At 37.7% G+C, this 450311-nt stretch overlaps 16 protein-coding genes across 38 annotated transcripts in view; 5 read left to right on the top strand and 11 right to left on the bottom strand.

Moving 5' to 3' along the window:
• Msi (RNA-binding protein musashi) overlaps positions 1-24926 on the bottom strand; it is a 107536-nt gene extending 82610 nt beyond the window's left edge. Inside the window, exon 1 of one of the 2 annotated variants that reach the window (XM_070299311.1) lies at positions 24271-24926. The gene's annotated coding sequence lies outside the window, so the exon portion shown is untranslated. The remainder of the gene's footprint in view (positions 1-24270) is intronic. The other variant, XM_070299307.1, reaches the window with a different exon arrangement.
• Positions 24927-25884: 958 nt separating this feature from the next.
• Positions 25885-27341, bottom strand: Prosalpha2 (proteasome alpha2 subunit). The gene is made up of 3 exons (XM_070298816.1): positions 27231-27341; positions 26491-26823; positions 25885-26324 (listed from the first exon to the last, which is right to left on the bottom strand). Exons 1-3 carry the CDS (start codon positions 27269-27271, stop codon positions 25994-25996), a joined length of 705 nt encoding a protein of 234 aa, XP_070154917.1. The 5' UTR covers positions 27272-27341; the 3' UTR covers positions 25885-25993.
• Positions 27342-28822: 1481 nt separating this feature from the next.
• On the top strand, positions 28823-30203 carry LOC138934762 (sperm flagellar protein 1). Its single transcript, XM_070298817.1, has 4 exons — positions 28823-28934; positions 29037-29306; positions 29405-29623; positions 29702-30203. The coding sequence occupies exons 1-4, from the start codon at positions 28823-28825 to the stop codon at positions 30004-30006; spliced, it is 906 nt and encodes a 301-aa protein (XP_070154918.1). The 3' UTR covers positions 30007-30203.
• A 397-nt stretch (positions 30204-30600) lies between these two features.
• LOC138934759 (retinol dehydrogenase 14) lies at positions 30601-34736 on the top strand. Of its 4 annotated transcripts, XM_070298814.1 has the most exons (6): positions 31258-31398; positions 31901-32100; positions 32338-32607; positions 33385-33624; positions 34084-34466; positions 34536-34736. In XM_070298814.1, the coding sequence occupies exons 3-6, from the start codon at positions 32343-32345 to the stop codon at positions 34638-34640; spliced, it is 993 nt and encodes a 330-aa protein (XP_070154915.1). In that variant the 5' UTR covers positions 31258-31398; positions 31901-32100; positions 32338-32342; the 3' UTR covers positions 34641-34736. The 4 variants fall into 4 exon arrangements, with proteins under 4 accessions (XP_070154916.1, XP_070154914.1, XP_070154913.1 ...); XM_070298815.1 differs by lacking the exons at positions 31258-31398; positions 31901-32100 and adding an exon at positions 30601-30863; XM_070298813.1 differs by lacking the exons at positions 31258-31398; positions 31901-32100 and adding an exon at positions 30601-30867.
• Positions 34737-34822: 86 nt separating this feature from the next.
• LOC138934869 (esterase FE4) lies at positions 34823-37846 on the bottom strand. Its single transcript, XM_070299012.1, has 8 exons — positions 37549-37846; positions 37222-37347; positions 36979-37138; positions 36427-36800; positions 36045-36216; positions 35776-35969; positions 35434-35578; positions 34823-35299 (listed from the first exon to the last, which is right to left on the bottom strand). Exons 1-8 carry the CDS (start codon positions 37738-37740, stop codon positions 35004-35006), a joined length of 1659 nt encoding a protein of 552 aa, XP_070155113.1. The 5' UTR covers positions 37741-37846; the 3' UTR covers positions 34823-35003.
• A 714-nt stretch (positions 37847-38560) lies between these two features.
• On the bottom strand, positions 38561-39329 carry LOC138934649 (uncharacterized). Its single transcript, XM_070298619.1, has 3 exons — positions 39231-39329; positions 39022-39151; positions 38561-38844 (listed from the first exon to the last, which is right to left on the bottom strand). Exons 1-3 carry the CDS (start codon positions 39327-39329, stop codon positions 38561-38563), a joined length of 513 nt encoding a protein of 170 aa, XP_070154720.1.
• Positions 39330-39725: 396 nt separating this feature from the next.
• Positions 39726-43846, bottom strand: Tsf2 (transferrin 2). The gene is made up of 9 exons (XM_070298614.1): positions 43710-43846; positions 42946-43358; positions 42613-42730; positions 42357-42536; positions 41747-42273; positions 41507-41671; positions 41313-41401; positions 40891-41231; positions 39726-40761 (listed from the first exon to the last, which is right to left on the bottom strand). Exons 1-9 carry the CDS (start codon positions 43771-43773, stop codon positions 40124-40126), a joined length of 2535 nt encoding a protein of 844 aa, XP_070154715.1. The 5' UTR covers positions 43774-43846; the 3' UTR covers positions 39726-40123.
• A 418-nt stretch (positions 43847-44264) lies between these two features.
• Positions 44265-47532, bottom strand: LOC138934647 (man(5)GlcNAc(2)-PP-dolichol translocation protein RFT1). 3 transcript variants are annotated; one of them, XM_070298616.1, is made up of 9 exons: positions 47484-47532; positions 46717-46797; positions 46275-46477; positions 46003-46189; positions 45642-45926; positions 45443-45574; positions 45234-45365; positions 44665-45165; positions 44265-44570 (listed from the first exon to the last, which is right to left on the bottom strand). In XM_070298616.1, exons 2-9 carry the CDS (start codon positions 46774-46776, stop codon positions 44412-44414), a joined length of 1659 nt encoding a protein of 552 aa, XP_070154717.1. In that variant the 5' UTR covers positions 46777-46797; positions 47484-47532; the 3' UTR covers positions 44265-44411. The 3 variants fall into 3 exon arrangements, with proteins under 3 accessions (XP_070154717.1, XP_070154716.1, XP_070154718.1); XM_070298615.1 differs by lacking the exon at positions 47484-47532 and having other exon boundaries at positions 46717-47099; XM_070298617.1 differs by lacking the exons at positions 46717-46797; positions 47484-47532 and having other exon boundaries at positions 44266-44570; positions 46275-46317; positions 46397-46483.
• Positions 47061-48738, top strand: Pex11c (Peroxin 11c). Its single transcript, XM_070298618.1, has 4 exons — positions 47061-47622; positions 47803-47981; positions 48179-48247; positions 48327-48738. Exons 1-4 carry the CDS (start codon positions 47392-47394, stop codon positions 48532-48534), a joined length of 687 nt encoding a protein of 228 aa, XP_070154719.1. The 5' UTR covers positions 47061-47391; the 3' UTR covers positions 48535-48738.
• Positions 48739-51361: 2623 nt separating this feature from the next.
• On the bottom strand, positions 51362-60345 carry Orb (polyadenylation element binding protein orb). 4 transcript variants are annotated; one of them, XM_070298660.1, is made up of 12 exons: positions 59861-60345; positions 57568-57886; positions 57135-57283; positions 55174-55439; positions 54642-54759; positions 54218-54542; positions 53799-54028; positions 53630-53722; positions 53387-53552; positions 53120-53247; positions 52945-53025; positions 51362-52835 (listed from the first exon to the last, which is right to left on the bottom strand). In XM_070298660.1, the coding sequence occupies exons 1-12, from the start codon at positions 59879-59881 to the stop codon at positions 52695-52697; spliced, it is 2037 nt and encodes a 678-aa protein (XP_070154761.1). In that variant the 5' UTR covers positions 59882-60345; the 3' UTR covers positions 51362-52694. The 4 variants fall into 4 exon arrangements, with proteins under 4 accessions (XP_070154761.1, XP_070154760.1, XP_070154763.1 ...); XM_070298659.1 differs by having other exon boundaries at positions 54642-54771; positions 59861-60344; XM_070298662.1 differs by lacking the exon at positions 59861-60345 and adding an exon at positions 58468-58625 and having other exon boundaries at positions 54642-54771.
• A 383-nt stretch (positions 60346-60728) lies between these two features.
• On the bottom strand, positions 60729-64285 carry Cdc16 (cell division cycle protein 16). The gene is made up of 10 exons (XM_070298436.1): positions 63737-64285; positions 63512-63664; positions 63231-63395; positions 62936-63095; positions 62612-62864; positions 62456-62535; positions 62299-62388; positions 61832-62141; positions 61344-61699; positions 60729-61233 (listed from the first exon to the last, which is right to left on the bottom strand). Exons 1-10 carry the CDS (start codon positions 63839-63841, stop codon positions 60947-60949), a joined length of 1959 nt encoding a protein of 652 aa, XP_070154537.1. The 5' UTR covers positions 63842-64285; the 3' UTR covers positions 60729-60946.
• Positions 64286-64604: 319 nt separating this feature from the next.
• Ptpmeg2 (Protein tyrosine phosphatase Meg2) lies at positions 64605-80036 on the bottom strand. The gene is made up of 10 exons (XM_070298674.1): positions 79562-80036; positions 76191-76424; positions 76019-76108; positions 75742-75882; positions 71200-71463; positions 70694-71100; positions 70363-70602; positions 70053-70203; positions 69760-69967; positions 64605-69659 (listed from the first exon to the last, which is right to left on the bottom strand). The coding sequence occupies exons 1-10, from the start codon at positions 79592-79594 to the stop codon at positions 69430-69432; spliced, it is 1998 nt and encodes a 665-aa protein (XP_070154775.1). The 5' UTR covers positions 79595-80036; the 3' UTR covers positions 64605-69429.
• A 3510-nt stretch (positions 80037-83546) lies between these two features.
• Kdm3 (Lysine demethylase 3) lies at positions 83547-338339 on the bottom strand. Of its 3 annotated transcripts, none has more exons than XM_070298656.1 (18): positions 338096-338339; positions 294339-294590; positions 293236-293349; positions 285589-285783; positions 283370-283454; positions 282930-283015; positions 259012-259111; positions 180597-182907; positions 107146-107275; positions 93484-93888; positions 90972-93263; positions 88314-88536; positions 87413-87822; positions 87081-87285; positions 86527-86675; positions 84852-86301; positions 84470-84725; positions 83547-84333 (listed from the first exon to the last, which is right to left on the bottom strand). In XM_070298656.1, the coding sequence occupies exons 1-18, from the start codon at positions 338249-338251 to the stop codon at positions 84015-84017; spliced, it is 9138 nt and encodes a 3045-aa protein (XP_070154757.1). In that variant the 5' UTR covers positions 338252-338339; the 3' UTR covers positions 83547-84014. The 3 variants fall into 3 exon arrangements, with proteins under 3 accessions (XP_070154757.1, XP_070154758.1, XP_070154759.1); XM_070298657.1 differs by having other exon boundaries at positions 86527-86657; XM_070298658.1 differs by having other exon boundaries at positions 93484-93870.
• A 3139-nt stretch (positions 338340-341478) lies between these two features.
• LOC138935047 (uncharacterized) lies at positions 341479-373424 on the top strand. 6 transcript variants are annotated; one of them, XM_070299328.1, is made up of 10 exons: positions 357635-357775; positions 359315-359853; positions 361167-361632; positions 362381-362460; positions 363622-363856; positions 367764-367881; positions 368154-368307; positions 368393-368552; positions 368699-370339; positions 370782-373424. In XM_070299328.1, the coding sequence occupies exons 3-9, from the start codon at positions 361300-361302 to the stop codon at positions 370163-370165; spliced, it is 2547 nt and encodes an 848-aa protein (XP_070155429.1). In that variant the 5' UTR covers positions 357635-357775; positions 359315-359853; positions 361167-361299; the 3' UTR covers positions 370166-370339; positions 370782-373424. The 6 variants fall into 6 exon arrangements, with proteins under 6 accessions (XP_070155433.1, XP_070155430.1, XP_070155431.1 ...); XM_070299332.1 differs by lacking the exons at positions 357635-357775; positions 359315-359853 and adding an exon at positions 341479-341677 and having other exon boundaries at positions 361560-361632; XM_070299329.1 differs by lacking the exons at positions 357635-357775; positions 359315-359853 and adding an exon at positions 341696-342318.
• Positions 373425-373438: 14 nt separating this feature from the next.
• On the bottom strand, positions 373439-377985 carry Cog7 (conserved oligomeric Golgi complex subunit 7). The gene is made up of 11 exons (XM_070299333.1): positions 377417-377985; positions 377061-377150; positions 376251-376436; positions 376037-376168; positions 375716-375899; positions 375441-375634; positions 374871-375362; positions 374653-374773; positions 374416-374589; positions 373875-374333; positions 373439-373787 (listed from the first exon to the last, which is right to left on the bottom strand). The coding sequence occupies exons 1-11, from the start codon at positions 377417-377419 to the stop codon at positions 373615-373617; spliced, it is 2208 nt and encodes a 735-aa protein (XP_070155434.1). The 5' UTR covers positions 377420-377985; the 3' UTR covers positions 373439-373614.
• Positions 377986-380150: 2165 nt separating this feature from the next.
• The window catches only part of LOC138935055 (uncharacterized), a 96153-nt gene continuing 25992 nt past the window's right edge, over positions 380151-450311 (top strand). Inside the window, exons 1-2 of one of the 7 annotated variants that reach the window (XM_070299346.1) lie at positions 407377-409446; positions 411937-412090. The gene's annotated coding sequence lies outside the window, so the exon portion shown is untranslated. Of the gene's footprint in view, positions 380707-385391; positions 386339-404696; positions 406041-407376; positions 409447-411742; positions 412091-450311 lie in introns of those variants that run through there. The other 6 variants (XM_070299345.1, XM_070299344.1, XM_070299348.1 and 3 more) reach the window with 6 other exon arrangements.

Raw genomic sequence — 450311 nt, 5'->3', positions numbered from 1 at the left:
GCGGTGCTGTCGCGGTCGAATTTGCGATCCACGTTGTTTTGCCAAGTTACAAGCTATTACAAGCATAAGCTACGAGCTCTCGGCAGTCAATTTTCTAGCTCGAAAAATAGCGCGTTCTCAGGTCGGTTATACATCATATTATTATATATATAATTAACAATTCGCGTTAAACTGAAAGTGGAAAATTTCGAGGAATTTCTAGGATCTCCAGGATGCCAAAGTAACAAACAGCATATTGCCCTTTATTCAATTTCAGGCGAATTTCAGTAGAATTTTGGATTGAAAAACTATATATATGAGTATAATAATATATATATATATATATATATATATATATATATATATATATATATCATATTATATAATACATTTTTATTATATAATATATATCTATATTATATTTTCTTATTTATCTAATACATATTTTATACTCGTATAATAGATTTATATTTAAAAGACTCGAGAAAAAATTATTGAGGCAAAAGATTGAAGATTAGATGCAAGAGATATGAGAGGAAAGAATAAATTATTTCAGCTATCACACTTATTAGCGGGCAGTCCGTATATCGATATGTTGAGCGAGTATGACGTTACCACGTGGCGTGTACCGTATTAATAAATCAATGCGCGAGCATCGATTCGCTCGCTCCGTCTCCGTCTAGCTGCCAACGACGTGCAACACGACGTCGGTAGCCTCGCGCACAACGACTTATTCGTTACTCGCCGAGAGGAATGCGACTTGGATTCTCGCGTGCAGAGAGAAACGGATGAAACGGCCGCGAAGATAAGCGCAAACGTTTGACGCTGCCAACACGTGGAACGTTGAATAGTACGGGATACCGATTGGATTTGGCACGTCTCGTCGTCTACGTCATTGTGGTCGTATAAATAACAGGATTCATCAACACTTTGACTTATCGCGTACGGATGACGTTCATACGCATACGAATGACATGCTTCAGTGTGTGTGTGCTCGAATCTTGTAAAAAAAAATTCTCCCATTTTTTAGATATTTTTGTTCAAAATTTCAGGTAAAGAGAATATTTTAATGTCTGTTTTAGCGAAACTTTCTAAAATAAGTTCTTTTATCGAATACTTTTTACTTGCTCGACATTTAATTTTTTTTATCATCAAAAATTAAAATAATGGCAATATTGTATATTCAATATTTTGTTAAGAGATCGAATATATAAACAGAAATAATAATATATTTTAAACACACAATTCACACAATTTGGCTTAACAGAATGCCGATCGCTTATAAAAGTAAGTTTAAGTACAAAATTATGAAGAAGAGAGAATTTTTTAAAAAAATTCCCTAAATTCAAATAAAATTCCACGAGGATTCGCTTATTTTTCCAAATGTAAAAGAAATCCCTGAGAATTTCATATTTTTCCAGAGAGTAGACAGTTCTTGCGCCCGTTTATTTTTCCGAGAATCGCAACACCTCGACTATATTTTTTCCCTTAGTTTGCATTCGTCGTTTTTACGATAGACAACGCCAAGCAGAACCATTTGCAAATCCCAAGAAAACGCAGCTGCAATTTACACAGCAGATTGGAGCGTCGAGTAGAATTGTAGCCAATCATCGCCGGGAAATTTCATCCGTTCGTTTTCCTCCCCCGGTATGTCGCGTCGTTTCTCTCGACGCAACGTCGACCATACACGCCGATAACATCCCTATACCGTATTCCCGATTACGTCGTTATCGCGGGTGCATTTCGTCGTTGCGGCCCGATGTTGCGTCGAGAGATTGGGCTTCTCGCCGTCGTTATCGGTCTTCCACTCAATAACACCGCTCGCTGTCGCGCGAATCGCGCGCGTGCGTGCGATATTATATGAGCGCCGAGTCTCGTGAAGTGTTAAAAGGCTTATCTGTCCGGCGATGGATACACGCACTTAACGACCGCGGCAAAAAACGCGGCTCGGAAAAACGCGACGTAGGCGGGGATACGATCGATGAGCGAGAATAAAATCCCGCGAAAATATCTCACTATATTTTTTCGTTGAACTTTACTGTCGCTACTAGTCCGTTACGTCTTAATAATTTTCCAAAACGCGACACTCGGAAGTCAAATATATACGAGAGCAAAAAAAAACTCATGTTCTTTCCAATTTCGATACCGTATTAGGAGTGCGATCTTATTTCGTATCTTCAGATATATATAAATAAATTTTTCGTCATCCTATTTTCATCTCGAATAAAAAATACATAGCGTTAAAAGTAAATTTTAATCAATTGTTTAAATATTGAGAGAGAAAATTTGTTTAAACCTGCATGTGTGAGAAATGTTTTCAATTTTATCGCAAATATCTAGAAAAATAAAAGAGAGAGTGTGTACGCTTTGTTTCCGTATCATTAGATTAAATAATCAACATTTTCTCTTATTGTTAGTCGCGCCAATCTGTGCTGGAAATGTATCGTCGAAAGACACTCGATACACGCCGTAATTTTCTTCTTCTTCTTTTTTTTTGCGAGAGATTTTCTAGACGATCTTCCGAGCGCGCAACGGTGCAATAAAGTTGAATACTCTCTCTCTCTCTCTGACTTGACGACTGTGTAAAGTACCCTACGAGGCGTGTACATAAGTTGCCGCGTTGTTGCAACAGGTGCACTCAATTTGTAACCCTTCGCGCGACCTGCTTTTATATACGTATAACTTTTAATACGACGTACTCGCCGCGTTGAGAAAATTTCGAGACGCGTATTATTTTTGAAAAATCACGAAGACCGAATTTACTTTCTTTTCTTTTCTCGCCAGACGTGATACGTGAAACCGCATCTCGCGTTTTTATTCCGTGCAAGATCCGTCATTATAATAAAAGCGGGCTGGCTTTCGATATCACGCTTTTCGCTCCCGTATTATAAATGGCATTCCGGCCAGCGGCGTTAAAATTGTCGCAAAGATGCGAGAGCAAAACGTGCGCGCAAAGGGCGAGAATGGCGCGTATAAAAGCTGGAGGAGACAAGAGGGAGAGAGAAAGGGCGACCACCTGAATACCGCGTATATCACACATATTCTTACGTACGCAACGCGTGCCGGTAATTCCGTAATTCGGCGGGGCCTGCGATAGGAACCCGCCCGCTTTCGGGTATTGTTACCGCGTTAATTTACGAGCCAATTAATTAGCACCGCCGTCGTGCTGAGATATTTCGGAACGCGCGTTCTATACGCGCGCGAAAGCGGACGAGGCTGTATTTTCCTCTGAAACCGCCGTCCGCGATATATATATATATTTTAATACCAAAGGATAATATCGACGTGTTTCCGCCAGTAATTCTTGGAAAGTTTCTCGGCAGGGAGGGGAATATCGAAAAGAGTCGCACTTTGGCACCGTTAATATCGTTTGTGCGTAGAGTTAACACTTGGATTCGTCAATTTCCCTCTTCAGCTGTGAGACGAGAGAGAACTACAATCTGGAAGGAAAGGGCAAATGGCAAAATTCGAGCTTATTTCATCCAAGCATCTCGCTGTAATTATTCTTACACGAATGAGAGATAAAATAATTTTCGCGTCGAAAGAACATCGCGTAAAGTTCCTCCAGAGATAAAATTCTTTCATGGAAAGAGAATGCCGGGGTGCAAATGTCACTCGCGCTCGTTGCGGACGTTATGGATGACACTGTCAGCGGCAGAGGGTCGACATGGTGGACAGGATAACGTGGCATCAGTGTCCGAGGGTGCAGAGTGCAAGAGACAACGAATAATTCATCCCCTTCTCCCTGCACCCTCCAACCGCCTCTTCCCGCCCTCTACTCGTCTCTTTGTCTCTGAAAAATGTGCTGCACATGCCGTCGCGGTGATGTAGCACGCGTCGCGGCGTCTCCATCACGACACACGCACCGTATTAAAGTACAATCAGTCCGCGATTTTTTTTTCCACAACCGAGATTTTAATCGACCGCTCCATTTAAGATCCATTTCCTCGCGAGATTAGCCGCGTCACGTACCCTCTTCCGTCGGCGCTTTTTTTTTATTATTAATTTCGCTCGATCAAATGTCTTTCAATTCGATTTCTCGTTGATATCGACAAAAAATTATTCGCGAAAAATGGCGGGAAATCGAATCGCTAAATTTTGGCTATGTAACGGCAGAGGCGCGATTTGAATAAATTCTCGGTAATTCTTTCCCTGCCGCCAGGGCACCCTAACGGATTAATTTCCGACAATGGGGCGGTCGAGCGCGTCAGAGGTCGTAGCGCGAGCAGATAAGCGGAAGACAGCGATAACGGTCGCGCGCCGATAACGACGGTCAGCGTGCATGATTATTAATCATGTGCAGGTTGCGCGTGCAACTGTCAGCGCTACGTAGGGTGATCTGACTAATCGTTTCGCCATTACGAAATAATATACTCTCGCTCGCCGATGTGGTCCTTTTACTCTCGTCTCCCGCATTCGTTCTCTCGTATCGGATCTAATTGACGCACAGGCGACGTGCGTCATTTTGCACGTCGCTGCCCTCGAGAATCATTTTACCTCGTCCCGTGCAAAATTGCGTCGTCGCTCTCTCGCATATGTGACGAGTGTGTATTAAAAATGGAGGTAGAAAATTTGAGGCCAAAATTGGAAACGGTTTAAATTTTCTCGTGCGTAAACCGGGGCTATATATATATATATACATAACGAAGCGCTATATAAAGTGTAATTACATAAATATTTTAATATGCTTTGAAGCAGATTCTGAGAATTTTATCTCAGAGATCGTTTTTTTTTTTTCCCATATTTACTCGATAAACTTGCGCGTGGATAATTATTACTAGTTATGGACGCTGTAAATTTTGGGAGCGCGATTGAATTGCATTTCTTTAGAAACTATGATTTCTCCTAAAACTCCTTGTTCCGTAGATTTCTTATTCTTACTATTCAAAGTATGTCACGAATCAACAATAATGTATTTTAATAGCAACTTTTACTGGGAGAGAAAGAATTTTGTAGTTTTCATTTCTTGAAAACTACGCAAGTCTTTTTACATAATTGAATCGATATCGTATGAGTATAAGTACGTTTTGCCGAAATCTACCGACGGGGATGTTGGATAATATCCAGCTGCTCATTTCTATACAAATCGCAACATTATGTCGCGAAAGAGAGAAGGAAGAATAGACGGACTGCGAGAAAGGGAACGGAAGAAGTTCAAGCCTGGAGGGTCTCGGTCGTTTCCGGTAATGCGAAAACGCGAATGACGAGCAGATCCTCGAGACAAGAGATTTTCCGGAGAAAGAGAGAGAGAGAGAGTACAGAATCCTCCGGTAAACCACAACAGAATCCAACCCCGGCACCTTTGGTCGGGAAGTACGTATATATATGTTTGTGTATGTGTGTGTGTGTGTGTGTGTGTGTGTGTGTGGCAGCTTTAACTCCCTCGTACGCCTTTCTCCCTACTAATGCGGCAATAAACATGCATCTACATGAGGCACGGGGCCGTAAACTGCACGCCGGCATCACGACGATGGAAAGAGAAAACGACACGTGGTGCGAAGCAACCATGAGACTTTGCGCCGTATTCGTAAGCCCTCTCTAAACTCGCGCCCGCACCTATAATCGACGCTCGTCTGTCATTGAAAGAAAAGATGTTAAAAAGTGAGATTAATAAAAGAAAAATTTAATTAAAAGTTATGCGAGAGAGAGAGAGAGAGAGAGAGAGAGAGAGAGAGAGAGAGAGAAAGAGGGAAAGAAATCTCCGCTAAAAGCGACAAAATTATGAGTGAATTTACAGTTAAAGTCTCGTCATATGTAAGAGAAATAAAGGGGAATATCGTCAGCTTGATAGATAAGATTGCAAGGATTTTTGCTATGCAACGCATTTCTGCCGATAATGGCGGCAGCTTTAATATAAAAATTGCTTTCGCGTGGCGTCGAGCTGCCCGGAATCGGGCTCCGTTCCCTTCCGCCTGACGGACTTTGTCGACGGGGCTGCGTGCCGAGCATTTCAATCCGGACGCGACTTGCAAAACGCGACTTGTAGACAGCGATGGGCACGTCCCGTTCGCTCCTCTTGCAAATTACACGCGGACGCGCGGTTTATTTTAAAAGACTGTCTCCTCCAGACCCGACGTCTTTAATCTCGTGATGCGAGAGCGCCCGGTTCCAGCGTCTGTTCTTGCGCCAAGCCCTTCTTCTTCTCTCACATAAACGCGACGATCCACAAGGACGACATCCGTGTCCTTGTTTTCTTTCAGCGACAAACGTCATCTCGTATCTCGGAATTGCACATACATTCGAGCATTCACGTCAAAATTAAATTGTAGAGAATTAATTCTTTTACAGAGAGCTAAATCAAAAGTATCTAATTATATGTTTCAAGATCGTAAAAACATTCGATAATATGTTAATATACAATTATATTAGAAGAATTTTATGTGAACATATCTCGTTCTCTCTACTATTTCACTCTATTATTCGTTTCAAATAATTAATAGAATAAAACGCTTTCCTCTACACATATAAATATATATATCATCTAAAGATATTGTACTTGTGACACGATTTGAAATAAATAATCCATTTTTAAGACTGTCTATAATCGACACAAATTATTTCGAATTTACGCGAACGAATCAGTGTACGAGAAGAGTTTAACGACTCGTGAAAAGACTAATGGACATCAACCTGATACAGTTATCGGACAATATATTGTCGCGCCCGATTTCGTTAATTCCGCGTTAAGCGACAAACAGCCGTTACGTTTCTTCTTGCTTTCTTTTTACGGTTTGTCACGAGCGGTCCGGTTGCGAGTACCAAACGCGAGATCTCTCCATCGGCGTCGTGTGGCGAACCGTGGCACTGCGTCCGACAGGCGTGTAATTCACCTACCACGAAAAGTCATCACACCGTAAAAAAAAAAAAGAAAGAAAGAAAGAAAGAAAGAACGGCGAGAGTGGCCGCGAAACTGGCGAAAGAAGAGAGAAGAACAAACGAGTATTTTCGCCCGATTTCACGAACATTATTAGAGCGACGAGAAAATCGGTCTCTGTCGGATAAAGTCGTTTTTTCCTCTCAGGCATAATAACTATTGAAAATACGCTTCTCTCGATATTATATTAATTCTTACAAAAAAAAAAAAAAAAATCCTACAAAGGATAGACTCTATAAATTTTACAATCTTTTATCTATATATATATTTCAGGCTTTTAATCAGCTTTTTTTTTTCTTTTTTTGCAGTAAACGTTCCGTAATAAAATAACAAGTTAAGGGATTATTACAGCGTGATTTTTTTTTGTATAACGATATTTGCGAAATTTTTGAACACGTATCCGACGATTGATTGGGTTTCGACAATGTCTAGTGTCTTCGATTAATTTTATCGACTAATCATTTGGCATAACGCACGGTTTCCCTAATAGATAGATCGAGAGATTTATATCGGCCAGTTATATACCAAAATTAATCTAGCGAAAAGCTGAGACCTGTGGCAAAGGATCCCGCTTCCGGCGCGGTTAATATAAGTCGCGGCCTCCCGCGCCGCGGAAAAACGAGCACCTGCGGCTACGTCGAGAAATTCCGTCGAGATGGAATTGGATCTGGATGCGAGTGCTGCATATTCAGGCGTGTACATATAGCTACCTACCTGTTTACCTATCTCGATATATATTTAATTTCATGGTCACCAGCACCGAAAGTTGTGCAAAACGCATTACAGGAATATAATTTTGTATTTTTGTTTTGTTTTAAAAGACAATTTTAATACAAATATTTATTAATTTATTTCTCACCTTTTTGATAATTTTCGTAAATGCAACTTTTGCGTTTCACACATTGTTATTGTCTAAAGTTTACGATAACGCGCAATTTTTTAAAATTTAAATTAAACTATCTAAATGTACCTACAATATACAATGCAAAATTGATTAAAATAATTTTCTATTCTTTTATCAACGTGAATATTATTTTTAATTTGAAAATGAGACAGTGACTATTGTATCTAATTATCGGAATGACGTCTTCTCTCTGTAAAAAGAAATTACGAGCGCCGCTCTTATTCGAAGTTGCGGTCTCCTATATGACAGATTATTCCATTTAACGGCGCAGAATAATCTTCGTTTCCACCTCGATCATTGTGGACATTAAAATTCGTTTAAATTTCATCGATATCCCCCATAAAACGCGACATTCCGGGAAGAAATGATCGTCCTGGATGATATAATTTATTTGAATGTCAGAGTAATTTATCCGAATGATCTTTTGGCCGATGCTCTTCTAAGAGAAAATTCCCGTTCACATTTTTTAACAAATCGCAGGCAAAATAAAAGAAGCGCTCGCTTCGTACCATTATGTTTCGTTTTGTAAAAAAAATTAAACGCCCGGAGAATGCTAAAATGTAAAATGCAAAACCCCATGAACAAGAGATAAAATTTTGATCCGCTACTTATGCAATATTTGTCGAAGCAAGCCGAATCACCTCGAGGGAAAAATAGTAAAACTATTATTTCTATTCGAAAATATCCGCTGACCCGTATTCTCACCCGCGAAGTCAACCGCAAATTGGCTAGTGGCTTTTCGCGTTTTTCCGTCAGTCGATATTGGTTTCTCTCAATCTCTCTCGCTCTCCCCCCCCCCTCTCTCTCTCTCTCACTCTCTCTCTCTCTCTCCCCTTCTCTCACTTTTCTTGCGATATTTCATACCGCAACGCCCTAACGACCGTCTTTGACCATGTGTCCAATATCCGTGGACGGGTGGAATGACGGGTAACAAAGGAAAGAAAGGAAAGAAAAAGGAAGGCCTGAGCTTGACGGCTTCTCGCACGGTTGATTGAGCCGGATAGCTTGTACGATTTAACGGATGACACAAAAATTATCGTCGCTTTTCCCAACCGCGTGGCTCATTGTTACCAGAAGGCCGAATTTATCGGTCGGATCGAATCGGTCGCTCGATCGGGATAGCTGCATCAAGGTAAATAGATGGATGCATTCTCGTACTATAGTGAAGAGACTTCGATTTTCGATGCGCTTGACGCTCGTTAGCTCTCTCTCTCTCTCTCTCTCCTTTCTCCTACGAGGTAACAAATATTTTTCGATTCTGTCGTAATCTGCTTACGGTTAACGTCGTTTCGCTCGTCCGCTTCGAACAAAGCTTTGTAAAATAGAACGTTACACGCGTTTATTGCGAATGTAAATGTTTCCATTCGGAGCGCACGCGTTAATTATTAAATTCTTCGGCGAATAGAAATCATTGTGGAATTTCACGCGAAATTACGGAACGAAATTGCGTGGCTCACGACAGCGAGATGTTTCGGCCGCGTCACTTGTCACACGATTCAGGGACATGTTCATGTTCATGCGTGCTGGAAAAGCTAAGTATTTTTTTGATTTTTGTTTTTCTCGAAATGAAGGACTCTGTTAGGTCCAAGCGCACATACTATATAGATTGGAACTATGCCAGAAACAAATAACCCGGGTCCCGCGCGCAATAGCTTTGTAACGTGAGTGATTTTCGGTATTGGAGAACATTGTACATGCCTCTTTTGGCCGCCCGCGGCCCTCAGCGAACCCTACAAGTCCCTACGAGCTTCGCTATGGTACGCTACACGTACGTACGTTCCCTCCCAAAGTTGCGACAGCAGCATGCAAATTGCGTTCCCCGCCGTGGCAAACGTATGACAACGCGCGCACGAATTGTTCGCGAGTGGCTTTTATGAATAGCCCAATAATTGAAACAATGATTCATTACGGAATAAGAATCGATTAGTTATAATCGCGGATGAAACTGACGTGGGAAAATTTTCGATCGAGCCGATTTCGCAATATAATATACAGAAAAAAATATATTGCAACATTTATTATAAAGCTGGAATGAAACGACATCTAAATATTGAATAATTTTATAATACTCCTTTGCAAAAATAAAATATAATATTATTGAATAAAAATATCGTGACTTCTCTTGTATATTAGCATGTTGTATAATTACATAAATTATATTGTAATTTTCATCATTTTCTATTATATATTTGTATTTTTACCATACTTTCCCCGTGATATCGTTTCAATGTTTATGTTTTTGTAAGAAATATGAAAGACACTCGATAGCGTTAATTCGATCGCGTCAAAATTTTCCGCCACTATCCCATCCTATAATTGTTTCTATATACCAATGTAATAGAATGTTTCTTGAACACAAATGTGTATTTATACATATATAAAAAAGCAAAATATTTTTGACATTTTTAGTATTTTCTAAAATTGAATCAATCATATCTACAAATGTATTCTCTGCCAGAAACTATGCAATTTTGATGAAAAAACGAGAAATACGATATTTTTAGTGTATGAAAAACTATCACGGATATTCTCTAATAGAAAAGGAAACAGTAATAGATATAATTTCACAGTCTTTTGTAATTCGCCGTTTTATCCGACGCGGCCAATAAAGAATCACCAAAAATTCTACATTCGCCGAATGGATTCGAAAGTGCTGGGAGAGACTAGAAGAGGCGAAACCGTGCCTAATCTGCAAGCATGATAATGGCAAGCGTGTTAAAGGCGAGAGCCATTCCCGTGAAAACTCACGAAGTGCAAACAGAGATCAGTTACGTCGGTATCTAACTATTCTTTATGAACGATGAAGAGTGCAAAAAACAAGAAGAAGAAGAAGAAGAAGAAGATGTGGAGTATGAGAGGAAGAGGACGAGAAAAGGGGGAAAAGAGGAGAAAGGGCAAAGCTTTTCGTCGTCCGCCGAAAAGCTTGGTGAAATTGCTCGTAAAAATCGACTGTTTCGTCGCGTCAAAATTTATGTACACCTATGCGATACTCCTTTTACGAGCGTCAAATTTTACGGCATCTATGCGACGCGTTATAGAATGCGAACACGTATCTATAGAGACTGGATGGAAAATGTAATTCCTTGCAAGATACCTTGATTGAAAACTTGACTGAAAAGCTGACGAGCGGACTATCGCGCTAACGTGATGATGATTCATTCGAACGCGGCATTGCGTAACATATATATATATATATATAGCTGGCTCGAATACGATGTTCGGAAATTTTTTTCATCTGCGATAAAAATATTAGCACAGTCGTATTACAAGCATAATATTCGTTTGAGATATTTGTGCGCTCGAGAAAATATATCTGTGTGACATAAACAGTTATCAAAATGTCTGCTTAAATCTTATGAAAAAGTTTCCTGATCTTGCGGATATTTTTGTTCAAAATTCCAGATAAAGGAAAGATTTTAAAATTATTTCGCTGTAACTTTTCCGTTAGAGTACTATTTACAATATAAGAGCGAAATTATCACGAGAAAATTTTTTTAAAAATTTCCCTAGTCCCAATAAAATTCCATGAGAGTTTCCTGATTTTTCCAGGTACGAAATAAATTATTGAAAATTCCAGGCTTTCGATGATGTTTCCAAAGAATAGACATCCTGGTTACTCCGTGCAGAACTTGAAAAATAATTCGCGAGTGGAATGTTCCGAGTGGTGGGCCGTATTTCGGGTCAGGCATCTCAAAGAGATGCGAGGAACGCTGGTTTTGCGATTCCCCGAACGTAGCAATTTCTCGCGGCAATTCTGCGAAATTGCGCCACGTGACGTGTGTTCTCCCCCTTTTTCCTCTTCTTTAATGCATCGCGCGGTGAGATACGACGTAGTACCGGTCGAGGACCCCGGCCGGAAGGAAAAAAAGTACCGTGTAAAGAGTCTTTGTGGATGACGTAATAAAATCTTCCTGTCTCCTCGAGTATAATGAGGGTGACGTTCCGGGACTACGGGGTAAGAAAGGACGAGAGACGAGGATGACGCGACCGAGAATTAGATTTAGCCTCGCGCTTTCCCTCCTCCCTCTGAACTGGAGATAAAGGACCGACCCGGAGTGGGGAGGGGTTTTATCTCCTCGCGTGATTAAGCCGCGAGGTAGTATATCATCGATTATATTCTCGTTAGACTAAGTAGTCTAACGGGCGGGTTTAACCCCCGTCGCCTCCCCCGCGCGCAGATGCAGACGGAACCCGAGCGGAGATTCGCCTTTTCCCGCGCGTGTTCACGCGGAAAGATACGCGTCTCTTCTTCTTCGCGCTCGCACCCTTCGAACGGGCTGGCTGCATATCATATCTCCATTTACGGTAATACGGTGGGGATAATCGATAACCGAGAAACTCGAGACGGTATTTATTTACTCGTTTATTACGACGCGTCCCATTCCCATCCCCGAGGAAAAGACTATAACTCTTTTCTCGGTCCTCTATCAACGTTAAAAATTGATATTAAACAGTCTGCCCCGTAACATTTAAAATAATGTCCGCTGAAATGTAACTAAATTTTTTAAGCCCCGAAATAATGCCAGGTATTTAATAATTTTTTTAATAAATATATGTGAACGTGTGAAATTAGTTTTTTTTTTGTCAAGTTTTTCACCTAAAAATATATATATTTTTTTTTAACACGCGAGATCAAATTCATCCGTTGACAGTAACGTTGATGAAATTTTGCTCGTGTACGTGTCACGGAAGCCGATTGAATTTTACGCGAGTTAAGATTTGGCCGATGAGGACACGTCGCAGGAAATCAAAGAGAAAGAATCGCGGGAGATCCCCGGAGAACCCTTCGAGATTTAAGCACTTTGCTTCTCCCCCAATGCATACGGTACTTATGGAACCCATGGCTCAGCGTTTTCATCGCCAGCCATTACTTTTTCAAAACTGGAGAATCCTTCAACGCGGTGAATAACGAGTGATGCAGTTGACATATTAATGTCTCGACTGACTAAAATATTAATATCGTATTAGAATTTTAAGAATTTTTCGTAAAACCAATATAATAATTGTAAGTGGTTTTAATCGGCACGTCAATTATCCGCAAGTTTATTTCACATTTCTTATAATATTCGAGATCTAAAGCGAAGAAAGATTTCGCTTTCTACTTGCAACGGATACTTAATAATTTTTCACAGACAAGTCGAGGTGAAAAACAAGGGAAACTTTTCAATCTGTACGCAAAATATTTTTTATCGCTCGTGATACAACCGGCATCGTTTATCCGTCTTCGCAGAGAGACGAAGTCGCGTCGAGACAAGTTTCCCAACTGGATTAGCCGCGAGACGGATTAAGCGTGGCGAAGTCTATTGTATGACAAGATTTACCAAACTCCGCGAGAATGGCAGAACCATCCGCTAAGAACCGGAAAGAACCGTAGGAGGAGCAAAATTCATCGCGATATTCACACGCGACGATTAAAACTGCGCTTTGTCATTTATTATGTCTATCATGTATATAATAATGATAGAAAATATTAATCATCAATATTGATTTTTGAGTTTGAATAAAAAAATCGTCTTTTGGAAAAGATTTTTACTATTTTTCCCAGCAATATATAATTTTATGCTAATGAATTCTACTAAAAAAAAATACACATCTCCGTCGCAAAAGGATCATTTATATTCCTCTCGTATAAATTTGTTAGGCAAATTCTATCTTACATCAGTTTATTTAGAAAGACAATATCTCCTGCAAAATTCTGTTCCGTAAAGATACGACCTTTTCGATACATTCGTTAGAGACATTCTTGAATCATATTGAATCGTATAACGGAATGCGGAGGACGCCTTCAAGATAAATCGGGTGACGAGAACAGAGCGAGTACTCGATGAAAGAGACGACCGTGAAGGCAGAAGAGGGTTCGCGGTGCTTCGTATAAATTCTCCTTCTGTTGCTTTTTCTGTCATCGAGCGGACATCGAACGCGAAAGGGGCGGCGATAAACTTCACAAACAGATCGCACGCACGATCATTTGTGATATACACTCGTAGTAGCGGCGCCAATAAACGCGATACGACCGAAAATTGATGTCTACGATATTACGTATTGTAATTCTGCGCGCTTATCAAAGCGATCGGAGCGACAGCTCGTCAAGCGAAATTAATTATTTGTCAAATTCGTTAGATAACGCGATCACCGATCGCAATTTTGTATCCATATTACCAGCGTCATTACCATAAATCGGAGATAATGTCAATCGCTTGTCGCTATCACGATTGTAGCGATTTATCTGAAATTTTTACGAGTTCTATATATCGAGCGTGATGGCGCGTGATCGACACGTATCACGGATATGTTTACGACATGACAGTTTTGCGCTAAAAACATCTACGTTCGTAACTTTATTTCTACTCTTAACTCCACTGGCTCGAAAATTTTTCATCAAGTCGTAAGCTTTGACAGCTTGACTTTGCCTAATACGTTCCATCGGTTGATCGTAAAGAGAGACGATTATTTTTTTTCTTCCCGTGTATATGAGAACACGTAAACTTTATATCTCGAACACGGCCAACTGATACTTCGATACAACGATATTTAGAAATGCTCGGCTTAATAATGAAGGCATTCAGTAAATTTTCACCGTATTTATTACGAGATGCAGTATCATGTATGAATAGAAATTTAATGCAGTCTGGAATAACGGAATATATTCTCGCAATTAAATAGCTAATTAGCTCGAAATGGAAATTCTAATCGAGCTCGCTTATATTAAAACCCGAATGTATAAAGAGTAAAATTTAGGCAGATGCGACTTAACTCGGTGAAGCTGAAGCTGGGATATTTTTCAACAATCGAAGTCAGTTCGTGGACCGTTATATAATCGCGCGTGTAACCGCCGGGTACTTTTAATAACATTTTTCCCTAGATATGGAGCCCCTTCTCTCTCTCTCTCTCTCTCTCTCTCTCTCTCTCTCTCTCTCTCTCTCTCTCTCTCTCTCTTTCAACTCCTCCCTTCCGTTCCCTCACAACGCTTCCCACTTTTTACATATTTTCGCAACGGCTCTGGAATTTTTATGAAAGTAAGTCGAAGGGCTTTATATACGGCTTTTTTCGTACGATAAATTGTTATATTAATTACAAGGGTGTGTATATCGATCTCCACGCCCCGATTTGTTTTCCTCGCGAAAAGGAGAGAGCGAAATCGCCGGACGTTTCGCGTGATCGATGACTCGTTGCCTTTCGGAGCATTTTACAATTTTCATGGTACTTTCGCTCTTGCATAAATAAAACGCGACGATAAATGCCAATTAATTTACCGCTAATACGCTATCGCGAAGATATGGAAATTATAGGTAATATCATTTACCGCGACACGACAAGCTCAATCGACATCGGCGATGCCGACCGATGAACACTTTGCTGCCGCAAGTTTGCGCGTAAGCTGAATTTGCCAAGCTGATTACGCGCCGATTACGCTAATCTCGCACGCTAATCTCCTCCGCGCGAAATTGCACGTCGCGCGCGCATCGATCGCGAAAAAGCGAGTATACGATTATTTCCACCGCTATAATACGCGATTTCTCTCGACGATGATTCGTTGATACGCATCATCGAGACTGTTCGTTGCATCGACGAGGAAGGGATAGATAAATCGGGATGAGGGAGAAGGATATTGTGGGAGTGTATCCGACGCTAGAAAGGAAACTTGGTGATTCTCAATTTGCGAAGCTTATAGAGTTCTATCCGCGAGAGTAGCGGCCAAAGACACCTGGGTACTCGTCGGTAAACGGTGGAAACTTTGTCCAACTTCCGCTCTGTGTACTCAACAAGAACAATCGAGACGCATAATATCTACGTTAGCGAATACGCGGAGTGTATTTCTCAAAAATGCGCGGAAGACGGTAAACTCGGAAAATCGCGAGGAATTTATCGGCAAGAGTTGCCGCGTTGTGAGTTATTCGCCGCGAGCAACGCCGTAAATGCATCGAGGAAGAGAGAGAAGGAAATTCTCTACCAAATCCGCTATAGTATATCACGACGATGGAGCTCTCTGAACGTGTATTTTATCGATGTAACTCAATATATATATATACACGGTGTGTTACTCGCGTCGCTGCGTCAAAGTAAACTCTACCCGTCCAAGAAGTATGTACCAACTACGTACTTGACACGCTGTATATCCCGTGTTTTAACGTCAAACAAGCTTGTCTTGATTCTCGCGGCCTGAGTCCTCACCCGGCCAAAAGTGTTAAGAGACAGTAAACTCTCTTGTACGTTGTTGCAGTTTATATACAACATGATAAACTTACGACGAACCGTCTCTCTCGGATCCTTTTACGTCGGATCTCGCTGGATTTCATCCTCGTTCGCAGGTCCTTCCGCTTCTTCCTCTCCTCGATTTCTCCAGATCCTCCTACGCGATTCATTGTTTCCGTTCCACTCGACGCCTCTTCCCTTTTCGTTTCATCGTTACGTTTTATACCAACATTACGTCGCAGGCATAGCTTACGCGTATACACGACGAGCGAGTCACGCGCCGCTATTTTTCCCCGAAACGCGTATCTTTGCGGCTTCCTCGTTTGGCGCCATGAGCGAAACGCCTGGAAATAAGTCCATGTGGATACGTCCTGGGCGACGCCGTAACTCACGATTTCGCGAGGATTCGCGGATCGGTAAGCCCCGATAAGATCCGCCCCGGTAATACTCTGGAGGATCGAACGCGAGAAGGGAATATACGTGTAAAACCATATGTGGGACAAGTCGGAGTGCGCGCTATCGGAGGATTTGAACACTCCCACATACTCCTCGTACACTATATCGAGGTCTACCCTCTTCTTATTTTTCTTCTTTCTTTCTCTTTATATATATATATATCCCTCTCTCTCTCTCTCTCTTTCTCTCTCTTAGTAACGCGACAGCTCCTTTCGTTGGTTTCGTTCGCGCTGTTTCCAGATGCTACCGGCTTCCCACCTTCCGTAACAGACTGACGTTCGTCGCGAATAAGATGCAATCAAAACAAGAAATCGGGAAAATTCTATGATACCGAGAGGAAATATCGCGCGCGTTGCCTCGTCGTAAAAGATATATCTCCTGAATGCATAGTTATTTACGGCGCACTATACGTATCGACAAAACGCGATGTTAATAAGAAATTTTGACGTATTGACAAGAACACTGCTATCGAATTTTCTTCCTTCTTTTTACATGACATATCGCTACTATCGTATTCTTTCTGCTTTTTGCGTAGAAAAAAGTTTTCTCGAAAGTAGACCTTTTACATTAATTATTATTAAAATTAAAATTAAATTAAAATTATTTTTAATAAAATGAATGCGATAGTCGCAATAGATTAAAAAATATAAATCGGATTATAAAAAATGTGGGACGACGACGCAATTTGCCAAATTCATTCGGCAACGAGAGCGGGATATGGTGACTGATTAAGAATGCCCGCGAAGTGCCCGCCATAAAGACTGCTGAGGAAAATTAATCTCACACGCGCGCCACGATGGGGAAAGGAAACTCGACTCAATTACGAGGGTCAAGCCCCATAAGGGATGATCGGATGGTGTATATGTCACGATCGAGTCCGCCTGCAAATTGTTCCCCGCTAATTGAATCTTCTTTCTTATTCCCGGCGCAATTCGGCCGAAAAACTTTCGACTAACACCATGCGAGATATTTCGCGGCTAACTTGAAAAATGAAAAATCTTTATCATATCGAAAGCAAATTCATCGATCAACGCGACAATAAATTCTATTTCCATTCAAACGGAAGAACATTGATTATTTAAGTTTGATAAAATATATATATTTTTTTTTATACGATTTTAAACACGCGTTGATTCTATTTGAAATGTCAATATGATATTGCATGTGATCTCAGTCCATTTAATTTATTATTCTCTCGCGAAAAAAAAAACCAAATAAATAATGATACAATAATACGGTACGGTAATATTGTATTGTATCCAATTTAATCGTATCGTTTTCAATTTAATCTACACTCGTCTGTAGATATCGGCAAACTCGTTAACGAATATACGGAAATGCAAAAAAAGACAAGACGTAATTGGTGTGTTGGGTTGTTTTGCTACATTTATGGAAAGCGTCCGGGTTATCGTTAAGGAAGCAAGGTGCACGAGAGGCAGATGGTTTTAACGACAGCTCGAGTTACTAAAGGGTTTGAGTTTTAGCGTCGTCAACCTTTCGCCCTGTCGCATCATCGTGCGCGGGCTCTCTAAACGATAACGTATCCAACTAATCGCTCTTACGCGACTATATCGTATCTCGTGTGAAAAGCAGATAATGCACCGATGCCACGTAATGCAACGGCATGCAGAATTAACCGAATACAATGTCGTATCTTGCCTAATATATTCGAATTCTGTGCTTTTATCGGTGACAGAGATATTAATCTTTTGTATTATTATTAATAGGAAATCAAGAAATATGAGTAATTAATAATAGGAAATTTATTCAGTTCGAAGTAGGAATTTATTTTAGGACTTGATTTGACACGAAATTTTAGCAAAGAGATGACCTTAATTTTCAAATATATCGCTGTATGTATGCTAATTCTGGAGCACGTTCTATATAAAAATCCAAAATATATTTCTTGACTTACGCGTTTCATCGAAAATTTATTTTCATAATTGAAGATTAAATAGATGCATATGTGTAGAGGAAAAAAAAAAAGAAACATTCGCAATGTGCTATCCGAAATTATGCGTAAACGGCGTTTTACTCACGCTTTTAACACGATTGCTTTATTGTAAAAAAAAAAAAAAAAGAGAGAGAGAGAGAGAAAAAAAACAAGCATTCCTATATCTGGAAACTTTTGCAATAGCCTCGTACGGCGAAATTTACCGTATCATGGATTTCCATCCCTTCATATGTGAGCATCGAAAACGCATTCTCCGCAAGCGATGCTTGGTGCTCGGTTCGAACTTTTCCGACCCGAAATACTATAATTTAGAACCGCAGAGAACAGTTTACCGGCACGCGGACTCTTTCCGTCGCTATCGGCGGAATCGATTGTGCAGTCTGAGACAGTGCTCTTTCAATTCTGATAACTGATTTTACTGGAAATATAATCGTCTTTTAAAATAACGTTACACAAATAAATGAATAACGGATTAACGCACATACTTAAATCGTCTTGCGTTTCGATTTCGCTCCTCTTTTAATATACGATCGTACAGCGTACTCGTCGATAAGGCATTAAACTGAAGCCAAGAGTCGTAACAAGATTGAATAGTGACAGGTAAATCGTTTGACAAGAGCGACAGGAGCGAGGGAGCGAACGGAAGAGAGAACGGGTTAAGGAGGGAGAGAGAAAGTGGTAGCCATTAACGTTCCTTGTAATTTGACATTAGCTGTCTGCCATCAGCAACGCTAGCTTAATTACATTCCACAATGCTCTGGCCGCTTATTGTATTCTTGGACGGAGTTATGTTTCAAACCGACGTCGCCGGCATTACGACGCGACAATGACGCGTGCGGACCCGACATACATATAGATACAAACACGGCACCTAAAGAGGAAAATTCGAACAAAATCTATATATCTAACAGACATTGAATGACAAAGTTGAATAACTCATGTTGGTTAGAACTATTTAAATGGTCTTAAGGAACACTGATCTGTCATCTTCTATTAAGCTTGTAACTGTAAGAATAGCAAAAGCTAACGATTTCTCGTTAGATTATATTATGTAATAGACAAATTTTTGGCAGCAACGCTACGTAACTTTACTCTAAGAAGTACTGTTTATAAAATAAAATAGATTATATATAATAAACAAGAGCATATATTTTAACAGATAGTATGATTATTGGAAACGTATTGTTTCATTTTATCGATATAAATAAACATTAAAAAGAAAGGGCGGGCTAATAAGAGCCGCAGCGCTCTTTAATCGATGCATACAAATAAAAAGATATTTTCAAAACAAAAAATTGATATCAAACGAAACGGCTTTTTTGAATCGGTAGAAAGTTGAATCAACGACAGATACAGAATACTATAACTTAGCTTGGTAAGTTTGATTAGAAAAATGTCACGAAAGCTTTAACTCGTCAAGCGCGTCTCGCCAAATTGCCTGATAATGTAGGAAAAGAGAAAGATGGGGATCTAGAAAAAAAAATGACACGTAGAGGAGAGAAACGGATAGATCGGATCGGCAGCGCCGTCGATCTAATTTTATCCTTGTCACGGTGGACCGAACCCGAAGAGGGAGGATTCTCTCTCCATCTCTCTCCTACACCGTGAAAAGGGAAAATCGCGCTTTTGCGCGATCTGCCCACAACGGTCCGGGATGGAAAAAGCTGCTCATTCAAGCTTGCGACGACGACAGAAAACAGAAGCGATCGACGTCATCCAGAGGCTCGTTAGGCCTCTGGAAGGCTTTGATCGCTCGGCCATCTCTCACCGAAGAGAGACAAAGAGATGCTCCGCGTGTGTACGTAGCATCATATCATTCCGTGTATCGGCGCGAGGATGTGAAACGCGAAAGTTGAAATTCGGTCAAAATTCTTTGCAAATAATTCCCTGTATAAATCTCACCTCGTTACATTTAATACAATTTAATTTTTCATCAGGCGCATATAAAGAATCATAGAGGAACTATTAAATTAATTAATCTCGTGAAAAGTAAATGACCGATTGACGAATACTTTGTCCGCGATCAAAAAGTGAATCTATTATTCGAGTTCTTATCGACTTCCTGCCAAGCCGAACGATCTCGGACATTTAGAGACAAAGCAAAATATATAAGAGACGACTAATGACTAAAAGTACACGACGCGTCACGATAAATTGCACGTTCCGTTCATCCCTTCTTTTTGTCCACGAAATCGAGAACGGTAAAAGCGCCGGATCATTTTCCGTGATCGCGCGGATGCTTTTTGCGACGCTCAGGATGATTAGGACCAGAGATAGGAGGAGTTCGAGGATGGATACGATAAACGCAAAGACCTTTCTTTCGTGTAATTTAGAGAGAAAAAAAAAAATCTCTCGCGAATTACAAATAAAGAAAAAAATGCATAGCGCGTTGTTTCGCGGTCGCGACAGATTTCTGCGAAATTGTTAGCTGGCCTCTAACTACTATTCATTTACATATCCGATATACGCGACTCTCTGAATCAAAAAAATGCAGCAATTACCTGTTACTGTATTTACGCAAATTTATTATAGACATAGCTTGAAAGAATGAGAATTGCACGGGAAAATCTCGTTTCACGCGCCTTTCTGCGTAAATTGATGAAAATATTTCAAAATTTCCCAACTCTTTATTCTATGAAATTCTTTGTGGAAAAAAAGCGATATCGCGTCCTTTCCAAAATGATCGATTCAACTGATGATACACGAGGGTATGAGGAAATCTCGTAGATGCTTACAACGTATGAGTGTGTCGGTCGTCAAAACGATACGCTTCTTTAGCCTTTTAATCGTCGTCGACGCATTTCCGCGACTACGCGATTCGCATGACCAGCATGTAATTAGCCCGTCTGTAATTTCGCCTCACATAACGCGCATAAAGACCGTGGACGAAGGGCCAGATGGTGGCCCTAAAATAAAGAAAGAGAGAGAGAGAAAGAAGAAAAAAAAAAGAAAAAAAATGCAACGAAGAATGCCGGCGGGAAAAGGAGATAGGCGTGCTGTAATTAGACGCGAGCGTACAATGTTAGAACGACGCGATTCTTTCGGCATCGCAAACCGCTAGTAATTCTCGAGCGACGGTAAATACGTTTCATTTAACGTTCGTACTGCGAATTGAAACGGTGAAATGCAGAATACAACGCGTGTCAACAATCCGTCTTCCATGCTACTCGAGTACGAAGGATTTTTTTTTTTTTTTTTCCTTACCATGTCATTTTATTATCTCCGAATCTTACTAGAGTGTCGTCTCAGGGAGGCATCCGGGGAGGAATTTCAATCACGGATAAACGATAGAGAGCGCGTCTCTCTCTCTCTCTCTCTCACGCTTCTCAGAAAAGCGTGGATCATCGAGACGAGCTGTCATTGCTCGACGAGCTTGTGATCGCCTTTCAGAATTTTTAATAAGCGATATCGACGACGTTCGCGGATTGTCGTAATAGGGACATACGTAAATCCGATTGTTTGCTCGATTTAAACATAAGAAGAGCAGGGGACGAAAAAAATAGTCGCTCGCAATGTCGGCATTAAAATTGCAAAGCGCACGGGCAGAAGATATCCATCTTTCTCCCTCTTTTACTTCTCTCCCGACGTTGTTGGTCGTGATTATCCCCGGAGATCCGCTTCGACAAGTAGCACTAAATGAAAAACCTGCCGTCTGTCGTTAAAACGCGTTTGCGTTCGCGGATGCGTTATATTAAAATCTACCATTGTTCGACAATGGCACAGGATACGCGAGACGAAGATGGAAATCGGAGGAATATTCCTTTTATATTCTCTCGCGAAATCGTTTCTCTGAGACTCGCAGAGAGGACGCCGACTCGCGATACGGATAATGAAGATCGATAAGTCGATAAAATCGAAAAGGCTGATAAACCAAACGGCGTGGACGACAGAGTTATTCGGCGAAATAAAGTTTCACTTGGAAATTTTCTTAGGAATTGCTCGAGATATATATCTCTAACGCCAGTCTCTTGAAGTGAATTGATTATAATAGTTAGGAGGAATTGTGCGAGTGACTGACTACTCGACTTCCGGCAAAAGTTACGAATACAAGAAGAAAAATGGAAGGAGTCGCGCGGAATAGAGTAGAGTCCATAATTTGTGCGAAGTCTCTCTTTCAGGTATATCTTCATATTTAAAGTAAACTTCACCAATTTTCGAGTTGTTTCCAACTCGTCGGGTATAACTCGAAATTTATATCAATATTATATCTGTCGCGTGCTCGCATATTCACGTAATGTTGAATTAAAGATTGCCAAAGACGCGCGAAAATTGAAAAATTCGAATATCTTAATAAAGAAAAAAGAATCGCGTATATAAAAAAAAAAGACGTATAAATTAAAGAAGATAGTAAATTCTAAAAGATAAAAGGCACACAAAGAGCGTCATCAGAATCACTCGGGTCGTAAAGCCATCATAATCAGGTGAAAGTAGTCTTTATAAAACCGTTATCGCAAAGAACGAGTGATTGTTTCTATCGTTAATATCTTCCGGAAGGGCTTATCTGAAATAAGATACGAAAATAGCTGAAGAAGTTACTTTTTTATCGAATATAAAATTAAAATTAATTTTTGCGCGATATATTTTGTCTCATTTCTGTGATACCTCCAATAATCTCAGCTCTTTATGATCGCGAATTTTCCGAGCCTCTCTCTCTCTCTCTCTCTCTCTCTCTCTCTTTCTCGTCCCGCGATACTTGCACCGGTTAGCGTTGGGCTTGATGAAAGATCGATGAAATTTCGCGCACCGAGTTCCGACATACCGAATCTGGATCCGAAACGGATGAGCCGTTGCGTATTTCGGATAGTATCGGCAATCGAAATTTATGGCACGCTTAGAATTGGGGACCGCATCGATCGGCGATTCCCTACCTGTCATGACGCGAGATGAGATCGATAAACAAATCTGTTGACATTTCATTTCGATCGAGAAATGTCAATCTGCTCTGCGCGAATCAATTTATTATTCATCGTAAAACATTATTTTAATATACGCTTTTATTTATTATTTTTAATTTTTATTATTATTATTATTATTGTTATTAATATTCATGACTATATTATCTTACCCAAGAGATATATACCATATAACTAATTTATCATTAATTATCGTGAAATGAATAAATAATTGCAAATACTGGTAAACTAAATTATTAATATATTCGGTACCGGTGTGTTTATATATAATAATTAATCTGAAGTTAATTAATACGTCTTTTCTCTCTATGGTATAGATAGAATTAAAATATGAAAGGGTAGGTAACGCATACATACAAGTCGCTAATCTAGCGTTAATTAATTCGCATTATTGTCGGTACACCAAGGCGTTAATTACTTTCCTCGTTCGCCTAAATATATACAATATAAAGGTGGAACATCATATATTAATTAAATAAAAAAAAAATAAAATAAAAAAAAGAAACACATAACAAAAAGCGAATGACAAAGCGTGCGCGTGTATGCGTACTAATTGAAATTCCACGAAATTACATATTATTACGGAAGGTAGTAAAAGAGAAGAGAGAATACGCGGTAAAAGTCATTTGATATTTGGCGATCAGTTTTCCCGCAACATTAATCCCCAGGGGGCAGCTAAACGGTCAATAAAAACGAACTAAACTAGCAAAATTCAGGACTTGGTTGCGACGAGAGGCTCGTCATCGTGTATAATTGACGAGTCGATGACAATCGACTATCGAATATGTGCTCCGCGACACAAGAGGCGCGTGTAGATTTAAACCTGTCCATTTCAGTTACATTTTTCTGACACTTTGTCTATCCCATCTCTCTCTCTCTCTCTTTCTCTCTCTTCCTCTCGCTATCTATTTTTTACTTCATACGTAGAAACTGTAACACATACACGCGTCTCACGAAACTGAAGGATGATCGCGCATACATATATATGATATCTTACCTGCGTGGACATTCGTCCCCAGGAGGCGCGGATTCGAGGCGAGAGGAGATCGGCGGGCAAGCCGTGCGATCAGTACGAGGGAAGCGGCGACGGGTTCATAGTAGCAGCCTGTGATGACAGCGCGCGGGATGACGCGACGACGCTGGTGGACGACGCAGACGAGCCGGTAGGCCAGACAGCCGCGCACCAACTGCAACAGTCGTAGCAGAGGCAGCGACATCCTTTCGCGATATCCCTCTGGTCCTCCTCTAATCGTGTCACTCGCGACTCGCCGATACACGCTCGATCGATATAAACGCGCACTTCCGTGTGTTGCGGTCTCGGACGCGATCGATAACTGGCAGTCGTTCGCGCTTCATTACCGACGGCGAGATTGTTGTCCAAACCCAGATAAGCACAAGAGTGATTAATTATGTTAATTAATCAAATTGCTGTCATATTGATTAATATGATTAATCATATTATCGTCATGTTACCAATAATAATATAATTGTTGGCAATATAACAGCAACCTCACACAGCCACTTTGGCTATCTGGAGAGTCTCTGGAGAATGTAACGGAAGAATGCGGCAAGTATATTATATACCAACGCGTTCTCAATTGAAATTCGACATTACGATAGACACCAGGCACTTTTGACGAGACTTATTCGCACTTTCGGACAACAGCGAGAAATGCGATTCGGAGACGACTCGCACGCGACCGTGAGACGTGAGATCCAGATTTCAGCGGGTTTCAGTTACTGGGACGATTCGAACTGAGAGATTTTTGAAGCGCCAATAGAAACGCGCGCGGGTTATTTGAAATATGGAAATAAAATGAAACGTCTTAAGAATCATTATATTTTCTCCGATTAACAATATTATAACTTTCTGAATAGTTAAAATGCTTGTACATTTTTACGGATCTTTGTATGATTTGTAAATATACGATAATCAGGGTGTGTCTACTCATATCTTGTAATAAAATTTCTTGATGGTCCAAATTATTTTTGTTTAATATTCTAGCTAGATAAAGAGATTATTTTAAAGATTTTTTGATAAATATATTTTAGTAGATATATATTATAAAAATAATTAAAATATAGCGTGAAAATTAATTGCAATAATCTATTTAATAAAATTCCAAATATTGAAGATACTATTAAAATATTAAAACGTGCAATATATAAAATTCGAAATTTATTTATTATTTCGCATATGTACTTCAAAAATTTGAAATATTTGAAAAATCACGGTATAACACGAGGGCAAAATCAAAAATAAGAAATTTACATTTCCAATATACATACAAACGTGATCTTTCTCTCTTTTTCTGATCTTTATAATTATATTGTTAAACTTTGTGTAAATTACTTAACGTTCAAGTAAACTTGTAATAATTACTAATTACTAATTTTCAGAAAAAATATAAATATTGTAAACTCTAAGTACATATATGTCGCAAATCCTTTATAAATTCAGCCTTTTTATAAAAGGCTTAGACTATTTGTAAAAAGTTAAAGATTCAATGCTATATAAAAAGATTAATCTACAATGCTCTGCAACATATATGTTTGTATTATAGTGGATAATTATTACAAAGTTCAAAATGGTTTCTATATTATTATCGAAAAAACTTGATTCTTTTTATATTTGGTGAGAATTTATTATAAGAATCTGATTTGAATGCATTAACGTTTGCAAAGTTTTACTGCCATAATACATTAAAAAGAACTTAAATTTAAGGAATATTAGCAAGATAATCTTTAACATTGGAAGGATCCAACTTTCTGAATCCGTTTGCGTCGCAAATGCCAACTTCGATATTGTCTGCAGTCATTTGACCTTCGAAACCTTCTTTCAGCGTAAGAATGGCAGTGTGAACAGCATCGTCCAGTTCTAGATCTTCGCTGTATCTCTTTTCGAGAAACGTTTTGCCGTTGATGAAATTTTTACCCATTGCAGTTGCTTTCCATGCAAAATACGTGCCGGACGGATCGCATTGGAATAGATAGGGTCTATCATTGTCCCAACCACAAATCAGAAGAGATACTCCAAAGGGCCTGACACCTCTATAAATTTACGAGTTCAAATTATCTTTTTATCATTATTCAAATTTTCTATTTTTACTTATCTAGTTAGATCTTTAACAATTAAAAGCATATGATAATTGATTAGAAATTTCAATAAATTACAAACTCTCTCTATATAGCAATCAAAAACAAAGTGACAACTCACCCAGATTGTGTATATTCTTGCATGACCATCGCGACACGCTGGACGAGCTGCGCAGTCGGAATGGGTTCCCGATAAACCAAGAGATATTGTTGTGCCATTTTTCGCGCTTGCTTTACCAACAATCTATAGTCTGGGCCCATGCCACTATAGACCATGCCAATGTGCTTCGTGATCATTTCGACCTTACTGACACTGTGCTCGTCGTAGAGGATAGATTTGTGTTTATTCTCGGTGGCGAGAACGACTCCGTTCAACGCCTTGATACCCACGCTCGGGGCACCGGCGGCTACCGCAGCCAGGGCATATTCTATCTGCACTAGTTTACCCGATGGACTGAAAAAAGATGTTTTCCTTAATCGACACGTCCATAGAATTATGCAAATGTCCAAGTATATAAATTATTATAAATAATATATAGTATTTTTAGGCATTTTGACACTTGACACAAAATTTGACGAGTCATTCCGTCATACGCGTTATCCAACACCATGCGTTTTTCAGATGAAATACATGCATAATTATTTATGTACTTATTAATAATATTGGTTAATATTAACAAGATACTATCGATTGAAGTAAAAATTCACAATAATGGAAAAATGCCGAGCGTAAAGCTAGATACAGAGGTTAGGTTATTGTTACATTTATTTCCAGCAGTATCAGTTTTTTTATTACAAGCGCAAAATGTCATTTTAAATCCTACTAACTCACATATGCAATTGTTACGTTAATATATTTACCTAAAAGTGGTTAACGAAAAACTATATCGCTCCGAAGCCATGACAATTACTTTTGCAGCAATATAGGAGCAAACAAGAAATACATCGACAAATATCAAGAAGCTTGACGCAAGGAATCGACAACTTGTGAGAATCCAACGCGAAATTTTCCTAGATGCATTTCTAGGAATAAAGCAGGGTAATTACAGAGAGAAGCCTCAGAGGAGTCACGCCGCCATTTTTCATAAGACACTTTTTCTAGATGATACAATAGCGTCAACTAGATCCATTTTAAGACCGGCGGAACTACATGGCCAGATTCACTTTTTGCTGCCATGATAAAACGATAGAATGGTGCATGTCCGTGCTAGATCCATAATTGTGGATCAAAATTGCGGAGAAATATTATGGATTTATTAATGTTTTATTAGCTCTGATGTTTTGCCATTCTAGTGCATATTACACAGCGATAATAAGTTTTATTATTGAAGTATTTTATGTACATACGCATGTGATATAAAATAAATTTTATTATAAAAGCAGTGATAGAATGTGATTAGCATAAGGTAGTGATAGAAAACGCTTCGTATATTATTGAATTCTATTCTTAAATGCGATTGTGATTACTATCGAAACACATAATCATTTTAATTAAAATAATAAGTTAAATTTTAAGTTAAATTTATTATTATATTATTAATAAGTTAAAATTTTAAGTTAAATTAAACTTTAAATCTGCAAAGTTTAATAATTCTTTTACAAAATTTAGTTTTATTAATTAGGGGAGACTGAAAAATTAGAGGGGTTCCCATAAACTTTCTGGTTCCTCTTTTAACTTTATTGAAAACTTTTAATCCTCCTTTTAACTTTTCAGTTCCTTCTTTAACTTTTTAATATTTATATATATATGTACATTATAAGTCATTAAATAAAAAAAATATTAGAGATAAAATTATTCTGAAATATAAAAAAAGGTAATTTTTTCAAAATTAATAAAATTAAATTTTATAAAAAGATTTTTTTTTTATTTTTATAAAAGGTTTATTAAAAAATTTAGATTTATATATATATATATATATATATATATATATATATATATGCGAATTTTGACAGTTTGACAGTTTATGATAGAAAAAGTTAAAGTTATGGAAAGAAAACTTTAAAAAAATTAATGAATGTCCATGTAATATTCATATATATATATATATATATATATATATATATATGAATATTATTAATTTTTCGCATTATTTGACAATCGCAAATAATACGAGTGATGCAAATCGCAGCGCACGAACGAGATAACCAATCAGCATCGCGGAAATAATTATAATAATATTGTAATAATAACTTTAATAATTACATCTCAAAATTTGATTTTCTCGAGATTTTTTTTGCGCGCGACTGACGGTTGATTAACTTCAGTTCAAATTAAAAATAATGGAAAATTTTCGCATATCGATTATCGCAGATCTCGACGAGAGATTTCGTGTTACAAGAGAAATCGTATGACAACATGTTTCGACATTTCTTTATTCATCGTCCGCGTTGTGCAACGTGAGGATTAATTAATTAAGAATATGATTGATGGTCGTTGATAAAAGGAAAAGAAAATGATCGGTGACACATCGCAAAATCCAACGGACAAGGAGTTGTTTGCGTGGATCGACAGCATCCCTATCTCGAAACCCGCGAGAAATTTAACGAGAGACTTTTCGGACGCCGGTAATTATCGTTTACTCCTTGACAATGATCATTTCCCATATTACTTCTTCTTTCTCTTTTAATAAATAATTTAAATTTTATTATATCCGGGCAAATCATTAGTCCTCATGGCGGAGATTTTGAAAGTGTACTATCCTCGATACGTGGAACTTCACAATTACGTGCCGGCGAGTAATCTGAACATGAAGAAGGAGAATTGGAACACCCTGAATCGAAAGGTACTTACCAAGATCGATATGAAATTGAGCAGGGACACGATTCATCATTTGGCGAACGCGTCGCAAGGCACGATCGAGAAACTCCTACTGGAATTGAGAATGAAAATTCTGAGAGACGACGAAGAAATGCTAAAATCCAAATATAATACGGAAGGTACTCGATGTCGAGTAATCGTGTTTATCTAACGATAGAGATAAATGTGATTTTTTACTTTTAAACATATAGTATTTGTATACTTTATGCATACACAGAGGAGAAAATTGAAAATTCGTTGACGGACAACCAACTTAATTCGTCGGCGGAAAGTTCAAACAAAATCGAAGCCGATCAGAAAATTACTGAAATTAATCCGTCGAAATTTGCGCGGCTTAAAAGAGGGCTTCTCTTCGTTTTCAGTTGGATTATTTGCCCTTTTCGTATATGGAATTTATTTAGCTACTGCAAATTTCCTCGTTTGGGCAGATATAGGCGTGAGATATTTAAATGAGATAATTCGCGTGATGGATATTGCGCGTAAAATTGACGAGTTTTCAAATGCGTTTGTATAGCCAATGCACTTGTGGACGTCGAGACAGAGGGAATTAAGGACGTAAATGATGAAACCGTTCGTCGTGCGATCTATATGGAGTTGACGCAAGAATTGCGTGAAAAGGAGGAGATAATATGTACTTTGAACCACAAGATTACATATTTGGAGAGTTCAATGAAAGTCAAGGATCTACGCATCTCCAGCCTAACTGCGCAAATCCTGCAAAATGGTGTCGAGATGGATCAATCGACGATATCGAGCGGTGACGCTCGCGTTAAATTACGATCGCGATCGCACAATTTTCACGAAACCAAAACCAATTAGAAATTCATAGTACAAAAGCAATTGCATAGTAAAAAAGATTGCATATCTTGTTAGAAAACTAGAAATGAAAAATTGTGTATCATTTATTATATCGCATGGAGCACTCATTGCGTTATAATTGACTTAAAATCTTAAATTAAGTATGCGAAAATTAAGTATCAAAGTTCACTGAATTTAACTCGTACTTAAATTTGTCGAACTTTCCAAATAAATAAACGCTCATAACGAAACACATTTTCTGATTAATCGCGAAACTTCTCTCTTTTAATGAAACACAAGTTTATTGCAACGCGCATCTTTCGTCGCGTGACAAATCATCGTTCTATTCCGATTCTTTGAAATTTGATCAATTAAAAAATAATTAATTGATTTATCATTTTCTTCGATCGAGAGAAGATTTCATATAACGCAAGCGTATATTCTATAGTTTAAACGCTCTATACTATACATATTTTCTCTTTCTCTTTCTCTCTCTCTCTCTCTCTTTCTGTTACTTTATTATTACATTCTATACTAACGTACATTAATATTGTATTTTATTATTTTTTGTATCATATATGACTTAGCATGAGACATTACCGTGTCTCTTGATGGTTTCCTTCTCTTAATATTGAAAGACACGCTGTTAAGAGCATATATGAATATTTCAAGCTGTTCTAAATGCTATTTTCAAGTAGATAAAAAATCACCGAGATATCAAGGCCACCTTCTGCTCAACATCCTTCATCGCGAAAAGTGGGGCTTCAGGTATTGTCCACTCACATGAAAGAAGAACCAACATCAGTAGTGCTTCGGTATGTGAATCATAACGACGGCAATCATAACGAAAGCTGATAATAAAAAATTCTGCCAGGATTGTACGTGAGTAACAACTCTATGGATTCAATTAAAATGTATCCTTCTACAATTTATCTTTGCATCTATTACTAGATTTATAGAAATTTTTATTCTACAAAATGTAAGAAGATATAGATATAATTTCTTTAATGGATTAAATATATACATATACACATATATGTATATATATATTTTTTTTTTCTTTTTAATCATAAGAATAAAACAGTCATCGTTATTAAAATCGTATCTGCGATACGATTTTGATCGCAAAATTAAAAAAAAAAAAAAATATCAAAGGGACATTGGAAATCAAAATTGTGAATAATACATGCGTAGCAAAAGAATCTTCAATTTACACACTAACTAGAAATAGATTTTGGATCTGAAAGAGAAATATCGTATACGATTATTAAGTTAGGGATCAGAGTACAAAGTGGGAGAAGTTCGGCGAGAGAGGAGCTCGACTGGTCTAAAATCCAGAGACCGCTTCCAGTCTCAAGCTTAGCAAGGTCGTGTCAATTTTGCAGTTCTGTTGTGTAGTGTTCATACAATAAGGTTAATATATTCATAGTCAACTTTTTATTTCAAGTTTATCAGCGAATAGCCTTAACAGACAAAAAACACATGAATCGTATAATCAAGTAATTAAATGTTATTAGATATTATTACAAGTCATGCGACTTTTATTGTGTCGATTGGCACCCAATAAACTTTCTGCTTCAAGATTCCTTACACGTGTAAACGCATGATCATGCGACTTTTATTAATTTATTTATATTGTTCGCATCTCCATTCCTATCGTAATGTAATGTTTATCGTATCATAATCGTATCATCATTTATTACATATATAAATAATATTGCCTGAAATATTTTTATTTTATATTATGTAATTTCGCTCTATCTTAAAATTTATACATTATAAAAATTACGTAATAATGAATTGTTTTCGATAAAATCACATTTGTCACGAGGACTTGGTTTTAATATTATGCATATATATTTTTGTACGTTTCAAATACAATTGTTTCGACTTCTTTGCTTGGTTTTTAACAAAGCTTTCAAAGGAAACTTGCTAAGTAAAGAGCAAGTTCAATACCTTTAATAAACGGTATGTATGGTCAATGACCTTCGTGCACGCTTCAGTCGTCGGAGAATCCGGACATCGTACATACTTTCGAACTCTGCCGACTGGAAAAATATAAAAGCGTAAAGGTGCATTTTCTCGAAGAAAAAGAAATCTATACATTCAAGAAGCGTACGTCGTGATATTTTTTCTAAACAAATGAAGTTCATTGTATTATTATTTAATTGTTTTATTAATCAAGTCGTTTTAAAAAAGTGTATATTTTTCTTTGCTCTTATTTTTTTTTCTTTTTCTTTTATATTTAATATTATTGAAAATAATATATTCCTATAAGTAATATTATATGTGTTTTAGAAAATATAATAAACGTCGAATTTCAATATCGTGCATGTGTTTAATTTTGTTTAGATAATATGATAAGCATCGACTGCATGACGCTGCTTTATTGCGTTGTGGCAATTGTGCTCGGCGGTGCAATTTTGCTTTTGATTGGTCTTCGTGTCTACGTTGTCTACACTTTGAGCCTTTGTAAGAGCAAAAACAGAATGAACGGAAAAACAGTAATAATCACTGGATGCACTTCTGGTATCGGCAAGGAGACCGCAAGAGATATCGCCAAGAGGGGCGCGAGGCTTATTATGGCTTGCAGAAATATGGATACCGCTAATTGCCTGAAAGGTTTTGTCACTTTGATGGATTAGTTCTTGACATACAACTTAATTCTATTTTACTCAATTGCAACTTAATTTGATTACGTATGTATGTATGTACATACATACATTCCGTTGCGATTAAATCAATCGGAGATATGCACATTTATGCATGTTTTTATAACATATAATTATAAGTAAAGAAATCGCTTATAATTGCAAATGTTATAATGCGTCCAAATCAAATAAGATTATGATTATATAGGTTTATTGTGCATGCTGTTTCTAAACTTGTATGATTCTTTGAATCATACATTTTTGTCAATACATTTCATGATGCCTTGGGATATAATAATAGTCATATAAATCAAATGATTGACAATAAGTAATAATTAAATTTTTAATTAACTTAAAAAACACAAAGATATATATATATATATATATACATATATATTAAATTTGTTAATATTAAATTTACTTGAAACAAAAAATAACAATTTTGCAATTTATTTCTATTCCAAAGAATTCGTAAAGCATAATATCATTTTCGATTGTTCTTCAATTTGAATATTGAAAGCGTTTGATCAAAATAATATTTAACTTAATTTAAACTTTATATGTGTCCATGTATGTATATGTTTTTAGCAAATGAACGATATGTAGAAAATGATTATCGATGTTAACTACACAATATTATTGTTAAGTTTTTTCTATTATTACTTAAGGTTGATGTATCCCACGTTTTTCACAGACATATATTTTTGATTTTATTTTTCTCTAATATACAAATAATTTTCATATACAGATGAGATTGTGAAAGAATCGAACAACAACAATATCGTAGTCCGAAAATTGGATTTATCATCGTTGCAATCGATCAGAGAATTTGCGCGACAGATAAATCAAGAGGAAAACAGATTGGACGTATTGATTCATAATGCTGGGACTGCGGAAGTTATCACAAAGAAAGTCAATAAAGACGGAGTAGAATTGACTATGGCTACTAATCACTTTGGTCCCTTTTTGTTGACGCATCTTTTAATCGGTAAATAATTATAATATGCAAAACTATTACAGCATGCTAATTTATCTGCCACATGACACATAGTACAACAATAGATTATCTCATTTAATATGTTGCCATTGAGAGACTTTATGTAGATGAATGAATGTTCGAAATAGCACAATATTAAGTAAAGAGAATAAGAGAATTTTCAATCTAATTTCATGTATATATATGTATATATATATATATATATTTAAATCTCAAAATAATATTTAACTTAATTTAAACTTTATATGCGTTCATGTGTATGCTCTTAGCAAATAAATAACGTGTAAAAAAATGATTATCAATGCTAACTACACAACACTATCATTAATAAGTTTCTTTCTATTCTTACTCAAGATTATAACAAATAATAAAAAAGCATCATTATGATGTATGTATTTGTCATCTGAGTTATAATATAGGTAATGAGGAAAATCTCGTTTGCATTTACAGACTTATTAAAACGATCGAAACCAAGCCGTATCGTAGTAGTTGCGTCAGAGCTCTATCGATTAGCGAGTTTAAATCTCAACAATCTCAATCCTACGTCGACATGGCCGGCTTATGTTTATTATGTATCAAAGTACGCGAATATAGTTTTTACATTGGAGCTGGCGCGACGTTTGGAGGGCTCGGGAGTGACGGCAAATTGCTTGCATCCCGGAATGATCTACAGCGGAATCTGGCAAACCGTGCCCCCTGTGTTGTCCACGATTTTGTATCTAATAAGCAAGGTTTTCTTCAAAACGCCTGTGCAAGGCGCGCAAACGACTATTTATGTTACGGTTTCCGACGAGCTCAACGGAGTCTCGGGAAAATATTTCATGGATTGTGCTGTAAGAATTATTTTCAATCTTTTTAAAAACTTTTTTTCTTTTATTTTAATTATATTCCATATATTTTAGGAACACGGTCTATCGAATGCCGCGAAAGATCCTGCTAAGGGCAAAAAATTATGGGAGTTAAGCGAGCTAATGGTGAAATTGGAACCATCAGATCCGAAGATCTAAATACATGTTTATTATCTTTTATGAATTTTTCTAAAACTTTTGTTCTTTTGTAATATATGTGATGATGTTTTTTGCAATTAACATTTATTAAAATTTGTTATGACTTATCATTAATAGAGAGAAAGTATTATGAGTTTTTCGATCTCAATATCTTTTATATTGAAACAAAAATATTGTAAGTATTGCAATTTAAAGAAACATTTTTTTATTAGGGAAAAGATATTTTTTCATAAACATGATATAGGTAATTGTTTACATTTGCTGGAATAATAGATTCGATACGTGCATCTTTTACTGAATCGCTTGGCATGATTAACGTATCTTTTACAGCTTAGATATCGATTTTAGACATTAAACTGATTACTATTTCGAATTCAAAGGAAATAGGCCCTCCCACTTTTGCATTCTATCGGGATAAAGTCTTGTCTTCATCCTCGGTATCTCGGAAATTTCTAAGTAGTTGTCGGTTTTTAATAAATATGGTTCCCATGTGACGTTGTTCGCCAAAGTCGGTGGTACTGGCTGTCCAGTTTCAGCAAAGTTTGACCACATACTTGTCATAAGTTCCACTATAGGTATCTCCGGAGCGTCATTTTCGAAGAAGGGAAATATCTTCCTCATAAAGAATAGATATTGCAAATCATCGTGATGCACTACTCCTAAAATGATCAAGTAAACAACGGATTAGTCATAACTTTATTCGGATGAGGATCAGATCTCGCGATATGTGCTACGAAATAATATTTTTAATCAACCAAAAAATATATAAGTAATATAAAAATAAAAGTCATACCGTACGGTGTAGTTTTGTTCCACATGACAAAACTATATCGTCCTTGATAAGAAGATACGTAAAAGTAGATTGGTTGATCTGTGTTTTCTGCGAACAGTTTTACAGTGCGATACAATGGAAATATAATTAGACTATCGGCTTTAATCTGCAACAAAATTACAAAATTGTCATGTATTGTATAATCGCGCGATTAATTTTACTCGCGATACTGTATCAATACTTTGCAATATTTGCAATGAACATCACGCGCGTCTCGAATCCATTAATAATTAATAACTTATTTGTTGTAATATTTAATACGTATCTATGTATATAATACTTTTCAAAATAATGTTTACGAACATGTGCGAGACCGTCATACGTGTTCGGGCCGATCGATTGATTGCCAAAATAAAATTGACGTAGTTCGGTGCTTATGTATCTGGAACGAGATGTATTCCGTTCGTATATGAATGCGATTGGCGCAATTTTGTACCAGTCATTGTTTAAATCATCCAAGATCGAGTTGTTTCCAAGTTTATGTTGCTGTTCGACACCTAGAATCAAACGTAGAAATTCGTGCATTTATATTTCAACAATTATTTTTAATTAAATAGAATAGATTTTTTTACCAACGACCACACCACCGAACTCGTCCTTGGTGACCCCCGCCATCAGCGGAACCTTATGGAATTTTCCTTTTCTAATAAGATCAACGGGCTGTTCGGGCAAAAACCTCTCTACACCGTGAACCTCGGGTTCCACTACGGGTGACCATAACAATGTCGGATTATAATACCATTCCTAAAACGTGTCACGGTGTGTTTAATTATCTTAATTTTCTATTTTTTATCTAATCGCTTTTAAAAACAAAACAAATCTCAATTATATTATTTTTCAAAAGCTTCCGTTCAATTTCCTATCATATGATAGGGAAGTTATTTTCTACATATCTGTTTATTAATAGTTATTTTCTAATTATCAAATCTCGTCTATAATGTTTGCCATACTCACAAAGAACTTAGGTATAGTATCTGTGAAGTTCTCCACCGGTTTAGAACTCAAGCAGACCAGCATAGCGTCCGTAGTGTCAGACGGACAGTTCAATAACTCCGCTTGCTTCTTCGCCAGATGCAATTGTTCGGTCGGGTATGGTTCTGACGTCATCGAGCCGCTCATCATGATCGCGCGATGGAACAATCCCTTGGACATTGGCGAAACCATGTGCAGCATCACGCTAAATCCACCGATGCTGTAGCCAGATATCGTAACGCTATCAGGATCGCCGCCAAAGGCGGCTATGTTTCTCTGTACCCATCGAAGCGCCACAACTTGATCTTTCAAGCCCAAATTGCCTGGTGCCTTCGAGTCACCGGTGCTTATAAAACCTGATAAGCATATATATATATATTTTTTTTTAGAGAAACGTGTCGTTATATCTTTGAATTTAAAATATTTTAATATTAAGCTATGTTTGGTTTATATAATTTCCTTCAGCTTCAAGCGAAATTTATCGCTTATGATTTAAATTATCAGAAGAATAATTAAATGCCCTCGGGGATTCACCTAGAGTTGCGAGACGATTATTAACAGTGACGAGAACGATATCTTTGTCCAGCAAGTATTCAGGTCCAAAGTAGAAGCTTTGACCCGAGAATATATAAAAAGCACCAGGGTGGAAAAATACCAACACCGGCCTCTTTACGGAATCGTTCGCCGAAGGTAACTGCCACCGAGACAATAATTGTTCAATTAGTAAGTTTATTCCTTTCAATGAGAATACGTATCATGTAAGTTAGTGAAGCTTACTTTCGTCGTGTAGACATTTACACGAAGACAATCTTCCATTATATTCTCCCCGTTTATTGCTGGACAGGCAGGTCCTTCCTTGGTCGCATCAAAGACATCATTCCAATCCGCCGCTGGAATAGCGACCTACGAGAAATGGAATTGAATGAAAGAATGACATTTACATTGTGCTCGTCCTATAATAAATCTCGTTTTATTCTTCATACAAATATTTTATCATAAACTGAAATTATTATAAAATAATTTTTACGTTTCGTGAAGCGGATTTCAAAACGTACGTACGATAAAACTTTAGCTATAGCATTATTATCGTTCGTATAACTTTACCTGAAAACGTTGCTGCCCAGTTGGTGATTCGGCGTATCTCACACCGCGGAAAGAATAAATTTTTTTGCCGAGTCTGGAGGTCAAGATGGAACCGCGAATTCGTCCGATCGGTGCGGTCACTTCGCATTGTTCGCCAGCGAGATCGCCGCTGGCGAATACAAGGACGACGCTCAGAAGGAATAAATGTTTCATGACAAGAGGATAGCTCGTACTGCTACGTACTCGAGCTTAACACGAGAGCTAGTTTCCTATGTGAAACCAGTTAGACGCATACACACGCTTGCGTTGCACCAGCAAGTATTAAAAAAAAATCTCAAGGGTGATGGCCTTTATTTTATATCCAAGTTGCTAGGAGGAAGAACCGCATAATTGCCTCTCTGGGAAATCCAAGTATGTCATACATAAATTTATTTCTTAAACGAATAGATATACGTGTAAGATCACGCGCACAGTTTTGTAATTTAAATGTGCACGTGCGTGGGATTTTTTAACAAAAAGATGAGACAACGCGTGAACGTTTTATTATTTGACAGGAGGTACCTAACGTATATCTGAAACGCGAATCTGCGAAAATTATATTACTTCCAATGGTCACAGTTTATAAATTCTTGTTTTTCCCCTCGACACATTTTTCAAACATCATATAGTTAACGATACAAACTGATCACACCGAGTAGTGATGTAGGTCATGTTTTCCTCATTATGAGGAAAACATTACGAGACTTGCTATGCTTGCTATTATCAAGAATAATATCAAGAATGTATATAAAATCCAGTTTCTTTATTGCGGCAATATTTTTAATTTTATAGAAAGAGAAAAATTTTTATTTTTTATATTCTATAGAAAAGATTCAAATATTACAAAGAGTCGTTTATAAAATTCTATATTTTTCAGACATTGTTTAGATACATCTTTCTAAATATCTTTCTGGTTTTTTTTATATTCTTTAAAATCGTAATAATAACGCTGGAAAATTATTTAGAATATTTCTTGTTAATATAATAAACCAAGCTATTTCTTTTTCGATTCTTTTAAGCTGCGTCTGATTTCAGTCATGTAAGTTTTAGTTGCATGACCGTAGTTTAGATCAAAATTTGCCGAGTAGTCATTCTGATTGCTACGAGCTTGTCTCTTCGGTTTAGCAAATTCACGCATTCGTTTAGGACAACGTCTATTATTCGTAGCGGCAATACGGGCGTAACTATCGAGAAGAAATGTCTTTTTGTCAGATTGATGAAACGGTCCTGAGACTTGTTTGCTGTCTACTAATTTACGAATTTTTATCTGATTTTTATCTGAAAGTAAGACGCATGTTTACATAGTTGTGACGCTGGAAAGGGCATAAGTCGTAGAACGAAATCAATTTACAACTGATACAGATTAATACGCATGAATAAATCAATGACTGTAATGTATTATTATGATATATATTTGTTTAGACATATGAATTGAAATTATTTGCCAGATTTCACCTGAACTAATATTTTTAGATGAAGACGAGATATAAGACGTCGGCGCTAAACTAGATTTCGATTTCTGTTCAGTAGATTGATTCAGATTGTCGAGTATTACTCGGCGAGTATCAGATATCCCGCGAATCACCTGAGAAATATCATGCAGTCACGTGAACCTTAATTATTTTTCATATTCGTAATATCCCGTAGGATTATAATAGCACTACCTGCAGATCGTCGGTATTATTATACTTATAGATTTGTCCTTTTTTCAGATTTTCGTATTTAGACGTGTTATTTTTCACTGGTTGAATGTCACTATTCATATCGCAATTGCGCGGACTATATCTTTTCCTTTAATAATAAATTGTTTTTTCTAGTTAATAGAAATGTCTTAAAATTTCAATTAAAATTACATTATTCGATTAGATTAAAAGTATTGTTAACTTTAGAAATTTTGATTCAGATTTAAGATTTGACGTGAATTTTTGAAAGCCAAAGCAATGATCTTTTTTTCTCGTTATTCAATTGTAATTTCGATCTTTCCTGTTATCGTATGTACATATATGTAATGTACGTCGATCTATTTCCGGCGCTTTTCAAGTAAGAAAATTCCTGTTGCTGCGGCTTACTTATCGATTTTTTTTATCAAAATAATTTTTATTGCGCAAGACTTAGAATAATGGAAATGTACATCGAAAAATGTATAAAGATTTATTTCTATAAAAATGTTAATGTGTGCACAATATATAAAATATACATTATATCAAATTATATTAAATATACAATAATCCTTAAGATTAACAGATCGCTAAATTTCTCGTATTTGGACGGAAACATTTAGAGATAAGTCTCCGTTGGACGGATATAAAGGCAGCCATAAAATTTATTAATATATCTAACTCTATCTCTTTCAGCCATTTGTACTGTTAAATATATATACGTGTAAAATATTTATAAAACAATATGTAGAATAAATTTACGTCGTAGCGATAAAATATACATTGTTAATAATAAAATGTATTCTATCAGATTTGTCAGATCTCTATTTTTTCTTTTGTAATCTCACAACGAAAATTATTCATATAAAAGCAAGTAAATCGTATCGCTATAGCGATACTTATCTACCAAACACAAAAGTAAATACTACCATAACTATTGTACCAAATAACGAATAGCCTATGGCTGCCGCGCCAGCGTTGCAATCCACAATTCTTCTAGCTCTCATAAAATCTGGTCCGAGATATGTGCTATACTCTCGCTTTTCTGGCGGTATGACTATCAACTGTTGAGTGGCGTCCTGAAAAATGAGATCGCTGTAAGGAGACGGACTGTAATACATGCTGAAGCTGAACTCGTCCTGCTCTTTCCGGCCGTAAAACTGTTGCGCGTATATGAACAGATTTATATACGCGTTGATCTGTGTCTCATTGTAGCCATAACCGCCGCGCGCGACTATAGCGTTGGCGGCGACTTTGCCCAAGTTGCAGTTCTCGTAATCCATGGTCGGACGACGCGTACCGTCCGGACAAAGCAACTCGAAATCCTTGGTAAAAGTGTTGCGCGCCCAGAATTCCCTGCGCTTGCCGTCAGTGTTCTCCGCGACCGTTGTGTGTTTGACAAAAGACACATCTCCGCCGCCTTCTACCAGGCATCTGAAGGCGCCCGTGTACCCGAAATAATCCTCGGAAGCGTCTCTTCGGCAATACCTGTAGCTTACCCCGTGACATAAGTCGCACATGTTATCATAAGGCACCCCTGTAATCAGACGAAAAGAGTTTTGTGTAAATGTAATCGGTCTTATGGAAGATTATTCTATCTTTATTAGTTAATTTTAAAATCTCTAATTCAGAAAAATTATTAATTTTGTTATGTCTTTTGAGCTACCTATATTATATTCGGTACTAAGCGCGCCTGGTACACAGGATTTAGTGAAATATTCGGCGGCGGCACGAACGGAATCGCAACCGTAACCTCTGATCCAATTGTTAGAGATAAGATACGCCAATGGATAGATCCAGCCCGCGGCAGTATTAATCCCCGTGTGACAGGTATATTTGTTTTTCAGATATGTCAAATCTGTGTTGTCGTCTTCCTCCTTAGCGACGGCAACTACGTAATAATCCGGCGTGCCGAGATTATACACTTCGGATATAAACGGAATCAGATTGAAACGTAATCCAGCGGTATAAACATCACCGGCGTCCAATACAGCTACATCGGCAATTCTATCGTGAAAAAAACAGTATGCATGTAATTTCATCAAGAGACATATATGCATGTATATTTAAGCATATTTTTATACGTACCCGCTTTGTATCGATTGCATACAATTTATTTGGCTATGGCCTCTATGACAAAGCAATTCTGGTTTCAACAGCTGAGCCTTTAAAGCAATCTGCAATAAACGCATGAAAAATTTTCAAACTCAACGCATTTAAATAGATAATTTTTAAAATAGACATAGATAGTTTTTGCGCTAAATATATAGTATGAATGGTACCTTCATCTTTACACATTTTTCCATTTCCGGGTCGGATGTAACGCATAAAGTCATCCGATTTACGGGGCAATGGCGCACTCCTAATATGTGATCTATGGATCTTCCCAAGTATCCTGTGTATGTTTGATCTTTTTCAGGCAATTGCACGAAATCGTGAGCAGAATCCTGGAAGAGTGGGATGCGTTACATCAAGTATAAATATAATAATGGGAGAAATAAGCGAAAAAATATGTGTCTTACCGAAAATATTAAATTATGCTTCATTCCATATCTAGGCGCCGACTCGTACAAATCAAACACTTCTATCGATTGTATATTCGTAGGTTCGGTATGATCTCTATGGTAATAATCGAACGTATCATTGATCGCGGGTTTCTCCCACGAATTGAATCCGTTGCCGCCGCCACCAAAACTTCGATCATATCCATTGCGATCCCAATCCGTGCTATATTCGTTTGGAGTATTAACACCATCTCTATTAAAATCATTCTCGCCAAATCTATTGTTGTAACCCGAACGATTTTCATAATTCCTCTGATTATTATCGAAACGATTCAAATCCGTCGTATCATTTTTGTTTTTATGCAATATTCGAACCGCCTTCTCCAGAAATCTTTGGTACATTCGACGAATCTCGAAATTTGTCGCCGAAGACGTGACTATCGCACGCGATGGTACAGTACCCCAATTACAGATTCTGTACTCGTCCACGGATCTGCGAGTACCGTCCCTGCAAAGGAGTTCAAATTGCTCCTTCTTCACAGAACCTAATAGCAAAAATTAAATAGTGAATACTTTATCATCTTCTCTCTCTTACAGATTTAATTCATTAGGTGGTGACTCTGCGTACTAAAATCAAATGTCGTTGAAGTCATCTCTTGTACAGTCGTATGCACTAGAAAGGCAATTTCGCCCGCTTCGACCAAGCATCGAAAAGCCCCCTCATATCCTGAATAAGGATCTTGATACGTGCATTTGCCACCAGGTATTTTTCCAATGCACAAACTACACAATTGATCAGAATTATCACCTGCAATTGATTCGCGAGAGATTATAACACTTATAATATCAAAATATAACTGTATATTATATTATCATAAACTTACCAAGAGGATTATATTTGTCAATCAAAGAGTTTACTGCACAACTAGGACCAAAGTATTTAATTGTCGACTTTACATGATTGTTACAATCAATGACTTCCATTCCCCCATATCGCATAAGCTGAATAAGAGATATTATTTTATCATATATAAATATTTGTGTTAGATTATTATATATATGTTGTAATTATTAATAAAAGAATCTATACTGTAACATATTGTAATTATAATTATAAAAAATTACAAAAATTGTATATAAATGATTGTATAAATATTATAATTAGAAAAAATCCATACATTGTAATCATTTAAAAAAAAACTAGAAATTTTACTTACAGTGTTAATAGGAATAACCCAACCTGCTAATGTTCCAACACCAGCAAAGCAAGCCTTCTTTTGTCTAAGATCATATAAACTTTGTACATCGGGCAAAGAGGCTTTCTTAATCACTGCAACAGCATATTGATAATTCAAACCACTTTCATATATCTCTTGCATTATTGGTACAAGACTATGATATCTTCCAGCTATGAAGACTTCTCCGGCATCTAATGTTGTTATCTGGGCCTTTTCGTGATCCAGCATACTCATACATTCTTCCTTATTAAAAGCTTGTTTGCAATGAATCGAAAAGTAGCTAAAGCCAAAGGATCCTATCTCACGATCAACCGCCCTGGAAAAGGCGTTGCATTTATTTTGTTCACCATCGGAAACTGTACACCATGTGATTGTGTTGTTGAGATGCTGGCCTGTCAAAAATTAATTAATAATAATCATTTTGTAATATATTTATATGTATTGTTTGTCAATTGTATTTAACACGTTAAATCCTATAATATCTTCCATAGTGTAAATAAAATAACTGATGTAATAATGCAGTAAAATAAAAGTCTAAAAATCAAAATAATGAACAATATTAAATTATTTATAGTTGAAATTACACTGTAATTGAAATATGATTACTTTGGTATGATCATTTCAGAAATAATTAAAGTTTACTCTACGAAGCAAAAAAACTATTTGCTATTTAACGAGTGTTTTGATGCAAAATACAATTCTATAACTATTAATTTCACGCGAATAAAAATATGCATTCATACCACGAATAGGAGTTAATACAAAACTGCAAAGAGATACGAGTATCGCGAAATAATCGAGCCACATTTTCCCTTCAAATATCTCTTTACTGGCAATCAAGCTCTCCGGACAACACCCTTGACATGACTACTCCGAATTGTAACCGAACTACACCACGCGTGACGTAAGTCCATTCATTAAACGAAGATAGAATGAGCAATATCAGGCAATACGACGCTGCAGTTTGTTCGTTTTTGCTGCACTTTCTTACATTTTAGGTCTGTTCTTTATAACTGAACTGGCTACACTAGCTAGTGGCACTAGTTCAGAGTTTATCTTTTTCTCTCCACATTGGAAGGAGAAAGATAAACTCTGAGTCTCTGCACAGCCAATTTAGCTATAAAGATCTGTTCTACATACCGACTTAAAATAATGATTACACACACGTCTAAAACTCGTAATTATATCTGAAATAAGATATGCTTAGAAACATTTTATTTCATTATTAAAAACAAATTATTAATAAAGAATTTTAATACATGTAAATATGACTTTTATTACATATAGAGGAATTTATAATTAATTATATATAAAATAAATATTTTTATATTATAATTTTTTAACATTTACAAGCTCGTGAAATGCAATTAATCTATTGCATTACGAGTTTGTATAATTTACATATATAAATCATAAATAAAACAATATACAAGATTTAAGGACTTTCAGTCGCTCTTTTCTTGTTTGTTTCTTCTTTTGTACCACATGTTTGTAGCAAGCTTAAGCAATTCGTGATTTTCGTACATCCACGATGTAAGTACAATCATAAACATCGTTATTCCAATCAATAGATGCAATATTTTTTCAGCTGGGAAGAAGTAAGCCTATAAGAAATAGAGAAACGACTTTACATTAAATTTAGAATAATTATATAAATGTGTGCGTGTATATAGAAAAATTAAAAACGAGATAATTTACTTGTGATAAATTAGTAATGAATGCCGCAACGAGTAGAGATGCTGAGAACATGGGCTTCGGTACTAATCCACATAGAGGACGATATATTGTGTCCCGATGTCTTTTATTAATGAACATCGCCGAATGTATGATTCTTAGGCTCATATTTACGCAATTGCCGAAGATAAAACCGACTGGACCAAACCAAATGGCAAACAGATACGATGCGCCCAAGAACGCGATAGATTCGTAGACCATGATAACATTACTCTTATTTATGGTCGCGCTGTCAGCTGTCGCGTTAGTGTAACATTCTGTCACGCCGTTAATTCCTAACAATAATACAGCAAGACAGTGCGCTCTTAGCAGAAGAACAGGTAAGGGTAAGGTCAGTCTCGAGCCGCCGTATAGCCAGAGCAATGTGCTCGAATAGGACTGACCGAATACTAGAACAATTAGACCAATAGATGTAACAATCGAACACAAATGTGTCAACACATTCACGCTCTCTTGTATATCCGCCTGAAAATATCATAGTTTATATATACTTATTATAAACATGTTTTTATCTTATAAAAATCATTACTCACTGGATTTTGATTAGATATTGGTTTGTCTCTCTTTACTATTTGTGTGAAATAAAAATATCCGCTTTCTTCGATTGGACGGAAAATAAATCTAGCAGCTAACGAACCCAAATTATTCACAATCTCATAAGTACCCTTAAGGAATCAAAGTAAGAGTCAGTGTATCTCTGATAATGATATTACAATATTAATTTACAAATTTATCAAATTACCTGTTCTGTGAATGTCAATACTGGCATTATAGTCATAATCAACCTCTCGCCTTCCGTCAGAATTTGTTTCAATATTCCTTGCCTAAAGAAGCTCCATGTAAGAATAGTTAACTTTTTATCAAGATATGAATCCTACGAAATAACTATTGTATTGTTCTTAAAGAATAATGACAGCTCACGCGATTACATATTTACATACATTATTTTCCAGCTGCCCAGGTAAAAAGTCCTTCACAGTACGAAAGGGAAACTCTCTTACCATGTATTCATCACTACTATCTCTTAAAGACATTCTTCGTTTCTGCGAGCATTTGTTCAACTTTGAGATGTGATAGTGAAAGTATGCATAGTGACTAGTTGTATAAAATACTGCTGCAACAAGCTGAGCTGTACCGAATGCAAGTAATGCATTCTCTGGATGATATAATATTAATAGAACAAATGTCATAGTGCGAATAGCAATCATGATTGTGTCTAGAATTATCTGAAAGGATAAGCACCACATATGAAATGCTCTCACATTGTTTGAACAATTTCATTTCTTTTTTCTATTGTCTTACTTTAAGCCTAACAAATAGAAATGCGTTCGCGACTAATTGAACAATCAGGGAAGACAGTTCTATGATGCATGATAATCCGACTGCCCAAACTGCAAACGTATAGTACGATGGTAACACCTCTGTAGTAGAGAGCACGAATAACCAAATGTATCCAAATAGGAAAGACATCACAAAACATATGGGTACTCTAGAAAACATTAATTAATCTGTATAATTCTATTGATTGGGAATAATTAGGGTATATGTGATAAACAAGATAATGACAAACTAACGTCAGCCAGAGTAAATTCACAACTTGGGCCCAATTATGTTCTGCTGTATTAGTTAGACATGCTTTCATGAATGGTTCTCGTGATAAGAACAGTATCATAGATTCCAGTAACAATAATCTCACATTAATAACACCCAAAATAGCTTGACCTACATGTCGGACGACAAACGCGTTCAAGAGAAACGTGACACAGCGACAGAATATCTGAAACAAGAAAATTTCACTTAATCCATAATTTTATATAATAAAGTTTTTGCATATAATGTAGAAATAAATTAGCTCCAATAAATAATATCGAGAAAGTTATACACGTATTAAAATGAGAAGAGGGAGGAAAGAAGAAAAATTGCATAAATACAATAAAATCCTTGGAAAGGGTCTGAAGGCAAAATATGTAACTTAGTTATAATCACAGAAACTCTTTCACGTTTTTGTCGGTATACCTGAAATATAATGCTGAAAGAAGCATTCTCCAAGCTGCTTTTCAGAATACTCGGCCGCATTTTCAGGCTGATCTGAAAAAGCTGATGGAAAAAGCATGAATATTTCGAGATTCCCGCCTGAAGATGAAACGTCAACGCGAATATAGAAAGGTAACAATAAAATGATAAAATCTAAAACTATATTCGTCACTCATTTCTCTTCGATTTTATTTGTCGCTCAAGAATTAAACTGCGACTCCAAAGAAAAGGTAAAAGGCAACAAAATTATTACAGCTGTTGTGACAACATTTTGTGACGAACTCGAAATTGTGAGGCCTTTCTACAAAATATGGCGTTTTTGCGTTCGCACATCTTCGCTTATAGATCACGTGATTATCCAAATCAGCTGTACGTTTGCCATATGTTATGTACGGGCGTAGTAGTAGTAGTAGCAGCAACAATTTTTATTTAGTATCCACGAGTGGTTGCGCGACTTGTCATTCATAAATTGAGCACGCTCGCTCGTATAATTTTACGGTGGCAATAACTTCGTGTAAAATCGATATAACGGCTCGTAATGTAAACGAATCTCTAAGTTTCGCGATCGCGTATTCTCTCAAAAGCCAATGTTACAAATTGTTAAGTGCCTTAATTAATATTCTTCCACTTGCAAATAATATATAAGAAGCTAATGAAATGGATCTTATACTTATAAATGATTATTTGAAGACATATTCTGGCAGAGACAAAATATTAAGGACCCTTTCTTATTCGGCAAAGTTACTTACTGTGTGTACTTCATCTAAGAATACTGAAAAAAAACTTAAGACCTTTGGAAGTCAAATGAGTGAATGCAGAGTGATGTTGCGCTTATTAGATGATCTACCAATGCTTCACTACATTATGACATATGGATGGGGGAAAAAGGTAAACTCTTGTTTATTTATATGATAATGTCAATTGGAAATTATGTGCTCAGATGATTAAAAATTAAAATAAAATAATACCTTGTACAGCTGAAAGTTTTATTTATCCAAAGAATACTGTAGAATTATGTTAAGCTCTATTTTTAGAATCATTAAAATTTCATATATAATTTAATTATAGGAACCTGACTGGTTGATTAAATGGAGTCAAGTGATACAAAATGTAATAGACATAATTTATTCTCCTGTAGAGCACATTTCTTGGGCTGGTCAGCACAATATCATATCAATCAATGTTGACAAATGGGATGTCGCTACAACTTGGTTTTGGATAGTTTCTTTACACCTATCCTTACTTAGGTAAAATAAAATATTATTTTTAATATATTTGTGAAAAGTATTTCTGTATTGAAGAATATTTTTTATGTTGTGTTAAAAAGTAAAGTTTCATGCAACAATTAGAAGTATGCATGTGTTACAGATATATTCAATTTTAGTATAAATATTAAAACAGAAATGCAAAATATCTTTGTTTAATAAAATAATTATTATTTAAGATCACTGAGACTATTCAAAAACCTTCAGAAATATAAAACAGATTTGAAAAAAAGTAATCCTGATGCACAGTAAGTATTATATTCTTATGAATTTTTTAATATAACTCTATATTTACAATAATATTTATTTGTTTTATCAAATATATAGAAACACATTGAAAGAGATCAACGAGCAACGACAGAATGCATTATTGATATGCACACGTCTTGCTCTGGATATTACTTATGCAATTAGTTACTTACCACCGGGCATACTTTGGGGAGGCTGTTTAAAAACATGGCATGTTGGTGCACTTGGCACAATATCATCGTTAATCGGGCTTTATCAGGCTTTTAACCAACAACTAAAAAGTTGAAAAGTTGTTAGATAAGAAAGTTTTATCGTTACATTGATTATTAAAAATGATGTAGAGCTGTATATATTATGTATAATAACATCAAATTATTAATATTTATTTAGGCTTACACACATTATATACATTACTTTATATATTTCATCTACAAATGTAAATTTTGCTATAAAATTAAAAGAAATACATAAAGTGTTGTATGTATAATATATAAATAATATATAAATATGTATAATAAGGAAATTCACATGCTTTATTTTATTATAATTTCTTTATCGTACAAGTAATATCCTTTTTATTTTTAATAAATAAATGTGTTAAATAATTTATCAATGATACATTATTCTATATCTTCATTACAGCTATTTAAATAAAGACCACTTAATTAAAGGCTTTCTTATGTTGTATTTAATTTTTTAATGTTAAATAACATACAACAAGATTGAAGAAAACTCTATCAAATTTCTATTAAATCGATACCACTTGTAAAATCATCAAGAATTCTTTAATAACGATGTGGCAGATACATACGCTCCGTACATATATTGTAGAAAAAAGTGAAATGCCTTAATTAATGTGTGATTAATTGATTTTGAGTTTGATTTTTTCGATGTAAATATTTCGATATCGATACGATTGAAATATATCAAATGAATACATTTTTAGTCAAACATGAGCGATGAGTAAAGTTTAAATTGTACATTAACTGCATATTGGAAGTATCTTATATTTAAAAATCTGAAACTACGTTTTTTTATTTTGTTATATTAGATCTATCAGATTTACACAAATGGTAGAGAGTATCGTAAAACTTCTTATATTTTATACGTTAATATATCAACAAAAATCATTATATTATTTTGCGAATTAATTTTTAAACGTTATCGATAAAAGCTAAAGAGAATAGAAGAGGCACTTCTCTTACCTGAGCTTAAAATAAAAAATACTTTAAATCTATCCGCGATATAATCTACGAATCGATCTAGGTCTTAGTACGTCAATATATATTGGCCGACGCTATAAACTTAATATTTTAGTTTATATTAAAAAATAGTTTGTTTTAATTTGTTTTATTGATCTAATTTCTTTAAAAGCTAATAACATTTTTTTAAGCATTATATGACAACAGTCTTCTCAATCATTCTATATTAAATATTCAGAATAATTCTCGTATATAGAAGAGTAAATATGTATAATATTAGAAAATATTCTCCAATGATGAGCTTAACGCTCATTCCAGAATCAGTAAAAGTGATAATTAACTAATATTTGTTTAAATGTATGAAATCATTAGGTAATATAACAACTATCAATCATGTCGTTAAAAAATATATCGCGATATTGTATTTATTTTTTCGCACGATAATCGTGATTGATATTACATGACCTAGAATTATTTAGCGTGCCTGGTAATTTAATGTGCTCGTATAAGTTTTCAAAAAGAATTCCATATTTTATTAATTGAACAATTTATTCTGATAGGAATTCAAGCAAACGATATATCAATCGTTCTATCAGAATCAGTCATTTAATTACGTAAGTATATATATAAAACTTCGAAGGCTTATATTGGGCATAGAATACCCACGTAATTGGCACTTACCAAAGAGATTCGGGTGCTTACATAGTTAAAAAGATAATTTATATCTGCTGTGTAAAAAAATTTATATGAGGATTATGTTAAAAGGCACGACTTATTGAAACCTTTTCAAACAATATGCTATAGATTAATAAAATTTGTCCCGGATAAAATCTCTTCTATTGAAACAGATAATGCTGTCATTGCATAGACTAATTTATAGATTAATCGTAACTGATTAATCGTCATTGAAATATATCCAAAACGCTTTGATCAAGAAAGCATGTATGTATATATATAATATTTTTATCAGTTATATTTTAAAGCACTTTTTTAAAATAATTGCTTATATATGTAGTAACCACGTTATTGTTCCACATGTCTGTGAACCGTATACATGTGATATATTTAATGGAGTATATATATAATTATATATATATATATATATATATATATATATATATATATATATATATATATAATGTTTCTTAGAAGATATTAGCTTTATACTTAACTGCGGTAAAAATTCTTTGTTATCACCTAGATGGACAGTCTTAGACTTTTAGTGACAGATTTTCATACATTTGCATATTTGTTGTAAGGTAAATTGCGCGCGGCCGAATATATAGTATATCAATCTTATTTCTATCGAGATTTTACTTTCTTCTTAATAATCTAACGTTATCATTATTCACTGCTAAAATATAACAAGTGCATAATGTTAAAACTCAAACATAAAATAACTAAACATTGTTCTATAATATTTTTAACACAGAGATAAACGAATTAATGTGTAAAAACGTGAAATGTGTGTAAAAAATTGTCTAAACTGTTTCAGCCTTGCAATCAACATTTTCTTCTGTTTGATATAAAAAGATTAAAACAAAGAGTAAAATATTTTTACTTATGTTAATTTCTCTTTTAATTAATTAGCATAAGTTAGATTAAAATATATATAATTAATGCAATTATATTTTATTATAAAATACGATATCGATAAGAATATGCTAATCTAAGAAATTCTGTATCAATATACTCTCTCGATAATATTTACCACCGACAAGGCTGAAACAATGCTTGATAAGCTATTGATAATTTGTTATAAAATATGATTGATGAAAACATGTCCATTCTTGTAAATCTAAAAAGATGTTGCGTCAATACGTCTCAATGATATTCACCACTAACAAGGCTGAAACAATTATTGGCAATTATTATGGCAGAAGAGAAAAAAAAATAAAAACAGGCATCAGATATCTGCAAAAATATGGCTTTTAATTCAACAAAAATGTATCAAAACGGGAGAAACACGAATAAAGGTTGAACTGTATTCAAAGAAGAGAGCTGCAACATAATTATACATAATAAGAAAAAAATAAAAAAAAAATAAAAACGAATCAATTCCCTACAATCCGCGCCAGAATCGTAGACCATGTACTTCTCCATTTCGTCAACCGTTAAACAGTCCATATGAGCGAAATATCTGTAACAACCGCTCGCTCCGGCTAATACTACAAAAATTCAGTCGATTGCGTGTCAGTAATCGCAATACACGTTTACTATCGCAATCGAATATAGAGATACATTGTAATCTAACGTAAAATTAACAATGTTTAACGTCATTGACAAGTATCATAATGGAAAAATGATCAGCGAGTTATATAATATACATTTGAAAAGTCTCCCGTTACATCATATTAATATCGAATATATATCACGCGCGCAATGTAATAATGACAAATAATTACTGGATAATTACTTTCGCCACTTCAGAATAATCCTTCTAGCATTATTGTAACAGTTCGTATTGAATTAAGCGTAATACTTTAACATGATAAACGCATGATGACGATATTATTATAGATTTTCTGAGAATTCTACGTGTTTTATTGAGCCCAGCTCAAATTACCATAAAGAAGCTCTATCGTCTCGCGTAAAAAATTATTGTCACTGCGAAAGCCAGAATTCGACTCTCACAACTTTAACAAAAAATGTGTATACGCTATGTGTATGAGTATACAGGTATATATGTATATATATATATGCGTATTTCTAATGCATATGGCTATAATCTAGCACCTACTGTACTCGGCATGATAGTATTATTTCGCGGTAAAAAAATCGATAAGAGAACCTGTCTCTTTAAGTGAACATACTAAATAAAAGTACATCGTTTGCGCTCGAACGTAGTAAAAACTGCGTTCGCAATAGGAACTTTTCTTTACAAACACGATTTTTCAATATTTATCTTGTCCTTTCGCACGCACGGTAACGATAATAAACCAATCGTTGCGCGTCCGCAAGCTCAATCAGCGGTGTGAATCGGCACATGTCCCCGTATCATTGGACTAGTCCTAGCTGTCCGTGGCTCCGCGATAAAAACTAAGTCTGCACCCTATTACCCCAATGTTCTAGATCAGGCGGCGCAACGTCGGTTAACCGAAAAAGTCAAAAAGGAACAAAAAGGAGAGGAAGACGACGAACGCAAAGCGAACATAAAGCAAATGTACTGAACTGTGTCCGCGTGTGTACAAGATTTTGTCGCTTCCTTCAAATCATCGTCGTATTTGATATACGAGAGCATACGTTAGTTGTTCATTCCGAAATTTGGACTCAACCCTATTACTTGATTAGTCTTTGAGTTTCTCGTCAAGGGTGTATGATGTGACATCGAGTCTACAGAATGTTGCCACTGCCAGCAGCTGCGGCAAAAGTACCGGAAACATGCCTAAACATAAATGCAGGCAGAATTTAAATAAATGTATACCATATACATATACATGAAAGGATTTAAATTATAAGAAAATAATCAACAAAATTAAATTGTTTTCACATACCACATCGCGACAGAAGTAATGTCCCTGTTGTACAACGCATCCGGAGCATATCGATTCTTCGATGTACGGGTCCACTTGTACCTGTAAAAGAAATGCAAATATAAAAATATATAATCTTTTTACACATATATAATAAATATAGTCATATTACATGTAGTTTTAGAATCAGACGTACCTTTTTCGTAAATTTGTCAGTCTTAATTTCTATGAATGAAGCTGTGATCGCTTTAAAGTACGATTGTTTCGTACTGAATGTAACACGACCGGAGCCTATCGGATATTTGTGCTTGTCCGTATCGATACCTATGATAGTAAACCTTATTAATTTTTGACATAGTATTATTTAAAATAATTGCGTGCATAAATAAACGAAACATACACAAAGTGTGTATAAAATTTAAAAAGTAATATTTAATCAAGATAAATGATGACAATTACGCACCCGCATAAATGACTCCATGAAAAAGATCATCCATGACTTTCGCTAATCCTGCGGCCGTTAGCATTCCGTGCAGCGCACCAACAAATACCGTTTTATGCGCATCGAGTCTTTGCGATGAAGATTTGACATAGTTGCTATTCTCGAGGATCCATGGAATCACTTGTACCTAAAATGGAATATAGTGACAAGAATTTAGTGTAACAATATATCTTTGAAAAAAATGTATATATACAATTAACGTACATCTTTTGGCTTTGAACGTTTGGATATAATTTTATAATACCATCTTTTACCATTGGTAATATCGTGGGTGCAGCAGGACAACATTGCTCTGACCTGAAAGATATATATATATATATCATTTATACAATCTTTGTATTATCCGAGTAATCAAATGTTGATAGCCGCGTACCTGTTTCTCCGATTCAAATATAATATACGCATATCCTTTCGGCTGAGCGGACGGTGCCTTTGTCGGCCACTCGACGCGAACCGGTCCAAATTGTTTGAACGTCGAAATTAGAATGGCTTCCGTAACATCCCATGGTACACCTCCCAGAAATACTTTAGGCGAATAAGCGACTGGTTCCTCAGTACTTTGTGGCAAAAAGCCGCTCCAAGTGCACGTGGGATAACAATGTGCTGAGATATATAAATAAATTGATAAGTGTTTACAGAATCTCCCACTTAGGTAATTTAGTATTATTTAGGTAATTTTAGTAAATTTAGGTAATTTGTTATATCATACATTCATGTACAAATAATAATAACAAAATAATTCCAATAATTTCTTGTGTACAGCGTAAATAGATAAAAAGTATCACTACGTACCAGCAGCACTTCGATGGGATCTCGCTACTCGATCAAGCGACGCTGGTTGAACCAATCTACGCGCGGCGCTTCCAAGACCGGTACAACAATTTTTTTCGTGATTTAAGAGAGAATTGAGAAAATTGCTACGATTTTGCCCGATTCCATGATGATGCTGATAATAATGCGAGCTTGTTGGATTCTGTTGTAACGATGACAAATATTTTTTTACAGCCATACGCTCGAATGCCGTTCTATTATTGGGGCACGTGTTCGCCTTCGACATTATGGAGTCCAAGGCTGACGGGAAGCAAGAATTCGACGAGGAATTCAATGATAAACAATTCTACGAACAGAAATTTCGAATTAGCGATATTTTACGAAAATGATACAGAGATGCATCTTAGACAATAAAAGAATTTTTGTGGAAGGAATACTCTCTCACCATTATTATGTCGGATAAAGAACCATCCGCGCTACCGATACCGCTTGTCTCTGAATCTGCCGGTGAGTTGGAACGCGAGCCGTTACATCCCAGAAAATGAGAGAATTCTAATGTTGGGCTGCCGCAATCACTGGCGTCAATAAATTATCATTTGTGGAATATACGAAATATATAGGAATTCAATAATCATTCTCAGCAATATTTCGTATATGTACACATAGTCATAAAATATATATTGTTTATTTGATTAATATATAATTCATTAATTAATAGAATGGAATTAATATATATATATATATATATATATATATATATATACATGCACACACAATCATATGTGATTTAAAATTAGTAAATATCATTCATCAAAATTTAATGTTAATTTAAATAACTATGAAAAAAAAAATATTTCTTCTTGTATTTGAAATAAATTTGATCAATTATTTTATATTGCATGCATTTTATACTTTTGAAATATACACTCTTACAATGTTTCATTCTCACTATTTTCATCTTTTGATTTTTTTCTTACCTGTACGGAGTAGAGCAACCTCGTATAGGACGGCCAAAGCATGACGAATCAATGGGTGATGACGAAGAGCCGGGATATTGAAATGATGGTCGGCTAGTTGGTGAAGACGGCGTATTTGTACTATTACTGGCAGTGGACGAATAGCTGTAAAGATCCGATGCGAAGCTGCCGGGTGTGCTTGGGCTGCCGGGAGTGGCCACCGAATTCGGCGAGCTCGGAATATCCAGGCCAGAGGAATTCGAGCAAAAGCCATGATTGCGATGGCACTATAAGCATACGTAATTAATACAGTAATTACACATATTACCAAAAGCCGCCAAAATCTTTATTTATCCTGCGCGTACACACGTCTCTCTTCTATACCATAAAGTAAATAAATCGTTCCTCTCACAATCATTAACGTTATTACAAAATAAAATCATCGATAGTATATCTCGATGAGTTCAAAGATCTCGATACATATAAACGTGAAAATAATTTCAATTATATCTGTAGCATCGAAAATTAAACTTGGATATGATACGGTTTCGTACTCTAGTTAAGCAACACATCTCGAAATTTGCGAGATAGTAGAAAAAAGTGTGGAATTCGCTTTGCACACATACGTTTCAAAGTACTTGGAATATGTCCAAATTGAAAGGAAGTATTATGCGATATGTGAGAGGACACGGTGTCTTGAAATGGCAGCGACTTTGCGCCGACTCAATTTAAACAGAAAAAGGCGTTCCCTTTAATAGAGCCGTTTGGCTCGCGTGAACCAACGGATTCTCGGTCATCGAAGCTATCCCAGCGCGCGATATTCATTTTATATCGAAATCATTATATTTATATCTTGAGCAAAATTTATTGAAAATTCGTTATAAATTTTGTTTTGCGATATTTGAATATTCAAATATTTGTATATTTAAATATTTTATGTATATAATTAATAATCAAAGAAACACAAATGATATATAGAATTTTTATTAATAAAATATTGTGATTCGAAATTTGCCATGAAAAAGATATCGCTAGGAAAGCGCGATAATTCTAAGATGTAAAATATGTATGCATATATATATATATATATATATATATATATATATATATATATGCGTACATATATATGTATGTAAAATATATAATACGATATGATGAACATCGATAAAGTTAAATATTAGAATCGTAAAACACGAGTAAGAAAATAAGATAGTTGGAGTTATTCCAATGGGATAATCATTGTTCGAGTTATTGCACCGTCGAAGAAATTTCTGCAGTACAATATGCTTTATGTTACATTTATCATTTTTATTGCCATTCTGTACGTAAAATTTATAGTTTGCTGAAGTTATTATTGCAATCGCGTTTTTTTATCAAATCATCGTCGAGTAAAATGTGTTCTTATATTATAGTGAACAATGCCTCGCAAGTAATAGCAACATAGTATAATTTTTTTCGTAAAATATTAATAATAAATTCTCAAAAATATAAATAACAATGCAAAATATATAAAGTGTAAAATAATAAAATAAAAAAATAATATTTTTGAATTAAAAATAAACATATTATGATAAAATTTCTATTTGATTACACTTTGTAGTTTGTCGATATAATCAAATTGCGTTCTCTTATTTATCAATTAACAGATTATGTTATCTTGACGTAAAATGTGATTTCCATTTATATATAATATTTTGCATTTCGATGATAAATATAAGTTTTATCACGATGCACCAATCAAATACTGACTCCTACTAATCCACCTACTCTCTATTACTTCTATCCAGTTGTAACGAAAGCCGCATTAAATATCTTTCTCATAAATAATTTGCTATGCATTTATATATTATTCAAAGATATCCGTCACAATGAATAAAAACTTTATCATTCTTTTAATAAACTTTCTCTTCTCGACAATATTATTTAGAATCTTAAATTTTCATTGGAATAAATCTCTATAGACTATGGATAGATATGCGTACCTCGTGTTGTTGTTGTGAAGATCCCTGGGTTTGATCGCAATTGCCAAATTGATAATTACGATAACTCGGAGAGCCAACCGTCAATTGATTTCCCATCAGCGATCCTCGGGGCAAACCCAATCCGAACATATCCGAGATTGCACTGCCGCCTATGTGTTAAAAAAGGACAAAATTAATACACTCATTCACGGAGTAAAAATTTGGCGCAATAAATAATCTAATAAATATCCAGAAGAAACTTTAATCCTTTCGCAAACAAGGTAAAAAAGTTAAGTAATACCCATAGAATCAAAATCTTTAAGGCAATTCCCAGTTTTTAAAAGAATTTTAGAAGACAACTTTATCATCTCACCTTTCATTTAATTCAAATAATTTTTTACATAAGTAAACAATATGCAAAAGAGAGAGCGGGAAAAAAAATGTTTCGTCTCACCGTCAATGCTGACATTCTTGTCAGATTGGAAAGAGGAAGAAGCATCCTGCGAGTAACTCGGTAGATGCGTAGGCGATGGCGGCGTTGGTAGATCGATCAATAAATTGTTGATCGATTGCAACTGATGCAATCTCTCGCGCTCTTGATCGCGTTCCTGAACCAGACCACGCTCCCGCTCGCGGGTCTGGCTCAGCTTCCGCAGTAGCAGCTTACTACGCTCCCGGTTCTGTGTCGTCGCATCCTGATGATGCATCGATGATGGTTCTGGATCAAATTCGATGTCCGTTTCGTCGCTCTCGTCGCTCAGTGAAATGTCCGCCTGCAAAATCGACATTTACTTATCAGTCGCGGAAGCGAATCTAGTGTACGGATAATATTTTACAAGCGCAAAATTTTTCAAGCATCATTTCTCTAACATCGAGATATCAATCAATTTTTTCAATTTTTTCTATCCTGAAAAACATCTTGATTCGGATACCGACAATCGTTGAATTTTAAACGATCGAAAAATGAGATCGAAAGACATTGAACTACTTTTATTTAATTAGCAAAAGCTGTAAAGACGTTAAATATGCAAATGAAGAATTGACTTCGAGAGAAAGTGGTTTCTTCTCATAATCTGATTTGGTATATACAAATACGAATATATACATTATCTTCATAGAAGAAAAAAAAAAAAAAACACTCCTATATATCTCACGCGTAGTTCAATATAAATTTGTAATTAAAATCACAAATTTTCAAATCCTTTCGCTGATCTTTTTCGAGATCGTTTAAAACTCGCGAAAATTATTGTGTCCGACTCGATTCGAAATAAACTCGCGATACAAAATGTAATATATATATATATATATATATATATATATATATACAATATATATATTTTACGGTATTTCTCACCCGGCCGATATCGCTTATTCCTCACCTCGTGGTCGTGATAACGAGAGGGCGGCCCGTTCTACTCGAAGAAATGGAACAATTGGCGCGCGACGTGTCACGCTCTCGATACGAACGACGGCGATCGACTGCGCGGCGCGCTCGAGGAACGAAAACAGCGCGCCTCCCGAAGGACACCACGCTGCCGGTCGTGGCGCGTTTATGGAATTCGCAAAAAAAAAAGGGGGGAAAAACATTCTTTAAGAGAATGAAGGGAAGGGGGAATATCGAGAAACACACATTCCACGGCTTTTCCAGGAATTTTGGCTTTTGGCGAAACCCGTCGAATTACTTGTACACATGATAATTCTATCATTGTGTTTACTACGTCACCGATGACGTAGTATCGCTCCGAGTCCTTTTCGTCTGAAATGAGTCCTGAAATGATTTCTCCTGATTTCTATTCTTTTCCATCGAAATAATCGAGTATCTCTCGAGATTATCGTAATCAATCTGGTAACAAAATGATGGTCTGATTAATAAAAGCGATAATAAAAGGTCTTATTAATATTTTCAAACGGAAGATTATATATTTATGAGTTTTCTAAATAAAAAAATTGTAGAAATAGATCATTTAATTATAAAGGCGATGGTGAAAATAATCATAAATAATAATAATAGCAACGGATAAAATTGTATTGCTTAGAAATTTATTACAATAAACTCGGAAATACATCTTATCGGAATTTCGCGCGCGTTCAAGATATCATAAATCCAGAACACATGTCCGTTATCAAATTTCGCAATTGACTCACCCCTCGTACAAATCGATTGACCCAAGAATTTTTGGCAATCGCGCAGGAATGCATCGATCCCGTCTGCGTATCGCAAACGTATTCGAACGAAGATATCTCGAAGATATATTGATATATTCGCACCGAGGGAATAAAATTTTCTCGCGCCTACGTATATGTATTACAGCTCCGATAATATGTATGCCGCCGTGTTTATTTACATTCGCTCTCGGCGCAGGACATTCCTTTGCTATATATACCTATTTATATCGTCCATATAGAGCGTCAAATTAATAAACGAGCATTTCAAGCAGAAGAATGATAGAAAAGAAAGAAAAGATGGCAATCGCCAGGATCGTTGGAGATAAAATAAGTGGTAATTGTGAAATCACAGAATCGCGATCGGTTTGACTTCCAACATCCTTGAAATGTGACTTTGTTCAAATCTCCATTTATATATCAGCACTTGTAGAGCGATATAAAATATGCGGCATAATATCATAAGAAATATGATTAAAATTGTATATATTAGGCATCTCAATACGTTGAACGCGAATCCGAAGCCGACATTAATCCCGGATAATCGGGTCTTAATTTAAAAGCGGACGAATGACGAGACTTACCGATTGCATTAGCGTGGGCATGTCCGTAGAAAGAATTCGTCGACGGTCCTGTCGCGAGGAGGAAGCGATTTCCGGGGATGTAAGCGATGTAGATTCAGCTGACGATACACACGGCTCGCTCTCGCACGGCCTCCAGAGACACGAACACGTGAGCGAGTGAGAGCCGCCGACTCAACTCGACTGTCGTCCTGTCGTCCGCCACTAATAACAACGTGCGATAAGCTTCATGTGTTGCACGTCTCCCGAGAAGTTACGTGCGAATGACGATGATAAACAGCAGCGACCGGTGGCAAGGGCGAGGGGTTGATGATTCCTCGATATAAAGGATCCGTCCGGTCGCGGTGGGAGATTTTAACACGTCGCGCGAAACGCATTCGCCGCGCTGTCTTTTCCCGACCTTTCCTTGCGAAAATCGTCTCCTTTGCGATTTTATTGATGATGGTACAACGGTGAAACGCCCATTCTTCCGCATGCTATACCACCCCGAATGAATTAAAGATTTCTCTGCTCGCATTTTCTTTCTTTCTCTCCCACCCTCCCTCTCTTTTCCCTCACACGCACGCTCCATCAAAGACCGCGACGATCCGGAATCTTTGAACGTATCGTGAACATCTTTATTATATATATATAAAATAAGATAAAAATAAAATATACATATATATTTTATTATTATCTTTTTATTTTCTTATACTCTATCATGTAAAAACGTAAAATTAAAAAAAAAACAAGAGCTTAAAAAAATAAAACTTTTTCCAAAAGCTTAAATAAAGAACGTGGATCCTAAAGAAAAGAGATATTCAATTTTATTTTTCACGACAGATACCTCAAATCTGAAATTAGCTATTAGAATTGTCTTCGTATCCTTTATTCTTCAAGCTAACACATGTTTGATACAATATCAATGAAATAAAATATATCTTGCTACAAGAAAAATTCACATAATTTTATAAGATGTATCAAAACTAGAGTATATAAAAAATGTATATACACTATTTACATCATCGTTTTAATACGCCGAATATTACATGCTGCGGAGAATAAATATGAAAAATTAAGCGAAACTATTTGCTTTATACATTGACAGATTTAATTATATTCTATATGCGCGGTCGATGAATCTAACATTTCGACTTCGGAGCTATCACCGGTCGAATAATTAACGACGTCTCGCGTTTGCCGTTCCATTTTGCCGGACGTACTATCTTCCCGGATCTTTCCCGTTTTACCGGAATTTTCTCCCCAGCTATTAGAGAACAGAATCACCCTTAATTTATCGATATCTTGACTGCTTGAATTATTGCCTACATTACTGGAATTTTCCAGTCTGCTTTCGCTGTCTTCAGATTTGTATTTCGGTATTTCCGTAGGCGCATCTGAAAAATTTCGTTCGTAAACAAATTCCACGATTTTATTCCACGAATTTAAGAATGCGATGTAAAAATTGAATCGATTATTACAATAACGACTGAATTGTATTACATACCAGGATATGGTGGCGCCTCATCAATCAATTGTTCCATTACGTAACCCAACATAGTTGCGGTAAATGTGTCGTCCCTTCTGAGACCGAGCGCTCTGTGAAAAGCATCCACTGCTTCCTGGATGTTACCCATTAACGCGTGAATAAAACCGATCGATGAATAAGTCGATGGATTTAATGGATCCAAGACTAACGCCTGTTGATGATATTCTAATGCTTCGACGTATTTTTTCATTTTTCTACAAGTGTGCCCCAAGTTATTCAGTAATGCTTCCCATTTACTGGGCAAAATCACATTTTTTACATCGCCCTGAATGCTTTTCATGGCTTCCTTAAATAATCGTTCAGCATTTTTGTAACTATGTTTAACAAAAATAATGTTAGATAACTTACATGAATAAATCGAAAAGATACACTTAATATCTTAGTTTTTCAAATATAAATGATGACACAACGATATTGAATATCAAAATAACAAAAGTGATATTTACTCTAAATTGTAAAAGCATATAACGCCCATTTCATGTATCACAAATGGATCATTTGGTGCTATTCCTTGAGCTTGTAGAAAGAACTTGTCAGCCAGTTTTAGATTATTGGTCAAACCGCACTCTAATCCGATATACAAAAGGGGAAGATGACAACCTTTCATTAGTTGTGATGCTTTAAAATATGCAGCCATTGCTTGATCGTGTTCATTTTCTACTGCAAAGGAATGTCCATATGCCAACCAAGCAGGACCAAATAGTCTATCCAATGCTGTAGACTTTGCTAAATATCTTCTTGCTTGGTCGCTTTTACCTTAAATATAACAATGTTATTGAAAAATTTTTAATTTTTATTTTTTATTCGCAAATATTTATATCATTTAAAATTCTTAAAATTTTTTTATTTCAATACTTTTCATATTTAGTGATATTTAATTATATTTAAAAAATAACTATTAAATAGTAATTACCTATGGTATAATAATAACATCCGACTGCAAACCATGCTAAAGCCATTTCCGGATACAAATCAACTAATCTATGTGCCAAATAAAATAAAGCTAAAAAGAAAATATCTCATTAACAAATTTAAATGCTGACATGTTTTTTTATTATGACAAAACTTACCATTAGTTTTTTTAAGCTCAACTAAGCAAGCAATGTGTACCGGAAGACACGAGTTGTGGTACGGATCCTTTTTCAAAATCCTGAACATTAAAAGTATCAAGTTATGTTTTGTTATGGAATACAAAAATATTTCACAATAGGAATTGGATTACTTACTTCTCTGTAAGCGAGAAACATTGATGATAATCACAGTTATAGTATAATCTTTCAGCCTTTGCAACTTGCATATCTAAATTGTCTGCCAATCTGTCAGTGACGCAAATTCCCATTACATTGCATGTAATTAACGATTGCTTTGTATTTGGCTCTTGATATTTTTTTAATTTGCTATCATACAACAGTCGTAGAAGTTCCGCTTCACCTTTCATGCATTGTTCAGCAAATGGTAAGGATTCCAAGAGTTCTCGCTCTAAATTAGCATTCGTTACATTAAATTATTTAAAAATATGATATATTCAATATAGTCAATATAATATATACCTTCGGAGGCTGAAAGCATTTGATTTTGCACCAAAGCTTCAAACGCTTCGTACGAATAAACATCACATTGTAGAGCTTGTTTATAGCACTCTGTTGCTACTGCTCTGTTATCCATGGCTTCATAAACTCTTCCTTTTACATATAATATCGAGCTCTGAACCTACAAGAAAAAATTGTATGCATAATCATCTTAAATATTAATATATAGTGAACAACTATAAATAATATTATTATAATATTATTATACTATTATTTTGCAAATATATTATGTATATAGATGTATAAATCTACTTACATTTTTTGGGGCATCCTGAAAAATGTCCATACGATCCGCAAATGTAATACCTGTTTGTGTTATATTAGTACATATTTCGGATTCATTGATAACTTGAAGAGCATCATTATATTCCTTCGCTTCTAGTAAACATCTCACAGTTAAGTAGTGACACATTATATCAGTCTATAACGACAAAGATATCATTGTTTAATTTAATAAATTATAAAGATGTTTCTTGTTAAGGAAAATTGTAACTGTCATGTATATTCATCTAAAAAATTAACAATTATTAAAATTACCTTCTCTAATCCATATCTTTTTATGAGATGCGCAGCACGATGGTATTGTTTCATGAGATACATACATTGTGCCAGAGTGCATATATCTTTTGGGTTCTCATTACTCAGTGATACCACTTTGTCAGCCCAGAACAAGGCGGCACTGTACAGGTGCTGAAAGTAAACATGACAAGTTAGATATATACTTAATCGTAGAGATTTGCATTTTATTTTAATAAAGCTTACCAAATCGATGTACGATCTGACTAATTTTCTACAATTTTCCAGATCAATGCTCTTCTCCTCTAACAAGTTATGCATGCTATCGTTATCGTTATCACGGTGTGACATGTTTAATTAATTCTAAGTTTAGGTGTAAGTGAAGTGTTTTTTTATAGAGTGCTTTCAACTCAAAAAAGTTATATAGCATATACAAGAGAACCAGGTTAGAACAGCGTACACACTTGTCAGATAATTAGATAACTAGATTTCTAATAAGAGAAAAAGATTCACAGAAATCTTAGATTTCTTTTCAAATAGATTTTGTTCATTCTAATAGCACTTTCTCGCATTTGCTCTATTTAAAATGCGTACAATAATTTTTTCAAGAGTGATTAAAATGTAACTAAGAGAACAGCTGATTTATTCTGATAAGTTTTACAGTGACGGGCAAAAACTCTATCGTTTGAACTGCACTCTCTTCTACTTTCTCTATTTTTTTAAATAATATAAATTTCGAAGAAAGAAGAAGAATATAAAGTAGATAAAAAGCGCCAGCAAAACGAATATAGGTTGATTATTTTGAACAGCTGATTATCTCGATTACACGCATGCGCGTTGCAACTGCACTTATAATTTATTATCAATGATCGAGGATAGCATGAATGACATACCAAATAATTAAATAACTCCTCTTGATATACTTTATAATTGAAAATCGCGCAATTAATTAAATTATTTCATTATAGAATTTAATATTTTATATTATAAAAACAAAAAAATTAAGATCTTGGATCAACTTTTCTATCTAAAATAATTAAGTATAATAATATTTACACATCATTTAATATTTTTATTAAACTAGAAACATAATTCCAAATAAAACGCCAAAGTTTTGTACCATTTATATTTGCAATATATTAAATAATTATTAATTAGATACAATCATGTGCGATATATAGTAATTTAAAGTCATATCATTTCTATATACATTTTTTCTTTTGTTCTTTTTCTCTCTCTTTCTCTTTGCTTGACTTTTTCCATTTTCGTAATATTTTAACAATTTTTTCATCATTATGAGAGTCTTAATTATTATATTATGACACAGGTTTAAGATGCATCAAATATACACACAAAACATTAGTTATTTCTTCTATTGTAGCTTTTTTCGCTTTGTGCATCACTTGTCTCACACACAATCTCGCATTAATTATACAAAAATGGGTGACTATCGCGCGTACAACGCACAATATTCCATTCTATCCGTCGATATACCTTGATATAGAGATGTGTAACATCGGTGACGAAATCTTCAAAATCTACAAATATATAGCGAGTGCAAAATAATCGAAATTAATTGTACGGCATAACAACGATAACATAAATTCGCACGTAAAAGAGTTGCTCGCAATTTAAAAAACTTATTGAAAGAAAAAGAGTTTGCCAGTTACAACCTATTTTGTGTATCTTTTACATACGTGTAACATATACATGATCTCTGTTTTCTATAATATTCCTTTTCTCCGATCAATTTTAATTTAGATTTCATTATGTATTTATATTATCATAATGTCGATGCGTTTGTTCGAACATCATTTTCATTCATTATATATTCAAAAATTAAAAAAGGTAAATGCCCAAACTATCCGACAGTTGTAATTAGCTAAACCGATTTAACAAAAACAAAAATTTAAGTCTTATAATACTGTTGAGTCGGTAATTTTAAATTATCTATTCTCAGTTTCAAAGCTCATCACATATATAATGTGACACACTCGAATGTGTTTACCTATTATTCGGTACAATTATATACTCGTTAATATCTCCATAAATAATTATTCTCTCCACGAGTCTTACGGAAAACTTTGGTACCCGCTTCAATGACTTTTATTGACGGGTGCTTAATTCATTATTAAACATTATGTGTATGATGCAAAAAAGGCACACTATAGAAAGTAACTATAAAAAAAATCGCACTTTACATTCAAATTTAATCGAGACAATCTAAATCGCCAAATTAAATATTCATTTTTTCGCAGTACAAAAAAAGGGATCGCTAAATATAGAGTGCCACTGTTAAGAGCGATAGATTTTGTGATATACATCATATGGACCGATAAGCCAATCAATACAATAAATAACTACACAATAGAAAAGAAGATAATGCAATAGATAAAATACATAAACGTAATAACGCAGTAAACGATAATTAATATCGATAACATGCCCTTTATAGATAACCTAAGGGTAAGAGAAACATATATATATATATATGTGTGTGTGTGTGTGTGTGTGTGTGTTTTATATTTATTGCTCTAAATATGCATGCGTGAGTATAATACTTACATACATACATATTTTGTGTGCATGTATATGTATATATTAAGTTGAAATTTCGATAACTTATTTAAACGTGACTAAGCTTTTCTTTTTGTTGCGGTACAACAGCGCATACATCTCGTATAAAATTCGAAGACTTTTTTTAACAACTGGCTAGTTATCATTCTGCTAAAATAAAATACTCTGCAAAACAATCTTTTACAGAGTGTTGGAAAATCCATTTTTAACAAAACACTATAGCAAAAATTTTCATTCAATTCTTTCGCAATAATGTATTAAGATGGGAATTTGGACACCTTTGTGTATGTATGAAATGTACATCTTTTCCAGCAAAGAGTATTCCGCCATTACTTTATTACATACATCGTATCCTAATTCAATGTTAATAAATTATTATATATCAGTTAGTATATATATATATATGTAATGTGTGTGTGTGTGTGTGTGTACGCCTACGTATATGTGTATACACACACACACACACACACACACACACACACACACACACACACACACACACACACACACACACACACATACACGCGCGCGCGAGCGGCCGTATCGTGATTACACCGCAAAAAATTTAACTATTCAGCATGATTAAAAATAGAAATTAGCGTAATTGGCAATGGCAGTACTTGGAAGAATAGAAATACGAATTCTCAGATACTTCTATCGACTATCACAATGCTTCACGATACTAATACCATAATAACCCACAATAAAATTTGTAATCCACAAGACACCGAGTGACCAGTGTGTGCAGGAAACGATTCGTCTCATACATATCGCAGTTTCCTTGCATCAGGTTTCGTATACATTCAATGGATAAATGATTCGAGTACTTATTGGATACAAGACAGATCGGACACAGAGTGTTTTAACATATATCCACATAATACATAAGTTCTTAGCGGGTATAATAACAAAATCAAAAAGCGTAAGACAACAATCAAGAGATATCAAAAGCAGCATTATTCAAAATTCTCATTACATTTTACTGTTTATTTTACTAGAATAAATATCGTATAGAATCAAAGATACACATCTCGCAATATTTTGAAAATGAGACATCTTTACAATCTGAAGATATACATATTAATTGTTTCATAGTTACGTATAAAATCAATGATGTGTTTAAACATCGCGCAAGTTTCATCTACAATGTATAACGAGTTTACATTTTTTTCGTATTCAATTGCGTTCTTTCTCATCATTATATTATAGTATCTGTTGAAGATAAAATTTTTGTATAATCATTGCATGTTAATATTGAGATAATAATTTGTACCTAGATCTTAAAATATCATTAAATGTTTAATGCTCGCAATTATACGATCTTTGATCGTTATAATTTCATAATGAAACATATAATATATATTAGTTGTCAGATGAACAGGAAGTTTATCCGACTAACATAAAATCTTAACTTTTAAAACCTTGAATTCTTTAGGCTTCTTTTTTAGTCGCGTCGGAAACTGTTTAGTCTACAATATGATCCCTGATTAATAATCCCTGTAAAACGGAATTTTTCCGCGCGATTGTATATATATAACCAAAGTTCTTTCTACATACGTATTAAAATTTCGGTTTTCTACACTTGCAAAGAGTTATAGCAGATAATCTTTGGTTACCCAAAAACATCTATTAGTATGTTGTTTATTTTCTAGTGTATTCTATATTTCTGTAAGGCAGAGAAGCCGTATGTTATTATTAATAATACATCTAAATCTCGTAATTTTGAATAATAATGGTTATATTTTGACCACTGTTAAACCATATTTGTCATAATTTGTGAGTGAACTATATAATATATATATATATATATATAATCACATTTATATTTTTCATATATTTTTAAAATTCTATATCTCTTGGTTTCTTCACTTTTAGCAGGATCGAATTTAACTCTCTCAAATAAACTTATTCATAATCTCGCAAGAATATTCCTATGGCCTAATTTATACCATATACTTTTATGAACCGAAGTAGTATGCACCAAACATTTTAATTCAACTGTGTTTGTATCAATATGAGTAAAAGTATATAAATATGAATAAAGTATAAATAATGAGTATAAACTGGACCTATACAATTGTTGCAGGAACACAAAATAATGATTAATATTTGTGGTCAATATATACTTAGTTACAGGGAATCGATCATGTCATTTTACATGAAACTTTTCCCTTTTCGTTAAATATGCACACATAAAAAATAAAATATGCCACACCTAAAAAATAAATATGCAAAGGTCACACATTTCACTGATTTAATATTTCAACCATAAAATAACAGATTATTATAGCATACACAAACTTTATATCAAACTTCAATTTGTTATATCTTCTAAACCAATGTTGTTTACCACTTGATACTGGTGGGGAATTATTCAGAACACTCCTACAATATATCTAAGTGACGATTAAATCGGTGAAGTATTATGACCTTTTATTCATATTCATTTACTTTTCATTTTTTGTTCACCCAGATTTCACGAAATTTATTACGCGTACCGATTATGTAGCTTGGATGCGCAGAAAGTGAAATCATTAAATACGAATTCTAGGCTTTATAGGTAAGGGGGATTATTATTATTAGTACAGCATTGCATGCACGACAAACCTTTCTTCTGTTAATGCAATACTAACAAGAATGTATCACATTTATTCCAAAGTATATTTATTAATTCTATAGATTTCTGTCTTTCCACCATCAAGTTTTATGGCAAAAAAAGTTTCACATTTCCGTGGTTGGAAGAGCTACATGATCGAGCGAAATCATAGAATTCACGCGAAACTTTTCATTTTTTCACCCTAAGGGACAAGTATATAATCGACTCCCTGGTGTACTAAATTATAACACTGAAACTGCATAACACACATTACAATTATAGGTATTCTCTTTATTACGTGATTAAAAATTTAATTTAATATTGTAAGTCCGAATAAATTTTGAAAGATTAGTCATAACTTTATATTCTCATAATAATTTATATCTGAGAGAGTCAAAATACGATACACAGAATTGTTTACATATTTAAATTCTTATTTTACTAGTAAAATACTTATTTTTGTAATTAGTGCTTTTTGATGCACCTTTATATAGAATTATATAGTATTCATCAGAGCCCGACAAAAGGAACAGGAATGTGAAGTTTTCTGTTCGCTTACATTTGACTTTGAGAAAAAGAACCCATCCAATTTTGTAGGAGTGTGGGATGTAACAGCGAGAAGTTAAATCGTTACATCGATGGGAACAATAGCGAAAAATAACTTTCAGTCGTTTATAAGATAGAAATAGGCTATTTTAAGGATACCATATATATCCATACTTGGGAAGAACATCAATCCGATAATGATAGCAAAACTCTCATTTTCTTAATCGGAATCCTCTTCGATCGATGGAGAGAGCACAGAGACATTTTGTACGCTAAGCAGTCCTTTAGAACACGCATATTCCACTAGAGCAACATGGCAAAAAAAGTACTGATCTGGCATTTGAATACTGTAGGCCCTCTGTGATCTGATCTTTTCGACAGTTCCTCGTATGTCCACAGTTCCAGTGTCCTCAAGTCGCGATATGCAAATGTCCAAGGTGCAAAATGTACCTAGAAACGCGCCAGTATTGACGTTTTTTCTTTTTTTCAAAAAAAATACCATACTCATATTCTGAGTTATAATTCTGTTTTTAAAAAGTATTCTACCTACCTGTTCTTCCAATGCCAGCACTGCAATGTACAACTATAGGTGGTCCTCGAGGATGTCCGGCCCATGTATCTCCTCTGCTGGCGAGTAATTTGCTCTGTTGCTGTCTCACCAAAGACAAGAATTGCAATAAAGCTGAAGCCGACTTAGGAACACCATAATCTGGCCATGCCGTGTAAAGCATATGGCAAACCTCTCTCGTCTCATCAGTCTGATATGAAACAAACATATACGTATAAATATATACAACAAAATACATTAATCGAAAAAATAAAATTACATAGGTATATATGTACCTTTGTATTTGTAATAAGAAGCATGGATATTGTGTAATCACGATTTTTATCAACTTCGAGAGTGGTTATTGTAAAGCCACCCACTTGTACATCATAACCCGGTTCCGGATTCCAGTACTGTGTACATTTTGTACGCCCTCTTTCCACCACTCTGAAACAAGAGGAAAAGTGTGATACAATTATATAAAACTATAAAGTTATATAAAGTTTCTATAATGTGATGTACATCGTCAAAACTGTTAAAATTTCATATCAATGCAAGATGTCAAGTTCACTCTGATACTGAGAACGTACAAGTAAAACAATATACCTCGTAGTCATGACAATGACCAGTGTCTGTTGTTCCCAAACCATCCTCCAGAAATCACCGCAAGTTTTCGGAAGAGGACCCTGAGTACTGATAAACGCGTTCTTTTGCTTGTAACCATCGACGAAATTCGCGTTTATGTAATCGGATGTTGCATCTCCATCTACTTGCGAAAGGCAGACTCTGCTATGATCATAGCAAAGCACGTCGGTGTAACGATTCTTTGATTGATTAGATTTTAATCTAGAACAAACAATACCATAGTGTTAATTGAAAGAAAGAAGAGGAGAAGGCTAATGTTTTCGCGCAAACATAAAATATTACTGTTACACACTTTGCATTATTAAATGAACCATCCGGCGGTCTCTGCCTAATTTCTGTATATTCCTTTATGAGACCAGCACGTCCTCGCACTTTTAGATCTGCTACAAGTTGTTCCATAGTGAAAGTTTGAAGCCCGGAAGGCTCGCCGTGAAGGCTATCATCGTCACTAAAACCGGAACTAGCTGAGGACGGAGCCTGAACTGGGGATGGCGCCTCATCGATTTCCGGCCATGCTATCTCACTATTTGCAGTGGTGATTTCGATGTCAGTAATATTCGATATACCATTTTTCACCTGTTTGTTTTTATCGATTATAGGACTAGTCGGAGTACTGTGCGTTGCAGTTTTATTAAGATTTTGATGAACCGTGTCATCCTTCGCCGTGGGTGACGTGGGTGTATCTACTCTTGGGGCGACCTGAAAGCATATAATTTCAAAGTTATCTAGTTGAATAATTTATTTCAAATCGTCGTATACGTGATGTACGGTTAATTTAAAATTGTATCAAGTACTGACCTCACAAAGTTCACCCCCGCCTCGGTTAGTCATGGATTTAAGACAATGAAGTAGCCATGCTTCATGCTGTATCTCCAACGTGCCGCCTAAACGATGTGGTAATGATTCTCGTGGAATATGCAATGTCAATTGAGGAATGGATACTGTGAACACTCGGTCCCTCAATTTTTCACGAACGAATAATCGGAGGATCTTGAAGGGCGCTTTAAACCACAACGGAGCCGTTACAATCAAGACCTTTTTTAGTTTTGCTGGATAACCACCCTAAAATAATAATACAAGTATAATATAAATAAGGCAGTTTTTATGTAAAAAAAATTAAATGTTTTACATATTATTTTTATTTTATAATCAAGTTTATCTATTATAATCGTAATAACATTCATTTATAATTAAGAATTTGATTTATATTATCCATATATAACATAAAAAGTAATAAACAGATTATATCAATATTTACAACTAATTTAAAACATTAAACATGATTATTATTAATTAGAATATTTTTCCATTTTTAACGACGATAAAAATATTAGCAAATAATATTTTAAATTACAATTCTACAAACGTAGTTGTGCGCTTGACCTTTCAAAGACATTGCAATAATAAAACAGTATATATTATATATTATTAAATCGACTGGCAACTATAGATCAACTATATATATTTCCTCAAAGTCAAGGAAATATTTTACGTATGAAAAGTGCACGTAAAATCAGATGCTTTAATCGGATTGTCAGATTATTATTAGAAGAATTAAAGCGCTCCGAAATGAAAGAGATTGTATATCTTTACGTAATCTCTTTTTCCCGCCGTTTTTTTCTCTCATTAATCAGCAAATTGCCTATTAGCGATAAATGTAACGAAGATAACAAACGCGCGTTTTTTCGATTACTTTGTAATGCACACAAGATACAGGAAGAGCCGAATAATTTAACCCCCGCACAGAGGGCGGATGTACCGTAACGTGCCAACGACGTCAGTAGATTACTACCCCACCACCACTGTAGCACACGTAACAGTGGCTACGTATACAACAAACGTCATCGAAGTGCGAGAGCGTAACGAGGACAAGGCACATAACACTAACGCGATCTTGTTCCGGGAAGAAATTTCATCGTCAGTTCCGCAAGCGAAGCGCGTATAAATTTAGGATCGCGCGATCGCGCAAACGTCTCGAATTAGCCGAGACGTACGTTGCATATTCCGCGAGGTCGCTCCGGCCTTCTTTTAGTCGAGCTACGTGAAACATAATCAAACATAATCTGCCGAGTCAGATGTGCTGATTGGCCAATCGATCGATCGACTGACAGCCGAAATTTACCGTGAGCGATTGTCGTCGAAAGCGGGAGGAGAGATCGCAGGTCGCATATCAATAGCCGCGAGATCGCCGCGGCATCAAAAGATAGCAAATCGTCTTCAAGGATTGGCGTATCTTCTCTGGCAGGGACAGGTTCGCGAACGATGGGACGCACGCGACGATTACCCAGGTACCGAGGCTCGAAATCACTGCCGGCACTCGCGGTCAGTTAATCGATAGCGCGAGATTAGTATAACACCGCCGGGGCGCACACTTGACAATTCGCGTCGTCTTCGTTTCCTTGTCGATGAAGAGATGGAGAGAGTTTGCGACGACGTCGTCGTCGTCGTTATGGAAGAACGCTGGCCTCGCACGCGAACAAGGACGCGATCGAACGAACGAAAAGGGGAGGAGAATCAGGTCGTTCGTATCGTATCCGACGAAATGCCCGCAAGGGGGTCACGATGATTACTGACCGCCAGCGTCGCGACGGTTATCCCCAGCGAGGGGATACGACGCACGCGCCGTCGTCCGTTCTACACACGACCCCTTCTTTTCGCCACCGACATCCCTTATGCGAAATCCTTTTTTTTATCGCCAGCAGCGGAGGTGCAGCAACCAGTGACGTATTGCCTATCAGTGTCTCTCAACCGTGGTTTCCGGTCGACCGGAGCGTCACTTTGTATAATTGATCAGTTAACATCGATGCTGGCTATAAACATTTCTGCAGAAACTGAACCTTAAAATCACACAATTATTCGCTAATTAACATTAATGTGTATGACCGCTATTAAAAAAAATATCCAAATGACAAGAGTAACTTTTGATATGCAATTGATAAATTCACGAATAAAGAAGTTCTTCTTATTCTTTTTCCTTTATCTAATCTTTTAATAATTCCTTTTATCACGATACTATAGCACTTTTTTCTTGTTAAATATACTTTTCCATTTATGTTAATTTGCGGATTCGCGCGTTTCCATTTATATTATCGCACGCTATTAAATTGATCGTTATTTATTCGGCGTAGAAAATGCGTGAAGCAAATTATTGTGTGTATCGCGATGTACATACATGTAAATGTCACTGCGTATTGAAACCTTTATAAAAGTCGTCATTAAGCAAATCCCTTGAAGAAGTACGGTTCATTGCGCGATTAGAACTCGATTAAACTGCATGGTGCGTGAAGATCTCACAATTTTACACTCTTTCGATAACGAACGACGATAATAGCTTTTCTAGAGTGGGAAAAATCTAAGGGAGACTCGTCTCGCGTAACCGCCCTCACATTATTTAATATATTTAACGATGACGTTAATGTTATACATGCACGTTATTCGTATACTTTATGACGTCACTAGAGAAGGAAGTTCCTAGGAAACCTTTGAAAGTCGCTCTACATGCTATACTTTGATGTGCTTCGTTGCGTAATTGCAAATCCACTTTTCGCGAAGCATGAACACCCTTAAGCCTTGCTGTTCTTTGAGCTGCACATCCTTGTATGCTAAAAGCCGATTCAGATTTTGCGGCTTGTCAAGGAGGAATCTCAGAAAAACAACGCGATATATAACGAGTATATACCGTATATAGTTTTAAATAAGAAAAACAATTTTTTAAAAAAACTTTATACAGCGTAAAAAATAGGAGAAATCTCTTTTTTTTTATAGATAAAAACGATAAATTATTTAACATTGAAATAAAAATATATATATATCATCACGTAAAAATTGAAATAAGAAACAAATATCGCGCGTTTATCAAATAATGACGACATTAAAGTGACACTGCGTATTTGGAGAGATCAAGAGAATCAGATACATCACATATGACACCATTTTTTATGTAAGTAGGCTGACCGCATCAAAGCATTAACGCGCGAGACTATTTCGACCGACCGGCGATGACTAATTGGGTTAACTTCAGCGATGGTAATAACTATAATGCCGCTCAGAGCCGGACGAAATTGCATATAATGTTGAATGTTAATCGGACCACGCATTTTAGATCACGTTAAAGGCACTTCGTGCTCATGTAATTCGAATAATTATTACACTCCTCTATTCGGAGAAATTTGTCTAAGAACGCGTATTATCTCTTTTATTCATTATATTGTACTATTTATACTTGTGAAATTTAGATCGCGGACGGAACGATAGACACTTTGCAAATTTGTAATTATTATTAATATATATATGTAATGTACATATATCTCCACAATCGCAATACTTTGCGTACGCATTCGTGAGCAAATATTTTCTATTAATAATATAAATTACTTTCTATTAAAATACATAAAATTATATATATATATATATATATATATATATATATATATATATATATATATAACGATATGTACAGAATAAAGTTATTCAACGACGTTTACAAATTTGCAAAACGACGTACCTAAATCAATCTTCTATTATATATTTTGCATTTTACCGCTTAAAATTTAAACAAATAGTGCAGCAATTTTCATTCATCAGATATAATAATATCAGATGATATTATTATGCATGATCAAACATATTTGTCACGTTGGCAGGGATGAGAGAAATGAGACCGTATATCACTATGCATAATGAATATTCGTCGCAAGACGCTCTCCTCTTATTCTTCTCTGACTACAATTTTTTCTGGCTTTCTAACCCCGCTCCGCTTCGCTTGAACAAACGCTAGTCGTTACGCCGCTTAATCGTGTCGCATCGAAAAGTATTACGCATATTTCGAGAGAAAACAGTGTATAACTCGATGTGTAATATACGGAGAAAATATGATATTTTACAATTCCGATCATCCAATAAAATCTGACGCGTCTAAAAGGAAAATACGAGATTCTACATAACACTCTTGCGTAGCAATTTTGCAACAGGAAGCGCTTGAGAAATGTTTGCTGTTATATTATATCGTTGAGAGTAAGCGGAAATAAGCTTCGCGCTTCTTGATTATTTAGGTAAGTCACAAATAGTTGATTGTTCATATATACACATTCTCAGTACTTAAATTTCTATTCGCGCCTTTTCTCAAGCTTCACTTTAGAGATTGCTTTATACATTCGTAATATATTCATCTTTTTTGTCATATTTTTTTTATATGTTTTGTATATGTTGATTATAATTTTTATTATTTATAACAAATACGAAAGCTACAGAGTTAAGTCATTAAACTTTGAAGCCTTCGGACACACCGTACAAATATTATGATCCCTTATTATCTCGATATCAAAAATATATTCGACTTACCTTCAAAAGTGTCAAAATTTTCTGGGACAAGTCATAATCAAAATTCTGATATTTGCTGTCAGACATGTCATAAATAAAAATTAGACCATGCTTCTGCGTTTCTGCACTTTCTAGAGCAGCATCTAATTGATAGACAACACCCTAAAAAAAATAACAAAACTCGTTATTTCAATGTTTTAGATTTTATAAAATTACGTTATTGGAAAGAAATGGAAAATCATATATATATATATATATATATATATATATATATATATATATATATATACACACTTACTTGCAGAGTTGTTTGATGTGTAGTATTTTGTGGAAGATGTAAATGTGCGGTAAAAATAGCTATCGCTGCACCTGTTGCATCTCTAGATGGCTGAAATAATTCATACATTAACTCGCTATAAACCATATGATGACGATCAGAATATATGCATTAATTGACTTTCTTATCTTACCAGAACGGTAAATTTTTCTGTGCGTAGTTCACTGAGTAAAGGTTCCTGAGTAGGATGCAAGATCGCCAATCCCTCTCTTCTTCTAGTGGCTTCGTGCTGCTCATATAGAGCTAAAGCTCGTTGAACCTCGAACTTTCGCGCCGCTAAGAATTTTAACGCTGTGCTCCAGGATACCGGCCCAGCTCGTCTCCCAGCTCTACATTTATTCACAGCTTCTATAAATTCCTTTGTAGCCTGAGAAAAAATCATATTATATACACATATATTTTCATACTTGAGAGAAGAACGTCTTACATATGATTAATATGTATATAAACAAATTTCAATTTATATATAATAAAAGAAGAAAGAGAGATTTTATATAATACATATTTTTATATTATCATAGATCAAGTATTTTGTATATTTTTTGTTATTCTTCATAATTTTCATAAAAATTAGAATATTTATATAAACAATAAATATTAATATTAGTAATCAACGGAAAAAAAATTTCTCTATCAAAGATATATTAACACTCTTCCAGTATTTAAGAAGGCATTCTTCTGTTGTTTTTTATCTTTCATCTTTATTATATTCGCATTGTCGCAAAAATGGAGCAAATGTAATTATTCCATGAATAAATTATCACTTGTTGCTGAAACACCAGCGCTGGATAATGTAATGTGCATTGGGTAACAAAATCCCGGTCATAATCGTTCAGCATCTTACATACATCGTTGCACAATGTCAACCTTGAAAACGACGCTTTGCATTAGCGGCGCGCGCGAGCAGGAAACGGCGAATTATAATCTTTATCAGAGCGATCCGATCGAGATGTGAACGCAACACGCGTGCGTATCTCGATTATTCGTCGGCTCATCGATTCGTCATACATGATCTCATTGTATAGTAAGAGAGAGAGAGAGAGAGAAAGAGAAATTACTTGACTTATGAATTCCGAAACCGATATAATTTCGTCGACTTGAAATTTCGATGATGCCAAACATGCGGAAATAATCTTATCGCGATAACGGAAACGCAACGTAAACGCCTAATTCTAATTCTTCCATATCGGCAAATATCATCGAACTCGTACCGAAATTACACACAATATTTTTATACTCTCGCGATCGATTCTCAGTCGCACGAACTGTTGATAGGATGGTACGAGACGATGTAATTGTCGATACCATCGTAATATACGATGGCGACGTATCATTTTTACACTATTAAAACGTGCAATGACCGTGGACGACAATGAGTGTATATATACGCATGTACGGTATACTACCGATACAACTTCCGGTGTCCGGCTACCTCCCCACCGGTCATTTCCGTTATATACCAGCCGGCGGGGACCAGCCGGCAAAGTAAGTGGTATTGGTCGGTCTATGTGTTAGAGAAAGAGAAAGAGAGAGAGAGAGAAAGAGAGAAAGAGAGAGAGAGAGAAAAGCCGAGGAATTTAATACTGTAAACTCTCTCGATATACCTTTTTGCAGCTCGAATTTTTTATACGCGAATCACTTCGCATATTGAAGAACGAATCGACGCGAATAAACGATGTTTATTTCATTTATGACATAGATATTATTTCCTTTCCCTCGCACATTATAGGGATGAATATATCCAGATGTACAGTACGAACAGATTGATAATAAAATTCACCTTTCATTAAATTTGCAATTATATCGTAATTAAAAAATTGTATAAAAAAAAAAAAATTTTTTTTTTTAAATTTATAATTTGTTTAAATACATAATAAAAAAATTAATAGATCTGTTCCTTTCTCTCTCAACACATTTTCAGGGCGCGTTAAGAGAAATTCGCCGCATTTTAAAAAACTGATTACACAAAAATTAACGTTAAACGCGATTTAATGTAAATTTTCCGACAAAATGACTACGTTATAGCAACGAAGAAAGAGTCAAGGGATTCGTAATCGATGTTAATTGATCATGGCTGATCGTCGTAATCGATCCTTGACGTGAAACAGACGGAACTATCATTATTAAAAGGCGATTATTATTTATCTCCGTTAACGAGATGGTTCGTTCGCTCGATATATATGCAATTTAATGGCAGACCGAAATTTAATACGACGGATCGATACGCGGGAAAATCTCTTTCTCGGAGGAAATATCTCGTTGTATCCGCAAATCGAGTTTTACTGAGTTTGTTAAAGAGAATTTATCAGTGTATCGATGTGATGTCGCCGCCATCAGTTATATTGTTAAATAGACTCGATCGATTCCAATAGCAAAACTAATCAATTTAATGTAAGCTTCAACAGACGTACATTATTGATACGTATAGATTCTTTACTCTTGTCAACTCTTGTTGATGAATGTTCATTATTGATTTAAAACATCAGCTGGAACAATCTTATAAATTACAAACGAGAACATTCGTGATATGCCAAAGCAATTTTTATATCGTTTCTTAAGCAAACAGAGTTTCTCTAGTAATAATAAAAATCTTCTCAATTTTTCCGTGAGAAAAAAAATAATCATAGATTGAGTTCTTCATCGAATCGCAATATGTATCCCGTTTAACATCTTATTGTAAAATCATATGTATATAACGAGGTGATTTAACATTACTCGCATATTTCGACCGCACCCGTACGTAGAATTTAAAAGACTCACCGGGTATTACATCGATGTGAATTTTTTAAGCGGCGGAAGTAGTCGCGAATAAAGCACGTACCGTTGGCTATCATCGACTCGCGTCGCACCACGTTTAATAGCAGTTTAAAATAGTCGAAATTTCTCAATCGGGACGCGTGGACGTTCCCCCCCCCCCGCCCTCCCCCTTTCCTCTCGACTCCCAAAAAAACCAATTACCGAAAACACGAGCCATTATTAACACCGTGTTGCGTCGAGACGTTCAAATTTCCGGCGAGCGATCCGGTAAATAATCGTGCGTCGTGTTTACAATCGTTATCGCGCTCTTTTAAAACGTTCGCGAGATAACAACGGGGGTAAGTAATGTTTACATTCTTTTACACGAGCGCGCCGAATCGATTTCAATAATTGAACTCGGGGAACCGATAACCGTACGTGAAAATTGATGCGATCGGTAAAATACATAGAAGCGCGAGATCAGAGATTGATCTCCGACGCTGATACGAAAGGAAGGCGAGCGACGATCGCCGCCGTGGGTCCACGAAACGTCCATTGTCACGAACAAAAACATAGAGAGCAATTTCGCGTATCGCGAGAATCACGGGAATCCGAATTTCTCCGGGAAGCCGTCGCGCGATTCGCGACGTCCCGTCTCGAAGGGATCGGCTCTTCGAATTCCGGAGCCTCGGGAAATCGGGGGCGCAACAGGCCGCGATACGAAGCAGCGTTCCTTCGTTTGACGTACGTTTGACAGAAATTACTCACTTGCTCCTGCTCGACGGTTAACGTGGCTGCCATTTTGGCTCAATACACTGATATGTACGAGGTGGATCGCGGCACGGCGCAGCGCAGAGCGCGTACTTGTATCAATGCCAGTCCCAGCGTCGCGTACGTTCGTCCACGAAGGCGATCATCTTGTCGTTCATCAGTTGCGCGATGTACTAATCGTTACAGAGCACAGCCACCCTCGATGGCAACGACAACGATAGCGGGACGCGATAAACAATCCTGGCACGCGTCCATCATCCTATCGCTCGCACGCACTCACACGCACTCGAGATGCAATTGTGACAAGCTTCACTCGTTAGGCCTGAAGTCACCTCTCCTCCACCTCCCCTCTTCTCATCCTCGAGCACCGCCATCTTGAAAGCACGTGTACGCGCGCAGACGCAGACGAAGCGACGCGACACCGGCACGATGTCTTGGCTCATATCACATTCGTGAAAGTTTTATTAATTAATAATTAATGATAGTCCTCTATCTCTCTCTCTTTTTCTGTAGTAATTATAACGAGAAATTTTTTTCTGAGAAAATGGGATATTATGCAAAAAGTACTTTGCATGAAAAATCATTATGTTCGATAAAGAATAAAGAAATAACAAATAAATATTTAACAAATTTTTTCAAGATGAACTATACTAATCGTATATGATTTCATAACGAATACGTTACGTAATATTATAGACTAAATACATGCATTATAAAGTTATATTCAATGTCATCTGTTACACATGATAATTCATCAGTAGATATTAATGCCAATATTTTTCTCTGTATTGTAACACTAACATTAAATATGTCATTTATCATTCTTCATTCGATATATGAACTTAATTGATATGATCATGTAGCAAGATTTAATTTCATTGTTCAACAAGATACAACATAATTATCCATTATCACGCCACTTTATCGAATAAAGATATTTATAATTAAATCTGAATTTGATTGAAATCTATGATTTTATACTCTTTTTCGTGTATATATATATTTCTGTCTCTCTTTTTGCGCAAGGACGAAGATTAATTCTTCATTATATTTTACAATTATATTTTACAATCTCACCATTACAAAATTTGAAAATTTCATTTTTCGATAAAGATATAATTAGGCATATTTTTATTTTGATAGAGTAGGAAAATCTGGAAAAAAAAAATGACAATGTTGAAATAATAATAATCTTGTAGAACTGATCAAAATAATTTATAAGCAAGTTGAGCTTGAAAAATTTTCAATTATCAAAATTCATTATTTATCTAATGGATTTAATAGAATCTCGCAATAGCTCTCTTAATTCTCAACCAAGTTTAATTAATAGAATTGATATTTAAAAATTCGCTCAATTCAAATTCTCTCTTGCATTTTTACGGAAAAGGCATCACTTATGCACCTACTACAAGAAACACTGTAAAACTCACCCATCCATCTTACGGATGAACATTTATTCGAGGGTTGAGAGACGTAATGATCCAACGCCGGGCGTTTCGTAATATAAACATTTTTCTTATTCAAACGTATGTTCTTACATTTACACAGTACAAAAAATTATACTCAGACCTGCCGGCCCGCGGTTCATAACTGCTATGACTGGGGGCGACCGGTGATTGATAGGAGGGAGGTCAGGAAAAGTAGATAGGTAGGTGATAAGTAGTTAGGGTGGAACTTTTTCGGGGATGGATACATATCTCGTATAGGATTCGAAGGTCTGTACATTGTTATACTATCCATTCGACTCCGCCCCCAATGCACGGCCCCATGTTCTCCCAATCTGTCACATTTTCACTGGATTACCATACGCACACGCAACAACCTTTTCTTCTTTTTTCCCTCCCTCCCTCCCTCTCTCTCTCTCTCGCTCTCTCACTTATGCACATTCGTTCTGTCTCTTTTCCTCGTTCGTTTAAACATCGTTAACTCGTTCTGTTCTGATTTCTTTTTTTTCCTTTTTTTTTTGACCATTTACACTCGCGCGCTCGTGCTCGTACTCCTTTCGGCATATATTTAGCAACATTTAAATATCGTATTTTCCGTAATAATTAATCGTAATATGATAATATAATAATTATATAATAATGGCATAATAAACTATCTATCTACGCGTGTGTATAAGGTGTAATTTTTTCGTGTTTCGTAAAGATTGTGTGTATGTGTATTTCCTTATCATTACAAGTCCTACACTCTTCTTTCATCTTTTTCGTATTTATATCTGTATACATATACGGATGTGTGTGTATATATATATATATATATGTGTGTGTGTGTGTGTATATATATATATATAAATGTATGTACATACACGTAGCAAGAGAACAAACAATAGCGTCTCGTCTGCAGCAATAATACATGGACATATGTCTTTCTAGAACTTTATACATTGCCATTGTGAAGTTAGTACTTTTGTTGTTGTTTTGTTGTTTATAGTTTACACAATTCTTATATTCTCTTACTTATCGACACTAAGATATTTAAAAATTTATTCGTTAAATATTATTTAATCAAATCGTTGTATGCTAGACGAATGTTGAGATCAAAGAACTTGCGGATTTTAGGATGCCAGTGATATATTTTTATTCTTTTCTTTTTTTCTGTTCATTCTTTTTGTTTACACGCTCGTGTTAATTATATCAGCCATATAATAAATTAATGATCAATCGATGCGCGTAAATCGCGCATACTCGACAATATACATTATATTCGAATCGAGAATTGCTGTCTTATTATAATTGTCACGCGTCATAAATTATGAACGCAAGTATATCGAAAACATTCTCTCATCATAATTGATTCGCGCTATAAAACAAATTCCGCGAAAGGAAACGGAAACGACAGCAGTTTTCGAATCGTTAATGATAGTGCGAATAATCGGAAATACTTCGTGTCATTCGCATAAACTATTATTATTGAAATAATAGAAACTCGGCCTGTCATCTCTGTAAATTTTGTGTGACTAATTATTTTTCTTTTCTGTGTTACTTGTTTTTCTTTTTTCTACTTACGCATATACGCTTACACAAACGCGCGTACACTTAAATGTCCTACGTCGTTCAACATTGGCACTTCAAAAGTCGTTATCCTTTTTCTTTATTTTTTAATGTTACTGCAAATGTTTTCTTATTTGTTTAGCGTATCGTTACAATATAATTATGTTATCGCTGTCTTTTGTCGATTTGTATACGCTTTGACAAAAATAACATATTCATCTTATCAATATCCCCGTTTACATTACAGTCACTGGGTCACGACAGCAATAAAACGTACAATTCAACGATCTGTTTCACATATTCGCCATTATATCTTGAAAAGTTAATATCGAAGAAATTATTGTATTCTTTTTCTCGTTTTGATGTCTTCTAATCGAAGTGACACACAAAACTTGTAGCAATACCCCGCCGTTCACATAACCGATACATATGTCGCTATTGGAAAACAATATGCCTCTAAAGATCGAACGCGAACGATACGAATTAATTACTAAAAGTGCGAAAAGATTTACCTCTTATATTATCGTCGAACCGATTAGTTAGGCAGTGTTTTTATCCTTATGCCCTTGTCGCGTGGAACATAAGAAACTTAAACGCGAATACGTATCGGCTATCTCTGGCCGGGACTTTAATCAAATACCGAAAGCACCAGATCACCAGAGCACACGATTAAATGGATCCACAATTATAGCTCTGATCCAGCTATATAATAATATATGATCGGACATCTAATTGCACAAAAGTACTTCTAGACAACCCCTTTTTTTTCTTCCTCCCTTCTTCTCTCTGGTAGTTGCTAGTAAAATTCATACACAAAAATTCATACACAATATTTCACAATTATCTACATTTATATAATATAGACAGTGTGTGTATTGGATACAGGCACGATATAATTAATTACAAATAATGTATACGATTCAAAGTCCGTCTGGTATCACAAGTAATGGACGCGGCAACGTTTTATTTATGCGCAATCCGGCTCACGATTGTTTTTTTTGTTTTTGTTTTTTTTTTTCACTCACATAGGATAGCTCGTCGGACTTCATGTCCGCGAGCATCTCTTTCGAGGGGAAAAAGTGGGAGAACAAAAAAAAGGAAAAAAAAAATTGTGTATATAAGAAAATTCAAATGAAACAATGTACATATATAACTAATGTTCATTGGCTCAACCAATATCGTAACTCAAATAATTCTTCCAGATCAAAAAAAAATTTTTATTAACATTATTATATATTTGTATTTATATGTATGTATGTATGTATATATCACAACAAATCCTCGCTCTTTCTCAATGATCTTTCCGCGGCGAGGACGGATCCGCTTCTGCAAATTCTCCCGGTTTCTTCAGCTTTGCTGTGTTCGGGAGTGCCGGCTACGATTAATCTCGCTCGCACGACGAGACCCGATCAAGGGAATTGTCAAAAGGTCTTACGACCGCACCAAAGAACTTACGGCTAAGTTTCTTCTTTTATTTTTGTCTCATTGTTGGCCTTGGCGAGCTTGGCTATAGTTTCTTCTTTAACGTTGGCCAAGACAGTCAGAGAATCCTTTACGGCGTGATAAATGATGTTCTTTATCTGGAGTTTGTCTTCGTGGTTAGTATGCGTGTCCGATAATGCACGGAACTCTTGGGTCAAGTGGAAGCAATGCGAAACGTTTTCTGGCGAAACAAAATCCTCGGCCACCTTTATGCAATTGTGAAGATTACGAACTTGATGCGGTGCGCCAGCTGGGACGAATACTGCGTCGCCGAGACATTGAACGATGGCGTATCTGCAAATATTTAACATTTTAAGCATAACTTTTTAATTCATAAAATGGTTGGTCAAGTAACATCGCGATAAATTCTTTCGAGAATTATGTCATTTACTTTATTTAGATTATGGATTTTGTGAAAAACGACACTTACCCTTCGACACCATATTCTCGATATAATCGTTCGCGCAATGATCCATCCAAGTAACAACTCTGATCATGTATGGGATCATGGTGCGGCTCCAAGCGAGCTCCGCGTTCTAAGGCAACAGCATTCAAAAGATCTCGAATTTTGTCCGCATCGCGAGCGGCATAAATGTGCCATAGTGCACCAGGTGCCTCGTTAGGATCACGAGCACGTCGACGCGTTAGAACATCACAGCCTGCTTCGTCTATTGCTTTTAATGCTTCTGTAACAACAAACGTTACGTAATGATTAATTCGAAAGATCGATCATCGTTTCGACAATAATGACATTTGACGAACTCAAACCCAGATTAATCACGCGTAATTAAACTCAAAATTTATATACATACCTTTGATGTGTTCGTCGCTATCAGCATCCTTCGGAATTCCTACGTATACCATAACATTCACGGCATCCGAGATATCAAGATGAAGATTAGTCGTGCCTTTGCTGGGGTGAAGAGCGGAACCATAAGCATTATACATCTTCGGACCCAAATCCGGTCTCACAAAACAATTTGGCAGACGACTCGCTAAATTCAGTCTGCCATTTCTATGTGTATATTCGGATAATGGAAGAACCTTCATTAGATCTGTAAATCTCGACGGTAGTAATTCAGCGAAATCCTCGCCAGGCGGCCAGTCCTTCAGTTTCAACAGCATAGGATTTCCTCGTTCGTCTTTTAGCCGTTTAGAGAAATTCTCAAATCCCTCCCAAAATTTGCGCATTGGTTGATTGGGCACCAGATTGCCGGTCATACAGTTAATGAGATCATTCTTCTCATCGCCAAAGTCGCGGGCAAATGAATCCGGATGCCAGAGATTCATGTCCAACGCTTTGGAAACGTCCGATACGATCACCGGCTGTCCTCGCTTCCATTGATCCTGGAATATTCTGTAGTTGTTGGGATTATTCGAATCGTTCAACCTCAACAATTTGCCGTTGCATAGCCAGGAGTGTGGAACGTCCGGATAGAGGCTCTTACTCTCCGTCAGTGTCATAATTCTGATTGGTAACGGCTCTCGGCCGCGTTGCGTCCACTTGTAGCGTCGCACAAAGTACTTCAACACACGTGGTTTCTCGTCATCCAGACCGTTACCCCTTTCCTTCTTTACACTATGTTCGATCACACTGGATATTACCTCATCAAGCGTATCCATCTTTGATTTTTTGCCGGACTTGGCAACATTATTTTGCGGAGCGTTGTTGCCGGCCGCGCTGGTAGTGTTTACACTACCGCCCGAGTTGGTCGTTGGCGAATTCGATCTGGATCCGCCGCTACCATTTGATTTGTGCGATGGCCTGATGAGCAACTCACGCAATGTCGAGTAATTACCTTCGCGATCTTCGTCCGAGTCTGAACTCGAACCGCTGTCATTTTTATCCTGATTTTGTAGGGCTACATCCGCCAACCAATTCAGTGGCGAGTTTTTATCTTCGCCATTGGTCTTGCTTTCCGATCCACCATTAGATTCGTTTATCTTTTTTTCTTCCTTCATCTCCTGCTTTATATTTCCATTAAGAACAGGCACGGAATCACCCTTGATCAGATTTCGAAGGATCTCGTTGGGCTGTGTCGAGGTTACGAGAGAACAAACACAATGTTGAGGGATTCCCCATTCTGCACGACATTCATGTAGACGTTGGCCCAGTCGCAGAAGACTGTCCCCAGCAATAATTTGCGTAAGCATGAGCCGTTCCGGTTCGTGTGCTTGTCTATTTGTGCATAGAAGCCATGAGAATTCGTCCCTGTCTTTTCCACTCTCGCCCCAGATCTTGATCGTCCCATTTTTACGTCCCTAAAATATTAACATTTCTAATATATTTTCTCCTTAGAAAACAAAGATCAACGAAAATTTTTACATTAATATCAGTGTTAAAAAGCTCGATATATAAATATTATAATAATATCACAATAATATCAATTAAATTAATGCTGTCATCATTTAGTTCCTAATGTTTAATTGAAAAAAAATGTATATATATATATATAATTTATTTATTTATTTAACGTAATATTTTACCTTGTAACAATCGATGCACACGACGAAACCGCATTTGCCGCAGGCCCAATGATAGTTGAATAAAGTAGTCTCACATACATCGCACATCTCTCGAACACCCTGGATCACTCGTTTCCACGCTACTGTTCCGTCTACAACCCCCGAACTCGCTGTCAAAAGGTAATCATAATCGATGCGCAAAGCGTTAAAACATGCGAACAAAAGAAATTATGCAAGCAAACATGCAGCTTAACATTTAAATGATTTATAATTTTGCAAATAAAAAATGCAAAAATGAATATCAAATTAAAATTGCAAATTGTATTTTGCTCTTATTGCGTGATCATATATTTTACAAGAAATGTCAAAAATGGCAAAAATACAATGTATAAAAAATCAAATAAAAAAAAAACATTTAAATTTAAAATATTGATACCATTAATTTTAACAAATCGAGGTTTTATTATAAATACATGCAATTTATTTGTACGTATGATATTTGCGTTAATATATTAATATGATAAACATGAAGGAATTAATTCAAAAATGCGTTTTTTAAAACAGTAAAAATTTACCTTCAGCCATGTGTTCTTGGAGAGCATCTTTTTCTTGATGTAAAAGATCACAAAATTGATCGCCAACTTGTCGAAGCAGCCGATGAGCCGTTTCTAGATCTAGGTCTTCTCGGTCCCCTTTTTCCTTCTCGTTCTTCTCGGATTTGTCGTCCTTCCCTGTTGTTTCTTGATTGTCTTTTCCTGGTAACCATAATCGAAGATCTTCCTGTAACGTTGTAATAATAATTCTTGTGTGAGAAGCATGCATTTTGAATTGAAATTGTAAGATTGTTACAAATTAGTGCAATTACCATGACTAGTCACACATCAATTATTTTGCAAAGATAATTTACCTCGGATGCATCTTTGTGTGGATCGCTGAATCCTGCTATGGCCAATTGTCCATTTTTGGTATAACGCAGTCTGCGAAACGCATAAAATCTGCAGAAGATATTTTGAGGAAGGTTCTTGGAGCGCTGATGCGGCGTCCATCGACACTCGCGGCACTTGGCCAGCTTTGGAGCCACCTCAAAACAAGCGCCATCCTGCAACCAGCTCTCCCCAGTTTTCTTCAATTGCGATATCGGAGGTTTACGAAAGGGATCGCCTCGTCCGCCACTTCCACCCGGCCCATTGTTACCGCCGCTCGTACTGTCGTCTCTACGTTCCTTCTTCTGACGAGGCTGTTGATCTTCGCTTCCGACTTCATTGCCTTTCGTAGTCTTTGGTCTTCTACCACGTTTCCTAGGTTCCTTGTTATTTCCTGCGTAATAAATTATGTATTTGGCTTTATCAAAAAGTCTAAACCATCACTCTAAATCGTATGTTTAGTGCAATTCAGTGTTAAAAAGCTCATAATATTAGTGTATCACAATGTTATCAATTGTTTCATATTGTCATCATGTATACGTTATTTTAAAAAATACAAAAAGTATATACATATATTAGTGTAACGATGTAATTAGGGATCAGGGTAAGTGCGTGAGATCAAATTATAAAAATTTAAAAATGGTGAACTCAAAGAAAACGTAAAAGATCCAAGAGTTCTTTTTTTTTTTTTTTTTTTTGTGAAGATGGAATTTTTCACAAATCAAGCATAATTCAATCTGTCAATCACTCTTGATTCTCTTGAGTTCTCATACAGCTCTAGAGAAAGAAATAATTGTACGATCATGGAACACGCATCACTTACCCTGTAAGTGAATAGTTAGTTCACCTGATGGGAAGTCCATTTAAGAAGCTACATCAACTAACCGTTTCCCGAGGAATTGTTGGAGTTGGCCGTAGTATGTCGAACCCTCGAAGCAGGTTGAATGGTGCTCAACTGTTCACTGGTGTCACTGGCAGAGCCTGCCTCACTCTCGTTGCTAGATTCACTGCCTGCAGCAGCTCCGCCGCCTTGCTTGTCCTCTTTTCGCCTCCGCTGATCTTCCGCGGCCGTTTGTTGCCTTCGTGCGGCGCCCTTCTTTCGCTTTACCTACCACAGGGCATAGATTATTAAGTAGTCAGGAAGTTCATGCTCTTGCCGCATCTACCAGCCGAAGCTACTAATTGCTCACACTACTGCTCCGGCACTACCATTCGGCACATAAAATCTAAAAATCTATTCAAATCTAAGCAAAGTTAAAAATGCCACTACAGACAAAAACTTAAAACTTAAGACTTAAGCAGTTATCAAATGTCGTAACATCTATCCACAAAAACTATTTATTTATAATATTCATCTATTACAAAATTCCACAAGACACAAAGAAAATAAAAAAAGAATTCAATGTGTGCTGAAGAAAAACGAAAACTTGTTTCAAAAGATAGTTTCAATTTATAATTGCTATTGAATAATATTTGTCTTCGTAAATTTAAAAATAAAATTAACTTAATTTCAAATATTCATTTAAATTTATATAAACAAAGTTAAAAAATTGTATTCTACTACCACAACGCAAAATAATTTAAGCATCTATCGCATATACAACACTACATTAATATATATTAAATTCAGATAAATTTAATCATTCATAATCAATGTTAATTTTAACATCTTTAAATATTTATAGAGGCAAAGATTTTCTAGATATAAATTAAAACAAACTATTTTTCGATTTATATTTTTATCTTCGACACATGTTCTCTCTCTCTCTCTCTCTCTTATTTTCTTTGTCTCGCATAAAATTTCGCGTATAAAATACAGTAGAATTACTTTTTTCCGAAGCGTTTGTTTTTCTTATTTGATTCCAAATATTGTTACAATTTCATTCGATTGCAGTTCCATAGTAAAATGTTCGCTGAAATCAACACTACTGTGCGATTTTTTTAATCACTTTACACGAATCGAGGTTAGGTCGCGAGCGTCGATGGAAAAATAGTGAACAATGAAAATATATTTACCTCTTTATGATACTTTTCCATGGAGAAATTGTTCGTTGTTCGCGAATAATGTTGAAGTTTTAATCGCGCAACTGATAACTAATTCATTAATAATTGAAAGCGACAAGCGAGGTAACACTCGAGTAACCGCGCATTGTGTTCGTTACGTCCGTTACAAGTATGATTCATACAATACACGCCTCGCGTAGGAAAATGGCGCTTTCTACCCGCTCATTTAAACTTATCCGTTAGTTTATTGCGCCGTGCGTTAACCCGGAAATTACTGCTTGAAAAAGAAAATGGCGGTGACTTTTAAAAATTTTAAACTGTCTATAAGCTCTATTCGTATATCACAATATATAATTACAAAGTATAAATTGGCACAGTATGTAAAAAACACACACACACACACACACACACACACACACGCATACTAGAAATATGTATTTGTAAAAATAATATTTCGGAATTTTTCAAAAAATATGTCAAATTTTCTTCCTCCCGAATATTCTCTATTAAAATATTATTTTAAAAAAATTATTCGATACAATATAAAAGAAATGTTTGAGCAAATCTGAGTAAATATAACACGATATTTTAACTGCAAATTTGATCCGGTATTGATGATAAATGAAAACAAAATTTAGAGAAAATACATATGCTCGAATCATATTGGATTTGATCATATCAAATGAATCATATAACATTGTTTTCTTTTTTTTCTGTCATAACAAACGCGAATTAATTTTTTTTTTCTTTAATTGTAAAATGCAGAAATTTTCAACAATATATTTCAAGAATATCTTACGACAGTTGTAGGCTAAGAACTGCAGCATAGCAAATAAAGCTACTGTTTATTCATGCTTCTATGATTTCTATTGTCGAAATTTATTGCCTAGAGGCATGTTATTGATACAACTCATAAATACGAATTTTATCGATTCCAACATATTATTAAACAAATGATTAGCGTTAAATACTTTTCGGTAAATTTAATGTTCGTGATTATTCAAATAACCCTTTATAAATAATTATTTACTCGTAACAAAACAGTAATATGTAAAATATCAAAGCATTCTCTGGAATAAATTCCTCAAAAATATTACATTTCATATATTAAGACAATTATCGAAAAAATATATAAAATATAGTTAAATCAATATAAATAATATATTATATTAGAATTTTTGTCTCAACAATATATCGTTAAATAGGTTCAGATCCAAATTGCGCGTTTATAAAACGTACAGCAACAGATATTTCTTCAAAAAGCAACGATTTTTTAATCGATCAAAAATAAGATTTAATAATATCTTAAATTCAATAATAAATTTTCGTGCCTTATTCATTGCATATTTTATCATAAATTTACATGCATTGGATAAGAGAGTTTTGATGACAACAACAGTTTCTTAACAAACTAGGCAAGCGAGTACTATAGGCTAGCAGCACACAACATAATACGCAAAATACAAATTACAAAGAGTAATTTTCAGCGACAACTACAATGTACAACGACAACCGTAAACGATTTGTATAGATAGATACCTTGGGTGGCTTTCGTTTAGGCGGCGACTTCCTCTCCGGGTCGCTGCTGGACGAGTCTTCCTGCGGGGTCTTGCTAGTATCCGTAGCGTGACCGTTCAGCGACTCTTTGTTCGCCGGTTTCCGGCCGCTCTTGCCGGTGACCTTGCTCTTGTTGATACTGTTCACCGCCATGCTGCCAATATTGTGAATCGAATTGACCGCGCTGGGTAAGCAAGTGGTCGGTGCACTGCTGTTCGCAGTCACATTTGACGCGTTGCTGTTGTCGCGATCCTTGCTATTCGACGATGGGGTCTCTCGGGAAATATTCAATGGTAACGTAACGCTGCTGACCATATTGGTGGTATTCTCGGTGCCGTCCTCGCATCTCGAATGTCTCTGCAACCATGCCTTCTTCAATTTGTGCCCCGGGTAACTAGTACTGCTGGGCGGTCTCGGCGCCGGACTGTTGGACTTCTCGCTATCCGCGCCTGTGCTAGGATTTACTTTGGCGGGAGTACCGGGCGCGCTGGGCGCTGGGCTGGGTGCTGTGGATGGCGCCGGACTGGGTATGGGTGCTGGGCTCGGTGCCGCGCTCAATGGCGCGGGATTCAGTGAGCATACACTGCCGGTGCTGGCTGGTCGCGTGGAGCCGTCCCCGTTGGCGGTACCCGGCGCCGGACTCACCGCCGTCACCGTGCGTTGTTCTTGTATCGTCTGACTGTTCGACTGCGCCAACAATGCCGCGGTATTGACAACTGTGGTGATGGATGTGGCGGCCGAGGCGATAAGTGGACTAGGCTCGCTCACCCTAGATAGAACAGGCTGGCCGACGCACTGCAAAGACAATGGTTGCGGTTCCTCAGTTCTTCTCTTCTTACAGATTTCCAACGACACCGGTTGACCACTGGCATTGTCGCATAACAATGGCGTCGGCGCTTTTCTCTTGGGTGAGCTCGACCTCTCCACACCGAGGTCAAGTGGTTGCGTCTGGAAGGCCGTAGTGATCTGGGACTGCGCGTGCTGCAGCGTCTGACCAGATTGCTGGTGCGGACTAGCGCTGAGATGCGCGGGATGAGCGGGATGGGCGATCGGCCTCGAAAGCGGCGCTGAGGCAGCCGTTGGTGGCGAACCGTGCAACGGCGGCGGCGGCAGTTTCGCGCTCGCCAACGAGCTAACGAAGCGACTGTCGTAAACCCGGCTATGCGCGGGCGGTGGCAGCGGCGGCGGTGGCGCCCCGTGATGATGAGGCACTTGCTGGTAAGGCGAGCTGCCGGCCTTCGAGGTCAACGGTATCGGCGCGGCGACAGGCGGCTCGGAGGCACGGCAGACCGGCGTACCGGTCATGATGCCGGAATTAGGCTTGCCGTAAATATGTGGCGGCGCCGGGCTACTGACTTTCGGCTTGGAGCCGGCTGGCGGCGGCGTGGCGTAATGCGACGACGGTGTCGGCGAGGCCGTGGGCGGATGCGGATACGAATACGTAGATTTGGCCGCGCCGTATGGCAGACCGGTTGGTTCCGGCCTGTTCAGATAGCGCGGTTCAGGTGGCGAGGGATGTGGCGGCGGGGGTGGTTGATGCGGGTGCTGCGGTGGCGGGGCATGTGGAGACTGACGGGGATTATGTGGATGCAGACGCGGTTCAGGCGCCGGAGGCGGTGGTGCATGGCCATGCGGACTCGGCAATTGCTGCGTCGTCGTCGTTGTCGGTGCGCCGCTACTGCCTCGATGATGGCTCCCCGATGAAGCGATGCTCTTCGCCACCTGCAGACCGTCCAAGTGCGCAGGATGCAGATGATGCGGGCTCTGTGTCGGACTCCTGTACGCCTCGTACGCCGACGACTTGTGTTGCGGCGCCACCGATTGAAGGCTCAAGTAACCCCTCGAGCTGGACGAGTGCTGTTGCGGTGCCGATGCTTTCGCCAATTCCCTGCCCTCGTTCTTCACAATCACCGAGCTTTTGTGATCCGGCAACAGAGACGGAGGATTCTGCAGCACCTCTCTGCCGTGATGGTCCCTCTCGAGATCGCCGGCCATCCCGCTCTTCCCCGGCAGAGACTTTGGCGGCGGCTGCCGTAGCTCGTTCTGAATCTTGAGGTCATGCAGGTACGGTGGACAGGATGGCTGATACGTCGATGAATAATTAAATAGATTCACGTTTGGCTCGGCCTTCGGTAGCGAGCTGTGCGATGGGCCCACTACCGATGGTGGTTTCTCGTGAAGAGCACCGACTGGCAATGACGATTTCGACGTCCGCGTGTGCGCCGGCGGAGGCGGGTACTCGACTTTTCCGGGCACGCTCGAAGGTCGAGATACCTAAAATAAGACATATATCAATAAAAAAAATAAATACAATTCATCGTAAATTAATCGTTTATCAGAAAATAATTAGCGTTCCATTTCTAAAACAGATGAGTAATTTGAATGTTTATTTTATTACTATAATAGAGTTAAAGATGTCGACAAAAATTAGGAGAACATACGAGAAAAATATATATACAATATATATGTATATATACAATATATAAAAACGTACCTGTTGAGCCGGCGATGCCGTGGCCGCGTAGTAAGCGGCCCTTTGTTGCGCGACGATGTGATCCCTTGCTTCGGCCTGACGCTGGACCTGCCTTTCAGCTGCCAGATTCTCTCGTTCACGGATTTCTCTCATCTCTCGCGCGGACTTTTCGTATTCCTCGCGGTCCCGCTGTTGCTGCACCACGTTTACGGGATGCGTGGTAACGGCGGCGGCGGGGGCTCCGCCAGGTGTACCGCCGAGATGACCAGGATGACCGCGATGACTTGTAGCAGCGTGCGCTGTCAATCCCGGCGGCGCTCCGTGGCTCCTGCTTGAAGGGTGCGTCGGCGGCGGGACGACCGGCAAAAAATTACTCCATGCTGCTATCGAAGCCGACTGCATATTCCTCTGCGGGACATAAGATATCTACTTCAATCAATACTGCCAATCATTTTCGTCATTTATCGCTAATGATTCTTTCATCATACAGGAATATTCGTTACGATAAACTTTCTAATATTTTATATTATTTTCTATATTAAATTTCGAGGATGGAAATATGTATCTCTATAAATCGTATAATATATTACAAACTTTTGTTTCTCGGAGACCATACAATTGATAGGGACAATAATAATATCATCATTCTTTAATGTTTTGCAGTATCTTATTAATGTTTATTAGGTCATCTTTTTTAAGGAAAATGACGATAACTGGAGACACTTTTAACGCAAATAGTCTATCAAATTTACAAAACAAAAAAAAAATCTGAATGTAAATTTGCATTTATGCACTTTGCATTTCTCGCGTCCTCCACATAAGTTTCAAAGTCCAACGTTTATCGTTATATTCTATTGTTATGCAGATACGTAGTCGAGACGAGACGTCATTCAATTGTCGGGACAATAACAAACAAACACAGACAAACGTACGCGTGACACAGTAATATCACACGTATGCAATAATTATTATTCTTTTCATTCGCGAAACAGCAACGTACGCGGCGCGATAAAAAACATAATTAGATAATTATTTTTAGAGCATTATTCTAATGACGTATCGTCATTCCAATCGCGATTCGTAATGTATATGCATTTGCGAGAATATGTGCCTAACGGAAAGTTGCCCTTGCGTGATTTCCGAGATAACGCATTTCGTTCGCGTGTTTATTTCAAATATTTTTGCCACGTCTTATTAGCATACACGATAGATACACATACACGGTTTCTATCGCGATGCAGACCAAATACACCGTAACCGCCGGGATTTTCCAAGAGTGTCGATGACACTCGTGATGCTTATGTAATCTGACGCGTAAACGAGTAAATTCGTTCTTTTCTCGCTCGTCGTAACGTCGTATACAAAACAGAATTACAGTCGGGCAAACACGCATTTACGTTATAAAAAGGTATCACGTTTCCGGAAAGGGGAAAAAAAAAAGATATAAAAAAATTATTTTTTATTATCGAAAATATGCAGACACGTGACTTATATTGTGTAGACGGAGAAATAATTTATCTGCAAAGTTCGCGATTTTGCGTTACGTTGAAAGTTTGATGGAAAACGTAGAAGTCAAAGGTATAATAGTCGAGGAGAAACGAATTAAGACACGGTACTACCGTGATAAGGAGAGAGATACAAGATTTACACGATTAACGTTGCGCGAGATCGACTGACTTCATTAATGTCACGGTACCATAAAAGATCTCGAGAATACTCCTCTCTCAAAGCTAGCAAACGAACTTGAACGTTTAACTAAGTAACTTCTCCGGGAGAATCAAACAAACAACTTCCGCTCGCTGCTGACGCTCGTCGATTAAACTTGACAGAACTCGTTTCTAGAGAGACTGGGAAGCCTGTAAATTAATGTAATCAAGTAAAACCGAATCGTCGAAGCTGACGAGGAAAGACGGCAAATATTGTGTCGACGGTTTTCCTCTTTTCCTTGGGACTCGAAATTCCAATAAACACACCAGCTACTCTAAAGTTGCAATATACTTTACAAATTCGTAAAATTGCAGAGATTTCTTCAATTTGTAATTTATCAAACTATAATTAAAATTTATATATATTTTTTTTTATTAAATAAAGCATTTATTTCAACATGATATTAAACTCCTGAAAATGTATCCACTAGTCCTTAACAATTATTTGCAGGAAACTAAAGAAATTAGTAGCATAAAAAGAGATACGTCACTCGTGACTTTCAAGTTCTTTCCTTCATTTATAAGAGATTTCCATAATCTACAAATATTTTTTACAGATTTCGCGCTATTTTAATAAAAACGTTTAAACTTATTAGCTACCTTTCTAAGAAAATTTAATTCGTATCTTTTCTCTCGAGTAAGGATCATGTCAAGGCCGTTCCAACGCCTCTCGAGATGGAAAGAGTCGCGTCCTCGCAGGATGACAGGATTTGACGAGATCGAGAATAAGAGCTCGCAAGGAGCGAATCTAATTATAGGCTACCGAGAAGAAGGTTTACTATGCTAATCGAGACACGAGTAAATGTCAACCCACATTCTGTTTACCTCCTTGCTCGCGTCATCGCACGCTTTATGCGCGCACATGCTGCGTGTGTGTGTGTGTGTGTGTGTGCCCTTGTAAAAGAAAATGCAACGGGTGCGAAACACGGTACAAAAGCCCATAGTCTTCCAATAGTTTTAAAAAAGCTCGACAAATGTAACGTACACGTTGTACGATATATTTATCGTGTGAATCCAAACCGTCACGTTATAATCTCTTACCAAAGATACTTAACTAAAAAAAATATATACACAAGAGCTTCGCATATACGAACATAGTTATTTTTATCGCTCATTTTTTGTTAACATGTAAAAAGATTATTGCAACATTAATATAGCCCATTATATATTTTTGTAAAATAATATTTTATATATTCCTCTTCTCTTTTTTGTTTTTTACTCAATAATAAATTCGTATTCGTTGAAATCCGTAATTTTGTCCGATTAAATTTAACAAATGATACGAATTTACTTGAACTGACAGTTTTTTAGTTTGATCGGAATCTAATCTGCTTCTCAATCTATACTCGAATACGACATACGAGAGGGCTTTGTTAATACTGTATTTGAGCACGCTACTGGTTATGTGTCGTGAATGATATAAGACGACAGCGAGCGAAGTCGAGGATCGCCGCGGGGAGGAGAACGAGACGAGGGAGAGGAACGGAGACGGATTATGATCGATTGCACGTAATAAAAGCGATGTACCATTCAGAGTCAATCAAGTATCACTCGCTATTGGTTCGTTGACTTTCTCTCCTGATCAAGCCTGCGCCGATAAACTTATCACGCGGGGCGCGTGCTTTTTCACCGTCTCGTTCGTACGAAGAGTATATATATATATATATATATATATATATATATATATATATATGGGCCTTGCAATCTCATTATTTACAAAAGAGAGAGACTTTTCGCTATTTTTCATTAAAAGAGATACACAAGAGGGGAAGATATCGCAATAACGTAGAGGCGCGTGCGTGGGATATGGCAAATGCTCGAGTCAGGTGTACGGTGAATGGTAGAATGTGTAATCCAACATAGAAACTATCGCGGTAATTCACGTTACGTTCCATGAGACATTCGCCATTCGCAGAATATTCAGAATACAATACATATTGTAAACAACTTTCTAATTTTCATCCCGCGCATGAATTTATATCAGCATCCACTGATTTTGCAAAGACACTGTACTAAAATAGGTTTACATATCGGTGCAACAATAACGAGATTTATTTCGACAATATATCAATTTTCATTATTTCAGCCTTATTTGATGATATAATTAAGTCCAATCGTATAAATTATATATCATACGATCATCGCATCATATATTATAAAATCCCACCGTGTTAATATATTATACATCTATGTGTATATTATGTGTATATGCATGTATGATAATATATATTATAATACTCTGAAATAAAATCTTTATTGTAACCATATTTAGAAAATATTTCATTAATTGTTAATGTATCATTGATAATTAAAATCGTTATAACGATAATTCAATGATAATTCATTCATAGCCTCTTTGCAATTCTCACCAAACATCGCCATAAATTTCTCTTCGTACCTTCCTTCGTGCCATCGCTCCAATTATTTCGCTTATCGCGCGCGCGCGCGCGCCTTTATTGCGTGTATTATTACAGAGAGGAAATGATTTGCGCAGATAGCGCGAGCTGAGTCATACCCAAGGAAAGCTTAGATCGTCTCGTAATACGATCGACACAACGATAATTGCGTACATCACACTCGTGTAACGGATCGGTGTCGTATATATCGTATATAATGTGATCGAACTTCAAACATGTTCACGCAATAATTACCAAAGTCACCCGAAAATACGGTTTCTGCAATCAAGGATATTCATTAAACGGTATGGGTTTAACGATTATAACGGCAGTGTCTCGATTGATTATTCACTTTTACGAGCGTATCTGAAAGTAGCATCTGTCCTTGAAACAATCGCAAATATACGCCGATATTAATAGATTACGGATCGCGACTAAATTATTCGCGATTACGCGTAAGAAATGGACTGGACAAGAATAAAAGAGAAAAATTTCTGTCGCTCTTGCGATGCGAAATAAAATTTTTCAATGTTAAAATATACAGAGCTCGTAGTAATCTTTGTTTTGCACAAGCTTCTCTTTTTCATGTTTTCAGTTCTTACAACATCAAACAAGCAAGGAATAAATATTCAAGAAGAAAATAAGGTAATTAGACACGTTTTTGTACAGAACGAAGAAGCATTTGAAATATTCAGAAATATACAGATGCACAAAGACGACCCTCCTCTTCTTTCATCCTTTCGCCCTGGTACTTTTCTTTGGCACAACACCCTCTATCATGTAGCCCTTTATCATTTATTACTTTACTGTGAATCCCCATGAATAATCGCAATGTGACAATGCACTATCGACGTCTCATCGACATGAGAATGACTGACGTACAGACCTTTTCTGAAAACATTTCGACATGTATCGACTTTTCATTTTGACACTTTTGTGTATCGTAAATAGTTGAGTTTCTTTAAGGTTTAAATTTTAAGTCTTCTAATAATAAAATAAAACAAGAAAGAAAATGATATATATATAGAAGATATATATATATAATTCCACAAAAAAAAATTGAGAAAATAAACTAAATAAATTCTTAAGGTTCTTTCATAGTGTTATAAGTTTATTTTCTCAATTTTTTTTTATGAAATTTAGAATTAATGACTTTTAAATACGATTGCATCGTAAGTATGTAATCTTCGTAAAAAATGTCGGTAAGACAAATTTGACAATTTTTATCGCGATGCTTGATGCGATAAACACGTGGAAATTTAAGAACTCCGCGATTTATTTATATCAAAGCCGATAAAAATCGCATCTATCATTATTATATGATGAGAATAACTTTCGTCAGTCACTAATCAGTCATCGAACGACCGATGGTCGCGGACAACAATCGAAGGCAAGATAAACATTTATTGCGCGCCTCTTATCAATGACAACGGAACGCGCTATCTCGTATCATAAATTTATAATATTCTATTATCTGACTAGCAGATCGATAAATCATCGTGCACAAATATCAAATACATTCTCGTAAAAATCCGCGCGCTGTTACATACGTTGTACACTAATCGTGAATGCTCGCGGGGGTTCACGGCACAAGCGAAAACTTTATTAAATCGTTCATCGGCGATTTGTTATTTCCAGTTTGACTAACCTCTAACATTGAAAGGCGAGCCTGGACGATTTTGTAAGAGAGAAAAGCGAACGGAAGCGAGGATTTCATCACATCGAATAATTTATGTGATCAATAAACACAGTTCTCCTACTACGGGGCATTAAAAATTATCCGATTGACATGATGAAATGTATGCATATAAGATAATCCGGATAAATTAAGAGAATGCACGTCTGCGTGATGTGTGTACCGATGAATAATGTATAAATAATGCACGATTACAGCATACGTGTATATATAAGGCTTGAGAAAGACCCGATCGCGATCTCGCTTTCCTTGAGCGGTTTTTGCGGCGCTCCGTGTGTAGACAAAGAGAACAAGTTCCAGCGTAAATTATTCCAAATACCCTCGCGTCGCTATTTCCACGCAAATATACGGAGACAATGATAATAATAATACCAGTTTTTCACACGGCCGAATGCATACTCCGGTCAGGATTATCGCCGGAGACCCGGAGGGGTACCGAAACTTGACTGTCAAGAGTACACATTAGGCAGAAACTGAGACCGGTATATATAATTTCGAGACGGTATCAAATTATATTTTGCTGAACTGCGCAAAAATCGCGCGAGTACGTAAAAAAAGCTCGATGGCGAACGAAGTTGAAAACGCAGCCGGATTCGCGGAAATTTTCTGCGCGCGTTGCAAAAAGCGCGCACACAGAAAGACACACGTATTATCTTATCGTATTATAGACGGGAATATTACGCCGCGAGCAAACAGATAATGGCAAGATAACTTTCGATAAGAGAACCGGAGTTACATTTGGTTTATTTTTATGACTATGCGCAGACACTCATATGTCGAAGCGATAAGAAAAAAAAAGAAAGAAAAAAGAAAGAGCCACATACCGTGCATGTCTTTCATCTCAGTCATGTCTTACTCAGCCTTCAATCACGTTAGAGAGAATAAAGTTATGATTCGAATACCGATGAGATAGTTTTTGGGATTCAATCGTAATTATACGGCCGGTTTAACGATGCGACATTTGTTAAAAAAGCAAGATAAAGTCTTGAAAAATCTCGTTCAGTGACAAATATTTCATCGTTACAAATATTCTCAAGATATATATTTGCTTCAGATAAGAAAATATCTTCTAGATATATTATTAATAAAAGTAGTATACACACGCGTTAACCTTTCGTGCATATATTATCTCTATTTTTAAAATAAGGAATATAATTTGTTCAGAGTTTCTAGAACACCCAAGAATACATGACGTATATTTTTATCGTTTGAAACGTATAAAAGTGTACGAGTGAATATTAAATTTTTAATTAAACTTTTCGTTATCCTTAATTCTTAATATATTTTTACTCGATATATTTCTTCCTTTTATCTTTTCCATCAATATTCAAGAATAATTTCAACTCTATTTTTCACGTAGCGATTGAAAATAATATATATGTAAATTTATCAATTTCTCGATACACACGACACACATTTTTCACCGCGTTAAAACTTGAAAGGAGCTGTGCCAAGCGATTCGTAAGAAGCTAAATCTGCTGACGACACCGTCGAGGAAGCTCGAAGGCTTCCTATGTGCTTAATACGCAACACGAGGAACGCTGATTACACACTTCTACTGTTATATCGTCTTCGCGAACTCGGCTATCGTCCCCACAGACAGTGCTTTGTTGTATCAAAGTTCACAACGTATCCCGCGATAAATCTGTAGTCCACTTTGTTCAGCAAAAACTCCATTATCTCTGATAGTCTCTTCTGAATTAGGTATTCGATGCCCTCGTTTCGCGTCACGCGACAAAATTCCTCTCAACACGAATCTCACGAAATATATTTTATATATTCAGATCACAAACACGATCTAGATTGGGGACTTTTTATATAACATTACTGCCGCGACTTTATTCGCAAAAATGTGGGATACCAAGTGACCGATAAATAAAGGATAAATTAACACTTCGAGTCTTCGAAAAGTCGTGTATAATGTGTGCATTAAGTCGTGTATAATGCGCGGCACACACGCACAGCGCTACTTACTCATTTGCCGGATGCTTAACGGGATCTTTGAATTTCTATTGTGCGTCTCTCTATTCAGCGTCGGCACAATGGTACACAGCGCGATTATTGTATGACTTTTTACATGTAGTGGAAGATACGAGCGTAAAAGAGAATTCATCTTGCGCGTATCTGACCTCGCGATCTCGGGACGCTTAATTACGACACCAACTGCCGTATATCGCGAGTAATTAGCAAAGAAAGATAGCAATTTTGTAATGATAATGAATAAAACTTTAGTTTTCTCACCGCAATATGTATCATCGCGACCAACGAAACGTAAAGCCTTCTAATTCTTATATCTCTCTTACACATTTGCATTTAGAAGAAAAATTCTAGATTACGAAATTACATTATACACGTATGATTAAGCAAACACGTTCACATTTGCATTACGTAAAAAGATATTTATGCACTTCCGCAAAAGAGACAGAGACAGACAGACAGACAGACAGAGAGAGAGAGAGAGAAACGTGTGATATATTACAGGATGCTGGACGTGTACATTGATAAAGAGTGTGCATTTTGAGATACTGATCTATGACGAAGAACGAGACTTGTCAACCTGTTTCTACGATAACGTTCGGAATTTGGAGTCGTCTCGAAAATCTTGACTCACTCGCAAGAAAAAAAGAAAAAGATTCGCCGGAAAAGAGAGCCGGAGAGCTCCTTACGTAACGCGCGTAAAGGTAATCAAGATTTGATTCCTATTTTCTCCGATTATAGTAAGTATAAGGGGAACCTTTCACTCTTCCATCTAGACAAGTCGATTTCGATTATACTTTTGTCTTTCATCTCGCCGGGATTTCCGAGAAAATAATCGAGATCAATAATAATACGCGATGATAGATGCATGTATGCATATTATTACAGCAACACGTGCACGTTGACATAAATGTTCTATCGATGCAAGAACGTGATTAAAGATTGATTATAAACGTGATTATAAATTGATCTGCAGACACAGTGTAAGTTGGATATATCCATTATCTTATCCGTCTTTTTTTCATTAATTTCTCTATTTCTTTTTTCTCCTTTGTCTTTCATTTTCTCCGCTCATTCTTGTCTCCTTTTCTTATTCTCTTTTTTTTTTCTATATCTTTCTCGTTAGTGTCATTAAAAATTAATATCTCTTTATTTGTATCTAGCCTTTGTGTTTCAAATGTAACGTGTAAAATTATTCTCTTCGCATAGAGAAAATTCACATGATTATTATCATCATCTTATTCTATCCGCGCTATTATATCATCTCATGCACGCGTCTTTTCGCGTTTTCGTTTAATTGCTCGGAAAGAATTTATCGTGAAACAGAATAGATTTTTATAATAGACTCGGAATAAATACAGGTAGAACGAACTTGTTTCTTCTTTTATTGCTCATTTTATGTTATCCCGCGAGACGTATCCTTACTCGGGTTTGCGACATGGAATCGAGGTTTCCTCGCACGTATTTCGATGACGTATGCACGTGTGTTCGCAAACGACGATCAAAGTAGACGGATATATTTGGTATTGCAACAGCCTCCGCGCGATGCGCGACCTTGCGATCGCGTCGCATCGCGACAATGTCGCCGACCGGGAAAATGTCCCATGAACGGACGTATCTAACGGATCGCCCAATTTACATTCGACCTCGTCGTGCCGTGCACGAGAGAAGAACCCATCCCTCCTCCACCGACATTGTAACGCGCGATCAAACGAGATTAGAGACTGCACATTATGCGTGTATGTATGATGTTGGTGCATCCGTGACTCGGGCTAATCCGTCCAACACCGTCCTACAGATGTGTATGTTTGTCGCATCGGTATTATGCCGTATATATATATATTAAGTCGGGGAACACATGGTACCGTATATACAGTGTACATATGTCCGCGGATGGCGTGTGCGACCCCTGTGCACGAGAACACGCGCGACTTGCTTTCGCGTATATTACGGATAACTGTACTGCCGGATTGGTCGGCGTGTATACGTGTGCGGGATACACGCGCGAATCGCATTGCACGCACATGCGTGCGCGGTTAGTAATAAGGAGAAAGAGCGCGATATTTATGTGCGCGTCGCGGGAGGAAGACCGAGTAATTTTTATGTACGCGTACTAGATACACGGATATAGGTATACATGTACGTGGACGTTGCGGTAATTAACTTCGCATGGGATTAGAAGGCGTGGGTACATCGACGAGCAAATTCACGGCACACGAAGCGAGGGAACGTGTCGAAATTCCGAGCTCGGTTAGAGAACGTTCCTAGAGGAAAGGCAATTGCGGATGCATCGCGTTGCATAGTTTATAGTATCGTATCCTACACGTTGCACGATACAAGATTCTTCTCTTGCGCTGCTCTTTCCGAGCGTGTCAATCACTCTGCGTAGATGACAAATGCTCGGAATGCAATGAAAAGAGATCTAGAATAAAGATTTGAGACATCGAAATATTTTGATTTTTAAAAAAAGATATAAAGAAAATTTGAGATGATGATAATGATGCGACGATCTATCGATATAACGTAGTTATTCGTTCTGTGTCTAGACAATTATTTTTCTATTCCACTATTTAAATTCTTTACTATAACATATACTTTTATAACTTTTTTCTTATATTTTTGTAAAGCCTTGACCATAAATATTTTAAAAATTAATAATAAATTTCCTGAACATTCCTCTTATTCGTGACCATCTATCTATAAATAATCGGCCGCATTTTATAACGAAACACCAACATAATGTTGATTTTCTTATCAACAATATCTTATTTTTAATTTATTTTATCAAATTAAAAATATTATTTTGTTGTTGTTATCTATTTATCTGAAATATTAATAAATAATCATTAATTTGACTCTCAAATAATTATTCACGCATATCTAAAAGATATTCTAAAGACATCATAACGATATCATTTTTATTTTTTAAGACGTTTTAATCTTGCCTGAATTATTAATATTTCCTGCTATAAAACTTGTAAAGCAATGCAAAATGATGCGGCGTAACGCGAAATAATGCGCAAGTAATTTTAGAAAAAATGTACATGTATCGCGACAGCGAGACACCCCTCCCTTCAAACGTATTTTTTCTTTCTTCCGATATAAAGCGTGAAGAATTTTGCAGAGGATTAAGCCGTTTAAAAACAGAGTGAGATAAATATAGTACGGTACACGTGCACGATTACCGATCTCTTTTGCATTGCAAATGTCACTTGCGGAACATTCGCGCGCGCGCGCGTGCACGTGTGTTCGCGCAGAGAATGGAGAGAAAGGTGATGGGGGAAGACGGGACCGAGATGTTTTGTCGACGATAAACAGCGTGAAAGTTTTAGTATCGTCGACGCTAACGATCGACGGGATCGTAACGCGCATAACTCCCTCGGATATCACTATCGACGACCTCTTTTTTTCCCCACCCGATGTACGAACACCATGTTCGTCTGTCTATCCATTCGTCATCTTCGACGAAAGCGTATTTCCGCGCCGTATAATTAATTATCTTTGCTAGTATAATTACGTCATTTACCCACGACCTTCAAGTAATACCTTTCTTTTTAAACAGACGGTGTAGAATATCCACATGCAAGTATAATTTGAAAAATGATTCTTTGTAAGAATAAAATTAAGAGATATAAAAATTGAAAAAAAAAATTGTATAATTAACTATGTTGGCTCGCGTGTGCGCGTACTGTCAGAACTGTATAATAAATATACCTCGTGTTCATCAGGTTTATATAATTAATATATGTCGTTGCAATTATACAATGAAGCGTATATCCCGTTCTTTCTCGAGACAATTGCGGAATGAAAAATGCTACGAACGATCATAACTACAAAGATACTTTCTTATTCGTATCTCGTAAATTGTTTTAAAAAAAGTGCTAACAATAAAAGATAATTTCGAGTTGCGGAAAAATCTCGTTTTTGAATTATCGTTTTTGCCATTCTGTTCCGTTTTTCTCATACGTGTCTCTCTTCGTGAGGCCGTAATCTGTTTCGGATTCTTATAGTCACGCAGAACATATGTAAGTTCGAGCACGTATAATGTGAGCGAATCGCGGATTGAATTTTTGAAATATTTGTAGCAGATTTCTTCACATTTCCAATATGAGCAATCGCAAGAAAAAATTTTAAAAACACGCAAATTTTCTCGTTTCTCGAAGTTTTCTCATACGAGAAAACGTGCTCGCTTCTTTCCACGCGATCATGACACACGTGTTTTCTCGAATCGTTAGTCAATCACAAACGTGTTGCACGCACGTCACGCCCGTCCGCGATAGCTTGGCTGAATGCCAAGGTCGATCACAAAGACCACGAAATGAAACTGCTATTATATTTCGAAGCACGTTAATCGCATTCTTACCGAACAATAATATCGCGAATATATGGATTGTATTATTGGGGGGGAAAAAAAAAACATTTTAAAATTTTATCTTGTTCTACCAAGTAACAAGATATGTTTTAGAGTCAGCGTGTCGAAAATTATCTCACCATCTGACAAAGTAAACTCCTTGGATAACGCCGCGATTTCCACATTGGTTGCATTAATGAATTGTATTGACTGGAAGTAGATGAATATCCGAATCGTTGCCATGATAGAAACTTTTCTTCATATGCACAATATTCGATGAATAGTCTTCTCTGTTCTTGATATTGTTTGAGAAGAGACGTTTCGGTATATTTTTGGCACAATCCTTCTTTCACTTTATTATGCGTATCAGCAGATTGTTGCTGATTATTATTCTTGTCCATATTAAATAAACGGCAAATTTTGAACCAAATATTTGAAGAAAAAATATATAAAAATATCAGAAACCAATCGCACATTTAATCGTGTCACGCGAATACGACACATATTCATCTGATAGTTGCGTTATCGCAGTTATCAAAATGATTACGAACACGTGGAAAAGTTGCAGGAGCTTTTTTTAACGGACTAAAACGGCTAAACGTTAAGAGCTTGACCTACTAGAACTGCGACTACTCTTAGAAAGTCCCTCTTAAGGACTAAACACGAATGAGGCTGAGTATTTTGAGAATCCCAGTTTAAAGGAAGACTGCAAGAAGGTAGATACTTTCATTTTATCTGACTTTCTCTTCTCCTTTTGTTTGAATCTAAAAAGTTCTGACAAATAATCTTCAAAAGAGAGTAAAATTATAAACTGTTTATAATTATAATAGCGAGCACCACAGAAAATTTCAGAAGAAAATTATTATAACTAATCATTTGAATAGTCTCGTTTGAAGAAAATATTACGAAAATCTATGCTTTCCAAAATGATATAGTACAGATACATAAAAAGATATTTACAAGTTAAGAAATTAATAAGACTTTCTAAAAATACAAATTTGAATTTCGCGAACCAATTTGCATCATATTAATCCGCGAGATTCAAAAAAGATATTTATTTTTAAATACTAATTAAAATTTTTAATTAAAATAATAATTTTGAAAGAAATCGAAATCTTTTTATTTGAAAAATAATATAAAGTTTGACAAATTGATTATTTCAAATATTATTTCTACTACGATTTCAAGTATTGTTTCTTGCTATTTCACTATCCTCCTTATGTAATTTGACCAAAAAAAGCAGTTTCTTTGCTAGGAACTTAAAACAGACCAACCGAGGTCTTTTATTTTTTATATTATTTTGATTCATGACGAAAATAATTTGAAGCCTGTTGAAATCGATGAAGAATATTTCCATATTCTCTTGTGAATATGTAAACCATGGATTCATTATTTCTAATATCGTCAGTCGATTATTAAGTAAATTAATGATAATTAACTTTAGAAAGTTTTTAAATTTCCGCAGCAGATAAATCTGGCGTCATAAGTGTCTCCAGGGTGATAAGAAAAAACACGTCGTTATCATGAGCCGGAAACGAATAGTAAAGCGTGACTAACCTTTTGTTGTGCCAGCCTAAGGGACTCCTCGAAGTGCTTATGTACCGCCTGTTCAGCCCTCTGTTTCTCAAGCCTCTCCCGTTCCATCTTGGCCTTCTCCAATTCGCGCACTTCCGCTTCGCGGCGTTCCCTGTAACAAGCAAGCAACGAAAACTCAGTCTCGTCGTTACCACGCGATTATGCGAATCGGTGCGTATAAATAAGCCCACGAGCTTATCAAGTTATTGGCAATTAAGAACGGATTTGTAGGTGCTTGGCGAATGTACCATCAGCGAGTAAATTTCCCATTCTTAAATCTCGAAGCGCACACATACACGACCTTAGCCAATTAATAATAATAATAATAATAATAATATATATTATTATTATTATTATTATTATTATTATTATATTTCCTATTGATATAAAAAATCAAATTAATTTTATTTAATTATAAATTTTATGTCGATACTCTTTTACATAGATTGCTAATCATAATGCGAAATTATACCAATATTTTAATATTGAAATATAGTCTTTTAAATAGCGATAAAAAATAATGCCATCTCATGCTATGATCTTTGATCGCGAAGCGAGAATGTCTTTATTTACCACTCGTCGTTATACCTAACGATGCTTAAACGATATAGATGTAATTTATATGTCCGTAATTTATACGATCGTAAAGGGGGAAAGAAACTCGACTGTTCTCATACTCTTTCGCATTCGCGTCCCTTATCGATTTATCTCCGCCCTACGACCTCAGTTTGCTCAGTTCAGCGGAAATTCCAAATAACGTAACGCGAGGGAGAAAAGAGAAATGCAGTGGTTACATTCTCCATTTCCTCTAAAGGTAACGCGCGCCGTCAATTGTTCCCGTTATTCTGTCTATGATATTTAAAACAGATATTTTCCTTATAATAAATAATAAATTTCTTTCTAATTTTTTGAGAGAGAAATAAAATAGAAAAAGAATTTATAAAAGTAAATTTAAAATTGAGTTGCTACAAAAATCTGTAAAGAAAAAAATATATAGTTTTATGTTATCGTCACAAGATAATCATGCGAAAAAAGCGGCATTATCCGGATCTCTTCATTTATTTTCTCAAATTGTTCCATAAATTATTTCGCTCCATGCTTTTCGTTTACGATATTTATGCGCATCCGCAAAAAAAAAAAAAAAAAAAAAAATTGCCTTAGGCATTAATTATCATTCCTCGTTTCGAAGAAAATCGAGATGAGCGCATCGCGGGGCGAGTCAGCACGCGTGCGCAACGACCAAGATAATAAAACGCAACGTCTGGCTGGTATATCTATCTCGCGACTTTTTAATGGAAGGGAAGGGGGAGCAGGGGAAGAGAGATAAGTATTCATTAACGCTTGCGCAAGTTATTTATACTGTTACGTGCGCAACGCGCGTGTTTATCTGCACGCTCGGTCAGCGGATCTTACAATGCACGCGCGGGATCCGCAAGCGCGATAAATAATACATCCGTATCTTTTTTCCCCTCGCTATCCTCCTCTCTCCGTTTTTTGAATCGCTCTTCTCTCTTCGCTCCCTATACATCGCCCTAAAAGATCCATCAACGTGCACGCGGATATCTGTCGCGTCTCGCGACGTCTCTTAGTTATTTATAAAGAAAATTAAAAAATCTTTATAAAAGGTTCACAAAAATTTACAGTTACCATAAAGTTTTACAAAACTAAGTTAAAAATATAGGTTCACAAAATAGAGTATAATAGCACTTAAAATTAGATCCAGAGATACCTAGACAATTATTAAAAGTCAAGTCGTTATTTTTTTCTTCGATATTTACGCAGGTGTACTCCCAAATTTCTATAAATAATAAACTTTAGTTTAACAATAAACAACAAACCGAGTGTTTGGCCTACTCTCAACCTTTACACATCCTGACAACGTTTTTCGATAAACTATTACACAGAAAAAGATGTAGTTATTCACATTCTTATTATCAGACTGGTTATAAAGAATCTTGTCTTTCTAATCAGTCAAAGAGAAATTATTTTAACACATTGAAACTCATTTTTTCAAGGACAATATGAAAATAAAAGACTTCTTAACTTCTTCTCTTCGTGTTTCTTCAATAAAAGGATAATTACTGTGAATTAAAATGAATGTGCAAGCATTAAACTTCAAAAACATTGAGTCATCTATTATTTTCTTTAATAAAGATGTCTAATTATTAATCTTCTCGTTTATGATACGCTGTACATAATAAAAAAAGATAAAATTTTCAGTTCAAAAAATCTTTTCAGATTTTCAGTGTTAAGAACGCAACACGGGCAGCTCGTTCCGAGTTTGCGCTTCGACATTTACGACATCGATTGCTAAAATACATATCACTGCAGTTGTATAAATGTACAGGCTTATCTACTCGTTTTTCGCTGACTGCATCATTTGACATCGTGGCGCCGAAACGCAATTATGCGCGATAGCGTTATATTGCTTTTCGCTTGCTCGTGAAGTAACTTAACTTCGTTATCTAGCGTTGCGAGATTTTTTTGAAGTCGCGAGGACGCAAACAACTTTAGCATTAACTTCGTTAACTTGAAGCTGTTTAATCGAGTCAGATCGCCTCGATGTCCAATTATATATTCAGCGAATGATAAATGTATTATTCGGTCTCGTTAGAAAAGTATATAAATATATTTTTAATAGATTTCGTTCTGATTCGAAACTGATCTTTATAAATTTACAACACTGAAAGATCAAGTTCAGAAAGAAAGCTCTTATCATTACGAGCATAAAAATATATCATCGAGCGAAATACATGGCGTTTAAAAAGCGATGAATCAACTTTTAAGGATATATTTCTCGAGATCGAAATTATTATATAATTAAAGGAATCTCGTCGAATAATTTTGAATTGTAAAAACTCGAGACTCAAGATAAAAAATTAGCATATTAAAAATTAATATTAAGAACTTAATATTTATTAATATAGAAGATATTTTTTCAGCAAAGAACACATCCTTCGATACAAAAGTACATACAAATGAATACAAGTCTTACAAAATATCCACGAGTAAAAGATCTTTTCTCTCGTCTAGAGAAAAGGCAGATTCCCGTTGATTCGAGCGTACCCGTTCTTCGCGAGAATTGCACGGTGACGACATGCATTACTCGCACGATATAATGCAATTCAGCAGCACTATGGGCTGGCAAAGCAGAAAGAATCGAGACAAGACACTTCCAGGAGACTCGCATACCTAGAAGCGCATACATTCTTCGAAGATATAATATGTTATTAAAATGTTGTACAAATTCAAACCGTATATATAGGATATTTTGCAAAATTAGACATAATTTCTTAGATTTTGTTTCATGAAAATTTCATATGCCACAATTCCTTGCTAGCTTGAAATTCGTAATATTAATATAAGAGTTATTAATATAACTAAATAATAATACAAAAATGGTGAAATAATAGAAAATATTCAGCAAATAGCGCAAATTCGGTGAAGAATAAACGCTGAAGATTAAAATGCAAAAAGACATCAAATGTCAGATTTCTCCTGTTTAAATATTGATATACGAATGTACTACAATGTTCAAACAAATTTAAATATGTCATGGTATGGAAAGTTATTTCCAAGTTTTTGCAGTTTCTATAATCTCTCTAATTAACGTTTGAAAAGATCATACAGTAAGAAGAACATATCTCTCTAAGTTAGCTTCGCTTGATTAATGATTAAGATGGGTAATTAACAATTATAATATTAATTTACATATAAGAGGGAAAAGTATAGAAATATAGAATAAATTATTGCTAATCAAAAGTATCAAAAAATCGCGACCATCAATATCTCATCTTACCGAGCGAATAATATCGACTTCGTCGCTTTTCCGCTTTGCTCAGCCAAAACAAATCCGTTTTTGCGTGATGTTTACACGAAGGGGAATTATTCTTGGTATAACGTCTGTGAAAACAGAAATTTCGCCGAATCTCAACGTGAATAGCTCGCACGGAATATTCACTAAGCGTGACAAAAGCTCGAGCTATGTAGGTATTTACAAATATAGCGAGAAGACAACACTCTCTCATTGTTATCCGGTCGTCGTTGGAGAAATCCCAAGGACAAATGAAATCACCTCGACGCGTGACCATAATTTGAATAATGAATACATGTATACGATTGCGTAAATATCGTGCGACCTGTTGAGTAGCATTTTAACGCAACGGCATTTAATTAAGGCTCAATCGCAAAGTCGATAGGTACGAAAAAATATAATCACCGGCGTATCTCTCGTCGCTTATCGATCACGCGGCGCGATATTTCACTCTCTCGTCTCGAACATACAGTTCGATTATACTTCGTCCGATCGAATCGTTTCGCGAGTCTCATGAATTTTGTAGGGCACGTCCCGTGGATTTCTCGCGTGCCGCCTTCGACCTCTGAATGTTTGATCTATATTCTAATGCGGTCAAGAACTAAACATATAATAGAGGAGATTGTAAAGAATTACAAGTATCATTTTCTCTCTAATTGCGTAAAATAAAAGCGCAGTAAATTTCCAGTGATAAAATCGATGACACTGTCGCATTTTCACACAATGAGATTTTATAGTAATTTATATATTTTGCGTGTAAAAATATGAAAGATATAATTCTATTAATGCGATCTTAATTACATTACTTGATTTCATCACTTTCGCTGTTTGATCAATTTACTTTGATGACTAGTCGTATTCTAGATTCTCGCTTCTAGCATATAACGAGACACGTTTCATACGTAAAAATAAGAATATTTTCTTCGTTACTCATGACTTTGCCCCGCATGACATTTTATAACTTCGCATTTTGCAATTTTGCCATGAAACGCGATTCCGAAGAATGTTCGTCAGTTATCTCGGTATTCTTTCGACATAGCAGTCCTTGTTTCATCGCCTCTTTATTCCGCCGTGCGAGGTGAACGCATTCGAGAAGGAAGCCAGCGTTAATTTTCCCTCCTCGATCACGTAAATCGTTTCGCGTTACGTTTCGTAATACATTTCGAGCATGACGGATACGTACCAACTACGAACGTGATCTAGAATCTTAAAACGATAGCACGATATGTATATCTAATTCGCCGTTCATCGTAACAATGCTATTTCAGTAATATACAAAAATCGAAACATTTTTTTCATATATATTAAAATCGTAATTTTTTTTAAGTTTAAACAATATTTCAAATAATCTCTAAAAATAAAAACTAACCGTATTAACCGTATATACCTGAGATATTTCAATAAAAACCAGCACAAAAGTAATAAGAGAACGGCGCGTGTGTACGGAGACATAAACTTTTGCCTTGTGATGTAAATTTGAATAAGGAAACAAGTGACGTCTACGCGCAGAGTTGTATAAAGCACGAGACAATTTGCAAGGTAAATTCAACAGACGCGTAAATAGAGCCCCGGCGACCTTCGTCGAGGCAATTTTCAATCTTCGTAAGTCATTCCGAGTGCGCGACGGAGACACGCCGTGAATAAGGTAATAACGGATGTGGAAAAAATCACTGGCATACAAAAGAGAGACGCAAAGACTAACCAAGAATTTCGCATTACGCAACGCGACGATGATTGCGAATAAAAAACGATTTCGATCGCTATCATTATACATTAGCTTTTCTATTGCCGATGGCGATATAAATAATTTTTCGTTACAGGCCGAGGGATCGGTCATCGGCTTACCGGTCACGAATCCTGCGTAGAAAGATAATGGACGCGCGGTGATTAACATGAATCACGAACGCTCGATTAACCGCATTAACGACCCCGGCTCGGTAAAATTTCCTTCGCCCAAAGTCGTTCCTCCGAACGATTTCATGACCCACTTCGCGAGCTACTAACGCAGATGCGATAATAAACCCTCCCCCCCCCCCCATCTTCCAATAAAGCGTTGCTTGAATTTTGGGATGAGTCGTTAAGATGTTTATCGCTAGGAAAATAATAAAATTTTTGATTTAAAATCTTGCCGGGATAATAAAAATTCTCTAAGATATAATCTTCCTTGGGGTGAGGAGCTGCTGTTCGAAACTCTTGGTGTAAAACTCTTCCTTCTTTATAACTTTCGTTTAGTTTTATTTCGAAAAGATACACATGCTCGACTTTATATATTATACTATCTAGACTATCGATATTCCATATATTTGAAGGTTCGTCGAGACGCATTCAAGAATTAACGATGATACGCGCGAGAGATATGATTTCGTATGATACAGATACATTTTTTTTTTTTCCCGAGGGATCGACGTCTATTTCAGAGGCTTAAAAATTTCGCGCGCATGAAAAAACTCGTTTAGCTGATATATATTCCTCCTCCCTCGTCGCGACGAGGGGGTATTACTTTATGTATCGCACGGCAAATTAACGCTTGCATTCCTACGCTTTCTGCACCCGCCGCGCGCGATTACCGTGATTTCTACGTGACGTAATTCCACCGCAGACGAAAACCAACGGGCACGAATATAAAGAAGGCTTAAGAGAAGTGAAGAAAAAAAAAAGTTAAGAATATAAAAAGCGGGTGGGTGGAGGGAAAGAGGAGGCGGAGGTGCGATCAAGACGGAACGAGTTTTGCTCGTGCGTGCGCACTCACATTTATACACTTTCCTCACACGTATGCCTGTATACGTTCACAGACGCGCGTCTCGGCCAATGCATCATTTAGATAGTCTGGAGTTAGGTACGTCCGAGACGGACGGAGAAGATACGTCTTGGCGTATAACGGCCACGTCTATCGGGTGACGCAGAAATGGCCACGTAGACGCAAGCGTGTTATTCGCAGCTCGTGGGAACAATACGATGGCTCACGGTAATTTATCACGCATTTGCATCACGTCGACTCGAGAGGATCGTAAATCACGTCGGTCATACTGTAAAATAATACACGATGTTCGAGAGTTCCCGGGGAAAGCCCCGTGACTTTGTATAACGAAAAACAAATGTGTGGTCTCTTGATCATAAAGAGATGATCATACTCATTCCTACATCATTAGCCTTGGCTATGAGACAAATGGAGGAAGTGTATTAAACTAACGATGCTCGAAAATCGAATTTGATGAAAGTAACAATTCTTGCTAATTATGACTAATCTCTTTCTATATAGATTGCAATCAATATTATTCTATGCAAATGTATAAATAAGAGTATTACATTATATCTCTTAACATATACAAGTCTCTACATTTTATCTCGTAGAGAACGACCGATAAGTGTCCTCGTTTAGCTATACACACAAATGGAAAGAAAGATTTACATACCCACTTCGTTTTCTCGGTCTCGCCAAGTTTCGAGCAAAAGAGGTCGGTGTCCGAGATAAATACAAGCGGAGCGGGCAATAAAGCGCGACGACTCGAGTACGGTGCGCGCAACTTTCGTTTTCGTCGTCTTATTGGCACACGTGACCCAGAAATGAGCGATGACGCGCGCGCGCGAAAGGAAGTGCGACGATGTTGTACGATTGTAATTTCAATGAAGGCTACCCGCATAATGACGTCGCGTCATCGCCAAACGATCGAGAGAAGAGTGTATGTGTGTATGAGAGGATGATATATATATATAAAGCAACACTTTTCTTTCCCCGCCGGCTGTCACTTTGAATGAACCGTGTCACGCGCGTACACATTTACGACGACAAAACTAGTTCCGCGATGAACGACTCTAGCCACGATGGTCTATAGAAAACCCGCGGCGCGAGAAGAAAGCCTGCTCTCTCGGTAAATGTCACTAACCTTATAATGCTACTTCCCTTTAAATATCCCCACTTTGTCCGTCAACGCGCGAGCACCTGATGCTGCGTCGAAACTTGTGTTAGTGTCCGTCGCGCGCGAATGACGTTACGTCGTATTTGCACGTCGCGACTTCGATAAATGATTTTTATGTTTAACCGTCAATTGTGACCTGAGAGAAAAAGTGTGAAACGTGTTTTTTTCATCTTTTCTCAAACATATATTTCGCATTATCTTTAATTTCTAACTATTTTCCTGCTATTTCTCCCGGTTTTTTTTCTCTTGCTCTGTAATTATTCACGTGTATTTTATACGTTATTCCTCGAGTATTATTTCTTCAAAAACTGATGTGTCGCAAATAATTTAATTAAACATAATAAAACGTTTTTATTTAAATTTTAAACTTAGATAAGACACAGCCTTAGAAATTACATATCTCCAAACCTTTGGTCATTTGTGCAATATATTTCTGCGTTAATCACATGTCAGCTTCAATCAGCTGTTAATTGTCAAAAATAAACCTATCATAGATCGATGTCAAATATAATAATTTATAAACTCTTAAGATTCGACGCGAATATATATAAAAATGTAAGACGACGTGTCGGACGAATCGCCAAACTATAATAGAATTCGCACTCTGGCGCGAAACGCAGCCGGAATATACGCGGGCGAAATCGACGGTCAAGCTCCGACGCGCCCTCAACGTCTGCAAAATTGTTCGTGCGGAAAGCAAGGCGTGCCAAAACGCCGCCGCCTCTCTGCCCATCCGCGGTCGCCGCGCTCTATTTTTGACCGAACATTCGTACGAAAACGAGACTGCTCGGTGTAAATATTATAACGTGACACGTATATACACATATCACGAAACAATCGCGTATATCGCAAAATTTCGCGATAAAATTGCCATTTATTTTGGGATCGAATTTTTTTTAGGTAAAACATTTATTATCATTTATTAAAAATGTTTCTAATAAATATCCGAGTCGAAATTTTGATTATCTTTTCACACTTAGATATTGACTCGGGTAAAACAATTATTATTCTCATAGCGCCGTCAAATCAGAGAACATAATTTGGCTGAGTGTCTTACAAAAGTTCTTACAAAGGACGAAACAGGTAGCTCTTACCGTTTGTGGGCCTGGTGAGAATGGTGTGCGAAAGAATTACTACCGTGCGATGAAAAAGCCCTTTAAATTGCCTTAGCCGACTCGCTCGAAACTTATTTACATTTTATCAAAAATCGAGAGAAAAAAAGAGAGAGAAGAGACTCTCCGTCCATTCAAATCAAACTGAGAAAGTTTCACATCGACAAGAAGCATTTTACGATTGATCGAACGGTACGCGGAGGGAAATGAACGATAGCGTTTATATTAAGGACGAATCAAGGGTACGTGTGTCTCTGTGTATGTGTATGAGACACGCCGCATCACCGGTATCGCGAAGCAGAAAGCTAAGGGGACGATCGATAAATCCGTGAGGAAAACTCAGACGCGATAGGTCGAATGCTCGCGTGAGGGTGATTTCCCAGGATTGATACGATCGATCGATTCAAGGGTGCTTTTCGGGACACTCGGGATAATGGCTCGACAGCGAGGGGGAATTTAAATTGCATCGAATCGGTCGCATGCCTGCTGAAAAGAACTTCCGCGCTTCACGTCAGGAACATTATTTGTCACACAACGCGTTTTGATTATTTAAAAAAAAAAAAAAAAAAAAAAAAAAAAATGTGTACAATTTTTGATCTTCCGATCATTCGAGATACAAATCAAATTAATTTGTGGTGACAAAATCTTTGGTGATCAAAACTGTCACAACTGTCATACGGTATAAAATCTAATACAGGGATATTGATTAAAGTGAAAAAAAGTTGAGATGTGATTTTGATTTATCTCAAAAAAATATTACAAATTTGGCATAATTCACATATTAAATATGTTATAAGATTCGTCGTATCTTGCAGAATATCGTTGCTGAAAATGATATTCTGCTATTGAAATTTACTATTCTATCGGAAAAAGACTCGTATAGAGTTATCGGAGATAAAGGTATCTCTCGTCGTGTTTAATTTCTCGGCTGCCACGATTGTTTTGGAACGAAGTCAACGCGAGCTATGTCGTCTCGAGAGAGAAAGACAGTGAGATATATTCCCTCCCTTCTTCTCTCCCACCCACTCACGACACGCGTATTCTTTCCGTTGGTTGAAATATAATTAGCGGCGGGAAGGCAGAGAGGGGCGACGGTGGTGAGGCGGTAAATCACTCGCGGCGCGAGTAAAGATCAAGGGAGCGACAAACGGCCGGCCGGGTTACCGAACTCGTTCGGAAATTACATGACGGGAATTACAGGCGAGAGTCTCGCGTCACTCTGGCAATCTCCTCCTACGCTACCCGACGACGGACGCTCAACACGGAATAGGTTTCGAAAATAGTCGAATCGCGCTTCAAAGTCAGTGGACTTTGCGAAACCGCGCGGAACGAGCATAGTTTCCGGGAAGCCAACTCCTCCTCCGACGCTCTCCTCTTTAATGCCAGATCTTGGATAGAGCACACGATGGAAAAAGAGCACACCTCGTCGACGAAATCGTAACCAACCCTCCCGGAAAACGCCTTTGTATCAAGAAAAAAGTTCTAATAATTATAGAATTTGTGAATAATATATTTCTTCAAGGATTTTTGGAAATAGCTTATTAATTAATAAAGATAATATGTAATACATTTGTAAATAAAAGCGCTATTCGTAATATTTTTAATTATTTCAAAATGATATTATATAATTAAATTATTGTAATTAATAAAGAAATTATTATTAAAAAAACTAGAAAATTACGGCTATTTCTCCTCCCTTCCTTTAAATTGTCGAACGTTTCTACAGGAATAATTGTGCAAATGGTATAATGTATCATATTCGAATCATAAATTAAACTAACATTTGAAATTAAAGATAATTTCTCCTTGTTATACGAGGATGTTACATTCGTTAGTAAACTATCTTTCCCGCGATATGGATCGCCACAATATTTAAGGGTCAAAGGGCATCGCACTATCGAAATTGTGTCATCTTTCCCAGCGAAGCAGAGGATGTTGCAAGAAGATAATCCTAATACGAGTTAAATTTTCACTCATTATCGTCATCGAGTTTCTCTGTCATCATGCGAAACCCAACCATTGCACTTGTGACGTTAACCGACGAGCGATCGCGATTAATGAGCGATTCGCGCTGTCGAATGGTCGTCGCGCGAGAGTAATCGAGATTCCCACTTTCGCAAACGTTCCTTCCTCCAAACAACGTCTCTTCGACATGTCCGCTATGTCGCGTTTCCATAAACAAGTCGCCATTTATAACTCTTACGATCCGCAGATTCGCGATTCTCCTTTGTCACCCGAGCTCGAGATGCGTCCGCGAATAAACCAGTCTTTAACTCGCATCTCTTTATCGCCGCCCTTCCCTCCCTCTGCCCCCTGAAATTTCCGTAAACATGCACTTGGCATACGTCCAATCGCGAAATAAACGCGTTATTGCGAGAAATCGCAACTATTCGAGAATGGACGAGATATAATGTTCTTTCTCGCATCAACGTATAAAAAAATTAATTAAACAACTGCCTGATATCGAGCAATCGACAGACGCGATTCATTGTGTATATTCATTGTGTAAAAGTGACTTGAATGTTTATATACATATATCCTCGTCTGTTATTGTTTTGTCAATGCGTAGCGGAAGTTTACGAAAGCAAAGAAATTTACCGAAAACCTGTAACATATAAACGAAATTTAAAAAATCACACAGTATTAAAAAATGATGTCAGCGATACAGATGGAGAAGTGATTGCGTAAGTAGAACGCGCAATATATTATTCAATAATTTATCTCGCACGAATGAATTTGAGTGTTGGAATTGCTTATCGTATCGGGAAAAAAATTAATGTTACGATTGTGAAATAATCTACTACTGTAAACATAAGATATTCCTTGCGCAATTACTACAAAAAAATACTTTATAATTAAATCACTAACATAAACAAGCAAAACAAACATTTACATTTGTATTATTTTATGATTAGATAATAAGGTTATATTAAAAAATTTATATCGTTTGAAAAGCAAATAAGAAAAATGGATATATTTATATAAACTAAATTATCTTTAATACATGTATATGTATTTTATTAAACGATATAATGTTTTTGATAAACATTATAAACACGAAAACACAATGCAAGCGAGAATTTATAATAAAACTATTTGCGCGCAAACGTCAAGCGCACGTATTTACATTATTTATTTATTTCGATTCGCAAATCGTACAGAATTATCGTGCGCTATTTACAAAATGCCAAAAATAATGTCGCTTATGTATACAGATTTGACACGTTGGCAGCGATTCGCGGATTAAGATGTCCCAAACGAGAATAATGTGGTAAATTCTTTATTACTTTACGACTCGTTTGGCCACGCAAAGCACTTGCGTAAGAGAAGCCCGCACACATATACATTCGAAATAGTTGAAGTTTCCACGAAACAATCAAGAGGAAGGTCATCGGGTTGATTCTCTCGGAGTTGTCATTTTTGGAGTGACTTTGCAAAAATTTGAAAACACGTGCTCTATCAAAAATATATACCGAAAAGAAATTTGACATTTTTAATTGAGAAATTTCATTAAAACATGACAATTACATTCCGTCTACATATAAGTTGTTAATGACCGCATGACTGTATTGATATATCTCGCATTTCTCGAAATAGTGATTATCGCGCGTATGCTCCGAAATAAAGCGCGTACGAAGCAGAATTTAAAGTAAAAATCGACCGATAAGTTTCGAGGATAAAGCTGCATCTCGCTAACGAGTCATCTCTCGAGGGTAAACGCTCTTTCGCAAGATGAACTCGAGGTCGCCGATAAGCCGAGGTCCGGGCAGTTTCCTCTCGTCGTGAAAAATCGGCGCGGAATCTTCGCAGATTCTCTGACCCGAATATCAAAAGTCTGTCAAAAGTAATCTACGACGGAAATTCACAAATCGTTTCTTTTCAGCAGCTTAAATACGTAAATAAATAAATAGATAAATGTGCGCTGCAATTTGAAACACATTTTCTGCTCTTCAAACGACTATTAATATTACGAGCGAAAAGATTAATAAATGTTTACTTTATATTTATATTTATATATACGTACTATACACATTTTATATAACAAGTTTGTATAATTGAAAAATTATGGAAAATAATTATTAATGATCATTAAAGAAAAATGGAAAATATATTTTTCAGGTCATAAAAATCTGTTTATTCGAAATATTGTATACGGGATGTATCTCGATTGGAATCGCCGAATATATAGAAATGATTGAGAAAACACATTGCCAGAGGGAATAATAAAAGTCTCTTTCTCCCACGCTCTCGCGCGCGATACTCCGAATGCGAGATTGCTTCGTCCCCGTTTACACGTCCGGAGCCAACTGGGACCGGAGCCAACTTTGAGGGCGTACCCTCTTCCATCTTCTTCCACGAATTTCGCGCAATCCAACTCGTCGCCGTCGTCGCCGTCGTCGCCGTTTTCGCTGCGTTGTAAATCGCGCGCTTCCTTTGTCCGAGGTCAAAAAGACCACCAGCGGAATCGATAGCGAACAATGAACATAGGAAAGAATTAATTTTAATATTAATTTTGATACGACTATTTTACAAGCATTATTAATGTAATAATAATATAACAAAACTACGTATAAAGTTACTTTTCCCCGAATAGTATGAGATGAAATTATCTTACGATAAATCGTAAACGAAATGTATCGCTACGTTCAATAATATATATTGTACTTGTGTCATCATGCAGTTTATCTTGGAATAATCGTGAATAAAAATAAAGCGTATTGAAATACTCGACGTTTTTACGAATATAAAAATAACGAGAGATTTCTCACGTATCTTATCTCAGGTCAATTGGCAGAGACAAAGCAGAAAAAACTTATCGGTGACTCACATGATGTCACGCTACTGTTTCAGACATTTCAGATATTTATGCGCGCTTACGACGCATACAATTACACAGTCGACTTGTTCTTTATCGAACAGCAGAGTGATTGATCATCGCGAATGATTGCGTGCAACCTCGATGCACTTATTTAATCTCTTTTCTCGATATTTTCCTCGGGCATGTTTTTTTTTTATTTTATTTTCTCTTTTCGCTCACGATAGCGCAATCATACAATTGTGAAGATTCATTAATGACACACGGAAGAGTTTTTTCAATTTTTTCTAATTGAAAATTTCCAAACACTACCGTATATTGCGTATATGGACGCGAGAACTGATTTCTCGCAACTATTTCCGCAATTGCGGGCGTTCGCCGATAACAGCGAGCATGCAGATGCAACCAAAGGACGAAAAGGAGGGACGAAGCAGAGGGTGCGCGGAAAGGGGAGTGACAAACGCACGCGATAACGATACAATCGGACTGCTGCCGCCTCCTACCGCCGTTTCGATAACGCAGGCTGCGTGTAACACCGATAAGATAACGCGGCGAACAGCCTCTTCGACGTTATCGATTTTCGTGAGGAAGAGTAAACGCGGAATGTGCGAGCACACACAGTGCGAAAGATAAAGAAAGAGATATTTAAAGGATATATAGCACATCGCACTTCATTCGAGATATACTCGCCGCGATACATCGACCTTCGGACTTCAGTCACGCGCGCGATAACGAGAATGAATTTGTGCGCTGCGGAAGTAACGTGGATTATAATTATACTGGATCGTGGCGAGATTGTGAGAGAATTAAGAGTGCGATTAATCGCGCAATCGCGCGCCGTAACTCCGCTTCTTCACATGCCGTGTCTATAATTAAAGCGAGCAATTTTTCAAGTCGGTACATATTCTCTTTCATGCAAGAAAAACTTCTCGTAGTGATATTATTTACGCGATACAAACAACTAAGGAGAAGAGAATTCGAAATTTCCTCTACACGATACTTCTCATCCATGTAAAAAAGATGATGTTCTTTGGATATTTTTTTTTAGCAACAACTTCTAGAATCCACGCTGTATTGATAAAATCAATATGTTTGCGGTCGTTTTATCTACTGTAAACAATTCTCTCTCTCTCTCTCTCTCTCTGTCGTAACGCGTTTTTATATATCACGATGCAAATATCACTTATTTATACATTTGCATCAGTCCTCAATCGCGCGACCATAATTGCGTAACGCACTTTTTTTATAAAGGAATCGGTGCTCGTTATACCCTCGCGAAGCTCACGCACTTTGACCAATCGGAACTCAGCTATGGACTTATGTATTATCGAGCATGCATTGACACATCCTGATGATCTCAAATTAACACGAGCAATATTCATAATTTATGACACGTCATCGTAAAACAAAGCATTGAAAAAAGATTCTAAAAAAGTTTATGCGGATAATAATATATAAATGACTAATTGAAATTATCGTAATATCGAATGTTTCGTACATTAAAAAAAAAAAAAAAAAAAAAAGTATAAGTAGAAATTTATTTTATTCTTTAAAACAAATTTTTCGCATTTTGCATATTTAAGATGGTGATAATTTTGATCTGATCGAGCGTCTATCTTTTTTTGAACGCTGTTAAAATATATGTACCGTTATTTATTTCCGAATTATTTTAATTTGGAAATAATTGTGCATATTAATGAATGCTAATTATATTTGTATAATCTATATTTATATTAGTATCCAAACTATTTTTTTATAATTTATTTAGGCGATGTATAAGATCTGTTTAATTAGCCAACGTTAATAAGTCGTTGTTTCTCCATTTTTTCTCTTAATTGTAATAATATTTAGAACGTAAGAATTAAAATTATTTCCTTCGTAATAATAATTATTTACCTCATTTTTTGATTTAGAAAAATGTATAATAAAAGATTAATACACTTTCTCTTACAGAAAAATAAAAAGCGATATAACATTTTTGATTGACTGATAGTCGTTTTATTTCTCTTAATAATACCATGCGATGTCGGTTAAATATCACTTGCAATGATTTTACGAGTTGTTGGCTCTAAATTGTCTAATATAGAATACACGGACAGACCAGATGCAATTTTACAATCTGCAATTTCGATACAGAGCGCGTTGAATCGCAGCCGAGAGGAGAGAAACCCGAGCTCTCTATTGACCTAGATCGTGGCCTCGGCAAAGAGTACAGCATCTCGCCATCGTAAAATATATAGAGAGGAACTGAATCCTCTTCCACCAGAGCGCGGTCTCTCTTACTATTGCTCTCTTTTCTCAGCCAATCTTTCTCCGTCCATTTTCTTCGCCGCTCCCTACGAGCTTGCTCCAAGTGTGAGAGACCGACCGGTGGAGCCAGTTACCGGAGGAGGATATTTGCGGTTGTGATTCAGGGCTGACTCTCAAGAGAAACGAGAGGAGAGAAAGGAAGAGGGAGACTCGAAGAAGGGGAACCACAAATCGAAAAGGAAAACGACCGCAACGACCGACCAGTAGGGTGTCCAATTTTAACAAACGACGGATTCTTTCAAAGTTCTCTCGGGATTCTAGTAATTTAAATCGATATTCTTTCAAGAATATTTGTAATTTTTAATATTGAATATTTTGTATCAGAGATTCTGCCCCGTTAGAAATACAATCATTTGGAATTCCGAGACATTCTTTGTGCAAGCGGTCATTTCCATCAGCTCTCAAATGGCATTGTGAGATCATTTGCCTCAATCGATGCATTGTATTGAAAGACAATCGTAACCGCGCTATTTTGTCTTCGACCGCAGGAATTTGTAACTAACTAATGAGAAACTAAACTCATCTAAAATAACTTTCTTCGCAACAATAACGTACGGATTATAAAGATTGACCTGCAAAATTTCAATGTACTTTTAAGAACACGTTATCGGTTTTCAAAGCAAATTTTCCCTTTCACATTTTTCATGTTTCCGAATCCCAGATCTGCACCACGCACGCACGCACCAATCAGTGTGTTGTGACAGCCGCCGAAAATGTTTGTGTTCGGCGAAAGCTTGTGAAAATTAATGCAGCGAGAAAACGAGATCGGAATGTTTTTGCTCGCGCGCGGTTTCTGCGAGCGAACGAAAATAAACCTCATGTTTTTTTTAAGAACGCAGAACGTGCAGTGTGTCGAGAGTATCGACACGACGTGCGATATCGTATCACGAGCACCGACCTTCGGATATCGGAGATATGATTAATAAGATAGCATGTTTTGCGAAGCAACGTAATCGTCCTTATCGATTTCATTATTTTTTCTTCGTCCGATAACAAAAAGGAAAAGAGAAAGAGAACGAATAAAATTATATATTTTGATTTCGCAAGGCTCGACAGCTACGATTAGAAGGATAATAAAGATAATAGAATTATTATTGCTAATATAACAAGATTTCATACGTGTATTTATTCGCGTCTGACTTACTCGACGTATGGTCGGATCGTGTAAAGTTTAAAGTACGAAACAGCTAAATTGAAACTATGGACTTGCATTCAAACGATACAACTCGTCATTCTTCGGTCAACATTTTTGAGACACTTTGTTCGAATTTCCGTATCTTTTTAACAAGGACATGGCCAGATTTAGGAACGCTTTTATTTTATTAGAATTATAAATTACACAGGGATCTGCAAATTTTAAAACCTTTCCCACACATCAATCTTTTAGAATACTTTAAAAGATTAACCTACATCTGTACTCATTTCAATATAATCAAGTAAATTTTTGTAATTTATCTCTTCAGATAAAAAAGATGCTAAAAAGCATCTCGTCCTCCATGACATTCAGAAAAAATCTTTTTTCTTTATCTTGTCTCTCTGGGCAAAGAAACATCTGCCAAGAATGACCCACCGATCCTTCGCGGCGAATGCTTTTGGAAGGCACATTCAAGAGGTTGGTTCTTTGTAACTGAACTGCTTGCACTAGGATACTCTAAAAATGAAATATATATATATATATACACACACACACCATATATATATATATATTGTAGAAGCTGAAGAGAAAGAGAAGAAAAATAAAAAGTGCAAGAAACTCAGCTACAAAGAATATCTAACTTAAGATTATTTAAAGTTGAGAGATTTTCTTTTAAAATTGGTTGAAAATTCCTCAGGGGGCACCCAGGAAACTGCATTAAATTTTCAGATTTAAAGAAAAAGAAAACTATTTTTCAGAGATCCTACGATTTATCCTGCATTAACTACAGTTCATTATATCATTTCGTTGCACTTTATGACGTCGTTAAGCCTTAAAACAACAAAGTTATTCGTCCGCTTTGTTTAATGGAAATGCTAAGAAATTAGAATTTATTTTCAGGAAGTTCGGAATTATTCCAACAATCTTCCAAGAAGTTGTTGATAAACGAATTCTGCTTTTTCATTCTGAAAAGATAAAATTAAAAAAAGAAATAGCTCTTAATCTATTTCTATAAGCGACAGATTTTCAAACATGTATTAGTTAAGCATCAAGTACTAAAATCAGTTGAAAATAAAGTTTTCGCAACAAGAAACTAAAATAACTTCTAAGAAATTTATATAGCGCAATAAAATTTAAAATCTGGATAATTTACCTTAATAAAAACAAAACAAAACAAAAAAAATCCAGAGCTGAAAATGTTTTACTGATTGTGAGTCACTTTATATAATTGCTTCAAACGTTTCTCTTTCCATATTTATTCGCGAGAACGAAATTTGACCTCGACCAGAAAAAATTTAAAGGGCCATAAAAATTCTCTCTACAAATAAAGCTACCCCCAAATCGTCAGTTCGTGTTTGCTTAACCAGTTGTATACTTATTCGCGAGAATAATATTTTTAAGACGGTGTATCTTTAAGAAGACCATGCGAAAGAATCATCGGCTCGAAAAGGAAAGGTAATTAATTAATCGTGCCTCCTAGTTTCACTCGACTGCTCGCCCATCAAACGTTTTCTCCGGTTCAGGGTCGTCGAGTATCGTTCCAATCGATTACCGGCCGAGATCCGTTCCATGTGAAGGCGGAGGGGGAGGAGAAATTACGATCGCGACGGACTTATCTATCTTCTGATCGGCAGCTCTTCTTTTGAGAGTTCTGTTACGCCATGCTCGAGCAGGTAGTAGTCAATATCTCGCAACGCGAATACGTCGCACGCTCAATCTCCCTTCTTCTCGATCAGAGATCGTTAGTTCCTGCCATTTTATCTGACTCATTTTTATTACATGATCCTTTCGAGTCTTCGTTTTCGATTAGAGCCATGTGTGTACCGGATATATTTTCTGAATAACAAAATGCATGAATCATATACGTATAAAAAAAAAAGAGAGTAAATCCATGATTTCGTGATGTTTAAAATCCACTTTATATCACTATATCATTATTAAAGTGCCCGAACATTACGTAACAATCTCTTACGAAATTACGAACTCGTGACTATTCTTGATCCAGACGCTTCACGCGTATGTATTTTTCTATATTTCTTATCGCGCATTTTAATTTAAATTATACCGATACGGAAATATTTCTGTTTAAAATATCAAGAATAAATGATTAATCTGAAAGAGCTAGAAATTAGTATAACTTTTCACGTCGAAGACATTTATCGGCACGGCGAAACAATTGCGAATACATTACGAAGAAAGTTGCCGGCATGTTATCGCCAAAGAGAATGCCGTTTATCGAGTGAATACGTGAATACGGAATACCTGTTTGCGGTAAAAGGTAATGCAAATTACATGCGCAGCAGCCGCGAACGAAACGAGCGTACGAACCATGGGAATTCCCGAGGAGAAAGAGAAGGAGGGAGGAGAGAATCCGCTTCATTCCGGGTCGTGTGTCCGTCCATCTCGAAATATTTGTCGCCTTGCAGCGGATCCCGCTTTAATCGCACGCAATGACGTGTACGTACAGTCGAATATGGCGTAGATTGTCGCGCGCGAACATTACGCAACCATCTCGACGACATTGCGAACCGAACCTGTTTGCAAACATCTCGTTTTTTTCTCTCTCTCTCTCTCTCTCTTGCATTGCGTGTAACTTATCGGCGATTAAATTATTGGACCCTGAATCGCGACTAATCGCTTGTCTATTAATGCGTTCTGTCTATTCTGTATTGTGTATCGTGTATGAATGGCGAGATCACAATTTACAGGGTTTTTTTCGGTATAAGATCGCATTTTTAAAGTGACCTTGTAACACTATGATTTATATGTAACAAGCATATTCACGTGTTTTGAAGAAAAATTTATCTGCTTATTAATGGTGTATAATATTTTCTATAAAAAGATGTTTTATACAATAAATAAAAGATTAAAATATTTCAGGAAAAAGGCAGAGATAGAAAAATATAAAGCGATATTTTAACTCAATTTTTTGCAACGATATCTTATATCGCATTGAGATATTCTCGAATACGAAGACCGCGACTTATAACTGTCTGGAAATTTTATTAACTGTCACAAGGTCGGAACGCGATCTCTGAGGAATCATTCGGGAATCGACCTTGAGCTCTTTTTCAAAGATTTCTGTCTCCTCAATTTCATCGACAAACGTAAAAGTTTTTTCGATTGACACTTCGCGTATATATATTTTTGCAACAATATATATTTCCTTTCGCTCTTTCACTCAAATTCCAAAATAATCTCGATTCTTCCCGCATGTGTGATCGAGTTGCTTAAAGTAAATAATCCTCTAAAGAGAACTCCCCGAGGGAAATGCCGTAAAGTGAATCACGATACATCAGTGTCCAGAAAATCGATACTTGTCACGACTCTGACATTTTTATTACGAAGCTGTAAACATCTATTTTTAAGAGAAAATTTATAACAATGGGACAAGTTGATACCATTACCGGTATCTACGCCAATGTTAAACTTGAATGAGGTAAAGCAGAGCGAGCGCGCATTCTTTACTTTCACTAGTGTCGGTATTAATTAATAAAGAAGATTATCACGTAGAAATCTCTCCATCTCTAAACATACTACCTGCTCCGGTCATTTACCTCGACGAGAGATATGACGTGGGAGTATCGATGGAACTCAGAGATCGCGCCAAATCGTTTAAAGTTGAAATGGATGTCGACAAGCTCCTTTTGTCTTCCGTAATGTTTCCAGCTGATCGCCCGCGATCTCCACCCAGGGTATCAGGGTATCTATTCACAACTTGATTGAATCGCTACAACTTGGATTGATGACTACCGCTTGTAGTATAAGAGCGAAATTATCAAGGAATTGTTTACAACATTTTCTACGTCCCAATAAAAGTTCCATTCTCTGATTTCTCAAAGTATTAAATAAGACTTTCCTGAAAATTCTAGGGTGTGGACACTCTGATGGTACTTACGTCACGATTATACATACATATATATTGTTTATCTCCTATACGCCGTTCCAATGCCGCGCATCTCCGCTCGACGCGAGTCGACTCGCCGCCGCAAGCGAAACGCGCGAGTGCTCCATTTTCACCGACATGACAGATCGGCTGCCTCGCCGCCGCCGGTCGAACACCTGCAGCCGCGATGCACGCGCACATGTCACACGTGCGTATGCGCGATCTGCGATCGACGTTCTCCATCGCTATAATCGCGACCCGCGTGTGCAATTCGCGCGCGATGAATCCCCGTTGCTTCGTAAATCATCATCGAAAGAGGGAAAGAGAGAGAAAAGGATTGGCGAGAGCCAAGACGTTCCCGCAATTTCCCACAATCGGCCTATTTCCGTGCAGCGATCCGTAAAGCTCGCTCGATCCTCCGAGGGATCTCCCCGAACTTTAATACGCAAAAAGAGAATTCGCGGAAATAAGGGAACCGTTATGTTTCAAAAAACAGATGTATTATAACAACAACAACAACAAAAATGTCAATGTTGGGATAATATAATATAACGTAGCCTTAATTTTATTTAAGCATAATAAAAATATTTAATAATAATTGCTAATCTGGCTCTGATTAACAACTTCGAGGAGAAAGAATTTCGATATTCGTCGGAGTATTTCAAATATTTAAAAGTTCGAATAGCTTCGAATGCACATTTTCATACCGATATTCGAATCGGCGCAAAGTTTATCCGCGTGAAATATCTCGGCAACTCCCATTTAAACTTGCAACGACTTTCGTCTCGCATCACGGGGTGGGGAGAGGGGTGGGGGGGGCATTTCCAGCGCCACTTGGGCGAGAACTTTGATTTGCGTTTCTCACGCTGACGCCGCCTTTGGAAGAACTCGCCCAAGAGGAATATGTTCGCCTTCGTGGAATACCGAGTGGTACGTATATTCCGCGCGCGGAAATCCAGTCAACCTTGACGGCCGCGATTGCACCTGCACAGCATCTCACTTTCTCCTTCTCTCTCTCCCCCCCCCCCCTCTCGTTCATTATCGTTATCATCGCTAATCTTATTAGACACTCCACGGCAAAATAAATAAAATCTTCGTCTCCTTCTCCTAAATAAAGAGAGAGGGAGACAGAAGAGAAATTTAACGTCGCACACACTTACAGAACTAACGCGGTGGCCGCGTTTCCTACGTCGGCGGCTATATAGTTGCTCTGCTGAGCGACAGCCTGATGATGATGGTGATGATGATGCGGTTGAGGCGGCGGAAGCTGCTGCTGTTGCGGCGACTGCTGCTGTTGATGATGATGATGATGATGATGTTGCTGCTGAAATCCCGGCTGAGACGAGGGCGAACCTCCCGGTGGCATCAGATTGTACGGCTGATAGAGCAGCTGCGGCTGAGCCTGCGTGGCTGCGGCGGCGGCGCCGCCACCGCCGCCGCCGCCGCCTCCACCACCACCACCACCATTTCCTCCTCCACCACCGGCGGCTGCGGCTGCGGCCGCGGCGGCCGCGAGTAACACTTGCGTCTGTCCCTGGTTTACGTGGTGGCCGCCGTGATGGTGATTATTATGATGGTGGTGGTGGTGCGGATGATGATGGTGGTGATGAGGGTGATGGTGGTGCGGGGTACCCTGCGTTGCCGTCTGCGGGCTTACCGGAAGGACCGCCATTGCTGCGCCTCCTAACACCGGTGGCATGCTGCCGCTGTCACTCGCTTCGCGTCGTTCCACGTCGCGGTTAATTGTCGCGCGTCCACGTCTCTTATCGTTCTCGCTGCCACCGCCGCCGCCGCCGCCGCCGTCTTCGTCGTCGTCGTCGTCGTCGTCGTCGCGCACAAACACCTCATCGCAGATGACGCGATCGCAACGCTCATCTCCCACGAGAACGTCGCTAGATCCGACCCCGCGATCGAACCAATCCTCGTCACCGCGTATCCCTTGGTCGCCGAGCGTGTCGAAGCACTTTCACGAAGAGTATCACACCTGCCTGTCAGCGTCTCTCGACGAGACGTTTATATATCCTTTCTTCGTCTTGGCGTTCTTCCCGTTCCGTCGTCCACGATCAACTCGCGATAACGATAATGATCTCACTTGCAAAAAGAGGAACGCACCACTAATAACGAGCACTGGACGATCGCGCACTATACGTGGCGACGAGACCGCACGCTCGTCGTTTCGCAAAACGAGACGGACGATCTCTCCGGGGATACGCGGACATAGAGCCCGTGTAGGTGAGCGATTATACCCGACGGCGATCGCGCACGGAGATTGCCGAGCGCTCGCGAAGCGGCCGCAGCCGTTGATCGACCGACGAACAATGAATTTTGATCCTTTCGTCTCTCCTCTTGTTTTATTTTCCTATCTCTCTTATTTCGCGATATAATCGGTGCACTTCTCCGCTCGTCACTCTCCGCTTCGTTCTCTTTCTTTCTTTGCTTTACCACTTCCTTTTCCTTCGATCACGCATCACCTTTCCTCGACAGAAAGTTGAACGCTCGCCAGGGAACGGACTCGCTACGACGAAAACGACGACGAGTGGTATCGCCCACGCGTCGTAAATCGACGATACACGGGAGGGAGAAGATATAGAATTCGAAACGGTACCACTCTCCGTTCCCGCGACCTCCGAACGCGCGCGAGGCGCGAGCTAACAATGGCGTTCGCAGACGAGCGCGACGTCGCCCAAGCCGTTGTAGTTGGCACCGGTTGCCGTGCGACGCACTACCGTTCCCGGAATCATTCAAAAGCGCGATTATCGGTTTTACATCGCGCAATCATTTGAGAGACAAGAGCACGTCAACACGCAGAACTTTATAGAATATATCTCTTTACTATCGCTTCTCTCTTGCCCGACTCCACCTCACCACTACACTGCAAATCCGATCGTAATCTTGCTGAATCTTGCTCCAATATAATCGTACTCCTCGTTCGTTCAGTCGCGAGGAGGAAACTTCACTGTATCGCAATTATCATCGAATGTAACGGCGCGTACGACATAAAAAGTAAACGGCTAGTTTTGGGAAAAAGACGTATACACATATACACACACGCGTACACACACCCACGAATATATTTACAGTACGTATTTGCGCGACGATCTCCTTCGCGCGAAATAACACGGACCAAGATCGGATCACGTCGAAGGCCGCTACTCTACTGCGGCAACGAGGAGGGCTCATCCCCTCTCCCACCACGCGAGATTCTCCCCTTCCACTCTCCCACTTTTCCGCCAGCCGCACACGCACATATCCAGCCTAGGCGCGCGCGCGCGCGCGTGCGCCCCACCAGCCCGTCGGCCGTCGTCAGCGACAGCGATAACCGCCGTCGCCTCGTCAGCTCACGCGCGCTCTCCCCTATTCCTCTCCCTCCACCCTTCCACTCCCGTAAAGTAGAAGCGCTACGCGTCCCCCTCTTGCATCCCGGCGCCCGTCGAACGACTCTCCCTACGGTTCGATCTTCCCTATGCTCCCCTCTTATGTATACCGTCGTATATCCCCCTCGTGACCGAAGGCGACCGACCGAGCGGCCAACTCAAGCACGACTACTCTCCGCTAGGCTGTCGCAAAAAATACTCCGCGTGCATTCACGCACACGTGCGCGCGCGCGCGCGCCTTCCTTCTCTCGCTCTCTTTTTCCTCGACCGACCGACCGACCGACCGACGGAACGGCGACGGAAGATTCTTTTTCTTTCTTTTTTTTTTTGTTTGTTTCCTTTTGTTTCGTCGTTGTTTCTCCTCTCCTTTCCATGCAATCACCCGCGGCGTGGACCAAATGACGGACTCGCGTGCACACGCATCGTCGTTTCGGAGTCACTGCACTGCTCTGGTCGTTCGTCGTCGTCGGTCCAATTACGAATGATACGCGTAACTCGGGATTTATATACGTGTATATAAAATTCGCGTATTCTTATCGCGCATATTTACCAATAAAGACGAATGTATAGGTAAATAAAAAATATGAAACGGAATTGAAATACAAATAGATGTATTTATTGATATATCGATATTATTATTATTATTTACGTTTTAAGGGAAACATTTATTTTGATTTTTTTTTTTTTTGTAAAGTAGATATTATATTTGTCGATGTAAGATGAGAAGAATCAGCTCTCTTTCTAAATACACAATCAGAACGATTGAAGAATAATTTTTTGAGGAATCGTGCACACACATGCGAGCGAAAAGTTACGTGACAGATGTAAATTCCTTCGGCCTTCAGTCTTGTCCCCAAAACTTGGGCAATAACGTGGCTTGGATAACAGCAAAACTAGCGTGAGCTTCGAGTGAGGAGACTCGGTCAGCGCGAGAGAGCTCTTATTGGGAAAGTTTGATCGAACTTAAGTTACCCTCTAGTCCGCATCGAAATGAGGCAGCAGGGCTCCCGAGATTACCAATTTCCGCCACAATGCAGTTAGTATCTCAGTAAAGTAGACTCGTTATCTTCGCCATAAATCCTACGAGAATAATCAGTGTAAAGTATCAAACTTTAAGTATGAAAGAAACCTCGTATATTTTCGAGAGAGAGCCATACCGCCAGTCTTCTAAAATTTCCCTATTACATTTAATTAATTATCATTTAATGTTAACGCATAACGTACAAAAAAAAATAAAAAATAAAATAAAATAAAATAAAGTAAATAAAAATAAAAAAGAATAAAAACGCTTTTAATTTTATCCCGAGCGAGAATATTGGCCAGGTTTCATAATTAAATGAATTGCGACAGACAAATTCTCGATAGAACACGATTCGAAACACAACGGAGATCCGATATTTTCTCTCGCTAATATTTGCGATAACGGTGGATTTAATCGGCGACGCGGCGTACGATATCGAGTTTTTACGCAGAAATACCGGGATTTTTCAATCTGTGGAAACGCTGCTGTGTAACAGGGCAAAAGGCGTGACGTATCGCGCTTGGTGTATCGCGAGTTTTGATTACTCGTTCGACGAATCGTGTTTGCTACACTACAGCTTCATCTCGTATCTCTCACGAATGTCGATCTCCGTGTTCGAGTCGAAATTATTTCAGCTTGAGAAGAGAGTATGATACGTACGATTGCCATACAACTGGATTGCCTTTCGAAGAAAGGCAATCGTATATCGCTTCGAATGACTTCAATCAAACGTCGTTTAGCATTCTCTTCGTACGATCTGCGTAAATATCTCGTATCGAAGCACGACGCGGAATAAAACGTATCCTACACTTGTTACAACATATTTCGTGCCACGAGTTTGCATCATGAAACGTCCCGGCGCGATATGAACTCACGTAGAGCTTATTATTATCTGCTATTATCGCAGTGGTGTATACAATGGTACGTTTTCCCTTCCTTCCAGTCTCACCGAACTGAATGTATACAAAGTATCTTGAAAATCCAGACTTTATAATTTCACCGTCCTGTGATATATTCCGCGAATAACGCGAATAACGCGTTATTAAAAAAATGGATGACTCACGATAAAAATGTCAAAGCCGTATATATAATATATTTGATATTCAATGCAAATTATAAACATTTTTCAAGCAGTTCGATTTTTTTTTTTTTTATTCAAATTAAAGAAGATTCTAGTATAATTCATAATTTATAATTAGCAACATTTTTTATATGATAAAAATATAGAAGAATAAGTTATACGATCGTTGAGAAATTTTTGCTCACGCGACTGATTTAACAAAAAAAAAAAAAAAAAAAAAACTCCAGTCTTCGCGCGGACGAATATAATTATTTACGTATCGCCTTACGTAAGGGGCGAAATTGTTTTTCACAGAGAGGAGGAGAGGAAGGAAAATGTGACACTTTCCGCGCAAGAAACGCGCCGTTTCGCAAACTGGAAACGGTGCGTGGCTCGTCGCTCGCAAAGTAACGATATAGATCCAGGCTGATGCAAGAGAGAAAAGTTACAATTTCGTATAAAAGTCGATTATATACTGTTGACACAATTACCTGCAGGATGTGTTTTGTCTCGCTGTTTGACATCGAGACGCATAAACAAAGGTGGCCTACGTGATGGTGTACCATAAACTATCACTTTTCCAACGTAATCCAAGTGCACACAAGATAAAGCACGAGTACTGTTAATATATCGTTTGTTTACAGTTAGATTGCGTATCGGATGATAATTTTATTTAGACATCGAACGTAAACGCGTTATAAATGGACGGTCAACGTGTGGGTTTTTAATTCTAGAGCGTTACGAGCGTTAGAAAATAACGTCGCGCAAATATTTCATCGGCAACCATTCGAGATTTTCGCATTTTTGCGTCAAATTTGTACGCACCGAGATATAAAATCTCTTCCCCGATAGCGATTTTTCATTTTTTTTTTCCGCCTATTCTTTACAATCTATAAAAGAATATCTCGCACGACAATGGAAAAACTTACTCAGATTAGATGACACGATCGTGTCGTTAGATAAAATCGATTGACATACTCCGCACCGAAGTAATCATTTAATTCGAGAGTTTTATTATCGGCCAACACGACGAAAAGATCGGAATTAGTCATGTTTGTTTACTGTGTTCGTCGGTCGTTCCGTGTACTTTTCATGTTGAATTCCCGTGTGATTCTTACTTTAATCCTTTCGAGCGTTAGCTAAGTGGAATCGGGTCAACTTGAACGCTCGCAGAGATAAAACGCACATATTTTCTTATCGGCGACTAACGTTATTTATCTTCCCGCATTGAACGGTATTATATTTAAGAATTGAAATAATATATATCTTTGAATGCTTTGGCTGAAGGAAAAATATTCAAATAGTCTCACGGCCGGCACTTTATTACAAATTTAAATCTCTTTTATTGACAATGATGTAATTAAAGTGAAGACATATATATATATATATATATATATATATATATATATATATGAATAGTTTCTTGTACTTGTAGACTTGGAAGATTTAGAATTATATTTAGAGATCGATATAGTAAAAATGTATTCAAGTAATTATGATATAAATTGAAAATATTACAATCAATGGAATATAGCGGCAAAAAAAAAAACAAGTACGCAAAAAACTTCAAATCAATGAATCTGATGAATAAGATAAATGGAGGCGTATTATTGATTAGCAATAACAATTTTTGCAATGCGAAAAGGAACGAGGAACTGGTCAATTATCGTGCAACGTATATACACTTTGACGCGTGTGACAAATCGCATGCCGGAATATAACGTGATAGTTAATCGTCGCGAGTGAGCCTTTACGGCACGGCGGATTGCGAGGAAGAGAAAAAATTCGTTTATCTCGTTCGCGAGCGATAATTTGTCACTGTTTTTTAGCCTTGTCGTCGCAGGGACAATTTGTAAATTAGCCGAGCAAATACGTGCGCGACGCGCTAATGATGCCGCGAATATTTCGTCGAGTCGATAACCTTTCGTGGAAAGACGTTCGCCGAATCGATGCAAGTCGGCTCGTCATTACGGGATGACTAATATCTCGCGTCGATTAGTCACGCGTCTCCCCCCGCGCGCGCACGCGCATACGCGTGTACGCGTAAGAAAGAAACCGTGTATATACGAACGTCATGCGGCCGGTAATTGCCTCGTTAACGGAATAAACGAGAAATTCACGGCGCGCGTTTCTTGCTTTACCTTCGTTCTCTCGATCGCGAATACGCGCGTGACGTAACTGCATCTCGTTGTCTTTAAAACGGCCCGGTAACGGCCTCAGCAGCGTCCGTCTCTCATCTCGCCGGAGATAGAGAGAAAGAGTGGACCTCGGAAGAGGGTGACACGCGCAACGCAGCGTCCGCCGACCGGTCGTTTGACCTCTATGCACATCGTCGGATACAATCGTCATCGCCTCATGTTTCTTCCATACGCAATATGTATCACGCATGAATAAATGAAACTCGATGAATTTCAAATGCAAGAGCACGGAGGATCGATTCGAGTGGCCGCGAGTCTCGCCTTCGACGCGAACGCTGAGCCCTATTTTCCGCGTTATCTCTCGTGGCCGCGATGACAGTTTTCTCACGAATAATTAAGCCGCGGCGATTAGTCAAAATTCTCTCGTTTCGAAATTACAAACTTTATCGATTACACGCGTGTACGTGTATAACTATCTTGTCTATGGATTGATTTATCGTCGAATTTAGACGATCATCTTTTCTTCATCGAGATCTCAAGACATTGATTAAATTATAATTTAAGAGGCAATATCGGAACAATGCAACATTATTCTGTAATCAATTTTGAATATCTTGCTCCGCAAAACACTGAGAGACGCTTCTCCGAATTCTAATCAAATTGCCCGATAGATTCTAACTAGTTTCCATTCCGTCCCGCCGAATCGCTACCTGAGATAGCTCCGATAGAGAATACAGCGGCTGACCTCGTTCGTGGCCGCTGATAAGCGGTATCGGGGAATATGCCTTGCCGATCGATGATGTCGCAATTTCAGCAGACGCCACGGCGCGCCATATGGAAATATGGGTCGTCGCGTCCATGACACGCGTCCATCGAAAGTTAATCGATGCTTCTAATCGATCGTTCCTCGAGCGAAATACTCGCGTAAATGCCCGCGTGTCTTAGAAAGTGAACGTACGTTCGTTGTATGTTCTCGCGTGCGTCACTTATGATAATCAAAGAAAGCGTCTTCCGTGCGATTCGCATGATACATCCCGCAACTTTTGCATTTTCTTTCGTTCGTACGTTCGAAGAGTAATTTGTTTAACGACGAACGTATCTATAATGATTTGTAATGATCGTGGTTTAAAGTCTCCTCTCCTCCGCTCTTTCGCTCGTGATTAATAATACACGGCAATGACCTCCGGGCATAAATCACGTTCAGGTAAAAACTTTCTTAACGGAGGCATTTACCTGCCATTGGTATTAAAGTCGCGGAAAGTATAGAGGTGGTAATCTTCTTTCGAACCAAGTTGACGCTTTATAATATTTACTTTTCAACATTTCCGTTTATTAAAAGTTTAATATCATTCAAAGTATAAAACTTTTAATAAAGCCAACTGCTTAAAGAAGACGTAGCATCGTCCAATTGATTACTTTCATCTTTAAATTTAATTCGACTCTCTTCAAATTAATTTAAACAAATTAAATATTCTCACGGTGAAGAGTGAAAAAAGTTTCTGCCGGGCAAAAGCCAAAAGGTCGACGAATTTGGTGCGATCGAACGGAAAATAACTCGATAGTTTCGTAGCATGCTGGACACGTGTTCGGACTCGACGCTTTTGTAATAAGCGATCGAGGCGTATGCGTGGCCCGAGGAGCCTGCTGTTTTATGTAATGCTGCCGAAGAGGGACACATTAATGCCGGTTTCGAGTGTCCGCTCGCTGTCTCCCGCATTCCCGGCAGCTGCTCGCTGGCTGCATTTCTCGCGTGTGTGCTTCGCACACGCAGACGCGCGTGTGTACGATCCCGCAGCAGTATGCCGCATATATTCAAGGACAGGATATCCGCACGAGCAAATTTCAGAGGCCATTCGTAACTCCCTTGTAATTATTTTCCCTCTTTACAGTTCGACGCTCGAGTCTTGAAACTCTATCCGCCTCAAAAGATGCGTTTCGAGAAAACAATTTTCGTGATAGCTACTTCGAGTGGATCGAGAGGAAAGCCGATAGTACACGTTAAGGCGTATAAGACTTCGAATGAAGCACGCGAGTATATAGGTACATATTCCTGTATATTCGGTGTGTGTGTGTGTGTGTGTGTTTCTCCGTTTAAAGAAATTTGAGACCCGATACTTTTAAAAGTCTTGAGACTGGAGAAAGAAAATGCGGAAGATAATGTACATTTTTATCTAAAGAAAATTGATTCAATTATTTATATACAATATTATCGATTTATAATCGCGATCAAACTTTAATATATTATAAAATTATTACATACAGAAAAACACACATATCACATATATACACAAGAGTGCTTTATAAAATAAAGTAGTTTAAAGGTAAGATTATTATAAAAAAAAAAAAACAAGAAAAAGTGATTTTCAATCTCCCTAAAATTGCAAACTCTCTCTCTTTCTCTCGTTTCTATATTTAAATTCAATTTCGCTCGGCACGAAACCTTTCAGATGCAATATCGTCCACTATATATGCACACGTTGAAAAATATGAAACACGCGCGATCGCTTATCGACCAGGCTACGCTGACGTCGCTTTTTACGGGTTTGTATAGCTCGCGACCTTGTCGCCCGTGTCATATGCAACCGAAGCGCAATAACTCTCTCTTTAACGAGGATCGATAAGCTGTCTGTCCCATCCGCTCTCATTCGCGCCTCGAGGGCAGCTTCTTTTCGCGAGCAAAAAGAATCGCGACTCGTTATTTGCCCATCGTCCGTCGTGACATAATCGCTGAATCGCACACGATGTTTATCCAGAGTAAAAAAAGACGTGGTAATAAAACGACGTCGGGCCCACGTGTCTTTTCTTTGAAAAGACCTCGAGTTCATTAAATAGAAATTTACATAATAGCAGAAACGTGTTACATAAAATCTCAATAAAATCCTAATAAGAGCAGAGGAAAGACAGGAAAACTTATGCATTCTTTATTACATCATAATTATTCCTTCCTTGCTTAAAGTTTCTTTTTATATATGTGTATAACTTACGGCAAAAGTTTACCAATTTACGATAGTTTTTATGTAAAATGTTTTTCATGCAGCAATGAATACGTTCTTGTGGTATCTAAAAAAAAAAAAAAAAAAAAAAAAAAATATCTAAAAAAATTCTCTCCAAAAAAGTAGATTGTTGCGCTTTTAGCATTTACTTTTCACGAGCCGAGCGTTGGAACGCTTTTATTTTCAGACGTAAAAATAACGCTCGATTCCGCGCAAACATTACCCGCAACTCGATGCCCCAATTTAACTTTCGACAAACGTTCATCGGAAAGCCCCGAAGACAACATCCTGGCGTGTATACGTAGCGTCGAAATTCGAAGCCAGAACGAAATTCTATCGGGGCCGGTCGATTCCGGATATAGAGCAAACGTTTCGGCCGCGGCACACGCGAATAAAATCGACTTGGTCCGACTACGACGAGACTGCGCACGAATGTTGGCAATCGGAGAGAGGCGTAACGCGTATATATCATAAACGATATCCGCGCGTGGCTACGAAACGGAAGAGATATCGAGGAAGAAGGACGAGGAGGACGAGGAGGACGAGGACGAGGACGAGGACGAGGAGGACGAGGAGAACGAGGAGAAGGAAAGGGAGGGGACCGAGTAAATTGGAATCACGTCGACCCCGTCGGGGTAAACAACGAACGGCCTTGATCGAGGCTTGAACGTGGCGGCGCGCACACGACGAAACGAGTCGCGCGTGTGCACACACGTGTCAGCGGAGCGCGCGCGAGCGCACACGTGCGAGTTGGCGCTATCGATCCTGTACCTCCCTACGTCGCGTCGACACCCTTCCGAACGAGCCTTCGCTCTTTCTCTCTCTCTCTCTCCCTTTCTCGGGGGAATATACGCATTCCTGTCCCTTCGGTCAAAGCGGAAACGAGAGAAAGGCGCATACCGACGAATATACGGATGTTCGCGATGGCTTCCTTCTAGTGCTCAGGATGTATTGTATATATGTGTATGGGCATTTCCCGAACGAGGTCGTATATAATAGCACACATGGCTATGTAATAATTGTAATTACGTAAGTCTTTAATAATCTTGTGCAGCACGTAGCTCGGTAATACTTTCTCGCGAATGATCGCCGTATGTAGCGAGCATTACGACCTACGTATCTCCGTATATATATATATGTATATACATTCTCGTGAAAACTTTCGTATCGCTAATTTAGCCGTAAGCTAAATACGGGTATTAATGAAACGAGTCTGCTCAATTCCAGCTGATTCGATTTTCGAGGTTACGGGAAAACGAGTATCTATCAGCATCATCAGTTGCGTTCAATCAATATAAGGATCATTCTTTATATATCATTAAAATTTTATAAATAGATATCTTTATGTACACGGCAATCGAAATTAATCTGTTCAATTAGCAAGATAATAATATGGTTTTACATCTTTCCCTTTTATAGAAAAGAGATTAATCGCAATTTTGTGGTTGGCAAATCCATGCGTCTTACGTCATTGTATTCAACAGAATTTCATAATGTTTGTGCACGTGTTACGAAACATAGTCCTGATGAATTTTACTTCCTAGAACAATAGGCGGCTGAATATCTTATTTAAAAAATTCACAAGAAACACAGCACTTAACAAAGGCATATATTAACGAATGGATGATGTGCAGGGGAACAAAGAGAAAATCAACTCCACAAATTATAAAATAAAAGATATAAATAATTGTGCAATATTTTCTTTCGATTCACACAGGATACTTGGAAAGATTCTTTACGATTGCCGCCTAATAAATTTAACGCTAATAATATTAATAAGTTTTCGGTAGTAAAAATCCACATCTTTAATGTTTTACTTTTAGATTTAAAAAAAAATATAGCTTATTATATAATTATAATTACTAGCTAATTTTTAAGTATATAAATATTCATATTATCGTATCGATACTCTCACGAAATTATAAAATTGAGTAAATTTAACAACGCGTTCAAAAATGTCCAAAGCTTCGCGAGTTTTGATCAACGTTTCTCAACTGCCTCCGATCAAATGTCGATGGAGGAGATGAACGACTTCCTTCGTGTATCTAGACGAGGCCGTATAATCATATACCGTAGGTATCACGTAACTGTAGGAAAAGGAGAAGGGTCTCGAGGACGAAAAGAAGCAGGGCGGGTTGCAAATAGGCAGGCAGGCAGGCAGGCAGGCAGGCTTCTCTCAACCGAAGCTATCTGATTCTCCAAAGTTAGCTCGACACGAAAGTGGCGCGTTGTGTTGGTGAGGTCATGGCACCGAGAGAACCTGGGCAACAATACACGCTCGCCGTATCCGTCGTCTCCGCCGCTGGCGTTGCAATTGTCTCGCAACTTTCGTGGAACTTGCACCTCGTCGGATCGACCTTCAAGGTCGAAAGGCTCCCGCGACTTCTCGAATTTCCACGAACCCTTTAATGCTCGAGAAGCAATTTTATCAAGAAATTACGAGCAATTGGCGAAATGAGTTGTAACGAGTTTGTAATTAGTCAGAGCTCTTAATGAAAGAAAAGAAACACGTTCGTCGTAGCTTATCCGAGAGATTTTTCATTTTTAATCTCAGCTTGATATCAATTATTTTAATGTGACAGAATAGCAGACGACTATCCTTCAAATATTTAAACAACAAAATTATACCAGTGTGAAAATTTTATTAACTTAGTTTCCTTTTACTCTAATCTAGAATAAAAATTACAAATAATATTATATTTCCTTTATAAAATTTTTTAAGTAAACACACATATACGCGAATTAATTTCTTGAAATCGATTCCATGTAAAAAGTTTTACTACGATTTCTATCGAACGTCAATTTCCGACTATTTGCCAACTCAAGGTCGCATTTAAGGTACTTCTTATATTTCTCGTAGTTGAGTCAAGTTTGACGGGAAAAAGAGAATCGAAGCTTCGTTCCTCGAGAAACTTACTTCGCGAGAGAAACTCGTCGCGGTAAACGATTCCGTGAATTTCCAAGTTTCGCGAACGAAACTTGGGGGCAGGGGAAAAGAGGGGAACTTGGCCGATGCATCACGGCTCTTGGAGGAGAAATAAGTAATCGCACACTGAAACGCGAAGCGATAGCGTGAGTTACCGTACACATTTATACAAGCACGCCGGAAGGTCTACGTGTATCGATTGTGCTCGGTCTTACGCTATTGTGCTCGACGGGGTATATAATGACGGCGCGCATTACCGTCTATCAAAAAGCGCTATTCGCAACCGGACACGTCATGGGCGCCTAACTTTATTTACCGTAACTGTTCCGTAGATATACGAGCGCAAGAAGAAGCATTCCCCCTTTCATCGGAACACGTAATCTTTTAACGCGTGACCGGAAGTTGGGATCTTTTATCCGAAAACGTCACTGTGCTCGCTCTGAATATAAATGAAGATAACAGACATTTTCCCAAAGTAGCGATAAAAACACTTCCCTTTTTGTACTTTTTCCATCATTAATATATTTACTAAATACTATGTAAAAGAGACTCGAATATATTGTATAATAATGACGAAATTTCATGTCAATCGCACTCTAACGAGAAGAAATGAATTACCATGTAACTATTTTATCTGAACTTTAAAGAGATACAGGTGGGACATATTTTCTCATCTAGTTTCCTCTTTCAACTATCGTTATGCGTACTAAACTTAAACGTCGACAACATCTCAAAGTAGCGCAACTGCGAATCCTCGGGCCCGCGCGTCTGCGCTTTCTCATTCAAAATTATGCTTACGTCCTCTACGAGAGATTCGTATCGGCATATCTCTCGGAGAAGTTACGACACGAGAGAAGAGAAGGGGGCCAGCTGCCCGAGTCTGACAGAGAAAATATCTTCGGAACGCGATTATCGAATCTTTCCCGCGACACGACGGGGGCAGATGGATCGTTGCGCGCAACGTGATCTCCGATGCGTGTGTGCGACGCGATGGCAGGGATAATATTACGAATCGCCTCCTGTGCAGTTTGCAAGAGCGAGCGCGAGCATGAGTTTTCTTGCCCTTCAACCCCCCTGTATTCGCACACATTTACGCATGCAACGCAACGCACCGCAAACAGACGTTTGTCTCGCGCGCATAACGCGCGACAGTCATCGGTTGACTTAAAAATAGAAAAAGTAATCTTATTGACCGACCACGCCGACTTTTCCTTCGAGTCAAAGATCGTTCCGATCGTCGTTCGTGTATTCGCTATCTCCTGGAGATAAGTGTCAAGATATTATTCCTAAATATCGCGGAAAGAATTTTCAACTAGAGACTGTCTTATATATATATATATATATATCTCGATGATACTTGTTTGTTCGAAGACTTTATAAAAACGATTGTTGGGGGATAGCGAAACGCATTCGAGAGATACTGTGTCTTGGAAAATGTAAGGAGAAAAAAATAATGGAAAGAGCGTAAAGTTACGAACGATGCGTATTACGAAGTTTCAAGTACACGCCAGTCTACAACAATATATGCGTTACACTGACGCGTACAACGTGTACTTACGCTACGTGTTACATGTAACGAGGCGTACGCTCTCGAAACTTTTAATGCGGTTTTAGAGCAGGTTCGTCGCGGGCAAAACACGCGCGAACTTTCCCCGTTAAGTAGCAGCCGCGCGGCTGCTCTTCTATATAACCGGGTGGTGGTGCCCGTCATCGCGAGCGGAAGAACTAGAGGGAGAAAGAGGGGCGCAAGCGCCCCGCCGTCTCTCGTAAATTCTCAGACGCGTCGAATACGCGCACGCACACGCTTCCTGCATTGTTGCTTGGTATGGATCGCTTGGCGCGCGAGCCCCTCTTATTATTACCATTTGTTGCCGCGTACGTGTTTCCTGCTACGCGGCTCTCCGACACGAATACGTCTTTCCCCGCGCCCTTGCCCTCTATTCGAGCTATCAGCCCGTCCTTATGGTTCTCTCCTATCTACTACTCCATTCCTTCCCTTCCGCCGACTCGTTGTAATCGCGCCCTTCGTATCGTTCGCCATTCTTACGGCATTCCAGTAAAAATACGTATATAACATCGGACACACGACCCACATAATTTTACTCGAGGGAAAAATAGCAGCAGAAAATATCCAGCTCGAATAATAATCTAGAAATATTACTCACGATTACGTATTACTTTATTACTTATTTCTGTAGCGTATCAACTTTTTTCTGATAAATTAAAATTCGTATCAATCGCGATACAAATTTTTTACACGATCTTGGAAACCCATTGGTTTCTTGTACAAGTTCGCGCGTAATGTCAAGCATCTTTCCGGAAAGCTCTTCCGGGAATTTGTCCGCATTACGCTAGAACGCTCGCGTTAGCGACGGATTGACACAAACGACTTGTCTTGCCGGCGTAACGAAACGCAACGACTTCCCACCGTCTCTTTCCACGTCTTACTTCGAGTACTCGAGTATAATATGCGACGAGCACAGTTCCGATCGGCGAGCAGCGTCAACCGCGAGCGCTCGTTACTCCTTTCCTGATTATATAACAGCCTGACAGACAATGAGCGACGGAACAAAGGAATTCCTTAGCGCGGATTCGACATTGAACGGGTTGCGGTTTAAGGGGAAGAGAGCGGAAACGCGACGTCCCTTGCGACATTAACACGTTGCAGACTCGAGCTAACCCCGGCTTAGACTTTATCCCGGGTACCGTAATACGGTACGGTGTCTAGGATAAATTTTTTTATTAACCGGAAATGACATTTTAAATCGCGTTAAATTTTTATATATTTTTTGACCAAGTCGCGAATACGTGCATACGTCTCCTTGAAAAGTTTCGACTTTAATGGTCTTTGCTTTATTGATATTTTTTTAATTCGACGAATTCGATCAAATTACGTGAAGATAATTATATAAAGTCGATATCTCAGATTCATCGAGAAAGCTGTCATTAAAACTTAACGGAAAGGAGAAAGTCTATCGTTTTCACAGCTAAGAGATAGAATCGTTGACCGTTAGGGTGTACAATATATGGATATTAGCTGCAACTTGTCTTTGTATATTATCGCGCTCACGTTTGGAGGAAGAACGATGGGTTAGAAGAGCGGTAGAAATTGCGATCTAACCGCGGAACGATTCTCCTAATGCAATTCCTCGAATTATGAGGCTCGAGCGCACGATGCGAATAATTAGCGGTGAGTAATGGCGAACGCCATGCCTACGCACGCACACGTTCCGCACACGTGATGGAAGCGCGCGCGCTCTCGGCGAGCCGTAACGTTTAATAAAACACCCGTAAGAGCGGCATGCATATCGCCACTCTCGGCGATGGCGCCACATCGAATAATTATGCCGCACTTTTTCCGCCCGCGAGATCGCGAGGGGCGAGGGGCGAGAGAGGTGGAAAGTAGTCTTCGATTATTGGCACACGCTCTCGCTACCGCTATAACGGATACGAACGATTCCCGGGTGAAGCATCGCGCCAAAAACCTTTCTTACCGGTCTTCCTTAGAGTCTCTCGCGTGTCTCGGAGCCCGTGAAACCGAAAGAAAACTTGCACGAGAGAGGCAAGGAAAGTCTCTCTTAGAGCCAGCTATAGAACGCGGCGTGAAATTCAGGTGAGATCGCGTGTACGAGCGAAGGCGAGCGAGCGGAGAGCTGAAGCTCGAGGATCCGGTGATGGTTGGTTCGCTGCTGCACGATTGTATTATCGCCGACAGGTGCGTCTTCTGGGGTATCGAACGGGGGATAGAACGCCCGGGGGAAAAATTTCGTCGATCGTTGCCGGTGATACGAGCACATATCACGCGAATAGATTCTATTTCTTCGTCAAAAGGTCATTGAAACTGTAACAAAGTGAGGGGGAAAATGCAAAAAAAAGAATAATGAGAAGATAAAGGGGCAAAGTTTCCTTCCTCATTTAATTCGAAATTGTAAGTTCGATATCTCATTCCAGACTGATATTACCTAACATATACATATAAATTATTACTATACATGTCACGCCTATAAGTGGAAACGCGATAAAAAATTACTGCCACAGGTATTTATTTTTTATCTAAGACCGCGTATCGACGATACTTTATAGAGACTCTAACCCGTAGATAAGCAATATAGATAAATTCGCACGCTTGAAGCAACAGCGGTTAGGCGAATGGCAAATGTCTACCGGCGTAGCAGGGATAATCGCGCGAAGCAGGAAGAGGAGATACGTACGCGTGGAACGAAGGTCGGAGAGGAAGAGGAGTAGGAACGATGATAGAAGATGGTAAGATGGACTGGGAAAGGGAAAAAAAGAGGCGAAGAAGAAAGAATAAGGTAAGAAAAAAACGGCTCGTTAAGACATGACCTTTAGCAGCGGGAATGTGGGAGGTTGTAATACACTTAGCGCACGGTTTCGTTTATCGTCGTCGACCCGAGTAGTCGCGGAGGTTTTGTTGCGGGATGAATGCAGGTCGTAGCGGACTGCAACGTCGCCAGGGTGACGGCGAGGGGTGACGGAGGGGAGGAGGAAGAGGAGGGCAGGGGGAGACGGGAGGGAGAAATGGCAGAAGAGAGAAAGGGAAGCATCGGGAGATACCCGAGGGGTTGGAGGGAACGGTGGCGGGCGCGGTCGAAACCAGACGAGCAGACGTAGAGTGGAATGAGTCGATGGAGGGGTCGTCCGGATTCCCTGTGTGCGCGTCTGTGCACGGACTCCACGCACACGGAGAGTAGAAGGGACGAGATGGGGGGAACTGGTGTAGCGCGGAAAAAGAGACCCGGACGAGTTAGAGGGAAAGGAGGAATTGAAAGATGAGACGGAGAAAGATGACGTGAGACGAGATGGATGAAGAGAGTTAGATGGTGAAGGGGAGAGAGGAGGGAGGGAGGGAGGGAGAGAGAGAGAGAGAGAGAGAGAGAGAGAGAGAGAGAGAGAGAGAGAGAGAGAGGCAAGGAGAGGTCAAAGGCCTCCGTGCAGCGCCAATGTGCCACGAGTAACCACCGACTGAGCCGTTTTCCACCACCAGCACCGGACCTACTACCACTGTTATCCGGCACCGTTCCACCACCGACTTCTCTCCCTCCTCTTCCTGCCTCCCTTTTGTCTGCCCCCGCTCAATGATAATGTATTCCACTGACACACACGAACGTCACGCAACGTGCGCACCCGAGTGGAGTGCCCCGAGGGGAGCAGCGGGGAGAGAAGGCAGAAGTGAGGAAAGGAGAAAGAGAGATAGAGAGAGAGAGAGAGAGAGGAGGGGAAGCAAGTCCTTGTCTCTCTAGACGGACACGCATGCGTGTTGCACGCTCAGCGGCGCATTTAAGCGTCTCTCCCGGGATATGCACGCACGCCGAGATACATTCGTGTGTATGTGCGTGAGCATTCAGAGGAGCTCGTATAGCATCCAGCATTGGAAAGATGGGAGACGCGCGAGGGGAAGGAGGAATAATAGTCCCGGCGGGCAGAGGTGGCGGGTCAGAGGGGAGGAGCAAAGAGAATAATGCGTGTCTCGACCCAGCGAGCAAGAATGAAGGCAAGAGTGTTTTCTGAAGAAGGTTAACGTATCGGGTACGAAAGAGACGCGCATGCCGACGAATAATGGCGGCCGAAGGTCGACGATGGTTACCAGCATCTTCTCTTTCTCTCTCTCTCTCTCTCTCTCTCTCTCTCTCTCTCTCTCTCTCTCTCTCTCTCTCTCTCTCTCTCTCTTTCTCGTTCTCATAGATGACGGGAAAATCCGTACGAACGGATAAAATCACTCAGAGTGACAGCTGTTCTAACGTGTGTAAACGAAAATTAATTTATAATATCGTAATCATAACAATCGTAAGTATGTCGCGTCCGAAATTAACCAGAATAGATTGAATATTAAAAAGAAATATATATATAATAGAAAATAAATGCATTGTTATTAAAATGAAATGAGTGTTAAAGCGATAATGTTTTAAAAAATTAAGAAAGAGCGAAATGATAAATTCGTCAAGATAATCTTAGAATATTAGTAAATTCTGGTTTTAATTAAACTGAATAAACCGGCTCCGCTTATAAATTAGAAATAATTTCTGCATTATCCTTTCCCCACGACTAAAACGATTGTAATTAAGAACACGAATAATATAGCTCTTGAAAGCTGAACATGACATTTCGCTCCACGAGTTAGTCGCGAATTAGTGGATTCGTGACAGAATTCCTTCCTGTCCTATGACTGTCGTGCCGGATAATTCGCGAAATTATGTTTGGACGCCGTTAGTCAAAAGTGATCGAGTTGTCGGACTGGAAGCGCGCGAATGTAATTACAACTGTTAGATACACGCACGCAGCAACGTTCCAGAGATGCGTACCTTTGTTCAACGCACTCCGCAATGCCGGCTGCACATGCGGTGTGACCGCAGCCTCGCTGCCTATTGTTTATATCATCGTGTTTCATTGGGATTCGATGTTGGTTGACAGTTTGGCGTACAATTCGGGGATCGGAAGCATTGTTGCAAGAAAATATCTCTATGGTAGCACTCCAACGGAGAGAGAAAGGGAGCAGTCAATTTCGAATTTTGAATAATTTTGCGATATACCTATTGAATAATTTTTCTATAAAAATTAATAAATATCTAACCTAACGTGTAAATAATTTCACGCACATTCAATTGGTTTACATTCGTTTATTTGTGGTTTTGATATGTGCATATATATTGTCTAATATCATTGAAATGAAGAAATTTTGAAACTAATTTTTTTTCTTCTAACGTAATTGTAATAGGTACGAATATATGAATGATAATTTTACGTATATCGTTTCCAAGATGTTGGGAAATTTTTTTTTTTTTTTTTTTTTTTTTTTTTTGCTTCGATATTAAACACGCGCGAGAGAAATATAGAACGTGTTCCACTGACATTATCCAGGAGTAATCCAAGGTTGCTTTCGAGCAACGATATAGAGCGAACGGAGCGGCAAAGTCGCGCTTCCCCAAACACAGCGGGGCCAATGCCGTCATTCCGACGAGAAGCCACATTATTACGAGACATAAAAGCGTAGGAATAACAGTTTCTTCAGACTACGACACGGCTGGCCTTCAAGCTCAAAACTAGCCGCACGCGTGCACGCGCGGGCTTGCGCTTACGACCATCTGGCGTAATAAACAATCCTGCGAGAAACCTTGAACGACGTGGAGTGCGTTGACCTGTACACGTTAAAGCATCGCGCCGAGGCGACGCACACGCAGGTGGATTCAATAACGCGCTCGCGGAATTGTTTCGTGGTATCGTGTCTCTCGCTCCCGCTTCCCTTCTCTCACTTCTTCCTTTGACGCTTATTAAACGCATTCCTCCTTGAATCGCCCAGCGACCCACCAACACGATTCAAGATTCACACGCGCTTCTGCTCGGTCGCGTGCGACTGTGTTTACGCGCGATGTTGCGGTGACATCTCGAAATGAAAGAAAAAAATAGATGTTCTTTTTGACGACGTTATTCAAATTATCCGATCATGTTTCTTTTAGAGCTATGTATGTGTGTGTATTTGCATCGTAATTTTTCTCTTTCTCTCTCTCTCTCTCTCTCGACGTCTTCCTGTTCTTCATAGTTTATGGTATAGATAGCGATTGGTCGACGCACACAGAATCCAGTTTCTTAGTCCTTTCTCTCGATGCAGCGTGCCCTGTGCAACGGCACGTCTCGTTATATACCGTTAGAATAATACCGGCGACCCAGATCCTCCCGGAGAAGGGGCCACCGCGTTCTCTTCAGTGAGAATTTTCCTACCCGAGGCAGCAGAGATCGAAGCGTCCGTCGGTGAAAGCATAATGGATTGGAACGATTCGACGTTCCCGGCTATGAGCTAACACATACACGTATATACGCACCCACGGATATACGATACAGGTTTGCATAGTTTGACGGAAGCTTTTACCTGAGCCTAGAATCCAGGAATTAGGTTTCAAAATTTGCAATTTGTAAGCCGAATTCTCCGAGAACGAATGAAAGTGAGAGTTTAGAAAAGCAAGAGTTTTTCTTTCCTTCTTAAAAAAACAGGTCAAATTCGTGGAAATAGCTTGAATTTTCCAAGAAATGCACAAATTTTGTCTACTTGAGAAAATACAGGGTATTTCTCAGAAAAACAAGTTCAATTCGTGGAAGTAGTCTCGATTTTTCGGACGAAAATATAAGAAAATTACGAAGATAACTCGAGTTTTTAAAGAGATGTAAACATTTCAAATATCTGATTGTAAAAAAAAAAAAAAGACATAATAATTCCCCAGTTATTATATATATTTCCTTTTTCTTCTCTATTTACTTTAGAAAACACGGGTTACCGAAATAAAGCTTGCGAGTTAGAGACTCTCGTTCGGTCGAAAGGGACGGAACGACGGCCGATCCCGCTTCTCTAAACTAAACGTTCTATTCATCCGCCGGATGACCCTCGCCTTCTTTTTTTTGCCTCTCATTCTTCCACCTGCGCTTTTCGCGCACCGACGTAGCGCCGAGAGAGACCGTGAGAAATAGTTATTTATAACCGTTCCGAGATCGTTCCCGGCCGATTTTACGGCAGGTACACACGCTCTCGACTCGCCTTTCCTTTGAGATCCGAGAAGCGGGTTCTTCCCTAACCGGCTCCGTCGGCGCTACTCGACGATGATACTCGACGACGTGTCTGACTGAGGAAACCTGCGAGACGAGCCGGGTTCGATAAGCCCAACGAAACTGGTTCGATGAGTGAAAAACGGCCGCGAGTTCGTCGGATCTCGATAAAGCGGGGTTAAACGAAGCTTAACCGACGTTTTGGATATAATATAATACGTACGTAGAGATCTATTCTTCCGTATGGCTGAGAACTCTTGCAATATCGATCCTGCTTATATAAATCAATTGTATTCGAATATCTTACACTCGTAGCTTCTTTCAAAGTTATTTTCAATTTAATGACTTGTTAATTTGGATGAATATAAATGATGGCATGTTTCATAATTTGTACTACGAATCTGTTGCTTGTTGTCATGAAAAATATAAATTTCCGTCAATCCTAATATTAAAGCCATGTAATTTAATCTCTTAAGATTGGATTTCATCGCGTGATAGCCATATCTTATCTTTATTCTTTTTTAAAGCGTACAATCGTTAATCAATCTCCATCCTTCCCATTAATCTGATAATATTAAATTGCAGTTGTGTTGTCGATGCAGTCAATATTGGTTGTATGTGTAATAAAAGTAAGCAATGTGCAAGGTCGTTTGCTTCGACAAGATTTATCGAAGAAACGAGGATATATCTCTCGGGAGATATCAATTTAAGTATCGCGTTTAATATCGATAACGAAGCCGACTGTAATTAGATATTCATCGACGATTAACTTCTTCAGCGGCTACAACATACAATCATCTCGTTAAGAGGAGTCCGAGGGTGACTCTTCTTCTGACATCCGGTTATAATCGGGATAATTTTTTTCACGAAAGTATCGTCGAAGATGCGGACGAGAAAAATTTCCACTCGTTATACTAAAATCATTTTGCATAATAATATAAATAATAATATAGATGGTGTTTCGCGAAATGAATAACTGTATTTGAACTGTGTTGAATTAATACATTGTTATTATATACCGTTATTATATATTGTACGCTCTTTATTCTATGCTGTATAATGCATCGCAATCAAGCTGATTATCTAAGAACGTAATAACTATATATTTTATCAAAAACAGCTGTTTTAATATAAACTATAGAACGTTTAATTAAATAATTGGATCATATAGTAGAGCAACATCATCTATAGAAAAAAAGAAAAAAAAAAACACATCGATTATGATAGATTAGGGTGAACCGATTGACGCAAAAAAAATCTTCAATTTTTTATTTCTTATTACTACACTTTTATTACTACATGTGACACAGTAATTCGGTTAATGAGATTTTCATTATCGGTATAGATATTAGACGGGCTCGAACGTATTTTATCTGTCCAAGTGACCAATTACTCGCTGAAAAGTGGCATGTGTAAAGTGTGGTCCTTGTATCGCGTATTGCGATCTTCTACGTGTTTGCGACACGAAATAATAACGGCACGATGTTCGCGACTCGCGAGTAAAATATTATTTTAAGAATACGCTCGTTAATCGCCGTTCTAATCTCCGGCTGTTAATATGTATACGCTCGCGAGATTCGAGTTGTTTAATCGGTAAATTTCACGAGGGACTTGTGAAAGATGGAGGCAGTTGAAATGACTTCCGGATTGATCACGCTTTCGCAATGTAACCGAGCACAAAAATTTCAAACAACGTTCTTCGTATTTCTGTTCGTATGACGTTTGGGCTCTTTCTCGGAAAGCTCGTGGAAGCGTCATCCCGAGCTCCATTTATCGCGCGACGACAGAGCTCGACCTTTGGCCCACATCTTTGCCGACTTAATCGACCGCGGGAAAAAAAATTTGTTTTCTCAGAAACAGCGATAATTTCGGCCGCTATCACGCTCGTATGTACGAACGTCGCGCATACGCGATGTAATGCTGGTGCCCGTATAACAGTCGCGACGGCTTATCGTCCATTATCTAAAAATTCACCAATGCGTGTAATATTATACGACAGCCAAAAAAATGTTTCTTCTTGATCCACAGCAAGATTCTCCTCGATCAAATTCTATAAAATATGAAAAAGCTACACACATATTATAGTAAGATTATATTTTTAAATCGATAAAATTGAAATATGCCAGCAAATATATACAATATTTCTGAAAAAATTTTCAAGTTATAGAAATGAATCTTTCTATGTTGTCAGATTGATTTAAAGAATTTATTTATTTTTTAAAGCCTGACTTTTGTTGCGAGTCGCGTCGATACGGTACGGCTCGGTAGGTCGCCGTATCAAAATTAAATGTCACGACTGCTCGAAATCGATCGAAGCAACGATCAACGACGAAATTCTTCATGCAGGAGCCAGCTGTGCCGCCGGCTGAAGCGAAGCTGCGTACACAATGGCACGCCGAAGGGACATCGAAGGGTGGAACATCGGGCAATGACTTTGACAAAAAAAAAAGTAAGTGAAAAAACGCGAGGGGAGAAAAGGGAAAGGGAGCGGACTCGGCGCGATGACGCGATACATTCCAGGGACGAGGGTGGTCGAATTCACGTGTCTCTTATCCTCGTCCCTTCCCCCCACCCTCCCCCCACCCTTTCAAAGAGTCTGGTTTCTCCCTTCCTTGGCGCCCACATACTACTATACAACGATTTCTGCTACCTGCTACCCTTCTCCAGATGCGCCCAACCCAGGACACACCTCTGCTGGGATAGAAACCTGATTCCCGGGTCTGCGCTACTTTTCCACCCGGCGTACAAAGGCGCGAGAAAATATTTCAGTCTGCCGTCTGAGTTTTATCTCAGAGTGACACAGGTGTCATTGGACTCACCGCCGCCCTTCCCCCTTCATCTGTCTGGAATTTGCTGAAGATAACATAAATGTATCTTCCTACGGGAAAAAAAGACACCCGGCGAGGATGTTATCCTCTTTTTGTTATGCCGATAAAAGGGCGAATACGGAGAAATTAAAATAGTAGAAAGAATTACAAGCGCTATCGATGTGCTCTAATTGAATGAAAATATATGTTGTAGCATCGCGTTTTCTAATAACAAAATTAATAATCTTTAATCTTGATTGATTATATAATTGATTTGATTAATATGTAAATATAATGACACATTTATCACTCGATTGATTTGATATCAATATCTAATTTATAACACAAACGTAAAAATATAATGTTTCGAAAGAAGTTTAAGACCGAATTAAATAACATTTCTTTATCGAACCAGCTACATTATCAAATTTATAAACACAATAAATATGTTACGTATTTCTTTTCATTAGCATTTAAATATCAAACCTAACAGAGGTCTAAGGCCTATAAACATCCATCATTACGAAAAATTTTTATCGGTTAATATGCTATGTTCTTATGCAAGTTTACTGTATACTAATCATCAACTGAAAGAAGATTCTTTAACGAAAAGAGCGGAAGAAATAACCGAAAAGAGGTTATCGATATCGATGACCAATTGCTCGAGCAATCTTCGAAGCTGATTCTAGGCTCTTGAGCAACGACACTAACTATCTGCAGGATTCTTTACCGTTTCGAATACCTTCTTCTTCGTCGGTTTTTGCCGGTTGCAGTGTCTCGGTGTCTTCACTGATGATTTCTATTTTTCTCTCTCTCTCTCTCTCTCTCTCTCTTTTACGTGTACGCGAAATCAACGAGACGAAACGAACGAGTTCTCGGGTCACAGGAGGAGAGCTCTTGTCAAGTTGGAAATCCGATTTGGCTCGAAACTTTCCAACAGCCATCGGTTCGCGACGCTCGAAAGAAGTTGGATGAGTGAAGAGAAGCGGGTCTCTTTCGCGACCTTGAAACTCGAATATTGCGAAAGAAGAAAGTGGGTATTCGGGGCTGACGGAGGGAGCTTTTCGATATTTTGGAAGCAACGAGCTTGATATACGGGATCATCGAGTCATGTCGATATTATCGATATGACAAGTGTCTCTAAATTTATCAAAAGCAGCATATATTGCGCGAGAATTATCTTCTCTTATCGAATTAGCCTTGACGTTTATCCGAGAAGATATACGGAACGCGAAAAGTAAATACTAATTCAATATATTCGCTATTAATTATATACAAAACGTTACGCTTGGCACAATCACTCATGAATTAATCTCAAAGTCTAACAAGTTGTTCGCTTCGTTTCGAATAATAATAAATGCTTGTTCAATATTCATATATTGTTACATACTCGCTAATATATAGATACAAACGAATTATAAATAAAGATGGAACTATTTACGACAAGAGATGGCTTATATAATTACGGTGAAAAAAAAAAAAAAAGATTATCTTTTTATTCGGATTATTATTGAATCTCAAAATATATTAGATTTATTAACTTTTGACGTGGCTAATTCGTCCAATTTCTCTTTGAACACAGCGCGATTATTCGCCTTATATACAAGTAATGAATTTTATGCAAAATTTTAAACTAAAATAGCGGATATATATATTTATGAGATCACGCGTATTTCGAATATGCAAACCATTTATTCCACACGGATAACTCGGTCATTATGCCATCTCATTTATCATTTAGGTCTGGTCGTCCTTGGCGGTGATTTTCTGAAAAGGGGATCATCGCGCGGGATCGGTTTACCCGTAAATCATTGTGGTAGGCGACGCGGAAAGGGACAAAGGCCCGCGCACGCTCGTGGAAATTGAAATTGTGCCAGTTGGCATCGAGAGAGATCCGCCAATATCGATTCTTGCACGTCGCTTTCGTAATTATCCCCAAAATCGATAGTAAGCTTCTCCCTTTCGCGCATTTTTTGGAAACGGACAGTTAAAAAAAAAAAAAAAAAAAAACTAACGTTATTTTACTCACTCTCAACTAAGCATTTCCGGGTATCTTCGTACTCTAAAAATATTTAATAATTAATATTTTTCGTACAAAAGAGATTGTGTGCTAGATTTAATTCTAATAATGTGAATGAGTAGATGAATAATATTGTAGTAGAGAGAAATAATCTTGTGTAAGTATTTGTTTTTTAAATAGATTCACGGTTTAAACTACTATAGAATATCGTTATTTATGTGAATTTTTGCATAAAATTAAACGATGCGATTATTACTTATTTTTTTAGAAAGCTGATTAAAATTATTTAGAGCATCGAGAGAAAAGTGAAGGAAACACACCAGTTTCACCTTTCGACCGTATTTTCCTTGGCAACGTTAGACATCCGGTATAGTTGCTTCACGGAGAAGTTCGTGTCGAATTAATTCGGTGGAAGTTGAGCAAAACTCTCTCGCGAAATGCCCGACGTTTGTTTGAAGTCAGACATGATGATTGCTAGAAATGACTAACGGTAAGAGATTGTCGCGGGAGAAAAAGACACGATCTGTCATGATTATCGGCCAGAACAATGGAAATATCCCAGTTATTCTGCTGGTACGTCCAGTGATATCGTTATATAGATGACGAAGCTCTGTGGAGAACTTTTCACGAATAATGGAATAAAATTCGCAAAGTCAGCGAAACAAAACTTTAATAATAATAATAATAATAATAATAATAATAAATCTATTTAGTCTTTTATTCCATGATTTTCTTTCTTCTTTTTTTTTACATAAAATTTTGCTTTCCATTAATTTTGATAACAAAACATTACACGGCAAAATAATTATTAAAGTGTGTGTTTCTACGTTTACCAAACTTATTGCGATTATAAAAAAATATTATATAAAGTTATCTTTTCTCTTTAAAAAAAGGAACGACAAAAAATACCAAATAATATAAACATTTAATATTAGAGGCAAAAATATAAAACCAAATAGAAACTTTGGTTTTTGTATGTTTAAAAAAATAATCCGATTTTTTTTGTTAAAAAATCACAAATAAAATGACATATTCTACTGCGTAATAGAATTTATTTTAACGATAATTCTTCTAATAATTCGCAAATTTGATACCACAAAATGTGCAGATTTTGAATACTTTTTTTCATCACGACATATTTTATAAGAAAATCTTTAAAAATATTGTTTTTTTAAATTATTTGCAATATATTTAAAAGAGAAATGTATACCTTTATGAGGCAAAAATTCTTATTAAATAATTATTGCAGTAAAAACAATTTCTTCTTTTTGTTAAGAATTGTATTGCTTTCGCATTGTAAATAAGATTCGTACTCGATGACAAAAATAAGATACTAAATACGGATTAAATTCAATTGCTGATACAGTCTTGGGAAGAAAGAATTAGTTTCTACAAATCCCCTTATATATCTGTTTATATGGTTAAGAAGATTCATACAATCACCATGATATAGAAAGGGCATAAATGCATCGAGTGGAGCGGGTTGCACATCGGTCGGAATATCAAATGACAGAGCGTACGGAGAAATTCATTGGCTCGTTAACCGAACGAAATTGAAAACCGAGAGAGAAATCTTTCGTCGCTGGAAAGGAATCATATAGCACATAAACATCGCATGTGTGTATTCGCATATGATAAACGACGCACAATGACGTGATAAAAAAGCAGCTGGTAAAAGGCCAAGAGGCAAGAAAGAATAAAAAAGAAATATTTTCAAATCTCTCCCTATCTTTCTAAAGATGTGAAGTTGACGAAACGATAATAATGATAATTAAATTTAAAATAATTCGATTAACGACAGCCACAATCAAAAAAATGAAATAATACAGTAACTCGCAATAATTAATACTCGCGTGGAAAAATAAAAGGACGAGCGAGATGCATTCTCGAACTTTTATTTACCGTTATTATACGCGGCCACAGATAAAGGCGCACAGATAATAATGCAACGCACTGCTCTATACAAGGTGCGCCGCGCACCCACGATTATCTAAACTTTCTAACGGTCTCTCTCTCTCTCTCTCTCCCTCTCTCCTCTCCTTCTCTCTTGGAATATCGCGAAGAAATTACGGGCTCGCGGCGTGTGCTTTCTCCCGCGACGTAATATCACGCGAGCGAGCCACGCAACACATGCGTCCAATACGCTCCAGCTGTTAAAGCGTTTTCCGAGCGGCTCGTAGCAGGTGCAGAGCAATATACTTTGATCCTAACGCAAAACCAGTCGGAGCGATATAGACTTTTTTTTTATTATGTGTGTGTGTGTGTGTGTATGCCGATTTGATAATTTTGATTCGTCTTTTCATATGTCACCCGGTTGTTCTAAAAAAATTTCATGTACAGCTTGCGTCCATTGAATGTCCGAGAAACAACGATTCCGACGAAGGGAGAAGGAAGGAGGATTTAGCGAGCGAGCGAAAGAGAGAGAGAGAGAGAGAAAGAGCAATCCGCTTTGAGACATAAAGGGGTTAAAAGCCGAAGAGGGACGGAGGAACCAAATAAGGAGAGCTAATGCCATACAAAGGAGAGGAAACGTCGGATCTCGTACGTGAACCACAAACACGCGAACGCACAGTCGAGTTTTGTGCGCTTTGTGTGTCCGACAACCACGCGTTGCGGCGGCGTTCGCGTATACATCGTGTATGTGTGTACGTTCATAAGCAGAAAAGGGGGTCGGTCGTCCTCTGTATTGTTAGGCAGGCTGATGCGCGAGACAAGAAATACACGCAGGGCCGAGAACGGTCGGGGGGCAATTCGCCGCCGAGCAGCAGGAAGCTGCGGGCCCCTGCGCGCCTCGGATAATGGAACGGAATTATGAGACGTAATCGAAATTCGCCAGAGCCCCCTTTACCAGAAAATTCCTCTCTCTCGCAAAGTTACCGTCAGACGCAACCCGTAAAGTTTCCGGAAGTTGGACGCAATCTTCCCGCCGGCTTCATTATGCGCTAGACGGCTCACGACGACTAATTAACTTTTGTCGCGTTTCGTGTTACGGCTTTTCTCACTCTTGTCAAATTTCTTTAACGTTACCTTATATAGCAACCCTCGAAATACCTCAGAAGTATATACGGTCCATATTATATTTATTATGAATGTAAATTGTATAAAGTATTTTGGAAATAAAGAGATCTCTCTTTGGAACTCGTAAAGCTATTACGAGAAATAGATTGTAACTATTTAAAAGTTCTTTTCCCTCTCTCTCTCTTTTATAAAAGCTTCATATTGAAAGATGCATTGCAATTGACCTACTTTTATCGCTACATTATTGATCAGTGGTTTCTGTCGCGAAATAACATCGTCATTTCAAATTCTCTTAAATTATATATCCTCGATTAAGTTATGTCAAATAATATGTAATATTTTCAATCATGTAACAGGATGTGTTTATTAGCTGCTGAAGAGAGGGTTTATAAAACATCTCTTCTGGATAAATTTAAAAATCTTTCAAATTTCTATAAAGAAATGGCAGATTATTTGTTCGATAAAAAAATCTGTCTGCGGATATTAACATCAAATTATCGTCAATGAAAGAAGAATAATATAAAATTTATTTTAAAATAAAAATAGTTATCAAAGTGAAAATTGAACATTATTTTCTTCTTGATTATCGCAAGAAAACAACTAGGGCTTTGGGTCATCTCTCAGGCTAGTCAAAAGATCGATCTTTGAAAATATTCAGGGCATTTTGACACTTTGTGATTCTTTCATTAAAAATACAATGATTCGGATACAATGAAACGAAAAATACTACCATATTATATTCTATTGATATAACGTAAAGTATGAGATAGTCTAATACGCGTTCCGCCTCAACAATGGTGCATTCTTTTCAACCTCGCTTATCGTCCCTTTCTACTTTTCAGGTACCACAGAATATACGACCGAAGATGGACCATGATGACTCGCATTCTATTGATATTCCCGACAACATTGTGGCGATGATGACACAAGGTTCGCAACACAACGGGAATACGGTTTGAACACAAATCTCGCAGTTTGAGCTAATTCCAACCATCTCTTTCTCTCTCTCTCTCTCTCTCATCGGGCCCTTCTCATCCTCCAGTCACGAAGAGCTGTGGGTACAGAGTGACGGTCGATGCTGATGGCGATGGCCGTCGATCATCGGCTCGGAGGAGGAGAACATGGTCGGAGGAACTTGGGCACAAGAGGAAAAGGAGGGTACGCGAAGAGAATTATCGGCCGAAGAAAAAGAAGAAGAAGAAGAAGGAGAGAAGGCGGAGAAGAAAAACCGGTTCGACAGGTTCGGGATCCCATTTACCTGACCATGTAGCGCCTGCTAGCCTGCCTGCCTGCCTGCCTGCCTGCCTGCCTGCGTCGGTCGTTATGTATTATGCAGTCCCCCTGTATATGTAACGCATAACTACGGCGTGTATCCGCGCGAAGGGGGGACGAGGGAAGAGGAGGGGAAAGGAAGGAGAGTACGGACGAAGGAAAAAGCGGACGAGGAAGAGACGAAGAACGAGTCTTTGCGGCGGGCAAAGAAGGTCCGAGCGTCCGAGTCGAGGGAGGAGTGGTACAAGAACGGGCAGAAGAGGCAAGCTGCAAAGGGGGGAAAGAAGCGGACCGCAACGTGCCGCATGATGAAAACGGTCCCCCGTGCCTGACCTCTGCGCGATCTTCACTCTCGCGTCCTGCGAGACGTTATTACGCCCGCTCGAGAATATCTCCGCCTCGAGATTCCCGGCCCGGCGAGATCGAAGGGGACCGGTTTATTAGATCGTTACGTTGTTGTATCGTGAAGAAGCGTAATAATAGCGGACGGACGGATGGAATATAACGCGGTGAGAGTGTAAAGACCCACATATAGAGCGAACGTATCTCGAGAGCGAGGTCATACCACCGTATTCGCGAATGCGAATACATCGGCGCGATTTTAATTTCGCCTACTGTGACGTCACGAGCGCACACATCACTATATTATCTACATATTTAAGTATACGCGTTTGAGTATACTTTCATTCAAATTATACGGTTACATTTAATTAATGTTTATATATGTCGAGAGAAATAATTGTATGACTTTACTCTTACACATAAATTATTACAGAACTGCGCTAATAATATTTTACGTCATACGAAAGTTTAATTAAAACAAGAGTGTGGATAAATCACGTCAACTTGAATCCAGATTATCGTTCGGCGACGGTATAAACAGCGTCCTTGTAAAATACGGTATCCCAGCTTTAATAGAAAGAAGCTGAAAACTTGTTTGAGCGCTCAAACACACAAGTCTGTCGTCTCGATCATTCGTTCTTAAACTCGCGTATATATTCGTATAAAAGGAGCTGCACTTTCGCAAGGTTTTACGTAACGCGGAATTCTTCCTTATCCAATCGGATGAAATTTAACTTGCGATAAAAAAAAAATATATATATATATATATACGGCGGTTGCGCGCGCGCTTTTTACACGCGAGACCGCATGAGCTAGCATGAGTCACGAAAAAGAGGTTTATGTTCCCGCAGACACGATCGTTGCAAAATAGTCACTCCCGTGGATGTCCTTGAGAGGAAGGATGTGGAGGTTGGAGTCACGAGTTCACGAGTTTCTGAGATCGAGCGTCGCGTTAATGTATCTATGTCACGCCGGAGCACCTTGTGTATACGTGTATTGTTCGACCGACGATAAAACTCCCGCCTTATAATTTACATCGGTCTCTTCACCCTCCCCCCGCGCGCCAAGCGCAAACTTTCGTGCCGTTTCATCTATAATATAATGCACTCTGCGGGAATATATATTGCCCGCGATGCATAACTTTCGCTGCCGCGCCGATGTTATATTGAACTTTGTATGCTTGTCTAGCACGCTCTTAAATAGAGTATCGATTTCTGTAGTATAAAAACGGAACGTTTTCAAACATTTATTATTATTACCGGTGACTTTTAATTAATAATTCGTACATTTAATATAATTTCTATTTTTTTTTTTTTCCAATACAATTGTATTTTTTTTAATCGCGTTATATTTTCTATAATCTAAAAAATCTGATTTATTTTTTGGCGATACTAACTGAAAAGCAATTCAATAGCTTATGTATCCGGCTTATATATGTAATTCTCATATAGATCGTACTCTTAATTAATTTGAGGAATGAAAAGATACTGTTTTTTTTTCTTCTAGTATTTTCAAGAATATTTAATACGACAAATTTCTCGCAATTAAGTTTCGTGTAATCAGACGCGTACGTAGCAAAGTATCGCGAACGCTACGAAGATTCGCGATATCACGTCACGTGAGACAATCGCGACCTTCCCCGGCATGCTTCCTGGAAATGGCATCGCGTTCTGAAAATGCGAAGAGAGGCTCGTCTATCACAACCCGACACGATAAAAGTGCAGGATCCATGCACGAAAGCAAGGGAGATAAGCTCGCTCGGTTTACCAACTGACGCAGATATATCGTTTCCGTGACCAAAGGACATACGGCCTGTTTTTTATAGTCGCTTCTCGAAGACGTTTAATTCTAATAAGGTTGCATCTAAATTTCTGTAATAGATTTTTAGGTTTCTATATACATTTCTCATCAAGTTGTCAAACGATTTACTTTTTCCATTACAGGTCAATATCAATTCGACACGAGATATTAATTAATAGTTGGCGGATACTTTGCAAGTTTACCCTTCCTTTTAAAAAAGTTGAAGAATTTTTATGCAAAGTCGCAAACTCAACTGGGAAATCTACAAAATGTGTAACACAAATTAATAGCATGTAATAGCGCTCTCGCGGTTATTCCGATACGGACGAAAACTCTCATTCGAGAGAACATAAAGTTCGCCCGTCCATTCGGAGGGAAAACGATTAGAAATTCCCCGATAATTCTCGCGTACGGCATGATTCACCCTTTATATCGACTCCTTATTCATTGAAATTAAGAAAAATGCACGGCAGCGCATCCGAGCCTCTGCCGAGCGCGTCGGCCGTTTTCTTATAAATTAAAGATCGGGCCGCGTCGATAAGGAAACGCCGTTACATTAATTGGTACGCGGCGTGTAGAGTGTTACGTTTCAGGATTAATTTACTCGAAAACGATAGCATCGCCGCGCACTCGCGCACTCCAATTACAGCCGACGGCGCGACGGGCTATAATTTGCAGCACCTCGGTCTATCTAAACATTGTCACGAAGCGTGGCAAAGGTCGCGGGTATCTGGAGCGGTCGACCGATTGTGCCTGGCCTCCTTCCTCCCACCGCCTTCCTCCGTACAACTCCGAGTCAAACGTGATGGACCCCTTTAACCCTATCACCGTCACATGGAACGTTTCGACTGGAATTAGAATTCTGCGAATAACGGTACATTCTTAAAGAACGGTTAAAATTATCGTGATACATACATACATATATATATATATATATATATATATATATATATATATATATATAATCATTAATAATGATAATCATCATCTCTTCAATTTTAACGATCCGTGAAAGGTACTTTAATCATTTAACGCTGCAATATGCAAAAATCGCTTTTAGTGAAATTGCCTTAAAGAAAAACGCGATGACAGTGTTTGTTGGAGGTCAACTGGAGATGGGAAACGCTATACTTTCCAAAAGCCTAGGTACGCATCAATTGATATTCCGTACACAGCGGTGCTCGCGCAGGCATTCCGCTGAAACGTGTTGGGCATCGTCTACTCCTCTTCCCCCCCCCCCCTTCCTCCGGAGCCCCTCTCTCGTCTCTACGGAGCCATGACTTCCCACCCTGCCTCTGTCCCGCCGCTCGCGTGAGGGTTGCGAAGAAATTCTGGATTCCGAGCGCGTCCCGAGCTTCTTTCCTAAGCGCTACTCGTAGAGGCGGCGTTCGACCGGAGAATGGATTAAGGTGCCGGACGGGGCTTATAAGGCGCGTCTCGTCAACACTTGCAAAGTTCCCGTAATTTTCAAATCCTATAAAACGACGGGATTGCAGAAGCGTCGCGCGACAACTTTGAAGTGTTTCGTCGCGATGGCAGCTTTAACCCTTTAACTCTGAAATTACGACTTGAATCGAGAACGCCCTGATTACGACGAGGGAAAAGTTTAATGGACCGTCGAGTGCGATCGAGTTCGTTTCTCCAATTTCACCTGAGTTTAGTAGGGGATGGTTGTTTTATATACGCGGTATGTCTTAAAAATCCTCACTTTTCCATTACGAAAACTTTAATCAACTTGCATTACGAAATTTGAGTTCGTTCAACTGCTTCAGAAGTGAGGAAAAACTTATTCGGATTTAGTTATCAAGAAAATTAAAAACTCGGTGGAAATCGATCTCTTCGTCAATATACACGTATGCATATATTTTCCAGCTTCCTGTGAAGCGACAACATTTGAATAGATCCGCATGTCATTTACGAATGACATACTTAGGCGCGTCCAGACTTCATAATCCGGTAGCTGATCCTAAGCTGAAGGATTTAAGCCGAAATTCGCGTATATGCTCAAAAATGTGTAAACCGACGATGCCTGCAGAAATCGTCGCGACAGCGAGTCGGGATGCTAAACTCTCGAACTTGTTTCTTAGAAGAGAGATCGAGGGAGACAGGGAGGAAAGTTTGCTCCGAGAGAGACGCTCCGCGCGAGTCGAATAACTCGTCGTTCCAGTTTCTGGCGTTACGCCTGACGCCGGATGCCTCTCCTCCTTCCCTCCCCTCGTCAAACTCAACTGGTACAACCGGTATGTATACGTGTACACATATACGCGTATATCTCTCAACGGGTATGGCCTGCGTCAGCGGTGTCATATATTTTAAATGCTAATACGCCCCGATCGATCCCACCGGCTGGTAAATCGCGTTACGCGATCAAAAGTAATGGAAGGAAGAGCGTGATGTAGTCGATTTTTTTTTTATGCTCGTTTGTGAATATAAATTCCGGATATCACTCTCGAAACCGGTGATGTTACTTCCGCGCGTATATCTACAGTTGCAAAAAAAAAGGAATTGTGGGACAAGATCGATGTTCGTCGAATGAAATGTCAATAATTATGAGAATATTTGTAAATAAAAAAAATTTCGATCGCAAAAATATTTAAATATTTACAATATTTAAATTGTTATCTTTCATATATATATAAAAATTCATGTAGGAAAACAACGTAAAAAGAAAATTTTTTATCAAAGTTGATTTAATTGCGTGACTCTTAATTAAATCTAAAAAAAAAAGAGATAGGGATGGATAAATATTGACGTTTCTCATCTAGCGATATCAGACGCGATATGATATTATCGCGCAGATTCGCGAGAATTTACACTGTAACAGATGCGATCGTTTTATTTCCTCGCATGGCTTTCCTCTATTGAATATTTCCGCTCTCTTCCATTTTTACGACGCGCGCGCGCGCGCGATATAAGATAATGTAATAAAAATTTAATCCCATCTCTTATTAATTGAGCGAAGTTTCCTGAGCGAGAGAATCTAAAATCGTTATATTCGCGGAAATAGCGCATCTCCATTCGTTTCAACGTATGTGTCACAAACATTATCGTACGATGTCAGAAACACAGAATCATATTGATTTAAAGAGATGCGGAGAGAGGAAGGCATCGCGACATTAGTCAATTGACGGTATTCGCGGAATCGAGATAATCCCGAATCGCGTCGTTGTTGACTATTATTACGTTAAATTGCGATTCTCATAAACATATCTTCGGATATAAGAGGCAAACACCATTTAGCGAATCATGCGATTTCGAGGAGTCTAATATATTTATACGTATATAATACGCGCAGTGAGAGATAAGAGATGCACACTCTTCCTTTTCATCTTTTTTCTTCATTGTAGAGATTTACGGAACGAGAAGAGTCTCGTCGTATCGAAGACCGTCGATATTTGGCTCGGTAACGTCGTTAAATTTTGGCACGAAATCGTGCCAGCGATTAATTGCCAACTTACGCTACACGTAAACGTTAAACGCCGATTTATATCGCGTTATCTTTGCAAATGTCACGCGGATCATCTTTGAAAGCGCAAATACTTGGCGTTGTTTATAAAGGAACGATCTTCAGGATTAATCCAACGTTATAGGTATATCGACTTTGTATTTTGACGCGATCCGTGATAATGACACGAGTCTTGGCATCGATTGCGAATGTTAATGATCGCGTGTCGTACTTGATGCCAATAAATATAACGTCGCCAAGTATGCGCGTAAAAGTAAACCGTATAATACATTACTATAAATACACCGAGTTCTATTGTCGATCGGACGACGCTGTTGCAATAAACTATACACGGCGACGATTTTTGGCAGGGATGCTCTTTACGCGAGATCATACAATTGACATTAATAGCGATTCTAAGCGTTAACGCGATGTATTTTTGAAATACGGCGCTGCATTTCTCCGAGGATCGTATTGCATTCGCGCGTCAATTTAACTCTCACGTGTCACTGTGGTTAATTTTGAATGAACGAAAGGATAATGCATTATCTGTTTCCACCGACTAAGAGTAATATTTCCATTAGTGATAACATTGGATCTGTCAAATTCGAGACGTTTATTAAATAAATTACTATCTTCTATTGACGCAAAATTTATCAAATGCTTTTGGATATTCATAGAGATTAAGCGAATCTTCGGAATAAAATTGTCGCGAATTACGGAACACGCTATTTCGATTAGGACTTTAATCTTTTATAGACTATTAAAGTCACTCACAGTCAAATTACACATTATAATTATAATATTCCGAAAATACACATAAATATAAAAATATATTGTTTCTCTAATTAAAAAATATATATATATATATGTGTATATGTGTGTATGTGAGTGTGTAAAAAAGAGAACTGGCTTTAATTAAATATCTCCTATAAATTTTTATTAATTTTTCACCTCACAAAGATAAGGATCCGATAAAGAGGCTCAAGATTTCTCTCGCAAAGAGCAATGTAATACAACAGTACCTCGGCACGCCTTGATTACAAGTAGCTAACATCTAGAGATAGAACGTAAAATGTACTTATTTCCCCAGACTATAATCTTAGGCGTAACCTTGGCGATTTTTCCAGCGCGAACAGGTTTCCATGCGCACTTTGGCGCGTTGCGATTCCAATAATTCTACACGTTCGCTTCCACCTACACACGGTGTTGTTTCAATAACGTTCGGATGAGTCTCGGCGTTTTTCCCGCGCGAACGATCGTCTCCCTCTCTCATTCCTCGATCGTGCCTCGTTCGTCCGTGACAACCTCGATGCGAAGCAGTCGGTATTTTTAGAGGCGACTCTAAGCTCGCGACATATAAGAGATGAGCTCGTCGTGCCGCCTTTTTCCGCGGTTCGAGCGCGTCGAGCAAAGGGATTACGGTCACGCCAATCATATTGTGTTAAGGACGAATTTATCGGCGGCGATCGCGCGATAGCCGTTCCAACTTTACGCTCTCCGGCATCCGTTCTGTACTGACTTACGGAGGGTTCAAGGTATTCTCGGACGATGGTCGTTAACTATCGGCGTAAAACGCAAACACTGCATCTCGTAAAGAGATAATGCTCGGACAATGGTACGCCGCCTCGTTTAACTTTGTCATCCTTTCGCCAATTTCGCGCTAAATGTAACAAGAAGCACAGAATTCCCAGCATTTGCGTAAAGTGCTCAACTCACTTGGAAATGCGAGAAAAGCTGCAGTAAGCTAAATCTCCAGATTTTCGTTTCGATAAATAATGCTCTCTAAGAATATAATTTTTAACTTTTCGTAAATATTGTATAATATAAATCGTATTATACAATATATATTTCATAAATATTATATAATAAATTATATAAAATTAGATAATTGTCCTTGTGACGATTATCATTTAAAATTAACTTGTTTTCTGTTAATAAATAAAAAATGGCAGAGGATTTTTAACGTAATGCAAAAGTGTGACGCGTACATTTATATTCCGCATTATTCAACGCGATTTAAATAATCGCAAAGGTCCCTTTAGACCGCGCTCGAAAATCGTCAAGTCAATCAAACGACAAAATGCAAATGCAAATTGTGCAATTAATCAGCTCATTGAATCGCAGGTATGACCTAATAATACCGCCGTCTTTGAACAGACAAAGAGACGCTCGATATCACTCGAGATTGGAGCAGTCGACATCTCGTCCGGGATCCGTACAGAATGTCAACGCGTTTCCATGAATTCTCGGAATATCAGTACCGCCTAGATACGTCGGCGTTAACAGATCTCGAAGATCGGGCGTCGAAGACGCGATAAGACGTTATATCGGATTTTCAAAAGGAACGCGCTTTTTTTATAAAATTGCATCGTGTCGCAAATTTGTATTCGAGAGCCCGTTTCTTCCAAGATGATCGAACGCTTTGTAACAAAACGATTATCGCGTATAGTAGCCCGTAGATGATCGGATATTTCGTCTCAAGTGCGTCTAATAATGGTTCCCTAATATTTATACCAAGATTAGTAGAGATGTAAATTTAATAGCAAAGCTCTACTCCCTAATTTCTTCGAGAAAAGGGTATAAAAGATTTGCTTTATTCCGCGTAATTTTCTATTACAAGCGGATTTGTATATACGCGATTCCATTACGCGTTACGTAAAAGCTCTATACGCATACGAAATTTTTATCACGATCAAATTTACGATTGTCCTTATTCTCGAAGAGTTTTGGTTTCATTCTAAACACGCTCGTTTAAATTTAAAATGTCAGCTGTTATATTAAAAGTTATCTTTCATGAGTCACGTAAGTATGTTGTTCGGATAGTATGTATGCATGCGTGTATATTATCAGTTAATTTATGTTAATAAAAATACTTGACTCTTCTGTAAAGAGAGACTTGAACATAATTCTTCATAAATTTTCATAAGAGCGCGATTTCTCATTCGTAGCGTCTCGTATTAAAATTAAGTATATTAATATTCATAAGAAAGATTAATCGAGCCGCGATTATACAGTCAGAATAATCATCGACCATTTAGAAGATATTTAACGACGGCCGTTAAACGTTAACTCGTTGTCACAATTATCGGCGTAAAATTCATTCACGCGGATTGGGATACGTGGATAAAAGCTTTATATTGTCGTCGGTGAACATCCTTCACACATCCCATACGATAAAACCTCCTCCCTCCCTCCCTCCCTCTCCCCTTTCTCCCTCTTTGGCGAGAGGGGAATAATTTGCGGCGACGCGAGGAATTTTTATGACGAAAGTAAAACGGAACACGGTCCGACACATAAAACCGGACGGGCACGATTCCATCTCTCTTCGGCTTCGCTTCGAAGTCGCATAAAGTTTGCAACAAACTTCCTCATCGCGCAGACTTTAGCGTCTCTCATCCCTCCTTCCCTCTCTTCTTCTTCTTCTTCTTCTTCTTCTTCTTCTTCTTCTTCTTTTTCGCTCGTGGGCGAGAGAACCAAGAAGAGAAGTGATCGCATCGGCGAATACGAGATAGATAGCTGGCACGTTTTACAGCTACAAAAGCATACCGCTTGATAACTTTTAAAGCGGAACGATCAGTCCGTTCGCCTCCGGGAGCTAATCTCTCTCTATCGAAATTTTCAGCACGAACGTCATATTGACATAAATTATGAAAGAGGTGAAAAATTTTTCCTTATTGTTTCAATACGATTCACTTATTTTCTATGTTCTACTATTTGTTAAATTTGGAAAACGACAATAGATTCTATTATACATTCGTACCCGTCGCTATAATTACTTTTTTTTTTTTATAGTGACTCAAAATATCTCTCGTTTATAGCGTATATCGATAATTTTATATCGTTGCTATTGTAATAATTATCGATAATCGATATCACGCAATATCGATCTGGCGTGAATGATCGCATCGCCTAAGGATACTTTAATACTGGAGAATAACTAAATTCCGCTCACGTAGACGCAAATCGTACCACTAACGCAGAGTAAACTGGCATCCCAACTATAATTCATGGGAGCGCCAAACTATTTTCCAACTACGTCCAACTCGCTCGACTGTAACAGGAAGGGGACAAAGTTTGCGACTCCCAGTTTCTAACTAGATTTCTTTCGCACGAACGCGACCATGTTACTACCATAACTTAATCGTCTACGATCTACAGTCCCTTCGAAGCAACATGGATTTGTACGTTCGCTACAACTGCCGTTATAATTTATCGTTGATCTCGAACTTGACTAAACTTATAAAACGGGGATCCGATACTATATATTATATTTAAAAAAAATATATATATATATATATAAAATTAAACTTAACTTTGTTTAAATTTGTGTGTTATTTTTTGCATCTATTATTTATAAAACAAGGTGATTAATAGACAATAAATTGTACAGAATACAACATATATAATTCGCATCGATTATAAATATGCTTTTCTTTCTCCCAATGTTTGCATAAAATTCTATTTTCCCTGAAATTATCGTAATAATTCATTTTTTGAAATTAAATACAGTTGTTTAAAAACGTGTACAATATATACACTGAATATATAAGCTTAAGATTTGAGACAAAACGCACGCAGAAACGAACGATGCACGAAATTCATACGCGACATGGTCGTAGTGATGATATTTCTATTTCTGTGCTAATTCCTAAGCGAAACTACGTCTCCTTTTTGCTTTATAAAACGAGGGTGAAACTGCGCAGAAGTATATACTATGTACCCGGAGATATAAATACGATTCATCGCGGGTGCATACTATCCGGGCGGGTGTCTTCGCGTGCGTGACGTGCACCTGGTGTGTCACGTCAGGCAAAAGTCATCATCGTCGTCGTCGTCGTCGTCGTCCTCGTCGTGGTCGTCGCTCGTCGACGCAACCTGCAACATGGCGTGTCGCACGCACTCGCGATCTTTTCAGTGGCGTCAGCATACAAATATATTTACTTGACTTTTCTTGAAAGAAAAAAATGTATAACGCCCCTTCTCTTAATTTAAATTTAAAATTGAAGAGATAAATATATGGTGTGCAAAATAAGATATAGATAATCGCAAGAAATTTTTAAGAATATGGAATCCCGTGTGATAGATTTGTTAAAATTCATAGTACATCTTTTTATAAAATAATTAATCGAAATAATTTTATAAAGAATAATTGACATGATAATTGAAGAAGAATTAACTATCAAAATTGGAATAATTTATAATTATGCGGAAGTATTATCTGGAAAAAGAATTTTTATCCATCGATTTTAAAAATTCTTTTTCCAGATTATATTTCCGAAAATATCTTCTCAAAAGCGGACATCTCGTTCTTCCTAAAAGCGACGCGAAATCAGTTTCGTTTGATTACGCTATTGGGGCCTCCGTGAATGTACGCGAGCGTTGCACAAGATGGAGCGAAGCGAGAAGGAGAGGAGAGCACCGAGAGAAAGAGAGTACGGTCTCGCATGGTAGTAATTATTAACCCGCGATGACTCACTAGGTTGAGGACCTTTATGATCCACGCTAATGGGTCCGCCACTCGAAGCACCCGGAGTCACATATACGCTCACAGGTTCAATATACGTGCATATAGGATGCCGTTCGAGAAAGCACGTGTGAGTTTGTGGATGCGGATGCGCATATGTACGTGTGCATGTACGTGTGAACACTTATCGCTTTCGGCCACGCAAATCTCGTTGCGCGTTCCTCCGCGCCTGAAAAGCCTCGACCTACCCTTCTCATTGGCAAGAAGAGAGTTAGTCACGAAGGCGAGCGAGCGTTCATCCTTTTAATGGATTTCTTGAATTAGAAACGAACGCAAACGTTTCTTGTTTACGCGTCCTCACAAAATTCCGGAAATATATATCGTTATTTTCGACGCCGCCCCTCGTCGTAATTATTCACGGGCCAAATTACGGGTGTACGAAATTGTTGGAATTGTCGTGCCTGGGTGCGCGCGTAGGCAGACTCAGTCGTTTGCCGAGAAATTGAGTTACGGTTCGCCTCCAACTAGCTACTATAATATCAGATTGTGTGTAAAGTGCGTACGACTCGGGCGAAATCGTGTCGTGTTGAATTTATTTGCGCTAGTCGGTTAACGTTTCTCGGAGCAATTTTGCTACGCGACAAATAGAAGGCAAAATTAATTACTTGCCCGTTAACATACGTATACATTTGTGATAAATCAGATCGAATATGGAAAATTTGGCGCGCAGAATAATTACAAATATACAGATCACAGATCAATATAATTAAAATACATTACACGTAATATAGTTGGTTAAGTTATAATAAACATTTTTACTGTTAAATAGAATAATAAATGTCTCAAAAAATAAGATATCTAATAAATTCTTATAATTTACTATATTTAATAAAAAATTTTGTTACAGTTATTATAATATATGCGGTCGCTAATTATAAAAAAAATATAAATGTGTCCATTGTGAATCGCGGGAATCATGTGCAAAGCCCATATGCTTTCCGGCTACGTTAAAATATGTTTTAAAAAAATTGCGGAACACCAGTTTTATCCGAATATATTTGTGATGATGTTGCTCTTAAAAGCATAACGAACAGAGCTATCCGATTATGATAAACTATACGGGAGATGCGTATCCGCGCATATAATTTCATCGAATCGTCTATTCTAGTCCGACTACATAGTGCCACGTCACGTTCGCGATATTACAGCGACTTATTACGCGACGTCCTATTATACGACCGCGCCGCCGCACGGTCGTCTGTCGCGTCTGGTCGATTTGGCGCTGCGAGGACATATTCCTACAATTGGATTCTAGTCGACGCCGGAGAATCGGTGACCCGATTAAAGCGCACGAAAGAAAATAGGAAATTATCGTAACACGTGTCTCCAAAGTCAAGTCGAATTGACCTTTCGGAATTGCGCTGCCGTTAGTTTGCTATTCGATGCACGACATTCTCCTACCGATTAACATCTTGAGAATTTTAGCAGTTTTTTTTTTTTACAAATAAATTATATGGCGCGTGTGTCGAATGTTACGATAGAATGTAATTTTAAAATATGGGCAAAAATGGATAAAATAACTCAGAATAATAATCGGATGTGTGATTCGATAATCATTTTACAATAAAAAATATCAATCGCAAAATAATAACTTTTAACAAAATTACAAAATCCGTGATGTAATATTGTAATAAATTATATTCTTCAAAACTTTACAAAACGCGATCATAAGTTAATATTATCTTTTATCATATCAATATTGTAAAAACATTATGAAATAGAGATAGAATTTAATGTTGACTTATTTTTCAATCTGTCTTAAACTGAAATAGATGAAGAATTCTGACGATTAAATTCCAAAATTATATAAATGCCTAAATAAAACTGCTCTTTCAATCGCGACTAAAAATCTAACTCGACAGAAAGATAATTAGAAATTCAGTTATAGGTACGTTTAGGCCCAAAAGTGAACAAGTCATGTCGAATTACGCGATGCTCCATCATCGTATACCTGCCAACATCGATTTCATATTTGTCAAAGAACCTGCGGCTGAAAGGGCATCCGGCGCAGCGGCGAGATATCCTGTATAGACGATAACGCTATAGAAAGTACCTTCTAACACATTGTCGATCAATCGGCCAATTCGCGAACACGCGGTATGCGTATAGTTTCGACCCTTTGACGGTACCAATGCCAGTATCGCCGGTTCGCCACAATGCACGAAATTTTCCCCGGGCACCGCTCATCTATCGATACGTAAAATCCGAACGTTCTATGATGTCACGGACATGTCGCTCGCAATTTGCGAAATAACCGGGCGTTTTGCAGCATCGAGCGAAACGAGCGCTGAAAGCTATTTCATTCACGTGTGTCACTACTCGTCGATGTGGTCCTGTTTATTCGTATCGTGGGCAATGGACACAGGCTTGGTTTAATCACCATTTTTATATAACTAATTAATTTCGAGGAAAATGTGTAAATATGATCCGCAGGTATTTCAGAAAACGCTACATTAAAATTCCAAAGATCAAAAAAATATTTCTTTATATGCTATCTCGTAAATGATTTTTTTTTTTTTTTTTTTTTAAGCAAAAAAGCGATGATTATAACGAATGCGCATTACATAATTAATGATAATATAACGCATCTCTAAAAATCACTTTGTATTAAATTTTTTTAATTACCTCAAATTAAAAAGCCTAAAGAGAAACCATCCGAAACGATGTTATCAAGAAGATGGTTGAGAATGCTAACGAGAGTAAAATGAAGCTTCGACCTTGGATAGTCAAAATGTTCAATCGCACGCCCAATCGAGGCTGACTTAAGTTACGACTCGTTCGTTGCGACGATTACATACCGAACGAGCCAGACAGAAGAGTTACATCATTCTTCCTCCCTCTGCCCGATCTTGTACGCCCTACAAAGTCCTCCGGCTTCGTTGAATTTACCGTTAACACGACCCACGGCTCCCTCGCTCGCTCGCCGATCCCCGCGAAACGCGTGTACATGAATCCCGCCTGGAAAGCGAGTTCACTTTGGATGGTGTAGTACGTAACACGAGACTAATGTACGAGCGTGTGGGTTCGATAATGTATACATATGCCAACTCGTGAAGGCGCATCCGCGAGAGCGAATAACGAGACACACATAGGCGTCAGATTTCAAAGGATTCATGATTTAGGAGAAATTGACAAATGTAAATCCAAGTAATTGTGTACGAATTAAACATTATATTTTATCTGTTTATCCGTAGTTTTTATTTCTAGCATTGAATATCTCTGTAAAATTTAATTAAAAAGATCTATTTTAATAGATTCTCTCTCTCTCTCTCTCTCCCCTCTCTAAATAAATATATTTTTATCAGCTTAATAATCAAGTATAAATTTCACATATAATAAATATATGAAAATTCATGGAGAACAAATTTTTATTAAAGTTCTAAGAAAAATTCCGCTCGTGCGTCTTTTCAAGAAAAATTCTCACATCGCATCCTACGCGGCCTCGAGTGATCGTCAATCCCCGAGGCGATATCTCGAAGCGAGACGCGAATTCTAATCTCCACGCTGTTGCCGTAGATAACAGCGGAGGAGGAGGGAGAGGTATTAAGAGATACGAGGGTGTGTGTATATTTATCGCACATACACGATGCGCGCGCGAGCGAGCTCATGGCGAATAGATTCCGCGCGCGTGTGTGCGTGACGGGCGTGTAAAGTGCCGGCGAGCCGATGGACATGTGCCACGTGAACTGCATAATGAACAGTGATCATTGCCCGTATTACTTCGCCTACTCGAACGCGCCCCCGGTGAGAAGATAACGCGATGACCTCGAGATAAATTGGTCGTCCGTGTCGATGGTGGCGATCGACTCGAGATGAACGATGGCGTCGTTCGAGAACGGACTCTCCGAGTTGCATTCCGATCGAGGAAAAAGAAGTACGCGCGATGCCGTTTAATCGATTCGCGCTTTACGAGATGTCTCCGTGCTTTACGCTCGATTCAATACGAAATACATTCGATTTCGACGCATTGGAAAAATATTCTATTGTATATACGATAGGTAAATTTTAATTTATTTCGATCTGAGAGCGTAGAATATATTTCTAATAATTGCATATAATTTATATTACAATTTAATTTCGTTATCAATTGTGTAACTATTTATATTTAAGTTCACGTGATATAAAAATGAAAATATGGGAATATCTTTTGTGTTTTTCGAGATAATTATTTATATATTAAAAATATCAAATTATGCAATCATTTGGTTTAGTAAAAGTAAATGTAGGTAATTTTTTTAAAATATCGTTTTATCTCGTTCACATTTCTCGCCGCGTTTTAATCGTACTATATATATATATATATATATATATATATAGCGGTAAGATAAGATAAAATCGAGCAGTGCTAGAATTCATTACGAAAACCGTGGAGAGACGTTCGCGTACAGCGATATATACGGTGGCCTTGAACGACAAGCGCGTGACACGCCGAATTGAACGAGGCTTTCGATTCGGCGATAAAACTGGACGAATCGCGATATATCCAGGGGATGATTCAGAGTCGTGTGACGCAATCCGGCGGAGTTAAAGGCACCGACGAGATTTATTTCCTAGTAAACGTGTTTTACGCACCTTCGGCGAACACAGTTACCGGAGTGTGACAGCAAAAGCGACAAGCATTGTCCTCGAGATAAATCGGTGACGGATAATAGAAGACGGTTTTTACGAGAGACCCACACATTCCAGAGATATGAAACTATTTGCAACAGGTTATTTTTTAAAAACTAATATATATATATATAGAGAGAGTTTCTTTCCAAGTAAAAAAAAAAAAAATACTTCAGATATTAAACTTCATTTCCAGTGCATCTATTTTACTATACATATCTTTAATCATTTTGATCAATTATATACGACGTTGCAGTTGGGGATATATCTACTCCTCCATTATCCTGTTAGACGATATTGTGATGCGGACACGCGAACGAGTCGTTGAGCGCCCGGTACATATTTCTACAGCTTCCTGCCGCATGCATTTCTGCTCGTCTTTTTCTCCTCCCCGCTCGTACCGGTTAACGAACGGTCTCGGACGAGGTCACAGGGGAGGGAGAAGGTTAAAGAGCAGAAGGAAGAAGAGACGAAAGAATGGATTAAGAGAGTGCGAGATAGAGAGAAGAAGTCCAGGAGGATGAGGATGAGGGGGAGAAGGCATTCGAGAGATAAAAAGAAGTTGCACGAGTGACCTTGTGCCCAAATGCCAGTTTCTGATGCAGCAGCCAACAGCCGATTTTACCTCTCTCGGAGAGGCCGGGCTTGCATAAGCGTTAAATCGCGGTCGTTACACGCGGAGCGAGGAGTACCCGGCCAAGAGAGAGCATGTAATTGAACGTATCTGGAGCAGAATAACAGAGTGAATTGCCCGTTAGAATCTCGCCTTCTCGGGGGAAAAAAAAAAAAAACAGCAAAGCGAACTTTCGTCAATGCTGATGACGTAAGGATTATGCGGATGCGGTGCAAGAATGGAATATTTGAAAGTAGTCGAGAGTAGTCGAGAGCTATGGCTAGTTGAAAATATTTTACGGGTAAATAAAAAAATCTGAGATATTATTTTAATTACATATTATATATCTCTCTCTTTTCTACCAAAATTTTACTTAAATCACTGCGCTAAATAATTTCCTTTCGTGTAAAATGCTTCAAAATTAATTGAATCAATATATCGATTGAACAATAATCCATTTATGTAAATCGTCAAGACATCGATATCGATAAAAAAACATGGACAGATTAGTCTTATTTGCACCTAAACGATAATCTCGTCGGTGCTGCTGTTCCGTTATCGTGCCACATAAAGAGGAGCATCGAAACGGATATTATAAGTAAACGCGTGTCTTCCGGCAAGTAATCGTCTCGGCGATGTTTCCCGTTGCAAGAAATTCCAGGAAGTTTCGACTCGAAACGTAGATTCGCGTGATATCAGCAAATGTGAAGTCGCGTTCCGCGACGTCGTCTCGTGCGGGTAACCGATCGTCGCCGATCCGTATCACCGCTTTATCGAGTTTCCAATTTCACCCTTATACGATAACGAGCGATTACTTCTCTCCCGGCTAACTCCGTAACAACATCCCTCATCGATATCCCGAGTAAATTTGCTGTTTAATTTGCCGACAGCTTTCACAAAGCGAAGACCGATAACTCGCCTGCTTCGTCAATACATTATTGTATAACGATGTATCGTAGTTGAATTTGTTACTTCGGCTGGCAAGATATTTTAATAACGAACAAAAAAGACTGTAAATTTTGCTTATATCTTTTCTTCTTTCTTTGTAATATTTCGTAATTATTTTAAATAAAAAATCTTTTCTAAATTCTGCAACATAATTAAACGTTAACTCTTTGATAAAGCCTAGGTATCATGTTTTTGCGAACTAATTTTTAGCGAGCGAATGTCCTTTCTTGGAAAGAGAATAATTTCATTCGCGAACGATTAATCTCAACCATTCCTTCGTGGTGGTGTATTCGGGAAGGCATTTCAAGCCTCGCGTGATTCTTCGCTAGGGCCCGGGATTGAACGGAAAAACGATGCATCGATCAATCAAGCTTCAATACCTCGTGATCGAGTGCCACCGGCTACGGTGGGATCCCAGAAGAGAGAAGATGAGACTCGCGCAAGAACGTGGGATATCGATCGCCGAGGGATGGGCCGCCTTCGTTAACCTTCGTCGCTACACGATGGTCGTTAGGGTGACTCTCTAACCGGCGCCCTTTCCTTCTTTTTGCTACACTCCTCCCCTCGCGGATCCGCTTGTTCCTTGCAGCGAGAGAGAGATGCTATCGGACAGTTTTGGCCTTGAAAATATCTCGAGACGATTAATTTGTCCGCCGACAAACTGTTGCTTCCAATTTAATCGGTTTAACTGTCTAATTCCCGCGGAATATATGCCGCGATTTGTGTATGTTTTCGTTTTTAAATATCATCGTCATATGAGAAAATGGATGAGCGATCGTGCGCAATAGAAAAACGTAAGGCAAATATTATTTTTTTTTAAATAAAACTTCTCTCAAAGAGATTAATATACTGAATTTTTCGATTATCGATATCATTAATTTTGCTCATCTATTTTTTACGACTACACAAATATATTTTTATTTTCTAACAAGAATTTGATACCCACATGATCTCTACTATTTTTTCTGCGCTATTACCGATCAGATGTCGGCGATAAAAATCCATTTCTTTATATTATGAAAAACGTATGAATATTTTAGATGACGATAAATGAATCGGAGACTGCCTTGGACAGTCCGCGAGTAAATATAACGAGATGTCCACGTATGTTTCTCTCTCTTTCGTTCGAAATAAAACATCAAGATGAAAAAAAAAAAAAAAAAGCGTCGTAATGTAGTCGAAGTCCAACCTCGTAAAAATATTCGAGAATGATATTTAGAGAGACTTGGCACCAACTTGATGTAATATATTGTCAAGTCATCGCGTGTCCTCTCGGCCCTCCCCTCTCTCGAACACGAACAGCAATAGCGGCAGACGTTGTACGAGGTCATCATCGTCGTCTAGCTTGCCAACCCAAACCCTTCGTCACCTTTTTCCGCCTGGGCTCTCTCTCTCTCTCTCTCTCTCTCTCTCTCCCGACAGAGAGAAGCTTTTAATATCTCAGTCATGCTCTCCCGGTTCACGAACTATTAATTATCCCTATCTAAATGCTCGCTGAACTCGTGGCCTGGGTCAGTTCGATGGATTTGTTACGAGGATTAACTTCAGTGACGCGTTATAAGCAGTTATAAGAGATAAAAAAAGATGCACCTCTCGCGTTATATTCGTTAGTCAGTCGTAAAAAATCCAAAGAATAAGAAAAATTGGTCTACAGAATATTTTACAAATATATATGGATTCAATGACGTCAAAATATAACAATCATATTTTTAAGAATTGGAATTTTACAACTTTTTTTTTTTTTTTTTTTTTTTATATCGAGATAGATATAGTTTTCTTCTTCGATTTGTGGAAATAATCTTTATCGCGATAACGACTATATTGTTTTCTAACAACTATATTTAAATTATTTATAATCTAAAGTTTATAGTCGCTTTAAAACTTTTAGTAACTTTAGCATAGGATTTACACGCCATTTATTTCAATCAATATCTCGTTAAAATGAGATAGATATATGATCATTGACAGACGTGAAGTCACGGCCGACCAAGTTTCCTTTGTTACTTATGTCAGAAAGGGCATGTAAAAGTTTTATACTTTCAAAAGTAACTTTTTACGCGTCAAACTTTATAACTGCGGATAATCGCAAAATGGAACTGTTGGCAAGAAGAATTTATAGATTGTAATAACAACGTAAAAAGTATCCGTAAACTGCTATGAGATAAAGAAATCTTTCAAATATTTTAAATTACCCGAGATTTAAAATTAATCTGATTCAATCGAACTGCCTTGATAATTAAACGTTAAGAAAATTATATAAATATTTCGACGATGAAAATTATCACTCTTTTACTTTCTATTCATTTTTAAAAATAAACTTCTAACAAACCATCCGTGAAGTATAAAAATTAAGGCGTATAATCGAAATGGACGAGCGACACCGAAAGTTTTGGCGGATGGCCTTCGGCGAGGTCAAGCAAGGCACCGCGCGTACGACTGGCAGGGTCATCGACACGTGCCGATCAACGACGGAGTGTCGGTGTGCGCGCGCGTGTTGGTAAGAGTGTCCCACCGGTTTATTTATACGAGCCGAAGAGCGACGGTTTCGGGTCACCGCCTCGTTGTCGGCGTGCCGAGCGAATGATGACTCGATTACTCAAACGAGCCTCGCTCGCTCTATCGCGATAATCCGGCGGAAGTCGGAGGAGCGACTCGCAGCTGGCGCCCGGAAACGCATGCAAATACACACACGCGCTCGCACGCACGACGTGGCCGTGGATACGCACGCTCGAACCCGTCCACCTCTTTCTTTAAGCGCGTCTCTTTGTGCGTATCTTCTCTTCGCGCACACGGAAAAACGAAAATGGCCAATACATACGTATGTACGTACACGTATGTCATAGACGCTTGACGTAGTCACGCGAGAGAGGATCGAACAAAGAAAGTCCGATGGCGAGAAAGTGCCAAATGCAGCTGCTTCAACGGACATCCACTTCCACGACAGTCTCATTTCCTTGCGAATCTACCGATCAGCTGGACGTTTCATTTGCGATGACACGCGAGCAAAGAGTATATTATGCTCGGAGACGAATTACTTATTTTGGAAGATAATTAAAAGATCAAAAATCAGAGGGACAAAACACACAAAAAATGCTCTTTTCGAAGCGAAATAATTTGCAATATTATTCCTAATATTGAATCAAAGTGCTATTATTTTGTACATTATTTTGTCGAGATTATCGACGAGGCGATCAACCGACAATGAGCGCGAAAAAAAAGTCGCGATCGTAGATTGCGACGAACGATACGCGTCGCAGAAAAGATGATTAAGGTTTAGACTAGATTATTGGCATAATGTAGTCACGATACACTGTCGCTTAATGTATTATTGTGTACGTATTTGAAACCGCCCGTGCATGGTCCAATACTATTAATGATGCGCGTAGTCGAGCGGAAAAATAGCCAGGACGGATAAACTTTTTATCATTGTTACATATCACGTTGCAACTATCAATCGACCGAACTCATTATAGCAGACGCAATAAAACGACAAGCCTCTTACGACGCCGTTTATCGAGACAGGGATCTTTCTATCGATTCACGTAAATTCCCAAACATGTGTCAATGTTTATATCGTGCGCTCGAGGAATTAATACTCTTACCTCGAAACAAAAAATAGAAGAATTAATTAGAGATTTAAAAAAAAAAAAATTCATTTCCGTGCAATTGAATATCCGATCTTGAAAATATCGATGTTGTTGAGAATCTTTTTTAGTCATTAAAAAAAAATAAAGATCCATTTTAAAAATTTTAGATTGTTCCATTGATATTTTCGTAAAATTCAAATTGATTTCTCGGTTTCGAAGATTAAACGTTTGCGATAAAATAAATTCTAAAGTCAATTTCTCTTTAATTCGTCAATTTTTCGCGAGCAATGTTACTATATTACGTGATATATTTTCAATTTGAAAATTTCCCGACGATTTTCGATAGATGATCGCGCATTCGCAACAACGGTGAATTAAAGAGAATATAACTCACCGCAGCATCCTCTCGTGGCGGTCCCTCTCGAGCATCTCCTCCGGACTAGGTTGCTGCGGTCCCAGGAGGGTATGCGATAACGGCGGGTAGGTCCTGGACTGGATAGGCCTCCAAAGCATCTCGGACGCGGCGACGGCGGCGTGATGACCCGGAGGCGCCGGGCTCTGGTAGCCAACCGGCGGCGCCGTGGCTGCGGCGTTCGCGGCGGCGTTGGACGCGCCCTGAGGATGCGCCATCAGCAGAGTCGTGTGCTGGATGCTCTGCACGTGCCAGACTCTAGCCGGTGCTGCGGCGGCTGTTGCTATCGCCGATGGTGTCGAAGACGACGTCGTCTCCTCGACGCTGAGCGCCGAACTTCTGCTGCCGCTTCTCTCGTCGCCGGAGCCGGCGCTTCTCAACGAGCTTACCCCGCTGTCGGAGCCGCTATCGCCGTAAGTACCCGCGACGCCGCCGCCGCCGCTGCTGCTGCTGCTGCCTCCCGACGCCCGTATGCCGCCGATTGCCGTGGACACACCGAGTACGCCCGCACCAGGTATACCGGCCCCGGCCTCCACCTCCATGAGGCCGCCGCCGGCCTCATCGCCACCCCTCGATGCGTGAGACGACTGTTGTTGCACCTCGAGGAGGCTCGACGGGGTCAAGTGAACGGTGGGATGATGATGATGCTGATGCGAGCTGCTCGTTAACTGATGGTGATGATGCTGCGGCGGCAGCGGCGGTTGCTGCTGTTGGTGATGATGGTGAATCACCGGACTACTGGCGGAATAACGCTGCTGATGGTGTTGTTGATGGTGATGATGAAACTGTTGTTGCTGATGATGCGGCTGATGGTACGGCTGTAGATGATGGTGATGATGATGACCGGCGATCGGCGGTGGCGGCTTGTTCAGTCTCTCGGCAAGGATGATCGGGCTCTCGTTGTGCCGACTGCGCTCCTGCTCCCGTTGCTGTTCCAGGAGCAGGCTGCTCTGCCTGCCGGGGCCGCCGCCGCCGCTGCTACTAAGCGGACTCAGCCTCTCCAGCACGGAGCCTGAGTCTTGACTGCTCGACTCCAGCAGTTCGACGACCGATTCGACGCTGGCCGCCCTCGCGCCACCGACGCTACCCACGCTATCCTCCGTGCCTAACTCGGTGGTGGTCAGCTCCGTTCGGCGCGATCGCTGCGAGCCCACCTCCTCTTCGCTAACGTTCTCGTCGCGCTCGTCCTCCGCCGCCGCCGCCGCCGCCGCCGCCGCCGCCGCCGATGTGTCCTCTCCGTCTTCTTCCGCGAAACTCTTTATCTTGGATCGAGTAGTCGTCGAGTTCAGCAGCGACGACGGGTTATCCTCGCGGATGACATTCGTCTTGTCGCTGACCAGCGGCGAATCGACGCGCGATCCATTCACGAGTAACCGCGGTGGCTGCTGTTTTTGTTGCCGTTGTTGTTCCTCGCACTCACCGATCTTATCTGTATCCCGATAGGTCGCCCGAGCGTCCTTTCTCGATTCTGGCTCGTTATCTAGCTGTTGTACCTTGGAAGCTGGATTGCCTCCGGGATCGACTTTATCCGGAGGTGGCGGCTCGGGTTCTCTGTCCCGTTCTCTGGACTGGCTCTCCTCGTTCTCCTCGAGTTTGTCGACCTCCCGCTCAGCCCCGTCGTGTTTTTCCACACCGGCTTCTTCCTCGGCGTCGTCCTCGTTGTCTTCCTCCTCGTCCTCCTCCACCACCACCTCCCCGGCCCGATCCGCTGCAGCTTCCTCGGCGTTTTTGCCCTTACTACTCTCGGATCGAAGCTTTCTGCCGACGGGGCTTGTTCTTAGCCGCTTGGTCAATGGATCGCAACGTTCCGGACTTTCCTCATTCTCCCTTTCGAGAGCTCGCTCTTCCTCCTCCTCCTCCTCTTCCTCGGATCTGCTACCGAGACGTTCGTCCTTGTCGGCTTTCGCGCCGCTTCCGGTACGATGATGATGATGATGATGATGCTCGACAGACTCCTCCTCTGTGCCTGGCTTGACCTCCTGGCCACTCCCTGGCCTCGGTCTTCTTCGAACCGGTCTCTGATGCTGCGCCGGACTTTGATGGTCGGCGGTTGGACTCTTTACCGGGGCGCCGCGTCTTCGTAGCTTCGAAGCGCTTCCAGACGCGCTATTCGCCTCTTCCAACACCGGCCGTGCTACACGATTGCTGACCTTGCCAGATGGCGGACCTTTATTCTCTCGATCTTCCTGCTGCCGCGTGGATAATGCCGCTTCTGTCGAATCTTTTTCGCTCTTCTCGTGACTAGCACCTTCGCTCACACGTCGACGTCGGTTGTTACGAGCGTTATTCTTCTCTGAAACACGAGAGACGAGCCGCAAATGTTACAATGAACAAATATTGAAAAATGAAATTGATATTGCAATTATTTTTATTTATAACCGCGAATACGATAAAAAATCTCGTTTAAAAAATATATATTATAAATTAAAATATACACACGTTCAATAAATATATTATAAACGTATATCGATACGTTTAAAAATATTATATTATCGTGCTAAAATCTTGTTTTAAAAATATATTGTACATTATAGTAACTACGTTTAAAAAATATTTATCTGAATTTATTTTCTCTATCTATGTCACCTTAATAAAACTATAACGTAGGTAAGAATAGAGTGAATCGTTAACACAGTTTTAGTTTAACAACTTCTTTTACTTTATGCCCCACTCTTGTAATCGTGATAGCGCTATATAATATTATACAATATACCTCTTATATACGATAACCGTGTATTATCTCAATTTTATATTTCATCGTACACGACTTGACAGTTGAATATAACTCACGAGAAAAGTCACCTTTAACCTGGAGAGTTTTTAAAAGAGCGTAAACGTCAAAACTTTTCATCGCGCGATCTAACAATAAACTAATATCGTCCGACTCAAAATTTTTTTCGTTCGCGATTCTCTTTTCCTTTATCCACGAATCAAGAATTTCTAAACATTACGCGACGCGCGTCTAATTTTAGATATTACGCGACGGAAGTTGCTGATTATATGCGTGAAAAGGATCGTCGCGGATCGGCGAACGAGACGCATAGCCGCTAATTATTGAAATTATCGACGGTAGATTATCGCGCACTCGATATCCCCGCACCCCGAAGGTTATCTCGATACCCTTGTAATTGTGGCGAGCGACCGATCGATCCCTACAGCTGTCCGGGTACATCGGCTGTTCACCGTGTAGAGAGAGATGATGGAGCTGATTTACCGAGGTAATCCCTTTGATGTCGGCGCAATCGGTGATTCGCGTAACTCGGTAACCCTAGGACGTTATATAAAGCAATCTCCCTGGCAACTTCTGCAATCCCTCCCGCCCCCCTTTCCATTTCTCTGATATTCGTCGCACAAATATATATCAACTTTTGTATATTCGATATATCAATTTTTGTATATTTATTTGCAAATCATTTATCTTTCATTTGATATAAAATTGTCAATTACAGAGATGTCATTGACATTGATAATAATATAAATTTCTCGAGACAATTATTATGAATTTTATTCAGAAGGAAAAATAAGATGCGTAAATAAAAAAAAATAAAAATAAAAAAAAATGCAGCGAGCGAAAACTCTTACATGTTTTCTCAAATATAATAAAACATTCTTATCATATAATTAATAATGCTTTGCGAGATATTTCTAAAGTCAAGTTTCGATATTAAAATAAATCACGATGAAAAAAATATTATCTAAATTTATTTCATCTATCTATGTCACGTTAATAGAACTGCGACATAGAAAAGAATAGCGAATCGTTAACACTATCTAATACGATGATGATCATCGAGTTAAGATTGTTATTGGTCGAACGTAACATCGTTCCCTAATTTACTATACCAAATCTCGCTATTAGCGTGCAATCATACATGTATATTACCATCCCATATGTTTCGGAAGCTAGCACACGTTCGACAAAACGCTAATATATTATCGATCAATGTAATAAATCTCACTGACCTCGATCGAAAGCGATGCGCGCATCGGCAAGGAGCATCATTACATCGGAGGAATCGTGCGGCAATTCAACCGGGTTTCCGGCTCCCGCCGTCGCGTCAATCCGACAACCGGGTTCAAGGGAGTTCGAGGGGAGTTCTTGGATTAACCCAGTAGGAACATGACCGTTAGCATGGGAGCAATTTGCAACAATGCACATCATACGCATATATCTATCCTGAGGAGAGGCGAGCGGATAGAAATACATGTCATGTATATACGTGCTTGCGCGAAAGAGAGAGAGAGAGAGAGAGAGAGACTGGTTGGAAATGGAGAGATGGACAGGTAGAGGAAGGGAATAAACACGCATAAGCACGCACACGCGCGCGTGCAGGCAGACGAGCGGAGAGAAGGGTGACGGGGCGGGGAAGGAAGATACAGGAGAGGGATTTATTACTCGGGATTTACTGTTATTACCCGGAGGGGAAGAGCTACTCCACAGCGGGCAACAGCGATGCATACGTGGGGTGTGTTTATCCGATATGTGCAGTTGGCGCGAGGGCATGAGTGTGTAAACGTGTGCGCGGGGCAACATACACGAATGTGCATTGCGTCGACGTGCATCCCGTTTCCTAGCGACTGCGGTTTGTCGTTCTGTCGTTGCACGGCTGCGGCGTGCATTATATCGGGCGTAATTGTCCAGTAATCGCGTACTTTGTTTCGCGCTGTTGTTGCTCGCCACAACATGTGGCCGTTATTTTCGGACCGAGATACGATTATCCGGCGTCCTATTAACACTCGACGAAAGAACGATTATCGAGAAACGAGACGTTACACAATTACTGATTAGATTAAGGCGTGATTATTCATATCTCATACAATATTAAATTTTTCCATAAAATAATAAAATATATAGGAAATATCGAAATAATTCGTATAAACGAGACGTCAAGTGACAGACAGAATATGAGACGATTCAATCTTGACAATTTCACAATGATTTTCGTCCAGGTATCGTGTGGTCTCGAAGGAATGTACTGCGCGAAAACTTGAAAATAATTTTTGAAATATTTTTTTAAATATGTATTTTTTTATGTGCGATCGACTGCGAGTTGACATTTTTACAAAAGCATTTTTGTCCAGCAAACTGCGGGGTGCCGTTTTTTTTTTTTTTTTTCGAAAAATATAATCCTGGCAGAAAAATTCTAAAGAAAGTAAGAGGATTCTTCTCCATTCTCAAGTGTCTCTTATCGGGATATCAAAAAGAAGGATTATGCTGCTGCTACAGAATTCGCACTAAAGTAGAAAATGCTTTAGAAAAATATATCGGAAGGTTATAGCGCGGCAATGCATTTTTATTTCTATAATATTCTCATTTTTCTACCAAAAATATCATCTTTCTGTTGTATCATAAAATAACAATTACATAACAGATACGCACATACATTTATATTCAAATGCGATAACGTCATAAATCAAGATACGTAATCTTATGATTCTTGAAACAATAATCAGATTATTAACATGTAACGATCATTTTGTAAAAACATTGCGAGATTACACTATATTGCGAGATAAATGATTGTTTTTGTGTATTATAAGAGACAGATTAGATATTTATATCAAACGAAGAAAAAAATACTCTTATGCTGGCAAATGTAAAGCATAATGTTAGTCGTTGAATTGTTTTCTCGCAGCGAGTTGCATTATATAAGACCTGCACGTGCGGTTTATTTGCATGTAAATTCTTATCGTCGTGTGTACGAGAGCATGACAAATTGCTTTTGTCCTTTGAAACAAGTATGATGAAATAAAACGAGTATTCTCTGTCACGAGTTTCACATACCGATATAAGAAGAGAAATAAAAAATCTTCCGAGAATAAAAAAATTTATAGTAATAACGTTATTAAGAAAATTTTATATGTTTATGAAGTATATAAATAAATTAAAAAAAAAAAAAAAAAAAAAAAAAAATTAATAAATCATTTAATTCTTCTACCATTAGAATATATCTTTGTGCAGTCTCATATAAAGATAATCGATAATGTGTGCGACTAAAAAAAATGATAACACTTTACGCTTTAAAAATTCGTTACAGCGAATTGTATGAACCGAATCGCGTATCTTTTGCGATAGAGAGCCCCTCTCCAGAGAACTCTCTCCATAATCGAGAGCTGTTTACATGACCTTGCATTGCATCCTGTTCGGCCGCGTGGAAAGCGTGAAGGGCTTTAAAAGCGCATGTGACCCTTCAAAAGGGTCGGATCGTGTGTGAAAAACAACTCCTACGCCGGCGCCGATGCTCTTTGTCACGAGGGACAATGGTGCATCCCCACACTTTGATAGACATCGTCAGCTTGCCCCGAGTTACAGGGATGGAATTAGAAATGCTTGAGCGACCACGCTAGGCATTTAAACCTTTGTCAAAATCAACGCTTCATGCAGACAGACGGGCAGGTAGCTCTTCGAGTTCTCTCTCTCTCTCTCCACGGTTAACAAAACATTACCATCTCCTCCTTTCCCCGATTCTCGCCGACGCCCTTTCTCTCGTACGTCTACTATCGAGCGCGTTATGTTGAATCCGCATTCTGTATGCGCCATTAGTTTCAAAGCGAGTATCAGTCACTGCCATTCGCTCTATTGCCTCCCTCCAAACTTTACATTACCTAACTACCTACCTATTTACGAAAGGACGAGAGAGGAAAGTGTGCCATAGAAGTTAGTAGAGTGAGTAATAAATGCGATAAATAAATTATTAATTTTGAATATTTAATTATTAAATGCAGATACGGAAATTCTATTCATTTAAAATTCTAAGCTTTCAATTAACTATTAAAGTCGATAAATTAAAATCACTCTATAGCTGATTCGTTTTTCCATTCGTAACATTCAACCATATTAAATTTTGCATATGTTCTATTAACTCATTCTCTAACGGTTCTAGAAATTTTCTGGTACAGTACGAGATTTCGGATGTTAAACGCTTAAAGCGTACCACGTCCCATTCGCGCTATCTCGCGATATCTCGCATACCAACTTCGCATGAATAATGGAATAGAATTAGATAATCGCTAAATATGCGGCATGAATACGAGGTCTTATTCGTATGTTAACAGAATCACTGCGCAATTTTCAAGATTGCCGTTGATCGCGAAACGTTAGAAAAACATACGTAGTGCGAAACACCCACTCTGTCGTTCCGTTTTTAGAACTCGGATTTTAATACGCAAGAGATTATATACGATAACTGATTTAAGCGCGTATATCGCGTAGCTTTACGCTCGGAAGCGATTTAGGCTGATGAAAAAAAAATTATGCCCGTTGCGGGGCATACGATATAACAGATTGCAATTAATGCACGTAAATATCAAAGAACGCGACGCAAGAAATGTTTGTAGAAAAATTGTATAGTTTCGCGGTGAAGCAAATGCCCATTAAAGTTAATTATATGATATAGATTTATCCGTTTGCATTCGTATAAATTCGAATTCAGATTATTTATATTAAATATTATGATTATTATTTTTTACAAAATATAAAAGATTTCCGCGGGTGAAATTTTAAAATTATCTTTTTTCGCGATATTGAATAATAACATTAAAGATAAAACTGATAATCGTATCTTATCGCGTACCGAAAGACGATACCGAGTGAACGAAGGAATTGGCCAACGAGTAAGAGAGCCGCGATCGCTCTCCTCGCAGTCGCGCGAAGATCCGTGTGTCTCTTCGAAGAGACGCGTCTCGTCTTCCACGCTTATTTTAGGAATCGCTATTTCTGCCGATGCTCTCTACGGCGATACTGTGAACCAGGATCTCCCGCGTCTTCGCCACGTTTGTTGATAAATTTATTTCCAACATCGCGGAATGCGAAACAGAACGGAATGACAGAAGCAGAAGAGAGAGAGAGAGAAAGAGAGAGAGAGATCGTGCCACGAGGTCGCAGAGACGAGGAAAATTAACGACGGGATTGAGGATCCGGGATTCGGGATAAACGTGAGGAGATGGAAAGAGCTGGCAGAAATAAAAATACTGGCGTGCCGCCAAGTTTTCCTACCTCTCTCCTTCTCTCTCGGTCTTTTTATTCTCCTGCTTCTGAGACTACCAGACCCCTAACCAAGACGCGTGGCGTCAAGCCCACCTAATTTACTCAAAGTCAATCCTGACGGAAGTTTGATACAGCTGGCGGAGTTTAGACACGATACGCTAAGCGCGAACGGACACGCGACATCTCGAAACGTCACAATAATGAAATAAAATTTTACAAAACTATGACCGATACGCTTTGCGAAAATACAATATTATATGCATCTTATAATCTGTCTATTAGATATTAAGGAAGTTTTAAAAACTTGGCACAAAACATTAATAATGTCACATTTAATCACAATCTCTCACTCATCTTAAGAGACAAAATTGCATTCAAAAATAAAATCTGTTCCATTGACTCCACTAAAGTTAAAGAAATAAGAGAAGTGACACAACAGCGTCGAAATTTCATCGTAACGGAATCTGTCTCCGCGTTGTCTCGAAATATAATTTATTCGAAATATTCAAGGTTTTGTACAAAATATCACGATGTACAAATCAAAGAATACATAAAAAATTGTGTAAATGTGCTCTGTCAGAATAACACGTCCCCGTCTTGATACTATTAGAATAAATTTTACCAACTTAAAGATAAAAAATCGCACGACAATTTCGAATTGCTTTATATATTCTTGTCAAACATACTTACATAAGAGACACGATCGCAGCTGTTATAATGCAACCTTGGGACATTTTACAATCGCGAGAGAACCGAGAGCAGGATCGCTTCTTTATCGCCCAACCCGCGTTACAGTATCTACATTATCATTTATTAAAACAACATGTGTCACATGAACATGACGAATGCGTCAACAGCTTCTATTAATAAGCAAGTAGATACAATATCCAAGTATTTGCCATTGATTATGTAAAGCACGTAATCGTGACATTAAATAATTAACATTCAAAATCAACATGCAAGTATTGCGGAATATGCAGATCACGGCGCGCTACGATTAAAAAAATCCATCATTCGATCGATGATTTATCTCGAAGAGCAACGCGATATTTCCGTCCGTTTGAATTAAAGGGGCACATCTCCTCTAAACGTTGCTAAACTACGTCTCGAGCTATAGCGAACGAATTCGATTTCTTTCGATCGTCGTTCTCTTAAAATATCAATATTATTCCAGCCAACATTACGACGATTCAAATGGGCATATAATTTTCCTCATATTTTGTATAAAGATAACTTGGCGTACTATAGTTGATTGACAAACATTTTCTTTCGACTTTCGTTAATTCAATCGACTTTAATGGATAGACCGTAAAATTACAATGGATCGTGTACAACGCGTTTACTTTAAAATGACACATCGTTATCGATGTGTGTATATGCGTGAGTTGGTTTGCGCGCTTCAATAGATAACACGCACGATAATAATAGAGCGATAAATCGAGATTGTGATCGCGCCCGAGTTAGAGAAAGAAAGAGAACGGAAGGAAGTAATAGAAATACACGTTCTTCGTACACTGATTGTGTACGCGCTCTCGATAATATCGATATCGCGCCTCGTCTCGCACGACCGATCGGCTGGCTTGCAAGTATTGTCGCCTGGAATCGACGAGCCGGAAAGATCGGGGGCGATCGACCAATCCATACTTCTCGTATGCATATACAGAGTATTTTTTAAGTATTCCTATCGCACGTATGCGTATGTGAATGTGTGATCGATACGAAATAGAATTTTCTTCAATGATAGTTTGGGCGCGATAACTTTCCAATTTCTAATATCTTGATATCTGGATTCTAATTTGCGATCCCGTTGAACTAAAGTTCATTCAAATTTAATTCTAGAATAAAATTTTTTCATTTATATTAAATCTGTGTTAAAAATCTTCAAACTCTCTCGATTCGCTAAAAACATTTCTTCAAGTTTTAATCAAAGTTTATTTTTTCGATTCATGAATAAAATATGATAATGTTAGAATGACAGCAAAATTTAAGCTAATCAAGAGTTAAGAGTAGGTATAAAGTAAAAGATTTATGAATGTTTTTATAGCCGTAAAAAGATTTCTCTATTTAATTCTATTTAAATCTTCGGTATGTCACAATGGACCAACGAAAAAAGAAATACTATCACCGATGCATTTATAAAAATCTAACATTCTCTGAAAAGTTACGTCAAATCGTACGAAAAATTGTAAATTCTGATTGCGCGAAGAGATTTTAAATCGTATTATTCTGTGCAGGGGCATTACATAACGCCGCGCGGTGTAACATTTTGCAATGTAAATCGTAGAAATCTGTATCACCGAGATCGCTACCGTATCGAGTCGACATGAGAGAGAGAGAGAAAGAAGAATGACATAATTCGTGATCGCCCGTTAACGCCAGGCGAGGTCAGAGGAGTTCTACTCCCGCGAGAGCGACGCTTTAATTAACGCTCCGAGAACAGCTTTCTATCTTGCCGTCATTCTCTCTCTCTCTTCTTGAACCTGATCTCGGCAACGGTAACGAGCCGATACGTGGGTCAACCTCCACGCAGACGGACCGCTGGCGTTTCTGCTCCGCGGAAGTGAGAGGTAAAACTGGAACGATCGTGAAAAAGAAAAGGATGGAAAATATGATCTACGAGCCCCGAGAATTCGTCACGTGTCGACCATATGGGTCCGGTCTACCCGCTTCGTTTTTTATTATATTTCTTTTTCGTCCCCATCTCTTAAGTTTCCACGTATCGGGCCATAGCGAGTATAGCCGGTCCGACAAGGCAGAAATGAGAAAAAAAGCATAAAGCGAGAAGGAGAATCTAAAAAAAGAAGACGGAGGCTGTTAGAGTGGGTGGAAACGCCCACAGCATCCACGGTGGCCTGAACCTAGGGAGGACCTCGCAGCTGCGCGCCTTTCTATTGTATCTTTATGACGTTGAGACAGCAAGCCGAGGCCTTGATTTTTCGTCTCTGTCGTACAGAATTATATGTCTACATCTTCGTCTCTCTCTCTCTCTCTCTCTCTCTCTCTCTCTCTCACCTTCGTCTATTCACACCCATCTTTTATGCGCGATAAAAGTTTCGGAGAATCATCCGAGTTCGTCGGAGAGACGGCCATGATATGCGGCAGAAACTTTTATAATACACTTGACGGGATGAAGATGGTCGAGTACATTTTCGCACTTGTTTCGTGCCGCATTTAGTGCTAAATAAACTTTAAACTTGATTTATCTAATTGGCGCCAATGTGGAGTACGACTTAGACGACGAGAAAATCAAGAGTTTTATGTCGCGCCAAGATAATTAAACACTTTTACGACGAAAAATTTAATTTTTAATTATTTATGACACTTTCCTACTATTTCCTACTACTTTTGCGCTACGTTTGACGCGCGTGTATATTTATGATTTTCTCTCTAAGTATCTTTGGATTTATTCAATTCGATCTATCGCTTTACGCAACAATTGAAACGGATATTACGCGGAAATATCGATGCCGATAACGTCGGCTTGAATGAGTCGTTGAATTATACACCGGATATTCCCCGACGCTGCGCATAATTGACAAAGTCGTGCTCGTGACACTTTATACACGCAAGTAATAATACATACGCAAGTATATGCACATGTAGCCGATATTTTGTACGTTGGGGGAGAGAAGAGCGGTATTCGGGCTTTATCGGTCGTAAACACGCGAGTAATTATCTTACTGGCCATCTTGTCCCGCGGCTACGTCACATATCCGGTTACTGATCGTTCTCGATCGTTACGATCCAGCCGCTGCGAGCTCGGCTATGACTAATAAATAATTCAGGAACAATGAGAGACCGTCTCTCTTTTCCATTCTTCTCCGCGAGATAATTCGAAAGAGACAAACGAAAGCGCCATGCCGTTAATCTCCATAACTGAGAAAAATATTGAACGAAACTTCACTACTACGTTTAGAGCGCGCTTTCGCAAAATTATACATAAGACATGCGTGCGATTAGCATATATGAAGATTTTAGGAATCTCGATTACGCGAGAAAATATCCTCTCTTGATTTTTATGATTTTCTCATAACTTGAGAAAGTCGATATATATGGACAAAATTAATTGAAACTCTATTATCTCTTATTTTATTATTTTCATATTCTAACGAGTAAATAATGACAATTATCATAAATTAAAACAACGAGCATTATTCTTACAAAGAGATATTGATACTTTGATACGCCGTATATTTAGACTAATTCACTATAATGCCCTATAAGCGGGTTTAAAGGGCACCGCGTGTCGCGCATGTGTGTGTGTGTGTGTGTGTGTGTGTGTGTGTGTGTATATACGGTAAAAATAAATACGGCGATAAATAAAATTCACCCCAGCGTCCATTATAGATACGCCTGTCTCGTACACGATGCAGCGGCGTCGCGAATATCGGGACCTTGAAAATCTAACAGTACGCGCAATTTCCTCGTCAGTCACGCGACAACGATTACGGAATTCTTACTCACATATCGCAATCTAATACTGGATGGAATCGCGCGAGATGACGCGATTCAAAACGCGTGCTCCGTCGTACAGCGTCCCGAGCGTAATGATGTTTCTGGCTTCGTTTCTATCCGGGTCGGGTCGATTTACTTCGCTCGTTAGAGCCACACTCGTTTGTCCCGGCTGGCTACGTATCTACAGAAAAGCCCGGGCAATTTAGAGGGTATTGTAAACGCCCGGCCAGTCATGATGGCCTTTCGGTTTTATGAGTCGTAAACACCGAATGAGCCACCATGAACGATCGAATTGGATGAGCAGGTTATAGGGCCTACGTACCTGCGCGTCATGACTTACAACCCTCGCAATAGCTACTGGGAACCTAGAACAATTTACAAGGTACCCTCGATCTCGCTCATTCTCTTCAGAAGCAATCTCACGTATATTCTGAAGGGCGATTCGAAATCTCTGTGGCAATATATATATATATCCAATAATCTGTAGTTTCGAAATATCTGATAATTATTAACATTTAATATTCACATAATTATGCAACTACAACATATATATATGCAGTATTGCATCATTCGATTAATAAATACATTTATAATATAATCTTACAGGATAATATTTTTCTATATTATAGCTTTTTTTAAATCAAATATTTAAAGATATTATAAATTGGCTAACAGTTAAAAAAATAATGATTCAAAAAGAGCGAGTACGTTAAAATAACATTTTAATAAAAGAACTCGGTCGAGTGCGACAATGTTTAAAAATAACTCTGACGGAGATAGCAGATATTTTGCAGAATTTTTTCTGGACAAACTTGGCTATATGGAAACAACAGCTTTTTTTTTTATTATTGGACGATGTTAATTTGAATATCTATATTGTCGTTTCGAAATTACAGTTTGCGTGATATTTTGAATATTCCGCATATTGATTATACATGTACGCGTGTCCAATACCGGTTTCTATCCAGTCGTTGATAAAATATGTATTTAATGGAACAAGTGAGCGTGAATAAGCAAACAGTTATTTCTTTTCAGACTCTTCGTTTTTATGATTCGCGTATGTTGTAAGAATTTAAAACCGGTTTTCTTGCCGGGTAAATTTATATAATTAGATTGTGTTTCTCGCTATCTATTAATCTATTGATCAATTAATTATCCACAGTGACTTCATCCGCCATGATTTCACACTTTAGTTTTACGTTTCTGTATTAACGATATTAGTTTCAATAATTGAAAGATCTTTTGTAATTTAAGAATTAAAATATGACTGGGTTATCTTTCAAAAATACTCCATTTTTCTAATAAATTGATAATTATTTATTACTACTTAGTGACTGTATATCTCTTAAAAATAATTTTTTATATATAAACAAAACGCGAATTATTGAAGAGCTATATATGCAACGATTCGTGCCTTATCTTCACTAGCAGAGAATCTTCACTTTCGATGGAGCGCAAGAATTAGCGAAGCTATATTATCTTTCTTCGAAAATCCGAAAATCTTGAAAAGCCTCAAGTCGTTTCAAGTATTTATCTCCGATAAATCGCCGAGATCATCATCGTCGACAGGTTACGTCTCTTTTCGCGTATCGAGAGGCAGGCTCACGAGTCTCTTACGAACAAAGTAAAAAAGCTCGTTGAAGAGAAGACGTTTCTTAAAGAGGCAATGCGAATGACGAAGCGAGCATGCCAGAGAAAGAGAGAGAGAGAGAAATCTTAAACGACGTCTGCTTTAAGTCACGATCTGGTCACGTGTCTCGCTTAAACCGAGTTGTCTATTACATTTTATCGTGTTGCGACGATGACGTCATGATCAATTGACTTCCCTCGAGGCCGTTTCGTGAGATTAACGCGAGTCGATGGCTTTGGGGGATCCGCGCGAGTTGTTATTCCTGGACAAGACGGTCCCTGTCGCGACAACAACAAGAGGAATAAAAGCAACGAGGGGGACGGACAGCGAGGGGAGGAGGAGAAACGCGACTCAACGTTTCCGACGCCGAAAAGTCTCCCTTGTTTTTTCTGGAAGCAAGCCGACCGAGAATGCAGCTAGTCGTTAGCCTGAAAGACTTCTCAGTATTCGACGAGCGAGTGTTCGCGTCGTGAGAAGTGAGTCTTTCGGCAAGAACTCGTCCAGCTCGCGCCAGATTAACTCCTCGACGCTAATATATCTTCGACGGATCATTAGATGATTATCGCGACTCCTCGCACTGATCTGCTCTTGTCTCCGGGACATTTGCTCGCTTTCCGTCAAAATCTGATATTTGCAACAGATGTTCGTACAGCATTTTCGTACTAGACTGAACGCCGAAGCAAATCGATGCTATAAATTCATTTAATTTCGTAGAAATTAAATTGAAGAATAAATCGGATCATAAACTAAAGATTCGTAAAAAAAAATCAATTATTTATAATTCTTTTTAATCGCTTAATCGACTGTAGATAATCATCTCTGGAGTTATATTAAAACTTTCCATCATTACCAAGCAGTTACGCTCGATTGCTATGGTTTCTCTGGTGCGTGACTTTGTCATTTTTAATTCCGCTCGCTCGTCACGGACGGAATTCAGACCATACCGTGTAATCATCGTCATTATATTCCTCTCTGCCCTCGTCAATAGCTCTCCAAGACTCGGTTCGCGCATCTCGGAAGTAGACGAGCGACGGCTGACCTCTTCACGACCTCTGATCGATTCGTGCGAGAAACAGCGAGATGAGTCATCGCGCTTTCATCTAGGTGGGCTGATGACGCCAAGCGGATACCTCAACTCGGTAAGCAAGTCATGCTTCTCTTAGGGAACTAAACGGTATGCTAACCACGTATATATGAATCTACTACCCATAAGCAACCGCGCGACTAGCTTCAATACATCAGCGAATGAAGGGAAAAAGACTAGACGAGGATAAAAAGTATAAAGAATTCAAACGATAGTATCAAGTATTTTTCAATTTCTTCTAAATAACGGAATATTAATCTGATACAGATATTCGCAAGATAAACTATTTAAAAAATGTGAAAAAAAAAATATTTTTCAAATTTCTCTCGAATCATGATTCTTATAGAAAATTTTCCAAAGTTTGTTTCGCTGGTTGAGAAATACCGAAATAGAATGCGAGAGGCATCGAAAGAACGAATCGTCCAGTAACACGGACCGTTCCACGTGTCGGAGGGAAGTTGCCATATGGCGGCGACACATATGCGACAATTTTGACTACTACTTTTGCCCGATGGAAACTTCCTTGCGCGCGTCATTCAAGAAATCGACTAGCCAGGTTTTTCGCCTCGCTTTGCTAGGAGAGAGAACGATCGTTCATCCGTATCTGTGCCATCACGCTGTGTATCGCGGGCATATCTTATCGTAACGAAACAATAAAATTGAATCTATCTAAAATTGAATACTATCTTATCGTAATATCTTTTCGAAAATGCTTTTTTCCGAAAATTCGTGGTTGGTTGACTTTACGAGAGACAAGCGTGCCAAGGTCATCATATTCGTTTATTATGTCATTATACTTTGAGTTAATCATGCAATTGTTTTTCTTGGTAAAGGCATTATCGATAATTTATTATCGACCACTTATTCTTATTATTTTGATAATATAGAAGAATAATATTTTTCTCTGCAATATTCTTTCGTATATATCGTCATGTAAAAAAAAAAAAAGACCAAAAATGTTTTTAAAGGAAGTATATAAAATTTCAGCACTTCCGTCAGTCGACATTCGCCAACAACCATTTCGCGTAATACATTTAGGACTGACTCGTCTCAGGTTTTGTAGTTACTTGGTCTCTCGTGGAACAAATAACAAAAATACAGAGGAGAAAATGTGCGTAGAAGGAAAGAAGGAAAGAAGGAAGGAAGGAAGGAAGGAAGGAAGAAGAAGTGGAATGCGAGAGTAAAAAGACAAAAAAGAGCAGATAATCGTGGAGTGGGTCAAGAGAAGAGAGAGGCACGCCCTTAAGATGCAATCCATGATCACACTCCGCCACCACACACACACACATACAAAACGAATCTATGTGAACGATATGAACGACCGAAAAGAGAGTGCTTGTGGCTTCCTTCCTTTCGTCTATACCTATCCTTCTTGCCATTTTTCTCATCAAGTCTCTTTCTTTTGAATGCAAGATATACCGTAGAGTGACAGAGACGGTCGACATTGTGTGTGTGTGTGTGTGAGAGAGAGAGAAGAAGAAAAAAGAGAAAGAGATTAGATTCCCTAGTGAGTCTATATCACGACGGGACTATCAAAGAGGGGCGGATACGAGTCCCGGCCCCCTCTCACTCGTACTATAATTCTCGTCTCAGTCACTGTGGGTGTATCCTCGGTTAAGGGGATCTCGCACACACGTACACAACATTCGCGCACATTCATACGTACTCGATCGGTCATACACACATACACACATAAAGCCGAATAAACGCGCGAGTCAGTGCCGGTGATCTGTGCTTCAGATATGCATGACGATTAGAGGGAAGGGGAGAATGATGAGGGGGAAAAAGACAGACAGAGATCGACAGACCTCTCCGCTCTACCTCCCTCTTTTCCCCGTCAATCCTCTGCGCGAGAGGGGAGAGAGGACAACGTGACCGAACGCAGAGAACTCGCTGAACCGGTTTGACGGACCTCGACTGGTTTCATTAAACCCCGGTTGTAATCTCCTCCTTCCCCTCCTACTCCTTCTTCTCCTCCTTCTCATGTCCATTTCGTCCTCCTTATCCATCTCGCATCTGTGTGCATACATGAATGCGGCTAAAAAGCATCGTGGCGGCTCGGCTCGCTCTTGCCGGAGTCAAGGATTGCCCTTCTCTTTTTCCTCTTCCTCCTTCCTCGGCGATAATACGGAATATGCGAAAAAAAGACGAGAGTCGAAGAACGCGAAAGGAAAGTCTCTGGTAATTGCTTGGGTCCCGTAATACTCACACTCGGCGACCCGTGGAGGGCCTGCTGCGGTCCTGCAACCGCGCCTTCTCCGACCGTTTCCTTGCTCCTTTTGTAGCCGCTGCGACATGTGCGTGCCAACGTGCATGCGTGCGTGCGTGCGTGCGTGCCTCTCTCGCGGAAATAAAACGACTCGTTGTTGTAACACCGCACGAGTTTGATCGCGACTCACACTCTCATGCATGTACGCAACCGATTACGATAAAAATTCATTTTTCTTGTTTACAGCGTTCTCTATTTTAAAGTTCGATCGTAAATCGGCATTTCGGAGAATAAATCGGCTTCTCGATAAATTGTAAAGATCTTTTGTAATCGAATAAAAATTATAAAAATTATAGATTATTTTTCAATACGCTATGTACCGCAATGAATTTCGTTTGAAAAAATGTCAAATTAATATTTAAATATGTATACGTACGCGTTTACAAGTTGCAAAACCTTTTCGTCAAGAAAGGTATTCATAAATCTCAATATAAAAAAATGCCATTGTTACATGCTGTAACACGTGGCTCATACACGGAGATTAAATATTTCTTGCGACGAAAGACCTTGAAGATCGCTTCTTTGGCGTTCGCCCGGACGCTAAATAACTCGGACGTTATTTTATGGATATTCGCCCTAGGGAACTTACGCGCGCATTCTCGTCTCCGACTTCTCTCTTCTCCGTACCCGTTTCGTTTACCCCTTTTTCTCTTTCTCAAATGAAAGGATGTTTTGCTTCGGAGTAACGGAGAAAAAGGGAGAAAGAGAGGGTTGCTCCAACGAGGGATTCTGCGAACCGTGAGACTGCGAACCACCGGATCAATACACTGTCGAGTAATTGCGGTGTAACGTTCGTGGGCAGCGGCCAGAGGGAGACTCCATTCTCCTTCTATTTCTCTCTCTCTCTCTCTCCCTTCATCTCTCTCTTTCTTCTCTTAAAACACGTTGATATGCATGGAGCTACGACGACGGCTTCATAGCACGAAAGACTCGAGAGAGCATTATAATTTCGCTGTTAGCACGTCAATTTAAAATATACAGGGTATATTGAAGCAATCGCGTGCGCACTCTTTCCCCCTCAGTTACACATAGATATTCTGACAACTATCGAATTTATTCTCTCTTGGAAATCTTGCGAAGAATATAATTCAATATTGAAGAGTTCAATATTGAAGATTGAGCAAATCTGATGGATTCGGAAATACGCACAAGTTCATAATAAAATTTTGTTCCTCGGAAATTTCTAATATAGATTATGCTTTAACGGAATGCGCTTAAAAATTCAGCGGTAGTTATTTAAAAAATAGACATCTCATTCCCTCTTATACAATAAATTGTCCACCGTCATACGGTAACTCTATAACCATATTTTACATATAAATCTAATTATATACATATATGATCTGTGTTTTTTTTTTTTTGCGGCAAATTATGTAACTTAATGTACAAAATCTTTCCTTTCGATGCTATCCTAATCGTCGAAAAGATGCGGAAAAATAACACGTTTAGTTGCAATTTTTGCGCAATGAGGAAAACGATTATTGCCGAGTAAAATTAGTCGGATACGAGTCAGCGATTATACGTAGCAGTTAATCATAATCGCTGCCGTTTCAGAGATCTTGACCATACTCGAGGATCGCGCGGATGACGGTAAGTACCTGCTCGGTCCGTTTGACGTAACGACGCGTTGTTAAATTAGAGGTAGACTGCTACTTGAAGATGTTTAAATGATTACTTCTCTCCGAGAAACTCTCGAATCTCTTTCGAATCAATCTGCGAACGCTAGATGTTTCGCAGTCGTTTGTCCAAGTAGGGTTTTGTATATTATTGCGTAGTTCGTTGATGCTTGCTCGAAGAGAAAAAGGGAAGGTTGAGTTAACGATTTGCTAAACTATCGGAAGCATGCTTCACGATAATTGAATAACGCGCTAAATCATTGAAAGAATTTTAGTATTCTCTGCAGCTTTCGAATTTGTTCGCGCCTTAATTTATTAAATATATATATATAAAGAAGATTTCCTCTCGCGCACTCAACGCGACTGAATTATTAAATATGATTTTTTATGATAGAAAAATAAAAATTCTAACTAAATGTTTTAGGAATGTTGTTTTGTTCTTCCTCTAAAAAGATGTTTATGAATTTCTTTATATTATGTTTATAAATAAATATCTTTCTTGATAAACCTGTTGTGATTTAGTACTATCTCTCGGCTTATCTAGAAAATCCTTTGTCTGTTTCGAGTATAAAAAATAAAGCTAATTGGAAAATCTATCTAAAAGATTTTCCATTGTTATTAATAAAAAATGCACAGAAATCTAGAGATTATTATGAGATAAACAATACGAGATTTAGACTGTTACATTCTTCAAAGTTTTCACACCGTCGCGTCAATGCGATGTATTTTCGCGTTCTTTATTTTCAATAGAAAGAATCTCGTATGAATTTTTGGGTTACAAGTGAGGAGAGGTTTGAGTGCGCTAAAGAAGGTAAATAAAAAAGCATAAAAGAAGCGCTTTCATACATAGGCAAACACGCTTACTTCTTTCATTTCTTTTTTTTTCGCTTTATTTGTTACACTCGGTATATATACATATACATATATATATATATCGCGTGTACATATGTATAAATAGATAAAGTGGCGAGTCGTAGGAAGATGGAGGCGACAGAAAATTTTGGCCGTTGGCCAGACATCGCGAGATAAACAATTTATCACTATCGTGTAAACGTGAGGAGCCAGGCCAGCTGGTGCGTTCACGTCGCACAACCACTCATTCCTTATTGTTCGTTTTCTCTCTCTCTCTCTCATTTTCTTTTGCCTCTTTTTCACGTCCGGATATTACCGCCTGCTATTAAAATAACCGTTGCGACGTTCCTGCTGACCGCAAAATACTCCTTCCGCTTTGATTGCATGTCTACCGATATGAATGGCCGTGGCAAAAAACTGCCGACAAAAAGGTCGACGGCCATCGAGGGATTTTGCGTTTTGTTGAAATTAAGGCGATTCTCTTCGACGTATGATGGTTGCCTTTTTTCACTTTTACCCGCTAAGCCCCTTTCTTGCTCGTTTCACGACGTATGACCAATCGGAATTCATGTGATTAATCTTTACCATTATGCGTTATCATTCATTCTCATTATTGTGCAAAACATCGATTGTTTGCGCGACTGAGCGGAAAGTGGAACAAGCTGAAACGATATCCGCCGCTTTTTTTCCCCGAGAGAGAATCATCTATTCCTATGCAAAATATTATCCCTAATATGAGAGAAGTAGGTTAATACTAACATATCTGAGATTTAATGCAAGTCAACATTGACTTAACTCTCTAGAACTAACACGAAGCTAGAGATTCCCGATAGATCAACTGACGGAATTTGATAAAATGTTATCAAAATCAAATAATAATAACTCACGCGCAGATGATATTTCACATTAAAATTGTATTAGAAATATTTTACGAAAAAAAAAAAAAAAAAAAAATATATATATATATATATATAAATTCGAGAATACATCATATCTAATGTATAATAAAATATATGAGTTATCCGTTTCGAAAGTGGAGTAAGTGCAATATCGAATATACATGTGTAAAATTTATAATTTATTTAAAATTTATGCAAAATTCTCGAATATATATTTAAATGAGTTAATAAACGTGTTAAATATGTAATTTTCTCGATTTCATAAAATACATAATTCAGTTATTTTAGAAGGAAAAAGAAAAATTATAAAAATTTACAACACACAACACACAGCAAAAGTTTCTAATTTAAAAAAATTATGAATTTCAAGAAAAATATAAATTATAAATATAAAATTTCCGAAAGAGTGAAATAACGCGATTGCTTTAGAATTTTAGTAATGAAAAATTAATAAATACTTTGTAAACCATCTATATATAAATTTAAAGATATCGAATAAAATGAATATCCGTTTAATATCAATAATAAATCCAAAGAGAAATCGAAAACTGTTTACGTTCGTCCTAAGATAAATGCCTAGGAAAGCCATCTCTTGGTTTCGAAGGAGAAATATTTCTCGTTTTGCGGCAAGACTGCATGGGTGTAGCGGCCTGTTTCTAAAACGATACGTAGAAAATATCGTCCTAAAATCATCCGTGGAAAATTGATCGCCGATATGTTCGCCCGTCGACGTTCGTTCGCAGCCACGATGCATCGAGAAAACCGGGAGCGCATAACGATGACGATAAATTAGTCGATCTCGCGTAACAATGACAAATCCCTCCAGCGTTTCGGTCGAGAAGAAATAAATCTTTCATTCCCTACATATATGTATGCCGATAAATTTTGGAGAATTTGCTAATAATATATAATAATGGCAGAACTTATCATTGCTGCAGATGCGATCTCGAATAACCGTGTGAATTTTATTTAAATAATTATATCTGATATAAAAAGGCTATTAAATGTTACATATTAATATTTTCTCTTTTGACAGAAATCTAATATCGCTAATATCGGATACTAATTAAAAAATATACGAATGCCGATATTTGCAAGATATTTATGCTAGCTAAAATGAAAATGGACAATGTCTTTTTTTTTTTTACTTTTTTTCCAGGTGAATAAATACTATTTAAAAAAATAGCTCTTTGCGTTTCTGTCATTTTTGTCTCTTAAAACCTTTCTTTATTTACGCGGACGCTTTATTTCTGAGAATGTAACAAAGCCGACACCGCGTGTTGACGTTGTATTTCTTCTACAAAGTAAAACTGATAAATCGCACTTTTCAAGTAAAATACGATGACATATCGCAGCGAGAAAAAAATGCAAGAGGCGGTACATCTCGTGTTCAATCTTATAAGACATGAGGAATGTGGCGAGGAATCGCATTTCATTTTAATAATCAAAACGCTTATCGCGGCACCGCAACTTCCTAAACGCTCTGCACGTCTTAGCTCAGCAATTTTCAAAAAAAAAATTGCCAGAAACAAAACCGAACTGGCGCATATATCGTTTCATTTTATATGTTTTCACGATAAGCGTAAACCGAGAAATCTACGCCATAAAAAAACTCGAGACATCGTCGTTATGAATAGCGCATACATCAGCAGAGAATAAGAATATCTATTTTCAAAAAATTTATTCGCAACTTACGATTCGATGATTTGAATTCGTGACTACGACCACTAGGATGAATCACAGGAAATGTCGTCTTACCTGAAGCAGAAAAAAATATATATATATATATATTGATTAGAAAAATCTTAAAGGATTATCAAGATCGTCAAGAGAGGTTTCAAAATAATTTCTCTTTTTCTTAATTATTCTCATAAAGCAGAGTTAATCATATCAAAGAATAGAAAAAGATCGACAATTACTTTTTATCATGCTTCGCGTTATCTATTAAAACGATCGATGAGATCGAAGAATCTGCTTATCAACATAATTTTTATCTCCCACCTTTACTTTCTCATTAAGTATATTATTTAATTCTTTATCATTCGCATAACAAGAGCGATCTTATCTTTTTACTCCAGCTTTGATAAGAATTGCAATTATTCGACGCGAGATTGCATCTGGTAGAAAACTGCCGTCGTAACTTGACTGCACCGGCACACGATTGCGTTTAGATACTTGAACTCAAGAAGAAGGAACGCAGAGAACAAAGTATATATGTGGGTCGACGAGTGCATTAGAGAAGGGAAGAAGCAAGCAAGGAGAGGGATTAATATCCAGAGAAAGAGAGAGGATCGTCATAATCCGATATAGAAGTTCTGATAGTGCGCGAACGAAGAATGCGGGATTGGAAAGAGATGAAGGGAGAGAATGAAACGCGCTGGTATGAGGTAAGAGAGGAAACAGAGACGGACGTATATAGAGGCGGAAGCTTCTGCTATGGATGGAAGGAAATGAACGACGAAGGACGGGAGAAAACGGCGGCAACAGAAACGCCACAGAGGGCCATTAACAAGTTCGACACGAGAGTCGGAAAGTTAGCGAAACTACCGGCAAGTGGTGTCAGTATATAGCCCGGTTTATAGCGAGACTTCCATTGGCAATGTACAAGCTCTCTATATACGCGATTATATACGTGCGTGTGTGCGTGCGTTTATATGTATATATATATATACACCGAATGGCATGGAAAACTTGGCGAAAACTCGTCAGGCACTTGGGCGCGCCAAACTTTTTAATTGATTTTATTCGCTCGTTGCCATCGTCGTAGTAGTGGCGGTGATGGTGGTGCTGTGCCCGTGATCTATTCACCGTTCTTGGACTTCCCGCACGAGAGAAATTACTGGCGCGATACATACCTCTCGCAACCTGTTATCTGATTAACGTAGTCCGACGGCCAACAATGTAATTAGGAAAATTCTTGAGGAAGTTGAAGATTATCTTTAACCGTAAAATACTTTGGATGAGTAATCTCTACCCAGGCATTTATCTTTTTAATTGTACTCGATACAACTTCCTTCGCTTTTAGAAAACTGACCCCGAATCTAACATTAATTTCCAGAATCTAGGACAAATCGATAAAATGAAACCATTTCGCCAATTAATATCTATTTCTAACTTCAAATTATATAAGTGCTTAGAGATTCACGCGGTAATCTCCCGATATATAAATCTGTTGTAACAATCGACAAACTTTTATATAACTCCTTTTAAAATCCTAAACAATTTGAAAAATTTTTTCAATCTAAACGCATATCCGCGGAGTTGACAATCATATCGTTTCAGAAAATTTTCCAGTGTCGAGAGTCACGGCAAACGACCATTTAATTCCTGGTTGTCTCCTTTCTCGACTTTCTTGGTCCTTGTAACATTTCAAGTAACGTTCCCGATCGATTTGGGAAAAACTTTGCCGAGAACTTTGACGGAAAAAACTTTACCGAATTTGCTTCCAACTCAAGCGATTCTACTTTCGATAACTTCGAAAAGGCCCAGAATCTCCTGAATCCTATAGTATTTTTTCGAAAAAGCCGCAAAAACTCAGATTCTAAGCAATGAAACTCGATACGAAGTAGGAAAAAAATGTGATCGATCGTTTCTCACGCAAAAATAGCTAAAAATGTTTTAAAATTAGTCTTAAAGATAGTTTTATTTTTTTTCTAATTATTAAAATAAAAAATATAATAGAAAATAAAAAATGCTATTTTCGATGTCTTTACATAAATTTTATAACGCAAATTGTTAACTAATCTAAATTTATTTAGACTCCATTAATAGTCTTGATTGAATCTATCTAGAAATTGACACAAATTACGTGTTACAATTCTAATATCGATTAAATATGTATGTATTTTATTGAAAATTCGCAACAAAGCACGTGCATTTCACTACATCTTTTCTTCGTATTTCTAGCTCGGCAGGCAGTGGAATCGTGTACATCGAGAGTAATCTGGCACGCGATTGCTCGAAGCAATGATTTCACTTGCAGCTACTATATGCGTGAAGATCGAGGATGAAAAGCAATCACAAAGTTCTATTTGCTTGTTTTTCAAGATAATTGCAACTCGCTACATACTGCTATACAAAGCGAGACATTAATATATCCTATTTTTCTCTCTCTTTATAAGACTATACATTTATATTTTTCAATCACGAACTTTTCCATGATATTTGCTTAGAGCGAAAATTTAATTGAAAATTATTATTTATTAAATATATTGTTAATTATAAGCCGTATATATATATATATATATATATATATATATATATATTATACAATTTATAGGAGCATAGAATTGTCAATATTAAGACGATCCATTTGCTTACATTAAATTATGTAATTACATCTCTCCAGCTGCGTTATTAACGAGTATATCACGAAATCCGCTTATAAATCTATTACAATGCATTCATGAATAATTTGCGCGCTCTTCCCGGATATCGTGAACTTTCACGAAGTTCAAGATTATAGCAGACGCCGTATCTCTTGTGACGGAGACGGGAGCAATCGTTGTTTTACAACCCGCGGGAGATTTCGGTGTTACGAGGTCGTGAGACTGTGTGCTTATATATCTACTAGATATGTACACAACTATGTTTGCCTACGGAACTGGCACACGATTCCCCAAAGGAAAATTTGCATGTACTTTACGCAACGAGGCGTACACTTTCCTTTACAATCTCGCGCATGTAACACGTCCAACTTTGCGAGTAACTATCGGGAGTATCTTAATACATCGCAGTCGACTCATACACGATCACATGGACATGGCCGTTCTTCGTGGGAATATTAAGGCAAAGGTCTCGTAATATATCGCCTTAACCTTACAATGTCTCGTAGCATGCAAGAAGCGCGAACCATTGTCTTTCGCAAGCGTCGCCATCAGTTCACCGAGAATAAATTTTAAAAACTCACGCGTACACACATTATAAAAGTTAATTTTTCATAAAAATACTACACATTATAAATGTTACTATAAATATATATACACACACAAATTATATACAAATTATATATATATATACAAATTTTCCTATTTGAGAAATAAATAAATATACCATACGTAGAAAATATTTTAATTGTCCTTGTTGATAAACGCATATAAATAACAAAGATAAATAACTAGATATTTCTCTATTTTTTCCTCGAGTAAATTTTCGATCAACGTTACTTCGTGACATTTGCGACTGAATTTATATCAAAACGTTAATTAAGAATTAGAAAGACTATATACGAAACATCTGATAAGCACTATTACAACCGTCTAAAAATATACAAGTACAAATATAACTTGTAACTGAATAACTGTTAAAACATTTCTTCCTATATGTATTAACGCGTATATCATCGCGAGACCGAGCGGCGCGAATAAAGTGCGAATAGTTCTCTCATATGTCTCTCGGCGGATAGAGAAAGAGAGAGAGAGAGAGAGATTTCCCAACTGCATCAGCAAATCCCACCGGCACTTATGTCCACGGATTTCTGTGTGGGTCGCGCGCCACGCTGTCGCACCACACATACGTCGTCGATACATACCATATATATATATATGTATGTATGCGCAGTCGGCGTAATGGATGGCACGTATGTGTACATATATGCCCACGCGTGTACATAAGCGGATACATATACGCCTTCTCCCTCTTCTCCTCCTTTCCTCTCTCTTACTCTATGTGTGCCCGTATAGATACAAGCTCGGTTCCGAGTAGCGTGTCTGGCATCTTCGTATATAGCATCGTGGCGTGGGCTCGCGTCTGGTATGCATTATTCACGAAGTAGTCACAAGAGCTAAGCCCTACGTTTCCTCTCCCTCCGCCGTTTCGCGAGTGCATGTGTCGCCCCGTGCAAACCAGCTGAATCGACGGGCCTCTCTATGACTACGCCAACAGTTTTCTGTCCTACCAACGCTACCCTGTCCTCTTTCAACACGCATATATTTATAACTGCAAGAGAGAGAACGAGAGAGAAAATAATGAAACGGTAGAACTAGCTCCCTGTTACACGATCGTCGACTTAATTAAACTAATGAGGACGTTCCGATCAAGGTGGGACTTGCCTCGAATCCAAGATACCGACCGATGCTGTCACTGACTCTGCTTTCTCTCTTCTCTGTCTCGCTCTATCTATCTATCTATCTATCTGTCGGCACGTTCCGCTGGTCGATCGAGTTTTAAAGTGCGCTCGAGAATATCGAACCCGACAATTCCTTCGAGAGCCATTCAGGCGAAGGCCAAAGGATATCGTTAAACTCGAATAAATAATAATGAATATCCTCGGAGAGAATATGATGTAGATGAGATAATAAAGAATGTTGTAGAATTCTGAGATTTCTTATACAAACAATATCTGATATCTTAAAAATGTTGAGTTAAAAAAATTAGTCTGCGAGACGGATCCGTCCATTATTAAAGCGCAAAAAAGTAATGCGATTTCCTTTTCCCGCTAGTCTAGAGGCGTAAAGTGTGCCCAAAGTCGGCGCTTGAATTTCCAAGTTACTTTCCAGGACGGTGCGCGCTTCGAGAGGAGGAAGAAAGCCCGGATGACGATTACGCCGGGAGAAAGTTGCCGCGGCAAAACGAACGAAACTCGGTTCTTTCAGCTATACGTTGCGTCGTATCATCTTTCCTTCTCTCATTCTCTCTTCCTCGCGATTTATAATCGCGATGGACGGCGAGAGAGGAAGACGGCGAAGGGAGGAGAGCGAAAGAAACAAGAACCGGTTTGCCGTGAGCTCTCTGTGTCTAATCGCGGCGCTACATCAGCGTCAAAGCTCATCGCACACAAATCTGCATAAGAGTATAAGAGCGTAAGCATCTGGACCAATGAGAGACGTTACGTTCACTCTGTAAGCTGTCTCGTATATAATACGATCCTATGTCTCATTTCGTATTCACGATAGGCTCACCTTCTTACGCGCACTAATTTTTTTCCTATTAAACGGATAATAAATAAATTATCCCTCGAGCCAATTTTGCCAATGTATATTAATTTCAAATAAATAACCATTGTTAACGTCATGTATAATCAGACGTTTACATAGCATAAAAGATAATACAAAAGACAGAGTTGTTTAAAATTTTCGAGAGAAAGAAGAAAGATGAAACATAAAACAATGAAATACAGGCTAATTTAATTATCCTTCTTATTAGCAAAAGATTAAAGTCCTACGACAGACAATACATATATTCATTAATGAAATATCTGACAAACTCAAATATGCTGTGTAATAAACTTTACCAGTTAAAACATTCATATTGACATACAATGCGATATTTGTATTGGCTTGATAAATGTTTTATATTTCTTGTAATAAACGTTCCTGTGTCTCGCATTCGGTCGAAAGTAACTTGTTGCGTATATTAAGATGATAAACACATAGTATACCGTCTGATGCATAAGATAAATAGTATGATTTTAATATTCAGTCGTAATTTTTATCTGCTTTTCAAAAAAATACTTGGGATCGCTCGATTTATTATTAATTTCACAACAATCGTAATATCATGTTATATCACTCGTAAACATGAGTTAATAATTAATAACGAGTTATAAACTCAACTAAATTACGCTATTAATCACAACTACCTCGCGCGTATTTAACGATTTAATTAAATCGGTATAACATATTATATATAACGTTTAATCGAAATCTATTGTTCTTTTGCACGCGTATGTGTAATTATATTAGCAGAATTAATTAACTTGCCAGAAGAAACATCATTTTTCGCATTAATCCTACTGCATTGGAATGCATTTTAATAACGTGATTAGTTTAAAAGTATGACTTGGAAATACGGAATTTTTATTATAAAAAAAGTTTTAAAAGAGAATATATGTATTCTATAAAAATGACGAGAAGATTAATCTTTTCGCAAAAACGCGTGGTCGTCTCACTGGAACATCCGTTTTGAGAATTTTTTCTCTGCGCGGATATATTGTAAATAAAATAAAATAAAATATAAAAAAATCAAGTTATATATAAAATCTACTCGAGCTATCCTATTAATAACATTTTTCGATTGTTAGAAAGTTCTAAAGTTAATTATTATTATCTGCCACCGTTTATCCACCACCGCGATAAAACTCCATTGGAAAATATTCGGAGATAGTCGCGGAAGCTTTCGCTAAACATCCGCAAACAATGAGAGAATGACAACGGTGCGCACGATCGTGGTTTTTCTTTAATCTCGGAAAGAAAAGCTCTGCGTCGATATCGATGATAACGGTGCCGCTAATCTTTGTCCTGCCGTTATTATTCTCGTACGCGAATGCATTCACCGTATCCATCTCTCGCGCGAGAAAAGCCCGCAAAAAAAAAAAAAAAAAAAAAAAAAAAAAAAACACGACGTATTTCATTTAATTAAACAAGATAAACGTTTACCATAAGTATATATTTGTATTCTGCCATTATTATATTTTCGATCTTTATTATGAAAGTCGAATGGAATTTACTTCTTTTGGCGTGGTAAGGTTAACAAGCTTAAGCTGTCGAATTAACTGGGAAATAGAAAAGGAAAGGGGATAAAAAGACGAAGGATAAAATGATAATACAAAGCATGCTATTTCTATCTAATATTTGACGACCCCCAGTCCTTAATACTCGGTCTAAATATACTATGTTTATGTTCTTAAGACGACTCAAGACCATACTTAAGACGATCTTAAATATAAGAACGGATTATGAATATCGTTCTATACATGCAATCTAACTGACAAACTGTCAACCGTAAGCCAGCCGGCAATCCGTAGTGTAATACTTTAGAATCTCGATAAAGATTCTAAAAATTCTCTATTCGATAACTAATCACCGAATCCGACAACAGTTGCGTTCCGATATTGAGTGCCAGTACTGAAAACTTATAGTTTACATCACGTACATCAGATTTTTAGTACTGGCCTATTGGCAGTGAATTTGGAACGCAGCTTGAGCGCTTTCTCTGCTGAATACGGGCCGCCATTGCCTGATATAATTTTTTCCTCGCAGAGGTAAGCGCCTTGACTTTTTGTTGCATCAAGTATACTTGACATTCGATACATCAAATAAAAAAAGTGGATATTATAAAGTCAAAATACCAAATAAAGAAATCCAATTCAAATTCAAAAATAAAATAAAATTACATTACCAATTCATTTAAAAAAATGTGCGAATGTTATAGATAAAATATATGCTTCTTCTACGATTCATCGAGACATTTCAAAATGTTATTTTGATTTTCCAAAATCGTAGAACGACTGAATCAGAGAACAATTTCACATTTCATCCATTTCGTACTTATCTTCTCAGCGTGATATGTAAAACAAATTTTAAATATGACATTGAAGTATTTATAAAAGTTGGTAAGAGCAAAGGCAATATTGATTTATTGTTAGAAAAGGATGATACAGGAATCATCATCCAAGTAAAATACGAATCCGATTCTAGAAAACCTCTACAAGAAATTATAGATAAGAAATATTTTAAATTTTTTGATGGAAGGATTAATATAAAGGAGCAGATATATATAGGATTAAATGTGAACCAGGATTTAACTGTTTATATAGGGTGGCTTGTAAATGACACAAATTTAAAAAACGCAAATTATGTACGCTAATAAATAAATAAGGCAAATCATATTACGAATTCAAAGAAATGCAGTTAAAAAGAAGAATACTTAAAAATAACATGTATTATGCGTAACTATATAATTTTTTAAAGTAAAAATTTTGTTATATGTATGTATGTATATAAAATAATTTTGATAGTATACTTTAAAATATAGGATAAAAAATATGAGCCTAGATGTATAATATATGTATTGCGCAAAATATATATATATATAGTATACTAAAGTATTTTGTATTAATAGAATATAATTGTAGAAATATTTAGAATATAAGATTAATATAAGAAATGTAAAAAATGTAAAAAATGACTTTTATGTGTAAAGAGACAATTTGTAAAAATTGAAATCATTAATCAAACCAAATACAATACAAAACTTTGTTTCTCTCTGTCATATAACAAAACGTTGTCCTTTTAAAAAATGTGAAAATTAAATATGTTTTAACTATTAAAATTCATACGTACGACAAAGTAGTCTTTAGCCTGTGTTGTTCTAGTAATCTAGTACAACAAAATTTAATTTAATTTTTAATAACGTTTAATCAAAGAAAAAAAAAATAATTACATTTATGCTATCTGCCTATCGTGTATGAGTTTTGTTATTACGTCAATTTCAAATTTACGGTTCGTGTTCGCGACAAAATTTCCACATTTCAATGTGTTTTTAGTATACGTCAGGAGTTTTCTTTCTAATGGAAAGAGAAATTCTTTCTAATTTTCTTTCTATACCGTGTTGGTATCGAAGCCTCTCTGTATATACGAAAAATGAAGTGATCTCGTTACCAAGCTGCATCGTGCAACGTTGAAGAATTCAAAGCCACGCCGTATCACGACGTCTCGATATACTCTCCACATCCCTCGCCACGGAAATATCCATCTATATTTTCTCGAAAATTGGTTCCGTGTGCGCGAGCATAGTTTAGATCGCCGCAAAAATAAGTGGGCGCGCGCTCGCAAATGTTAGAGAGCACAGCCGCATCGCATATTCATGGAATAAAACGCGAGTGTACCGGGAGGATGTGCTGCGTTGCATAACGGCCGTTGAAAAGAAAGTTTGAAAATCCGTGCATATTCCACGCTGTGACTAGATTCTCATTCCGGAGAGCTGAAGCAAGGTGTAGCTTTCGTCAATGCGCGCGTCTTTCTCCTATACCAGATTCATATCCTTGAGCAGAGTTCAAGGTTTACGAGCGAGTGTATAGTCACGATTACACGACGATTACAGACATATACACGAATCGAGTTTAATGAGATTTCGATAAAACTCTTTACTTTTCAAATGATTGGCAATCGATGTTATTAAAGATTCACGCGAGTATCCTTTATCTCACCAGTAGCGCGTCTCAAGAATTCCCTAGAAGAATGTCTCCCGGGAATTTTATCGTAAAATTTGGTCAGTCTCGTGCGAGATGCAGCGAATTATTCGGACGAAAGGTCAATGCATGAATTATCCAACAGAAAGAACTCGCGTCGTCCACGTTTTCCTGTGATCTCGAAGGTCTCCGATCGACGAAGGTCTCAGGCGACGAATGGAGAACGAGTAATCATTAATAATACTGTCTATCGTTTTTTCTCTCTCAAAAGATTTTATCGAGGAGCTCCGAAAAAAAAGTGAATCGATTAATCGTGAAGTATTCTACATGTCGTATTACGGAAAAAAGTCGACAGAGAGACTTCGTATCATCACTTCGTACACACATGTGTTTCACATGAAATCCAATACGGTGTCCATCTTCTGTTATATTATTAGTAGAAAAAACAAATGCTTTTTTTCTTATATTTTTAAATATCCAGTTGCAAGTACAGTTTCGTAATAAAATTTTTAAATTAAGATCCTATTTGAGAAAAGTCTATTCAACATTGAAGCAAAAATAAAATCTTGTGTTATTTATTTGCACATACTTTTCTGATTTAATTAAATTAATTTTCTTATTTCTTTCATGAGAGAGATTAAATCTTTCTAAAAAATTAAACTATACATTTACAATAATTCGTAATTCCAATTATCAAAATTTATCAGTATCTTAATGTTTTGTTAATAAACTTATTGCTTCCTCAACATATCCAAAAGATTTCGTAAATGAAACAAAGTATAAGAAAATTATAAAATATCCTATATATATATACGTCTATTCATGATCGATCTGAAAGAGGCGCCTCTAAATGGAAAGTAAGAGCCATACTAGAACCATTTGATTTGCTCCTGCGTCCGCTTCGCAGCCTCTCTCCTCCCACACCTTTTCATCGAATCTGCACTTAACCGAACGCCGCATAAGGATTCATGGCGAACCTGACCATAAATCGAGGATAACGACTGCTCTGTATACGCGTCGCGAATACCACCGCCATTAAATGCCAAGAGAGCGTGCGAGCTAGCTTGTGTTCCGCAATTATTTCGCCGAAGGACGACCGCTTCTGGATTCGCCCGCGGGGGACCTACGTGATGCAGGGACGCGACCGAGTTCAGAATTTTTTCATAAGGAAAGGAAAGAGAGAGAGAGAGAGAGAGAGAGATGATACATCTCGGAAAATGCGGAGAATACACATCTCTTGTGTACATTACATAATGAAATTCATGTCTCGTTAAAAATCGTCAGAGTAAAGTGAAGTCATAAAATCGTTTATTTTCCAACATAAATCAAATCTCACGATTTTTTTTATAAATGACTTGATTACACAAATTTATGTCTCCATTAAGTCCACTTTGCTGCAGAATTTGATTTACACCGACATCCAAATAAACGATACGTACGAAAAGACTTATTTTATTTCTCTCGTAAGAAAATTAAATCGACAATAATATCTTTCATAACTTTCTATCAAAATATTTGCAAGTAACTTTGATAATATTTAAATATAATCTCATAATACCAATTTCGAAACAAGTTATCTTAAAGATGCGTCTACATTTTGTTAATAAAATAAGCCAGTTTTACTTCTTTAATGAATTTAGAATATTTATAAAAAAATTTATGCTACTTTTGCAAATACGCGCGCTTTTTGCTACCTTCAATACCAAATCCACGCGTTTTAAAGCACGAGTTATCTAATCGCATCGCTTTGCAATAAATAAATAAATAAAAAAAAAAACGACTCGAATATCTTCCGTAGAAATCTATTCATCGATTCGTTACGCCATTCCACACATGTTCACGAAGTTACTAATACAGACGAGCGAAAATACCGGTGCGTGCTCTTTGGATGATCGAACAGGACGTATTCTCCTTTGTCGAGAATTGCACACACCACCTGCTGCTGCACCGCACGAGTTACGCACACACTACCGTCTTCCCTCCTTCCCTTTCATCGTAAAGGGGGATTGATTCTCGCTTTAAATCCCCAGGGCTGTATTTATTTCGCGCCCCATCGAGAGCGCGCACACTTAATTCGGACGCGGCGGAGTCTCCATTCGATTATACAATTGAAAGTCGATTGAATATCACGCTGGGCGGAAGCACGCCGATATTCCTTTTCATATACGAGCCAAGAGATAAATATGTGGTATAAATTTCGCCCTCTTCGACGAGCGAACGAACGCGGGAATAACGCGAACGATGAGATTCGGCGGGAGGGGGAGTAGATGAATGCAACCGCGCGACGCGAAACGGGGCTTGTCGTCGTTTATCTTTCGCGAACCGCGGCCACGCACTCGTAAAAAAGCTCTTCGCTCTGCATGCTTTCCCCGTGAAAATTTTAATTTTTACAACTACGCAACAATGTGCCCGCGTACATGAAAGCACGATGCGATGCGGGTTTTTTAAAAGCGTGAAAACCCCGTCGCGCTAGTTTTCCATTAAACATCAAATTCGTGGCAGATTCGTGAAGAATGCGCTGTCATTAACATTATCGCATAACAGACGTATTTAATAAAAAAAAAAAAAAAAAAAAAAAAAATTTTTTTTTGTTACGTATGCACGCGCGGAAAAATAATACTTGTTGACTTCTGGAGTCGCATCGATGATACACAGTTTAAAAGCCAAATATCTCTAGTGCTGAGAAAAATTCTGTTTCTAATTTCTCAAATTATTTTAAAAATACAATAATTAATAATTTTATTTAAAATTTGTTATCTTGCGTATCAATATTCCAATTATATATATTTAAGATAGAAGAATAAAAAACATTTCTTTACCTCATATAAATAAACACAGGATATTTAAAAGTAAAAAATATCTCTTTTAAAATATATAAGAGAAAAGAATCTTTTTTTCCATGTTTTTTTATTATTAGATAAATTTTATGTAAGTAATTTATTTGTAAATTGTAATTTCAAGATTAAATCTTCGAATAAAATGTATGAATATATCGAAATATATTTTGGCGGGAAATATGTAACAAACTTCAGTAATTTAAAAAGTTGCAAAAGAAAATTATCACGTTACAAAATATCTTGTGTATCGTAATTCGTTTTGGTCATACAATTAAAACGTAAAGCTAAGCATTGTTAAAAAATTGCTAAAAAATTATTCTTACATTACGTATCCGTTAATTCTTAATAAATCGCGTGATCTTCTCACATCTCACTTTTCCGTCGCCGTGACCTTGCGACTTTGCACGCGCGCCATGTTTTGCGCAAAATACAGAAGCCGTTACGGAGGCTTCCTCGTCGCGATTTAATCGGATCGCCCGGTATTAAGAATCTCCGAAGCGAACATTACCTGATGCGAGGAGGAACTGTGTTGTCGTCCGAATGCGACGAGCGGCGACGACGGCGTGTAATCCGTTTCCATCCACGTAATCACCACGTCACAAAAAAAAACAAAAAAAAACAACAACCAGCTCTCGCGATCGCGGCACACGACGTATCGTTCGCGAACACTCGACTCGACAATACACTCGCGTTACAGGTCGACCTTGGGGACACTACGAGACGCGGATTACGAGACGAGGCACGAATCTCTTCGACGATTAAGTCGGACGAATGCGCGCGAGCGTCTCAACGCGAGTAAATCCGTCGTTAATCCCGGATCGAGATACAGACGCGTCGCGATCGCACCATTTTGTACGAAACACTCCGCGCAATCGGGCCGCTTGAACGCGGCTGAGCGGCCGAGCACGAGCGCCGGCGAACTCGCCCGAAGATTCACGAGGAGGCGCGAGCGCGCCCGAAGTGCGCCGCGCGCTACGACCCGATCTGAAGTAGTCCGCAATCTAAAAATCGCCAAGTTTCATGGAGCGCGCGAGAGAGATCTCTTTCCTTATTCGTTATAATCTAAAGGTTCGCGAAACTTAGCACCGTGCGACAACTGTGAAAGTGTGCGTAAGTAGGCAATTAAATACATTAATAGTAATTTCGTTAAATGTTGTTAAATAATAATATTTAATCTACATTCGTCTTTCTCTCTCAACCTGAGCAGAATTTCGGTAGGTATTTGTGACGTCACGAGTTGGCGAGTGTGTCACAGAAAATCACGAGTGATTTTGTTTTGAATATAAATAGATCGCTTGGTAATAATTGAATTTCCGGAGCAAAGTTTCATGAATATTCAAGCGACAAACACAAACGCGGTAAAACTCGCGTCAGATTAAGTTATCGAAGTGAGCGTTTCTTTTTATTTTTTGCGTGACTTAAATGTCCGGTCTGCGTATGTGGATTGATGCCGAGGTGGGAAAAGAGGAAAACTTCCGTTTAACGAGAAATCGCGAAAAGAATTCACCGATCGGATCCACGGCATAGCAATAAACTCGCAAAAATCGCATACAACCATGATTCCTGCACGGGGTGCGACGTAAGTATAGTCACTGGTCGATATTTTTTTTGAATTTATGATTCTTCGGCATTCTTTAAAAAATATTGAAAGATAAATATTGAATTAAAAAAAAAAAAATTAAATTCTTGTCAAAAATATAAAGTTTAAATTGCTTCAAACATTTTAAAGCGACAAAGTATAATTATCGAAAAATTTTAGAAATAGTAACAGAGTTAAATAAAAAGCTATTAACATTACAAGTAATAGTTAGGTTAACGTTGAGTACACAGCACAATTTTCAAGTTTGAATAATATATTTATCAAATATATCCTCTTTCTCTGATGTATTAATTTCTGCCTTTTCCGAAATATTCTCTGTGTATAATTTTTTTTTCAACTTACTAAGATTAAGAATTAACATAATTTCCATCAAACCTGCAATTGACAAAAGGTAGCAGAAAAAATATGTGTATATCGATTAGAGAGATATCATCCTTATACGATGAGCATACATTATTCCCGAATGCAAAACATAAATCGAACTAGATGCGGAAACAATGGAAGGGAGGGGAATCATCCCTGATTGGCGCACTACTAATTGAATCGTGGCGGGTGGACTACACACGTTCGATTTTGCGACATCGGATACCGCGTCGAACACCTTGTAACACTGTAATGCTGTAACCGATATCGTGAGCTTTACGAGCTACGATCGCAACAGGATACGCTCGTTTGCTATAACGTGGGTGGTCAGATAGAGCGGTATCCGCTGTCATGCTTTTCAGAAATTGACATTAACACGCGGGATCTCCCTTTCGTAATGGCCACGGCTAGGCAACGCTTTTCGATTAATCGGACATTGATTAGACATAATCCGATAATGTCGAGAGTTAATGGATCGAGCGAATCTGGGTTTTTTTAAATCGTCTTAAATCGCGTAACGACATCGTGAGATATTATTGGCTACAACATTGGCGGATTTAAAATTTTAGAACCTATTGCATTCGCGATCGACGCTGACAATGAGATAACTTTATTCATTTCGAAGAACCAACAATGTATCAAAAATATTCTCCAGCTTTACATCGCGTGCGTGGGTGACTTTTTTTCATAATCTTGTAGATACCGCATATTAAGGAAAAAAAAAAAAAAGAACGAGATATAATATTGCACGTCATGTATTCGCGCTTCTCATTACGCGCATACGTTAAGCGTTGCGTGATCGGCCTTGTTTCAGACGAGGTCTCGTTCTCTCCCGCGTCCTGCGAGAGAACTCGATGAAATCGGTGATGGCATGCACCCCCGACTTGCAAATCGGAATGCGAGAACCAGTAGTAAATAGCCGGGTTCAGCCCTACGCGTTCGGATCAAGTTCCGCAGACGCGATTTCACGGCGGCGGGGGCTACACTTCGTGACTCGGGATGCAGAATTTCCTCTCCCCCTTCCTCCTCCTCCCCCACTCCTGCTTATTCATCCTCGCGTCAGATACACGAGCCAGGTAAACCCTCCGGTCGATCGTCGTCCTCGTGTTTCATCGCACGAACGCCGGCCGGCGCGTAAAACCGGTTTCTGCACAGCGAGCGAGCGAGTATTCGAACTTCGTTTTCGCCGAATTGACTTTGGAGGCCCTACCCCCGAATCTCTCGGGGTCCAGGCCCTTAAGAATTTTTGTTTCTCCGACCGGTCGGATTCCGACCGCCCGCGATTCGATCGATCGTGATTCCGGAGCAGGCCAACGGCGGAGAGTTCACCGTCGATATTCTCTCGGGAGGAGGCGATCCGGGTCCATTGTCCGGTTAGGGAAACGGGGAGAGAAGGGACATAAGCGGTACCTGCGGCAAAATGGTCAGATCCGCAGTTCATCGATCCGTGAGCAACGTTTTAACGACCGCGTGGTCCGGTTCGACCTCCGGTGCCTCTCTCTGTTATTTTCTATCGCCGACAGAGAACTTCTCTTTCACGTGCGTATCTCAAGGAAAATGGGCTGGTTCGAATTTTCTTTTTCTTTTTTTTTACGACCGTTCGTTGTTCGTATGTTACGAGAAATTACGAGCGGACACGATCTCGTTTCCAGAAATCTCCTTCAGTGGTTACAAAGTTCTTTTGTAACATTATTTAGTAGCACTATATTAAACTTTGAATTAGGCAGAGAAACGTAAAACGACATTTAAAATAATATATATATATATATATATATTTTTAATTTTATAAAAAATTTATATTAAAATCCATACTAAAACATCATAATTAATCATGAATCTTAATTATAGAATCTAGAAAAAAAAAATTGTAAATTTTTATCTAATTGGCTTAAAGTCGTTAAAAATATTAACACTAATCTTCAAAAATCACATAAACAATATCGGCAATTAATCGTTTCTCGAAGGAGATAACGCCCGCACGTAAAAGATAAACGCGAGGAAGATTCGGATCGGTCACTCAATTTCGATGACGTAGATTACGTTCGTAGAAAGAAGAGGGGAATGAGAAAGAAGCGGTACGATCTGATCTCTGACTGTCTCCGAGGAACTGTCCGCCTCTCTTTTCATCCCGCTCGGGTCGATCCCGTCGAATGGTAATTCAAGACTACCTAGTCCCTGATCAGCGGTCGACATACCTCGTCAAGGTTAACTCACTCGTTCCGTCCTGAAATTCCATCCGCGGGGAGACGCGTCGTGACGCGGATCGCAGAGGTAGAAGGAAAGAGAGGGAATCCATGCGAGGAAGCAGAAAGAGAACGACTTCTTCTTCTTCTTCTTCTTCCTCCTACGTCCTCGTGGAATTCTGGGTTAATGGCACCACATTACGATCGCGTGACTTTAACACGAGATCCATGCGCGCGATCTGGATCACAGTCGGAGAAGGACGAGGAGGAGGCAAGAGTAATACGGAGAGAGATTTGTGTGAATCGATCTTGAATATAATACCTGTGCACGAATACCTGTGTACGGAGCGGATAGAGTTCAATCGATCGGACGATTTGCCAAGGAGGTAATTATGTTTTTTCCGTGACACGTATGTAGTTATATGTATCCGCGCGTGCAGCACGTGAGCCGTTGACTTTGCCATAAATGAAGACCGAGGGCATGATTTCTGAGCGTTTGAGACATACCGCGGTAATACTTTTTCAAAATAATTCGATTTCAAGTTTCGCGTTCTCCTCAGAGAAAAGTTTAGAGATAGAATTTATAAAATATGCGAATATGGATAAACGGAATGTCCTATTTCTATCTGTTTTCACTTTATCAATTTAAAAATAATTTTTTTATCATAATTTATCAAATTGCTTATTTATTTTAAATATCATCTTTTATAATTGTTTAATATAATTAAAAATCTATTCTGATAATGCTGAAGTTTAAGGCTGTATATATATATATATATATACACTTTCTCGATGTGAGTCACTGCACTCTCACTGTTAAGAGCTGGTACCAGCGACCCAAGATTCAAGACAGTTAAATCGAGAAGAAAATAAACCATCCATTACATCTGCCAAATGCATTTAAAAACACGTCACTAAATTAAGTTCGATTGCCATCTTTATGACCGTTAAATCCAGAGTGTCTGTTAGAGATTCGCGTGTCGTGAAATTTTATCGAAATTTCGGTGTGTGTTTAGCGGTATTAGTGTCCGAATACACGAATGGAAATTCACCAAACGGTCGATAAATGTCTCGCGCGCTAATCAATAGTGACATGAATATCCGGCATCGATGATCAGCGTAGAAAAAAGACATCGAAAACGGGACGAGACATAGGATCGAGATGCAATGGGAACGAGGTCGGATCTATGATTAATTATCTATTTTTGCGGAAAGCACGTCGGCGATATGCTCGGATCGTATCGATCGCGATCGAGTTATTCTTATCGTCTGCACGCGAGATATACGCTCGGAATACGTTGAAACAATTCGTCAGCGATTTCTATATCGAAAACGATCGAAATTAAGTTCGCTCTCCGAGGTGGTGTACATCGATTCGTCTTAAATTCATTTAAATTGAATTTTTCGATCTGCGGATAAATGTAGAGACGGTTTTGACGCGCCAAATTATAAATTAATTCTAGAGCGCAATTAGCCTGTTGTTGTCATCAAACGGTCGCTCATATTTTGCGAAACAAAAATAGCGGGGATTATTTCTTAATGAAATTCTAACGCGTATGGGAAATACGGGATAAATAAATATCGTATTTAGGGATAAACCTAATACATGGACATTCCTATGAACGCATGTTTCTGGAGACGTATATTTCGTTGTGTTTCGCGTTCTTACGCAAACCTTGAGATGCCCTCCTATAATCTCCTACGCCCCTACAAGGATATTCGAGACACACACCGGACGCGATCATGTTTCCCGCACGTGTACCCCATACAACGACGACATGTCGCTCTATCACTCGCTCTGTGAATTATCCGATATACATCAAAATAATGAAAAGATAAGAGCTTACTTTCTAGAAAAAAATGGCTCGTCCTCTTAAGGATCATCATATTATACAATATCTTAATAAAGCGTTTTCTATGGCAATAACAATTTCAAGCTCGATTACTTGCCAGTGAGAGAATAATATATTAATACTTTCTTTATAATTTATATATATCTTCGTATGTATATTTCTCTGACAATATCCATATTTTATATGATATATTCAACGTAATAACATGATGATGCATATTAATCATATATACTGTTCAAAAATAAATAAACAATTTAATCGTCGATTAAATAGAAGTCGAATCGTCCTTAAATTGTTTAAATATTACATTATAAACTCTTAATTAAAACGCTTCAACAATTTTCAACATTATATAAATTTTTCTAATAACCAAATTAAAAAAAAAAAAAAAAAAGATTTTGTTCCAGTAAGTTTCTTCAAACCAACTTTTATGGAAATGCATATAATCTGATTGATATTCTCCAACGTGTGTCTAGTGATTATTCGTTGGAAATAATAAATTATCTTCTTGATTTCTGCGAATTTCGCAAACAGCGTCAAACCGTTCCGAAATTTACGCTATCGATGCGTGTCATCAGTGACATGAATCGCGAATTCGTGTTTCTCTGTTCCTCGTTTATCTGCGCGAAACAGGCATAATAAATGCGAATTATTTATCCACATATATACGTTCGCGTTCAATCATTGTTGAGTGAAAACCATCACAAAAGCATCCTCCTACTCATGAAACAATATTAATTAATACGCGACTATGTAAAAAAAAAAAAAAAAAAAAAAAACGAAGGAAAATTATATAGAAAACTATTAAATGTAGCGAATGTGTGAAATATAAATAGGGAAAATAAATTTTTATATATCAAGTAATTCTTTTTTTACACTTTTGTAATTTGTTAAAATGCTTAAATGTACAATATTAAATAACTTTATAAATTATTGTTTTCTCGTGATTAAATTAACCTTTACTTTCTTAAACATTTGATAATATTTTAGCTACTGCTATTTGTCACGTGGAATCAAAGGAAATTATGATAAAGTTATATACTTATTAAAAAAGAGAAATATATGATTTTGCTCATAATATACACATGCCAGATTTCTTTATACGGGTTTTATAATTGGATCCATAATTCGCCATTTGCGAATTTTTGTTTTTAAGAAAGTAACAGCGTGAACGAAATATCGTCACGCATCTCGTTTCAAAGCCCGTATCGTCTACAAATTCCACAGCCTTCGGGTCCTTTTCCGTCTCCTTTTCTCTCCCTCCTTCGCTCTCTCTTTCTTTTTCTATCTCTCTCTGTCGAGTTAGGGAGGAAATAATTACGGCGCCTATTTAAAAACCGGTTTTACTCCATCTCCTTTTCACCTTCCCTCCATTCCTCGCGAGCGCTCTTTGACGAGAACCGCCGTGCCAACGCGGAGAAATACCGGGAAGAAAGAAGCGGGGCGAATGAATAAACCAAAGAACGAAAGAGGAAGGCTATGTATTGCGAGAAAGGGACAAGGAACGGCGGATAAAATCGCATGAAGGACAAAAGCCGATGGGGTGCAGGTTAGGGAGAAGGGGGGTTGCAACCCGGAGTGCCATTATCGAAGAAGAGAGGAGCATGTTTTTTAAATACGACTTAACGGACCAAAGACAGAGCCCATCAAGGAATCCGCCTCTCTCGTGAAATTTCAGCTTTTCGCCGCGATTATTACCGGCTTTTGCGCTTCGATCGCTCACTCCATGAGCGTTCATCTTGTATCCATTCGACAATCCGTTCTTAATTTTATCTCCCAGTTCGTTCCCGAGGAACAACGTCGATTCGAAGCAGAAACGCAGTAAATGTCGCGATGAGCGGGTTGAAAATTTCCCGGATATTCGATCTTCGTGAGATGAGATAGAGAGCCGGTCTTATTCTTTAATAACGTTGGATGGGAATAATTTGCAGTCTTTTCCTCTTCGCGAAGGTCTTCGGCTCGTTAAAAAACACGCACCGAGTTTTCCTCTCCAGGCATTTTTTCCCTCACGAGCGAACGAAGGCGAGACAGGCAGATAAGTAGGTAGGTAGATAGGTTTGACTTGCAAATCACTCCGCGTTCTTTCGTCTCGGTCTGCCTCTTTTCCGTCCTCGCCTACGTACGCGCGCGCGGAATGCAATTACCCTAATTGTCGGCACTCTAAGCACGTTGCGTAAGGGCGGTCGACCGTTCGATGGTCGTTATCGTTGTAACTACGAGTTACATCGTTAAACCGGCAGCGCGGTATACGCGATGTTCAATAATACAGACGCGTCGAAGATTCAAATAATTTGCCTTTGGTAGACACGTCGAAAGGTCGACAGTTCTTCAACTCTAAACTTGGATTATAATCGAAGAAAGCGGAATCGATTAAGAGATGCAAAAGTAGATGATAAGATCTCGCCCTTCGCTTAATTTCACGTAGAAGTTTGCTTCGATAGAAATTTTTAACTTTGCTCTTTCCGCGAGATATTTAAGTAGCCTCTTTATCGAGTTGTCATTTGAAGAAAAGCTAAGTTCGCTAAAGAAATATAATTATTTTTTAAAACGTAAAATTGAAAATTTTCAAGTATTTTTTATATGGGGTTATTTAAAATTATTATCTCTTCTCTATTTCTCTCTCTAATTTTAAATACATTAATATTATATATAGTGATTTATAAATAAATAAATTTTCTTCTATCTTATTTGAGCGAATTTTCATTCAAACCAACAATAGCAATTATATCTTCTATCTTATTATGTTTCATAATATATCGATCTAATAATTTACTTCCATTTAACAACAGTAAATATATATCATTTTGTATGCGCGAAACTAGTTTTTTCCAGGCCGTAAAGATATCTCGAAGCCATTCTAATCCACAGCAAGATTGGACATGTACGCGTATCGAGGTCAGATTATATCTTATTTTCCGTACAATTCATATCAGTAAAATGATTGATATGCACGAATTAGCGTCATCGCGCGTAGATATTTACGCATATGCAATCAATAATCGGGATTACGTAGAGAAAACAGCTGACTCGTACATGACGGAACGGAAAGAATTGTACGAAACTCATCGTCCAAAGTTCGCAAACTGTTCGCCAATGTTATCTGCGCCTGATTCCTGACCATTACAAAGTGTGTCGACAGAAATAGGGAGCTGTCCGGTTTCCAGGCCGTCTAAATCGAGTCGACACGGTCGCTTTCGTCGATGTGCAGAATCGCGTCATCGTGGGAGTTAACGCTCCGAATTACCGTAAGAAACATCATTCTCCATCCCGAGAGTTTCGGGCTTTCACGTTTTAAATCAACAAATTCATCGGGCGATAAGATCGCCCTCGTTCATTTCCCGCCGTCGAGAAAACTATTCTCTGAGATGGCGAAATCCCCCTTGGTAGTAGCCTCGGTATTTCATTTCGTCGTAAATTCTTTTAAAATTACAGTCAAAGTAAGAGTGTTAACCATTATTTATTTAAAGTGTCAAAGCAACTATTGTTTTAAAGATTTGTGTGAATAAAATATTTTGGTTACAGCTCGTTCGTTTTTGAAACTCGAAAATAAAATCTATTGCTATATATTCAACTAGTACACATACTCATTCTGCTATTTAAAATTTATACTTAAATTTCTTAATAGCTTTCTTTTTTTAAACACATTGAATAAGAAATTGACAAGATGTTGAAATTCCTTCAAACAACCGCGACTTCGATCATGCTAAACACCATCGCCAAGGTCGACGGCTCCCGTTTAGCTGCATATGGGGCTGATAAAAACGGGCTGTTTATGAGTCGCTTGTTGAGAAGAACCGCGCGATGAGGATTAACTGCCGCGTACACATCTCGGGATCGGAGAACAAGCTGGAGGCGAAAGGAAGGAGGAGAAGGAAGACGGAGTCGACATTGGGTGCAGACGTGTATCACGGATCTGGCGAGCTGCCACGCGGCGTTTCTAGAGACTCGTTTCCAAAACCTGTTCCCGTCCGCGTTTGTGGTCGGCCAGATTCTTCCGTAGCATCATCAGCATCACACGATGCTTTCGCCGTGGGAAAATCTCGCGCGATGCTGGAAACGGTAGTCTCGCGAGGGCGTTTAAATAGCCTCAACAAAGTAGATTACACGCTGTCGACTGCGTGTCGGGACGCGTGCTCGATCGGTTTTAGCGCGTACCTTTTAACGTGACCTACTTCTTCGTGACTGCGCAGGACGACCATAAATACCAAACATATAATAATAGATTATTGTCGGGTGAATACATGATTTATTGAATAAATATTTTTATTAGAAAATGAAATGTATATTTTCCATGTAAAAACTTGATATATAAAATATCACATAACTTTTGCATTTTTTTAAAACTTCAGTCTCGATATGCATGTTATTAACGTAGTTTATAGCGTAGCATGAACCATCAAGAATCACATTCAAAGATATATAAAAATCTTTTTTCTAACAAACTTCTTCGTGTAAAACTTAACATCTTGTTAAAGTAAGATATACTTTAAATTAATCGAAAAATACGATTCCGTTATTCGTTTACAGCAATGAAAAAAAGAGGAATTATAAAGCGCACATCCATGAGATATAAAACTATCACGCCTCTCGCGTTGCGTGCAACTATAGAAAAAACCTGTCGGACATACGTACACGCTTCGAGATACCGATTGTGCACGGAATCCCGACGTGACAGGGAAGTCTGCGAAATTATTTGCCATGAAAGGGAAAAATACAAAAAGAGAGAGAAAGAAAGGAAGAATGCCAAACACTATTATAACTAGGTTGCTTTGGTTTACAAGAGCGACACAACGTGTCGCGTCGTCAGCGAGGAGAGCTTAACCTGTACCTGTTACAAAACAGGTTCTTTTGTGTATCGATTCTACTCTTCATCTTTTGGTCGCGCGTAGCATATAAAAAAGCGAAAAACTCTGGTTTTATAGAACGCGCCAAATATGAACTGACGGATACGTTTTGTAAATGCTCTGTCTTATGTCCACGATGAGAAAGAGAGAGAGAAAGAGACAAAACTGTCCGGAACTGGCTCGACCAGTGCGAAATCTTGTTCGACAGCTTTTCTCTAAAACTCGTTTTAGAGAATCCAAGATACACGGGATAGAGGAAGACGGACGATATCGATCGATCATCAGTGAAAAACATAATGTCCTATGTAAAATAAATTTTTAGTCCTTACGCAGATTGTTTTTTTTTTTTTAAATATCAAATGTTGACCCTTCGCATAATACATTGTTTAATATACAGAATCATAAAATCGACATCTTACCTTCGTATCGTTATGATGGATCGATAAATAGATTTAGAAAGTAATAAAATGTCCACGTCAACAAAAGAAACCGGTTCTTCCAAAAGAGTCAAGCGATCCGCGCGGTTTATTATCGTAACGATTATCGATGAAGCGATTATTCTAAAAACGTTACCTCACATGCGTTATACTTTCTAAAAATATACGGTGACCTTGAATAGTCTTCCAACGCCTACCATGGATTTCCTATATATGTAGCAAAGGATTTACGAGAATATTGCAGCCGTTGCGAAGTGGGTTTCGACCAACACACGCAACGACGACGTGATGTTATTCGGCCTTTACGATCATCTTTGCGGCGGACGGTATCTCTGCCTCGTCTACGACGATAACGCTCTCCAAGTGAGAGAATTCAACTGCTCGGAGATAACGGATGACTTCTGCGTGCGCGTTAATGAGAGTCAACGTACTCGCGATAATGACGGCCGGTATGTGCCGTCTGGATAACGATAACGTGCTACGACCGCGATACGATACCCGAACACGATCGCGATTACCCACCAGAAATGACCGAATTATAAACAAGATTGCCCATCCTCTATCTATCCGGAAAAATATCTGTGATTTAACGTACACAACTGTGTGTATATTATTTTGAGAAATTGATAATATTTTACACTTGAGAGTAAAGTAATCGATAAGATATTGGGATAAAAAAATCTTGAGATTTTTTTTCATTTTGTTATTGTATCAAATCTGTTGACGAACTTTCAGTTTATTTTATTAGATATACGGCATTTTAATTTTGTGACGCTAAATCGCGTATGATCTTCCGCTTCACGAATGTGATACTTCCATTTGAAAAATACAAAATTTATGTTTAAGCATTTTCCTCGCGACCCGATAACATGACTTTGTCAGCGCCAACTGCAACAATAAATGTACTTACTCTTTCGCTTATACGCGATATGTTTGTAGCAACGGAAAAATCTTCATTTCGCAACGAGATCGTGTGTTACCCGGAAACAACGAACTTCATTCTCGTCGTTCGCCGATCGACGATAACCCCAGAGTGTACGGCTGATATAGAAAGAAGAATAATGAGGTTATCGTGACGATAGCCTGGTTCAATATGCACAGCGAGTTTGTCGAAGCGATGAAAGTTTAAGGAAAAAAAGAGAACGCAATATATTGTACTTGCAGTTGCATCAATGAATCAATGATGCGGCCGCACGATGCCGATACGTTTCAAATATTTTGACAGAAATTATGAATTATCGCGTGTTAATAAAAAAATTTTAGAGACACGCGTAAGGGGGGAACTTAAATATTTTTCTCTTATCTTAGATTATACTCGATATTATACAGTTTTACAGATAAAAATATATATTAAAATTTAGAAAAGCAGGATTATTTATGATACAATAACGATAGATATAACATAAGATTATTTGTTGATGCAATAAGATGTAATAAGATGTCATTTTTTGTTTTACAAGAAAACGCTAGACAGTTACTTAATCAGCTTAATTTGAACCAGAAAAAATACTGTTATTATATACGTGCGACGAGACTTTTGTCGTATCCTTGAAATACTTTTGCCGATGATTATATTCGCAATATGGAATATTTGAAAGTTCAGCGAAGTCGTGAATAGTTAAACAGAAACAAGTGTGACTTCATAAATAATACAGCCGCGGGCTTAGCGTTTTCTAAAGCATGTTATTTATAGAAGAGACCGCGATATTTGTATTTTTTTTTTAACCTGTTCTTCCTTTATAATTTCTCGTCAGCGAACCGTGAAACAAACAAGTGAGAATGCTTGAATTATACTATAGTTAAATCTTGGTAACTTAAATACTGTCTGCGTAAAATTCTATTATATCTCGAAACGCAATTAAACTTATTTTTAAGTATTTTTCATTTCATAAAAAGCTTTGTAGAAAAAAAATTTGTCTTTAATTAAATTTATAACCCGAAGACTGTGAGTCTTGACGTTTTCAAGAAGAAAGAATTGACTTCATATCGATCAATAAATAGCATCATCGACAGAAAAATAATTGATATTTATCATAATTCCGCCTATAACTGCATTCGCGTGTCGCGAGCGATGGCCGAGAAAAACTACTAACAATAAAATGCAATATAACAAGGCAAGAAAAATAACGGGACGAATATACCGGGGACAGCAAAAAACGCACGCAACGAAAGCGAAATAAATGCATTTGGAAAAAAACAATGGCGGTTTCTGGCATCAGCGTGAACCACGTGAAGGGGCATGAGAAAAACCGTACCGTGAGCGACCGCTAGATGAGAGAAACGATTTATGTACGCATATACAAGTATGCGTTTGTTGGAGGAACGTGCATTTACCACCTAATCGCGCGATGAATCAAGCAGATAGCGGTGGGCGAGTCGAAGAGCGAGTGTAATTATTTCCAAGGAAATTAATTTATCGCCACGCGAGAGAAAAGAAACGTGGGTACCGCGGGATTTTGCGCGAGTGCATTTTTAGCGGATCTCTTATTTCGCGACATCTCGGTTTAAAGCGTGTCTGTCGCTCGCAAATACGTTCGTCTTATTTTACAAATAAACGCCGTTTATTACGTCTATCGTCGATAATATATAAGATGGTTATCGTCGCCCAGCTACTCGATATAGCTGGACTTTGGTTGTGTCATAGTTTCTATATTCAATGATGTCGTATAAACTCTATTTGATATCACTTCATAAATCGAATCGGAGATAAAATAGGAAAATAATGTGTTGAGAGGACCGTTTTAAGAAATTGTGTTAACTGTGCCAGATGTACAATCAAATAATTAAACTAGTCATGCCGTACATTCGCGAGTACCGTTGCTTGAAAAAATCGAAGAGATTGAATCTATAACCAAGCATAAAATTGTCGTGAACGTATAGACTTACCGTGGCGGGTACTACCATGGAGGTGGGAGACAAGGCAATAAATATGCTGCATATTTACCTGAAACAAAAGACCATCCACCATTAATAACCTGGCATGTTGACAGGCGCGACAAACGTGCGCACCCAGTTACAATGACTTAGGGTGGTTGGGAACAAAGACATCGCTAACGGCACGTCTCTAAAATTATACGTAAATACGCTGCTTAGGCATCCGATTAATAATCGGAGTATTTGAACTCTACGCGGTCAGCTGTAATCAGTGATGTAACCCGACGACCGTGATAGCGATCGAGTCGATTCTTCGGTTTGGAAAATATTGTATGAATCTCTTTAGAAATTAAACCTTAACAAGAAAAAATTAATTACAGTTTATATTTAAGAAATATAACAAACCTTAAAAAAAGTTATATTGTATATAAAAATATATGTATTTAAATTTAAAAGTAGATAAAAGAAAGCGCGCGAAATACGAAACACCTTGTATATATTGCCTCTATGTTTCAAAGTCTCCGATATTCTCGTCACTTTATCGAGAGTAAAAAGAAGGTCGTGGTCATTAAAGGTGGCGATGTCCACGAATGGATACGAAAACGTGTCGCCAGGTGCGCGTTTTAAAAACAGCCGACCATTTACGAGTGCAACCGGTGTCCCGATTTTCTCCCCGCTTCTCGAAATCTTGGAGAATCGGTTTGGCGAGAAACGCGCACGTTTCGAAGCAACTTGGTCTTCCTCTTAATTCCTCTCGTCGGCGTAGCCACTCGAGTAAGTGACGCGCGAATTAATTTATAAACGAAATTCGAAGATACGCCGCTCCAGATGTTTACGCACCTGTCAGTCCTTTCTATCTACATACGGGGAAGGGGGGGGGGGGAGGGCACTATTTTTAAACTCTCATTCTTGACATTTTGACAGAGTCGTTGAAATTTAGAACAACTTCATTCTTTGACGCAAATCCACAGTTACGTCACACGCTGCATTCGATGCAACTTCATTCTTCTACATTATCAAGTAATAAAAATATTCCAATTTTATAGTTTTATATATAACGAGAAAAAAAATTATGAAATAATTATCGTTTCATTTATAAAACATCTACTTATCGTAAGATTAATTCCATTTTTATGTCATCGTCGCGTTAAAAATGCACATCAAATATTTGGATACGCTCTCGAGCACATATTTATAATCTTGGGTCTAGTTCATAATTTATCTCGCTGTTTTTTTTTCTTTTTTTTCTTTATGACTTACATCGTGAGTTGATGACGAAGTTGCGTTATTAATACAAACGCAGCTTCTTGCCATAGCTGTTTGTTGACCTCGACGTTGCGACGAGTCGTTAATTTATCGTAGCCACCGTCGGGAATACTTTGCGAAGAGTATTCTCGCTCGTTATACAACGACCGCGAATTACGTCAGACCGACTCAACTCCGATGTTTTGTATAAATATTTACGAATACCGTTTAAATTTCAATAAAATGCTGCCGACCTTGGTTATATTTTCGCTTGTCATTATAGCGATTTTTCATGCAATGGTTGTGCTTTACAAGCATTGAGAAAAGTGTATTACCATCAATAAGATTTTTATTTAACGACATAATTTTTTTTTAGATAGAATCATTATAGAATTAAGAATACAATATTTGTCATTTCTATGTTTGTTGCAAGAACTTTTCCGTTCACTATTGAAATCAATTTTTGATCATGTTTAACACCACGATTAAATCTGTCTTTCCACTCCATCATTAATTCCAAATAAATAAAATATACAAATATATATATATATATATATATATATATATATATATATATATACACAATTCTAGGAATATTACGCGTGTCTAAAAAAGAATATATTAAATAAAGTATAAAATTCTAGTTGTGTCCATTATAAAATAATTTAATTTTCCATATAAATTACCATATTAAATCCGAACGCAAGTGCAATCTCATCCAATCCTTCTCCGCTCTCTCTTTCTCTTTGTACACTTATAACTTTAATTTTCATCTAAAAGGAAGTGGCTAGAGAAAATCGTAACAAGTGATCGATCGATCGATTGATCGAATACTATCCTACCTAACAAAGGCGGCAAGATCGTCTCGTGTGCACGATTCTTTGTGCAATTTCTCTCCTTTTACCGGGAACAGAGATAGATCGACGAGTTTAATGGTCATCGATGCTCAATATACGCGAAGTCGCGAAGTCTGTTCCATGCCCTCCCTTTGCGATTCCTCCTCCCCGCCTCACTTCCGAGGCTACCTGCCTATTTACCCGTTCAACACGTCATTATCGAACCGGTTGCTGCACTTTGCCGTTTGTTGCAGCTGGCAATATCGTACTCTCTCACGCTCTTCACCGACATGTCTCTCATTCAACGCGCCGACGCTCGACGAAGGATCGATCGATCTTCGTGACTCGATCGTCGAGACATACCCGAGAAGCGCGCAGGCTCAATCGAGCGGATTATCTCGAAGTTGGCGCACAGGCTTCCGCCAATTGCGGCCAGGCGAAAAAGCACGGCGATTAAATCAACAACGCGCTGTGTAATCGCCGAGGAATTGATTAGCGAAATTGCGCAAGTTCATGCACCAGAGTTGACTTAGATTCTAGATTAAGAAGATGAGGATTTAATTAAGTTAATTAACTCGATATTGATATTTTACTTTTTGACACATGACTCAATAGTAACATTTGCCAACATAATAAGGTGAATCAAGTGAAACTGTTTCGAAAATCTTTCGAATGCGAATCAATAATTCATACAAATCAGACTCTTAAAGAGAGAGCATGAAAACTAATAAAAATATTTCTTCTCCGTTTTCTTATTCTCGCAATACTTTCTCATCCCGATCGCGTTGGACATAAATAATCCTCTAACATATTACTTCGGTATTTAGGGCGATAAGAGATGAAAAAAGTCGCGAAAATGGAGATCTGGACAAATCACGCGTACTAAGGTAAAAGCGTCGCGTTGTGTGAAGAAAGAAGACATTTCCAACCCGAACGAGTATACGTAATCCGAGGAGAATCACATAAATCAATCGTTTTTATCCGATCTGATGGCGTGTGATCTGGAAAGCTGGGATTTCTCGGTAACTATTAGGAAACGTACCGAAACGAGACACAAAAACTCGTAAACGTAACGATTTCTTCGGGGAAGACCTCGATGTTCCAGTTTCGCGAAGAGAATTAGTCAAAGAAGTTAAACAGGAGAGGGGAGAAAAATGTCTCGACATCTTGACCGACATTATCACGCGCCCGTGTGCGAGAGGAAAACGAGCGGGAAAAGAAGGAAGCGAGTTAAGCCCCGGACTCCGATTGACAAATGTTTGCGAAGCGTGCTCGGCAAGCGCTCGCGGAGATTCTCTCACCGACACTTTCTCACCTTTTTATCGATAATGCCGCACGTTTGCTTCCATTCGATTCGGTTAGGTTCAATTGGACTCCTCGCCTTTTACCATGAATCGAATCTCGGAAAATAATACGCACCGCTTCTTATGTATGCACATCTCGCTAAAACAAATGAAAATTTGTCGTCGTGCAAAAGTACTTTCCATTGATTTGCGTTGTCTATCGAATATTTCTTCTTACGCGAGATATGGTTCATAAAAATAAAAATAACAATTTTTCTCGAGAAGAACAAAGATTTCTGATGCGATTTCAAATGTGCGCGATGAAAAATATATCAATGTTAAAAGTTCACAACAATGAAAAACAAGAATGCGAAAAAAGTATTAGTTACTTAAATCTTATTAGTATACAATTCGAAACTTATTTTCTGTGATTTATACCTTGCAACTTTTGAAGCGCTGTTGCGATATAGAGAGTATTTCGAACAAATATACATTATTTAAATAATTAAAAATATCCAAAGTGCTACGCGAACATTAAAATATCATGATACCTTTCTTTATTCATCAACTATTCCTGGCAAAAGTAATTTTATCCTTATACCCTTGATAAGCGTCTATAGACGCTCATACCTATCATTTGATCGTTCAATTCTAGCAATCGCGACATCTCGTCTTTTTTCGTTTCATTCCGAAGACTGATCTAACAAAGATAGATGAAGAAGCACGAGCGTATTTCATCTCACGCGGACTGACGCCCAACGAGACGTGGTACAAGATAATTCATCTCGAACAGCAAACAGTGTGTAACGGATGAAGGGTACGAGAATAATATAAGCCGCGCTAAGCGCTCGAGAAAGGATGAGCACGAAGGAAAAGCACCGAGGAGGACACGCACAACGCACGTTGCGTATTAACGACGAGTCGGTTCTCCGACTGGCTGTTTCACGTTACTCGACGTGGATCTGGTTTCGATTTTATTGCTCCCGCGTCGCGCAGGCAATATTTCGTCTTTTACGATTTCTCCGCCACCGTCCTTCTCGAATCTTGCCATTGCATACGGCGGCCTTCGTGAACTGGAATAAAAAGTATCCGTGCGCGCGCGCGCGCACACACACAAAAATCTGAGTCCGGGCGGCGTAAACATTTTCCGCTCTCCGGTATAACAAACAGTAATATCACCATATTTCTCTATTTTTTTCTACCGCGTAGTTTTATATTGCAAAAGAAATATTAATAATGATGTAACAATAATATGACTATATTATTCGCAAATTGTCAATTGTCAAAATTTGCCAAATTAATTTTTCTGTAAAGAATAAAAAAATTCTCAACGGAAAAATCTCTCTCTCAAAAAACTATCGTACACAATCTTTAAAGTTTTGTACTTTTTTGATATTTATGCTTAGACAGAGAAAATAATAAAATGTAAATTTTATCTCATTTGACTTGCGCCTTACTAACAAAGCATACTAAGCTCTATCTCGACACATTCGACGAATCGATATTTTCGACGCGATTGCACATAAAATAATAAACTTACGACGGAAACGATGTCCAGACCGAGAGATGGTGCGAAACAATTTCATCCGAGTTTGCGGATTCGTCAGCGCAGGGAGATCGATCCTACTTCGGATCGTCCGGATAGAATGGGCAAAACGAGCGAGAATCGATGCGGCAAGATTGTTTTTCGCAAACCGAGCGCGTGGCGAATTGGCCGCCGCGATTGTCGGCAATTCGATTACTCGATTCGCGCGTAGCAGAAGAGGGGCGAATCTAAATCCGATTTACCAGCGAATAAGCCGATTCGCCGCAAAATTTCGTAGTACTCTCGATCGAAGGGATCGAAGGGTCGAGATTGGCGGTCGACCGCGAACGGTGAACCGGCGCAGCTTCGATAATTTGGCGTTTACGCCGTAATTTCGTTCACGGAACCCGTCGAACCAAGTGAACCGCGAATTCCAGGCGAACAAAGAGAGAGAATTGCTCGCATGCTCGAGAAACACCCCTCTCGAACACGAGAACGCATCTTCCTGGGATACATACGTCACGGTGGCTAGGTAAATGGAAAGGGACGAACCAAGGGTGTTTGAGAAAGTTTTCCCCAACTGACGAGCGAAATTAACCAACACGTAGGGAACGACGAGGGATCGGATAGTTGCAGTTTTTCATTTGCGAAACAGTTTGCTGACTGCTCACAGCTCGCACCCCTCCCTCTTGTATACTTTCCTGTAACTGAGACGAGAGTATCTCAAGCGCCGGCACAGTTTAACTCGATGGTAGTTTGTTCGCGTTAACTCTGCGATGCGCTATCCAATTTTCAAGCTGACCTAAAAGTTCCGCGTGAGAAAATTACGCGACGCGATTCAGTGCATCAATTTTGCAAACAATTTTCTCCCCAATAAACGTCGGCAGCTATTCGACTGTTAAAATACCGTTGGAGAAGAGTTATTAATAATGAATTAGCTCTTCTCCAATAATTTCAATTCGGATAAATTGACTCGTAGAAAGAAAATGTGATATTTATGATAAATGTTTTTTATGGAATTAGATGTTTTTTTTTTTTATGGAATTTACAAAAAAAGAACACTAATTATATAATGTAAAAAATAAAGAAATCTCATCGTAAGCGTTCGCGTATATATTCGCAATAAAAGCAAAGATTTCAAATTTCAATCGAAATTAACTTATACGGCTAACCTAATCACTATAATTACAAAGAATGTTAATGTTTACAATTGTATGGACACACTACTGATTATATAGAACAAGAAGGAAACAACTTTGAGGAAGCGGAAAAGCAAATTTCACGTAAAGTATTTACGCGACGGGATAGACGCGGGAGACGCGGGGCCCCGTTACGTCGGGGTATTTGCGAGGTCGCCTTCAACCCCTTTGATAAACACAGAGCACCCATCCATCCTGAATGAGCGCGTCCTCCACCGTCCCCTTCCGCTTCGAGACCCCGCACGCTTACCCTTCTTCGCTACCCCTCGGTATCCAGGCTCTCGTGTGCGCCAGTTACAATGCTGTGTAACAGGGGCGGGGGAGAGAGATGAACGGCGGGGAGGAAGGATGGCAAGGGCTGGGGTTGTTTCGAGACGACGGTATCGACCGCTCTCCAACCCCACGGCGACCTTAAAGAGGAACCGTCGTAAACGCGGATGCGGCGTCTTTAACACATCCCCGGACAGGAGTCGTATTCGTCAAAGAGATGAAGAAAATGGAACTTTTTTTTTTTTTTAAATACTTTTATTATCGAACGTTGCGCATATGACATGCATTCTTTCGAAAGAGATATTTTTGAATCGTATAGTATTGTTTTTAAACGTTACCGTCCCGCTTTTCCGCAGTTAGATCGCACATTTATATTTATATTTTCCAATGTCAAAGAAAGATTAAAAACTTTGTTCAGAAAAATCTGTCAACATATTTTCCAATAAGATGAGACGAAACGCGTTTCGTTTTTTTTTTTTTTTTCATTTTTTCGTCAAATACAAAATTGCAATTTCTCCGAAAGAATCGGGTAAATAAGACTTCAAGCAAGTCAGCCCGCGTCCTTTTTCCTTTTTCCATCCATTGTATTGTCGCATCTATTGTTGGCCAAGCTACTGCTATCGCTTCCTCGAAAATGCGGACAAATAAATTAGCGCGCGAAACGACGTTGGAATGACGCGCCGGTATATCCGGAAATGTGATTTCTACGTGACGGCTGATGGACGGGTTGATATTTCGAGCGCCGTAAATAATTCGAGGAGTCCCGCTGCGGTCCTCGAGCGCGCGATAATTTAATAGGAGAGAAGAGCGCGATCTCGCGTTCAGAGATTTATTATTGCTGATTGATGGCTTGTATCGCGCGCGGGCATCGATTAGCGGCCGGATATAATTATCCGGACACGCCGAGAGAAAGAGAAAGAGAGAGAGAGAGAGAGAGAGAGAGAGAGAGAGAGAGAGAGAGACAAAGATCGAGTGGCTGAGATGCGAATAATAATTCATGGATGTGGACACAAACACACATCACGACGAGAGAGTAAATTGAATAATTTTTTCAACATTTTCGATTATTATCAATATTGCTTTGAATAAGATTCTTTTCGCATTCATGTTTCTTTCTGCATTTATCATCGCATTTAATAATTTCCTTTATCGCCTCTGTCCATCTATTCTGTCAGTACGGTTTTAATTAACGTCACGATTAATCATCCTTGGCGAGAGAGCCAAAATCCTCGGTTAATAGCAACGCGCAAGAACAATGCACGTCGCAAATAATACGCAGCCGTCGTCGGGTCGCGTAAATCACAATATAACTATTGTGACCGATCGGGAACAAAACGGAACTCGACAATGTCTTATTTAATTTCGACAACGATGAGAGAGCGTGGATCCTTTGTGTCGGGCGTACACGCAGAATTATTTCCTACGAGACCAAGTCGGAGAGCGCGGAAATTAATTAATTCTACCGAGTACTTTGACGCGTGTGTATGTTTACGGCAATGCCGAACGAGAGCGGGATTATTGTCGCGGACCACAAAGTTGACGGAAATCCGTCGCATCACGGGACAGAGCGATGATTGTGTTCTCGTTTACCGTCGCGAAATATCCGCGGCAGAAATGCGAACGTGTAATTCCGTATCACGTAACGCAAACAGACAGACGGTCGTTTGTTACCGAGAGACACCTATACCGTGCCGGTATCGCCGTCCCGTTAAATACGACCGACACAATACGACCGAGTAATTACGGTCTCTCTGCCCTACACTCGGTGTTTCTCTTGTAATGAAACGAAATATGCACTACCGGCGACAGACAACATCGCCGTATTGCTCGCGACAAATGAGCTTTGGAAAGTTTTTGAAACTTTCGCGAAAGAGAGCTCGTCTGGGAACTTGGCGTGCGGCGCTAAGCGAAATGGATAAAGTTAAAATCGATGAGGATTAGATAAAGAAAAGACTTTGCGCGCGAAACAAAGCAAAATGATGTACAATGTCTTCTAGCATTTCACGGAGAAGCAGCCACGAAAGCTTTCGAAAACTTTATTCAGCCGCACTTCTGTTCTTAATCTCAATCAGAATCAGATTCTTTCTCGTCTCTTTCGTTCGATATTAAATCGAGAAAACTAATTTTTGATAGTTAAATAATTCATTATGCTACGCTATAGAAAGACATTTGATATTTTCCATCAGGGTATATTCAGATTAAGATAGTATCTCTCTCAGGCTCTTCCTATTCTTGCCAATATAAAGACAATGGAAATTGAATCCGTAAAATAGCACTGATCCATTAATTACACTTTTAAGAGAGATAATAAAGTATTTATTATTGTACAAAAATCTATAATTTCTTATTGATATTATCAAAATAATTTGTAATAGATAACATATTTTTTTCACATATAAATAATAATCTAATTTATATAAAATCTGAGTATAAAGCAAACACAATGATGTCGATAACCCATCCAAAGTTTCTGTCAAAAGATATAATTGTCTCCTTTTTTATTTCACGGCTTGTCAGAACTTGTATTTTCCGCTGCTTACGATCGAGGAAAAAAACCAAATACTCGTCTACCCGTGACATTTCCGCGCGTTTTCTCTCTTTATCGCGTGCGAAATCGTTTATTTATTCGTCGCGAAAGAATGACTACCGCTGTTTCTCGTCTCGCAGACAATTGGTTACAATGGGCTGACTCACGTCGATCCAGGCAATTAGAATAGCCTTTTGCGTATGCGAGCGAATCTGCGTGTGTGTGAAAGCGAGAAACGAAGAGAAGGGTATCCTCCCATCGAGTACTATCGTTCTTGATACCTTATCTAGCATCATTAACCCTCTCGGTGTTGCATTTTAAACTGTGATAATATATAAATAAAGCCGATACGCGTAAGAAAAATCTCGCGCTCCGGCAATTATTTCCTACATTCTAAAACACACGATAATACAGCAAGCAATTCTCTAGCCATGACGAAATCTAACACGGAAGGAGCGACGCAATAAGGAGCGATGTTTCATAGCGATATATCTCGGACATATTGTATATAAACATTGTATATATATATAAAAGTTAAATTACTGATGATTTGTAATTCAGAATCTCAACGAGAGGGAAAAGAAGCGGCGATTACAAACGAGGAACGAATGTGCGAATATATGTATATATTATATATACGTTATAGAAAAACGAGAGAGACAGAGAGAGAGAGAGAGAGAGAGAGAGAGAGAGAGAGAGAGAGAGAAATAGTGAAAGAATAGAGTTTGCGAACATGGGACGCGCGTTGGAGGAGGCATGAAACCATGTAACAAACGCGAAATTACCGCAAGAACAAAGCACTTTATCGAATTAATTACTCGTTATACTTATATTATCAAGATTTCCGGTTTACTTTATTGAGAGGGTGAGATTCGAAAGAGAGAGAGAGAGAGAGAGAGAGAGAGAACACGCGTGGAAGCGGCCTTAATATATCTAAAAAAACGCCATAAAAAAAATTTCCACTCGCATTCTCATTTGTCATTTTAATAGTGTTGATTAAAAAATATTAAAATTAAATATATATACATCACGCAATGTCCCGTACAATAATTTGATTACAAGAAAACACAATCTGCTGCCCGATGCTGTGCGTTTCCCTTATTTTAATCGAGATAAATAAAACGCCACTTAGGATTTTACTGCTGACCTATCACGCGGCTTGATTAAAGCACTAAAAATATATTACCACACCGACAGCCTTAATTAAAACAAAATGTCGCTTAATCCCTCGAATAGTGTTTCTTCGTGACGTCGACTCTTATTTGAACTCTGATAAATAAAAACGAAAGAACAGAATCTCTTAAAACAGACTTGGAAAGACAAGTACAGACTTTGCATTCTAATTTTAAGATATAAACATTCGCCGTAATTAACAAAACAGAATTATCTTTTACACTTTTTTGATAAATTGTATAATAATAAATTCTTTATTTATTCTTAGGAAAGAGAAAGAGAGATAAAAATTGCAATTTTCGTTATAATAAAAATAACTTTTAAATTATAATATAAATGTGTTAAATAAATTTATTTCATATTAAAAATCAAGAGGACTTGAAAAATCACAAAATTCTTAATTTTGAAAATTTAATAGTTGTAGACCTGTTATTAAAATTAAAATTAAAAAAAAAAACATGCTTTGTATTGTTCACGTTCATCGTGAACAATTCATCGTACATTTCATCGCATATAACTATTCATTATTTTTCATTAGCAAACTATTTTTCCAAAACAAAATTGAAAAATAGATTTTCTTCTGTGGCGCCTCACAAATAGAACGGAATGAAAAACAGTCGAATCAAAACCTGCAATCAACTACGAATTCAGCGATACGTACGCACGGAAAATAAATTCGTCGAAATCCAGCTATTCTGAATATTTTATGCAACAGAATTTTATTCGAACGCGGAATTAAAAGCGAGCCGGCCGTAACTAAGCTAGTTTTCAATTTAACCGTCGAAGCGTTTGAAATATTTGACAGCAAACTCCCTTTTTACCCACTCCGTCGGTTCGATTTCGAAAATAATTCCTACAAAAGCTTATACATACACACGCACACACACATATATATATATATACGTTATAATATATAATTAAATATATCGTGTACATCACGTATGATCCCTTTCGCGGAACTAACGATCAAAAATAAGCAAATTAAAATGCAGCATTTTCTCTTCATAAATGTGAAATCGGAGTCTCTTCTATCTACGAATAAAAAAAATTGCGTCGCGCTTTTCGATTTCAATCGCCATTAAAAAGATCAGAATAGTTCACGCGGCAAATATGTAACTTCGTTCTTGAGCGAAACTTAGTTTGTAGTTCAATTATCGATATAAGCGAAAAAACGATATTCGATCCTGCACAATGATTCGCGAGCGTTATAATTGCATCAGAATTATTATATCTCTTATACAGCGATCAGCGTAATTTAGTAGAAAAAGAAGAGTAAGATAACTTTTTAAAATTCTAATTAGCCAATATAAACAGGTAAACAGGATGTATCCATATTTTAGTTCCTTTGTTCCTTAACGGATGAAGAAATTGTAGAGCAAGCAGAGCTTTTAACGTCAAAAATTAATTCGAGAATCAATTAGATAGATATGACTTCATTTTGAAATAAAATCCAGAGTTGTGAGATTAAATCAAATACAATATATAAGAAGACAATATACGTTTATAAAAACTTAACTAACCCCATTCTCCTTTCCACAGTTAAGTTACCCTCTCTCACTATCAAAGTAAGGATCATTTTTTTTATTATTACTTTGTTCGCAGTATAATATCTGCAGTATAGTACCCCGCGTTCAACATTCGCCTCGTAAAGAACACGGGGATGATAGAGTCAGGACTTTCAACGAAGTCGATGATTTCGACGAGTCGTCACCGAAAGTGCGAAAAGGATACGCGTGCCGCGGTCGCGCGTCGTCGCCTGGCACTACGCGCATAATAATATGATAAATGCGCGTTGCGTGCTCGCAGCTGCGACGCGCGCGTACGCAAAGTGCGTTTAACTGGGCGACGATGCGCTTGTTAATGACATAATGATCTATGATCGCCGGGAAAGGCGAGAGATCTGTTCGCTCGCTCTACCCCCTTCCCCCCTCCCTTTCCTTCTCTCTCCCTCTCTCTTTCTCTCTCGACAACTGCCATCGCAGAACACAGAAGACACTTATTAGACGACTACGCAATTTTTTCGAAGGAATCGACTCCTGCCCTCCGGAAACTGCACGACGCACTCCATGGTGCTCAATAATGGAAAATGCGTCGAATCGTATTGATTTAGAATTTATTACGCGACAGGGTGGCTAAGCCACGTGCGAGTCGTAGAAAGCACAGCGGCAAATATATTGCAAATTGAGTTATCTCGGCTGCTCTTTGGAGCACCTCGATAGAGAGCGAATCATCTTGTATACATGTATTGTATAAACAGAATTAGTAATTTATTCCCGATTATGTTATCCAATTTTCATCTCATGTAAAATTGCTATATATGACACACTTTATAGAGAAGATCAACTAAATTTCATATTGCTTGTGTAATATAATTAATTAAATAGCGATTTATCTTTTCTTTTTTCAGTTTCGAAAATGTGCCCGAAATTGTATCGATCTGTATTTTTCGGAATTAAATTTGCATTTCTAGTATAATATATATATAGTTTGGAATTAGAATAATCAATAGGATTATGCGCGTCTCTTATTTCTAATGGAAGTGCTATTTAATTTGTTCTATCATTGAATAATATTGACATAAATATATAGATTTAAAAAATATTTTTAAAATTGCTTAAAACAATTAGAGCATCAGAAAAAGAAATAGAAATTATTCGATTTAAAAATTTGTAAGGCTTATATATTTCTTGCATCAGATTTTTATTGAAATTTTAAGAGACAAAAAAGTTACAGAATATTAATGCGTCATCTGTATTCCAAATTATTTTATTTTGTTTTTTTTTTGTCACATCTTTGTTTTTATTTTTCTGAAAAGAAGTGAGAAATGACACAACAATAGCACGGTGAGATTCTCGTGTTTCGTATCGCGTCCCTCATTAAAATCGTTCGAAATTTGCTCTCTGTTTTACGCGTTATTCTCGTCTCCCCTTCAATTTACATTAAAGCACGCTCTCAATAAATAATCTCTCTCGCGGTTGCCCCGTGGCCAAACAATTATTTTTGTACGTCTGTTCGAAGGTCGATTGCCTTGAGATCCGCGAAACAACGGCTGCAATATAAAACACGCTGCAACATGCAAAAATAAATGGAACAATCTATGAAAGAATATTACGAATGCCAAAATCTGAATGCAACGAAATCAGATTCTATTTCTGTATAACAATAGAAATAACGTGTGGCTTCTGTTAAAACTTAACACATCGCTAAAGTGTAAGGGCCCGAGCACAGATTTTTGCATAAGCGCGTAATCATAAGCATAAGGAAATTGATTGATCCATTTCCTTATGTTTATGGACCAATCAATTTCCTTATGGTTATGCGTTTATGCAAAAGTCTGTGCTCGGGCCTTTATACTTGAATTTTAAACGTGCAATTTTTCGTATACAGGAAATTATTCTGGGGCGATAAAAAATTCTAACAATTATACAATTTAAAAATTTAAAAATCTTACATATTTCTTGCATTAAGTTTCTGTCAAAATTTTTAGCACAAAAAAAAAATAATAATATCTGTCACCTGTATTATCCGCTTTTCCTGTATTTATCTGTTTTTATCGGTGAAACATTTTTATTTAAAATTCAATTATCGCACTGTACTGCAAAAAATAGAATCTACGTTTTACGTTTTAATCCTTAATACGTATATATCAATGCGAATGTTATTGTACTAGAAAGGAACAAAAACCACGCATGAATCGAAATATATCCGGGTCAAGTATCGACGCGTGAATATCTCCTAAAACAAGATTTTCGAGTTCGTTAGCCCGCGCTAACGATCGCTCCTGTCGCAGGCGGGTTGCTACCGATATATCCGTCGGACCAAGACCCGGATGTACGGGAATAGCCCGAAATTCTGCGCGCGCGTATGTTGAGTGAGTGCGCGCGAGAGGCGCGATGGCAACAAAAGCACGAGAGCTAGTTGTACTCTTCCGGGGATGAGGGCAGAAGAGAAGGAGGACGCGCAGACGGCGAGACTTGGCGCTCGGCCAGGCAGAACGGAACCAATCTCACTTTCGATTCCGTTGCACCACGCGCAGCGAGATGGCCACCTGTGCAAATTGGATCGCGCGATCGCGAGCGATATCATGCCGGGGCATCGATTTTCCGGATCAGACGTGAGAATCTGGCCTCGTCAAAATAACACAGCGATGATTTCACACCAATGGTTAGCCTCTACGAAACGGACCTTTTAAAGCTACAAATCGAAGCTCGCGTGCGTTTCAAGTTCATCGATATGCGATTGAAATTGAGCGCGTTAAAAATTTTACGTCGATTTAAAAAAATTTTTTCATTGATTCCTTCACCGATCAATATCTTTGATAATGTCTAAAAATTGACATTTTATTCTATATTCCTATGGAAAACATATTTAAAAATAAATTACAGTACTTTTAACTTGATAAAGTGCAAACAAAAAATAAGTACATATAATAATTCTACTCTCTATTCCAAGTGTTTTTCTATTATTAAAAAATATAATCATATTAAACCTTCCGCGATAATTTTATATATATATATATATTTTTACAATCGAATTGAAACTTTGTTGTGACTATTAGAATCGTTATAAATATATAGCACGAACTTAAAACACATCTTCGCTATTAACAGTCATTCTCTTTATAGATAGACGATAATCTCTATTTTTAAAGATACACGCTCGATAGCATCCAGAGCAACTCGGCTTGGCATTCTGCCACATTGCCGTTTCTTGCTGACAAATAGTCGTACAATTTTTAAAAATTTCGTCAAAAGCAAATATATTGGAGACGAAAATAAATAACTCTTTTTCTCGAAAGGTGATAAGTCTGAGACCTTGAAAACGACGAGATCATTCGAGATCTCGCGTCTCAAGGCAACGTGGTACCTGTCTAGCAGGCCACCTGCTGGCCAGCAGTACCATTGTGTGTATGTTCGTCCATTAGGTTGCACCTGCGTGCCCGTGCACCCTTATTCGAGTCACGCAGCGAGAGTGCGGGCGCGCGTGCGCGTGCATGCGTGCGTGCGTGCGTGCGTGCATGCGTGCATGCGTGCACGTTGGAATTTAGCGACGGACAGCTGCGGCGAGAGACCAGCTTTCGGCTTATTCACCTCATTATGCAATCAACGAGAAGAAAGAAAGGGGAACAAATGTGCGCGCGCGGCCGGTAGATGCCGTTTAAATCGATCATGCTTCATGTACCACGGGAATGCGTGCGTAAACTTGATATGATGATAAGATGAATGTTTGGAAGATATTTTGGGGGATATGACAAATGCTGAATTTCGAAGCTCTAATTTAAAGTACGGACTAAAAATGACGATAAAAATTTTTGTTCCGTATTTCTATGCGGAATTACGTAATATTTACGTTAAAATATAAGAAAGATAAATTAATTTTGGAAAATAATAGAAAAACTAAATATACTCGATTGACATGAAAAGAAAAATATCGAAACGATTTGTGCTAATACAACCATTGTGATAATAATCTTTATTCCTTATTTCGATCAAGTTTACTTTGTGGAATACGCGAGGACCCGAGTAAAATGTGTGCTTTTCGGTCATGGAAAGTGTTTTTTTTTTTTCCTTTTTTACGAGAGCAGAGACAGTTCCCACGAGACAGGATCGTTCTCGGTGTCGTATATTTTTCCGGCCAGTCCTCTTCAACGAGGATCGATCCTTCCTTGCGGAGACAGATTGCTCCCTCATTCGTCTTCCAAGTCGTAACATCACTTAAATAAGAGAGGAGGATCAAGGCCGCGGCTCGGAAGAAAAAGCCGAAGGTCTTATCTTTTTTCCCGCCTATCCGTCTCGTTTTTCCACATTTCTTTTCTTTCGACGAACGCTTTATTATCACGTCGGTAAGAGACGATTCATGTTTAATTTACGTATGTAAGTATCCCCTTTTGCCTCGATCATTTTTCTGGAGAGCCGAGAAATGTACTACTAATAGAATACAAAGATAACGATGATTCCTCATCCTCGCGAGAACGGAATACTTTCGGAAAGATTGTTGAATAAAGGAGAGAAACTTCCTTGTCACTTTGAACGAAATTTTGGACATCTTCATAAAAATAAATAAATTGTGCTATATTAAAAATATAATTTCTTATATACATTTTTAAACATTAATTCAAAAATCATCATTGTTTGACATTTAAAAAAAAAAAAAAAATATATATATATATATAAATTTTGAAACATACACAATTTCAATCAAACTTAAAAACAAATATGTAATTATATAGTCTTGCGATAGATCAGCGAGAGACAGATCTATCCAAGAATGACAACGTTTTTTATGAGAATGCTTTTTTATGAGAAGAACGAAGAACTTAGAATAAAGATAGCTTCCACTAATCGCAATTAACAAATCTTTCCGAGTTAGTTCAGATAGATCCTTTGTGGAGATCTAACCCCAGCAGAGAACAACAGGGGGAATTTAACGAGAAAAGTCATCGGAACTGTTCGCGCGGCATCGAAAAAGCTTCACGCCGCCGCCGGGCACGTGCTGTCTTTACAGAAGTTCGAGTTGCTAATGCAGAAACTTTCCTCAAAGTGTACGGAAAGCAAGGGCGAAGGAGAAAATAAACCGTAGTACGTGGTAGCATTCCTCGACGACGTTCTTCGGCGAACGAGAAAGACCGAGGGGAACGAAGATAGTTGAAGATCCGAAACAAAGACGCGAGAAGGAGACGATGAAAGAGGGAGGAGAAGGAGAAATGTTTTAGAGAATCGTTAAGAAAGTTCGCGGAGCCGCGCACACATCTCGGCACATCTCGAGACGAAGAGAGAAACTTTATACTTGGCTGAACTCTCAAGCGCGAAAAATACAAAGTGCGCGCGTATGTATGTATGAATTCGAGTCCGGTAAATGTGTATTGGAATCCTCTTTTTTCCCCCCAATGCACAAGACAGCTATATCCGCAAAATCGAGAAATCAAGACCTTTGAATAGCGAGAATGGTGGTCCCTCCGAAATGTTGAATCGACAAATTTGCACTTACGGTAGGGTTACATGGTGTTATCGATTTGTATACTCTTGTTGCATATATTTGTTTGATAAAATCAAACTATAAAAAATTACATTAAAATATAAAAAATAAATTTCTAATTAAAAAATAATTAATGCGCCAGTATCTCTAAAAACACGTAGCAATAGATTGAAACGATAGCAAGAATCGTATAGAAGGCATTTCCAATTTACGAAAGATCAAACTTTTGAAGATACATTTACATGCAGCAGAAAATATAATTACCAAAATTCTATGTTTTCAGGAAAATTCCAATTCGAACAAATATGCGGATGATGCCTTCGAAATCCTAAATTTTCATACTATCCGTTAATTCGAATAAATAAATAAATAAAAAAAAAACACGAATACCCGAAATCGTAAATAAGAATATACAGCTCTAGTAAAAAAAGTACATATACACGCATCTGATGTACAACAATCGTAATTAAAAAATTCAATCTCTACGGTTCGTCCTGTTATATTTAAATTATTTTTATTTATTTTCTTCAAGTTTGTACTGTTATATTTAAAAGAATATTTCGTTCCAGTGAAAAGCTCGAAATTAAACGTGTGCGTATGGATCTTTGCTATTCGTTATGTATGAAAGGCAAGGAAGCATTTATTTTTTATCCTATGAAAATACGATATTCAAGTATCCTCGCAATCCAGGAAAGCATAGGGAATCCCGATGCTCACGGTAGAGGGAATTTTAGATGAATATAAACGTACGCGCGCTCAGAGCGATAAAGAGGAAATCAAGCGAACGCGGAGCGAAGCGGAAAGTTTCGCAACAATAATTATCCGAGAGTTTCTGCAACTAGTGGGCAAAACGAGCGGGTACGTGCTTAAACCGGAACGAACGTAGCTGCCTAATTACCCGAGGACCCCCGCCCACCTGTGTACAAACAAATTCGTTACGGTGTGTTGTATGTTGACCACCACATGAAAATACGAGTGTCGGACTCCCAATGGTGCATACATAGATGAACGTTGCTCTACTGATGCTACTATTGTCACAACGTTGGGATTTCTCACGCAAAGGAGCATTTTATTTAAAATTGTCCGTGGGGAAAAATTACTCGTAATTTCAAATTTCTGACGAAAATATCAAACATGATCTACGTTAAAATACGTTCAGTTTTCCGTTATTTTTCCGACGAAAATATTTTATTATACTTTTTTATTTATATATAACTTTTATTATATCGAAATTTTTATTATATGTAATATTTTTTTTAATTTATTAAAAATTTTGAAACGATCTTCTTTTCAATTTTTAGCTTTATTTTTTTACGCGCGTCATTTTACACCATTAAAATTCATAATCGTTCTCGGTTTAAATGAAAACAATTGCTTTAATTAATTCTTTCAATTATTAATAAAATATAATATACAAAACACAACATGTTAAACACAAAATATTAATAGAATTTCTATAATATATTAATAAAAATAATCACAAAAAAATTATAATAACCGTACGAAGAAAAAAAAAATTATGTGGAAACATTATTATCATTAGACAAATAAAAACGAAAAATGCATGGAATTTGAGAACAATTTTATGAATACTCTCGCGTACGAAAGTTCATTATTAGCGCAGTGAGCGCCGCCGTAACAATCGAAATCACATTATCGAAAGCGTGATTAACGATATTATTGTAAATACCTTCTGCGTCCAAGATTATTTTTGCGCGCAATAATTTATTTGCGAAAGCTTTCCGATACATTCGTGCCCATTAGAATAATTTTCCTGCCCAAATGCTAAAACATATCGACATTTCTTACACTTCCGTGACGCATACAATTATATAAGGATTGTTACATACCCAGCATATAAACGAATGATATCTCGTTAAAGTAGAACGACCGTTGCCAAAAATAAAATATGAGCCTCTGACGTAATTTTTTTCAAAAACCATTGCCAGATGATTCGATTTTGTTTCGTACACAATAAAAAACGATCGTCGGAGATATTAGACACGCGGATCGCGCGTAACGCAATTATAGGACAGACTGAAATCATTTTAACGAGCGGAGCGCCCGCGCGTGTGCGAATTTACTGTACAACGCCATACATGTGCGACACGTCGCGTGCACGCGTATATGTCATTCTTTCCGTATTATATGATTAATAAAATCCTCACTCTCGTAAGCATACATATGGCACGCGCGATATTGTATCAAATGGTAAAAAAAAAAAAAAAAGAAAAAAAGAAAAAGAAAAACAAATTCGAATGCAAAGATCGATCGATAAATTTATATCTCAGCGAATGCATCGCGTCAGCGAAACGTCGAAGATGATTCGAGAGGATTTAAAATTGCATAAATGTAAAAATATTCCAACGTGCACGCGCGCGCGCACGAGCACGCGTAGCAATATAAATCAATAGTGCGCGCGATTTACGCGCAAAATTCTCGCAAATATTAACTGTGATGGGCTCGATATAACCACGCTCAATATTTTGCTTCCCGGATTTCAACGATCCGCCGCTGTCCCGGAACACTTTAATTACCATTTACGATTTCAATTAAAGCGAGCGACAATGGGCGCGGCTCCGCTGATTAAGTTCGATATTAAAACCGGTTCATTGCGACGGTATTTTGGTCGCGTGATTTGATATGAGAACGTTGCGCATATAAAGTAAACGCGAGCGTAACATGCTGATATTACTATTTGAATTGACTCGCGAGATCGACGCTATGATTTCGTACGTGGTGAAACGGAACATGTATAAAATATTCTGGATCACCTATAAAGAGAGAATTGCAATCTTTATAACACATCTGCGGATAAAGGAATTTTTATCGCTCTACGAAGATACGCAAGAAACTCCTGTACGTTAAAGTACGATATTTATTATTTTCGTTCTGAAAAATATCAAGATAATTTGAATTTTAAACTTTGGCCTAAATTTTAAATTCGGGATTGTCGGGAAATTCCTATCGCGAACATTCGCTGCGACACCGAGAGAAGCACAATTCCCAGCTATAAAGGTTTACCGCGTTCGGAATGTAGGATCCAATAAAAGCCGACACACGCGCCGCTAAATTTCAATATAACAACGTGACCGCCCGTGTCGAAACTGGTTCCCCCTCGCTTCGTCCGGCTCGAACGAACGGTAATTAATTCCGAAGCGCGCGCGATTTATCAGCCGCAGGCTCCGCCGTGATCGATGAGTCATCGCGACGCGACGATTCATTCAAAAGTCACACCTCGTCGCACGTGGGCGCTTGCGGTCATTGTATCCGCGCTAACGTCGGTGCATACCTCTCTTTCTCTGTCTCCGATTGCGCAATATATATATATATATATTGCGCATATATGTATATATATAGGCAATGCTAATATCGATCGCGAAATCGCACGTTTCCTACACTCAGTTTTAGGAGGTACGAAACCAACACTTTCATGAGAACTACATTAGTAATGTATCATAATTAACGAGCAGGTAATATAGTAATAAAGTAGGTCACTGAAGTTAATAAATGATTAAACATTGAAATAATTAAATAACCAGTATTGCGATGAGAGCTGACGAGAGCAGACAAAAACCGTCATTTATAACGAGAAGATATTTTTGCTTCGATATAAATGTTCCTTTAAATTTAGTTTGTGTGACCTGTTTCAAACCTTTTTGAATTGAGCATTTATATTGACGAAAAGTGTCCATGTTAAATTATAAAAGCAACGAAAGAATCTGGCCAAAGTATCGTCACGATCTCTACTCGCGTCAGACGTGAGTGCATCGCATCGACTGAAATTAAGCATCGGACGGGAAGCGGAAATTACTTTCGTAATTTAGTTACCGTCGAATTACAAATTACAGTTACAAATTGCGTTTATAACCATAATTTGCGAGCCAATCAGTTATAAGTTACGATAGCCAGAGGGGTGCGTTAAATTGTGTCGCCGCACAAGAGAGCATCGACTTGCGCGTGTATCAAACCCGTTTAATGTCTCGCATTATTCGACACGAGCGGAAGTGAAAAACGTTTCAGGAGTTATCGATAATGTAAATGAGAAATTTCAAAGATTACGAACCAACTCGGGAGATGATCTTACAAGATCCTGAAGATGAAAAAAGTTTTTTTTTTTCTTTCTTTTTATATAGATTAAAATAAGAAAAACGCGCAAAAATAATAATAATAAAATGAGTGAAATAAATATATGCGATTCGTGATTCGTGAACAGTACAAAATATCCGATTGATCGAGTTTGACGAATCTTCAATCCATTATTCATGAATTATAAGCGAATCGCGAATACACGCATCTATTATACAATTATTTTGTTATTCTCTCGACATTCATTTCGAGTTTATTCGCTAAGATCCGTCTTTCGAATCATTCATATTCTATCGGCAAGCTTCTTACGGCGCTCGCAGTTAAATGGGATCTAGACAGAACTGTATTATGGCTCGATATATTACGAACTGAATCCCTTGACTTTCAGCCACGAGTTCTCGCGTTAAAGCCGCGGGAAAAAAATAACGTCGATACTCGCGCTCGTTTTACGAGCGACGTTTCATTTTACTGCCGTAGAAAAACGACGTCCATGACGTTATCGTTCGTGCACGTGCATACGCATATACGATGGGTGTGTCGTGCGTTCATGCGAGTCATTTGGAGCGACGCTTAAAGAGCATTTCCGCGTGGCGTTTCCCTAAAAGCGTTTACGCTTCTTTCTCTCACCGCTGCTTTGCATGTAAAATATCATCCCGCTCGCGTAATGTCTATTCCGGTGGTGAATTCCTGATATATAATTCTTAACCAATGCACGTTTAGCAGTCTATAGTACCCTTTTTATAGCGTTCATAAACTGTCAAAATTCTTATTTATTGAGTGAATGCGGTCGGGGTTTAGTGTGTCATCCCCATTAAATAAAAAGTTGCATACGTGTGTATAAAGGAGTGAGAGAAAATAATAATAACAACTATAATATAATATATATATATACTAATTAATTGTACTATAGAGTTATAGCTATGCACACAAAAGGAAATGAGCAAGCATATTGTCCCCCTAAACCTAATTTAAATAAAACATTCCTAATTTAAATAAGACGAAAAAAACAAACAAAAAGGAAAAATATCGTGTAATTAAGTGAAATGAGACACAATAAAAGATGCGGCAATAGCTCGAAAAGAGGAAAGAAAGCCGCGCCGCTACTTCTTCCAACGTTCATTTTGTGCGAAAATGGAATTATACAGGCAACGATAACGTATTGATAGATATTAATCGAGTTTATCGGAAAATTTGTCGACGGAATAACGCGATCCCATATATATGAGCTGTATCCGTTTGTAATCTCATTACAAAAACAAAAAAAAAAAAACGGTTGTAGCATTTGTTAATACACATTCTACTGAATATTCTATAGGATATTCCACGGATATACCTTTAATCGTTTAAATATTCCGATGAATTCTAGTGACAGCTTAATGAGAGATCGATATATTATAAGTTTGCAATTTTCGAGTTTTAACAACTCAATTTTCTCTCACATTTATAATTAACACGATGACGCGCGATAATTCGTCAAAATCTTTTTACGTTGGCTTAATTTTTGATTTGTACATATTCACATTTGTTCTCATGTTCATAATTAATATTATACAGAATCATTTGATTTTGAACATTCGCATGTATAGCGATCGGACATGGTATTCTTTTCGATGCTACAAATCGTATACTCTAATATACTCTAGGATTTTATTTCCCGTATTCGAACAGTCGAATCGATTCAATTCGAACAAATCCAACGATTAACTCTTCGTTTAAATCGTCCAAACCCGAACATTTCTATGCGCATTCTCGAGCATGCGCATCGGTCAACAGACGCGAACCACGTCGGCGTGTACCGCCCTTCGATGCATCGCGCCATAATGTTAAATGTATGTATTACGGGAAACGCGACGCCCACGTGCTCACCGACAATGCTTTAATTTGCCATTCGTTCGCAATACACGCCCGCACCCTCGCACGTGTACAGCACACCTACGCGCAATTCTTTCCACTCGAAAGCGAGCACAAGCGTGTGCGTAAATGCATTTTGGCACACTGGCGCAAAGGCACTTTCGTGACGATATCGAGCTAATCGTGTGATTTTGCGCTATCTTTTCTGTCGCCGCAAAATTGATCTTAAGGACAATATTTATCCGATCTACCAACACGATCAACAAATGAGATAATTAATATTTAGAATAATATATTATATTTGTATATTATTATTTATTATAAATCAAGACACATTTTATTCCGCACATGCCATCGCGATCGATGAGGGTTAATAGTTTCTATTATTTTTTGCGATCGTTTTAATTGATCCTTATTAAGCTAGCAGCCTCACCACACGAGATTATAATAAAATATATATCAAAATGAAGTATGCTAATTTAAAGCTAATTTCGTGCTCTATTTCTGATTTTAGTGTTCGAACTGTTTAGTAAGTATATGTTTTATTTTAATTTAATGTGGCGGGAGTATTAGCGTAATAAGAATTTTTAATTGTATCTATCCGTGTGAAAGTTTATTGCAAGATTTATGAGGGCACCTATTCGCATCTTGCGCGCCAGGAGATAACGCGTTTGCGGCAGAGTATGATTATTGGTATCAGGTGCGCATCGAACATTATGCGCATCCACGTATAATTAGCATAGAAACTCGCGTTTGCGGTGCGTTCATGCGTGAAACCCAAGCAAGTGTCGACGGAAGCGCACGGTAGGGAGAGAGCGATACGTGCGTTGGGAAACGATTTCGGTTACACCGACCCAGAGGACTCGAGACACGACAGACAGTACGATGATGAATTATTCTCGCAGGAACGTGAAATTGATTGCTTACAATACTGTCGTACGTGACGCGATTCCGCGAATTCGTCGATATGCCGAAACAAATGTATCGCTTAATCCCGAAAGCAATTCCAGCAAAACCGAAATATAAGCGTTCGCATTGCTTATTTATCGTTTCTTTTATCGTGCGCGAAATAGAGATACAGTACACAATTTACTACCTATAATTATTTTTCTATTTTCTATTTATATAGATATTCAAAATTTAATCGAGGTTGAAGAAAAGTTGCGCTTTATTAATATTTTATTTCAACATCGGCAACATTTCATTTACGCCTCGGTCAAATATATGCAAGAAACATAACTGCGTTTAGAATTTCAACCAACTCTCTATATTCCCGTCGTAAAGTTACCTGGGGATAAACACTCGCTTTAAAAGCGCGCGCGAGACAATGGCTTTCAATGTGATAAACCATTTCGCGACGTCGGATGCAAGCGCTGAATATTTAAGCGTACATTGTGCCCTCCCTACAATACTTAAAAATTTTAAGCCCACGTTCATCGAGAAATGTCAGAATGATCTCTCGCGATGTAACGCGAACCGAAATGAGTCGAGCTACGAGTTAATCGATCGCGACGGGACAAATATTGAGAAGGAAAAGAGCGAGGGGAGAGGGTGAAGTAGAGGAAAAAGGGAAATGAAGAACGTCGCATAGATATTGGGGGGGGGGGGGAAGAGGGTGTAATTTCCTGAGAAACGAAGCCAACAAGGTCTCGCGTAATTGGTTTGAGGGACCGGTGTTCATATACATAGCCGTGAAGCCGCATCTCTCGAAACGAGACGAGACGAGACGAGACGAGACGAGACGAGACGAAAAGCACGTTTTGTCAAATACGTACGGAATTTCCATGTAAATGCCACGCGCGACGTAACGCTGTTTTGCCTTACCTCTGGAACGATAACAATTCATTCCTCCTCTTTTGTATCCCCCCCCCCTTCTCTCTCTTTCTCTCCCACTTTGGCCAACTAATGAATAATTCATATTCGCTTCGGATATAACTCGCCAGTTAACAACAATATTCTCGGTAATATTTAACGATCCAGTAATTTCGATATTACAAGTTGCCGCAACAACATTGGAAATCAGAAATTAATTAAAATATAATGATATATATAAAATGATAGAAATGGGTCGTCATGCGCGCATCTTTATCGTTATCATTTCTATTAGAAGAACTTATCATATTGCAGTAAGTACAATTAAAACGATATATGTATATATTATTCAATAATAGCAATACTTTGTAATCATATAAAAAAACTACTATAAATTTTTTCCTCTTTCTCTATATATCTCCCTCTTTTCTACTGTTTTTTTTCTTTTTTTTTTTTAATTTTTCCAGACGTAATTACCGTGAGACATCAGCGCTCTTGGTGTGCCGCAGTGGCTCGAGGTTGTATTTTCAGCAATGTGTCACCCGACACGCGCTTACGCCAGCCGTTTATTTTTGCAACGTATATAGCCCTTGTAAAAATAAAAAAGATCCGACCGCGAGAGCGGCGGGATGTCGTGGAGGGTCCAGGATGCGAGGAATTATACCGACGATCGCGAGAGAGGCCCACTTCAAAGAAGTTGCGGGGTCTTGTTATTTTATTATCACGAGTTTCGCACACTCCGGTTTGGCACACGCGGAAAGAAAGATCGGCTCTGAATCTTTTAGTTCGCGTGGCGATTTCAGTTCGCGAACGTTTTCCGAAAAATAGCAACAACAACAAAAAAAATCGATCCTCTAACTCTTTCAAAATTATTTCTCATTGTGTAATATATATCGATTATTCATTATAAAATGATCAAATAAATGACAAATCAATGTTACTGACGTTAGTCAAAAAATTGATTGCCTCAATAGTGCTCGATAAAAAAGCGATACGCCTCAATTATGAAAATTTGTATACTTATAAATAATAACATACGAGATTAAAAATATTTAAATGATTATAAAGAGTACACATACCAAATTGTAAAATTGGACAGATCGATCTTGAACTTAATAGACTCGTACAATTTCACTGCAATACTAAATCGCATTAAATAATCAAAAACTTATCAATATAAGTTCATCTTAAATTAATTATTCGAAAAGTTTAACATTTTTGAATTCAGATAATTAATAGATAATCGTAAGCTCGAGAATATTCATCGCAAATGATTTCAGTTGATTTCGTAAGGTCAGAAACCATCGTGTTATTCCGAAATCGCGCAAAAACTCACCGTGACGATAGCGCAAAATGACAGACAAATTTTTTGAATTATTCATAAGTCGTCTCGAATTAGATATTATCCCGACGCTGCAAATTTCATCAATGACAATCTATTATGCTTCAATTTGGACTAAAAACGTGACGTTAATCGAAAATCCGATAGCAACGTTTCACGATGCAATCGATTTCACGTACATTCTCTAAACGAAATTTAATTCGATGGCCCGTTAAGGAGAGACTGAACGAATCAACTACGTCAAAAGTTAATAAATCTAATACATTTTAAGATTCATAAATTTGACATTGCGCTAATCATCATTTTCAGCTTTTTAAAATATAAAAGTAATAATTAATTTATTAGTGAAATAAAGATTTGCTCTGTAGAATTAAAATCTTTATTTTCATTAATTTTTGTATATAGTCGTTATAAAAAGGTTAATTCGACGTAAGATAATACAATACTTACAATTTTAAGATTAAATTATATTCTACGGGGCTTTATTTTAATTCATAAATTAATTCTTTATTTTATATTAAAATTTTGTATTAATTATATTAAACGGCTAAAAGCGTGATTCTTTTTCGCAATGTTAAAAATTCATGAATCTCGAAATATATTAGATTTATCAATTTTTGATGTAACTGATGTGTTCAGTTCCTCCTTAAATTAACTGACGCTATAATCAGGCGATTAGTTCGATGCGCGTATCGTACTAATGTTTATCATATCCATATCATATTATCGTTCGCATTTGATAGCGCATTGATATTTTGCAATATCATAATCAATGTATTAATATTAGTTGACAATCGATGTACAATATTAATATGTATAATATATGTATTGCAAAGACTTCAACAATTATGCCAAATCAGCTGATATTTTTCGCGCGTCGATATAAAATCAGTATTGGAAATAAAAATACCGATTAAACACGAGTAATTTTTTTTCCTGGTACAGTGATTTATCTAATATTAATATTAGCACGATATTATAGCTATAATTTCGACGAAATCCATATATTGCCTCTAGAGATTATTACAGTATCGTAAATATATCCTAAATGGCGTCATGGGAAATACGAAAGCAAAATATCGCAAACGATCTGAACCTGAAAACGGTCGCGGTCGAAGATGGAAAGAAACTGTAATCGATCAAAATGAGGGGGGCGGCTTGTCGGCGAATCAGGAAGAAGAACAGAACGAAGGAACGATCGCTCGTAATGAGAGCACGAGTAACCCAGAGAACGAGAGAAAGGAAGATAAATAGACGTGAGGGAGGCTGCGAGGCCGACGGGCCTGAAGAGACGGAGCTAAGAAACGACTTCTTGAAGATTAGAGCGAATTCCCCGCGGACAAAGACCGCGCAGCGATTCTTGCTCCTCGATCTGTGTTATGCCTCTTTTACACGACATATTTGAGAGATTCCATTTTATTTATTTCACAGATAAATAGAATGAAGGAGTACGAGATTTTTTTCTTATAATGAATTGTGAAGAATTTCACTATAAAAATACGGATTAATTTATATGTACATAGAAATTATATATCGGAACTTTGTGATTTTATTACACAATCTATTGCATCTTTTACACGTAATTATCCACGTAATAATTTATATTATAAAAATAGAACATGTTTTTTTTTATGGATATAAATATCATCGTATATGAAAGTATTTGATGACAAAATTCTACCGTACATTACATAGATCGTGTAACTTTGGATTTTAGAGCCAGTGGGAGGTTACCGGCCTCCTTTATCGGAATCACAAGAACCCTTTCCTCTCTCCTGAGTCAGCCTCTTTCCTCCTTTCGTTCTCTCGCGCGTCTCGCACTCCCGATACGATTCCTCTTCTCTTTCTTCTCACTCTTCTCCGTCCCACGAATTGCTCGATCGCGGTTACAGGCGATGCCGGCAACGTGTGTCTTTTGTCCGCGGGACCGGTTCCTGCCGGTTCCTCGAACCATTTATTTCCCTCGCGTCCCGACTATATACGACTCCTTCTCCTCTCTTCCCGCTCTACTCTTCTCGCGTTCCCCCATCCTCTACCCTGCCCATCGTACCGTTTTTTTTTTTTTCCGTATCGTCTCGTCGTCCCTATCGTCCGATCGTGTTACATCTTTTTTCAGTCGACTCTCTCGCACTCGAAATAACGCCGCGGTTTCTGGCAGCGTCCCGAAAGTCCATGAATGAACGCGGCCAAATTGCACGGAGGAGTCACCGGTTCGTTTGACCTTCGCGTGGGTCGATTCGGCGCATCTATCGACAACGACAGTGAGGACGACGACGACGACGACGACGGCAGCGGCGACCGCGTTTGACCTCGCTTTATCGATCGTACCGACGACCTGACACTGGGTCGACGATAGCTCACGATCGCGTAGACACTTCCGTCTTGGCATCGGTGTGAGAGGAAGTTATAATTACTGTTTTAATGTCGTTTCGTCCGTATAACGCAATCCTACGTAATATTTTTACGAACTTTGTATTATGCATTGTTACGCATTTTCTTAAATCTATGCTTCTCCCCTATAATATTATAAACGAGTCAAAAAAGAGAGAGAGAGAAAGAAAGAGTATTTTATCCTAACTTGTTTATCTATTTTAAGAATATTCTAAAAATATATGAAAAATTCAAAAAATATTTGAGACTTGCCGTTTTATCGCGCTTTTATTATGATACCCCGAGACATCGGGGATCCGATTGTTAAATCGGAAACCTTTTCGTTCGTTTTGTCGCAGGGACGAGGACGAGATTGCTCGAACCGATCGATCGGCGAAACGATCCCCGATGACGAACACGGGCAAGAATGGCCAAGTAATACCGTGATGCGACGGACAAGCTTTTACTATCCGATAACGATTAACGGCCGTCTCGATTGTGCAAGCCCGGCCAGAGTGTCGAGCAACCGATCGGTTCGTCGACTTTAAAAAGGTTTATCGGTGCAGGCGCCACGCCTGCTTCAAGTTCGCCTCTCAATGAAGTTGAAGAAAACTCTTGGGAAATGTTACAAGCTCGTCGTTCTCCGAAAGTTCGCTGCCTTCGGAACACGATTAAAACTATATTCATGAGCGCGCGAGCACTTCTACTCCAACTAGAAGCGAGATTAGCGGGGCAGACATTCCGCGAAGCGACTAAATTGAATTTCGGGCAACCGAAAGCTCCGCGTGGCGGAGAGTTCGATTCCATTTACGCTCCTATTAAATCTCAATTTCAAATGACCCGCCATTCAGGATTATCGTTTTTCAGTCATTCCAAAGAGCGAAGCTCTCCCCTCGCTGCTGTATTCGACTATCGTCCATGAAAAGATCTTGAATACACGAGTCGAAAAATTTGACATTTCGAAATTTATTTTAGAGATGTTAATGTATCTTATTACTCGAGTTACATTATTCTCTGTACACTTCTTTCGCGTAAACTTATAATAATGTTAATAAATGTTTCTAAATCTGACAATCCCATACAATCTTAATAATGAAGTAATTAAGAAAAGAGCGGCGTAAATTGTGCGAAAGATCATAGTCGCGCGTGTCTCGACATTTCGTAGAAAAAATTTTGAAATTAGAATAAGACGTAAAGAGACCGCTTACCTTTTTCGAGATGCTGAGATATCGGACTTTGTACCCTCGGAGTTGCCTGTAACTGCGCCGCGTTTCCCGGTCGTCTTCGAGGCCTTCTTCCAGGTCGGGGCTAAAAACAGATATAATGTTCTTGTTAAATATAAAGTTAATTTACTTTTATTATTCAAAACTTATTTTCTCTTGTAATACGTTACTAAATATTATATATATAGTACATTAGACAATTCACAAATAGGTCCGAATGATCGAAATTTTTACTTACATTTCATTTTTATTCTAGACATATATTCATGTTTTTCAATTGTTCAAAGATTAATCAATCGTCTTTATTTGTTTTTAATAAGAATATATATCTATATAAAAATAAATAAAATAATAAAATGTAAAAACATCATGAAAATAATAAAAATTACCATCATTTTCTCTCCGCTCGCGAGATATTCGTACTGTTATTAATATCCGTTAATATCCGTTTACTAAAAGCGCCATGTAAATGCAACGTTGGACGCGCGCATTTTACGCAGCGGAAATGCCATGAGACGCGATTGAATATCTCGATCGTAAGGCGAGAATAGAGAAGCCATTTACTACGTCTTTTCGAGTCGTCTGCGATATCGCGTGAGTTTCGTCATGACGATATCATCGCACAACCGACCGCGATTTTATGGAGTCTCGATGATTCCGGGGTCCCCGTTTCTTCACCGCATCTTCGTCTTTCGCTATCCGTCCTTGCTCGCATTACATATGTGCATACCTATCATACATATATACATACTCGCAGTCAGATAATCGTAATGTCAATCTCGGCTCTTTGTTGCCGCTCGTAAAGCCGGTGGGGCTCAGGCGGAACAGTGCGGAAGAAACGACGAACGCGGAGGGCGGGGGGCGGGTGAGTTTATACTGTCTTTGTTTTAACTGCCGCATTTATTACCGCGGTGATAAACGGGGAACTCGCGAACATGCTTTGAGATAAACGCGAGCGAGCGTTTCGCTTGTACACGTGCCGTGTCCCAGTGACGACGACCTAAATTTTAACGATCGATTTCACGACGAACTTGGAGCTGAGAATATTTCCCAGCAAAAAATTCGCAATTAAATACGAATCGACATTGTGAAGAGAGATAAAATCTGAATTTAAATGAATAATAAAATTTTGCCAATCGCATTCCGGAAGTCGAGCTTGAGAGAAAGATTCTTATCTTCGACAATTCGAAAATCACGTCTCTTCGATGTCTTTTTATCTTCGACAATTTGTAACTCGAAAATCAACTCTTCGATATTTTAATTAAAAACTTCTGATTATTAAAACTAAGATCATCGAGATACGGGAACACTCTATGTATTAAACGTGCCACAAGATAATACAACGTAATATAATTATGCATTATGCAATATAGCGAAGAAAAAAAAATGGGAATAAGTGCAGACTAAATTACAAGAATCCAGTCCAAAATATTCCAGGCATTTCTTAATAAAATCCTATAGTTCCGCAAGAATAAAGTTAAGCCTCGAGTGCTTTGCTAAATTACTGAAATTCTTTCACACCGTAAGTTTCCTTTAGGATACAACACTTGAGGTATTAGAATTTTTTTTTCGCCTATCAATATGTTCATTGGTGGAATTACAATACATATGTATATTATACATATATCGTGATATGTGTTACATAATACGAATTTAAAAATGTAAAGAAACTTCAGAGATTTAATATCTTTCATACGTAACGATCATCTTGCGACAATTCAATATCTTATCAAACGTTTATTAATTATGGCTAATTTTATTTTCAATTTATGGCAATGTGTTACGAAGAAATCTCCATTTTAATTCCCCTAAAATTATTTCATTATCTGTTATAATAAATTTAATTCGATATTTGTATTAAAAATACATTCAATTATACATTATATATATATATATATATATATATATGATTAAAAAATTTCAATTACAATCAATCGCGAACACACTCGACAAGATCGTCGACACCGATTTTTAGATTTTAAAAAACCTTTTTGCGACCTACGAGCGCGACAAAGAGAAAAGATTGTTAAAGTTCTGATCCGAGTCAGGAAGAATTTCTCAAACTAATGTTACCGAAAAATTTATTCGGCATACCTCTCGTGCGTACGATACACAAGTCATTCTTTTCCGACTCTCCCTTCGTATTTTTTCAGAAAAGAGAGCGAGGACCCGCGAGACTCGCCGCGCGCGTCCGGGCGGAAGAATCCGCCTTCTGCTCTCTCGTGTGTTTTATTGCAAATTGAGGTTAAAGTCTCTGGCACGGAGCCAGGCATTTCACCTAGGCCGTTGCATTCCGGCAAGATACACACGAGCATTATATGTTTGCCTATGTGTCTCGTGTACGCGCTCAAAAGCACCTTGATCGCATATATAAGGGAAGAGCTCTTATGTACAACCTGCGGGCTTTAAGTACGATTCGCGTATACAATATATGCCTGAATGTATAAAGAAAGTCTCCTTTAAATTGAAAGTAGATTCTTTTTTTAATCGGGATATGCCGCGACGCCACTTGTTTTCGCATTGTAATCGAAAATAAAAAGCTTGGTGAAAATTGAATTGACGATTGAATTGTATAATTAAATGTAAATTAAATGATGTGGTTGTTGTTGACGCGACGTCAAATTGATTCCACATGTTGAAAATTTTAATCCAAAGATTTGATTGTCAAAAGATACGTCGATAAAGACATATATTAGAAAATTGCAACAAACAATGATTTTCTTTTTAAAGTTTCTCTAAAAGAGAAAATTACTTATACATAATTTCGCAAAACAGTTCAAGAAAGAAAGAGAAGAAACGTCATTGCAATTTGCGTTGATCGGAGGCCTGCTATTTTTTTTCGTAATGTAAAGACGAACAAAGTATCACCATGCTCTGCGCGAGAATTCGATATAAATATCGATATAGTGCATCTGCGAAGCGGAAAATAGTCCAGCGTACTCGATCATCACGTAAGTCGGTTTTATTTTTACTCATGTCTCGCGCGCGCGCGCAAAATGTTGCAATCGACGACGACGGATGATATCATATAATGCCATTAACGTACCGTCGAGATAATGGCATCTTCGCCACCAATGGATATAGACGGACGCATTACGTGCGCGGACAGCATCTTTTTCCGACATATGCTAATCTAATTAATGATTACACGAGAACGCGCGCGTGTGATGCGTGCGCGTAACACATACAATATGTATACGATGAGTAGCAATGGCGTATCTATGACTGTCCATAATCTCCTCGAGGAGATCCGGCGCTGCCGGACATTTAAAATTTCAATTTTCCATAATTTTATCTCGCGCCATCAATTAAATTTGAAAAGCAAGAAAAGATGTACATGTTATACGATATTAGTTTATTTGATATTAACCATCGAAATGGAAGTTATATATTTCAGGACTCGCATATTTTTACCGGCAGGAGCAAAATTGATACATTCGAATTTAAAATTCAATTTTATAATAAAACACAATCTATATACGTTTCATTTTCTCCCCATCGAATATGTATTTTGAAAGCTTTATGATCTCTTACTAAATAAAATTCGATACAATAGAAAAGGATAATAATGGAATCAGAATCTAGCTCGTTGTTCATTATAAAATAATTTCATTAAAGAGGTCAAATCGAGCAGAGAATATGTTATAATTAATTTAATATGTAAGAATTAAAAATTCAGTTTTTAGATTTCCACAAATTAGAACACTAGACGCTCCCAAATATGTTATTGGTGTAAGAATATATGCTCAAGAACTATCTTCGTAAATAATGAGATCTCTTTTTAACTGTATAACGAGTAACGCGAGGTATGGATAAAATCGGATTATCTCGGCGCTCGGTGCCGATAACGAGCTAGTAAGAGACACAAATTGCATTTCATCTAAGAAAATTGTACGAAAACTCGTATCTTACGCGATGTGAATCGTTTAAAAGATAATAATTAAAATTGATTGATCCAGAGAGACTAAGGCCGGTATTCATAATCAGTTCTTATTTCAAGATCGTCTTAAGGTGCTAATACGGCTCTGTGATTGGTTTAGGACATCTTAAGATTGTGCTTAAGACGGTCTTAATTATAAGAACTGACTATGAATACCGGCCTAAAAGTGAGCATAGCGATAAACCGACATATAATGCATATAATTAGTATTCCCTGTGATAAAGTCTAATCGATAAAATAATTTTTCGTTATAAAAATTGTTGAATCTATTTTCATATGTTTCGCACAACTGACTTTATCAACTCTTTTAATCGCCAGGAAATAATTATAATAATTTTGTCACATCCGCTATAATTTTCTTAAGACGCAAGTATTTTTTTTTCTTTCATCCGATTCACTCTCGTCCGGACCTACCATTCTACTACAATAGTTTATTAATCCTATCAATCCCCCGTTATTCTTATTTGTCATCGTTTATAACGAGGTACACATTGCGTTATCTTTTATAGCCAACATTATAACAAGTTTGTGCAGCGGAATAGGCAGGAAACGACGACGTTACGCCAATGACAAGTATACGCGATACCGCACGGGTGTAACGTACTACACGCATTTGCGTCACACGTATTTGTCTGCTTGTAGGCAAACATACTGGTCGTTGCGATAAAAATTAATGAACCAAAAAGAGTAGCCGGCTCGCTTATTTACCATGGTTTGACATCGTTTTCCTTCGATATGTTATCGCGACCAATTAATTCGAGAATTTCGATCCTTCTTCCTCCGCTTAAGAATCGATTTATCCGTGAAAGTGACTTCTTTAAGTCACGGTACGGCATCGTTTACTTATCGTTTGTGAAAATTACTATACATTGTATATATTTGCAGATACATAATCGCGGTTTAAATAAAATTTTAATACTGCAATGAATAATATCTCTAATTGGGTAAGCGCTTTAATCGATTCTCTCGAAAAATTAATATCATTTGGCATTGATTACAAAATCTTACGTTTGAAAGAAAAATATTTGCTTCAAAGTGTCTATATAACAATGATCCTACTGATTCATATCGTACTCTGTAACGTTAAAAGTCATTTCAGTACTGAAGATATTAAACGTCGAAATACACGCTTGCGTTATTCGCGTGGTGTAGCGAAAGGAATTATAACTTGGGGGAATGCGGGAAATGCATTCTCCCAGTCCTATTATACGATCGCGAGTAAATTCACGTAATTCCTGCCGCCGTCGTGTCACCGTCGCTGCACCCTTGTTAAGCGACAAAAGCCGCCTGCGACAGATACGCCGTGGACGTGCCGCGCGTTTTATCTACGCGCCCGCCCGACTCGCATGCAAGTCAAGTATATCCGGAGGAATATATTGACGGAGAGACAACGGGCCCTGCCTTGACTTTGTCGCCGTAGCCACTTCGTCATGGCTGCACGCGCGATTCGCGTCGACGGTGCCATTTTTCTTCTGCGAGAGAGAAAACGCGAGGAGCTCGTTACTAAAGCGCGTGAATTTATTATCGTCCGTATATAACGGCGTGCCTCGTTAACGCGAAATTTTAATCACACCTCGCTGAATCACGCGGATGTAAAGATTATGAAGGTAAAGAGGGGTTATTAAAATTTCAGGTGATCAATTTTGAAAGACTTGTGGGAGGATGATCGCTCGATAGCTATTGTCATTTAACACTCCACGCAGACAATTCGCCCGTGAGTCTTTTGCGGCTAAATAATAAAATTTTTCATGGAATTTTTAACCAAAGAGAATTGAGTTTTATGTTCTAATTTCCTTAATATTCAAAATTAGATATCTTGTTAATTAAATTTTGAGTTGATAACAGATAGTGAGGAATTAAAATAATTAATTTTTTAAATACCTACATACTTTAAAAGTAAATTATTTCGCAACTACTAATGTGTTATATACAATACAATATTGGGAAAACAATCATTAAAGCTTTAATAAAAATTATATTTCTGAAAGATTGAAAGAGAGAGAGAGAGAGAGAGAGAGAGAGAGAGAGAGAAACCCCTTTTTAATAAATTTGATCTATCGGGTAGGTCGCACCTTGATATGATTTTCACGCTTATGAATAATTTCCGGTGCGATTCGTTGGAAATGCTGTCGCTCGAGGAAAGGTACAAAGAGGCTGCGAGGAGCAAAGCGGCCAATTAAATATGAGCGAGGGTTGCTATTCGCGTTCGCGCTCATACCAACGGTCGAGAGCCATCGAAATTTCACGTTCGAGAGATAATCGCGAGCGGTGACCCGAAATAAACGTGGATTTCTGAATCATTTAGAACTCCATCGTGCCACCTGTAATATTAAATCGGCCGCTAGAGAAAGGCGAAGCATACGCGCGTCGCGCGCGCGAAATGAGATTCACATTCCGAAATACGGCTCCGCGAGAGAGACCATTCATAATTTCTGCGCCGGGTGAGCGAGCAAGCGAACGTTGGCGTGTCTCGTTAAAGGCGACATTAGCATCCGCGTCAAGAGATTGAAGGCTCGCGTTAATCTTTTAAATGTCTGTTGCCGACGATCAAGTGATTTAATAGCGATGGCGACTTCTTTTCGTCTCAAAATACAAAACCGTTCAATGTGACGAGAAAATTCTCGATAATTCGAATCTTTTTAAAAAAATGTAAAAAAGATATTTTGAGAAAGCAATTTCCTTTTCTTTTTACACGACCAAAAATCTTTTAATTTAAAAAAAAAATTAAAATTAATAAAGAGACAGAGAATCAACACGTCTGCCAGCTTTATTCAATACCTCGGAACATCTACCTTTTGTAATTCGCGTGTATATTATATGAAGACCGATTTCGAGCGATAGATCGAAAACCCGATCGTTCGACGACCCCCTTTCGTCGGTCCACGCGAACGGACGGCAGCATCCGACTCCCGCATCTCGCTGCAGTTTCCCTCTCTTCCTCTCGCACACTTTCCATCTCCGCGCGTCGCAAAGTTCCGCCGGGAATAAATCCAGCCCGGATCGTGTATGTGCGCGCATTCATGCATAGTGCATGTGCGTTCCTTCCGTCCGTTCGCCAAGTCGCGCCGGCAGACGCGTCCCTATGTGCAAGCCGATGTATATATGTGTGCGTGCGAGTGTATATAGCGACGCGCACTTTCGCGCGTGCACATAAATCTACATATATGTGACGCGCGGCGCATACCTGCGACGATATACAATATATATATATATATATATATATATATATATATATATATATATATATGTATATATAAAAGAGTGTCTCTGCGCGTCGTGTATATAATCGCGTTTCCACGTACATAAGCGCGTGTTTCTCTGTGTAAGCGCGGCGTGTGTACAACGCCGGCGGAGCGGCAGATATTCGCCGATCGATCGTACCGGGTTATCTGACTGCCAACGAGAATTCATTTTCCCTACCACTTCTCTCTTTCTCCCTTCCGGCGGCCCTACCTATCTACAACGATCCACCACCACCCCGCTGTCCTCACTCTATACCCTTCCCTCGTGTACTCGCTCTATCGTTATCCGTTTTCCCTTTCCCTGCGCTCCGTCCATCGCGACTCCCCTTTTCCCCTCTCTCTGTCCCTCTTCTACCCCGTTTCCTTTCCTTCCTCCCCCCGCGCGTGATAATAGATCTTCGCCCTCGTGTTTCTCCACCCTGCCATCTCCCGTCCCCCCCTTTTTATTGTACATCTTTTGTTTCCTCTTTTTATTTCTCTCTCTCTCTCTCTCTCTCTGCCTTCTCCGCTGTATCGTCCGTGACAATTCTCTCGTGTGCTCGTTAATCACATTACGCGTGTATACATGCCCGCGTACCAAATAAAAGAGACGAGCAACAGGGGAGAAGGGAAGCTGTGAGAGGAAAAAAGATGAAAAACAATAATCGAGAAGCTAGATAGGAGAGGAAGCGGGTGGTGAGGAGCGCACGATCACTAGATATTCCGCCTTTTTCGTGCTTCCACGATCTATTATTATACGTTTTATCGACGGAACAGAACTTCCGCGAGAGGTTAAAGTAAATAGCGGTAACTTCGCGATCAAACTATCCGCGGAATGTCTGTGACGAAACTATTCTCGAAATAATTTCAGCAACGATTGCGCTACCGAGCGCGCATATAACGCATCTCGTCTAATATGGGAATATTTTATCAACTAGGAATCTCTTTTGGAGTTGGAATGTCAGCCGATGTGGCTTGAAAATTGATAATAAAATTTTCGAGAACGGTTCGATCGTCATCGTGACAAGTTTTTATTATCGAGAATCGTTTTCAAAAGACGAATATAAAGTCTTACGTTTCATTTAAGCGATTTTAAAAATGGTACATGCTATATATGAAAACCAGTTGGCGAGAGAATAATTTTTAATTTGACAAGACATTAAATTCAGATGTAATTCAATCATATCGTTTGTTTGAAACTTAAAAAATTTGTGCCGTACCACAACTTCAAGCTATGCCAACAGTTAACGTCAATAAATTCTTTCCGGGATAACTTAAACTTTCTCGATTACGATGATTCTAGCGGAGCCGGCTGAGATGTTTTCACGTAATTACTTTGACCAAGATCCGATTCGCAAATAGCAAAGTGCACTCGGATGATCGATAATTGATCGACCAGTTCAATCGCAATATCCGACGTTTCTTGGGATGCCTGCTATCACTTCGGATCATTGATTGAGTTTTATCATGCCAACATGCTCAATCTACGTTGCAAATAAATAAATAGCCCCACTGTCGTCGTTTGCTAAATTGCATAAAACGATTTACTATTCTCATGCTTGTTTCATAAGATAAGCGAATCTAAATTGAGTGTATTATATATAAATATTGAAATATATATGAGATTAAATAAATCTCCAATACTCGCACTCCAGATAAAAGCGATAGCTTAGTGTTACTATATATAAAATTGATAATAGTACCTCAAAAAATAATTTAGAAATTTATAAAAAATAAATATGCGCGCGTAAGACTTCTCCAAAGAATTGAACTTGTCATTTTTTATAATATATGTTTTAGATATAAAATAAAATATTCGATTGCTTTTAAAATTAGCGAATGACATTTATTGCACCAGTTTCAAACAATATTTCATTATCTTCAGGATCCCCTCTCGCACAAAATGGAACACGGAAATCTCAAGACGCGCATTTCGAGAGAAGCGGACGCGAGATGGATCACGTCATCGAGAAGCACTTACGTCGTCCGAGGTCGAGGACGTGGGACCAGTTCAGGCCGGTCCGTCACTGCAAGCGTTTATCTGCGAGGCGGGAAGACCCGCTGTGACTTGACTTTCACTGACTTGACACAGCACACGATCATTCGCCGGGCTCTCTCTCTCTCTCTCTCTCTCTCTTTCTCTCTGTGCGAGGCGACGATATCATTAACAATCGCGCACGAAACGGGTGCAGCACAAAACTAGGCTGTACGTGTAATATCGTCCTTGCGCCAGGATCTTCTTCACGGGCTGAATCGACGACGATGGGTTGGTTCCTCGACTAAAAAAATCGTATCGATGTACGCGCGCAGCCTCTCCCGTCAACGAGACGCGAACGACTTTGGTGGAAGATTCGTGGCACGACGAGCCGGAACGCGATTCGTTATAACGGAGTAAGTAATCGGGGAGCATCGGGGTGAATCGGTAGATAAATTGATTTATCCCAAGCGAAGGATTAGTAGTGGAAGACTCCCGAGGGGGAAAAGTTAGAGCGCGACCTCGTTCAGCAGAAACGAAACTCGTTAAATCCTGGCAAATTCAGCAAACATGAACTTTGACTAGTTCCCAAACAATAAAAATCCCTTCTCGGAATGCAAACTTATTCACCAACTTTACGAATTGACACAATTCGGTTATCGATGTAAAGCGATTATACACAAATGCTCAATCCCGATCGTAAAATTAATCGATAAATAAAGTAAATCAATCGCGGGTATAGTAAATAATCGTAATATGTTTCTTTAGATTTATTCCGTTTTCGCGATGTTAATTGATGACAGAGTTAATCAAATTGTAAATTAATAATTTCGATGAAAAGGCAGCGAAATGTTCACTTCATTCGATTATAATGTAGCTATAAATATTCTGACGCGAAAGAGAAATGTCAGTTTTTCACTGGCATATAAATTGAGACTACATATATAATGCGTAATATTGATTATATCTGAAAAAATTAGGAAACTCGTACTTTAATATTGAAGTTGAGAGAACGGATCAGTTGCCGACTAGTTTCTAAAGACCGGAAACAATCATTTTTCAAAGGGTAAAAGACGATTGGACTGTGTAACCGCAGCAATCAGCACAGAGCTCTGTTATCCCGTAGCGCAGCCCCTTGCCCATGTCGGCGGGACAAACTCAGCGAAATTCCATTCTTCAACTATGACGATGACGTATATATTATCGATCGGATATCGATACCACGAATCCTCCTTTCCGCTAGAGAAATCTCACGATTCCCCGTCCATAGCCAGTGTCTTCGTTCTCTCACAATCACCTCTTTCTCTCTCCCCCTCTCCCTCTTTCTCTATCACCGCCGCGTTATCCGATATTCCTCGCGATCGCACTCGTAAATCGCACGCTAATCTCAAGGGAAGAGAAACACGGGACAAAAAGCTCGACCGACGTACATCTTCGGCGGCGTCTCGCGCGGGCCGGTCAAGATCACAACAATAGAAGAACCACCTCGGCGAGCGGTGAGAAGAGGGGGATGAGAGAGCGTATCCGCGCGCGCGCGCGCGCGCGCAACGCAGGAGATGCGAGGTGGGACGGGGTAAGAAAGGGGAATCGTCGGGCCAGGCACCTTCACCCTCGAGACGGCGGACGATAGGTCGCGACCAGGCGGTTAGAGACAAAAGCGCGTTGCTGACGATCGGACGCGAACTGCGATACGCCCGGGCCGCAGTGCTGCCGTCTACTGGCGCCGAGCTTCGCGGAATCGTCTGCCTCCCCCCCAAGCGAGCTGCCCGCCGCCCGTCGTCCTCTATCCAGGAGTCCCCTCTTCTTCTCTGCCCCGATATCAGCTACCACCACCCGGCGACCAGCTCGTCGACACTGCACGACGGCCGCCGCCGCCGCCAGACTTTTCCCCTATCTGCACGAGTAGCGGGGGCCGAGCCCTCCGGACCCCCCTCCGTCGTCGGTATCCTAGACTTATAATGCTACCCCTGTCTCCCTCGCCGCGCGCTCGCACGTTTTCGCCGTCCCCGGTCCCCGATGCACGCTCGTCACACATGCACGAGTGGCGAGCAGCAGCCGCCTTCGAGACCAGGAGCGTCACGCGAGTGACGATAATATTGCAAACTCAGCGGCAACGGTGATGCGTACGCGATAAACTGTCGACCACCATCATCCCTTTTCTCCCTCCCGCATCGCTGCTGGTCTAGTTCTTGCTGGCTTTATCTACCGAATGTAGACATCCTACCCTTCCCTTTCTCGCGCACGTGACACATTTTCAATCTAACTCGGCTGTTAGTAAAAATCAATTTATTCAATTCTTCAAATTCTATATCTTTTCGTACATTTTTTATCCATGATACACTTCATCGAAAATAAATACAAAAAAAAAAAGATAGCTTTTACGAGAATAACGTACACGTTTCTTTTTGAATGACGTTTCTCGGGATGTAATCGGATGAGAAGCCTCATGTCGTATCTTCTCCGCATCAATCGCGAATCGAAGGGGCTACTCTTTCACGCGATAAAAAGTTACGTTCAAGCGCAATCACGGAATCGAAATTAATTGGATTACAACGCGATCGTGTCGCGGAATTCGTTGCACATCACTCCGAACGATCACTAATCGCCGCTTCGAGAGGCTATCATCACGCGCTTACATGATAGAGCACTTATTTTATCGCTTATGTGCGCCAAATAATCATCTTTGTGTGCATCTGTGTGTATGTGTATATGTATATATATATATATATATATATATATATAGAGAGAGAGAGAGAGAGGGAGGAAGATATGCATATATATATGGAGGGGGCGAGAGGGAGAACTCGTTAAAGTTATACTGAAATTTCTGACGAGGATACCTTTCGTACAACACGTTTGCAAGCTATATATACTTGAGCATCGAGCGTTATCTGAAACTAGCAGATAGATATACTGCACATCGCTTTAAATCGGCCTTGCATAGTGAATTTATGCCAAATTATGCTATCCGATAATGGTTTTAAGTTACAGCTCTAGACTCATGCGTTACTTAATAATTGTGCAGTAAATCACGATGCGACAAAACACGAGACATTTTTTATTCGCTTGGTACAAATACGATTATAGTATCACGTTTTAACGCATTAATGCCATGTGGTTATCGTGGTTGAAAGTTACGCTTAATCCCTAACACAAACCAACATTTAAAAAACATAAAAGTCCAATTGTTACGAGATTATTATATTCCGCATAGACATAGTTCGTTATTAATATTCAAGTGTAGAGCATGAGAAAATAGAATGTAAATTTATATTTACGAAATATCCCAAAATTCTATTATTCAGCATTAATAATTTTGCTAATTGCGTTTCGACGGAAGCTTTGAAAATATAAAATTTATTCGAATTTAAGCGAACACAAAAAGCCTTTGTTAATTCAATTTCATTCCCGTAATTTAATTCACGAAAAATCTTCACCTGCAATCTCCTTCTCTCCGAAGCTATTCTCTACTTCATTTTAAAATTATTGATATATTTCAATTTTGTAAATAAAGAATAAAATGCATATTAGAGAAAAAAATCTATCGAGATTGAAATTTTGATGTCATTCTGTGTAGAAAACAGATTTTAATTTCAATGCGTTTGTTGAAATTTTTCGATAAATTTTTCACTCACCCTCCTTCCTCTCTTTCTAACATTGAATAAAAAAATCAACTATAATGATAATAAAATAAGATGAACCACAAGGTGACGACAAAGCTTCTTCTCGCTAAATAGAAACACGCAAGTGTTATTTTTTTGCATCTTTCTGATTGTAGGTCAGGATCAGTTTCCGCGAAAATAGAACGCATCGTCCTTCGTGTTATATCGAGGCAATAAGAACTCAGCTCCTTCGGCTCGGCAAAGCGGAGCGAATATCGATCTCAACCAGGATGGCATTCGGCCATTCGAGTTTGCCGAGTGAAAAACTTTGCAATTTTACGGCGCGTTTCTTAATGCGATGCGCGTCGCAGTATTCCTCTATACGATGATACGTTCGACCGGTTTATTCGATCGTGATACGCGATCGATGAATTTCAGAACCGCCAGCAAGAGTCCGCGTCGGCGTTATTCGTGCATTCGAAGAGTGACCGCCGAATTATCGGCTTCCGATCACGGTCCTTTTACATCCCACATGTAACACGATTCCATGAAAAGTTTTAACGTTCGAGTAATATACGATGCCGTATAAATCTCGTTTTGCGTTCCCCGAGGCTACAATTTGTTTAAACATCGCGAGATCTGCGATTCGAGCAATTTGGTCGAAATTCGGAATGTATCTTTTTTTCTGTGCTTGGATGGATAATAAAATTTTAATGCCATAAAAAATTTTGCGCCCAACACGCGATACGTATGTGTGGAAGTTTATTAAATATTTTTTTTCATTATCGGTTAACTCTTAATTTATTTGCGAAAAATTTTGAAAAAAAAAAAACAGCGTCCAATTTAATCAAAAAAATAATCAATTATTATATTTAATAAAAAAATCTAATCAACAAAAATTACGTACCATATTCTATCTAGATGTTATTTAAGAATAATCCAGGAGACTTTTAAAGTTTAAAAGTCAGGCGTCGATCGAGCGGATGATCCGAATTGATTTTTGTGACATCGAATGATGAAGAATTAAAACGTTGTACCTTTACTTTAGCGCGGGTCTGAAGCAGATCTGAGCATCGCCAGGATAAAGGGGCACTTTTCTGCCTGCGGCAGGCAATCTGCACGACGTACATTTACTAATTTCTGCACCGCGTGTACGTGAGCAGAAGCCAGGATTCTAGGCGGAAGCCTATTGCGAATCGACGAACCATGAACGAAATGGCTACCTTTACGCTTAGTCGAGTATGGCTACGCGGAATTTATCGGTAATCAATATTGGAAGAAAACGGGGGAAAAAGAACAGAAGGCAAAGGGAGAGAGAACGCGACACGAAGAAAGATAGAAATAAAATATGTGTGCGAATGAGTATGAATTTGCGTCTCATTGTTTGCGTAATTTTCTTATTCGTCGAAATATTACTAATATCTCGATAAGTTTTCCATCTCGAACGATAACTCTATCGATATTGTAAATTCCACTGCTAAATATACTTCGGTGCATTGATATTCTTCAGTATGCGCAAAATGAAAATGATTTAAACAAATAAAAAGTAAAATATTAATTTTTGAGAGAAAATTGATGTAGCGTACTATACTTCCACGGTTATTATATTAATAATAGATATTAATTAAAAACAACCAGTACTATAATATTCCTATAATATAGTTCACAAATAAAATATAAATATTATCGCTTGATAAGGAAACGATGAAACATAATCATTACATATATGTATACGCAAAGTTGAATTGTATTTTCAAGTAGATATGGTACATGTAATATATCTACTTGAAAATAATTTTTTATCTAAAATCTCTCCCTCCCCACTCAAATTATTAATTAATAGATATTTCAGACGTATCATTTAGATATATTCAAGCTAATCGCAGTACTCTAAAATATATAAATAGAAATAACTTCATTTATTCATTATTATATTATTTCTGTAATATATATAATAAATTTTGCAGAAATTGTGTTCCTTCGTAATACCCGATTAAGGATTATTTTGCTAATTATGTAGCAAAATTCTTCCTATTCAATCTTCGATAATAAAATTATAATCTATCTTTATATCTTTCTCTGTCTCTCATTCGTTTTACGAAAAAAATCCTCTTTCGAGTCTCCGACATACGTGGTTCTCGCTTTGTGTTATCATAAAAGTACTCCGACCGCTCTTCTATTCTTACAGAAATCGACGTAACTGTCATACTTCTAAGCGTCAACTCGCACACAACGTGACCTCTCTTCAAACGCCACGATTCCCAACTTTCAACGTCGACCAAAGGCGGGAAGCCAGCACAAAGTCGCAACAACAGAGAAAGAGAGAGAGAGAGAGAGAGAGAGAGAGAGAGAGAGAGAGAGAGAGAAAGAGAGCCAGGCAGCCGCGCGCGGCGTGGCTTTATTTATGCGGCTTACGAAGTATCGATCCTCCACAGCGAGAACGCGGCGCGCAGCCCGTTCGTGGCAATAGTTGGGCCAGCCGGGAACTTTGTTGTTCGACGACTGAAAGTTTCGCGGGGAAACTCCCGGCACAAACAGGTGGAACGGGCGACGGAGGCCTTCTGGCGCCAGCCGCCTCGTAATACTCTAGGTGTGCGACTCTGTATGAATATACATGCGAGAGTATGTGTGCACGCGCGCACGTCAGCTTTCCCAGGAGCCTCCCCCAGAATGAGGATAGATGCGCGCGCGTACCTGCACGCATACACGTATACAGAGATACAAAGTGAGAGCAAACGATAGACGTTGATGCGGAATATATACGTGTTTGTGTAACGCTCCTGTTCGCGCATCAACAATATCGCGGATAGGACGACACAAACAGCCCCTCCCCTCCACTCCCCTCCCCCATAGGATTCAAGGAGACGCCACCAGGGTCAATCCGGTCCACGTGCAGAAGTCGAGAAGTAAACGATATCATCGCAACCCGCGAGAGAATTCGATTAACGAAAATTTTGAGACTAAAGTCGAAAATTCATAGTGCGAAAATATAAACTGTTTAGCGTATTTCATACTAATTGTAGCTTTTGACAAATCTTTTAATTTCGAAAATTAAATTTACGAAGAGTCCTACATTTATATTAGACGTTCCGTCACATACCTATAAATACCAGAAGTTACATCGACAAAAATGACAATTATGTTTTCATATCGAAGCGCATCGATTTTAACGCAAATATTTCCATCATCGAGTTCTCCGTGCAATTAAACTTTCAAGAAACTTTTTACCAAAGTTGGATTATCTTACATCGACGGACGCTTAAACGAAAGTTGCGCGGTAACGGGGCGTGTTTGTAGGACACGACGCAAAACCCAGTTTTCGCGCGACGATTATACGCGACGATAATTAACGCTCGTATGAGCGATAGTTCGCTCGTGTCCGCCTCCGATCGTCGATAATGCCCGTATCAGCGAAACCAGACGCATCCCGATCGATGCTATCTGACGAATTCATCTACTCGCCGCGCTGGGAGCTTTAACGCTCTTTATGCCAGACGGGGTTAACGTTCGATGCTTTAACGATTTAACCGTAAACTTGGCGATGTATTCTATGACGCGTACCTGGCTTTTATAAAATACCGTTATTATCTTTACAAAGAAATATTATACTGTTTTTATTATTATTATTTTTACTTTAACGTAGAAAGTATGCGATAAATAATTTCAATTTTATTTTTCGTAAATATCGAATTTTTATAAAGAGAATATCGTATTTTTTAGTCTTTTGTTGCTATTATTTTATATATTTTTGTATTGTATAATATTTAAATTAATATCAAAAAAAATATATATATATTTTATTCACTTTGATAATAAGCGATACGCGACGTAAAAGCGCTATACACGCGCCAATTAAACTTACTTTATAATGCCGAATATACACAATTCGTCGTCTATATGTAAATAGAATGGAAGAGAAAAGACGGAACAGGTTGTCCGGAATTCACTTTACGCGGCAAACTGGGATAAGAACGAGCCCGACGAGCAAGCAAGGCATTCTGAAGGACCGCCAGAAACTTCTTCGCTCTACTCGACGGGTAGATATCTACGATAGAGACGAGAAAGAGAACGATAATCCGTGATACAAAATCGTCGGATATGTTTACACTTGGCGGGATTTTCCCGTAGGTTCTCAACGCAAAATTAACCAATTGGCAGGGTGATGTTTCGTGTTAGCCCGGCCGGATGAGTAGGTAGGTAGATAGGGGTGTGTGTTTCGCGCCAACCATCCGGCATTGCTCACCCTCAACGCCCTTCCGCCGTCCGTAGCCCTTCGCGCCGCTACCACCCCGGCGGCGCCGGTGGATGGTCCCCACCCGCGTGACCTGCCCGAGAATCAATACAGCTACCGACCGCCGCCCCAACCCCATCCAAGCCAGCCAGCCAGCCAGCCACCCCTGCCCCACCTACCTTCCACGCTACGCATCCTCTTACACCATTCTCGGATGCCGATTCCCATTCTGAGTTCGCAGCACCGAGCCACGCCGTCGTCCCCCTTCTCCATCCCCTCAACCCATCCCCCCGATATCCTCGGTTGTGTCTCTCTTTCCGTGACTCTCACCCTCGCAATCCCACCGTCGCGCTCTGTCTCCTCGTGCCATTACCCTTCCTGTTTCTCCTCATCATCCTTCTCTCCGCCCGCTTGCATCATTCGTTCGTTATCCCTCTCTTTCTCTCTCTCCCCCTCTGTCCCTCTTCCCCTCTCAACATGCCGCAAGGTTTAACCGTTTCTCTTGAGCTGGCAGACTCGGCCAACCACCCCTATTGGCCGAACGATCCTCTAGAGCGGCCGGGGCCGGGAAAGCATAAAAAGAAGATGAGGGCAGGAACGAGAGCAACGAAAGAGATAGAAAGAGAGATCGAGAGAAAAAGAGAGAGGGAAAAAAGTGCGGAATAAAAGGAAGCAAGAGAAAGCTTACGAGTCGATCGTATCAGGTGAACTTGAGCGAGTCCGAGGGAAACCGGCGATCGGCCAATTGCTCCGAACCAGGGCAGGGGAGGGGAGGGGGGTGCTTGCCCGATATTTACTGGTTCGAGTAAATCGAATCTCTCTGAGAAATAGTATTGAGAGACAGTGATGTAGTTGCGCGCGATTCTCCTTGTCGAATTTTAACAAAAATTGAAAATTGAAATAATTCGCGATTGCGATCTTTATGTTATGTTATATTATTTATTTATTTCTATTTCTTTATGAAAGGATAGTTCCCCGGGATAGAAAGCAATATGAGGAGAATCGATCACCAATCGCGATCATAATAATTAATACGGTTCGGTAATCAGAAAAATAGCAAACATTTGAAATTCTACCATATTTTTATTAATCGAAAACAGTGTCGCGGTAATTACTTTGATAAACAAATTTTATTACAATTTTATTTATCCTAAAAAAAACGACACAATTATGTCCACGCAAAACATTGTTTTGGCGTTCATATGTTTGCTTGTTATCTTATTTATTATATGCAAAAAATAATCGATAATTATATATAAAAAAAAAGGGGGAAAAGGAATTCAATTGGGACGTTCCTGAAAATAGTTGTCGCGAAGGTTGGATTTGCCCGAGATATCTGCAGAACGCGAAACTTTCGCTCGCTCGCTCGCTCCCTGGGACTTGTTTCGAGAATTTAACCGCGTTTGCGAGAGAGTCCAAGAGTATGCGACGACGAATACTACCGTTTATACGAAAGTTGCGATTGCCGCGAGAATGCCGTTGCGCACTTTGCGGCGCGAGGACGACTCGTAATTGAAGTCTCGATCCGGGTATTCATCCAACGCGAGAAGATGTTTGCGAGTTTAATGAGAAATAAGGGAAACGACGGTCGAAGAGAAATTATGAGAAGATCCTCCTCTTCTTCCTCCTCCTTCTCTTCCCCCCCCCCTCTCTCTCTCTCTCTCTCCTTGCTGTATACACGATTTTATCTCGCTGTGAAAGTAATCGAGGTCACGACTCGAGTACGAAGTATGAGTATAGTGCTAATAAAGGAAAGAATAAAAATATCCCGGTAGGATAACGAGTAGTCATTCGCAAAAAAAAAGGGAAATTTTATAATTTAAAACAAACATACATTTCTCAATCTTATTTTTCTTCAACTATTATACGCACAAAAGTCGTTTCTTACAAAATTTTAAATAAAGATTTAATTTTAATTATTAAGATTTGATTTTAGTTTTAAGCAATTATATATATATATATATACAACAAATGTGTGTGTATATATATATATATATTAGAGATTAAGATTATTTTTAATGAAGAAATTTGTTCAAATTTATATAGGAAAATGTAAAATAAAATTTGAAGGTATCGGAGGGAGCTTCTCCTATAAATACAAAACATAAGGTGTTTAATCATTATCTTCTATCTGATCTATCATATCGTTGTTAAATCGATTACACTTTCCATTTGGCGAAGTTTAAAAGAATTGTAAACCAATTTCGAGAATCACCAGGGGCAAAAAAAAAAAAGCAAAGTCGCAATGATTGATATTTCAAAGGCGAGTGTTTCTTCGTCGATGCGGTCTCGTCTCGTAAGCTATCCTAACGATCGTCTTCGAGGAACAGGCTTCTCCCGCAAAGCGAGTTCCATTACGTGGCAGTAGTCGCCAAGGTCTGATCCCTTTCCGCGAGTTTTCAAACTCGTATAAGCCAGCCTCGAACTTTCCGACGTCGCGTCGCCGGCGAACCAAAGTACTCGACATGACTCATGAATTCTACCACGAGCGAGGAAGTTTACGCGTAGCTTACCATGTTCCTGTGTGCATCGCGAAAATAGACAAACGCAATGGAAAGTTCATAAGCGGACGTTTCCTCGATTTTAATTCATGAACTGTTACAAGCACTATTCTCACATCAAAGTAATTATTCTCCTCTCATTCAACAATTATCTAAAAAGATATGTGATCTAAATACACATACTAAATAAAGAACTATGAATTTTATTAAAGTTTATATATATAGAAATTTTATGTTTATATACTCATAAAGTTTTAATTGTTTAAAAAAATTGTCTAAGGAGAACCGTATATAATTATAAATTCCAGTGCTGAAGATAATTACTTGGGATGTGTTCGATGATTTATTATATGTATAAACTCGATATCATCAATCTGAGATAATAGAACCCAATGCCAAATAAACATGTTATTAAAATCTCATTTTGCAAACCGATTAATCTTGCATAAACCTCGATTATGCGAATTTCATGTTCGCGCGAGAAAGGGAAGGAGTATTTCTTAATGTTCGGATAATGCGCAATCTTTAACGTTTCACTAATGACTGCGAAGCTATAAAAATAAGATTTAACGTAGCAAATTGTACGAGACGTAAGAGATCTAATCGCGAAAATTGCGACGATAACTTTTCCGCACCAGCGAGCGAAATAATCCATGAAAACTCATGGATACTTGGCAGACTTGGTGCCAGACGATGGCTGGTGGAAAATTAGAAACGGCAATCAGAAGTTGCCATCGAATTATTCGGGCTTGATGGCCGCTTTAAAAGAACTATCCGCCCGCTTTGACAATTCCGAACTTTCTATCGTTAATGCGCGATTCTCTTTCAGCACCCGATTCTCGCGAGTTTGCGAGAAGCTCCCTTTCCGACGAGTTATTTCTACTTCCTAGATTTCTTCGTACTTTGGGGAAACTTGGAAGAAACTTTGCGCGAAATTCGTTCTCTTCGATCTTACAATGCCTTTTAATGCGAAAGGAGCTTTTCGTAGTCTCCCCCCCTCTCTCTTCCGCTTCTCTCGTCACGCTCGTCTTTCAAACGGGCGTTCATAAATCATTTTCTTTCGTCGCGAAATCCATCTCCGCCCTATGATTATCCATGCAACCGAAGCAAGGTGGAAACCAGCCAAGGGATTACTTTCTTTCGTGACCTTTGCCATGTGGTGGAATGTACCGTAAGCCGCCGATGAATTACGCTCCGATAAATCTCGAGACGAAACTAAATCGAATCCGCTTAAGCGAACAATACAAGATGCTCGAACATTACTGAACGTTCTTTTTATTGTATGGTAAATTCAATTTCTCTCTTTACTATTTTACCGCCTTACTGATTTTTCTTTAATGAGAACCGAATGGATTTGCCGCAATTATTTTTACACGTAAATTTTACGTTGAATTTTCGTAAAACAAAGTCTTACCACTATAATTTAATGGACGTACATATGTATGTATTTAAGTAAGAGTATCATTCCCCGCGCTGGAAATGTAAATAAATCGATATAAATGTGACATTCAAGTGATGTCGGTTATTTTCGCACGAGATTATAACGAAGTATTTTAAAGTATACGATATTACGACATCTCACTATAGAATCGGAAAAAGACGGCGCCACGGTATTGTTTAATTATATTTCCGAGGCAGTTAATAACCATTTCATGTCAACGCGAAACGCAATTGCAGGCAGAATATGCAATTACCATTGCCGTTATTCTCGTCACACTCGTGTCGTTGTAGATAGCGCAGGTAGCAGATCCAGCCCCATCGAGGCGATAAATCGCGAGATTTATGTCGACAAATTTGACAACTTAAGCCGCGGAATAGAACTGGTTGATCCCGAGAACAATGCCGAATAGGCGTCTGATTTGCGTTTGTGAAAAGGGCAAAATACTCGTTCCGTCTGTATTAATTAACTCTCCGTAGTGAGAGCGAGAGAGGAAGAGAGGAGAGATCCCCGTTATTTCCAGAGAATAATAGATTACGGTATTATAGCACACTATCGTCGCATATTTAGAAAAATCGTTGAATCGATAAAAATTTTAAGCATTTTGCAACAAAATAGATATTATTTTCAAAAATAGATTTCATAAATATCCACAAAGTATTTTTTATCATTACGCACATATTGTATATTTCACGATATAAAACAGTGTACATTCTACTAGATCTCTACTATAAAAGATCACATTATAAATAATTTTTCAATGCATATTTAACTTTTTTTCTGTCAATAAAAATTTTAAAAATTGCACACGCGATAATTCGAAACAAAATATATGACAAAGACAGAAGATTTAAATATTTCTATATCCACTCGATATATCTCAAAAGTTCGAAATTCATCAAAGTAAATGAATTATAATTCGATTCTGATATATATATATATATGTTTGTGGGGAAGAAACTTTGCGAAAAGTAAAGCGTGACTCACGACGAAATGTATTTGCGAAAAAAAATCGGTGAACGGGTATTCTGATACGAGCGTCGCAATCTGACATCCGTTCGTCTACTTCGACAATCACGTTATCTAGAATCCGGAAGCGCATGTGCATCTTTCGCGAAGAGAAATTCAGCACGCAAGCACGATGCAACTATGCCCTCGATTGCCTCCTTGGAAAATCGAGCGAAGAGAATATAAGGGGTAAAGAGAGTGAGAGAATGGAGGGAGGAAAGAAAGAGAGAGAATTAGGAAGGCGGAGTATTCGCGAACACGACGGAAGTCGGCCGCTAAGGTAGCAACGGACTCTATTCCGGGTTTCCCGATTCCTGAAAGCCCGAGAGTGCTGCAAGCTCGACTCTATTGATTTCCCGCGTTAAAGGGAAACGCTCGATACGCATAGGCATCGAAAATATAGGCAGGAAGCTTGACAAATGTTTCCTCGGTAACTTTTAATTTGATATGACTCACACTCGCTTATATTTTATACAAGCTGTTATAGAAACAGCTAGGCTATTTATATATGTATACATTTAATATCAAAATTAATTAATTATTAATTATTGCGCGATGCTTGTGTAATGTCCCCAATGCCTTTAAATAATTTATTTTCAAAAAGCGGAAAAGAGTTTCAAAGAGATATACGAAAACATCCTCCTTTAAGCATAGGTTTTATAATAACAAATACTGAGAGATAAGTCAATATTCCTCAAAGTATCAGAGTACTTGTAAATTATTTGGTTTTTTTCCAGCAGAGTAATTCTGGAATGTTAAAAACTTCTGTTACGTTTATAATAGAGGTATCAAATCTATTGTTATCTTGATGAATAGTTTCTAACAATGATACCTATAATTGATTATCGATGTTCCATTTTTCGTACACCAGCTTATCTATAAGCTCACGTGACACGATGACAACTACGAGATGATGACTACGAGATCGTTAATAATATATATTATTCTCCCTTTCTCTCGACAAGTATCTCAATAAATTATTAAACATGGAAAATTAAACAGAAATGTTTCGATAAATGCATATCTAAGCTACGGCAAATCTTATTATTTCTCCGTTCACAAATGTCAAGTATACAACAAATCCGGTAACTAACGAGAATAAAACGTAATCGATGATGCTTGTTTCGAGTGTTCGCACGTCGGCAACAACATACGTCGTGAACGTATGCGACATGTTGCGAGAGTGCAACATCGAGATGCGATTACCGGCAGCGGTTTCCTTTTAAAACGGCACATCGGCCCGATTCCAATTACGGTTTACCACGTGACAACCGCACGCTATCGTCACGTGCGGAGAAGATGTTTGCCTCGACGCGACGCAAGAGATTATCGTGCGCCTCAATTCATGACTCGGTCGCGCGAATCATTTCGTCGTTATCGCCAATATCGACTGTTTAGCAAAACATCGTCTACTAGTTAGCGTTGCAAAAATTTCGATTGACACCAATTCAACACCGCGTGTTGTATATACTAAATATTAAATACCGTAAAACACATACATAAATATTCTTAGAATGTTAAATTTGATATCGATCTACAAAGAATATGCGTTCTACAGAAAACTAAGAAAATTTTTGAAAATCTTTAAAATTTAGATAAATAATTTGTATTATTTTATTCTTTGCAATACTAAGCGCGAAACAATTGTTTTACTATTTAGACGTTGGCGAAAAGATCAAAGCAATATATAAAAGAGAATTCGCTTCCCAAAATAAGTTTCCGAATTTATAAAATTGTTACGTAATCTTCAATTAAATAAAAATACAATATATGTTTATCAAATTTAATAATTTTTATATAACGTAGAAAATAGATTGTCCTAATTCCTAATATATTAAAGGAATTTTATTATAGGAACGATTTAGATACATGCACATGACATAGCATGAGAAATATGCGCGTCGATATATCTCCTGTTTATAATACTGATTGATCGTACATTATATGCAGAACGTTTAATAATAGAACGAAATTGGATTTCACTCACCACCACAAGCGCGTGCGTCAGAGTCGATGACCTCGACCTCCTCGGTGTCATGCCGACAACCTCGCCCCTCATGATGCTCTCGACGACTACATAAGAGAGAAAAAAACGAAAATGTATTTCAGTACGCTTCGCAAAATTTATTAAAATATTATCTACAAAGTTACAGTCACACAAATATGTATTCATATAATTAAAAAAAAAAAAAAAAAAAAAAATCTCTATATTTCCGCAACGTCCATCTAATTAAATAACATTAAAAAACATACACTATAAAAGTATAGAATGTATATTCCATAAAATTTTCAGCATAATTTTTCGGCATATAATATCGATATTTTTATACTAAATTGAGATTAAATATAAATATTAAAAATTTTTCGATAAATCTAAAACTTTTTATCAATTAAAGGCATATTTTATCTCGTGCTAAAGTTTCTCACCTCCATCGCCTATCAGTCGCATTTGTACTAAAGTAGGATCCTCGTTGTGATCTTCGAGGACCGTGTCGTCAGTGACAGTCAAATCCTGAAAATGTGTTAATAAACAGATTACGCACAAGAGAAACGCGCTATGTATTAAACATATACATCTACGTATGTATATGTAAACAATGCATAATAATCACTTTCAACGTACAAAGTGTTTTCCGTTCGCACACTTAATCGTTTCATGTCATACACACACGTTTTCAATAAAATTTAAAACTGATTCGAGAACATCCTTACTGCTGGCCGTTCACAGCTAGAATGAGCATAGGCACGAGCGTTTTATAAACAAATTTGGCATAAGAGAGTTTGTTTACGTTTCGATCTACAGACGTGTTTTGATATTTTCCGACATTCCAACAGTATCTGTGTATAAAATATTTGTTTATATATAATCCGTAGACAATACACACTCAAGTATATTGTTTGCGTATATTGTCCGCGGATATATACACGTTTGCAAAAAATATATATGTATTAAGTATTATAATTTTAAACTATTCCAAACAGAAAGAGAAAGAGAGAGAGAGAGAGAGAGAGAGAGAGAGAGAGAGAGAGAGAGAGAGAGAGAGACCAATATACAAAAGCCTTTAATTTTAAAGACAGATAAAATCTCAGAATCTTGAGATTATTTACTTATATTCTTCTTGTTTTTCCATTCATATCCTTTTTCATTAAACCGATAAACCATCATAAATATTTGGTGATAATGATAATACGAAGCGAGAAATTTTCTAGGTTCGCCGATCTCAAATTCTCCAAACTATTCGCTATCCAAATTCTATTCGCGATTCATAAAGATTCTATGTATAATATATGTGCACAAGTATTGAGGATTTTTTATTCTTCTGAGAATTTTTGTCATTTACTCGGCGGATCGCAAAACGTTTATTTGTTAATTCGCGAGTCAGAGATCGATGGTCTGGCTTCTCGTTAAGAGCCATCACGATCGACGCCTCTCCTTGTCAAAGCGCTTAATTGATCAGCGGCGAGACAGAATCGTCTGCCTGTTGCGAGATACGCGATGAGGCGATTGGATTCATGTCATATGTGTACACGTGGACGGCGAAATCAACTTTTACCGTCTCATTTATTGACAGCATTGTTATGGCTATAATTAAAACTTGGAACTTTTGCAGATTGACAAAAAATTCAAATTATAATAAAATCGATAATTTTCAAGAGATCTATACCCGAAAAAATCTCTGCTTGGAAAACAGATTTGTTTCTTAAAATTATTAAAATGAGGCCACATGAAAGTGATAATAAAATTCGTTTGACATATAATAATTAAATAATGCTCGCAAAATTTCACATTTATATCAAAATTCATGCGTACATAATAGATGACAATGTATGTTATATATTTTGATGTGTTCTTCGTCATCTCTTCGCGATATTTCATTAAAGTCTTTATCCGTGAGACAAAGTTACGACGAAGAATATTCGAATGAACTTCAACAGGCAAGCGATTCGGTTTCGCTAGCACTCTTGAGAAATATTCGAGGCAAACGTATATATAAAAGGAATAAAAAGAAAAAGTGCACGGAGCGACAAAAGCTTCCTCAGACAACCCGATATTTTATGTTCCTTCGCCCTTCGATTCCTGCACCTTTTCCGCAACGTTTCCTCGTCGCCGACTATTTCAGGGATTTAGTTTTCCAATAGGAATGCCGCGGCAGTGCCAGGATAAATTATCGAAAGCTTCCTTGCAAGGCAAGACGAGGAGGATTACTTTTGCGACAATGCGAGTCCGTTGTTCGTTCCTCTATCTTAAGATGTTTAATGATAAAAACGATAAAAAAAATCGAACAAAAAAAGAATTGAATCGTTTGAATCATTCCGAGATACTATTACATTTTTCTTTAACATATTAGGATAAATCAATGCCAATTTATAATTTTATCAATTAATGTATTTGTCAAATATTACAAAAAAAACTGTGCAATTAGTGATTTGCCCAAATGACATTTCTATCACCGTGAATCGAAGCCTTTCTCGCAAATATAACATTATACTATATATATATTGTATATTAATGATAAGCATTGTCAAATTTAAGATTGGACTAGAAATCTGACAATTGCAAGATGGGTATTTCCCAAGCTGTTACAAGACAATTTTCATCTATTCATAAGACATTGTCGCAATATTTATTGTCTAGTCGATCTTACCTTGGTGGATTCATTATAACCGACGATCACAGCTGTGTACCATTGCGTGGTGCCTTCCGCCCGATAAACTTCGACCCTGAAACCGACCAGAACGCTAGGCGTAGTCAGCAGGATCCTCTGACCGTCTTGCATCTCGGCCCATCTCCTAACAGCATTTCCCCAGGGCATCGTTCCCTTAGTCAGCTCCCAGTCCTGCTGCAAAGACGAGCAAAAAGCACGAGATTAAAGCTCCGTCCGTAGAACTTGATTAAGAGGAAAAGCGGACTATTCTTCTGATTTCAGAAGCTGTCCGTGATTTTGGAAGGGAAAAAAAATGAGGAAAAAGTAATCCATGCAATTTGATAAGAGATAATAAAGAAGATAAAAATTCTATAGAAAACTGAGACGAGAAATCGGTTTCTCATATAAAAAGCAAATTTCGCGAAATTTATGTACTATACTTTTTAACATATCTTATTTTTAATTTTAAAAGAATTTATAAGTTTAATAATTTTAAAAGTACTTCAATATTAAATTAATATTGCAAATAAAAATACGAAGAGAAAGAGATGACAATATGTTGTATATTCTTCTTATTTATAGCAAAATATAGGATATATTTTTGTAGATAATAACAACTCCCTATTCGAGTTATATATGTAAGTACAATCTTAACGAATACACTTTCCTCAGCATAACGTTTCACTGCATAACGTTATTGATGCCGTTATGTGCTAAACAAAAAAGCCGTACATATTCAATTTCATTCGTACATCGTTGACTCTGTTTTTATCTCGTGTGTTAATACAATTGTAATATATTGCGGAGATAACGGAAAACAGCGCGCGCTAAAATTCGAGATACCAAAAATCAGCTTAGGTCGAATCCAGAGAAACGTGATATTATCATACAATCAATAATCGATATGAGAATGTTTCAAGTAACACGCGTAAGAATACCGTCTGTCGAGAACTTAGATCCTATAGAATATAAATTGGCATTCCAATTTAATATTCCTTTGTTATCGAATCGATGATTGAATATCTCGATAATTTTCAGCACACCCGTACATACAAATTAGAAATGGAAATGCGACATTGGAGAACGTTAATTCAGCGGCTACCTTTTCAATCGCTAAACTAATCAATACAGTATTTTGTATTTGTATTATTGATATTAACAAATTATTTTTTGTACAACGTGCGAGATGAAGGCAATAATCTTTACTAAAATGTATAAACATTTTCTACGCAATTTCATATTTATTAATAACAGCAATAGTAATATAATGAGAGCTCCTCTTGAGAGAAAAATTACATAGATTCAGAGAATACAGTAATGTCTATCTTTGTTTTTGTTTTTTTCCCCGCTTTTCCCGATGACAAGTACACGTTCGAGCAAGCTCGTGTCTGCGTTATGTCACTATTATGCCGTTACGTCAGACACGTGTTATGTAATCGCTTGCACAGCGTGACGACGCGAGGCGTGTTAATAGCGGTAATACAAAGGCAATTAGAACGTTATTACCAAAGCGTCGAAAGCACTTAATGTGTCCACACAGTGCTCGTGAACGCGATTCACGAGATATCTTATGCGACGGGACATAAATCGCGGAGGAGAGGAAGGCCAATCTTTTTTCCTTTCTCTCTTCGACAGACTTATTCTTCTTTTTAATGTTGAATTAAATTCGGAATGTCAATCTGACGCAAGATATTAAACGAAAGAGTTAATTAAAAGCATAACAGAATTAACGAAAAATTAATTTGTCAATGAAAATGAAACTCTATCAAATTTTTATTTACAGGAAATCGTCTCTTTAAATTTCTCAGACAGTCTATAGATAGAGAGAAACATAATTGAAAGCTGAAACACCGTGTAAAAGGGAATGACCGCGACCTCGCGACGGAGAACGTTACGATTCGACCAGATTTAATGACATAATGACTTAACTTTGTTTCCGAGTCGTTATTATCTTATGTCTTTTGCGATGTATTTTTCCAACTTTTCTCTGATTATTTCTGGAGCCTCCATTATTTTAATGAATCGAACGAAATAAATGCTCGAGAGATGAATGGCAACCTCATACAGTCAAAGAGAATTACGCAATTATGCGAATAATAATTACTTTGTAAGAATTGGAAATATAATACACATCTCTCTTGATGTACTTTGCAAGTTGGTATCTTCAACATTAATATTGTAAAGTGCACCGTAAACTCTTCGTAGAGTGCTAAGTATTGTAATTAAAATTTCAGTTTTATTGCGCTTCATCCTCAATGCTTTAATATTCCATGGAAACTTTTTACAAGATAACAAAAAGTAATTAATTAAAAATATTTTAATTGTGTAGTACTTGTCTCTTTTAAAGTATTGACATATCGCAAAAATGTCACAAGTTCAAATGAAGCATTATTAACATCTTCGTTTATAAAAAATTATATTAGTTTTTTTCCAACTATTATTTTTCATCTTTAAAGACAGAAAGATACGAAAGAAGCATTAAAAGAATATTGATTAAAATATTTTTTTTTGTCACAACAATTATATAATTCCGCTAAAATCGCGTTAAGCGGGATGACATTCATGTAAGAATATTCTTAATATACATCGTACAAGGCATTTAGATAATGATAAATGTACGCACGTATATATGCACATACATGCAGTATTCTCCGCCTCTAAATTTCTCGTTCAAATTATTTCCTCATAGAGATCTGTGTAAACCTTTGTATACGTGCACATACATTGTAGTAACTTTACTTCTCGTGATTTTCTCGTTCATCATAAACGAAAGTGCTCGCATGTAACCAGCAACTGCCGTCCGGTCTCGGTATCGTTTGTAATCATTGTAAAGTCATTCTGCGTGCTTAGGAGAAGGCTCGTTTCGCGCAACATATAGCTCGCAAAACGTATTTTTCCATTCAACCGTTATCGTCGAAGGTTGATACCGAACAGAAGTAACGTTCGTCTGAACGTATCGTGCATCAATTGTAACATGGAAATGAGCGGATCGGTCTCACCTCTGTTAAGTTAGAACTCTTTGGGGAAAGCGCCAGAACTCTATCAGTTTTATCGAAATTTCGAGAACGAGATGCTACCTTCGCAGAGGTGTCAGTCTCGGGGTCGATTACCTGTCGGTCGCTGAATTATTTGTACGTATGATAATTCGATTCAGGAACATCATTCGGAACACGAGAGGTACCGAGGAGTCCGCGAATCATTCGTTCTTTATTTATAGATTATGACCCTATGTTATAAACTGCTTGCTAAACGACTGTGTTTCCTGGGATTTTTCTCTTTCAAAGAGCACCAGCCAAATCTCATCTCCAATCATATTCTCGCGCAATCTTAATCATTTCGCGATGGAATTTTCAAGTGGAAAATTTCATAGTGTAGTGAAGTTCATTTTTCATATTTTCGATATTAAGTTTTGAGTTTAATTAAAATATCAAATACGAAGCGAAGACAACGTTCTTCTCGTGGCAAATCTTAAAATTTTCATAGGAGAGAAATATATTTCATTAAAATTTTATTACGAAAGATTAATATTAATATTATCACGATTATTCGTCTTTTTCTCGAGTAAAATCCATTGTCTCATACATACACGTACAATCGACTCCAAATATCTCTCGGCATGAAAATTATCGGTCGGAAAAAATCACGGGCCATGCTATGACGGTTGTTATCGTTCTATCGCGCGCTGCGAATCCTCGTTAGCAGTTACCACGTGCGCGCGCGTCAGCTGATTAATTAAGAAGTTTCTTAATTAAGAACGCGTCCGCCATTAATCGCGATGCATACACCGTACAATCACAAGCCTCAAGTGCCAACGGATAAAATGACAATAGATAAGTGACCGTCATCGAAAATTCAAGATGCGGCAGATGCGTGTATCGTTCGCACAACAAAATTATTCGTGCAAAATTACTTTTTCGATACCACCCATATCTGCTCGACAAAATTGACTCGATAACGATTATCCGATATTTCGCGACTCCGACATTTGCCTTATCGCCAATAAATCGTTTGCAAGATCAAGAGGCGAAATTGTTTCGTAATTAGATATTACATGTACTCGGGAGTTGAGATCGCCCGAAACTGAGATACGCTCATTAGGAGCGAGCGACGAAGCGTATTCCGCAGCTACTTTCGCAAATCTTCGAATATGTCCTTCGAATTACTGCCTTTTCCGCCTTTCGGAAATCTTGAAGAGCTCCTTGCTAGAAGCCCTCGCGAGATCGGAAATCTTGGACGGCGGACGGCGGAGATCTTTAGCGCGAGGCAGAGGACATTCGCGATGCGAGTAATTATCGTCGACTCTCGAACTCCCGACTTTCACACATTAACAATAAAGAATTAACTAACAAGAGATTCGAGAGATAAAAAAATTGATCGCCGCGAGAATTTAAAAAGCGATCGTAAGCAAGACACTAGGGAGGCAGATTTAACTCGATCGACTGCGGAAACTCGCGCTCTACCAATGGCAACAATAAAAATTTTTTCACGCAGATCGTTCGAGAACTGAGTTGTTCGTCACAGTTCTTTAACTTGAAGAACAGCGCACGAACACGCACCGATCGGCTGAACCCGACGCTATTTACTCGCTCGTGTTTTGATTTAACGATTACCGTTTCAATTTTGGCGAAAACTATTGAAATCTCGAATAGCATGGATATGATATTATTACTATATATATATATATATATATATATATATATATATATATATATATTAAAAAAAAAAAAAAAAAAAAAAAAAAAAAAAAAACCGGAAGACATCAAACTCTTCGCACAAAATAAGGTCATAATATTTTCGTGACTTATTTTATTTATTTTATTTTACTAAGATTCCTTTTAAATTTAAATATTTCGAAAATTTTCACAAACACAGATAATTTTTTCATTGCAACATTTTCAATATTGAATATTTTGGTAATTAAAATTCGAAATATTAAAATTACGAGCATACCCTTCCTTCCCTTGCCCTTTTATTTTTAGAGGTGAACAAGCGCCTTTCACGAAACAGCGTAGGCAGGAATCCGGCGTTTTTACGTCTCGCGAGAACCACGCGAAGGGAGACTGAGGGTATAATGCTTAACCAAGGACCGTTAGGCAGAACGGGAATATGTTGGCGCCTCGTCTTTGGCCGTTCTCCAACATCTCTCGCCGATCGTGCACGCGCGCTACCGAGTCGCCAAACCGACAAGCGATGCCGCCGGCAAAAGACGACTATCACATGGGCGTCGGCAGGATCTTTTTCAAGAATATACAGAAATGAAATTGCGGCTATCTATAATCCACTCACTTTTCCTTTTGAATCATGCCATATACATATATATCCACACATATACTTTAATATATTTTATTTTCTTCGAAGAATCTAGAATTATATCTTGAATTCGAGATATTCTAAATCCGCAGCTTCGTTACAAATTGATCCGATAATATTAAATCGATTTTTCTGTGGTACAATTTGTAAAATGATTTACTGCTATATAATATAAATATTTTATTAGAGTTTGATATATTTAGATACATATATTGAACTAAAGTAAAATATTTAATATCCCAGGGTTATATATAAAATGTCTGTGTATAAGAGATGCGGTTGCACCCCTTCGCGACACCCGTGGTTGTTAACCCAACGAGAGCAAGGCGAGAGGTACGTGACGCGCAAGTGCACGCGTGCACGTTTGATAGAGATAGGTATGCGGCGAGATGCTGCGAGGAGAAAGAACCCGTTGCATTTATAGTTCAGGGTCAGCACACTCTTGCGCGCGACTTCGCCTTCGGACGAATTCGGCCCTCCCTCTCACGCAGTTTCCTTGCTCCTTTCATTTCTTCTTTCTTTCCTTCTTCCTTTTTTTCTCTTTACACTTAACCCGTCGACTTTCTCCTGTTCCCGACAGAATGCAAGCGCATCGATTCGCAACTTAAAGTAAAGATCTATGGCGAGCAGCCATAGATGGCTGAATCGGTGGAAAGATTTTTTATTGAAACAAAAGAATCAATTTATCGCTCTGGGAAATAAGCTGCTGACTTTGTGGATCGCTCTTTGTCTGTCGAAATGCAAGACAAAATTTCAGATAAGATTAAAAAATGTACTTTCGTAGTTAAAATCTCGAATTAAAGCTCTATTAAATTCTACTATAAACTTAAAGCAAAAAGTAGAGTTTGATATCATTATAAAGGACGAAACTTTTGATACGCATTTTTAATCACAAAGATAATTTATCTTGTTTGAATCAAGTTCAAGTTGGCAGAGATAAAGAGCGAATCTGAAAGGTAAGACACACCTGAACCTGACCGCCGCCAGTCTGAAGGTTCTCACCGCACGTAAACGACTTACAACAACTCACCCTCCGCCTCCGCCACCGAAGCGGAGAAAAGTTTTAACGGTAAAAGTTTTCCGGTAGTTTAATTACTTGGAAACAATTCCACCACACGCTCAACTCTTCCTACCCTGTGTAATAGAAGTGCGCGCAACTTCTAAAGTAGTTACACATACGCGTACATACATAAATACGCACCATCTCTCTCGCAAGGGGAGATCGATTTATTCTCTCGGTCGCGTATCTTTCTCTATGTCGGAGTAGACATATATATATTTTTCTTTTTTTTTTTTCAATATTCTATTTGTTATATTACAAAATAATAAGATTTCCAATTGAAGAAGGAATATTTTTCCCGCGAAAAGTTGTGTCGCGTTCGCAAATATAATTCCTGCACATACGCGAAAGTGAAACGGCAACTCGAGTCAAAATTCGACTGCTCGTCTTTCAACCAATAAGTTCGGTCGTACTCTTCCGCTCTTACGAGAAGTTGAACAACGAGGGCCCCGTGAAAGATTACTTGCAGCAGCAGCGACTTGAGAGAGCCCGCGCTCGCGTCCATCGCTTCGGAAGGGGTGTCGGATGCGCCAATGACTCCGGGGAACTTGTTCCCCAAGAGTTCCAGCGTTCCTAACGAAGTAAGTTTCCAGTCGTAAAGCGGAAGTGGCCATCACGCCACGTTCGACAAACTTGCTTGCGTGCGTGGACTTTTAGTCACGTGTGTATGTGTGTGTGTTTTGGAATCCTCTATCGCATCTCACGCGTGAAATGTGCAGGACATCGCGAGGAAATTAGAAAGGAAACGAGATAACGGATCGCATCAATGTACCTCGGTCAGCGAACATGCAAATTTCACATCTTTCGCTTTCCTTTTGAAAACCAATACACACGTGAATGATCAAAGAATATTGTTGAATTATTTTACATAAACGAAGATGTTATGTTTCGCATAGGTTTAGCTTCTTCTTTTTTTTTCAAAGAAAGTTTAAATATCCCGGTGCAATGTTAATTATATGAAAAATATATCATATTAATAGAAAAATGTTAAATTAGTAATACAAGCACAATACAAAATAATTATGAATTTCAAAAAGTTATGGATTCATGTGTTGTGTACTTTTGTAATCTGTTGTGTACTAGTTAATTAATTGAAAATTAACACCGTCGCGATTGTATTTTTAAACAAAATACAATTATATCGTCTTATATATGTATAGAGATCACAGCTACAACTATACAAAGTCAACGACTTTTATTCGCTATGTTATACGCAACGTTAAAATTTATCGAGCGATCCTAGTCTTAAATGATTTAAACCAATTTATGGTACTTACGGTGAACGGCTTGAGCTTCGAGTAGTCGACGAAGTCGAGTTTGCGATCTTGCATAAACTCGATCGGCATGGCGTCTTCGTGTAATTCAGCGCGTGCCACGAGAGGATAGAAAGTCTAGAAACAAACATACGCGATCCTCTCATTCTGCTTTATGTAAAATAATTTTAATTGACGCAAATCTTCTTCATAATATTTATAATGTTGCACTCGGTTTTAATTTTAAAGTCTACAAAAAACCAAAATATAAAAATTTAATATTATATAAATGTAATTACTCTTGCGTCATTGAGCCCTCGCACAAAATAATTAAGCTCGCTCAATCGAAGCATTAAAATTTTAACGAGCAAAAAAGCATCGAGCCAATGGAACGCGCTGTTTTATAACGGTCGAATTGTGTCGATCGTAAAATTTATTCAACAGGAATGGAGAATCGGATATTTCATTAATTAACCACGGACTGATTAATATCCGAATAGAAGGGATTGCAAGCATTCTTCAATTATCATCGATAAAATATGAAAGATTTGCATTAAAAATAATAGCCCGTCGAATTATACAGACTTTTATGTAAAATTTCAAGGAAATTACACGTATAACAAATTATAGCGGAAATTTCCAATATATATTGTCCGTGATTGAGATAAAAATTTTTTCAACAATATTGCATAATCTGTGTACAATCTATGAAACATTTCTAAACTAAACTCTCTCTCTCTCTCTCTCTCTCTCTCTCTCTCTCTCTCTCTCTCTCTCTCTCTCTCTCTTGTCTAAAAAGTTGTAAAATATTTTCATGTAAGTGAAAAAAAAACTTGAAAATATGTACGATGGTAGACTTTCGATACTTCTTTTTTATTTTTAGATTGATTCTCCGATAGTCGTAATGTCGAGTTTAATAAAAATATGATCAGATATAATTACTTTTTTAATATTCAAGCTTTTATAATATCTTTTTGTAAAATTTAACAAAATAATAAATTAAGTTAATTGTAAAGACCACTTTGTAATGCAATAATCATTGCAATGGCTCGATATTTTTATTAAAGAAGGGTAAAGTTGTAAGATCATCCAAGAATCCGTAAGTACAGTAGTTCATTTGTACTCACAAGAGCTGGCCAGGCAATGGTATCGGCGACTGCCGTGGCGCCTCTGAGCGGTTTCCCGTTAATGCGGTGCTGATGGTGGTTATTGTTCGCGTGATTGTGATGATCGATGGGGATGAGACTGGCGTGTCTGGGGTCAGGTCGTTCGGCCCAGTAGAGACCTCGTTCAATGAGAAAGAAGGAGAATACGGCATCCCTGTGAGGCGACAGCCACTCCCTCCTTTGCCACTCTACGTCGTCGTATTCTACGAGAATCTGCAAACATAGATCAAGCGCATGTAGTCAACATGTACAATATGTTAAAGAGAGCGATTAGAATTTAAAGTATAATAAAAAATTTATCTCCGAAACAAAGTATGTCAACTTTTAATAAAAATAAACTGACGATACAGATATCGATGATATATCTATAAAATAAATTATAATACTAATTTTTCCCTTTATAATAATAATAATAATAATAATAATACTTTAATTGTTACAAGTATATTGTAATGTGTGCAGAAACGGGAGCTATATACGAGATATAAAATCTGTGTAAGTGTAGGTTCTATTTATTCCACGGGATATTGCGAGGGATTAAGGATTAAATCGCTATCGATAATGAGCGGTTATCATGCGAACGATGCACGAGGCGGGACCTCTTCAACTATCCACGTAACGATCATCCAGTTAATTAGCAGCGTCTATTATCGCGATATTCATGCGTGTTAATGTATTATCGAGCTCATTCGATTCTCTAGAAATGCATACAACGAATTGGCGTGTCGATGGAGAGATTGTCTCGAATTTGCCGTATATATTTATACGGGGAAAACGAGGTACACACAAGACAGGCGCAATTAATATGTATTATTCATAATCTCTGGCTTGGAGCAGAAAGTGCAGGCTGCACTAGAATAACAAAGGGTCAGAAGATGGGATGTTGTAGGATACGCACGCTCGGTTTATTCTCAGGCTTTGTCAGTCAACGCGACCGGATTCAATATGGAAAGCGCGTTGTGAATTGAATCGCGAATGCTCATTCTGTGATTCGTAGTTTCTACGAAAATGTATATACGTCCTACTTTATGCAAAATCTAAGTAAACGCCTACTTATAATTTTTTTTATTTTTTTTATTTTCGACATAAAATATATTTAGAAAAAATAAAATTAGGATTATTATTATAGAAAATAAAATTACTCTTTAGGATAAAATCCATTCGAAAATTTAAAAAAATCCAATAAAAAAACTAAAATCTTGTTGCGTATAAGAATTTCTATGAAGTTGAATTCGTGCAGAAATTTATTACTTTTAATTTGCTCAGGTAATTAAAGAAAATATCGTCACGATATTTTTGTGATAAGAAAAAGAAAGAATAATATAAAAAATCCTTTTGTTCATATAAAATCAATGCAGAAAGATGTACGTGTATATTTATAGGATGACATTTCTCTCTCTCTCTCTCTCTCTCTCTCTCTCTCTCTCTCTCGCAAGCAAATATTTGTCTTTAGGTATACTCTGCGATATCCCACTCTCTCGTTTATCCGGTGCACCGGGGTCATCGTAATCGTAAGGGGAACGCGTGACTCGTTGCGGTCATGGTGTGTCAGTCAATTAATTTATAAATCAGCATTTACGAGCGGAGCGAGCTCGTAGAAATCACCGCGCCACGACTGGAGATACGCGATTCAGTATCTGGCCAATATCGTATATTATTTGCAGTTATTCTGATTATAATCACGTATAAGACATACCATATAATAATTTAATTCCATTTTTTTAAACCCAAGAGATAAGAAAGGGACTTGTATAAATATAAAAAATCTATACCAATTGGGTATCATTAAAAAAAAAAAAGTATTTAAAAAAGTATGTATCAGAAAAAGTATTCTTTTAATTTCGGAAACGGGCAATGATTTTATTTGTAGACACAACGTCTGTACTTTATATCGTCATTTATTAACACATCAATTTTATTCTGTTCATAACATCAATTTATTCTGTTCTTTCCATAATTAAATAAGATAGCGCAATGTATAAATTTCTATGACCATAAAAAATTAATTGATGTTTAAAAATGGTGGGTGGGACGAACTTTGATTTTGATATCTCTATATCCTACCCTACGTCGCGGATATCGTAATAATAATTCGTGGCCATTATTAATCGAAGGCAAGAACCCAGAGATGAGATATAGGCGGTTCGCGTGGTTTCCGGATACGCGAGTGGAACGTGACGGCGCATAATTGCAAAACGTTAATCGGTTAATTAATAAGTAAATATCTATCGGGCGCAACGGCCGTTAATAATTGACGAGGGACGCGCCGCGACGTGCCTCGTAAACGATATACGAATGATTAATAATAACGCAATCTCGCGAGCACGCCTGCGTTTAATGGCGCTACCGCTGGCACGCAATTTCGACGAGACATTCGGATGGACTATGTCCGAAATTGTAATCAATTTTCGCAGGAATCTCTCTTAGATATATTTCTTATCTGAAATACATAAGACGCTGACGATCAAGACACGATAAATCTTTTGTCAATTTATCGACAAATATCAATATTGACTTGAAAAATCGCGATCAGCTCACAGCTGATCACAGCTGATGATTTAAAAAAAAAAAAACTCAGTATTTTTCGTTTGGCAAAAAATCATGACTTTTAGTAATTTGATAACAAATTAAATAAACAAAGTAAAAGTTCAATCAGTGCAATCTGTTAAGATAATCTTTGCTTCAACAATATATCTTGTTCCTCGGAGACAATTCGAGCGAATGGAACGATCAGCATTCGAACAGAACATCTTAGGACGACACGCTTGGTATAATCCTAGGACTATTTCAGAGTACGAGGACTATATCAGAATGCAAGAACGATCTCTCGCCCATCCGCATCCCCGGCGGTCCCCGGGGATGGTGGCGATATTCCCAGTATCGAGGCTGGTTTCAGGGTACGTTTACCAGGTGGCAGTATCTCTCGGAGTGGAGAACCATAATGGCCGCCAAGACCATCATGCTCCGCCTCTTGGTGAATGCCAGAGTACCGCCCAGATGGTTTCCTGGGCAACCATCAAGTCGGCCATTTTGCTGTCACGACCTACCACAATTTTCTCCAACGACCATGGACGAATGGTCTTCCCCTTTACTCAATTCCCCCCTTCTAAACGGCATTCCATCCCCCTCGATCCCCTTTCTTGTCCCCACTACTAGACAGCTCCCAGCGTGATACCAGACCCCGCGCTTATTCCAGACGGAGATTAAGAACTGGACGACTACGTTCCACTAATCATCGTAGGTCCGACTATGCCCAATAATTAATAATAATAATAATTATTATTATTATTATTATAATTATGATAATAATGGAGAAAAGAGGGCGGCAGCAGATATTTAAAAATGACTTAAATATGCTTGAAGCTCAAAAAAAAATATTCTCAATAAGAAAATTCAACTCAGTTAATTCTTAATTAAATAAATTTCAAAGGTATATATTTAGACAAATAATCAAAGAGTTACTAATTCTTTTTAAAGTATTCGCGTTCAACATAGCTAATGGATAATATAAAAATTTTCTGATAAGATATTATTTGACTGAATTATACAATATTTCTAAGCATAGTAAAGTAAAATGCGTCCAAATTACTAATTATTGATAACAATGTAATAATAATTATTAAATACACATAGTACATAATATTTCGTGATAAACATTATCAATAACGGTGTTTTATGCTGATACGTAAAAGTAAAGAGCCCAATACGCGATCGATCGCGGAAAACCTTTATTATTGTTCACTACATTAAGATTCAAGCAGAAGAGAGAAGAGAAGAGGTAAGAATTTTATTATACGTTCTGTAATACAAAATCTTTTAAAAGCACTCACTAACTAATATTAAAAAATTACGCAATAAATTAATGGCAAAGAATTTGAAATTTTATATTTATTAATCATTTTAAAGAATATATAGACTATGTTTTAATGTCTTATATTACACAATACCTTGACGGAAAAGACGCATATATGTTAAATATAATAATACAAAGCGAATCATTATTAGCAGTAGCTGTCATTCGTGGTAAAATTAGTCTATTTAATTTAACTTTTTTATTATCGGTTAATCTTTAGTCGTAGTATCATTAACAGAATACTTTTCATTATTCAGATGCACTGCATTTAAAAATTTTACAGGAACATTAAATTTAGTGTTAAAAACAATTACGTTATTATAGCGATACTTTACATTTACATTTTACATTATCAATATTATATATAAATTTAAAAAAATATATTATCATTACAAAGAAAAATATTTATAATTTAAAGATATATTAATTTTTCTTAAATTGTTTTACATATTATACTTATTCTATCTTTATATAGTTTAAAGATGCATTATGAGAGATAAACATAATATTAATATCATATTATCTCATAAAATTTTGATTTTAAAACAGGATGTCTTAACTAGAGATTTGTTTCTTTTATGGGTCTACGGGAATGACGCGCGCGACCTTGTGGCATCGATTTTTCCATTTTGACCGCGAGTGAGAACGAGATAAGCGAACGCGAAACTCTCCAAGCATACAAGCGTTTAGTTCAGATAAGAGAGAAAAAGAGAAAAGAGAGAGAGAGAGAAAAAAAAAAGAGAGAGAGAGAAAACGAGTATGAAATCAATATCCTGTCAAGCGCCGCGCGTGTATCAATATGGCCGGCCGGTTTCCTGTTACTTCGCCGGTCGTAACAACATTGGCATGCCGATTCAATATTCGATCCACGAGGAACGCTATGACGTAAGTCGCGTCTGTCTCGTTTCCGCACGCCCCTGCGACCTGTCACAGCGCGGAACCCATTTTCCTTGTCACGCGCGAGAGAACTCGCAGTGGAAACGCCACGCGTTTGTCAGACGCATCGTAGGAAGCAAACTTTTCTTCGGCTATCTGTCGCGTTATGCTCACATAACTTTCGGACAAATTCACACGCGACTCTCTTCTTTCTATTGATTATCCCATCACGACAAATGATCGCACAGAATAAAAAAATTTTTTTACGTTCACTAAATTTATTTTTTCATGTTACACACTAGTATCGCATGCTAAAAATAAATTTTTTGGGATGTTTTTGCAAACTTCACTTAAAATAATGATCTTTTTATGTATATCTTACTTTGAATAATTTATTCCGATTTAGCATTTACGAAAATCAAAGAGAAAGATCAACAAAGAATGACTAATCTCATTAGAGATGGTATTATTTAAGTATGGAATGCCTTCTTTGTTCAGTGATCTATTCAGAAAGTATAAATTTAAAAAAATTAGATTTATCTTTTCCTTTATTCCTCTTTTTTTTTTGTCTCGTTAATTATTCTGAATCTATTCTTGCGCTTTCTGCAGTCTTATCGTTAACTACTAAATTGGAGGACATGTCAGTCAAAAAACTGACTAGCTGTCCACTTTGTCGGCTCTTAATGTCGAGTCGTTATGCCACTTTCCTCGCACGTATGACGATACGAATAGTCAACGACTATGACGTCATGAATACAATAAAAGAAAAATTACATTTTCAACGGAAAAAATCACAAAAGCGAACATTTCTTTTGAAAAAAATTGTAGATAATCATATATAATAAAAAGGGGAAAAATGGCCTAAATTAATCGAAAGAAAATTGAAAAAATTAAACATGTTTAACAAACTAACATTACATTTATATGTAATATTTTTAAGACAAAGTGTCGAAAACATTTGTAAACATTTGCAATTAAAAGATTACAATTCTATAATTAGGATATTTTTCCAATGAAAATGCGAATTTAACCACTATTGTCAATAAAAATGCCATGAGTTTATCAATACAAATCATACATTCCAACACTTACTCTATTGATATCGATAGATAATGATACTATTCGAAGCTGATAAGATAGAGAGAGATAGTATAACATAAAAAATAAATTTAGTAAACATAAAAAAAATTTATTTATTTTGCGAATTAATTCGTGCTATTATCAAATATGACGACGTTTAAAATGGTCAGAAAAGAGATTGAGAAACTTTTAGCAGCAGTACTTATATCATGTTACATATATTACGCGAATACCGCGGATGTAACCGGCTTTTCGATCAATTCGTTTCGAGCGGTAATGAAAATAATTCGATTAACGCGCATAGGCAGTAAAACGCCGCGTAAGGTTATTAAAACAAACGACGGACTTTTATCCGTTTAAAATAACATGTGTCCCTGCACTCAAGAGTCGAATCAACAAGTGGAACAAAAATTTTTCCAACATGCGTGAAACGTTGTAATTATACGATATGACGTATTATACGAGCGTGAAACATTTAGAGTAATTTCGATAAAAAAGTCATGATAAAAAGTAACGAAGGTGTTATATTAAAATATCATTATCGTAGCACTATTAATCTATTTATGCGAGATTAACGGATATCCTCTAATACCAAATGATTAGAGCAAAAGTTAATCGTTGATTTATAAATAAATAAATAATGACAATCAGATACTCTAATGCTCGTTAAGCTAGCACTCCCAAAACAAATTAAAATAAAATATATGCCAAAATTAGGTGCTATTTAAGTGCTAATTTGGTGCTGTATTCCTGATTTTAGTGTTCGAACTATTTAGCAGATATTCGCGATTTAAAGAGGGGGGGTGCTAGCTTTCATCAAACTCAAAAATAAATATATCAGAATTAAGTGCTTTTTAATTGCTTTCAAGAGCGATTAACAAAATTTAGTTATTTATTATAATTTAGAAGATATCAGCTAACAAGGACAGTATACGTATAAGAGTAAAGTATTCTTAAAAAAAATGAGAATATAAAATCCGTTTTGATCTTGATCTATTCCCTGATTTTGGTGCTCACAAAATATAAAATTTTGTTGATTACTCTTGAAAACACTCAAAAAGCATTTAATTCTGATATGTTTACTTTTGGATTTTGTGCAAGTATTTAATAATGAATAGCTTGATCAAAACTAGCACCCCTACTTTAAATCGCGAATTTCTGCAAAATGGTTCGAGTACTAAAATCAGGAATAGAGCACCTAAATAGTACTTAATTTTGGCATATGTTTTATTTTAATTTATAATGGTGAGAGTGCTAGAGCTTAACGAGAGTGATACTCTATTACATCGTAGTAAAACCATCATATTCATTTCTGAATAATCTTGAAAATCCATATCGTAGCAGCTTTATGATAAAAGACCGTAAAACTGAGATTACAATATGAAATTTTTCAAACGGTAATAAAAAAGAATAAAATTAATAAATTTTATCTCTTTTAATCTGAAAAAATTTCATCACCGATGGTTGCTATATGTGTATGTATATTTAAGTTTCTTCTTCCTTCGTATAATAAATTTTTCTCCAATCACTATGTCGAGCGCACTGAAACGATGCAGCCGTTGCATCGCGAAAGCACAGACGAGAGGCGACCAGAATTCGCGGGAGTTCGCGTTCTCGTCGACTCGCATCGAAACTCTTTTCTCATTTCACGCTGCAGACACTGACAGTTATTCAGCAGTACCCGTGGAACCGTTATCGTCCCGAATCTCTCGCTACGTCATTAGTTTTTGTCTTATTCATTCCGCGCATAACCAAATAGAAATTCTTGAATACGCGGTAGAACGCACAGTGGTATTTTTAAGCAGTTACATATATATTGAAACAAATGCTGGAAAATTTCTATCAATGTGTTTGCAATCTCTTGCAACTATATTCCTAATATAGAAATATAGTGATCTATCAAAATGAGATAAATTAGAAAATGTGTCTTTTAAACGGTTGGATGTAAAATTTATAAATTAAAAAATTACTTATCGATTTTATATTATTCTTTGAAATATGGTTAAAATATTTTTGACATTTCAGTAAATAACACATTTAGCTTCGCATTTTCGTGTCTATTATAGGTCGGTATCTACTGTAATAAAGCGATTTCGCGTAATAATCGAGATATTTATTGCGTGCCATTCGGACATATAATATACTTGTATATAGGATATATCGCCGACAACGTCGATTATAATTTACGGAGCAGAACGCAACTGCGCACGTCGAAACGACGATAACAGAAGAATGCTTTCAGCGAGAGAGATATATATATATACGTTGGTTATTTACACAAAAATCTCCGTCATTTTACCGGGAACAAAGGCCGCGCTCGTTCTATGCGAGCCCCAAAATGGAGCCTCGACGACGCGAAGCGAAGATATATCTCGCCGCGTAGCGAGATCTCGTTTTCGTCGGAACGAGGGGGAAAAAAAAAAGGAAAAAGTGAAAAGAGAAACAGGAGCCGTATATTTTCTCTCGAGAAAGGGTAACGCGCGGGAAACGCACGAGAAGGCGCACGATCGGATAAAAAGCGCGCGCTCTCTCTCTCTCTCTCGTCGTTGCGTGTTTCATGCGAAATCCACGAATCGTCAACCATCGTGTCGATGAAACTGCCCGCGCCAAATGCATCGAGATACGCCCGCGTGTGCATTCGAGAGGCGCGTACGGAGCGTGACACACGCACATACACGGCGGAGAAGCCGACGAGTGTGTTCTTGAAACACACAAGTCTATCTCCCCGGAAATTACCAGTAGATGAGAGAGAAAAAGGTTATATGAGTGAAAAGGAGATAGATAATGGTACATAGAGGGAGGAAACGAAGTGCGTGTTTCTCTCTATAAAAGAACTTTTTTCTACTCTCATCCTCCCTCGTCATCTTTCTCTTTCTGTATTTCCAGCTTTCTCACACAGTTCCTTTGCCTGTACGCTCCTTTTCACATTTGTTAAATATCTCATTTCTCGCAAAATATATAAAAATATATGGAAACTAACTATTATTTATATTAAATATTATATTTTTTAATTTTGTCTCGTTTATTATTGTATAATTATTATGTAAAAAATATACTTGTATTTTATTTTGTGTTTTAAATATTCGTTCAATTTTTTTTGTTTTCCATATTCATTCATCGTACGATGCAAAAAAAAAAAAAAAAACTAACTATTATTTATATTAAATTTTATATTTTCCAGTTCTGTTTCATTTATTATTATGTATCATTGTTAATGTAAAAATTATATTATATAAAAATATAATAATTAATATATGAAAATGCTATTTTATTTTGTATATTTTAAATGTATTTTAAATATTCATCGTTCTATTTTTTCTTTTTCATATTCATTCATCGCACGATGTAGTGCAGTCACATTAGTTCTTATCTTCAGTATTTTATCTTATGAACATCGAATACAATTTTTACCATTTTTGTTTGGTCCTTGCCACAGAATAATAAATCCTAACTCTTTCTCTCTTTTTCCCTTTAATTTGTCGTCTCGGTACCTTCTCGCACGTACGCCTTTGATGCGATGCCGTGTACTTTAGCGAAAATATCTAGGCCACGTGGAGAGAAGAGCGGCTATAGCAGAGAGTAGTTGCATCGGTAAGTGCAACGCTCGCGCATGTGGTTTCGTGAGAGCTAAAGAGCAAAAGAGAAAGGTGGGGAAGAGGAGAAGAAAGAGAAAGAGAGAAAGAGAGAGGCGCCGAGAGATGAAGGTAGCGAGGACGAGAGCGGCACGACGCTAGCTAGTGATGGTGACCTCTTTCTGGATCTGCCTGTCAGTAGCAAGTAGTTGCGCGATAAAATACACGGAGAAGCGAGCACAAGTGCTGCAAAGAAATATTTCTTTCCCCGCTCGCTTTTAGAGTACCGTAGTTGCGGGATTTGCAACTGCCGGATATGATAGTGAAACGGAAAACTGTAACGCGATAAACTATTCGTAAAGAAGCTCATTATTTTTCCTTAGTGAACCCAAGAGAAATAATGAGCCTGAAATATAAGTAAAATGTAGAAATACACACGCGAGGGATTATCCTTATAATTTTAATAAAGTTAACATTTTAATAAATTCTGTTCGATAATGAATTGTAAAACACAACAATCAATCATTAAAATGACATGAACTAATTCAAAAATAGTTAACATGGAATTCAATCTTGCTGTAATAACAATATAATATATGTATATTTTTACATCTTATATATTATACATATATTATATGATATTATATATATATATACATCACCTCTCCTGTATATCGCGGGCAAAAACAAAACCAGACCAGGGCAGTCGCGAAAATTAAAAAATCCTTCCTTTATTTGAGAAAAATATAGAAAAATACCATGTGTACTGTTTTTGTTTGTTGCATATTTTTGTTTTACGCGATCTCTATAAAGATTTTTAAATTGTTGAATTAAATGTTGAATAGAAATCAGCCATTACACATGTGAAATAATTGCTCTTTTGACAGAATATGCACACATTACATATATTACATACATATACATTATTTAATTATTTCTTTCTTGTGTATTCTGTTATGTAAAACCTGGATAAAAAATATGAAATATATGTGGTATAATTTTACTAAAAAAATATATATAGAAAAAATATACAACCAAAGAGAAAAACTACATAATTCTCGACAAATCCAGTCACTCTCGTGATTACAAAATCTGAATGTATTTTTGTAGCACAGTGAAACAATTCATGCAAAATCGTTTTGGATATGAATTCGGGTGGAAACAATAGTTCATCACCCAATGGCATCACACACCTATCCTCTTTTCATCTTATCATCCATTCTCCCCTTTCGCCCCTCTCGTGCGCGACACCTATCCAAACTTCTAGTTGTACATATTTCTACGGTGCTTTTCCCTCCTGTCAGTACTTCGGTATCATACGTCGGGCTCTCTGTCATTTCTCGCCTGTCAACACGCGTACCCATTTTCAGTATTATCGAAAGCTTCGTTGTGCGTTCTCGCGTTGGCGTTTACACTCGTTCGTGACTCGTTGACGACGATGAGAGAGAGAGAGAGAGAGAGAGAGAGAGAGAGAGAGAGAGAGAGCGAATGTGGAAAAATGTAGAGAAAAGGAATAGGCAGCATGACAAGAGAAGGGGGTGTCCTCTTTTCCGTTCGCGTACGTATGACAGCGTACTAGTGTGCATGCACTGGATACCACCACCGGAAGTTGGAGGCCACCGTCTGACCTTGCGTCTGTCGGTCGGTCGGTTTCAACTCTGGCGAGCAGCCCCGTTCAAACACTCGATTATATATCGGGTGTCTCGCGAGTGTCGCGTTAATGCGAGCCGATACTATGTTCCTCGAATTTGTCAGACATGTTGGTCGCGACTTCGGTTAATGGGTTTACGAAAAATATTTGGAGACTTTAAATTATTGTATGATTGTAATAAATAACAAATTTCACGAAAGTGTATCTTTAAAATGTCAAATATTTAAAATAAATAATGTAATAGTAGTATTTACTTAATAACGACTTTGTAACAATTATCTTATATATTAATATGATAATTAATTTAAGAATATTTATATAGATATGAATTCTGTTAATTGTTGCAATGTAAATAAGATTTCTTAGTATTTTAGAAATACATTATCTTTCGTGCACAATCATTAAATGCTGCTATAATTATTTATCTCATTAATTATTAGTAATTTCAATTGCATACAATACATATAGATGATATCTGGTCTGTAAAGTCTGAAAATTGCAATCTTTAATACAGCTGTGCAAGTATTGATCGTCTCGGTCTCTCATGTATTTTTCCAACTTTCTGCGTAACATATTTCGAGGACGTTTCGAGACTTTGGCATTAGCAACAACCTGTCGCGGCGAATCGAAATGTCTGACACGGACTTCAATCGTGGCCAATATGTGGCAAATCCGACGGTGAAAAGCAGGTCGTTCTACTTGAGAAGATATCGATCGATATAATTTTAATCGTTATATACCTGAATACTCGTATACTTGGACGGGCGAAATGTTGGCCACTGTATAAGATCGGATATGGACCCCTTTAACAAGTTGGAACCGTAATATAGGGCATTCAAGCCGATAGCACAATATTTCCCTTCTCTCCACAAACGATCGGATCTTTTTCGTCGCGAAAGGAAGAAAGAAAGATTTTCGTCATAATGATTAGCTAATTAAATGAAACTAATTTATCCTCTAATGTTTGGCAGTAGTAAAATATTTATACTTTATAATTTCTTTTCATTTATTTTCTTCGTCGGAATTTATGTTATCATTTCAGATGTTAACGCGAATTATAGAGACAGAAAGACGTTTTATGTACGCATAAATGTATTTGAAAAGTGGACAAAATAAATTCATGTCAATATTGGCCTATAAAATTTTCTCTTCTCCGATTATTTTCCACGTCATAAATAATAAAATTTAAACATCAATGGCATAATAATTTTAAATCTTTAACAAACATCAATATGTCATATTTCTATAAATGATTTAAAATCATAATTATAACAGCCAACTCTTTAATTGTGATATAAAATAAATGCAAATTATATTGAATTATATCGAAACAAGTACAAGAATTTCAACTTGAAAACTAACTTAATATTTCAATATTATTAATCATCAATATTTTTTAGATATTATAATCCAATTACATTTTATAATATGTCTAATTTAGAAACTCAGCTAGTATAATCTCTCCTTTCCTATATGAGAAAAAGGGAAAACTGCAATAATTCTTATAAATTCATGATTGTTTCATAGTCATACATTGTTTGTTATTTATAATACATTCACATATATGTATATGAATAGCGCAATAACACATACATATATTTTCGATTATATTCGCTGCAAGAGAAACTAATAGTGGTTATCATCTGCATTCCGAAGAAAATAAAATCTCGTGCGATTCCCACGTTACATATATTCGGATGTCGATTCGAAATATATCGCGTCGGCTCGTAAATAAATAACAGCTCGTGGAAACTAGGCTTTGGGGAGCAATCGATAACCATAGACATGTATCCACGCCGCGTTTTAACGCTCGCACGGATGTCGCCGGATTACATGAGATTTCCCGTGTGCGAGTGTATATATAGGCACGCTAGCTATATATACACACAACTTATTCGTGGATAATATCGTCGAAGCCGGCGATGTTGGGTAGCCACGTTACGCGAAGAAGGGTGTAAAGGCGGCGCCTTGAATAAATCAGTCGGGAAAACAAATAACGCAAATACATCGTGCTCCTATGCAAGTCATGTAACTCTTACATCATGTTGATGTAAGAAAAGATATAAGTAAACGATAGCGGATATCAAAATCAGAGTTATATTTTGTGACATCGTGATGTAACGTGTAGATATAAAATGACTATTTTCAATACTCTATAAATTCGATGATATAAACTGACGATGTTGTCATCCTTAATGTGTTATATGTATAAATTAAATTCGAGGATTATTTTATTGCACCGTATTAATTTAATAAATGTCGTAGAGTAATGGAAACGAATATATATATATACATATATATATATATATATATATATATATATATATATATATCATAGAATTATATTTTTAAAAAATTAAAAAGATATCCTATTCTTTCATTCATTCATTTTCATTAATAAAAGAGACTATGAGTATAAAATATAAATTAGAAAAACTCCATTAACAAGATTGCAAAAGATATGCCGTTGTTTATTTATTTTTATATTTAACATAAGTTTACCATAGTTTGGAGAGAAAGAGAGGTGTTTGCCGTTATATATTTAACAATAAGTGACAGCACGCGTGGGGAGCGAGCGCATAAACATGCTGGCTAAAACAATACGTAGGTAGTGCGAGCGATCGAGCTGTCAGCTATAATTAAAGGCATTTTCATTAATTTCGTGGTGAAGCAACGCGTCCAGGATCAAACGACGAGAACTGCCAGAGTGTTCAAAAGGGGCGGCGCGCGTCAAGTCTCAACTATCTTACTAATTTAATCCCGCAAATATTTATATCGCGACTTGCGATACAATATCGTAAAATCTTTCCTCATTCTCATAAGGTTGACCCCCTGTTATTATAGAATTAATTTAATGACTTATTTTTTAAAAATAAAATATATAATCATAATAAATCAGTTTTTATATGTTCAATCAATATACTATTCTTTCAATTATAGTGATTATTCTATCTCTCTCTTTACACAATAAATAAAAATGTTAAATGAAAGCGAATAAATAAAAAGTAATCTAACCCTCGAAAATGTAAAAGTTCTATGTATGAAAGATTAATCCGTTGATAACTTGTTTCCGAGTTCCAGGGCGTGACGCATACGATTAATTACCGCGCTCCGCAAAAAGGGACGCTTTAACGCGGGCGTGCGGACATAAATGCACACGCGCAAACCTCGAGCGGAAGCTCATTTGCCCGACGACGACGACGACGAGATTCCCTCGACCGGCAAAAACGTCTCGTGTCATCGCGAGTGCGTGTGTGCGCGCTGGTAACGCGAGGAATCTCGTTAACGATTAATTAATTTAATGCGATTTCCACCGATAATCATTCGAGTGAATTAGCGTTTCGCAAGAATCACCCTTCCATCATCGAATCTACAGGATTCGTCGCTCATCGATTAATTAAATATATCATTAGTTTCCTTTTAAAGGTTTAAATTAAGGTTTAAAACCATTCCCTCTCTCTCTCTCTCTCTCTCCTTTTCTCTCTTCTAGAAGAAATTAAGATAAATTTAAATAAAGATGAATTAAAAATTGATAGTTCCTGCATTAAATTAAATTTATTAATACTTAATTTTTGTGATTTATTTTATTAAAATTGTATTCTTGATAATTTCTTATAATTTCTTAATGCCTCGATATCACTAAGGAATACCTGGTGCATGTATGTTCGTGACAGTTGAATGATGGAAGGTGGAAATATGGAAATCCAAAAATAGCAACCCGACGCGAGCACGCTGACGACGCGGACATTCCCGAGGGGGAAGCGAGGGAACGGGAGTAGAGATTCGATATTTCAAGCCCTACGCCCGTATCTGGGCGTTGCCCGATAAACCGGGTTGTCGCGGAGCGCGTGACCAGGAGCTATGGATGAGAGAAGAGAATCGACGAGGAGTGCCGAGTAATCGCGAACCATTGCATCGATATTACAAGATGACCCGGAAACACTGAATGCCCATCAATTTTGGCAATAAATTTGAGGGCAATTTTTTCGAAAATTTTTTAGTTATATACAAAAACACAATTATATTGTATTTAATTAATTAGAATTTGACCCAATTTAATTTAAAGTTAATAAAAATTAAATTAAATTTATTGCAGGTAATTTATTAAATTTAATATTGATGCTTTTAATAAAATTAAATCTATTTGTGTAATTAAATAACTCTTGCATTTGATTCGTCACTATTATTTTTATATTAACAAGTATTTTTTTTGATAATTATAAATCTTCATTTAAAACATTTTAATTGCACTACGAAACATAATGTGTGTGTGTGTTATATATAATTTATACAAAACTCGAATAATGTTTATATTATTTATAATTATAATTATTTATATATTAAGAAAACATTTTACATCAAATATTATTGTACTTATGATTTACTATTTCACGCACCAGACGAAGTTAACTTGCGCTAAATCAATAAATATCTTACAAGTATTCGATATTTCACGCAAAGATACAAGTGCCGTCGTTAATTGAGAATATAGTGAGAAAGGAGCGCCATAGTGGGATTCGTTTTAATTAAGCTCCTCCGTCTAACTGAGAACCATCCTCCCTTTTTGGTTATATAGCACTTCTCTCAGAGCTGAGAATACACCCTTAGATTCGGATATATTCTCTTGACAGTCCCATAAATTCGATAAAGGATAATAACCTGTATGTTGCTCTTCAAACTACTAATAGCATTATCCCAACTCTCGACTTTTTAATTAAATTGTAAAATGTCAAACTTATTTGTAGTGATATTCATAAATTCGTGAATATATATATTTGCTAAATAAACAATCTATATCTGTACATTTTTTTTAAAAAGCTGAATTTTTTTTTATTCTCCTTGAAATCAATGGTGAGCACATTTCACAATTACATTTTCCTCAAACTGTTGAAAGAAACGATAAATCATTTTCTTATCGGTCTAAAAAAATTTCTTGTCAACATCTGCCAAGATATCTGAGCTAATTAAAGATTGACTTTGTTCACGTTCGCGAATTCACGCGTACGATCTTCTTGCACAGATAGATAACCTCGTGCAATGTCTTCAAATCCTTAAATTATTTTTAACCGTTTAGACGGTAAGTAATCACCGTGTGAAAATGGCTTCATTAAGTAATCCAAGCTAAATCATTATTTAGGATACATTTTCTACCAATTAGTCGTAGTGAACGAGCATGATGCTTAGTCTCGTCTGTAATTATCATTATGCTCTATTATTAATTACGGTACTTTCTCCTCAATGATTTGTCATTGTCATCAATGCCGCTCCTCTTTTGCGCTCGTATACGTGCGTGACTTTATAACGGACTTTATGTCAAAGCGTGAGAGACAAGGTTGTAGATATAAAAAAAATTTAGCACATCATTTTTTTAGACAAATAAATGTACACTGTATTCGCGATAAAAATTATGTCCAACTCGAAAGATTTAACAAAGATGGTACTCAAAAGTTAATAAGAATAATATAAAAAATTGTAACCTTTATTTATCTTCATCGAAACAATACATTTGCGGGAAGCAAATTTCTGCTTTAAAAGAGCCCAAGTCATTAGTTGGATATAATTTAGCCTAAAAAGAATTAATTAACACATACATATATTCGTATCTTAATGACGATGATATTTTAAAATGTATATATCTCTGATAATTGGGATCACGAAAGTATGCTACTTCATTAAGAGATGAAATAAATTTGATATATTACACTCTCGCATTATATTAAAAAGGCATAATTGATTATACTATATTGATTAACAATAATAAGAGAACAATAAAATAAAATATAAATATTTAATAATATAAATTAACGAAAGTAAAAGAAAATAATAGTAGAATAATCAAATAATAAAATAATAAAATATTATAAGTAATAATATATATATTTATATATAATAAAATATGTTATATATATAATTATAAAATACATTTCAAAAGAAAGATATAGCTACAAATAATGATATATAGATAGGTACGTTATATGCTTTGAACGATATCGACGACGAGAGCGGTACCGTAACGAAGATACATATATCGTGTTATATCCTCTTTAAAGTGGACCCTCCAGCTAGCGATCGTTTACTGTCGCGAAAAGATACATCACATCATTGTATCCCCTTTAAGGCAGACTCGTCTAGCTACGCGAGTACACGAGTACAATCGAGAAGAGACACATTTCAGATCTAGATTACGGAGAAATGTTGACAAGTAATTTATCCAGAAATTACCAATGGGGATGAATGTATTTTTAAGAGCTCTCATCTAATATAATCTTTTTAACGCGAGAAAACATATAGAATATATTTGATTCTTGCGGGAATATATATTAATATTTTTGCATTGCCATTATGTAATAAAAATTTATAAGATAAATATAAAAAATTAACTGAATCATAGTAAAAATTATAGTTAAATATTAACCGCAATATGTATTCAAAAACTACACGCGTAAAGTCCCAAATTATAATTGTCAAATTTACTTAAATTTTTAGTTTCAAAACTAATAATTAATGATCACAAAATTCTTAACATATAGATAAATTATCATCATCATCGTCATTAGATAATATATATTTTTTTAATATTAATTTTTTTAAATATTCTTGATACTATATTATTTTTTCGTTTATCTCTATAATATAATCTTCGTATATCCGTATATAATTTTAAAATATAAATTAAAATACATTTAACACACGCAGAAAAGAACAAAAATACTCCGATCTATGATATTCATGCGTTCGATGAATTATCTATGATAAAAAAAAAAAAAAAAAAGATATTTGTGCATGATTTTCTTGAACGTAACTAAATCATTCACTATTGTCAAAATAAACTTTATTCGCGGACTAAAGTATGTATTTCAGAAAAAAAGATATCCCAGTATTTTACATGTCATTATTGCATATCGATAGAGCAATATGATAGACACGTTTACGTTTAACAAGAGAGAAATAAAATTTAGAAGAAAGAGAAAGTCGATATGCAGAGTCTACATCTCTTTTGAGCGACGTCGCGGGAGCGAGCCACTTACGGGGCAATTATTTTTTATTACCTCTGTTAAACTATTCGGCGAGACGTTATTGCATTTAGAATGACAGCTGAAAGCGCGTGGCGCGATGAAAGATAATTTATTCAATAACTCGTCATTATTTTGACATTATCCCTATGTATTTAAATAGATACAATTTCGGTCAAAATACTGTTAATTGTCATTTACGGTATATTATCATTTACGGTATATTGTGCGTGGGAGGCACGTAGAAATACACATCGAAACTGAATTGCGCACAATCAAATTCTAGAATCGTTGCCCATAACTAATTGTTAATCTAATTATTAATATAATGTTATATATTGTATACGAAATATATAACAAAACATATTAGAAAAAATATATTGTACAAAATTTATTTTCGTTAAATAAAGATAATTCCAAGAATCATTATTTATTACATGTCCCTTTTCAATATCTAATATTCAACATTTTCAATAATTAAGACGCCATTTTTTTTCTATTAAAATAAATAAAGTACAAATAGATTTTATTAAACAGCATGATTTTATCAATTAACAGTGTTTCTTGGCTATTTATATTCCTTTAATTTATAGCAAATTATAGATAACACGAGTGAATAAAAAGAAATGAATAGAAAACAGCTGATTTGTTCCCTCGAGAATCATGGAAAGGACTACGTACATACGAGTCAACAGAGAAAGCATATCTTGCTTTCGCTAATGATATATATATATAGTGAAGGATGTCTCGACCGGATATGCGTGTGTATGTCGACACGTGGTGACGTGGTGCACGTGTACGCGCATAGCAGCAAGGGTCGAGCCCGTAAACCAAGCTCGAATTCCAGAACAGGTGACTTGGAGTGCTAAGCATTCCATTCAGAAACTATATTATACGTTACAGTTAATTCCTAAATCATATTAAAATCCACGTGCAAAATCCTATTACGTTTCGAATACTATTTTCGAAGAATGTAATAAATGATGAATCGTAACATCAATGTTTTATTTTGCAGTTAAATTATCGTTAATAAAAAAGATTGCGACACTAATTTTTCCTATATAACAATTTTCAAATCTTAAATATTAAAAATATATATATATATAACTATTAAGCTTCAATTTCAAAATTATCTAAATAATAGAGCTTCATTATTTATTTGTATATTTCACAGAATTTGATTTGCCATTCTTAATCTGACAAATGAAAATTTATTTAATGTTTTTACATTAAAATTATCATTATTTTTTCTAATTGCACATATTTATCATTAAATATGTGCTATGTTTGTTATATAATATTGTACGCACAAATGCATAAGACAGATTCATTATCGGTTTATTATACATCTTCCCGGTATTATCAATACCTGAAACATCTTAGAAACGTGCAGTTCGCACAGAATTGTTACTCGTAGCACGCGAAAGATTGATCGTGACTCATTCCGCTTTTACTATTCATACGACGTACTAACCGACAAATCTATCCATGCTCGACCAAAAGTCAAGGTTGATTCCTTCTACAAAGATTTCGTAGAATGAGATAAGAATTAAGCGCGCATATTAAACGATTCGGCAAAATGCAGAACGTGTCTCGATGATCTCTTATTCGGTCGAGACCCTGATTCGGTACATTTACACATTGTCAAATAAAATTTGAAGATATTTTCGAAAGTTGATGTTAAAATCTCCAGATCGACGTTAAAGAAATTTCACAGCCATTAACAAAATAAAAACATGTAAAAATACAGAAAGTATTTGTTTCATTATTTCGCCAAGATTTTTCTTGGATGAGAATAATCCACACGCAAGACAGAAATAGTCGAGAAGAGAAAGAAGAAAGCACGCGGGCAAATGAAGAAATGCACACGTGCACACTGTCCGTCTCTCTATTTTTATATGTAACAAAATGGCCCACCACATATGCTGCTACGTGGGTGTTCTTTTGCACCTTCTTCCTTTCTCTGCCTATGTTGAAATACTCACGTAAAGTCAAGCAGGAGATAATTAGATAATTAATGCCTGTATTCCCTACTTTCATCTTTTATAAATCTTTTTTCGAATCTATTCTCGACACGATACAAGAATGCAGGAGAAAAATGTATTTTAATTTACGTCCGGGCTTTATCAAATTAGTAATAGTTATATCTTAAAAGCATTCTTATCTCTCTCTCTTATTTAGAAAATAGAAATGTGGAAATAAAGTAAAACAGTGTCACATTTATATCGTTTTCCACAGATTGGTTATATAAAATTAAACAAAAGAATATTTTTGTAAAAAGAAGTTTCACAAATGACAAAAATAAGAACAGACACTACCAAAGTAACAAAAAAAAAAAAAAAAAAAAAAAAAAAAAAAAAAAAAAAAATTGCAGGTTGAAAAAATTCTGCACGTTATTCATAATGAAAGCATATCAGTGGAAAGTCAATGCCCTCCGTGCACGTGCACGTCTATGCATCAGCAGGTGCCAAAAATATGCAAATTCGCATTTATGTCGATGAGTTAAAAATACCGCTGTAAACGTCACATCCAAAATTGTCTTAAATAAATAAGTAACACTGTTCATATTGTCTTATAACTTCACATTTCATTTCAATTTTCTAATTCATAAAAAATAATTGACAATTATTCAACAATATCGTTTACTTTTTTAACTTTTAAATCTATGCAAATACAATAAAATGAAATAGTAAATAAGATAAATAAAAGATAAATAAAATAAAATAATAATTTATATTGATTTAATGTATTCATCTAATATATAATTAAGAATAGAATTTTTTTTAAATAAAAGCTAATGTATAAAAATGTTCTAGAATTAATTCTATAACTAAAAATATTAAATAATAATTCCCTGACTAAGTATTCATATGTTTTTCTTGATAGCTCTCTTTCTTCTCGATCATCGCACGGATGGACCAAAGCGCCTTCGACGAATCGCGAAAGATATCGCGCTCCCAAAGTAACTATCAATATTTATAGGATGTCTAGACATAATGTGCTTTTTTGTTATACATATATATAATCGTACACATACGGTAACATACGCTAATAAACACTCGCAGTTGCGAGCGAAAAAGAAGAAACGCGTCAAAGAAAGAGAGAGAGAGAGAGAAACAAATGATAAGGAATGAGCTTTCGCGGAAAGAAGGGAAAGCATAGCGAACAAGAGAGACGAAGAGTTGCCATGGTGACCATCAAAGGCGCCGATCAGACACGAAGGGGTGAGGGTTCCCCTTTTATCGCTAACTTTGTCACGCAGAAGCCGCCACCGCGGAACCGAAGAATACGTTCCCTTCGCGCCACGTCGCCCATTCATCCTTTAACTTTGGTCCTTTCGAGTTTCACTAAAGTGAAAAGTATTTGCGGGATTGAAACGAGCATGTTCCGCGAAAAAAAGAAAAGCGATGCCGTGACGTCTACAGCGTAATACAGAAAACGCCAATACATTCACATTTTTAACTTTTAATTTGCAATAAAAAAAAAAAAATTAAAATGAAAAAAATATTTATGTTTTTATTAAACTCAAGCATCTTTCCTCAATCATTGCGAATAGTTCGTAATCAAATATTGAATTTTTTATACTCGAATAAAAAATTATCTTTGTGTCGGCTGTAAAAGTAAAACAACGGAAAACTGCACAAGGCGCATGTAACGAAATTTAACCCGTTTGCAACAACCAGAGTACACTATCGGCACCCGAGATTCAATTACAACTAACCGAAGAGCATTTAGATCGAATTTAATCGAGAATTCTCTCCGGTGACAAGATCTTTCTCCGTCTCGGCAATTTTCTGCTTAAAACGAGACGTTTTATCCATTTTTTCTATCCAATCTAATCTAACTGATATAGTTCCGGTCAAATGTCAGCAACAATTGAAAAAATATAGTATAATCTCGATGGAAAATAATCTTCATATTTTGTTTTTGCGGCGATTAATGTAAAATGCATTCTTACAGCATTTAAAATTTACCTCTATTGGACTGGCATTGTATCACAAATACAATGAATTCTTTAAATGTAGTTAATTAATTATCGCGTGCAAACGTAATTCGATTCACGAAAATCAGAAACAATCAACGTATCGTGCTCCCGGATAATATATTTCGCCGCGTTCGCGAAGCTACTATTGTCACAATGAGGAAACACAAATGCTCCCAGAATCAGTTATCGCGGTACCCCGTACATAAATCACTCGGACCGCCGTCGTAAATTATATCGAGCTATGCTTCGAACCAATAAATTTGGCCATTTGCACGAATACACCGCGCGGGTTAACTAAATAGCCGCGGTTGTTTACATCGTGCATCGGCGACGATGTAAATTAATAAATATACGCTGTATGACATGCCGTGCGATGCAATTTGTGGTTCATCTAATAGTCCCCTCCTTCCACTCCGCGAAAATTGCGCGATATAAAAAAATTTTAGCAACTATATAGTAAAAATACAGCTAAAAAATAAAGATATAGAAATATATAAAATTCAAGATTATAAGAGAATATCTTCACTATGCTGAAATTTAAATACATAATAATATAATTTATATTTACTATTGGGAAAACAAAAGTATATAAAATGTCCCAGAATTGTATTACTCTATTATTTGAAAAAGATCCTAATTTGAAAGTTAACTACACATAAAGGCACTTGATGTTGTATATTAAAAAGTAATAAAAAAGAAAAGAGTGTTTAATAAAGTTTCTGATAAAGGAAAATCAACTCCAAATTAATTGGAAGGAATAAAATAAGATATTACAGAAAAAAAGAGAAAGCAGAGACAATGAAATGGACTCTTCAAAATATATATAGCAGAAATGAAGTATCTGATTGAACAATAACATCTTATGTGTACAATTCACACGATTTTTAAAGAGTGAGCCCCCCTCCCCCTTCAACAAAAAAAAAAAAAAAAAAAGTTCGGACGTAATCTTTACCTTCCGCTACGAACGAAAGCGAATCGCAGTCAGCTGTGCGTGCATTTCACAAGAGAACTTGAAAAAGAAGAGAATTCGCAGTTGCAAAACTTCCACCGTGTTATGATTAACCTAGTTGTGTGACAGAAGAGCGCGAGATTCTAGATAAAGTACGTAACGTAATATAATAGTTGGGATATAGATGACAAGCTAAGAGAGCGGTTGAGAAAGAAGCAAATAACAGGCATCTTCGCGCGAATGCTTAGAAATCAAACAATAAGCAGAATAATCCGAGTTTATATAGAAACGAGCGATATTCATTGTTAATACATTGTTTGATCTTTTCTAATATCGATCGCTAAAAAGTTTGCAAAAATTTTACATAAATAATAAATAACATTTCTTAAAAATATGACATATAAAAAAAATTATTTATTTATATTTAAAAAAAAAGCTTAATTTACATTATTATATCGTATTATTATTGGCTAAAATTAAAAGCATAAAAATTAATCATGTAACTATTCAACTCTCTCTAATAACAATTAATTAAATAAGTTCAAACGTATCTGAAGAACATTATTTATAAATATCCAATATCCCTTAGTATCGATTATTCGAATGTCGATCCCCTTTTCAAACACTGCTTATTCCTACTCGTACCGTTTCTCAGATGGTCGGCCAAGCTGAAATATTAATCCGCGCGTTCCTTGGAATGAGACGACGACGACGACGACGACGACGACGGAGGAAAGCAAGACGCGGGTAGAAGGGAGATGAAGAGGGATTGTATAGGCCTAACGCCTCGGCGCCAGCGGCTAGCGAAGGGGAGAGAGGAAAATTTATCGATCTCGCCAACCCTTTGCCCTACATTCCGAACTATTTCTCGCTCGCCGCGCCGGTCGCGTCTCTTCCTCATCAACTTTTTGTCTCTTGTATAGCGACCGCCTATTTCCCCCTCATTTCGATATATGCGATGTTCCAAAAACTCATCCAGACATCCTTCGATTAGTTTATTGTAAATTTCGAATAAAAAAATGCATAAAATTATTAATCCTTGCGTACAAAAATAGAATATTCAATATTAATTATCTGCTATAGATAAATTAAAATTTAGCCGGCATTATTCAAAATGTTAATGGTAATAAATGTAACAATAATAACAGCAATATATATATATTCTATTTTATGCTTTTTTGGATATATTAAAGAGATATATATATATTTTCGTAACTGTTTTAAATAAAATTTATAACATATATATGTGTTAATAATTAATACTTTTTTCTATTAACAAAATTCTATTAACCTTAATATCAAAAAAAAAAATTAACGTTTATTATAATATTGTTTCATGATAAAGAAACCGAAACATTTTACTAACTATTGAGACCTTGTCATTTTCCTTTTACTTTAATTTTTAGCATCTATAACTGAAATGCAAAGACTCTGGAACATATTATATACCTCATCTTCTTTCATCGTTGTCATTTTTGCATGCATTATCGACGCAAAAGCCTTTCTGTTCTTGCGAGCCATTATCTGTCGCCGAAGTCTTTTTTACGTCTTCGTAACATTCATAATAACCTCTACCATTCATCCTCTACCGCTTTTCTAGTTGCAAATATCCATCATTCTCTCTACCCATCTTACTATTCAATGGTAAACGTTCACCTTGCTCGAAACGTATTTCCGCTTTCTTAACGCCAGTTATAACATATTAAATTTAATCAGAAATTGCAAAAAATTTTCATTTGATTCTCTCTTTGTCTCCAATATTAAATATTTTAATAATTAAATGTTTTATATTAAAATATCAATTATAATTTAACAAAAGTAACTGAATAATGTTTTTTTATTTGTTCGATAGACACTGTTGAGGCTTGCGTCATCAGAAGATGAATATTACATCAGCTATCAACAAAAATAAATAATTTCCTAGCCATTTTTTTTCGCTCGCTTTCTAATATATGTGTTTAGGAGAAAGTTCGTAATTACTGGAGCACCATGCATACATTAATCATACCGCTCGTAATAGAGCGTGCCGCGGACGAATTCGCATAAGGTTCACCGAGCGACGTAAATCTCATCAGGTCGACGCGAAAGTCGTATATTTTCGAAACCGCCTTAAGATATAAATCCAAGCGCCCTCCAAGCCTCGGATGCAAATCGCGCAGATATTTTTTCCACGCGAAAGTACAGGCGCTACGCATATAATATTCATATGTTCTAAGCGAGAAAGACGGAGAAGAAACAGAGCGAACGCGAGGAAACATGTGATCGCCGGTTCATAAATCGCGATAGTTGCGACACGTGCAACATAAATAAAGTGAAGCGATCAATCAGAGAAATACGCGAATTTTCTAAGCGAGCGATTGTCTCGCAAGAATCCCGCCATGCGTATTAAAAACATCAATATTTGCGCGCGATCCGGCGACAACGCGACATCATTAAGAGCAAAATTTTTCCTTCGCTTCATCCTCCCATCGATTTGTAGAATTGCAAACTAGAGCAACTGACGAAATTAAATAAAATTGATTGGCGATTTCATTTACAATTTTTCAATATCATATATATCATTAAACTTTTAATAAAGTGAACGTTGCTTTTTTCATAATTATCCATTAATATATATATCGAAATATGCAATATAATAAAATCTAATAATATAAAATATAAAATAATTAATAAAATTATACCAATATTATATAATATATATAATAATACAAAATATTAATGTTAATGAATATAGTAATTAATATAATAAATGTTCATGCATCAAATAATGCAAAATATTAATATATTATGCAATTCAGATACAATCGACTAATAATAAGAATGAAGTATCGCAATAATCTTAGAATTCGACACTATCGGACATTCTTTCGAAAACATTGTTGTTAGGATTTTGAAAGTGTTAAAGAAATCACGAATTGCCCAATATGAGTTACTTACATCGCAAAGTTGTATTTATTTCTAGCAAAATAGCATAAAACCAGTGAAAATAAACTGTCGCACCAAACGTGACTCACTTGCCCTGACACTTTCATCAACGCCTTTATAGCCATTCAAATAAGCGAAAGTGACTAGCACGCCGCGAATTTCTGCGGTGACTTAACATTAGGTCGCGCTTGCATAATACGGGCGCAGTAAACAACGAATGATAGCATCAAGCGATAATATGCGGACATCAGGTTTCTGGATTTAGAATAGAGATGGCAAAACTCCACATTTTTTTAGATACAATCCATGTCAGTGGTAAAAACCGGTATTTTCCGGGGAAAAAAAAATCGGCAGAACTGGTCTTTTCTTTTACGCATGTTAAAATAAATCTGCATCGGTCGAATGAAACTGCGCGATATAAATATAAACCTATACGCCGAATTTTCGTAGTTCTTAGCGGTCATGCGTATACACGGAAGTCGGAGAATCGTCGGCACGCTCGGTGCACACGTCAGGATCATTGACCTCGATACACGGAGTGACATAATACGGAGAACTGTACACGTGGACGAGCACAAATACCTTATACCGCGCGCATACAGACATACACACGTGTATATAACCGCGATCATCTTTCGTACGTGACCACGTGTACGTAGATGAAACCCACATGTTTCCTCGATTCTGGGTGCAATCCCCAATAAAACGTTCTCACTGATGTCTTCAAAGAAATAATCGCACACATACGTTATGTGAAAAAGAAATCTCTTACGCCGATAAAAACTCTTGTTATCAACGAAAGAGTATCGGCGATAACAAGATAACCCACGTATTCTTTGTAGGAATAAGCCTGAAAGTAAGACATGGGTGATAAAATGACGTAGAGTACAGCGAAAGAGGAAATTAGAGAGGAGAAGTTGTCGCGATGACTACTTTAGAAGTATGCGTCTTTGAAGCAAATGTGAAAGTGATTTTATCGCCCCGCGCGATCCATCCGAAGAATATTTTTAAATTTAGCGATGACTGCGACTTTCCGTTCTGTTAGGTGTTAAATGAATGCGCTCGCTGCGTCATGCGAATTCATACGTCTGTTTGTCCGCTGTCAATGAGCGTGTTTTGAAGAGAGCATACGAAATGTCGAAAGGAAGCATGGTATCAATACGATAAATATGCAAAGTTATATTATAAAATATATACGTTAAAGAATTGTAGCAAAGTAAGCTTCGAAAAAATAGATATACAAATAACATACAAATTTATATGTCCGATAAATTTTTCTTTTTTCAATCGCAAATATTGATGCACATCTACAGCTACAAAAAAATTTTAATTGTAAAAATTTAAATTAAAGCAAGTAAATCAATAAATAAATAAAAAAAAATATATATATATATATAATATTAAATAATTACGCAGACAATAATTAAATTTGCGAAAATTACTCCATATACGAATATATACCTAAAGTAGTATTAAAAATCAGATTATTAAATAAAATTTTATCATTTTCATAAAAATCTATGTGTGTGTATACTAAATTCTATAAATATTTTTTTGCTAAATGCTTCAAACATTAAAATTCTAAGCGTGCGAATAAAGATAACTAACGTTCTTTTTCGAAAGACATATTAGATATTAATTACTACAATTATGTTATTACGTTTGACATACCTAAATTTAATATTTTATATTGTTATTAAGTAATTATGAAGTACATTCTGTCCATCTCGTAAAATTGCGAATATTATCTATTGTCTGAATATAATCTGAATAATTTATTGCAGCATTTGTAATATTTGTACTTGTATTTGTATTTGTAATATTTTGTAATTATTTTGCACGGTAGTGCAAAATTAAAATTTTAAAACTGGCAGCAGCATTGAAAAAACACAACAATGTTCGATGAACGTACAATCAATAATTTCCAACGCATGATTCGCGCACGTGAAATGATCATTTCAAATGAGATACCCTCGCATTCAATAATTCCCAGATGAGATACTCGTACTTACGTAGATGCAAAGATATTGCTGAAATTGCACATTGTATTTTTCTTATGCGTGGCTGAACGCCGATGCAATTGGCGATCGGAGATAGATCGGGGATCTCCACAGAAGTAAATTGATGCATCGCAAGAAGGGTAAAAAAAAGAAAGAGAAAAGAGCAATCACGAAACAACGGAACCCGTAACTTCAAAGACGTACCTATATAAAAAAAGATTCGCGAAAAACGCATCGTCGCTGATAATGACAGCCAGGAAAAACAACAAAAGCCAACAATGGAAGATAGATTACACAGCTGGATGCGTTCATATCGAAGCGAAGAACATTCGCGATCCGCGGTGGCTAACGACAGAGGATAACATCTCACGGATGATGCACTCTCAATGCAAAGTTTACGGAAGCTACAGCGATGTTTTCGAGCGAGAAGAAAAAGGCAACTGTGCCGTTGCCTAGTTACATGAAATTTATATTCGCGTTGCGATATATATTACAAATAGCATCCGGAAGGCATATTTCAAAAGGATCAATATTCTTTCATCCCTTCCTGTTCGAGTTGTCTTCTCGAATTTTTCGAAAAATAACGTCGAATTTCACAATGTCGTACAGAGAAATATGATATAGATAAGCAATTGACGTGTCCTTTTTTTATTTCAAAGTCTCAAAGAACACGTTCACAAGGTCGACTAACTGTATCCCGAATTCCTGTACGCACACTTTCTTTAAATCGTTCGTACATCGAGCGCAAATACATACGCCGACATTTCTTATCCTTAGTGTTATTACCAGTACGACTTGTGACAATAAAAAAATCAGGCTTTACTAATCTACACAATATAGCGAAAAGATTTCTCGCACAAACATTCAAAAAAATTTTCGATTTGCACGCAGACTCTTGCGGAGATATTATTACTTTTCATAGTAATAATCAACTTTGTGATAGTAATAGAAAGATATTTAATAATGTGACTACTATCTTTAAAAATAAAATTTTAAATATTATTTTTCATATCTATCAAATGTTATCACGTGTGATAAAAATATCATGTTTAATAATCTCTCTGCCTTTATATATGCCCTAAATATTTTTTCATATATTATTAGGATAATAATTTTTACGCATTTTATTTATTTGATACATGTTAGTCTCAACTTTCATTATTACTGAAAACTGTACCTTTCGCGTATATTTTCCACCAAATAAAAAACGGCCTGCTATTGTTATCTAATGTAAGTATAATCGCTCATATAGCTCTCGATGCAAAATGCTTATTTTACAACTGAACGGTACGTATACTTGGTGTCCCGAAAACCTCATTTGAGCACACGCGCACACGATCACGCGGCAAAGATTGCAATGCCGTTTCATCGGTGACCTCGTAACGCCGATATGAGCACCAGCTACGTCATGTCATCGGATCGTCAGCCCAAGGACGTTGAATTCGCGAAACAGATGCGATTTCGTCTCTTACGAAAGGTACGGAAGTCGTGCCGGGAATGACAAGAAGGCAAGAACTCGTAAAATCAAATTATACAGAGTATCTTTCTTTCTCTCTCTTTTTATCTTCATATTTATGCGTCTTGACATATCATTTGCAAAAAAGTACTATTCGTATCTCACGGTCGATTAGATTCAGTGTATTTTTGTCTCGTCGATCTATTTGCAAACATAGAACAAATATTGATCAATCGACATCCACATACGGTTGCCACGATCGCAGGCCAGAAAATTTAATTATATTATCGTGCGTAAAAATAACAATTCACTGACGACCCGTAGTAACTTTATTTACGAACGAAAATATAATCGCGCTTCAGATACGTGTATACAATTTTTGCTATAAAAAAAAATATATTTATATTAAATATATTTATATTATAGTTAAAAATTGCATAATTTTTTATATATATTATATTTTATATCTCTGATTTCTTACTATAGACAGAAGGCAGACTTATCATACATATATACATTGTTATTATAATTAAAAAAAAAAAAAATTACTTAAAATAAGATTATCCACATATAACAACACTGATGCGTTTATTATAATTTAAGGGTTAGGGATTCTCAAACGTTAAATAAACTTTTTTATTCGCGTAAATGTTAAAATAAACGAATGATCAAAATACTTTTAGATTAATCTAACGATCGAATATCTCTGTGGAAGATTGTCCGCCCTAAATTATATTCACGGAATCACGCTCTATGCATCCCATGCACTTTGCATTGCACGGTACGCAGTTACTGCATTATTGCTGTGCGAGGCGTCACGTATACATGTGTACGTATTTCAGTACCGTATGTTTCGTACCTCTGGCGAACATGTGTAGGAGGGAGAAGCCAACGCGAGGTACAATGCGCGAAAAATAACGCGGCACTTAAGCGCTCCAACGTCACGGCAACGTTAAGTGATGTCTCTAATGGACCACGATGCTCGAGAAGAGAAAGAGACAGGGAGAACACCTATCGTGTTCCCAGCACTAATAGCACGACCTATTTGCGAAGGAACGCTTCCTTCGAGCGAGCAAAGGTTACGTGAAAGAACGGACATCGGACTCGATGCACGAGTGAACAAAATAGTAGCTAGTGTAGGTGTAAATGTACACAGAGATATTTATGTTGGTATTTAAACATTTATCAGATAGTCTTTACTCTACCGATTGCAAAAAACTTTACTCATCGAAAACAGGGTTCGCGCGATTGTTTGTTCGGACGGTTAAGATTCGTAAATAGATGACAGAATTTAAAGAAGTATCGAAATAAAAAATTTTTGACAACTATAAACCTCATCATATCAAATTTATCTTCGAGTTAATTGAATATATGGAGTTGACTTATTTCTATCGAAAACTTCAATCAATATTTATCAATGCAATCACTTCGCTTTGTGTATTCTCGATATAATTAATAAAAATCAATAAATATACAATGAGAAGAACTATTGTGAGAACTAGACAATAGGCACGTAACACTCGAAAAAAGTACTGAAGAGCATTCGACCCGAATTTTAAAACCATCCTTGATCTAATTTTACGTACGAGTGTAATGTCATCGTTTTCATTGTAGTGAAAAACGTGCTCAAAACCATGCGCTGAAAGACGCACATTCTAGATTGATACGCAGGTTTACGATCTCGCGAACGCTTTGCGGCGATTTTCAAAAGTCACGCAATCTACGCAATTCGTGAGATCTCTGTCTTAACGACGTCGACAATACAGAAGACGCATAAAATACGCGAGGGCAAAGAGGTTGACAAGATAAGTTAAGCAACCAGCGATAAGTTATCGTTATCGTAGCAGGTCGGCGCGATATTTGGCACGTTTTCAGATAGACAAATGAAACCGAGAGAGTCGGCAATATAAGATTTTCTCAGATTTCACGATATATACGTATATATATATAGACTACACGAGGTATATTTGATATTCGATTATAATGCGATATAAAAAAATTTAAACAGGTAACAACAAAGTATAAACGATTATAACGATTTTATTCCGAAACGCGCGCCTTTTTCTTCGTTATCTACACAATCTAAATTTTGTTAAAAATAAAATTACCGTGTGAAACAGAAAAACATAATTATGATTATCAAAATAAATCGTTAAAAAAATTTGTCGTTTAAAGAAATACAAGATATCAATTTTACAGCGTACACGGTGCATAAGATAAAATATATTTTTTTTTTTTCAAAATTTATTTATATAAAAAATATACAAATTTTTCTATTTAAATCAGAAAGATTGCGTATACTATGTGAAGATACTTTGTTACAAACGCGTATTTTAAATATTAAATGTGCAATTAAATGTATGCCGATTAAAATATATCACGCGGATAATTAATTATTCATAGAACCTGGATTTTAAACACAAATCTGTTTTCATTCAAGCATGAATGCAAATTGCATCACTTATATGCACGATGCATCATGCTTTCGGCAAAAAAAAGACGTTTACATGTTAAATTTATGTTTAATCCGGGCGTCCTTGAAAAGAGCACGTGTACTGGGATAAGATGATATGAAAAATCCATACAATTTACTAACGACTTAATCTTAATTTGAATGCACTTTGCGTAATATTGGCGCAGATTTCAATTGTAAGACAGCACATCATGTATATTAATAGAGGAAATTATCGAGGATAGAGTTCTATGGAAGGAGAAGATCAATAAATTTGATTGATCAATAGATTTCGTTAAATGCTACGAACACCTATTGCACTATACTATATATGTATACGTGCTATTCAATTTTAATACAATGACAATATACGAGTACATGCTTCTCGTTAATGCGCACATAATGTATATAAGCTCGCATAATGCATAGACTTGCATACTCGATTCTAGAACCACGCTAGCGCGAGATTAAAGGTTTCGAACCTCGTGGCACAAAATGTCACGATAGTATCGTAGACTCCTCACATTATTCGAGAGAAAGAGATAAAAAAATTTTAAATATAAAAATATATGAAAAGCGAATGTAATATGTGTTGTATGCAATTCAATCGTTTCGTCCTGCTAGGAGGAGACCGCTATGAACCGCATTATATTCACAGTGATATTCACAATAGAACATTGATCGATAGAAAGAGAGAAAATAACGAGGAAACAAAAGATCCTCGATTACTTTCATTTCAATTTCTTTCTTTCCGCTTTATGCGATTTCAGAAAAAAATACAATTCTCTTCTATAGTTCTTCTCTCTTTCTCCTCGAATATCTCAAACTTTAATCACTTTTTTTCAAGTGTAAAGAAAGAAGTCTCGAGTTATTTCCAGTATATTTTATAACAATACGTAGCAATTTTTATAAAATCCTTTGTTTTAAAGTCAATCGCGTTTCAATGTAAACATGTTAAAAATATTTCAGAATTTTTGAACTTGATTTTAATGACAGGGTCTTTTGTCGATTCGTGAAAATATTTCTTGATAAATACATGTAAATTTTATTTTACCAAATTTTTATAATTCAAGGTTTAATTGCAAAGATATTTTATGGTAAATGTTAAAAATTACGATAAAATAAATGTTGGATCCCATTCAAGATTTTTTCAAAGAAGAATCTATCTCATCGAATACATCAAAGAATGTCATTGAAATTAAAATCAAAATTTGTAAAATATTCTTATGAAGCAAGAACATAGCTTTTCTTATGCTAATATTAGAACCCTCACGCGCCATCGAAATTGCATACGAGATTTCAAAGATATTTTCGCAAGACCACAAATGTCATAGAGATGTTGTGACAAGGCAATACCACTACATTCCGTTTCCCCAAAGCCAGTCGAAGCTTGACAATTCAACATTACAACAGCACCTGTCTCTGTACAATGCCACGTGAGGATGACGTAAGCCGTCACGAGAAATCAACGCGAAGGCGAATCCAGTCGTAACCTTGAAAAGGGTCATGTCTCGCAGACATCGTGTCATCGGGTTTTCTCTGTAGTGCGTCTATTTCTCTCTCTCTCTCTCTCTCCCATTTTCTCTCTCGCGTCAATTTGCGTTGTCTTCGGCGCCATACGTGCCGAAGATCGCGGTGAGCTGGCCTCGCTTGTCAGAATCTTCCAGATGCCGCGGTGCGTCTCGCGCCGAGGTGCAAAAGCAGAACAGAAGAGGGTGGAAGAGGGACGGTGGAGGTAGCCATGGAGAGAAGAAGAGCATCGCGCTAGAACGCAGCAGGACAGGATGGTAAAACGGGCGGAGGATGGACGGTGTTTGGTTGTTTGTAGAATCTGGGTGAGTGACCTGGGTCCCCGGTTGGCGGTTGGTCGCCGGGTATGCCAGGGGAACCTGTTTTCTCGGCCGTCTCCGTCTCTTCCTCTCGCTCCTCTCTACGCGACTCTCTCCTCTCAGTCTGCCTCTCACTCCGTTCCTCCCGATGAGTCGGCCGGCCCGCCGTCGCTCGCTATACGCTCCGCTCCTCGCTCTCTCGCGAGCTGAAAACGGGTCGCGAATTGTGCCCGAGCGCGATTTTCACGGCATTGTTCGCACGTGTGATGGAGACGTTTGATGTTCGAAAAAAAATTTTCGCGAACTGTTTAAAGAGAGAAGGGGGTGAGTAGATGCAGAGAGAAAGAGAAGAAAGGCGCTCCACACCGTTAGAGAGACGCGATCATCTGGGTCGTGATGATCCGGGTGAAAGTACTGAGCTAACGGGAACGGTTCTTCCCTCCTAGATATCGATGCGAAAATGCATACGGAGTACAATTTAACTCGTGGATTATGCTAGAGTATATTAGAGAACAATAGAATTATAGCTAAAATTTGCTAAAAAGATGATATATGATAATGAACAAAATTTATAACAAATAAAAAATCAAGCTTGGCTACAAGTAAATCAAATTTCTTCCATAAACTCTTTTATCGTAACGACTTGTCTCATAAATTATAAATCGTCTGAAAAATATTTTGATTTAATTTTAAAATAATGCACATGTTCCTCGTTATCTTAACACGAGACAAAGAAGCTTGAGACTTTCGCATTCCTCATCGCGATATCAAAGAACCTTTGCTCGAATCGGTTATGTATGTCCGGCGGCCAATTCTATAGCGGTACGGGTCCAGACGAGCGCGTAGGTGTATAGGTGACGCATATACAGGTGTGCAATCCGTCTGCGCTGTCTACGACACGCGAGGTAACGAATGCGTATACCGTGGTACGCGCTTAGGGATTATGCAAGCGAGTCCGCTTTCTACGTGGGCTTAGAATCTGGGTCGGATACGAAGTCATTGTTTACAACAACCGACCATTGGATAGATAGATTTGCGCGCGGTCGCGACTGTCTTTCGAGTATTTCGCACAAATTTCCGATTTTTCAAATGCGTCACATAGATGATGATAACGAATGTATACGTTAATTCTAGAGAAAGTGAATAAATTGTTGTCGATACAAATTATATTCAAGCAGAAATTATTTAATATACAATACATGTGTGTATATTAAATAATTGATGTTCGACGTCACTTTCCTTTATTATTCGGCAAATTCGTCAAATCTTCGAAAGAAAAATAATATAATGCGTGTTTTAAAAGGTATATATTTGCTCTCTCTCTCTATGGGTACACTCTCATTCAAGATATCGTTTTTTGTAAACCAAAACCAGTGAAACGTCACGCGATAGAGTTAAAGACCCGTTATCGCGTGATTCTCTGTCAGCGACTACTCGCGATGATATCGATTGTTAGAGTACATGTCCGAATAACTTAAGGCTTACCATTCGTCCGCGGTAATTTAAATTGATTTGCGTTGCTTGATTTAATTATTGAGTCGCCACATACAAACGTGTGCTTTTTTTATATGTATAATAACATTACACATACACAATATAGATGTAAGATAGAAAAAAACTGATTTAATCAGAATTAGTGATAATCGATACTGAATCGAATCTAGCAGTAACATCACGTGAAATGCTTTCGCAAAATGAAAAATATATATTCATGGAGAAACACCATTTTCTCGGATTGGTCAAGCAGGAAACCCGCTGAAAAATTATTTCGTATGTATCAAATAAGGAAAGTGGCACAACATAGTCGCGGCGTGGGCGATTCATTGCGTAATAATACTTATTGACGAATCACAAACGAGCGAAATGTTTCTATTGCGCAAAGACAATCGCCTACAAAGCTGGAGAAAGAGAGAGAGAGAGAGAGAGAGAGAGAGAGAGAAAGAGATATTTTCTTCTCCCTTTTGGTGATTCATTTAACATAAATCAATATTTTATTTTCTTCTTTCTATATGTATAAGCATACATTTTTGTGAGCTTATAGTACATTATATTATATAATAAATTCTTTATTCACTTTTACCCTTCTTTTACTTTATTCATTGTTTTCTTTCTTTTTAATTTAAAAAATAAACATTTTAATTAAAAAAAAGCTTTTGTCTTTACGCGAAAAAATAAAAATTTATTGTATTCACGCGTAATGTTCTTTTTTTTTTTTTTTTTATTAGAATATTTTCAATTTATTATGTCGTTAATAAATATAGATATTAATAAATATAGATATATCTGCAATGTATATTATTCTCTTTCTCTTATAATGTTATTTTATTTTATTTTTTTTTTTTTTTAAGACCTTGATCCTCTCGAACGTGGAATATATATCTTTCTGCTCTACTCTGTGTATTGATAATAACGCGAATTCTGTAGGGCGCGCATCGAAGCGCGTCTTCTGGTCGTATCGCGGCCGTTGCACTCGTATTTTAATATTAGAATACGACCGATAGCGATAGGGTCCTCGACGCAATAATTGGAATTAAACAGCTACTTGGCATGACGAATATCTGTCGACAGAAACTAATTCATCGAATATTTGTCAAGAGACACTAACACGTGCGACATTCCGCGTGAAGAATCGTTTGAAGTTTCTTAATTTTCACTTTTAAATATAAACATAAACACAAAAATTCGATAATAATTGAAGCTGCATGAAATATGAAAAAATTCGGTATTAGAACCACATGTAATATCTAATTAAAATCTAGATTAATTGTAAGAACTTCTTATATACGTCGATGAATGATTTCTCTATATTTCATCTTTCTTCATTTGCGACATTTAGATATATTTAAAAGCAGTTTTTACTTAACGTGCATATATGCATGTTCTTATATTATTGGTATTTTGGCAATTTATTGGTATTACACATAACAGCAAAGTAAGATATATGAAGAATATATTCTGTACTTTTTGAAGAAATAAAATTAATCAAATTAAAAAATTAAGAAAAAATACTACTATTTATATATTATAAATTTAATTTAATAAAAAACTGTATGTGAAAATCGCCATTAGGCAATAGAAATAATTAAACAATATATATTCTTTATTTTTTTAATAAAAATATCAGATTTAAGAGAATATATTTCTCTTTGTGAGTTCTAACGATCCGATAATGATGATACGGTTTAGTTTTGATTAATTCTATCTATTGATCGCATACATATGGTAAACACGTCTCTGAATCTCGGTAATTTCGACATGTTTCGGCATAGATCACGGAACGCTGCCAGAGTGATTAGGCGAGAAATGAAGACACCGATCATTTGTCAGAACGCGCGCACAGACCGCCGTTATATTAAGCACCTGTGGTCCGCGTTCATCGACAAAATTCATCGACTGTATCTAATTGTATGACGCGGGAGACGGACAAATTGCGGGATTACAAAATAACGCTCGGTAATGCGAACACGTATGGTGCAAATGCCGCGTGTTACACAGTAGCGCAACGCATCTGTCGTCCCTTTGTTGTGTTGTGAGCCTTAAGGCGTATACGGTGTACAAAGAACCGTCAGGTTTCATGATTATGTGAAATCATTCGCGACCGATCGCATCCATGCGTTCCAAACCGCGATCTAATTCAACGTAAATAATAATCATTCTACATAGCGAAGTGCAAGGAGAAACCCGAACGCTCGCGGAAACGGTTTCGCAATACCGTATGTAAGTTACCTTTGGACACAAAAGAGAGAGACCATCATTTCGTGACAGCGCAATATCGATTTTACCATTTGCCAAAAAATAAAAAAAAACATGAAAAAAGCCAATAATATTGATCGTTTAACATTGGCAAAAAGAGCAACATGTTTATTATCGTCTGCTAATTTATGTTTTAAAATTTTCATTTACATATGATTGTGAATCAGTTCGAATAACATATTTTTACCAATCTCTATTTTATAAATATAATATTTTACTTTTCTATTTTAACCTGCGAATCTAAAATACAGTTTCATACTAGCAATATTAAATACACAGTAGAAATGCTTAATTAATTAATTATGAATGAAACTCTTTGCTTTCAAAGCAATTTTTCACACGGATATTTGTCTCAGACTTTTTTTCATCTCGGCGATAAGCATAAATAATAAAGAACTAAAAGAATCTTGACATTTCTTACAAAGGTTCTCAGATATTGTTATAAAATCACTATTGCAAAATTAGATAAATTGTAAACATGCGCTGTATACGCAATATTAAAAAGAATAAAATAAAATAATTAATTAATTAATTTAATTAACCTTACATTAAAAAAATTGGAAAATATTATTATAAAGAGAACACTATTTTTCTATTCTCTTACTTTCATTTTTGCAGTAATTTAATTTAAAATATATGCTTTTATGCTCTATAGTCTAATTTCGATTTTTGGAAAAAATCTACCTTTAAAATTTTTAATTTTTTGAATAAAAATTCTAAGATAATTAACACGTCTTCGTTGAAATTACAAAGTCAATTCTTCAAAGAGGAAAATGTAATTTCTTCGATATAATTAGAACCACCGCCGTGTCACGTATATAAAAAAAAATTCAACTGTTTTTCTACTGTTGCGAATTCACAATCTGTTCATAACTCGCATAAGAAAAGTAAAAAAGTGCAACAGTGAATAATACGTTAGATATTAAAGCGATACAAAGAGTTCATCGCGAATGGTATGACCATGACTTTACTGACTTTTTTTCCGATAAGATAAGATAGAATGCAGCATGCGTTCGTGAAAAAATAACATTTCGTAACTTAAAAAGAATCTTTGCGTAGAATGCAACACACACAGATACGCGTGCACAATGCAGACGCAAGCACGCGTTTATTTCCGTTGAGACATACGAATCATTATTTTAAAATCATTTATTTTAAAAGCCATGTCAGTCTCGAAAAATCGAATCTCGTTTGCATCTCATCAGAAGTTGTTGCAATGTTTCAAAACCGGAGACTTACATCGTATTAAAATAAATAAATAAATAATATATCACTCGAAAAGTTGGCCGGGACCAGTTTCGCACGTGCGTGTGTTATCGTCGGTCACTGAATTTACCTAACACCACCGTCGGTTTTGACCCGAAATTTCCCCCGCAATTTTCAACGGTAACGAAACATCGCCCCGCTATACAAATTATGCGAAAGTGTTGGGTACGTAGTACGTGGCCGGCACACGATTTCGCGAACCGCAAATTTCAGGGTCTGTAGCACGATCGCGAGTTCTCGATAATTCGGGGATATCACCGCCACGTTTCTGGTCCCTGCAAACAGTTCCCCCTTCATCCCTGGTGGTCCAAATTCCCCCCTGTCCCTCCCGGAATTTCTTCCTGACCAATGTACCATCCCGCATAACCGCGTTACCGCGACGTTACTGCCCAGGCACTTCGTACATTTCATGCATCAAATATAACGGTGCTTCTTCGGAGATGTGTGGTAGGCGCGCGAAGAAAGCGGCATTAAAACAATAGGAAGATTTATATTTATATCAAAATTATCGTCATAATACATTTTCGTATCAAGGAAACCAGTTTTACTTGAATAGATATTCTTCGAAAGATTGTTCACAATATAATGGAGTACATTTCGGAAAATAATTGAAAAAAGTTACAAAAAATACATTCTAATTATCAAAAACAGATTTGTGAAATAGCGAAAGTAATAATACAATAATAATATAGTTTACCAAAAATTTTAAACTTTTTATATGTGAAATATCTGAATGAAAATGATTATTAATTCTTGATCCATAAATAAATTTGATGTCTTGAATATATTAATCTATTGATAAAGGGCTCGAAAAATATCTTTTTTTTTTTTTTTTTTTAAGTTTCCCAATATTTATGGATAAAGAAAATTTTTCTATAAATACTCGAGTTACTTTGAATTGCATCGAATGAATGTAAATTTCGAACAAAATCGCTAATCAGAATAAAAAACTATTTCGTTGTCATCCCAGACTGCGATTTATAATGCATCGTTGAGTTATGCATCATTTCATGTCTAAAGTTAGCAAAGAGAAGTTTCAAGGTGACGAGCGCGCGAGTCTCATACCAGTACGCCCTTATCGATAAAACACCTATTTTCTACGCGTTCAATATTTCAACGACTTGTCAATACTTCAAGGTGCCTCTCTTTATCGTCGACACCGTCGACATACAAAGGCAGAGAGTGAGAGAGACAGGAAAGAAAATGACAATTTTTTCTTCGAGGAAAACTATTTTACATACTTCGGATACCTCTTGCACTAGGATTACTATTAGTCAGAATTTAAAAAAAAAAAAGATAACTTTCACCTTACACCTTCGATGACACCGAAACTACAGGATCATCTACGAGCCGGAAAACGCAAAAATACTTATCTAGTCGAGAAAACCGGAAAGCGAACTCGTCTGCGAGTCCGCGCGACGATGACCCCGGAATATTTAATGGCATTTGTAGTCGTTGATCCTTTAGAGCGGCAAATACTAAACAGATGTCAACTAAATTCACTCCGAATGATGTCCGGATGCTCCTTGGCGCCGCGATAAATTCGCAGACGCCGCGAGGGTCATTAGGGATAGTTGAAACCGGGCGACTCGTTAATGAGTCCCGCGAATAAATACTGGTATTGTTAACTCCGAGTGTCGGAGATCGATCGGCTGCATCACAACTGACAACCGGTGTCGAGTTGGGTAAACGACGTAGTTAGGAAGGAATATTTTAAATGTAATAGTTTACACGTACATATTATTAATAAAAATGTGCTGGATAATAATTTTTTTTTTTAGATACTTTACACATATTTTGTGTAGATAATTTAAGCAGATAATTGAGAAGAAATAACTGCTGATATTTATTTTTCATTTAGATAAGATATTTAGATTAGTTTGAATATTTTAGACAAAAATTATACGCGGATGACTAGCAATTTTAATAATCTTAATTATCCGTTATAAAAAGACGATTCTTCGTGAAATACTTTCACTTTATTTTTACTTCGCGGAAAATCATCAACAACGCGAAATGTAAATCATGAATATATGTTAAATACATTGCTAATGGACAAATCGCAAATGTACACTGTGTGTGTACACACACACACACACACACACACACACACACACACACACACACACACACACACACATATATATTAATTACAATATTAATGCATTACAGTAATCTAAAATTAAACTTGTTCAGATACTCAATTGATACCGACAGAATTGTATTTAATTTTCTCTTGCTCCCTTATTATGTTAAAATAATATTTTAATATAAATGTAACAATATATATTTTTTATGCGTATTATATTTCTCATAATACATGTCAATGTTCTCAAACTATAGCAATCTTCCTCTGCTACAACATATAACTGAGATTTGTAATATTTTTCTGCGAAAACATCTAGATAATTATGCTGGTAATTATTATAATAATACATAAATAAATTAATGTTATCGTCATCGAGATAATTGTTTCATTGGCCAATGAGTGGTATCCGAGGACAACTGTTTCGTAAGAGATAAGTACTGCCGCTAAAGTGATACTCCGAATTAATTTTGCGCGCGCATGTGTGAGTGTTCCAAAACTCGATTCGTTGTATAATCAAATCGCGAAGATGACTGTTGAAAGACACGCGGTTCATTCGGATCAAAATTCAGCATTACGAATTTCATCGCTGTAAAGCAAATAGAAAAAAAGCAGCTTGCAAGGTCGAGATTTTTCGAGATTTCACGCTCTAACGGCATAATAATCTGCGGTCTTTGGCTACAGGATATAATTGGCAAATATTACTGGCAAAGTAAGACGGAAAATGTACGTCAAGTTTTACAGGCACCGTGCTCGCGGATGTATGCGTGTCTGTTTGTATTTGGCGTTGATACGTAAGTTGCCAATGTCCTCGGAAATTGAAATAGTTGTGACTCGATATAAAAAGAAAAAAGAACTGATAGAGGTAAAAACCTACGTAATTATATCTAACCGACAACCGCGAATCCTTCGAGCATGAATTCTTTTGTGTTCAAGCTTTAAAATTTGTAATTATAAAAGATTGGATTTATGTGTGAGATATTTTTAAAAATATGTGCAATCTATGTAGATCGCGAAATTTTAACGCTTCAACAAATTTTATTTTAATATATTAGTAAAAGATTCTAATCTAATTTTTTAATTGATCTTGGCTTATTATATCGATTAAAACATTGATGATTATTGATAATAATGATATTGATAGTAGATACCATTAGAAACTTGCTGTTTTGTAAACATTGCGATTAAATAATGAAGTCGATTTCCAATAATTGCATTTCCGCACATCAAAAATAGCCACGTATAATAATATGTAATATTATATTATATAAATAATATGCAATTTTATTATATGAATTATATATGATATGAATGAAAATATTCAATTCTATGATAATATAAATTTCAGATATATATCGAAATTTGCATAAAATATCAAACATATTGTACTTGTAAAGTATTTCGATAGATATTAGCGACTTTATATCTACTGTCTGAAATACGTGATATTCAAAGAATATGCAAATATTTATATAACTTTATTGCATTAAAAAACATAGATATCAAGCAGCTATCGCATCGTCCAATTACTTTACAAAAACATTTATTCAATTTATTTATCTCAAATATAATGTCTCTCTTGCTGAGAGAGGTTACAAGAAAATCCTCAATATTATATTTATGTGCAAATATTCATAAAATTATAATTCTTGGAAATTATAATTTTATAATTCTTAGAAATATGCGTCTGCGCTGAGATCGATGGCAATTTCATTATAATCTTTTCACACACACACACACACAAATCAAAAATATTCACGATTAATAATATACGGGGTGTCCCGAATTTAAATGGCAAAACTTCAAGAGCGTGTAGGGGATCGAAAAACTAAGACGAGAAGTCCTTTAGAGGTTTGCTCGTTTTTGTTCCTCGTTTGTGATTTTAGAGAAAATCACAAAAATTCAATCTCGTTGTCAGTTGCTCTCTTGAGTCGATTGGCACCGAATAAATTTTCTGCTTCAAGATTCCTTACATATGTAAACACTTGATGTTTACGGCGCCAATTAATTCAAGAGAGCAATTAAGAGACCATAGAATCATAGATGCAGTGCACCAAATATCATTAGAACAATGTCTAGCTGCAATTAATGAGGTCAGTGCTAGATGTAATGCTTGCATTGCTGAGCAAGAGGGCATCATTTTGGACAATATCTGCATTAAATGGATGATAATGTAAATAAAATGTAAATAAATAAGTAAAGAAACAAAAACTTGTTTTGTTTCCTTTTTTGTAATTTTCTCCAAAATGGAGCAAAAACGAGCAAACCTCTAAAGAACTTTCTGTCTTAGCTTTTCTGTTCCCTACACTCTCCTAAAGTTTCGCCATTTAAATTGGGGACACCCTGTATATAACATAGATATTATTCGAAATTTATTCTCTTATCGTCTGTAATAATGATAATTTCAATCGAAACATCGTATCATTGCGTAGTTTCCAAAAGCGTAATATACATACATAAGCACAATTTAATATATAATTATAATATTAATTTAAATAGAATATAATTTTCTGATAAAAGAGAGAAGAGGAGATAACTCCGAAAGAATTACGAAAATAATATTCGCGACACATTCGGGGTTTGTCTATTTAATATAATACACACTGTATTTGTCCGCATATTTACCATCGAACTCTACGGATTGACACGACGAATTCCATTTCTCGTAACAATAACATGTTGTTAAGGAGATTCGCGGAACAATCGTCAATGGTCCGAGAGTGCTATCGGGAGATACACAACGTACGAAAGGTCACGCGCTGATGTAAACACAAACGGCGCGACGCGAGACGTCGCACGCGCGACGCCAGGTCGAGGAATGTATGGTGTCGTATATTATGTATACATATTATCGTCTATCCGCGGACGAATCTAGGATAACCGCGATCATCATCTCGTATAAACGTTTCGGCATTTTCGAAATTACGAGAAACGGAAAGTATAAATGATTCTTTTCATCGTGGATCACTCACCTGAAGATCATGACAGCCGTTATCCCTGTGACTGGCAGCACGTATCACTCCCGCACGCCAACCCCACTCACTAATCTTATTCACCTTCAGCTTGGTGAAACCACTGACCGAGAGGAACCTCTTTCCCACGATCTCCTCGCGAAACTTGTACGCCATATTACGATCGGTAGACCGCGGCGTGCCGAATCCGCGACTTGGGCTTCGGATCGCCACAGCCGGGTCCGCCAGTCACCCTTTCCCTCGCCCGTCCCCCTCCCCCGCCCCCCGCGTCGCGCCGCGCGCCAGAGTAGGCGCCCCCTGTCTCCCACCCCCACTGTTCCCGCTCCTCTTCCGTCTTCTCTCTCGCTCCGCTCGCTCTCTCTCGCTTCCCTGCCTCCCTGTCGCCGACCCGGTTTTTCCTTCTATCCTCCGAGGAGCGTGCCTCGCCCCCAAAAACAAAAAGGAAAAACAATAACAGTCGCACGCACCGCACTGTACGAGCGGGGGAGGGGACGCGACGGCGGACACTGTCACGAGCGATCACTATTCCTCGACGGCACAAAGCAACACTCCGCGGCCGATCTCTTCCTGTCGCGCGCGATCACGAAGGGCCATTAAACAACAGAGCCATGAGGCCGATGAGGCGACCGCCGGTCACTCTCTTTATCTCGCTCCTTCCTTTACTCAACACACTCCGCACTCAGCCACTCCTTATTTCTCTTTGCGTTCGATGAACGCGCGCGCCAACGAACGAGAGACTTCTCTCCGTGAAAACAGCCACGAGACTCGTCGTTCGCGCAAACGTACCACTTCAAACGTACCTCTCCCTCTCTGTCCGGCGCTATCTTCTCGCCGTTCGCGTCTCGCTTCACCGTGTTTTCCTGTTTTCTCTCCGCTCTCCCGGCGTGCGCGATTCTCCGCGCCACCGACCCAAGTGCGCGCGCACTTTTTCGTATTATCGGTATATAATATATGTCCCGATACGCGCGCGATAGGTCCAAGACGACCGATCTGACGAAAGACAGAAGGAGAGGGAGAGAGAACGACGGCGCTTACTCTCTTGCACTGTGTTGACGTCCGCGCGCACGGAGCTCTCGAACCGGACACACTTTCAACTTCCGGAACGCACACCAGGTGTAACACTATCGGACATCACACACTACGCGACGGTGAACGGCGGTAGCGGTACCACCAACGCGGTTAACGAAGGACTCCGAACGGTACCAATGTGAACGTGAGAATGACAAATACATGACCGACTAGTGATATCGCGTAGCGCGCACTGCGGGCGGACGGCAGGGAGGCAAAGCTCCTTCCCGCGACCCGTACACCTTCCCCACGTCGCGCGCGCCTCTCCCACCAGTCTGTTCAACCTTCTCCCGCTCCGCTACGTTTCCCCACCTCCGGCTTGTTCGCTAGTGGAGCGAGCGCGCGCTCTCTCTCTCCCACCCCTATTCTTTTTCTCGGTTCCTCACCCCCACTCCGCGCCTCAAAGCGGAACGTCGCGCCTCGCTTCGCCGCTATCCATCGCACGAGAGACTGTCACGAAGGTAGGTTGTTTTAGACCCGTAGTACCGACTGCGAGACGCGTGGGGTCGCGCGCGCGAGTAGCGCGAAAGAGAGAGAGAGAGAGCAACCACTAGGGTGGTGAGCGCCTAGAGGAGAGTCGTCGTTGCCTATATCTTCTCTCACCGCATGTGTACGTACTGTACTGTACTTACTTATCGACATACATACGCCGCATATATAACCCCCGAGTTTTTTTTCAGCGCTTTTCCCTTCTTCAGACGAGGATGAGCGAGTATTTCTTCTTTGAAAATGCAAATTTTTATCTTTTGGTAATAGGAATAATTAAGAGAAAGAGTCTTCTAGTAATTTTTAGTTCGATCTTTAAAGCACGTTTGTTATATCATAAATGTTTGACATAAAGTCACCTGATTTATTTACAAAAAAAGACGATATTTTATTCTTAATATCAAAATCATAACTCGGATAATGAAATGAAAATCTTATACCGTAATACGTATAGTTATATTGTAATATATAATTATCGTAATATAATCACATAGAGTTGCCACGTTCATGGTATCAATTATACAACGATGATATTAATTACAATTACTGATTTCATTATTTCAACGCCTACGAGACTCGATCGCGATTCAATCCGCACTACAAATGTTCCGATTTGATCACGCGCGAGGTATAAACATCTTCCGATTCCGTTAGAGCTGATTCGATTCCGTTACGGTTGATTCAGTTTCGTTAAAACTAGTCTGATTCCGAAATTTCTAGATATTAATGCGAACGCAATATGGCTGATTTTCCGCTTGTCTACAATATTACGCGATTATTTGTAACACCGGAACGTTTGAGCTGCAGGTATAATTGCGTTCGAGTGTCGTAAGTATCAAAGGAACGAAATAAATTTATGGAAGAATCTCCTCCCCCGCCCATCCGCCCCTTCCTTCCGATTTTATCGAAATTTATATGTATACATATTTTATGTATTTTGAACACATTCGATTTCTACGCCTCGAAATATGTGAATTTTTATAAATTTGGAGAGAAGATTTCTTTTTATTTGCAAAGCTAGATTAGTCGATGAAAATGAGTTTATGAGTCATTAATATTATATCGTGCCAGATACGAAAAGCATTGGGATATTCGCGGTATAAATCAAATTTTTCATTCTTCTATCTTGATATTATTCATTTTTTTTAATGAAAAATTTATGGGAATGCGGGTAAACGAAGAAACCTTCCTTTTATATCTTGGTATAGAAAGCTTTACGTAAAATTATCAAGATTTCTAGTCAACATTTCCTCCTTTTTCACTGCGGGATTTGTGTTTGTTCGCAGTCTCGTGGTGAACCAGAAGACGTTTCGCCGATGGAATTTCTCTGTTCTTTTTCTCTCTTTTTCTATTTTCTTATCCTACTTTTTAGTTTTCTTTTCTCTCTCTCTCTCTCTCTCTCTCTTGTGACTGGAAAATTTGTTTATTTACGTGCTTAGCGGGTTACCGGGAGAAAACGTTTTATGCTTGCAATTTTTGAAATCGGTGAAATGTCTGGAAAAATTTTAGTGAAATGTATTGCCTAATATAAAAAACTACGATCAATCGTACTTTAATACAGCACGTCAGTGAAGTAGAAAAAAAATGGTCAGTGAAATAAAAAAAAGAAAAAAATTTACGAATACTTCCGATCGTGTAATATATGTTAAAATTTTTTCAAATTAATTAAAATTAAAATTTGATTACAAACCTTATATAGAAAAAAAAGGAACGAACGAATCGATTTAATTCATCTAATATTTATGAAGCAAGAATTTACTAGCATCATCGTCTCGATTAAATAAATGCGCTTGGTTAAACTCGCGATCTATACGGTGCTGACGCGTCACGTGATCAAAACACGCTATGACGTCACAGCGCGCAGCAGCATTCAGCCAGCTGCCAGTCCAACATGGCTGACCTGTGAGCCAGCGGTGCTACAGACGGCTGTCCGCATTTAGTCGTTCGTTTCTAGCCGTTCGCGTGCGTCCCGCCGAGACGCAAGATATCCGTTAATATGATATCGTCCATCGTCTCGCGTCTCGTCATGTGAGTATACGATTCGACGTCCGAGCATGATCGGAAAAAGCGCCGTGTGTCGACTTGGGTCGACTGCGCGACTCCGAGCCATCGCCATCGTTCGCCGTCCGAGAATATCCTGTGTAGAGTTTATTTTTACTCGCGCAGCGACGGCTCTACGCGTATCGCTTGACGTGAAGTCGCCACGCGAGACGTTTCATTCGATTCTCGCGTAAAGTGATCCCGTCGCCTTCCCTGCCTTAACCGTTCGCTCGATCGGTGGTCCGTCTCTATAGATACCGCGCATATATACGTTCTTTGTGCATCTATCTCTCTCGCTCTCTTTTGTCGCTCGCTTCCGACAGTTCGCTGTTATGACAAAGAGAACAAAATACGAAGGCTGTAATTTGACCCAGCTGGCGAGGCGATCGGATTCGTCCATCCGTCGTTGAACGACCATCGGTAAATTCTTTCTCTATCTCCCTCATGGTGGAAGATTGTGTCATCGCGTCCAGATATCGACGAGAAGCATTCCCATGTTTGGCCAGATCCTCGATACAGCAGAATCTTCGTAGTGGATACGAAGGAGTGTCGCAAGAGGCCGGAGAAGTTTAAATCCGGAAAGAAGGAGAGGTGGAAGAAGAACACCGTCGACAGAATCCGGAGCAAAGGTAAGATGATCAATGTCACTAACATTTTAATGCGCAGTCGAGATACGATTAACGCAACAAGAACAAAGAGTCTTATTTCGTGGAAGAGATAAAGGTCTCTCGCGTGAGCGATGATAAAATTCAGATCCTTAATTAATGCGTATCGTTGAATCAGCGCTAGAGTGAAAGCGAACGCTGGTCTTGCAACAATCTGTTGTGGTAAGGACATAACCTAACCTAACCTAACCCAACGTTTCTATCTATACGTCAAGATATACGCAATGTTACAAAACTCCAAGTATGATTATCGGTATTACCTTCGCTTACGAAAACCAGAGCAATGTATACGCAATGACGAACATGTCCTATTAAGTAATTAATTGCCCAGGAACGTTACGGACGGCTCTTTTTATATTTTTAAATGTTGATGAATTTAAAAAAATTATATAGTTGTCACCTACATATATTTTTGGATGAAAAAATGTAGAAAAAATAAATAAATAATATTCTTCGACAATATCATTATCAAATTGTATAAGAATAATATGTCATTGTTATTATTGTAGTAATATTAGCAACTTGAAAACAATTTTTTTCTTATAAATTTTAATTTATTATTCTATACATTTGTTAACATCGCGTACCTATTTTAAAATATTTTTTAATATGTGTGCAATCAGAGAAATGAACCATACTTTGTTATGTGAGAAGATATAAAGAAGTCTAACGAGTTTTAAAATAGATTGATTATACTTAAATACATTAGAATCTTCCATATACATAGAAAATCTTACGTAATAATTCTTTAAACACATAACTTTTATATCAGATTGAAACAATTTCAAAAAAGGATTAAGATCAAAATGATATTTAAGATATATTTTTCGCGCCACGCACATGACGAGATTTTCAAGAACGCAGATATTGTCTCATAATCGGAAAATAATAGAATAACGTGATCGTTATTCTAAGCGAACCGAATGTCGTAGCAATCGCGCGCGCGCGATAAGCGAACGATGCATCCCATCCCGCCGCGTCAGCTGATTCGAAAACTACGTCACACAATAGCGCAGGTCGTTGCACTGTTCGCTCTCCCTCGCTAACATAAGAGGCACGTTTTGTTTACGGTGTGTCCGGCTGCGCTTACACACTCACGCATATTCCCGCTCGTGCGACAATGTGCGTGAACGTCCGTCCCGATCTCTCGTCGGCGACTTGTCATGTGACTCACGGGGTCGCACGCTGCACTTGATAATAAATTAGAACGAAACGGAGAAAACGTTGGTCAGAGATCTGGCACAAGGTAAACGGCGATCGACGAATCGCGCAATTTTTTTTTTTTTTTTTTTTTTTGCGCGATGCAGAGAACCGAAGAAAAGTTTTACCAAATCTATGGGAACAAATACGTTGATATTGATAAATGATGATAAATATTATAAATCTCAATTTTATTGGATTTAATACTAATGATAAAACGCTATCAAAAATGATATCTTCATTCTTATCTTTTTTTTTAAACATATGTACAGAATTGGTGTAAGATGATAAAATCTTGTTGTTGTTGTAAAACTAACAAAATTAAGTTTATATCATACAGAAGACGGTTATACCATATAAATTAACAACGAATTTTTAATTCAAATTCAAAATACAGCAAATAATGCAAAAGGAATGAATCGCGATTTGGTCAAATATTAAATATCACCGAATACAAATATAATCTTAAATTGAAAAACTCATAGATACTTTTACGCGTAAAACACTCTTATATAGAAGAAGGATTCTCGAGTAAAATATAAAAAGTACTACATATTAAAGTGCATCCGGTTTACCAAATGCATTTCTGCTATTCCACAACGCCATAACTACTATGTATACATTTCCTGTAGTGCACACTCCATTACGCACTATCTATATTTGCACGCGCGCTTTATGGTGACTTTATAGAAAATTTATGCCTTTTTCGGATATATGCAGGATGTTTCAAAAGTAAATATTCGTGAATGACGGTCAATTTTCGTCTCAACTGTTTAATATTGAACTTCAAACATCTTGACAATGAAATTTTACAAAAAGAAAGTCAACTTATTTACCTATATTATCTATATTAATCTCATGTTAATTGACAAATACAATTTTTGCGTTTTATTTAGGTTGTAAAAAATCTTAAATTGTCAAAATCTTTTAATTTTAATAAAATCTTGTCATTAAAGCAACATTTCTCTTTCTTTCTTTCTTTCTTTCTTTGTGTATATTTTTTCCGCTGTTATATTTTATCAATCTGAAAACGGTAATTGAAGCAAATTAAGTTTTTGTTAGTATATGTACGGTTGAAAATATTGGTCGAAGAATACTCTTTAATCTTTTAAAATTCAAACGGTTTTGATCCACAAATATTTTTGCAAAATTTAGTTTCGATAGATCTTCGATAAAATAGAGGCTTCCAGAGGATTTTCGAATCGAAACCATTGGGTTTCAAAGGGTTAAGTTTCTCTCATCTTGCTCTTTTGTGCATAGAACACACGCATTTCGATCGGCACGGAAATAGCACTCGACATCGAGTACATCTGTATCTAACAATAATGGTCTTTTCGCGACGGTTTCTATATTCCCGTGCTTTTTCCGCGCGCCCCTCATACTCTCGCGAATCCTTTTGGAAAAAAGCTATCGATGGAAGGAAATGAGTACACCGAGAGAGAGAGAGAGAGAGAGAGAGAGAGAGAGAGAGAGAGAGGGAAGGAGGGAGAGGAAGAAAGAGATGCTTCTTGTATAAGAAGAAACTTGGTCTCGTTGGATCGATGCCTGGTTGGCAACAGGAGGGTGGTACTCGTCGTTGCACGAAGGACGCCCATGTGCGACTGTATACAATTTTATTTGTATAAAAATATCTATATTTAATTTTAATTTTTAATAAAATTCTTTAATAAAATTCTTAAACTTGAAGAAAATTTTTGATATTTATTATCTTACACACAACACACGAACAATAACAATTTATTATTGTTTTGAAAGATATTGATAGAAATCTTATATGTATATATTGTGAGAATTCTAAGTCGAATTTGTTAGCTATTGAATTTGAATATTAAACAAATAGATGATAAATATTAAACAACAGATAGTCTTCATTGAAATTTTTTTTATATGAGATTTATGGTGGGAATCAAAGATTTTAAAACGGAAATAAAGTAAGTCTATAACGTGAAAGATATGTCTATTTTATATACAGGGTGTCCGACATGTAAGTAGCCAAACGAAAAGTGGAGATAGATCGGGTCAACCTGAAGCGAAAAGTCCTATACCATTTTGCTAAATTCGCAATAATTATTATGTTATTAATTAAAATGTCTGAGCCAATGAGCGCGTGGGAAGCGGTAGGCCGGAATCGATAGAAATGTAAAATGGCTTACTTGTTTATGTCTCTTAGCGTCGGAAGTATCAGCTGAGCGAGAGAGGCGGAGTCACGCAGCGAGCGGCGAGCGACACCGCGCCGAAAAATAATTATCACGCATCGAGTGACGAGCGATGTCGCCGCGCCGGAAAATAATTATCCTCTCGAATTGTTTTTTCGATGGCAAGACAATGATGCCTTATCATTTCCACATCACCTTGCGATAGATAGCTTGGTGCGCTTTTTTATAGTAGTTTCCCCCGTAGGCCTAATCGACTCTCAATATTTAATGTAAAAATTCGAAATGTGGTCCTCCTTGTCGTATGCATAGTTATCTACCGTAAGGTGGTGTGGAAATGATAGGGCATCATCGTCTTGCCATCGAAAAAACAATTGGAGAGGATAATTATTTTCCGGCGCGGTGACATCGCTCGTCACTCGACGCGTGATAATTATTTTTCGGCGCGGTGTCGCTCGCCGCTCGCTGCGTGACTCCGCCTCTCTCGCTCAGCTGATACTTCCGACGCTAAGAGACATAAACAAGTAAGCCATTTTACATTTCTATCGATTCCGGCCTACCGCTTCCCACGCGCTCATTGGCTGATACATTTTAATTAATAACATAATAATTATTGCGAATTTAGCAAAATGGACTTTTCGCTTCAGGTTGACCCGATCTATCTCCACTTTTCGTTTGGCTACTTACATGTCGGACACCCTGTATAGATACGACTTTATAAATTTAAAAGAATGAATTTTATAGATTAATATAATTTATTTTTGCTTTCGGATTGCAATTATATAATGAAATCAATTTTTTTAATTTATTCTACTTGTGGAAAAGAAGATATAGTTTTTCCAGTATTTCCATATCTTAATTACTCTTTATTAATCTTTTTATGGAAATATAATCTGTCTTTAAAATTTCAAGCTTATTCAAAATTAAACACTATTTAAGAAATAATTAAGTATTGGAAATTTTAAGCGTTTTAAGTATCGAAATTTAAAAATTTAAATAGATGTTTAAAAGTAATTAAGATCAGAATTAAAAATTTACAGCAAGCGTTTGTTTTCCAAGAGATTTTTACATTAATAATATAACGGCTCTTTAAAATATTTTCTAATGACATCGCAATCTTTTATACGTGTGTGCATTCGCGTTTGTCTTTCTCAAACGTACACTTACGGGACTAGAAGGCTTCTAACACCGGTGCGAATCAATATTCCGTACACCCTTGTACGAGAGATCGCGTTAACCTTTCTCGCCCTCACACAGACTCGTCGTGGCGCCCTCGACGTCTACTCGACCATCGCGTGAAGGGCGGCGGGAGCTTATTTAGCTCTCCCTTCGGTCTTATCCTACTCCTCTCGTCGAGTCAACGAGAGCAAAATAACGGAGGGGTCGCATATATTTACGACGGACCGCACGAAATTCTTCAACATCGCAGAAATGCGACTCTTGTTTAAATGATCCGTTATTAACACTAAAATCAATAAATATTTGGATATGCCGTGGTATTATTTTACTTTGTCTACTTTGTCGCGTAAATCTTATTAAAACAAAAATTTCGCACAAGTATAGTGATATAAAATCTTACAAAATTTAAATTTGTTTATTAGAACTCACTAAAAATATATATATTAAAAATTTCATAGCTTTCAATGCAGATAATTTTGTTTTAAACATGTTTAAGTATATAAGATATATTATTATTATTCAAATTTTATAGAAAAAAGTAAAGTATTATTTAACGAAATCAAAATTGTAAAGGTATTTAAAGGATAATTTCGAAAGAAAGATAATTATGAAAGAAATTTATGAATGTGCGAAAAAATAAAAGCACACAGTGTATAAGAGATAAGTGAAATTTTTTTACATCACTAAACTAAGCTATGTTATACATAATTTATGATTTATTCCAAGCTCGCCGGACATCGTTGATCTCGTAACCCGCATTTCACATTTATTTCCACTTTGCATATCAAGAATAACGATCGCGTTATTACCGCACGCGCTGCATCCGGCCGTGCGGCGACTTTTGAAGTCGCGCGGATATATATATATACGCAAAAACATATCCATACGCACGCGTAACTGTATATGTGTATGTCAAAAGTCTCTGTACTCTAAAACACAATTGTACCGTCATATAAAACTGATTAGGTTTTTTTTATTACGCGACGCGCTCTCACGGCAAAGGGAAATCCGCGTGAAAAGGCCTCGGGTACTTAAAGGCTTCTCTTGCAACGACATTGCAAAAAAAAAAAGAAAAGCTAGGGAAAGGAAGAGAGAGAGAGAGAGAGAGAAAAGAAGAGAAAGGAAAAAAGTCATGTTGATGCGGCGCAATAATATTTCTAGCCGATTCAACTCCGGGATTCTCAGAACGCAGTCTCGTGACGTCATTGCTCTCATTAGAATAATTGAGAATGCGCCGCTTGCTAATTACGAGATGCGGGAGTCCCCCGGTACCCATGACGCATAATTTTTTTCCCGTTGTCTCCGACGTCGAATACGGAAACTCGGAGCTTCCGCCCTGAAAATAAGGAAATTTCAACGGGATTTTGTCGTCTCCTTAATTACGGCGGCCTTTAGTCTTTCAGTACGGAAACGGGAAAAGTTTTATTACGATCAATACACAGTTTTTATACTTTCAACCAAGAAAGAAACAAATCGGAGACATACATCTAATTAAATCGTACGTTAATTATAAATAGAATTTGCACAGGAGAAATGGCATAAATGGAACAATTTAAAAAATGTAGAAAAAATAGAAGATGGATAAAAGATGTCTCAATTTTAAAGTGATTTATGAGAGTATTTTTTGAAATGTTTTTTGAAATAATTTGCAACGGAATATAAATGATGTATACATATATACATATATTTACTTGTACAAATTTATACTTATACATAAGGTTTCGTAAAAATAATCAAATTTAGTAATAACGTACTTTATTAATACCTTACAATTATTAATTTTCTCGAACATGGCAGTATTTAGTTATCAATACATCGAAAGACTCGTGCATATTGATTGTTCCGTTACGCAGATTCGTAATTATACGTTCGAACGATCGATCTATAAGTATAGATGTAGATTTATAACAATAAATAAAGCGGTACGTGGAGCGGTTTGTAATTTTACATCAGCATCTCGCAACGTGCAGCCTGTCATTAACGGTCGTAGATTAATATTAAAATCCATTTATGTATCCTGTGGCAAATTTTATCGTCAGTCGCGCTGGCCGAAGAAGGATACTCGCTTCATCAACATTATGGATACCGAGATTGCGTTGTGATTTGCATCTCGAGCCTCTCGTTTCGATTAAATAAAAAAATATGTCACGGTTCGAAGTGGATGCCAGTAATAATCTTTCGTATGATTACATTAAATCTATTTCATTTTAACAGCCTAATCGAGAAATTATCGCATCTTTCTTTCTGTCTTTCTTTTACATGGCTTACATATTCTTTTCGTAATAATATTAATTGGTTAAACTAAAATTTTTCATTTGCGATACATATATAAGCAATCGGTTATCGTTCATGTAAGTATTTTTATTTTATTTTTGATTATATTTTTTATATTTTTTATATTTTTATTATGACTATTATATATTTTTTTCTTCTAGTATATTATACATTTATTTTGTCATTTTTCTTTTTACATCATTACTTTATTAATGATTAATAAACTCATTACTTAAATAATAATTAATAAACGATAGTCGCGTTTTGAAACTTTTATGCGATGTCATGCATCGAGCATTTTATGAAAGACGATGACATATCGTGCCGAGCATTGTACTCGTATCATCATTGTATGATCCGCGAAGCTTGAATCTCCATCGGCTGTCAGTCACGTTATCAAGAAGCGAGTCACGCAAGCGGCTCTCTTCTGAGGTGACGCCATCATAATGAGGAGGATATTGAACCACAAATATAGTCGTTCGCGACGCAGCAATGCTCTTATACCATTATGAGAACGGAACGACTGAAGGGAGAAAGCTTTCTTAACAAGATTCGAAATCGGTGTATTTTCGGTTTTAAAATTAAAGAATTGTTTCTGTTTCTATAAAAGTACGCAAATGACTCTAACAAGACAAACGGAAAATAATTTTTTTTAAATAGTAGAAACGTCGCGAGGGAGAACACAACGCCCTTAGCCCTCTCAAAGTTTTCATCTTTTCCTGATTTCGTGAAAGGAGGGAGAGGAGTTCTCGGAACTCTTTTTCGAACCGTGTTTTCTGCGGATGCGAGACTCCTCGCCGAAGTCTTGCACGCCCCGTTGCTTCCTCGCCATCGTGATTTACGCGTCCTTCTTCTCCTTCTTGCTCTCGTATATAATTACGCCATTTTCTCGCGGGGCGAACCGTATTTCTTCGTCCCTGGAGACGCGCCAGGGAGTAAAAGTGCACGTCACACGGGGGTGCACTGTTGGAGTGGGGGCCAGTCCAGCGAAAGAGAAGACGAAAGAGGAAGAAGGAGGAGGAGGGAGGGGGAGGGAGAAAATAGAAGGACGGCATGCACACAAGCGAGGAGGGGGATTTGCCACGAAAGGGTGATGACCCTTTGGGCGTACCCCGAAACTCTACGTCCTGATACGTCCGCGGCGATGTTCTCCCTCACACGAACAAGCACACACGAACCATCTCTTTCTCCATATATCACGCTTTCTCTCCTTCTCCGATCTTGTATTTGGTTTTCTTTTTTTTTGCTTAGCCCAGATCTCTCTCTTTGCTCTCCTTCGTCTACTCGTCCTTTTATCTCCTTTACGAATGGGTGGTAGGTTGTTTGAACGCGTGGGCAGACGGGTAGAAAAGAAAAAGGAGGATCTTGCGAAGATTCGAACGGCGTGCCGGAACGCCGAGCATTCGAGACCATCGAGAAGCTCCTTCGGGGATTCCCCTTTTTCGAGAACGCACGTTTCGCGAGCGTGACGAAACGAAGGGAAGATACAATGGTTTGCCCTGCAATATTTATCGATGGAGATCGAACGTACTTGTGGACTCGGATTGTAAAGATTAATTCATTTGCCAGTACTCCGATTTCAATATACGCACTTTGTGTTTGCCAAACTGATTATTAAAAGAAAACGTTCATATATTGCACGATAAAACATCGAGAAATAGAAAGAGATACATAATTAGCTAAGATATTTTTTAAATATAGCGTGTCTCAAAATTGATGGATGATATATTAGCGACATGTGCGACTACGAATTTTGTTTATTTATAAAATGTGGTTTAATAAATGTTTAATTGTTAATGTTATTATATCGATCTCTCTCTGTTTGATTTATTAAACAAGATTATGCTTTAAATTAAATGGTTATTGTTTATATTAACAATCCTGATTCTAATAATTGAGCAATGATAATCGAAATTCACATATATTTTGTCACAGGCTTTCTTTCCATTGCAAATCGTTAAATATTCATTTATCACGTATGAATTTTGCTGGGTAGTCCCAGTTTAAAGTGTCGGATAAATGCGTATCAGCGTGGGAGGTCCGTGATCCTGTGGCGTTGATATTTATACGTTCTTTTATTAGCATGGATTTTCCGATGGCTCATACATGCCACGCGCATGCATTTTTGTGTATTGTGCTAAAACGTCGCGAAAGAAATGTAACGGAATCAAAAAAATCACACCACAATTGACGATTAAAAAAAGAAGCTTTAATCATACATCTTTATTGCATTTACAGTTACCATATATTTTAAATTGTTAACTATTTATAAATAAAACAAAATATATACGAAAAAAAGATATCGAAAATATTCGAAAATGATAAGCATTGAATACGATTGTCTCATGAATTATTATGCAACCGTCTCACCTTCTATTTTATCGTACGCGCCATACACTTTGTATATTTATATACGAATTCCATTCGCAAGCTTTTCTTCTCGAATAATATTTCTCTTTTAAACATCACCGTATATTTTACCTGTACGCCAATACCATACATCACATGTCTCAGAGATGTTTTCATTTCGCAAAAGCGGAGATTTTTTTTTTTTTTTTCAATCTGTAGTATTTCTCTCGATGTATATTATTTTGTCCGATTTTCTCGTTCTTTCTTCTCGACGTCCGGTCGACGCATCGTCTTTCCCGATGCGTCGACATCGACGTCGGTTTCGTCGTCAGCGGCGCTCCGCTGTTTAAATATAAACCCAAGCGTAGAAGTGGCCGGCTTCCAGTTGGGGCGTCGCGATGCTCGTGGGACAGACACGCGAGACAAAAAGCTCCCACTGGTCGCCTCAGGAGAAGTGCAAAGAAATTACATCTCTCAGTTCGTTCGTGCGTGTATTAGGAGCGCAGTTTCTCGGATCGTTTCCGCGAGGATACCTTACAACGCAAATCACCAGCGATAAAATCATCATGAAATATTAACCGAATCAGATTCGCATCGATCGACTATGATCTGCGTTTCTGTTGCAACCTACAAATTTTACCTCGAAACACAGATCTTGAGAATAGAACAGAACAGCTACCGAGTATTTTAAGGGATTGCTAAATCGATCACGCAAACAAGATTTTATTGCGTTAACAATAACATTCGAGTAAACTAGACTGTGAAGATATCGTGAAACTTTTATCTCTCACATGGTGCTCCGATTTCAGAATTTAAAATAGAACAATACTGTTCTAGATTACCTCAAGACACTGCCAATTACCAAGCTCGGTACACACAAGCGAGAATCTACATGTTAAAAATAGCGTCCGAGTCGATAAACCTACGATTGTTTTATATCTAAGATTTTAAGATTCAAGATAGTAACATTTTGCGCCCTTCTGAATCTGGTATGGAATTGAGGAAGACATAAGCATGAATTTTACAACGATAATATCCAAGACAAGATTGTAAATATCATTGAATAGAAGAATTTACAGTGAACGTACTGGATGGTGGTGTTGGCGGAATAAAACGTGACGGCTGTCTCTTAAATCGCTCGTCGGATTCTCGCAAATGTTCGATCAGCATGGCGACACAGGCGATTAATCATCGTCATTATCCGATCGCTGCATCCGAGAGCCGAGAGAAACGCGATGCTGCTGACGAGGGAATCAACGCTGTCGTTGACGCCAGAATGTCGTACCCTTGATCCCGTCACGTCGCCTCGGCGAACGGTTTAGCGCCTGTTGAGATCGTGAAGATTTATTAACTCGCATCGTATCGCGAATGATCAAACGTACGATTTTACAGAAGCGACAAAGTGTTACAAGCTTGAAAAAAAAAAATCCGTAAATCAAGGAAGCCGATCGAAATAAAATATCACGCGCCATCGTTGAAATTTAACCTTTTAATCTTATATCCACGTTTGACGATCATCATTGGCGACATGTCCTCCAGAGTCAAGCAACAGATTCGCATAACGATCTTCTTTAACGACGGCACCGTGGTGATTTATATCTGACGGCGACGTGGTGACGCAAATAAAATCGAAGTGGGATCAGCGAGGACAATTGCAAAGGAAAGAGAGAAGACTCGTGAAAATTCCAAGGAGCAAGGACGTCGAGAGAGAAAGGGAAGAAGAAACTTGGTCGGCGCGGCCAAGGAGAAGAGGAGGAAGAAAAGGAATGAACGGAGGAAAGGCGAGCGCCTCTCTTTGAATCGCCACTTAGAAAACGTTAGTCGAATCACTTAATCGGTCGTTGCACCGTCGAGACTGGCCGCTTCGACGTGACGATAAAGGAACCGATCGGGCGTGCATAGGATCGGCCAACCACGAAGCGACTGCGAATAAAAAAAAGGCGGTAGCGAACTAGCGCGACAATCGGATCGAGAGAAAGTAAATTCTATCTCGTGCGAGAGCAAATCCAAAGGATACACTCCTTGTAAATTTCTATGCGAGAACAAAGACCGATATCAAGAGGCTTAGTTTCTCGCGATCGTTTATATGTACCGGATATCGCGTTTATTTTTTTTAAATATAAGTTAATTCAGAAAAGATTCGAAACTTACTTATCATATAATAGCATATTTTTTTTACAAATACTCTCTCTTTTTAATTAATATAAATATATATTATATAAATTATAATATTATTAGTATTAAATCTTACAATTAATATTTTATCTTGGATACTATATGACAAATCAAGAGAATTAAATGGCAATATTTTGCGCTGAGTGTACGATAAATAAATCCTATAGTTACACATAGCGCTTTTATGCATACAGACACACTACCATAAGTATCTTTCATTGAATTATGGGCATGTTATATTAAAAAATAAAATATGCACGCGAAATGTAAATGAATTAATGGGAATCGGTGGGAAGTAAACAGCGGAAATATTTCAATCGGTTAGGATTAATCACTCGATGTATTTAAGATAAATTGTAAATCTAGGAAAATCGATGAGAGGACGATGCTGATAAGAGAAAGATAGGTCGAGCTCTTCCAGAAGCATTCTGATGTTGCTAGATATAGCGAGCCACTTTAGCTGAATGAAATCTGTACTTTCTAATCTAGCTAATGCTCCGTCTCTGCCCGCACTGCCTCTTGCTAATAGATGATCAGCTGGTGAACGGTTCAAACGATTGCAATTGAGGTCATTGTTGTGCACATTGCTTTTGCACCGATTCCGAGGAGCATTTCTACGAGGCTTCTGTCTTAATTTTTCGTTTGTCTTAACAAGGAACGTCGCTTTCAAGGCACACTCGGGTCATTATTTCCTCTTTCTCTCTCTTTTTTCCTTTCTCTCTTTCTCTCTTTCTTTCATGATTCCAGAGCAGATAGAAATTTCGCGCGTGTCGAATTGCCTTGACGTTTCTCTATAGTTTTTGATAAGATTTTGCTGAACGAACCAACATGACATGCTTCTTGCCACCTAAACGAGCCACACCTGTGCTCGTTCCAACGATTGTGCATTATTCGCGCAATTTTCACGCACCGATTTTTAAGCGAGTAACGGTCGTTAACACGGTATCCGTGGTTTTTTTACCGTCGCCTCTAAAAATCACATCCAAGTCATGAGAGCGCCCCGGGAAAATAAAAGAGTTCTCAATTGCGAATATATCTATTATATCGTATGAAAGATTTCGGCGAAAAAATTATTTCGTGATAAATGAAATTAACATTCGTGATGTTCTTTCGTTCTTATCTTTGAAAATTCTATAGAAATTGTAAGACCGACGCATAAAAGTGTAAAAGTTCCTAATTTCAAGTATACTTGTTATACACGATGTTTAATATAATAAAATTAATATTCCTAATATTTTTACATGTTTGCTTTTTTGTATACAAAATTTGTAAATGACAATGAATGGACAACAAAGTTCCTAATCTTAAACATAATACTGTTATATCTTTTAGAAGTTTTTAATGATTTGTATATATATATATATATATATATTACAAGCTAAATAAAATTGCATTTGGAAACAAGCATCGCATTGAAGAAAGAAATCACGATCGTTGAAATATTTTATGTAAAACATATGAGATCAGCGGGAAAAAAAAGGCGAAATTCGCATCTTTTGTTTTCGCATTTAATATATTTTTGCAGAATATGTTATGATATACAGGGTGTCCGACATGTAAGTAGCCAAACGAAAAAGTGGAGATAGATCGGGTCAACCAGAAGCGAAAAGTCCTATACCATTTTGCTAAATTCGCAATAATTATTATGTTATTAATTAAAATGTCTGAGCCAATGAGCGCGTGGGAAGCGGTAGGCCGGAATCGATAGAAGTGTAAAATCACTTATTTGTTTATGTCTCTTAACGTCGGAAGTATCAGCTGAGCGAGAGAGGCGGAGTCACGCAGCGAGCGGCGAGCGACACCGCGCCGAAAAATAATTATCCTCTCCAATTGTTTTTTCGATGGCAAGACAATGATGCCCTATCATTTCCACTATTATTGTTTTCTATTGTTATAATAAAAGAAAGATAGAATACTAGCTCTTTCGGTTCAGTGAATACGTAAAAGCAATAAAATAGTATATTTGTTGTTATTCTGATTCATTTTTAGTGTATTATTTCTCATAAAAATTAAGTATAATTCTAATATATTTTTATTTCCTAATTTTGCATAAAATAATTTTACTATGTATCTATTTTTTAAATAATCTGTGAACATTAATATATTAATATTTTTTTACATAATGTGAAATGTATCTTGTCTTAATAAAAATTTCCGATTATTTGATACTGCAAATTAAAAAAAAAAAAGAAAAAAAGTAAATAGATGTCGAAATTTGATTTGTTAATTAATATGCATAAAATGTTTTTTAACAGAAATTTACAGCTTAAGACTGCCGAAATATTTAACATTGTAGATTGAAAAGTGTTGTTATAATTTTCCATCAATATTTCGTTATATGAAAATCCACACATTGCAAATATATTAAAAAATTATTAAAATTTTATTATATAACGCACTTTTAAAGATTGGATATTTTGTACAATATATAACATTCATATCAAAAATAGAGTATCAAAAACTTTGGTATCATGTTGAAGATCATAGTCCAGGTTAAACGAGGCATGACGGAATTCAGGCTATGCGCAAACGAATGACGATGATCTTGACCTCGCGATACATACGAATAATCTCGTTCTTGCGACCAAGACCATCGTGTTTGTACCTATGCCACGGTAGGGAAAAGTTACATGGGTCGTCGTCATTAATAAACATGAAAGCGTATCGCTTTAACAATCGTATAGAATCGCACATCGACTCGACGCTGTATGTGACATGCGCTTCGAACGGTAAGTTCGAACCACGATCCCAAATTCGATCAATCTTTCGCGAACGCCAGTTCGAAAACTCAATGATAAATTCTATTATTATTAGAATTAGCAATATTATTAGAATATTGCAAAGTGCGCGTTACTATTTATTTGCTTATGGCATATATTATCTAATAAATCTAATAAAAATTTAAAAACAAAAATGTTTGTAGGTATATAAAAGTAGTAATTATATCGATGCAAATAAATATAACATGTTTTCTGAAAAAATATCATTCTTTTTTTACGTATTTTTTTAAGAATAAAAAGCCAGCAAATCTTATATATATATATTCTGTCCTTGTTAACTGATATCTTTTAAATTATATTAAATAACTAGATTTTGTTAATTGTTTTCGAAAGCACTTAAAAAGCATTTAATTCTGATATATTTGCTTTTGGATTTTGTGCAAATATTTAATAATGGGCTAGCTTGATGAAAATTAGCCTCTCCATTTTAAATTACGAATTCCTGCTAAATAGTTCGAGCACTAAAATCAGAAATAAAGCATCAAATTAACATTTAATTTTAATAGCATTTAATTTTGGCATATGTTTTATTTTAATTTGTTGTGGTGGGGCTGCTAACTTAACGAGGATAATTTTGAAGTATATAAAAAATGGATATCAAAATAATAATAAAATATATAGATAAAAATATAACTATATTTTCAGAGTATTCTCTATAGATGTATTAAATCGAAAATTTATTTCACATTGCGAATATTATTTCTCGAATAAAAAGATTAGAGAAAGAGGTAATAAAAATTTTGACAAATTCGCTCGGACGGAAATGTACGATTGGAAGAAGCGAGCACACATAATAGTGAAGTAGAGACAAAAAGATAGGATAAAAGTAGCAGAATCTCTTTCTTTATGAGATATCCGGTCGATAGATAATCTTACAGCAGAACTAGTAGGTGGACATTCAATTTCGTAAATGGCTACGGTGTGTGGAATCGCGACGGTCGTAAATCGTCGTGGTCTTATCGCGCGATTGCCAGTCGGCTAACTCCTTGGGTCCTGATACGCCACGAACGAATCAAAAGGACGATTCGCGTATCGTCATTTCGTTTATCGGAACCGGAAGTGGCCGGGCGTGAATAATGCGCCCGAGAACAATCGTGTTCGCTCTACGAGCGATACGGACTGCGCATTAGGAACGACCTGTTACGTAATCCATGACAGAGCGACATTGGTGACAATCGTCGAATTACCTGCGACTGCAGGCGATCGTTTGCACTTTTGTAGGATCGCAGGCCAAGCGAAGATTTTGCTCAGTTTTTCGCGCGACGTCGATGGTGTAACGTATCACATGTGACAGATTCATCGATTACGAGTGTAAAGTGTATTTTGCATTCTGTGTTAGCAATATATAGATAAAATTGTCGGTATCGTAATCTTAAGTATTTAAAAAAAAATATGCCGCGGAAAATAATAGCGATAACGGGATTCAATGTGACATTATATTGTATCTATCGAGATAAAGAGAGATTTTGCGAAATTTATTATATATATTACATCATTTATTGTGATATTTTTCAAAATCTAATATATAGTGATATAATTTAAAATATTAACAAATATTTTTGATGTAGCACAAAACAGAAAGAATTCTTAGGTTTTTTGTGACAATAGAGAAATCGAGTTGAATAACGTAAGATTACGTTATTAAGGAACGCATTCTTCCGGCATAAAAATCGCACTCTCTCCTGTATACCGGTTTCAATTTTTGTCGCAAGCCTCTCTATCGCTCTCGCGATCTATGAATAATTGATGCTAACGCGTTAATTTAATTCGCTTGACTGACGCGACGAAGCGACTTGACAACTCACTGCTGTTGTTTTTCCTCGCACACATTTGTATAAAATGAAATTTGATCAAGCAACAAATAACGTACAAAATTAGTTCCCATAGTTATAAACACAAGTTATAGCTATTATACATTATGCGCTGTTCAATTTTATTCTCCACAGACTTTAGAAGCCTCTAGAGTGCTGTCGAAACTTTTGAGAGAATATTATATATTTGCATGTCGCGTTTAGGAGAAACAATGTTCGCGTTATGTATATTTGCCACATGACATTACGTGTTATTTTATACGCGTGCGATATTCATGAAGAATATTGATATTGCCCGATCGTAATCACGATCTGGCTTAGATAAAATGATACACCGATACGTTGAATTTGCGCGCAAAATTTATTTGACTAAATTTGAACATTGGTCGAGAAAATTAAGCGATCCTTATTCTGATACGGATTGACCGACATGATATCTAGGTTGGCGCATATAATTAACTCATGGCTCTCTGGCGCGTCCGGAGATGACCCACTCGCGGGAAAACGGTCGTGCACTCTAAATAAATCGTGGTCATAAACGCTTTTAACTCTTTATACGAAAGACATTTCAGAAACAGAGTTTTTGATTTAATGTATTATTACGCAAGATATCCCATGTTTTTCGCGCTTTCTTGTATCTACAATCTCTTTGATCTATTTGGAGCAGAAATAAGTTTTAACGATTTTGAAATGAAAAGCATTTTTAAAGAACTTTGCAGTTGCAAGTGATTAAGAATTAAAAATTTGTATAATTAAACCTTGAAACTTTATGTAGATAACAAAATCTTAGTTTTTCTACTCTCATTTTCGAGTAAGTTGCGATAAAAATTTCATTTGAAATTTGAATATATAACAAAAAGATTATGAAAAATTGTGAATTATATACAGTATGCAATTAAATATTATCGGCTGCAAAATACTCGATAAATTTGTGGATGGATGTAGAGTTCTTGGAATAATTTCTATTCGAAAATAATATTTTCCTTAATCGTCTCGATAATTTTTGTTTACCTCGATATTATACAAAACATGTATACAGCTTTGACCCGATTGAAGAAGGTTGAAAGAACGAATGTGGGGATTAGTTTCACACTACTCGCGCCGCGAACACAGATAAATCATCATGCGAGAAAGTCGTGGTTAACCTGAAGTCTTTCGGATGTCGCGTCGCATTAGAGATACGAGCGGTTTAGAGACGCGAGCGTAACAGCGGCTTAAGACGCGAAAATAGTCTGTGCAGCGGCCTGTATTGCTCGTCGTCGTCATCGTCGTCATCGTCGTCGTCGTCGTCGTCGTCGTTGACGATGCCCGAACGAACGAGGCTACGCGTTTAGTCTCAAACTGGAAGCAATCGCGAGTAGAGCGAGTGGCACGGTATATACTTGGAGTTTGACTTCAGATACGCACGAGGAATTAATTTCGAAGGAAGATAAAAATACACAACGGTAACGTGAAGAAAAGATCTGTCAGAATTTGACACGAAGAAACTTGACAAAGCGTTTCGCGCGCGATAAAGACGAATTAAGCAACGATAAGGAGACGAGACGCTCGGATGAATCTGACGGAACCGATTGAATTGTAAGAAGGAATTATTGTGTCTATTAAAAATCATTATAAAAATGTCTGAGATAATTTGTTAAAGAACTTTTGATGTATCAAATTATTAATGAGCAATGATTATTTAGTGTAATTTACATGACGATTTGCTTAAGTAGTATTTTAAAATTCTTGTTTAAGAAATAGTTTTCAATCCAAAAATGGTTAAAAAAATTGGATCGATAATTAAACTTCATAAATAATTTACATTAAAAAAAATATTAAAAATTGTTTTTATCCACAAATGTATTGTAAAATATGCATTAAAATAATATATCATAGAATTGATTTAAAAATACGGCGAGCATCATCGGTGATTTAACAGTTTAATCTATTTATCTTTTAATTTAATTTTATCTTTCTATTTTATTTTTTGATCTAGTATAAAATTCATTTCTACAGTATGTACGATCATACTGTAACACTATGATGCAACGATAAGAAACTTGCACAAATAATGCTTGGAAACATTAATAAAGAAAGATTCAAGGAACAATTTCTGTATTTATATTATGAATTATATTTAATCTCTTATCTCTCAAAAGATACGGATGACGGATCGGCGATATCGCGTGTTTAATTGGATTTCACATAATAAGCTCACACAATCCCTTAAATGAGCCGCAGGCTGCAGTCGAGGTAGACATTAATCGACGGATGACTGCGCTTCAATTGAAAGCTTTATTCCGGAATTCCAAGTTCCATGATCATTCCGTAATGCCATCATCGAAAATCGTTTAATCACTCGATCGAATAGCTTAAATGTTACGTAAAATGCACGATGACATGTTTGAAATTTTAATGTGACGCAAATATGATATTGAAAAACTATAGGTCCTAATAAATTGTGAATGTAAATATTTTTCAGCAAAATTTTAAAAATTAAATCTACAATAATTTTGATACAAAAGCGTATCATTTATATTGAAACTGTAGTCGATTATTTTTATATACATATTCAAATGCCATTATAATATAAGATGATTTCTAATTGATATAGATTCATATTGATATGATAAGTTGCAATGATTTTACCAGACTAACGTCTATATTTGTCGATATTTTAGTCGAAATGAAACTATGTTATATGTACTCTATATAACAGTTATAATTATTTGACTTATTCGTTAATTCCTTAACAAATTCGATAATCGACTTCACTAAATAGACCTTGAAGTATCCATATCGATTTTATCTAACTAACTCTTTTAGCCATTGAATCTGTATTTACAATTGCATTATTAGCACATGTCGATGATATCCGTCAAAATAATTTCTGTTTCTTTGTGTTGCAGCTGGACTCGTCGTACTCGTCCGACGATCATCACACAGTATTTCCGGAAGAATTCAAGATTTCGGAAGTAGAGAAACGTTCTCGTCGTAGCGGGAGAGAGAAAGAGAGACAGAGAGAAATAAATTGACAACACGATGGAAACGAGAAAAGACCATCGATCGACGATAAAAATCTTCGATAAGAACGAACCGCGATCGGACGAATTGCCGATCGCGCTGATTCATAGAGCGAGAATCAGCGATCTTTTGGCGAGACAGACGATGGCCTGGTGTCGTCACTGGCTGCAAACGTTTCCCATAAGAATGACGTTAAACAACGTCGGATTGTTGACAGTGCTCTTGGCGATAATGTCGCCACGATCTCTAATTTACACGCTCGTTTATCCCATTTTCAGATTAGTTTTCGGCACTCTTTATCCAGCATACGCTTCCTACAAGGCGGTGCGCACGAAGAATGTCAAGGAATACGTAAGAGAGAAACATAAATAATAAATAGGTTTACTTTTAAGCCGAACATTCTGCGCCGAACATGCACTTAATTAAAAGTAAAAACGTTTAAAACTTTTCGTTGTATACTCTTATCTTTTTAAAATAATGATATGAAAATAATTCTTTGGTTAATATACCAAAAAGATATAAATATTTAAAAAATATATATAATCTCCATGGGGTTTTTTTTTTTTAATGACAATTAAATTCGTAGATTTTGATTTAATATTCCGATCAAGCGGAATTAACAGCTATTTCCACTTCTTTATTTTTTACATTATTGCGTATCCCAGATTCTTTTCATACAATAGATTTTAATGGATATTTACGTCTCATATTACATGTATTTTGTACACCAAGTTATGAAACCATTTGCCCGCGGAAATTTGCTGTTTATCCAGCAATATAAATGTCGGAAATTTTCCAACATTAACTTTTTGCTTGTAGCTGATGAAGAAAGATCGAGGTCGATTTACATTGTTATATAACTGATGTCATAAATATTTTGTATTTAGTGCAATCTCTGAAAAAGAAATATGTAATAATGAAACCTGATCAAGAAATTTTATTTTATCTTTAAATCTTGTTTTTTATATGTATAGATAACAATTAATATAAATTATATGGATTTTGCATCTTTTATTTTTTCCTTGTCACTTTAATTCGAGAATATATTTCTCTGCTGTTTTTGCAATAATCCATTGCTCTGGAATCTTTCTGGTTTCAGGTCAAATGGATGATGTACTGGATCGTGTTCGCGCTATTCACATGCGCGGAAACATTTACCGATGTCTTCTTTAGTTTTTGGTGAGATTTACATTATTATTACGCAGTTACCACATTATTTTTATAAATATAATGTGTTTTATTTACGAAACGATACACATTTGTTTTATTAAATTTCATTTATTTAAAATATTAATTTTAAATCTCGATGTTTGTGGATTATCATTTGCTTTTGATTCATACATATATCAAACTTGATTCGGAGAATTCTATAATATATCAAAAGCGTGTGATCCAAAAATTATTTGAATCTCCCATTGGAAGAAAATTAATTATCAATTCCTTAAAGAATACCGAAGGTAAAAGAAAGTGCATGAAAGCTGAGACACGCTATAGAAAACAGCAACGCGTTGATTTGATAACGACTGTGTGTGCACGTAGCATAATAAAGCGGATATTGAGATGAATCTTGGTTTCGCGGCGCGAGGGCAAGCAAGAGGCTAATAAACCAGCTGCGAACCGCGCGGTCTGAAAGCCGCGCTCTCATCGCGAGGAATTCCGAAAGTCTAATTTCGGATGAGATAGATATTGGCTTACATGCACTTCTGAGGATTCTGCCCGCGCGCCTCCTTTTCCCTCTCGCTCCCCTATTTCTCTTTGTCCTTCCTTCCTATTCTGTCTTCCTCCTCATCGTCGAAGAGCATCGTGCCAGATCTCCCTTCATACTCGAATTACCGAGAAGGAAACGAAAACATATTCGCATATTTCTGGCGTCGAAATGCCCGATACCCTCCCGGCATTCGCGCTTTTCTCCAAGTCGCTCTCACTTTCACTTTCGTGACGAATTTTTCGCAGCGCGAATCGAATCAAGTAGATGTGCAAGCGCACATTGTATGCGATCAGCTATTTTTTAATCATTATTATTATATAAAAATATGACGAATTTGCTTGAAAATTCATATGAGAACATAGCTGTCAAACTGATGGCTTTAGTATTTTTATTTATTAGTGTTTGTATTGATTTAACGAATTTTGAAATTTCTTTATTATATAATTTGATGTTTTATAATATTTTGTACACAAATATTGTTATAATAATTATATAATTTGTGATATTAATATTGGAAGAGAAATAGATATAGATTTTATAAATAAATGAATAAATAATGGAATAAGAAAGAAAAATTCGCGTGAGCGCATCGACGCTGCGACATTTTACACGTCTCGACGTCTGTTACGTAGGTTCCCATTTTACTATGAGATTAAAATCATCTTGGTACTATGGCTGCTGAGCCCGGCTACTAAAGGCTCCAGTATTCTTTACCGACGCTTCGTGCATCCCGCGCTAATCCGTCGTGAAGCCGAGATCGACGAAGCCATAGCACGTGCAACTGAGCAGGGTTACACGGCGGTGCTGCATCTTGGTACCAAGGGCGTAAACTATGCCACCACGGTCCTCATGCAGACCGCCATCAAGGTAATTGGCCCCACGTGGTCCAACGTCGAAAAAGATAAATCGTTCTCATATAGGGTGACCAGAACTATTCCGTTTCCTCGATTAATCTCGCGTAGATTTCAAAGAATTGGATAAAAGATAAAATGATAGTTTAGGACATTCTTACATGTAGATGTAAGAAGAGCTGGCAGCTTTTTTAAGGAAGAATTTCATTTTGGAAACTTATTCTATTTTTAATCTTTAAATTATTTCTCATATACAGAGGATATAAATATAAAATTTATATATATGAAAGCTCTTTGTTATATTCTGGGAAAAAAGGTTGCCGGTATACAGGAATGTTTTATCTTGTTTGATCTCGTATTTTAACCAGTCTCTCGCTTTCATTGATCACGCATAAAATTTTTATCGACCTATGTCCTCGATTAATTACCGCTTACTAATGATTTTCCGTGTTTTTGATTTTTTCTGTTTTCGTTCTCTGTCTCCCGTCCGCGTTTCCGCACGCCGCCGCATCGCTGTCTTACTGCCTAATCAAAAATCGAAACAAAAAACAAACAAACCGACCATCACCATCCACAAAACCATGCACGACAAAATCGAGCACTTAACCACCGTCCGATCAACGTCTTAACTGCTGTCATTGCTTATGAATCGTCGCCAATCACACGATAATATTCTATCACTGACCTGTAACAACAACAATAATAATAATCATCATCACGAATACGCCGATTATTGCTGACCGATCAAAATGAAAAAAAATTAATAAATAAAATGCGATATCGGCGTTACACGACAGAATCTCCCGATCGTATTCCCGAACACGACGAGTGCACTCCCTGACCGCCAATCAGACCCGGCGATTTCTAGCTTAGCCAACCCCAGAACAACGATGCGGTTGAACAACCAGCAACTGGACGGGCCAGATTGTCCGGACGGCAATGCGATCTGCAATCAACATGCTAAATCTGATAATCTCGTGATGGGCGACGCAGACGCATTGTCCATCGATTGGCAGCATCGTGACTCGACGGACGACGACGAAGAGATAATGCAGGAGCTACCGACAACGGACACCGATCACGAATTGCCGGACGAGGAGTCAGTAATCTTCAAAATGCCAGAAAAGGAAGCTCCGCGAAAGACGCGGAAATCAAGAAAGACACGTGACAGTACTGAAGCCACCAGGCGTCAGAAGAGTCGTGCTTGCAAATCGGCCTTGATGAATTATGATGTGAATTTTAGCGACGATGCCGAGGTTAATTAATCCAAAAAAAAAACGGATGATTTCGTAAAGAGATGGTGGAGCAAGAATAAACCGGAAGCTTGGAAAGCAAACCAATGGATCGATAACATTGGGAAGTGTCGGCGAATTTATCAAAGATATAGGAGGTTGCAGCTGATTTGTATTATTATGAGTAAGATAAGTAAGAAACTTAATTATGCGCAAAAGAGAGCGCTTTGAGGGCTGATGACAGAATTTTCTGCACATTGTGCAATTCATCTTGATATTTTTTTTATTTTATTTTATTTTTTTTTTTTTTTATGCAATCTATCAAGCTTTCCTTTTACATCTTTTTATGCGCGAGTTCACGAAGCGGAATTTTCCATTTATTCGAATTTATGAGAAATTTTCATTAAATGGTACGAATAAATATACTCTCTTTATTACCTTCGTAAATATAAAAATTATATTGTGTGTGATTGTTTAACTATGTACAATATATATTGGCAGTGAAAAGTTTATATAATATATTGATAAGGTAAAAGACATGAGAAACGTAGACTTTATATAATCTCGTAATCTTTGTTTTAAAGATGTGAGAACTTTAATCTCCTTAGAATGAATATGATACGTATGGACAATTTCTAATTGTATACACATTTTCGACAAAAATAAGACTCGTTTCTACTCCTTGTATGTCTTATTTTATGCGTATATTATTTGTACTTTTTCACGTAAATTTTATTCGATTCTAAGAATCATAAGGATTATATATTCGAGTGTCTATGTAACTGGAATGTAAGGTAATCTTAGTCACAATGATATCTTAATATTTTTATATAATATTGCGCCCATCATATGTTGGCATTAATAATAATATCAATTATTAAACCGCGCGATGATGTTCAATACAGGTTTAAGCATGGCTATCAAAGATCAGAGAGATCGAATTATATCAGAGAAATTTAAGAACAAAAGAGTATTGACTAAAGATACTACGTAATTAATCCATTGTAAGGATCAATGACACATTTTTTCATATCATTGTTTTTTATCTCTTATAATGTAGGCACATAATTAATAAATATAATAATGCCATTAGGATAATTAATAAGCACTCAAGAGCGATTACACGTTAGTTAATGCTGACTTCGAATAGGTAAATTTTCTTTTTCTAATTCTCTATAACATATATAATAGGATTATTATTTACAAAAAGACAACGAGTCTCTAATTTAGATTATTTCGATCTACGCCGTTGATGCAATGGAAAATGGTTTAAACAAGCTTCTCATTACTTATCGTATTTGAATTATGCGTGTTTGATAAATCAGACGTCTTGAAAGATGTGTTTTAGAAACTCAGCAAAAGGAGTTGTTCGCCAAAAATTGAGAATCGAATAACATACAACGAGATAGACGATTATGCGCTATATAGCATAATCGTCATTGTTATCATTGTCGTCGTGATAGATAGAGTTATTTACGTGTTTGTGTATTCGTATGTGCGTTTCATCTACAAAGTTATCGATGAACATGGATCTATGTTAGATTGCACGTATCTCATGCACGCGCGATATACGCGTGGGAGAAATACAGCAATAAGCTTATGCGTTGTCAACGAACAGATGATGGACGTGTCCTGTCGCTTTGGATAGACTAGTCCGATCAAAACGTCCTTCGCTGTTTGATAACTCACTTATAGAGACGCATAGACTGGAAAAAAAAACACGTGTAACTTTTTGTAAAAATTAAATTACTTTTATACTTATTATATATTATAGTCGCGCGCATAATTGTTTGTCTCGCAAAACTACTACGATTACTGGCGAGAAAAACTACAATTATAGCAATTACAACGGACGCTTTAACTGTAACACGTGCATATGACATATATTTCAGTTGTTATGAACTGATGGAATCGATACGCGAAGAAAAGCGTACAGGTTCAGTTTTTGTCTTTGCGGCAACAAAGACAATTTCTGGCCGTATATACCTCCAGTGCCTTCTTATTGCTGTGGTTTTTTCTACGCGCGAGTTCTTGCAGCGTCGAGAGCTATCTTAGCGAGTAAGATTTTTGTACCCGATCCCAAAGACTTCGATTATTATGAGTTGTTTTTTTTTTTTTTTTTCAAATAAAAGCATTATTTGTATGAGAGCTTTCGATTCTCCGTTTCTGTTGTGTACATCTCGTCTCGCGTCCTCTCAATCCTTTATTTGCCACTCATTGTATTTTGAACGGAGAGATTTAATTATAAGCATTAATTTTCTTTTACGAAGTAGTGCATCTTTTTCAAAAATATAAATTTACATTAATAGAACTAATCGCTTATACGCGTTATATAGACATTACTCACGCATACAATGCACTATACCGTCTATCATCGTATGCTTCTGGACAACGCATGTTTAACAGAAAAATAGATACAAATAGACACAAGTGTCTCAATATGGAAAAAGCAAGAAATCGCCTTCGGATTGTCAAAATCCGGCGTAAAGGGAGTTTGCCTTCGTGACCGGTGACGGCAGATAATACATTAACATTCTTTTGGTTGGTAAGATTTTTATTTTGTTTTTTTCACTTAATCTCAATCAAAATATTTCAATGACTTGATTCTTTTTTTCGCAATAGATAGATAACATGCTGGCCGCTTCGTCTTTACGAAACGAGAAATTTTTCACGAGCGATTTCCTTTTCCAGGGTGGCGGCGGACTGGTGCAACAATTGAGAAAAAGTTACAGCCTCAGTGATCTAACCGGCGAAAAGGAGGATGAAAATAGAAACACACCCGATGCGCGTGACGAGATAGATATGGAAGGTAGCTGATTTCTAACGTAATATTCAATCAAATAGAAATATAACATGTTAGAAAAATATAAACGATTATTTTTAATGAGCGCAAAAATTTTTAAACATCTGCATTTTCTTTTTCATATCTTGGCATATATTTATGTTCATTTAGAACGCACAGTCGCAGATCTAGATCAGATATTATTAATTTTATTAATCAAGTTAAATCAAAATAAAATATGCTAAAAATAGCTCCAAATTGCACTATTAAAAAAAAAAAATTTCTGTGATTATTTCTAGTAGAACCTCGTCGAAGAGAGCATTCCGGCAGAAGAGGCTACAGCCCTCGTAGAACCCAGTCCAGCAGCAATGCATCTCGAGTAGACATGTATTTTTCCGAAGTGGATGTCGACGTTCGACAACCAAAGCCTAGGGAACCCATAGCTAATTTAACGTGCGTAACATATTCATTACAAGAACAAATGATTTATATTATTTGTGTAAATATTAATAATAATGAATCTTTCCTACGCTCATAGAAATATAAGGTCTTCGGAAGACATATCTAGCGGTTATAGTAGCGGCGAGGCACTGCATTCCCAGCGCATTACTTCTCAGGTTGACAGTTTAGTAAGAACGTCGAGTGTCGGCGCAAGAACGCGCGTGAAACCTCGTTCCACCACGAAAAAGACACCAGAAGTAAGCCGATAAAAAATGTACCGTAGAGATTAATAATCGTATCATTGTCACGATCACATTGCAAAAAAAGAAATCACGGATCATTCTCTCCGACATACATATTCGTCAATTCAGTTAATGATACATATTTTTTGTGGTCTTTGAAGGACAAGGGCGAGGATTTCAACCACATCGATCTTCCATCTCCTGAAAATATCTCCCTCCCGTCGTCCCTGAATGTTCTCACTCCCGAACAAGCTATCGAGCTCCTACTATTGTTTTCTCAGAATAACAAATCGAAAGATGATTCGATACTTGAATCTATCGCGACTTTTATCGATGAATCCGTAAACGAAAATCAATCCGCGATAAAAATAGAAGACAACGAATCGTCATCGACGGAGTCGAGTGGTGAATTTGTAGACACTGATTCGGCTCAAGTAGATTTACAAACGGTACAAACTATAGAAATCGAGAATATTTCGATGGAAAAGCTATCGATACCTGCAACAGCAGAAAGCGCAGATAAAATAAATGTCGATAACTCGATAAAAGAACTTAATTTTCAGCAAGATGAATCTCAAATGCAAATTGAATATGACGATAAAGATTCAAGAGCCGATCAGGTAGACTCTTTTCAAAACCTCGATATTGATGCTGACATCGAACAAACGACTAGCGAAATATGTCAACAAAAGTTTAATGAGCTGAAGGAATTGTTGAACGATGCGCATAAAATTGCGACAAGCATCGTATCTTCTCAAGAAAAGTTGAGTACGATTGACAAAGATAAGGAACATGACGTAAATGTGTCGGGAATAAAAGTTGATGATTCTCCGAGCAGAGAATACGATACTACGATCCAGCGATCTGTTACGCCGATTTCATCAAGTTGCAATCTTGACGGTGATAATCGCGCAGGGAAATATCACAAAAAACCCGCTCCGAAAACTCCATTAGATACTGAAACAATAACAAATAATGAAGATACCAACGAAAACGAGTCTCAAAACGCCTTGAAGGCTACTTTAGTCATTAAAACTGGAACGTTAAGAACTGTTTCAAATGCAGATGCTACGAAAGATATTTTCTTGGCGCATACAACGGATTTGAAAAAGAGAAAGAAGAAATCCAATAGATTACGCGCTAAGGAGAGTTTTTCCAAATTATTAACGATTCCGAAAAACATCTTTCACAACGCTTTCCATAAGGAGCAGAGCGAAACTTCTTTCAAGGAGGACGATTCCAGTTCCACGTTCTCCGAGACCAGCGAATCAATGTCGAGATCGGGTAGTATTGGATCCCAAGTATGTGTGGACGCATCCGCAAAATTATCAACTTCGAGGCAGAAAATAGATGTGGAAGAGATTTCACTGAGAGCGGAATGTGATAATACTAAAAGTTTTTATAAAGATGCCAATTCTGCCGAAAAATCGGATACTCTTATCGTACCATTGAATAAACAAGATCTCAATAAAATTAAAAATAATAAGACTCGAGACGATGCAAGAAATATAGAGGCCTTTGAAAATTATGAAAAGAATCTTGAAACTAAATCAAATTTAGAAATTCATGAGATGTCGCAATCGCTGCCTCACAGTAGCAAAACAGAGATTATCACCAACATTATTTAAAATCATTTTGTAGAAATTATTTAATCGCGAAATCATATGTATTTACTTTTGCTAGTATTTTTAAAATAGAAGAAAAAAGCTTGTTTCTTCTCCTATTCCATTTTCCCATATTTCATAAATATTTTATCCTAATTGGAAATCCGGGCAGAAGAAATGGACTGATCCGTTAAGATCGTATGGACTAGTTTCTGAGTGTCTCTTGTTAATAATTGTCCATAATTAACTCCATTTTCATTAATCATAACACATAACACTAATCTTGCATGATATTAATTTCTGGAATTCTAATGCAATTAATCCATAACTCTTTCGAATCACAAACGAATTTACTTAGTTTATTCTTTTTATTTGATTGATTGGAAATCGTCAACTCTCATTGAAACCACTTTAATGATTAATTTAAAATAACATAAATGAGATGCATATCAAACTAAATTTCAATTGAAACTTTTAAACTTTTGTTTAAAAGGTAATGTTCTTGTGCTCCTCTTGTTTTACCAATTACTGATCAATTACTATCAAAACATGAAAATAATGGCAAAAGGGATTGATAACATGCCAATTTTGAATTCCATAATGAAAATGGTAAGACATGATATTTTCATATATATTTCAGATTACGAGTTTTGCTACTTTGCCTCGCAGTAAGAAGACCAGTAAGAAAAAGGTGGCATGAAACTTAACTGCTGCTGACCGTATTAAGGAATAAGACCAAGTCTCTTTTCTAATGGAAGCAAAATATTTTCATCTGCGTGCAAATCTAATTTTGCACGAAGCCAGGTATAACGGGCACATGCATATTGGTCAGCAGCCACTATCGATTAGCCGAAACACGTGATGTATACAACTAAGTGTTTCTAGCACCGATATTTTTTAATTTAACTTTTTAATCATTCATTTATATTTTATCGATTATATTTTATCGAGCGCGCGTTTTAATATTTATTATTCGAAGCGAAACTCAATCTTTTCCTCAAAGTTATTTGCAACGAGCTTGCTGAATATATGCGAGAGACAAAGAGAAATTCTGGCAGTCTTATCACATTTCCCCGGGAAATATACATATAAATATTATTTGTATCGATCATATGTTACACCATTATTCACAGTCATCCGAAAATGTTATTACACATTAATATCCTGGATAATTTCCCATATGTATCCTAAACTCTCTCTGGAGAATCTAGCTTTTATATACTAATGTTTGTGCTGTATAGGAGAACTTGATACATATTGCACGCAGTATATCTGCTTTAAGAATAAGCTTTGATTATACGTAACGAAATTTGCCATACCAGTGATTGTAGCCGAATGACATAGAAAAGTTCTCGTTACCCAAACAGAGAATCAGTAGAATATTGATTCTCCGGCAAAATGACAGGTGTCACGTACAATAAGGGGAACTCTACATCCTGCGAAACTATGTAGAATGACTTTGATATTGCAAACGCTATTGTAATTTGAACAAACTTCGAGTCTAGTCAATAGAAAAATCTGAATAGGAACTCATATTAGGCCATACTGAAATATTGCCACCCTCCTCCCTCCCTTCGTAATCTTCTTTTCATTACTAAATAGTAATGTTTGATGGACTGTGTCTAATTATAATTGAGTATGTGCAGAGTATCGTGTGAATATAATTGAATAGCTATTCTTTATGGAATCTGAAGTTCGAGAAATCGCACGAGTTTCTTAAAAACTCTAGACAACTATGCGATCCTGTTTAAGGACCAACATTTGTCTATTAAATTGTGACAAATTGTTAAAGATATTGTCAACATTTCGTGAAATCGTTTTTAATTTTTGCACATTTCGATGAAGATAGGATATTAACATACACCGATAGCGAGTATTATACGACGCTGGCTATATATATTCTTCATTTCAGTTTTATTGCTTTCATAATTTACGATATACTTTATATGTGCGATTTACAGTTCACTTAAGTATTTACCCTAATTTTCGATTATAATTATGTTGTTCGTATCGATATTCTTTCATTACAGCGAACGATTTTCCATCGTACGGTCATGAAAGACTTACGCACAAGTGCTATTGATGATTATTTCGAATTAATTGTATGTATATTAACAAATTCGTATATATATAGTTTGTATCGTATTGTACTTTAACGTTCATTGCATATCTTAGGAAAAATTGACATTATGTAATTATTGTAAATTAGGAAAAAAAAAAGAAAGGAAAATGCAAGAGACGCGACGTTAATTTATTTAGTTAAAAGCTCGATAAGAGTAAAATATTCAATTTGTTACTCGATTAACGATTGTTGATTTTGCGTATATATATATATATATATATATATATATATATATATATATATATATATATATATATATATATGTTATACGCGAGATTCGCAAACAATTAATCGAAAAAGAAAAATGTAGCAAATGTTCTTAACTCGTTTCGTGGAGTATAAATAAATCATGTAAATGCAATCTACGAAAAAATGTAAAATAATATATCATTATATAATACAAATCTATACAGAATAGATATTTTTATGCAATCCAGATATTTGCTCGAAATTGAAATACATTATATGCATTTGCTGCATTTTGTCTGCATCTTTAACACGACTCATTGAGAAATACATTAATACATATTCGTCTTGAACTTTATATATGCGAGCATATGTGATAAGAAAGCGAGTGTGAAAGAATAAGAAAAAATGCTCAATTATGAATCTTTACCTGTATCAAAGGGGAAGAAAAAAAAAACGGTCGGTTTCCTAGATCTTATAGATATATACATATATCTCTTGTTCTTTCTAAGTATTTATGTCTTCGGCGCATAAATTGTGTGTCCTGAGCTCTATTATGGTGCTGCGATCTTTGTAATTTGTTTTATAATAGTTATGTATATATATCTCGACAGTATAAGAAAAAGCAGAATTGTGGATATGTCTAAAATAAAGTGACTCTGCATGTCTAGGATTCTTTGAAAATTATCGAAAATGCTGAGGGAGAGATCGATTGACGGTTATTTCAATTCAGATACATAGCATAGAAAATAAATGACATTAAAGTACGATATTTGGTGAGTACCCGCACTTGTCTTAATTAAAAAAACATCTTATTTATACGCGTTATTTAAAAATTTATTTTCACCTAATGAGTTTTTAGAAACGACGAGTTCTCTCTTTCTGTCCATAAAACAAATCGATACGCGCTTTTTTTCGATCTTATGTTAAATGTAAAGGTATATATATATATATATATATATATTAAATGAAGAAACGAAACATAATTATATATTCGTGTATATTAAAATACTATACATGTGATCTTACTTTTTTACATCATAATATAACTGTAAATTATTGCATCAAAGCCGTATATGAAATCACTTTGCTGGGAATACATTACGCAATGTGAGAACAGATTCTCACATTGCGACGTTATGTCTCGTTGGAGATATAAACTATGTCAGCCAGAAGATGTAATGTTACGCATTTGTCTGACTGCGGCCACGACGCGGGCATTGCATCCAGAGCTACCATTCTGATAATCCTCCGGAGTTAATCTTAACAATAAGGACATGTGTTGAAGATTCTCCGATAAGCACAAACCGAGCTCCTCCAATACATTGCCGAGATAGTCTAACAACATATATAATTTAGTCGTTACTTATTCTTCTTTCAAATCTTCTTCAAAATTGTAAAATTAAAAGTACAATGAAAGATTACCGATATCAGTTGCGAGTTGTTTGCAAGCAACAGAATTCAATTGACAAATGCCCAAGGTTTGATCTTGAAACATTTGACATGTTCCCCGGGCGACGATGTCCAAGAGTATACCGGTAAAACCAGATTCGGTTGATCCTTGAGCGTACTGCGGATCGGCTGCCTTCAACGCTTGCGTTAGACTCGGATTGTCTCTTAACAAAAACGGTTCCAAGTGCTGTGGTAACGTCATTAAATATTGTCCGACCTGTGTAATATATTCTTGAGGTGCGAAACTGTAATCGGGCAGATCTGAACTTAGATTAGACATTTTGTTGGCATCCAATGACCAGGCCGGTGCTTTTTGTACTAACAACAGTTGAGAGAATATTGGAGCAAAGATGACTTCGTATGTCGTGTGATGTAAATCAGAGCAAAGTTTCTGAATAGATTTTATAATCGAATCGAGAATTGTCTTGTCCTCTGCAAAACAAAATTTGATTATTCGTATTTGTGTTTTTTATCCTACATATGAATACTATTGCGCTACGCGACATTCACATACCTCTTTGGAAAGATGTAACAAGATTTTCTAGATCGGCACATCCGGCTGAAGTTAAAAGTAACTTTTTATACTGATAGAAAACGCTATCGTTTGTACTTTGCAATTTGTTGTTAGCTTCTGTGATGTCGATCACGAGCGACTTTTCAAATTGTTGTACTTGTTGCAATAGATCGCCTGCAACGAGATTGAAACAACTATCTTATAATATCACACGAGGTATTGATTAATGATAATCACCTATAGTTTGCATCAAAGTAAGACACATTTGGAATAAGCTCCAGTCTTCATGTTTCACCTTCTTCCGCTCGAGTTGTCTTAAGCATTGCTGATATTTCTCGAGGTATTTATTAAAATAAACCTACAAGAAGAGAAAGAAATAACAAAATCTCGTCAACATAAAAGACAATTTACAATAATGGCGTTTATATGCACCAAAATTTTTAATATGCACATACGTTTAATGATTGCAATAAACCTGGATATCCACAACCTTCTGTAAAGAGCTTGCAGCACTTATTGGCTTCACTGGCATAGCCCATAATCCTCGAAATGCTAAGAGAAAGGGAATTAATGATGTCACTTAAGTCGTCGTGCGAACGATCCAAGAATTGGAGCTGTTGTTCCAGTTGCGCGGTTTCAAACGTCTTATACTTTGCGACGTAAGGAACGTAAGGCGCATATATAGCCTGCGCTAGCGACAGTAATTTTTCGTTTTGCAATTTTCCATGAAACGATGTTTCAATAGCGCCATTCAGATTTACAGCAAAATGCCTGGTCATTTGTTTCAATTCAAGTAATATGGACAATTGCAACGCGTTAGAATGTTGTTTCAGAACTGCTTCAATACATTCTGGAATACCGGGATCGAGACTCTTCAAAAGGTCAGCATAAACCTCGATAAGAATATCTATCGAAGTATTGGGAAATACTTGGTGGCACCATTTAACCTTTAATGCAAACAGATTTAGGAAACATTTGCAAAGCAATAATAATATTTCAATCACAAAAAGATTTTGTATATATACCTGTTCATGCCAAAAAGATAATAACTTATCATAGTATGTATGCAGCCAATATGCAACATTCTCGTCTTGTGCTAACTCAATAGTGCGTCTCCATTCTTGCCCTAAAGAGACCTTTAAACAGTTGTGATAGTATTTGAGAAGCTGAGGCAATCGTTCCATTTTGCTAAAAATGTCCACGTAAGTTTTTGATTGTTCTAAACACAATATGACAGATCAGATGTATATATCTTGCGAAGCAATACATGGTTTAACATCTAGAATTTATAAAGTTTTACCTAAATTGGCAGCGGTAAAGGCTTGGACTAATCGTGGACTGGCTATGGCCTCAAGACGATTTTTCAAGCCTTCCAACTGCAGCTTTTTATCTTCGTAATCGACAACATTCGCGAGCATAGTTAAAGATTTTTGCATGCTGAACAATTTATTAGATATAGCTTCTATATCACCAGATTCAAAGACCTATTTCAACAGAAAGAAAATTACATAATTAAAATTTTATGTGTGTGTATATATATATATATATATATATATATATATATATATATATATATATATCATATTGCTATGAAGAAACGGTTTATAAAATTTTTATATACCTCTTCCATATCATTTGCTAATACTGTCCAATTATCGGCTTCGTGTAATCCTTGTTTAGCAGTTTGCAATTCTGTTTTAATCCTGTCAATTTTCTCTAGCATTGCCATAGAAGAGGCTGTATCTTTCTCAACCTGTATTTTTCATTATTTTATCATCTATTTGTTACGATATATAAAAATATAAATGATTTGGTCCTAAATAAATTAGATGTACCTTGGCAATCTCTTGTTTAACAGCAACCATTTTCTCTCGTAGCGCTAATGTTTCCTGTTGCAAGAGTTGAGTGTCTCTTAAAATTCTTGGTAAACTAGAGAGAACCGATTGACTGGTTTCCTCTAAGGCACCATTAACTTGTTGTACATACAATTGCAACTTCATCACTAATGATGAAACAAAAGCCTGCGAAATAAGATCAATCATAGCAAAAATCTTCAACAGACTTGTATCTCTTACACATAACAGAATTAATAAATAATTAAACAATAATAAAATAAGATTGATGAATTTTCAACTACTATTTACATCAACTGTGTAACGTGTAACTGATTGTGTTGGTCTCTCTTTCTCATTTAATTTTATTAATATGAATTACCATTATTTACATATATATATATATGACATTAAAATTTTTATAGTGATGGAAACAACAATTGTGCAAAAAGAAATCATATTTTTATAATAATTTATTTAAAATATGTGCGAAAAAGAAATATATGACACGAAATTAGCAGAATTTTGTCTTGTCCCATGGTAATGTTCTGGAATAATATTCAGCATGAGAACGCGCGCTGCATAAACATTATTCTCTGGCCGCCAATTATTCCCCTTTAGTTCAAAAACCAATGTAAAAAGAGATCGTTTTGTAAAAGCCCGGTTACGCTACAGAGTCATTGACCGCTGCCGCGCGCGGTGGGAGCCGCCAGTTTGGCGGCCGACGGGCATCGCAATGACAGGTTGGATTCGAATCCGAAAAGGCGCGTCGCGAAGACGAGAACCGAGGGAGAATGATGGCCCGCGACTTACGTCCTTGTTCTCCTGCGCCTCGGCAGATTTGAAGGTTCGGTTGATCCATTCCTTCACGTCAAAGATGTCCTCGGAGAACGCTGAGACATCCTGAAACAGTAGTTTTGAGGTTAGAAACGCTCCCGCATACGCCTGTCACCTTGTGTCGTCTTGGTCTCTTTCGCTCCACGATGTTTCTCCGATATTCGCAAATTGTGTTTCGATATTCCTAGCATCATATTCCGCGCCTCGGCGCGAAATGTATCGATCGCGACCATAAACTCGTACGTTATAGCGAGCGAGCGAGTCAGGAGAAAGAGCGCAAAAACGAAAAGGAAAAAGAAAGCACCTGCATCAACGCCATCGCGCTCGCTTACCATAGCAGAGAGAGAGAGAGAGTCGCGTTATATTCCTGGCCAGTATTCCGACGTTGGTACTTGGCCGACGTCGGACGTCGTACGGATTTCGACGAGACGATCCTGGAACACACCGGACATCCGCACCGCGCCAAGGTCAGTCTTTACTTGCCGTTCGGTCGCTCGCGTCGTTATCGTCGTCGGTCGTCGGCCGCCGCTACCCGTCTCACCCGTCACTGCTGTCGTCGTCGTCGTTGCCTTGAAGTCGCGTCGAGTGGCGCGCGGCACCAAGAACCAAAGAATCGTTCTCCGTTGCGGTCGTCCTTTCGCGTCAGATGACCGTCGGTTCCGCAGTATCCGCCGTTAATACGTCCTGCGTGCGTGCGTGTGCGCCGCGTCGTTCGAGAGAGGGAAAGGGAAAGAGGCAATAAATTCTCGCGACGAATCGATCGCGCAGTGCATCGTGTCACGACGGACGACGATGAAGACAACGAGGTGGCTGATCGCCTCACGGCGGGGCGTCGCTTTCTAGGTTAGCGCGTCCGGCTTTTCGTCGTCCGACGCAGGGAACGGCGGCGTCCGTTCTATCGTGCGTGGTGCGTCTGGAAAATGCGTCGAGCAATCTCGATAGTAAGCGAGAGAGAGAGAGAGAGAGAGAGAGAGAATGATGCGTGTGCGTGTGTGTGTAAAAAGAGGGATGAGAGATGCGTGATGTGTGTCGCGAAAGAGAGAGAGGGAGAGAGCGAGAGCGAGAAAAGGAGTGAACGCGTCGGAGGCGATAAAGCGAGCGACATCCCTCTTAGCGGCAATTGTGATAAAGATTGTGTATCTCGGATTCCAGACGCTCGTGCCATTTGCTCGTCAAGGAGGCCTCTCCTTGGATGTTGCCGCCACCGCCACCGCCACCGCCACCGCCACCACCACCACCACCACCACCACCACCACCGCCACCATCATCACTACCACTACCATCGCTACCCTCCTTCGTTCCCATCTCCCTCTTCGAACGATCGTGAGTCCCGCGTTCCCGACTGGAGCGAGGCATATTAACTCGTTTATTCCGCGGCCAGGCTGCTTCCTATTCCGTAGGTGGTGCGTAACGAGACGGCGAAAAAAAAAGGAACGAAAAGACCGGGGATAGACAGAGAAGGGTGAGTGAGAGGAAAGGAGAGAGACTGATAAAAAAAAAGGGGGGTATGGGAAACGGCGCGTTATCGGCCGTTTCCGGGCCCTTTGTCGATCGCCACGCCTTCGAAACTACGTTTGCGCCACGCTATTTGCGCAACAGTTGGAAGTTGGAATTTTGCCTCCCTGAAAATCACCCCCGCACGCGGCCCAAGTAAGGAAGGGAGAGAAATTACGCTGCCTTTTCATCGTCGTGGACGAATATCCAGGAGGGCGACTCGCTGGCTGGCTGGCTGGCTGGCTAGGCACCCATCCACCCACCCCCCCACCCTCGCCCCCTTCGTTCACAAGAGGGCCGACCATCGTCGACATCCGTTCGTGAATCGTGCGCACACATGGCCAATTGTCGTACGTTACATACACTTATACGTGATGTATCCGAAGCTGCGTTCTTCCTTGGTGGCTAATAAGGGCATCCATCATTATCAGGCTAACAGGTGTGGGAAATTAATTCAATAGTCGATATTTTTGTAAAGTTATATATTTATAATTAACATCGTTAATCTCGTTACATGTACATGTCGTGAAAGTTAATTTTTATAAAGTTTTTCGCGCGATTATGACTGAAATAGCTTAAGACATTTAATGATATTTAGATAAAAAAATTGGTAGTCGCGGAAGGAAGCGCGCGATTTCCGGGCCTTCTCGTATATCGCGTCCAGATATATATTTGTATATCGTTTCATAAACTAAATTTAACAGCTGACCCGATCAATTAACGGAGCTCGAACGAAGGCGTAGTTGCGTGTCGCGACGCTCGTTGCTTCAATCTTTTATACAGCAATCTTTTGCGACATAATAAATTCTAGTTTGTTTTTTTATTTTCTGTCATAAATATTTAATCTTACAATTTATTGATAAATCAAAATGCAATTGCACCGAGATATCTCAGCTTGAAGCGTCGTCTTGCGCAACACGCTGCTTCACGCTACGCTATTTTCAGATGCATCCGACGCATCCATGCTGAGATCCCATTTTACGCATTGTTAAACGACGCCTTTTGCAAAATTATGCGAGTTCTTCCATCGAGGAACGATTTGGCCTATCATTATGCATCAATATACTAATTGCACACGTAGCGACAAAATTGTAAGATTTTTTTTTTCCAACCTATATTCCAATCTGGCATCGTAGATTAATGATCGGCTTGCTATTCTGATCTTTATCCGATGCACTTGTATATCGGCGTCGTCGACATGAATCGATACGCGGATGATAGATAGTAAGAAATCATGGAAAAAGAATAGCCAGTAAGAATGGCAGCCCTTTCTTCTCCCATCCTGTTATACGAAAATGCGGTACAACTCAGATATTCAATTGGCATTCTTGAGTGTCCTTTGAATATCACACATATAGCACATATATCCAGTGAATATTTTTAAAGTCCTGTTTATCTAGATTTCTGAATATTCATTAATATTGCGTATGCCAACGGATTCATTTTGTTATATTTTACTCTCTTTTCGCTTGAATATATATATATATATATATATATATATATATATATATATCATACAATTATTTAAAATTTAACATTTATATAATATTTTTCACAGGAACACACGTACACGTTTGTGATAAAGTAACGAATAATAATGGAAATATATTATAGAGTATTCAGAAATTTGCCAGATATATCGGGACATTGACGGGTGCCAAAGTATGCACTGGATATCGTGCTGGCGTGAGCGTGACACGAGGCTCTCTCGTTCGGCAGTGCCGATCGACAAAGACACGCAACAGCCAAAGACGCACTTTCCTCCGTCCGTCGGATTGTGAGAGACCCGGCAATTCCGCCGCTTCTTCACCGTCGCGGCATTCGACAATCCGATCGAAGCGCCAGCAATTTTTCCAGAGCGGCGGAATCGCGGAGTCGCCACCCCGATTGCTGTTCTTCGCTGAGCCCCGCGCACGGCCATGTAGTACGCAACATACTCGGGGCCTGTTGAGAGAAGGGCAGAAGGAGCGAAGAGCATCAGCAGCGGCCTTGAGGCTGAGTAGCAGCCAATCCCAAGCCCCCGCACGCTAAAGGAGGTGGCGCGGGATTGGCTGAACGTTCTCCATCGCGACTTCCCGGACGCTTCCGGTCGGGACCAACAGGCCGATTCCCCTGGCAGGGGCCCCTGGTGAGTTCAGCGTGCAGGTAACGCCGATTATTCTCTATTTCTTCTTCTTCTTCTTCCTCTTCTACTACTACTTGTACTTGTTTTTCGCCTCTCTCGCAAGCACTGTTCTCCCAGCACTCCGTTCGAGCAGCAGCGACAGCATCCGAGAATTGCAAGTAGGTGTGCGATTTCCCGGCGATCGAAAATCTGGATCTCCAGAGTCGACGATCGAAAACCTACGTGACTTCGGTGAGTTGAATCTTCGATGCGACAGACACGAGTAAACGAGCCTAGCACGCACGTTAACCATTGCGTTTCTATCGTCACGAATATCACGGTCGGTTTCACAAGCGTTATTTTAACCGTGATCTAATCGAGTCTTCGTCTTCGGCGAAGAGAAACGAAGAGTCAGCGATATTAAACGGTAAAAGATAAACCGAGTGAAATCGATCTACGAGGCATCATTCTCGCGTCTGTAGCATCGAGATCTAAACTTCCCGAAATCACAACGGTCCTCGATCCTTCGAAACTATGCCATACACACATGCACGAGTGCAATAACTAATACATCTCCTTCGGTATTCCGCAAATATCGAGTGAAATGTTCTCGCACGATCGACGGTGGTTGGCTGATGGATGTTGCACATTGCAAGTCGACTCGGGGCATCGAAATCTCGGTGTAATCTCGAGTTCAATTTTCGATACCGACTGATACCGATGAGAAAAAAAATACTTTTGCGTACGCTCAGCATCGAAATATGTGATCTCGACGAGATTATATTCCGGTTTCGTGAAAAAGAATACTCTGTCATACAAAATTGATTGGTCTATTAATCGCGGTATTTCATACAAAACAAGATTCTGAATGCAACTCGACGGTAGCTGTGCGGCACAGGAAATCGATCTCTTGTTCTCTGTCCCGTCTATTTTTCTTTTCCCCCCCTCCCCCTTTTTTTTTTATGTCGTCAAAACGCCACTCTACTTGGCGACTTAATGTACACTCGGCTCTATGTATTGCGGCACAGGAAATCGATCTCTTGTCGGACTTTTATTTTTTCTTCTTTTTCTATACGCGGAGAGAAACATGCAGCGTTGCCGATTGCCAGGGCGATTTTCGTTGCGATAATTATGAATTGCTGATTCGCTGTTATCATTTCCCCTTTTACAACACACACACACACACACATACACACTGGCACATAGTCCGGTCTTCGACCTTTAGTGTTGGCTCCCGATTTTTTTTTCTTTTTTTTACGAGGCTGTACTATGTCACATTCTGCGGCTGCGATACGTTATATTTGGTCCAGCCGATATACACATATATATATATATATATATTTCTTTCTCTCACTCCGGTTTCCTTAGCGCACACGAAACCAACGCTTCGGCTATTTTACTATCTAGCTTGGTTAATTTTATCAAATAAAAAAAAAAGAAATAGACCCTCACAGACAATTACTCATATAAACTCAGGGGCGAGTACTTGTGGTTAGGGTGTATTGTATGATATATATATATATATATATATACCATATGTTCTCAACTGTGCACGTACACTTTCATTATCGGCACTCCCTTGCGGAATGAAAGCCTCCTTAGAATATACGCTCTGCTAAGTAGTGCCGTACCTTTAATCATGTCGACGTGAGTTTACGATCCTAGACTGTGTGAGCGCAATAACTCAGTCCCGCTGCATCTGCACTAACAATCAACTATAAGACATAACCATTGTTGCGATTTTCGATTCTATTTGAAATCAGGAAATTAATCCGATGTATGTCTCTCTCGTCGAATTAATTTTTTGACATTACGAGTATGCGAAAAAAATACGCCGTTTTCGTCGCTATGGAATAAGCATCGAGATTAATTGTCGCGTTTTCGTAATACCAAATATTAAACTAATATAAATTTAAATTAGTAAGCTCTAAGTAGCTTTTATCCGAGAGCTTGAGAGAAAATCGAACCTCATCTTTGAAGAAAAGAAATGTTTGTCAGAAATCACTCGAGTCTCGCCCGTTTAATCTCGCGGTTCAATGAAACTTTCGGAAGATAATCATTGGATCTTGATCTAATACTCTTTACAAGATAAACCTTTTGGGAAACAAGGGATGAAACGAATAATTTCCCTTTTAATCCCATTCGATCGCGACTTCTACGAGGCGATCCATGAAAATCGCATTGCCCAGAGTACACGCTTTATTTCTCGTTCCCTCGTCCTTCCATTCCGTCCTTCTAAGCCAGTTATCACGATAAGAGAGGAACACGACATTTTCCCCTTTATAAAAATCAAAGAAGGATATATCAAACCAGAATTTCTTGTCGCATTCTTAACCTTTGGAGAGTCAAGCGAATTCGTGCAGCTTTAAGATGCGTTTTATACGCTGCGATTATTCTATTTTTTAAGTAATATTCTTTTGGTATTCCCTTCCCTTATCTCTGAAAACATTTTTACGAACTATATTTAAACCCCAAGTTATATTTATAAAGGCTATACAAATAATATTACAATTAATACGTAAAAGAAGTTTGTTGAAAAAGAGATTTCATTATTTATCATAATAGTTTATTAAAGCGATTTAATACAAATTTATATGTATAACTTTCGATGCAATAATTTAATTATTTAAAAATAATTCGTTTAATAGTTTTTTATTCGAGTAAAAAAGAGTTCTGTGAATTATTTTTCCTCGTTAGTCATGTTAGTCATTTTAATAAAACAGATCAATCAGAGGGCAAAATTAATTCTCGAAAACCTGAATAATATTTACAAAATTGCGCGTATCTTGGCCTTTTCTCAGAATCTCATGAGAGGGATCGAGTAGTATCGATTCTAAACGCGTAAAAAGAGCATCGGGTCCAAAGTAGAAAGGTGAAAGCGTATGCGAATCGAACAATCGAACAGAATCCGGTCGCGATATCTCTCTCTGGCCCGATTGCATCGATAGTTTTGTGATCGGCGAACAATTTGGCCTAACAGTTCCGTTTCTGGCTCATAATTTTAATGGGCGAACAGAATCTCATTGCTAATGCAACGGAGGAATGTTTTGCAATGAATTTGGAGTAATCAAAGCGAGTTCAAAATGAGAGCTGCTCCAAATTTGTCGACACAGATGTCCCTCTGAAATTTCCAACATTTCGGAGAACAATCTTTACTGTTGTGAATGCTCAACCTTGAAATTAAATTCCTGTTGAAGTCCATCGCGTAAAATAACATCGCGTTATCCGCTTACGCTCTCTCGAAGCTTAAACTCTACCCACTACAGTTTTCAGTGCTGAGTAATTCTCGAGTGACGCATGACCTCACTATTAAATAATAGAGAGACCACTGAAAAGACTGTTCTGGTAAATTATAAAAACAGATCGATGCGAAGAAAGAATGTCACGAGACCCGAGTTAAAACAGACCGCGATTCTCGCGTGATCCGACTAAATTTTCTCACGAGATGCGATCCCGAGGGTTCCCCGATTCCGTCGCATCTTCGCCAATTAAACTCCCGGTCGAGATGCCAATTACATTGTTCAGCCGAATATGTAAAATATCGTTAATCCGTTTAATTGCCATTCGCGTGTGCACCGTATAGAGGTATAGACGATGCGGCACGATGGGAATATGGAGACGGGGGGAGAGGAAGATTCGCATGCGAGCGAGAACATCTGAATGAATTTATTCCGAGGCGATGGGAGAAGAAGAGGCAGAGAGAGATATGCCAAACGCGGCGCGTTTCTGAGAAAATAAACTCTCCCGCGCCTCCACCGGACTCTACTCGCCCAGACTTCCTCCGAGTCCTCTTCCTTGAAACCGATCGGTCTCTTTCTCTATATAATATCTCTCTATATTTCTCTCGCTCTCTCTCTACCGATCGTTCGTGATGTCGGATTACGAGAGAAAAAGAGAGAGACAGGCTGACTGCGCGCGTCTCGCTTCGCGGGAGAATAACGGGAGAAAAAAAAACGAAAGAAAAACTGATAGATGCATCGAATGGAGGGGGGGGGGGGAGGGAGAGGCAGGGCGAATGGAATATCGAATATTCTTTTTTTTTTTCCTTTACTTCGCAGCCCCTTCTCTCGCCTCTTCGCACGCGTATATTGATTTTTAGAAATTCCTCGCGAGACGGGCGAACGAAGCGCGCGAAGCGCTTCGGCCGAGGAAACGGAGGAGCGAGGAGAGCCACAGAGGGAAGAAAGGACGCGCGAACCACCCACGACCGCCTTAGAGTGAACGAGCAGAGAGAATATCCTTGATATGTAAGCAAATCTATATTGCGGGAATGCGTCTCGAGACGGACGAAATAGGAACACCGCTTTGTTTGTGTTAAGCCTATTCTCTTAAAATTCCTACGAGAGACGTAAAGATTTCGTATCGTCCGCGCATTATATATATTAAAAAAAAAACAATATCGTGTCACGTATATAACAGCATCGTAAAATAGCGCACGCGACGCGAGATCTCATATATATATATATATATATATATATATATATATATATATATATATATATCATATACATATTTAGGTTTAATCTAATCGTAATTTTAATAGTAGGAAAAAAAAATTATACGACGCGCGCGTTGACGGTCCTGTTTCCGCGAGATCGGGATCAATCGGTCGTAGTCGGAATCATCCGAGCGCGCAGCTGTTGAACGCGACCGGGTGGGGATGAGCGCGTTTCCCCTATCCCTACTAGCGCGCCATCTCCCCCACCACTCAGTCGCAGCCGAACCGTGGTCTCTCTCGCACTGACAGTCGCTACCTCCTGCTTCTTCGCGCGTCTTCCTTCTCCGTCTCGCTCGCTCCCTTTACCGTCGTCTTGCATCCGTCTCTCTTACACGTTCTCGCCCATTCCGTTCTGTTCTTAACGTCAAACCACTTAGGGCCGCGGACCTCGGCAGTCAGTCGATGTTTCCTAGCGGTGGCATTCCGGCATTTTCCACCTGATCGCGTGCGGGCGATCCGGCAAACGCCATTTTGATCGTCGTTTCGTCGTCGTTACCCGTCGTCGCCACTGTCATCGTCCACTCACGCGTCGAGAGAGTGAGATAGGAGTCTCGTGCGTGAAACACATGAAGCACGTCGCATGTGCCGCGTCGCGCGTTATCCTCGTAGCACTTGACAGTTGTTCCAAGAGGAAAAAAAAGGAAAGACAATATTACGCATTCGTGTATACTATACTCGCCGCGTGTTAACGCGCGTTGTTGGTGCCGGTTTAGTTTTTTGTTTTTTTTCTTTCGTTCATTCGTCGCTTCCCGCGTCAGGGAGGAAAAGTGAATAAAGAGAGAGAGAGAGAGAGAGAGAGAACAAGCAAACGTGTGAAAAGGAGAGATACATTACGCGTCCCCGTACGTTAGACGAGGAACGGGAGACCAGGACGGAAAAGGACGCCGGGTGTTGTTTTTCTGTCGCGCGGGCGAGAGACAAGTCGCGCGCGGAGCGGAACGAAAAGAGAGTGCGTGACTCCCGTGCGCGCGTGTGGGTGTGTGTGTGTGTGTGTATGTTGTGAACGTCATCGTTGTCGTCGCCGCCAATTCACCGTGTTCTACTACAGCTTTTCTGCTACAACATTCTCTTATCACCTGGCATAACGTGTTCGCGTCGACGTTTTCATCCAGAGAGTACAACACTACGGAGGCGGACAAACGGCGCCGCGGGAAAAGCGTGAGTACATACGCAAATCTACGCAATTCTCGAGTATCGCATTTCGCGCTCGCGTTACGACTCTCCCTCGCGTCGTTCCTGCTCCCCTCGTCACTCCCCTATTTCTGCGCGACGCCACGCTCGTTCGTTCGCTCACGTTAAATCTTGTTTTTTTCCGCCTGCATGGCATTGCCTGCCATGTTTGATCGGCGTCTCTCTCTTTCTCTCTTCTCCCTTTCATTCTGCCTTGTATCCCTATCTCTCTCTCTCTCTCTCCCTCCCCCCTTCTCTCTCTCTCTCTCTCTCTCTCTCTCTCTCTCTTTCTCTCTCTCTTTCTCTCTCTCTCATTATGTCTGTTTTCCCTCTCTCGTTCGTTCAATCTCCCTTCCGCTGTATCTTTCCCCTGTCGATGGTTCATCGAGCGTGTGCACGGGAGGATCGTGAATTTAGCCGCTGTTGCGTCGTGTTGCGCGCGCGACACGCGACCTCGACAGCGAAAGACGAGCCGACGTGGATGACAACGAGCCCCCGTCGCTGTCAAGCGCGGTCGAACCCTCCCTCCGCTCAGTCTTCATTGACGCGCTCTCTCGCGTGTTGTTTATCCGTTTCTGCGTAATTTGTACATGCGCTTGGCAAAGACAGAGCGGAAGGGGCGAACGTGCGAGAAGGAGCGAGCGTGGTGAAGTGGGGGACGCGCGCCGAGAGAAAAATAATACGGGTCAGAACGTAACGCGTACGACGTGGTGCCCTCGAGGCGCTAAGCGAGCGTGTGGTCTCCGTGTACGCATATACGGTCGGGTTTGAGGCAATTTCTTGCGCGTTTCCCGCTTCCTTTCGAAGCCCTGAGAAGCCCCCTCTTCGAGGAGGAAGGATGCACTAGCGGGGGAACGGGCCGAAGACTTTACTTCTCTTTTTTTTTTTTTTTGCGCGCGTGTAATTTTCGCAGCGCGAGAGTTGCGGCATAATGATCTTTTCCCCCCGCGCGTTTACTAAAATCGTTTATTTATTCCGGGAAGTGTACGACGACTGTGTCGTATATCGTGCTGCTGCTCCTTTGCTTCGAGATGAATCCGAGGGAAATTATTTCCCGCCAACGATTACGCGGAGCAATATCGGGGCCTGTGGCCTTAAAAAAATCTACTCTCTAGAATAATTATCCCAAAATTATAAAACATACATGGTATTTTTATGAGATAGATGGTAGCGTTCGATGTCTAATCCAACTTTGATAGAGTTAAAATTTTTGAGAGACACAACAATAAAATCTATTCGACGTATATTTCTTGTGTATCATTACATCCGGCTATATCCGTAGGGAATAATATAAAGATTCATTCATGGAGCGGTTCATGCTCATTATTTCGATCTATGATAAAAGAAATGCAATCGAGACAAATGCATTCTCGAACAAAATAAAACATTATATATGTATTAACGACGTCAATTAGAGCGACGTTCGACTCGATATTCCCTGTTTTGTTTGTATCGAAATATCGATCTTGAAAGGGACAGCTGTTTAAATTAATCAATCGAGAGGGCAATAGATCCTTAAAGTCGATTGCACGATATACGCTACTGACGTTACCGAGTGCCCTAATCGTCGCCGGCTGAATTTTCCTGGCCTATTTATATCGCGCAGCTAAACCCGCAATATAAAGAGACTCCGTGATATTCTCGATATTCAAAAATGTCAATAAAATATAAAATAAGGTACATAAAGAATACAAAGCGTAACATTTGAAGCATGTATGCTTTTGAACAATACATTATCGGTTAACGTTAATAAATATAGGATGGACAACCTCAGTATGTGTATTGTCAATATTAGCTGGATAAAATATAATGTTGCATCGTACGACTCATTTAAATTCAAGCGGAATTTATTTTTGCAGATTTAATCAGATTCTTTTATACTTTCGACATTCAATCGCGATATTTAATATTGAGTTAAAAAAGTCGACCAGTATCTTTTGAAGATTCAGCGTGAAAAGTTCTGCTCAAAATTTGTCAGCGTCGTCAAAATTTAACGCCACACAAGTGGGACGACATGTATTTATTCCTCTCGTCTCTTATATCTTATTCTCGTGTCTCTCAGTTCTCTCTAATCAACGTTAGTTAACCGGGTCCATCAGCGCGACTGATCCTCTCGTTCATTCATTCGGATAAGTGGCTTAATTTTCTTCGAGCCTCGCAAGCGCGAGAGAAATCGAAAAGCGACTCAATTTGTGCGTAGTTTTTTTTTTCTTTTTCCGAAACGGAATATCATTTTGAGAGGTGACTCATCGTGACGTCGCGAGGAGGGGCGGGAGGAGGAGGAGGGGGAGGGGGGGGGGAATCGAGATTATAACGGTGTGGTTTTTCCACGAAATTCGCCACGCAATAAAACTGCGAGAATGTTAGTTTGCTCGGCGATTATTTTTACGCGTAGATTTTTACTTCCGGGAAAAATGACGAGGTTTGTAAATTTTTTGTCTTGCGAGCGATGCATAAATTGAAGTCGTAATAATAATATCTCGTTACATTCTGTTCATATTGTTTTGTCTCGATGGACGATAAACTCGTTATTCCGGAATATCGTCTAGTATTGATCCAAGAATAACTTCGACACAATAATATCGCGGGGGGGAAAAAAAAGGATAAGAATATTCTTTAACAAGTTCCATTTTTCTTACCTTTGTACTTTCTCAAAACTGCATCTACGAATATTTTAATGTAAATCTTATCTCGGTATTTTTTTCATAGTCGTATTGTTCTGAAAATAATTGTGACGTTTGAAGTTTGAGAAATTAAATTTTTTCCATCGTCAACACGATGTTTATTACAAAGTGATATTCTTATAGAAGCTTCTAAAAAAAATTTAGTTCGCCGCTATTAGCGCTAATAAATATCAGCAAAGCTAACCAACGTAATTATTTTCTTTTTTCTTTTTATTTTATTTTATTTTATTTTATTTTTTTTTTTTTTATATATATATATATATTCCATAACATTGTTTTAGTATCGCGTTGTAATACAACACGATGACTTCGCGTCAACAAAGAAAATTGATTAAATTGCTTTTAATCGCCGGGGAAAAACTCTTTCGACCTCTTTTTTTTTCTGCACGGATTGCGTTACCGTATCTTGCGTCACGACTATGGTTATGACTGTAAATTGGAAAATGCTTTGAAAAGTAGTTGCTACTTGACGTCATTCGTGATCACTTATCTTACATTTGATTTTCTTGTCACGCAAACTGTATGTTGCGATTCCATTTTGACATCGTGTTGAAACAGCGGGATTTTTCCAAAAATAAAAATAAAAAAAAATCCGATTGATCGGAATATCGTTATTTTTTTTTTTACCCATGATGCAACACCAACATCATCGGACATAGTTCTGTATCTTACAAATAACAAACTTTTACGTTCATATTTTTATTAGGGCCTACAAATGGAGATATACGACAAAGAAAAAAAAATCTTTATATAAAATCCAAGAATATTCTTTATTCTTCTTTTTTATTTAAATATAAGATTTTATAGGTATTGTTTTTTTTTTATTCACGTTTTTAAACGTTTTAAGTTAACAAGTCTGAACGGACTATGAATTTTATCGATGGAAAAGGTGCCTAAACATTCTAAGAATCGTCGATAATCGGCAAACAAGCGGATAATGAATGGTTTCGTATATACCGCTGCTGTAATTCGAGAGATTACGCCTGCAGGATATAATTGAAAAACCGATTGGCGGTAATCGGACACGATTATGCTTTGCAACGTTATATCCGTTACGCGTTAAATGTTTACACTCTACGATGGCATCGAACTGCTGTTGTTGGAGATATTATTGCTGCGCTGTTATGGCAAACTGAGCAATGGTGTAGTAATATTATATGATATTATATGACTGCGCTTAGTTAAAAAAAAAAAAAAAAATGTGAAACCTGTTTTGAAACTTCACGAATATTTAAGAAATACGGATGTAAATAACATTCTGATGTATCGATCTTGGATTTTCAAGTTGGATAACATTATTTAAAAGAAAGCGATAGACTTTTATATTCTGGATCACGCATACCCGTAGAAAAGTTTAACATTGAAATTTAACATTTTACAAAATTTTAAGGTTTAATATGAAATTATTAATTATATAGCGTTTTATAAAATTTTCTATTTCCGCACAGAGAGAAAAGTTTCTTTGGATCTAATGAATTTTGTTGTAACCAAAGAAATTATAATGCTTGAAACGATCCAACCATACTTATGTTTAAAGTAACAAATATGATTGTTTGATTTTCAAATAATACAATATATTTATTTATTTAAAATAAAATATTTTTTGAATGAATTTTATTTCTTCTTCAACTTAAACAATTACATTATTCTTTCAAACAATATTCTTCTTTTATTTAAAAAAGATTCACTATATTGCTTTTAACAATTTAAATAAATCTTAAAACAAGTTCTAAAAGTTAAATGGCACGTTACTGCAACTCTAATCAAATCTTAGGACCTTTATTCGACAAAATAATGTTTCGTACAAAATTATGTTCTCGTAATGAAACAAATATAAGTCAAACAAATAGATATATTAAATTTAAAGAAACCTTTTTCTCCGTGTGCGAGTCAAATATATGCGCTATCGCGTATAGCTGGGAATGGTAGATTGACGATAATTTCTTAAATCATAAAAACATGCAGTTTTCCGTCATACGTAGAAACGGTAGATCTTCAAAAATGTATGATATCGCTACACCACGTACCACGTATATACTCAAATCTGCCAATTTATTCCGCACACGTATCCGCTTTTCTCCTGCAGCCTCTTTTTTGTATCAGTATGCGCATCCAACGAATGCGCGACAGTTATTTCACAACAAATCAAACAATCTAGTAATACGCGGTCCACTTATCTATTACATAATACGAAAGTAATCGCCATCACCGATTTCTTTCTCTCAAAATAGTATATATTTGTAATATATTTTTGAATATTATTTTACATTTAAATTATAAACTCTCAACTATAACTCTTCAACTTTGTAAGTAATGAAAGCGGAGGTCAAATTGCGCAGCTGTGATAATTAATATCAGATTAGCGATCCGCGTCATTCATTTGTAGGTCACAGTCCCACCTTAAAATAGATACAATATCACATATATACGAATTTTATATATATATAATCTATATATGTGTTAACACTTTAATATAATATTACATTTATAATATATCACATATACATATAATAAATGCCGAAAAATCTCAGGTGTAACTCTGCAAATAGCCTTCGATATCGCTAATATTTTTCGATCAAGACAAAATTATCCGTACGTGATATCCGAATCGCGGGTTCGACGGGGTGGCTACCAGTTTAGTAAATTCGGTTTTACGGTGCACTTGGTACCTCGTTACGCGTTGCTTGTCCGAGATCAGGGCCGCGCACGAGAGGAGGGGAGCAATAGCCCGCGACTCTGACGCAGTCACGCGGTTGCGAGAGGCGCGCCGCGCCGCGTCGCGCCGCGCGTCTCGTCTCGTCTCGTCGCGTCTCGTCGCGGCTGCGCCGGCATATTATGCCGGCTTGTGCTTGTGCTTGTGCTCGTCGTTGCCACGGTGCGAACGACCTCGTCTCGACTCGACTCGACTCGATTCGACTCGATTCGACCCGACTTGAGCCGCTCGGCACCGCCGATAGCGATAACCCTACGTACGTCCGAGATCCTCGGACGAATCGCTGCTTATTGTCAATATTCCGACATTGACATTATTCGCGATGAGCGGGTGCGGTGACCGAGAATCGCGAGACGCGCGATTATGTTAGACGCGCAAGGCTCTCAGAAACGATGACGTTAAATTTCTCGCGGATTCGCGGATGGTTCCTTCTGTCGGGGAAAAAAGTTTCAGTATATTTAAATATCTTGGGAATCCGAGCCTCTATGAAATTAGAATTTTGAAAAGATATTTAATCGCAAGTCGCGATGAAAAAGTTTTTTCACTTTCAATCGCTTCTAATTAGAACATATTTTTGATATCTTGACATTTAAGAAGAAAATAATCGATTTCTGTTTGATTTATTTTATTCGAGAGTTTACAGGCGATAATAAATATTTATCGTCGCGTCCCCCTTGTGGACAATCGTGGACTGCACATTCTGGTTGCTGAAAACTATACAGGGCATTCCTTTATAGGAACATTGCACTCTCGGCTGGTGGGGGCCGCGCAATATATCGCGATATAACGCTGTTTTGATGCCGTCCATCGTGAATAATGAATGGCGGAGGCGTTCGTGGGGCAGAGACGAGGAGAGAGAGAGGAAGAGAGATAGAGCAGCGAGAAGAGAGGGATCAATACGATGATGATCGAGAGTAGCGACATGCCTCAGCAATGGCTCTAACTTCCTTAGAGCCGCCATGCTTGACTTCGTTTTAGAGCGGTTGAACGGCCGGTCGTGTTTTTCCGCGCAAATATTTTTTTGCCAATGTTGAAATTGCATATACACATATCACTTTGAACGTGTTCGCCGTGAGCTACGGATTAACGATCATTGTGTCGGATTTGTTTTTTCGCGAGGATAAAAGTCGAGCGACCATGTAAAGAGAGAGAGGGAGAGAAGAAAAGAAGTAAATATGATAAAACGATTAGAAACGACGTTGTTTACGCATGTAGAGAATTTTTTTTTTCTGTATACTTTAATAATATATCGGTTGAAGGTTGTAATTCCAAATGCACTATTACACAAGAGAGAAATTGTGAAAAATATTTTTGTATCTATAATTTGTTTTCTCTCTATTATAGAAATAATTTTACATAATTATATAAATCTCTAGCGTATAAATATTCATTAATTATATATATACTATATATGACATTGACTCGGAAATTTAATATTTCTAAATGTTCACGAATATTCGCGGAATTTCATCATTCATTAAGCAAGGTCATCGACATTCCTTTCGCGGGACCGGTATAACGAAATGTTTTCGGAGTCTTCGCATATAGGCAAAGCCACTAAATTATCGTCAACGTGTCCGTATCGTAAGTTACATATAATGTTTGTCTCTATCATTTCTGTCGAGTTGGCGCGACGATTATTGTTGGGAAGCTGGAAACGTGCTAACGACGTCGGGCAGGTCAGGGTGTGTCTGATCCCGGCGCGTGCTTGGAATAGTAGCCGAGATAAAATCGATCGCGGCGATCGATAATTGGGACGCATACGGTCTTGAGGAATTGCGAGAGCGCGCGTATGAAGATTCGTTTGAAATAACTTGAAGCGCGACAACGTTAGGTGAATTGACAATCAACTTAAATATTTTACTTTCTCTTAAATTGGCAGCGTCGAAGGTGCGACAAACATTTAATCTCTCATCTTTTGCGACAATATATTTACATAACGTGTGCCCAATAATTGTTTATTTAATAAAACATCTGATTAATACGTTGAAAAAGTTAAGTAATATTTTTGACGAAATCGATATAAAATTTCTTGTTAAAACATTCTTTCCAAGTGATGTAAGAAAATTTTTTATAAAGTCGGAAAGAATTTCTGCCTGACTGGTATTTCGATCGATTGAAAAATTACTAGAGTGCTTTTGATAGAGAGAAATATCAAAATAAATACGTATAAACGCGGAATTCTATTTTGAAAAATATAATATTAATGAAGAGAAATAAATTTTATTGCATTTTTAAGAGCGAACATATTTAACGCGATCGTTTTAGAAGCGGTGGGTTTCTCGCGGCAGGAAAAAAAAACGAGAGAATCTTTACGGATCTCTCTCGTCAATGGAATATTATTAGTGCTTTAACGCGCGAGTCTTCTGCCATTGTTGTCGCTCGCGATAATTGGCCGCTAATGTACTTTCTAACCGTACCGAGCAACGTGACAGTAAAATGCACGTCGCGCGTATTGTTAACCAACCGATTGGGTCTCGATTCGCGAACGGCTTTCTACATTTTATTCCGGCAAAATGCGAGACTCAAATTGCTGTGGGAACGCGCCGTCGTCGAGCGGAGATTTTCTCACGCATAACGGATTAGTGCAGGAGCACGCTTGAAGTCGAACGCGTAATTAGCGATTGACAGTCGACAAGAGATACAAGGAATTGACAATAGTTATTTCTGCAATATCTACATTTTATTCTCTTAACATTGAACAATATCTGTGTATATGAATGCAACATTTTTATCGAGGAATATTAAAGCAACTTTTAATACAATATTCGAGATAAATTTTATTATATCAAGCGGAATATTTTTGAAGGTATCAATCTTATTTGCATTTTATGCGCGTAAGCGTAATAATAATTATTTTTATAGCTAATATAGTATTTTATCGACAAATTACATAGTTAACTTAAATTACTGTCAGCTTTTAACAAAAACGTCATTGCATGAAATATACACGATATGATGAAATTACGTCAAGTAGATCGAATTTCAAAACGCACAAGGAGAGTAATAAGTCACAACTCGCACGAGTCACCAGCTTTCTCTCCCTCCACGCTCGTCGCAAAAAAGCATAAAATTCCGCGGTCACCGAGATACCTCCCGCGGACGAAACCGCCGTTCATGATTAATAACCGGCGGTGACAAAACTAACGCTCGCCATTACTCCCGAGTGTTATAGCGTAACTCGTCTAAAGCGGAAAAGCGGAATGAGCGAGCGAGCGAGCGAGCGAGCGACAAAAAATCGCGGCGCGGGATGGAATCGAGTGAAATCTCCGAGGCGCACGCTCGTCGATTTATTGTGCGTGAAAGTTACCGGCATAATTTCAGAAAGTTTGAAATCGTTATACGTGTTATGCGCATGTGTGATGCGCGCGCGTGTTCACGAACGTGAGATACTTAATCTCGATCGAGAAACGTTAGATTTTAGCTCGAGTCGTACGTTCGATCGTATATAGAGGGGGTTTGATAAATCCATGACGCAAATAGAAAATGTTACCCCGTCACGCGGCGAGTGTCGATTTGCAAGCGTAATTCTTTCTCCGCGAACAATTTCATCTTATTATACTTGAGATTATTATATTGCGATAAAAGTTCGCGCGCCCGCCACGCAGACAGCCGTAGTTACCTTCGATATAATATGCGTTACTATTAATCGATACACAACACACATGTTCATATATAAGTATACTTTGATTAAAACTTTGACCATAAAGCATTAAAAGTCAAACGATTTTCAGAAAAGAAGTTGTTGATAAGAAATCAGTACTTTCTATAGCCAACAATTGTCAAACATCCTGGATAGATTTTTTTTTCAGTTGTCAACTTTTGTCTCTGAATTGTCGATATTTTGCGCGAGATAGATTTATATTATTTTTAGAATCTTTATAAGAATAACGGCTATTAAAGCCAGGTCTCTCTCTCTCTCTCTCTCTCTCTCTCTCTCTCTCTCTCTCTCTCTCTCTTTCTTTCTATGCCTATCAGGGAAAAAGGCCTAAGCGGTCTATAAGCGGCGTAAATTATATTCCATCTCCGTGCGACGGTGGAATGTCGTTAATTAAAAACGCAAATAGCGGTCGATCGATCTACTCGACGTGGACGGTATACGGAGGATTAAAGGCCCATAAAAGCTACGTAGCAAAACGGCACCACGCGAGAATTGTCTAATAGAAACGTGGCTAATTTCTCGACTATGTAGAATCATCGATTTAGACAATGATCGAAATATGAAAAAATAATATTTGAGAAATTTATTTATAACTAATATATAAATATTAAATATTCACATTTATATAATTTTGTTCCATGGTAAATAATACATCATGAAATTATGCATGGCATTATCATACCAATCAATGTAATAATTATATAGTGTCATAATTTATATGATCAGCATAATTAATCTTAAGAGAGATAATTTTAAAGGATACGCCTAAAAAAATATTATATATTACACACACACATATATATATATATATATATATATATATATATATATATATATATATATATATATGAAACACATAAATGTGTTTATCTTTAGAAAGCAATTTTTATTTCTGACCTTAAAATGTTATATGTCCATACTATTCGTATTTAATTAACATTTTTCTTTTGCTGAATAGATCGGCATAAAAAGGAAGTGTTATCTATCTACCCTATCTCTAACGCTAGTAAAAAGATATATAAATTAGACGGACAATGTTACGGTATTTCTAATGTCATCTGGAACATCTTCGCAAACCAACCAAGTTGTGGGAATGAAGATTTAGATTATGTGACTTCGATTACAGTACTCATTATACGACGCGATCTAAGAGGTATTGTCGCACGGTCCGGAATATACGAGAGAGATCTCTCGAAATCTCCGCGATTCGGAACAAAGTTAATTCGTGGTTTCTAATTGCCACTAATTGCACACGTATGCGTTCCATATGAGCGGAAGATTCACCGTTTCTCGGAGCGAAGATTGCGTCGTAAATCTGCGATTATACCACGATGGCGGGAGATCGCACGAGCGTTCCAATTACTAATAAACGACCTAGACTTCGGTGTAATTAACTAAAGCTTAATTCGGTCACGTTTCCGCGCCCGTTGAGATATTTTAAATTAATATAAGATGTGTCCTCTGGAAGCATCTAAATTAATTATAATGCTCGAATTCTTCATGCAATTTGAAGGCAATATTTAATTAAATTTAACTGAAATATTAAGACACTATTAGTGACTTGTAAGCAATGAAAAATGTAAGGTTTCCTACACTAACCTTTTGTGAAATTTATTGAAATGACAAATTCTTATCTATGTAAAAGTGTAGCATCTTCCACCCTCTCCGCAACATTCAAGAAAATTAAGTTTTAATATATCGTTTGATTACGCGTTGCTTGAACATGTTTACCATTTTTAATTTTTATTTATATTTTATACACTTCTAGAAAAACAGTTATTAAAAAAAATTTGAAGGAAAATTAACTTTACATTTTCCTGCAACTCTCTCAAATTTAATTTTTAATTAACTTCATCGATAGATTTTCATTTGCATATTAATGTTTAAATTGAATTTTCGTTTTCACATTTTTAATAACAATGAAAAAAAGTTTGATATTTTGTAGCACTTCGGGGCGAAGGAGAGTAACGATTTAATAACGTATATAAAACGAAAAAAAAGAGAAGGTCTTTTCTGCGTCGTAGTATATATCGAGAGCTAAGCTGAGTCGTTGTTGCCGTCAGATTATCGATCGGTGCGAAACTTTTTTCCTCGATTCGCTATATCTTGCCAGCCTGGAAACTCATTCGATTCGTAGGAACGACTGACTCGTGTGATATCTTTCCAAACGCGCCGAAAGGGGGAATTATCAGCGATCAACGATATGAAAAACGCGATTTTGTTGCAACGAATCGACTTCCTACGCGAAAGCTCATCAAGTCGTACGATTAACTCTGTTAATTACGTTTTCTAGCGGAGAAGAATTTCTCGGTCAATCGTAAAATTGTGCTCAGTGTCGCGCGCGTAATTCTAGCGAGGAGCTTGAAAGAGATCGCGGACCAGAAATACCGCGGTGTTAATATTTGAGCTCGTTGAAAGTGATAGAGAGAGATTAAGTTTAGCCGAATTAGATGGGATTTCGAAAATTGCATTAAAGTAGATACCATCTCGTTTTAAGTTCGTCATTTTTCAAAGTTTGATTCATTTCATCACTTTGTAAACAAATGGCTCATTCATTTGTATCACGAATCCTTGTGTGTAATTTTTAAAGGGTGATATTATTTTCGATGGAGAACAGTGTTTTATCTTACTGAATATAAGAGAGCGAACTAAAATAACATAGAATACTTCTATGCAACACCTCTATATTTTTGCAAAGTAGGTCACGACGATCGTGACCATCCGTAATTAGTTACTTAATATAAAAAATAAATTTCCCTGATATTTTTCACGCGCTATTTCCTGCGGTCTTTTACTCTTTTACATGGCTACAAGTTCTTCAAATATACTTCAATACGATTGCTCATTCTTCACGGATGATTTCGAAATTTGACTGATTCTTATAATGTCGCAGAATTTAAATGCAAACTATTGTTCAACCACATAAACTATATATATATATATATATATATATTTTTTTTTTTAATATTACACAATCAACCGAAATAATTTATTTTATATCCTTTACTTGTTTTTTTCTTACGAAGTAATTATGTCCTTGCCGGTTTATTACGATTTATTGGACACCGTGTACAGATGTAACTGCATTTTTTAAAGGATCAGGATTATAGTCCGGAAAATCATGCGACAGTCACCGTAGGGAGAATAATCGCCGAATGCCTCTTGTATCATATCGTACCATTCGATCGCGCGATATCTGGCGCGTGGCTCCGATTGAAATTAATTCTCGCGGGACGCGCCATGCACGCGCGAATTCTCTGGAACCGGCGAGAGATAGAGATAGAGATAGAGATAGATAGGGAGAGAGAGAGAGAGAGAGAGAGAGAGAGCACCTGTCGATCTCTCGGCCCGCTCTCAGCGAAATGCTCTTTCGGATGGATCATCGCGCGACTCAATTTAACGCGAGCGAGTGTGGCGGATTCATTTGTGTACTGGGTGTATGCAGATGTAAATAACATTTCGAAAAAGATGTCTCTTCGCGGAAGATGTAGGAATATTATTTTTCATTTTCCGCACGACGTTAATTTTGCTCTTCAATTCTACCGAGCAATTTATAATAATGTGTTAATGATGACATATGACAAGATACATGTGCGTACGTTAAAGAAAATGAAGCACGATATAAATTGCTGCTGATATAATTTAGTGCCGTAATTATGGCAAATGTCAGATTCAGTGTATAATATATTCTTACTTATCTTTTTTTGTTTTTCCTTAGTTTTCTCTCTCCTTATTTTCGTTTCATTTTGTGCGTATTCATTTTCTTTTCTCGTTTCTTTCTCTTCATTTTTCTTCTTTCAAATTATATTAATATTCACAATGTAACTTTCAATCCTATATCAGAATAAATTATTATTCTCTTTCAGGATAAATTGTTAATTTTTTTATTCCTTTATTCTATTATTATTTTATATTTTTACTTTTCTTTTTCTGTTTCCAATCTCGAGATTTCTTTCTTTCTTTTTTTTTTTATCCTTGGCGATACATGTTTCACCATTCCATAAACTCTTTAATTACGTCACTGTGTATATATTGTAGTTTCCGATCTGTGTCGAAACGCGCGCACGAGCTTCATCTCCAAAATATAACGCGTAAGCGTTTTAATTAAGGCACATGATGCCGGGGCCGATATAGATATTCCCGGGATATCGACTGCGCGTCCCGAGAGCTGTCCATTAAAATATTCAGGATCTGCACTTTTTGGCGAACGCGAGAGAGTTCCCCCCCGCGTGTCCCCCTTCGTTGTCGAAAAATCAATTTCGCCGGTCGTGTGACGTCAACGCATCGAATGAGGGATTCGTCGGGATGCGTTGTCGTTCATTCGGTTGTATGTCGGCTCGAAACTTTGGAATTTAAATTTATCCCGCGAGGGTGTTGTGCGCGCGGTCAAAACCGGGGCGACCATGTTTCCAACGACATACTTTTTCCACTCGCGAGAGACCGCGCGTTTTTCTTAAACGACATCGGTGCCAATCCCGAGATCGCTGTTTCCTCTGTATAAATAATTTATTCTTTGCAATATTTTGATGCGACTACTTTTTCTCAACTGACACAAGACTTTAATATAAAGGAAGAATAATAAATGAAGTTTTGCAACATCTTGCAACTTCTCACAAGGATATTTAAAAAAAAAAAAAAAAAAATATAGATTTTTGTCAATTTTTTATCATTGATATTTCGTAAGAGAGGAATTCCATTCGTCAAGATAGAATTTTGAAGTTTATATTTAATATAAGATATAATTAATGAATAAATTTAATATCCGTAGGAAATGATTTATAGAAAAACCAATTCTTAAATGTACAATAATTGACTTGCTATTTCACGGATGTTTCAATATATTTCTCGATGCTTCGATATTTTATTTAACTTTACGTACACCGATATATATATATATATATATATATATATATATATATATATATATATATATATATCGAATACAAACCGCATATTAGGAACAGATACTCGTTTATGTTCGCTCGCATTTGTCGTCTGATTGGTTGCTTCGTGCAGTTATTCTCTTTTCTCGGCAATATTACATTTTATTACTTATTCTTTTTACTTTACTTTTATTATTCGTCGTTTTTCGCCCGTTCCTATCGAACCCACCCCCTTTTCCACAGGTCCTCTTCCCGTCCACGATCGTCGCGAATTGGCTCGCTAAAAGCGCGAAACTTCTCCCATTGAACCAATGCCGGCTCGCCGTGCTCATCGACGACGATAGAAAAGCCCGTAAGATTTACGTAAAAGCGCAACGTCTACGCCAGCTTATGCAATAATTCTCCCTCCATCGGTCGCTCCGTGAAATGTAACTGAGAAATGTATCTATCCCATGGAATTTCCGAAGCTTCCACCCTCTCCTCAAAATATGTTATTGTAAAAATATATGAACCGTGTAATATGATTATAAATAATTTTACTCGCATTATCTTTTAATATATCAAAAGCATGTAATCGATATCTTTTATAATTATAAAAATGTTCGTAATCCGTAAATGTATTAATTTTTCTTGAAATCGGGCACATTACTGTATTTCCCATTCCCTGAAATGCTATATTAATTTCGCTTCCTCAATATTGTATTAATCTGTTTTCCGCGTCTTTCATTTTTAATGTATAAAACGTATAGCTCAGAGAGATACATGTCGGTATTCATTTTCCACATTACGTGCAATTAAAACGGTCGCCGGAAGTTACAAAAGAAATGCACGATGTTCGAGTTTATATTTACACGCGTTGAATGTACACCCGGTTGCGATCAATGGCACAAATTAATATCGCAAATTTAAAACGACGTTAAATGAAAAAGCGACAAAAAGCCTTTCGCCGCAAGCTAATATCATATAAAACCGCTGATAAAGTGGCTGTGCCGGGCAAGCCGGGTGCTCGTTCGCTTTATCAAGAATACATGTCCGCCCGCCTGATCAGTTCGTCCAACGTGTTACGTTTCGAGAATATCGCCATTAACACTCGTGATCAACGTGTGTGCCCAAGTACGTTCGTTAATAATTCACGGACACATGAGCGAGCCGACGATAATTCGCGTTATCGAAGGTAAGAAGTCGATTCTCCTCGCTCTCTTATCGACTCTCTCGAGAATTCAAAGACGTTCTCGCTCGGCGGCGACGACGCGTCTGTAAAATTTAATGAACCGAAGGATATCTGAGAAATAGCGCAGTCGTGATCGTCGAAGGTCGACCTAGACGAATTTTGTATAAGGTCAATTTGACTTTGCGCGATAGCGGATATATATATATATATATATATATCCCGAGTATCGCGAAATAGCATGTTATAAATTACGTGTATATCGTTTCCTTCCAGTCATAAAGTAGGAAGTTACAATTAGTTACAGTTTAATCAGCTTGATAATTTTAATTATAAATAATAAATCTAATAAAATTTTGTACAGTAATAAAACAGAAAAGTATTTTAGTTCGATAAGATATGTGTCGCATAAAAGAAAAACAACGTAAGATAAGAGTCACGTAATCATAGTCGATTCGTAATTTCATCGGCTTCCTATATCGCGCTTTAAAAATTTTATTATTGAACCTTTGATATATAGAAGACGCCGTCTTATTAAACTCCCTTACTCTTCCTTTTTTTGTATACTTTTCTACAGCTATTTTGTCGGAAAATTTCTCAACCCTATATCCAGTCGTGTAGAATAATGCAAAAAGTCATAGTTTGCGCGTTTGCGATCGCAAGAAGCAGGGATAGAGAAGCGAGTTGCCAAGCACGGTTGCTGTCGACGATACAACGGACGTGTATATACGGCGGGGATGCGCGGGCGGGAGAAATGATGAAGAGGTGGTGGGCTCTCGCGAAACGGAGTAAGGGAGGGTGTCTCGACGAAGGAAGAGGAGACGGCAGTCGATGGTGGAGAGCACCCCGGCGAGAGAGGTGGCCGTGTATGGTAGTGGTGGTATAAGCGAACGCGACGGTGGTGGAAAGGGATTGTTTGAGAGCATCGACGAGGCAGACGGGGCCACTTGCCTCCGCTCGACACCCCTTTACACACGCCTACCGCTCTCTTCCGCCCCCCCCCTCTCTCTATCTCTCTCTCTCTATCCCTCTTTCTCTCTCTATCTGTCCTTCCATCGTCGCTGACGTCACTAGACGGTTACATACTTTTAAACGCGAATAATGCGAATTGATTTCGCGATTGTCGTCGGCTCGAGTCGCCGATACGAGATTTTCTGCTCTCCTTTTTTTCTTTATCGCGGCCTCTCGTACGGACGTTGATATGTATCGAGCGATTCTTTTTGAAGCGCTATAGAAACAGAACCTAGAGACAACGGAGAATTAGTGATGCAATATTTATTGAAACAGGAATCAATTCCTCGTAAAAGGAAAAAAAATGCGGCTATTGTGTGATCGTTTGCTCTTGAAATTGAAATTGCTTGAAAAGTTTCTAGTTAATAATGGAATAATGTTTGATATCGTATATATAAATTTTTATTTTAGATTTTTGTAAGATGTGTAAAGAATATGTTTTTGTTTGATCTTTAAAAAATTAATATACGAATGATTTTACGAGGAATATTGAAAGATTATTATATAGTTTTTATTATAGAAGCCTAATTAGAGCACAAATGGAGAGGATCTTACGTGTTGCAATTTAGTCTAGCAAACATATACGTAATGAAAATATATAAAAAGCATCAAGCTGCAATAATGAATCTGCAAAGCAAGCATGATCACGATCCCAAGAATTAAATTCAGTACTTTCTTTTTTCTTGTCGATGACACGGCGGTTTGCCGGATTTCATTCCGCTTTCCCGCGATATTATATGCCACCGTCGATGACTGTTGTCAGTTACACGCGCCGCTAATTAAAAACGATACAAATCGTCCGACAGGCAAAAGTAAACCGTCACGGCGATAACATTGTGCTACGGCTGAAAGCAATTAAATCGCTGTGTATAACATACTATGTTACTACTCTACCGTGACTTCTCTACGCGCGCGCGCACACGTGGAGAAGCATTTGCTTGCAACGTGCGCCAGAAAAACCATTCATCGCGCGAGCTAGCGGCTCTTTTGGCAGCTCGGACATATACGCGATATATGTACGCCGGAAGGCCAGAGAACAGCGACATGATTCATTTTTCTCTTTTTTTTTTTCCACCTGCCTGCTCGTCCTGCCTGCCAGCCCATCCGCTCTTTCCAGCGGACCCGACACACGCGTTTACTCTCGTTCTCTCTCTCTCTTTCTCTCACTATCTATCTATCTATTTATCTCTTTCTGTCGTGCACGGGCATTGCGCGATATGTAAACCGAACACGAAGTACACGTTGAGCGTGGGAAGCGGCATGCCGCATAATCGCCCTTCACTAATTCGTCGCGCGCACGCCGCTTTCGAGGGCCACGTGCTCACGTATGCCCTTAACCCTTTCGTGGCCAAGATCGCGTAAGACGAGTGGTGGTCTCGTTGATCTTAATTTTTATGACATCTCGAGATGATTCCAGAGTCCATTCATTTTTCCAACAGAAATTTTATAGAAGACTTGTGACAATGCTTGATATTAAATAGTTAAAATTTTAGAAAAATAAATCAATAGATAAGAAATAAAATTAATCGATAAGATAAAGAAATGTGTATGTAACATGTTAAATAAGTAATTTGAGAGAGATTTTTAGGAGATTTAAAGATATTTAAGAAAGAATAAGAAAATTTGGAACTAAAATTAAATTGTAGAATAAGTATTAATAAGCTTCTTTAAATTCAAAAGATTATTAAAATGTTGTAATTAGTTTGTAAATACTTTGATGGATTTCATTAATTTAGCATATTACAGTAAGAATATAAATCCAACATATAATCTTTAGCAATATTTCAGACGTACTTTCTTTTCCCTTTTTTTTTTTCGAACGTGTTGCGTAAATAACATCTCTTTTTTCCAGTGTATTGTTATATCTATTGCACGCCGACAAAAGCTCAAATGACTTTGTTAAAATCCGATTGAGAATTATCTCAAATAAACTCGGAAGTTTAGAGACGTGACACCGATGACGTAATTCCTAGCTTATAAGTTTAAACGTTACATGAGACTGGCATATACGCTCTCGTATTCATTGAAAATATAACGCGTTATAGTTATACACATATTTCTCCGTTTCTCCTATTAAGTATTTCTCATCATCGTGTATAAAGAGTAAAGAATCATTCACTCTTTGAAAAATTTGAAATTTGAAAATTACCAGAATTTTTGTACAATTAAACTTGAATATATATATATAAATTGTAAATTTGATTTTATATAAGATATATTGTTGACGCACTTTGTATCCGAAATAGTTTTTAGATTAAACAAAAGTTTTCGTTATATTAAAATACGTTGGTATTGCGCTTTTATAATGGAAAAGTCTGGTCGTCCCGATTATTCCCGTTTTAAAAAGGGGAACCGATAACGTAGTTACTCGTCTTTCCTTCGTACAAACGGCCGATGGACGACGACATCGTCGCGGATGGGTTAAATAGATTAATCGCTTATGACGCATCGATCGAGTGCGACTAGAGCGTGCGCATGTCTCCGCTCCTTTTCCTCTTCGGGAAATTGCTATCGCTCTTTGAGAATTAAACCTAGCTTCACCGCGCCGAGCCCAAGTGGGGAAGGACAAATGACAGGAAGGTGAATTCATAAACGACACGATGCACGTTGTAAGAGGGAAGAGAGGAGGGAATACTGCTTCACGAGATGCGCTTGAAACATTAATTTTCAAATTGATTTCTCCTCGATAAAAATTTAACAATGGGATTGATTAATACGAGAATTGACTGAATTGAAAATTAAAAAAGCACTATGCGTTACTTTTAAGATTGTTAATATACTTAAGGATTTTAAATGATTTGATGAATCAAATCCGACGAACATGTAAACCTTTATTTAGATATGATTAATATTTGAAATAAGCTTCGGAAATTGTGAACTATCTTGCGTCATTTTTAATGTTACAACGATTCTTTTTATATGATCTAACTGAAACTTATCAAGCGAGGTATTTAACTTCAGAAATTAAAAATCGCATTTCTCAAAGAGTATTCTTCCGAGGCTCGACTGAAATCTCCGAGGAACGTGAACAGCAAGAATGCACTAGAAAACGGTCGATGCGACTCATCCTTTCCGTTTTTAATAAATCTGCCTTTGCCTCTGCCTCTTGCCTTTCTTTCCGCGCCGATCTGTCTTTTTCTGCTCAGTTTGTTCGTTGCTTTAGATTCATATTCACAGTCCGTTCTTATATTCAAGATCGTAAGTGTGATCTTAAAATTCTATTCGGTCAAAGAAATGGCCGCATAGCATCTTAGGACCATACTTAAAATAATGTAAAAACGGACTTTGATTATGGGCCTTACTTTCTCGATTCCTGGATCGAGGCATATCGAAAAAAAAGATCAACCAATCGCATCGCAGCAGTCAAAAGGAAGGTCCAACCTACCTACCTCGTAATCAAAATTCCTTTTCGTAACGCGATAAGATAACGTGTTCGGTAACGCCGATCCGAGCCAGTCAAAACGGAGAGGAAGACGATGACGTCATTTCGTCACGAGGAATAGCATCCACGCACTTCAACAAGCGCCACGTCATGCTTAAAAGTATCGTTTACGGATTAGTGAAGTTGCCGTAAGTTGCAATGCCTGTATTGAAGTGTTTTACGCTATAACCATGTGTGATCTTTCCGAGATTCTGATAAAGTCTATTTGTTTTTTATTTGGTTGTATTTTTCGCTCAAGTATCCTTCACAGTCGATCGACTCATTGAATATTAAAATTGCGATTAAAATGAATAGATTTATAGATTTAAAGAATGATTATGTATTATATAATGCAATGCAGAGAGAAAATCTATGCGTGCAAAATGTAGTAATAAAATTGCACTAATCAATAAAAATTTCTGATAATGTTATTTTAATACTTGATATAAAATAGTTTGCCAAATGAAATCTTCAAGTCTTAGGTAGAGAGAGAGAGAGAGAGATAATGAAATAAAATATAATTTCTCAAAAAATATATTCAAAAAATTACACTAGATATATATATCACGAAAGAAAGCATTAAAGATTGGTGAATTCAAGAAGAAAAAAATTAGTATTTTTAAATGGCGTTATTAAACATACCGTTAATTTCAAGATTAATATTTTTAACGAAGATGTTGAAATTTTTTAAATAATATCAAGTCAATCGTTGCTATATAAACAATTTATTTTCAACAAATATAAAGTAGGATATGTATCAGTTAGCATCCGCAATCTCTCAACAGATGGGTAGGCGATAAAATCAATCCGGAATCGATCGTTGCATGACGATTGCACGGATGGTGCAGTCGAATTTCCTTCCATCCTTTTTCCTCTGTAGGGCTTCAACTTCGTGACGGGTGGAGTCGGTGGTGCCGAAATGCAACCTAGTCGAGCGCGTATCCTGAAGAGTGGCTTCCTCCGTTTTCCGAACTTCCGTTAAGCAGAACGGTGGAACGACGCGGAAATAACGCGAATTGACCCTTTAAAAGAGGCGAGAAAATATGGGAGAGCGCGGCGGGACGTTTTTGCGAATTCTTGATTAGCGATAGCAAGCGCTGTAATACGTGTGTATATATCGTGCGCGTGACGTTTCTTTAAAAAATAATATTTTCTTCGAACGTGTGTGGTAAGAGCGACGTGACTCATTCTTTGTACTCTTTGAATTTTCTATCGTCAATCCTTTACACGTGCCGAAGAAAAATAAAATTTGACGATTTAGCATTTTTTTTTTTTTGTTTCCTGGAAGAACGTTTTAAGCTCGCAGTGTTAGGAGCGTGTTTAAGAAGTCAATATTTTCTGTGCGCTATTTGGAAAGAATGGTTTTCATCTTCGAGGGACGTGCGAAGGGACATGCGAGTTTTCTCTTGGGAAATTCTAGAATCAACAGTAGATAAAACGCGGTTTCTTTTATTATTATTATTATTATTATTATTATTATTATTATTATTATTAATAGAAACTGCGTGGAATTTGTCTCATCAATGTACAAAGAGTTAAAGATACGTTCGATTTGAAATGCGCTCTTATAAAATGAAAGTGTCTCAATTGCTCCGTTTTTTTTTTTTTTAAACGAGAAGACTGTTGCGCAAAAGTAATGATGAAGCAAGATTTTCCGACCTCGTCGTGGAAAGAAATGTGCGAGTCTTCAATGGTTGTACCTCTTGAATGATTTCAACGGAATTGTACGCTCATAAAGATCAGAGAATGTACTGACAACGCGACAGAGCGAAAGATTATGAAGATTGGCGTACATTATATATACACGTATGTACCAGTTATATACGTTTGTGCATATAGTGTCATATACGTAATCGAGCGAGCAATGAACTCGTATTAGCGTTTTCCCTCGGTTAATCTCACCTCTGATCCGATCACGTCGTTCATTAATCATTTTCCCTTTCGCAATCTCTCTCTGCGACTCTCAATTACTGTTTGTACGTACGCGATACGCGTCGACGTGTTACATCGATGTAAACGTCGTTGTGTCGCTCTAGTAAATCGGCAATTAAAGAGGTTCGCTCGCGATGGGGGAAACTTCGTTTTGTCTCCTCTATTCGTCGTCGTTGCTGTCTCGAAAAGAAGCATCGATCCATCCCGTCGACCCCTCTACCATCTTGAAAAAAAAAAAAAAAAAAAAAAAAAAAAAAAACGAGACGCAAAGAATCGAAAAAAAAAGGACAAAAAAGCGGCTCGGCTTTGGAGGGGCAAGGAGACAAGGAGAAGGAAAGAGAGGGTGTGGGGTGCAGCGAGTCAGCGCAAGATGGATTTCCGCAAAGTTCGAGCGGGCCTTAACTCGCGAAAAATGTCAAAGCGAGTAGAAGAATAGGCTGAGGATATATAAGGTTGAGGAGTGGGGAGAGAGGAGGAAGGGGAGAGTTTCGTTCGCGGGGTAGTAGTGCTCGCTAGGTGAGGCAAAGAGGAGGGTGTGAGACTCGCGACTCCGTGTGGGGCTGCTCGTTCATCCGCGTGTGCGTAAGTGTATCTATGTATTTAAGATCCGGAGGATGAGAGGCGTACAAAGGGGGACGGAGCTCCGGACGGAAGAAACGCGAGCCGGGTAGGGCGAGGAGGAACGTGAGGGGTTCCGAGGGGAGTTCGCCTGGTAGGAATCGCATGACGGAGAGGGCACGCGAGTTCCGTTGGAGGGGATGATTGTCAAAACAGGGCTGCAAGACGCTGCGAAAAATGTTCGTATTTATGGCACTATTTCCGCCGCTTCGAGCCCTTCCGCTCGTCCCCTCCACCGTCGACGCGCCTCGCGAATCACTCTCCCGTGCCCCTTTTCTCTTTCCCTTCGCCCCTCGTTGTCTTCTCACCCCCGCCCAGATCTTCTTCTCTCTATGTCCCCCTATCGCCGCCGTTTCGTGGAGCGCACGTCGGTTCTTACTTCCTCTCGCTCTCGTCGTTGCGCGTCTCCGTATATCTCCCCCTTTTCCGCCCCTCCATGTCCTCTTCGTCATCCCCACTCGATCACCCCACTTCGTCCGTGGTCGAGGGGGGGGCCCCACCACCGTCGGACGCGCACAGCGGGGCGCGATTGCCCCCACCGCCGCGGGCACCACTTTAATGTTACATTAATAAAAAGCAACAATCAATATCTTCCCCGTAAAAAATTTTAATCTATAACAGAGAGAATTCTCTGCCCCCTGCCTCTATCCTCCGATCCCTTCCGTCTCACCCCCGGCGGCCCGACCGGATCCCCTCTCCTACGTATCGCGCCTTCTCCCGCGCCTCTTCTCCCTCTTGAGGAAAGCACCGTCGAGCCGCCGCGGTTCGCAGAGGTCCTCAGTATCGTGCCTAGGCTCTACGCGTACCCCGTGACTCTCTCTCTCGTTCTGTCTGTCCGTCCGTCCGTCCGTTCGTGCTGCGCGACGGAACGAACCCACCGCGCGTAATCCGAGAGATCATACACGCCGCTCCGATCCGCTCCGATTCGCTCCGCTCCGCTCCGCGCCGCGCCGCGCCGCGTCGAGGCGAGGCGTCTCGCGGCAGGGCGCGTTGCCGACAAGAGAGGTTCGCCCTTCTCTCGCTCCCTTCAATTGCACGTGCCCTTTGCTCGCAATCGTCTCGTGTATCTCTCGTTCCTACATCTCTGTGTCGACTTTTACTTTTCCTTTTTTTTCCTCTCTGTTTTCATTCTTGGGATTCACTTTCGTCTCGGGATCGTCTTTGTCTTCGTCTCTCTACCTTATCGCTGTTTTAGATTTTTGCTTTAATTTTATGGTTTTCTTTTTCCTAGCATTATTATTGGTTTTGTTATTGGTTATAGATTTATATATCGGTTTCGTACAATGATTATTGCTATCGTCCGTAGGGGATTTGATCCCGGGGCATAAAAATAAATTTGCTCTTTCTCTCTTTATCTTCCGTCAGACTTTTCGCACCGCTCTCGCTTTCTCGTATGCTGATGCATACACTACTTGGTCTCGATAGTCTTATCTTATCTTACCACGCACGTCTTTATGTGTGTTTTATTTTTATTATATATTACTTCCTGTTATATGTGACAAGTTCTTTATAGAATACAATAAAAACTTGTTCTTTCTTTTCGTCTTCATCTTTATATATTTCTTTGCCTTCTTTTTTCTTTATCTAGTATGTACATATATGCGCACACGCGTACTATCATTCGTTGAAAGTGTGACGAGGGCGATGCGTGAATGCATTGCACACTCGTGGTTGCTGGAAAAACTGCCACTTTGACAGCTATATATATATATCTTTCTCTCTCTCTGACTCGCGCGGCCCGGTCTTTAAGTTCAGAGGAAACGCAACGGGGACGAGGGCATGAATAGCAGGCATTATTAGCGGCCGCCGCTTTTCGCCAAGTATCGATACTCTCCGAGTATCGCGAGAGTTCTTTTCTACTAATTTCACGCACCTTTGTTCCTCGTTTCCGCTTCGCGTTTCGTTGCGACGTCGAGGAAGCTTCGCTTCTGTGAAAGTTTCATGCGCGCTGCTCATCAATATCGATCGATCTCGGTGAAAAAGACGGGGATCGAAACTGAGCCGATGTAGAGGCTTGCCACGGCCTCAATTAACCGTGCTATAGCATACAGGGTGGCCCAACAGTTACCCCTTTTAATAAACGTTTGAATACGTACGCGAAATAAATTTCTTACATCCTAACAATTTTAATAATAATTTAGCAACTTTAATAATAATTGCATCATCTGCAAAAGAGGGAATCTTCTTTTTAGGATAATCATTATTATCTTCATATTGCTTTGATCTCATCATTAATGATTGTTCAAATGTCAGAAAGAATAAAGCTATTCTTGGAGCAGCCTATATAGCATCGGGTGGCGCGATAGAATCGCGGATTCCATGCCTCCTAACAGCGGCATCGAGGGCACAAGCTTCTCGACCCGCGTTTCTTCTGTCGGGACAAAAGTATACGGGAGAGACGGAGAGAGAGAGAGAGAGAGAGAGAGAGAGAGAGAGAGAGAAAGAGCAAAAAGACACAGTACGAACGAAAGAGAAAGAGAGAGAGACACAGATAGACAGACAGAGAGGGGAGAAACAAGAAAGAGAAAGATGGCATACGTCTTTCGCGCACATCCATGCGAGGGCAACCGGAGCTTCTTCGAGCATCGAGAGACTATAGTCGGCTATTTTAACGTATCGCACAACCGACTGTGCTAACGGAAAACGACCGTTGTCGCTTTTCCTTTCACGCCAAGTCGGAGCAATGTTCTTGCCTCGCGATATCGAAAAGTATCTAAAATAAGCCGGTTTTTTTTAAACAAAGCTATTCAAATCACGTTTATCATATTTATATTTATTTTACGCGTGAAAATAAAATAATTAGCACTCAAGAGATTAATAAAATAATTAAAATATATTCCATAGTTATCATAGAAAATTTGATTATAGAATTTTTATAACATTTATAACACACATGATACATAAATATAGAATAATCAATTATCGTAAGTAATTTCTGCGCGATTAAGCGGACAAATTTTATTCTTTACATTTATTTACATTTATATTTTAAGCACTTTCAAAATTTTATACATATTTAAGAGCGCTAATCGGCGATAATACGGCGATAAGACACGTGCGTGCCCTTGATAACGCAAACCACATCTGCCCTCTCTGATAAATACTAGCGTCCGATGGATTATAAAACTTGAAACGTGTGAAAAATTATTGTCAGTCATCTGCGTCTGTATGCCACTCTTTCTTCTTCTCTTTGATATAATTTTCTCTACTGTGCTCTGTATTATATATATATATATATATATATATATATATATATATATATATATATATAAAACGAGTTAATTTCATATTTTACACATAGAATGCGTATTTTTATCGCTTAATTTTTCGCTATAATCTTTTTTCTTTTTTTTTTTTGTAATTGCATTAGAGACACGAATAAATGTCAACTGTTCGTGTCGCGTCGTTCGCACACCCGCGCGCGCGTCGAGTATTCTTACTTAATCGGAGAATGGCTGTTATACGACGGTGGATTCAAATTGATTCACGTAACAGTGCAGTTTAATAAGACGAGAAGCGATTCGCGTGTTGAATCACGAGACTGGTCGGCGTTGGTGAGCTTTGCGGAAACGAGCCGCTGACTGATACACCGCATCGTTCACGAGTCTCTTACGAGCCGGTTTCCAGCAGTTCGAGGAACAGCATATAGGTAACTATCGGGTTTCTCTCAATTTGTCGTATTGCATTGTAATCCATTCAATTCCCATTATATATATATATATATATATATATATAAACTTATATATTAACTTATATCTTTAGAATATATTTCCGACAGCTCGTAAATAATAAAATTGATTGCAAAGAAATATATTTCCTACATTTATACATATATTATCTTATATTGAGATATATTTTGTTTATAGTTCAAATTATAGAGTTTCCTAGCAGTTTCCATCGTCAAAACCTATGATACGTGTGGGATTCTTTGATCCATTCTTATTTCTTTCATATATAGTTTTGCATTTGTAATTTTGTTAAGCATCGAGAATATAAAAAAAGTCAGAAAAAGCTTTAAAAAAAAAAAAATTGAATATTCTGCTCAATAATGATGATACGCAGAACTGATAGACTGAGGAATTCTATCAGGATTACCGTGGCGCGCGAATCTGCATCCCGAGGATGCTTTTATTAATAATAAAGGGCACTGGACCGATCGTTCTTTAGCAAGCAAAGGCGATCGTTGATGGCCGTTCAGAGCGAAAAAGCGATCGACGATAGTCGTTTAGGATCGTCGATAAAAATCCCTCCGGTCTCGATCGGCGAAGGAAACCGTATCCCCTTTTCTTTCCCCCTTGTCTGCCTCCCTCTCGTCCTTCCTCCGCTAACACCGGATAACATTGCGTCGTCGGGATCTCTCGCCCCTGGCCGTGCCTCGCTCGTCGTAGGTCAGGTTGGAAACCTGTGCGAACGTTTCCGCGACGCACGCTGCTTTCGCGTGTGCGACACGAGCAAGAGAGAGACGGAAAAACGCGTTGATTCGAGAGAGATACACGTTTGAGTAGGCGCGACGGAAAGAGAGAGAAAGTGGAAAGGAGCAAACAAGAGGGAGATGGTACGCGGTGTGGATAAAGCGGTAGTAACATTCGAGTCCGTACGGGTGACTGAATGGAATGGGTCATCTGTGGACTCTCGGGGGGTCGGGACGGTGAGAGTAGCCGCGACGGCCAATCGCGCTCGTTGTTTCCTCGGAGCGGGGCGAGAGAAAGAAAGAGAGAAAGAGAGAACGAGCGGTCAGAGGGATGAGGAGACGGATAGACCTAACACACGTGCGTTCTCTCGGCGGCCACGTCACGCGTACGCGCGTTGCGTTCCACGCAGCGACATTGCATACATCGAGAGCTACGTCATATGTGCATGCAAACAAGTGCGCGCGCGAGCGAACGAGAAAGAGCACACGCACGTGCGTGACGCTGTACGTTTATATATATATATATATATATATATATAGATACGCATTTGCGTGCGCGGCAGGAAACCAGCTGTGCGAATCGATCGGACTCGCCGTGATTCGATTTTTTTCTTCCTGCTAGAAAGCGAGGATGTCACGTGACGTGGTCAATTCGCCGGAGTGAGGGAAGGAAAATTTTTAAGCGATAGGGTGGGAAGAATTACATGAAATAATGTTAAATGTATCGAATTGCATAAGGTATTAGAAAATCATGGGGAACCATGCCTCTCGAAATTAATATTTTTTAAATATAGTAATGTTATATCAAATATCATAAAAATATCGTAGACATAGTAATGTTAATTTGCATAAGTATTCGTAACAAGTGAAAGAGAGAGATGAATGAATTCATAAAAATTCATAAAAAATTTGAAAAACATTATTATATAAAGATGTAAAATAATTTTCTCTTATGATCTCTTTATGTCCACATATGATATCCTTTCTGTTTTGATAAATGAGATTTTCAGATCGTAAAATGAGATACATCGTTAGAATAAATTATTTCTTGGCAGAATATAGGAAAGCCACGATAACAGAAAATAACAATTATAAAGACAGAGATAGAGTAAAGCCAAGTATATTTTATTCAAATCCACGACTGTATGAGAATTTCACGCAAAAAAAAAAAAAAATATTGCATTGCTTAATTATCAAAATAATATACGCGATAATGATACGATATAAAGAAATAATTGCTAAAAGAGCAGACAAAAGACAATAAAAAAAATAGATAGCAACATGAAATACATTAAAATACAATAGAATATCAAAGATTATAGTATTATCAAGCCATATAACGTTCGCGTCTATATTCTCGCGCATATCCGTAATCTTGCCGATTGAAATTCGTCGGATAAGTATTTTCAACTCAAGCATATGTAGCCAATGGAGCGCGCGCTGGTAACAGAGCGTCTTATTACCCGTTTACGAGGATACTGCGCCGCTTTTCATTATACTCATTTTGATCGCGTCGTATAGTATATACGGCCGAGACGTAGCGGATTGTATCGTATATCCTGACTGATGAAATTTTATGATTCGCTGACGATGGAAACGACAGTTGCGATCGGCGCGGTGACAGATAAACGGGTCTAACAACCGAGACTGCAAGCTACCATAAACGCGAGAAGGGTCAGCTGCGCGTCAAAGAACCATTGACATGTTTGCGCAAATCAGCGCGGTGCATTTATTTCCTAATCGCTTTTAATTTAAACGATCGTATTTAATTGTGATAATAACATGAGTGTCTAATGAAGATTTCACAAGCTTTCCAGTAGACAGCGAAGATGTCGATTAAAAAGTAATCTGGTTAATAAAACCTACAAAGTAAAATTTACAGTAAAATACAATATATTGAATTATGTTTACGAGAGGGAGAGAGAGAGAGAGAGAGAGGAATATACGAAAAAAGTTAATTATACGTTATACAAAACAAAGATTTCGTCGCGTAAAGATTTATATATATAAATGAAAAAAATATATATTATAATTTACTTTTGCATTATTTATTACGATTTATATTATGAAAATATATGCGAGTCGAGAATCGAAAAGTGATTCTCTGTTCAATGCTATAAAAAGGGCGAGACCTTGATCCGCTCGATGGAATGCTCTGCAAGATCGAGGACTTCGGATCCGTCCCGTCTCGAAAACCTGTTGCATTTTAATGGCACAATCGATTCTCCGAAAATCAGCTTAACAGCAATGGAACAGAAATTTCAAATTTCTTTCGTTAGAGATACTTTGTACGCCATTATATATTTTTTTTTTTACTCACGCAATGAGATTATTTTATATCTGATGCGAGATTAAATAAAATTTAATTTTTTCGAATTCGCATCCGCTCTTTCATTATAAATATTTCGCTAGCGAGCTTTAAAAAATCGATTGTCTATCTATAAATTATATTTAATTCGCGATTGCAAAATTTATTTCAAATTCTGCAATTTTTCGTAATCCATTATTACTTTTACCGTTTTTATTTCGCATTGAATAGTCTTCAAAAATTTGCGCTTTCGTTTATCAAGAAATATTTTCAGAACGTGACAAAAATTTGCCTCTCTCTCTCTCTCTCTCTCTCTCTCTCTCGCCCTATAAAATCTTTAATCAGATTCCCGGGAAAATCGTTAAGCGGCGAAAAGATTTTATCGCTTGGGCCGAGCGAGAAAGATCGTCGCGTGCAGAAATGCATGTAAGAGGACACCGGGAAATTGGATAATCGATCGATCGCCAACTAGAGTTCATCCACTGACTATAGTTGACCGCGCTGATGACGCGCGGTGTGCTTACACAGATGGACGACACGGATAATAACGGTAAAGAAAAAGAGAAGCGAAGAGCGCGAGCAATGCTTCTTGCGTAGCGCGATGCATAAAATATTGAGAACGCAATCGCGTTCTCTTCTCCGCGGGGGAGAGCGCAGACGGGAAATCTGATAGTGTCAACGAACACGCACGCTTATACGCGTACACTTTTCTAATTACGGCGCATTTGTACGTCGAGAAAAGGGGGACTGGCGGCTTGAACAAGTGGGCGTCGTTGAACAAGTTGCCGTACATAATAACGTATGCGTGCGTACCGGTAATTTCGTACCAGTATAGTGCACGGTTAGCGGTAATACTCTATGAATAATGCGTCTCGGAAGAATTGAATCCTTCGCGGACGTTAAAAATCAGCTGTCTACGAGTATGGCATACCGCGCGATTACGTTCAGTCCACGGAACGAGCCGTTTTCAAACGCGGAGAACAACGATTTAAATCATGTTTCTCATTTTCGCGAGAAGTATTGTTTTATATAAGAAGAAACAGAAAAATCTGAAATTTTTTTAGGCGCCAAGTTACGAAATTGTCCTGCACGAAAGTGAATAGACGTTAAACATTTTCTATTTTTCTATTGACTCAATGATATTATCATAGATACGAACGCACGGTGAGAATATCTATTCTCACTTTACTATTAGCTTTTCTATATTTATCGTTATGTTATCTCATTTTTTCTCTCTCTCTCTTTTTTTTCTTTTTGTGGAATTATAGAGATTCGGGCAGCTTAACGATAAAATGAGTGATTGTGTCCGAGAAATTTTTTCTTCAACTTCCAAATCTACTAAATTTCTACAGAGTAGCGAGGCAAATTTTTGTTGTCACACACATGCCAGACAGACCGTGGAAACTCTCGCGGCGTCATATGGATCGTAATCTATCCACGGCAAAGTCTCCGTTGTATCGCGACTGTAGTGACTGTAAAACAACGCGTATACCGTCACAAGGTAAGGGTCAGCAGTGCGTTTTCACATTCGCGCGTGGATTCTCGCGTCGCCGGGTGTCGCGTTTCGCGTACGACGCGTCTAAAGATCTCGCGCGCACGTGCGACGTTTCTCATTTTGTATTTTTATAAACAGATTCTCGCTGCCGGAAACCGGACTTAACCGACATTTATTATCCTCGTGATGGACGCGTTGCATATCGAGAGAGACCGGTTGTTCTCGCTTGTTCGTTCGCGGCTCGAGCAATCTCGAGAGGGAACAGCTCCGGCGATCGAGTGCAGCGGACACAAGGTCGTTTCGATATGCGCTTGAGCGCTCTAAAGCGCGCCGCTTCCGCTCTCGATTCTTTAGCGGTGGGTGCTCACGTCGCGAAACGCGCATAAAAACATCTAATTATTTGTATCTTTGCATACAAACATACATATACATATCTACGCCGAACAAGTCTTTTATGCGATACGATCGAAAAAAGCGAGATATTAAACTGGAAAAACTCTACCTCTCAAGAATTCAAAGATCGATAAGAATCTTTTGAAAGATCGCGAACGGAACGATTTATAAGACGCGAATCGTAATAGTAAAAGTTATTATAGTCGTGCGTTATAATGGCTCGTCGAGCTCGAGGTTGCCGTGGAATGTGCTCGAATCGCGCCGGAAGTTGCCGCACTTTTTCCCGCACGAGCTTCGGGACCCACGGTAGAAACGGCGAATGGGCCGACGAGGGAAGAGGTGGGAACGAGAAGAGTTTAGATACATCGCTCGGTACGTGATATTCACGAGGATCCTGAAGAGGACAATCCACGTCCTTTCGAGTTGCGGCGAAACTCAAACCGGTATTAACATTCGACTCGACCGCTGCTCGAATAGAGTTTCCTTCTATCCAGGAAGAAAAGTTTTTTGAAAAAAATATTCTTATAACAACGTAATTATCTTTGTACCAATATAATGACATAACGACAACTTCTTTAAGTTACAGTAAAAATTAAGACGCAGAATTTCGTTGTTAGAAGCTGGAAAATAAATGGGGACACATTCATGATTATCCAATTTTGAATCTTATCTGTCAAATAAATTCCTTCAATTAATAAAGCCGTTTATTTGCATATTTCGAATCATCAAAGATTAATTTATTGACATGCATTAATTTTGAAGTTAAAGCTTCCATAAATTTTTCCGAGGTTCTCGAGTTTTACTTCTCGTAGAGTCCGAAGGAAATATTTCGTTGCTCCAAAAAATGGAGCTTCTGTAACAATAGATAGCTCGACGCATCTAACGTGTTCGCCGAGAAAGGTTATCGCGTGTTCTATTATTTTCTAGGCCGTTTATATCCGGCGACGAAAACTCTAACCTATTGCGTATCACCTGCTTGACGCGATAAACTAAATATCTTATTCGATTCGATGGATGTGCAAACAAAATAAATCGATCTTATTTCCTTATTAATTGTATTACTTGTAAACTTGAATAATCTTTTAACATTAAAATTAATTCGATTTTTTAGTAATCGAGGTGCTATCCGATTTATTATCCATAAATTGAAAAGGTTTTGATATTTACATGTTGTTTTGAAACCAATACTGGAATCGATCTCAATTAATATTATTATGACACTTTTATTAACGATAATTGATCTAAAGACTAGACACAAACAGCTTAAGATAAAGTATCTCTTAAAGAATATTTCAAGCGATAACAATTATATATCATATAATTGTATGGCTCTGCATTTCTATCCGCACATTTTTGTCTCGCACAATTTGCAATAATTCCTCGTTGAGGCCTTCATCCCGCGCTTCGCAAGAATAAGAATAATATATACACAGTTTCTCGGTCGCGCTTTCATGACAATTGACGTCGATGAATAAAGATACGAATGAAACTTGCCCGGGGAACGGTATCGGCGAAAACTTTAATAAGGGAGCAGAAGGTTTTCGCAACGTTGCCTTTCCCGACCGGCGGTTCGGTTTTTGTTGGCGGCTAAATTGCGAAATGAATTTTATCCAACTTCATCGGCGCCGCCGTACGACACGAAGCTCTTGGCCAAGTTTCAGAGAAGTCGTTCTTCTTGGAAGCGCGCGGAAATACGAGAGGCGGCGACCGCGCACTTCGTTACGCGGAAACCACCTCTTGGATGGTAATTTTGCGAGAGAGAACGGCCTGAAAATCGTCTAGTCTCTCGTTCCCTTTTTCTCTCTGTGTCCTTTTCGGGATCTCGTTGGACGGAATGTACGACTCGCGGGAGTCTCGAGCGAGTCGAGACACATTATTCTTCGGAAGAGTGAGATATATTAAGATGCAGTTTTCATATCTCGCTTATGAACGTTTATAAAGGCGAATGGATGAATAATGTGTCTGTTGTATAGCCTAGGATCTTATAAGGTTCTCTAAGAATTATATATCGTGATGTGTGTGTGTGCGATAATACGACGACTAGATTATAGCGTAAACAAGCTGCGAGTAGAAATCGTGAAAATTAATGTCGATTGTAGAAAAACTAGTATGACTAATGAAGAATATTTATGCAAATTTTTAAAATATGTTATTACTTTTTTACAAGAAATTAATAATAATAATAATGCATAGACTTAATCGTTATTTCTAAGCAAGAGTTAAATGTGTGGCACGAACATTTATTAAAACAAGAATCAATTTCTCGCTTTTTTACACTATGATATTCGTAAAGTGTATTTTTCCGTCTCAAGCTTGTTATTGAAATTTTCAGTATATTTCAGCGAAATCATTTTTAGTCGGATCAAAATTCTCACGATTGCACGAAATGCTATTAATTATGATAGCGAAATCCTCTCGCGATATATTTTTGTCTTGAAAAAAAGTTCTCTCTTCTCTTCTTTCCTTTACTGTATCACTTTCTGCAATTGTACGTGACAATATGTGATTATTCATCGCATATACGCCATGGAATTCAACAGTGTGTCCACTCGACGAATCATCACTGAGTGCGACATAGCGCAAGCATAATGCTCAAGCAACCGGTTGCGGGCTGTGCCCTTCCTCTCGGAATTCGCGATAACACGACGACGTGTCCGGATGAAAAGGGAGGAAGGAAAGAAGAGAGAGAGAAAGAGAGAAAAAGAAAATCGAGAGCGACTGTACCTGCGTTCCCATCATATTGGAAATTCTTCGCCGCTATGGCGCGATATATCTACGCCGCATATCCGAGCGTGTACAGCAAAACACCATAGGAGAGACGGGACAACGAAGAGTTAAAAAGTGGAGGCGGAGGAGGAGAAGGAAGAGAAGAGTAGACGGAGGAGGTAGAGGACGAGGAGGACATAGAGGTGATGGCGGCGGAGGAAAGCGGGGAAAGAGGAGAGGGAGTTTTTACAAAAAGTCAGGCGGAGAGAGCGCGGCCCCTTTCGTCGACGCGACCGACGGCGGGACGGGGGAGAACGGGGGTGGCGAACGAACGGGGACGAGGGGGGATTGTGCGGGGGGGGGGGTGACGGCGCGCAGACCGAGCGGGAGAGGGCGGACGACCTCGGCGATGATACGACAAAAAATCAGATGCACGGCCATTGGCTGTTCTCAATTCGAATTATTGGCTTCCCCGGTCGCCGTTCGTCAGAGTCTCCCCGACCTTCTCGATACTCTCGTTCTATCTCTCTCTCTCTCTCCGTTTCTCTTCTTCGCTCCCTCCTTCTCCGTACCCCATCCGTCCCCCCGCGCACTCTGCTCGCCTGCGCCGCTGCTGCTGCTGCTGCTGCCTGCTGCCGCTGCCGCCGCCGTCTCCTCCGTCAAGCCTCCCTCGCCGCCGCTGCCGCCCCCCTTCTCGGGGGAATGGGCGCCGGCGAGAAGGGCCGAAAAAACTTCGAAAAAAAAAATCCAATTTCGTTGCCATGGTGACCGGCGTGCGTTGACTTTGATAAAGATCCCCCGAACGAGCCACCTCCGCCGCCGCCGCCGCCGTCGCCCTCTCCTTGCCCTCCTTCACCGTCTCGTGCTCCGTCCTCTTCGTTCTTCTCTTCTTTCACCCCCGCTTTCCCCGCCATGGGGCCACGACGCCGTGGCTTTCGCAGTTTCTCCGATTGTACGCGCGCCCCGCGTGTATACCTGTTTGTGTGTGTATTGTATATATATATGCGTGTAACTGTACACACGCGTGTGCGGTGAGTATTGTGTGTTTGCACACGCGAGAGGGTACAGTGGCGGATTCGCCGACCCGGAGGGCCCGGGGGTGGCGCGCGGTTTTAGTTTGACCCATATCGGGGGAGGGAGGAGGAACTTGGCGGACGTAGCACTCGCCAACCCCGATACGCTCGCTCGCCCGCTCGCTCGTTCGTTCGCCCGATGGTGGCGAGTGGTTTGTTTGTTTGTTTCGCGAGAACGAACGAGCGCGGCGGCTATCGGAAAAAATTTTATTTATATGATAGAAAAATGTTTCTCCCGCACGAAAGAGCGAACGGCCCCGAAGAAGACGCGGCGAGGCGAGCCGAGCCGAGCCGCCCCATCGCGTCCCCCTCCTTCCCTCTCGCCGCCGAGTAGTTCTACCTTTTTACTGTACCCCGGCGAGCGAGAGCGAAGGGGGTAGCTAAAAGCTCCGTCGGTCGGAGATTAAAATCGGGTGGAGGATTTTAGGGTGGTAAGGCGGAGCAGTACGTATATGTATGTACGTACATGTGGGTGTGTATGTGTGTGTATTTACATGGATGTGTACACGTGTGTGCGATAGGTGGAAAAGAAAGAGGGAGAGATGACGAAGAGAGCGCGATTTCCGTGGAACGGGGTAACGTCGATCGTTGTCGTTCTCGTTAACCATCGCGAGCAAAATTATTTTTCTCCCGAGAAAAAGAACGTTCCCTGGCCTCGCCTGCGTGGCCTCCGGTTCTGGGGGCCACATTGATAATTGGTAATATACGTTTCTCTCTACCTTATTTTCGCATTTTTGAATGCACAACGTGATGCATAGTTCTACATCTCTCTTTTAATAAAAGACCTTGTCCTTTTTTGCAAATTTCCTTATTCGATGTTAAGGATATATAATATTTCGAGAAGTTTCAAAAAATTATTTAGAACAATATAATTTTAAAAAATTTGTTTTTGTACTCCTCTCTCTCTCTCTCTCTCTCTCTCTCTCTCTCTCTCTCTCTTTCTTATTATATAAAAAATATATGAAATATTTAATCAATTTAAAACATTTCATCAATTTCTCATAAGTAATTGTATATATATGTATGTATATTTGACATGAGTTTGAAATGAAATTTCATCTTAATTGAAATGTCACGGCATTGCAATTTTTAGTTATGGATCACTCCTTTATGATGCAAATTCACATAGTGCTATTGAATAATCGAAGCTTTAATCTCGTTAAAATTCAAGTGATTTTAATTTTATTAAAATTTTAATACAGATTTTAAATATCATTTATCTTTAATCTTTTTGGTCACATTTTTTAATTTTTTCGATTATCGAAATGCTTGACACACACACACACACACACACACACACACACACACACACACACACACGTTTCAAAAAATTAAAGATAAATGACATTTAAAATCTATATTAAAATTTTAATAAAATTAAAATCATATGAATTTTAGTGAGATTAAAGCTTCGATTATTCAATAGTACTTTATGAATTTGCATCGTAAAAGAGAGTGATCCATAACTAAAAATCGTAGTGCCGTGACACTTCAATTCAGATGAAAATTCAAACTCATTTCAAATATACATATATACTTTATAGAATACTTATAAAATCGATGAAACGTTTTCAATTGATTAAATATTTCATATATTTTTTTTTTTAATTACATATTTTTGAATAATTTTTTGAAATTTCTCGAAACACTCAATCTCAATTTTCTGAATAATAACAAAATTGTATTTCTGACATCACTAGATTCGCTATTGCAATATCCGATTTTTGAATGGATTCTCTAAAACATATTCTTCAGCACGATCGTGTTGCGAGCACAACTCCTCGAAAGCACCTTTGTGCACGTGTACGCGCGATTTGAATCTGTGCTTATATATGTATACGTGTGCGTGTGCTACGAGAGAGAGAGAGAGAGAGAGAGAGAGAGAGAGAGAGAGAGAGAGGAGTCTGATTTTTATTTCGAAAAACTTTTTTAATAAAAAAGTTGCCCGCTTCTTCCCTTCCTTCCTTCCTCCCGCACTCTGTATAGCGACGGGTTCTCGTACAGGCAGGTGTATATCCTATATAAGGGGGAGGCGAGGTAGATCGCGAACCCCAACTACACCGGACCGCGGCGCATTAAAAGTTTCGCTTGCTGCTCGCGATATTTCATAACTTTTCTCTGTATTTCGAAAAACGTGCAGCACCAGGGCCGACTCGAATGCGCGCGTGCACGCTATTCTTCACGCGCGTGCATCGTGCACATCACCCAGCGCATGTATGCGCTCGCGTTATGCTCGCACGTTTTCGTCCGCGTGCGCCTTCTGTAGAATGTTGAATTCGCTGAATGCGATACTCCTCGTCGAAAATAAAATAACTCTGCCAAAGTAACATAATTGGATACTGACATAAAAACATGATTGGATACTACTTTTCGACGATTTTTGACGAAGTTTTAACGTTTACCGTCTGGATCATTAAACCTGGAATTAAAATCCGATACACCTTCCTCGCATGCAGATGTCGAATCTAATGAACAGAGCGAGATCTTTCCGCTATCAAAAATATCAAAATAATATTCTGTCTCTAGAAAAATTAAATATTAGTTTTTCAAGTATCGTAAGTTTTAATCCCAAATGTTTGGGTAGTTGAATATCAAATTTGAATTTAAATGTGTGAGATACGAGGTAATTTTGGGACATTGGATATTTTTATGTGCCTTAGCGATAGCATCGTTTTACTACTTGCATAGAATATCGTTCGATAATACAATGCGCGTTTTGCGTTTTCTGTCCGCGTACTCTTCAGTCTTCTTTCTCTTTCTTTTGATTCCCCTCTCTTTCGTGAATTCTATTCTTCTGCTTTGATCAACTTTCTCGTTCTATTTTCTATTCTGTTTTTTTTTTCTCTCTTTCCTTTAGTTTCGCTGTCCTCTCATCCCACGACCTGTTTGTTCCCTCCGCGTACCTCGATTCGTTTTCTCTGGTTACACGGCACACAAAATGTAGTTAAAATAATTTAAATATCGATAACAATTCTCGACCAGCAGTTTTCGAGTCGAACCATTTACGTCGGAACGTGTAATGTGTTTGGCAGAATCATCAGTTACATATCCCTACATATTATATATAATATATGTATTATATAGATTTGAATATATAAATATTACATATATTATACAGATCGAAATTATTGTTTAATGCGTGTAAAGGTTCTTTTGTAGAGATCTTGGAGTCCATTTTTTTTTGGCAAAAATTAACATATGTCATGATTCTCATTTAAATGTAATTAATATCAAAATATTAAATATTTTGACAAAAGATGAAGAAAAGTTAAATTTTTATTGAATTAAATTTTACTTATAAATAAATGAATAAAATGTTCCTACTTTTTATTTTTATCCTTATCATACTAAAATGCAATTCACGTGGTCCTTTAATTCGTAATGTTATATATTATAATGTTAATCAGACATATTTATTAATCATTTACTGTTTTGAGAAAATTCAGATTCAAGAAACGTACCATTGAAAAAAAAAATACAATAATCTAGATGTTTCACAATATGAATATCAATATACTACTTGTTTAATTAATTTGCAGATTAATTTTTTCTTAGCAAAAATTTAATTACCTTAATTGAAAAACTATCTAATACGGGGGAATTAACGATTTAAGCTTCAGAAGTGTAAATAGATAATTAAATGAAACTTCATTTTTCAATTAATTTAAAACAGACTTTATTTCGGCAAAAATTTAATTTGAGACGTCATTACCAAGATATTTAACGTTGAAAATGAACGAGCGTTCTCTCTACGAAAAAGAGATAATTATCTCAATTTAAGGAAAGCTAAATTAAAAATATATCTATGTGTATGTGTGTGTGTTAGGATTTTTTATATGTTAAAAATCTACTTTCTCGAGCACAATGCATTTCTTATGTTTTATAATTCTAGAATTATAAATACATTAGAAATATAATATTCTTTGTAACATACGTCGCGAGAGAATATTTTGGAACGTCTATATGTGACTTGAGAAATTAATCTCAGAATATAAAATATATCCGCATCACGTATAGTTTCCGAAACATATAACGACATCTTATTACCTTATTACGTCGTTGAGCATGACGACGAATAGCGATATGATTTTTGCATGCCAACACGTTATCGATTATGTATTATATACGTCGAGAAACAGCCTGGCAACAGAATCCGAACAAAGGAATCCGAATGTGCCATTAAGAGATGCGCGCGCGCGCGCGCTTTCTAATTAATCGAAACTCCGACTCCCTATTAATAATCGTCGGCAATAAAAATCCGCAAACTCTGTAAATCCGTTTCGTTGGCGGTTCGAAAGCGAACGAGCGCGGCTTTTCAATTACATTCGCTCCCATCGCGTGTGTATTGATGTCGATTGAATACCGTCGCTCGCGCGCGTGCGAGTATCCAATCATCATTGACTTTACAGTGTGTACCGCGGATTCGCGTCGAACGCGTTCCTGTAAATGGGAAGCTCCCCCACGAAGTAAGTTTTCCTCGATCTCCATCTCCCTCATACACTTCCGGCTTTGCCAAACACTGCAAAATGTAAAAATAAAAAATACCAGGACGTTGAAGCAAAAATGTAATATCGTCGATACACAATAAGGATACGAGAAGCGAGCAATCGGATGGCGCAGATACAATAAATAAGGATCTGGATATTTTCTGCGCTCTAACGTAAATAAAATCGAATCTTATATATGTAGGCATGAAACTTGATTTCAATCACTGCAACTTTTGTATTTGAGTTCAAAAGAAAAATTCTTAAAGTAGTCATTAATGTATGAATTGTATTAATGAACGCTTTATCAATACTATTTGATAAATTATTAATAAATTTTAACGACATCGCTAATCTTTTTATACATTTTTTTTTTTTTACGAATAACTAAAATAATTTCTTGTTTTCGCTTTTAAATCGACTCTTCCGTTGTGTCAAGACCCCTCTTCCCGTTGGAGATGTGATATCTCATTCGCATGCGCGCGATAACTAGTTCGACCAAGCACTTTACGCTAAATATTCGAATGCATGAAACGCACTCTCGTCCCTTCGTAGGACGGTACGACGTAGACGGCGGAATATAGTTCTACTCAATTGTTTCATGGCAGCATAATGGAGTGCTTCTGAACCAGTGTCTATGGGTATTCGTTCGCTGTTACGCGTGTATCTAATGTATGTTACTCTAGTCTTGCGTTTAGCGCTAAATGGTTTTGTCTGACGCGAAAACATTCGCAAATGTTCGCCCCAGATTTTAATATGCTTCAGGTATTATTTTTCGTCGCTCGAGATATTAACGGGATACTATTTCCTAAAAATGTTTTATTAAAAATTTAGGAGAAATATAAAAAGAGGAAGAAGATAACGAGTATAATCACAAAATGCGGTTGAAGATAAAAATAATTGTTGATTGTTTATCGAAAGAAATTTCGATTGAAAAATTTCATTAGTTTTTCTCAATTCGTATATATTAAAAATAAAATACTCCAACTTGACTCGCTCGTCTCGATATTTTTACAGTAAATTCGCCAACGGATTGCAAACAAAAAAGGCTGGAAAAATTCGTAGATGCAACAATCCGACGGATTGTTCCGGGACACCATGTATAATTTAGATATTGTACTTGACGGGTGGACAGCCGGCCATGTCGACAGCTGCAACCAACTGCTTATGTTCTCATCAGCTCGTATTAAGACGCTCTCCGCCACCGGTCATTCGCATTAGCGTACCAGGAAAATGAACAGCCGCGCACTTGTCTCTCTTTCTCATAAACTCGCTGTGTCTTTGCGCAATTTTCCTTTGCTTGCTGTTGCATTATATATTCGAATTTTAATATGAAAAAGATTACCGATTTTTCGTTTCGCCAAAGTCGCAATTAAACGATCGAAGTTGCTGATTTATAAAAGTCTACACACGAGTTTACTTTAAATAAATTATTAAGATAATTGATGGTTAGCAAACATTATTAACGCGAATTTTGCGCTAGTTTAGCCCATTTGTGAAATATTTATATTATAAAAGCTGGCCTTTCGCTATTGCTTCCTTCAAAATATAGTCGAATCTTATTTTACATTATATATATTGTATTTTACATTAGCCTTAGCGAACAACCGCAAATCGAGTTTGATTCTTTTTTTTTTTTTTTTTCTAAATCGTGATATTAATTATGACGGTATTATTTACTAATATTATATACTGCAAAGTGTTAGATACATAATGTAACATGTATAGCGTCATATATTCCGTAATATCATACGCAGAGAAATGAAACTTCATTATCCGTGCTTTGGTGCTAACCGAGCTCGGTAAAACCGGCTCTAAATCACTTGTCAAATGCAGGTTCGGATATCTCCACGTTCGCCTTTACACGAATAAGACAGTTAGGGCTCTCGTTGTAGCGGAAAGAAAACCGCAATAATCCCGGTCGAGGTTTCCGACCGTTCGAGATCCTCGATCGCGATCGATGTAAGACAATGCTCCTACGTTTTTTTAATTCGTCTGGCGCGGGTCTGGTCCCGGCTTCGACTGGCCGGACAGCTAGCGTCTCCTCTCCTTATCTCGCCGGTTTCGAGTTAGCCCTCGATCCTACAGCGGCGAAAGCTACTCTCTCAAACTCACTGCTACCCCTGTGTGTGTTCGCGATGTCGTTTCCCTTTTTTCCTCATCTCTCCTTTGCTCTGCTTCCTTTGCGGGCATTTCACCTCCTCTCTCGTTCTCTCTCTCTCTCTTTCTTTCTCTCTTGCCATTTTTACGTATAGCTCCGAGTCGGCTCGAGGAAGATTCACGACGAGCAGTTCTCGACCTCACGGTTTCGCCTCGCGCGGCCTTCGTGTATTTCTCTGCCTATCCGGTACAGTCCGACCGATTTTTCGAACCATCTCATTCTTCGTCTTCCCTTTTTTATCTATGCGCTTCATCGTGTTATTCCGAGTTGGGCGGATTTCTTTTTTTTTCTTTTTTTTTTTATTTTTATTGGACGATACACCCCCGAAATTTCGGAATGGGAATAAAAAGGTTGCACGAGAAGAATGCACGTTTGAATGGAATCTTATGATTTTGAAGAAATGAGAAATTATTATAGCTTTTATTTTTATTGTAGCTTGTATTTTTGAATATAATTTTCATGACGAATATCGTTTATAAAAGAAAAACTAAATATAATAATACGAATTTAGAAATATGATATATAAATTTGTAGAAATTTATTGACAAATTAAAATCTTTTCCATGGACCATAAAGTGCGTAAGGTCTTAATTAATTAATTTTACTTGTAGAAAATTTTAATTATACAAGTTCGCTTATCAAAATATTTAACGTAGGAAATTGAAAAAGTTACGAAAAAAAACGCGCGGTATCTAATTAAATTCTTGTTGGAGAAAACTCTACTTCGCAGATTTGGCTATGAAAGAAATTTTCAACCAAGAGAGAAAGCAAGCTCCTACATCCCACGCATTGAAGAATCGATGCTTCACGTCGGCAATAAATATCACTCCTTTATACAAACGCGAAACTCGTCTCCCCTTTGTCTAACGAGGAAAGTCAGATTTTGCGCGTTGAAAGTACAGAGATGGACGAGAGTCTTGCCTCTTTGCAGCGAGACGATCGAATTTCACATGCACGAACTATAACTGACCTTTCAGCAGAGAAAGCTCGATCTCGTGTTCAAGTAGAGAAGCCATGTTTAGCTCATGTTTTGTAAGTAAACAACTTAGTCGGCGAAATTAATAACTTTTAATACGAGCATCGTGCGATAGGCTGAATATTTTCACTTTTGTAATTTACGATTATGATTATTTACCTAATTATCATATATATATATATATATACAATCCCTTTTTCTTGATTATTTATTTTTATAATTTATATGAATCATATTGTCATTATTATTATTTCGCTAATCTAAATATTATGAGTTGATTATTTTTTTGCGAATATGGGATATACTTTTTGGATTTTCATTTTTCGACATACATGAGATAATGTGTTTTATTATCGAAATATTATTCTTTATTATTACTCAAAATATTAATTTTAACGCATAATTTTTCATAATTCACAAAACTGCGTGTTATCGCGAAATGTTTAAACAAGATCGAGTGATATACGCCAGATCTCTGTCGATCGCGGAAGTGAAATTGCTAGTACAATACCGAACGACAGACTCATAAATCCATCGTTTAATAAATCGGATCATCGATCTAGATTGCGAACTTGCCGTTTCGCTCGACGAACTTTCTTGTTTTCGCTTAAATGGGCCTTTAACTTTCCTCGTTCCGAGGAAGAGATTCTAAATCTCGTTGTAACAAAATATGATAAACTATGTTTACTACAAAGAACACTGCGCTATGTCGTTTAGTAGATAAGTCTCGGGAGATATTTCACTTTATTTCTCGTTAGGAGGAGAGAGATGTAAAAGAGAATAACGTACTTCTGGATTTTCAAATATTGCTGGGTGCTTGCTTCCTCTAGATGTATCAAATTTTTACAGTAACGATCACAAGCGGATAAAGCGTTTCTACGGATAAATATGTGTATTTTATGAAACTGTTTAGGATATTTTGAGGAATGATCTTTTTCCGCGAATATCTTTTATATAGGGTGAGGCATCTCTCAGACAGGCCACCCGAATAACTCCCACACTTTTGGAGATAGGAGAAAATGTTTGAAATAAAAATTGTATGGTGTCGAGGGGGAAATCTTGTGGAAGCGAACATTTTTTTTTTTTTTTTTTTTTTTAGGTGGAGACGCTTGGGAGATTTGAAGGAGATTTTTCATCTTCATTTTTTTTTAAATGGAACCATCCTAATTTTTTTATACAAATCGATTCCTCGCAATATTCGGCACAAAAAATTATAAGGGTAAGATGGTTTATACTCCATACTAAATAGGTACAAAATATTTCGTAAACTATTCATGGCCATTTTTTGGCCATCTTATAATTTTTTATGCCAAATATTGCGAGGAATCGGTTTGTATAAAAAAAAAAAAAAAAAAATTAGGTTCTATTTAAAAGAATGAAGATGATCTTCAAATCTCCTAAGCGTCTCCGCCTAAAAATAAAAAAAAAAAAGTTCGCTTCCACAAGATATTTCCCCCCTCGACACCATACAACTTTTATTTCACTCTATCTCCAAAATTGTTGGAGTTATTCGGGTGGCCTGTCTTAGATGCCTTACCCTGTATACTTGATATTATCTTTATAATATTAAATTCAGAATCCATACTTAAAAATATATTTTTTTCTTCTGAAGAAAAAATAAAATTTCAATTAGCATATTAATGAGCATCGAGCAATTAAAAGCGACACGCTCGTTCTTTTATATATATTTATTGAGAAAGACCGTTTTCTCGTAGTACGTTTATTATTAACAGCTTCTAAAATCAACTTCGTGTATTGGTGAATTTCGTACATTCGGGTTAACTTTATTTATTAATAATGAAGATATCCGGTTTCGAGAATAACCGTCTATATTTCGATAGCATCCTTCCGCTCGCGGAAGACGGTCCCCCTCGTTTTAAGACACGAATTCACGGTCACCAGGTACAACGGCACGATTCAGTGTCATCGCCACGAGAGCGGCTGTGTACGGTACGACGCGTCGAGTTAGGACAGGTCATGCCTTGGTACACGCTCGAATCTCCGTACACAGCATCTCCCCCTTACCTCCCTTCTCCCTCCCACTCTCCTCCCCTCTCTTCCTTTCTTCTTCTCGCTCTTGCTCTCTGGAAGAAGTTAGCGCAGAGCTCGTCCGTTCGCCGGTCGTTAAACGAGCGTGAACTCGCAAACCAGAAGACCGGGAGGGTTTGGGCGATAGAGGAAGGGAAAGAGGAGGGCTTGGGCTACGAGGCTCGAATTCCTTCTCGAGAGACTCTCGAACAAAGAGACGCGCTCTTTGTCTCCGTCTTTCGTCCATCCCTCTTCCTTCTCGCACTCGTCCTTTAGACTCCAGCGGTTCTTAATCCAGGGGTATGTGACACCCCTGACGGATACATTGAATTTCTTCAAGACGAAACAATGTAGCTTAAAAAAATATCGTTGTTACGTGTCGCGATTACTACAATATATATGAGTAGTGGATTATATGTAAGCGTAAAATTATAAGATAATTATATACATTTGTTTAAGTTATTTTTATTCAAAAGGAATTGTAAGAACAAATTTTCAGTTCCGTATCTCTTCGTATAATTATGCTTTTATTGTATCTAAAATTATATTTTAATAATCTTTTCTTTCAATCAATTGCTATTGTGCGCGGCAATATTTTTATTTTACGACAATAATATGTCTACCTCGAGACTCATTTTAATAAAAATTCGTCTACCGCTTCTTTATCTCAAAGGAAACGATTAAGAACCGCTGTTCCAACTTCCTTCCTTAGCGGGTAGCCGCGGCAGGGGAAAAGCAAAAGGAATTCGTAAAAAAGAGAGGAATGCAACGAGCTCGTTCGTACGTCATTCTGTCTACGAGAAAGGTATTCCCCTACACAGTCCATCCCTCTCTCTCTCTCTCTCTCTCTCTGTTTCTCCCCCCCCCTCCCCTCCCCCGCATCCGTTTCTTCACGCGCGCGGCTTCCGTGGGAGTCTGCGGAATTTTCGCCGAAGCGGTTGCGATATCGCGCGAAAACTGTGCGAATGCACGCGAGCACGATGTGAATCCCGCGGGCGACGTGATCTTCGATTCTCCTCGCGCGAGCGGGAGAAGGGAATAGTAGTCTCCTCCTCGACGAGAGTTGTTGGAAGATCGACGAGTAACGATAAAGGAAGAAATGAGAACGCAACGGACTCGCGGGAGCGAAATCGCGTTCTGTCGTGCCGCGGAGCGATATTTGATTTTGCGATGGAAAATCGGTTGACAATCGATAGCTAATGCTATTCAAGATAATCGCGAAACTGGAAGAAATGCGCCATCGCAATATTTCCCATTAATCGGTAACAATAATCTCATGATCCACTGACTTCGTTAAGCGTTCATCCGTTAATCATCGCTTTTAATGATTCTGAATCAGTTTAGAATATTGTATCATATTTTTATCTCTGTATCATTATACTTTTGATATATTGTTTTCTGTTGTGTAATGATTGTGCAAGTGTTAGATAAGTAAAGAAAAAGCTAGGAGGGGAAAAAGAGGGAAAAAAATATGATAGATATTGTATTTTTAAGTAAGATTAAATATTTTTCTTTCGACAATCCATTTTAGTTTTATGTACTCTCAAATGACTACTTATCTTTAATAAAATATTTAACGCGAGTCATTGATTTTTTATCTAATTAAAATTATGTTTATCTATGTGTTACTGTATACTATTTTTTGATATATCGTTTTCTGTTGTGCGACGATTGCACAAGTGTTCGGAAAGTAAAGAAAAAGCTAGGAAGGAAAGATAGAGAGAGAAATATATGATAGATATTATATTTTTACAAGTGATTAAATATTTAGTTTGACAGTTCACTTTGTGGACTCTCGAATAACTATTCTTATTTATATACTTATCTTATTAAGTATATATTACATACTTATGCTTAATAAAATTAATTAAAGTCATTGACCTTTTTATCGTTTAACAGAATTTCAATTCGATGGGGATTTTAAGAGAAGATTCTATTAATTATTCTCTTATTTTATTTATGTATAATTTTTATTATTTTCTTCTTATTATATTTAAAAGTGAAGAGTATAATTCGCCATCGCGGAAAATGTCGCGTTACCAACTCAGGGATCCTACGAGAACACGAGAAAAACGATCGACTTAGATACATATGTCGTATTAAATATCCGGTATTTCCGGTTTCATTCGCCACCAACACTTTTACCTTCGTTATCGCGATGTAACGCAAGTAAAGGTACAACGTCGTCGAGGAGCAACGATCGTTCACGTCCTTGTCGTTGCACGGATATTTCCGCTGTTATGGAGGACCGAGGAGAAGGTGCGCGCGTTGGGATAGAGAGAAAGGGGTTGAGGTAGTCGAGGGTGAGCCGGACGGCGAGAGAAGCCGCGGTAGAGAGAAAGGCGAACCGAAGGGGAGGGTGCAGGGAAAGGCAGGCAAGGCTGCTTTCGAGAAGGGTGAGCGCAGTCAGGGTGAGTCACGGAGGGGTGCCGCGAATCGGAAGGACAGAGGGAGAAGGCGGGTGTCTCTTTCGAGTCGGCTGAACTTTGCCAAGTTCGAAACCGTTCGAGGCCGATGGCGACTCCAGCCTCCTCCATCCCCTCGTCGCTTTCCTACCCTCTGTCTTTCTCTCTTTCTCCTCCTTGCCGCCCGCCGACCCTGCCGACGTACCTTCAGCGTACCCTCGCGCGTCCGCCGCTGCCGCCGCCGTCGCCGTGTATTATGGAAATTTTGAACCAATTCGAAAATCAATAGCCACCCGACGCGGGGGAAAGAGCGCGGCCGAGACGGCCTGCGTCGCGGCGGGCGCGCCGCGCCTCCCAAGCTCGGCTTTTTCCGTGTCTGAGAAATTGCAAGGGGGTCTTTCGCATTCTATTCTCTCCGGACTCTCGTTGTAATCTACTAACGATACGTACCCGGGATGTATCTACTTCAGTATCGGTTTTAACATCCGGGTGAATCGATGATTTTCTATCTTGTTGCGTAGGCGCTTTGAGAAAATGGCAATTATTGACGAATCGTTCGTCCTGCACTTTAAATTGACGATATAAATTATAATAAAGACAGCATAAATCATGGTCGACGATCTTTTCTTTAATACTGCTTCAGCTGCCGCGTGAGATCTTGTCTCGTCGGATTCGAATAGAAATCTCACCACGATATTAGCATTAAATATTACTTATAACTTGAGAGAATCGAATACGTGTACGTATGATTTTCTATTTAATTACGATTCGAGTCATCGTATCCCGGGATTAAACTTCGAGATTTGCCCGTCAAAGTCTTTTTTGCAGATTCATGAACTCTTTACAAATTTTATTTTGCAACGAAAGCGGCGATTATTATGATTTTCTATTGAATAATATAACTTGATCTAGCAGTTTTTAGAAAAATACGCTACTTCTCTTCGCGATTAAAATTGCATAGGCTTTTCGGCGGCTTTTTCGGCGGGACGACATTGAATTCCAATGTCTCGGAGCGCGCGCGCGCGCGCGAGCTCGGAATCGCTTCGGTTCTCATGAGCCTTGGCCGCGCGGAGAATAAAAGGGAGGGAGAATCAGGATGGAGACCGGAGAACGGGGGCAGGGGAGTGCTCCTGGATAGCGGGGAGAGCTTTTTTCGTTTTACAAACTGGTTCAATTTTTTCTCAAAAAGCGGGTGAACACCACGGGAACCGGTTGTATCTACGCCGAGAGCTGAGACAGCGGAACGAGAGAAAGAAAGAAAGAAAGAGAGGTGAGTGGTGGGGGTGGGGGGGGAGGGGAGGGAGGGCGAGACACGGTCTTCTCATCGCGAGTTCCAGGCCCGTATCGAGCATTCCGTTTCGAATCCGATTAACCCTCTCTCAACAAATCTTTGAAAAAAAACGTTCATTTCTCTTTCGTCGAAAAATAAATTATTAAAAGTTTTAATGTTATTGCGTTTTTAACTACATTATATTTCAATCGGTTTTGACATTATAACAGCCATAGCTTATGAACATCCATAAAATTGTATTTTTTTTTTTTTTTTTTTTAATTTAGTTTTTAATTCATTTTTCATTCAGTCGAGGCATAATTGAAATTTTTTATTACAATTTTATTCAAACATTTGAAAATGAAATAATATAATTAAATTTTTAATAATGTATAATATAAAATATAATTTATAAATGCAGAATTTTACCGGACGTGTAAAATTAAATAACATCTCGATAAGAATATTAATATTAAATATTAATATTTAATAATTAATATAAAAGTTAACACAAAGTAAATATATATATATATATATATATTATAATATTTCACGTTGCCTTTTTGTGTATATCTTACTCTTGCTATCATGTTACTAATTATTAATGCCGCGATCGCACAAGTCTATGTAACAATCAACATATATTCCAATAAGAAGCATTATGATTACTATAGAGTAACTTTAGGTGAATGCATCGAGCATTGCATTTAAGTGAGAATACTCGTTATCGAGGACACGAAATTCCACATGGACGAGAGCCTCATTAGCTGTGCAGAAGAGTCGAAACATTTGCGTTTGTACGCGTTTTGAAGAGTATTTGCAAAGCGATGTGTGCCGCCGTCTAACGCACGTAAATGTTGGCGGTAACTTTATGGAAATTTGCCGCGGGGAGAATTTTACGCCTTATATTACGACGTGATAAATTGTTGTCGGAATTATAATGGTTATAGTGGCTCTGTCTGTCTTTCTCTCTTTCGTTCTCTTTCGTTGCGCCCGTAATAGTGTTCCGCGATTCGGGACGATTCGGTCGCTGATTTCGTCGGTCGACGAATGATTTAATAATAATGAAAATGTCGCGTTTTAGTAGCGAGGGAAATACCGTCCAAAGTAATCGCAACCGTGAGATCGCGATATCATTGACTTTCAATCGCGCGCTGATCAAATATTTTCGCGAACTGCGAGTTTATTCCGAAAATAAAATGTCGACATTTCCAAGAAAAATTCGATTTAAAAGCTTTGAAATATGAAACTTTTTTATATCATCTTTTGAAAGAGAAATGGTACACAGGTATAATTTATAAAATGATTCTTTGAAATTATTTAGAAAGCAGAAAAAAAGAATTTTTTAGCCAAGAGATTTCGTATCTTTTCTCTGTGTATGCCTTTTCTTTGAGTGAACTCATTTAATTTTTGCATCCTCGGTGAAATATCGCGATTGTTATGATAACAAATGACAGAGCTCTAAGGCGATTTGAAAAAGGCTTTTGTGCATGACACACTTTTCCCTTTCGTGAAACCTATTCCGGAGAAGCCAACGCGAAGTGGGTTTCCATTAGCAACTACGTATTATTATTTAGCAAGCACAGTCCGAGAATCCAGAAAAGTATCTTTTCAGCGATGTACATCATGTAACTGTGAGATGCCTATAACGAGATTATAAATTAATTTAGATTTCGCATCGACATGAAATACGATTATATCTACAATCGTATTCGTTGATCGAAAAATTTATCACTGAAATTAAGATTGACAGTTAAAGTAGGACATCCAGTAGGATAAATTAAATTGTGACAAATTGAAATGAGCTGTCACAAAGAATTAAAGATGAATTTTAAGTGATGAAAATTTATTTGCGCGTAAAACTCGTCACGTTAGATTAGCGCGCTCGACGCGGGTTAATTACCATACCGATTATCGTTAATCGTGTAAGCCACCGTTGACATTGGCGGTGTGGCGAGAATTATCGGGCCGCTAAATGCGGACGTGTTATTCCAAAATCGGCAGAATATTCGCGCGGCTAAAATTATACGAACTTATACGAATTTAGGAATCTGGGGCGAGTGAGGAAATTGGTAAATCTCGGGTCTCGGCCTTCGCTCTTTGCCGCGGTTGCTCGGATTTAAGAGATCGATTATTAAACGTCCCACGAAGAAAGATTCCGTCATAATATTGAAAAATTAATATCGTTGATTTCGCGATTTTTCGCACCGTCAGTGCGCGTGAGTTATCTCTTCAAAACGGCAAGATCGAGTCGGGAAAAATAATTTGACACATACTTTATATTTCATGAAGGTTACCTGACTAGGGATAAAAAATAGATTAATTTACGAAATTTAGCAATACTTTCTCTGAAATGTTTCGCCGATGAAGCGCTGTTTTGTCATTAAAAATTAATATTTTTATCCATTTTGTCAGAATTAAATTAGTTGATTTTGATGCGATACATGTCCCCATTTGTTAAAAAACAAAAAAAATAATGTTGGAATCGTATGGAACAGGAAAATAATGTGACATTACTTTTTTAATTTTACTCGTAACATCTTTTATATATACGCGCGAAATATATTTAACGATTATATTTAGGACTTTAAGATATACATATATATCTGTTAACCTATATTTTTTAAATGTGATCTAACATTTAAACGAACTGTCGCGTCTGTGTTCGTTCAAGATTAAGAACACTTTTAATAATTGATTTATTTCTATTTAATTCATCTTTTTCGTGGAATCAGGTTAAAAAGAATAGTGAAGTCTGTAATTTTTTTGGTAATCGATTTTAGGGTTTGAGATATTTCTCTGCGAAATTTAGTTCTTCAAAGGCTACTTAAACAATATATAAACTATATCAGCATCTTACGAAACTTGCAAATTTTTAATCAGAATTTTTCTTCGTATATTTTCTACCCTTATTTTTCTGCTCTTAAAGACCTTAATCATTTTTATGATATTATTTTTCTCCTGAAATATGTTGCATGATCTGAAATTAAAAAAAAAAAACTCCAAACCATACAACGTGTACATATACTTTTTTAATAAAAAATAGTTAATAATTACATTCGGGAATATTAAAATCCATTTTTTTTATATTTTATAGCGTCTTTGTAAGGATATATCCATTTCGTTCGTCATTAATAACGAATATTTAATAATATCATTGAAAAATGCACCTTATAATATCGAAGCGCTCAGTAACTAAGAGACGGATGGAAAAATAGATTTCAATAATCCAGACAGTGGCATCATTATTAATGGCGTTTCAAGATTAATATGACTTTGATAAGACAATTGTAACACGTATCGATCCTTACATATACCAATTCCACGAACACAGTTCAAGTTTTATTGATTCGCATTCCCTTAGTCGTTCACAAATGTAACAATGGATTTGTTGCAACATTTCAAAATTTAATGATTAAATATTTTATCTAATAAATCGATAAACTAAAATATTTTTAAACTATTTACAAATAAATGAAAAAATTATATTGTCTAATTGGTTCCCGAAACCATAAAATTCTAAATCTCTTTTAACTCGAGGAAACAGAGAAGGATTCGAATATATTTTCTACAGATAATAAAAATTTTAAACTTTCTGATTGAAATTAAATCTTTTTTTATTTTGGAAACATCTCGTCGATTAACAAAAACTTTTGTTAAGAACTATTTATAAAAATTTTTGGAAAATAAATAATTAAAAATTTAAAGATCTATATAATTTTAAGATTTTAAATCACACACACACACACACACACAGTGATATATTTCATTGCTTCAAATATCCCATTCTTGTCATCAAAGGAGAAACAAGAAGTGGAAAATTGCTCTCTCTTTTCGCGTTTTATCGCGCTTTCGCGTCTTTTAATCGACTCGTACGTCATCGTAAACAGAAATGTATCGTACAACTAGCGCGAGACTCGGTGGCGATGATCCAGAATGGAACAAATCCCGCTGTGCGAGATGACGTTCTGGATTGTTCGCGCACGCGAGAAAGTTTCTCCTTATCTGGAATTCTCTCTTTGAAGCGCGAGCCAACTCGTGGACGAGTTCTCGATGCATTGTCCGTTATCAGAGCGCCGGTGAATTTTGCGAACGGTTTGAGGAGCTCTCGCGAATCCATCCAGAACGTCGAAATCCGAATTATCAACAATCAGGAGTCCCGCTGAGCCAACGGGATAGGAATTTGGGTAATATGTCGTACACACACAATTGTGCGCAAGGAGGACAACAAACCCATATCGGGTTCGCAAATTATCGCCAATCTGACACGATACATCGTGCGACATCTTTTTCAATACACTTTATAATCTTTCTTTAATATTTTTTTTTTCTTACTGTACTGTATATTCTCGATGTAGCAACAGTGTTAAATGTTCGTTAAGTGTTTGATGTTCGAAAAATTATAGTAATACTTGGCTTCTTATCGGTGATAAGACTCCCCGCTTACCGTCCATGAATTACGTTCGATAAACTTGGACTTGACTTTTCCTTTTCTTGCATTCAGTAAATACAATAACGATATATAATACAATACAATATTAATGAAATTTAATTATACGTATATAAAGCAGATAGTAATTATCATTTCTGGAATACATCATTGCTTATCATTCTCGTCGTTCTCGAATGAAGAAAAATCGCCGACGAAATTCGGAAATACGAAATATTCATTCTTAAAAAAATTTTTTTTTTAATTATTTTATTTTTTTCCGCAAAATCGACTATTCGTCGCATACGAGAAACCCGCTCGACGAGGGGTTATCAATTCTTAATATGTTTAGACGCGCTTCCACGCCGATTGAGCGTATAAACGATAAGGACGCAAAAAATTGTTGTCGTCCGTAAAATTCCGACTTTATTTCGAAAAATATTTTTGGCTTTTATCGGGGAAGAAGAAGAGGAGACGGGGAGGAGGAGTCCGCGACAGAACGCCGCGAGATTAATCCTTCATCCTACATTAATCGCTGTACGCAAAGTCCGTCGTCGCCGACGTGCACCAAGCGTTAAACTACGTGGATTTTTTGCCGATCTCTCTTCCCCCAACCCCTTTTTTTTTTTTAATGTAATCGCCGCGATTTATGACGCGCGTTACATTGTAGCTTTGACCCCGCATCGCGTGCGCACTTTTATTTATGTTTACTAGCCTGTTACGTCACGTTGAGACGATACTGCTGCCGCGCGCGCGGTAACAAACTAATGTTGTTAATCACGATAACACGTGTCTGACACTAATAGCTACTTAGATCGTTGGCTTATCTTACGGGATCGCCGTGAATTTATGCCGCAATGGCGACCTTCTGAGGCGTGAATTCAAATTTTACTTACAATTCACTAATTCGCCATGTTAATAAGAGATACAAAATAATCAATCGCTTCTTTTTAAGAATCATGTAATATACATATATATTCGATATAAATATTTTAATTTAAACTTTATCATAGTTTTCAATTTTTCTGAATCACAATTTAGAAAATGTGCTTCCTTGCTCTTTGCCAAGGAACAAGAATCTAATGTGATTCTTTCTTGATGGCAATAGACAATGGGTACGTTCCTGGCGGCGTATACCGCCATTACTTGGCGAGGGGGCTGCGGGGACACGGTGGGGTGCGGGTGGGGGGTGGTGGTAGGCGAAGGCCGATTCAGAGAAGGGAGGCCATCGGCCTAAGAAGGGGCTGCTATAAGGGGAGGAAAAAACCGAAAAGAGGAGGGATATCGTTCCACGAGCGGTGGAAAAGGCGGTATGCGGCGGCGGGGGTGGCGAGAGGGGATGGGTGGCGGCGAGGAGCAGGCGGCCAGAAGAGACACACGGCGGTTCCGCTGCATTTGCAGCATTGTAGGTCGGTTGCGTTTTACACAAAGCGCGATCCTCCTTAATTTCCGCGACCGGTCGTACGTGTGCGCCGCACGCATTTGTCACTGTAATATCTCGTCGTATAATCGCCGTAGTCGCATCGTTAATAAGATTATACATCGTCGAGAGCGCATCCCGCATTTTTGGAAAGCAATCTTTGAACGCAGGTGCGAAAAAGTTCGGAGGCGCGTTTGATATATATATATTTTTTTTTTTTTTTAAGTCGATTGTGATTTCTCAGTAGGTTAACCGGATTGGTAAGTTACCGGAGTAAAGAGCGGAGAGATATCGATTAATATTGCGATAATAATAATTTATTATTACTGTTTTCTTTTATTTATGATCGTTCAATGTTACAATATTTTTGAAAAATTAAAAAATTATGCTTTACGCGTTACGAGTGGATATTTATATAGATATTAGACTGTATTATATTTCGTGCGATAATAAAACCCATAATTCTTTTAAATTTTTCAGATTTTCTAAACTTTTACTTACCACGCATTTTTCTATAATTCTTGAAAACTTTTTAAATATCCTTACGAATGTATATGCGTATCTTTTGATTTGATAATCTCCGCTCTTGCTACAGGAATGTGCCAATTTATTCGTCTCTTATCAATTAAACCCAGTCTTTTATATTCCATATGGATGATTCTTTCGTTATCGCGCGAGTTCAAGAGTATTCGAGACGAGTGATCAAATTCCGCGATTTCGTGCCTTTTTTAGTAGATACAGCTTTCGGAGGGAAACACGATCGTATGCGTCTCTCTTTCTCTCTCTTTTTTTTTCTTTCTCTCTCTCTCTCTCTCGCTGCTGGTGCACACATTTCGTGGATGATGCACCATCTCACGGAGGTGGCGGCATAAAGTTTGTTGGACGGAAAGTTGAACCGAAGCCGCGCAAGCTTCCGACACCGCGGAAGCCCACGTCATCAGCGATGACAATACGTAGTGTTGTGTGCGCGAGATTGTCGGGACGACGTAATCGAGAGATACGGATAGGAGTTTTATTTCGTGTCTACATGGTTAATTAATAACAAAGCGTCCAGTGTGCCGGCGATTACGTTTTGCATCGAGAGAGGAAAATATGCGAAGTTATGTATATCGTGTGATGAAAGTACGGCATATCGAGATAGTTTAGTGCAAAGGTGTAATTCTTGAATTAGCAAAATTAAAATTGATGGATCATATTGAATCGTCGCTGTAACATTATGTGTAAAATGTTTACCAATACGTCGAAATGATATTGCGTTAATTCAGTCTCGGAGGTGTATATCTTTTACATTCAATTGTGTTCAATAAAACAATTGCAGTGAAAAAAAAAAAAAACCATAGAAATGGTAACATCGATAGAGTGGCAGTATTTATAGTGGAAGTGAAGCTGATCAATATAAAAATAACAAGTTACAAGTTATTTATTTAAATACTTTGTATTGTAATTTTGTGCTCTGAACCCTATATGTGTATTGAAAATTATAAAAATTGATATATGAATGAAAGTGAAATTAAAAAGGAAATTTCCAGTTCTCTACGTTACGAACTTTTTCCATTAAAAACTATCAAAATTGTCAAAATTATGTAAAACTGTGATACGGCACAGTCACTATTGTGATAATGAAAACATTCATGCATCTAACAATAAGTGATTAAAAAGATGGTCAAGTTTCCGTCAAGGTCTCTGTCCGCGGGCATTATCAGCATGACAGTAAGATTACATAAATTGCTAGTTTTCGCCTAAAAATAAATGTTTAAAAAAACTGCTGCATTTTAAAAAATATATCTAAATAACGTTTTTTTCCTCGTGTATTTAACGCACTATCTGTCAAAAAATACATTTATATTTGTTTGATAGCGAATACAGCATACCACATGTACGCTCGAGGAAAAGTGTCATCGTACACGCCCCCTCTTCCTCGTATACGCGAGAAAAAAGGAACAAAAACGACAGATAGATAGATAGAAAGAAAAAAAAAGAGAAGGAACGGTCAGGGCTTTTACAGAGAGAGAGAGAGAGAGAGAGAGAGAGAGAGACGCGCGCGTAGGCACCATTTATCTACATATTATCGGAACGCGTTTTCGTCACTCGTTACGTTGCCTTCTTCGCCAAAAAGAAAAGGACGCAATGTGGCACGATGTGATATTAAATATTGTCCGTGAAAAGCCTTCGTTGTCCGCGTTCGCAATTTAATCTCGAGCGTATCGTCAACTTTTCCGACATCGCGCTCGCGTTACGACACGCAGCCGACATTGCGCGGAGAAACAAGTTCTTTTTGCCTCGCCAATATTGTAAAAAGCGATAATATATGTTTCGTCAATCATGCTACGATGATTTTACTGGATCTTTTTTTTTTTCTCTTTTTCTTTCCTTTTATTATTTATTTCCCTAACAACGATGATAAATCGCGATACGCGTCCTGCCCCAGCTCGCGTGCAGTCTCCGTCGTTGTTTTCGCGGAAGAGCTCGCTGCAACATACCCAACCGGGAGAAAAACGATTGTCATTTCATGGGAACGCGGTGACATTGTGGCATTTATCGACGTTGAGCAGTTGCCGGCGTGGCGCGGCGTTTGAGCAGAGATTGGAAAACATATTAAGTGCGCTTTGCGACGCTAATGCAAATCGAGCGCGAGATATATATATTTTTCTCACATTTTCTACATTTTTATTAATTCTCGGAACGCGTCTTTACATAACGAATGTAATAGAACAGATGTGTACCGTGTTAATATATGCAGCCGCCGTTAAATATTTATGAGGGATATAGAATTAAAAGTAATTTATCTTATCGCGATCTTGAGCGCGGATCAAACGATATTCCGATAATGTTTCTATTAATCTCGCGATATATTTATCCTAGCAAAACAGATTTCACCTTACGCGTGCTGCATGTTAATCGAGTAGAAAAAAAGAAGGTAAAAAATTCATTTTACTACGATTCGAATGCAGATGATTGAGTGATACGTTTAAGATATTTTTTTTTTTTTTTTATAGACATAAAAACATTTTGTTAATACTCGATTCTGAATATTAATAGCATTCTCAATGTCTTTGCGATATTACGATTTTAAAATCGAAATTATCTTGCCACGGAATTGAAAAGTATCGCAAATTATTGCTTGAGATATTTGTATATTGAAATAAAATTTAACATATATAATAAGAGGGTAAAAGATTTTATAAGAGATGTTAATGAATTCAGTCCGATTGACTTGATTATAATCCGGACTGTATCGAGCCAGATGACAGAACATTCGCGAATATTAAACCGGAATGTAAATAAAGGCTAATCTCGGGGTTCACATACACGTTTTATTAGCATAGCAAACAAAATTATAGATCTTATGTCGTGTATGTTTCCTCATCTATTATGACATAAATATTTTTTACACATAAATATCATATTTATTTTCCTCGTCTCTTATTTATCTCTTATTTGTACAAACATCGGTTAAAATTATAATCCCTTGAAAGATGCAAGATGTACATCCGTGTTTTTCTTTTTTATTTACAATCGTTAAAAATAATTGTAATTTGCCGATATATTTTTGCTACGAAATATTCCGAATTACAAATTCCGCAAATACGTATCGCGAAGAAAGTTTTGTCACTCGGGTCCTAATCTTCTCGTTGTTTTCGCGAAATATCGCGACGAGGACGACGTTACGCACGATGCATACTGCGTTCTCGCGAAACAATCGACGACCGCGGAACCGTTATATGCCGCGAAGCTTCGTTATTCCTATATATGCGAGATCCTCGTACAAACGTCATCGGGAGGAGGGAATCGCGCTGTCCGGATAACTACATCTTCTTAACGGTAGGCGCGCGAGCACCTTGTTAGGCGGAAGACGAGAACGCTTAACGGATCCGCGAAAAAGAATCGGGCTTCGAAATACGCATTCTCCGATGCAACAGTTATCTTCGGTGCATTCCCGTTATTACGTCGCGTTATCGGAATCATGCTGCGTCGAGCGACCGTCGTGTTAGAAAACATTCCATACGAAAGAATTCTGTGTAACGGAAACTATGTATTAACGTCAATGATATTAATAATATATTAATAATTACTAACGTGTTATTGATGATGATTAATTAGCAGATGGAAAGCAAGATCGCTTCAAATGAGTATTAAATATTAAAATTATTTATACGTGCACATTAATGAAGATCTTTAAGATGACCGTTTATGTAAATGAAAGTGGAGTAATGATATAAAATGCGAGAGCATTATATATTTTATGAGAAAAAATTTGCGTATGCACGAACTGTCTTAATAGTTGATAACAATTTTATATTTATTAAGGAAAGGACGATAATATCGCTGACAGATAACATTTTAGAATTTTAATTATATATTTAATTATATATTTAATTTTAATTAAATATATTTTTAATTTTAATTATAATACATTGACGGTATTTTCCAAAAAATAAATCCAATCACAAGTAGCGAAATTGAATGACATCGCATCTCATCTGTGTTCTACGATCATATATATAAGACAACGAAATTTTAATAAAATTGTAATAATAAATCCGTATGCTATTATTACTAAAACGATGAATATTTCTTGACGAACAGGGCTATTTATTGCGATGTCTCGTCGATTGTAAAAAATTTATTAAGAACGAAATTCTGTCAGTATCCATCGAACTTAATAACAATCTCCAATCCGGATAAGCGTAGTTTCGGTGAAAAGAAACAGTATATGATATACAATCCATCAAGCTATTTCGTATACATGTAAGAACCACAATAACAATCAAATTTTCATGCTTCGGGCTATTTTTACGATCTCGTTCTATGCAGATGCGCGTCTATTGCGCGAATTATAACAGTATGTTGCGGACATCGGGAATCGTGTTCGTCGGTGATGTTGGTGCATCGCGACGAGCATAACAGATCTGCGAATAATGCGATCGAAGGATCGATCGATCGTGTAAAAAACGTGGGCGATTAGAAGCGGCTGCTCTGTGAAGAGCCTGTATTTGTTCATGAGCTAAAGAAGAGGGTGGGTGTTGTTAGCCCGTCGTGGGTGACGCCACAAGAGTTGCAGCAAGGTCAGTCATTTACAAGCTGCCATTCCTAAAATAGTTTTACGCGACTATCGATTAATATTGCAATAAAAGAGATATAGACAATCGTAGCATAATTATTAGAGAACAATGATTAGATTGAACTAATTAATTACACAGTAATTACACAATCATGTAGATTGTTAATAAAGTGACAAAATACACAAAAAGCGGCGTTATTAACGCTGCTTTTTAAAATAGAACTCTGTTTTAATGAAGATAATTATGGCATTGATTAAATATTAATATTATAATAATGGAATCGAATATAATTTTATAAAAGAATGAAAATATGATTGGGAAGCAATTAAAATCTGATTATTCAATCAGAGGAAAATAATCATTTAAATATTATTAATACCATTCGACAATCGAAATATGGAGGTCACCAAGTAACGGAGATCCGGCGACAGAGAAAAATTGGCTACTCGAAGAATCGTAAGTCTAATTTCGAGCGTGCTATAATTTGCGAAAAAGTGCACTATGGCGAAATTATACGATATAGTGCGCGTGCTATCATCATATCAAGATTAATTGTATTCCCATAAGAGAGACGGGGGAGGAGGGAGGTGGGGAGGGTAGAGGAAATTGTGGAGGAAGTAGGGAGACGCGCATAGTGAGGATATTGCTGGTATCGAGAAGAAGCCAAGTATTTTCTCAACGTCGGCGAAAGGTACTCTAATGCGATCCGTAAACACAATAGAAAGCATCGAGGAATCTAGGATAGCGAACGAGGGCCCGATTCTTAGCGTTTCCCTGCATTTGCGCCGGAACTTTAATACCTGCGATCTTTCAATATCTTGCCTCTTCCTTCTCTCCACGATCCCTGAACTATCTTAAAAAAAAAAAAAAAAAAAAAAAAAAAAAAAAAAAAAAAAAAAAAAAAAAACCCTCCGACATCTAGCTGGTCAAGTAGAAAACCATCGCTAAAGTGGCACGATGGTATTTATCAGTTCTTATCTTATAAATATATAGTACAAGGGAATGATGTCACAAAGGAAATATATTAAAATTTCTGTATAATGTTCAATATACTGTGCTGTTTTAAAATTCTGAAAAAGTCATTCTGAAAAAGTATTTATAAAATAATATTGGAATGTGTCATCTACACATCTAATTAATTTAACGCAATTAACGAGATAATTGAACTTTCTATCCAACGTACTTTCTCTTATCAGTGCGCTTTGATAAATGGAATAAAATAAGAAGCTATAAATAAATGTTTTATAAATATACATATGGTATAAGAGCGATAATATTGTATATATAGCACGTATAGATATTTCAGCAATCTAAGAAGAAAATTAAGAGGAAATTATTAAATTCTTTAGTATAATCTAGCATAACATTACAATCATTATTTAATATATATTTTTTCGGGATAAATTAAAAAAAAATGATATTAATTTAACAAAGTAATATCTCTATGCTGTACTTTTCTACGATCTATACGAAAATCATCATTTCAGTGTCTAACAAATATTTTTTCTCGCATTATTATTATTATTATTATCGAGAGAAAGTACATGAGATATTATACATCGCCGGGAATTATTCGGTTAACTTATGCATCATATTCCATTTCCTTCTATATGGACAATACGTCGTATAAAAGAGTTATTTGAAAACCGGAGTCGAGATCTTAATTCCGAGCACAGCGTCGCGGGACGTATACCATATATTCTCCCTCTCTGTACGATCGTGTAGCACTTATAATTTTACGATACCTAGCGTAGCTGGCCCTCTCTCTTTTAAAGTCGTCTGTCTCTCCCCCTTTTTACGAGTGTACATTCGCATTCTCGTTTTACCGATGACGGAGAAACGGCGCGGCCAACTGTAATCGACGAATTATCGTGACGAGCTCGTCCCTCAATAATTCATCGTCGCCTCCCGCCGGTCCGTTTCCATTCGGAGTCACGAATTAACATTCTGGCAATTCTCCGTCAGTGTGTTGATCGACGTCGCCGCTGTTTTCACCGGGCAAACAAATTGAAATTACCAATTGTATGCGCGAGATGTAAATGTAAAGCGGTCGCATTTTTTCTCTGTAGAATTAATTTTCGGAGTACATCTCCATATTTGGTTCTTTTTCTTCCCTCTTCTTCGTCCTTTTTCAGAGAACATGCGTGTTTCAAAACGCTGTAGAAAATTACACGAATGACAAGGTAAACGTGAAGTAATCGCGTGTTTTTTTTTCTCTCTTTTATTTTCTCCCCAATACGAACGTTGAAGAGAAGAAACAAATTTTACGTTGATTTTTTCCGATGATTGTTTCTTCTTATTTTTTTTTTTTTTTTTTTTTTTTTTTTTTTGAGATATTTGACAAAAAGGATGTGTTTTTCGTAAAGAATTGATACTTTGAAAATACCTTATTATTTTAAAGAAGAGTACATTAAATTATGAAATTATATTTCTCTGTTCAATTAAATCTTAAAGCGTCTTCTTTTTCCTTAATCGGTCTTCGTTATCTGTTACACCGGTCATACTGAATATTAGAATGGTGTCGATGACGATGTAGCGAACGACAGGCGGCTATCGATATCTCACCTGGTATTCGCGTGTATCAAGTCATTCTCGATATTTGTGTTAATCGATACGGTGAGAATTGGACTTAATATGATGGACTTTATATGAGGAGTATGTATCGTGAAATTCAAATTATGCAGAATTGTAACGTATTAAAATTACAGATATCATTCATGCGTATTAATTACCGTTATAATGAACATATGTGCGCAATAACGTTTTTTTAAATATACGAGGTGCTCGAAAATTTTTCGCATTTACTCTCTAAAAAATGTTAGGCTTATCTTATTTACAAATTATCTCCATTCTTTTCGAAGTAGTTTCCTCATGACTTTATACAGTCACCCCAGTGCTTTTGCCATGCTTCAAATTTTTCCTGGAAATTTTTTTACTGTAGCGCGTGAAGCACTCTCTGCGATTCAATCTCGATCTCTTGTACTGTTTCGAAACGTCGCCCTTTGAGCTTCAGTTTCATTTTTGGGAGCAAAAAAAGATCACAAGAGGCTAAATGTGGCGACGATCCTCACGAACGATTTTTGCAATTTTTTTCAACATTTTCGGAGGTTGTACTGGTGCGCGGCCGTCCTGTGTGCTTGTCGTGTTCGACTAATGTTTTGACTAAAATTTTGTGTCAAGCTCGGAAAATCGGCCATCAAGATTCTCGAAATAATTTCTTAGGCTTTTGGCGACGATGCTCTAGGCCATATACAATATTTCAAGTGACATGCACGCTTCAAAAAGAGCCGAAAACGTTGATCGAAGACGATAATCATACAGGACGGCCGCACATCGACACAACCTCTGAAAATGTTGAAAAAAATTGCAAAAATTGTTCGTGAGGATCGTCGCCACATTTAGCCCATTGTGACTTTTTGTTCCAAAAAATGAAATTAAAGCTCAAAGGGCGACGTTTTGAAACGGTACAAGAAATCGAGGCCGAATCGCAGAGGGTGCTTCACATGCTACAGCAAAAAAATTTGCACAAAAAATTTGAAGCATGGCAGAAATATTGGCTGTATAAAGTCACAAGGAGCTTCGAAAGGGACGGAGGCAAATTGTAAATAAAGTAAGCCTAACTTTTTTTTTTATAGAGTAAGTCCGGAAAATTTTTAACAGCACCTCGTACACACATACACACAATATCAAATAAATATTTTTATTTTTATAAAATAATTTCTAATAATATACATTACTAAAAGAAAAAAAGGAAACATTTTTTTTATACGTTGAAAATCGAGCTATTTTTAAATCGCTGAAAGTCGGCGAAACTTCAAGTTTCAAAATGCTTTTTTAATTTTTTATCTGCGATGATTTTTTCGTCGAGTATTGGCATCATTTCTAGAAAACACAGGTTCAGTTTCAAACTTGTATAAATCGGCCCCCAAAAAAATCGTAGGAAATATTTAAAAAAGCGTTTTGTGTAGACAGAATATGTTTATGGAATTATAAAATATGGGTATGACTTGAATTTTTCAAGAGAAATTTTTTTATCAAGCTGCAGAGTGTCAAAAATACGTAATTTTAAGGAACAAAAAATAATACGTTTTTTTTTTAAACACAAAACAAGGAAAATAAAAAATTTTTTAAAACTACCGACAGCGTATTGGAGTTGAAACTTCAAGCTACAAAACGTTTTTTTTTTTATTTTTATTTTTTGTCTACAATGATTTTTCGTCGAATTTCAGCGGTTTGAAAATAGCTCAATTTTTAGCGTATGATTTTTTTTTTTTTTTTTTTTTTTTAAGTATATGTATATATATATTTTTGTTTGAAATAGTTTCTAATAATATTAAATATTCATTCAAATATCATTTCATTATTTTTTACGAATGAAATGTTTAATTCAGCGAATATAATTGTTTAAGAAATATATTCAGGTTATATAATTTTTCTATATTATCGAATATATTACAATCAAAGGCTTTTTTCCTCCGACACGATGCGACTGTATTACTAAAGTTTCGAGTTTTAGTATTGATGTAGCCTCTCATGGACTTTTGCTAAAATAATATATCTCATTTACACATCTCGATGTTATTTGGATCTATCGTTTACGATAAGCTCGTAAGTCTGCATTAAGATTATCAAAGCGAACAATATTTAAAAAAAAAATGTTAATTGTCTTTGGCTTCCTTTTTATTTTTTTCCAAAGCAAATTTTGATATAGGTAACTACATTATCTTGAAGTTTGTCATGACCGGTCTCATTGTTTCCGCTTTGCTCTTCAAAATCTGTTTCTTACGTCGACATGGTAAAATTGTGAATATGCGCATCGAGCGTTAAGATCCGTGATCAAAATTGTTTTTAATATCTTCTATCTGAAAAAGAGAACCGTGAGTCATCGGCGAAGGTAAAAAATACAACGCGCCAAATGTCGTCTTTCAAAAAACGTGCACTCGAGCGAAAAGGTTCTCTTGTATAGAAGCGACGCAAAAAAAGAAACCGCTTTTTTGAATGATATTATTCGAACGGTACAAACTAACAAACTTGGAACTCGATCTCGAACGTACCAGTATCTTGAATCTGTGTTAAAAGTTCAAGCAAACTGAACGAGTAAGAAAAAGGAACTATCGAAAATTCTCGTAGAAAACGCGACAGTGAAAGCTTCGCGGCGCAAGTTATTTGTCAAGGTTTCTCACAGTCGAATAGTTTCTTCGTTCATATTAATATAGCACAAACGCGGATCTCCCCCTTTTCCTCTATA

This window comes from Polyergus mexicanus, unplaced genomic scaffold, assembly GCF_030449975.1.
Source record: "Polyergus mexicanus isolate NDT 795.1 unplaced genomic scaffold, iyPolMexi1.0 SCAF_7, whole genome shotgun sequence".
NCBI lineage: Eukaryota > Metazoa > Arthropoda > Insecta > Hymenoptera > Formicidae > Polyergus > Polyergus mexicanus.
The sequence above is the reverse complement of the archived record's forward strand: the minus strand, read 5'-3'. Positions and strand labels throughout refer to the sequence as shown.

What these genes read in the sequence shown, in the direction of transcription:
- Prosalpha2 (XM_070298816.1), bottom strand. Translation starts at nt 27,271, where the DNA reads ATGGCTTCGGAGCGATATAGTTTTTCGTTAACCACTTTTAG. An exon ending in TTTTCGTTAACCACTTTTAG is followed by an intron (nt 26,824 to 27,230) that starts GTAAATATATTA and finishes ATCTTTTTTCAG; the next exon opens with TCCATCGGGTAAACTAGTGC. An exon ending in CAAGAATATACACAATCTGG is followed by an intron (nt 26,325 to 26,490) that starts GTGAGTTGTCAC and finishes GTAAATTTATAG; the next exon opens with AGGTGTCAGGCCCTTTGGAG.
- LOC138934762 (XM_070298817.1), top strand. Translation starts at nt 28,823, where the DNA reads ATGATCGGTGACACATCGCAAAATCCAACGGACAAGGAGTTGTTTGCG. An exon ending in GAGAGACTTTTCGGACGCCG is followed by an intron (nt 28,935 to 29,036) that starts GTAATTATCGTT and finishes GCAAATCATTAG; the next exon opens with TCCTCATGGCGGAGATTTTG. An exon ending in ATCCAAATATAATACGGAAG is followed by an intron (nt 29,307 to 29,404) that starts GTACTCGATGTC and finishes ATGCATACACAG; the next exon opens with AGGAGAAAATTGAAAATTCG.
- LOC138934759 (XM_070298815.1), top strand. Translation starts at nt 32,343, where the DNA reads ATGATAAGCATCGACTGCATGACGCTGCTTTATTGCGTTGTGGCAATT. An exon ending in GTTGACGCATCTTTTAATCG is followed by an intron (nt 33,625 to 34,083) that starts GTAAATAATTAT and finishes TTGCATTTACAG; the next exon opens with ACTTATTAAAACGATCGAAA. An exon ending in AATATTTCATGGATTGTGCT is followed by an intron (nt 34,467 to 34,535) that starts GTAAGAATTATT and finishes CATATATTTTAG; the next exon opens with GAACACGGTCTATCGAATGC.
- LOC138934869 (XM_070299012.1), bottom strand. Translation starts at nt 37,740, where the DNA reads ATGAAACATTTATTCCTTCTGAGCGTCGTCCTTGTATTCGCCAGCGGC. An exon ending in TAATCGTCTCGCAACTCTAG is followed by an intron (nt 36,801 to 36,978) that starts GTGAATCCCCGA and finishes TATGCTTATCAG; the next exon opens with GTTTTATAAGCACCGGTGAC. An exon ending in ATACTATACCTAAGTTCTTT is followed by an intron (nt 36,217 to 36,426) that starts GTGAGTATGGCA and finishes GACACGTTTTAG; the next exon opens with GAATGGTATTATAATCCGAC.
- LOC138934649 (XM_070298619.1), bottom strand. Translation starts at nt 39,329, where the DNA reads ATGAATAGTGACATTCAACCAGTGAAAAATAACACGTCTAAATACGAA. An exon ending in ATAATACCGACGATCTGCAG is followed by an intron (nt 39,152 to 39,230) that starts GTAGTGCTATTA and finishes GATATTTCTCAG; the next exon opens with GTGATTCGCGGGATATCTGA. An exon ending in ATCTAAAAATATTAGTTCAG is followed by an intron (nt 38,845 to 39,021) that starts GTGAAATCTGGC and finishes TCTTACTTTCAG; the next exon opens with ATAAAAATCAGATAAAAATT.
- Tsf2 (XM_070298614.1), bottom strand. Translation starts at nt 43,773, where the DNA reads ATGTGGCTCGATTATTTCGCGATACTCGTATCTCTTTGCAGTTTTGTA. An exon ending in TGTATTAACTCCTATTCGTG is followed by an intron (nt 43,359 to 43,709) that starts GTATGAATGCAT and finishes AATTTTTGACAG; the next exon opens with GCCAGCATCTCAACAACACA. An exon ending in GGGTTATTCCTATTAACACT is followed by an intron (nt 42,731 to 42,945) that starts GTAAGTAAAATT and finishes TCTCTTATTCAG; the next exon opens with CTTATGCGATATGGGGGAAT.
- LOC138934647 (XM_070298616.1), bottom strand. Translation starts at nt 46,776, where the DNA reads ATGCGGCCGAGTATTCTGAAAAGCAGCTTGGAGAATGCTTCTTTCAGC. An exon ending in TATTGACATTCACAGAACAG is followed by an intron (nt 45,366 to 45,442) that starts GTAATTTGATAA and finishes TGATTCCTTAAG; the next exon opens with GGTACTTATGAGATTGTGAA. An exon ending in TCATTACTAATTTATCACAA is followed by an intron (nt 44,571 to 44,664) that starts GTAAATTATCTC and finishes TATTTCTTATAG; the next exon opens with GCTTACTTCTTCCCAGCTGA.
- Pex11c (XM_070298618.1), top strand. Translation starts at nt 47,392, where the DNA reads ATGGATCTTATACTTATAAATGATTATTTGAAGACATATTCTGGCAGA. An exon ending in CATATGGATGGGGGAAAAAG is followed by an intron (nt 47,623 to 47,802) that starts GTAAACTCTTGT and finishes ATTTAATTATAG; the next exon opens with GAACCTGACTGGTTGATTAA. An exon ending in TTACACCTATCCTTACTTAG is followed by an intron (nt 47,982 to 48,178) that starts GTAAAATAAAAT and finishes TTATTATTTAAG; the next exon opens with ATCACTGAGACTATTCAAAA.
- Orb (XM_070298659.1), bottom strand. Translation starts at nt 59,881, where the DNA reads ATGCCCACGCTAATGCAATCG. An exon ending in TGCCCACGCTAATGCAATCG is followed by an intron (nt 57,887 to 59,860) that starts GTAAGTCTCGTC and finishes TCGATTTTGCAG; the next exon opens with GCGGACATTTCACTGAGCGA. An exon ending in CTGACAAATTTACGAAAAAG is followed by an intron (nt 53,026 to 53,119) that starts GTACGTCTGATT and finishes TTTCTTTTACAG; the next exon opens with GTACAAGTGGACCCGTACAT.
- Cdc16 (XM_070298436.1), bottom strand. Translation starts at nt 63,841, where the DNA reads ATGTCACACCGTGATAACGATAACGATAGCATGCATAACTTGTTAGAG. An exon ending in TCAGATCGTACATCGATTTG is followed by an intron (nt 63,665 to 63,736) that starts GTAAGCTTTATT and finishes GTTTACTTTCAG; the next exon opens with CACCTGTACAGTGCCGCCTT. An exon ending in AAAGATATGGATTAGAGAAG is followed by an intron (nt 63,396 to 63,511) that starts GTAATTTTAATA and finishes TTGTCGTTATAG; the next exon opens with ACTGATATAATGTGTCACTA.
- Ptpmeg2 (XM_070298674.1), bottom strand. Translation starts at nt 79,594, where the DNA reads ATGGCAGCCACGTTAACCGTCGAGCAGGAGCAA. An exon ending in TTCTTATTACAAATACAAAG is followed by an intron (nt 69,968 to 70,052) that starts GTACATATATAC and finishes GTTTCATATCAG; the next exon opens with ACTGATGAGACGAGAGAGGT. An exon ending in TGCTGGCATTGGAAGAACAG is followed by an intron (nt 69,660 to 69,759) that starts GTAGGTAGAATA and finishes GCGCGTTTCTAG; the next exon opens with GTACATTTTGCACCTTGGAC.
- Kdm3 (XM_070298656.1), bottom strand. Translation starts at nt 338,251, where the DNA reads ATGGCGTACAAGTTTCGCGAGGAGATCGTGGGAAAGAGGTTCCTCTCG. An exon ending in ACGGCTGTCATGATCTTCAG is followed by an intron (nt 294,591 to 338,095) that starts GTGAGTGATCCA and finishes CTATGTTTGCAG; the next exon opens with ATTCTCGTAGAATACGACGA. An exon ending in CAACAATTCCTCGGGAAACG is followed by an intron (nt 87,823 to 88,313) that starts GTTAGTTGATGT and finishes TTTATTACGCAG; the next exon opens with GAAATAACAAGGAACCTAGG.
- LOC138935047 (XM_070299329.1), top strand. Translation starts at nt 361,300, where the DNA reads ATGGAAACGAGAAAAGACCATCGATCGACGATAAAAATCTTCGATAAG. An exon ending in GAACCCATAGCTAATTTAAC is followed by an intron (nt 368,308 to 368,392) that starts GTGCGTAACATA and finishes CTACGCTCATAG; the next exon opens with AAATATAAGGTCTTCGGAAG. An exon ending in CCACGAAAAAGACACCAGAA is followed by an intron (nt 368,553 to 368,698) that starts GTAAGCCGATAA and finishes TGGTCTTTGAAG; the next exon opens with GACAAGGGCGAGGATTTCAA.
- Cog7 (XM_070299333.1), bottom strand. An exon ending in TTAAACAAGAGATTGCCAAG is followed by an intron (nt 376,169 to 376,250) that starts GTACATCTAATT and finishes TGAAAAATACAG; the next exon opens with GTTGAGAAAGATACAGCCTC. An exon ending in TATCTTTTTGGCATGAACAG is followed by an intron (nt 375,363 to 375,440) that starts GTATATATACAA and finishes TTTGCATTAAAG; the next exon opens with GTTAAATGGTGCCACCAAGT.